Source organism: Mytilus trossulus, chromosome 9 (assembly GCF_036588685.1).
Source record: "Mytilus trossulus isolate FHL-02 chromosome 9, PNRI_Mtr1.1.1.hap1, whole genome shotgun sequence".
Taxonomy (NCBI): domain Eukaryota; kingdom Metazoa; phylum Mollusca; class Bivalvia; order Mytilida; family Mytilidae; genus Mytilus; species Mytilus trossulus.
Window position 1 is genome coordinate 1,564,123 of NC_086381.1, and position 576,716 is coordinate 2,140,838.

Here is a 576,716-nt window from a genome sequence, read left to right on the forward strand (position 1 = left end):
ACACAAACATTTGACCAACACCCTATTGCAATGCACAGCGCGTTATATTGCAACGCCGCCTCCCTGGTGCTAGAGTCGGCCACCAGAGTTGACAGGGTCACAAAGAAAAAGGAATTTAAAGAATATATAATGTGTAAGGTTCGACGTCCACTACTTACCGTCGGACCAAAACACGCTACAGAATGGGAAAACGTATACTTGTATTTATATATAATTCTCAGTTATGAAATAAAATATCTGAATAATATTAAGTTTCATATTTTATTAATATCAAAAATAATCCACGCCGGAGAGAATGGGTCTCGCAGGATCCGTCACTGGTCTGGTCAAGTTCTCGGTTAAGGTTGGTTTTACAAAGATACACACAACTAGTACATGAATATACTCCAACAGTCAAGTAACAAGGTTATTACTTATTTTGTATCTTTCTATAATCTCAATTGAAGGTTAAAAACACCCTTCTACATTATAGAACTAAGAAGACAACAACTTAGTATAACACCTGAAATTGCATATTAATCATGCAAAACCGCCAACAGAACTCTAAAGTTGCACCTTCAATAGCACTGTCACCGTCACCGGTAACCGTATTTAGCACCGTCACCGTGATCGGTGACTTTATTTGTCACCGTCACCCGTATTCAACACCGTCACCGGCACCGACAATCTTAAATTAAAGCAAAGGTAACGTTCAATGCTTGTCTGTATTTCTCAGACATATTCCAGCTTTTATCAAATTTATTAAAGTTTGTCACTACCCTTTCTTTGTCAACCCAGCACTCCGTCGTTTTTTGTTATTGTTTTGGTATTTATACTTTCGACTGACCAATGACAGAGCCTGTTACATATTGTTTACCAATCGGCAACCATGGATCATATTAGGGAAACTCCCGTAATGTTGATATTGTTTATAAACATGGATTGATCTTCATCAATAAAGATGGGTTTTGACTTTAAATGTATTAGTAGAGCATTAGAACAGTTTTATTTGAGTTTATAGTATAATAAGGTAACTACCGCGAACATACGGAATCAGTACGTGATCTTAAATTTCTTAACAAACTAAAATAAAATATGTCATATCATGACAACAACAGCCAAAATAACAAATGACAAGTCTTACACTTCTTGCAACATTAGACATCTCACTAACATTTATCGGTTATCCTCAATAATTTCAAGAAACTATACAGACATAGGTTTACTATAAAAAGGGGGAATGTCGGCAAAACAATATATTCGAAGTTTAACATTCCTATTCGCATTATTATATGATTCGTGGCTTAAGAATTTTGTCATGTTCTTTTAACACAGAGTCGGCCACCAGAGTTGACAGGGTCACAAAGAAAAAGGAATTTAAAGAATATATAATGTGTAAGGTTCGACGTCCACTACTAACCGTCGGACCAAAACACGCTACAGAATGGGAAAACGTATACTTGTATTTATATATAATTCTCAGTTATGAAATAAAATATCTGAATAATATTAAGTTTCATATTTTATTAATATCAAAAATAATCCACGCCGGAGAGAATGGGTCTCGCAGGATCCGTCACTGGTCTGGTCAAGTTCTCGGTTAAGGTTGGTCTTACAAAGATACATACAACTAGTACATGAATATACTCCAACAGTCAAGTAACAAGGTTATTACTTATTTTGTATCTTTCTATAATCTCAATTAAAGGATAAAAACACCCTTCTACATTATAGAACTAAGAAGACAACAACTTAGTATAACACCTGAAATTGCATATTAATCATGCAAAACCGCCAACAGAACTCTAAAGTTGCACCTTCAATAGCACTGTCACCGTCACCGGTAACCGTATTTAGCACCGTCACCGTGATCGGTGACTTTATTTGTCACCGTCACCCGTATTCAACACCGTCACCGGCACCGACAATCTTAAATTAAAGCAAAGGTAACGTTCAATGCTTGTCTGTATTTCTCAGACATATTCCAGCTTTTATCAAATTTATTAAAGTTTGTCACTACCCTTTCTTTGTCAACCCAGCACTCCGTCGTTTTTTGTTATTGTTTTGGTATTTATACTTTCGACTGACCAATTACAGAGCCTGTTACATATTGTTTACCAATCGGCAACCATGGATCATATTAGGGAAACTCCCGTAATGTTGATATTGTTTATAAACATGGATTGATCTTCATCAATAAAGATGGGTTTTGACTTTAAATGTATTAGTAGAGCATTAGAACAGTTTTATTTGAGTTTATAGTATAATAAGGTAACTACCGCGAACATACGGAATCAGTACGTGATCTTAAATTTCTTAACAAACTAAAATAAAATATGTCATATCATGACAACAACAGCCAAAATAACAAATGACAAGTCTTACACTTCTTGCAACATTAGACATCTCACTAACATCTATCGGTTATCCTCAATAATTTCAAGAAACTATACAGACATAGGTTTACTATAAAAAGGGGGAATGTCGGCAAAACAATATATTCGAAGTTTAACATTCCTATTCGCATTATTATATGATTCGTGGCTTAAGAATTTTGTCATGTTCTTTTAACACAGAAATTAACAACTGAAGCTGAAAGAGTTGGAATGAAACTTAACCCCCAAAAAATGTAAAACTCTATATTCCAGCAAACAAAGAATAAAGAGTTGATAACGTTATACGATCAGAAAAAATAGAAAATGTAGACAAATTCACATACCTGGGACTATTCATGGACAAAGAGGGAGGAGGCAGTTGTGACATCAAAAACAGAATACACAAAGCAAGAGGGACATTCCATCGCCTAAGAAATATATGGTATGCAAGAGGAATTTGCCGAAAAACGAAAATACACCTATATAAATCATTAGTAAGACCTGTATAATTGTATGGATGCGAAACATGGAAATTAACAAACATTGAAGAAAAGAAACTAAATACTGTAGAACACCAATGCCTAAGAAAGATCCTAAAAATAAGATGGCAAAGTAAAACATCGAACAAAACAGTAAATGAAATAGCTAACACCAGAAACATCAGTTGCGAAATCAGAAGGAGACGGTGGACATGGATAGGACATACATTTAGACGTGAAAGAGACAGACAACAACAGCTATGTAGCTCTACAATGGGCAACTGAAGGGAAAAGAAACTAGAGGAAGGCCAAAAACTACATGGAGAAGAACATCAGAGAACGAAAGGAACCAACAAGGATGGACAAGTTGGAACGTAGCCAGAACAGCGGCAAAAGATAGAAAAGGGTGGAAAACAGCGTGGAGGCCTTATGCGACTTCTGGCGCGGAGAGAATTAATGTTAAGGTACGGTCTTTAAACACTATTGACAAATACTGACATTCGAAATTTGCTAAACTTTCCACTTACGCACATAGGTATTCCAACCAAACATCGTTATAACCTTCCTACATTACAATAGTCAATTGAGGTCTGAATTTCTGATTAAAGTTACGTATATTAAATGCTATATTAAACTAACCTGCATATAAAAAAAAATCATTATATTTCGTCACTTAGTATCTTTCGTCACTTACTTTTGGGTTGAATAACCGAAATGTTCTGCATTTTCAAACGAATAAAAGGCTGTTCTATCATAAAAGATATCTTTTTAAAGTTGTTAGTATATCTTGAAATGATTTATATTTCTATATATACAAATTTATTTCAAAGAAATCATCATGACATTGTAAAAACTCAATTATAGGAAATTAGGAAATCCTATTTGATAAAACATTATATTCACCGCGGCAAAAATCACGAGAGGTTAATATAAGATTTAGAACAGCGTCCGTGTACCTAAATATAGAAACGGGGAATTCTTGTTAGCTATTTAAGGGATGTATAAATAAAATGGTTTTTAATTGAACAACCGAATAAATATCAACCAATCAGCGCTCTCGACATAAAATCGTTTCGATCTCACAGACGACAGTTACATGTTTCTGGCAACAAAGTATGACTGGAGCAGCAGAAGTAGCTACTGAAAAACGCTTTTCATCGTTAAATAATGAGGAAATTAAGAAGATTTTGATAGAAAAGGATTCTAAAACCTTAAATATGCCTTAAAAATTAAATCCCAAGCATAAAATAAAAACAGTCTAGGCAAAATACCATCTAACCAAGGGTATATTTCACAATCTAAAAATATTTAAATGACACTGAGAAATAAAGAGTCATATAATAAAGCAATTGTTGACTTTTAATATCAGTTGATACAATGATTTATCAACCCCAGAGATGTGATATTCACCTCGTGGCCGAGGTGAATATCACATCTCTGGGGTTTCTGGGGTTGATAAATCATTGTATCAACCTCATCAAAAGTCAATAATTGTATAATATCAATAAATTCATATTTGTTCATAATTTTATATTAATTTTGTTAAGTTTTGACGGACGTTGTTAAAATACATCATTTAAAAGTGAAATCTACCCCCTTTTTGTAAAGTCGCATACGTGTTTTTGGAAATCTCATTTATTGATGGGATTCCACTTTTTTTTATGAAAAATTGAATAAGGAAGGAAATATATTCAAGTTTTCAATCATTCTACTATGAAAAGGGTATTTAAATTGGAGTTAGATATTCGATTTAGTTTTTCCTTGAAAACGACATGTGACCTTTGATCAAGATTTCTGACAAAATGCTCCGTATTTTCTTTTGACGACCAAAAGAATCTTAAAGTACATATATTTCCGAATCAAATGATATATGATATATCCGTGTCCCATTTTCGACGATTAAAATTTCTTTATTTAGACTTTGGTCACTGGCCTAATATATATCATTACTACAAGATTGTGTTTAAATGTGGAAATTGAGTATATCTAGGACTTAAAGTAACGAAAATATATTTCCTATCTATCTTACCTCCTATACATTTCTAGGAAAATGATTGGTTAAAAGCGTCCGCGTAGAGACCTTGTATATTCAATTTTAATTTAGTAGGGAGGCGGGACTCATTTCAATACACTGTTAGTAGTGGAGTTACAAAATGTAGGACTTTGGCACTCTTAGATTATTTAAATATATTAATTTTTTGTTACATATTGTTCTGTTATTGTTGACATTAGTTTTTGTGCAGACCAATGGAAGTAGGTTCTTAAAATTGAAACCTTGAACCCCTTCCCTCCTTCCCTCTGTATCTTCAACCCTTTTGTAGAGGAACCATACGCTAGTATGTAGAACCTTTGATCTGCAATTTTATGAACACTTTGAAAAATGAGATGATGTGGTATGATTGCATATGAGACAACTCTAAATTCAAATAAAGATACATTTTGTAGGCGGTAAGATAAATTCGTTACATAATGTACTAGTGGCGTAATACAATATATACAGGATAAAAAATCCACATGGGGTGAGAGTTCGCTCACATGACGTTTGTTTCATAGTTAATTGAGTTTTATTTTTGAATGAATTGGAATATATGAACGCTGCAATAGTCGATTGCAGTGGGTTTTCAATTATTTTTGTTGCGTGATCACACAAATACGCAGCTGATGAAGATCTTGAGCTAAACAATATTTTTTTGTGAGCAGGCCCCTTATTATCATAAAAATAAGATACGTGTATTAAAATGCTCCTTGTTAAAATAACCTACTGGTAAACAAACAGTAATGTGGATTTATTCATACATTTGTAGATGGAGGAAGCCAGAGATAAGGACCAAAACTGACATAGTCAATAAAGATTATATTTGAGTAAAAAAATTGACAAATTGTTAACGTCATTGGCAATGCCAAAAACATTATTTAATTGTATACCTTAGTTAAATTTTAGAGACTTTGTGGCAGCAAGACAAAACATATATGGATCTTTTGAGTAATTGGCATTTCATTTCAACGTGAGCGTCATTCTCGCGTTTAAGGGTGTCGTCACTTATTTTCCAATGTAAGCGATTGGTTTAAAAAATGCTTTATTGCACGAATAATTTTGCCAAATAAATTTTTTTAATTGACAATTATCCATCTGTCATTAGAGAAATTTCATTTTAAAAGCAGCTTTTGGAACAAAAATTATTTCTAGTTAAAGTGACATTTTGACGATTACGAAGACACTTGATGAACTTTAATAGTACAGGGCTATAGGCGGTTCCTCTATCTTTTAAATGACGCCTTTGTGGCGTGTACAGTTGAAAAAATCTACAGCAAACATATCGTTTACTCTGAAAAGGGTTCCTCAACTACCATAGCAGCTATCAGTGTTAATGTGTAATCTTCTTTTTCTTCCTTGCTAAGGACTGGATTTTTGAATAGAATGTTCTAAGTCCACTATACGGAGAATGAGACAGCAATTATCATGTTATGGTGACTGTAAAAAAATAAGTCCATTTATTACTGATTAAAGTACACAATTAAACCACAAATATAACCTACGGAATTAGACTATTAACTGGGTTTGTAACAACATGAGCCAAACGAAGGATGCAACATGTTGGGCAGGATCTGCTTACCCTTCCGGAGAATCCCCAGTTTTAGTGGGGTTTGTGTTGCTAAGTCTTTAGTATTCTATGTTGTGTCTTGTGTATTACTATTTGTCCGTTTGTCTTTTTATTTTTTGGCCACGGCGTTTTCAGTTTATTTTTCGATCTATGAGTTTGACTGTCCCTCTGGTATCTTTCGTCCCTCTTTTACAAAGTACTAAACATTTTTGATGAAATAACACGTCTATTTAGCTAGCTTTTTGTCTGTACATCACAAAAGTTCTTTCATAATTTTGACGATATAATACAAAAAATCGGACACCACAATGAAAAAAGGTATTGTTGTATGAGAAATGTACTATAACCGGTCTCAGGTAGTTCAAATCATGCAATACGAGGGCTGCAATGAGTGAAAGGAAAATGGCGAATATATCTAGATACAAAAAGCTATAGAGAAACACTCAAATCCAACGGCCTTTCTATTAGAGGTCAGAACATGACATTCTAAACGAAAAATCCCCGTATCACAATACAATGACAGGGTGTACAAGTACCGAGCCACGTCAAATGGATACTGCCAAAAAAGGCTGAATAGAAAAAGTAACAAATTACAATGAAAAATAAAAGAATACTATAACACGTTATTAACATGCTTACCGACTTTAGAACCTAGAATATATATACTTCGAAACAATCGTGTTTATTTGTGAAGTTTATACGGGATATTTAAATCCTTGGTTAATCAATTTTCGGCTCAGACACTGATGATGGTTTACAGAGTAGGAGCTGCAGCTCTTGAATACCGATTGAGCTGGGGAAAATATATCCCAAATGCCGAGAAACACTGGTGATTTGATTTAAAATATATTACAACCCGAGGGTATCACAAGCCTAGTAGTCTGCACTTTTTGGTGCTGACATGAATTATCATTGATATTGTTATATTTATAAATTAACTGCTTACAAAATTTTGAGAAATACTAAGGCTTTTCTACCTCAGGCATTAATTACCTTAGCTGTATTTGGCAACATTTTTAGGAATTTTGGATCTAAATGCTCTTCAACTTTGTACTTTATTTGGCTTTTTTTTAAACTTTTTTGGATTCTGATGAGTCTTTTGTAGACGAAACGCGCGTCTGGTGTATCTATAAAATTTAGTCCTGGTATCTATGATGAGTTTATTCATAAAGAGAAAACGAACTCAAATAAAATCAATATGGAATAAAAAAAAACGTTATTTAATTTTTTTTCAATAGTTTCAAGATTGAAACACCTATATTCTAAGTATAAGTATTTTATTGAAAAGAAAAGAAAATATAAGATAATAGTACGAGTCCGAATCATTTTTCTGGATCTTTCTTTCATCTTGAGCACGCAAAGCCAAAACTGTAAAAGTTCTTATAAATATAGATATTTTAAAGAAATCTACCAACAACACTTACGAACACCTCTAGCTTATAAGATAAAATATTGTAGAAGTCGATTAACGTTTTTGGAATTAAGCATATATATTTATGCTGAAAAAGAATCATTTATTTTCATTGAATTGGTAAATTGATACCCTATTCAAATAAATTTGTGCGCAGAAAACTTCTAATCATGTTAAAATCTTTAGCACTCAAATGCACTCAATGTCAATGAAGTTTAACAATAATTAAGAAAATAAGACTTCGAAAATACATACTTTGTAATTTTCTTTTATTTCAAAAGGTAATTTTCATACATTATTAAACACTATGCCAAAGTCCAGAACTCTTATACGAATTCCATATATAACAGTCAATAAGAACTATGTAATAACTATATCACGAACAATGATTTTTTATCTTTTCTGTTCTCAAAGATAAAACAATTTTAGTTTTTTAAATAAAGATATTTTGATTATTCTTTTATTAGAATTCAAAAGTAATTATATATCTTAAAAAAATAAGACCTTCGCGTGTTCTCAATATTTAACTAATATATTTTAAAGAATACTCGGTTATTTTGTAACGATTTCTTTAAGAAGAAAAAACGCAAAATAAAGAAATCTTCCACGAATTATCCAAAAGAGATTTTAAAGTGATGCGTACTACTTTTGGGACAAATTGAATCAAAACTTTAGAAAAGTCTATCAGCTCTAACTCAAAATATGGAAAATGTTGTGTTAAGGCAGTTTGACACCTTCCGACATACTAGTTAATTACCTTTCAAACAGAAACAAATTACTACTTTACATTAACGTTTTGCTACAATGCTACACTGTTCATAATGGTGTCATAAAATAACTTCTTTTTTTTTTTTGTGATAAGATGATTCCTCATTTTGTGTTTTACCTATAATGACAATAAGTAATATATGAAATGAATTGAAATAAAAACGATTTCCTTATGTACAATGTTACAACTGCCCTCTTTAAATAGCAAATAATGAGTAGAGCAACAAAAATAAACACTTGAGAAATTAAGTTACGAAGCAAATTCAAATGGATCTCAACCCTATGTTAAAAATTGAATTTGAAAAGATCGAGAAAAAAACGAAAACCTGTACAAAAATCGGGATAGCCTTTGTGTTTTTAATTAGGTACATTTTGGAAAATTGGGACTTGCATAGGACTGTTTCCATGGAGCGCCCATAAATTGATGGCCTAATATAACTCTAGAATCTTATGTAAATGATTTTTCAAATTCCTTTGAACACTATACAGCAAAGATGAACTTTCTTAATTTCAACTTTTAATGCAAATATCTCGATAAATGACTAACATGAAAAATGAATATTTGAATGTTTATTTCTAATAACAAGTGTCACGTACTCGGGATAGTGACTTATGAGTATCGTACCAAAGTTTACCCCTGGATATTGGAAGATGTACCGTTTCTTATATATTGTAATGTGCAGGGTGTTCCCTCCCCCCTGACATTTTTTAATCTTTGAAAATCAACATTTCCATTTATTTTTCATGTTTTGCCAATTTACAAGTTCTTGTTGATAATGTTTGGCTAAGGAAGGCCCTTTGTTGTGTTAAGATATTTAGGGATTTTTCTTGTTGCAAGCCAGGAAATAGTTTCAATGGAAATATTTCATAATTGGTTAACTTGTTCAGAAGTTCAAAGTTAGTCATGTTTGTAGTTTCTTTTCATAAATTTCACAGGGCTTAAAATCGTATAAAAGTAAAAGTTGTACCATTTCCACGTTTAACTGCTGCTTTATTTTTGTAATAATTATCATTACATGTTTAAAATAAGAAGTAAATAGAATTTATTGATTCTCAGCTGATCGAAATCGATCGCCATGTAAACAAAGTCACGTGACCGTCTAGACGTCTAGGAATTCGTCTGCTATGTATTTCTTTGAGATTTTAGTATTTTTGCAAGATCAGTAAACGTGGAAACATGAAATTCAATTAACAATTTCCTATTATAATTATGTACCCAAATGATATGAGTGTGTCGCCCTTGTGTTATTTTTGCACTAAGCCTGTTTACAATGTGATTACGCCATTTTTGTATCAAAGCGCTTTACCCCAAATAGATATAGGAAGATGTGGTGTGAGTGCCAACGAGACAACTCTCCATCCAAATAACAATTTAAAACGTTAATCATTATAGGTTAAAGTTCGGCCTTTAACTCGGAGCCGTGGCTCACACCGAACAACAAGCTATAAAGGGCCCCATAATTACTAGTGTAAAACCATATCCAAACCATGTTTTGCTTGCCCGATTAAAATTTACGTAATGTACGACCTTCAAACCTATAGTCCCGCTTTCCTTAAAGTCATGGCTAATAAAGGGCAACACCCGGGCAAGCGGTTAACTCTTAAGTAACTCCAAATTCATGAAAGTTCAGGCAATTGCCCGGCTCAACTTGTCCCACCATTTTTGTTTTCATTGTTCCGGTTGGCTAATACATGTCACGTGACATATAAATTTATTATATAAGGAGCGCCGCTTTCATAATATGGCGAATAGCTGCCGTGGCGGGTAACTACAAATTCTAAAATTGACAATAGTAATAATTTTCGTAAAGAAATAACAACACAGCAGAGGTAAGAATATTCATTGTAATTTTAATACCATTTTGTACTCAGCACATCAACCCACAGAATTTAAATGGAAAATAAGGATAAAAACCGGCTGTCAGTTCCTACCTTGTCCAGTTACTTCAGTATGTTAATAATGTAATCCTGCAGTTATTCCCCATCACATCGACCTTTTTAACCATAGATAATTAACAAGGGACCCTATATTAGGATTTTACTAGGATAAACTGTTACTTTCGGCCTGACATAATTAGTTACAGGGATGTGCCAACTGGTGGTATTTAAATATTCCAATCCCAATTTGGATGTGCCATCACAATCATAAATATACATTTTTCTTACCCTGATTTATCCATACTTCATCACCAGGCTTAGTCAAGGGTAACTTAGTTATATAAACAATGTTAGAGGAATATATCTTATTCCTGTATTTTGCCATATTATTATATGTATGTGCTTATAAATATTTAGTCCTGTGGATTATGCGTTATTGTTAGTGAAGTCGAAATCTCCAGTAAATGGTAAATCAACTTACAATTTCCAAATGAACAAAGACTGGTTTCCTGACTAGAATTGAATCCTTCTGTTCAGTAATCAGTTTAGTGCGGGTGCACTAAACTTCATAAGAGTAAGATTATACGTTTTGGGCAGTTGTCTTGTGGCTAGGCAGATATTTCTCTGTTACAGGCAGGCACAATTGGTCCATAATGGCTGACCATCCAGACACATTGATATACACGTTTAAATTGGTTAATGCTGCAACCTTTACAGAGACTTTTCCAAATGATATAATTATATTGAAGCCTACCCCAGGTCCCTTACAATATTTATCTTTACCTTCTTAACTTGGCCTCTGTCACCAACTAGCAAGGTGTGGGACGTGTTGTTGTCTTTGCGCAGACCATGTGTGAAGCAACAACCAGTGCGAACCTATCGAAAACGTTGCTGTCTTCTAGCAATGTAATACTATCATGTGCACTGTCTGGCTTGTTCAGCCTGTGCACTATCTGACCTGTTCCGCCTGTGCACGTATTTACCCGTGCACTATTACTGCACAGTCGCCTATCCACCTATTACCCGGTGCGCTCAGATTGTTGTTGACTTTAAAGAATCATATTTAAAACAATTGCACACAATTAAACAAAAACAAAATATAAAAAGTAGCGGGTTATAAAAGATTACCCGGTGCGTATGAACAACTCTAATACTCCTGCAACCTTATTATATATATGGAAGTGTATAACGACCTTGACTGGCTTTTCAGCCCTCGCACGGTCGGCTCGGTGCCCGAAGACGATTGGTGAGCATTTGAATATTTTGTGCCGTGGGTCAGGAACAGGTAGCAAAGGACGCCAAATGGAGGCCGCCATCTTGGTTTTGGTGAGTTGTTTTTTCTTTTGTTGACTATTTTGTTGTTTGGTTACTTCACAACGGCTGCTTTCAGTGCAAGTTTGGACAGCTTGGCAGCCCGCTAACCTCGATGATGGAATACTGGTAGATGATCTCGGACGTAGTATTATAGATGACAGAAAGCGTTACCAGGACCAAAGCCGTTAGGCAGTGAAATGAAGGTCGTATCACCCAACACCTAGGATACAGCCCTCGGACGTTAATCGGAATAACACTCCCCATGATACAATGGTTTTGGAGTGCATGTTAACGCGGATATGCCACTACTACATCTATCTGTACGGCCTGGATTGGTTTCTGTCATCTTAAGTAGTAAGTCGTTGAACATCTAATTGTAAACCCTCATCAAAGATAGCGGGTAAAGGTGAGCTGGCCCAGCACGTCCGTTCAGCTGTAATGACTGAGATGTGACTGATTGATTGATGATGATGTGATGCAACCTTATTCAGACAGTGCATCAGCTTGTATACTAAGATTTTGGACCATACTATTTAATTTGGACGATACTATATGTCGTATTCCTATGAGTGTTTATATATTCCTAAACTCCTATTGCTAAACGTTTGAATGACGGCTCTTATGTTTACAACAACCGATCGGAATATTTCCGGGTTTGCTATTAACTACAACCAGGCCGTTACTGATTCTAAAAATTATAAATGTCCATAGCAATGTAAACAAAACAAAATCGAAAATAGACAACTGTACAATTTTCAAACTTAACGTTCGTATTTACAATGTTTCAACTTGAAAAAAGAAATACGAAGATGAACCCTAGTAAAATTAACCAGGTGAACCATGTTCATCACACAAGTTAATTCTTTAAACTGTAAGCTTGTTATTTAAAAAGATTGTTTGCATTGTTTTACTGATTTCTCGAAGTTTTCATGGACGATCTTCGAGCGCACCATTTGCTTCAAGGACACGAAGTGACTCGAGAGAAAGAATAAGTATATGACTACTGTAAATTGAGAAACGTGATACAACAAACGATACAGATAACAAAAACATTGATCATTGAAAGGTGGGAAACAAAACGTTTTTACATCCAAAATCAAAATAAAGTAAAAATGGCAACTCAAAATGATAAACAAAACTGAACACAACGACAATGACAAAATGGCGTCCTATGTCGAGGTCGTGAGGACTGAGAGACAAAGTAAAAAAGTTGAAGATCCGGTAGAACTATCATCCAATTTTCAAGCACAGAAGCCAGTATTTAAACTAGAAGAAAAGTGGTTTACTGGTTAATCCATAGAGAAGAAATACTGGAACTTTTCCAACACAGAAATGTACTATAACCTGTTTCAGGTAGTTAAAACTCATGCAATATAAGGGCTGCACTGCGTGAAAGGTCTATGGCGAATATATTTAGATAGGGAAAGTGATAGAAAAACACTCTTATCCTAAGGCCATTCTATGAGAGGTCAGAGCATGACAATCTATACAAATCCCCGTATCACAGAATATGAAAAAAAGATAGTATTAGAGTCAGGGTTAAAGATATACCACTATCAGCAGATGATGGGGAAATACTCTATGTGTTTGAAATATACAACATCAGAATACGTTCACACTACAGACAACGCTTAAGGTACAAAGATCTAATTACAAATTGTCAAACAGGAGACCGGATAATCATTTGCGTCCAAGATTTCTGAAAATAGCAAAGTACTCTGCAATTATTATACATTATCGGCAGCCAAGAACAACCAAAAAATAATCTGTAGAAAGTATCTTGAAGAAGGGTACATAGCTAGTGGGTGTGAAAACGACCGGAAATGTAAAGGATGTGATAATTCTGGTCACAAACAAGACGCCGTGTGTACTGAATGTATGTTTACAGAGGATGAACATAGACACTACAGAGAGTTCAGAATCTGAGGAAGAGAAAGAGGACGAAACTTTTAAAACACGAACAGGAGATTTAGAAGGAAGTGAAACTTAAAGTAAATCAACAGAAACCAAACAAAATCTAATCAATGAAGGAAATCAGAAGGCGACACAAATTCTAAGTGACACGGACAACATAAATCCATCTCAGGCAATTCTGGCTTAAAACATCCCAATAGACTGTCAGTAGAAATGAAGAAAAAATGGGAAAAAAAGAAAGCAAAAAAAACAGAATCAAACTCAAAGCAATATGACAGACTATGTACATGTAGTTAAAACATCAAATATTTCGTGCAAAATCAATATGAGTACAACTTGTGACGTCATAATAAAACGCAGAAACGTAAAATTTTCAACACAATGGTTTGTATCCTACCTAGTCAGTGTATTAGCTATAATTTATCATAATATTGGTTGCTAAATCCGAATTTGAAATTTACGCTAAAAAGGGGGCCATTTTTCTTAAAATTTTGTGGAGGGAAAAACATGTTATATTATCTGCAATTTGAAGTTGTACCATACTTTGCTAATTAAATATGCAACTCAACTAGAATCCAAAAGAAAGAAGGCGGAGCTTAGCCATGGAACAATATAATCATTTTCATGTTCTTCCATGGTTGAAGCTCCACCGTTTTTTTGAAAGGTTTCCGCCTCTGAAATGTATATTAAGGAAACCGAAAAACGTAAAAGGTCAAGACATTCATTTGTTTTCATTTTATAACAGAAATCAATAAATCATGTTTACCCCATCTTAAGAAATCTTTTTCAACTATAACGGATTGTTACGAGATCCCTTAATTTTGGAAAAATTACTGAAATGTTTACATTTGGTTAAATTGACCTAGTTTCACATTAAATTTGTTCACATCTATACACCTTGTTTAGCTACCTGTACATAAGTTTTGTTCACACTTGTAAACTACAATGTATATGTCATTTAAATGTTCATTTCGTAGAGCAGAATTCAAATTTTCGAACAACTTTTCTAGCATTTAGAGAACGACCATTTGACTATAAAAAAAGGGGGGTGATTTTACCACTATGTGATTAAAAAAAATTGGGTCATACAGATGATAAGAATGAACAAATATTCTGAATCCAAAGTTTGCCAATACATTATAGTGTCAAATATTGAATTGAGTTGGTACAAATGAAAAAATAAATAAATATAAACTTTCGCGAGAGAAAAAACCCCACCCCCCCTTTTCTGAAGAAAGTCATTTTGGATGATTTGCAGTTTAATTTAAAAAGAGGGACCAAAGAAACCAAAGGGACAGTCAAACTCGTAAATCTAAAACAAACTGACAACGCCATGGCTAAAAATGAAAAAGACAAACAGAAAAACAATAGTACACACAACACAACATCGAAAACTAAAGAATAAACAATACGAACCCCAACAAAAACTAGGGGTGATCTCAGGTGCTCCGGAAGGGTAAGTAGATCCTGCTCCACATGCGGCACCCGTCGTGTTGCTTATGTGATTACAAATCCGGTAAAATGTCTTATTCGGTAGGTCAAATTCATGAAAGTTAGTTTAAAGATGTCTCGATTACGCATTAAAAAACGTATGCTGCATCAGGTTGCTTACGCTTGCGTACATACCAGACGAAGGAATACAATTGCGATGTTAAGGATCACTACATTTCTATCTTTTCTGTTTGTTTCAAATGGTCTTTTTTCTCCAAGGAGTATTTAGAAAAAGGAGATGGTTATGTTTTTTTTTCCTTTTCTTACTATATTTTAACGGATCTGCGTTACTGCATAGCCTCACCCTTTTTCAGTAATGCTTTATGAGTGAATCGTTGTTTGAGTAAAGACCTTTTCAAATGAATTATGTGTTCGGCAATGATGACGGATGAGTCTTGTCTGTTATGATAAGGGGTTAATAAATCTACGTAAAGTGTTTTATAACAAATAAATATATCAAGTTTAGACAAATATTTCTGCAAAGAACTCAATTAATAAGTGTTATAAGTATCAATTTTTATATAAAAAATGCTTCTTTTTTTAATATACATGGGAAAATCAAAGTTCTGAATGGCTAGTTTTGTATACACCTAACCTACACAAGGCCTACATCGACTATCAACTGCATGTAGACAAAACATGATTTACACTTCATGTAAACATTGAGTTTTATCAATGAGAACGTAATTATGTTTAGTTAATGTGTGAGTTACACTAACACAACACCGAGTTTAGGTCAATGTGAACACGGCCTAATACTACAATGTTATACCATTTCCTTTGCAAAAATTCAACTAAATTGCGATTAATAAAAAAAGGGAGGTTAACTTTAGAAAAGGTAATAGATATTGGCTACACAAATTTGTAAAAAAAAAATCTTTTTGCGATCAAATAGGGGGACGTACACTATCTACGCTCTGTGGATCCGCAACTGTTTTAAACGTTTTATCATTAAAATTGTGTTTTTATCAATAATCTAATAATTGAATTAGTGAAATAACGGAAGAAAAGCAGTTGGTTCAAAAATTTTTAATGTATACAATTATTTGAATTTTTCAATTAAATGAACAACCTGTTAAATATTATTACAAGCCCAAACGAAAAAGTATAAACAAGTTTAAATTAAAAACTACGTTCAATCCTATGATTGCGTATGATGTATCATATCTCCCCCCCCCCCCACCCCCCCAGTTTATATGATCCGTTCGTCCTATTTTAAATTCAAAAGTCTATCCTAAATTGAGTTAGAGTATATGGCCTTCCAAATACCGGGTCTTTCCCTAACATCAATGAAGAGACATGTATTGTCGAAATCCGGAACATGTTTGTGGTATAACATGTTTGCCGCAAGTTATTGTTTTCTATTAAGTATTAAATTAATATTAAGATCCATTTTGTTACATCTTCTGATCAATTTATTTGGCAATCGCCAATGGCAGTCAGCTGAGTTTAAGAACATCAGTTGTTCAACATGTTAGTCAAATGCGTTTTGTTCAAATATATTTTTTCACTTTTTGGGTCGTTTGGGAGATGTTGGTTGTGCTGTATTTAGACCATTTTACAACGAAATTTGTTTTACATACACACATATGAAAATTGCGGTTTTATCCAACGCAATCATAGAAGTGAACGTAATTTTCATTTTAGACTTGAATATACATATATAACTCTTTGCATGGGGTATGGTTTTTTTTATCAACAAATCTGGTTATCACATCTTTATAATAACAGTTCACAATGGAAATGTCCTTCTTTTTCAAATGCAACTGCAATTAACAAAATAATAACGTCCTTTTGATATAAAAGCAATTACAATTCAGATTTATCCATTTATTTAAATATCCTTGATTGTCATGGTGTGTAACTGCAATGCATTTATATTAAATAGTCTGTAATTATAAAATAGTCAACTTAGATTCCTCTACATACTTTCTGTGTCAGGTGGAATATAAATAGATTTGTTTTTGTGAAACTATACGCTTACTTTTGCATATATATATAAAAGAGTACATTAAAAAGATTTCATGTTTGCGAATGAAAAGTGTATTTTAAAATGATTGAATTTTACATAGACATTACTTGTACTACTATACTGGGTTTATTTGATATTTTCGAAGACAAATTTAATGAAGGTAGTGGTGAGTCGAGTAATATACCTTCTACAACTGATAATAATAGCGAACACCGTCGAAACGAAACAAAAAAGACAATTCTTGGAGGACGTGTTGTTTTTGGATTTATAATAAGTCTGATGATCTTTATCATCAGTTCTATAATGAATAAGGAAACCATAAGAGATGAAAAGGGGGCTTTAGCGTTTTGTGCTATTATTGCAGTATATACAGTTTTGTTTTATTACGTCATTGTTTATGCTGTGTTGCTCTTCCTACCGGATCAGGTCATTGATTATAAACAACGATATCATACATTGTCGTTTGCATACAGATTCTGTGAAACAATATTCGACATATTAATGCTTTTCTACAGTCTTATTTTATCAAGATTTGAAATGACAACCATAACAATGTTTGTGACAGTTGTTTCTGTGTCCGATTTGATATTAAATATCGGTTTTCTAATATCAAATATATGCCAGATAAACGGAGAAGATCGTGAGCATTTGATCGTCTTTGTAGTAATATGCGTCTTTTGTCCTTTTCTGATACCTGTGATTGTCATTTACAGTTGTATCGCGGCTTTATCAGACAACAAGATACAAGATGCAACTATAAAATCGTAAGTTTCTCCTTAGTCTACCTTACGTATGTTAGCTTTCATTAAAACAAAGCCGGTTATCGAATGAAAGCCTGTGTTAAAATTAATGTTTAACTTGGATGTAACTGGAACTTTTTGTACTGCGTATTTTATGTATGTATATATCAGACATATGTATGCCTGTGTTTCTCATAGTTTGCCTTGAAACTGTCGCCCTAGTTTTGTTGATAGAAATTTTTACTCTATGTGTGTATTCTATAATGGACATGTTACATACATTGTACATGTGTGCGCATATACACGAATTGTGGAAACTTTTGACGTAGAAAACATTCATATATAATAAAATTATGGAATGAGAACCAAGATGATGATTAAATTTTTGCTTTGTAAATTTTTCAGAACAAATAAATCTACTCAAACACGACTAAACAATTCAGATAAGTCAGACTAAGTTGTAATCAACCTAAGATGTGTCTCAATTGTTTTGGTAGCGTCGTCTGTCAATCTAAGCAATGCCGTTTTTATTTAAACCTTAAAACGCTAACGGATTTTTGTCCTTTTTCTCAGATATTTGCTAATACTAGACAGTTTATGCAGAGCACCACTTTGGTGTTATTAATGCTGACAATGTACTATGTCATCTTTCTACATCAAGCAATTATTTTGGTGGCGCATAAATATTGTGTCCACATCATATACTTTCAATACTGGATGCGACCTTTAATTTTAGTCATAGTTTTCACGGGATTATGCTCAATATCAAAATTTGTTACGCAATCATAGAAGTGAACGTAATTTTCATTTTAGACTTGAATATACATATATAACTCTTTGCATGGGGTATGGTTTTTTTTATCAACAAATCTGGTTATCACATCTTTATAATAACAGTTCACAATGGAAATGTCCTTCTTTTTCAAATGCAACTGCAATTAACAAAATAATAACGTCCTTTTGATATAAAAGCAATTACAATTCAGATTTATCCATTTATTTAAATATCCTTGATTGTCATGGTGTGTAACTGCAATGCATTTATATTAAATAGTCTGTAATTATAAAATAGTCAACTTAGATTCCTCTACATACTTTCTGTGTCAGGTGGAATATAAATAGATTTGTTTTTGTGAAACTATACGCTTACTTTTGCATATATATATAAAAGAGTACATTAAAAAGATTTCATGTTTGCGAATGAAAAGTGTATTTTAAAATGATTGAATTTTACATAGACATTACTTGTACTACTATACTGGGTTTATTTGATATTTTCGAAGACAAATTTAATGAAGGTAGTGGTGAGTCGAGTAATATACCTTCTACAACTGATAATAATAGCGAACACCGTCGAAACGAAACAAAAAAGACAATTCTTGGAGGACGTGTTGTTTTTGGATTTATAATAAGTCTGATGATCTTTATCATCAGTTCTATAATGAATAAGGAAACCATAAGAGATGAAAAGGGGGCTTTAGCGTTTTGTGCTATTATTGCAGTATATACAGTTTTGTTTTATTACGTCATTGTTTATGCTGTGTTGCTCTTCCTACCGGATCAGGTCATTGATTATAAACAACGATATCATACATTGTCGTTTGCATACAGATTCTGTGAAACAATATTCGACATATTAATGCTTTTCTACAGTCTTATTTTATCAAGATTTGAAATGACAACCATAACAATGTTTGTGACAGTTGTTTCTGTGTCCGATTTGATATTAAATATCGGTTTTCTAATATCAAATATATGCCAGATAAACGGAGAAGATCGTGAGCATTTGATCGTCTTTGTAGTAATATGCGTCTTTTGTCCTTTTCTGATACCTGTGATTGTCATTTACAGTTGTATCGCGGCTTTATCAGACAACAAGATACAAGATGCAACTATAAAATCGTAAGTTTCTCCTTAGTCTACCTTACGTATGTTAGCTTTCATTAAAACAAAGCCGGTTATCGAATGAAAGCCTGTGTTAAAATTAATGTTTAACTTGGATGTAACTGGAACTTTTTGTACTGCGTATTTTATGTATGTATATATCAGACATATGTATGCCTGTGTTTCTCATAGTTTGCCTTGAAACTGTCGCCCTAGTTTTGTTGATAGAAATTTTTACTCTATGTGTGTATTCTATAATGGACATGTTACATACATTGTACATGTGTGCGCATATACACGAATTGTGGAAACTTTTGACGTAGAAAACATTCATATATAATAAAATTATGGAATGAGAACCAAGATGATGATTAAATTTTTGCTTTGTAAATTTTTCAGAACAAATAAATCTACTCAAACACGACTAAACAATTCAGATAAGTCAGACTAAGTTGTAATCAACCTAAGATGTGTCTCAATTGTTTTGGTAGCGTCGTCTGTCAATCTAAGCAATGCCGTTTTTATTTAAACCTTAAAACGCTAACGGATTTTTGTCCTTTTTCTCAGATATTTGCTAATACTAGACAGTTTATGCAGAGCACCACTTTGGTGTTATTAATGCTGACAATGTACTATGTCATCTTTCTACATCAAGCAATTATTTTGGTGGCGCATAAATATTGTGTCCACATCATATACTTTCAATACTGGATGCGACCTTTAATTTTAGTCATAGTTTTCACGGGATTATGCTCAATATCAAAATTTGTTACTGCAGAGCAAACGTATACTGTTATAGATTGGTTGACATGATATATTAAAATAAAAAAGAATATCATCCTTTTCCAGACCCAGCTTTTCTTTCTGATAACATTTGTCTGCTTCTTTTTGGCTATTCACCCGTTGACTCCTTTAGGTGTAATACCACCTAATCATGGTACGTCACATCCGGGTGTATACGAAAGTAGGTCGAAAAAATATTCGCCTGAATTTAACAGTTGTAGGTAATTAATCCTACATTTTATTGCAGTAAAACATTTCTGTGTCATAAACATATGTCTTGTGTATTTCAAAACACCATATTTTTTATTTGGATTTCTATAGAATATTTGTAAATTTGAGTTTACATGGTGACTTAACCTTGTACACAGATAAAATAAGGGGAGACATGTTATTGGTTAACTTCCAATGATGGTTATTTTCTTATATGCAATGAAATGTCATGCGAATTTTTTTCTATAGTGCTGGACAGGATAAAACTTTACTCATGCCAAGTATTTCTTTATTTGAAACAAAGATAAATTCTGCACATTTGTTTGAAATGTGCAAATTTAACAAAGACTAATAGAAGAAAATAAATGTTGGTATTACACTTAATAGTTGTAGAATAGCCACGTGTATTCTCGTACAATGCTTCAATATATTTACAATTTCTTTAAGAAGCTCCCCTACCGTTACAGACAACTTTGTTCTTTCGGTGTCGGTAAAAAATTGAAGACAACACGTTTACCAATAATTTCTTGCGTTCGAAGCGCTTTTCTGGATTTACTTTCATCAGGAATACTCAAAGCAAAACATTTGAAATCCAAAGAAGTATAAGTACCGAAACCGTTGAAGAGCTACATGTCTAATACACCTAAACTAAATAGCCAAGTAATCTGTCCTTGGGATAGGTTCCTTTCTACTATCAAATAACTCTCTTAACAGTACGATTATAAAGCTGTTTTAGAAGTATTATTGTATCATGTGTATCTACCAATTTATTATTTTTAAGGCATGTGAAAAAGCTTTCCTTATTACAAAATGCAACTGCATGTCCTTCTTATTAAGGAATTCGTTTAACGTGGCGTGGTACTTATACATCCTGTCAATGTGTTTGCATTATCTTTAACTTTTTCTGGTGTGTTTTGTATATGTGACTTTTTGTGTTTTTTTTGTTCTTATTAAAGAGGGACGAAAGATACCAAAGGGACAGTCAAACTCATAAATTTAAAACAAACTGACAACGCCATGGCTTAAAATGAAAAGGACAAACAGAAAAACAAAAGTACACGTGACACAACATAGAAAACTAAAGAATAAACAACACGAACCCCACCAAAAATTAGGGGTGATCTCAGGTGCTCCGGAAGGGTAAGCAGATCCTGCTCCACGTGTAGCAGCCGTCGTGTTGCTTATGTGATTACACATCAGGTAAAAAGTCTAATTCGGTAGGTCACATTCATTAAAGGGAAGGGTTGTGTAGTTACGACGTAAGGAACAGATCCGATATCATTTGTGAAACGGTTATTCCATAACAGTCAACCAACTCGTGATGGCGTCCGTAAAATTTACGAAGGCATCATTTCAACTTCACCTCAACTCTTGGTTTAATAGCTTCCTTGTGAGCAGCAAACCTATAAGGTGACTCTGTATTTTAAAAGATCATGTCAGTATCTTATTGTTCTATAATATGTCATAATGTTATGTTTCTATTATAAATTAGAAAATACGTTGAACCACAAACGTCATTATTATTTTATTGCGTAGTGGAACGAACCATTTGTGGATTCTTATAAATTCTATACAACTTTCGGACTATTTAAAATCTCGGTCTATTTCTGAAATCAATTCTTACATACTTCCGATTTTTTTTAACCCTGTATGACCACATATTGCCCATGTGAAATTTTTTAAAATGTTTGTATAGAAACATTGAACGACACAAATATGTGACGTTTACATTTTCTGACGTCAGACACGCGAAGCAATGAATGTTTTTAATTTGATCGATGCTGTTGTGTTCTGTTAAATTGTTTCTTTAAAATTGTAACACGATGATGACTACTGTACCCATATTTTGACTATTTTATTTATTATGTTTGTTTAGTTCACGCATCATTGTAAATATAACGGAATTTGATGAGACTGCCGTACAAAGTGAGAGGTTTTGCGCTATAAAACCAGGTTAAATCCACCATTTTGTACATTTGAAAATGTCTGTAACAAGTCGGGAATATGACAGTTATTGTCTATTCGTTTTTTATGTATTTTGTCATTTAATTTTGCCATGTGATTAGGAACTTTCCGATTTGATTTTTCTCTGAGTTCAGTATTTTTATGATTTTACTTTTAACTACATAAGGGCCAGGTTACCCGTTTTTCTGTTAAATGAACACCAATTCGGCAACAGCAATCTTATTATAATTATTTCATTTTATTTAGTGTTTTATATTTGAACTCTGTTGAAATGTTTTTCTTGTGCGACTGTTGATTTTTTTAAACGCAATAGGAAGATTCATACTTCTATGATTGGTCATCTTGACTTTACAATGCACGAGTTTGAATTATTCACCACTTACAAAAAAGAAATATTGATTCATTTTAACGAGATCATTCTTTGTTAAATTTATTATTTTGTAATTTTAATATACATTTAATTTTTCGGTCAATTCGATGTACATTTATTTGACAGTTAATGACCCATTAATGCTAATAATCTCCATATCAGCTAAAAATCTCAAGATTGTATTAAAACCATTTAAAAAAAGTGTTAATTCCAATTTCAAAACTCGAAAATGCAATTAAATAAAAAATAATACTGTGGTCCTTATACGCGTATGCTTCTTTACAAAACAAATCGCAGATAAATGCATATCTGTTTGCACCTGTCCAAAGTCAGGAATCTGATGTACAGCAGTTGTCGTTTGTTTATTTAATTTATACGCGTTTTAGAACACACCAAACTTCTCGTCGGTTATCTTTTTGCCATTCAAGATCATTCAAGACCAAGAATCAATCTCAACATTTCTTAATATCACGAATTTCTGTAATTTTATAATGTTGGGTAAAATTACTATTTTGTTATCGGTTTTTGACTGGATATGTTAGTCGATTTCCGTGTATTTGAAGTGTCAGTAGAGTACGATAAATCATATTTAAACGTTTCTATTTCTATCTCTAACTTTAGTGTAGATTTGGATATATAATCGTCCGAAATTAAGATAAAATCGAACTAAAACATATTTTTGTCAAACTCACCCCTTATAAAATAGGAATCGTATCGGAAAATTGAAGAAAATCTTTCGAGTCGTGTCGAATTTTCAGTCCAGTTAAAATAAAGCTTCCTATGCTAAAAAGCAAAAACTATCATTTGATACCGTCGGGTATTTACTACATAGTAACTATGTAGTTCAACACTTGAATGACGATTCAGTTGTCTTGTCGCAGTGGAAAAACGAAAAGTCGAAGTTTACAGAAGTATGAAAGAAAATGAAAACATCCCATGTAAGAGTTGCTTTAAATATTTCACAAGTAAGCACAACTTAAAGTCTTCTGTTTTGTCAGTAGAAAGACTTTGTACTACAATTACCAATTCTACTGAGCCAGTCTCTTCTCATATATCAACTCATTATGATTTGTCTGTTTGTATATTTTGCAACTGTATAAAGCCTACGAGCAAGTTACACAACTTCATAAGGTATCCTCTGAGGAGCAAACTCAAGCTGTATTAAGTGTTGCTACACATATCTCCTACACTTAGCTTATTTACAAAATAACTCAGGAGAATTTTACTAGTAAAACTTGATATCATATAGCATGCATCACTAACTATTTGATTCAAAATTTGAAATCAGAAAGTAGAGAGCTATTTTATTCTGAACATAAAACAGTTTTTCTAACATTTCGACGATTAAGGATGACTTGACTAAAAGCAAGAAAGTATTCTTGTTTTTTTAAAACAACTTTACTTAGGAATTTAGCCAGACTTAATTTCTGCCCGGGCATTGCCGTCGAGAAAACTTCACAACATATCAGATTCAGCAAAAACTAAAAATATATTTTGGTCAATATATAGTTATATGTATACAGCCTCAATAAGACCAAGGTATGTCCAATTTTGTATACAGTAGCTCTATTAAGTTGTCTGATGCCGTAAAGACGGAAAATTTACCGTTTAAAATTACTGTGATATAAAGTCTGTCAATTTTAAAGATCTGAGCAGTGACTGCGAAACTGGTTGAAAATACTTTATGCAGCTGCTAGTATTGTTCACTAAACATTTCACTGGATCAATCAATTGAAATTATACCACCTGCTTTATACACATTTCTGTATTGTCTTTTGGATGATGGCAAATACGCGGCAGTTAATAAAGAGTACGATATACCTATTAAAGAAGGGGTACACTTTTTTTTACACAGTGTATAATAAAAATGGTGTTAATCTTTTAAAATCATAAAAGGTCATACGACGGGGAACATTTTAAATTTGTTATAAAATTGGTTTTTTTTAACTTACAAAATGTCTAGTTCCAAATGAATTTAGGGCACTGGGCATCATGAAAGTAGTTTAGCCATGATGTCAGAATCAATGTAAATAGATTATGAACTATTCTAATTTTACATTAATTCAGACAAGGTATGTAATTATAAATGTGCGAGTGTGTGTATGAAGAGAGACCTCACTACGAAAGGATATCAAACAATCTCCAATGTAACCTTCCTCCAGGTTAAGTCAAGATTTCAAAAGCTTGTTTTTATCTGGTATAACTAGTTCATGCAGTTCTTCGTATTTCATATACTGCTCGTTTTGTTTGAGACGATCTTGTTTAGCTGGTCCGTCCAGACAAGGTACTTTTTCTGTCATTTTGAAAATAACATTTTTCTAAGAACCAACTATTCAATACAATCACGTTTCATTGATTCATATGCGTATTTGTCTGGCGATTCATGTAGTTTTAACATGGATAAGTGTATTTTGTTACAATGCTTGAACATATGTCTGTCTTTCATTTACAAGTTCATCCAACTTTATTTTCAGTTTTTTTCGTTCATTGTCTGAAATACATCCTTGAAATAAATTCCTTTCCGCTATCATATAATTCTCTAAATAATCAGATTTTAGAGCTTGTTGTTGAAAGAGTATTGCATCTATAAGTCTATCAATTAAAGAGTATTGTGAAATCCTTTGTGAAGGATTTGTTTCTATTTCCCAGAAATTTATGTTGTTCATGTTGTAAGACGTAATTGCCAGACACAGCGGTTTTAGAATTGACTTCGATATGAGCTTAAGCTTTGTTTGAGATTCTGAAAAATAATTTACGAGCATAATTTCGGCTTTTATGTAACAGATTCTCCATTCTGTTAGTAAATAGCTACTATGTTTATTTGAAACTGCTACTACATGTCTTTCTAATAAGAACACTTGTTCAATTAGATGATGTTCAGGCCATTCGTGATTTCTCTCCCGTTTTACCAAATTCTCAATCAAACCAGGACAGATGCAAATTTACCCTACAACAAACTCATATTATAAGTATTGTTATCATTTCCATATCGTTCTGCTGGGTCAATTTTACCTTGATCGGTTATCCACCCTCCATTAATATGAACCATAGGATTTGGATAGCCGATACAAAAAGAGTTCATAGCATATCCGTCTTCGAATTTTAGATAATTTTGCAGAAAGTTAGGATTTTTATGTACGAGTTTTATTCTTGTATAACCTGGAGAACAGTTATATGTATCGAGATGAAACACTGTGGGGCTTGAACAGGAAATGCGGGACTCAACACATTTTATTCCACCCACTTCGTAAAGACGGTCTATATCACTTTCAAAATAAAGAGCTGTCCCTTCGGCTTTACCACCAGAAGTTATGACATTAACTGGGAATATTCCATTGTGTATGTCATCCATTTGTTTATTTTTCTCTCTACGGTACTCTATCATTTCTTGACTGTATCCCAGTAGGTCTAAGCTTTTTGAAAAACGTTTGCAAAATTCCATAATGATCAAGCTTTGCAATTATTTTTTTATACTTAAAATACACTTTCTTTATGTTTCGTTATTTTATAACATAACATTAGTGCTTTATACTCCCTCTGTAATACACCATTATTTTGTGAATTTCAGTGAATATTTCAAAAATACATCAGATTTCATTTTTATGGTCACTATAACCGTTTTATGTGCATCATTTACAATCTGAAAAAGAGAGTGTAAAGACAGATATGCCAATAAGACAATAAATATAAACAATTCGTGCATCCGAAGTTTGGAAATATAAGGATGTACCAGACCAATACTAAAATGTCCCACTGGGGATGAAGCGGATAGGCAAGTCAGTAAAATCAGACAAATACACATGCAGACCTATTTGACCAACAAAAAGTTAATTTCATATTTAAGGTCAAATATTGCCTGAGGGAATTGGAGCTTTAGACTCATCAGTGACACTCGAATCCAAAAAAGTTAAAAAATCCAAATAAAGTTTGAAGTTAAGAGCATTGAGGACAAGATAATTCCTTAACGTTTTGCCAAATACAGCGTAGGTAATCAATTCCTAAGGTAGAAAAGCCTATTAAGTATTTCAAAAAATCAAAAGTTTTGTAAACAGTTTATTTATAAATATGACTAATCAATGATAATTTATGAAGTGCTGACTACTTGGCTAATGATACCTCTATACATCCTTGGTTTTATAATTCGTGTTTTCGAACGTTCCTGCCGACGGTGAATTATTTGAAACATAAGGATAATCAACGATTTTGAAAAGGAATGTTTTCTTGCTCCATATGAAAATCGGTAAATTCACAATACTTTTTATTATGAATTTTAGGTTAACGATATTGTCTCTGGGTCTAGTAGATATATTGAAAAAAGTAAAATAACAACCAAAAAACAAGAACTTCGAGGAAAAATCAAAACTGAAACGAATGGATGACAAATGTTATATTCCTCACTCAGTTGCGGCATCTTCTTTATGACAGTCACATCGTGAAATACAACCTATTAACCTCGGTATGTATATTATACCCGGAAAGGACGGATACAAAAGGGAGATGATCAATATAATACAGCTTTTTTAAGTATAATTGATTTTTTGTCAATGGCTTTTTTTTTGTGTGTAAAAGTTTCCGTTTAAATCAAAATACTTTCCTTATAACGTAATTTTGTGTTATGCTTATATTTTTAAGGATTGTATCATGGTTAATAATGATGGTGTACCTTATTACCGCGTCCTCTAATAATAAACATATATAAAAGAAATACAATGTTCCTTGAGGAAATTTGCTTCCTTTGAAGTATTTGCGTTTTTACACAACAGCTTATATAAATCAAAACATAATTTTTACCTAATATCGTTATAGTAGATTTTTTGTATTATGTCACCGTCATTTCAAACTATAATGAGAATTTGAATCATTGGCAATCAGACCATAGAAATGCTTAAAAATTATCAAATGACAGCTTACCAAATCCCATCAACACTACTTGTTGACAAGCTCTCACAAAGAAAAACGCCTTTGTAACTATCAAATGCGAAATAAGGATTGGGTTATGACTGCTAATATGAACCAAAGTTATCCTTACCGCTCAAATAGATTGGATTGTATATGTTCATCTAAAGGTAACCGTTAGCTATTTCCAAAACAGTTTTTTTCTTCCCTTCGTGATTAAATGATAATATCAAATGGAATTAAGCCAAATTCATTAGATGCGTAATCAGAAATGTAAACCGGAATTCGGCCAAAAATACTTAAGGCGTAATATTTTTAAATAGATCACCGAATCGTTCCTGTTTTAATGACTAATATTTGTCTTTTTTAGATTCTTTCGAACTCATTCTCAAGAAATTATTTCTGTTTTTTGCATATACCTCGGTGGCTAAAAAATATGAACGACTTTTGGTAGATAAAAGCAAATACAAAACTTGAGTAAAAATTTACAACATAATTATCAGTCAATAAACCATTAAATAAAGGAAACTGTGTTACCGCTGTTCAAAACTCGTAAATCTATGGACAAAAAACAAAATCGGGGTAACAAACTAAAACTAAGGGAAACGCATTAAATATAAGAGAACAACGACACAACATTAAAATGTAACACACACAGAAATGGACTAAGCATTAGACAATATCCGATGAGAATAACAAAAATAACATCAAAACCAAATACATGAATTTGAAAAGTACCATGATACATCTTATAGTAATCTGAATTCACACTCAAATATAAGAGAAAACAAACGACACAACGGAAACACAACGTTAAAATGTTACACACACAGAAACGAACTATGATATAACAATGGCCATTTTCCTGACTTGGTACAGGACATTTAAAAAAATGGTGGGTTGAACCTGGTTTTGTGGCATCCCAAACCTCGCACTGTAATGGCAATGTTAAATATAACATTAAAATGACAACATAATACTACAGGACTACAATACAAATCAATTTGAGAACGTATTAGACAAAGAAACACATGAATAATAAACACATGGAAAAAAGTATTGATTTTTTAAAACTTGAAAAATCAGCCTCCTTTTTTTTTATGAAATATAATAAAATATGTGTATAATATTATTGAAACATAGTTTATAGTAACATTTGCATTGAAACGAACAAAAAATATTTGAAAAAAAAAGATTTATATAACCACAATTTTGATAACAAAATGAAGTGTTTTTTGTACAAAAAATGCATTTTACAACTTTTACTACATAGTCGAACTTTACAATGTCAGACATTTCAAAATTAATCTTCAGATGACTGTTCACATCATGGTTGATCGTTATACACCAAAGAATTAGAACTTTGTGCCCAGCCTCCTTTCAAACGGATAACCGCATCTTAACGCCTTCTGATTCCTGCCCTAAATCGACTAAAATGTTGCTTAGGTAACAGAAACAATTTCTGATGAAGGGAATTGTTTATTTCATGATGTGTTTGAAATGGGGTGTCCTTTCGCGCACTTTCCGCCCAATAGTGTCTCATATATGCTCAATATGGTTCTGATCTGGGCTACGATCGGGCCAAGGAAGATAAACCGAATTCCGTTTGAACATTGGATCTTCCTCCACGATGCTAATTTCCAACTTTGGCGAGCTCTGCACTACACTAGATATACAGAAAACTGTGTGTCTGTTCGTTAGCAAAGGTCTCCGAAATCGTCTTATCGCACGATGACCAGTAGCGATGAGTTGATTTCAAACAGTTCTTGTTAAAAGGCTCCTGTATGGCCACCACTCTCTTTTTAAGATTGTCTTGTATGCAATGGGTTTCCTTCTGACCAACATTCATTATGCTTGATTTTCTCTAGCAAATGGTATAGGGGGCAGGCCCGTAGCCAGGAATTTCCAAAGGGGGGTTCGTTGGACTCACAAACTCGACTTTAACAGTCACAATTCGCACAGAACATTGACTTTAACAGTGCTTATTTGTTTTCAAAGGGGGGTTCGTCCGAACCCCCCGAACCCCCTCTGGCTACGGGTATGGGGGGTCTTCATTATCTCGGAAGGTCTTTAACAGCGTTTATTGCCTGATTTTATTCTCAAAACGACTTATAGTGGAATGGTGATGACCAACAAAACGTGCAGTTGTTAAAGCGGCATCCCTGCTTCTCTTATGCTGATAATATGCCATCTTGCTGCAGTTAAAAGTTGTCAAGGACCCATTTCAAGGTGTCAATCACATAACTTTAAAAACTGGGTTATTTAAAGTTTTGAAAACAATGAGGATAAAAACATCTGTTTTGCTGTTTACGGGTACAGTAGCTACATGTGCAGATAAAAACTTGTCGAGTCGATATGTATTGATTAAACTCAGGTGATACTTAAACTATGTTTAACAAGCTCTATTTTATCAAATTATATCACAAAAAAATAAAGAGTGTTTTTTTAATTTCAATTTCACTTTGGTGTTGCAATACTTTTTTCCATGTGTATAGATAACAAAAGGCATCAGGTTTAAAATTCAATACTCCAAAATCGCGCCTCGTCCCGTACACAAGACTTACCAGTGACGCCCAGATATAAAATGTGATCAAGGACAATAAACATTGCTAGACAGAAACTTCGTAAAAAAGTTATACAAGTAATGAATTGTCCATGTCTTTCCTTTAGAATTAAGGAGTTGTCCCCACAGAGGAAACCACAAACAACATCGTTTTTGTATTAAAATCGCATTACATAAACTGCTTGATAAATGCATTAGGTATTGACAATTCACTTGGAAACTCAACATATTATACCCTCACGACACTTACCAATGAGGATTTTTTTTTATAAACATAGGTCTATTGAATTTCAACAAAAGATGATAACTGGATATCTTCTATCAATGTATTGGAGCTTACAAACAACGGTATATTCTTGGGTCTTCTAAGTGCACCAAGAAACCTCTTTCTAAATTATCAACATATTTCTTATAAGCAATCAAAGCAAGGCTTCAAAATTATTGTGAAACTGACTATTCTAAAGGTGGCGTGAATCAGATGTGGATACTAAAATATTTCAAGGTCTTTTATATTACATACAATCAAGGACTCTCTTAGATTGCAATAGTATTTAAAGATTTGACTTTCCTACACTTTATACAAGTATTTCCTATTCCAAAATAAAAGACAACATGAAAAAGTTGGTATTGCTTTGTTTCATAAAAAATAATGGCGTTCGTAGAAATAAGTATCTTGTCTTAGGGAAGAGGTCAAATCCTACTTTGTTAAGAATCACTCTGAATCAAACAAAATAATCTCTGAATCTCACATTATCAAGATGATAGATTTCTTGATTGGCAACATATTTATTACGTTTGGAGAAAGTGTTTTTCAACAGACTAACTGCATTCCAATGGGAACCAATTGTGCCCATCTTCTTTCTTTATTATTGTGAGACTGACTTCAAACAGGTACTTCATAGAAAGAGAGATAAGAAGTTAGCAATATCCTTTAACTTTATTGTCTGCTATATAGATGATGTTCTCTCATTTAATAATTCAAATTTTGGTATCTATTCCATCGAACTTATATAACGGATACTTCAGGTACAGTTAAATCTGCTTCATAGCTTGACATTAATCTAAAGGTTGACAATGAGGGTCGGCTGAAAACAAAAATTTACGACAGAAGATATGAATTGTCAATAATACTTTCCTGCGAAATGTGATATCCAAAGATCGGAAATATCATGAGCCTAAATGGGAAATACAACTTAAAAATCCTGATGGATTCGGTTGAGGATTATGCCAGGCAATGGACTAAACACGAGAAGGAAGACGTAGATACTCTTTCCGAATGGATTGAGGTTGCGAAGTCCTTGATTCAAACCAGAATTAAGAAACTGAATGGGTCAATACCCATGCTACATCAAATCTTTACAGACCAAAATGTTGAAAACACTTGCCCTGCCTCCATAACAAATATGTTGTCCTGCAGACAAAGCCCCAAACAAACTCGTGTTCGTGTGTAAATCTCATTACATTAACTGCTTGATAAATGGACTAGGTATTGACAATTCACTTGTTGGAAACTCATCATATAACCTCACAACACTTACCAAAGAGGAAATCCTGGATAATCATAGGTTTCTGTGTTGACATGAGTTATCATTGATATGGTCATAATTGTAAATTAATCAAAGATCCGAACTGCTTCAAATTATACATGTCTCATGGGCGATCAACCATTTTTTTACTTTCTTCTTAATTATGTCTCATGTGCAATCAAACCCTTTCTTTGCCATAGTAGTATGTGTGGAATGTAATGCTTTCTGATTGTTCTGGTAGACTCTCTTGTGTTTTCTTCTTTTTATTTAGTGATTGTCCTGTCATCCCCTAGGTTTTCTTTGTCGTTTTGGTGGCTTTGTGTTGCTGCTGTTAAAATTTTCGTTAGCTATGTTGTCAGTTTTGCATTTGTTTGATAACGCATGAATGACGTCACGAAATGACGTATCATTGATGTGATTAAATTAAGAATCAATTAGGATTGATTCCGGAAAATGGAGTTAAACTTTTATTAAAACAGTTTATCCTTATATGATAAACTTAATTAAATGTTAATAAAAATTTGAACGAAATATTAAGGCGTTCTACCTCAAGAGTAGATTACTTGAGCTGTTTTTGGCAAAACTTTTAGGAATTTTTGGTCATCAATGCTCTTCATCTTCATACTTTATTCATATCCTTAACATTTTTTTATTCGAGCTTCACAGGTGAGTCATATGTAGTAGACGAAACACGCTTCTGGCGTATATATAAAATTTCAATCCTGCTTTCTATTATGCCTTTATTTGACACATAAACTACACTAGTGTCCTAGAAAACAAACGTATATTGACGGGGTCTTCCAAGTGCTCAATGAAACCTCCATCTAAATTATAATCAAATCCGGTCCTCAATGTTTTTGTTAAACTGCCTATTGTGAACGTGGATTAAAAAAATTCCAAAGATCTTTCAGAGTACATACGACCCGACACTCTGGTATAACAACAGTTTCAAAATTTAACATTTAAAATTTCTACAGTTTACACAAGTATTCCACCATTCCAAACTAAAAGAAACATTTTTGAAAGAGTTGATATTAATTTGTTTCATAAAAAAGAAGAATGGCAAACGTAGAAACATGTTTTTGTCTTAGGGAGGGATAAATCCTACTTTGTAAAGAATCACTCTCAGATTCAAACAAAAAACCACTGAAACTGACATTATCAGACACTGCTAAGGTCCCATGTAATTAAGTGGCCGGCCGAATTATATGAGAATTGGAAACTAGCAGAGGTGCAATCAGGAGATTTAGACTTGAAGTCATCATTAATAAATCATTCAAAACGTGTTTGTATTTGAAGATTTTAGTTGAAATTTGTTTGGTATATGTATGAGAAATTGTTGGTATAGACTGATCGTTAAAATAAGGAGGTGTTTTCAACTGAACTAAATTATCGCATCATGTAAATATAACGGAATTTGATGAGACTGTTATTAAAGTGAGAGGGTTAGCGCTATAGACCACCATTTTCTACATTCGAAAATGCCTGTACAAAGTCAGGAATGACAGTTCTTGTCCATTCGTTTTTGATGTGTTTTGTGATTTTGCCATGTGATTATGGACTTTCCCAATTGATTTTCCTCTGAGTTCAATATTTTTGTGATTTTACTTTTTATGATGAAGGATATTGCCAGAGTTGACACTATCAACACATTTGTTGGCAAAATAATGAAAAATCTGTGACTTGCAATATCTAAAATGCTAGCTGTAAGCATGTATTGCTTTGAATAAGCGGTGTAACAGCAGTTTCCAAACGTATATTGAACAGAGAATGATTTTTTGAAAGGGGTAATGAATAAAGTTGCATGCCAATGTAATGAATACTTAGCAGCTAATGTATAAATGGCAGCAAGTCATTAATAGAGACATCATGCACAGTAGGTGATGAATAATGACAATGATGATGACTGCGTCTAGGTCGAGGATTAGAGTTGGAAAATATTCATCAAATTCACTGAGCTACATGAAGGACTAGATAAAACACCTATAAGATAACAAGAGCAACACAAAAGGTGCTACATATAGAGAAATTTCTGCTTACCCCTTTGGAGGAACTGAGATCAACCCTAGTTTTTGGTGGGGTTGGTGTTGCTTATTCTTTAGTTTTCCATATTGTGTCATGTGTACTATTGTTCCTCTTTTTTATTTTTAGCTATGACGTGGTCAGTTTATTTTCTATTTATGAGTTTGACTGACTCTCTGATATCTTTCATCCCTCTTCTATACCATCCTTTTGGTTTCAAATGACAATAAAACTTATACAGTATTTTTATTTCGATTTTAATATTCTGTATAAATGATGATTAAAAAATGCAATATACAGTCAAGATTTCTTATTGATCCATTTTACAATGTAACTAACACAAGTTGTCTCCCTTCTCATGTGATTAATACTCAATCTTCATTTATGTCAATGAGTAGGATAAAAATTTAAGAATTATCTTTATTCATGTCTATAAAGTCTATGAGAATAAGATGGCAACTTGAAAATATCTGTTAATGTTCGATGCAAAGTTTCAAAATCGAGGTTTGCACGACACTGATGGGGATTAATGTAGAGCTCTGAACAAAGATAAAAGGACTAAAACGTATAATCATGTATCTAAAATGTATCATGTAATTAGACTCGGACATTACAAAAGGGAAATGGTATCACCTGCCATGTAGCTTCTCATTTTATCCTTTAAAGATCTGCAGAGTATAGCCACAATCAACTTTGTAATGAAATGGTATGAACAGCACAGGTTTTTTTCTGGAATGTATTAAATTACTAAGAAGTTTAACACCATCTAGGCATCAAATATTTTCTTCGCAGATTCAAAGTTTCTTTTATAAAGGCTATTTTTTTTTAATTATTTTTTATGATAAACTATAATGAATGTTCATATTTTTCTTCGCTGAAAAATATTAACAAAGAAATTTATAAATTTGACAAGAGTTTGCAGGGATGTAGTTTTAATTTTTAAACAGAAGATGGAGCATTGGTGACTCCATAAAATTTATTTCAACTTGTCAATTTGAATCAATGAAACTAGTCATGATCTTATTCTACTAACATTCTTGATAAAATAACAATTAAATTGAAAATGTTCCTTAATAATGATGACATTTTTAATATATATAACACATGATGATTTCTTCAATAACAGAAAAAGTATCCTTTTCCTTCCACTAACTCGTGAGATATGATTAATGGATGGTCCTATAAAACAACATTTACCTTGTCATAAAATACAACAAAATCTCTGATTAAAAACATCTAATCAACATCAAATAAAACATCAAAGGTTTTGTCATTCTTATAACCTCCCCCTTATAATTTGATTGTAAAACTAAAGGTGAAAGGATACATCATTTGTTTAGTCTTTCTGCCTCTATTATGTGCCAAAATTAAATGCACAAAACTTGTTTTGGTGTTTCAATGACCATTCTAAAAAGTTTTTTCATGATTTTTGGGAAATATCTGTTAATCTTAGAGGCATAAAATATTCATAGTACTAAAACCCACCAACATGGTGACAATAATATTCCACTGCAAAATTTAAATGAAATTGATTTAAAAATAATTGTTGGTCTATTTGGATAAATGATGGTTGATAGTTAATAGTTTGTCAATAACTAATAAAGATTTTAAAGATGATTATAAGTCACTTCATCCTATATCCTTTTTTAAATTACATTCAAAATCAAAAGATGATTGTACCTACATGACAAAAATAAAATGGTTAAAATTAAGATTCCACAATTTTTTCCTAGTATCTATTATAACAATTAACAAACATGAACATTTTCTGATGTCACGATTCTACGTCCACAACATTATAAAATTCAGTGTTTAATGTTTCATTGTCAAACAGTTCATGCATCTGCCTCAATTTCACCATTGCCATGGTATGACATACTCCTCGACCTTGACCTAGATTTTCTAACATCTTCAGCTGGTCTGGAGACTGACCTAGACCTTGATCTTGAGCGTGACCTAGATCTGTACTCCTTTTTTGGTGATTCTGTCTTTATCTTTTCTACAGATCTCTTCTCTCTCTCTGAGTCTTTTCTGCTTCTGCTACGCTTGGGTGATTTTGATCTTGAACGGTTTCTCTTTACAGGTGACCTTGACCTAAAATAATAATTAAGACAGAACATGAAACAAAGTTTAAAAGTTCAAGTTAATAATTATACAGTGCAGATAAATTGATGCGTTTTGGGCAAAATATCTATTGAGAAGAATGACAAGTTTTTGCAAAATATTACCCATAATGCCTTAGATTCTGAAAAATTGAAAACATAATTATTATTGACAATAAGCACAAAATGAAAAGAGGAAGACAGCAAGAAAACAGCAACTCCACATTACATCAAACCAAATAATGATGAAGAGAGGTCAATAAAAATCTTCAGTAATGGACAAGTGCTTATGTCAAATTTTAAATCAACCAAACTTCATTAAAGTTGTAAATGTAGGTTAAAATGTTCTACTTTTCAACTGCTCTAATTTTTCAACATGACTCTAATAATAAGCCTGACTGTTTTTAATTGGCAAAATCATCATTTCAAGCACAGAACATTCCAACACTAGTAAGAACACTATCAATTTTAGAATCTTCTTTGGTTAGGGTTCAGGAAAACCTTTTAAAGTAGACCTTATTTATTCTTCACAATCAGATTCAAATAAAATTATGAAATGAAATTACCTACCATAAATACAATATTTTTTTCTAGGCTAAAAAATTAAACGACATGAAAAATTTAACCTTGTTCAGGAAGAACAATAGATCATTTTACTATAACTGTCCAACGTAAATTGAATTCCTAACAATACATTTGTATGTATCATATCCTTCTTAAAAGGAAACTAAAATATCATGAATATAAGGCATGATTGCAATGAAAGTTTAACACAGTATATAAAACAAATCATATTTAACTGTTCCATTATTTCTAAAATTATTGTAATGTTATTAGAGGTACTGGTGTAAATCTTGGAAAAGAGAAGTCAGGTAACGAACAATGTCAGCTCGTCTTTTTGACAACAACACTTACACATCTTACAGCTGATTGTTGCTGAATGTTAAATATCTCATGCATTACAAGTTAACATTAATTCACATGAGTAGTTGTGCACATAATGGTTGTGATTAGTTTGACCATATTCTCTAACACTTAAGAATAAGGATCAGAATTTTTGCTTCATAATATTTAAAAGACTTAGTCACTTTTAATACCTTCCACCACCTTTCAGTATATCATGCTGATTAATCAACTCCTATAATACTTCAGTAATGGTTAGCAATTTTGTCTTATTTATAACTATTAACTTATCATAAATGTTTTACTTGGGACAGGAATGATATTCAACATTTGAACTGTAACAAGAAAGTATTCCTAACAAAATACACAACTGCAGTGTGAATAATATTTGACATTTTTAAGTATCAAAATTCAAACTCTTAATTCTAATGACAAACTCCATAAGAGCTACTTTACAAACTATAAAACTGTGGCAATATTGGTTGATGTGCACTTCTGATTTTTAAGAGTTAGCTCCCTTTAAATTAATGTTGCTGTTCCTCTCAGAAAGCATAATTAATTTTGCTAAACATCTGATTTCTAAACCATTAGAATAAATTGATTATCAAAATTAGTTTGTTATTATTCAAAAATAATTTACAAATATCATAATTCCTTCCTGGACTATCGTTTGTCTAAATTGCAATGTGAGAAAATGAAGGGAGACAACTGTCAAAGACACAGATTTACAAGGGAGTTAACTCTGATTAATGAGAGGAAATTAGAAGGGGATAGTGAAATTGTTAGATCCATTGGCTGCTATTATATACATACCTGGGACTTCTGCTTTTGCGTCTGTTTGAACGTGACCTTGACCTGAACAAACGACAACAGACATTTTTATGATTTCAAAGAGCTTATGAGAAGATGGTGATTAACAATCTTTCCTATCAAATCACAGAAAGTAAATCTGGTTCATTTATACTATACTTGATGATCACAAAATATTCTGGAACAGAATAAATTATATACTGCCTTCCATATTATTTTCTGAAAGCAAATTCCTAGCATGCTTCTTTTTCATTTCTAAACAAGCTTGTCTTCTTATAACATCTCATCTTTGCCCAAATATATCTCCAATGACAAATATATCTCCAATGACAAATATATCTCCAATGACAAATATATCTCCAATGACAAATGCATCTGAATAATTGTTTAATCTCAATATTCCAATAGCATGATATAATACTAATTTACCAACCTGCGATTCTTGGATCTTTTTGGTGACCTAGATTTGGATCTGGATTTAGAGCGTGAGTAACTTCTGCGTTTTCTTGCTGTGAAATTATTATCTCCCCTGTCTCCCCTGTCCCTGAAAATATACAATAAAAACATTCACGAAACTTTACAGATTTAGCAGGCCAATGTATAAAAATGAATTATTATCCTAAAACAGTGAGTGCAGCAAAGGATAACTACTTTTGAATATTTATCTAATTATAAATGAAAATTTTAGAAACTTTCTCAGTAAACCCACAATTGCCACAAACAAATCAAAAAATCTTATTCAGATTATTTGAGGGAGGATGAAAAAGGTTTCAGTCTTAAGTGCTATAAAAATATATACGAAACAATTGTTTACAGATTAAAAAGGATATAAATTAAATGAATTATAGGCCCAGACAAAAGGTAATCTCAAATTTTCAAGAAATCGATAAAAGTATTGTAAAAATCTGTTAAAATATATTTTATTCTGTATGTGGTTAACTTCTTAAAATCCAATACTGGAGCTTAGGGTAATTTAATTCTATCAAACAGCTTTGTTATCATTTAATGTTAACTTAGCATAGGCACCTAATATCATGAATATTAATAGTGAAATAATTTTGAGTTCTCTACTTTTATACTGTTTACTACATTGTACTGTGTAAGAAAAATCCATGTTTATACTTTAAATAATAATGAGGTCTTTCTATACGTTAATGTATTTGCTGCTGTTTAAAGAACCAATTTGAGGAGGAGCATTTTAAATCACTATATAGGTTGGCAGTTGCCAGAAATACAACACATTCTAATGATATATTAAACAAAGTTGAGAACAATTTTCATAATTCAAATGTTCATTGTTTAAATTTTAAAGGATGAAAGGAAAGACATTTTAACAGCCAACAAATATTTTTTTTAATCAGTTTTGACATTTTAACATCCAACAAATGTTTTTTGAATCAGTTTTGACCTTATTTCCTGCACCATGTTTTATACAGTCAAGCTACATGCAAAAGACTGAGAATGGTTTGTTTACATATGAATTCTTTAAAATAAACTGTAAAATCAAGGAGCCTTAAAAAAGACACTTTAAAAATTTTGGGCTATAAGCACTTTTCTGGATTTTTTGGATTTACATTCATCTGTATCTCATCCATTTAAATTAGGGATCTAATTTGCCCAAGCTCTCCTTTCTTGTATCCTTGTAAAAATATTTCCTAACAGTAGTTTAAATTGCCAACTATAACCTTAAGGAATACAGTATAGATTAAATATGCAGTGAATTTAGTGGCAAAATCTTCTTTTAAGTGTAATATTTTACATAGTATAAGACTTGACATTTAATGAACTTGGTTTACTTCCAACTAAGAGGGTTGGTTTATATAAAGTAGTGACACCCATATTATAGAAATTAAAGGTTGATCTTTTCAAAATTTGAATTTTTTATTACCTCTAGAAAAATTACTTTCCTTTAAAAATTCACAACCCATCTTTTCAGTCAATCTTTCAAATATTTTTTAGGAAAAACATTTACATTGTAACTAAGTCAGTGGGAAGACTCTTTAACAGTTTCCTTGTACTTATAACAGGCAGATTGAAGTAAATGGAGAGCTCCTTTGATTTTACATTGTAACTAAGTCAGTGGGAAGGCTCTTTAACAGTTTCCTTGTCCATATAACAGGCAGATTGAAGTAAATGGAGAGCTCCTTTGATTTTACATTGTAACTAAGTCAGTGGGAAGGCTCTTTAACAGTTTCCTTGTACTTATAACAGGCAGATTGAAGTAAATGGAGAGCTCCTTTGATTTTACATTGTAACTAAGTCAGTGGGAAGGCTCTTTAACAGTTTCCTTGTACTTATAACAGGCAGATTGAAGTAAATGGAGAGCTCCTTTGATTTTACATTGTAACTAAGTCAGTGGGAAGGCTCTTTAACAGTTTCCTTGTACTTATAACAGGCAGATTGAAGTAAATGGAGAGCTCCTTTGATTTTACATTAATTAAAGTAAATGGAGAGCTCTTTTGATTTTACATTTTATTTTCAATGATTGATGATTGAAATGAGACAAGAGAAATAATAAAAAGTCAAATGCACCTTTAAGATAACATGTCAATTATCTAATGTGATTGTGTTGTATACAGTCACACTTAATTATATATAATTATAAAACACACAATAATAAAAAAAAAATTATCGATACTCTTAACTTGTAGGTGTATTTCTGATTATTTTGGAAGATATACCAGGAGGATGAAGCTAAATGGTCAAAATGACAACAGAGGTTCACACAGGGACAAATACTTGATATTATCTCTTTTTACTCCAAATTTCATGTTCAAAATTAGCACTTTATAACGTTAAGGATGCATAGATTGCCAATAGAACACAATACATGAAAAGATCTTTTTAATTTTAACATTGTCCCTGTTTGTGAACCTTTAAGTCATACTTGGAAGGAGATTGGATAACAATACTACTCTGAAACTTAAATTGATTTTATAGCATTCTAAAGTGATTTCTGACATTTATAAAATGGAATTAGGTGGAGATGAGTGAGTCACTGTGAAACTTGGCTGCTGATCAATCTCCACTGCTTATGTTTGAACAACCATGATCATCAATGAACACACCATATTCAAAGCTGATCTTTGCCAATATGTACCATGTCCACTGCCAATGCATGACCATTCCATGACCACTCCTGATGAAGGACCATACCATGTTCACTAATGTATGACCATTCCATGACCACTCTCAGTGAAAGACAACACCATGTTTACTGCTGATATTGTGATATATTTCACAGCAACTCACTCAAAATCACCATGTCAAATCTTTTTATTAATTTACTTATTTGTATATTTATTTTAATTTTTATTTTGTTCACACATTTTGTCTCTACTTACCTGTTACCTGCTATAAATAAACACAAACGCAACCAATATGACACAAATCAATGACACATTCTCTCTCATCACATCACTTACAACCATTACAATGGTTATCCCAACCAATCAAAAGGCTCCTTCACACAGAGGAACCAATCATAAACCATGTCATTTCAAATTCAAATTTTGACCAATCATCACCAATACCATTATCACATGACCACTCTTTGATCTGACACATTTTACCAGTACCACATTCCTGACAAAAATATTTAAAAAGTCAGTCAAATTTATTCAAATTGGCTGTTTGCCAATTAATTTTCTTCAAAATAACATTCCATGATTGTTGGTTAGGTTGTGGAGGTAGTTAGTAAGTTCTGCAGGGAACAATTTGATTCAAGTATATAATGTATGATGTCTGGTATATGTAATTTAACACTATACAAATAATTGATCAAATTCAAATTTAAACCATTTTATTAAGAAATGCAGTTTTCTGATTGACACATTTTTTCGAAAAGAAAACCTAAAATGTGTTTGCTGTATAGCTACCTTACTTTAAGATCAAAACAAGATTATTGTATACTTACCTTATTATACATGGAATTAATGGTAGTAAACAGCAAACGACTTTTAATTAAATTTTAAGTGTGGCCTTGAAAAAATGATGGCAATCGACCTTTAGTTTGAATTTATTGTACTTTGAAAACTTGGATATCGTAAAAAAAAAATTAACTAATATCAAGTATCTGATACACAAACTTCATACAAACCTTCTAAAAGACACAGTAAATGTAAAACCATTACGCTATATTAAAATCTATAATACACAAATCATCTTTTTGATAGATAGGTATAAAATAAACAGTAGCATACCCGTAGCCAGGGGGGGTTCGGACGATTAACTATTAAGCACTGTTAAAGTCGATGTTCTGTTCGAATTGTGACTGTTAAAGTCGAGTCTGTGAGTCAAACGAACCCCCCTTTGGAAATTCCTGGCTACGGGCCTGAGTGGTATATATTAATAAAGCAGCATCTCTTAGAGAAAAGTTCAACATATGACCCAGAAATGAACTTGACTTTTACATTATTTGACTGTTTTTAAACCAAAAGATTAATGTTAGGTCAAACAAACCAAAAATACGGTAAATTCACTATAGCCCATAATGTCATTAAATTTCCTTCCCACAAAAATTGATGAAAAGAACATCTTTAAATGAATATTGTGCTTTTATAGATTTTTTTTGTTTTTATAACCAAATTTAGTTTTCTGTAAGGATAAATTTTGTATACAAAGCAGAATCTAGCAGCTATCTGTTACCCATGCAAAAAAATAAAATGTCAGTGGTAGAAATATCAGAGTTTTAGTTTTTATTCATTTGCTACATAAAAACCAGAGGTCCTTTCATTCATCTTTTAAAGTAACATGCATGATTTACTCTTTAAATCAAAGATAATAATTTGGTAGTACAAATGTAAAGTATAATGTAGAATTTTAAAACCATGCAGTATAAAAGTTCATTATCATGTATGTAAAGTATATTGAAAACAAGCTTTCTTAAAAAAAATGCCAGCAGCTTGTTTCTACAAGGTTTTTATGCAAATTATACATTTTACAAGTTTAAAGATATGTATTATATTTTGAATACTATAAATTCAGAAATTATTGCGTGTATTTATTATTGGGATTTTGTCATTTTAGACTAAAATGTGTTTCTTAATTTTGCGATATTGAGAAAAATCATATAAAATATTTCAAAGTGCAAGTTAATATTATTCCAATTATAACCTTCATGACCTTGCCTCATTTTTCACAATGAAAACATAGCTTTATTACAATAGGTATGGATTGGTGTTTCAAAATATAAGTGGATTAGTTAATCAAAACAGTATTGTTAAATGTTGGATAAAATCTGTTTATTATTTGTCATTGTACTACTGGGAATTCATGCTCATGAGCAAAAAGTTTGAAATGTACAAATATCTTAGAACTGACTTAATGTAACTAAAAGGGAAAAGCCATAGTTGTGCAAGGTGTACTTGGTTGTAAACATAATGAAATCAGGTCAAAGAATTATCAAAATATATTTAAGCTCTGACAGTCAACAAGAAGAGGTATTGGTTCCTTGGTATTATTTATTTTATTAAAGTAGAAAGTATTATACTTGATGTGTGCAAACTTACTCCTTAAATGAAACCAAACAAGAATGTGAAGAAATAAAGGTGTGGACAGTTTATAACCTATGAACTGGAAGGAAAGCTGTTATGTGTGGGCTATAAGTTTAATAGTAAGGATGCTATACGTATCCCAATGAAATGAGAAAAATTTGCTACTAAAATGTTGGACAGCAATTTCAATCAGATTATTGATATAGATGCTTGGAAGGATATGTCCTATAATGCATCAACTCTAAAGCAAGTCTCATTGAATATATTGGCTTGTGATACATGTACAATGTAGGTTATAAAATGTCTGTAGTGATACATGTACAATGTAGGTTATTAAATGTCTTTAAATAAAATATGACTTTTTCATTAACTGTGTCCAATCTACTAGGAGAAAATTGCTATTAAAGCTGCAGTAATGAATCATGTTTTAATGCAGTGCTAAGATAATAAAGGGGGGATTACTACAGCACTTTTGGTAATCAAAGGATTTTTTTTTCAAGAATTATTCTACAGAACAATTTGTGAATCTAGCTACCTACATAGAAAACATAAAAAATGACCTGGTTGGTTTATATAATTAGATAAAGAAAACAACATAAACACTAAAGGGAAAGTTGGTGAAGTTCAAGAAGGAACTAAAAGGCAGTATGTGACTTAAAAAAGACTTATCTAATTATTATTATTTGAGTATTATCTTCAAAAGTATGAGACAAAATAGTTAAAAGTGGCTTCAATCAATATTTTATCTTTGGCTTAATCTGCAGATTGTGAAGATTGCAAAATTTCTCATGTATTCATAATAGCAAATGTTTAGTATTTTGTTGTTCAGTTTGATTCAATAAACAGAGCTTAAATTGTTGTATTTTGTATGTAAATAATATATAATAATCATGTTAAAGTTATAATTCATTCTTCAAATAGAGGCATCAAGGAAAATAGGACGACATTTGGATTAAGGAGAAAAGTACACTAACTAACTCCTGAAACTGAAATATGTAGAGTGACTAGTTTCTACGATTAAAATCTGAAATAAAACAAATTTCCTTACCACTGCTGACTGGACCAATTCTTAAAACTTTTTACTTCTAAACTTATTTAGTATCAATAAATATAATATATATAATTCCCATGACAAGGTCATATTGACCTTCTATGAAGGTGATCTATGTGTACACACCTGCTCCTATTCCTGCGTCTTTGTCTCCAGATTTCTACACAGTCTCGTGAGAAGTGTCCCTTCTCCCCACAGGTATAACAGCGTAGGTTTGGATCAAACCCTCGTCTCCTCCTTCCCCTGGTCCTGGGGCGGGCAAACGATACACGAATTCTTCCTCCGCTCAAAACTCTGTAATTGATCAAAAATAAGACTTATATTAAACACTAATATTCATTTGTGCATAGATGTAAAATGTAATAAAACATGTTTTATATAACACATGGACTTACAAATAACAAACACATTCATTCAGTGTTCGTACTTTAGATCATAACTTGTTGACATATATAGCTATAGAGGAGTTTTTGTTTTTGTTATAATTTTTCAAATAGTTGTATAATTATTTGAAAGTATATGTACATGTAGTGTGTGGACACTTGTCTTATATCAAAGACTTGAGTTGATTTTATACATGTATGGCTTTTTATTGTTAATGTGGTTAGTTTGTTGTCTTACATATACACATATTCTCTGAATCTTGTTTTTAACCTTTTTGGTTGACTTAATAAAATGTTTACTTTGACATGTTGTATATATATCAGTCTATGCAACATTGATGAATTTCGGAAAATCAAAACTTCACTTTCTCATGTCAGTTCTCTAAAACTAAGAAAAAAGAAATGCACACAAATTTGTGGTTTTAAAATAAATACATTTTAATGTTGAACCCATTAGTTTGCAACTACAAAAAGTAACTATCAATGAAATATGTCTAAATAAATAACTATCCTTTACTTACACCATTACTGACCAGTTTCTACCAATGGATGATAACAGATGTTACATTGGTATATTGAACAGGTTTACTTTAAAGTTTTTTCTTATTTGTACCTATTATTGATTTCTTATAATTTACATTGAAATCTTGAACTTAATCTAAATATAATAATAAACTGTAACAGTCTGCTTTGTCATTTTTGTAGTACTGTACAATGTATTGGTGCTGCTCATTAATTTCTTACTAGGGGATGATTGTACAGTAAAGCATGTGATAATCTCTGATTCTCACCTGTTAACCTTTCATTTATACCATGAACAGCTTTCTCTCACATTATTTTCCTGTAAAACTTTCTGTATTCATATTATTTGATTACCTCCCCTTATTACCTTTAATTTATGTTCTCACTTAACCATTACCGCTTTATCAATATTCCCTTTATATGATATTACCTCCCCTTCTTGGCTTTCATCCACATCCCTAACAGCTTTCTGGGTATCCCCTTTAAATGTGATTATCTCCCCTTTTTATCTCCCATCCATGTCCTAAATATCTGTCTCTATTCAATCTTCATGTGATTTCCTTGCCTTCTTACCTACCATCCATGTTCTTGAAGGCTATCTATGTTATGTATTCCTTTTATATGTGATTACCTCCCCTTCTTACAGTCAGGGGTACTACTTGTACAAGTGTATTTTATTTACTTAAAGAAGTGAAAAAAAATATACACATATAAGTAAATAAATAATGTTTGAATAATCTCCCCTTAATTTTCTGAAAATTTACTTGTATAAGTAAATTTTTCTTACAATCCAACAAAAATCCTCAAGTTTTGAGATGTAAAAACATGCCTTTAAAAAAATTTCCCAGGTTTGCTCAAATTTTTTCATTAAAGTTCAATGTTTCATTTCATTAATTCATCAAAGAAACTGATTGAGCAAAGATCTTGTATATTTGCGCAAGGCCTTCAAAAATTGCTCCTTTGGGGCTTGTAAATGAGCAGTGTTAAAAAGATAACAAACAACTGGGACTTTCATTGTCCATGAAATTACACTTAAATGATTAGTAAAGACATCTGTAAAGGGTACACAATTTAAAATTCTATTAGAGCAAAGAAATCTTAAGAATTCAAGAAAAGAAGAAAGGATGATTTTTTTACTTATACAAGTAAGAAAATTTTGAATGCCTAAGGGACATAACTAAGCCATTATTTTTTTACCTATGGCAGATTTTACAATAAGAAGGAATTGTTGTTTTTTTGTATCCATCAAAAAAGCAATTGCTGAAACTGTGAAACAGACTGTGTAATGGAGTAATGCATTATGTTATTGAATAAAATGTGTCTTTCTGAGTAAATAAAAATAAAAATTACTCTGTGTTTGTGTTTTTTGTTAGAATTAGAGGGTTTTTAATTTCAAAATATTGGACATGGAATAGACATCATGACCTACTTTACTGACATCCAGCTTATTTGGAGTGGAATTTTGAAGTATTATTTATAAGTGGAGCCTAATAACATGGACTTATATTTTAATAAAAAGTCTTCTTTTGTGTTTCAATCATAACTTTAAGGCAGATTTTTATTGGTAAAGGCTAAAAAAGGTAATTAAATAATATTGTTGCTAACGTCACGTCTTTTCCGTCCATTGTGGTATGTCACGATCGCAATTTTCTTGTTGGTTCTCAGACAGCCCATTGAAGTTATTTTTATCCCTGGTTTTATAAATAATTGAAAATAGCAATCATATTAAATTTGGATGACGTAAGGGGGTCAAAGGACTTGAGGAATCAATATCATTGGCTGTTTTATTTTTTGCGAACGTTACTGCTCGAGGTTTCCGTCCAAATCAGTGTCACGTGAGCAACATATATTTAGATCTGTAACTCTCCTGTATAGGAGTTACGATATCGCCCTTTGCAGAAATAGATTCAGAGTCAGTTCCTTCACATGATGGGGAAGCAAAGAAGGTAAGTTGTATGTAATATCGTTACAAGAGGACCTTAAATATATTCCGTCCATCAAAAAGACGTTCGCAACAAAACGTAATGTCATGATAGTAGATGTTGCTAATGTTACTATTAGGAATTGGTTTCTTGTGGATTCATTTGATATAAAGTACACCTGCAAATGACATTCTGTATATTTAGAAATTCTAAACCAGACTGTACAATTTTATTACTCCAGGCATATATTAAACATCACTGTGTGCATACATTTTAACTTTTAAAGATGTTGTTGCTCATGTGACATGTCCCAATGTCGCTAACGTTCCTATTTTATGTCTCCGTCACGTTAGCAACATGAAAGTAGGAGACAGAACACAATACTGTAAAATCTGCCATATACAAGTAAATAAAATTCACTTGTATAAGTATCCTACAAATTTACTTATATGTGTATATTTTTTTTTACTTCTTCAAGTAAATAAAATACACTTGTACAAGTAGTACCCCTGACTGTCTTATCTCCTATCCATTTCCTGAACAACTCTCAGCTGTATGCCCTTTATAATATGTAATTATACCCCCTTCTTATCTCCTATTCATTTCCTGAACAACTCTCAGCTGTTTGCCCTTTAGAATATGTGATTATCTCCCCATCTTACCTCCCATACATGTCCTGAACAACTCTCAGCTGTATGCCCTTTAAACATGTAATATGTTATTATCTCCCCTTCTTGCCTACTATTTATTTCCTTAACAACTCTCAGCTGTTTGCCCTTTATTATATGTAATGTTCTCCACTTCTCCCCTTCCATCCATTTCCTGAACAACTCTCAGCTGAATGCCATTTATACTATGTGATTATCTCCCCTTCTTACCTCCCATCCATGTCCTGAACTGCTCTTTCTGCATCTTCCCTGTACTTGTAAACAATAAAAGCAAAACAAGGTGGATTTCTGGCGACCCAAACTTCAAGTATAGGTCCAAATTTTTCAAATGCTCTGTCTAACTCTGATTTGGATGGATCCATTCCTAGATCAGCCACATGTATTCTGTATCCCTCCTCCGGGGAGTAACTTCTGCTGTGACTTCTACTACGGCTCTGTTGTCTCCCCCTGTTCCGTCCCCTGCTGAAACTTCTGCTCCTACTTCTTGATCTGGATCGTGGCATTTTTGCAACTTCTTTTTTTGGACTCTTCTCTGCTTCTTTAGTCCTCTTTTTATCTTTACTTTCTCTACGTGTTTTATCCTTAGTTGAAGATCTGCAATGCAAAATATTTATATAAATACCAATTCATATGTAGTTGCTAAAAAAAGTCATTTTAAAAGTATTGATAAATCTAAACAGAACAAAATTTGATAAGAGCAGTCATCTCAGTACTTAAATCTGTGAATAACGAGATAATTTCAAAGCTATAAAGTTCCCTTTTATAAGCAGCAATGTACCAACCTCACACATATATGGAGTATATATTTCTGAACTCGTACGGTATCAAGAACTTGCAGCTGCAACTCAGGGTCTGACTTTGAAAAATTGTCATTGGAGCAAAATATTAACAAGCCAAATTTTCATCAAATTATGTTTCATCCTTGTAAGAACCAAAACCTAATAAGTAAATATGCAGTGTCTACTTCACAAATAATACAAGGTAGCCTATGATTTACAAAATTGGAAATCCACTGTTCTCCAGACATATTAAACACAGAACACATATGAACAAGCAAACTGCACTTTTTGTTATGTAAATTTTACAAAACAGAGTATACCTTTCAAGAGTAGTTTCAAGGGGAGGTAAGCAATATTCTATTTTATTTTTGTGGTCCAATTTTTCTTTCATATAAAATTGGAAAAATATATGCAACTTCATTGACATTTCATGATCAATAGTCAATATTTATAAAATTTCATTTGTCCAATAAATTGCATTCATGTTTAAAAACCGTTTCTTTATACATTTTGTACAAGTTTGGCAAGACCTAGTATAATATGATACCATATGGCAAAATAGCTATATCCGAAAATAACAATTTCAAAAATTTGTTTACCATGTAAAAGGGAAGAACTTATATTTATATAATATCCCCTTTTCCCCCCTTTCATAAAATAATAATACTAAAATGAAATTATAATAAAGACTACGATTACCTGGAAGACATGTTTGGAATTACTTCCTTGAACTGTAGAAGTTGTCTTTATAAAATTTAAATTCCTTTGTGTATTGTATATATACTGACAAACACATTAATCACCCAGAAGAACAAGTTACCTGACGTTCAATCATTGTAACATGTCCGTACTAACATGGTGAAAACTATCATGCATGATGCTAACTTGTAAGCTTTCAATGCAACAAAATGTTAAAAGTATTTTGATTCAGTTTTTATTCAAATTTTACATGTCATAAAAGTACAAGGTAAATAAAGTAAAAGTTGCCCTCGACTTAAATTTTGATAAAGTTTTAGCTTTTTAAAAAGCTGACAATAACTAATTTGACTTTCATGTTCTTAGGGTTATAAGAGCGCAATTATTTGTTTACATTTTACCAGTAAGTTTAAGATGGTATTCAGAATAGAATCCTATACAGCTTCTGATTGGTTGATACAGGATTGGAATTACATTTAATCGAAAGCTTATCCAATTAGGATTAAAAATTGCTGAAAATCATATCCACATCTTACACAGTATAGAAAATATCTTCAATTTCTGCACGTCTGAGCCATTAAAAATATGCATTTTTCATTAAGCGAAAAAAGTAGACGGTCTTTTTCAAATGCATTTTAAGTCAAGTTGAGCCGCATGTCAGATCACCCTACATGTACATTTTTGGGGGATTGTAATGCAACCTCTTGTAACCTATAAGTACATTCTATTAAACATTATTTTTTTTATAATCAAGTTATAAACTAGATACAGACAATGCCCCCTCTGCTCTGTCACATGCATGAATACATTGTACATTGTAGTTACACATGCTTGAGATTTGACAAACAGTGAAGCTGAAGTATAACTTGAAATTGTTGTGTTGCCTGCAAGACACAACTAATGCCCTCACTTGACCATGTTGACCATAAGAAATTATAAATTAAACACAATGACTTGGTATGACCATCTATCTTTTATTTTTATTCTGTATGTCTCATTTGCAGGACTGCAAAAAGGTTTCAACTTTCCAGTTTAAGAAGTCACCAAGTTTAACCTCCCCTATACAAATTAATCTCATTTTCATCTCTATATTTCAATCTGTCTTATCGCAGCAACTTGAATGAAAATGCCTTCTAAACCATTGTAAACTGAGTCATACGCACTAACTTGCAAATGAATCCTACATGTAAGTGCAAAATCTTAAATTAAGTATTAATGCTGTCTAGTATCTATTGACACAATTATTACTTCAGATACACACTTGGACTTAAAACCTTAATGAGGTTACTCAAGGAAGTGCTTTGTTTGAGTTTATACAATATTATTGTACATATAAATGTCTTTTCACTATTTTCTTACTCAATGTGCCATATCATGATCAGTGCTTCTGCAGAACTAGTCCTGGTCACATAAGCTTAATCCTACCGTCCTAAAAATTATCCTCCAACCATATCATTTTCTCTTATTGGTGCAAGTTAATACACAATGTATATATCATCAGGGCTATCTCATATGATTGATGACATAATCAATAACATGTCCGCTACAACTTGAACAAATTGGGAATTTTCAGTATTCATTTGGGAAAAAAATAGGGTTTTTCTAATTTGGACTGGGGCCTATTAAAATAAAGACAGGAAAATCACTGTTCCCAATTGTGAACATTCTGTTTCTTGGTCTTGGTACTGGTAGCAACATTCAAGCATCACCTGTATACAGAGTATATGGCTCCCAATTGATACAATATTCCCATGCTTGTATTTCCTGGTTCCCAATTGATACAATATTCCCATACTTGTATTTCCTATCATTATTTCCTTGATAGAGGGTTGCTGCTCACAAGGAAACTCAGGGGTTTATCTGGGTATTTTGGGAAAAAGCATACATGTGATTCTTCCGACTCCCGCTTTTAAGACCCTCTTCCTTCCCTCCCGTTAAAATTTGAAATCTTCCGCTTTTTGAAAATGTCAACCTCGAAAAATTTTCAGTAGAAATTTTTGTTTACAAAATTGATACTGACTAAGAAAAAGTCCGAGAAACTCGAAGTTGATATCGGAAAAGTCAGAGAAAAACGCAAGTTTCCTTTAACTGTTTTGATGTCAAAAGGTAAATAGCCTCGAGTTATCTATGAAGGTGTTAAGGATTAGACTGTATATACAGCAATAAAAGAGTATTGCAATTACCTGGTGATCAACTAGCAAGCTTAAGACACATGCCTGGATGATTAAAAGTGAATTACTGACAATGGATTAATTAAAGTTGTATAAACAACGACTTTTTTGTGATGCTGTTAAAAACATTGAACAGTTACATGTATATTACTTAACCTCAAGACAATGTCTTAATGATCTCAAATATGATATGTATGCCTACTACACCTGTTGCAAAGCTGACTGTGGTGACTCTAATGACTTTACCAAACATATGGAGACAGCAAACCCACCAGAAAGCTCACAACTCTATCAATTCAACACAACTGTGCAGTTAGTGGTACCAAATTTGACAATGAAGCTAAAGCAGAGATACTTTTTACCAACTATATATGATGGCTGATCACTTTATCTTGAACTTTATTTATAATAAATAAATATTTAAAAAACCCTTATCTTCTATTTCTATCAAGTAAAAATGGCTATGTAGTTATAGAATCATTAACTAAAAAGGAAAATATGCAGTTTAAACACCAAAAAACCATTGCGTACGTCGATAAAAATGTTGATAAAAAATCTCCAGTTATGAGGCACAAACTCCAGCTGAAAATTTCCAAATCTCCAGTTGTGACTTGACAACTCTGTCACATGTCTGAAAAAGGACCCTGGCCAGTTTTGGGAATTTTTTAACGAGGTTTTCAATGAAATTGGGAAAAACAACCAATATACCAGATGTTAGTTTTAGTGTGTTTAGTTCATAAGATTATTTTTTTGTTGGTGAAAATAAAGGACTACACCTTCTTTTTTTTTCTTTTTTTTTTTAAATATAACAACATTGCATTAAAGTTTATTTGAGTATCAAAATAATGAGTTCTTACTTCTTAAAGGATTGTTACATTTTTTTTATTTTGACATGGAAATTTGTACTAAAATATTTTGAGTTCTGTATAAAATATATCCTGTTTCTATTTTCTTTTTTTATATATCTTTTAGTTTTATATTTTAGTGTTGCTATGATAGCTGTCACATGTTTGGTTCTTTTCATTTTTTATTTACTGTATTTGATTGACAAACCCGGAATTATATACTTGTCCGTTTCCGGATTTGACCTGGTTTTAGTATATTCCCACACTTCCTGTGTATGGCAGCCATTGTTTGTCAATGTTGTTTTCATTCAATATGTTTCAACTTGGATTTACACATTACTTGTTGGCGATTTTTGACAGAAAGCTAGCGGTTGAATAAAATAAACATCTCTGTCATGATTAATAAAGATGAAAATGAATTTTGTGATCATTTGGGAATTTTGCTCCCAAAATTGGGAAAAATGTAGGGTTTTTGCCGTTGGGAATGGGTCCGAAAACCGGACCCTGTGGAATGCTAGAAAAATCCATGAAACTATAAAAACCAAGAGTTCCAAATGGTAAAGTTGAAATCATCCCTCAGGGCTTTCCAAAGTAGCCATGGTGATGAATGGTTTTACACTAGTAATTTTGGGGCCCTTCATAGCTTGTTGTTCGGTGTGAGCCAAGGCTCCGTGTTGAAGGCCGTACTTTTACCTATAATGGTTTAATTTTTAAATTGTTATTTGGATGGAGAGTTGTCTCATTGGCACTCACACCACATCTTCCTATATCTATGTACAGTGGCTTCAAGTGCCGGCTATTTTGCTGACAAACATATAAATTTAAAAAGAACAAGAATGTGTCCAAAGTACACAGATGCCCCACTCGAACTATCCCTTACCATGTTCCATGGACTGTGAAATTGGGTAATAATCTAATTTGGCATTAAAATTAGAAAGATTATACTATAGGGAACATATGTACTAAGTTTCAAGTTGATTGGACTTAAAAGTTCATCAAAAACTACCTTGACCAAAAACTTTAACCTGAAACTCCCACTTTCATTTTCTATGTTCAGTAGACCGTGAAATAGGGGGTCAAAAGTCTAATTTGGCTATAAAATTAGAAGGATCATATCATAAGCAACTAGATATCATTGAGATGGGAGCCATCTCTGTGGGCCCCCGCTGTCAATAAAGTGTGGTAAATAAGTTGTATGGATAATCTGATATGAAGCATTATTTGAAGTTATTACATAGTCTCATGTGCGATTTTATTCTAAGATTTTAAGTTAAAACTGATAAATATTCTCAACTTACTTTCATAGTATAATAGTGATATGACTGCATGATGTGAACTCATTGTTGACTACGCTAAGGTGACTTCTGGATATATGGATTGATGTTTGAACAATATGTTTAAAGGTGCTGCCCAATTGATATTTGTCACATATTTTTAGAATTATGCCTTCAATATATTAACACCCACCAAGTATAAAGTATGAAATAATAACGGTTCTCGAGAGGTAGAGCGGACACAATTTGTTAAGAACAACGAATGGATGGACAGACCGACGGACTGACCTTTGACCTAGGATGCATACATTATGACACATTCTCTGGTGTTGGTTAATATATATGTTAAGTTGAAAATGTTTGTCAGGTATAAAGTATGAAATAATAACAGCTGTCCTCTCAAAATATAGTGTGGATCAAATTTGTTAGCGATGGACAGACCAACAGACCGACAGACCTTTGACCTATGAAGTGGTACATACATCATGACACACCCTCTGGTGTTGGTTAAAATGGATGTCAAGTATAATATTTGAAATCATAAAGGTTCTCAAGATATAGAGCAGACACAATCTTCACAACAGAACACAGGGTTGTCAACTGAAACCAAAGTTTTTTTGACGTTGACCTTTGACCTAGGAAGTTATACATACATCACGACACGCCCTCTGGTGGTGGTTAAAATAGATGACAAGTATAAACTTAGAAATCATAACGGTTATCTAGATATGGAGCGGACACGATCTTCATCACAGGACACGGGGTTGTCAACTGAAACCAAAGTTTTTGACCTTGACCTTTGACCTAGGAAGTTCTACATACATCATGACACACCCTTGGGTGTTGGTTAATAATCATGTTAAGTATTAAGTATAAAATCATAACGGTTATCTAGATATGGAGCGGACACGATCTTCATCACAGGACACGGGGTTGTCAACTGAAACCAAAGTTTTTGACCTTGACCTTTGACCTAGGAAGTTGTACATACATCATGACACACCCTCTGGTGTTGGTTAAAATGGATGTCAAGTATAAACTTTGAAATCATAACGGTTCTCAAGATATGGAGCGGACAAGAAAGTGTTACGGACGGACGGACAGACGGACGGACAGACGGACGGACAGACGGACGGACAGACGGACAGACGGACAGACGGACGGACGGACGGACAGACTGATCACTATAGGGCGACCCGCCTTAGTCGGCGGGGCCCTAATAAGTATACTAAGTTTCAAGTTGATTGGACTTCAGCTTCATCAAAAACTACCTTGACCAAAAACTTTAACCTGAACATACGCACAGACGAACGAACGAACAGACGGACAGACGAACGAACGGACGGACAAACGAACAGAGCCACAGACCAGAAAACATAATGCCCCTCTACTATCATAGGTGGGGCATAAAAATGTATCTTTTTCAAATGTTTACAGGCAATCAAGAGACGTGTTGTCGCAAAGTCCTGGTTTTATAAAACAAGGATGAACCAGATGCTCCGCAGGGCGTAGCTTTATACGACCGCAGAGGTTGAACCCTGAACGGTTGGGGCAAGTATGGACACAACATTCAAGCTGGATTTTGCTCTAAATTTGGATTGTGATTAAATAGTTGACACAGCATAGGTTTCTGACACAGAATGAATGTATTCAAATGAACTTAAAATTTTTGTTTTCTCTTAGAGCAATTCACTATGCTGTTGAATATTAATCCTCTCAAAAAAATGTTTGAAGAAATTTTCTTTTTATTTATGAAATTTCAAATGAGAAAAATTGAACCCAATTTTTTAATCACATCCCCCTTTCCCTTATTCCAAAACTAATTTCAATTAAAATATTCTAATGGAGTTTGCAACAATTTCTACTCATTTAAATACATCATAAAATATTAAGATGTAAAAAAACTGCTTGTTATCACCGAATGGTAAAGATTATTTAAATTTATCAGTTGGTAGTAAAAAGTGAATATACATTGTATATTGTATATAACAAAGATTTAAGTTGATTCTGGACAAAGAAAGATAACTCCAATTAAAAAAAATTCTTGCAGATATTTCTTGCTTACTATACTGGACAAAGAAAGATAACTCTTAATTAAAACAAAATTTGCTATTTCACAATATTGTGAAATTAGATATTTCTTGCCATTGCACAATACTGTGCAATTGAAAAGACTTGCTATTGCACAATACTTAATATAATAATTTTAGATCCTGATTTGGACCAACTTGAAAACTTGGCCCATAATCAAAAATCTAAGTACATGTTTAGATTCAGCATATCAAAGAGGCCCAAGAATTTAATTTTTGTTAAAATCAAACTTAGTTTAATTTTGGACCCTTTGCACTTTAATTTAGACCAATTTTAAAACTGGACCAAAAATTAAGAATCAACATACACAGTTAGATTTGGCATATCAAAGAACCCCAGTTATTCAATTTTTGATGAAATCAAACAATGTTTAATTTTGGACCTCGATTTGGGCCAACTTGAAAACTGGGCCAATAAAATCAAAAATCTAAGTACATTTTTAGATTCAGCATATCAAAGAACCCCAAGGTTTCAATTTTTGTTAAAATCAAACTAAGTTTAATTTTGGACCCTTTGGACCTTAATGTAGACCAATTTGAAAACGGGACCAAAAATTAAGAATCTACATACACAGTTAGATTTGGCATATTAAAGAACCCCAATTATTCAATTTTGATGAAATCAAACAAAGTTTAATTTTGGACCCTTTGGGCCCCTTTTTCCTTAACTTTTGGGACCAAAACTCCCAAAATCAATACCAATCTTCCTTTTATAGTCATAAACCTTGTGTTTGAATTTCATAGATTTCTATTTACTTATACTAACGCTATGGTGCGAAAACCAAGAAAAATGCTTATTTGGGTCCCTTTTTGGCCCCTAATTCCTAAACTGTTGGGACCGAAACTCCCAAAATCAATACCAACCTTCCTTTTGTGGTCATAAACATTGTGTTTAAATTTCATTGATTTCTATTTACTTTAACTAAAGTTATTGTGCGAAAACCAAGAATAATGCTTTTTTGGGCCCTTTTTTGGCCCCTAATTCCTAAACTGTTGAAACCAAAACTCCCAAAATCAATCCTAACCTTTCTTTTGTGGTCATAAACCTTGTGTGAAAATTTCATAGATTTCTATTAACTTAAACTAAAGTTATAGTGCGAAAACCAAGAAAATGCTTATTTGGGCCCTTTTTGGCCCCTAATTCCTAAAATGTTGGGACCAAAACTCCCAAAATCAATACCAGCCTTCCTTTTATGGTCATAAACCTTGTTTTAAAATTTCATAGATTTCTATTCACTTTTACTAAAGTTAGAGTGCGAAAACTAAAAGTATTCGGACGACGACGACGACGACGACGACGACGCCAACGTGATAGCAATATACGACGAAAATTTTTTCAAAATTTGCGGTCGTCGTATAAAAATCAGTGTTTACCGTGGGCTACATGTAAATATATATAGTTCACGTGAATTCAGGTCACTGATTGGTTGTCTATTTTAAATCTGGATAAAAAAGACGTTGTGATGGTCATTAACTCTTCGGTTTTGGCTTTTAAGAAAGTGACGACAATCAGATAAGATGACAATTATAAGTTACGGAATAATATCAGTCAAAAAAAAAAGAAAGTGTAGTATATCATGTAGTTTATAATCTGGAAAACATAACCTATTGAAGTTCATTTTCAAAGCCCACATGCATATGGTGTTCAGATAATTCCAGAGAATCAAGGTAGACCAAATATTTTGACGTCACAGAAGGCTATTTTAAATTTTTGCTTCGACACTTCCTGTCGATGTATTAAGGCTTGAAAGAAAAAATATATTAGCCTTAATGCCCTTTCAAGACGTCATTATCAATACACCTATACCCTATTTGTCCGCCATTACTGGAAATCACACAGGTTCACGTAAAATTTGGACGTCATAAAACAAATTCTGACGCCACAATGGAAAAGTGATTGTTGTTTGCGTCAAAAATTCAAGCAGCCAGGTCAGCAGGGATTAGCGAACGAGGTGTATTGGAAGAGTCCCTCTGGTATCTTTTGACCCTCTTTTCACATGTTTAATTTGACAGTCTATCAAGGGGTTAACTTTTAACCAAAAATAATAAAACACAATAACAAAATGGAGATGCATCATAATACACACGTAAAAAACATGGTTTATTATGTTGATCATCAGCCTTGCATAATTTGAGGATTGAGCCTTTGGGAATAAAATATTCATACTTGCCACTAGTCCAAATAATTATGACGTCGATGTAAGGCGTCAAAGAAAAAAAATATAATAGCCTTTCAAGACGTCATAATTATTTGGATTAACTTGCCACAAACCCAAACAACCACTGTATGATCTCAGAATATGATAATACTGGACTCATAATGAACAGCATAAGGCCATGCATATAAAAACTTACTGGTGGTTCTATCTTCTTGGGTGCAAATCAGTCGATAGCGATTAATTTTTAATTTTTAAAATGTCCAATGCTTTCGCCACACGCACTTTTCCTTATCTTTGACACGCTTGAATTATACGATAATAGTCCTATCTCTATAAACGTTTTAACGATGATATTATCTTCAAAATAAGTTGTTGTATAAAATTTACAAATTTTTAATCTAGAATCAATGAAATAAATAGATTTTAAGAAAAAAAATACTTTGTATGAAATAAAATGTTTTTTGTATGTTTTAACTGAAATAAAATGTTGCATTATGGGATAGTGTTGCACCGCCAGACGCCATTTTGGTACAAGATTTGACCAGTGTTCGTCGTGTGTGAACTAATACCACATTGAAGTGTCCATAAAATAGCTGTAATGTTTTTGTAATTTGAAAAATTCATTTCAAAGCAATTGACTGTATACTTTTACACTGTTACTTGTCTGAAAATCTCGTAATAACAAAGCTATACATTTTCTATCAAAAGTAAAAAATATATCTTTCGAGACGCTACGGCCGTAATATGAGGCAGGTGAAAGGGGACGATGTCTATTTTTTTGTAATTCAAAAAGATTTTTACTTCAAATTCTGTTCAAAAAGAAAGTAAAATACCGTTACTGATTTCTGATCCCGTTCCTGTTTTTAGCAAATTTATAGTATTTCTGTATTCTGCAAATTTATGCTATTTTATTTTGTTCTGGGACCCCTTCCTCCGTAGTCCAAATAATTATGACGCCTTGGACGGCTATTTTATAAATAAAAAAATTTGGACGCCCTCCTGCTTGAATGAGGGAACTTAAAAAAATCCAAATATATAAAAATACCCTCAGAAGACGGCATGATTATCTGGACTACTTCCTACGATCATGACGATGTCATAACACTGAGCCATTTTTTATGTCAGGACTTTTATAGCAAATTTTGGGGGGAACTTGGTGACCTAATTTTGACAAAATTTACATTGCCGGCTAGAAATTCTTATGCAGTTACAAAGCCCTACCTTTTTTGTGCTTATTTGTGCAAAATATTTCCAGAAATATCCAAATGAAACAATGAAATAAGATACAATTCCATTTGAGGTGGAGGAATATTGATTTTGCTATCAACATTATGTCACATCCAAAGAGTATAGAATATTTAACTCGGTATATTTTGACAGACTTGAATTTCAGGATAATGAATATTGAAAGTTCCAGAAATTCAGGTCCATTAAATTTTACAGAATTTTATATTCACCAGAAGTGATGTTTCTTGTGAGTTAAATTTTATTTTAGAGATATTGGAGTTTTTCACATGTCACGCCATATCTCGAAAACAATTTAAGATTATTGCTTTAACCTACACACTTATTAGTTGTATTAATCTTTTTAATTTAGTTAGTTTTGATGCATAATTTATTATTTTGATTAATCTATTTACAGATGTCAAGATATTCCAGTCGTGACTCAGATCGTGATAGGGGAAGAGGAGGAGGAGGAAGCGGTGGGGATCCTGACACAAAGTTATATGTTGGTGACCTTGCCAGAGACGCACATGAAAGAGACTTGGAAAGAGCCTTCAGTTATTATGGACGGCTACGTAATGTTTGGGTTGCAAGAAATCCAGCCGGATTTGCCTTTGTTGAGTTTGAAGATCCAAGGGATGCTGATGACGCTGTCAGGGCGTTAGATGGAACGTAAGCGTACAGACATTTATGTTTATACCATTAGAGATGATCAGAGTTGAGCATCTTGCTACAAAACTCATACTGTTTTACCTTAGGGAGAAAATACAAGATACAATTATTCAGACACAACTAGACAAATAGAAACACAAACCTCATGTATGCTGTTTTGCCTTAGGACGAAAAAACAAGATTTTATTATTTTGTTATAGAACTGTTGCAGATTAATGTTCATGCTGGCATATAGACTTCATAATAATCAGGAATCACAAGACCTGGTATTATCTTAAATGTTTAATATAATTATAGATAAAATAAGATATGAGTTGCATATTTCTTCAATCAAATAGCAACTTATTATATATAATTAACAAAAAAAACAGATGTCTGCATACATTGTACATTGTATGTCTTGAATTGTTTTCCAATTTCTTAACTTAGAATACCAAATTACAGCATGATTTATTCTGAATCTGCATGCAACAGTTTTAACAAACATTAAGCTTTTTTTTAAGTTTATGTCTTTTTTAATCAGAAGTTTGTTTAAGAAGGGAAAGTATTCATTGTCAAACTTTATATAGATTGTATGTCTTTTTCAGAAATCTATGTGGATCTAGAATCCGTGTTGAACATTCCACCGGCAAGGTTCGACCTAAACCCTGGTTGAGGGGTGGCGGGGGAGGTGGACGTGGAGGAAGAGATGATCGAGGTGGTGGGGGGAGAGACGACCGTGGTGGTGGAGGAAGAGGAGGAGGAGAAAGAAGTGGAGGTGGTGGTGGTGGCAGAGGAGGAGATGGTGGGGCGGGGGGACGTAAACCCTTTGACCCAGCAGACAGATGTTACGAGTGTGGAGATAAAGGCCATTACGCCTACGACTGTTCACGCTACAGAGGAAAAGATAGAGCTAGAAAGAGCAGTAGTTATTCAAAAAGATCAAGGTATGTATCAAACCAAACCTTATAAATTAAATTTCAGAAGTTTCTGTAAATCTTTTTTGTCTGCTGTGACATTTTGAATCAGTATTGTTCAATGATACATTGTGGATGTAGTCCAAGAGTTCAAAGTAAATATTCTCCAATTTCGATACAAAATGCGGTAACCTTTCTGAACACCTGATATTCTCAATCCTGTAAAATGAGGTGACTTAAAAGTTTGCACATTTGGTCATAGTTTTAAAAAAAGAATAGTTAAATAGAAATATATATTTATAAATACAAATGACTTTTGTCATGTTCATAAAAATAATGTATAAATCAAAAGAAGTATGTAAGTCAGAATGCTGATCCTGGTAACTTTGTTATGCTCTAAATATCAGTCAACATTGTTTCATTTTAGCTTTACATGGAATTGATTCAAACATTTTTTAATTTTCTTTGTAAAGGGAAAGATATGAAGTAAACATAATTTACACACACACTCACACTAAATTACCAATAAACTTTAGCTAATGCCAGTGGAATGCCCCTTTTTCAAGCTTACAGTTTTCTTATTTCAGTTTGTAAGCAATTTTTTTTAACAAATACAACAAAAAAAAACGTTACTCTTTAGTAATAGACTTCATTATAAACAAGATATTTTAAATTGATTATTTTTATACTGCTATTCAATTTCAGGTTTTTGTCAAATGATTTTGAATAAGAATCATGTTTGTTTGATAAATGAAAAAAAAAAAAAGAAACATCTTTATTATGTCTTCAAAAGTTAACTTAAAACCTTTTAGAAATCACTTTTTAAAAATGATGTTTGTATACATAACTTTATTCCAAGTTTTTTTTGTTTAAAAAGAGTTTAACTTTTCTATTATTATTGCATGCATGCTGGCTATGGTGTGTGCTTGTCTTCTCTGTCGACATGATAAAATAATAGTTTTTCCTATCCATGCATTGCAGAACACCGTCATTTGATAGCAGTGATCCTCCTCATCAAAAGTTAGATCACATGATAAGGCAACATGCTTAGTGTTCACTCGACACACCTTTAAATCAATCTACCGAGAGAGAGATCGTCATTCTTCAGATCTCGTCACTCCTACTGGAGAATCAGTCAGCCTATGAGAATCTGCTTCAGCCCTCATGTACATACTGGGACTGTCAGAACGACTATCGAACCCTCTTCGGCAATTCTCTTCTCAACACACTGAGAATGTCATCCCAGCAGATCCTCGCCCTATGAGAATGATTTCTTCACAACCCAAACACATTGAGAATGATTTCTACTCATCTTTTCTTCTTCAACAGATTTTTAACAGCACTACATATTTTTGATATCATCTTAACAATTGCATATGACAGCTGTGTGCGTAAGTGGGGAATTTCTGAATATGAAAGAGTGCAGATTTAAAACTTGAAATTTGCTGGATTTTAAAAGTTTAATCATATATATTAAGTATACAATGTATCTTCTATAAATTCAGGGTTTTTGAAAGGTGAAATTAAAAAAGAGCACTCTTTTGGAGGGTGTGGATAACCAGGGACCATCTCAAGATGTAATTTTTTTCCCATTTACACCATTTTTGGAACAGATGGCACAACATACACATATAATTAATAATTTTCCATAAAATTAAATACAACAAATAGAATTAGTCTATGAATCAAGAGTAAATTCAAAAGTTTAAAATTGTATCTTGAGATGGTGCTTTAACTTGCTGATGGACAGAAATTTTATCAAAATTCAAAATGCCATGCCTGCACTTGTGGTTTTGTTATTTTACAGGGAAAAAAAGGATGTTTTTTAAGATGATAATTTCATTGAAAATCTAAAAATTAAAAGGCAATTTATATGAACTAAGCCACAAACAAATGTAAACATGGTAGTTGAAGGTAAACATTAACAGAAAATTATATTATTTCTAACCTAAGTGAAAACAGTACACAGGTGGTATTCCTTTGTGATGGGTACTAATTTGGCTTACTGATCATTTGTTTGAATGTCTCTTTCATAGGTCAAGGTCATACTCAAGATCCAGATCCAGGAGTAATAGCAGGGGCAAGGCAAGATCTTACTCAAGGTCTCGTAGCAGGTATACATCTTAACCAGTTTGGTATAGATATAAATAACTTCAATATCAATATTGATTTAGATATGAAAAATTATATACTTTAATGACTAATAACTCCAAGAGGACTTGGAAAGTACCTAATTGATGTTATATTTAAAGTTAATGAGGGGCGTTAAGGGGGGTATCTGCACAGAAGAACGAGAAATTTAATTTCCATTTCACGATAAATGAACAATAAATATTTCTTGCACGTTGATCCTTTTACCAATTTCACGAAACAAGGTGAATGACAAACTGTTTTCAGTGGTTGCACATGAATTAAAAAAGACAAAACATGTTTGCTCGAAAATAACCCTTTACCACCCTCTTTGGTGTTAAATCGTCACACTGGTTTGGAGCAGTATTATCCTTTTCTGACTGAAAACATGGACTATATTTGGTCTGCTGCTTGACATGTTGCAATGTGTAAGCACTTGTTGTATTTACCAGTATGACAATAAGGAGTTATGGTATGCTCTGGTATGATTGCCAATGGCACAACTATCAACAGAAGCTCAAATAAAGTGGATATTAGCAACTATAGGCAACTGTAAGGCATTCAACAATGAGAAAAACCCATACCTTATTGTAGGCTATAAGAGGCCTTAACATGAAAAATAAAGAATTATTGGGGAAACTTGTAAAAAAAATAAATTATAACAACAATGTAGCTGTTGACGATGTATTTTAATTTTAGTGATATATATGTCATTAGTTCATATTTTATGTGTGAAAGCTTCGTTTTCATATTTTACACTTTATCATGACAATGTAACCATTCTTCATTGTTTGCCACTTGTTGGTTGAAAGATTTTGATTTGATCTGTTTCCTTTTACTTACAGGTCACCAGTTGCCAGATCTAAGACTAGAAGTCCAAGTCCATGAACAGATCAAAGAAAAGACTAGATGAAATCATTTATTACTATATTGTTTTACTCATTGCTTAAAATCTAAAATCCATCGTTACACAAGTGCTATTTCACAAACCTTGTGTGTTGTATGTATATATATATTGTTCTTTTTCATGACATTGGATTTTATTTAGTGGAAAATTTTCCCTAAATGCGAACAAAGTTTTAACATCTTAGAATTATCTTACATCTCTTAATCATTCATTCATAAACATTAGGGAGTTTGAAAAACATGACGTCATCCATTTGTTTAAAACATTTAATTTTTACACATCATCGAATGAGTCGTGTTTAATTATCCATGTCATTGACTTTAATTAATAGTAGTGAAAATAAGGGGATAACAATATTGTATTTTATTTTTTCGACCGCATCAATTGGTGATTTAATGGGCACATCTTAAGTTTACTGGTGGCATGTTTACGTAGCCAGTAAACAAGTATTTGTGACCATCAATTCACTAATTGATGCTTTAGGGGCTTAAAATACTAAACTAAACAAAACTAATATTTGTCCAAATAATATAGAACTGTTCATGGTCTGTGTATAAAAGGCAGCATTTTATTAACAATTCATTGTATTTTGTTCGTAGGTGTTTAAAAGATTTCTTGTATAATGTTGGAAGTTAAGATCCTACAAATGGAAAATTAAGGAACCTTAATTACATGCGTAATAGGACAAGTAAATTGTACACTTAATCCACCATAATGGTAGTAAGCCATTGGGCTAGACAAGTCATGTCGCAACATAAAGCATGAATCTCTATATAAAAGGTCAAATCTTTGTAACATACCAACACATACAAATACATTCAACTAATGTCAGGATTTAGTGGAAGACATCAAGATGTCTGGATTTATAGTTCTGGATGAATTTACATCTTAAAAATATGGTGTGTTGGAAATGGCTTTATTTTATCACAATATAAATAACGAACAATGATTTTACTTGCACCATGGTTTTATGTTTATTGTAGGCATTTGTATTGAATGCGTTCCAATTGTGTAAATAAAAATAAAAAAACTATAATAGTTGTGAATTTATGTAGCTTATAAAAGTTATTCCCTTTCTACCTTGGGCATAGATTACCTTAGCTGTATTTGACAAAACTTTTAGGAATTTTGGTCCTCAATGCTCTTCAACTTCGTACTTTATTTGGCCTTTTCAACTTTTTTGGATTCAAGCGTCACTGATTAGTCTTTTGTAGACGAAATGCACATCTGGCAATTGTACAAAATTTAGTCATGGTATCTATGATGAGTTTATTAATCATCTTATTATGTGCATCACTGTCTTGTCTTCTATCTTCCATCAGTTGTTAACTATTTCAAAGATCTCTTTAGAAGCAACTATCACAGTTTTGTATGTCTTGGGAACAGGTTGTAAATGATTTTGGTCTATCAGCACCATGGCTATATATAGATCATATGGTAAAAAGTGTAATCCTAAAAAATACTGATCTCAGAGGAAAATGGAAAGTCCCTATGGTAAAAAATGGCAAAATCAGATAACAAAACACATGAATTGACAACAACTGTCATATTCCTGATGGATACAAATTATTAAAAACTTGATCTGAACAGATTATCCACAAGAAAATATTTATGATGGCATGATCTATTTATCCTACATTTATATCAAATTTATCAGTAACTTCTTGAATGAGTTAAAGGCCTTGATTGAAGTAAATCCATAAAAAGTTCTGAACTTGAAGGAAAATTCAAAATGGAAAGTCCATAACCAAGAGCTGAAAACACATCAAACAAACAGTAAATAATAAGTAATATTCCTGACTTTGTACAGGCAAAAATCATGTCAAAAATGGTGGATTAAACCTGGTTTTATAGCTAGCTTAACCTCTCACTTGTATGATAGTTGCATCAATTTGGCACGATGTGTGCACAAAATGAACAGACATAGTGGATAAATATGTCAAAAAAAGGGATGTTGCAGTTGTGTTATTCCTAAGAAGATCAAAACCCATCTAGGTAGCCAATGTTGTTAAAACAAAAAAAAGCCTTGATGTCATCCTGTTGAACGAAACTGAAAAGTACAAAAATTAACAATTTGATTAAAATCTTTAAATTTGACTTCAGTTGTGTTTGAGGGTCGTATTGTGGTGTAAAAATGACCTTAACAGTCTAGAGGTTAAAAATCTTGGGAAGAAATGTTTGCAGACTCTGAATGCTGTAATCGATGCTCATCTATTAAACTTTGCATTTAAATTTGAAGGCAGATGTCATAGGAGTTGGTACATTTTCTCGTGGGTTTGAACACAACCACAGAGGAAATATATATACACATAAAGTCATACCTAACATTTAAGATAAAGGTTGCCAGCCGAAAATGACTTTTTCAAATTCAAATATTTTATTGGACAAAGAACATATGATGTAATGCGTATTCCAAGATACATACACATTAAACATGACAATTTATGCAAATACAACATAAAGAAAACATTTCAAGTACTAATTATATATATAATATCACAGTATTACACAGTATTATACTTATGGTAGACTAACTGACATTATATTTTTATTACGAAGTTCAAAAGCTTAACTTAAATAATTACATATTTGTCTGGTGTCAACCAGATTTACTGGGTTAAGTAAATAAATCGTTGATTTAATATCATCATCATTATTAAGATTTTTGAAAATAACAAACTTCTATCGAAGGTCTTTAAATAGAGGACAATATAAAAGAAAATGAACATCTTCCACTTTATCTTGACAAAGTTTGCAGTAATTAAACACTCTATACACAGTATATTGGACTGAAGTGTCTTGCTGGGGAAACATTGTCAAGTAAGGTCTGCCTAAATGTCCGTTTTTACGGATTTATAACAAAAGGGTGACCTAGTTACCAATCTAATTACAAACCGATCTCTCGTCGCTCCCGTTTCTGAAATGTCGCGTGGGAGCATATAGTTGAAACTCCCCTTTACTCTGGGTTGGACCCCCTTTTAGAAATGGCTGGATCCGCCCCTGTTGTGTTCCTGTACCACGTCCTATGCATACATTTATGACACTAGTTTATACCTATACAGTTATGAAGTGGCCATCAAGGATGCCCACCCCACCCGATTTTGGCTACTTCTCACGTTTTTCATGTTTTGAACTCTCAAAAACAGCTCTCAAAGAGCCATATTTTCATGAACAGACATCTGAGGAGAGTTTATGGACCATGAACTTCTTGGTTGAAGTCCCTGCTATCAAGACAGTTCAAAAAAGATATGGAGATTCATACGGGCCGTCAAAGAATGGTTGTCGCCATCGCGCCTACAGGCGGAATTGGGGGTTAAAGGTCGGGTTAAAGTTCTACATGAAGTGATAAATGTGTCCAAGAGACAACAACCCGAACAAAGAGCAGAAAATATCCGAAGACCAAAAACGGGTCTCTTCTTTTTGGACGTTCTTGAAAATTTTAGTCTGGTTCTATAGCAGGAATCGGCTCCGCAAACACATTGTACAGAAATACTACATTGAGCGTCTAGTTTGTTGAACTTGTAGTTCCAGTGTAATGAGCATAAATTATTAGAGACGCAAGCAATTTTAGATTTGTAGTCTACCGTTTGTCTTGTATTCTTTGAAGCTTGTCTTAATGTTTGTAGATTTGTAGTCTACCGTTTGTCTTGTATTCTTTAAAGCTTGTCTTAATGTTTGTAGATTTGTAGTCTACCGTTTGTCTTGTATTCTTTAAAGCTTGTCTTAATGTTTGTAGATTTGTAGTGGTCCCATACTATTGCTCCATTGTTGACATGACAAGCAAGTTCTTGCATACTTGTGGGCAATAAAACGACGATGCGAGTGGATTTAACTCGACCAATACCTTGACTTCACACGAGGGTGAACGTTTGGTAATCAAATCCTTCTCACCAAGCCTTGTATTGAGTTTGCCTCTTTCACTACGTTGGAATTATGGGTAGTCGATCCATTTTTGGTCCTATGAAATTCGTAGGCCCAAATATGGGTTATCTTGGACTTGTTTTAATGAGTCTGTTAAAACTAGAATTTTTCGTTCTTGTAATTTTATGCTAAGAACAGAGCATTACTATGTGTTTAATCCCATTTCCTAGTTATTTGTCAGTACTTATAGGTTCTTCAGTTTAAAGATCTTGCATGGGTGATGTAATGGTCTATATGTGTCGTTATGGATTTTTAGACTTTGCAGTCATTGAAAATAGTCGTACTGAAGATCTGACTGTGTGGGAAGTCAAATATATGACAACTAAGAGTACTGGTATGTATACGACCACCAAAAAAAATGTGATCGTATAATGGTATGATGTTGTCGTCGTCCGAAGACACATTTGGTTTCCGGATAATAACTTTAGTTAAAGGAATTGATCTCTATGAATTTTGTTTGAGAAGGTTCAATATAACATAAGGAATGTTGGGAATGATTTGGGGATGATGGTCCCAACCGTTTAGGAAAAAGGGGTCCAAATCAAGCATTTTCTTGTTTCTGAATAATAATTTGTATATTAGTATTTCATTTGCTTTGAAATTGCACACTTTACTTCCACAAAAGGAAGGGTGCAATCTATTTTGGGGGTTATGGTGCCAACAATTTAGAAATTGGGGTCCACAAACAGGCACTTTTGTAGTTTCCGGATAATAACTTATGTTAAAGTGTATAGATCCCTCTGACATTATACCACAAGGTTTCATATCACAAAGGGAAAGCCGGGTTGAGTTTGGCGGTAATTGCCCCAGACATGCAAGAATAAGAGACAAAAAAAGGCCAAAAACAATAATTTTCCTAGTTTCCAGACAATAACTTGTGGGTAAGTGTATGGATATCTCTGAAATTGTGTAAAGGAAAGGCTGTAATTCAGTGGTTGTCGTTTGTTTATGTGTTACATATTTGTTTTTCGTTCATTTTTTTAAATATAAATAAGGCCGTTAGTTTTCTCGTTTGAAATAGTTTTACGTTGTCATATCGGGGCCTTTTATAGCTGACTATACGGTATGGACTTTGCTCATTGTTGAAGGCCGTACGGTGACCTAAAGTTGTTTATATTTGTGTCACTATTGTGAACAGTTGTCTCATTGGCAATCATACCACATTTTCTTTTTTTTTTTATATCATTTCAAAAATTTGATCACAATCTAAATTCAGAGAGTATCAAGCTTGAAAATTGTGTCCAACCTTGCCCCAACTGTTCAGGGTTCATCCTCTGCTGTCGTATTAGGCTGCACTCAGCGAAGCATTTAATAAGAACTTGTATATCAACCATATTGAATATTCATCTTAAGGTACTGGAGCTTTGCAGGAAGGGGTCACATAAATATTTCCCTGGTATCGTCACGGAAGCCGGATTGGTTCATTCCAAATACTAGTGGATAATTAAAAAACAACTGACATCACCCTTCCCTTTTCTTGTATCGATTCTGATTCTTTGGTAATTTTGGATCATTTTCACTTGCTTTAAAAGTATTTTTTTATATTTTCTTATTTTTACTTTTTTTTTATTAGCGTCTATATATACCAGACGCTTTGGACTTATGTGTTTGTATATGCCTAAAACTCAGGGGCGGATCCAGCCATTTTAAAGGGGGGTTCCAACTATATGTCCCCATTCAAATGCATTGAGCGGCCAAAAAAAAGGGGGTTCAACCCCCGGAACCTAACCCCCCCTCCTGGATCCGCCAATGAAACTCATATATGTTTGGATTTAAACACGATTATTCAATGCATTCATTGTAAAAACTCAGAATCACGCGATCGAAACGTTTATTGGAATATTTGCTGAGTCTGCATATAAAATTGCTTAACTTTTCTATTTTTAATCAGCATTCATCCTATATATTTCCCTCTTTCTCTATCATCTATAGGTACCAAAACTTGAGGGAAACAAAATAGTGCATTTTTTTCTGCATTTTTTCCTGAACTCAGTTTTTTCTGTTTGATTATAGGTTTATGCTGAATTGAAACATATATATAGACTTTAAAAAAAATCTGGCATCTTTTGGGGATATCAATCCAGGAAAGTGGAAGGATATCATGTTTACTGGAAGTGGTGCGGCCTAGTAAAAATAGCAAACAGAAAGTAGAAAAAAAATGTTTTGACTTCAGGATTGCGTAACTTTTTATTCTTCGTGGCAACACCCTCTTTTTTTTCGATTAAATCACAATTTCACATTAGTACATACATGATATGAACATGAATTTTTTTTTCTATGTAGCATTTTTTATTTTTTTATTTTCAAAGATCAGCTGTTTAGCATGTAAGCCTATGGAGCAGTCAATTACAAGACTGCAACCTATAATAATCTCGATCAAACCCGACTAAGTTGAATCTTATACATAATTGGTCTAATTGGACGTTTATTAATTTAACATGTAAAGAGACAATTATAATGACAACTATGACCAATGTCAGAATGCACATTACTTGTCAAACACACATAATTTGACACCATGTAAAATTCGTATCAATTATCAGGTTTTAATCGAGGTTAACAGCGAAAACATATCGAGTATTCTCGTGTAAGGACATTTTTTTATTGAGGCCCGGAATGGTGGTATATATCGTAGGCTTTTTTCTGAGTGATCAATCTAAAAATAATATCAAATTTGTTAATCCTTAATATGAATGCAGTTATGAAAATATATTCTTGATGTCAGTTGGTAGAAATTTTAAGCAGCAGTGTGTTAATTTTTTGTGTATTTCGTGAGTTTGTTTGGTTAACTGGGTATTGTCGGTAAATAAAAGTACCCGGCCACGTCCACTTTTTTTTGTCAATCTGATGAGTTACAAACCTTTTCAACTGATTTTTATAGTTCGTTCTTATGTTGTACTGTTATACCATTGTCCGAGGTAAGGGTAGGGTTGGGATCCCGCTAAAATGTTTAACCCCACCACATTATTTATGTATGTGCCTGTCCCTAGTCAGGAGCCTGTAATTTAGTTGTTGTCGTTTGTTTATGTGGTACATAAAATTGAGAATGGAAATGGGGAATAAGTCAAAGCGACAACAACCCGACCATAGAAAAAACAACAGCATATTTGTTTTTTGTTCATTTTTTTATTTAAATAAGGCCGTTAGTTTTCTCGTTTGAATTGTTTTACATTGTCTTATCTGGGCCTTTTATAGCTGACTATGCGGTATGGGCTTTGCTCATTGTTGAAGTCCGTACGGTGATCTATAGTTGTTAATGTCTGTGTCATTTTAGTCTCTTGTGGAAAGTTGTCTCATTGGCAATCATGCCACATCTTCTTTTTATATTTGTCCTTATCCATTATTTATGTCTTGAAAAAATGATGATACCAGAATCATGTGATATTGAACAAAAACACTGCTGCTAAAGAGCATTTCTACATTTTTTTTCATATTTCTTGGTCCTCGGCCGAAAATTCGACTTTGATTCAAATATATCGTAAAAATGATAATCACCTCAAATCTCAATACTCGGTTTACACTCGTATTGATTTTTTTATGCTATCAAAACTACAAATAGTAATTTTTCTACCAAAAAATATGAACCTTATACATAGAGTATTTGTTTTGTGCATGTATCCCATTTGGACCCCCAAAAGCTGATATTAAACACCAGGTATTAATTGATTGACCATTTTGGTGACAAGAAGAAATGGACAACTCTTGTTTGTATATTCATTAAACAAACCATAAACACTAATTATAGGGTTAATGCACATTTTTTCTCTCTGAAATAACATGCAAAAAACTTGCTGATAATTTTCTCACGAACACACCGGATCTAAGCATGGAATGGTATAGGTGCCTTGTTTTAATTTATTCGATACTGTTTTCAATATTTTCAATTTCAAATAGTGCTCCTGGAAGATTGACAAGAAGTTTAAGTAAGTATGGCATTCAAGATTATAACCATAATGAACTGAAATGTCTGCGTAATTGAAATGTTCTAAATTTTGATTTTGGAAATCGATTAACATTCTAAGGGGTCTTCTAAGTGATAATTATTTAGATATTTATATTTTCATTGTTGGAATCAAGGATTTGTTGGAATGATTTTTTTTTTTTAAATCGCTGAGACTATAGGATGTCAGATATGCCGTCTTTATCTTTTCTAGGGTCAGCATCTCTTGCTATGCATAAATCACACAAAAAAAAGGTTGATTATCTATCATATTTTTACTAAATTTATTTATTTTTCGTTATATCTATTTACTTATATATTTTTAATTTCCCTTTTTTTTTTTATTTATTATTACCAAACTTTAAGTGAAGACGGTGGATTTCCCCCTAGGTTTAAAGAAAGATTCAACAATGAAGACACATCTTTTGAAAAACGGAGAAAATTTGAAACTTAGTCTAATTCAATTTTAAAGCTAGCAATGATAACACGTAACCCTGATATTATGAAGAAGATTTTAAAAATCCAGACTACAAAAAATGTTTTTTATTATGAATTTGTTTCCCAGTATGTTATTCTTTTCATTGTTTAAAATCGTGAATAGATATTAATTTGTGAAATTCATGCACCATTTTAAAAAATCAACTGTAATTCATTGTTTTATAACACGTAAAAAAAGAACATAGAAAAGGAAATTCGTTTTATTTAAAAACACAGATATTACAACTAAAACGTGAGCATTTTTTTTTATTTCGGCAAATTGTACAATTTTTTAAACATACATGGCTGGTTAATTATTAAGTCAATGATCTAGTTACCACGTATTATTTTTAAAAACCTTTTCTTAAAGTGTCCATAGACACAAAGATTTGGCTTTAAAGTTTGGCTGTATACCTGTAGAAAACTTTACGGTGATGTTGTTTACCGAGCCCGGAAATTAAGATACGATCCGGGTAAACTTATTAATTCTTTCATTAAACTTATTCCATGAGATTTAAATCAACAATGCTAATCAAATCTTTGAATAGTGTTTTATTGGTATAAATATTGATTTTGTTATCATGAAATTAAAACCATACTGATTTTTTTTGTTATACACATATGCACTTTACCGATTCTTCAATCTGTCGATACCTATATTTTGGCACTGTGCATGAAAGATATATTTACTCTGACTGTCAATGACGTCTTTACACTAAATCCATTGGATGCCAAATGCGTATTATATATATATGGAAGTGTGTATCGACCTTGACTGGCTTTTCAGCCCTCGCACGGTCGGTAAATGCGTATTGATTAATATTGTAGTTTTATATACATGATTAGTTGTGATTGGTTTTAACTATAGCTGTCAGTAACTGCGAGTACTCTCTGTACTTTGTGTCTTTGTTGTGAAGGGTGAACAAATAACCTGCAATGCTCAGTCTGTTTTTGTTTGTTTGTTAGTATTAAAAAAGAAGATGTGGTATGATTTCCAATGAGACAACTATCCACAAAAGACAAAAATTACACAGACATTAACAACTATAGGTCACCGTACAGCCTTCAACAATTAGCAAAGCTCATACCGCATAGTCAGCTATAAAAGGCCCCAATAAGACAATTTTGTTCTGCTTTACTAACGAGATAAACTCTTTCCAACTGCAGGAATGTAATAGTTTGTTCTTATGTTGTGCTGTAACACCCGGCCTGTTCCATGTTATAGGGGAGAGCACTCACAAACATCTGTACACTAAATGTTGATGTGTGTGTCACAATTCAGGATCCTGCAGTTCAGTACTGTTAGTTTGTTCAAAACTGTCATATCTTTTTTTCGAAAATGGTAGAAGGTGATAGGGAGTCCGGGGGTTGGAACCCTCCTTTTTTGGACGATCCATGCATTTGAATGGGTACATGTAGTTAAAATGTCCCCTTTGTCCTGGGTTAGGAACCCCCTTTTTAAAATGGCTGGATCCGCCCCTGCATAGTATGAATATGTTCCTATTAATCAGACCATTGTTATGACCTATAGTTGTTAATGTTTGTGTCATTTTGGTCTTTTGTGGATAGTTGTCTCATTGGAAATCATACCAAATCTTTTTTTTTATATTGGGTGGACATGTTTACTTAAAAGTAATGAAAGTTATAACGAAGGACTACGCCATCATACTTATGCTGTCGGATGTAAGATATCATGCTCACTACTTCACAATCATACTTATGCTGTCGGATGTAAGATATCATGCTCACTACTTCACAATCATACTTATGCTGTCGGATGTAAGATATCATGCTCACTACTTCACAATCATACTTATGCTGTCGGATGTAAGATATCATACGTATGCTGTCGGATGTAAGATATCATACTTATGCTGTCGGATGTAAGATATCATACGTATGCTGTCGGATGTAAGATATCATACGTATGCTGTCGGATGTAAGATATCATACGTATGCTGTCGGATGTAAGATATCATACTTGTGCTGTCGGATGTAAGATATCACGCTCCCTACTTCACAAACATGATATAACGAAGGACTACGCCATCATACTTATGCTGTCGGATGTAAGATATCATGCTCCCTACTTCACAAACATGATATAACGAAGGACTACGCCATCATACTTATGCTGTCGGATGTAAGATATCATGCTCCCTACTTCACAAACATGATATAACGAAGGACTACGCTATCATACTTATGCTGTCGGATGTAAGATATCATGCTCCCTACTTCACAAACATGATATAACGAAGGACTACGCCATCATCCGTATACTGTCAGATGTAAGATATCATGCTCCCTACTTCACAAACATGATACCTGTTGACATAACAATTTAAGTAACTTCTGAAACAGAACGAACAAGGCGTTAAATTGATAAATATTCATACCAATATCTCAAGTATCAACACGGTCTTGAGAAAACAACAGTTTTTCATTGTATCGTTTCTTGTTAGTTTTTTTTGCTGAACATATTTTTCGTGTCAAAATGACATGTCCTTCCTGGACAACTATTTGTGCTGTAAAAAATGTTAATACAATGATTTTTTTTTGTATTATCACTGCCAAAAGGTATTCTTAGTATGCAAGAAGTTTAAGCCTGATAAAAATACATATTCAAAATCTCATTCCTTAGTATCTATTTATACATGAAAGAACATTCAAAGCATTCCATACGATGTGGGATGGTTGATGTCTCTTTATTGTTAAACTCTTAGATTTTTCGGGTGTGTATGGATTCTCCAATTCTTTTTCTGACTTTTATTTTGTAAATTGTCGGTTAGTACACGACATTTAAAATAAATCTGATATATAATCAACCGAGGTCATTATATCGGCCCGACTATACAGCACGAGAGCCAATAATACAACCGACATTTCTTAAGCTTTTTATAAATAAAATTCACCTTTATTCAGTACAATTGAAAGATTGATTCCTTTAATATGACTGCTATGCTCAGTTACAAATATAAGACATCAACTAGTATTTAGAAAACTTGTCATTACCAATTAAGGTCCATTACTTTCCATGTACAACATGCCATGTCATATCATTAAGGGGAGCGATACCTACAATCTATTCAAAGTGATAAATTAAAAATGTATGTCAAATAGATCACATCCAGGACAATATCATAAATTGTTCTATGTTGCCAACTGGTTTCTGTTTGTTATTTTTATCAATGGGTTGCTCAGTGTTCATGACCTAAATACATAATCGTCACTTTTAGTTCACTATTGGAAATAATTTATTCTTATTTAATTTAATAGAATTATGTTTAGTCATTACATTCATTATTTACATCGCCCTGAACCTGCACAACATATTTTCCACTGGATGTAAAGCAACCAACAATCAATTAAATATACACATATGAAAAATGAAAAATCGCATTCGATGTTGTATGATAATTGACTTCCTTAAACAAATAGTGGTTTCTTTCATTGAAATTATCTCCTTTCCACAATTGTGTTTTCTTTCCCCATGAAAATTATTACCTTGGCATACACGTGTCTTTCTATCTTACCATTCGTACATAATTGATGATCGTCATTTTTTTTATTGCAGAATGCCGTTCACTTTTGGACCTGATCGTCGTGGTTGATGGTTCGGATAGTATCACAGCTAAAGATTTTATTATTCTGAAAAAGTCATTAGCGGATTATCAAGAAGCATTACATTTAGCAGATGATCAAGCCAAGTTTGGTCTGGTATTGTACAGTAGTGGTGTATCTGCAACCATTTCATTATCATCTAATAAAGAGCAGTTGAGAAAGGACATCCTTGCTTTACGCCATCCTAGAGATGGAACCAGAACCGATTTGGGTAATTTAGCTTTTTAAATCTGTTTGAAAAATTAAGGTTATATTGTCTTTTTTGTGCTATAAACTTTTGTCAATCGTATAAAACAAATTGTCTCTCATCTCGTGAACAAAGAAATAAATAGTAAAATGCAAAACATATAATAGATATAGGAACATGTGGGATGAGTGCCAATGCTGAGACAACTCTCCATCCAAGTAACAATTTATAAAAGTAAACCAATATATGTCAAGGTACGGCCTTCAACACGGAGCCTTAGCTCACACCGAATAGCAAGCTATTAAAGGGCCCCAAAAATTACTTGTGTACAACCATTCATTAGAAAAACCAACGGTTTAATCTATATATATATATATATAAAAACACACTTTTATCTTATCATAATAACCGTGTGGGAAAATCACTATCTCCAGTTTGTCAACAACATTACAACAAGTTGAAACATAAATTTCCTAAATTGTTTGTATTGCATCTCTTAAATCTTTTTAAACAGGGATACAAGCTATGAGAGAGATGTTTCAGAGTCAAGGCCGTCAAGATGTTCCTAAGGTGGGAATTGTTATCACGGATGGCATATCGAAAGACCCAGAGAAAACTGCACAACAAGCTATAATTACAAAGACTTCCGGTGTGACAATATTTGCTGTAGGAGTATCGCAATTAATTGATAAAATCGAATTAATCTCAATAGCATCTGGTGCCGACAAGGTTTTATCTATAAGTACTTTTGATCAGTTAAAATCTGTTGTTTCAACACTTGTTAAAGAAGTATGTCCTACAACAACCACATCAACTACAACTACAACAACAACCACAACAACAACGACGACGACAACCCCACCACCGCCGACTACAACAACATCTACCACAACCTCAACGACTACTCCAACGACAACTACCACCATGATGACAACAACAGCAGACTGGGGTAAGTTTGACCAATCAGAAGCTTTATATAAAAATAAGAAGATGACTCGGAGTATGAGTGCCAATACAGAAAGTTATAAAGGGCCTAAAAAATTACTAGTGTAAAACCATTCAAACGGGAATTTAAACTGTTTAAAATCTTTGAATTGTTCGAAACCTCAGTAAAAGATTATCTTAGCTGTATTTTGCAAAAACTTTCGATACTTTTGTAATTATTAAGGAAAATTAAAAACAGGTAGTACCTTATCAAATGGCAAAATCAAAAGCTCAAACTGATGAGTATTTTGTAAACAAAACGCGCGTCAGGCGTGCCAAATTTTAATCCTGATGAGTTTATTGTATTTACCACCTTTGTTTTTAATAAGCTCTTTAGCTGAACAGAGAAATCGCTGATTATAATGATAATTGTAGTTGCTTACAACTTCGTCCATTGCTCACTGATGAATAGTTGATAGAAAATCATACCACATTTTCCTAGTTTTCTACTCATGATATATTTGTATTACAGACCCATGTGACGGATGTAAAATGAGGAACGGAGCAGGATTTAACGGCCATCCGTCTGACTGTGGGAAGTTTGTCCAGTGTTATTTTGGAAATGCCGGAATTAAAGCAGCTGTCATCCAGGAATGCCCATGGGGAAATTTCTGGAGTCAGGAATCATTAACTTGTCAACCGGCTGGTATGGTCAATTGTCCGAACGGTAGGCACCAGCTTTTAATGAAATTGTTGTACCGCATTATACGCATGCGCTTTCTGAGCACAAAAAGGATACATCCATCATTTAATGTTAAATTTTATTCAAGAAATCCATATAGACATGATATGAATGACTCGGATTCTGATGACGACGGATCTGATGATTAATATTTCAGATTAGTGAACGAGAAAAAAACACTGGTTATTAGAGGGCATATATAGTAAAGTGTGAACTTCATTCTACAAATGACAATCCGTGTGTTTCTATTTTGTTATATTTGTTTTGTGGTATTATGTTATTTGGGGTTTAGCGTATATTGATTTAAATATGCATTTTTTTATTACGTTTTTCTTTTATTTTAATCACTTTTTGGATGCTTATCTCTGGTACATTTGTTTTTCTTTTTTTTTCTCGTTTTGTTTTCTTCTTCAATTTGTTTTTTTTGTAATTATTTTGATTGATGTATATTCGATTGTTCTTGGTTTTTTTTATTATTTCAAATAATATCTACCTCAGTTATTTTAGAGTTTCACACTGATGTAAACCATATTATGTGTATAACAGTTAGAATTTGAAATGTTCAATCAGTTTTCTCTTTACAATTATGAAATTGAAACATTTTTGTACAATATTGACTTTACTTCAATAAAATATAATACAGTTGACGCATTTCTTCTTTTGGATCGGAGATATCAATTAGCAAGAATTAAAAAGACGGAATTTGGCACAATTTCCAATGTACGTCTAAATTGAACATTTCAAATACACTTTAGTGTTGATTCAATATTCCATATAATGCGCATGAAATGCTTTCGACGGCCATTAGGTAAAAGTTCACTTCAAATGTCTTTTGTAACAAAAACGAAATACATTTCAAAGTAAACTTTGCCGACTCAACATGAAATATCGAATCAGAACACCCATTTTTAAGAATAAAATAAAATTTATGAATTCTAATAGTATAAGTCAAAATTATTTCTTGAACGTATCTTGGTAAAGGAAAACTGTCTTTTTAATTCTTGCAGACAGATGTCTCATCGATCAAACTCTCTACACATACGAGGCAAGTTCTGGTAACTGTCGCTCCTTTTGGGCATGCGAAGGGAACCAGTCATACCCTATGTGCTGTCCTGTAAATTATAGATACAAAAAGGGCATTGGGTGCGTTCCAGATGAAAGTTGCAAGGAACCTTGTCCACCTAGGCAGGCCTCTTTCTTGGCCTCCGATAAAGTCGTAAAAGAACGTATTCCAGATGCTGACACTATCAATAATAAGCTTGAGAAGATGCCAGTGGTTAAAGCTGTGAAAAATCGTAAGTCAGACAGACATCCTAATATATCATATTAAAGTAGGAGAAAAAAATAAGATATACAGAATTTTTAAGTTTAAAGATTTGTCACGTCGGGAAAGACTATAACAATATTGTAATTGATTTCATCGTCAACTTTGCAATTTTTCATTTACTCTGTAGAATAAATGGTATTTTTTATATTGATATATATATATACATATATCAAATTGAAACATATTCATAAAAAATGTCATTTCTTTCTGCTTTAGTTTGCGACAAAAAACCTGTAAAGGATGACCCAGATTTCTTCGAACAATATGTAGAATTTAATGGCTGGGTGAAGATGCCGTGCGCACCTGGTACTCATTTCAATGCCGAAGATTGTCACTGTACTGTAATGGCGGTCTTTAATACGACTACAGGTAATGGTAATGTTGATTACTGTGTGAATCTTTATACATATATATCATTGCCAAATCATAGAAGTATACCATTACTTTCATGGCTTAATTAATTTGAAAAATATTTACAAATAGATAACAACCAGGAAAGACCAAAATGTTGAGCTTCAAAACTCTTTCGAACATGAGGAGATACAGACAATTCCCTAATATCTGGGCTGAAACCAGATAAATGCGGCGATTTACGTTTCAACAAATCCGGAAAAAAAGTTTACGTTTCCGCAAATAAATATCTTACTTTTCCGGAAAAAATAAATAATTGATTTTCCGCAAATAATTGAGGAATACCTGTTGATAGAAAGCAAAGTCATAATAAAAAATAAATATTAAGTAAGTCAAAGGTTATCATAATTAACATGCAAGTAAAATTCATCATTTAAATCTATGAAAACGTATGTTCAAAAGTCAGCACTTATCAGAAATATCTTGATATGAGTTCATAAGTCAGTTCTGGCAGAATATTTGTAGCCAACATGCCGTACAAAGTCCACAGTAGTACATTCACCGTTTACAAGTTTTGTATTTTGTTCAAGAAGTAAGTCCATCTTCTCCTTTTCACATTTCCAAACGGGTGCTTATAAAGTAACAGTTATCTTCTTATGGAATATGTTGTTTGCAGTTTCAATAACACATCGATAAAAACAAAAACGTTATGATGGCTAGCGTAAAACTGCTCGTTCAAGTAGGCATGAAAAGACTCGGCAGTATGCATTACACATTCAAAGTAATTATGCACTACCTCGGGCTGGAGAGTTATTCTTCGGGTAGTACATAGACATACCAAGTTGGTGAAACATGAAAGTATAACGATACCCGAATCAAAATCATTGACTGATTAAAAGTGAAAATAAGTTTGTTAGTGTTTAAATCTATTTGTCTTAATGTCTCGTGAATTTCTAATCTACATTTAGGTAATTTTGGAAACTGCTTTCGCCTGTCTCTGTATAAGGACATAGCAACATTTTTCAAGTCAATATATATGCACATATTTATAATTTACAAGGTAAATTTCCGGAAAAGTAATAAATACAAATTGCGGAAACGTATACTTTTAATTTGCGGAAACGTAGCATTGGGACTTTGAAAAATTAGCGGAAATGCAATACGCCCGATAAATGAACCACCTAAAACTCTAGATTGACTCTTTTATTGTAGGTATAGTTTCCGAACAACAAGTGACACTTTGTCTACACCAAACAATGAGTACTAGTATTAATATGAATCCATGATTAGGAAATATATTAAAGCATTTGTTTAATTAATAAGAACACAGCTTGTTATACCTTGTGTACGTCTGAAGTGTTTTTCTTAACTTACCACCAACAGGAACGTTCAAACCTTTAGATTAGGAAACCACGAGATTTAAGTACGTAGACATGTTAGGAGTTAACAAAAAGGGGCCTCAATAGAATAGCCAAATCCATTTAAGGTGGTATGGTAGTCTAACATAAAAATGATATAATTCGTTCATATTTTGCCAAAACTAAGAGAAGATAGCTTTAAAAGAACGCTTTATGAAAAACAAAAGAAAAGATAGGGCCACCGCACGTATTTTCCAGCTGAATTTTAAAATAGGAAAATTCCATGTAGATTCCTTCAGAAAATGCACTGTTCAGATTTACCTCCCCTGAAAAGGCCAATTTAAAAACATGAAGAGTCAAACAAAAATAATCTATACCTGTAATAGTAGCAATATTAATAAGTTATATTCTTATAAATTTGTTCTTTTAGATAAAAATTCACAATAGTTATTCGCATTCCTTCATAAAGTTTTGCTAACTTGATCTGGACCTGAGATTCTCTGGTTTTTTTTACAATCCAAGATGGCGAAAGACACCCATACCACCTTAAAGTAAAGGCGTTGGCAATTGGCACCTTACGTTCTTCAAATTTCTTAATAAAAAAAAATGATGTGTTAACCAAGTCAGCGTACAGAAGCACTGACTACTGAGATGATAATATCCCGTGGACAGAATACTTTGTGGGCCAGCTGAAGCACGTCTCTGGGTGTGGGCTCTCCCCGATGTGTTGAAGATCCATTGGTGGACTTCGGCTGTTTTCTGCTCTTTGGTCGGATTGTCGTCCCCTCTAAGTCTTTGACACATTCCCCATTTCCGTTCTCAATTTTATTTTAATATTTGTATTTTTTTTTAGGAGGATGTAAGTCTAAAGTAAGATTAGATTTCGGAAAATCATTTGAAGAGGCAAGAAATCCTATTTATGTTGTGAACCAGAATGTCAATGTCTCGAATGGTATTGCTAAGTTTGATGGTAAAAGCTTACTCCGTGTACCACAGCTATCCAATGTTGATCTTGGTGGAACTGTTGTTCTACGTCTGCGCATTAAAGACACTCGCAGGAAGAAGCTAGACAAAAGATCAACCCGCCCACAAGCTATTGTTAGTAATGGCGATTGTGGAAACAATGCTTCTCTGTTAGTGGCAAAAGAAGAAGACGCCATTATATTTGGTGCCCAGGCAGATGGGGGACATTTTACTAGTTTTGAAATTCCTACACCAGTAAGTTCTAAATTTAGTCCTGGTCTCTATGAGTTTATTTCTATCAGTTTAATGGACAACAGAAAAAAAAAAAAAAAAAAAAACAATGAAGAAGTCAGAACTATTTCAAAATAATAATTATTCTTAATCGAAATTCAACTCGAAAAGTAACGCAAGCTCTAACTCCGATCATGACTCTTTCTAATAATTCGAACTTTAACAACGTTAGCTCAAAATTTGTCTTTAATGGCTAGTTGGTCTATATCAATATACATGTAACAACCGGGAATCTATGAGATAATTATCTAATTTAAAATTCCGTATTAGAATCTCCTTTTTACTCGCAATTCCGTGAGGGATCCGAAGTAAAGTTTTAGCAGTTTCTGTTTGTGCTTACTAACGTTATACATTGTAAAACATTATAGTTTCTATTTCTCTATACTGTTACGTATTTGTACAAATTTCTGTTTCTCTCTTTTACTAGGGTGACGACTGGAAGGACATTGTTTATAAATACTCTGATGGAAAATTAGAAGGAGAAGTAAATAACGTCAAATATTCAAAGTTCCTTGACGGTTCAGGTAAAGTAGTCCGGTGTATAATGTATTGTCCGAAAGGAAATGTGTTTAATGTTTTGTCCGAATGGTAATGTGTTTAAAGTATTGTCCGATAGGTAATGTTTTAAATGTATTGTCCGTTATAAAACTGTGTTTAATGTATTGTCCGAAAGGAAATGTGCAAGGTTTTGTCCGATAGGTAATGTGTTTAATGTATTGTCCGAAAGTTGTCACAGATATTCAATAATTCAACAAATTGGTTTTAAGGTTAAGAGATTAGTTAAACTTCGCCATTAGCGGCATTTGTGTTAAAGAATATGTGTTGAAGATACATTACAAGAAATAAATAGAACTCATTCCTTTTTCGTAAAGTAACAATTGGACCACATTGTCAATACAATCATTTCCCTACAGGTCCAATAGAAAGACGAGCGTGCGCACTGCAGATTGGTCACGGACAAGAAATGGATGACTTTGAAGGCGAAATGGATGACGTACGTTCTCTAATAATTTCGTTGTTTTCTTTAAAGTAGAGACTTTGCAACTGTAATTAATAGATACATGTGTACAGATTAATAAGCGAGTCAGACATCTAAAGGGAAATTAATTACGAAAGATAGTCCTGGTACAGTTCACAAAATATACCATCAACTAAGCAATGACCGAACATCAGATTGTAATCAGTATTATATTTCATTGACGAGCGAGCAAAATTACCATAAACAACCATCCCAAAGACAGCCACTTGAATATGTACTTGACTTAAAATTGAGGATGGAAACGGTGAATGTGTCAAAGAGACAACAGCCCAAAGATCAACAAACAGCCCAAGTTCACCCATGGGTTTTTAACACAGCGAGTAAATCCAGCAAGCTTCAGCTGTACCCTGAACACTGACAATGAGTAATAGTTTAGACAGAAAATGAACGTTAAACTTATATTCATATGATTTGTATAGTACAACTAATCTTTTGTTATACCCATACCAATATAAACTACATAATTTTGATTTGAAGAACAATAGATAACTGAAAATAAAAGAACACAGAAACCGCTGGCTACGAAAGGTAAAACATTTCGTGCTTTCGGCACGTAAACACAAAATACCAAACGACTTCTTAAAGACACTCGAGATATTCCTTGCAATCGATCATAAAATCAAACCACATGAATAAAAGCTGGCCTGAAAATGCTACAGCGGCAATATCGGTATTATCGAATTAAGAGTATACAATATTCAAATGCCACAGCAAACTAACCTCAAAAATTAACATTAAGACTTCTAGAGGTCAACATGGCCTTCATCAAGAGCATGTGTTTATACCAACAAAAAAAATCAAATATGCAATATTTAAGGACTGCCATAATAACTGAACTCTTCAAATAACAAAATCTTAAACAACAGCATAAGCACCAATCTTTTCGATTAATTAAGTACATCTTTTTGTGTGTTATTGTTTTTTTTGTAGATTGAGATGTTTACGTGTATGCCTGATGACGAACGTTGACGGTAGATGGCGCTGTTTTGACGAAATCCATGCTATATGTTCTGTGCTCTTTATTTTAAAACTCTTCCTGTCTTTCTTGTCTTTTTAATGCGCCTTGATATCTGTTGCATAAGTTTATAAGTAGTTGTAAAAGACTTTGTAAATACATGTGATACCAATGGGCAAGAGTCTATCTGCGTCTAACTTGATATACAGTTCGATGTCAGCCGATTGAGTAAAAACTGAAATCACATTTATATATGAAATTATTAATACATCTTTATTTTATCTACACCTTTTTTATCATTTAGTAATCGAATCATCTGATCGTTTAAACTCAATATATGTTCTGGTAATGTCGAGATATTATGACAGCTAAGTTACATTCACAGAATACATACTTTTTGTAATTTTTTTTGTTCTACGTTATTTAATAAGCCTCCAACCTGTATGACAAGAAAAAATATATATGGAGTATATAATTACCGAATTGTACATCTGCCTTTGAATTTTAGAACAAAAAGATTTAATTAAATTTACAGTCGATTGCATTGAATGTGTAGGGAAAGGTAGAATCCGTGGTTAGCTTGCTCGATAGCTGAACCATGAAATTGTTATAAGGTAAAGGTAAACCACCATGAAAGAGTAGACTTGTACAATATATCTCAGTAAGACTAGACTACTTCGAAAGGAGGGTAGTAAACCTTACCTAATAATGAATGCACGATTCAGCTAACAAGCAATGCAAGCTAACCAAGGATTCTACCTTTCCCTACACACTCAATGCAATCAGCTGTAATTCTGTTCACATTTCGAGGAAAACATCATCTTCATTATATCCTGATGTTGAACAGATGGTTAGTCTATTTTCTGTACAGGAGTAGTTACTGTTAACGAGTTTAATGGGTTTTTTAGAACAAAAGATAAATGCTTTGTAAAAAACTTTTATACAGATCTATATTTCACAAAACAAATGTTACTTAAAAATTGTCAATATACCTCTTTTTCAATGGAAAAATGACCGAAATTTTGCTTTAAAGAATGTAAATTGGAGTTTTGCATTTACGACGATCTGCATTCCATTTGCGCCGATTTTTTTTCCTGATCGTACCCGTAAGTTCCTAAGCCTCAGTCTTTCGGTCAACTATCACATGTTTATGTTCTTTCTGTGTTTGACAATAGGTTCCCCATTAGAATCCGTTGTGACTCTGGCTATTCACGATTTAAAGGTACATTGGTAAGATACATTATTTTTCAGGACACTGACCTTTCGATATGTATTGCCGTCGATAATTAAAGAATTGACCCCTCTGGTCGTTTAAGTGAACTATATGTCCATCGTGTAACAACAAAGTTCCAGAACAATATGAATAAAAATAAACTTAAAATGGTTAACTTTTATAAATAGTTATTTGGATAGAGAATTGTCTCATTAGCACTCATACCACATCTTCCTATATCTATTAAACATAAGTGAAAACGTTTATAACCAGATTTACCAATATACCTTCAATGTAAAGTACAAATTAAAGTATTAAAAAAAATTACCTGTAAATCCAATTAGGAGAAATTATAAAATCGGCGCAAATGAAAGAATGCAATTTTTCAAAAATCGGCGCAAATGTCATACGCACAATATACCGTAATATTGACATTTTGTGAACGAAGAAAATAAGGCGTTTTTCCCCCCTATTTTAATCTTGAAGAAATTAAGTTCTTGAGGTATGGGCATTGCTCATTATTGAAGACCGTGTGGTGACTATAGTTGTTAATTTGTTTGTCATTTTTGTCTCTTGTGGAGATTTGTCTCATTGGAAATCATACCACATCTTCTTGTTTATAGACTTACGTTTCAGGAAATCGTTACAATGATAAAAAGCTAAAGCATATCTTACATAGACTTTCCAGAGCAGATGGATTTATCTATGGTAGTCATACACTCATTTATTTACTTTACTCTATGTAGTCGACATCTCAAATTAAATAAACACAAAATAATTCAGTATATTTAATTCTACAAGTTCACTATTGAATTATCCGATATATTTATGGTTTTCTTTGTGATTTTGTACAAAATGATATTGAATCTACATCCATACCTCTACACTTCAATAAATTACAAACGTCTGCTGGACGGATTCACATTTTTTTTTCTCAATTAGACAACAACATTTAATTGAGTGCACCTCATTCATGTTATTTAGAAACAAAAAAGAAGAAAAACATGGTTTCCGTGGTGGTTTCCTTAAAATTAGTTCGTAAAGAGTGTAGTACACTTAATAAAAATCTATAATAGTTTGTGACACTAAATTAAGTTATGTTACGAATAGCTGGAGCATCGTGTGACCCTGGGCTTACTTTGTTTCTAAAGTTTACTTTTTTGTTGTTAACATATGTTCTCTTTCTTGATTTTGTATGACACAATGTTCAACTTCTAATGATTACAATCGATCTTTTCGTGCGATATCTTAAAAAATTCAAACTATGGCTAAATCCATTTAGTGCAGTTACTGTGTGACACTTTTGCACTAAAAGTCGCAAGATATCATTTCTTTTTTCTGTACAACTTCGCCGTTTGGAGCACTTTGTCCAGGTCGTATCAATGCCGCCCAGACGACACCAGATGCGGCTTGGTCAGCTGTCTGTAAGGCTGTATCCTGGCATACCCCACCCCGAAACTCCACACTGCCATCGGTATCAGTCCATCCCGGACAACAAGCATTGATAAGTATATTCTTTCTTGGATCGCCTTTTAAATCACGCGATAAAATTTTAGTCATTGCAACTATTAAGGTTTTTGTCATTTGCTTAGGGGATTCTGGCCACCCACCATTTGCATGCGTTCCTGTCTTTGAAGCTTTTATATAAAAGTCCATCACTAGCCACAAATCTGACAGCGACATTGTTGAAACGTCCAATTTATTCTGCGCATGTTCACCTAGTGCACTTTTCTTTCCGATGTAACTGTTCGTAAGATTAACAATTCTGCCATGCGGCCTTATCAAGGGAAGAAATATTTTACACATGTTTAAAGTTCCCATGAAATCAACTTCGTAGCAAAGTTGTGCCTGTCTGAAAACTGGGACTTTATCCTTTCCAAAACTGACGCCTGCGTTGTTAATAAGTATGTCTATTCCGCCATATCGTTCGATAATGAACTCTTCAAACATGCGAATACTGTCTGGCTGTGAGACGTCAAGTTCATGGAATATTGGATTAAGACCTTCCTGTTTTAGTCTTTCTACAGCCTTTTTACCATTTTCTGACATTCTGCTTGTTAAATACACATCACCGCTAAATTGTTTACATAGGTGCCGAACGATGGCGAGACCAATACCCCTGTTCGCTCCCGTTACTACTGTAACTTTTCTCATCCTGAAAAATATACATATTCATCAAATAAGATGTGTTAAAGTTAATATCAAGATAGATAAAGAAAATAACTTTGTAACCGCTCGTTGCAAATAGACCATATATGGCCTGACAGTGTATCATTGTATATTGGTAACTTGTTATCCAAAGACTAACCCCTGATAATTTTCATCACGTATTGAGAAGTGGCATGCAGTACTATGTCTTTTTATTTGTAAAGTTCATGAAGATATATATAAATATTTTAATGAACTCTACATTTAAAATTATATATATTTGGATGGGGTGAAGCGGAGAAAGCATTTCGTGCTACTACCTTGTCCGTCTGTTAATTGGTTCCGTTCTCTTTGTTTCTTTTTGTATTACCTTTTAAGTTTGCCTCAACCAAACTGGTCGTATATGTGCTGAAATTAGAATCTTTGTCTGTGACTTATGGAATTGTGTGTCTCCCCCATAAAATTAAAATAAAAAAAAAAAGAAACAAAAGGGACATTTTTTAAGATGATTTAAACAAGCAAAATTCTTTCAAAATCTGTGTTTTTCTGATATCGAACATTCGGACTTCTTAAAGTTTATTTTTTTTCTAAGATGTTTAAACTGTGCTTTTTACTTTTCCGACAGTTTGTATAATAATTTGATATAGCATCTATGTTTTGATTTTTTTTTATTGTAAGATTTTAAAGCGTGTGAAAAAATCCCTAATGAGATTATGTTAATCCGTCAATATTTTTGTCGTAAAGTGACAATCATTCCATTATCCCTTTACATCAGTTCTTGCATGTCCAGAACATGTTTTAGAGAGATGAGACTGCCACTCGTATAAACTATTTGTCATTGCTGTATAATTCTAGTGACATAAATCCGTTTACCAATCTTTATCTATTGTTACTCTTAAAACTTTCTCTCAGTTTTATTGTTAATAATAATCTTAATACACAAAACCGATTGTATGACTCTATAATTTGTTGGCGAAAGCTTAATCATAAGTCGGAACCAGCTTTTCGAACTGACACCAGCCTTTATCTGAACGTGAAAATAAAATTCCATAGTGAAATAGCTCTACCAGTCTGGTTTTATCCGCCTTTGTGTTTGGCATCTATAGGCAGATAACAAATCGTCAGTCACTGCCTGTATTTCGGTATCATTGACAGTTTTCGCAACATATTTCCAATTTTTACAAGTCCATAGCTGATTTACTGATCCAAAATCTAATTTTACGAAAGAGATTCCTTTATTTCTTTTTAAAAAATCCAACTGATACGGAATCAATCGGCAGGGCGTAGGTACCTTATTCGGGGGTCCTGCTAATTCCCTTAAATCTACATCCAGGAAACAGAACAGATTCCAATATAAATGGAGATGAAGCTTGTGACACTTAGTTTGTAATAATTTTATAATAGATATAAGAAAATGTGGTATGAGTGCCAATATCTTCAAATCTGTTTTATGTTATATTAGTTAATTTACCAAACGCTCGAATGTAATGCTTAGATTTCTAAGGCCCCTCATGGGGGGTCCTAGTAATCACATAATCACCATTTTTTTGCCAATATAATCACATAATCATTAAATATTTGCTTATCTTTAGTAATCAAATAATCATAAACTAAAAATACAGTCCTAGGTAATCAAATAATCATGAAATATTTGGCTTAATAATCAAATAATCATTAAAAAAACGGCCAAGTAATCACATAATCAAAAACCCCATGAGGGCCCTCATTTCTTAAAGATGTATTTGCATGCGTGTTCTGGAATTTAATGCTTCTCAGTATGAATTTTTAACTTAGATTTCTGATAATTCGTTCCAAACTGTTTGTTTTCCAGTGGTATATTTTGCATGCTCAAATAAACTTCATAACAACATCGGAGATGTATAAAGAGTGAAATGTGTAGATGCATAAATATACAAAATTACAGTTATTACATATAAAATTCTATAATTCATCAGATCACTCTTCTTAAGAAGATATTTAAATTGAGAAATACCGAGTATAACTATTATCTTGATCCCGGAATTCAATTTGGTGAACTTTTGTGGCATATTTTGCATATAATGAATACAAATCCGACTAAAGTACTTCAAAAATTGCTGATAATAGAGGTCGCGGTGCTCGCATCACATCTATAAAATTGGTAATTTAATTGGATACATTTAATACAATACTAAACCGAGAGCTCTGAATGAGCTAACTGCAACGTATTATTTAGAAAGTTATGGAATATCTTGTCAGTGATCCCATAATTTTTTTTAATTTTATAGTGAAAAACTCTAATGCGGCTACTTATCGAAACTCCCTAGTCTTTACAATTAAATAAAGTTGCCTCTGTATCTGAGCTCTGTATACATACTATAGCCTAAATTAGTAGTGCTACTGCATGTATTCCCCTGTCCTTCACGTCAAAAGATGAAGTTAGGTGCATATACAAACATATTGTAGACTTTATTTACAAACAAAGCCATAACATCCATCTTATATAGCACAAAACTACAACATATACCTTGTATTGTATACAATTTTCCAAGTTAGTTTAAGATGTTGTTTCTTCGTAAATGGATAACAAATTTACTATATAAGAGGATTGTGTTGTGAATCAAAAAATAATGTTATTGTCAATGAATATGTTATTTACATGACTGATTTATTAATAACCTACCTTAATTTTTAAATTGTTATTTGGATGGAGAGTTGTCTCATTGGCACTCACACCACATCTTCCTATATCTACATGCATTAATTGACAATATATATTTATGCTTACCTGTCGTCTGTCTCAGGTGTAACCGGAAGTGATTGTAACGACCGGTAACCAGTCAAACATAACAAATCGATTCAACTCTTATTGATAAAGATCAATACAAGATCTTTTAAAGACGACAAACACCGGGGACAAAATTTGAAAAAAAATCTTTTGAAATTTAAATGGACAATGTAAATAATGACAAAATCAATATGTACGTTATAATTTTCATTTCAAATTCAAATATTTTGATACTTATTTTTTAAAGCGTAAAATGTCTTTTAAAATTTTCTTTACAATGAGTATGATACGTTGATTATGTTTACATCTGACTATAAAAGACAAATTTCATAGTAGACTGAGGGTATTAGCCACTTTCTGGAAAATAGCTTACAACCAGATATGTATTAAAAAAGAGCTGAACAGATACTACATGGACTATTTCAATATAAAAAGACATAATAGTTGAAGTTCAATTCCTTGAAAATCCTGATATAACATTTCTCTTTTCTCATTTTGTATATCAATTATTTCTTTCTTGTTTTAGGTATGTATCCGTCACTAGTATTTTCCAATATTTGCCCCTGGACGTTAAGCAATCTACAATCAATAAAATATTTTCCATAAATTAGAAAAACAAAGTTTGATTTCAGCTTCACTAGCGAAATTGACTCCACATCGTGTTTTTTTGTTGTTGTTGTTTTACGCTGGAAAGGAATTATGGTTTTTGTGCATCTAGCCTTTCTATAACCTTTTCAGAATAGTATTATGTTTGCATCATTTGTAACCGTCAGCTATTAAAGGCCCCGAATTGAAAATGTTAAAACATATCGAAATAGTTAACTAACGCCCTAACCAAGGATTTAAAACCTGCACTAACCAAGGAATTATATATTTTTTTAAATATACAATTCCTTGCCCTAACTTAGAACAAAGTAATTGACGAAAATCAAATATAACATACATGTAATGACAACAACCACTGTATTTAAGCTCCTGACTTACTAGACAGTCACATGTATTATATCATGGCAGGGTTAAGCATGTGTGTGAGCGCTCAACCCTCCTCTTACATGGGACAGGGGTGTAACAGTACAACATATGACCAAACTATAAACATGCTAGTGAGCGGTTTACCTTTACCTAACATGACACAGTGGTGTAAAAGCAAACTGTTAACATATGTAGCAATTGGCTTAACTCAAAAGATCGGTACGAGGCGCCAAAAACCGCTAACACGAAAACAAGAAACAAAGCATCGAAATAGGAGTAAACATAGTTACTGGAAGCTATTTCAAAGCCAATTATAACTTTCATGAACTCCAAGACTCATGTATCTATCAGTACACTGACATCCAACAGATTTAATGTAGAGTAGTCACGAACAGTCCGAGAAACATAAGACCTTGTGCAATGACAAAACACACGTAAACAGTATCGACAGGATGTAAGCTCACGAGTCTACGTAACTTCACAGATCTTCATATATACCACTGGGGCTATTTATATAAAAAAGAAGATGTGGTATGATTGTCAATGAGACAACTACCCACAAAAAGACCAAAATGACCCAAACATTAACAACTATAGGTCACTGTACGGCCTTCAACAATGAGCAAAGCCCATACCGCATAGTCAGCTATAAAAGACTCCGATAAGATAATGTAAAACAATTCAAACGAGAAAACTAACGGCCTTATTTATGTAAAAATTTTTACGAAAAACAAATATGTAACACATAAACAAACGACAACCACTGAATTACAGGCTCCTGACTTGGGACAGGGACAAACATAAATAATGTGGCGGGGTTAAACATGTTAGCGGGATCCCAACCCTCCCCTAACCTGGGATAGTGGTATAACAGTACAACATAAGAACGAACTATAAAAATCAGTTGAAAAAGGTTGAACTCATCAGATAGACAAAAAATACAAGTGGACGTGGCCGGGTACTTATACATCCCGACACAAAAAGACACAATGAACAGATCTGAGAGTACTCGCAGTTATCTGACAGCTAGTTCAAAGCCATTAACAACTAATGAAAAAATCATGCATCTAAGACTAAACAATCAATCCGTACACATCCAACATACAATGGATTTAGTGTAAAGACCTCATAAACAGCCAGGAAAAAAAACATGACCTTGTGCAATGCCAAGTTACAGCAGGTATCGACAGATTGTAGATCCATGAAAATGTATATGTATATAACATACTAGTGATATTTAGTTAGCTTTTAATCTACTGATAACAAAATCAATATTTATACCAATAAAAACAATATTCAGTGATCTTATTACAGTGTTGGATATGTAACCTTTTATAATAAGTTTATTTAAAGGAGCAACAAGTTTACATGGATCATTTCTAAATTTCCGGGCACGGTTAACAACATTTCCGTAAAATTGAGGATGTGCTATCCCGTTTGAAATAAGGTACAACCAAACTTCAAAACCAAATCTTTATATCTATGGAAAAATTTAGTAAAGGTTTTAAGTAATTTATGGTAACGATATCCCTGGTTTAATAATTTACCAGTAATACACAGGTTGCGTTCGTTAAAATCAAAAACGTCACAACAGACACGGGCATAGCGAACAAGTTGTGAAATATAAACACCGTAAGATGGTGCCAAAGGAACATTACCATCTAAAAATGGAAAATTAACAATAGGGAACGAAAAATCACTGGTTTAGTCATATATTTTTTTCAAAATCAATGTAATTACAAAGAAAAAACACTGACTATCTAAATATTCAACTACTGTGTTAAATTGATAACCTTTAAAAAATAAGTTAATTCTTGTAAGGATCAATTAGATTACATGGATCGTGTCTAAATCTGCGGGCTATATAAATAACATCGTCGTACAAATTAGGATGCGCTATCCCGTTTTTGATAAAAGTCATAGGTACATCCAAACTTTTTAAACAAATCTTTGTATCTATGAAAAAATTTGGCAAGTAAGTTGAACTTTATTTTGATTCGGCATATTGACAAACATATTACAACATGAGCTCTATTAAGCTTTTCATCGTAGATTTTATATAATAATCAATTTGTGGTTACGTTGTTTCTGGTTCTTATTCTGATAAACCTCATTTAAACAATTGTATTATATTTATACTTCGATTTAATTCATTTCTATCTCATTTATACAATTGTGTTCTGATCCTTTTAGCGACTCTATAATTCTTAGAAATTTGAGTTCGATCGATATAATCTATTCCTTTAAGGTGATTCCTTTGACTAGTATTTCATTTTCGCCGGCTCGGTTATTGTTCCTTTTATGCCATTGCACCTCGGTTATTGTTCCTTTTTATGTTATTTGTAAAGTGGTTATTGTTCCTGTTATGCCATTGCACCTCGGGTTTTGTTCCTTTTATGTTATTTGTACAGTGGTTATTGTTCCTTTTATGCCATTGCACCTCGGTTATTGTTCCTTTTTAGGTTATCTGTACAGTGGTTATTGTTCCTGTTATGCCATTGCACCTCGGTTTTTGTTCCTTTTATGTTTATGCTATTGCACCTCGGTTATTGTTATTTGAACAGTGGTTATTGTTCATTTTATGTCATTGCACTTCGGTTATTGTTCCTTTTCATGCCATTGCACCTCGGCAATTGTTCCTTTTATGCCATTGTACCTCGGTTATTGTTCCTTTTATGCCATTGTACCTCGGTCATTGTTCCTTTTTGTGTCATTGCACCTTGGTTATTGTTCCATTTATGTCATTGCACCTTGGTTATTGTTCCATTTGTGTCATTGTACCTTGGTTATTGTTCCATTTGTGTCATTTCACCTTGGTTACTGTTCCTTTTATGTCATTGTACCTCTGTTATTGTTCCATTTTATGCCATTTCACCTCGGTAATTGTTCCTTTTATGTCATTAAACTTCGGTTATTGTTCCTTTTTATGTTATTTGTACAGTGGTTATTGGTCCTTTTATATTAGGCCTTTCGTGTCATTTGCACCAGCTTGGCGGTCTTCTGGTCCGTCTACATGATTCGATTCCTTGTATATACACGAAGGTCCTTCCTTGATTATATCGTAGTCTTCTCTTAATCTTTTGTACAGTTATTTCCTGTTCCTTGTATCTGTTTCCTTTCTAACTCTTTTAGACTGATTTCCTGTCTCCAATATCTGGTTCCTTTCTCACTCTTTTGTACAGTCATCTCCTGTGCCTTGTATCTTGTTCCTCTCTTTCAATTTTGTACAGTTATCTTCTGTTTCTTGTACCTGGTTCTTCTCTAACTCTTTTGTACAGTCTCTTATTCCTAGGGTCGGATTAATTCCAATTGAATATGTGCAGTTATTTCCCATTATGTTTGTCCAACTACTTTCTACATCGTACACATGTTTGTTACCTATTATGTCTATTTGGTTCATTTCTATTTCTTCTTCTGTACTATTTGTCGTGTCCTTTATCTTTTTCGATTCTCTCTTGTATGCACAATAGTTACACATTTTTCTGAAGATCAGAATGACCTCATTCCTCATTTTGGAAGACATTAAGAAATAGATGACGAAGTTTGAGATACATCCTACTATTGTTATTAAGTTAATAACCTCCATGGGAAACTTAAAGATGATATATCTGTATTGGTCACTTCCTCGAACCATATCTGTAAAATATACCAGTAACCATGACATCGCATTCTCATACCTACGTATCAACCACAAAGAACTCATTTCATTACCTCTGGTCATCTTGGTGCTAAAATGACCAGTGATATACTCATAACACCACCATAAGTACAAAATTACTTTTGGAACTTCTGTCAGAAGAAATACCACAAGAATCATATTCACCATTATAACTGATCTCCTTTCCTGCCTTCTCTGCTCCGTAATCCGACCCCGGAACTTGTTAGTTAGTAATTTGTATAATATATATACTGTAGACATCAGCATGACAAGACAACAACACGTGACTAAAATGGTCTGAAGCATCAGGTAATATATAGACGAATACTGCAGTACGCCGTCTCCTATTGGATGAAAAGAACATTGGTTGTTTATGCTATTGCCTTGCTGAAACCAAGCGCTGAAATGACGCGGAATACTGATTGAAATGGACAAAAGGAAGAATCCTACACAACAGATGGCGGCCTTCTTGTTTGTCAGTTGATATTTTGTCCAAATTGGGAATAGAATGGCTACGACCTTCTGTATGCCAAGACATGTTGTGATCAAGTATGATACTGTGTGGAATGTAAACGATAATACTGAAAGATGAAAAGCCATCGAACAATACGGGTAAGGTAAATAACACTTGTTATATAAAAATACATCCTTCTTTGTCTCACAAATATATTGTGACTGAAACAATGGTTCAAATCCATAGTGTGACAACGCTGTTAGAAAATCCGCGGCTGCTAAACCTTGCATAAGTATTGTAGCTGGCGAAAGCAAAGTTTTACGACAAAGTATAGCAAATACTATAACGTTCATTATCATTGCTATATAAGAAATAACATAACCAGCTTTGTAAACGTCCAGTAAAAACTTATCTGTGTCCACACTAAAATTGTCATAATAACTCATCATAGTATATCAGGTCACGTGGCTTCAAACCTGATATTATAATAACTTACAGTTTTTTTGCAGATATTACTGCAACCTTTTTTCCCGGTATATGCGAAATAAACTTTTCTGGCAAACATATATCAATAAGATATAGATGTGTTACTCCTTTTTATAATATAGCACAGTTCTATCACCAATAAGATATCAATAAGTTTCCATTATTGTAATCCGGTATATGTTATTTTCAACAAATAAAATCTCAAAAGGTCGTCAGTATTCCGGACTGATATAGTCACCAACTCATACATAATTATGTTAAATATGGTTCTAAACTTTGTGATTAGTAGTAGAACCATAAGGCCACTAAACTTGGCCTGCGTAAATCATTATTGATGTATTAATTACAGAATATAATATGTTATTGTTCCGTCAAGAACCTACAGGGCACATACAACATAGTTGACAATCATAATTTCTAGACTTATCAACAAAAATGCCCCCAACGATAAACTTGTAAATACTAAAAGTCAGCTGCTATTCAATAAATCCAGCCGTCACAAGTTTACAATTGTCCTTTGATTCTTTTTTCATTTTTAACAATTTGGATGATTTTTCTTTTCTTTCGCTGATAAGATTTATATATAAACTGTTCATCCATCGGACTGATCGTTTTGTGAATGAATTAACAACTTTATTTTTTGCATTGAAATTCTGTACATGGAAGTTTGGAACATTACATAAAGTTAAGTCTACGTTTGTTCCGGTTCTGTCTGTGCATTTCTGTCTGAGTTTTTCTTAGAAATACAACTTTGTATATACTAGTATATAAGATTATAGGAGGGCCGGACACAATGTTTATAATACAAAATGTCTGTTTTTGTTATTTTTTTCGTAGGGTCACTGATATGCTTTTACCGACATATCTTTTTTCTGCATACTTTATAATGAATTATAGCAAATTACCGACAAACCAGATGTCGCAAAAGAGCAGAATACACCAAAGGTAAATAGTGAAAGGTCAAATTTAGACACACACACACATATATATATATATATATATATATATATATATCTGAACATTTATTAAAGGTTTAATTTATGCCAATATAATGTGTATGTAAGTGATAGATTACATATGCTTATAGAATGTGAATAAAAAAACCATTTATACTTCGAATAGCTAAAACAAGCGCAAATTCAAGACAAAAATGACTGCTAAGCTGAATACAATCTTGGATTTCAATCATCGTCTGGTCGTTTTAGATAAACTGAACAATACAGAAAAGATTTGGGATATCATCATATTGAATAATTCCATTAACCAAATTAATTTGCCGTTAGTAAAATTTGTACTATTCAGATACGTGTATCGATAATGCGCTAAGTTGTTTACTTCTATTTCATTTGGTTTGTTGTTGATAGTTGTTTTAATGGCAATTTTATTTTTATATAAATCCTTTTTTTATGCGATCAAGATAAATACAACCAACAAAAAACAAAAGAAGCCGTAATACAACTTCTAATAATATATGCAAAAATACTAAAATAAGTTTGAGCATATTGGTAACGGAGAATGAGTCAAAAAGACAACAACCGACCAAAGAGCAAAAAGCAAAAACACAGACCAATATAAAAAAAATAATGTGATATGATTGCCAATGAGACAATCTTCGCCAAAAAAAACCCCATATGACACAGAAATTAACAACTATAGGTCACCGTACGTACTTCAACAATGAGCAAAGCCCATGCCGCATAGTAAACAATAAAAGGCCACCGAATTGTTCAAGTATCGCTTACACTACAAGAATCCGAAAACACCCATAAGCTACCCAGTTTTGGTAATTACCTTCTTCCTCAGCCAATGTTATTCTGTATTTTTTATGTATTGATCTGATCAAACCAGAGAATACAGATGGATCTTACAAGATAGTAAGTAGAACGGAACCGAATTGTAAACATAAATTTAAAAAAATCTATGAACAGAATGTATACAATCGTCGACATAACTTTTAATACAGAGTTTGGTGCAAGTACAGCCTGGTAATTCTTAAACAAAGCAACGATATGTTCGTCTTGTCTTTACCCAGAAAGTTAAACATATATTCATGTACGTTTATAATGGGTATGGTTTTTTAACTGTATTGTAGTAGCATAAGAAAACATTCTTTAGAAGACAAGATTTGCTATTTTTTTTTATTATGGCACTGATAAAAATTCACTATATAATTGTAACTACTCGTACATGTTGTATGGTTAAGCTGCGATATGCGTCTATATAGAAGAAGCTGTGTAAAGTCGGGAAAACGTCACTTACTATAGAGTTCTGTTTTCATTATAGGCTGGTAATGCTAGCACTTTTGAAAAACTAATCTATTAATATGTAACATGTATGTGTGTTGGAACCATATACACACACTTCTCTATCATGTATGTGTGTTGGAACCATATACACACATTATTGTGACTTAAGTGCAGTGTATATAACACAGCATGAACCACACAAGTTGACCAATGTCCGGAGTAAATGTCGGGTTTTCCATCTGTTGATCCCTTCTTCTACCCATTTGTCTCCTGTAAAAAAAAGAAAAAATCATCTTATAAAATTAAAAACAACACTTTAAAAAGTGCAGGCGTCAAAAGAGCTCATCTTGATAAACCCTCATTAGAAAAGCTCAAAGATGCTAGTATTTGAAAGATTATGATTTGGAACCGAAATAATTGAGGACCTAAATATAATAGCTAAATCTACATTAGGTCAACTTTACTGAAGAATTAGAAACCTTAACATGAAACACACGTCGGTTGTCACCAGAAATGTTGCGTTAGGCACAATGGAGCATTATATTTCTAATTTACTGATTATATGTTACTTTATATCTGTAAATTAATCTTGGAATATGAAAAATCTTTATCATTGTACATGTTTATTTATGCACATATCAGTAAAATGAAATTACATTGGACCATCATTGCTCGAGGGTTTTGTTACGGTCTGTATGCTATGTCTGATGTGTGGGTGGATTCATTTTGGTTATTTCACGGATATTCTACATAGTCCTAGTTTATCACTTTTCATTAAATAAATTATTTTGAAATTGTCTCCTTACTGCAAGCACTCTTTAAAGCTTTTCTGCAACAACTGAACACATGTCGACAAAGGATAAAACTCAGGATTTCAAAAATAAAAATTTGTAAAACAAAGTAAGCTATTATACATGAAAATAAAGCTGTATTAGATGTGAATGAACATGTACCCCTAATTTCTTTTTAACTTTTTCCTATTATGATCTATTATATAAAAAAGAAGATGTGGTATGATTGCCAATGAGACAACTATCCACAAAAGACCAAAATGACACATACATTAACAACTATAGGTCACCGTACGGCCTTCAACAATGAGCAAAGCCCATACCGCATATAGTCAGCTATAAAAGGCCCCGATAAGACATTGTAAAACAATTCAAACGAGAAAACTTATGTCTATAGATATAGGAAGATGTGGTGTGAGTGTCAATGAGACAACTCTCCATCCAAATAACAATTTAAAAAAAAGTAAACCATTAAAGGTCAATGTACGGCCTTCATGTCTGTTTGTTTTCCTCACCCATTGTTGTCAATGTGATGGAATTATATGCGACTGTCATACAAGTAAGAGGTTTAACTAGCTACAAAGCAGGTTCAATCCACCATCTTTACATCAGAAAATACCTGTACCAAGTGAGAAATATGACAGTTGTTATACATTTGTTTGATGCTTTTGAGCTTTTGATTTTGCCATTTGATTATGGAGTTTCCATTTAAATGTTCCTCGCAGTTTACACACATTATATTTATTTTACCTTTTTTAGCGACAATTTCATCATTCTTGAGGTCTCTGATCTCTGGTAACATAACAATTGAGGTATATATTCCACCAATGATAAACAAACAAGGTTCTACCAGCCAAAGATTTTTATATGGTGAGGTATCCATAAAGAACAAAGCCACGTTGACTACTGTACCTAATGTCCCGATACCTAGCTGTAAAGATAAATCAATAAAGTAGTAAAAATACTGTGTTCAGTTGTCATAAGATTCCCTCGACATTTAGCAGATAAAGCACCAAAGCAAAGTGTTGGTAAGCACTGAAGGGTAAACATTGCTTCAATTTATAAGTGTGCAGTAATATAGGGTTATTGCATTAATATTGGGGAATATTGTCCCGAGTAGAATTTTGTAGTTGATTGAACAACAATTCAAGACAAAGTAAGATAACTCCAATGTTTAAAGATTACTTTAACAATGACATCATTTTATACTAGAACAGATAATAGATTCATGCACCTTGCAAAAGTTTCTTGAAATGTTCATAGATAGATGTATAGATTGTTATGATCAATGCACTATATTTTATTTATCAAAAAGGTAGTGATAAGCCTTGGAAGATTTAGATATCAAGTCAGTCCGGACTCCCACAAGGTTTTGATTGCATTTCATTCCATCTTCAATCATGATTTTATGAACACTACAACACGTGTGTTTTATAAAAAAAAAATGGCATCCATGTCGGTCGTTTGACGATAACGACAGAAAAAATATAGGATTTAAGTGAGGTTTAAATTGGAATATTGGTTTGATATAAATATAAAATTAACAGACGGACGGACGGACGGCAGACGCTAAGTCATTGCAACATATTTTGATCTGTCAAACTAGATGTAATAAGATGAAGTAAGTCCCAGATGAACAAAAAATCGGATATGTCGTCTTAACCTCGGTGTTTTAACACATTTAAAGGCATCAGATTTCATTGAACGCGACGTTAGTCACCTTTAAGAAAACAAGACTAGCAACGTAAAATTGTGCATGCATTGAAAATTATGTTATAGCTTTGTGCGTTTGATTTCTATAATTTTTTTAGCAATCATTACATATAAGAAAGCTTTATTAACTTTAGAAAATTAAAATTCCTACCACAAAGACAGCAGCATTATCAAAGCTATCACTCCATTGTTTCCTCATAGATTTGATGTCTAAATTCGCCCGGCTCTTGGTTTCTACCACAGATATATACACAGCTGTACCCGCCAGCAGGCCACTCGCGGCCACTGCAATACTTTTCAAACCTTCCTGAAGAGAGGGTAATTCTAACGCCATTTTCTGTTGAAGTTTGTTAAAAGATAACTACTAGACTGTATAAAAACTCAATATGTACTACTTCTATTTTTATAATTAAATGGCCTATATCTTCTCAAGGGCATTTATTAGGATGACACAGATCGATGCAGCAGTGCAATAGGATTGTATTAAATCATCATAACTGATTTATGAATAATGAAATTATATTAGGGTATTTCTGTGGTTCAAAAAATAGAAGTCTGATTACCTAATTCAAATTTATTTTAACACTCCTAGTCTATATATTATGTTGTGTACAAATTGTAATGGTGTAAAAACTGTGCTTATTTTATCTAATTTTGTAAAGAGATTTACAAAATACAGATAACTTGTACAAAAATACTGTACAAATTGTAATTTGTACACCATTACAATTTGTACACAACATATATATATATATATATAGACTAGGAGTGTTAAAATAAATTTGAATTAGGTACATGCATACTAAAACCATTTGTTCTTCTCATATATTTTATATTGGGATAATACAAACCCCTAACGGGATGGTTTGTGCTTGATTTTCATATGATGAAGACATCAAATTTTAAATAATTTTAATAGCATACTATATTGTTGAAGACCCAACAGTTGCCTATCTTTGTTTTCATCCACTCTATTTGAACTTTGGTGGATAGTAGAAGCATTGGTAAACTAAATTTAGTATTCTTTGTCACATAAGAAACGCATCACCCTATTATAGACCCATTTCTAGTTTAACCTTTATATTTAGTTTAAAATTAGAAAACTTCTATATTAATTTATCTAAAAATATGTTATTTGTTCTATATATTGTATTGCATTGTATTGTATAAAATTGTTTGATCGTATTGCTTGACCCTTATGGGTGTAATTTTGCAATAAAGATTATGTATATAATTTATCAAAGAGCTTTTTTTAAGATGTCCATTTCTTATTGAATTGAAGCATTTTGCAGTTAAACATATTTAGCAAAATATCGTTTACAAAATCTTTGACAGACCACCAACACCAAAAATTGTCAATTACCCACACTAAGCGGGCTGCAAAATACTAAAAAAACATTGAACTCATTTGGAGTCTAGACCGTGGTCAAGGCAATGAATCCAAAAAAGGGGATAACTGATTGAAATCTTATTTTTGTAGATCTTGTAATGCTGATCATTTTGAATGTGTCGTATGCAGTTTCAGGCAATCTATCTTATATATTTCAGAATAATAAACAAGACGGTAATTTGGGTTTAAAAAAGGAATAAAGGAGTGACGGCATTTCAACATTTTGAACCCTCTTTGATTTTCTGTACATATTTAGGTTTTCAAGCCATTTGACAAATTCTTGTATTGCACACCCTTATGTTTTATTTCAAGCATGAATATAATACTTCCATGGTTTAAAGTTGGGACCATTTTGGTAGATGGACCATTGAAGAAAAAGAAATATTATCTGTATTGAATCTATGCAACATGAGGATCAACCGTGTAAGATTTGTTTATGTTTAGTACCTTCAAAGGAGTTTAAAGACGAGAGATGACAATAGCTTATTTCCTCAAATTGTATTCTGTTGATTGTTGCATTGAGTGAATTTAACCAAGTAGATTAACATAAACTCCAAAAGGGATCTTTCTCGCTCGAGGCAAATGTTTCACTAAAGATTGGATTAAACGTTGTTGATTTTCTGAAGATATTACCAGGAAATGGGATAATTCCGAAATTTTCACTGTATAAATTTATAAGCAATGATATCTTTCCCTGTGACATAAAATTCATAAGGGATATTGTTCTTTTCAAAATAGAGGCAAAAGATATCAGAGGGACAATCAAAAATCAATAGTCATTAACAAACCGACAGTACCATGACAAATAACGGCAATAAATTGGTGCGCCGATCGCAGCTTGATACGACCCTGAACCTTTAAGGCAAAAATGGGCCTATATTCACGCCTGATACAGGTCTAAATTTGGATTGTAATGAAATATTTGACACAGAGTAACTGTAGTAAAAAAACTTAAAATTGGTTATATGATTTGAATTATACTCTTTTTTGCTTTTGCGCAATACACTATGCTGTTGAAAATCCCCCCCCCCCTTTTCCGCAGAAATGTAAAAAAAAAAATATCACACCTTTTTTTTTTTTGATTTTTGTGCAATACACTATGCTGTTGCATATAGACCCCAACCTGAAAAATTTGTAAACCCCCCTTTTGAAATGAGAAAAAATGCCGGCAAAAAACAAAATCTTTCCCTCAAGATATGGTCATGATCTCAATTCAAATTTCCATTGGAGATGCAACCATAATTACCCATTTAAATACATCATAAAAGTCTAAAAATAGAAAATTGATATTCCTTAATCAGCATAAATTAAATAGTAACTTCTGGTCCGAGTACACAGTTATTTCGTAGTGCATTTCTTTTAGACAATAAATGGAAATAAAATAATCCCTCCTGCGCTTTCTCAATAATATTTTTACAGTGTGTTGTACTACTTTCGGGACAAATTATATCAAAATTATAGAAAACATCACCGGCTCTAACTCAAAATATGGACAATTTTATGTTAAGGGGGTCTTGAAATCTTTTGACAGCTTCCGAAATGCTGATGTTTAACCATTTTCAGCTCTTCTTCTTCAGTTTCAGAAAACCAACAACATACTGATGTTTACTTTCCGGCGCATGCCTGGTAATTTAAAAAAAAAAATATGTATTTATAAATACAGTTAAACGTAGAATGTCAAATTTTTTGTATTCCATATTTTTGTATATTAGTTATATTATTAATTTTTACAATTTATCTTTGTTTTTCGATTTTCGTTTTTATTTAAATTTTTCTAATATTTCATTTTTTTTTTTTAAATTTAAGATAAAAACATGATTGCCTGATTACTTCAGGTGTGGATAGGTATCAAGGAGCACATCGTGAGTGAGTGCACCCTTGAAGGTGTCTGTGGTAGTGTTTTTTTGTTATGACTGAGGATAATTTGCTGTAGCTGTCTTTGTTACATTGGATTTGTCTGTAAGCATCTTTATTGGTGGATCTTGTGATGGACTGACTCTTTTGTAATAAATTTTGCGATGGAATGGCAATATTTTCGTTTGTAATTTTGTGAAACATTATTAGCCTTGTTCTTAGCCGGCGTTCTTGTAATGTTTGCCATTTCATGGCGTCGAGCATTTCAGACACACTGCTGGTATTGTGATGTCTGTTACATGCATACCTTGCCGCTCGTCTCTGTACCTTTTCTAATGATCGTATGTTTTCGCTTGTATAGGGGTCCCATACAGTACAGCAGTATTCTAATTTGGGTATTATGATGGTTTGGTAGGCTCTTTGTGGGTGTTCCATTTTAAATCTGAAGAAATTGTGATACCTAAATATTTAGCATGCTTTACTGATTCTAATATGTGCCCATATATGTTGTAGTAGAAGTGGATGGGAGTTCTCTTTGTTGTTATGTTCATTATGTGCATTTGTCTGGGTGGAAAGACATGAGCCAGTCTTGTTCCAGTTGTATGGCGGCTTCTAGATCTTCTTGAAGCTTGCGGCAGTCGTTTTGGAATTTAATTTGTCTTTAAATTATACTGTCATCTGCGAAGAGTCTAATTTTGCTATGTTTGATGTATTCTGGAAGGTCATTTATGTAAATAAGGAAGAGTGTAGGTCCTAGCACTGTACCCTGTGGCAAACCTGAGGTGACTGGTATTTTTTAAGATGACATGTATTCTAAAAGTACTGTTTGAGTTCTGTTTGAAAGAAATGATTCGACACAGTTTATGATTTGATCTGATATGCCTAAGTATTTCATTTTATATAGTAATCTTTTGTGTGGTACCTTGTCAAAAGCTTTGGCAAAATCCATGATTATGTTATCTGTTTGTATATTTTTGTCATTGTTTTCGAATAATTCATGCATCAGTGAGATAACTTGAGACTCACATGATCGCTTTGCCCTAAATCCATGTTGTAATTCATACACATGGTTTCGAGATGTTGCATCATCCTGCTTGCAAAGATATGTTCAAGTAATTTGCAAGTTTTGCTTGTTAAGGATATAGGCCTATAGTTACGGGGCGCCGAATGGGACTCTTGTGGTTTTGTACTCAAAATTCAATTTTGTACGGACAAAAGTGACTTTTGTTCAACAAAAAAGTGTTCAGTTTAACAAAATTTGTATCATACTACTAATTTAAAATTTTGTCATACAAAATTATCTATCAGCGGACAAAAGTCACTTTTGTCATGACAAAATTCATTTTTGTTACACAGACTTGACTTTTGTTACCTAATTTGAAAATTGGGCGACAAAAGTGAATTTTGTATTCAAATTAGTTTAGTTTGGTTTCTGTGAACTAATTTGCATACAAAATCGACTTTTGTTACACAAAATTGACTTTTGTTACACAAAATTGACTTTTGTTACACAAAATTGACTTTAGTTACACAAAATTGACTTTTGTTACACAAAATTGACTTTTGTTACACAAAATTGACTTTTGTCTCAACAAAATTGACAAAATTGACTTTTGTCTCAACAAAATTGACAAAATTGAATTTTGTCTCAACAAAATAGACAAAATTGAATTTTGTCTCAACAAAATTGATTTTTGTCTCACGAAAGTCAATTTTATCTCATGAAAGTCAATTTGGTCTCATAAAAGTAAATTTTGTCTCATAAAAGTCAATTTTGTTGTTACAAAATTGAATTTTGTCGTCACAAAAATGAATTTTGTCGTCACAAAATTGACTTTTGTCGTCACAAAATTGACTTTTGTCTCAACAAAATTTACAAAATTGACTTTTGTCTCAACAAAATTAACAAAATTGACTTTTGTCTCAACAAAATTGACAAAATTGATTTTTGTCTCAACAAAATTGACAAAATTGACTTTTGTCTCAACAAAATTTACAAAATTGATTTTTGTCTCAACAAAATTAACAAAATTGACTTTTGTCTCAACAAAATTGACAAAATTGATTTTTGTCTCAACAAAATTGACAAAATTGACTTTTGTCTCAACAAAATTAACAAAATTACCTAATTTGAAAATTGGGCGACAAAAGTGAATTTTGTATTCAAATTAGTTTAGTTTGGTTTCTGTGAACTAATTTGCATACAAAATCGACTTTTGTTACACAAAATTGACTTTTGTTACACAAAATTGACTTTTGTTACACAAAATTGACTTTTGTCTCAACAAAATTGACAAAATTGACTTTTGTTCTCAACAAAATTGACAAAATTGAATTTTGTCTCAACAAAATTGACAAAATTGAATTTTGTCTCAACAAAATTGATTTTTGTCTCACGAAAGTCAATTTTATCTCATGAAAGTCAATTTGGTCTCATAAAAGTAAATTTTGTCTCATAAAAGTCAATTTTGTTGTTACAAAATTGAATTTTGTCGTCACAAAAATGAATTTTGTCGTCACAAAATTGACTTTTGTCGTCACAAAATTGACTTTTGTCTCAACAAAATTTACAAAATTGACTTTTGTCTCAACAAAATTAACAAAATTGACTTTTGTCTCAACAAAATTGACAAAATTGATTTTTGTCTCAACAAAATTGACAAAATTGACTTTTGTCTCAACAAAATTTACAAAATTGATTTTTGTCTCAACAAAATTAACAAAATTGACTTTTGTCTCAACAAAATTGACAAAATTGATTTTTGTCTCAACAAAATTGACAAAATTGACTTTTGTCTCAACAAAATTAACAAAATTGACTTTTGTCTCAACAAAATTGACAAAATTGAATTTTGTCTCACAAAAATTGAATTTTGTCTCACAAAAGTTAATTTTGTCTTACAAAATTGAATCTTACCTCACACAATTGACTTTTGTGATTTAATTTCCATATCAGGTAACAAAAGTAAATTTTGTTTATATTTGCATACCTTTTAGACAAAATTGACTTTTGTCATGACAAATATGAATTTGTCTACAAAAATGAATTTTGTCATCACAAAAATGAATTTTGTCTACACAAATGAATTTTGTCATCACAAAATTGAAGTTCTCACAAAACAAGTCTGTAGCACATAGTTTTGTAAGACAAAAATGATTTTGTTATGACAAAATTGAATTTTGTACAAAACCACAAGAGTCCCATTCGGCGCCCCGTAATAGTTGCCTGGGTTGTGTTTATCCCCTTTTTTTGATACAAGTGTGACATTTGCGTGGTTCTAGTCAGATGGTACTTTGCCTGTTTCTAATGATCTGGTGAATATTAATGTGAGGATGTCTGTATATATTTCAATGTTTTGTTTTAGTCATGACTTTGCCTGCGATGGTATCAGGACCAGTGGCTTTATTAGGGTTTATGTTTTTGATAAGTTTATAAACACCATCCCTAGATATTGTTATGATTGTCATTTGGGATGAATACTAGGACCTTTATCTGGAATGTCAGTATTTGCTTCAGATGTAAAAGCAGACTGAAATTGTTTGTTCAGTATGTTCGCTTTCTCAAATGGGTTTGAGTGCAATGTACCTTCCCTTTTTAGAGGAGCTATGGCGGTATTTTCATTTTTCTGGCTTTTAATATGGGAATATAGATTTGTTGGTGTATTTTTAAAGCATGGTTGGTCTGGTTCCTTTATTTCAATATCTTAGTTGGTAGTTTTGATTTATGGCTAATGCTTTTTTTTTTAGGAAAATTCTTATCAATAGACTTTTGGATGTTTCAAAATTTGTCTTGAAAGTATTCCATAGTTCATCGAGACTCATTTTATTTTGATCTTGTTTTAGCTGATTGTATGTTTCAGTGAGGTCTTTTTCTATTTGATCCCAATTTGTCTTTTTGTAGTGTAATATTTTGTGAGCCTGTTGTTTATTTTGAGGCAGTGCTAAATTTATTTCACTGAAAACGATGTCATGGTCGCTCGCTCCAATTGGTGGTAATGTTTCGACTCGAATGATGGATTGGTCATACACAACAGGTCTAGTGGTGTGTCGTTTCTAGTGTTCTTGTTTACTACCTGTGTTAAGTTGTTGTCATTTAATAAGCCAAGGAGCTGTTGGTGTAGTGAACCGTCAGGTTTACAAGGTATGACTGCTGGTGTCTTCCAGTCTATGTGGCCAAGATTGAAATCGCCACTTACCCAAATATTTGGTGTCGTTTTCTTGCATAAGACTCTATTAAGTGAGATACCAAGTTGTTCTAATGATTCTCTTCTATCGGATGGTGGTCGATAGTAGGAACCTAGGTATAGTGATTTGTTTCCTTCATTTGAAATTTTCGCCCATACATTTTCACAATTTGTATCGAGGTCTAGGTCTGTACCTGTATTTGTGATTTGTGTAGATGTAAGCTGGTTTGATACAGTCTATGGCAAGCCGTTTTGCATTTATTCTTACTTCAAGATATTTCATAAACTTTATAAAATATCTTATATAGTTTATAAGATATCTCATATAGTGTATAAGATATCTTATATAGTTTATAAGACATCTCATAAAGTTTATAAGATATCTCATATAATTTATCAGATATCTTATATAATTGTCTTTATAAGATATCTCATTAACTATATAAGATATCTTATAAACTATATGAGATATCTTATAAACTATAATTTCATTTTTATAAGATATCTCATATAGTGTATAAGATATCTTATAAAGTTTATAAGATATCTTATAAAGTATATGAGATATCTTATATAACATTAAAGATATCTAATATAATATATGAGATATCTTATAAAAATGAAATTATATAAGATATCTTATATATTATATATTATATAAGATATCTTATATATTATAGGAGATATCTTGAAATTTGAACAAATAGTTAAACAAGCCGTTTTGCTATTTATTCTTTCTTCAAGATATCTCATAAACTTTATAAGATATCTTATATAGTTTATAAGATATCTTATATAGTTTATAAGATATCTCATATAATTTATCAGATATCTTATATAATTGTCTTTATAAGATATCTTATAAACTATATAAGTTATCTTATAAATTATATAAGATATCTTATATAAAAATTGTTTATAAGATATCTCATATACTTTATAAGATATCTTATACACTTTAGAAGATATCTTATAAAGTATATGAGATATCTTATATAACATTAAAGATATCTTATATAATATATGAGATATCTCATAAAAATTAAATTATAAAAGATATCTTATATATTAAAGGAGATATCTTATATATTATATAAGATATCTTATATATTATATAAGATATCTTATATATTATATAAGATATCTTATATATTATAGGAGATATCTTGAAATTCGAATAAATAGTAAAACGGCTTGCCATAACAGCCAGTAACATTCCCCCATCGCCATCTTTTCAGGTGGACCAAATCACTACTTTACTTTAAAATTCATGAATCAATTTTTTTCAGTGTAATTTTATCCCCCTTCTGGTTATTTGATGCATAAAACAGGAAGAAATTAATTTGGAAGGGGTATAACAAAAATTGGCAAGTAACACTTTCCACACTAGGGACTATACTCGAACCTTCTTAAGTAAATTGACTACTTATCACCTCAAGACAATACATCATTTTTTTTATACAAATTTTAAAGGATATATTTGGATTACCTCCCTTAAACTGCGTTAAAATTGTCTAAATTGTCCATTTGTAAACCAAGAAACCCTTGTTTCTCCCCAATTTCAAAACTGTTTGAGCCATAACCCCCCAAAGCCAATCCTAACCATCCCTTGTATAATTGAGAGAGATCCATACATCTGAACACAAGTTATTGTCTGGAAACTAGAAAAATGTCTTTTTGGCCCCTTACTCCTAAACCATAACCCCTGAAATCAATCCCAACCTTACTTTTGTGGTTATAAACCTTGTGTTTTTCTATTTACTTTTACTTAAGTTATTGTTCGGAAACCAACTGTCTTAGGACGACGTGGACAAAGACGACTACAACCACAAAATTTTGTTGCAGTCATATAAAAAGAAATAACAAGCCAACAATAGTCCACAGAAAACTAAAGAATGGGCAACACAAACCTCACACAAATCTGACATCTACATTTAATCATAGGCTATGTAATGATAAAATATGTAAAGGTATCACTTCAGTGATAAGTTTCCTATGAATGTATTGCTTTGTATAAAATAACAAGGACCATGCTGTCCTGGTTAAATGGCATTGTGTAAAGGTCACTCAGAAAATTTCATATGAACACTTTTGATTTAGACATGAACTAATTAGACTTATTGACAATTTTTGTACATTTACTACATGAGCAACACGAAGGGTGCCACATGTGGAACAAATCTGCTTACCCTTCCATAGCACCTGATATCACCCCAATTTTTGGTGGGGTTTGCGTTGCTCAGTTTTTAGTTTTCTATGTTATGTTTCTATACCGTTGTTTGTCTGTTGGTCTTTTTGGTTTTTAGCCATGGTGTTGTCAGTTTATTTTTTACTTCTGAGTTTGAATGTCCCACTGTTATCTTTCGCTTTTTTTATTATCCCATAATGCTGATTATTTCTAAAAATAATAAAGTTACTTTTGTTTTGTCTACGGTATTACATTCAATGATGTTCTATTTGTTTTAACAAGTAATAAATGTATGTGTAATAGTCATTTTTTTGCCCCTTTATACTAGCTTTCTGTTTGGTGTGAGCCAATGCTCTTTGTTGAAGACAGTACTTTGACCTATAATGGTTTACTTTTATAAATTGTAACTTGGATGGAGAGTTGTCTAATTGTCACTCATACCACATCTTCTTATATCTTTAAGTACAGTGTAAATATAAGACATAGATTGAGATTTCACATGATTTAATAAAACACAAGAGTGTTAACACATCACACTACACATTATAACAATAATACATTAGGCTGCCCTAAAACTCTCATTCATCTAATCCAAGGGAGATAATTCATCTCATCCAAGGGACATAACACATTAGGCTGCCCTAAAACTCTCATTCATCTAATCCAAGGGAGATAATTCATCTTATCCAAGGGACATTACACATTAGGCTGCCCTAAAACTCTCATTCATCTAATCAGGGAGATAATTCATCTAATCCAAGGGACATAATACATTAGGTGCCCTAAACATGCATCTCTCTCTCTCTCTCATCTAATCCAAGGGAAATAATCAATGTTATAAACTTTTACATTAGGCCTCAAATGGACATTATAATGTAAACTACTTTCTTTACCAAATGTAACAAAAGAATTTTCATAATCTAGACATCTTTTCCAGAATAGACAATTTTTGGTGCGGCTAGTTGAGCCTAAAAGGACCCCTCCCCCCCAAAAAAAAAAAAAAATAATTTAGACTTCACAAAAAAGAGGATCTTCTTGGATTATATGAATTTCATGTAAAATATCTTCATTTAAAGAGGATAAACAAAATTTGATTTTTAAAAAGAAATAATAAAAGTTCCACATTTGAGCTACACAAATGTAACATATAATCTATAAATAACCACACTCTCTCACTCAATAAATACATGATTATAATGTGATGGTTCTCTCAGAAATCTTAATTCATTTTGGTAGGTACTTTAGAAATGGTCAATTGTTATTTAGCTTATCAATAAAAAATGTATAAATAATATCTCTACCTTTGATAGAACATATACATGTATATTTAACTTTTATTTACTAAAAACATACTTGTTTATTTAAATACAAAAGCCAAAATAATTTGATATTAGAATTCTTTATCTCTGATGGGGATTGACTATAACATATAAATAGTCAGTCTGCAGTAAGATCTTTAAACTGGAAATATATATAACCGTGATAATGTGCATAATTTAACTATTTTTCTTATTTAAGGGGAGATAACTGATACTTTATTGTTCATTATCTCCCTTTAACAAATATCATAATCTTAATCATATTTTACCATCAATAAGTCAACAAATAATACTACAAGATTAGTTACCACATAAAAACAGCCATTTCACAGAAATAAATATTTTCATTATAATGTTTCTTTGTTATTACCATAAAACATGATGAAAATAGTGAACAATTTCATTGTCAATTATATTACCATGCCAAATTTTTATTGTATTGGACATGTGAAAAGATTGGGTATGTTTTATGATTCATTTCAATCATTGTTTAATAAGTTAATCTTTAACTGTATATTTATTAAATTCAGATTGCATTTCTCTATAAATAAACACTGAAAAAACAAAAATCTACAAACAGATGTTAAAATATTAATATTTACATTGGTCATGCTTAAAAATCTATAAAATTACCACATCGTAAACAATTTACAATATCTTCAACAAATAATTACTACCAAGGAAAAAAAGGATGGTGTGGGGGTTTCTACTACTCAAAAAGGGTTTGTGTTAAAATAATTAGTATCCTAGACACAAGTAATTAAGACAGATTACAAGACCCACTTCATACATCCCGTTAGTGGCAGACAATAAATAAGAATTCCATCATAAAATAAATTAAAAAAATCTTAAAAAATACCCAGAGTAAAAAAGAATGATTTGGTCCTTTAATTTTTGATACTATGGTTACTGAACATGCTGAAAGTGAAAGGTGACTATAATGTATCATGACTACCAAAAATGATTTGTTTTCTGTAAAAAATATATACAAGTAAAAAAAATGAGAGTTGATGCATGACAGTTTCTTATATCCGATGTCTGTATGTGTTTTACAAATTGCACTCAATCCCAGTATATAAATAAGAATATTATTGTTAATTGGTGATAACCTTTTCGACTTTAACTTTCACACCTGTCATGTATCATACTGTCATATAGATATCCTCACATTTATTTTATTACTGAAGAAGCCTTTACAAAGTCCTAACAGCAATTATAAGTCAAACTAATCAAGCTATAACTTTCTACATCACTTCTTTTTTTTTCCAAAGGTTTTGACTTTGACCACTAAGTAATCAAACACTTTTAAGTGCTAAAGAGTAATAACCTTGGCCAAAAGGGTCAAGGTTATGACTTTGACCACTAAGGTCACCAAACACTAAAGTGCTAAACAGTAATAACCTTGTCCTAAAGGGTCAACACAAATTTTACTTTCCACATAGAAATATCTAATAGTCATGACAGTTAACACTTATTTCAAGAGATTAAACTTATAACACTCTATTTAACATATTGAGGGAACCATCAAATAACAAAAATTTACAAATATTCCATTTATCTGAACAACAAAGAAATCTCTATGATTACAATACTTTGTAAACAAAAGTTGTGAAAAAAAAGGATCAAAAAGCTATCAAACTGAATCAATTTATATATAGTTTTATTTAGTCTTAAAATCCAGGCTTGTGGGGTGAAGATTTATTTCAACAGCTATGTTCTACCTATTTATCATGTTTATTGCATCAAAACATACTTTGTACAGGAAAGAGCAATTATTTCAAATGTAATTTGATTTTCAAAGATAACTAATTATTTTTAATATAACAATGAGTATTTTGAGTATTGCATACAAGAAAATCAGGTATACAAATGAAACAGCTTAAGTCCTTATCATGACTAAATCTGACTGGTCTTCATGTAAATTGAAGTTCACTTACTTCCAAAAGAGAAAAAGAGAAAACTGAAGTTTCTGATAAAGAATCAATACTGCCATTTTGTGTAATTTACCTTTGACATTTTTTTTTGTGGTAGTTTGTGACTTTGTCAAATCATGCTTCTCACTGAGTGGGGATTAAAAATAAAAGGTGGACATCAGTTTTTTTCCTAGTTACCCACTCACAAATACAGTTAACCTGATGTTACAAAGTGTTTCTAATAAATACTGATATACTGGCGGGATACCTGACTGACATATCTCTTTATTCAGGTGATGTCTGAATCTGACTAAAATCATTAGGCTGTGGTATAGAAATACTGAACGAAGTGTCTCCCAGCTTGAGACGAAGTTTTTTAGGAAATGAATGATTGTTAGAAAGTGGATAAAACGTGCTGGGAGCAATCGGTGATTTAGATGAATGTGTGGGTGAATGAGCTGAGTTAACTGGTGACCGTGGCGATGTTTTCCCAGAACTTCTCCGCCGTCGTCTGTGACAGTGCTGTTTTAACATGTGATTTTCTAACTGTATTTGAGATTCTAATTCATCTTCTATTCGTTTTGCCGTGGACAGACTCTCTTCCATTGTTTCCAAAATGGGATCTCGTCTCATTTTGATCGTCAACTTTGGAATCTTTTTATCAGGAGATGTTTCTGGAGATGACATGATTGAATAAGATAGTTTCCTTTTCTTTTCTCTATTCTTACTTTTGTTCAATAATCTAAGGCACTGATCAGAATAAGATTTGTCAAACTTTTTATCACTCTGTGGTTGACTCCCTAATTTTCTTGGCGGAGTTACATTTTTTATAATGGACTCAAAACTTTCAAACATATTATCCACTGGCTCCTGGTCAGATGTTTCACCATCTTCATCCTCGTCATCAGTTTTATGATGTATTTCTGATTTTAGTCTGTTTGCTAACGAATCTTCTTGCTGTTCATCTGAAAAACTACACACATCTATAAAGCTTTCTTCTAACGTTGTTAAACCTTCATCATTCTCCGTTTTCACTTCGCGTTTCAACTTCTCTGACAAGTCTTTTGCTGCCTCTGGCTTTTCACATAGTGAACTTTCTGTATCACGTTTCCTGTGAAGTCTAGGGCTCTGACGAACAGGTGCTTTCTTAGAAATATCACTTTGTATGTTTTTGAGTCCTTTGTTCTTATGATTTTGTCCCTGAAGTGATTCTGAATTACTATGACTGAGAGGTGAGTCTATATGACCTTGACCTATGAATGAGTCTGATTGACCTGAACTTTGACCCTGAAGTGAGTCTGTATCACAGTGAAGCTCGAATGTCCCTGATATTGATATGTCTAATTGTTCTGATTGTTGCTTTAATTCTTCGTCCTCCATTTCCGATTTGACATCTTCTTTATTTGTCTCAGTTTTAGATATTAGCTTTGGACTAGTCTTAACCTCTTGCTTTTCTTCACAAGGTTCAGTTTTAGGTATAAGTTCTTCACAAGGTTCAGTTTTAGGTATAAGTTTAGGACTAATTCTACACTGTGGCTTTTCCTCACAAGATTCAGTTTTAGGTACAAGTTTTGGACTAACTTTAATCTGTGACTTTTCTTCACAAGGCTCTGTTTTAGGTATAAGCCTTGGACTATTTCTACACTGTGGCTTATCTTCACAAGGTTCAGTTTTAACACGAGAAACTAGATCTTTATCTATGCTAACTGACCCACGACTTTTGAACCTAGGGCTGCATCTTTGATTGTTAATAAGGGAACGTTTTAGAGCTGTTTCCCTGTCCATTACTGAATTGGTTCTTGAGTCAGTTTTCCTAGATCTAGTCCTACATATAGATGGTGATGAATTCATATTTATATCAACATTTAAACAACTGTCAATATTTGTTTCCTCGTTCTGAGTAAGTGTTTTAGTCTCTTCCTGTTCAACAGTATCCTCACAAATTCTACAGGCCTGCTCTACTATAGAGTCTAACTCCTCATGATCAAACTCAGGGTGATCAAGTTCCTCAAAACAAAAACTCATTCTTTTATTTGGAGATTTAATTTTAGCTGCTACTTTAGGAATCTCCTCTTCACATTGTTGACTTGTATGTTTTGATCCTGACATTCGTCCATTTCTTAGAAAACACCCATTTTTGTCCCTCTGTGGTAACTTTTTGGATTGTGCCATTTTCAAATTAATGTCATTTAAAACCGTCTTTGATGCTTTAATTGGCAATTTCCTAGTTGATGGTACTCTTGGTTCTGGGAGTTTTAATCCCTGAGACAGTAACAGTTCAGCATCATAGCGAGTTATGCCCCTTCTTTTCAGCTCTCCAGCCTTCAATAGTTCAGCATTTTTCTTCAAATTACCATCTCTAATATTCCAGTTTTCTAAAAAAATATATTCTTGTTTATTCATATGTAACAACACCATTCCATGATTTGTATATATTGCAACAACAAATAAATTATTAATCATTGTGACTACCAATCAGATTACAGGGATTCTACCATGTCTACCACTGCAAAGTGTAACACAATATTTCTCTACTCAAAACAGCTAAATTAAAAAATTGAAAACATGTGGCTTACAGATAGAGCGTTTTATCTTTTTTTCAATGTCTAAAACTTGAGAACTGTGAGAAGAGAAATATAATATTGGTTGAATAAGTTTCTCTAGGAAAGACATGTTGACAATATGCAGACAAACTGAATCCTTCTTTTCCAATGATCTTCATAAAGATGTGTTCTATTGAAGATTGTGCATGTGTATCAATGGTAAAATACATGTATGTTATTGTGTTGCATGGTCATTAAAACAATAAGCTTTTGAATTTTACAGTATTTCATCAATTTATGAGAATGATAAAATATTTATGAAAAAGATTTTTTATGATTGTCACATATTTACATAATTGAAATCTTGTTCATCTTCTATTATATGACCTAGCTTTTGCCTTATAAATCTGACCAATCATTTCCAAGAAAACCCCATCTACTGTCAAGATATCGGTCTACTGTTAATCTCCATTAATATAAAATTTGTTACGATTGCCAAACTTTCCACAAGAAACCAAATGATGTCTTACATTGTTTCAGAAAGAGATGATTATGAGTTAGATTTTGTAATATTTAAATGTTGCTCCACATGTTTTGAGAGTAACTGGCTCCAAATACTTGTTTAAATTTTTATCAGAGATTAATGGGCCATGTGGTCTTCATTCACTCAATCTATTATATAAACATTACCATTGCCATACAGAGCAGCTCCTGTCATTTGTGCACTTGGTCTCTCCCGCTCCAGAGGGTCTGATTTCAGTCTGGTAAGTCTGTCGTCTGTGTCCCTCAGTCTATAACCCTTCACATGCTGGGGACTTTTTATTCCATCTTTAGGCTTAAAGGCTCCTTGCTTTCTCCTGTATCATAGATAGTATACAAATAAGTTTGTGCAGTTTAACTATCTTTCTTATATAAGCATTTTAAGTTAGAATTTACAATTTGTATATTAAATCAACAATAAAATAAAAATGTGTCCATAGGGACACAGATGATGCGCCAGCTAGCAGGAAGTTTTAATTTACCTTATACTGCTAGGATTACTTTCACAATGTTTTTATTGTGGAATATTTGGTTTTCAATAATAAGATAATACTTCATTTTTTTGTATACATTGTTATCCAAATGAACTCATGAAATCCAGTTAAATTTTGCTATACTGCCACAATGCAGGAAACTAATATTCCAAGGGAGGTAACACATGTTTATATGAACCATTTCTATTTTACGATATTTAAACATGATTATTTTTTTGGAAATGCAAAAGTAATACTATTTTGTTCTATATAAACCCTGATAGTTTAAGGGGATTGCACACTGGTATTTAACACCACATATAAATATCTTATCACAAGAATGTCATTTTCATTAATTTCAGCTGATATATCCACTAAGATCAGACTTATATTGAAGTTTTCTGCCAAACCATAATTAATAATAACTTTTTAATACATGTTTATAAGAATGATGGTGGGTTCATGAAACAAACCTTTCACAAGTTTCACATTCACAGAAGCAATTGCTTTCTCCAAAGAAACTTTCGCCATAATGACATGTGATTTCTTCCCCTGGCTCGATGTCTCTTAGCACTCTAACACAGGCTGTATCTCTACCAGTAGACACAAACTGTACAGAAAAGTAAATATATATTATATTATATGGTATAATATTTGTGTACAGTGAAATCAATTAAATATATATACAATATAGTAAAATAGTCGCTCATTATGAATCAAGTCGTTAGTTTTCTCGTTTGAATTCTTTTACATTGTCAAATCGGGGCCTTTTATAGCAGAACATGCTGAGTGGGTTCTACTCATTGTTGAAGGCCGTACAGCAACCTATAGTTGTTAATTTCTGTGTCAATTGTTCTCTTGTGGAGGGTTGTCTCATTGGCACCTGTACCACATCTTCTAATTTTTATATTATCGAAACCTTGGTTTAAGGAAGGACAAAAGTTATAGCAGCATCATATTCGTGATTCATATCCTGCTCTTAGAATGTCAATGTGTTTTTGAAATAAAGCATATATATTGTATTATTGTATCAGTATCAGAATTACAAAAGTGGCACTTTGCTGTCCTTGGGTATTTATATCCAAATATTCAGTATGGATTTTGTTCATTGGTGAAGGCTATACAGTGATCTGTTGTTGTTCACATCCAAGTCCTTTGGTCTTTTATGGATAGATAGTTGTCTCATTGGCAAACTTACTTATGCTTATTTTTATATTGACAAAACTAACAGCACCTGACATACATACCCTGCAGTTTGATCGACAATCATGATTGACAAAGCTGGCAGGACCTAACCAGAGCTGGCTACAGTTTTTCCGTGTGGAGTACATTACACTGAAGTCATTGAGTCCTGGTTTCAGTAACTGGTCCTCTTCTTCTGCGTCCAGTTCAGCAATACAGCCAACTAAATACTCTATCTTATCATTCTTTTGCCTGTATTATTGAATAGGTGATTATTACAATGTCAGCGATACAGCCAACTAAATACTCTATCTTATCATTCTTTTGCCTGTATTATACAATTGGTGATTAATACAATGTCAGCGATACAGCCAACTAAATACTCTATCTTATCATTTTTTTGCCTGTATTATAGAATTGGTGATTATTACAATGTCAAACAATGTGAAAAACTGCTTGACTATGTTATCATCAATTATACATGAGTAGATAACTGGCATGTCAGATGCGGAAACTGCTAAGACTGGCTAGATGCGAGACCATATTCAAATATTTCAAAATAAGTTATTTTAGGGTAAAGTTTTAACAGTGACACATAAATTAAGTCTTCTCGTTTAGTATCCACCCTCAATGAGAGCTAACAGTGAAAATCATTCTGCTATTACAACATGAGCGTGCGTGACTCTTGTGAGAAGTCAAGGTCTTTAAACACCCAGGAATACAAGTATGAAAAGAACAAAATTAATTGGGTATTGATTTGTCGATGGTGGTTCTGTTTTTCTCGGCCTGGTTTGGTTCTCTCTTTGCTGTATCATTGTCTGTCCTTTTTTACACAAACATACAATTTTGGATTATCTCCTTTAGATCACCTTTCTTACCAAGATTTTGTGGCACAAATTTTTGCTCCGACTTCATTTTCCATTGAGTAACGATGACATGGCAGAATTTCAAATCCAGAATCTTTGTCAAACATCCTTAAATAGCGGAATAACTGTAAAAAAACAAAAATAACATGGAAATACAACCGACATCAATAAATAGCTTAAATTGCATTGTAGTTTGGAAAATTCAAATAACTACTTTTCAAGGTTTGGTATTTTTGGTATTTTACTTTTTACAATCTATCAATTGCTAAAATAGTTTGAATTAAAAAATATTTGCAAAATTTAAAGTATTTTTTGTTGTTTCCATCAAAGAGGTTACTATTTTCAATTTAATATGCAGTTAGGCCATGGAAAATTAATTGTTGGTTTCCCCTAACATGGGAAAATTTAAAAGACCCAGCAGGCAGGCTTTTTTTTTTTTGTTTTTTTGTAACCATGCATAAATTTATATCTATATTTGTTTCTATAGTGGAACTATTATCTTGCATATTTCCAACACTTTTAGTTGTCTCTGCCAAAAAAAAATCATTTAAAAAAAAAAAAAATACAGTAAAATTTAATGACCCAGCAGTAAAAAAAAATACCAGGTAGGGTAAGGGGAAACCATCAATTATTTTTCCATAGCCTTAATACTACTTCTTACATGATCTTTGACTATAACTTGTTGTGACTTTAGTTTGGTGACAAAGAAGGATTTGACAGGAGCTAAACCAGAGAATTCTCTGTAGGACTTTTCATAATTCTGTTTCTCTACAAATCTTTTCATTATTTCTTTACAAGATTGCTGAAGGTCTGCTTTCAATGGTCTGTGTCTGGAAATTATAACATATATATGTTAAATGTACATGATATATAAGAGAACATTTAATGCAGGTAATCAGCTAAAGACAAACACACATATCTATATGAAACATCTGATGCTTAATTAAGGTTTATTCTTTGATACACAATTTTACCACCAATAAAGATATGTATTTGTTTAGGATTTCATCAACGGCCTATAATTTTCAACCACAACCAAAATCTTTCAAAAATATTAAAAAATATTTTTTCTGTCATATCAGAAAGGGGGTCTCATTAGGGGGGTGGGGGGGGGGGGGGGGGTGGGGGGGGGTGGGGTGGGGGGTGGTCCTGCTTACTGTTTTGTCAGATTCCTGTATCCAGCTTACACTTTGAACGTAAGCAATTCTTTTTAATTTCCCGTGTCCCGCTAGACTTCATTTTCCCTTTTCACAGCACAAAAATTTGACTTTCACGTGTCATGCTTACAAATAATTCAGCAATTCAGTGTCACGCTTAGACTCCAATGAGACCCACAAGTAATTGTAACATATCATGATGTGAATTATTGTAGGTAAAATTCCAGATATATGCTTCTTGATAATTTTACGTCAATCATCCAGATTGCAGAAATTTGCTTTTTAATTTGACTTGGATATATCAAACATTCTAACATGACGTCCTTCAAACGCTTTAAGTACACACCCGTGGTAAAATTTGAATATATTGCATGGGCTGTCCCGATCGTACTCCCACGTCATATGCTTTTTTATGAATGAGTTTGCAAAGTCATAAAACGATGACGTTAGAATATGAGCATTTTACGGGAAAGTACACGCTTGTATTACCGAAAATCATCACAACATGGAAATGTAAACAAACGATGCTAAAATGTGTTATAAGCCATATTTGTTTAAACATTTAAGACATATAAGTAACAATCATTTAAATTAATTCAAAACTATCTATATACGTTATTTAAAACAGTTTAAGCATGTCACTATTTCAGTTTGCTCCGTTCTTTTAAGCCAATTTAATAGTGTGTTTATTTCTGGGAATGGCAAATATTTGCCTCCACCTAGAGCGCTTCGATACAAAAGAATTGCCCTATTTGACCTATTAGAATCGAAATAATTCGCTCACGGTAAAATATTTGTCATAAAGGGCCAACCCGTGGTAAAATCACGATATTCAAGCCCCCATGAATTATTTCTTAAGTAACCTTACCTTGTGTTCATTTTATGTGTGGTTAAGGATAGGTAGGGATCTAGCGTCAAACTTGAAGCCAAGTCGTCATTTTCACAGAGTTCCTTTGAGGTCATCCCTGTGGATGGTGCATACCTCCCTCCTCCTTCCACAACCATGATGCTAAAAATAGATTTTATAAGTCAGGTTAAACACATTCCACAACCATGATGCTAAAAATAGATTTTATAAGTTAGGTTAGACACATTCCACAATCATGATGCTAAAAATAGATTTTATAAGTTAGATTAAACACATTGTCTCGTCAGTCTGTTCCGCATAATAATCCTCAAACAATCTATCAATTTATTGTACATGATAATCCTGATACAAAGCTTGGCATTTGTGTATTAATTCTTAAAAATCTCATTTCTGCCTCTATCTATGCATGAGATTTATTTCTGTCTCGTGGCAAAAAGGTAATTCTCGAATTCTTCTTAAACACATGAATGAAAATCAAGTTTTTTTTTTATATTCTCACATACATTTCAGTTGAATGTAATTGTTTTTGAAAATGACACTTGATAAAGAAGGAAACTGAAAGTTCAAATCACTTCCTGGATTAGTTATTTGAATGTTTCTATATTTATCTTCTGACATCAAAGTTATTTTCAGACATTTATCTAGATCTGCAATATGAAATTATATAGACAATCTTTACTGTACATGCTATATGATGATGAATATTCATATATATTCACTGATATAATAATTACACAGTTAGATGAAATAAATAAAGATGAAAGTCTGATCAAGCTGTAAAAGTTTTGGATAACAGATAAATGAGTAGCAAATTCAAATCCTCTATATTACTAAATGGAAAGAAAAACAGCTGATTCGAAGATTTCTAGCTTAAAACAATTAAATTCATACAACAAAGTCAACATCAAATATTATGCCAAGATCAAATTGAACTTTTTTTTAGGGGTTCGTATGGATAGTAAACCCGACAATTGTAACAAGCCCCTGTGCATGAACCCTCTGTCTCTGATGTTCCATTAACTTAATTATTGAAATTAAGAATTTTTTTGTAGTTGTAGATTGCATTTGATTCTGTGTTCGTCTCATTGGTTTTCATACTACTACGAATGCAATGTGACGTGACAATTTCCATTGAAAAACTATGCATAGACTAGTAAGTATTCATGATGTTTAAAAACTTATGATATGGAAAAAAAAGTAAAATCACAAAAATACTGAACCTTACTTCCTAATCCTATAATATAGTAAGAGTTAACTCCCTTGAACTATAAAATTTTTTGAAAAAGATTAGTAAATATTTGAAATAACTTTTGGAGTGACTGCATATGCAAATGCACAACTTAAAAAAGTGTTCTCGACTGCATGCAATGTTGCATTTTAAATGTTTATATGATAGGAATGGTTTTTGCATTGTCCAAAAACGTTTCCTGGCATCAGGCAAAACAAAGACTATTTTCTCGTGAAATAGCCATTGAATTTCCGTGAGAATACTCAGTGGGAAAGTTTGAGTGCTATATAACTGAAAAATAGTTTCCTTTGCTTATAAATTACATTATTTGTAGCTCTTTACCTGTTTTTAGTTTACAAAAGTAGTCGCTTTAGAAAAATGTACTGTTGTTCGGTCATAATCTTCATTGCGCGTAATATAGTTCTGAAAACAATTCAGAGAAATACATGCCTTATGCGAATTTGGCATGTACTATGACATAAAGTGTCATAAATTTTAGTTATTTATAATATTCACTTAGTTTTTGTCTCTGAGAACAATTTATAATTATTACTCGTAGTAATTTTGGACGGTATAAAAATGCAAATCGGTCCTTACTGACAAGAGGGGATAACTCTAGATTTTCAGATCTACAACATGTCTAATTTGATGATTAGAAAACTGCAGAAAGAAATAGATAAAGAGACATGTCAACCAACAAATCGTTATTTAAAGTATTGTTATTTTCTAGCTTTATCAAAACACAGGTGCTGAAGTATATAAACCAAATGCATGTGCTGATATTCTATCTCAGACATGTCAGATAATAAGCATGGATAGGCTGTGAATAATTTTATGTAGATCTATAAAAAAAAATAGTAATATCCTTGTATTATCTAATTTTATTAATAAGATAAAAATAAAAACCCCATATATAGTTAATAAACTAAAATCCTTATTTATAAAGGCTGCAATTATATTATTTTTGTTGAACCTATTTAAAGAAATAAACACAGCATAAAATAAAAATATAAGAATGTTGTTGAAGCTTTTGATTTAAATTAATTGTTATTTTTACACTATTTTAAAGTTTATTTTACAAATGATATATGACTGATGTGTTAGTTGCCATTATAATGATTTAAAAATTATTGAGGTAACCATACTCTTATTTTCACAGTCTAAACATTCTAAATCATTGAAATCTTAACCATGTTAATAACGTGTGATTATTGATAAAAAAAAACAAACACCAAGTTTACCAGTTCAAGGGCTTGTTGATTCTGTTGCCATATTGATGCCAAATAGTAGAACTTCAACAAACCTATTCAGAGAGGGATGAAAGAGACCAAAGGGACAGTTCAAAATAAACTGACAAAGCCATGGCTAAAAATGATTGATTGTTGGTTGCTTAAAAATGAAAAAGACAAACTGACAGACAATAGTACACATGACACAACATAGAACCCTATAAAGAATAAACAACACGAACCCCACCAAAAACTAGGGGTGATCTCAGATGCTCTTGATTAATCAGATGATGGTGCATGTTCCAATTTGTTTACCTTTTGTATGTTTTTGTTACTCTACATATCCAGTCAAATTGATTTCTCCAAAAGATTTCAATCCTTATCCTGTAGATTTATTTACAACTTTTTTAAACTATAGATCTATAAAATTAGAGCTTGATAAATTATATGGACGCCTGTCTCTTGACTGTTTTTGTATCTATGTTGCTGTCTAACTAGTGACTTATTCATCATGTTCATATATCTGGACACTACCGATATAATTACTTTTTTAATTATTTCTTGCAGGTACAAAGTAGCAGAGAGTCAAGGTAAGATCAAATAGAGGATAGATCTAAAAAGAGTAAATGTCAACTGAAGATCTTGTAGGCTGTATGATTAGGCGATAACTGTATTGTATTGTAAGCTCAAACAGCATCAATTTTTGATTTGATGGTCGCAAATACCAGTAACGCAAATTAAGTTTACTGGCATTTGCGACCATCAAAGCAACAATTGATGCTGTTTGACCTTAAATTACAATACTCTTTATCTTCATTCTAATGAAACTCATAGAAAACAAATATAAACATACATTTAAAATCTGTCATGAATATGTCATCTGCACCTGTGTGTACGTTTTCATAGTATCAATGAATTGTGAATTGATGCTATGAAAATTAGTAAACCTATCAAAATGAATTTTACAAAAGATGCTGCATTAGAATGACAAATGTATCTGCTATATTTATTGGTACTAATGGTCAACTCTTAAAAGGGTTAAACAACTCAACCATGTTCTAGGTTAAATTTTTGAACATTTTAGTCATAAAAAAATGGCAACAAAAAACCTTAAAAAACATTTATGTGTTGACCTTTGAATCTAATTCACCCTTTTTCATCTGGGAAAATCTTAAATATGTATTTCATTTAATCTTCTCAAAGAACACATAGAACACATAGAAAAACAGGAAAGTAAAGAAAGTGTTAAAATTAGTTAGAAGTTTTATAAGATTGAGTCAAAGTATTCAAATGCTGTTGATTCATTATTATTCATTGTGGGGCTTAGGTGGCCTACTGGTATAAGTAGTAAATTTACAGTATCACTAGCCCGTCAACACTAAGGTTGAGAGTTCAAATCCTGTACTTGGCATTTGTTCTTGACTGCAAAAAATGGTAAATTGTCTATAATTGATAGTTTGATGCTATCTAAAGGGGGGATAGAACCTTTATCCGGACTCCGGGATCGGGTGTTTTTAAGCTCAGGCATTCCGGATTGACCCTTTTAGGATCTTGGAATTCTTTTTTACAAATTTTGAGACATTGGGATTTCATGTTTTTAAGCCCAGGATTTCAGGATCAGCACCCCTCATATCCCCCCACTATCTGGGCACTCTGGATTCTTCCACCAAAAGTTAAAAAAATCTTTTTTTATGATTAATCATATTTAGAGTTGAAATATTTTTTGAATGTTTTTGAAAACTACCTACCAAATGGTTTATTTTTTTTTTAGATCTGAAAGTTCAGGACCCAATGACAGCATGTCAGTATTGTGGAAGTGATTATACCCCAACACAGAGAAGAGTTAGAATCAAGTCAAAGGTCAAGCTAAACAAGAAACTTGTAGTTTTGTTAAAAAAGTATGATAAAGATCCAAACAGCCTTGGGAAGTTCCAGTCCAATGTAGTTCAGACATATTTAAACAGTTGTAATACACTGGTAAGTAAAAAAGGTCATAATCGACTTTATCCATACTGTGGTACAAATTGTCAACTCATAAAAGAAGCACATATTATTACAAGCAGTCCTACAAAGTATGAAATATTTTGGATAAACAATCTTAGAGAAGAAGTCATTATGCAACATATAGAAAATAAGAAAACTCACAAAAAAAAATTGCTGCAAAGTTAGCTGGACCCCTTCCAGCTAACTTTGCAGCAATTTTTTTTTGTGAGTTTTCTTATAACATGTAAATGTGAAATAAAGTATCTGTGAATATAAGTTGTCATGTATATAATGTCATGTGTGAATATAATGTTATTTGTGTATATAATGTCATGTGTGTATGTGTACTGTACTCTATTTGATTACAGGTTGTCATGTGTAATGTGTGTACAAAGAAAACCAAGTTTCCATGTTTAAAGAGAGCAGATTTGATACAACAAAAAGTTAAAGAACAACAAAGTTAGTATAAAATTACTAAAGGGGGAAAAATATGTTGATTCATTATTATTCATGGATTTTACTTCTCGTGGATTTCGTGGTAATTTTGTGAACCATGAATTCCAATGTTCAACAAATATAAAAAATTCTATAGTAGTTTATGTAGACATTGACAAAACCATGAAATCAAATATCCTCGAAAATGCAAGTTTTCCTCAATTTACAAAAATTGGTACCAACCAAAATAAATTAATCCACAGCAGATATTTTGTATATATATTTTAAACTATAGGGGAATATCAATAGTCTTTAGATACATTTGATGCATCATTAAACATTAAAATATGAAGTATTGCTGTAGGAAAATACCACATTTAATAACCGATAACACAAATCACAGTTGAAACTATGTGGGAAATATAAACAGAAAATATTTGGCAATGACTGAAATATCAACTTAGCCTCATCCTAGACGTTCTATAAATCTGTAGATCTCCTAGATATTGGTTATCTGGAAAATTAAAGTAGTATATGTACTGGTGTGAGGCTATAAAATCCAGATTGATGACTAAATTTATACAGTTACTGTGGATTCATTAATATTTGTTGGATACTAATATCCGTGGATTTTGTGGATACAGGTAAACCATGAAATATAATGTTCAACAAACAACAAATTTTCTATAGACTAGAATGAAGACCTCGGCAAAACCACAAAATAAAAAATCCACAAACATACAAGTTTTCCTTTATCCACAAAAATTGGTACCCATGAAAATAAATGAATCCACAGTATTCTGATTAACAAGTTGCAATTTTTGTATGATTGCAAAAATAAAATTGTGGTCGTATATCATGTATATTGATATGACGTTGGCGTTGTTCGAAGACATATTGTTTTTTCGCACTTTAACTTCAGTTTAAGTAAATAGAAATTTATGAAATTTAAACACAAGGTTTATGACCACAAAAGGAAGGTTGGGATAGATTTTGGGAATTTTGGTCCTGACAGTCTATTTGGAATTAGGGGCCAAAAAGGGTCCCAAATAAGCATTTTTCTTGGTTTTCGCACCATAACTTTTGTACAAGTAAATAGAAATCTATCAAATTTATACATAAGGTTTATGACCATAGAAGGAAAGTTGGGATTGATTTTGGGAGTTTTGGCCCCAACAGTTTAGGAATTAGGGGCCCAAAGGGTCCATAATTAAACTTATTTGATTTCATCAAAAATTGAATAATTGGGGTTCTTTGATATGCCGAATCTAACTGTGTATGTAGATTCTTAATTTTTTGGTCCCATTTTCAAATTAGTCTACATTAAGGTCCAAAGGGTCCAAAATTAATTTAAAGTTTGATTTTAACAAAATTGAATTCTTGGGGTTCTTTGATATGCTGAATCTAAACATTTACCTAGATTTTTGATTATGAGCCCAGTTTTAAGTTGTTCCAAATAGGGGTCCAAAATTAAAATTTGTTTGATTTCAACAAAAATTGAGTATATGGGGTTCTTTGATATATGCTGAATCTAACAATGTATTTAGATTCTTGATATTTAGGCCAGGTTAGGAAATTGGTCCACATTGAGTTCTAAAGGGTCCAAAATTGAACTTTATTTTATTACATCAAAATTTGAATTCTTGGGGTTCTTTGATATGCTGAATCTAACCATATAATTAGTTTTTAGATATTGGACCATAATACATTTAGGTAAATGTCTAATTTAAAAATTTTAAGTTTTTAAGTTTAAGTTCTTTGACCACATTCATTCTGTGTCAGAAACCTATTTTGTGTCAATTATTTAATCACAATCCAAATTCAGAGCTTTATTAAGCTTGAATGTTATGTCCATACTTGCCCCAACTGTTCAGGGTTCCAACTCTGTGGTCATATAAAGCTGTCTTGTGGAGCATCTGGTTGTAGTTAAAAAAAATGTGAAATTACCATATGTTGTCTGCAGTTATCTTTTATATATTTGGAAATGAATTTTTAGTTTTTAAAGTCATGGTTATATACAGCAGGGAGATAAAAAATTATATCTGTGTTATAAAAAATCATTACAAATACATTGAAATCTTTCGACAGGTTTACAAAATCAGGATATTGTTGAACCAGAGAAGAAGTCAAAAAAGAAGAAAAAGAAGAAGAGGAAAGAAAGAGAGGAAGCACTTAACCAGAAACAACCACCTCTGCATTCTGACTCTATTATTGATATAGAAAGGTATTTTATGAATAAAATTTGTAAATTTCTTAAACTATACTGGATTTCTACCAAACTTGGACAGAAGCTTGTTTATGATCATAAGATAGTATCCAGAAGTAAATTTTATAAAAATGAAATTCTATTTTTTCTGTTTTTTACTTAAGAATGGACTTAGTTTTTCTGTGGGGAAACATTACATTTACTCTGTGGTTAAAGTTTTTAAAATTTGAATATCTTTCTTAAACTATACTGGATATCTACCAAACTTGAAAAGAAGCTTGTTTATGATCATAAGATAGTATCTAGAAGTAAAGTTTGCAAAAATAAAATTCCATTTTTTTCTGTTTTTTACTTATAAATGGACTTAGTTTTTCTACGGGGAAACATTACATTCACTCTGTGGTTAAAGTTTTTAAAATTTTAATAACTTTCTTTAACTATTCTGTGTTTGTACCAAACTTGGACAGAAGCTTGTTTATGATCGTAAGATAGTATCCAGAAGTAAATTTTGTCAAAAATAATTATCCATTTTTTCCGTATTATACTTTTAAATGGACTTAGGGTTTTTGCTTGGAAACATCACATTCACTCTGTGGTTAATTTTTTTTTTAACTTTAATAACTTTCTTATACTATTTTAAATTTGTACCAAACTTGGACAGAAGCTTGTATATGATCAAAAGCTAGTATCTAGAAAGGAAATTTTGTCAATATTTGGTACCTGTGTATCTGTATTTTACTTATAAATGGACTTAGTTTTTCTTCCAGTTAATTTTACATACAGTCTGCAGTTAAAGTTTTTCAACCATTTATTCGATTCATAAACTATCCTGAAATTTTCACCAAACTTGGACAGAAGCTTCTTACAATCAAAAGATAGTATCAAGAGGAATATTTTTATTGATTGTTTTTCCTCATTTTTGTTGAGCCTGGGAGTTACAGCAAAAGTAGGCGAGACACTGGGTTCCGCGGAACCCTTACAAATTTTTATATTAATTAATGGAGTAACAAACAGTACATTGGAGAATATGCAATAAATCTACAATGGCATTGTTAAAGAAAACAAAAAAACAAACTTGTACAATTAAAACAATAAGTGAAAAATATGTTTTATTATGACAAAAATGTTCATGAAGAATTCTTTTTTGTAGAAATTGTGGAATGCACATTAAATAAATATTTTGTGCTTTACTCATATGATGATTATTTTATTTAGACAGGAAATAGAAATAACATCTGCACAACCAGGAACCAGTTCTAAAACACATACAAAGAATATTTTAGACACTGCTACCAATCAGAGAACATTGACCAGGTTACCAGATTCTCCTAAATTACCCACTGTGACACCTAGTAGACAATCTCTAACAAAGACACCAGATATACTGGGTAATAAAAGAACTAGTAATGTGCTTCATACTACAAAAAGTGCAAAGAAGAGGAAAGCTAAAAATATAAATCAACAACTTGGTCAAATTTTAGCAAATGAAAAATCTGAGACAAAATCTGGAAACCTAATGGATTTTTTATCTAGCTTATAATAAATGCAATCAGTTTCTCTTAATTTAGTTTCCTTGAGTGATTATTTTGAGTGCAGTCAATATAAGATAAGAAAATGTTATGAATGCCAATGAGGCAACTCTACACCAGACACTAAATGACAGGGAAATTAACACTCACAGGTCACAGTACAGCTTTCAACGATGAGCAAAGCCCATACTGCATAGTCAGCTATAAAAGGCCCCAAAATGACTCATGTGAAACAATTCACACGAACAAAGAAACCTGCTTTCAAGATAATTTATTTGCAAACTAAACCTCAATTAAAGGTCACCTCTCTTATTGGTCAAGGGTGACCTGTATTACAAATTATATACCTCAGTCACATCCATTCAGATGTGTGAATACCACAGTCACATCCATTCAGTTGTGTGAATACCACAGTCACATCCATTCAGTTGTGTGAATACCACAGTCACATCCATTCAGCTGTGTGAATACCACAGTCACTTCCATTCAGTTGAGTGAATATCACAGTCACATCCATTCAGTTGTGTGAATATCCCAGTCACATTCATTCAGTTGTGTGAGTACCACAGTCACATCCATTCAGTTGTGTGAATACCACAGTCACATTAATTCAGTTGTATAAATATCACAGTCACATTAATTCAGTTGTATAAATATCACAGTCACATTCATTCAGTTGTGTGAATACCACAGTCACATCCATTCAGTTGTGTAAATACCACAGTCACATCCATTCAGTTGTGTTAATACCACAGTCACGTCCATTCAGCTGTGTGAATACCACAGTCTCATCCATTCAGTTGTGTGAATACCACAGTCACATCCATTCAGCTGTGTGAATACCACAGTCACATCCATTCAGTTGTGTGAATACCACAGTCACATCCATTCAGCTGTATAAATATCACAGTCACATCCATTCAGCTGTGTGAATACCACAGTCACATCCATTCAGCTGTATAAATATCACAGTCACATCCATTCAGTTGTGTGAATTCCACAGTCACATCCATTCAGCTGTATAAATATCACAGTCACATCCATTCAGTTGTGTGAATACCACAGTCACATCCATTCAGTTGTGTGAATACCACAGCCACATCCATTCAGCTGTATAAATATCACAGTCACATCCATTCAGTTGTGTGAAAACCACAGTCACATCCATTCAGTTGTGTGAATATCACAGTCACATTCATTCAGTTGTGTGAGTACCACAGTCACATCCATTAAGCTGTATGAATACCACAGTCACATCCATTCAGTTGTGTTTATACTACAGTCATGTCCATTCAGTTGTGTTAATACCACAGTCACATCCATTCAGTTGTGTTAATACCAGTCATATCCATTAAGCTGTATGAATACCACAGTCACATCCATTCAGTTGTGTGAATACCACAGTCACTTCCATTCAGTTGTGTTAATACCACAGTCACATTCATTCAGTTGTGTGAATCCCACAGTCACATCAACTCAGTTGTGTTAATACCACAGTCACATCCATTCAGTTGTGTGAATACTACAGTCACATCCATTCAGCTGTGTGAATACCACAGTCACATCCATTCAGTTGTGTTAATACCACAGTCACATCCACTCAGTTGTGTGAATACTACAGTCACATCCATTCAGCTGTATAAATATCACAGTCACATCCATTCAGTTGTGTTAATACAACAGTCACATCCATTCAGCTGTGTGAATACTACAGTCACATCCATTCAGCTGTGTGAATACCACAGTCACATCCATTCAGTTGTGTTAATACCACAGTCACATCCACTCAGTTGTGTGAATACTACAGTCACATCCATTCAGTTGTGTGAATACCACAGTCACATCCATTCAGTTGTGTTAATACAACAGTCACATCCATTCAGTTGTGTAAATCCCACAGTCACTTCCATTCAGTTGTGTTAATACCACAGTCACATTCATTCAGTTGTGTGAATCCCACAGTCACATCCACTCAGTTGTGTTAATACCACAGTCACATCCATTCAGCTGTGTAAATACCACAGTCACATTAATTCAGTTGTATAAATACCACAGTCACACCCATTCAGCTATGTTAATACCACAGTCACATCCATTAAGCTGTATGAATACCACAGTCACATCCATTCAGCTATGTTAATACCACAGTCACATCCATTCAGTTGTGTAAATCCCACAGTCACATCCATTCAGTTGTGTTAATACAACAGTCACATCCATTCAGTTGTGTAAATCCCACAGTCACATCCACTCAGTTGTGTGAATACCACAGTCACATCCATTCAGTTGTGTAAATACCACAGTCACATCCACTCAGTTGTGTTAATACCACAGTCACATCCTTTCTGTTGTGTAAATACCACAGTCACATCCATTCAGCTGTGTGAGTACCACAGTCACATCCATTAAGCTGTATGAATACCACAGTCACATCCATTCAGGTGTGTGAATACCACAGTCACATCCATTCAGTTGTGTGAATACCACAGTCATATCCATTCAGTTGTGTGAGTACCACAGTCACAACCATTAAGCTGTGTGAGTACCACAGTCACATCCATTCAGTTTTGTGAATTCCACAGTCACATCCATTCAGTTGTGTAAATACCACAGTCACATCCATTCAGTTGCGTTAATACCACAGTCACATCCTTTCTGTTGTGTAAATATCACAGTCACATCCATTCAGGTGTGTGAATACCACAGTCACATCCTTTCTGTTGTGTAAATACCACAGTCATCCTTTCTGTTGTGTAAATACCACAGTCACATCCATTCAGCTGTGTGAATACCACAGTCACATCCATTCAGCTGTGTGAATACCACAGTCACATCCATTCAGCTGTGTAAATACCACAGTCACATTAATTCAGTTGTATAAATACCACAGTCACACCCATTCAGCTATGTTAATACCACAGTCACATCCATTAAGCTGTATGAATACCACAGTCACATCCATTCAGATATGTTAATACCACAGTCACATCCATTCAGTTGTGTAAATCCCACAGTCACATCCATTCAGTTGTGTTAATACAACAGTCACATCCATTCAGTTGTGTAAATCCCACAGTCACATCCACTCAGTTGTGTGAATACCACAGTCACATCCATTCAGTTGTGTAAATACCACAGTCACATCCACTCAGTTGTGTTAATACCACAGTCACATCCTTTCTGTTGTGTAAATACCACAGTCACATCCATTCAGCTGTGTGAGTACCACAGTCACATCCATTAAGCTGTATGAATACCACAGTCACATCCATTAAGCTGTATGAATACCACAGTCACATCCATTCAGTTGTGTGAATACCACAGTCATATCCATTCAGTTGTGTGAGTACCACAGTCACAACCATTAAGCTGTGTGAGTACCACAGTCACATCCATTCAGTTTTGTGAATTCCACAGTCACATCCATTCAGTTGTGTAAATACCACAGTCACATCCATTCAGTTGCGTTAATACCACAGTCACATCCTTTCTGTTGTGTAAATACCACAGTCACATCCATTCAGGTGTGTGAATACCACAGTCACATCCTTTCTGTTGTGTAAATACCACAGTCATCCTTTCTGTTGTGTAAATACCACAGTCACATCCATTCAGCTGTGTGAATACCACAGTCACATCCATTCAGCTGTGTGAATACCACAGTCACATCCACTCAGTTGTGTGAATACCACAGTCACATCCATTCAGTTGTGTGAATACCACAGTCACTTCCATTCAGTTGTGTAAATCCCACAGTCACATCCATTCAGTTGTGTGAATACCACAGTCACATCCACTCAGTTGTGTAAATCCCACAGTCACATCCACTCAGTTGTGTTAATACCACAGTCACATCCATTCAGTTGTGTGAATACCACAGTCACATCCATTCAGTTGTGTGAATACCACAGTCACATCCATTAAGCTGTATGAATACCACAGTCACATCCACTCAGTTGTGTAAATCCCACAGACACATCCATTCAGTTGTGTTAATACAACAGTCACATCCATTCAGTTGTATGAATACCACAGTCACATCCATTCAGGTGTGTGAATACCACAGTCACATCCATTCAGTTGTGTGAATACCACAGTCACATCCATTCAGTTGTGTGAATACCACAGTCACATCCATTCAGTTGTATAAATACCACAGTCACACCCATTCAGCTATGTTAATACCACAGTCACATCCATTCAGCTGTGTTAATACCACAGTCACATCCATTCAGCTGTGTAAATACCACAGTCACATTAATTCAGTTGTATAAATACCACAGTCACACCCATTCAGCTATGTTAATACCACAGTCACATCCATTAAGCTGTATGAATACCACAGTCACATCCACTCAGTTGTGTAAATCCCACAGTCACATCCACTCAGTTGTGTTAATACCACATTCACATCCATTCAGCTGTGTAAATACCACAGTCACATTAATTCAGTTGTATAAATACCACAGTCACACCCATTCAGCTATGTTAATACCACAGTCACATCCATTAAGCTGTATGAATACCACAGTCACATCCATTCAGCTGTATAAATCCCACAGTCACATCCATTCAGTTGTGTGAATACCACAGTCACATCCATTCAGTTGTGTAAATACTACAGTCACATCCATTCAGTTGTGTTAATACCACAGTCACATCCATTCAGTTGTGTAAATACCACAGTCACATCCATTCAGTTGTGTAAATACCACAGTCACATCCATTCAGTTGTGTTAATACCACAGTCACATCCATTCAGTTGTGTAAATACCACAGTCACATCCATTCAGTTGTGTAAATACCACAGTCACATCCATTCAGTTGTATAAATACCACAGTCACATCCATTCAGTTGTGTGAAAACCACAGTCACATCCATTCAGTTGTGTGAATACCACAGTCACATCCACTCAGTTGTGTGAATACCACAGTCACATCCATTCAGTTGTGTGAATACCACAGTCACATCCATTCAGTTGTGTGAATACCACAGTCACATCCATTCAGTTGTGTGAATACCACAGTCACATCCATTCAGTTGTGTGAATACCAAAGTCACACCCATTCAGCTGTATAATTACCACAGTCATATCCATTCAGCTGTATAAATACCACAGTCACATCCATTCAGCTGTATAAATACCACAGTCACATCCATTCAGTTGTGTAAATACTACAGTCACATCCATTCAGCTGTATAAATATCACAGTTACATCCATTCAGTTGTGTGAATACCACAGTCACTTCCATTCAGTTGTGTGAATACCACAGTCACTTCCATTCAGTTGTGTGAATACCACAGTCACATCCATTCAGTTGTGTGAATACCACAGTCACATCCATTCAGTTGTGTGAATACCACAGTCACATCCACTCAGTTGTGTGAATACTACAGTCACATCCATTCAGCTGTGTGAATACCACAGTCACATCCATTCAGTTGTGTAAATACCACAGTCACATCCATTCAGCTGTATAAATATCACAGTTACATCCATTCAGTTGTGTGAATACCACAGTCACTTCCATTCAGTTGTGTGAATACCACAGTCACTTCCATTCAGTTGTGTGAATACCACAGTCACATCCATTCAGTTGTGTGAATACCACAGTCACATCCATTCAGTTGTGTGAATACCACAGTCACATCCATTCAGCTGTGTGAATACCACAGTCACATCCACTCAGCTGTACAAATATCACAGTCACATCCACTCAGCTGTATAAATATCACAGTCACGTCCATTCAGTTGTGTGAATACCACAGTCACATCCATTCAGCTGTGTGAATACCACAGTCACGTCCACTCAGCTGTATAAATATCACAGTCACATCCATTCAGTTGTGTGAATACCACAGTCACATCCATTCAGTTGTGTAAATACCACAGTCACATCCATTCAGCTGTATACATATCACAGTCACATCCTCTCAACTGTATAAATATCACAGTCACGTCCATTCAGTTGTGTGAATACCACAGTCACATCCACTCAGCTGTATAAATATCACAGTCACATCCACTCAGCTGTATAAATATCACAGTCACGTCCATTCAGTTGTGTGAATACCACAGTCACATCCATTCAGCTGTGTGAATACCACAGTCACGTCCACTCAGCTGTATAAATATCACAGTCACATCCATTCAGTTGTGTGAATACCACAGTCACATCCATTCAGTTGTGTGAATACCACAGTCACGTCCACTCAGCTGTATACATATCACAGTCACGTCCATTCAGTTGTGTGAATACCACAGTCATATCCATTCAGCTGTATAAATACCACAGTCACATCCATTCAGCTGTATAAATACCACAGTCACATCCATTCAGCTGTATAAATACCACAGTCACATCCATTCAGCTGTGTGAATACCAAAGTCACATCAATTCAGCTGTGTGAATACCAGAGTCACGTCCATTTAGCTGTGTGAATACCACAGTCACATCCATTCAGTTGTGTGAATACCACAGTCACATCCATTCAGTTGTGTTAATACCACAGTCACATCCATTCAGTTGTGTGAATACCACAGTCACATCCATTCAGCTGTATAAATACCACAGTCACATCCATTCAGTTGTGTGAATACCACAGTCACATCCATTCAGTTGTGTGAATACCACAGTCACATCCATTCAGTTGTGTGAATACCAAAGTCACACCCATTCAGCTGTATAATTACCACAGTCATATCCATTCAGCTGTATAAATACCACAGGCACATCCATTCAGCTGTATAAATACCACAGTGACATCCATACAGCTGTGTGAATACCAAAGTCACATCCATTCAGCTGTGTGAATACCACAGTCACATCAATTCAGCCGTGTGAATATCACAGTCACATCCATTCAGTTGTGTGAATACCACAGTCACATCCATTCAGCTGTGTGAATACCAGAGTCACATCCATTTAGCTGTGTGAATACCACATTCACACCCATTCAGTTGTGTAAATACCACAGTCACATCCATTCAGTTGTGTTAATACCACAGTCACATCCATTCAGTTGTGTAAATACCACAGTCACATCCATTCAGTTGTGTAAATACCACAGTCACATCCATTCAGCTGTATAAATACCACAGTCACATCCATTCAGTTGTGTGAAAACCACAGTCACATCCATTCAGTTGTGTGAATACCACAGTCACATTCATTCAGTTGTGTGATTACCACAGTCACATCCATTCAGTTGTGTGAATACCACAGTCACATCCATTCAGTTGTGTGAATACCACAGTCACATCCATTCAGTTGTGTGAATACCACAGTCACACCCACTCAGTTGTGTGAATACCACAGTCACATCCATTTAGTTGTGTGAATACCACAGTCACATCCACTCAGTTGTGTGAATACTATAGTCACATCCATTCAGCTGTGTGAATACCACAGTCACATCCACTCAGTTGTGTAAATACCACAGTCATCCATTCAGCTGTATAAATATCACAGTTACATCCATTCAGTTGTGTGAATACCACAGTCACATCCATTCAGTTGTGTGAATACCACAGTCACATCCATTCAGCTGTGTGAATACCACAGTCACATCCATTCAGTTGTGTGAATACCACAGTCACATCCATTCAGCTGTGTGAATACCACAGTCACGTCCACTCAGCTGTATAAATACCACAGTCACATCCACTCAGCTGTATAAATATCACAGTCACGTCCATTCAGTTGTGTGAATACCACAGTCACATCCATTCAGCTGTGTGAATACCACAGTCACGTCCACTCAGCTGTATAAATATTACAGTCACATCCACTCAGCTGTATAAATATCAGTCACGTCCATTCAGTTGTGTGAATACCACAGTCATATCCATTCAGCTGTATAAATACCAAAGTCACATCCATTCAGCTGTATAAATACCACAGTCACATCCATTCAGTTGTGTGAATATCACAGTCACGTCCATTCAGCTATGTGAATACCACAGTCACATCCATTCAGTTGTATGAATACCACAGTCACATCCATTCAGCTGTATACATATCACAGTCACATCCTCTCAACTGTATAAATATCACAGTCACGTCCATTCAGTTGTGTGAATACCACAGTCACATCCACTCAGCTGTATAAATATCACAGTCACATCCACTCAGCTGTATAAATATCACAGTCACGTCCATTCAGTTGTGTGAATACCACAGTCACATCCATTCAGCTGTGTGAATACCACAGTCACGTCCACTCAGCTGTATAAATATCACAGTCACATCCATTCAGTTGTGTGAATACCACAGTCACATCCATTCAGTTGTGTGAATACCACAGTCACGTCCACTCAGCTGTATACATATCACAGTCACGTCCATTCAGTTGTGTGAATACCACAGTCATATCCATTCAGCTGTATAAATACCACAGTCACATCCATTCAGCTGTATAAATACCACAGTCACATCCATTCAGCTGTATAAATACCACAGTCACATCCATTCAGCTGTGTGAATACCAAAGTCACATCAATTCAGCTGTGTGAATACCAGAGTCACGTCCATTTAGCTGTGTGAATACCACAGTCACATCCATTCAGTTGTGTGAATACCACAGTCACATCCATTCAGTTGTGTTAATACCACAGTCACATCCATTCAGTTGTGTGAATACCACAGTCACATCCATTCAGCTGTATAAATACCACAGTCACATCCATTCAGTTGTGTGAATACCACAGTCACATCCATTCAGTTGTGTGAATACCACAGTCACATCCATTCAGTTGTGTGAATACCAAAGTCACACCCATTCAGCTGTATAATTACCACAGTCATATCCATTCAGCTGTATAAATACCACAGGCACATCCATTCAGCTGTATAAATACCACAGTGACATCCATACAGCTGTGTGAATACCAAAGTCACATCCATTCAGCTGTGTGAATACCACAGTCACATCAATTCAGCCGTGTGAATATCACAGTCACATCCATTCAGTTGTGTGAATACCACAGTCACATCCATTCAGCTGTGTGAATACCAGAGTCACATCCATTTAGCTGTGTGAATACCACATTCACACCCATTCAGTTGTGTAAATACCACAGTCACATCCATTCAGTTGTGTTAATACCACAGTCACATCCATTCAGTTGTGTAAATACCACAGTCACATCCATTCAGTTGTGTAAATACCACAGTCACATCCATTCAGCTGTATAAATACCACAGTCACATCCATTCAGTTGTGTGAAAACCACAGTCACATCCATTCAGTTGTGTGAATACCACAGTCACATTCATTCAGTTGTGTGATTACCACAGTCACATCCATTCAGTTGTGTGAATACCACAGTCACATCCATTCAGTTGTGTGAATACCACAGTCACATCCATTCAGTTGTGTGAATACCACAGTCACACCCACTCAGTTGTGTGAATACCACAGTCACATCCATTTAGTTGTGTGAATACCACAGTCACATCCACTCAGTTGTGTGAATACTATAGTCACATCCATTCAGCTGTGTGAATACCACAGTCACATCCACTCAGTTGTGTAAATACCACAGTCATCCATTCAGCTGTATAAATATCACAGTTACATCCATTCAGTTGTGTGAATACCACAGTCACATCCATTCAGTTGTGTGAATACCACAGTCACATCCATTCAGCTGTGTGAATACCACAGTCACATCCATTCAGTTGTGTGAATACCACAGTCACATCCATTCAGCTGTGTGAATACCACAGTCACGTCCACTCAGCTGTATAAATACCACAGTCACATCCACTCAGCTGTATAAATATCACAGTCACGTCCATTCAGTTGTGTGAATACCACAGTCACATCCATTCAGCTGTGTGAATACCACAGTCACGTCCACTCAGCTGTATAAATATTACAGTCACATCCACTCAGCTGTATAAATATCAGTCACGTCCATTCAGTTGTGTGAATACCACAGTCATATCCATTCAGCTGTATAAATACCAAAGTCACATCCATTCAGCTGTATAAATACCACAGTCACATCCATTCAGTTGTGTGAATACCACAGTCACATCCATTCAGTTGTGTGAATACCACAGTCACATCCATTCAGTTGTGTGAATACCACAGTCACACCCACTCAGTTGTGTGAATACCACAGTCACATCCATTTAGTTGTGTGAATACCACAGTCACATCCACTCAGTTGTGTGAATACTATAGTCACATCCATTCAGCTGTGTGAATACCACAGTCACATCCACTCAGTTGTGTAAATACCACAGTCATCCATTCAGCTGTATAAATATCACAGTTACATCCATTCAGTTGTGTGAATACCACAGTCACATCCATTCAGTTGTGTGAATACCACAGTCACATCCATTCAGCTGTGTGAATACCACAGTCACATCCATTCAGTTGTGTGAATACCACAGTCACATCCATTCAGCTGTGTGAATACCACAGTCACGTCCACTCAGCTGTATAAATACCACAGTCACATCCACTCAGCTGTATAAATATCACAGTCACGTCCATTCAGTTGTGTGAATACCACAGTCACATCCATTCAGCTGTGTGAATACCACAGTCACGTCCACTCAGCTGTATAAATATTACAGTCACATCCACTCAGCTGTATAAATATCAGTCACGTCCATTCAGTTGTGTGAATACCACAGTCATATCCATTCAGCTGTATAAATACCAAAGTCACATCCATTCAGCTGTATAAATACCACAGTCACATCCATTCAGTTGTGTGAATATCACAGTCACGTCCATTCAGCTATGTGAATACCACAGTCACATCCATTCAGTTGTATGAATACCACAGTCACATCCATTCAGCTGTGTGAATACCATAGTCACATCCATTCAGCTGTGTGAATACCACAGTCGCATCCATTCAGTTGTGTGAATATCACAGTCACATCCACTCAGCTGTATAAATATCACAGTCACATCCACTCAGCTGTATAAATATCACAGTCATATACAATCAGTTTTGTGAATATCACAGTCACATCCATTCAGTTGCATGAAAATAGTTTAAAATGTACATGTCAGTCCGGCATGTTTTGTTTGATACTGACCTCGTGTTTGTGGTTCATTGCTCAATGTTGATTTTTTCTTTCTTATACTATTACCAATAGGTCAACAATGTTTGGTGTATTATATGATTGCATATGTCTGTCTAGCAATTATCATCTGACCTTGACCTCATTCTCGTGGTTCATTTGTCAATCTCAAGTTTTCCTGTGTTTTTTTCAGAGACATATACACATCATATGTCTCTGAAATTATAAGTATATGCAAAAGTCAACTATATTCAAAGCATGTAATGATTATTAGTAGTACATGTCTGTCTGGCAGATTTCTTCTTGTTAAGTTTTCCTGGTTAGTGGTTAATAGATATATAAAGATGTGGTATGGGTGCCAATGCGACAACTCTCTAAGTTTATTTCTTAGATGTGCAGTACTTACTGGTCAACTATAGAGCATATTTGATGTATGTTATGATGGTAAGGTGTACATGTATTTCACAGTGGTTTTATCTGAACTTGACCTCATTTTAGTAATGTGATGGTTGAAGTAAAGCTTTATGTTTAGGTTTACTATCAACATATAATAGCAATGGTTAGCAAAGAAGGTGAGACATTTCAGTGAATGCACTCAGTTAAAAGAAAATGGAATTTCATTTTATCTTTTTAAACTTTAACTCAGAGTGACTATTGATATTTTTTCTTTTAGACTTTTGCTAAAACATGATGTTCCCAGGTTGAAACACCCTTTCTATAAAAGTTGATTTCATTTTGTTAAAATGATTTTGAGTGATCTTATTGTTTTGGTTTCAAAATGGAAACCCCAAAAAATTACAAATACAATGTATGATGGAAATTAAATCAATCATTTATTTTTGAACCATTTGATCATGTACGGTCTTGGATATAACACTGTTTTTCAGATTGTTTTCCCTCATTTAATATTCAAGTCTAGAATTAAAATTTTGACATATTAAAGGCACAAATGGTAAAATAATAATTAAAGATTTCTATTTATAATTCAATTTGAGCTATTTCCAAAAAAATATGAAGTTTAATGTGAATTTCAACAGTAGAGAAATAAGTGATTTTGTAAGTCAAAGCATAAATATATATAAAATAACAACAATATCATTTCACATAATGCAGAGACATATAATCTAATTTTTATTGTACCCATTTCACTCCTTTTAAAATATTTATCAATAAAAATATGTCTGGTCACTTTTTAATTGATGAAAGTATTATTCTGACACAAATCAACAGTCATTATGATATTTATTCAATGTCACTTTGCAAGTTTTACTAATCTCATCAGAACTACTCAGCCGTTAATTATATCATGAATGAGCTGTCATAATTATTCCCCACGAGGAGCCTTTTTAGTTAGATTTTACAAATAGTATTCATTCGCACTACAAAATATAGTCCAGTGCAGTCCTTTTTTCAAATCGGATTTTGTTTATCGTTAAGATAACAACAAAAGTAAATGTATGCTTTGATTTTGAATATTTGTAAACATTAGGTAACATTGTCATTGTTTTCACTCGGTAATTGATGCACAAGCACCTGCTCTTTCGATGATTAATTTTCCATATTTGGGACATTGTGGCTAGGGTTTCCATGGATTAACCAATCAGAGTGTAGCGATTTAAAATTTTCTCATAAAGAACAACCAATCAAAGCTGAGTAATTTGAATCTATTACTGTTCTTTGTCCAGTGGGTTGAACGTGGATCCGACATTTTTTTCACCTGTGTCTATTACTTCCTGGATTTTTGCATGTTTTTCGGAAATACTGGAATACACAACTAAAGACTAAAAGTGACAGTTATCAAGTCAGGTAATACTTACATATAATTTCATAATTTTTGCGTTATTGTATTGGATGAAATGTTAATTTGGAGCTCAGCCAATAATTTTACTACATGACCTAAATATTTACAACCACAAAAAAAATGTCTACCGCTCATTCCATTCAAATTTTGCATGAAAGTGGTTATATTTTGTATCCCAAACAACAAAGTAAAATGATTTTAACATTGTCAATGTAATGTTACACATAATACACAATGTGTAAATAGTAATTCTTTCACTGTCATTGTCAGAAAATACAAATTACAATGATGCATGTGTATTTGTTGAAAACAGAAAGATAAAAATAGTGCCAATATTCTAATTATATTCAGATTATTTATGGAATATGCAATCCAAATATTCTCAATCTGTAAAAATGAAAAAGTGTTGGAATTTTAAATAAGGGTTATGTATTGCCTAATGTTGAAAATAAAATTGTTTTCTGTTTTCAGTCTTTTTGTTTGTCCATAGGCATGCACAATTGTTAAATTGTGTATTATCCATGGGATTTTTATTTTCCACTATTAGCAAAGTTGATAAAGGCAACTTCTACAGGTACTTTGCAATTTTCTTCTAAGTGATAGGACACTGACAATAAATTTGGATATTTACATGGTTTTTACCAAAAAATAGTGATAATGTTGAAAGTGAACAAATTATCTTTATTTCATTATTATATTCTATTTAATGTCTTGTCTTTGTAGAAATTCTGTTGAAAATACATTAGCCAGAATGATGGCGAGTATGCCCTACCCTAATGTGAATGACATGGATTTTCTGGATTCAGTTTCTCTTGACAATGATCTGCAGAAGGAGATGGAAAAAATTCTCCAGGGATCAGACAAATTTACTTTCGACAACTATCTTTCATCTGGTACTGCAACTGAAAGCAGCAATCATGGTTTTAATTTTGACACTAGTGCTACAATAGATGAATGGATACAAAACTTTCAGTGTGAAGATGTCACAAAATTCAATCAAAATTTATTGGACAACTCATTTGAAATAGAAAACAATAATCCAAATTTGTTAGTTAATCCACAGAATGTGCTACAACAGACATTTGTTCGACCTTTCAGAAGGGTCGCTCAACCAGAAGCTGTAACAGTTAAAGTGGAGGCAACAGAGGACGATGTTGTCGTGCACCAAGTGCCAAACGCTCATTTTCAACATCCGTCAACTCAATCAGACAATGTACGAAGTTTTGTAAAGATTCAACCTGCAGGATCACAACGTAATTTTACACTATCACATTCAAATGTAAATATAAACAATAACACGATTACACATGTACAGAATTTCAAACAGCAAGAAGGTTCGCCATCTCAAAGATCTCCCGTCCTTGTCAAGCATTTACATAATGGAATTAGTACTACACAACCAAATAATTTCTCATATTCATCGTCCAGCGGTCAAAATATTCCAAATGTGCCAAATTCTAGTGACATTGTTGACAAAGTCTTCCCCAAACCTGTTTATTCCTATAGCTGTCTAATCTCTATGGCGCTGAAGAACAGTAAGAATGGAAGTTTACCTGTCAGTGAAATCTACAACTTTATGATGTAAGTATTTTCTTTTAGGGTATTTTGGTAAAGTAATTACCATTTTACAATCTTGGATATTATTTTTTGCGGAAACATGTACATAATTTTGTAACACATCATATCCAAAAATGGACATCAACATTCATTAATGTTGTTTTAGGAGTACCTTTGAAAAAAATTTCCATGGTCTGCAGATTATCTTAAAATATTGGACAGCATAACAGAAAATATGAAATTTACCCTAAGAAAATAGTTGTTTAAACTATTACCTTTTGAAATATTAGAGTATTAGACAGGATGCTAATGAAATTTGGTACAAATGTAGGTGAACTTTTGTGGGGTTTTCCCAGTTTTAAATCATAAATGCTCACAAACCCTGGAATGTACATTGTACCTTTATACCTGAGACCATAAATGTAATTAAAGTGGAATACACAATAATCATAAATTATTAATAAACCTCTTGATTAAAAATTCAGATAAAATCATTATTTTGATGATGGAGCGTAATTTACTTCTAAACTGTCTTAACGTTCAGTAGTAACCTGTTATAATTGTGTACAGTTTATAATTTATTTATTTAACAATTCTGTAATTCAACAAGATTTGAATTTTATATAAGGGATGCATGACCATGAATTAATTTTCAGTTTGTACTTTAGGGGTTAATGCATGTAAGCATGTGAATGAATTTTCCACATGAGTAATTCAGTGGAATGTCATTATATACATGTAATAAACTCTGTTGCTGTCAAAGTGTGACAGGTTGCTAACAATTTAATAAGATTATCTCTGTAATCTAATTAATACATGACAGTTTTATAATACATTGTTTATTGGATTGTCGTGGTCTGTTGGTCAATGTATTATAATCCCTTAATTTAATTGATTAAATTCAATCAAAATAAATAGGAACTGAAAAAAAGTATTTGAAATGTCAATTACTTCATTTCTTACATGCACTACAATTTTCATGTAGAAAACAATGCAAGAAAAAGAATTTGTGCGTACGGTACTCATAAAAAATAGATAAGACCATTTTTGGTATAAAAAAATTCTTAAGTAAAGTGTATGGTCATGTACATGTTGAATTGGTTGTAATACTCATAAACATAGGTTATGACGTTCAAATATACATCAATGCAATTTTTTCTTTACTACTCTGCATTGATTCTTGATTTCTTTGTGGGCTTATGGTCGATCCAGGTTTTAAAGAAACATTTGTGTTTATAATTGCTATAGAAAAGGCAGTCCCTTTTTTATGCCACATATTTTTTTCAGTTTACAAATCTAGCTCTTCTTCATTTATGGAAAATGGTATATGACAATTATAAATATAAATCTCCACATTAATTTCTATACTTGGTTCATTATTCTTAACATGCTTTAACCACCTGCCTATTTGAATGGCCTTGTATTTGTTTTTGTATAAAAGCCTGATAATTAATATGATTTATTATTATTTTTTCAGAACCCATTTCCCGTACTTTAAGACAGCCCCTGATGGTTGGAAGGTAAGTCTATTCACAAGTCAATTAACATGTAGAACAGGTGTAATAAACATTTGAATTGATTGGTCAATCATTGTCACATGGTTAGCTTTTAAACTACAGGTGCAAATTTCAAATATCACAATGTCATTTTATCATTCATTGTATTGTGTAAAATTACTCATTGGAACACTAGTATAGTAAAAAGTATAAGCTTACTACACAAAGGATTTGATAAATAAAGTTTATTTATAGATTCAGTCAGATTATTTATATATACTAATGGGGTACCTTGAGGGGGGATCCCAGGGTCAGTAATAAGCTTAACTTTACATTGTGGGAAATTATTATCATGATTATTCTCAAGTGAAGATTATAACAAATCCAATATTAAGCTTTATCTTTTATTGTCATGTAAACATATTTAGTTTGTGACTTCAGAAAACAAACGAAACATTATATATCATATGATAGCAAAATGTAAACTTCTGTCTTTGTTTCTATATTAAGGTCAAGGAACAGTAAATGGTCTATGTCGCAGATTTTGCTAAAAATTTGCATACAACCTTGGCTCGTTGAACTTCAACTGAAAATCGAAAAAATAATACATTTATCTCTTTTATTATCTGAAAAATTGCAGATTGATTTCCTTAAATATGGGTGAATATTTGTATAGAAAGCACATAAAATCGTTGAAAAACATTCTAAAATTTGTCTTACAATTGCCAAATCTCTAATTCTACTCCATAGATTTTTCTTAAAAAACTATATATTGTTGACACATAAATTTCTGTTTTAATGATATAAGATAACCATAGGGTCACCGACTTCGTTTTTTGTCTAATAATCAATTTTTTACCTTGTTGGTAGTAAAAAACGTCAAAATCAACGTTTACCGGCCTGCAACGCGATAAAGTTATGATTATTTCGATGTTTTGTTGGATTTTTTCACAAAGAACGCAACTTTGAATGATGTATACCGTAAAAACGAAGTCGGTGACCCCATCTTTATTTTGCATCATTATAACGGAAATTTATGTATCAACAACATATAGTTATTTAAGAAAAATCTATGGAGTAGAATTAGAGATTTGGCTATTTTAAGAGAAATTTTAGAAGGGTTTACGCCGATTTTATATGCTTTCTATACAAATGTTCACCCATTTTGTAAGAATTCAATCAGTAATATTTCAAATGATAATTGAGATAAATGCAATATTTTTTCGATTTTCAGTTGAAGTTCGTCGAGCCAGAGTTGTATGCCAAATTTTACTGAAATCTGTGACATAGCCCATTTACTGTAACTTAACCTAAAAAGAGCCATTATAGTTAAAATTTGTTTCATATTTTTTTTATAAGTTAAATCTTGTAAAATGCAATTTTACATAATAGTAACAGAGTATAGAGAAATCAAACAAACCTGGGACTATTTTAAATTTATTCGATTGAGTTTTAATTTTTGTAGAAAATATGAAACAAGAATAGATAACTTATTATAACTATTTCACATATGTTGTGCTTAATTAAAAAGATGGTAAGAGCTTATAATTTATTTTGTTTCAGAATTCTGTACGCCACAATTTGTCCCTTAATAAGTGCTTTGCTAAAGTTGATACCCCCAAGTTAAATGGGAATGCCAAGAAAGGATGTTTGTGGGCCCTCAATCCAGAGAAGATTGAAAAGATGGAAGATGAAATCGCCAAACATAGAAAGAAAGATTTGGAAGCCATTAAACTATGCATGTCAATGCCTGGTATGTATTATACACATAATTTTCTTGCTGAATTGAAGACCCACTGGTCTTATCCTTAATTTACAGTTTGGCTGCAAAACAAAATTTGGTATAGAATATGTTTTTTTATAAATATATATTTAATGTTTAAAACATGATATTATATCCTGTGAATTTAATATTAATTGTTCTTATAAAGTATTATGTAGACAAGAGTGTTAGATATTTTACACTTCAAACAGTTTTAAGATAGACATCAAAGAGAACGTATTGATCTGATTAAATGATTAGATAGGCCTAAAGGGATGTAACTCTTGCTGGACAAAGACCACACATTCTCCATGGTATGTTATAATTAATGAGGGTTTAATTGATAGGTAAATATGTCCTTTGATGTACATGTAGACATGATAATTAGATTATGATAACATGAAAATACTGTTATGATTTAATTGATAATTTTAATTTTGTATCAGATTATTTTGATCTAGATTTTATTTAAATATTTGATATTATATAGATTTAAAACCTGTAAAAATAAGAATTAACTACAAAAAGTTAAAATTATTGTTTTTTCTATAAGAATATATAATATTATAGAGTATACTGATGCAACCAGATTTTAAATAATTTTCCCGAATACTAAAGTCTTTTAAATATAGCAAAATATACAAATAGAAACCAGTAAAATGATTTAAAAAGAAAATCTCAATTTTGTTGGATTAATAAATTCCCCACTGGTAGCCCCATTTAATCAGGACAGGTATAACAATGGTAGTACAACTGACAGATGGAGTTTGACACTTTTAAGATAAAGATAATACAAAAGTTTTCATTGGACAAAGCCTTTGTTTACATTATTTCACAGGTTTTCAAAGGACAAGTGTCAGTCATGAATGTAAATATTTATATTTATTCTTCTTTTCTGTAAAGATTGTATCAACAGAATTGAAGGAGATAAAAGTTTTTAGTTCCTTACAATTTTATCATATCTGACAGTAACAAAGAAAAATAGATCTTATCCTTTACATCCCACTTTCATTTTCATGTATAAAATATAATTTTTATTTATTTCAAGCAATTCAGATATACATGTATTATGATATTTTCTTTTCAATTCTCAATTTTATATGATTTCTAAAAGTAAATTGTATGGCTAAGAATATGTTTTGTTTTGCCCAGATTCAATAGTTTATTAAAGTCTAACCAAGAAAATGTTGAGAAATTGTGTATCATCTACATGAAAGATTATAAGACTTTGTTTAACTTCTGCTTGGTTAAATGAAAAATTACCATTCATAATTTATTTCTCTTCTTGGAGTAGATGATAGAATATATTATAAGAGGTTGGGCTTTATACAAGTAAGATAAAAGTCTTTTTATTTTGTAGAAAAATTAGAATTAATAGAAGCCGGTAAAGCTGGTCCTGTTGGTGGAGATCCACCCAGTCCACGATGTTCCACGCCTCACTCGCCAAAGGAAACAGCTGAATACCTGATAAATGACCTACCCACAATAGACAACAGTATGCAAATGGACCATTCTCTTACAGATATAAGTCTACAGGTAAGGCCACAAGATATTCATAGACATACTTATATAATAAGGAGATATGGTATAATTGCCAATGAGACAACTATCCACCCCAATTCAAATAAAGTGAAGGTTAGCAATTATAGGCAATAATGCAACCTTCAACAATTAGAAAAATCCCTACTGTATGGTTGACAATAAAAGTCCAAAACATAAGAATATTTAATTGAGAAAACCATCTTTAGCATTGCATGCATTGGTTTGCTTGAAAATAGTTTGTGGATCAACAGATGTAAAACTTTCATGGAAATTCTGACCAGATCAAGTTGCTAAGTACGTCGTCTTCAATGTGCTCTTGAGTGCTGGATTTCACATGTCCTAGGTCCTATCACAGCATAGTGAGGTTAACATTGGCATTTGTTACCTCTGTACTTAGCTAACAACACTTGGGAAAGAGCAAGAAATGTGTCAATATTATTAGAAGATGACATTCTTGTTAGATAGCATCAAACAAATTTAGACCATTATAAGTTTGTTATCCAAGTCATGCAAGTGATTTATAAGTTTTAAGATTTATTTTTGCATCTATATATAGACATATAGCAAAAACACCCAAAAAACATGATTAAGTACATAATGACAGTGGTTATGTGATAGGAAATGGCAACTAATTGTAAAAACCAAACCCTTTGATATTTGAAGATAAGATGAGGTTATTATCCTCTTTCTTAAGCGTTGTACATGTATATGATGATAATATTTTTTATTTCAGAATGGACTTTGGGACGACTCAGGGGAAATCAATGTTGTAGATTTACCAATGACCACACCAACACTTTCTAATGGTCATGTGACTTTGTCAGCGTCCACCGCTACAATTCCTGTAAAGATATCATTAGGTAAGAATTGGGAATGAATTAAATTGGCTACATTTAAATTCCAAGGATTTGTTAGGCCACACTTAAAAATATTTTGGTTTGCCCAAACCCTACCCAAAGGTTGATACAGTGGGTAGGTCATGTAGGTAGGTAGGCATTTTCTTTTTTTTTTTTTCAAAAAAAGAAATTGAAGTATCAGATGTTTATAAGTCTTCATGCCTATTTGATTAAAAAAAACCTTCTTCAAATCAGCACAATAAAAGAATTTGAGTAGGCAGTTTTTTTTTTGGGGTAGGTAGCATTTAGGCAAACAAACCTATTATTTATTATGGACTTATATTTTGAAGTTGGCAGATGAATGAGTTAAGTCATGTTGTATTCTATTGATATAGATTGTAAATGGTTTTGAACGATATATTTAAGTGTTATTAAAAATAATATCCATGTAGATTTCATACAAGTGTAAGGGGAGTACTTGGTCACTTTTGCCATTCTAGAGTTATGCCCCTTGACAAATAGAAAATTGCTGAATTTTTCGTTTCTGTTTAAATGCAAAGACACTTAAACATAATGACTTATATTACCACAAAGGTGAAGTTTAAATTTTGATGGCGTCACTTTTCCCATTTTGAGTTGTGTCCCTTTATAACCTTGTACATTAGCAGGAGCTTCATCTGTGTCCCATGAACACATTTCCAATTTATTTAGATAATAGTTGCCAATGTTCTTTCATTATTCAATATATTTTACACACCAGGCCTATATTCTTAAGTTAATAATATGCTGTGTTTTCACTTGTATATTACTTCAGCCTCTTGTTAAAATCATAATTTGTTCTTTTTTTTAGCCAATGGAGCTGTATATCAGGGAAACTTCGCCTGTACAGCGTCACCAATGACGTCAGGGAATTCATCACAAATACCGTCCTATGTGTTATCGGCACAAATCTAGTCACCATAAAGTGTTCATACAACCATTCCATGTTAAACCAAGGGAGCAGTCATTGTATACAACGAACTTATTGTTGATTTTAAATTGTTATTTTATAGATGACTGTAACTCAAAGGTTAAAGTTGAACTTTTTCTTTGAGATGTTATTAATTGTTGTTAAGACAATTTGAATGCTAAAGTCTGTAAAATATTTATGTAGTGAATAAATCTGTTCTTTATGGTTTGCTTAACTTTCAGTTAAGATAAAGATTAGCATATATTTATAGCAGCTTATTTTAATTTATTTTCTGTGGTTTCTTAATTACTAAAAAAATCTTTATCACCAATAAGGTCAGGGCAAACTTGCAGATTTTATTAGAATAAAGAGTGTTGTACTAGTTTCTGATTTTTGTAAAATTAAGAAATTCAAATTAATGCTAACCAGGTAATTTAAGAATACTATTTAATGTTCCTAAATGTTTAGTTAGAAATCAAATTGATTCAAGATGCCAAGTGTCATTTTTCACAAGCATAAAAACAGAATGATATTTATTCACAATCTGTTACGGTAATTAAAGAGAGATTTGCCATTTAACTATCATTTCATCATAAACTTAGCACTAAGTATCCATTAAGGATGTATTATTCTTGATCTCAATATGACCTTCTAGTGAAGTTTAGGCTGTGTATATATTGCTTAAAGAAGTAGACATATTTAGAACTAACTTAGGCTTGCTTTATCTCTATATATTTCTCTGCAGAATCTATCAATGTGCTGATAGGTGTAGATTTAAACTTTTATGATTATTAAAAACAAAAATGGGAAAAATCTTTGTTCATAAATAAAATTTTGAACTATAAAACTTTTGCCATTTTAAACCACTTGCTGTTTATATTGCTACATGTATAGGTAAAAGCTCATTTAGCTTCCACAGTTATCTCCCTTGAGTGAATGTTGTATATTTTTTATATTTTTTATATTTATTGAATTTGTCAGAATAGCTCTTACCAGGCAGCTTACAGTGTTATTACTAGATATATATGGCCAGCGTTCACCTCTGTTGGGTTCAACTCTGTAAATGGGGCTTATTTGGGGTTCTGGGTTCAACACTGTAAATGGGGCTTATTTGGGGTTATGGCTTCACCCCTGTAAATGGGGCTTATTTGGGGTTCATTGCCATAACCTGTGTTATAAATAGATGTAGAATAGATATGAGGATATATCTGTTTGGGGGAAACCAGTGCCCATGTAAAATATGCTTTCCTTACATCCAAGAATATGCTTTTTATGTATTAAATTATAGTCTACTTTTTATCACAGATTCCTTTTTTCCATTACCCATTTTTCTAGAACTTCAACTTCTTGTAATTTGTTTATTTTAAAGAAGTGACACGTTCAACCAGAGAATCTGCTCTGAGTTGATATTCCCTTGATATAATATTTTTGATTTCTTCAATAAATTCATAAAAATAATGAAGCATTTTCACCTACTGTTTAGATGACAATACCAAGGGGAATTTTGGAAGTGCCTTAACCTAATTTGTTTGGCCATTTATATGTAACTTATGGAGTAATTTTGTATTAGGGGAACCCATAAAATGCATTTATCACTGAACCATACGACCATACAATTTATAACAATGGATCTCATTTTAGTATACACAATATTTATAGGGCAAATTATCTATAAAGTGTTAATGTTGTTAATGATGTATATATTTAGTTGATTTTCAGTGTAAATGTTTGTAAAATTATCTTTTTTACATCTCTAAGTCAGGTGACATCGTGTTCAGTACCGGGAGTGTTCAGTCAAACTTTTGTATACATGTATATATACTTTGATAGACTTTCGTATACATATAAATCTTTTTGTAATTAGAAGATTTTAGATTTGTTTTATGTGATTTATATAATTGAACATGCAGGGATTCATGTTGTCGAGATACTAGTTTTAAACTTAGCCGTACAAAGATTTCTGGTAAAACAATTCATTCATAATTAACATTGTCATGATTGTGAAATGTAGGGTATTAAATATTTTTAGTCATCGAAATACTGCAGGATTGAGAGAGAAATTCATTATTAAACTATTAAAAAAGGTTAATCAAATTTGTTTTGGGTTTTAATTGAATTTGAACACTTTTTTGGCGAAATTCATATTATGACTAGGTTCAAAAAGTTGTTTTCAAAAGAATAAAAATAACGTGTTGCCCTTGAAACTTTTTGTTGGAAAATCTGCATAGAGAAATTTTCTGAATTAATATTTTAAACAAATGCAGTGCCAGAAAAATTTGAATAAATGTTTAAATTCCAGGGAGGGGGGGACATAACTCTAAAAACTTATAAAATTATCATTTAGGAATAGAATCATAAACATGTATGTATGTTGAGCAGAAATTTTAAACTATTTTTTATATCATTAGTTTAGATAATTGTTGGAAATAATGGTGCAACATTGTAATAATTGATTGCAATTGTTTAAAGTGAATTCTGGGAATTCATTACATTTATAATTACAATTATATTAATATTAGTATTGACCTTTATGGAGCTCAACATTTAAAAAAAAACTAGCTATAGTATGTAAAGGGTGTAGAACGGTTGAATCTATTTTCTTTACATCTGTTTACCTGTTTTACTGGAAACATCAATGGGTTATCTCCCGTCAATATAAATATTTTGCTTAGTATTTTGCATATTGGCCTTTTTAAGTATCAATTACTATTACTGTTGTAAAAACTGTTATTATTGAGCAAAAGTTGTAAATAACATGGAAAAAACGTGATAAGATAGCTTATCCTGATGTAGATGTTTCAATTAAAAACAAAATAATAGATGACTTTATGTTAACGTTTTTTTCACTATATTTCTGTCAATTTTGCAAGCTTGATGTGGACGGGAAATAAAAAGACTTAAACACGTGCCGTGTGATCTATTTTTAGATATTTGTTGTATGATGTGTATAATTGGTACTGAATTATTGTTTTTTAAGATGTATAACTGGTACAGAATTTATAGTGTTTTTAATTTTGTAAATATTTACGATGAACAAAAACAACAAATAGTGCTTGTTCTTATATATATATATACATCATGTCCAAACATATCTGTTGAAGTTCCTAATTTTGACAGAACTGCATCCAAACTGGTATAGAATAAAAATCAAAACATTTAACCGACCTGTTGAAATTTAAAATTTCATCAGCTTTCATTTGGTTTACAGTTTCTAAAACTGAATTACATGATAAAGAATTTTCTAAAAGTAAGACATATTTAATATTTTTGCATACACTGTATATAATTGTTTGTAAAGTAATAACAAACTTTCAGTGCAATATGTTGTTTAGACTATTCAAAGTAATGTTTGGAGATGGGTTTTTTCACAATGCAGCTGATTATTTGCCATTGAATTTATGTGTTCAGTATAAATGAATTTTATGACTTTTTACTGAAGATTGTTAGAATATGTGTGTGAACTTATTAAATAATGTTTGGACTACATGAATGTTTTGTTGTTATTAGACCATGGTATAAAGAATGATTATAGATTGGTCTGGTAGAGTTCAAAGTGGGTCTAATTGGGGTCTTAAGCGTGACGCGGGATTGCCAATTTTTTGTAAGCGTGACACAGGAAAGTTATATTATTGTGGCGTTGAAAACGGGAATTAAGGTCTAGCGGGACATGGGAAATTACAAAAATATGAGAATTGCCTAGGTACATAGTTTAAGCGGGATCAGGGATCAGAACCCCCCATGAGACCCCCTTCAAACATTCAAACAGCTGTGCATTACTTCCGGTCCTGTAAAAGGATATGGTGGAATTCTATCAAACTTTTTTTGAGAAGCATGCTAATTAACAAGTTGATATAAAAACCAATCTAAAAAAAGATGTTGTGTGCTTGACAATGAAACAACTCTCTACAAGAAACTGAAACCATGCAGAAATATGTGAGACTGTTATGAAAGTGAGAGGGTTAGCGCTATAGAACCAGGTTTAATCCACCATTTTCTACATTTGAAAATGCCTGTACCAAGTCAGAAATATGACAGTTCTTGTCCATCCGTTTTGTTATTTGATTTTGCCATGTGATTATGGATTTTCTGAATTGATTTTCCTCCAAGTTCAGTATTTTTGTGATTTAACTTTATGCAACCTTCAACAAAGAACAAAGCCCATACTACAGTCAGCAAGTTTTGGTTATGGGAAGCCTCTAAAATAAACTCTTGTATAACTTATCAGGTGAATACTGTAAATTCAGAAATTATTGTGTGCATTTATTTTTGTGACTTGACATTTTAGACTTAAATGCGATTTTAATTTTTACAATTTTGGGAAAAATCCTGTTAAATTCATATAAAATATTTCAAAATGTGAGTTTAAATTATTGCATTTACAACTCAGTCGCAATTTTTCGCAATAATAAAAACCTCGCATTAATTTCTGAATTTACAGTTTATAAAGATTACCACACATACTGTTCCTAAAGGGAGACTAGTCATAGAAGTTGGTTCACTTATCCTTGTCTCACACATACTATTCCTAAAGGGAGACTAGTCATAGAAGTTGGTTCACGTATCCTTGTCTCACACATACTATTCCTAAAGGGAGACTAGTGATAGAAGTTGGTTCACTTATCCTTGTCTCACACATACTATTCCTAAAGGGAGACTAGTGATAGAAGTTGGTTCACTTATCCTTGTCTCACACATACTATTCCTAAAGGGAGACTAGTGATAGAAGTTGGTTCACGTATCCTTGTCTCACACATACTATTCCTAAAGGGAGACTAGTGATAGAAGTTGGTTCACTTATCCTTGTCTCGCACATACTATTCCTAAAGGGAGACTAGTCATAGAAGTTGGTTCACGTATCCTTGTCTCACACATACTATTCCTAAAGGGAGACTAGTCATAGAAGTTGGTTCACTTATCCTTGTCTCACACATACTATTCCTAAAGGGAGACTAGTCATAGAAGTTGGTTCACTTATCCTTGTCTCACACATACTATTCCTAAAGGGAGACTAGTCATAGAAGTTGGTTCACTTATCCTTGTCTCACACATACTATTCCTAAAGGGAGACTAGTCATAGAAGTTGGTTCACTTATCCTTGTCTCACACATACTATTCCTAAAGGGAGACTAGTCATAGAAGTTGGTTCACTTATCCTTGTCTCACACATACTATTCCTAAAGGGAGACTAGTCATAGAAGTTGGTTCACTTATCCTTGTCTCAAGGGTTTTCATGCTATTAAGAAATCATATTGTCGTCACAATTTCCATTGAGAAAGCATGCATAGTATGAAGTCATGACACACAAAAACAAATAATCATGTTATGTGAATTTAATCTTTTCATGATGGTTAATTGTTGAGCCTGCAACTTTTGTCGCAGAAAGCTCTACATAGGGATAGTGATCAGGCTGCAGCGGAAACTGTGGCGGCAGTGGCTTAAGCTTACTTCTTAAGTTTTTTATTTTAGAAGGTGGAAGACCTGGATGCTTTATACTTTGTATATGGATGCCTCATGTAATGAAGTTTACATCAGTCACAGTGTCCCCATTTTCCTGGTTCAGTGACTACTTGAAAAAAAGTTAAGATTTTTTGGTATGTTAAATAATCAGTAATAGGATAACTATATATGGTATGTGCATACCTTGCAAGGTCCTCATGCCCCTCACACATTTTTCACTCTGCCTCAACTTCATTTGATGGATCAGTGAACAAGCTTAAATTTTGGTGGTCAAGTGAAGTCCATATCTCAGATACTATAAGCAATAGGTCTAGTTTGGGTGTAAGGACTGTAAGGTGTACATGTCCAACAGGCATGTGTTGTCTGACCTTGACCACATTTTCATGGTTCAGTGGTTATAGTTAAGTTTTTGTGTTTTGGTCTGTTTTTCTAATACTGTATGCATTAGGTCAACTATATTTAGTGTATGAAATGATTGTAAGGTGTACATGTCTAGCTGGCAGGTGTCATCTGATCTTGACCTCATTTTCATGGTTCAGTGGTCAAAGTTAAGTTTCAGAGTTTTGGTCTTTTGTTCTAAAACTATAGGCAATAGGTAAATTATATTTGTTGTATGGAAATATTTCATGATCTCTATGTCAGTTGCGTAGGTTTTAATTGACCTTGACCTCATATTCAGGGTTAATTGCTCAGTGTTAAGTTTTTGTGTGTTTGGTCTGTTTTTCTTAAACTGTAAGCAAGAGGTCAACTGTATTTGTTGTATGGAAGAGTTGTTAGCTGAACATGCTTGCCTGGCATGGTTCATCTGAACTTAACCTTAGTTTCATGGTTCATTTGTCAATGTTTAGTTTTTTTATTAATGCTAAGTTTATGTGACAGTCGTAATAAAGATTTATATTCAGGACTATCAACATATCAATAATTAGTAAAGAAGGCATGACATTTAAACATGTGCACTCTTGTTTGTAAAGGTTAAGTTCTCATTGATATGTTTGTTTTCTCTTATACTGTAAGCTATAGGTCAACTATATTTGGTGTATGGAATGATAGTTACTGCTAGGTGTATATGTCTTGTCTGGTAGGGTCATCTGACCTAGAACTTATTTTCAAGGTTCATTAGTCCATGTTAAGTTTTTTGTTGCTATGTAACATAATGTTTGTATTCTCATATACTGTTAGCCATAGGTCAATAATATTTGTTGAATGGAATGATTGCAGGGTGTACATGCTTTCTGGCAGATTTAATCTGATTTCTTCCTCCCTATCTTGGTTCCTTGGCAAAGTTTAATTTTGGTTATAAGTTCTGTTTATCTGATACCATAATCAATAGTTTACCTTTATTGGTGTATGATATGATTGCAAGTAGAACATGTCTGTCGGGCAGGGGTTATCTGACCTTGAACTCATTTAAATAAATCATAAAATTCTAGTAAAAACTTTTTTTACACTTTCAACATAAATTCATCCATGACAAGAATAGCAGGCAAGACCTTTAAGCCTGTGTACTCTAGTTCTTACTGTCAGTCTGTCCCCTCACTCCCATATAATTATAATTATCTATCTTTGTCATTTGAACTCTGGTGACTAATTGTCTCATTGGCAAACATAGTTTGAATTGTTTTACATCGTCATTTCAGGTCCTTTTATAGCTTATTATGTGGTATGGGCTTTGTTCATTGTTGAAGTTTGTACAGTGACCTATAGTTGATAATTTCTGTTTCATTTTGGTATCTTGTGGAGAGTAGTCTCATTGACAATCACACCACATCTTCTTTTTAATAACTACATCTCTGTTATATATACATGTATATGGAAAACACCAACAGATAAAGATGTTAATTCCATGTTTATTATTGGCACGTTAGGGTTAACAAACAAATTTAAAAAAGTTGTCAGGGGCAACGATAACAACAATTACAATGTAAAAACATGCGAGAAAATAATCAAGTTTTATCACATTGGCTGATAACAATATTTTGATAAATAATAGTCTCTCTAAGACTCAGACACAGATGTCCTCTTAAAAAATATAAATCAAAATGTGAAATAACATCCCCCCCCCCCCCCATCCAACAAAAAAACCCCAAATATAATCATAAGTTGATATAGAACAACTCCCAGAATATGTTGAGATATACCCCCCAAATTTTTTGTTGATTAGGATAACTGCTTTAATACAAACATGTATAGGTATGCAAAGTACCTTTAATCAACAAAAATGTAAACATATTTACTCAAATTCTTTATAAAAGCCAAATTTATACTTCTAATCAATGTCTAACAGATGAAATAAAACACATTGTTGGGATGTGTTAGGAATTCCAATAGTTTAAACTTCATCCATTTAAAGGGGAATAACTCAAAATTATTAACTATAAAAAAGAAGATGTGGTATGATTGCCAATGAGACAACTATCCACAAAACTGCATATTTTGATTTTTAACACTAAATTACGAAAACAGTTGCAATTAGTACTCTACAAATGTCTCCAAAGTAAACATATATTTTCTAAAGACAACTTGATGGTTTTTGTCAACAATTTTCAAGTAAATTGAAGTTACTTCCCTTTGCCTTAATTTGTATGCTTAAAAAAAAAAGCTTTTGAATAATACTATTCTGTCCTGGACAAAAAATATGTTTAAACTAATGGTACTTTTGCATGAGAAATCATTTTGCATGTAGGATTAATCACAAATTAACATAAGTGCTAGATTGTTATCCAAAAACAGTGGATAACTCTTCAATACAACCATAACATTTTATAAAAGCTCAATTAGGGTATTGTGAAAAAAACATTTGATCATACTTTCATGTAAAATACATTTGTGCAAACAATTGTATACAATAATGATTATGAATAAAATGTGAAACATGGATACGTGTCCATAGGACAACATGACCGACTCACACTCTCATTTCCATCTTTAGTGAACTGCAAAATCTGGGTTAACCCCTTATTTGGCATATATTAATTAAGAACACATTATAATTAACATGTGAAACAAGTGTCAAATTGAGGTGACTGCACCTTCATGGTTAATCTCCTTATCAACATATATGAACCCTTTTTAAGAATGAAATAACATTGTAATAAAACATGAAAGACAATTGTATATTTACAGATCAACTTTTGTATCTTTCTATCAGAGATTTATGTTTCCGCATTTCAGCGCAACGTTTTCTGCATTTTTATAGAACTATTTTACGCATTGTTTTAACGTTGATTTTTTTAAAGGTTATTGGCGTTTCTGCATTCTAATCTTTAATGGATGACTCTATCATTTACCAGGTAACCCTATTGCCCCCTGTTCACGAACGGGGAGGTGGAAGGAGGACTTTGAGCACTGTGAACTTTCGAAGAAAACTGATATGTAAATGAAAATACTGACCAAAACCAAATAAGGACATGAAATTGAGTGTCCAAAAAATAAATCAAATTTATGCAAATGAATATAAAGATATAACCAAATATGGATTTCAACACATATGGGGCGATTTTCCACATGGTGACTTTATAAAGGTACTCACAATGTTATAATCAAAATACAAAATAGATTCAAAGAGAGATAACTCCATTAAATTAATCAGCAAAAAGACCACCTAGAAAACATTTCAACCTAAATTGCCTCAATTAACTCCATCAAATATTTTAAAAAAGATATTAAAAAATCTACTTGACATCCATATTCTATTTATGAAAATAATCTGCAAGATTTAATGCTGATGTTTTCATGTTTCCAAATATTAAAAGATGACCACATATTGTTGTTGACAATGAAATGAGCTTTCAGAAAAATAAAAAAAAAGTGTAACAAATTGAGTGAGGTAGAATAATATATGACAATGCTATATAGGTATATAGTACAAGAGTAGAAATACTCTGCTGTCAAAATATTGTTGTAAAAATCAAATTTATAAGATTAAATGTGCTAAATAGGTACTAAAAATGATTTGAAAGAGTATATACATATGAAGCTTCCAGTGAAAATATTGATTCATTTTTTAAAAGCAGTGATTCAAAGAGAACAGGGAACGGTAACTATGGGAACATAAGTTATGTCAGTGTTATGTGTTATGTCAGAGAAAATAAACCAGCTTCAGCAGGACAAATAATTGTGGGTTAATTTGATTTTTAATTCTAATATATTTGATTCTATTAATTTCTAATTTCTAAGATTTGTAAAATGTAATAATACTGCAGATAGATTACAGACGTAAGCGTTCTCCAACCTTTTCATGTTTTTTTCTTACTCAAATTTGAGAAAAGGCCAGGACAATTTCCCTCCCTAATATCAGCATTTCTTGGTTTCTTGGTCTCCCCTTGTAAAAATCAACACAGCCAAATAACAGAAAACAGCCCAAGGTCACCAACAGGTCTTCGACACAGCCAGAAAATCTTGCACGTAAAGGGTTGCTTCAGCACTTTATAAGTATGGTGACATATGTGTTTTTACATATATATCAAAGCATAGCTTTTCGTTACAGACCTATAAACATTAGTTCTAGCATGTCTTCACAAGAAATATAACATCAATACTGAATGACCAATGACCATACTGGTGTGAGTATATGATAAAGGAACACATATATTGCGGTGGTTGTATATTAAGTGTTTAAATGCTGGGGTCAAACTTCGTTGAGATATTTGAGTGGACACATCGCTTGTTTTTTATTTGCAGCTTTGACAAATATCATGCCATGGTCTTCTTCACCAATCTGTAATACAATCTGAAAAAAAAAATCAATATAGATATATAAACTAATAAACACAAATGTATTTTTCATCTTCAAAATTTGATATATATCATATACATTTTTAATTGAAAATTTAAAACCAAATACATCTAAAAATGTATTTCAACAGAGATTGCTTTCAAGAAAAAACCCAGGATAAAACAGAAAAGTTAAATGGTCTCCTGTTAGAAGATCTGGGACACCTTAATTGTGACAATCACCAAATGAGACTTATCTCAAGATTTGTTCTTGTCTGCCATATGTGGAACAGGATCGGCTTACCCTTTGGAATCTAGATTTCACATCTTGCTTTTGGTGGAGTTTGTGCTGCACAATCTTTAAATTTCTAAGTATGTGTTCATATGTGGTACATTTTAGTTTTTTCCCATGGCATAGTCAGTATTATCAAATGAAATTTTAGTATATGCTGCCTTTTTTTTTAAATGATCAGCCTTAAAGTATGTGAGGACGTTTTTCTTCTACGTCATTTTGTCTCTGGTGAAGAGTTGGCTTATTAGTAATCATACCACCTCTTCTTCATTTTATATAAGACATTATGTTGCAATATTGCAATCGTTATTATGATAAACGGTTTTGTCATATTTCAGCAAAACATCCCCAAAAATGATATATTTACAGATTATTGTTGGGCCTCTCCATGAGATAGTTTTCTCGCTTGAGCCATACAGGCTCAAAAGTGAGAGAAAAGCTAGCAAGTTAGGGGAGGGATGGGATCCCCCTAACATTTTTTACCCAGCCACATTATTTATGTATGTGCCTGTCCCAAGTCAGGAGCCTGTAATTCAGTGGCTGTGGTTTGTTTGTGTTACATATTTGTTTTGTTATATTTTTTTATACCGTTAGTTTTCTCGTTTGAATTGTTTTACATTGTCTTATTGGGGCCCTTTATAGCTGACTGTGTGGTATGGGCTTTGCTCATTGTTAAAGGCGGTACGGTGACCTATAGTTGTTAATGTCTGTGTCATTTTAGTCTCATTTGTGGACAGTTGTCTCATTGGCAATCATACCACATCTTCTTTTTTATAAGTTGAGATGATTCATGATAATCTGTTTACAGCTATTTTACCTATGACAACGTTGTTAATTTCATTGACAACAACACTTGTGCCCTTAGTTTCTAGCAATAATTTTCATATCAGTGACTTGGTTGTTCTTAGAAAGGAAATTATCAGTCATTAAGATCAAAGGTAAATTTTGTAAAGTAGCGATATTTCTCATCTCCTCAAAACATAGTACATATATATACCTGATCTTTGTGAAGTTTCATGTCAACATCTCCATCAGTTAGATGCATAGGATGGTTTACTTGGTACACCTTTTGATTTTTCTGTATTGTGATCACATACTTTGCTGGGAAATAACCAGACCGACCATTACATTTACCCTGGAAATAAATTACAATAGGTAAATACACAAGCATATGATCAATGAGACAGCTACCTTATAACACAGACACACAAAAAAAAAGACATCATAAAATCAACATGCAGTCTTCAAAATATACGAATGATGACAATGATTGATCGCTGCTACATGTCCAGTAGCAAATTAAAAGCAAGTTTTGGAACTAGAATTTTTAATGTTAAATTTAAACTAACGCTGCTTTGTACAAGGCGGACACACTGTACTACCAGAGGAAGACTTGTCACCCTACCCAAACATTATATTCTGACTATGAGCAGACTAGTTTTTGCTCTTACTCCTTAATGTCACGTGCTTAGCAAACAAAGTTAAAAGTCTTGGATCGACCTAGTCAGGGTTTGAACAAAAGAGTCATAGCAATTTTGAAAACAAGAGGCATTCTTTTGTTTGATTTTTGTCAAATGTTTTTTTTTCTCCTTTCAAAGTCTATGTTTGTGAAATGTGTACATCCTACATAAAGGAAATATGATTTTTCTTGTTTAAAAGTACTAGTCATTGAGATTCTAAAGATTTCAAAAATGTTTGAAACCAAATATGCAAAGTGATCTCAATCACAACTGTTATAAAGTTTGTGTACACTAAGTGTAAGGAAAAAGGTTCAGAAAAACTAAATTTATGAATTGTTTCTTTTTATTCAGAACTTTTGAATTGTCTGCCACTAAGGAGGACCAGGATTTTCCCCCTAAAAGAACCATGAGTTACTCCCCTGACTTATAACTTACCTTCCACCAATCAGGATCTGAACTGTCAGTTACTCGTACTTTTGATCCAGCCCTTTGAAAAAATAACAAAGAAATTATATTTTTATAATAGTTAAAAATCATCTAGTTTTGGTCATGTATTTTGAAAGAATTATCCAAAGTTAGAAAGACTTTGTACCATACAAGCTTCTATAACAATAGTAGTCAAAGTGTTAAATAGTCCATCCCCTCTATGGACCCCAGGAGCTTCTATTGCTGTAGAAGTCCCAGTGTTAAATAGTCCATCCTTTCTTTGGAGCCCAAGAGCTTCTATTACAATGGTATTCTTAGTGTTAAATATGCCCCTCTTTGGACCCCACAAGCTAATATTACAATAAATAAAATACAATAGTTTTTCTCCATTAACATGCATGTCTTAAAACACTCCCAACCTAGACATAGCACATACGACCTTGGATTTTATTACAGATATGCTGTACAAAACTGGCTTTTCAAAAGATTTAAATGGGATTTAAACAAGATAGTGAGAAAATTGTTCTCAAGTAAACAATTTTTGAAATTTAAACAAATTTAATTTTATTGCTGGTAGTTGAACTGTGACAAGAGGTCACAAATTTATTTTAATTTTTCAATAAATTCTAAATAAACATCTCTATACGGATTTGTCGGTTTTTCTTCAATTTACTGTTTTTGATTTCCTCTTTTTATGTATTTTGGTTATTTGTGACTTGTGGGTTCTCCCATTGACATTAATTCACTACATTATATAGGAACATGTGGTGTGAGTGCCAATGAGACAACTCTCCATCCAAATAACAATTTAAAAAAAGTAAACCATTATAGGTCAATGTACATATCCTTTTATTCATATGAATGACAAAGTGCTAATAAGCAGTCACAAAAGCAAGACTAAAATACTAATATCTTGTCTTATCTTATAAATACTATCTTTTATAATGGAATTTAAGTTAATAGACTTAAATTCAGTTATCGCCAGGGCCACTCACGGATTGTGTTTCATGTTTTAGATTTACCCAACATGGAGTGACGTTATATTCTGTGACGTCATATAGTCCTTTTTAGAATTTCATCGCAGCAAGCAAGCTGTTTAAATTTCGTAAGCAGTAAACTTCAAAACCCGCCCTCCCACTCCTTTTTATTGAACAAGATACTGCTTTTTTGTATTTATTTTTCAGGTTTGCGTCAGTGATAGTGGTGATACAGATTTGACTGTTGATGTTAACTCGTTTGCTGTTGAGAAAAGTGACTTTTATATGAACTTTGAGCATTTTAAATATATTCCCGTAAATGGCAGAATTCGCTGCATAGAATCTTATTGTTAACTATGAAATTTTAGGTTTTTGGATAATACAGACTACACTTGTGTATCCCACGGTGTTTTCTGAATATAAAGCACCAGTGTTTCCCACGGTGCATCTTTACATTTTCACATATATATCTATCTTCACATATATCTATCTATCTACCTGGTTGCCATATTATCTTCAGGTAACGGACCAAAGATCTAACTACATATACATGGTGTATGGTCTATCTATCTATCTATATATATTATATATTATATAAATCTATCATATTATAAATAAAAGCTGTGGCCAGATATAGCCAAACCATATATGTATTTTGTTTTAATGGCACCATCTGAGATAATACACACCTGAGATCCATGTCGTCTTTCTCTTTCCCTTTAAAATGATATAACACAACGTATAAATTGTCTTTGTCTTTATCTTGTTTGTTTTTTCTATTTGGTTTCTGGAATAAAAAAAACCCAGTTAACATTTAAAAAAATTAAAATACAGAGCTTAGTTAAATAAAAGCATTAAACAGACCCAATGGTTATCGTGAATCAAATATATTTACCGTAAGTTAAAATACGTAAGGTGACTGACCAAGATAAATTTGAGTAAATGTATTGTAAATTCTAGTGTTGTCAACGGTTAACCGGTTAATCGGTTGAACGACAGAATACCGAATACCAAAAACGCTAACCGGTTAACCAGACTTTTTTCAATTCCGATAGATTTGAAAAAAATTTGTGTTTAAAATCAAATCATTAAATAGTTATGTTTTATTTAAAAATTGTTGTCATGGCAATTAGTTTGACAGATCAATTGTCCAGTATATTGATTGCCATTGTTAATCTTAAAAAAACATAAAATTAATTAGAGTTCAGGGCAGGATCTGTAAGAAACAAAATAAGTAAACATGTTTTTTTAACAGTAACTTAAAATCAGTAATGAGATTTAGTTTTACTAATTACTTCATTCTTTTGTGTTCGATCTAATATTGTGTCAACCTACATTTAAAAGTGGAACCTACGTAGTGCAAGGGTTAGTCTTACTTTAATTCAAAAATTGTGAAATGCAAACCAATGTGAATGTACTCAATGTAGACGTGAAAGTATGAGTAACATGCTTAAAGAAAAAACACAGTGAAGAAACAGGTCGTACAGCATGTACAATGACCTATAGTTGTTAATTTCTGTGTCATTTTGGTCTCTTGTGAAGAATTGTCTCATTGGCAATCATACCACATCTTTTTTTTTTTATAATTAATCATTTCAAATTGAAACACACCCCATTATTTTCGGAGACAACAAGAGAAAAGGAAAGAATAATAGGTTACAGACATATGGTATATTCAATTCTACGAGACTAAGATTTTTGTTAATGTTTTAATCTGAAGTTGGTACAAACGCTATAGCTGATACGGTGTATTTGATTATTAAAAGTCAAACTTCGCCAGGAATCCTCACAGACAAGCCTTATAATGCTAAAGGAAAAACTTCAATTCTAAAAGCGTATTTATTACTTGGATGAAAGGTTGTCAAATTGTCACTCATACCACATCTTATATCTATGTGTAGGGTTCTATTGGTAAGGCTTTCAAACACCAACTTAAATTACCGGTTAACCGGTTAATCGGTTGAACGATAATCCAAGTAACCGGTTAGGCAAAAGTGTACGATTTGACAACACTAGTAAATACAAAGAGACACAAATCTTCCAAGTATTTGAGAAACAATCTGATTTTGAGTGTTTATGTCATCTAGGATTGACGTTACATCATTTATTTCCAAACAAAAAATTACCCAAAATTTAAATTCTGAAACTTATCAGAGATTGTTTATGTGAATTGGACATATCTACACTTACCGGAGATTCTTTAGGTGACGGAGACATGCCCCCACTCTCGATGTCTAGCGAACTGGCTTTGGCTGATGAAGCAAATTTTTTACGTAGATTTGTTGCAGAAAGAGCATATTTATCATCAGGACTCCTAGAACCTGTTCAATAAGATGTTTGTTAGTAAAGCTTGTTATATCATGCTTAAGTATACTCATGTTAAAGATGCATTTATCAATATAAGTAAATAATTAAACTCATCATAGATACCAGGATTAAAATTTTAAAAGCTAGTTTGTTAGGCTATACTTATAATAATCAGACAAACAACTGATTTATTAATGTTAGTAAATGCAATTTAAAAAAAAATCATTGCAGGAACAAACGAAAGCTTAGAAAATATGAAAAATATTCTGACCTGTTTCTAAATTCCAAAGGGAAAAGTTTAAAATAAAATAAAGAAAAATAAAAAGATTTTTTTTATATAATCATATCAGTGCAATTTCAATAGGACACAGATGTCCTCTCATGTTAATATATATTTCCCTTTTTTCTTATTTTCTTGTGTATTGTCTATTGCAATTTTGTGATATAAAAAATCTATGAACTGACTATGCCTATAATGGGTCCTCTATTGAAAATAAAATTTATCTTATCTTATCTTATTTTATAGCAAATTTAAAATTTATTTCTTTACTAAGGGCCATAACTTTAGAATAATTAAAGTGACAACACCTTAATTCAAGCTGGATCTGCGTTTAATGCTGATGAACATATTGTTTATGTTTCATACCTTCTGGTTGAGGCAAACGCTAAAGTTAAAGAAGGGATACTACACATTAGGACATAAGCACAGATAGACAAGGTGGCATAAAACATTAGCACCAATTAAGATGAAGGAAATTATAATTTCATGCAAACATATGTTTAATAAAGTGGATAATTTTAAATGTTCACCTCGTAAACATGTGTTAGTGAAGGAACTACTTTTCTTCTTTGTGGTTTCATCTATGGCAAGTAGATGTTTAGAAGGTTCAGGGGCATCTAATGAAAAACTTTTCATGCGAGCATTCAGTTTTTTTCTCCTCGTCTTCGGACTTTGGCTAACTGTAATTAGAAAAATAACAAATTTGCAAAATAAGCAGTTTAATATATACTGGTAACAGTCTGCTGATTCAAAATATTGGTGCTTTTTGATTGTTTTAATATCTATATTGTATAATATCTTTGTCTAACAATAAATAACATTCAAAGCATTAGACACATTTACGATGGAGGTTATCTTGAAAGTTGCTTATCCTCCATTCTTTTGCCTATATCACCCTTCTCATTGGCTCTGTAATTCTTATATTACACTTGGAGATGTGAGCAGACAATGTCTAAGGGGAAGTTGTCATAGACACCACAATGTTTGCGGAGTCAATATCAATGGGTAGAAAAAACAGATTATCAAGAATGACTTAAAATGCTATTTATAGGATAGCGACCGCCATAGACAGAAAAACCTTGTCTTATCCACTAAACAAGCCCCTGTGGTAGAACCACTTATGATAATGTTTTACCATTGCATTCTATTTTAGCCAAGTTGTTTGTTGGTGGCAATAATAACCACTTAATATTAGAATTGACACACTGAGGATCATTCAAGTCAAGTACGTTAGAATATATATGGTCCTGTTAACTATGATGACTGACACCAAGTGATGATATTATAGCCGAAAACAGTTTTCCAGACTGATTTTGCACTAAACAAAGTATTTGTAGTGGACACTACAGGTAATACAGGTATATTTCTATCTCATCTGCGAGATTGATGGATGATTTTGAATAACCCTTCATATTATTTTAATTCCTACAGTTACTGTATTATGACAGCCTCTTTTGTCTAATGGTTTAGGTAAATAGAGGATCAAGGGCACAATTGGTGCCCATATGCATACCTACAATCTATCGATTAAACTTGACTGTTGAAACAAAGAATGTAAGGCAAAATTTACTCATCAATTATCTAGCATATTAATCTTTTTGTGTTGCAGAAAAAAGGCTTTAAATGACTTTAGAGTACAGCAAATATATTTGCAATCAGATTTATTTTACATTGTCCTGTGAACATTTATCTGAATAGATACTGTTTAAACTAACTTTTAGGTCAGATTAATTTTGTGAAAAGTGATGAGATTGACCTCAAGATATTGAGCTATAGATTTCCTTTATTGTGGGATTGCTGTCACACTAACCTTAATTGTAGGATTGCTGTCACACTAACCTTAATTGTAGGATTGCTGTCACACTAACCTTAATTGTAGGATTGCTGTCACACTAACCTTTATTGTAGGATTGCTGTCACACTAACCTTTATTGTAGGATTGCTGTCACACTAACCTTTATTGTAGGATTGCTGTCACACTAACCTTTATTGTAAGATTGCTGTCACACTAACCTTTATTGTAGGATTGCTGTCACACTAACCTTTATTGTAGGATTGCTGTCACACAAACCTTAATTGTTTAGCATCTTATTCGTCTTTTGTTCCATTACTATAGAGTCTGGAATTTCATTCCAGTTTCAAGTATGAGTTCTGACTTGAGTTTTATTTAATTCAACTGAACCAAAATGATTGAATTTGAATAACTAATCCAAATGACACCTGCCACTTGTCAAGTATTCCTGCAGAAAACATAATTTGTCATCTTTGCAAGAATAATGTTGGGGATGAGTTTCACTTTCTATTCATAAGTAACAATTGAACAATAAGTTCATTCTCACATATTGCAGAAGTCAAGAGATCCAAACTTAACTTAACTAAAGGGCATCTTATCAGTTTGTCATGAACAGCTATAAAGAGATATAGCTATTTCTTCAAAAAAGAATCAGCAAATCATTGTTGTATCAGTTATTTGAGTGTTCTTCTACCAAAGCATTCTTCTGTTTTCTTTTGTTATCTGTTTGGTTGTTTTGGGGTTATATTTTTGTGTTGATATATATATATATATATATATAAACATATAAAAATAAGAAGATTTAATATAATTGCCAATGAGACAATTCTTTTAAATAGACCAAATATAGTTTGTTTCTATTTTTGTTTAACCTTTTGTTAGAGGGTTAAATGTGTTTTGTCTTAAGTACATACAGGTAAACTCCTTCACATATTATCAGCTGAAGGATACTAAACTCGTTCAAGGGAGACAATAAAATATGGTAAAATATGCTTTTATTGTTTAAAGAAAATATAACAAAAATAAAAAAAAAATGGGTAAAATAAGACTTTCTCCTTCTTATACATTATAACTTTCAATACATACCTAAATACACAAATTTTTAATTTCAAAATGTTATCAATTTGTCAAACATCAATTTAAAAAAGGGCAAGGGAGGTAAATACAATACAAGTATGCCTCCATTAAACAGTCTTTGGCATAGAAGGCAAAACTGCTTCTTCCCCAAAAAATACATAAAGAAAAAAGTGTCAATTTATTTTGTTTTAAAATTTCATTTGATCTTTCTTGATCACAAATTTGAAATTCAAGGTATTGAGGTTAAACTGAAAATTGAAAAAAAATAATTTATTTTTATTTATTCATAAATATAATAACACAAAAATTCTATGCGTCTTTGTTTTTAAATGAACATAAAAATTCAGTCAAAAACAATCTTAACTATCTCTTAAATTTATATAATTATCAGTATCTATCTTTAGTTATTCCCCTTTTGGATGTCAGTTATTTTTAATTAGTCAAAATAATATTTATTTTTATAAATCTGGCATCAAAATATTTCTTCAAGAAAACAAAATAGCAGAAAAAAAAACCAAAAAATTAAACAAAAAATAACAAGGGCAATAATACTATACAACTTTAAAATGATTTTTCAAAAAACATCTGATAGAAGAATAAAGGGAAATAAACCTCCTATCAGACTTTACATGTGGTTTCTCAACCATGTAAGTTACAGTCTAAAAATATCTGTTTTAATATAAAATTGTTAGTTTTCCTTATCAAAAATAGGATTGGATTTTTTTTTTTATGTCAACAGCAGTCGTGTGGCAAATATTAAGTAATATGAATTTAAACACAAAATATACTATTCATATAAAAATAAGTAAATGTGGTATGATTGCCAATGAGACAACTCATGATCCACCAGACTTAAAATGATGAAGATATATTTTGTTCAGGTATAGTTCAAACTGAAGATATAGTAATACCAGAAAAAAACAGAAAAATAGGGTCAAACTGACCGTCTAGAATGGAATATGTTTTCTGGCTTGAGGTTGGACATTGGTATCTAATGTATTTTAATACTGTACAAATACAACATTTATACAAAAATAAATTATAAAATCATTGGTGCTCTGTGCAAACTAACATTACATAAAGGTAAAACCAAGAAAAATAATAAAACTGTTACAACATCAGAAATCATAGGCAAAATTTGTGGATTTTAGGTTTACACAAGTCTTTAATTGAATTTCCATTATATTCTTTTTTAACAATTACTACAAACAGCTGAAAAATGTCATAGCCAGGAAGAGTGAGCAGTAATTAATAAAATTGCCAGTACAATGCATAATTACAAATTTGAACATAAAAGTCCATTTCCATTGAATATGCAGAGACATGAGTTTTCATTGTATGATTTTGCTATAAGATCGCAAGTGATCTTCACCAAATCAACAAATGCCCAGATTGACATACAGCTGTAATGGGATCCAGAAATTTTCATAAGTGGGGACCCACTGACTGCCTAAGAGGGGGTCCGCCAAAGTCACACTTCAGTGATTCCCTATATAAGCAACCCAATTTTTCCCCAAAAAGCCCCCCCCCCCCCCCCCATAAGAAAAAATCTGCCTCTGATAAATTATCATTATCAAAATAGTCAATACCATATTAAGGGCCTACAAATAGTGCACCAGATTCAGGATACAATAAATAAATGTAGAGTTGTTCAAAGCTCTGCCAAACAAGGTTAAACACAAAGTTTCATCTGAAAGGTAAAAACAATTTTAACAAAAAAATAAAAAAGGCCCATGAGAATATTAGGTCTTTTCTTACTCTTTGCAACTATCATACCAGCAGAAAAAGGGAGATAAACCAATTAAAGGGGAGGTAATACTTAAGGGTTACACATAAAACAAGATATTATTTCAGAACTTTATTTTAGAAAGTAACGTCTTTTGTTTTTTAATTGATATCAAATGCCTGGTTTTTTTTGCAGTTACAGAACTTTCATTAAATCTTACAACAGATTATATAACTCTTAATGAAATAATACCTTGTTAAATATCATAAATTAAAATTAAAAAAAATGGGAATTTTCAGCTATATTTAAATATTTCAAATATAATAAGACTTGAGTGACATGAATAACAAACGAACTGATTAGAAAGACAAATGTATAACCATGGTAACACAATGTAAAATATGGAATCTCATTTAACAACAATGATACAAACATGAGGACTGGTTCAGATTTATATAAAACTCTGCTTTACACCAAATATTTTTTAAACTTAAAAATAACAGTAGCCTAACATATGTTTTATAGAAATTATAGGTCCGTTTCTAAGCATAAAAATTCTGAATTTTCCGTAAAAGAATTGGTGTATAATTTTTTCATGTTATGCTCTTTGCTCATTTTACCAGGGATAGGCATAATATTTGTCAACATTTACATCTCTCTGCATCTGGTGTAAAGATATCGACAAATACAATACTGTAACCCATGTTAAAATGAGCATCAAGCATGGCATAATGAGTATTTAATATAAAATCTGAACCATATACAACATGAAATAAATATGATATTGCTAGCTGGTTTGTGATTTAAAATATATTTACATCTAAATAAATAATAAAATTAAGTACATCAATGAACAAAAAATGTACAACAAATATCACAAGTCTAATTAGAGTTGCCTCCCCTACACACTTCTCTACAAACATGATAAATGTTTGAATGTGTCGAGTCCAAATCATTGTGAAGTTTCTATATATAGGGAATTATCTCTCCATCTTAAAGCCATAAATAATTAATAGCAACCACACCAACTTTCCACATCATAGAAGAATATTACTAAACGATGCCGTTATGGATCGTATTTTTTTTGGCCTAGTCATTTTGTAGTTCTTCTTAAAGTCTGATCCAAGAGACTGATCAACAAAGTCTGTTTAGAAGAAAAAAATAAAGATTTAAAAAAGAATATAATTTTTATCAATGGCATGCATGAATTATAGGCTACTGCTTCTTCAAACCCATAATTGTTTGCCTTTTAAATTGTGTAAAAATTAAAAATGCATTTAAAAATACCCATGAAAAAAAATAGAATGAAACTAAAATCTAGATTTGACTGTTTGATGTTATTACACTTTGTAGTCAATAACGGTTTGTTTATGTGTATGTGGCCGTTTGTTTATGTGTATGTGGCCGTTTGTTTATGTGTATGTGGCTGTTTGTTTATGTGTATGTGGCCGTTTGTTTATGTGTATGTGGCCGTTTGTTTATGTGTATGTGGCCGTTTGTTTATGTGTATGTGGCCGTTTGTTTATGTGTATGTGGCCGTTTGTTTATGTGTATGTGGCCGTTTGTTTATGTGTATGTGGCCGTTTGTTTTCATGTTTGAATTGTTTTACATTGTCTTAACGGGGCCTTTTATAGCTGACTATGCAGTATAGGCTTTGCTCATTGTTAAAGGCCGTACGGTGACCTATAGTTGTTAATATTTGTGTCATTTTGGTCTCTTATGGACAGTTGTCTCATTGGCAATCATACCACATCTTCTTTTTTATATGTGAGATTCCTCTGTAGAATTGTTTATGTAAAATATTGTCTACACACACTGTATGTATTGTTAAAGACCATAATATGTTGAGGTCTAAATGTGTTTTTGTGTGTCATTACGTAACTGCTAGCCTTCATTCACTGTATTGAACATTTCCGTTACGTCCTAAGTTTCTATTCAATATGAGAGCTTAAACCTTGTATAATTAATCAAATATAATCAATAATTAAATCAAACAAAGACGCCAAAGATGTACTATTTCTAAAAGGTGATACATGTGTCCTAATAGTACCATGCAACTATGTTTTAAAATAACAGTTACTTTAATATAGTAATTTAAGTATTTGTCATGCAACAATTTATGTTAGACAACTCCACCAATTAATTCATGTACTATCTAGACATTGCATGTGTTTGTGTGTACGTGTTGTGAATTATATATATCTGATGTTCAGTGGTTGTCGTTTGTTTGTGTGGTTCATAAGTGTTTCTTGTTTCTTGTTTTTTTTTATTAGATTGTTGGTTATCCCATTTGAATGGTTTTACACTAGTAATTTTTGGGGGCCTTTATAGCTAGCTGTAAGGTGTGTGCCAAGGCTACGTGTTGAAAGCCGTACCTTGACCTATAATGGTTTACTTTTAAAAATTTGACTTGGATTGAGAGTTGTCTCAATGGCACTCATACCACATTTGCTTATATCTATGTAGTATCAAAACTATCATATGAGTTCCAAACAGTAAAGTTAAAGCAAAAATCACAAACACTATTCAGAGGTGACAATTCAAAGATACAATTCAGAAACACAATTCAGAGGTTATATTCAAGGGGAGGCAACTCATGCATGCAAATATTAGTGTTGTCAGTCATATTAGTGGTAGAACACAAACTAATTCTTTATTACTCTTACATATTAATTGACATATTAGAACTGTATATTTAGCCTTTTGACTATTTGATTCTTATCCAGCTAAATATTCCATTGATTTTGTTATAAACCAGCCAAATGTCATATTGCTGGCTTTAAGATGGACCTATAAAAATTCTAAATGAAATATCTAATTTACTTGTTTACAAGATGTAAACATATGTTTGTCTATGAAGCAGATACTTCAATGATTTTAAAAGCGAATGTTTGGTATTTTATAGATTTTTAAAAAGCATACTATAAAAAAAAGAGTAAATATGGTCTAATGTCAGTGACAGTTTAAGGTCTTAAAAATAACACAATATTTCAAAAGGATCTGTAGGGGCTGTTAAGCTGTTGACCAAATATTAAGTATTTCTTTTCTGTAGTGCTTAAGAAAAGTGTGATGGAAATACATGTTACAAAAACTGACAGGTCAATGGATGGACTGAGTAGGGTATAATATTGTCTAGCTGAGTAAGCTTAATGCCTTCATATTCCACCCCTATAACATCCTCTTTGAACTGCTCTTCTTAATTCGTTCATTATAATACGTTCTTCAACTGTGAAATATTTGCCACTGGTTGGTATGCAAACATTTGTAAAATTTAATCTTTATCATGGCTTAATTTATAAAAGAGAACAAGAGTTTTGAAAACTTCAAAAACTGTTAATATCATTATATTTAATTTACTAGGAATTAGGTCTAGGAAGTTTAGCAAACTGTGGAAGAATTTGAGAACTAGATGTCAATTTAATATTCAATGTATTCTGGTTTTGTGAGAGTTATTTCCCTTTCTAACCTTTCTATTTCTTATAATTTTTAAATTGTTAAATTATAAAAAAGTGTTTTTTTCTTAATGAAATGTTGAGGTTTAAATCCAATTCATATGAAGTTTGACATGAAATATACAAATTCTTCCTTCCCAAAAAAGACACTTTCAAAGGGAGATAACTTTGAAATAAATTTGGAATATTGAGGTTCTAGCTGTTAAAATGGTGTACCTATGTTAAGGAATTCCATGCTGATAAGTAAAATGATCATACCCTTGTTGTGTTATTTTCCTTTCAACACAAGAAAACAGCACAGTGATATATACATATATATATAGTTTAATTAACAGCTTTAGAGTTATTTCTAATTAATAAAGCTTGAAATGTTTATATTGTCAATTTCATTTTTAAGTGGTTAATGCATCTTGTCACACTCTCAAATGATTCAACTTAAGTGTAATATTGTCAACAATTATATTCTTCATAAAGTAAAAACATGACTGCCTTACATGCACTATACCATTGGGAAGCAATCATTGTTGTAATGCTTAGATTACAATTTGTTCACGCTATGCTTAGATTGCGAAATTTTTGAATTTCTTAGCTGTTGAAAACGATTAAATCTTGCAAAAACTGCCATTAGCAAGATTTATAACACATTCTATTGAAATACATAAACGGTAAAGGTTATAACAGAACAATTTTAAAAGCCTTTGTAAAAGTCACGTTTTGGTGCCTAAGATGATATTCAATAGGAAGTAAATCTGCTCTTTACTAAATATTGAAGTTTTAATATTAAAATATTCATTCATTCATATAAGCTGTGCAGGATCATGTGTGGATCAAGTTTTCTTACTGGAAAAGAACTTTCTCAGATAATTTTGAGAATCCAGCATGAATTTTATAACTAAATTTATAAGGTAAAAAACTTAAAAGGTAATTTATCTATGATCTTCAAGCAGTATAACCTGATTTTAAGAATTCAGCAAGGATGTATATTGAAGATCAAATTTAAATGTCCATAACAACATGTATTGCACAAACCATAAGTGTGACAAGCAGAGTGCTATTGCCTAATACAATGCGCATATGCATATTTCTGCGTGAAAAGCAAGTATACATCATTATTACACTGTAGTATAGGTGCATAGCTAAAACAGTACATACTAAGGGGAACTAACCCCTATACTCTACCTAATGATGAAAGAATTGAGATTTTTGACATACTAAAGGGAGGTAACCCCTATAATTCTTACCTGATGACGATGAAAGACTTGAGGCTTTTGATGTGCTTAGGTGAGCTAACCCCAGTGGCGGATTCAGGGGGAGGGTTCCGGGGGTTTAAACCCCCTTTTTTTGGGGCACCATGGGGGATAACCAGAGTTGGGGTAATTGTAATTGTAATCGTTAATCAGCTGTAATTGATTACAATTTTTCAAGTAATCATTGTAATCATTAATCAGCCAAAAATCTGATTACATGTAATTTAATTTAATCAATTACTTTTCAAAATACCCTGTTATCCTGATTACTTTATGATTACATTCTGATTACAATGAAAAAAATCTTAAACTGTGTTTATGGTGAATAAAGAAAACTTTGTGTGATTCAAAATATTCAATTTATATTGAATATGTTAAGATAGTTTGGTTTACTTTTTTTTTTATAAAGCATGACAATTGGTTTGTATACTTCAGTAAAAAATAAACTGTTACAGTATTGAAAAGTCATCAATAGCCTAAGAAGAGACATATAATACAATTTCTGGCCTTAGTAAAAGATATTGTACATATATTCACAATTTAAAGATATATACATATATATATTTGATAATAACTTTTATATATATGTAATACTTTTCTTTAACCCTTAATTATAATCATTTGTTAATGTTGTGATTTTTGTCAACTTTGAATTGACAGGTATATAGGTAACCAATTAAGGTTTGTTTTTATTGCAATTAACAACTAAATATAGCTGTAGGACAATATATATGGTAAAAGATAAATCACACATGTGATCATAACTCTAATTAGCAAAAAAATAATTAAAAGTTGGACAAATATCTTGTTTAAAATAAGCAAATTTTTGTATGTATTTGGACTGGAAATGTAAAATGCAATGATTGTTAGCACTTGTATTTTGTTTAAGATTTGATTAAACTGGTAACTTTATTTCATCCATATTTTAACTCCCATAAACTGCACCTTGAAACAATTATAAATTAAAGTTTAGAATAGGTCAGAAGACAAACAGCAAACGCTTTTTATAAAGCTATATTCAATTGAAGTCAAAATAATTCAGAGCTTGATGATGATAAAGTGCAATGGGTCATAACAAGTGACACAATGTTCATGTTCGTGAACTTTTGAGGTTTATTAAACAGGTGAAGTCTGAAGTTATCATTTTATAATATAGCAAATATAATACTTTCTAAAAAATGCTATTGTTATATATTAAACGTTTATTCATTCACATCATGTAAAATGTTTTTTTTTTATTCATTGTAATCAGATGTAATCATGATTACTTTGCCAATGTAATCATTAATTTAATCAGATTCTTTCAGAAATGATGTAATCATTAATTTAATTTAATCGTACAAATAACAAAGTAATTGTAATTTAATCAATTACATTGAAAGTAATCGGACCCATCTCTGGGGATAACCCCTATAAAACTCACCTTATGGTGAAAGACCTGAAGGTTTTGATATAATCAGGGGAGCTAACCTATGATATAACACAAGGGCAGGTAACCCCTATGACTCTTACCTGATGATGAAAGACTTGATGTTTTGATGTACTAAGGGGAGGTAAATCCCATGACTCTTACCTGATGAAGAAGGACTTGAGGTTTTTGATGTAATAAGGGGAGCTAACCGTCAATATAACACAGATAATGCTCACCAAGAGGAGCTAACACCTATGACACTTACCTGAGGATTAAATACTTGAGGTTTTTGACGTACTAAGGGGAACTAACCCCAATAATGCTTACCTGATGATGAAGGACTTGAGGTTTTTGATGTACTAGAACTACTATCTGGATGGTGACCCCCACAGTGAGCATGTACTGTGCATGGTATCCGTGAATTTTTCGGTAGGTCGGCTGCACATTTCAGTAAACTGTAGACAGGATCTATTTCTCTAGCTAAAATACAAAAATACTTTTGTTATATTTATCTTTTTAATACTGGTTGAAGATATCATAATACAGTGGGTACAGTACTGGCTGGTCATTGTTGTGTATGATACGATTTTGACACGCCTACATATCTTATGTATATTTATGACTTGATAGATAAGAACAGCATGTGTAGAAACAAAACTGTTAGTTTGATATCTGTAGCATTACATTACATATCTATTTGATATAATAGAAAATTTAAACAGAATGTAATAATTGATTATAACAAAGATAAGTGAGTAGTACACTGATCTTTCATGGTGGAGGACTCATATAAAATTATAAGGAGATGAATTATCAATGTCTAAACCTGAGACACCAATTAAATACAAAAAGACATAAAATGACATGTTTCAGTTTTTGAGGATTATGAACATCACACCTACAACAATAACAGAACAAAATTAAGACTGAAAAATTTCACTGTCTAAACAAGCTAACTGAAGATTAAGATTTCTCACTTCAACAACTTTTGCAGTTAACCTGCATTAACCAAATGGCTCCTTCATGTATATGACTTTTTTGCTGATAAAAGTCAAAACATATTTTATCTATAGCTTATCCATCTATCTATGGTTCTGAAAATGAGAGGGAGTATCTCAACTGATGAAAACCCTCTTCATTCCAGTGGATTGAGACGGAAAATAATTAAAAAAGAGAGAATACAAGCAAAATACAAGTAAATAGCAATAACAATGTCTATTGGTTTTATATAGTTAGTAAATTACAGACAGCAATCTTATTGTTTTTCAGAAGACCTGTAGGTTTTTACAATGTATTAGAGATATCCCTTGAGAATTGATGACCTTATATTTGAAATCTTTTGTTATATAAACTAAATATCTCAGACCGAATATCAAACAAGTTAAAATAGATTTTTTCAGAAGACCTCTAGACTTTTGCTATTTATTGGAGATATCCCAGGAGAATTGTTGAAATCTTTTGCTATATAAACAAAAATCTCAAAACATATATTTATAAAAGGGGTTAAAATAGAATTTTTCAGTAGACCTGTCAACTTTTACAATGTATTAGAGATATCCCATATGAATTGTTGACCTTATATTTGAAATCTTTCGTTATGTGAACTTAATATCTCAGAACAGATATTGAAAGGAGTTAAAATGGAATTTTCTAGTAGACCTGTAGACTTTTACAATGTATTAGAGATCTCCCATGATAATTGTTGACCTTATATTTGAAGTCTTTCCTTATATAAATCATACCTCAGAACAGATATTCAAAGGAGTTCAAATGGAATTTTTCAGAAGACCTGTAGACTTTTATAATTTATTAAGGATATTCCCCATGAGAATTGTTGATCTTTAATTCTTGAAATGTTTTGTTATATAAACTAAAAACCTCCTAAGAGATATTAAAAGAAGTTAAAATGGGATTTAAGCACATAATGTACTCATTAAAACCATAGTACATCAAATATAAATATATATATATATATATATATATAAGAAATAAGGTCACCTTGTGGCTAAAATCCACTATGGAGATTTTGAAATGTCGGCAAGTATGAGTTTGTTATTGAATTTAGTACAAGTAGCTGTAAACTCCATAAATATTTAGATTACTAACTAGGATTCAACTTCTCCAAAACAAACATTGAACTTGTGTAAAGGGCGGAAAAATCACCAGAAACTGGTAGTAATGAGGGAAAAAAACATGAAATCTGCCGATTCTAGCAACGTAATTTCAGTTCGTTTCTCTGGTTTTCAAATCATTTCTAAACTTAGTAGTGTTAATAACAAGCAACAACCACCTTCTGAAACTAATGACAAACTAAGTAGCATTACTTCTGCTCTTTGTAATCAGGGTCATACAAATGTTTTAAGCTATGATCTTATCCAATATTATTATATGCAGATCAAAGACTTTGCATGGGTGTAGAAACAAACGAACTGTACAAATGCTTTTTCATTATCGGAATTAAATATCTATAATTACGAGACTAAATGTAGCAGTTGTTAATGATATTCAGAGACAATGATTAATTAAGAAATAACTATGAAAGTCAGGGAGGTCTAACATCAACATTTACAACATTATTGAATGCACATTTTTAACCATGTAACATATCTTGCATAAGTGTTTCAAGTCTTTAAAAGTGTTTTGATTTATAACTCAGTCATAGAGTTCAGTAGTTTATTACATAATTAACATAGGTATCTGACAAACAGTGTCATTTCAGGTGTATGTTAATTAAAATCACATAATAAAACCAGGACACACACTTAACAGCATACTGTGGATTCATTTATTTTTTGCTCAGATTTTTTGTTGAAAGCAATTTTGTCAGATTGTGAAAATAAAGATTTTCTGTGATTATTTGTTTTTATGGTTTTAAAAAACCTGCATGCAAGATAATTTAAATTTGAACTTCTTGGAACATTTAAGTTGGTGACTTACCTATACCCATGAAATCAATATAGATTGGTAACTATTTGTTTTTATGGTTTTAAAAAACCTGCATGCAAGATAATTTAAATTTGAACTTCTTGGAACATTTAAGTTGGTGACTTACCTATACACATGAAATCAATATAGATTGGTAACTAACCAATAGTTATGAATTCACTGGTCTACTTTTTGAGCCACAACTTAGCAAGCAAGCTAATATTTTTGAACCAGAGTTCATCCAGAAGGTCCTAAACTTTGTTTTCTTAGACTGGTAATACACAGGCCCATAGCCAGGAATTTCCAAAGGGGGGTTCGTTTGACTCACAAACTCGACTTTAACAGTCACAATTCGAAAACAGAACATCGACTTTAACAGTGCTTATTTGTTTTCAAGGGGGGTTCGTCCGAACCCCCCGAACCCCCCTGGCTAGGGGTATGATACAGCACCAAATTCAATGCCAAACAAAACTGACATTATGATCATTGGAAACACATATTCCAAAGACAAAGTTTTGTTTTAGAATTTAATAATTAAAAACAAATTTACAACTTCAAGATGAAACTTAACTTCTACATTGTTAATAACAAAGAATACCTAATTTAATGACAAACAATACTTTTTACATAGTTTATAACTAGTGACACCTACTACTTTTAGGGCATACCAAACATTTTGTATTGTTATAATAGACAATTCTTGGACAACCAAATGTTTGACAATATTTATAATTTAAGGAAAAACTAAACCTTTTACATTGTTTATAACTAGTAACACCTAATTTCAGGACAAACCTAATGTTTTACATTGTTTATAGCTATTAAAACCTATTTGAAGGACAAACTAAATGTTTTACAACAACTGATTTGTTTTATAGTTTGAGATATATATCTTGAAATGTCAATACCTGGTAAAACATTGGAGTACCTATAAACAATAACCTTGCTGCTATAATTACCCAATTACAATGTGATCTGTTACAGATATCAGCCATAATGTCAAGTTCTTTTATAATCAGCTGATTCCTGTTTCAGCAATATATTTTCCAAACATAAGTGCCCAATTGTAAATTTCAGATTGATTATCAATAAATTCAAACCTGATGCTTGCTTACTTAATGTCCAGTTGTTAACACTTCATATAAAAAAGAAGATGTGGTATGATTGCCAATGAGACAACTCTCCACAAGAGACGGAATGACACAGACATTAACAACTATAGGTCACTCTATGGCCTTCGACAATGAGCAAAGCCCATACACGATCAGGACAACAAATAAATAACAAATGCAATATATGGGACCTTTATTTGGGGTGGGGTGGGGGTGGTGTGTTCCTCAGGGGTAATAGGCAAGCAATTTGGTGTTCATGTTGCTTGATCTTTAGTTTTTAATGTTGAGTTCCATGTCCTTCTATTTTATTTTGCAATGGTGTCGTTGTCAGTTAAATTTGGACTTTTGAGATTTTAAATGTCCCTTTGATACCTTTTGCCTCTTTTCTACAGTATTTCATTGCAGTGTTTATTTTCTTACTAAAGCAATGTCACATACTGTGGATTCATTTATTTTCATGGGTATAAGTTTTCGTGGATTAAGGAAAACTTGCATGTCCATGGATATTTAATTTTGTGGTTTTGCCAAGCTCTATGTACAATCCCTCAGAAAAAAGGCATTCATTGAACATTTAATTTTGTGGTCCACCTGTACACAAGATATCCAGGAAAATTGGTATCCAACGAATAATAATGAATCCACAGTATTTTGAGTAATCTGTAGATTCAGCAGTACTTATTACTTTAAATGCTACAGACACATCATACAAATTATAAAAAGTCGATTATTAGATGTAGATCATCTTTTTCTCATTTAGCCTTTGAGTTATTCTTTGTGTAGTATGATTTAATATCAATAACATATGTGGTATGATATATGGAAGATATTCAATAACTAATACAAAAGAATACTTAATTAAAACCATAAATTTAGTAGGCAAAAGTACATCAAGATTACTATATTATAGTTAAAACATTTTGATGCTTGAAATTGCATTGATTTTTCTATCTTTGTTGGTCTTAGTTATGTATGTGCCTGTCCCAAGTCAGGAACCTGTAATTCAGTGGTTGTTGTTTGTTTATGTGTTACATATTTGTTTTTCCTTCATTTTTTTACATAAATAAGGCTAGTTTTCTCGTTTGAATTGTTTTACATTGTCTTATCGGGGCCTTTTATAGCTGACTATTTGGTATGGGCTTTGCTCATTGTTGAAGGCCGTACGGTGACCTATAGTTGTTTTAAATGTTTGTGTCATTTTGGTCTTTTGTGGATAGTTGTCTCATTGGAAATCATACCACATCTTCTTTTTCATATAGTCTGAATTCTTAATAACTAAATAGAACCATTTACTCTCTATTTAAAAGTTCTTTGTTGGCTAATCAGGGCTGCATATTAAAAATATTTTGCAAAAAAATCTAGAATAGTTCTTATTACACAATATTGCCATTACAATGTATTCTCCTTCACTTATCACACTTTATCCTTAAATAAGGTCTAGTTGCCTTAGTAACCCCATCTGAATTATTACCTGGTATAAACAATGGTATCATAGTGCAGATTATCAAAGTTGAACCCAACATCTTGTGGCTAAGTTCCTGAGGGCCTTAGATATAACCAATGGGGATAACATCCTTAGGTATACCAAAGTTACTTTTTTTAAGATATGACTCATGAGGCTAACTTTCATAAGTTTTAGATTTATGAGTTTGACTGTATCTTTGGTATCTTTCGTCCCTCTTTCATAAAATTACCCAATTGGGCTTACATCTTTAGGTATTTTTTATACCCTTAAAATAAAACCATTGGTGATTACATCCTTAGATCTACCCAGTTGAACTATTATCATTAGATATACTCAATCGAGCTTTAACATTAGCTTTAATCAATTGGACCTACATCATTAGTTACACCCTGTGAATGGGACTAACATCATTGAGATCTACCCAATTGGGCTAATGTCATTATAGATCTCAATCGGGGTAAGTACTTCATCAAAGGTTTAGCTGATACGTTTCTTTGTGTACTGACAATTATCATTATAAAGTTTCATAAAAGTCATCAACCTTTAACTGCTGTGAAAAATTAAGTAACCTTTTAACCCTGATGGATCTTTCCAATCGGCCATAAAGCAATTTGATGTAGCTTTTTTTCACTTAAGCCTTTTCTTATCAATTTTATGTGAAAGTTTCAATTAAATGAGATCTTATCATATACTGATTGATTTCAATAAAAATAATTAGGCACCTGTATATTTTAAGATATCAAGCCAATTTCTATTAATTTTTTGGGAAATTTATCTGTAGATAAACATTTTGAACTTTAATACCCATTGACCTTGTCCTTGACCTTTTTCAGGTGATAAGTAAATAATTGGTTACCTTTGATTGACAGGTAAGGATGAAATTTACACCAGAACATTGATCCCTGATTGAAGATGAAGTTTTCTTAAATGATGTCTGAAGTGTCAGCTTTATAAAGTTCACAAGGACAAACAATGTTAAGAATGCAGGAATTGTTCAGAATTCAGTTGGAAGAGTTATGGTATTTATAGATTCTCAAATGTTTTCCAAGAATGCAGGAATTGTCCAGATTTCAGCTGGAAGAGTATTAGTTTCTCAAATGCTTTCCAAGTAGTCTGTCCAACTGGCACTCAAATTCACTTTAATCACTTTGAAGTAATTTTGGAAATGATATTTATATAAATAAAAAAATGTGGTATAAGTGCCAATGAGACAACTATCCATCTAAGTCACAATGTATAGAAAGTTAACAATTTATGAGATTGGAAATAATACAAATAGAAACTAGAATGTATCCTTAGTACATGAATGACCCACTTGCACTTTCATGTTTTTTCCTGTGAACCATGCAATTTGGGTCAAAACTATAATGTAAGCAAGTAAAAAGATCATATCATAATGATAATTTATACTAAGTTTCAATTTGATTTGACTTCAACTTCATTAAATCTACCTTGACCAAAAAATGTTTTATATTCAACAATAGTATTGCACACCCTGTTAACAATTACTCCACTGACACAGCTATCTCAGCTATGGATCAAAAACTCTAACCTGAAGCAGGACAGACTGGTGAACATGTTTGGACAAACAAGCTGATGAACAAACTCACAAAATATCAAGCTCTAAAATTCCAAGTACAGAAAAGTTGAAAATTAATTTCACAGAGACTATCTTAAGGCCTGCATACAATGCCAAATTTGTTCAAAACTGAAACATGTGGGAGATTGGTAAAAATCTTAAAAATCAAATTGGTTTGAAATGAAAGCAATCATTTATAAAAACTTAATGTATTTTTGACATAAATAACATTTCTTGTTGATATTACCATCTGGAATTATAAAGGCACAACCCATAAGAGACAACTTTCCCACTCGTTCTGATCCTCAAATCTGTCAAAACTAATCAACACTGTGTCAATGAGTGAGAACAAATCAGACAAAAAAAGAAAGATGTCGGCAAAATATCAAAATCTCTCTCTTCTATATCAATTTGTTTGATAATATGCATAAAAGTTTTGAACATATTTAAGAAATCATTGGAACAATATCAAATTAATATATCGTAACGCCTACATGCAGACTTCACAAAACATGGAACAACTTAACAACCACCTAACTACTTATATCTCAGTAAAAAGCATTCTGACTTCTATAAAGTAACCATGTGATGTTTAATTTTTGGCTGTCAGTGAAACTGTTATTAGTAATGATAATTCATTAAGTATTGACGTCATACAAACAAATACAAAGCTGTAATGTGAAAGATTGTAATGCAATCATAGGCTGTGTTTTTTGGCTTGATGCAAAGGTGTCAATCTTTTATCAACAACAAGAGACGGTGCATCTTTGAAGAAAGGCAATTCTACCTGAACATGGCTTACAATTTCTGTCTTTATCTTTAAAGTTCATTAATTGTACATGCAAACATCTAATGTTTTCATTATTTTACTGGCATTTTCAATGATGAAAGAAATAATAAGAAAAAAATTTAAAGTCCTCAATAAACACAAGAACACAAGCACTAAAGATTTATTTGTCTATTAGAACACCAGAACTGATGATTTCCTAATTTATTGTTTTAACAAGATGGGAAAGTACAATGATGGCAATATTAACATGACAGGTGCCACATGTGGAGCAGGATCTGTTTATCCTTCTCGAGCACATGAGATCCCCCTTGTTTTTTTTAGAGGTTCCTGTTGCTCAGTCTGTAGATTTCTATGTTGTGTCTTGTGTACTATTATTTGTTTGTTTGTCTTTTCCATTTTTAGCCATGGCGTTGTCAGTTTATTTTAGATTTATGTGTTTGAGTGTTCCTCTGGTATCTTTCACCCCTCTTTTATATAACCAAGTCAATCTTTTGGTCCACTCAATTAAGAGATGACTGGCTAAAGACTTTGTTAACATTTATATGGCTGATATTGACCAAGAAACTCTCAGAAGAAAGCAATATTTTAGATGATAAAACATACATAATTTTGTTCATACATTTTTTTAAGAATCTGTAGAAATTTTGCAGAGGACTTTATTTACATTTCTTTTAGAGCAATCAAAACCTTGTTAATAATTTCACATTTTATTATGTAAGGGACTTTTATAGCTGAACATGCAGTAAAAGTTTTTTTCTCATTGTTAAAGGATGCACTGGGACCAATAATTGCTTTTATATCCCCCTCATTTGAACTCTGATGGATAGTTGTCTTATTGACAATCATACCACGTCTCCTTCTTTTAACATCTATTGACATTTTGTACTCCTGTGTAATTTGTATACATCATTCCAAAGCCTCTCTCTTCTACCACTATTATTCTCTAGTATAGACACACTTAGGCAATTGTATAATGTGGGTTAATCAATGTTTTGTAAAACATTCGTTACATGTTGAAACACTTCAATTAATTACCGTTGTCAGTATGGGTGTTTTAAGATATAGATCAAGGCTGTATAACTGTCTCAATACCACTAACCCCATTTCTTAACAAACAACAAACAATCCATTAGAATATAATACTGTTCTACTTCAGTAAAAGATATGATTGGAAAATTAAAATTCTTGTAGTATTGAGAAAAAGAAACCATCATAATATATCATCTTATTTTTGCTAGTGATCTAGTTTACATAGTGAATTAGTTTGCTCTGAAAATGAGCTTTTATCATTTGTAAAACTGGTCTTATTGTTGGTTTGGTTTTGAAAACAACTCAAAAGCAGCCTGAACTTGATCTGTGTAGTCTCTTAAGCCAATGTTATTTCTATTAGAGATCAAATACATACTTATCACTCGGAAAAAGTACATGTACCAAGTATCAAATACCATAATGACATTCCCTTTAAGACTGTGTCCCCTTTTCAAAATAAAACTGTTTTTTTCTATAATGGCCAAAGGAGAAAATTAAGGGTCAAATAAAATTGGTTGTTAAAAAAGGAGTCATAGTGTTAACACATATTTTTTCCACTTATTCTGTTAGGAATATTTACCCTTATAATTATTCCAAATGGAAAATAATATTCTGGAATATTTTTTCCATTTGGAACTTACAATATGAAAGATTACTTCTATTCCCTGACAATGATATATATAATTTGTTTGACTTTTATATAATCCCAGATTAAATTATGAAGAGGGTTTATTAATTTGATAATCATCTGGTCCTGGAAAATAATGTAGAGAGTTATTAGGCAACATGCAACAATAGGTACAATTGTCTATCTATTTTATAAATACTTCCCCAAGCAACTCTGTGTGATTAATTAAAATGATTCTTTTTTTTTAGACCAAAGCCTCCTTTTTTGAGCCAAATCATCTTAAAAACACTAAGAGTTGATCCGGTTATCTAAAGCCTTATTGAACTAAACAAACTACAACGTCTCTCAATTATACAAATTAACCCTTGACATAACATATGATTAAAATAAATTGATTTGTACTCAGATAATAATAAAAGTCAATAATCTAAATTTTGATGAATTTTCATTTCTGAGTTCTCAGGCTTCCAGTAAGTCTGTAAATATAGTCAAAATGACTGCTTACACAAGGCTAAAAAATACTGATTCATGATATAACAACTATCAAAACGATGATGAAACAATATTAACAAGTTATAATGGTGATCTACACTGATAGGCCATGACAAATTAATTCTCTTATCAGATAAAACAGATAACTGTAATCTTAAACTTATTATTTTGGAATCAAATTATGTCAATTTATTACAACTTAGTTTTTCTGATATAATTTTTAATCTAAACATACCAGGGAAGATTCTAAGTATCTAAGAGTATGAGATGATAAAACACAGGCATCTAATTCTATTACTGGGGTTAAAAATTGAGGTATTTATATATTTTTAACTGTTTAATACTAAGTGCTTAAAATAATGACTTGGGCACTTGAATATTATAAATGACAATGGAAATGTGGAATGTGTCAAAGAGAAAGCAATCTGACCAAGAGCAAGAAAAAACATTGGACGGCCACCAAAGGGATCATCTACACAGAGATGTATATATATGTAATAGTTTTCAAGATAATTGTCAAAATCTTGAAAATAGATTTAAAAAAAAATAAATCATCATTTAAGGGCAATAACTCCCACAAGAGCCATCTGATACTTTTGGTGGATATAGGACAAAGATAAAACTTACATTTTGGTCTTTTCAGATTTTCTCTGTCTTTAAGTTTTTTTTTTAGATATTTATAGATTATCGTGGATCATCTCAACGAGATTGATTTTTCTCGCTTGAGCTGGTACAGCGAAAGTGAGAAAAGCAAGCGAGTTGAGATGACCAATGATAATCTATTTATCGCTATTTTACCTATGACGACGTTGTCAATTTCATCATGTTCATGTCAATTTCGTTAGCAACGCCACGTGGCCTCCTTAGTTTCTAGTGATAATTATTCCATCTCAAGCGAGTAGCATGATATGAAAATTATCACAAAAAAAGATCAAACGAAAAATGCACAAAATAGCGATAAAAGACAATAATTGCATTTTAACCTTAAGTTCTATTTAAGCAATGGTGGCCATGTTGGTTGATAAGAAGCTGAAAACACAGTCTTCATACAAAATAACCTAATAATCAGTTAGTCAAAGTTTGGTTCAAATTAGTCCTGTGATTTAGTAGAGAAGAATTTTGTAAAACATGAAGGGAACAGGACAAAGACAACAGAAAACATGGATGACAACGCATAGGCATCTGACCACTAACCTGTCTGAGGATGTGTCTTATTACCCATGTGTCCACTAAACTATTTCATGTTGTAAGATGTGTCTAAATACCAATGTTCAAAACAAACCTCACAAGATACCTTTAAAAATACCATATACAGTGCATAATCATACAAAGATCAGGTGACCTATGAACTTCATAAAATGACCTTTGACTTACGTCCTTGTTCTTCTTCTTCCTCTTCTTCTTTTGATCCTTGCTTTTTCTTTAAACTTGCTTTCTTGCTCTACAAAAAGAAGAACAAGCTAATACAAATTCAATTTTTATACATATATACAAAATAATTGTTTTTGATTTGTTCAACAGCATGAAAAATACAGATTTCTGATAAAATAAGAACAACAACATAATAGAGGCTGTATTTTAACAATCCCTCCTGATTTTTTTTCCTGATTAAAATACTATACCTCCTGATATCTACAGAACTCTGTAGGTAATAGCATCTCTCGTGAAGAGGAATTTTTCATTATTTGTGCGGATTTGGTAAATCTTCCAAACATAGAATCCATGTTGAAAGAAAATGTTGAATTGGAAGCAGAAATCTTGGAATAATGAGGGCTTGTTAATCTTAATCAACAGTTTTTATGAAAGAAATCTTAAACAATGCCATATATTAGTTCTATATATCATTTTATTGCACACATGTTTCCTTATGGGAATTTCACAGAAAGATAGCAAACATTTTGTAGTCATTTATAAGTCCTTTGAGTAAAGCTTTTTCACATGGTGCACAATGGCTTTAATGAACAGTATTGAAACAACAGAATGAACAAATATAATCTAATAGCACCAAGAAATCACAAAATTCTAATTCTTTTCTTTAAAAAAAATGTCCACTTATTTCTGTCATTTTTATATTTTAGTGATAAAGTTTGTTACGAAAAAGGATTAAATCAAATTGTACAACAGAGAAATTGTCAATGCTTAATCTATTGTTAAAGAATTTGTTAAATTAAGTCTTCAGAGAAAATAAGGGAAATTGACAATTCATAACGTTTTGAGAATTAAAGAAAATTGTATTTTGAAGGATATTTTTAATTTCCCTAAAGTTTGGTTGAAATTGGTTTCACTGTGATTTAATATAAAGGGCTGTTCTTTAGATTTATTTTACGCAGCATGTATGGACTGTTTTATTGTTGTGTGCTTTATAAATGTCCAATGGCAAATGTTCAGGGGTTGAAGTCATAAAACTTTGCTCAGTGCTATAAAAATCATGCTCGAAACATAAAATCCAGCATTTTGATTGGTTGATTTTCCAGTACGAGTACAAAAAACTGACTTGAAAGTTTTATGAGCGCAAGGCCTGGACAACTTGTTCATCTCTGGATATAGTTATGGGATTATACATAATACTGTACATCATTTCTTTTTTTGTGTTCTATCAATGTAAAATCATTCACTCACTAATTTTGAATCTGATGGGGAACTCTTTAAACTTTTGAATGCTTTTTTCCACATTCCCTTGATTGAGGCAGATGAATATTGCTTATCTTGGTCCGTATTTTCCACTGTGCCATTCTGTTTTGGTGTTAACAATTCAATCTGAAAAATAAAAGTGTGGATACAGTCAAATAATGTGTCATTCTGATTTTAAGTAAAGAAATTATTTTGTTAAACCACACAGAGATAAGGAAGTTCTGATCTTCTGTTTTGGAAATAATAATTTACGTTACGTAACAAGATCGTGAGACAAAAAAATATAGTTTTTCTTTAGGAGTAAAAATTTGGACACCATGCATGTCCTGCTTACATTATCACATTGATGTGACCTCAACCTCTGAAAGATGTAACCATAAACCAAAACTTTTAATCTTATATCTGACGGATGAACACACTGACGTAATGAAGGGATGGCAGATGAACAGACCAGAAAACATAAAGCCCCCCATTATTATTCCATAACATTTGAAAATTTGACAGTAATTTACACATGGCAATTCAAAAAAGAGTTAAGTATTAGTTAAGTAAAGGAATTAGCCAGATATCTTATTCATTACAATATGGAATCATAGAAAACATAAAGCCCCCCATTATTATCCGATAACATTTGAAAATTTGACAGTAATTTACACATGGCAATTCAAAAAAGAGTTAAGTATTAGATAAGTAACAGAATTAGCCAGATATCTTATTCATTACAATATGGAAGCATAGATGAGAAAAAAAGACAGTTTTCAATGGTTTAAAGGGGGATATAATTCATTTATTTTCAGACTGTCGATGAAGCTTGTTATTCAATAGAGGATATAGATCATGAAAATGAAATTGCAAATTCCTGTCTAATGAAAACAGTTATTTCTTAAAACCTGAAAGATTTAAAAGGTTGACTTCCTTGTGCTACTAGCTGTTATTTCAAATACTTGTGTTTAAACATGAGAGAACACAGCAGACTCTTATAAAAGAATGCTTAACATCATAAGTCAAGTATAACAAATAGAGGTATAAAACAATATTGTTTTTAGTAATTAAAAATCCTTTAATGTTTACCCGTTGAAAGAAATACCAAAATATCTTAATCTTAAGTTAATGAAAGAAGGAAGTTTATTACACTGTTATATGAAAACATAAAGTACACGATGTTTCTATTTATATTTTCTGATGATAAAGTGCACATACCACCAGAGGCACAAGTGTCAAGTCGCGAAATAAACATGGACGTAAATACTCCAAAATAATTAGTTACATTTGTTTAATATCAAAATAAACAATAAAGAAATCTACATCAGCTTCATAACTTATTATAAGGATTATGACAAGAATCATTCACAATTATTTTGTATGACTTATTCTTTACGTAAGACACCCACGTAACAGCCATCAGATGACAAGGTGCTGGCCTTTTTTTGCAATCGTTACCTGCAATCCTTACCCAAAAATAAATGTGTGTACTACAATGCTTTCTGATATACTGAGGTGAAATATTATAATTTCTTATCTTGCCTTTGGTGGCAATGTTACTGTCTACGCTATGACAGAGGTATTTGCACCTGAAAAGTCTGACGGGATATTGTAAGCTGTCACGATGCCATAACTTTGTAGCAGAAAGTCACATGATAAGTACACATGTGATAAGATGAAAGTCAGGTATATATAGTGAATCTGTAAAAGTCAGATATATTTAGAGGATCATCATCATTTGTTTGCGGTTACTTCTGTTTTAGCTAAAAATAAGTAGTCAATGTATGTTATATTTTTGTCCTTGGAAAAAATGAAAGTGTAGATACGAATAATTGTCTTCAGCTCTGATGATGATGCTTAAAGACTACAAATTTTCTTCTCAATTATATTAGTGCATTATAGTAGTTATTTAGTGTTTTGTTGGGGAGATTTTGTTTTGAAAGGTGACAACCTCATCCATTAGATATCTGCACTTGGTCATTCCGTCCTTCCGTCATTTTGGTCATTTTGGTCGGTCAGTTTTGTCGATCAGATTAGTTGGTCAGTTTTGTCCGTCTGTCTGTCTGTCATTAAATTGATATCTTTTTTCAGGTTACAGAAGTTGCTTTTTAATTGGTATTAGTCCTGTGTTTGTATGTAAAATAAAAAATAACAAAAAAAAAAGGTCTCCAAGGTATATAAAAGTTAAAAAAATTGACAAAATCAAACCCAGGACTAAAAATCAACCAACAGAACAAAAATTACTCCATTGTATGATTGGTCATTCCTTTATCATTTCACTAATACTTAAAGCTTGTTTCCAAAAAGTTGCATTAAGCAAGGAAAAAGCAGACATTTGAATACCTTAGGGATATTTCTTGCACGTAGGTTTAATACATTTTTATCGGCAGGTTCTAACTTGTTTATAATTTATAAATGCTTATACTTAATCTTAACAACCAGAAGTGCATATCTTCATCAATCCATTATAAATTTAGCACCATGTCTGTCGATACAATCATTTTTCGATTTCTCCAGAAAAAACGGTAGACCTATTGTTATACTGACGTAAGTTCAAAACAAACTTCGCTATAATTTATCTTGCTTTGTCAATCACTTGTCAGAACGATTCAGTTCCTAGATGTCTATACGGATAAAATTATTATATAATATAAAGGTAATTCAGTCATATAAAGGTTATCCAGTCACTTACTGCAGATTTCTACTTTGTAAAAGAGTACTTAAAATTAACCTTTTGAACAATATTGAATTATTTAGTCATAGTATATATATGTTATGGGAGAAGGTGATGTATGAGAGAGTCAATTGTAGCATTTTAGAATGAAAATGTGGAGATATTATGATATGAAATTACTTATTTTTGCAGTACTTTATTTCAGGTTTATATAAGAATAAGAAGATGTGGTATCATTGCCAAATCAACTTTCAACAAGGGCCCAAAAGACAAAAAAATTAACAAGAAGTGGTATAATTTCCAATGAGACAACATTATTCACTCGAGTCCAAATAACGTGGATGTACACAACTATAGGTCATTGGAACAGTCACTAAAAGATCTTGGCAGAAATAGCACTTTTGAATTATATGAATAAGACTAATAACAGCCACCTAATGACTTTATATTATGTTATTTGATTCAGTAATTAACGTTTGTGAATGGGTGGTTAATTGTGAATTAGAAGCCATCAGTTTGTTTTGGGTTATAAACAATAATTCCAGTATAATGTTGCCAATTGTTTTGATTCTGTTAGATCTACTGCCATTATCTAAAGCTAAACATCATAAAACAATGAACTTTATTACATAAATATTATACAATCTGCAATTCTACTTATTTCATACAGGTTGCTGTTAGATGTGAACCAATGCTCTGTGTTGAAGGCTGTACTTTGACCTTTAATGGTTTGTTTTTAACAAATTGTGACTTGAATGTAGAGATGTCTCATTGGCACTCATACCACATCTTCTTATCTACGTACAAGATTGATTGACTTAGCTTAACCCCACAGACACCTACCTTTAAAGAAAGGGACTCTGTTCTTTATCATTAGGACACATCCTTTCAAAGAACATGGTAAATATAGCATAATCATATAATGTAAGAACCGGAATTTAACAGAAGTGATAATTTGTCTATTACAAGGTAACCATATGATAATATATCATATACCGTAGTTAATATACCTAAATAGATATGATAAAAATCTTCTTTTATACATAGCCATGTACTGCAATGTGTCAACCCTCTTTAAATAAAGAATTCATTAGCATTCATTATTATTTTTTTTAAATTGTACTTAGAAATTTGATTGAACGGAAGAACTCCCATCTCTTAGTGAAAAACACCATTGACAGAATACTTTAACAAATACTAAGTTTTGTATTTCGAAAAAAAATGTTTACAATCTTTATTTAACCGTACATTTATTTGAAGAAAAATTGTACAAGTCTGCATATAAATCTATAGAAGTTATGCACTTGCTTTAACATTTATTTGTGGTTCACCTAAATACCCACGAACATTATGTATACAATCCACGTGTCAGATATACCCTTGAAAGTACTTATATTCTGTTGTAGACATTGGGTTATATAATTTCTGAGGCCAGATTGTGTAAGTCAGTTTAAAGCAGTTATTCTGGCTCAGTTATTCTGGTTTTACTGTTGTTTTATTTGTCTCCACTGAATCACATTTCCAGCTATTCACCTATGTATCATAAACATAAACATGTTTGTATGAGAAAATTTTTAAATAATAAATGTCAAAATGTTAAATTAGAGTGGGCAAAAGTACCCAATCACGCAAGGCCATTGTCACTGCCTACATGGAGAGAAGACATCAAATATTTACTGGTTTTTACTGATTAAGAAACTTGATGAACTTTTAATATGAGCTTAATAGCAGACTTGGTCCTGTATTTTTATGAATCAGTTTATGGCCATATTCAGTAAAGATCTGTCTAAATTCCACCTGATAGATAAATTTAGCACTTAAAGTAACCTTGATAATGTTATATGTTAAAATTGAGACTGGAAATGGGGAATGTGTCAAAGAGACAATCACCCATACCAAAAAAACAGCAAAAAAATCCTGCACCCCTCAGAGGGCTTCAAATGGCCCCTAAACAAAAATGTGAACTAGTTCAGTGATACATGTTTAAACAATCAAGAATTTCTTTATCTGCTGATATTGTCCCCAGGGACCTTTTTTTATATAAATTTAATCAGAACAGTAATAAATATAGATATAGATGTTTTTGATATTGATATTCCTTTGGTCTCATCATATGGTGTTTAAATATTTTTTTTTATTAAAATCTTTCTTTGATTAAAAGATTTGGTGTGGAATTTTATGGGACATCTTCATTTTAACAGTGATGTTGAATACAGAGCCAGTAAATTTAGATAAGATCCAAATTTAAATGTTCACCTAATGACACATTTTCTATAAGGTTATGATGCAGTCTCTGCAAAACCACTAAATTAACCATCTTACATTGCAATTTTCTAGGCATGGAGTTTGGATACTGCTTGAAAGAGGTTTACTTTCTTTCCAAAAAATGAATTTATAGTTGTTTACAATTCTACAATTCCGTCTTTGACTATTATATTTAAGATTTAGTGAGAGAAAATCTAATCTATCATCAACAGTGACCCATGAGTATAAATTTGTCATTCCATACCTTTTTATACTTATTCTATTCTAAATATACCAGACAAAAAATATTTGAGCATCTTATGACACTTAACCCCTACTAATTATGTACCGAGCATAGTTTATGACACAACTCATACCAAGTACCAATATTACAACACAAAGGACATAATATATAATTACTACAAAAAAACCTATGTGTATAATTACAATTCACATCTGACTAACGATAAAATATATGTAGAAACATCATCATTATGGCATAACGACTTTCTTTCGTAATAGCTTTCTGCTAAATGTTTTGTCTAACAAGTTTATATATTTGTTCATTACCAAATGATCGTACTCTACGTCAGACTATAAACAGGGCATGACATGATGATGTTATTTACAGATGTAGACCAACCGCTTCTTAATCAACTTGTCAATCTTCATTTTAAAGGTTTTACCGCACAAGATTGAATGGACTAAATCTTTACAGTAGCAGTGTCCTTCATCTGGATCTAATTGTGCTTGTACAACTAGGGCCACTCTCAAACATTGAAGAATAGAATCCATAACAAATTCTAGCTTTAAATGATTATGTTTTAGTGATAATTAATTCTTACTGCTTAAATTTTCACTTTATCTAAGTACTTTGGATGTTGTACAAAATTTAAAACAAAACTGGTAAAAAATTAAAGGGCAATAACTCTTAAAAAAGTTACAAAAAAGAGTTTGGTTGACAGACAATTTGGGCCAGACAGACTTATAATGAATTGTTGTTTTTCTGATCATTATTTCTATTTAGTTTTCAAAATAACAGACAGCAATGCAAACCATTGGTAAAAATAGTCATTTAAGGGCAATAACTCCTATAGGAGTAAGTCTTAATTGTAGACCTGTTTATGACTGGATTGTTTTTGCTTCCATATAAATTTCTTTTAAGTTTGTAAAATAGTAGGTAATAACACCAGAAATTGATAACAAGAGGAGTGCTTTAGCTGAAATGTCGTCTGCTTTACTTATCATGATAGATCTATGGTCATTAAAGGGCAATAACTCTATAAAAAAAAAAAGAAGAACATTCATCTGATTGACTAGTAGATCTTGTCATGTTGATCATTTTTGCAAGATTTTCTCTTTCTGTAACAGTTTCCAAGAATATAGACAAAAAGATAAAATATCATTTAAGAGCAATAACTCCTTTAAAAAGTCGTCTGAAAATTTTAATGAGATGAACAGGCAGTTAAGGTTTCATCATTCTGAACATTTCTGACCATATAAGATTTTCTCTCTATCTATCATTTGGGTCATGCAGGTGAGCTAAAATGCAACCCCCCCCCCCCCCCCCCCCCCCCCAAAAAAAAATCCAACAGCTGAAATAGAACAGCTAAAACCTTTTTCGGTAAACTTTGCCTAAGTATGCTGCAACCTTATAGTCTAGTACAATTACATAATGTTGTAAACTGCAATGTATTTACTTTACCTGCTAATTATAACATCACACATACCCCATGTCATCACTCATAATGACATCAAAAACATTCAAATGACATTCATAGCAATAGTAAGCCATCAATGTTAGACTAGAAAATACAGAGCAAGAAACAAATAGGTCAAACACACTTTGACATTCATAATGTGTTATAAACATACTTTACATAGTATTATAGTTTACACTTCTAGACAACAGTACAAAGATCAATTTAAGATGAAAGTAACCTCTTCATGTTTATACTATTGTCCTATCTCTGTCAGTAGATCTACACATTGCAGTGCACTTTTAGACAAATAATTGTAGGTTAAGATTCTCATAAATTCAGCCAAAACCTTATTATACTTAATTGATAGAGCATAAGTGAGGTAGATACTTACCTAAATCTAAACCCTTAGAGTAGGAATCTGCCTAAACTATGCCCTCTGGGGGAGGCAAAGACCTGTGTCTAACTAAAGCCTTACTGAGGCAGATACTACCACAATATAAACCCTCTGTAGACTAGGAACCTGTCTAAACTATGCCCTCTGAGAGAGGCAAAGACCTGTGCCTAACTAAGGCCTTACTTAGAGTCAACTTTGTTATGATATTTAAATCCTCAATGGGGTAAAGACCTGCTTAACTAAATTCTTACTATACCTTCAACCCAACTAAGATTAACCCAGTCTCACATACAAGTATAATAAACCTATTTAAAGTTAACCCTTAGAGATCAGACATTTTCCTAAACCAGCTTCTGTCAAAACTTCATTAAGGATGTACACCTCTGAGGAGCCAAAAATTTCTAGAATTAAACTTTTTTTCTTAACCTGATTTTTAGGTTTATAAGACTGTAACAAAACAATTGGTGAAGAAAAAATCATATGGTGGTGTGCTTCTTTTTTTGCTACGGCCCTTTGAAAATGCCCAATTTTGATGATTTTCCCACTTTTCATCGATTTTAACCTATTTTTGGGCTATTATCGTGAAAAAAATCACAGTTCCACAATTAAACTTTTTTTCATACTTTCCATAAAGATGAAGTGGACCAATCTGAATAAATTTAACTTACAAAAACAATAGGTAGGTGTTAATATAAGAAAGTTTTATCATATTTTGATGCTTTTTTGTGTAAAATTTACCATACTGCCAATTTTGTATTTTTATGATTTTTCTCATTTTAAAGAACAAAATGCATATTAATTCAACTTTTTTGTTATAAATGATTGAAAAAATACATATCTTAGAAATTTGAAAAGACCAAAATGAGATGGGATGTATATTAATCTTGTAAACTCGTTTTTTGTATCCCTCACCCATTTTCTCAAAATTTTGACTAAAAATACTGACTTGAATGGTCGTAAAATTTGAAAACTGTATTATTCAAAAACCGTTCATGGTAAATACACAATTTTTTCACAGAGTTATGTTTGATTATAATATTTTTAAAATTCATTGATATTTTCCACTTCTATGATATGTTTTGGAAATAATTTAAGAACGAGATTTCAACGAGACTGAACGAGACTGAAAAGTCAGAAGAATACATCCTTAAATAGAGGGAACCTTAATATTGATGACACTGAAGATGTGCTGACTCGGCAGATTATTTCTTGCTTTCTAGACCTAAACGTTACAGAATCTTTGATTAAAGGAGAGGCTGAGTGTTTGATAACTGTGAAGAAATTTAGGAAAGTTTTGGGTCAAAAGGTGTGAGAACAAGAAATGGTCTGAGTATGCTGGAAACCTAAATGTTGATGACGAGGAGGTCGGTATCTATGATCGCTAGGCAGAATATGTCTTGCTTTGGAGACATACATGTTGCAGACTCTTTTATTACAAAGAGTGGCTATAAATGTTAGAAATCTTGGAAACGTTTTGGGTCAATCGGTGTGAGAAAAAGGAATGGCTTAAGTATGCTGAAAACCTAAATGTTGATGATGTGAAGGATGGTATCTATGATCGCTCGGCAGAATATGTCTTGCTTTGGAGACCGTAATGTTGCAGAGTGGTCAATTAACGGAGAGGCTAAGTGTTAGAAATCTAGGGAAGGTTTTGGGGACATAGGTGTGAGAAAAAATAATGGCTCATTTATGGTAACACTTTTAAGTAAAATACACGGATTGACAATTACAAAGTGTTAGAAAAATATTCAGATCAGCAGTTTGTATCATGTGATTAACAACTATAAATATTGTGTGCGTAGTTTTCAAATATCAGAGTCGAATTAAATACCACAAGATTAAAAAAAGTGATAAAGTTTCAAATTAAAATAAGAAACATTGGCATAATTTACTATTTCATATTGAACATTGTGATTTATAAAATTGCATGTGAATAAGAATTAAATCATATTATCAAACAGACATATACAGAATGGTAACACGTCATGATATGATCAAATGTGACAAATAATTCACTTACTCTACAAAACTCATTAAAAGTAACAAATGGTATTCTAATCTGTATCCAGCCTCCCGATAATTAACTTTTTAACGCATAGACCTTGACTGAATTATAACATTATTTTTCATTAATCCAAGTCAGGGGCAGATGTAGAATTTCAAGTTAGGGAGGAGAGTGGGGAAATTGTTTGGAGGTAAAATTAATGAAATATTCTATATTAAGCTGATTATAACCCATCCTTAGCAAATTTAAAGGAGGTACGCACTCCCTGCATGCCCACGTCTAAATCTGCCCCTGGAATTAAATTGAATATTTGAAAATATAACGTCCCATAGTTATTTATTGTTGTCTCTAATCCTATAACAAATCTATACTTTTTGGTCATGTTAATACATAACAAAATCTTGCCAAAGTAATTAATTATTTAATCAATTAGTGATAGAGATGCTGGCCAACACTTACTAATTCTAGGATACTCATACAATATGTACACCATCTAAATGATATATTATCATAAATTTTAAACAAATTTCATGTGCAGGATTTTTACTGCATTATTATAAATTCTAAAACTGCTGCAAAACTAATAGAATAACTTTCAACTGTATTTTATTTACAAGCAAATATATGAAGGAACAGGATTTCTATCAAAAAATCTCTGCATTGTCAATTTCTAAATTGAAATACTCTCAAAACACAATATTACACAATTATTGATATTAAAATGGTGGGTTACTGACAGACATACGTTTCCCCAGAAATGTATTGTTTTAGTATCATAGTTATAACAGGATTATATAGACACTAGATCAGATTTGACATCAATCATTTGTTAGCAGGTGCTTGATATCTGATTTTTAAGGTCAACTCTGGTTAAAGCTAAATGTTAAGATTGATGCTGTAAAGTGGACATCACTAATTTCTGTCAAACACCCTCAATTCTATCTCTCTACAATGTGGATTGATGCTGTAAAGTGGACATCACTAATTTCTGTCAAACACCCTCAATTCTATCTCTCTACAATGTGGATTGATGCTGTAAAGTGGACATCACTAATTTCTGTCAAACACCCTCAATTCTATCTCTCTACAATGTGGATTGATGCTGTAAAGTGGACATCACTAATTTCTGTCAAACACCCTCAATTCTATCTCTCTACAATGTGGATTGATGCTGTAAAGTGGACATCACTAATTTCTGTCAAACACCCTCAATTCTATCTCTCTACAATGTGGATTGATGCTGTAAAGTGGACATCACTAATGTCTGTCAAACACCCTCAATTCTATCTCTCTACAATGTGGATTGATGCTGTAAAGTGGACATCACTAATTTCTGTCAAACACCCTCAATTCTATCTCTCTACAATGTGGATTGATGCTGTAAAGTGGACATCACTAATTTCTGTCAAACACCCTCAATTCTATCTCTCTACAATGTGGATTGATGCTGTAAAGTGGACATCACTAATTTCTGTCAAACACCCTCAATTCTATCTCTCTACAATGTGGATTGATGCTGTAAAGTGGACATCACTAATGTCTGTCAAACACCCTCAATTCTATCTCTCTACAATGTGGATTGATGCTGTAAAGTGGACATCACTAATTTCTGTCAAACACCCTCAATTCTATCTCTCTACAATGTGGATTGATGCTGTAAAGTGGACATCACTAATTTCTGTCAAACACCCTTAATTCTATCTCTCTACAATGTGGATTGATAATTTGTTTTGACTGATGAAGTTGACTAGAAAGGAAAGGTTTTTTTATTTATCTCAATCTAACCCCTAACCCTAACCCAAAGCAAAATGTACCTATACATACTTGACAAAGTCCATATCTTAGAAAAATATGAGAAGTACATGTATAAAGGTTGTGTCAAGTATTCATCAGCATTTAGAACATTGATTTTGCTGCCTAATATTTTCAATATTATGGACAGGATTTGATACTCAAAGATATTAGGCAGTGATGTCATGAATCAGTGTAGTCCAGTCAAACTAAGTTTTAACATTAAACTTATTGCAACAGAAAATGTTTTAGTTCCTATCTATAGCCCTAAATATCCAGAAATATGCACAGAAAAAGTCCCATAAAATCTAACATGAGGAAATCTCAAAATCAGCATTTTTAATTTCCTATGGAAATTGACATTGGAAGGGGAGATGACTCCGCAAAAAATGATCAGTCTTTTGAGGTTACAGTCCCATTCAAATATGGACAATTAACTGGAGATTGACTTTTATGGACAACTACAGCCACTAAAAAGTATTAACAACTAGAGGTCAAAGTACTCAACAAATAGAGACAACTAAAGGTCACAGTATTCAACAAATATAAACTTAAGTTCAATAAATAAATTAATAACAAACCGCTTAGATATTTCAACAGGGTAAATTGTGTGAGGTCAGAGGATTACAAGACCTCCCACTATATAATACCATGGGATTCTCAAACATTCGATTTGCTTGAACAATGTACAGTTACCTTAATGGATAAAACAAATGTCTATTGTTTATTATGATTTAAACCTTTCTGCCTCTTTTTATCCATGTCTGAGTAATCTAGATCATAATAATATAAAGTTAATCAGTTCTATTTTTTTTATTGATATATAATTTGTTTGTTGTTTTGCTCTTGTGAAAGCCTTGGTTTTCTTTCTTATTAACTGAATCTTAAAATTTGACCTCCCTTCCTCCCAACACCAAGGCTGGAGCCCAATTTTTGATGACATAGGGAATAGCTGAATCATGATTAGAAAAAGCCCCTCTTGTACAGTCAGTGCCCCCTCCCCCACATGAAAATTTCTGGATCCCCAATTGAATTCTTATATAATATCTGGGACATCCACTTCTTGAAATGCTTCAATGGAGAGTAGTCTCATTGGCACTCACACCACATCTTCCTATATCTATTCATCTACAACAGAGGTACCACATGTTATGGTAAAAACAAGCTCTGGGACATCTCCTCTGTGAACTGTTTGAGTAACCACATGTTATGGTACAAACAAACTCTGGGACATCCCCTCCATGAACTGTTTGAGTAACCACATGTTATGGTACAAACAAACTCTGGGACATCCCCTCCATGAACTGTTTGAGTAACCACATGTTATGGTACAAACAAACTCTGGGAATTCCCCTCCATGAACTGTTTGAGTAACCACATGTTGTGGTACAAACAAACTCTGGGACATCCCCTCCATGAACTGTTTGAGTAACCACATGTTATGGTACAAACAAACTCTGGGACATCCCCTCCATGAACTGTTTGAGTAACCACATGTTATGGTACAAACAAACTCTGGGACATCCCCTCCATGAACTGTTTGAGTAACCACATGTTATGGTACAAACAAATTCTGGGACATCCCCTCCATGAACTGTTTGAGTAACCACATGTTATGGTACAAACAAGCTCTGGGACATCCCCTCCATGAATTGTTTGAGTAACCACATGTTATGGTACAAACAACCTCTGGGACATCCCCTCTTTGAACTGTTTGAGTAACCACATGTTATGGTACAAACAACCTCTGGGACATCCCCTCTTTGAACTGTTTGAGTAACCACATGTTATTGTACAAACAACCTCTGGGACATACCCTCCATGAACTGTTTGAGTAACCACACGTTATGAGTAACCACATGTTGTGGTACAAACAATAACCTGCACATCTGTATTGATAGCAGACATTAGCAACTCCCCGTAATTACCAATAATGGGTCATTATGGTATTATAATTAGATTTACAGGAAAACAATAATGTACGGACACCTAAACAGAGTAGTGTTTGTTTGTTCAGTATTAACCTGATGTTTTCATAGATATTCTGAAGGCTGATGATAATTAACTTCAAACCTTAGGTGCATTTAATTCACACGGTTCATTGGAAGATGATTGAAGACAAGTTCTTATAGAATAAAAGCCCCCTTTTTTGCAAATTGATAAATATGAAAGTATGATGGGAAAGATATGATATTTGTCTTCTATGTCCCTCTTTTTGAAAATCCATCCACTGCAAGCTGAGATTGGTTAGAGTTACCTTCAGATAACTATAAAAACACTACTGAGTTCTGTGGATTAATTTATGGTGTAATTTGTATGAACTTTCAGATTGTAGAAAAACTGTTTTGTTTTAAAGTATACTGGATTTCTTGGATTTTGTGGCTTTAACAAACACTGCATAAAAGCCTTAAGTAAATGAATTTTGTAAAACGCTTAAATTTGTTCTTTCCAAATACCAATTGATTTGTTTACAAGGTTGTTTTTTTACACTGTACTGTAGGTTTTTCAAGTCATATAATATTGTAGAAGTTTATCTTCATATATGCAAATTATGACAATCTTAACATATGAAAACATGATATTGCTCTTATATGGTAAAGTGTTATGACTCAATTTTCTAGCACTTGTTGTACCCTAATCCTTATCATCCATGAGATTAATTAAACAATTAAAAACTACTTTTTCATGATTGAGCACAGAACATACATTTTCCTTGAACTTAGGTGGCTAATCTAATCGTTACCACTAAAAACATTATACAACACTTAAAATAATCAGCACTAATTGCAGCCAAAACTTTGATTATTTACAATTGATGTTGTTTGTCAGCAATTTAGTTTCCTAAAAACAAAAAAAACTTAACTTAACCAACAGCTTGATTTTAACAAAAGATATGATTTCCAAGCAGTCTGCATCAGTCTGCATCAGTCTGCATCAGCTAACTTTATTGATATGAGTAAAGGGAAAATGTCATTTAAAAATTAAAAAGTTTAAGTATTGATAAAAAATCCCCTAAATGTAAGTTCTACAAATCTCGAATATGTTATGCTATACAATAGCAAAAATCATGGCTGAGAAAAAGGTTTGGGTTTGAAACAGCGATTTGACTGAGAATGTTAAAACCTCCTGTGCTAGGGATTTATAAGCCTATGATATCTGCCAGCAAGAAAGACAACTCTTAAAACCAAACTAATCATTTGGCCCTCATATCAGATTATACCATAAAACACTTTCTAACAAGCTTGAATTATCCTGCACTTTTGTGACTATGCCAATATTCTACATCAGAAGACAGAGTGAAGTGGGTAACATTAATATTGCACTAGTTTTTTTGTCGTGACTATATGACATGTCATAAAAGTATATAATATTCTCGGTCTAGTATATATAACAGTGATGGATGCTTTAGTACAACAGGCACATAGCCAGAAACATCTTAAAGGGGTTACTTTAACAATGGATATAGGGCTCAGACATGATCAGGTTATTTTACTGTTTTAAACCAAGTTCAACAAAAAGTGCATCACTAAAAGTGCATGATTAAGGTTATACAGTGACCTATAGTTGTTATTTTCTGTGTTTTGTGGTCTCTTGTGGAGAGTTGTCTCATTGGCAATAATATCCATTTTCTTATTTTTATATCTATTTTCAAAGAAAAGGACATAAAAACCCTCAAACATCATCATTTATAAGAAACAAGCTAAGGGAACTAAATCTTTTCAAGATTATCTTGAACCAACTTTTTTTTTAGATAAATGCTAGAAGGGCCTGAACCAAGATAAATCAATAACAAAATAATTGTGGTGAATGCATCAGAAAAAACAAATACTTGACCACTTGCTAGAAATCTTGTTACCACACGAATGGTCAATGAACTTCTTTGTCTAATGAACAATATGCACTGGTAGATCAGATAAGATAACATCTGACTACATTCTTCCCCAAAACAGACAATGACCAATCCCCAATGTCAATGTTCTTATTTATATAACCTCTGCACCAGTCATGTTATTATACTACTACAGATCGTGTGCAGTAAACATTTACACATTGTTGTGAGTAACGTTTCATACAATTAGCAATATACATGTGCACAGATAATTATCAAGAAAAAAACAAAACCATTGGTTGAAAACAAATAGAAAAGCCGCAACCTAAAGTTGGCAAAACAAAGTAAATTAATAACTTCTTCCTGAAAAAGAAAAGAAACTGCAATATTGATTACTCAGCATATTTTTCCCCGCAAAAATAAACAATCACATTGCCTTGGAAAAAACAGAAGCAACTATAGTTGTTTATTTATTCCCAAGCTTGACCCTTTTTTCAGGTTTAATCTACCCACAAAAATCATACGCCAGAAATCTATGTGGTATTCAACAAATAGTGACTGTTTAAGATATGGGTAATTTCACCTTGTCACTGGTCTTCACTTGGGTGGGCAGGGTCAAATAATTTAAGCGGAAATGTTTAAAAATCGTTTCAATATTAAGTTGAAAAGACCAGTTAGATGCAAAGAAATATGTCACATGATGTCATTTTCTAAGTCACATGATATCATTTGTCAACCAATTGCAATAGAAACTATTTCAGAAATCATCTATTATTACATGGATTTGTACTTGAATATTATAAATCAAACTTTATCTTGGGGAACACATATTTACCTAGGTTTTCAAAGATACAACAAAACACCATAAACTGTATCTTACCAAAACTGACAGCTATCATCTCTTAAATTCCAATAAAAATCTCCAGGTCTATGTATAAAGAAAACATTTAGAATATTGGCATTTATGTTCTATCTTCCTTCATATTGACTGATACAATTAAATGTGCTAAATGGAAAATGATGTGTGATATATATGATGGTCTACTTTAAAACATCACAAATTCCAGGTGCAACATTTAATAATGCTTTTATATAACGATTTTATAAGAGAAAAGAAAGTCATTCCCCTGTAAAATGTTTTAGGCAGAGATTTCAAATGTGAATTTTATTTTATATTTTGGCTGTTTAAACAAATAAATCCTCCATCATTCATGATACACAAAGAGGGACCAGGTGATGGTTGACTCTGGACTATAATTGTCTAACAATCTAGCAAAAAATAGACCACTGTCCTAGGTAAATGGTAGGACTGAGTGCTTATGAACTTTATTCGTTTTACTACGCCACAATTTCTGTCCAATCGCTGAGGAAGCTTGGCAGTTTTTTTTTTCATTTGAATTGTTTCACATTTTGTTATGTCTAGGCCTTTTATAACTCACAATACAATCTGAGTTTTGATCATTGTTGAAGGCTTCAACCAACAGTTACTTACATTCACCAACTTTGGACTTCTTCTGTGAAGGTTGGACCAATTAGCTTATTATAACTTCTTCAAATCAGAATGTACTACACTAGTGTATGTATATAAACTTTGTTGTGCTGAGGCATTAGGGTGCACCATCTTGCTAATGTATCAGAAAGTAGGTTATAGTCTATCAATTTTAATGTCTTTTAAAACTAGGAAAATCAAAATCCTAACAATATGTAGGATATCCTAGTGCATATATGAAAAAGAAGATGTGGTATGATTGCCAATAAGACAACTGTCCACAAGAGATCAAAATGACACAGACATTAACAACTATAGGTCACCGTACGGCCTTCAACAATGAGCAAAGCCCATACCGCATAGTCAGCTATAAAAGGCCCAGATAAGACAATGTAAAACAATTCAGATGAGAAAACTAACGGCCTTATTTATATGAAAAAAATGAATGAAAAACAAATATGTAACACATAAACAAACAACAACCACTGAATTACTTGCTCCTGACTTGGGACAGACACATACATAAATGCGGGGTTAAACATAGGTTAAACATGTTAGCGGGATCCTGACTTGTTTAATTTGTCCATTAAAAATACATCTATGTGTAAAACATTAAAATGTGAAAATTAAAAACTTACTTTAATTCAACATAACCATTATTTTGTTTATTATTCATTAAAATTAAAATCCTAATCAACTTCAATGTTCAAATTATGAACGTAACTTTTGTAAACAGCAAAATCTTTATAAAAAGAAAGAAGAATTATTAAAATCATTAAAAAAAATAGGTTATACTATGTGATCTTATAAAAAAAGAAAAGAAAAAAGAAAATTAAATTAAAAAAAGAAAGATTTGTGACCATATATATATACGATATGATTTAATGCTCTGACCTATAAAGCTTAAGATTATATCAACACAGATCCTATAACATGATAGATGTGTCTAGTGAATGCATGTCCTGACAAAGGAACACATACATCTTATCCAATATATCAGTAATCTTATTGTGAATGCATGTTTACAAAGGGACACAATACATCTTATCCAATATATCAGTAATCTTATTGTGAATGCATGTCCTGACAAAGGGACACATACATCTTATCCAATATATCAGTAATCTTATTGTGAATGCATGTCCTGACAAAGGGACACATACATCTTATCCAATATATCAGTAATCTTATTGTGAATGCATGTTCTGACAAAGGGACACATATATCTTATCCAATATATTGGTAATCTTATTGTGAATGCATGTCCTGACAAAGGGACACATACATCTTATCCAATATATCGGTAATCTTATTGTGAATGCATGTCCTGACAAAGGGACACATATATCTTATCCAATATATTGGTAATCTTATTGTGAATGCATGTCCTGACAAAGGGACACATACATCTTATCCAATATATCGGTAATCTTATTGTGAATGCATGTCCTGACAAAGGGACACATACATCTTATCCAATATATCAGTAATCTTATTGTGAATGCATGTCCTGACAAAGGGACACATACATCTTATCCAATATATCAGTAATCTTATTGTGAATGCATGTCCTGACAAAGGGACACATACATCTTATCCAATATATTGGTAATCTTATTGTGAATGCATGTTCTGACAAAGGGACACATACATCTTATCCAATATATCGGTAATCTTATTGTGAATGCATGTCCTGACAAAGGGACACATACATCTTATCCAGTATATTGGTAATCTTATTGTGAATGCATGTCCTGACAAAGGGACACATACATCTTATCCAATATATCGGTAATCTTATTGTGAATGCATGTCCTGACAAAGGGACACATACATCTTATCCAATATATCAGTAATCTTATTGTGAATGCATGTCCTGACAAAGGGACACATACATCTTATCCAATATATTGGTAATCTTATTGTGAATGCATGTTCTGACAAAGGGACACATACATCTTATCCAATATATTGGTAATCTTATTGTGAATGCATGTCCTGACAAAGGGACACATATATCTTATCCAATATATTGGTAATCTTATTGTGAATGCATGTCCTGACAAAGGGACACATACATCTTATCAAATATATTGGTAATCTTATTGTGAATGCATGTCCTGACAAAGGGACACATACATCTTATCCAATATATCAGTAATCTTATTGTGAATGCATGTCCTGACAAAGGGACACATATATCTTATCCAATATATCAGTAATCTTATTGTGAATGCATGTCCTGACAAAGGGACACATACATCTTATCCAATATATCAGTAATCTTATTGTGAATGCATGTCCTGACAAAGGGACACATACATCTTATCCAATATATCAGTAATCTTATTGTGAATGCATGTCCTGACAAAGGGACACATACATCTTATCCAATATATCAGTAATCTTATTGTGAATGCATGTCCTGACAAAGGGACACATATATCTTATCCAATATATCAGTAATCTTATTGTGAATGCATGTCCTGACAAAGGGACACATATATCTTATCCAATATATCAGTAATCTTATTGTGAATGCATGTCCTGACAAAGGGACACATATATCTTATCCAATATATTGGTAATCTTATTGTGAATGCATGTCCTGACAAAGGGACACATATATCTTATCCAATATATCAGTAATCTTATTGTGAATGCATGTCCTGACAAAGGGACACATACATCTTATCCAATATATCAGTAATCTTATTGTGAATGCATGTCCTGACAAAGGGACACATACATCTTATCCAGTATATTGGTAATCTTATTGTGAATGCATGTCCTGACAAAGGGACACATACATCTTATCCAATATATCCACAATAGTATCGTTTCTACATATTGATTTAGACAGTCCACACATGCATTGACCTAATACAAACTTTTTGAGCTGTGATTAATATAAAGAATAAAATTGAGAATGGAAATGGGGAATGTGTCAAAGAGACAACAACCCGGTCAAATAAAAAAAACCAACAGCATCTAATACTACATATAAACATATGTCATAAACATATTGGTCCAATGGAGATACTGTCAAAACTATATCTTTTTGATTTGTAGATATAAAGACATTGACAACCATAGAATCTTATTATTTCCAGTGGAAATCTCACTATAAAAGTTGGAGGATTAATACTACAGGTCAAGGTTAGAAAAAAAACAGACAATTAAGCCATCACTTTTTGCTCCTGATTTTTTTTTCAGGGAGCATAAAAAGGGGGATTGTATAAAGTAGATTAGGTAACCAAAAACCAAGGACAGAAAAACAAAAGGACCAATGCATTACAGTTCACTCTAGAAATTTTTCAGAAAGCACAAAAAAAAAGGGAGAATGTAAAGTAGGTACTCAAAGACCATAAATCAAAAGGGAAAAAAATGAAAAAGACTTAACAAGAGTCCACAAATAAATCAGATTGAGCAATGACATCGGGGTAATCAACGATGATCTGACGGGTAAGCAGTTCCTATTCCTAGAATAGCACCCATCATGAAGACATTTCAAATAAAAATTCCAAATAAAATGTCCTTAGTGATGTAATAAGTAAGGACAATAATACAGTACAACTGAACTAATTGATTGATTATTGGTGTTTAGACCACTTGACCACCAAGTCCTCAACAAAAAAAACTGGACCCTATCCATGATTTTCTTTATCATTTAATAACAATAAAAAAAAACACACCCAGGGATCTATATAACATTATATTTCCACTTTACCATTAAAAGCCTCAGGTCAATAGATTCATTGTAAGTAGCAACTATTTGTCAAGGGTCACATTGTAGGATCCCTATTGTCAGTTGTACACTTCCATCCATAAATCACCAAGTACAATTGATTTCACAGAAAATTAATGCACTTTCACAAAACAATCAATGCATACCAACTTGGCATGTATACAAATTGTAGTGTTAGATTCTTAGACAATAAAGAAAATGTATTTTACTATTTCCCCTAAATACATATTTGATTTGAACCCTTCTGACCTCATCAAGACACAATATGATTTATTTGTCATTTTTTCTCCAATACAATCGCTACCTTATCAGCATACAAATAGAGTCATATACTATAATGTATATATCCTGAAGGGAAAGTATAATGGGGAAAATGTAATCATTTTATGGAAATTAACTTGCCATCATTTTTCTCTAATAATTCAATTTGTTGAATATAAAGAGACTGGATATACTATCCTGTATCTGCACAAACAGTAACTGTAACTGGTTTTCGGTTGATGTGTCAATACAGGATCCAGTCTAAGGACTTTAAATGCATACATAAAATTGAGAATGGATTTAATAATTGGGAATGTGTCAAAGAGACAACAACCTCAACCAAAGAGCAGACAACAGCTGAAGGCCACCAATTGTTTACTAAAATTAGCATATATCAATGTCAAATCACAGGGGGGGGGGGGGGGGGGGGGGGGGGGGTAACTTCCATATATTTTTGGTAGAGGTGTGTCATTTTTGCCTCAAAAAACATACCCATTTTGATATAACATTCACTGAAATTTAGTACCTATAGTTATATAAATATTTAGAAAGAATGACCTATACTTATATACAATATTTAAAATATGACGTTAAAACGTTATTGAAGATCAAATCAGGAGACAAATTTCCGAGGTTCGTTTGGGAACTTATTTGAAAGGTGAAATTAATAATTGACCATTAATTATGTAAAATTCTCAATACCATATTTATATGATATGTAGATTATACCCCAAATCAATATACAGTTTTCAAACGTAAATGCATTTTAATATAGGATGTCATTTAAAAGGAGGGTCATTCTTATATAAAATCTTGCAAAATTATGACCCATATTTTTGGCACATCCCAGTATATCCAAAAATTGGAAGTTCCCCCCCTTGTGTCAAATGCAGTTTAAAAAATATTTTTTTCCAAGCTTTTTTTGTTCAGATTTCAACAAATATATTGAGACTGCTGGATTTAAAATGGGTTAAGCAGTAAATGTTTAGGATTCGTTTACCCTTCTTTTATAAATTGTCCCTTATTAACTATGTAAGTTGCCTATTTGTCAGTTGTCTATAATCCTTTCCTGTATAAGTTGCCTAAACATTATTTCCCTTTCCTTTAATAACTATATAGAAAGTAACCCTCTCCTATGTTAGTTGCCTGTACTATTCCCTATATAAAAATCCTATTAATCATTATTACTGCTTGTATTATCCTTCATTTTGTAAGTTGCCTTCCCTGTCCTATAGAAAGTTGCCTAAACTTTCTATTTCCTTATTACAAAGTGAATTATAAGTAGCCTATTATTTTCTATTTTCATAATTAAAAACTTAACCATAAATTTTCTGCACTTTTCAAATTCCATAACTGAGCGTATATACTGCAAATCTGATCAACTTCAAGACATCATAATCCAGACTTCGCCAACATGTTAATATAAAGGTAGCAAACACTTCACTTAAATCACAAGAAATGAACCTAATTTTATTCAGGAAGATGTTTCTCACTACTAACACCCCTTAAAAGTGTTAAGTAATTAAGGATAACGGCCTTTTTTTAAACTATTAAATTATGTGTTAATTATTGACGTTATAAACATGTAAGTTTTTGACTGCCAAATTATTCTACTGACATGGTACCCTTTATAAGGAAAATGTACATAGAAGTGTTTGACATTTTAATAGTAATAATTACTTGATTTTCATAAAACAGATAGTTGAATGTCATAGGAATTGATAACATTTAGTTACATGATACTATATAACCAAATAAAGCTTGGTGCTATACAACAACAAGCTTTATACGCTAGGACAAGAAGTTGCTGAGAAAACTGTTAATGAAATAGTTTCAGACAGACAGATGTAAACAAGTATACCCCTGTCTTTGGTCTTAGGTCATGTGATGAGACTTACTATAGTAATGGTACAGATTTATCTCCCCTTGTGACAACATTTTATAGAATTAATCGTTTTGAACCTTATTAAACTCAAATGTCTCTCAACGACTATACATTGTATTGAGAAACCATTTTATCATAAATAAGCAGAGAGCCCGCACATAAACATGCTAGTAGCCTATTTTTACAATTTTTTGGGGGGAGTAAATCAGAGCAACATATAGTTTAATTTGCAATAAAGTCTTGCCAGGTGTAATTAGTTTTGGTTTTAAATTGTATAAAAGTTAATATTAAATAATAAAAAAAGGTGACTTATTTATTACAAATGTTTATTACATTGTTTAATATGATTGCTCTATTCTTAGAATGACAACAAAGATTGTATTTGTACATATAAAACTTCAGAATATAATGAATTTAAATCCAAATTGCCTTTTTTTTCATTATGATTTATCAATAAATGTCTGATAGTTTGTCTTTCAATAGATATGAATCACGATCAGAGACATATACAAAGTCGTGTCTCTGGTGAGATCTAACATCAGACAAAACTAGGCAATAAAACATACCCACACAATGCAATTATCATCATGCTTTATCATAAAACAATAGATAATTTCTTATAAGTTAGAAGACCCGTTTAAATTACTGAAAACTTTGAGTTGGAATTGATCATAATATATCTTATACTGTATAGCAGTTTTTTTCACAGGTGTAAAATTTCACAATTTTCATTGACTATAAGGTATACGAAATATTTTGGCGGATTCAAAACTTTTATCAATACCTGTGCACTGTCAAATTGGCGGAATTTATTTTGTCTATTTTCTTGTATCAGCGAAAATTTTAACCCAGCCAATATAACCCACTAAACACTATATTACTGCATTAATTATACTTTATATGTGTGCTCTGAAAAGGTCCCCTTCATAAATTTGATTAAATAAATATTCGTATTCTTTAAGTAACACTACCATGGTGTAAATAAATAAATACCACACCAGACTAACTCCCTACAAGGTATAAAACTACCAGGTACTACATATTACCCTTACATCTATTTATAAAACACATATCTAATGCTATCTAATATATTATTATGTTTTATCCTGTCATTGGTACCACTAATGTCTGTTAGGATACCAGTCAAATAGGAACCAGATGTGGTCTAGGTACAGATAGTTTGAATGTAACCTTGCTATTGGATAATTGGATCAATGATATTGATTGGATATGACAAATCAATGGGAACCAGATGTTCTCAACAGGTATCCAGATCACTATCTGTTTGGTTTGATAAAAGAGTGCAATTCCTAACCTACATAACCACTTTAATTTGGGCAGGGAACCCATACATCTGGGAGGAAACTGATCAGCTTGATTAAAGTTATGATTTATTTTTGTAACCTATGATGAAAAAGATTCTGATTTTAAACATCTTATATTTTACCGACTTCTGCACCACAAGAAAAATATAGCCTAAATAAATATAATTAAAAACATCAAGGTATTTTAATTCTCAATTAGGTAAGATAATCTGAAACCTTTAGTGGCTTGATATTGGATTTCCTAAAAGATTACTATGAGATAGGTATGAATACACTAAGGGGGGGTAATGCCCTGAGGCCAAATAAAATAGTATGTGTGGTTCCAGTTACATCTGAAAATAAATTAGGGTAGGTAAGTAGGGTTTTTAAAAAAAAATATTGTTTAATTTTTACATTGAGTCTTTGGGAGCAAGAGAAAATTGGCAAAAAAACCTTTCGGGTAGGCTTCCTGAAGTTAGTATAAATTTCGGGTGGCCTTTGACTGTTTTCTGCTCTTTGGTTGAGGTTGTTGCCTTCTTGACACATTCTCCATTTACATTTCAATCTTATTCATTTTTTTGTATCAAAAATTATTTGAACTAGATACGCTTTGCAAATTTAATAATACCCCTCCCATAAAAAAAAAAAAAAATAATTAAAACCCATTAAATCACTGATTCAGAATACATATTTTCAAGTGATATCAAAATTTTAAAATCTGCCAAATGGCAATCCATTATTTATGTAAGACTGTTATGATGGTTTGAAGAAGGTGTGAAACTTGAGGAGTTTACTTCATATGAAGTTATATATCAATATCATATACATGCTTGTTGTAAATTATTAATTCTCTTCGTCTATTTGCTATTTATTTAGTGCTTCCCTTTATAGGGTTGCTTCTAGTGGCTTAATTCATTTGCTGTGTCTTCTGTATAATGCTTTTATGCAATATTTACACTTAAAATCTAAAGGAAAAGCAGGATACACATCCTTAAAACAGCAATCCATAAACCTAAAAACATTAAAGCCACCTACCAGTTAACAGAATAAAATTGAGAATGGAAATGGGGAATGTGTCAAAGAGACAACAACCTGACCATAGAACAGACAACAGCAGAAGGTCACTAACAGGTCTTCAATGTAGCGAGAAATTCTAGCTCCCGGTACCATCCTTCAGCTGGCCCATAAACAAATATATACTAGTTCAGTGATAATGAACACCATACTAAACTCCAAAAAGCCTTCAACAATGAATACATGTCTTTATCACATGTCGAGCTCTAAATCTTCTCTTTGTACTGATAAAATCTTAAAATATTTATAAAAGGAACCAGGCTAATAACTTAATAGCCAAAAAATGTTGCGCTGGGAAGTCTACATAAGACTCATCAGTGATGCTCAGATCAGAATATTTATAGAGCCAAACAAGAACAAATTTTAAGAGCATTGAGGGCCCAAATTCCAAAAAGTTGTGCCAAAATACGGCTATGGTAATCTATGCCTGGGATAAGAAAATCCTTAGAATTTCTAAAAATAATCATACTTTTGTAAACAGGAAATTTATAAAAATAACCATATAATGGATATTCATGTCAACACTGAAAACGTCCATCAACCTATTCCACAGAGCCTCCCTCCCCTATACGTTGGTTTTTAAATAGAGGCAAATTAAGTCACTAACTAAAGATTTATATCTATACCTTTGAAACCAAAAGGGAGTTATTCCACTACACTTTCATCATGGAGCAAAAGCTTTGAGATGAGATATAGCCCAGAAACATCCTGAGTTGAAAGACAATTGATAATCTGTAAATTGACCCTATTATCCTAGAAAACAGCTATGAAGTTTAGCGTTAAAAGATGTCAACATGTTTTCATGCTACTCAAGTGAGAATAACCATTGACAATGACCATTCTCAATCTAATAGCTGGAGTGAGTATAACCATTGACAATGACCATTCTCAATCTAATGCTACTCAAGTGAGAATAACCATTGACAATGACCATTCTCAATCTAATAGCTGGAGTGAGAATAACCATTGACAATGACCATTCTCAATCTAATAGCTGGAGTGAGAATAACCATTGACAATGACCATTCTCAATCTAATAGCTGGAGTGAGTATAACCATTGACAATGACCATTCTCAATCTAATGCTACTCAAGTGAGAATAACCATTGACAATGACCATTCTCAATCTAATAGCTGGAGTGAGAATAACCATTGACAATGACCATTCTCAATCTAATAGCTGGAGTGAGAATAACCATTGACAATGACCATTCTCAATCTAATGCTACTCAAGTGAGAATAACCATTGACAATGACCATTCTCAATCTAATAGCTGGAGTGAGAATAACCATTGACAATGACCATTCTCAATCTAATAGCTGGAGTGAGAATAACCATTGACAATGACCATTCTCAATCTAATAGCTGGAGTGAGTATAACCATTGACAATGACCATTCTCAATCTAATGCTACTCAAGTGAGAATAACCATTGACAATGACCATTCTCAATCTAATAGCTGGAGTGAGAATAACCATTGACAATGACCATTCTCAATCTAATAGCTGGAGTGAGAATAACCATTGACAATGACCATTCTCAATCTAATAGCTGGAGATGAAAAATTATCGCTCAAAAGCATCAACACTAAATATAAGAAAATTGTGATAAACAGACTGATTACAAACCAGGGATAAGCCTAAATAGGTTATTGCGACTTAATTTCATCTTAACATCACTTTTCATTAACTTTTTTTACACTGACGACAGATAAGAGGTTTTTGATATAAGTTACTAATTTTCATCTGGATACTAAAGTAAGGTACAAATTATAAGGATAAATCAATATATATAATTCTATGTGGAATACAAAGAGTGCAAAGGTTAAATGCAGATTTACTGCTACTAAAAAAGCTTATATCCCCAAGAGTATATACTATTCTTTGTCATAACTAATATATTATATTCCAGCTCTAACCTAATAATGTTAAAGCACGTTGTGAAATAACCATTTAACTCTCCTTTATGGATTTGTACAATTATGAATGATTACAAAACATAACCTTTATCAGCAATGTACAACCAACTGGTGGTCACTCAGGGTGGTCAGTGCCAAATGGTGTTATTATATCATACAACAGCTGCCAAACTGACCACTCATCAATTAAGGCAATAATTTAATTATATTTTTATATTGTATTAGTTACTGTGAGTTATTGTTTATTACACCAGTTCTCTATGACCATGCAATCATAACCAGACTTTTATAGCATGGCGCTGACTTGGTATATTAAGAAAAACGCTGACTAATTTAACATAGACATGCACTGGGATTGTATTTTTATTTCTTTGTTTACAAAAATATCCTAGTTTCTATTGTTTATTGCAAATTTACACAGAAATAACAGATTTTTCATTGTACTGTTAAATTAGTACTTCCTGTCCGACCAAAATAACAATGATGAGTATAGTATTAGTATATAGCTGACGATAAATCAAAACTGTCAAACTGACAGAGAACATTACAGCCTCACAGTTATATTACTTCTTAATGCAGGTCGAAAATAGAAAGACAGTTCTTAATGCAGGTCTGTATGTTAAAATAGAAAGAAGGATAAATATATATTATCATATATAATTATAGATAGATATAAAAAGAACTAAACTCTCACCCTCTGACTCAACTCTCACAGGGGTAATATATGAGACACAATACTGAAATATTTTTTCATGCAGGTCTGGTCATCAAAATAGAAAGAAGGATAAATATATATTATCATATATAGAACGATATGAAAAGAACTAAACTCTCACCCTCTGACTCAACTCTCACCCTTCTGAATGAACTCTCACAGGAGTAATATATGAGACACAATACAAGTTATTTCCAGAGAACTCATTAGTGATTTATTTAATCCAATATTCAATTTTTATTACCTTATCCATTCTCCCACTTTTTCTACTTGAGGTCTCACATCTCATGCAAATAAGGTATTGGCATTTTGAGTTAATTATTCTAAATTTAACAGTTCATTGAATTCTATAAGAATTTTGTGCATGAGCAATATCATCTATAATTGAATGAAATAAACCCATTGTGTCTAAAATAGAGTTTATATTTTAGTTGCTATTATATTTTTTTGAGAATTCATCCATAATACATCTAATAAATTGAATTACCAAATATTTCAACCAATATATAGATAAAGGGAGATGTGGTGCGAGTGCCTCACTATTCTTTTTAATTCATCTGTTTATACAGTGACACCTGTCTTAAAGATTCAACTAGAGGGAGATCAAAAAAGGGTTCCAATAAGACAGCCTACACACAGGTGGTCTTTTAATAAAGGTTCAAAATACTTGAAATGCACTACCATCTAAAAAAAATGGTCTTATACCTATTGGTGAATATCTGCTGTTGTCTGTTCTATGGTCGGGTTGTAATGTCTCCTTGACACATTCCCCATTTCCGTTCTAAATTCTATCATATTAATCATAGTTTTTTTTATAATACAGGTTGCATGTCTCCTTAAAGTAGGTTAGACTGTATTTGAAATGCTGTATCTTTGTTATCTTTGGAAATATATAAAGACACTCAGTAGCGGATCCAGGGGGAGAGTTCTGGGGGTTGAAACACCCCCTTTTTTTGGACAATCAATGCATTTGAATGGGGACATATAGTTGGAACCCCCCTTTTGAAAATGGCTGGAAATTCCCCTGACACTGATGTGGACTTGTGTGCTCAATCTTTCATTTTTTGCATGGCATTGTCAGTTTTCTGGACGTATGATTTTTGAATGTTCTATAGTAAAAAAATAATCACTTCAAATTATCTTGAATTATACTGTTCAGAGCACCTTATTATATTTTCAACAAAAATACAGATACATTTACAGAGGAAATTTAATTGAAAATCAAAGGCTTTAAACAATATCTTAAAACACATTTACAAAATCTAATGTTAACTACAAGTTTAATACAGTAGAATATTTATTACAGATGTAAACACAGCCCTGATGAGCTTATTATGAGGTATCATTAATGTTATTAACTACATCTGTGTTTTGATGTAACATGCATTACTCCTACTTCTTAATCTTTTTATTCATTGCTTTTATACAATGTTCAAAGGAAAGTCAATTAACACTGCTCCATTTGGTGGGGTCAAAGGTCAAGGATACTTTTAGAAAATAACTACAGAATTCAAATATCATAGTTAAATGTTAGTAACTAAAATCATAAATTCACTCATGGCACATCGCTGAATTTTTTTCGGTGTACTAACATGGATATATACAAGTGGTTACTGTTTAAATGGTGTCAGGGCAGCTTATTGGATTGAATAAAATGGTCTCAGGTCAGGTTATTGGAATAAAATGGTCTCAGGTCAGCTTATTGGATTGAAATGGTCTCAGGTCACCTTATTGGAATAAAATGGTCTCAGATCACCTTATTGGAATAAAATGGTCTCAGGTCAGCTTATTGGAATAAAATGGTCTCAGATCAGCTTATTGGAATAAAATGGTCTCAGATCAGCTTATTGGATTGCAATGGTCTTTGAGGTCAGCTTATTGGAATAAAATGGTCTTAGCAGTCACTGTATGCATGGAATAAAATGGTCTCCGAGGTCAGTATATTCAAATAATGTGATCTCATTTCAGCTTTTTGGAACAACATGGTCTCAGGGGGGCACCTGTCAATTTCTAACCCTGTATGAATAACCTATGTTGTGCGCTACTGGGGGCACATGGTAATTTCTAATCCCTAGTATGACTAATCTTACCTGGGCCCTCACTGCCGCCAACTGAATGTTTGCCATTCTTATTTCATTTCGTTTTCTACACATATCTTCTTGGGTCTCATAAACTTTTGAATAAAGATGATTTGCTAAATTTCTGAAAAATAAAATAATTTAAATGTGTAAACACTCACCTCATTTTCCTCGTTATATTTCATGGGTACCAGATCACTGGTGGTTTTACTTCGTTGTTTATATTTCATACTTCCACTTTTAGATTTAGTACTAGAATTATGAGATCGCCCTCTCATACTGGGAGATTTTTCAACTTTATTCCGTGATTTCATACTCTCCGATCGCGTAAGATCAAGGTCTTTTGGCCTCAGCGCCATTTCTGTCACAATACCACTGTCCTTACTTTCTTGTTTTGAGAACTGGTTGCGTTTATATTCCTGATCGTATTTATTCATAGAAATTTGTCGTTGAAGTTTTGAGCGTGTTTCTTGAGGAGATTTTGGCCTGGTACCTGTTGACATATCACTATTGTTGGTTGGACTTCTCATACCAGTATCGGATACTGGCATTTGTTATTTTGCAAAATTGTCCCGTTTGAAATTGTTTTCATCAATTTTTATTGTGACTAAATTCAATAATCAGCTTCCAGGATAAAACTAATCATCTTTTTCTCATTAATACAATACACATAAGAGTACAACCGTTATGTATAACGTAGGTTGAGAAACGATTTTCTTTTTTTACAATATTAAAAAAAATACAAAATTAAAAGTTTGTATAAATTGTTATTTCCAGGTATGAACAAGTTGCAATTATTATCCACTTTCTACGAAACAATTTAAAAATTAAATACTTTATCAATGTCTTGTAGTACAAACTGTTAACACAATCAAAAGAAATCAGCTGATTAAATCCCTCAAGTCATTAGTCACAAATAATTGGCTTCAAATGATTAAAAAAATCCCACTCTAAATTAACTGAAATTACGAAAACAGAAGCGAAAAAGTAGCAAAATTGTCACAGAGTATTTTTTTTTATCCAATCCAATATCTATCTATCTGTCGTCTGCTGAGCACTCTGTAGATAAGATGTTCCAGGTAGGAGCCTTACAGATGTATAGATATTCTAGTGCCAAAACTGTCATCTGCTAAATATTACCGCTAGAACACAATGTATTGTCTGATTCGTCGTTAACTTTTTCTCTCATTAGCTTCCCCTAAGTCAGTAGGGGATTGCAGACTGTATAGATGTATAGCTTGCTTTGTATGTTTTTATACTCGATTACATTTTTCTGATTTTCTGCCAAAAAATTCTCAATGTTTAAGATTGGTAAATGGTTTCTCTTTCATTTCTGCATATATGTTATCAAACTCTTTGTGCAAACTTTGTTGTTTTAGACATAGTAATAATAACTACTGAGCATAGAAAGGATTATTTAAAATACAATATTTCAACATATCTAAAGATTCTATCAGGTGATTACATAAGTAAAACATAAGTTTATATTTCATTATTTGTAAAATAAATATATATTTGCAATTATCGAGGTAGTAAAAACAAATTCTAGATTTAAAAAAAAAATTCTATCAATGTTCAAAATCATTAAAAATGCATACCCCAATCAGAAAACATCCTTAAACAGGCGGAAAACTGTACAATAATTTAGTTAAATTGATTAGTTTCATAGAAAAATGTTTTGAATAAACAATTGCACAAGCATTAAAACATTCTAGCATGACATGTATTTCCTACAAATATAAAAAATACAATGGACACAATGTCCCATGAAATAAATGAACCGGTGCACTAAGTTCATGTTAATCAATATAATATGTAGGAACAATTGTTATAAAAACTAATTAGTTTGATCATTTATCCAATCAGAGCTAATTAATCAGTAAGGTCAAGGTTAATAAAAACAAGAAATGCACACATTGATTATTGAGATCAAATGTATCCAAAATTGTTATTCAAAGTATGGAGATCAAGATTACAGGTCATTCAAGGTCATATTCCCCCACTGATCAATGGACTAGTATCTGGTCGTTCATGGAATTAAGGATCATAAATGCTAGTAATATGCAGGTTCATTTTAGTCAAATCCCACCTTCCACCTAAGAGTAAGAGGAGGATTATAAGGAAATGCTCCCACCACAGACATCTCATGATTAAGGACATGTCTGATCGTTTTAATTTAAAAACTATTTCATTTGCTTAAAAGTGCAATTTTTGTTGGCTTTGCTCTTTGCAATTTGTAAAGATTAAAAGAATATAAAGGCTGATGACTAAAGAACTACACATACATTTTACTACTGATATTGAGGATATACTCTCTGGTCATAGGTGACTAAAGAACTACACATACATTTTACTATAGCTGATATATACTCTCTGGTCATACCAACATATTACTATTATGGCTCAGAAAACGAGGAAAACATAGATTTTTATGATTATTGATGCTATAAAAGAAAGACATTCAAAATGCAATAATGATAGAGAAATTACTATGTAATGTATTGAAGATCTATTGAAACTACCGATTTATAGAAAACATAAGGTGAAATAAACAAATGCCAACTACTAGCGCCCTCTGTGATAGCGGTATGTTTTTAGTGATCTATAACAGATGAGAGGTGATTTGTAGAGAGAGCTGAGGGATTGATTAACTTTAACTTAATTAGAACTCTGACCATTTGATCAAACATCTGTGTCACATCTGTGTTATTCTTCAATGAATTACAAACTTGTTGACTTTTATCTCCTTAATATTTATATATTACAAACTTGTGGACATTATCTCCTTAATATTTTTATATTAACCAGAACATTAACTCATTCTGATGCTTATTAAGGTCAGACAGAATATTAAATACAAATGATATCAAAGTTCTTATATATTGTGATTGATTGCTTATTGTCCAGTGGAAAATATTTCCTGCATATTTTGCATGAGATATATAGTGATATTTTGAGGATATGATAACTTCCCTAACTAAAAAAATAATATTTTAGGTTATACATTTGGTAGAATTTAAAAGAAAAGTAAAACAAAAAATATTCAACTAAATTTTTTGATTGATGTTGTTCAGTTGCAAATGTTTCCTCACATGTACACAGGCAATTTTTTTCAACGTGATTTTAACACGAGAATCATGTGATATTCACGTTGTCCACACAACGTGAGTAGAACGTGAAACGAGCAGAAACGTAATATTCACGTTGTGAGCACAAACGTGACAAAACGTTGTTCACACGTGATATTCACGTTGTGTATAATGCCACATGATATCAACGTGATAATACAATGTGATATTCACGTTTAATATATACCACGTGATATAAACGTGATAATACAACAGGACATTTATGTGAAGCAGCCATTTGGAAAAAATGAAATATTGTCTTTGTTGTACTTTTTGACATATCATGTTTTTCTTGGTCATCTCTATTTGAAGATAATTCTCTGGTTCTTTATCTTAAAAGTATGTCAACAGTGAGTTAAACATCAATAAATTATCTTGTAGGTTATAACTGATTATCAGCTACCTGATATGCATGTTTAATGTACCTGTTATCATCCTGAATATGTATGTAATATTTGCAGCTGGATGTTAAGCATACATCAAAACTTAACTATCATTACAATATATTTTAATCCAAATCTTATTTTCAATGTTTGAAAGGAAATTGAATTCAAAATTGTACAACAAATTATGCATAACTAAATGTATACCAAACAACATTTCAATACAAACAAACTAGTTTACAATGTCCGTTCTTTAATTTCCTCAATGCTCTTTAACTTTGTACTTGTTTGGCTTTATAAAATATTTTGATATGAGTGTCACTGATGAGTCAAGATTGTGTAGAGGAAACGTGTGTCTGACGTACTAAAATATAATCCTGGTATCTTTGATAACTATTAAGAGTTATGTCCCTTGTATGTTTAACATGATCTAAAAATAATCAGCTTATGACTAAAAAATTGTCCCTATCAAATACATATATTACTAAATGTTAAATAAGAAAAAAACACTTTCCAACTTGAAATTCAATTATATTTATATTTAAGAATATGTTAAACAGTTCACATTCGATAAGTTATAATTACTGAAATAGTAACAAATAATATTTGAATGTTCTATCTTCTAAAGGCTCCACTCTTTGATTTCTTCTTCATCTGAAAGGATAAAAAAAAAATCTATTTATTGTTATAAGTATTATCTTATATTAGCATACATAATGAAAGCTTTACTAGTATTTTAATTCTAATATGAATGTTGCTGTTGCTTAAATGTAAACAACAATGTGAGGGCTGTTCCAAAAATAAAAGTAGATAAGGGGGAGAAAGGCACTTTTTATTTGTTCGTGCATACATTTTAATTTGGGTATTTCATTTAAATGTTCAAGCAGTGTTCTTAAATAACCACCACCCATCAAATTTTAATAAAAGTTCTTGGAAACAGTCCTATTAAAATTCTCAATTGATCCAGCTTTCGGTAAATGGAAGTACTCTCAGATCTTTACTTACTGTCTTTTTGTTGTTGGATGTACAATTACAAATCCATGTCCACTTTGTATTTTTGTTATATTTGTATTTCTATTTGTATCCATCTTATATTCTGTATGTATGTGCCTGTCCCAAGTAAGGAGCCTGTAGTTCAGTGATTGCTGTTTGTTGCTGTGTTACATAATATTTTTTTTTATTGTTTGGTACATAAATAAGGCTGTCAGTTTTCTCAATTGAATTCTTTAAAGTTTGTGATTTATCATGTAGCTGACTGTGGTATGGGCTTTGCTAATTTTTGAAGGCTATACAGTGACCTATAGGTCATATTTTCTGTTTTATTTGGTCTCTTGTGATCAGCTTACGCTCAGGATTACATTTGAATATATCACAACCAAGGCCATGTGTAAATTTCCAACAAGTCTATGGATTCCATGAATTATTTCTTAAATAAAAAAATGTTTAACCACAGGCTGAACTATATATATAGACAACTATACATTATGGATTTTTTTCATTGTTATGGATATACAGTAGCCCATAATTGCTCACATCCACTTTATTTGAACTTTGGTGGATAGTTGTCTCATTGGCATTCATACCTTATCTTCTCATTTTAATCATTTCTATTATAGCCTGTTTTATTCAACTTATCAGAATCTAAATAAGTGCATTTTGTATTCTATTTTCAAAAGTGTACACAAACTAGAGGCTCCAAAGAGCCTGTGTCGCTCACCTTGGACTATGTGAATATTAAACAAAGGACGCATTTGAATTCATGACAAGATTGTGTTTTGGTGATGGTGATGTGTTTGAACATCTTACTTTACTGAACATTCTTGCTGCTAACAATCATTCTATCTATATTGAACTTGGCCTATTAAAGTTTCAGTCAAAAGTTAGTTAAAATATACAAATTATATGAAAATTGTTAAAAATTGACTATAAAGGGCAATAACTCCTTATGGGGTCAATTGACCATTTAGGTCATGTTGACTTATTTTAAGGTCTTACTTTGCTGTACATTGTTGCTCCTTACAGTTTATATCTATCTATAATAATATTCAAGATAATAACAAAAAAAGGCAAAATTTCCTTAAAATGACTAATTCAGGGGCAGCAATCTAACAGCACTTTGTCCGATCCATCTAAAAAATTTCATGGCAGATAGATCTTGACCTGATAAACAATTTTATTCCCTGTTAGATTTGCTCTAAATGAATTGGTTTTTGAGTTATAAGCCAAAAACTGCATTTTACCCCTATGTTCTATTTTTAGCCATGGCGGCCATCTAGGTTGGTTGGCCGGGTCACGCCACACAGTTTTTAAACTAGATACCCCAATGATGATTGAGGCCAAGTTTGTTTAAATTTGGCCTGATAGTTTCAGAGAAGATTTTTGTAAAAGATTACCAAGATTTATGAAATATGGTTAAAAATTGACTATAAAGAGCAATAACTCCTAAAGGGGTCAACTGACCATTTTGGTTATGTTGACTTATTTGTAGATCTTACTTTGCTGAACATTATTGCTGTTTACAGTTTATCCCTATCTATAATAATATTCAAGATAATAACAAAAAACAGCAAAATTTCCCTAAAATTACAAATTCAGGGGCAGCAACCCAACAACGGGTTGTCCGATTCATCTGAAAATTTCAGGGCAGTTAGATATTGACCTGATGAACATTTTTACCCCGTCAGATTTGCTCTAAATGGTTTGGTTTTTGAGTTATAAGCCAAAAACTGCATTTTACCCCTATGTTCTATTTTTAGCCGTGGCGGCCATCTTGGTTGGTTGGCGGGGTCACGCCACACAATTTTTTAACTAGATACCCCAATGATGATTATGGCCAAGTTTGGATTAATTTGGCCCAGCAGTTTCAGAGGAGAAGATTTTTGTAAAAGTTAACGACGCCGGACGACGCCGGACGCCAAGTGATGAGAAAAGCTCACTTGGCCCTTCGGGCCAGGTGAGCTAAAAAGTTGTGGTTGGTTTTAAATATTCTAAAACAATAGAAATTCAAACAATGACATAACATTATTTTAATTTTTGTGTACAAACAATAAGATTATCCATAATCCTTTAGATTCTGAAATGATTTCTTATTTCTTCTTTCCTTTTTTAATATGTACAATAAACACTTCAGATATAATTACTTACAAGTTCACCTATCAGCAAAAAAGCTTCCTTTTATAGTCTGACTTGAATAGTGAGGGTGTTGCCTAGCATCTGTTTTACTATGAAGCTGTAAATAAAAAAAAAATACATCAGATAATGACTGAGATTGTCAATATGTGCTTAAGAACAGGATTGAAACAGAGCAATAAGGAGAAAAAAGGGAAACATTCACCTGGAATTTTTAACTATTTTTTATAAATCTCAATGCTTTGAGCCTTCCATTTAAATCTTTGTCAATGAATGAATAAATGGTTCATAAAATAAAACAAGGTCAAGAAAAGGATTATGTTATACAGTTTTTAAGATCAAAATGAAATTCTAGATATTCCTCAAGGTACTGAGCATCAGTTTCAGATTGCTGTTAACTTTTTATGTCAATTTAGCTTTTAAGCTATTGTTGCTGTCAACATGGTAAAGTCCACAATTACTGGACAGTCATAACTTTAGATTTCAATTTTGAATGAGCTGTCAATAATAAAATTGAAAATGGAAATGGGGAATGTATCAAATAGACAACAACCTGACCATAGAAAAAACAACAGCAGAAGGCTATTTATGAATTACTGAAACTCTCAATATTCAATCATCTTTGAATGCAAGTAAATAAATAACCTGCAGTATGAAGGATATAATCATTATTTGTTTATGGGTCGTAACAACATTATTGAACAATGTAGCCAAAAAAATGTATACACTTGTTTGCTCTCTCCTGGCAGAAAGATAAAGTAGATTATGCTGTATGGGCTTTGCTCATTGTTGAAGGCCGTACAGTCACAGTGACCTATGGGAAAAAGTCAAAGGTGTTAATTTCTGAGTCACTTACTCATTTGGTCTCTTGTGGAGAGTTATCTCAATGGCAATCATACCACATTTGTTTTTTATAGAATATACATAGATAAAATAATTGTATTTTTTTCTTTTTCTTATATCTTATTATTAACAGATTATATACAACATGTTCTAAACTTAAATGATGCTTTATCAAACAAATTTTGACTCTTATCATTACTTTTATACCAAAAAAATGACCCCCCCCCCCCAAAAAAAATAAAATAAATAATAATCTAAGGAAATGGAAAGTAAGACAGAAAATATAACTTTATCCTATTGTGACCTAAACATAAAATTATTTTTTTTAGTATACTTGAATAGGAAATGTTTTCTTGTTTTACTATAAAATTACCTTCAGGTTAACTTGATTACAACCAAAATTCTTCATACTTCTATAGTGTGATTCTGAAGCACCGCTAGAGTATTATGTCTTCTATTCATCTTACATATATATTTGCCTCAAAATCAGATTTCATTTTCTGGAAAAAAATAATTATATTCAAATACTTGTTAATTAACATAAAATTTAATACACATATTACATGTTGCCTCCTTCTACTGACTGAAAAACAAATGTCACATTCTCATCTTTAGTAATGTTGATATTATGAATATTTTATATCATTAAAGATTGGCATCATTGCCCAGGGATTTTATACTGCGAGACTTAAATACTTTTTTGTCTGTATATAAAAAAAATGCTTTTTTTCTTCTCTCTTTATTTTACATTCCTTTGTTATTAATTGATATTAAATTAAGAGACTTAATTGACTAGGATTGTCAGTTCCTTATAAAAGTCTTAGTTTTCTCCACTAATAAAAACAGGATGCTACAAAATAGCACCAATGTGTTTAAAGTGGCACTCAATATCTCAATTACTTTTTAGTATGAGGAAATAAAGACATCAATGAATCAATAAATGTCAAGTGTGTTGAAAATAAAATAAACAGCTGCAATAGGAATGCACGATTGTAAGCCCTCCAATTCATATCAATTATGTTTAAAGTATAGAATGAAATATTGTAGAAGGCAGTACATTTTTTTTTAGAGCATACTATTTTGTTAAATGCATAACATTTAATAGAATGGAATAAGTGCATACATATAGTTGGAACTTTGCTGAATTGTCCTTCTAACATTAACCTGGACTTCTCCCTCTGTCATTTTCTATTCATGTCAGGAATTTACAAACAGATCCTCCATAATCAAGACTTCATTCAAGACCTGCTTAATAACTGTCATATAAAAAAAATTGCATAAATATTCAGCATTTCATTTACAGTTATACACATACAGTTATTGTCATAGTCTGATAAAAATTTAAAGGAAAATTACAGTGACTACCTTAACATGCTTAAGGCATCTGTAGCCATGCATGTTGCAATTTGGGCATAACATAATTTGATTTCAACCAAATTTGTGTGATAAATAATGAGACAGTGAAAGTTAATTGCCTGATAACTCAAGTGTCATTCTGTGAACAATCTTGACATGTATCATCATAATCATGTATATTAAATTGTTTGTATCATCATAATCATGTATATTAAATTGTTTGTATCATCATAATCATGTATATTAAATTGTTAAAGGAAAGGAGTTAAATGTTCAGTATGCGACAAGCATGGCAAGTGAAGTTTATATACCACTCCAGATAGATCCAGATGGATCAGTGTTATTCATGTACATGTATATCATAACCTGCAGAAGGCCTCCTGTATTTGAGTTTTTGCCAGATATTCAGATTCCTCTGGCTTAATTCATGATATTCCAAAATAAAAAAAAATCCTCATAACCTAGCTCTACTTTTCTTTTCATAATCAATGATATGGTGCATGTGCACGTGCATATTACGCCCTATGTGTATCTTCCTCCATGTATTTTCCTTCATGAATCATGTACTTTAATTTTGTTTTTGCTGTTACAATTGAGGTTGGGGATGTTCGGGTAAGTGATATTTCGTGATATATATTGTGATATTTCTTACGGGTGTGGAGAGTAAACCCCACAGGCACATTGACAAAAACAAGTGCCTGCGCCAGCCCGTGGTCATTTTCTTTCAAAAATTGCACAAGCACTTATTCTGTCAACGTTGGGTTTACTATCCACAAATGTACGAATTGATTTTTCGTAAGTGGGTGGATAGTAAACCCCACATTGTCTCATTGACAAAAACAAGTGCCTATGTATTTTTGTGATCATTAATATTGGTCAGTCTTCATGATGCACTCGTAAAAATCATACCCCCCAGACACTTATAAATGTTGTTGTGACAGTAAAATTTAAATAAAAAATGACACACAACTCACATACCAAATATATGATTTAAATTTAAGAAATTCAAAATTTTGGTTTGATGACTGACAGGTTTTTTCAAATTTTCGGCCTGTCAAGTTTTTTATGCAGACTGCCTTTGTTCTGGGATTTGTATATTATAATTTACGACTGTACACATGCCTTTAGAACGTGTTTGTGAAAAATATACCTGATATATATGTCTCCAAAAGCTGTATTACTCTCCGTTTCCAGTATTGTTGTGTCAATATTCATGTTGTCTGGCATAGACGCTCGTTTCCGTGAACCGTACGGGATAATTATCTGAGATACGAAGCACATCAATTCTCATTTAAACTGCATTTATCGATTGCATTTCATATTCAAACCTTCAAAATATTGATTAAATTTAAAATCTTAATCATTTTATGCTACCAGCTTAAAAACAAAACAATGTTAATAAATTGATTCCTCTTCTGGGTTACACACCGATTCCGAAATTTATCAAGGTGCGCGGTATTTCCCGCGGTTATTTTTAGCATCCTTGTCCATGTGGTACCCGTTTCTGTATTTACAACTGACAGTCTGTGTACTAATAACGCAACTTTAGCAGTAAAAAAAACCCACTCTGGTATACTATACTGCGTACACGTGAATTTAATAATTAGCAGTGGCCAGTGCAGGTAAGTTCAATAAAATTACCGTGTTTTTTTTTCTTTCTTTCTGACCCCCCCCCCCTAATTTGCCTTTTATAGTTTAAGGTTCATCATAAGGAATTGAAAAATATGGCCGTGTTTACACATCAAAAATTACTATGAGTACAGACAAACTGGTACATCCAGGAAAGTTTTAAGGCATAGCAGGAACTAGATATATATAAAAGTTATATGAAGTCTACGTTTCAGAAAATTAAAAACTTACCTGGATTTTGATGTCCATTTTTTTCCAGTCTGCAGAAGATAGCAAAATAAACAAACACCCGAGTTTCATTTGATACGGTCCACTCAGTTACACAGTTTAAACCTGTTAAATCACCTATTGTTTACAGGTGTCTATTGTCCATCTATTGTCTATTTAAATCAATACTACTCACAACATTGATTATATGAGGGGAGCTTCTCAATCGTTTTCACGACTTAGTTAATTTTTGCACCTTCTGCAGGAAGAAAAAAAATGGATAGCAAAATCTGGAAAAGTTTATAATTTTCTGAAACATAAAATGCATTTAAAATTTATATATCTAGTTCCTGCCATCCCTTAAAACTGTTGCAGGTGTATAGGTTAGTCTGTACTCAGAGTAAAATTTGGGGTGTAAATATGGCCATTTTAGCCAAAAGGTTATGATGAACCTTAAGAAATAGCACCCTCACTTAACACAAACTCGATGAGACACAAGTCAAGCATATTTACGAACTATTTTCCATACTCAGTGGTGGATCCACAAATTTTGATAAAAAAGCGGGGGAAAAGGGGGTGCATATTGCATGACTATTTGCCTTCTTCTCGAAAGGAGTAGATCAGTTAAAATTTCCAGACAAATCCTAAGACTACTATATTTGATCTGTGTTAATATAATAAAAATGAAGTTAAAGTCTGTTTGATTTATTCATAGATTAGGTCGGACATATACTTATTTAAATTAGTAGATATTTCATATAGGACAGAAACTTTTTTTAAGAGAGAAATATATATGAATCAGAGGCGGATTTAGGGGGGGGCAGGGGGCCCGGGCCCCCCCTTTTTGGGAAAAAAAATTGGTTGCTTATATAGGGAATCACTGAAGCGTGACTGGAGTGGGCCCCCTCTTAGGCCAGTCAGTGGGCCCCCACTTATGAAAATTTCTGGATCCGCCACTGTGAATTGCACCGGACCCAACCCCCCAATAAATATTGACCTGTCCCTAAGGTTAATAAGGCTTTTACCTTTATATTGGGTAGGTATAATTAGTGGTAAACAATTAGTTGTCTTTTCTTCTATATGTATATCCTTCCATGGAACTTCACATTTTATGTACTTTTATTTTCAACTGAAGCATTCGGATTTTAGAGAAATAGAATTCATTTTATGAGCTTTGAACAGCAATCTTTTATTTGATGTTTAGCCTAAACATTTATGACATTACTACAAACTTTTAAGGTACATGTAAAAACTATTTAAAGTTATAATTCTATTGTGTAATAAATATTATTAACCAAACAATATTATCATTATCATGATTATAAAAATGAAAGATATTTTCCATCAATTGAATAATTTGATATATCTTTTAGGGATACAACAAGTCTGCAAGTCACTAGATATAAATGGACAGAGAAAATTATTGAGGAGATCATTGGGGAAAAAACTCAACAAAGGAAATGTACTTTAAGGAGGAGAAGTGAAAGAAGCAGGTATTATATACTTGATTAACTTGGCTGTAACAATCAAACCATTGAGATAAATGTCTATATTTCAATAAATCAGCATGCAAACAAACAACAAAATCAGTAGAGGCATCTGTTAGTTAATACAAAGACATCAATATAAGTGTCAATACAAATGTCAAAACAAATGTCAAAAAAAGAGGAAGTAGTACGATTACCAATGAGACAATTCTACTTAAGAGAACAAAGGATACAGACATTAATAACTATTGATTTGGCCTTCAACAATGAGTAAAACCTGTACTGCATAGTAATCTTTAAGTTTATAAATAAATATATAAAATTTCACAGAATGACAAATGTAAAATAATACGACTGTCTTTGTTCATGAATATTATATGTACATGTATCTTAGATACATGTATCTTAGATACATGTAGCCAAAAATCTCTTTTTAAAAATGACATTCATTGAACCTCCAAAAAATATTTTCTTCATCCTCATTTGTTTTTCATTAGTTCTATTTTCAAATCCCTTAAATAAAGTTTTTATTCTTATATTATTCATGATATATTTATAAAACCTTGCAACCATAATGATATTATGGTATGGCATCGTCGTTCAAAGACTTGTTTCCAGGCAATAACTTTAGTAACTAAATGGATCTTTATAAAATTGTACCACATGGTTCCATACCCCAAAAGGAGGTTGGGTAGGGGTTATGGCTTAAAAGTTTATAAACAAGGGGCCAAAAACAATACATTTGTACTTCTTTTCTTGACCAATACATGTATAACTTTTCTTATGTTTGTAGGGAAAATTGGCGGAGTGTAACATCTATTAGCAATAAAAAGAGGAGATAAAGCAGTAAATCATTATGACTGTGCAAAGAAGATATCTGAATATGAAATGAGTTTATTTCAGTTAAAAAGACTTGTTACAGAATGTTCCTCTTGTAATTTTATTGAAGACCAGACCATTGTCAACTTTAAGTAAAGGAAGATAATAAAATATTGAAGAGGAAAGGAAGGAAAAGACTTAATTATCAAAGAGCATAACAAAGCATAATTCAGAATAACTCTTGTGAAGGAATAATATTGTACAGTAAACAACATACAATAACATATTACAATTTCATTTTTGGGAATTGCTGAATTTTTATGCTGTACTTTCAAAACTTTGGTTGCAGTACAGGAGTCTGTTTTCTTTTAAATATTAATAAAACTTCAGAATTTTAAACTTTTGCTTTAAATCATGCAACACTAGTGATAATAACTGTACATTAGTCATTTAAGTCTTGTTTGACTTGAAAGTAAAGTTACATAGATATAGGAAGATGTGATGTGAGTGCCAATGTATATAATACTACTTTTCTTGTGACAGTAATTTGAAGGTAAAATTTATATGATTTATGATGCACATTCATTACCTTATATCATGTATATATTCATTGATACATGAACATCAAACAAGGTTTTTTCATGGCCAATGAACAAACAACCTGCACTTATATAAGTAATACATGTGATATTGATATAAATTTATATCACAATCATGTGAAAAAATAGACATGTAAATAACACACTTTTTACATGTTAAAATAAGGTTGAAAAATCTACATGTGAAATTAACACAATTTTTACACATTAAAATCACGTTAAAAAATTTACATGTGAAATTAACACAATATTTACACGTTCAAATCACGTTAAAATATTTACATGTGATAATAATGTTATATTTCAACGTGAATATCACGTGATCAGATAAAAACGTGATTTTCACGTGAGAATATCATGTTTATAAAATACACGTGATATAAACGTTTATCCGGTGTGATATACACGTGGGAAAAACGTTATTCTCACGTGATGAGCACAAACGTGAAACACACGTTGGAAAAAATTGCCTGTGTATATTAAGGAGAATCAGGATTAGAAATTAGAGACTTTATTTGAGTCAATTTGAACACAAGATAAATTAGAACACAACTTTATCCATGAAATTAAATTAAAACAAGAATGTGTCCATAGTATACAGATGCCCCATCCACACCAGGCCTGTAGCCAGGAATTTCCAAAGGGGGATAATTTGGACTCATGAACTCGACTTTAACAGTCACAATTTGAACAGAACCTTGACTTTAACAGTGCTTTTTTGGTTTCAAGGGGGGGGGGGGAGAGGTTTGTCCGAACCCCCTGGCTATGTGTATGCACACTATCATTTTCTCTGTTTAGTTACTAAACTTTAGTGGACCCATGAAAATGGGGTAAAAATTCTAATTTGGCATTAACATTAGAAATATCATATCATAGGGAACATGCTTCAAGTTGATTTGACATCAACTTCCTCAAAAAATTACCTTGACCAAAAACTGTAACCTGAAGCTGGACATACGGATGAACAAACAGACTAACAAATGAACAAAAGGACACACAGACCAGAAAACAGAAAAACAGCAAGGACACAGAGAAATACTTTATCTATGTAATTTGTATGCCAAAATGAATTCAATACTGTTAGTAAAATTAGAATCAAACATCTTGAAGTAGAACCAGGAAGTATGAAACAGACATCCCGTATAAAATACCACTTTTATCATAAAGAAACAAAACCAAATCAAACACGCATGGCACAATCACTAAAGATGAAAATAAATTAAAAAAGTAAAATAAAAACCACGTTAGGCATCCCCTGTGATCCATTGTTTATAGATTGGGAGAGAATTATGTTGCTGATTGTGAAGAGACGATTGGTTTTTTCCTCATTTCAAATGTCATGTTTTTGCCTCCGGTTAAACCATCTAAATCATGACTGAAATAAATGTAAAACTTTCGCCTACAAAATTTGTCATATCTTACACAGAGATAATAGATCTAAAGTCAGGAAAAAATTACTTGGCTCCTCTATTTGCTGACAATAATTTAGTTGGAAATCAATTGCATTAATTATTCATAAATAAAAGATGGTAGTTAAATAAAAGACAGCCAGCAAACTAACAATATAATGTATTTCCAAATAATCTGTTACAAAATATTTGAAATTTTACAGATACTGAAAACCTTTTTCTTTCTAATACAATGAATATTTTTCTTAATTGTTTTGTAGTTGGGTTGGTATTTCATTGACCTTTAACCTACATTTGTTTTAAATCATCAAAAGTCAAACAAAATGAAAAAAACACTATTGGTTCAAGTGTGTATCAGCAATTCAGTGTGTGTAAGCTGTTTCACTGTGTTGAAGACCTATTGGTGGCCTTCTACGGTTTTCTCCTCTTTTGGTCAGGTTGTTGTCTCTTTGACACATTCCCCACTTCCATATTTTCAATTTTATTTAGATATCTATCTATTGTAGAAGACTACGTGCTACCATCTAGACGTCATGTGGGTTTGTTGGTGTGTTGCTGTCTAATTCGTGAATATCCAACATCTTCTTTAATAATAATACAAAATTTATTGCTATTATCAACCTCAGTAATTATTATGACCAATGTGCCCTAGGATCCCAAATCTTCTTATACTTTAAACTCAGAAATCATTGCAATGTTTTTATAAATGTGAATAATGTAAATGGGTGATGATAGCAATAATAAGAACTTGCATTTTGATAGTGAATACATAAATCTGTTTATATCAGTTTTTTTCTGCAATTGCAATAATCAATCTTGCATTTTTATCTTATCTCCAAAAATCGCAATAACAAATGCACTATCTAATTTCTGAATTTACAGCATTCATATCCAATTTATTGTTGTTCTCTACTTAAGTAATCGTTATGGCCAATTAACACTCAGACCTCAACTTCAGTAATCGTTATGGCCAATGAACACTCAGACCTCAACTTCAGTATTTGTTGCGGCCAATGAACGCTTAGACCTGATATACACAAGGACATGTATTACAATCTACAGTAGACAACAAATACAGCAGATATTAATGGTATCAGATTATATCTTGGCCAATTCATTTACGATCTACAAACTGACAAATTACTGCAACATGAAATTGACCATAATCTGAGGATTACTAAAACATCATGTTTAGATGAAAAGTACCAAGAAGTAACACCATATTTACATAACTGGTGACAAACATCTATCCTGGGATGATTTTCTCAAGCTCCAAAATAACAGTTATAATTGTTATATGTATAATAACCACAAAATTCATTCACATAATACGTAACAGGAATAAATGGCTAAGTATTTATTTCTCATTAAAATGTTTTTCTGATTTTGTCAGTTCAAATAAATAAAAATAATTACAAAGCCTTCAACAACAGCTTCAATTTGAAATAACTCTAATTTTGTTATTGTCCATTAATTGATCTGTAATTTTCATGTTTGTTTATAAATTTGTTTGTATTTCACAAAATGTTAAACCCATTATTTTGTTTTCTCAAAAGTATTGTATTTTTAGCCTTATTCAGTTTGAATATAGAAAGCAAATATTGGAATTTGGAAAGCCCTTGTGTGGGACATGATAAAGTTTTCCTGTCAAGTGAGTCTTGTCATGAGATAAAAGCTCCAATCATATGTTTTTTTTTATTCAACTTAGCCAATTACTAATAGCCTTTGACATGACAGTTATTCTATTCAAGAAATGCTAGAGTGAGGCAAACCAATGAAATATGTTGATTTTTGGTTTGACCATAATTTATAACTTTCAATTAGGTTTTTATTAGTGTCTAACCTATAAAATTACATAATTTCAAGTTTTTAAAAAATTAATATTGCATTTTTCGTGAAAATATAGACATAAGCTTAATTTGCTTGTCCCTATAAGTACACATTAGTATCTAATTGTGTAATAAACTGGTTGAAAATCCTGATTGAAGATTCTAAGGGCATGCTGAGAAACTATATAGCTATAGATGATTATAAAAATCAAAATCATAAAACTTGAAATTTTAACATGGAAATTGGTTAATCCTTTCAAGTCATTAATTTTTAATTAGCACTCAATGAATATCTTATTTTACTGTTTTTATGCTATTATATAGTGTTTTCCAGTATAATATTGTTATGTATTGACAAAAATAAAATTAAGAATGGAAATGGGGAATGTGTCAAAGAGACAGCAACCCGACCAAAGAAAAAAACAACAGCATGCATGTTTATATAAAGAAGAAGATGTGGTATGAGTGGCAATGAGACAACTCTCCATCCAAGTCACAATGTATAAAAAATCAATAAAAATAGGCCAAAGTACTGCCTTCAACAAGGAAACTTGACTATTACTGAACAGAAAGCTGTAAAGGACCGATAACAATTTAAACAGGAAAACCAATGGTCTAATCTATATAAAAAAAAGAAAATTTTTGTTTTGTAGATTCACCTTTTTGTGTAAAAGAAAAAGGTCTTTTTATCTAAAAGCAAAATCAACTAAGGATATTTGAGTGAATTCCAAAGGAGTAGGGGCTTTAATGGCCTAAAATGGCCCCAGATTTACAAGATAATAAAAATTCTAACAGAGAAGATTTTTCTCCATAAATTATTAGAATACGAGTAAATGATTTAAAAAAAATGTTTTTATTTAACTAAAAAAGGTTCAATGACGTCACAATGGTAGGTGCAAATGACGTCATTATTGGGAAAATAAGCAAAAATAGCGAAAATTTGATGGTTTTTCTAAATTTTGACCACCGCACCATGCTTGCACCAATTAGAAATTTTAACATTTTGACAAGTTCATACATATCAAACTTCGGATAAAAAATCTTTTTGGTGCAAGGTTGGTGCGATAGTTTATTTTATATTTTTCATAACCAAGCGGAGCAATAAAAAGCTGAAATTTGCCTTCCGAATTGGACCTTTTCATCTTACAAAGTTTAGTTTATACATTTTTATGCCTATAGAAACTTTTTTTTTGTTTATGAATGTAAAGTGTGTTCCTAATTATATTTCCGTAAGTTTATCAAGTTAAATTTCTTTAAAAAAATCAGACAGCAATGAACTTCATGTGTAAGGCAGTCAATAACAACTTTGAGGACATTTTGTTTTAATTATGAAATTTCAGATAGACCTTCAATATAACAAAACCTGTACATTTCTGATGTTTTTGCTAATTATCAATTCAAAATTTGTTGTTTGAATGGGGCAATCTTCTCTCTCTGGTATTAGGTCAGATCCATGATTTATGTGACGAAAAAAATGGGAGGGGGGGGGGGGGGGGGGGGGGTATTTTACTTAAATTTCCATAATTGGCGAGAAACACGAGATTTATTTCGAAAATGAAACTACCTATATTCCAATTGGATGTGTCTTTGTGGGTGATGTGCATAGAGAACAAGTTCTATAAAATTTGATGGTAAAAAACGGAAACGGCATAAGGTAGACTATCCATATATCCGTACAAACATGTATATATAATTATATAAGTACGCCTGAGCCTGTGACAACTCTACAGCAGATTTATCCTTTGTATCACCAGCAGTGATCGTGATACATGGCTGTGTACATTGTGTATATACAACTCGTCTAAACATCAACCCAACAATGTAAGATCTGTAAATTTGCAAATGTATATATATATGGATAATTGACTTTTCCATGCATAGAAACAAGAGCCTGAAGTCTGTAAGCATACTACATGTCTGTTACCTTTTTAAAGGTTATGTTTTGAATAGTTTTATAATCATGCGTCAAAATGAAGTGTTAATTTTAAAATGTGACCCGGCTTTGTTGTTAAGCCCCATTTGTGGGCATTATGTTTTCTGGTCTGTGTCTGGTCGTCCATGCGTATGTCAATCTGTTCATCCGGTTGTCCTTGTGTCTCGCTTCAGGTTTACGTGTTTGGTCAAGGTAGTTGAATCTGACATCAGACTCAGACTTTTTTAAAGTAAATTTTACTGTGTGTATTGTGTGTTTGATTTTTTTCTACTTTGCCTAGAAGTAAAGGGAGAGGGGGTTTGAGATCGCAAAAATAACATGTTTAAATCTGCCAATTTTTGGGGCCTGTCATAACATAGGATTTCCTGGCCATTGTTAGTCTTGCGATTTGGGCATCCATGTACTAAAGACATATTCTTGTTTTCAATAAATTTGACGAATATATAATGAATATTGACATGATGATCAAAGACCAAGTCGTACGACACTAAGATTAGTGAAGGCGAAAAGTAAACTAGTCACATTGACAAAAACTACAATAAAACAAATAATATATATATATATATATATATATATAATGAATATAGAAAAATCTAAGAATACAGATTTATTTGATATAGTAGCATGTTTCATTTTGTAATTCTATAGAATGATACGGTTATAAGTCTGGACGACTGAAATAGATAATAAAAATAAGATGAATTTCGAAAAAAACAACCCTAACGATCCCTTTACATAAGTCTAGAGGGGGAGGGGGTGTACTTCAATACTTAATTGATAGGGGTGCCACTGTTTTGTCACCTTACCCAGTTTTACATTTTAAAAATATATACCTTTTCATAAATTGCGTAGGAAAAAAGTTAGACCGTTGGTTTTCCCGTTTGAATGGTTTTACACTAGTAATTTTGGGGCCCTTTATAGCTTGTTGTTCGGTGTGAGCCAAGGCTCTGTGTTGAAGGCCGTACTTTAACCTATAATGGTTTAATTTTTAAATTGTTATTTGGATGGAGAGTTGTCGCATTGGCACTCACACCACATCTTCCTATATCTATATCATATATATCTGATAGTTTTCTTAACTTTGCACTTATCTAAGCTGAAAAAGGTGTAAATAGAAGTGCCCCCCTTCAACCCCAATCCCTTCCGGAAACATAACTACTGTCATGGAAATACATTGACTTTTGAAAACACCCTTTAATGCATGTGTCTGTATCTATTTATTCAAGATAATCAATATTAAAATTTCTTAGAGCTAAATGTGTCTTGTCTTTATATTATTCTTCTTGTCGCTGATAAGTGAGACCCAACCCAGCATCAGATGCACAATCTGTATATATCAGAAATACCCGGTGTTTTGTTTTTTTGGTGTTTCAATATTGCTTTCCCCCTTAATATTTACCTTGGAGTTCGTTTCTTTTTACAATTTACATTTTAAATTGCCTTTCTGTTTCAATATATTTAAAATTAAATCTTGTAAATTGAAAACAAATCGCGGTTGCCATGGGCACAGATATGTTGCTAAGGAGAAGCAACAGTGAATTTGGCAAAAATGTGCAATTAATTGTGTAATTTTTAAATAGTGTACATGTGTAAAGTTCACTACATGCGAAACAGGTTCAATTTCAAATATAAATATATTAAAGCTGTATAATAATCATATTTGATGAGTTTAACTCCGCCATTTTAGTGGTTGCTAGGCAACAGAATAAACGAGCTAGACCCAAAATTCTATTATTTTCAGAAGGTCTATGGTATAGACTTACAACATGACAAATTAAATGAAATTTGGGGGTGGGGCCAAAAATGGCCCTTATAGCCCCTAGTCCTTTATTCGTGTATATATATATATATATATAACCCATGGAACACTTGTGCTATTATAGAGGGGGGATAGGACCTTTAACGGGACTGCAGGATCAGGTGTTTTTAAGCTCAGGATTTCGGGATTGACCCTTTCAGGTTCCAGGTTTCTTTTTTCGAATTTCAGGACCTCGGGATTTCATGTTTTTAAGCCCCAGATTTCGGGATCAGACCCCTCCTACCCCCTCTCATTATAAACTTCCTTATTTCAAAGACAAACTCTTTGACAGATATATTGTTAATTTCTCTATCAAGATGGTTTAATATGTAAAAGTCAACCTTTACATCAGATGTAGAGGTACTTTCGAAGGTTTCCAAGTAATCAAACAGGTTTTTTCTCTCTCCTAAAGTTGAAGTTTTCATTTTTGGCAGCAAAAATAAGCAATCATAACATCAGATTCTTTGGAATTTATTAAATATTACAACATAAAAAATCTTATGCATTATCAAATATCAAAGAACTTACTCTATCTGAAGTCTGACTTATCTAAAATTGTAGAACATATTAGTGCAAGGTGTCATTGACTGTTTGGACATAATCCATGAACACTAGAGGGGGGGGGGGGGGGGGGGGTTGACAAGCTCTAGACATGACCCATGAACACTAGGGGAGGGTGACAAGTTCTAGACATGACCATTATTCCACTCATGCTGTAAAGTGTGGATATAAAAATATATTTATTCCACTCATGCCATAAAGTGTGGATATAAAAGTATAGACAAATCAATTAATAAAAAAGTACGAAGAGCTGTTTGATTGCCAATGAGACAATTCTCAAGCAAAGAACACATGACATTAGGTTAACAAGTGTAGGTTGCGTCCTCTGGATAATTTTATCAGGTGCTCTAATCCTTTATGTTTTGTATATGTAACAACTACTAGGGAGATTATAAAGATACATCATAACTGATGACAAGCTGGAGATAAAATAGACTCACGTCTAACTCATGACAGCTTTTGTCAAAGCCAAGCTAAGAATAGGGTTACGCATAACTTATATATATAATACGGTGTATCCAAATCAAAGCCATTAAATCTTTTGTTTTCTTGATCTCAAGATCACATTATATTTCTTAAAAAAAAAGAATCGAAGTCATCAAAGCACTCGCCCCGTCCCCCAAATCAAATTGCCCCATATTAAGATGTAATCATCACAAAATTAGACAACATTTAAAACATCACACAATTGCCTTTTTATAAAATAAAACAAAGAATATCATAAAGAATTTGAATCATCACTAAAGGGCAATAACTTCAATATATTGACAATTCAGAGTTCCAGTCTTGAAGATAATCTTGATATCTTACCTCCATATTTGGTATTGACAGTTTCTGTTGTTCTGACAACTATACATTTAGTTTCAATCACAAATGGCACAAAAACTCAAATTTGTCTGTCAAAAATCATTATTTAAGGGCAATCACTCTTGTAGGAAGTCAACTTTTCCCATAAGTTATTCTTGACATGAATCAACTAATTATTTCCGACATGTATAACTTTAACCAATAATTACCTTTGACATATATTGACTAAGGAATGGGATATATCCTGGTTCTGTGTGATGTATGACGTTAGCTCCGCAGCCTCTCTCTGTAGTAAAGCTCGTTTTTCTACCAAAGCCATATCTGTTGATTTGTCGATGATTAATTGGTTTTGACATAGGCAAGTACAATCCTGAAAAAAATTATCTAGGTTTTAATTCCATTATCAAACTTAATGAAATAACATTCCTAAACTTACAGCACTTAAAAATTTATAAATTTTTAATTAGTTGTTTGCCAAAAGAAATTGAAGTAATTTTCATGTTTTTGAGCACTAAAGGGCAAAGATTGCTTTCATTTTGCAACATGAAAACAAGTTAAACATAGCAATGGAGTATATTTAGACAATATTTTGAATTTGAGTTATCTTTCTTTTCCCAAATTTATTAGAACTATATACTTTTTATGATGATAGATTCATCCACCATGAGAAACTATCAGGAGCCTGTAATTTAGTGGTTGTCGTTTGTTTATGTGTTACATATTTGTTTTTCTTTCATTTTTTTATATAAATAAGGCCGTTAGTTTTCTAATTTGAATTGCTTTATATTGTCTTATAGGGGCCTTTTATAGCTGACTATGCAGTATGGGATTTGCGCATTGTTGAAGGCCTTAAGGTGTCCTATAGTTGTGTCTGTGTCATTTTTGTCTCTTGTGGACTGTTGTCTCATTGGCAATCATACCACATCTTCTTTTTTATATATTATGTTATTTTCAATATATATAGTTTTCTTGACTGTAGATATACACATAAACTGTTTTGTAACTTGAGTATATCTTACTCATAAACTGCATGACATAGACATGGCTAGGTTTTGAAATTTTTCATCATCCTGCACTATGTTGTTGTGTTCTCAAAAGTAGAGATAAGGCTTGGAAAATATATCTATCAACTATCAAGGCAGTATCATAAAGGTTTTGATTGCATAAAATGTCATCCTTACCCATTTGGCCTTTTGATAATAATTAATACAAAATATGGCCAACAAGAATGTGTCCCCAGTACACTAATGCCCCACTCACACTATCATTTTCTATTTTCAGTGGACCGTGAAATTGGGGTAAATACTCTAATTTGGCATTAAAATTAGAAAGATCATATCATAGGGAACATGTGTACTAAGTTTGAAGTCGATTGGACTTACACTTCATCAAAACTACCTTGACCGAAAACTTTAACCTGAAGCGGGACAGATGGACAAACAAACAAACGGAAACACAGACCAGAAAACATAATGCCCCTCTACTATTGCAGGTTGGGCATAAAAATTATGACTACAGAATATTGTTCTGTCCAATCTTAAAATGGAGCATTGACAAAGAACCAGATTGGCTCAAAAATCAGAGATAGTCCATTACTTGTTTTTTAACCCTTCTGAGCCATAGACCACACAGTCAAATTATCTAAGGTAAATTTTTGTATATCACATCAATTTTAGACTAATAGAAATAATTGAAAGTCAAAATATTATTTGGTGTACCTAATTACAATTTCACCGTTAGGTACAGTAAACTGTGCTATATCAGTCAACAAGACCTACCTATATAAACATTTTAACTTTCTACACCTGGAGAAGAGAATTTTATCTTCACATTAATTAAAGATTCAATTAACCTTAATAAACAGATATGGCTTAGTACCAGAAACATTGTAAATAATCAAAGTGTGCCACCAAGTACACTGTTCTACCAGTAAATATACAGAGAGGCTCCTATCTTCTTTAAACACAAATCTGTCAACATATATCTGTTTGTTATGTTGAAGTTTAATCCATCTATAACCAATTAATATAATTCATTCATATAATATCAAATGGATTTAAAAAGAATTTAAATTTCAACCAAAAAGTGTAAATTTTGAAAAACCTTAACTTGAACCTCTACTTTCATACTGTTAAATTTGAGTAAATATCTGATGTAAAATTGTTTATTTTTGATTATATCAGCTGGAGCCTACTGAAGATTATAGATACAGCCCTCTTTAATGTATTCAAACAGACTTTAATGCTGACTTAGTCAATTGTTTGTTTATCTTACGACGTTTGATTGACATTAATTACCTATCAATTCATTATTTGGAAATAAAAATACAAAACATAAATCATCAAATTATAGAAATTCAAACATTAAGTCTGGCTTTTTCGGATGGAATCAAATTTTTTAACAAACCAATTCTGAATTGGTGTAGTACACGCCTAAATCCTAAATCGTGAAAGTTGGCAGGTATGAATTCAATTTCATTTCATATCATAACTATCTGAAAACAGTTACAGTTTTACAGAATTAGTATCATTTTGATATGGAATTCATTTTTTTTTCTATTTTCAAATTAACTATAGAAGTTGATCATGCACACGTCATTTCTTTAGTTTTAAAAAAATGTTTGAAATTTACAAGAAGTGCAAGCATGCTATGACCAGTACTGAGTTTTCTTCCATCAGTTAGTTAGCAGAGTATCATAAGACGACAATACTTAGTTAAAATGGACATGATAGAGGAGCAAATTAAGGGAGCTCGCTCCTAGGTTTCAAAGTAATTAACTTTTCAAAACACTAGTTTATATTGATAGGGGACTAATAAAGGAATCCAAATAGCCAAAAAAATATAAAGGTCACTGTGCTTGTTTTCGAGATATTAGCCATTGAAATTTTGGCGGGAAAATATTCTCTCTTGACTTTTCATAGCTTTATCTTTAACAAGTTTAAGTTCTCAAAAACTATCAAAAAATAATTAAAATTTTATAAGACTTTTACAATGACTTATCATTATACATGCAAAAGATTTACAAAAAGAAAAAATGGGGGTCACCAGGCAATTTTTTTCAAGGCATTCAAATTGACAAAAAACAGAGGATTCCGAAAATCTGACAAAAAATCCAAAACATGACAAGCCATCTTCCTTAAGGAAAATGTTTTATAAGTCATTTCAAAATTTCATGTCCTGTTAAAGTAAGTTTGATTATTTAACATTTATTTGTGTCCTGGCATTTTCAATATCACAAGGACCATAACTCTTCAACAGTAAAAGTGACAGTAATCAATATTGACCTTGATCTTCATTTTGTTATTAGTAACAAAATATCAAAATTTGACCAGTTTAAAAGAGTAAAAGTGGGAACACAACTGGAAACACATTTTTTTTTAAATCTTTCAAGTTCCATTAAACTCCTGAACGGTAAAAGTGAAAATCAATATAGAACATTACCTCCATTTTGTCATCAGTCACTACATAATAAAATTTGAAAAGCTGAAGTTGAACAGTTCATGAGTAAATGATCAGACATGTTTTGCCCGCCCATACATTTTAAAATCAATTACTGATTTTTCCTTTGGAAATCTTGTTAAAAAATATATTGGAATGACACTTACTTCATTCTCACTGCTATCTACTGGGTGAAACTTGTGATGTTTCAGTTCAAACTTGGCACATTCAGGATTCAGAGCATTTACAAAGTAAGAAATATCCAGCTGAGGGTTCACTTGACGACAGATCTGTAACAGGTCTTCAAATCTTCTATGCTGTTCATTAGCCTGAAGTAAATTAATCAAAAGAAAAGTCTATAAATAACATTTGTGTATTTGAGTTCAGAGTTTACTTGGACCTTAGTTTGACTAAAATTAATTTGGTTTGTTTAATTTCATGAAATTATGACAAAATATTTATTTGGACAAAAATATCAAAATTTCAAAAAACTTGAGCTACAAACTTTATCTGAAAAAAATCATTGGATATATAAAAGTTAAACAAACACTTATTTTTATCATTGAGAAGCTTAATATTTCTATGCTATGTACCCCTAAGATACCCATACTAACTCAAACACTCAGCTTTACCTTTGTCAGAAGTAATAATGCATGGCTTTCTATAGCTACATTGATCGTGTTGCTAGTATCTATGTAGATTTCTTCTAATTCCTGGAAAAAGCAAAACACTGAATCATTAATAATTCTTTAATTATTACAAGTTTTTATGCAAAAATATAATTACTATGGATGCATTATTATACCTTGGATACTCATTTTGGTTGGTTACGTGGAAACAGATGAATCATAAAATTTAGTGTTTAATGAATTTCAAATGTTCTTTAAAGATTTTTGCAGGTTTGATTAAAACCACAAAATTAAATAGCCATAAAAATGCAATTTTTTCTCAATACACAAAATTAAATAAATGTGGTATTTTTTGCAAATAAATTGATCGCAAAACATATTTTTTTAGATATACCAAACTGCTCGCGATTATTATCTAATTTTCCCTGTAAATTTAGTTTTGAAAATGGCTATAACTTCATTTATTGTTCTGAAATATCATTTAGCATACATGGACAATTAATATTAAACAGTGAGGAAGGGGAGGTAATTCTTTTTTATAAATGAACAATGTGAAATTTTTACAAAATTGTTGGATTCATTTATATCTAAATTTAAGTAATCATTGTAACATACTAAATAGTATGATGGATTGGCTTATATTCAAAGAAATTAAGTTAAGAACTGGGCTTTTCCCTAGAAATTTATCAACCAGCTGAAATCACCCTGATTTATTTTATGTAGCTTCAAGTTTTTCTGTTTATCTAATTTTTTGTCTGTAATTCTGTTACTTATAGCTTCTGATAATGTTAAAGAACTTTTAATGAGTAACATGATCTATATGGGCCCTTTAACTACAAATAAAGATATTAAGTTTAATTTGATATAAATACCTCTAAAACCTGTGGAATGGCTATCTGAAATTGGTCTATACTCCTGTTGGAAGCCCGTAGCTGGAAAATGTATTCGTTGTGTGCATTGTACAGCATGGATTTATTTATATGACAATCTTCATATTGATTATAAGCCACTATATAATCTTTCTCTGCCTAAAAAGAATATGTTTGTTAGAAATAAGGATTTGGTTATACATGTATAACAAAATCATAAATTCATTGGTTTTTATATAATCACTAGAAGTAGCATTGAAAATAAATGCATATTTCTCGTCTGTCTGCCAAAATGTAAAATTGTAGTCGCCAAATACCAATGAATGAACTTAAGAATAGATAAGACCAAAAACATTACATTGTAATTCACAAAATATCAGATTGAAAAATATATACAAAGGGAAATAATTCAATCAGATTTCCTGAATCATTATTACAGAGAAAACAGTACTACATTTTTTCAGTTATTTTTTGGAAGAAAAACTATGTCAACATTTGTTTTATATTTCTAGAAATGTTTTGTTAAGCTCACATGTTTTGTTACATTCTTAAATTAACTTTAAACAATAGCATTCACATCAAAAAGCTGTGAAATGGGATATAATGCTTTAATTATTTTGGAATTTCACAATGTCTGACATGTATTCTTTGACTGTCAATGACGTCTTTACACTATTAAATTCATTGGATGTATACTGATTAATATTTTCGTCTAAGATACATGATTTTTTCATCAGATGTCATTGGTTCTAAACTAGCTGTCAGTAACTGCTGGTACTCTCAGATATGTACTATGTGTCTTTTTTGTTGTGAATGATGTATAAATAATACCCTGCCATGTTCCATTGAGGTACTGCAATTTAAACCCTCAGTTCCAATAAAGCACTGTCATAAAGACCCTCAATTAAATCTTACATTATCTATCTGGTTTTCCACTTTCTGTAACATTTCTTCAAACTTGTCTCTGAAGTCGTTGAGTTTATGAGCCTGACTCTGTTTGTGTATGGCCACTTCTTCCAAAGGTTTATACACATTATTTATAAGTAGACTTGCAGCATCCAGGTGTGCCTATAGAAAGAGAGGTTAGAAGTAAGGTTATTCTATAACATTGAGACTAGTTGCACCTAGTTGTGCCCATTTGTAGCAAGAAAATTGCTTGCAGGTTTTATTCACATTGAGGCTTGTAGCATTCAGGTGTGCCTCTAAAAATAGAAATTGACAGTTTGGTTATTCTTCACATTTAGGCTTTTAGTATTTAGGTTTGGCATATTTGTTATGTGCCTGTCCTAAGTCATGAGCCTGTAGTTCAGTGGTTTCCCTCTAGTAAAAAATAGAGGAAGAGTCAGGACTATGATATAAGAATACACTATGGTCCACATCAAATAGGACCCCTCCCATGAGAGACAACTATACAAATATGGATTAGACAGTTGGTTTTTCTAGTTTGAATAGTTTTACACCAATGTTCTGTTCAGTGTGAGCCAAGGCTGTGTGTTGAAGACTGTACTTTAAACTATAATGTTTAATTTTTACACATTGTGACTTTGATGTACAGATGTCTCATGGCACTCAAACCACATCTTCTTACATCTTATTATTATTACGCTGCCTCATTTAATTTCTAAATAAAATTAAATAACTTATACAAATCATAATAGCTCAGAATCAATACAAATATGCTTTATTATTCCTAGACTATTCTTCTCAGTCTGCCATCGCCAAAAAATCAACCCACATTTTAATTCCAATGCGACAAGCCTGTCTGTATGGACAATTGTTTTATAGAAATCAGAATTAAACATTGATAAACATCAATCCATCTGGGACTACATGAGCTGTTACATGTTATACAATTTATATTTTACTAAGATGGAACAGATAACTTTGAAAGTCACGCTCTATTTGATAGCTATCCATGTAGAAAACAAAATTACATCATAGCAAAGATAACATTTTTTCTCCATTGTTTTATATGAATAATACTCTATGGGTTAACTGACATATAGTTATATGTGACGATAAATTGTGAGGAGCATTTTTTCATGATGGTGGTGCATTTTTCCTTCATGATTTTTTTTTTTATATTTTGTTATGGGTGGGGGTTGGGACATTTCTGAAATACTGCTCAAAAGTACACACTAAATACAATTTTCTCTAATCAAATATAGTACAAAAGATCTAAGTCTCATTTCAAAGTGATAATCAAACTTCATGTTTTTGCTTTCTTTATTGTTAAGGGGTCACCCTAATGTGTGGGATTTTCTTGCTTCGATGAAGACCAATTGATGGCCAAGGACTGTTTTTTGCTCGATGGTCAGGTTGTTGTCTCTTTGACCCTTTACTATTCTCTATTCTGCTGGTGAGTTAAGCCCTATTGAACTTATTGCATAGTTTGTTGTTACATTGTGCTGTAACTGTACTAACACCACTGTCCCAGGTTAGGACATATAGAAGGAGGGTATGACATGTTTAACATCAACACATTCTACATACATACCTATCCTAATTCAGGAGCTTAAGGAGCCTGTGATTGAGTTGTTGTCTCTTTTGTTGCTGAGTTACATATTTGTTTTCGTTATTGTATTGCTCAGTTTGTTCAATGTCCAGGTCTTTAGTGTGAGGGTTGAGGGGCTCTATAACATATTTGTTTTCGTTATTGTATTGCTCAGTTTGTTCAATGTCCAGGTCTTTAGTGTGAGGGTTGAGGGGCTCTATAACATGTTTGTTTTTGTTATTGTATTGCTCAGTTTGTTCAATGTCCAGGTCTTTAGTGTGAGGGTTGAGGGGCTCTATAACATATTTGTTTTTGTTATTGTATTGCTCAGTTTGTTCAATGTCCAGGTCTTTAGTGTGAGGGTTGAGGGGCTCTATAACATGTTTGTTTTCGTTATTGTATTGCTCAGTTTGTTCAATGTCCAGGTCTTTAGTGTGAGGGTTAAGGGGCTCTATAACATGTTTGTTTTTGTTATTGTATTGCTCAGTTTGTTCAATGTCCAGGTCTTTAGTGTGAGGGTTGAGGGGCTCTATAACATGTTTGTTTTCGTTATTGTATTGCTCAGTTTGTTCAATGTCCAGGTCTTTAGTGTGAGGGTTAAGGGGCTCTATAACATGTTTGTTTTTGTTATTGTATTGCTCAGTTTGTTCAATGTCCAGGTCTTTAGTGTGAGGGTTGAGGGGCTCTATAACATGTTTGTTTTTGTTATTGTATTGCTCAGTTTGTTCAATGTCCAGGTCTTTAGTGTGAGGGTTGAGGGGCTCTATAACATGTTTGTTTTTGTTATTGTATTGCTCAGTTTGTTCAATGTCCAGGTCTTTAGTGTGAGGGTTGAGGGGCTCTATAACATATTTGTTTTTGTTATTGTATTGCTCAGTTTGTTCAATGTCCAGGTCTTTAGTGTGAGGGTTGAGGGGCTCTATAACATATTTGTTTTTGTTATTGTATTGCTCAGTTTGTTCAATGTCCAGGTCTTTAGTGTGAGGGTTAAGGGGCTCTATAACATATTTGTTTTTGTTATTGTATTGCTCAGTTTGTTCAATGTCCAGGTCTTTAGTGTGAGGGTTGAGGGGCTCTATAACATATTTGTTTTCGTTATTGTATTGCTCAGTTTGTTCAATGTCCAGGTCTTTAGTGTGAGGGTTGAGGGGCTCTATAACATGTTTGTTTTCGTTATTGTATTGCTCAGTTTGTTCAATGTCCAGGTCTTTAGTGTGAGGGTTGAGGGGCTCTATAACATATTTGTTTTTGTTATTGTATTGCTCAGTTTGTTCAATGTCCAGGTCTTTAGTGTGAGGGTTGAGGGGCTCTATAACATATTTGTTTTTGTTATTGTATTGCTCAGTTTGTTCAATGTCCAGGTCTTTAGTGTGAGGGTTGAGGGGCTCTATAACATATTTGTTTTTGTTATTGTATTGCTCAGTTTGTTCAATGTCCAGGTCTTTAGTGTGAGGGTTAAGGGGCTCTATAACATATTTGTTTTTGTTATTGTATTGCTCAGTTTGTTCAATGTCCAGGTCTTTAGTGTGAGGGTTGAGGGGCTCTATAACATATTTGTTTTCGTTATTGTATTGCTCAGTTTGTTCAATGTCCAGGTCTTTAGTGTGAGGGTTGAGGGGCTCTATAACATGTTTGTTTTCGTTATTGTATTGCTCAGTTTGTTCAATGTCCAGGTCTTTAGTGTGAGGGTTGAGGGGCTCTATAACATATTTGTTTTTGTTATTGTATTGCTCAGTTTGTTCAATGTCCAGGTCTTTAGTGTGAGGGTTGAGGGGCTCTTTAACATGTTTGTTTTTGTTATTGTATTGCTCAGTTTGTTCAATGTCCAGGTCTTTAGTGTGAGGGTTGAGGGGCTCTATAACATGTTTGTTTTTGTTATTGTATTGCTCAGTTTGTTCAATGTCCAGGTCTTTAGTGTGAGGGTTGAGGGGCTCTATAACATATTTGTTTTTGTTATTGTATTGCTCAGTTTGTTCAATGTCCAGGTCTTTAGTGTGAGGGTTGAGGGGCTCTATAACATGTTTGTTTTCGTTATTGTATTGCTCAGTTTGTTCAATGTCCAGGTCTTTAGTGTGAGGGTTAAGGGGCTCTATAACATGTTTGTTTTTGTTATTGTATTGCTCAGTTTGTTCAATGTCCAGGTCTTTAGTGTGAGGGTTGAGGGGCTCTATAACATGTTTGTTTTCGTTATTGTATTGCTCAGTTTGTTCAATGTCCAGGTCTTTAGTGTGAGGGTTAAGGGGCTCTATAACATGTTTGTTTTTGTTATTGTATTGCTCAGTTTGTTCAATGTCCAGGTCTTTAGTGTGAGGGTTGAGGGGCTCTATAACATGTTTGTTTTTGTTATTGTATTGCTCAGTTTGTTCAATGTCCAGGTCTTTAGTGTGAGGGTTGAGGGGCTCTATAACATGTTTGTTTTTGTTATTGTATTGCTCAGTTTGTTCAATGTCCAGGTCTTTAGTGTGAGGGTTGAGGGGCTCTATAACATATTTGTTTTTGTTATTGTATTGCTCAGTTTGTTCAATGTCCAGGTCTTTAGTGTGAGGGTTGAGGGGCTCTATAACATATTTGTTTTTGTTATTGTATTGCTCAGTTTGTTCAATGTCCAGGTCTTTAGTGTGAGGGTTGAGGGGCTCTATAACATATTTGTTTTTGTTATTGTATTGCTCAGTTTGTTCAATGTCCAGGTCTTTAGTGTGAGGGTTGAGGGGCTCTATAACATATTTGTTTTCGTTATTGTATTGCTCAGTTTGTTCAATGTCCAGGTCTTTAGTGTGAGGGTTGAGGGGCTCTATAACATGTTTGTTTTTGTTATTGTATTGCTCAGTTTGTTCAATGTCCAGGTCTTTAGTGTGAGGGTTGAGGGGCTCTATAACATATTTGTTTTTGTTATTGTATTGCTCAGTTTGTTCAATGTCCAGGTCTTTAGTGTGAGGGTTGAGGGGCTCTATAACATATTTGTTTTTGTTATTGTATTGCTCAGTTTGTTCAATGTCCAGGTCTTTAGTGTGAGGGTTGAGGGGCTCTATAACATATTTGTTTTTGTTATTGTATTGCTCAGTTTGTTCAATGTCCAGGTCTTTAGTGTGAGGGTTAAGGGGCTCTATAACATATTTGTTTTTGTTATTGTATTGCTCAGTTTGTTCAATGTCCAGGTCTTTAGTGTGAGGGTTGAGGGGCTCTATAACATATTTGTTTTCGTTATTGTATTGCTCAGTTTGTTCAATGTCCAGGTCTTTAGTGTGAGGGTTGAGGGGCTCTATAACATGTTTGTTTTCGTTATTGTATTGCTCAGTTTGTTCAATGTCCAGGTCTTTAGTGTGAGGGTTGAGGGGCTCTATAACATATTTGTTTTTGTTATTGTATTGCTCAGTTTGTTCAATGTCCAGGTCTTTAGTGTGAGGGTTGAGGGGCTCTATAACATATTTGTTTTTGTTATTGTATTGCTCAGTTTGTTCAATGTCCAGGTCTTTAGTGTGAGGGTTGAGGGGCTCTATAACATATTTGTTTTTGTTATTTTATTGCTCAGTTTGTTCAATGTCCAGGTCTTTAGTGTGAGGGTTAAGGGGCTCTATAACATATTTGTTTTTGTTATTGTATTGCTCAGTTTGTTCAATGTCCAGATCTTTAGTGTGAGGGTTGAGGGGCTCTATAACATATTTGTTTTCGTTATTGTATTGCTCAGTTTGTTCAATGTCCAGGTCTTTAGTGTGAGGGTTGAGGGGCTCTATAACATGTTTGTTTTTGTTATTGTATTGCTCAGTTTGTTCAATGTCCAGGTCTTTAGTGTGAGGGTTGAGGGGCTCTATAACATGTTTGTTTTCGTTATTGTATTGCTCAGTTTGTTCAATGTCCAGGTCTTTAGTGTGAGGGTTGAGGGGCTCTATAACATATTTGTTTTTGTTATTGTATTGCTCAGTTTGTTCAATGTCCAGGTCTTTAGTGTGAGGGTTGAGGGGCTCTTTAACATGTTTGTTTTTGTTATTGTATTGCTCAGTTTGTTCAATGTCCAGGTCTTTAGTGTGAGGGTTGAGGGGCTCTATAACATATTTGTTTTTGTTATTGTATTGCTCAGTTTGTTCAATGTCCAGGTCTTTAGTGTGAGGGTTGAGGGGCTCTATAACATATTTGTTTTTGTTATTGTATTGCTCAGTTTGTTCAATGTCCAGGTCTTTAGTGTGAGGGTTGAGGGGCTCTATAACATATTTGTTTTTGTTATTGTATTGCTCAGTTTGTTCAATGTCCAGGTCTTTAGTGTGAGGGTTGAGGGGCTCTATAACATGTTTGTTTTTGTTATTGTATTGCTCAGTTTGTTCAATGTCCAGGTCTTTAGTGTGAGGGTTGAGGGGCTCTATAACATGTTTGTTTTTGTTATTGTATTGCTCAGTTTGTTCAATGTCCAGGTCTTTAGTGTGAGGGTTGAGGGGCTCTATAACATGTTTGTTTTTGTTATTGTATTGCTCAGTTTGTTCAATGTCCAGGTCTTTAGTGTGAGGGTTGAGGGGCTCTATAACATGTTTGTTTTTGTTATTGTATTGCTCAGTTTGTTCAATGTCCAGGTCTTTAGTGTGAGGGTTGAGGGGCTCTATAACATGTTTGTTTTTGTTATTGTATTGCTCAGTTTGTTCAATGTCCAGGTCTTTAGTGTGAGGGTTGAGGGGCTCTATAACATATTTGTTTTCGTTATTGTATTGCTCAGTTTGTTCAATGTCCAGGTCTTTAGTGTGAGGGTTGAGGGGCTCTATAACATGTTTGTTTTTGTTATTGTATTGCTCAGTTTGTTCAATGTCCAGGTCTTTAGTGTGAGGGTTGAGGGGCTCTATAACATGTTTGTTTTTGTTATTGTATTGCTCAGTTTGTTCAATGTCCAGGTCTTTAGTGTGAGGGTTGAGGGGCTCTATAACATGTTTGTTTTTGTTATTGTATTGCTCAGTTTGTTCAATGTCCAGGTCTTTAGTGTGAGGGTTGAGGGGCTCTATAACATGTTTGTTTTTGTTATTGTATTGCTCAGTTTGTTCAATGTCCAGGTCTTTAGTGTGAGGGTTAAGGGGCTCTATAACATATTTGTTTTCGTTATTGTATTGCTCAGTTTGTTCAATGTCCAGGTCTTTAGTGTGAGGGTTGAGGGGCTCTATAACATATTTGTTTTTGTTATTGTATTGCTCAGTTTGTTCAATGTCCAGGTCTTTAGTGTGAGGGTTGAGGGGCTCTATAACATGTTTGTTTTTGTTATTGTATTGCTCAGTTTGTTCAATGTCCAGGTCTTTAGTGTGAGGGTTGAGGGGCTCTATAACATATTTGTTTTTGTTATTGTATTGCTCAGTTTGTTCAATGTCCTGGTCTTTAGTGTGAGGGTTGAGGGGCTCTATAACATGTTTGTTTTTGTTATTGTATTGCTCAGTTTGTTCAATGTCCAGGTCTTTAGTGTGAGGGTTGAGGGGCTCTTTAACATGTTTGTTTTTGTTATTGTATTGCTCAGTTTGTTCAATGTCCAGGTCTTTAGTGTGAGGGTTGAGGGGCTCTTTAACATGTTTGTTTTTGTTATTGTATTGCTCAGTTTGTTCAATGTCCAGGTCTTTAGTGTGAGGGTTGAGGGGCTCTATAACATATTTGTTTTTGTTATTGTATTGCTCAGTTTGTTCAATGTCCAGGTCTTTAGTGTGAGGGTTGAGGGGCTCTATAACATGTTTGTTTTTGTTATTGTATTGCTCAGTTTGTTCAATGTCCAGGTCTTTAGTGTGAGGGTTAAGGGGCTCTATAACATGTTTGTTTTTGTTATTGTATTGCTCAGTTTGTTCAATGTCCAGGTCTTTAGTGTGAGGGTTGAGGGGCTCTATAACATGTTTGTTTTTGTTATTGTATTGCTCAGTTTGTTCAATGTCCAGGTCTTTAGTGTGAGGGTTAAGGGGCTCTATAACATGTTTGTTTTTGTTATTGTATTGCTCAGTTTGTTCAATGTCCAGGTCTTTAGTGTGAGGGTTGAGGGGCTCTATAACATATTTGTTTTTGTTATTGTATTGCTCAGTTTGTTCAATGTCCAGGTCTTTAGTGTGAGGGTTGAGGGGCTCTATAACATGTTTGTTTTTGTTATTGTATTGCTCAGTTTGTTCAATGTCCAGGTCTTTAGTGTGAGGGTTAAGGGGCTCTTTAACATGTTTGTTTTTGTTGTTGTATTGCTCAGTTTGTTCAATGTCCAGGTCTTTAGTGTGAGGGTTGAGGGGCTCTATAACATATTTGTTTTTGTTATTGTATTGCTCAGTTTGTTCAATGTCCAGGTCTTTAGTGTGAGGGTTGAGGGGCTCTATAACATATTTGTTTTTGTTATTGTATTGCTCAGTTTGTTCAATGTCCAGGTCTTTAGTGTGAGGGTTAAGGGGCTCTATAACATATTTGTTTTTGTTATTGTATTGCTCAGTTTGTTCAATGTCCAGGTCTTTAGTGTGAGGGTTGAGGGGCTCTATAACATATTTGTTTTCGTTATTGTATTGCTCAGTTTGTTCAATGTCCAGGTCTTTAGTGTGAGGGTTGAGGGGCTCTATAACATGTTTGTTTTCGTTATTGTATTGCTCAGTTTGTTCAATGTCCAGGTCTTTAGTGTGAGGGTTGAGGGGCTCTATAACATATTTGTTTTTGTTATTGTATTGCTCAGTTTGTTCAATGTCCAGGTCTTTAGTGTGAGGGTTGAGGGGCTCTTTAACATGTTTGTTTTTGTTATTGTATTGCTCAGTTTGTTCAATGTCCAGGTCTTTAGTGTGAGGGTTGAGGGGCTCTATAACATGTTTGTTTTTGTTATTGTATTGCTCAGTTTGTTCAATGTCCAGGTCTTTAGTGTGAGGGTTGAGGGGCTCTATAACATATTTGTTTTTGTTATTGTATTGCTCAGTTTGTTCAATGTCCAGGTCTTTAGTGTGAGGGTTGAGGGGCTCTATAACATGTTTGTTTTCGTTATTGTATTGCTCAGTTTGTTCAATGTCCAGGTCTTTAGTGTGAGGGTTAAGGGGCTCTATAACATGTTTGTTTTTGTTATTGTATTGCTCAGTTTGTTCAATGTCCAGGTCTTTAGTGTGAGGGTTGAGGGGCTCTATAACATGTTTGTTTTCGTTATTGTATTGCTCAGTTTGTTCAATGTCCAGGTCTTTAGTGTGAGGGTTAAGGGGCTCTATAACATGTTTGTTTTTGTTATTGTATTGCTCAGTTTGTTCAATGTCCAGGTCTTTAGTGTGAGGGTTGAGGGGCTCTATAACATGTTTGTTTTTGTTATTGTATTGCTCAGTTTGTTCAATGTCCAGGTCTTTAGTGTGAGGGTTGAGGGGCTCTATAACATGTTTGTTTTTGTTATTGTATTGCTCAGTTTGTTCAATGTCCAGGTCTTTAGTGTGAGGGTTGAGGGGCTCTATAACATATTTGTTTTTGTTATTGTATTGCTCAGTTTGTTCAATGTCCAGGTCTTTAGTGTGAGGGTTGAGGGGCTCTATAACATATTTGTTTTTGTTATTGTATTGCTCAGTTTGTTCAATGTCCAGGTCTTTAGTGTGAGGGTTGAGGGGCTCTATAACATATTTGTTTTTGTTATTGTATTGCTCAGTTTGTTCAATGTCCAGGTCTTTAGTGTGAGGGTTGAGGGGCTCTATAACATATTTGTTTTCGTTATTGTATTGCTCAGTTTGTTCAATGTCCAGGTCTTTAGTGTGAGGGTTGAGGGGCTCTATAACATGTTTGTTTTTGTTATTGTATTGCTCAGTTTGTTCAATGTCCAGGTCTTTAGTGTGAGGGTTGAGGGGCTCTATAACATATTTGTTTTTGTTATTGTATTGCTCAGTTTGTTCAATGTCCAGGTCTTTAGTGTGAGGGTTGAGGGGCTCTATAACATATTTGTTTTTGTTATTGTATTGCTCAGTTTGTTCAATGTCCAGGTCTTTAGTGTGAGGGTTGAGGGGCTCTATAACATATTTGTTTTTGTTATTGTATTGCTCAGTTTGTTCAATGTCCAGGTCTTTAGTGTGAGGGTTAAGGGGCTCTATAACATATTTGTTTTTGTTATTGTATTGCTCAGTTTGTTCAATGTCCAGGTCTTTAGTGTGAGGGTTGAGGGGCTCTATAACATATTTGTTTTCGTTATTGTATTGCTCAGTTTGTTCAATGTCCAGGTCTTTAGTGTGAGGGTTGAGGGGCTCTATAACATGTTTGTTTTCGTTATTGTATTGCTCAGTTTGTTCAATGTCCAGGTCTTTAGTGTGAGGGTTGAGGGGCTCTATAACATATTTGTTTTTGTTATTGTATTGCTCAGTTTGTTCAATGTCCAGGTCTTTAGTGTGAGGGTTGAGGGGCTCTATAACATATTTGTTTTTGTTATTGTATTGCTCAGTTTGTTCAATGTCCAGGTCTTTAGTGTGAGGGTTGAGGGGCTCTATAACATATTTGTTTTTGTTATTTTATTGCTCAGTTTGTTCAATGTCCAGGTCTTTAGTGTGAGGGTTAAGGGGCTCTATAACATATTTGTTTTTGTTATTGTATTGCTCAGTTTGTTCAATGTCCAGATCTTTAGTGTGAGGGTTGAGGGGCTCTATAACATATTTGTTTTCGTTATTGTATTGCTCAGTTTGTTCAATGTCCAGGTCTTTAGTGTGAGGGTTGAGGGGCTCTATAACATGTTTGTTTTTGTTATTGTATTGCTCAGTTTGTTCAATGTCCAGGTCTTTAGTGTGAGGGTTGAGGGGCTCTATAACATGTTTGTTTTCGTTATTGTATTGCTCAGTTTGTTCAATGTCCAGGTCTTTAGTGTGAGGGTTGAGGGGCTCTATAACATATTTGTTTTTGTTATTGTATTGCTCAGTTTGTTCAATGTCCAGGTCTTTAGTGTGAGGGTTGAGGGGCTCTTTAACATGTTTGTTTTTGTTATTGTATTGCTCAGTTTGTTCAATGTCCAGGTCTTTAGTGTGAGGGTTGAGGGGCTCTATAACATATTTGTTTTTGTTATTGTATTGCTCAGTTTGTTCAATGTCCAGGTCTTTAGTGTGAGGGTTGAGGGGCTCTATAACATATTTGTTTTTGTTATTGTATTGCTCAGTTTGTTCAATGTCCAGGTCTTTAGTGTGAGGGTTGAGGGGCTCTATAACATATTTGTTTTTGTTATTGTATTGCTCAGTTTGTTCAATGTCCAGGTCTTTAGTGTGAGGGTTGAGGGGCTCTATAACATGTTTGTTTTTGTTATTGTATTGCTCAGTTTGTTCAATGTCCAGGTCTTTAGTGTGAGGGTTGAGGGGCTCTATAACATGTTTGTTTTTGTTATTGTATTGCTCAGTTTGTTCAATGTCCAGGTCTTTAGTGTGAGGGTTGAGGGGCTCTATAACATGTTTGTTTTTGTTATTGTATTGCTCAGTTTGTTCAATGTCCAGGTCTTTAGTGTGAGGGTTGAGGGGCTCTATAACATGTTTGTTTTTGTTATTGTATTGCTCAGTTTGTTCAATGTCCAGGTCTTTAGTGTGAGGGTTGAGGGGCTCTATAACATGTTTGTTTTTGTTATTGTATTGCTCAGTTTGTTCAATGTCCAGGTCTTTAGTGTGAGGGTTGAGGGGCTCTATAACATATTTGTTTTCGTTATTGTATTGCTCAGTTTGTTCAATGTCCAGGTCTTTAGTGTGAGGGTTGAGGGGCTCTATAACATGTTTGTTTTTGTTATTGTATTGCTCAGTTTGTTCAATGTCCAGGTCTTTAGTGTGAGGGTTGAGGGGCTCTATAACATGTTTGTTTTTGTTATTGTATTGCTCAGTTTGTTCAATGTCCAGGTCTTTAGTGTGAGGGTTGAGGGGCTCTATAACATGTTTGTTTTTGTTATTGTATTGCTCAGTTTGTTCAATGTCCAGGTCTTTAGTGTGAGGGTTGAGGGGCTCTATAACATGTTTGTTTTTGTTATTGTATTGCTCAGTTTGTTCAATGTCCAGGTCTTTAGTGTGAGGGTTAAGGGGCTCTATAACATATTTGTTTTCGTTATTGTATTGCTCAGTTTGTTCAATGTCCAGGTCTTTAGTGTGAGGGTTGAGGGGCTCTATAACATATTTGTTTTTGTTATTGTATTGCTCAGTTTGTTCAATGTCCAGGTCTTTAGTGTGAGGGTTGAGGGGCTCTATAACATGTTTGTTTTTGTTATTGTATTGCTCAGTTTGTTCAATGTCCAGGTCTTTAGTGTGAGGGTTGAGGGGCTCTATAACATATTTGTTTTTGTTATTGTATTGCTCAGTTTGTTCAATGTCCTGGTCTTTAGTGTGAGGGTTGAGGGGCTCTATAACATGTTTGTTTTTGTTATTGTATTGCTCAGTTTGTTCAATGTCCAGGTCTTTAGTGTGAGGGTTGAGGGGCTCTTTAACATGTTTGTTTTTGTTATTGTATTGCTCAGTTTGTTCAATGTCCAGGTCTTTAGTGTGAGGGTTGAGGGGCTCTTTAACATGTTTGTTTTTGTTATTGTATTGCTCAGTTTGTTCAATGTCCAGGTCTTTAGTGTGAGGGTTGAGGGGCTCTATAACATATTTGTTTTTGTTATTGTATTGCTCAGTTTGTTCAATGTCCAGGTCTTTAGTGTGAGGGTTGAGGGGCTCTATAACATGTTTGTTTTTGTTATTGTATTGCTCAGTTTGTTCAATGTCCAGGTCTTTAGTGTGAGGGTTAAGGGGCTCTATAACATGTTTGTTTTTGTTATTGTATTGCTCAGTTTGTTCAATGTCCAGGTCTTTAGTGTGAGGGTTGAGGGGCTCTATAACATGTTTGTTTTTGTTATTGTATTGCTCAGTTTGTTCAATGTCCAGGTCTTTAGTGTGAGGGTTAAGGGGCTCTATAACATGTTTGTTTTTGTTATTGTATTGCTCAGTTTGTTCAATGTCCAGGTCTTTAGTGTGAGGGTTGAGGGGCTCTATAACATATTTGTTTTTGTTATTGTATTGCTCAGTTTGTTCAATGTCCAGGTCTTTAGTGTGAGGGTTGAGGGGCTCTATAACATGTTTGTTTTTGTTATTGTATTGCTCAGTTTGTTCAATGTCCAGGTCTTTAGTGTGAGGGTTAAGGGGCTCTTTAACATGTTTGTTTTTGTTGTTGTATTGCTCAGTTTGTTCAATGTCCAGGTCTTTAGTGTGAGGGTTGAGGGGCTCTATAACATGTTTGTTTTTGTTATTGTATTGCTCAGTTTGTTCAATGTCCAGGTCTTTAGTGTGAGGGTTGAGGGGCTCTATAACATATTTGTTTTTGTTATTGTATTGCTCAGTTTATTCAATGTCCAGGTCTTTAGTGTGAGGGTTGAGGGGCTCTATAACATGTTTGTTTTTGTTATTGTATTGCTCAGTTTGTTCAATGTCCAGGTCTTTAGTGTGAGGGTTGAGGGGCTCTATAACATATTTGTTTTTGTTATTGTATTGCTCAGTTTGTTCAATGTCCAGGTCTTTAGTGTGAGGGTTAAGGGGCTCTATAACATGTTTGTTTTTGTTATTGTATTGCTCAGTTTGTTCAATGTCCAGGTCTTTAGTGTGAGGGTTGAGGGGCTCTATAACATATTTGTTTTCGTTATTGTATTGCTCAGTTTGTTCAATGTCCAGGTCTTTAGTGTGAGGGTTGAGGGGCTCTATAACATGTTTGTTTTTGTTATTGTATTGCTCAGTTTGTTCAATGTCCAGGTCTTTAGTGTGAGGGTTAAGGGGCTCTATAACATGTTTGTTTTTGTTATTGTATTGCTCAGTTTGTTCAATGTCCAGGTCTTTAGTGTGAGGGTTGAGGGGCTCTATAACATATTTGTTTTTGTTATTGTATTGCTCAGTTTGTTCAATGTCCAGGTCTTTAGTGTGAGGGTTGAGGGGCTCTATAACATGTTTGTTTTTGTTATTGTATTGCTCAGTTTGTTCAATGTCCAGGTCTTTAGTGTGAGGGTTAAGGGGCTCTTTAACATGTTTGTTTTTGTTGTTGTATTGCTCAGTTTGTTCAATGTCCAGGTCTTTAGTGTGAGGGTTGAGGGGCTCTATAACATGTTTGTTTTTGTTATTGTATTGCTCAGTTTGTTCAATGTCCAGGTCTTTAGTGTGAGGGTTGAGGGGCTCTATAACATATTTGTTTTTGTTATTGTATTGCTCAGTTTATTCAATGTCCAGGTCTTTAGTGTGAGGGTTGAGGGGCTCTATAACATGTTTGTTTTTGTTATTGTATTGCTCAGTTTGTTCAATGTCCAGGTCTTTAGTGTGAGGGTTGAGGGGCTCTATAACATATTTGTTTTTGTTATTGTATTGCTCAGTTTGTTCAATGTCCAGGTCTTTAGTGTGAGGGTTAAGGGGCTCTATAACATGTTTGTTTTTGTTATTGTATTGCTCAGTTTGTTCAATGTCCAGGTCTTTAGTGTGAGGGTTGAGGGGCTCTATAACATATTTGTTTTCGTTATTGTATTGCTCAGTTTGTTCAATGTCCAGGTCTTTAGTGTGAGGGTTGAGGGGCTCTATAACATGTTTGTTTTTGTTATTGTATTGCTCAGTTTGTTCAATGTCCAGGTCTTTAGTGTGAGGGTTGAGGGGCTCTATAACATGTTTGTTTTTGTTATTGTATTGCTCAGTTTGTTCAATGTCCAGGTCTTTAGTGTGAGGGTTGAGGGGCTCTATAACATGTTTGTTTTCGTTATTGTATTGCTCAGTTTGTTCAATGTCCAGGTCTTTAGTGTGAGGGTTGAGGGGCTCTATAACATATTTGTTTTTGTTATTGTATTGCTCAGTTTGTTCAATGTCCAGGTCTTTAGTGTGAGGGTTGAGGGGCTCTATAACATATTTGTTTTCGTTATTGTATTGCTCAGTTTGTTCAATGTCCAGGTCTTTAGTGTGAGGGTTGAGGGGCTCTATAACATGTTTGTTTTTGTTATTGTATTGCTCAGTTTGTTCAATGTCCAGGTCTTTAGTGTGAGGGTTGAGGGGCTCTATAACATATTTGTTTTTGTTATTGTATTGCTCAGTTTGTTCAATGTCCAGGTCTTTAGTGTGAGGGTTGAGGGGCTCTATAACATGTTTGTTTTTGTTATTGTATTGCTCAGTTTGTTCAATGTCCAGGTCTTTAGTGTGAGGGTTGAGGGGCTCTATAACATATTGGTTTTTGTTATTGTATTGCTCAGTTTGTTCAATGTCCAGGTCTTTAGTGTGAGGGTTGAGGGGCTCTATAACATGTTTGTTTTTGTTATTGTATTGCTCAGTTTGTTCAATGTCCAGGTCTTTAGTGTGAGGGTTGAGGGGCTCTATAACATATTTGTTTTTGTTATTGTATTGCTCAGTTTGTTCAATGTCCAGGTCTTTAGTGTGAGGGTTGAGGGGCTCTATAACATATTTGTTTTTGTTATTGTATTGCTCAGTTTGTTCAATGTCCAGGTCTTTAGTGTGAGGGTTGAGGGGCTCTATAACATATTTGTTTTTGTTATTGTATTGCTCAGTTTGTTCAATGTCCAGGTCTTTAGTGTGAGGGTTGAGGGGCTCTATAACATATTTGTTTTCGTTATTGTATTGCTCAGTTTGTTCAATGTCCAGGTCTTTAGTGTGAGGGTTGAGGGGCTCTATAACATGTTTGTTTTTGTTATTGTATTGCTCAGTTTGTTCAATGTCCAGGTCTTTAGTGTGAGGGTTGAGGGGCTCTATAACATGTTTGTTTTTGTTATTGTATTGCTCAGTTTGTTCAATGTCCAGGTCTTTAGTGTGAGGGTTGAGGGGCTCTATAACATGTTTGTTTTTGTTATTGTATTGCTCAGTTTGTTCAATGTCCAGGTCTTTAGTGTGAGGGTTGAGGGGCTCTATAACATGTTTGTTTTCGTTATTGTATTGCTCAGTTTGTTCAATGTCCAGGTCTTTAGTGTGAGGGTTGAGGGGCTCTATAACATATTTGTTTTCGTTATTGTATTGCTCAGTTTGTTCAATGTCCAGGTCTTTAGTGTGAGGGTTGAGGGGCTCTATAACATGTTTGTTTTTGTTATTGTATTGCTCAGTTTGTTCAATGTCCAGGTCTTTAGTGTGAGGGTTGAGGGGCTCTATAACATGTTTGTTTTTGTTATTGTATTGCTCAGTTTGTTCAATGTCCAGGTCTTTAGTGTGAGGGTTGAGGGGCTCTATAACATATTTGTTTTTGTTATTGTATTGCTCAGTTTGTTCAATGTCCAGGTCTTTAGTGTGAGGGTTGAGGGGCTCTATAACATGTTTGTTTTTGTTATTGTATTGCTCAGTTTGTTCAATGTCCAGGTCTTTAGTGTGAGGGTTAATGGGCTCTTTAACATGTTTGTTTTTGTTATTGTATTGCTCAGTTTATTCAATGTCCAGGTCTTTAGTGTGAGGGTTAAGGGGCTCTTTAACATGTTTGTTTTCGTTATTGTATTGCTCAGTTTATTCAATGTCCAGGTCTTTAGTGTGAGGGTTGAGGGGCTCTATAACATGTTTGTTTTTGTTATTGTATTGCTCAGTTTATTCAATGTCCAGGTCTTTAGTGTGAGGGTTGAGGGGCTCTATAACATGTTTGTTTTCGTTATTGTATTGCTCAGTTTGTTCAATGTCCAGGTCTTTAGTGTGAGGGTTGAGGGGCTCTATAACATGTTTGTTTTTGTTATTGTATTGCTCAGTTTATTCAATGTCCAGGTCTTTAGTGTGAGGGTTGAGGGGCTCTATAACATGTTTGTTTTTGTTATTGTATTGCTCAGTTTGTTCAATGTCCAGGTCTTTAGTGTGAGGGTTAATGGGCTCTTTAACATGTTTGTTTTTGTTATTGTATTGCTCAGTTTATTCAATGTCCAGGTCTTTAGTGTGAGGGTTAAGGGGCTCTTTAACATGTTTGTTTTTGTTATTGTATTGCTCAGTTTATTCAATGTCCAGGTCTTTAGTGTGAGGGTTGAGGGGCTCTATAACATGTTTGTTTTTGTTATTGTATTGCTCAGTTTATTCAATGTCCAGGTCTTTAGTGTGAGGGTTGAGGGGCTCTATAACATGTTTGTTTTTGTTATTGTATTGCTCAGTTTGTTCAATGTCCAGGTCTTTAGTGTGAGGGTTAATGGGCTCTTTAACATGTTTGTTTTTGTTATTGTATTGCTCAGTTTGTTCAATGTCCAAGTCTTTAGTGTGAGGGTTAATGGGCTCTTTAACATGTTTGTTTTCGTTATTGTATTGCTCAGTTTATTCAATGTCCAGGTCTTTAGTGTGAGGGTTAATGGGCTCTTTAACATGTTTGTTTTTGTTATTGTATTGCTCAGTTTGTTCAATGTCCAGGTCTTTAGTGTGAGGGTTAATGGGCTCTTTAACATGTTTGTTTTTGTTATTGTATTGCTCAGTTTATTCAATGTCCAGGTCTTTAGTGTGAGGGTTAAGGGGCTCTTTAACATGTTTGTTTTTGTTATTGTATTGCTCAGTTTATTCAATGTCCAGGTCTTTAGTGTGAGGGTTGAGGGGCTCTATAACATGTTTGTTTTTGTTATTGTATTGCTCAGTTTGTTCAATGTCCAGGTCTTTAGTGTGAGGGTTAATGGGCTCTTTAACATGTTTGTTTTTGTTATTGTATTGCTCAGTTTATTCAATGTCCAGGTCTTTAGTGTGAGGGTTAAGGGGCTCTATAACATGTTTGTTTTTGTTATTGTATTGCTCAGTTTATTCAATGTCCAGGTCTTTAGTGTGAGGGTTAATGGGCTCTTTAACATGTTTGTTTTTGTTATTGTATTGCTCAGTTTATTCAATGTCCAGGTCTTTAGTGTGAGGGTTAAGGGGCTCTTTAACATGTTTGTTTTTGTTATTGTATTGCTCAGTTTATTCAATGTCCAGGTCTTTAGTGTGAGGGTTAAGGGGCTCTTTAACATGTTTGTTTTTGTTATTGTATTGCTCAGTTTATTCAATGTCCAGGTCTTTAGTGTGAGGGTTAAGGGGCTCTATAACATGTTTAACCAGTCATATTATGTATGTGACTGTCACAAGCCAGGAGCTAATGTAATGCAGTGCTTTATTTTGCATGTGTTATTGCCTTCTATAGCTTAATTTTAAGTATTTGTTTTTCTCATTGTTGAAGGCTGTAAAGTGATAGCTATAGTTGCTAACTTCACCATCATTTGGTCTCTGGGTACAGGAGTTTCTCTCTACATTGAAGACCCATTGATGCCTTTTGGCTGTTTTCTGCTCTATGGTCGGGCTGTCTCTTTGAACCATTCCCCATTTCCATTCTCAAATTTAATGCTACCATGACTTAAAAGTGGCAATCACATTAAAAGAAAAAAATCCCCCCAAAATACCTGTGCATCCATTTCAGTCTCATGAAGAAGTGATTCCCAGGCTTTCTGTATGGATGAAGGTGAGTCAACTGGTCTGAAATGTAAAAATTGATACAAATAAAGTGAAAATATATAGAATGCATATCAATCAACAGAACAATGCAGGACCAAGAAAATCAAACAGAAATAAGGCCTTTTATAGCTGACTATGGGGTATTGATTTTGCTCATAATTGAAGGTTGTACAGTGGCCTATAGCTGTTAACTTCTTTGTCATTTGGTCTCTTGTGGAGAGATGTCTCATTGGCAAGCGTACCACATCTTCTTTCTTTAGAAATAAAGCTAAAATATATGAACAGACTTGTGTCTATCTTGGTCTCTCTTCAGCAAGTCATTTTTATAAAGGTAACTGCTTTTACAGAGGGAAAACATGGTCTCTTTTAAATACTGTATTTTTTGGTATAAGTGCAATAGCAAATAATGAAAAATTAGAACTGAACCTATCTAACATTTTACCCATAATTCCTTTTTTTCGTGGGTGTTAATATATTCCTATCAGTACATGTTATGTAATATTTGGTGAGTAAATAACAAATCTAGTTTCTCTGAACCTTGTCATTAACCATGCTATACTCTAACTTATTGTTACTACTGTGTTGACATTTAACTTTCACGTCTAATTCTCCAAGTCTGAATGTCAACTCTCACATCTAATTCTCCCATCCTGAATGTCGAACATGCTTTCCTTATGTCAACATGTCAATAAAATCAAATAAGGATAGAAAACTATTCCCACAGAAGTCAAATTATCACACATTTTAAATAAAAGTTTGTCATCACTTTTCACCAGATCTGACTGCTAAAGTGATGAGTCGTATTGAAATTTAATTATGCAAATGTCAAATAACAGATCATGTATTCATTGAATAGAACTAAAAATCATCAGAAAACAATGGTGTAATTATAATGCTTCAATACAGACTTTCATATCGGCAGGTTTGGTGCTTTGAGTCTGCTTTTAGTACAAGAGAGGCAGAACATACCAAAGGGATATTCACACTAATGTTGCGATGACAAACAGACAAAACGATCATATGCCGTAAATCCAGTGTCTTGTTAGTTGTTTTACATCATATCACTTATGTTTTCTTTTTGTCTTTTCATTATAGAGAGTCTAGTATGAATGATTGATCTTTAAATGATAGTATAATCTGTCTTTATTTATTCACAACTGATAGATTCAAAGATAGTAAGAACATATTGTATATACACAGATACAAGAAGATTTGGTATGAGTGCCAATGAGACAACTATTCGTTTAAGTCACAATTTGTAAAAGTTAACCATTATAGGCCAAAGTACATGCATACTTTGGATTCACTTTTATTTGTTCGATACCAATTTTCGTGGGGTTCATGGATACAGGTGAACCACAAATTAATCTGTTAAAATTTTCTACGGATTTTATAAACAGAGCTTAGAGAAACGAACGAAATCAAATATCCTCCAAAAAGAAAGCTTTCTTCAATCCACGAAAAATTGATACCCACCAAAAATAAAATGAATCTACAGTAGATTACACAATATTGTATGTCTGTTTGTTTTGTTCACCCATTGTTGTCAATTTGGAAGATTCTATACGACTGTCATACAAGTGAGAGGTTTATCTAGCTATAAAACCAGGTGTAAACTACTGTAAATTCAGAAATTAATGTGACAGAGTTGTAAACGCAATAATTTAAACTCGCATTTTGAAATATTTTATATGAGATAAACAGATATTTTCTCAAAATCGTAAAAATTGAAATCGCATTTAAGTCTAAAATGACAAAATCGCAATAATAAATGCACACAATAATTTCTGAATTTACAGTTCTGTTTTCTACATAAGTAATCATGAATATGACAGTTGTTTTCCATTGTTTGATGGGTTTAAGTTTTTGCCTTGGAGTATCTCCTGTTATTTTACTTTTCACATACCGTTCAAATTGGAATTCATTATTTTTACGTCTAAATGTACCAATGACTGCCTGAACTTCCTTGGCAAACTGTTCATGAGCTGCTGCCATCTGCTGAGCGAATTCTGCAACTGAAAATAAAAAAGTTATATTTAGTCAAACTTTTAGTTTAATTTTACTTTTGACATTTCGTTTGCAATCATTGTAATGCTGATTACAACAACTTGCTTATACATTGTAGTTCATACACAATTCTTTCTTGCTGTGGACCAAGACCCAACAATGAAGATATTCTGATAATATCTCTAAAGTGTAAAATGCAGAAAATGTATATAATGTAAAACTACATATTTCAAGTTCATCAAAGGGCAATAACTCCTGTATAGAGTAAAAAAGCTTGTTTCAGTCATAATGTATTTTTATAGATCTTGCAGTTCCAATCATTTTAGCTATGAATAGTATATATTATAGTTTTTGAGTGAACCAAAAAAATTGGATAAAAAAAATAACATTATTTAAGGGCAATTAATCTGAAATAGTTATTTGTTTGTAGAAATAGGGAGTAGATAGAACCTATCAATTTTGATTTTCATATTTTCTCTACAATGTATGAAGATACAAGTTTTTTTTACCTTTTATCCTTATTATTTTTGTTTTACTAAAACTAAGTTACATATTTAAACCTAATAATTTTAATATTTTATAAATAACTACGCATTTTAAAAAATTTACCTAAAACTAGGATATTTTTAATGCGGTAACCCTGCAAATAGGGTGGACTTCCGAAGAAGAAGAAGAAGTATGTAAATATATGCCTGGGTTTGCAAGATATAAGTTAAGTATTTGCTCTTTATCTTTATATTCTATTTTAATCACCGGAGGCAGTCAGGTTTGTAGATCCACCACAGAAATAATTAAAAACAAACTAGAATCTAGACTCCCTTAGGATCCAAGCTTGTCAATTCATATAGGAAACGGCTCTGTATTTTTTAGGATGACCTTTGAAATCAGAGATGGATGAAGGATATATAGATATTAAATTAAAGCCTTTGGCCAGATCAGTTACAATTACATCTTGAAGTCAATATGCTAAACTTAACTATATGTACTACGCTATATATACTAAGCTTTCATTTGCCTGAGTCAAGACATTTTGTGAATAAATCTAATGGGGACCAACGAATATTTGCAATCAATATAATTTATAAAAACAAAAATATGAAATAAACAACAACTAACTCAGAGACTTGCACTTAAATAGTAATCCGTACCACCTTAATTAATACACAAATTTAAGTATAATATTATTCTCAGTGTGGGATCCAGGGGGGGAAGGGGGGTGTTCCGGGGGTTGGAACCCCCCTTTTTTTGGCCGATCAATGCATTTAAATGGAAGCATATAGTTGGCACCCCCCCTTTTACTCTGGGTTGGGAACCCCCCCTTTTTAAAGTGGCTGGATCTGCCACTGAATCTAATCTAATATTTACTGATATTTTACACTGAGGACTTCATCATTTCACAACATTACATTTCATATGTGGTAACAGAATAACAATCTAAAAGATCATTTATCTGACCAGATAAATTGACAAAGTCAAGTAATAGATGGTTATAAAATTAATTATCTCTTGACACATACCTCAAAAATCAATACACATTAAAAACCCTCTGGCAACAAAAGTTAATTAAGTATAACAAGAAAGATTATAATCTGCTTTATTAATCAAGAATATAGCCTGACTTTTACTGTTAGTTTCTTAAGGGTCAAGGTTTAGATTTTAATGTAATTACTGTGTATAGCTGATTGTTCACTTTTCTGGTCAAGGTTTTAATCGTAATTTTCATGATGTTATATTGTCCATGATGAGACGAGACGAGACAACATCATGCTCATCACCACATTTAATTCACAACGGAAGACAGTATATAACAATCTTTTTCTCAGTAGGATCTTATATGATGTATAAATGAATAAAATTTATGGGGTTTACATCAATTGAACAAGTCAGACCAATATGACAGAAAACTTAAAAAGACAAGACCAGCCAAAGGACCATTACACTAAGATGCACTGTCACCATCTCACTTCAGCGTCCCATCCCACCTCTTAGTATATCTATATATATATATGAATAAAATATTATGGTGTTTTAGCATCTTTTTGCAAATAAATTTATATATATTTTATTTCATTTTTTGTATTAGTAATTATAATTTCCAAAAAATCAAGAAATTAATAGTCTTACACTTACTTACTTAAGTTTTGCAAAAAAGGGCCAATCAATTCTTGTTATTCATATAAATAGAACAACTTTGTTGCTAGTGAGTTTGTGAATTTGAGAAAAAAAATTCACTTAATGTTCTATTTGATTCCTAACCAACACTCAGGGGCGAATTTAGGCGGGGGCGTGGCGGGCGTGCGCCCCCCCTAAAATTTGCAAAGCATGGGTTGTCTTCAACTTTTTTTAAGTATCACACGAGACCATTCCATCTTTTTAACATTCAAAGTATATAAAACAGATAGTTTAACAGGATAAGCGTGATTACGAATCAACTTACCTACGATTTATCTAAGTTCTATAAATATTGTATACTCCAATGGAAGGTGTCAAACGCGGAGTTGCGTTTTTAACAAATATAATGTTCGGCTTTATAACTATTTTGATCTGAGCGTCACTGATGAGTCTTATGTAGACACACTGACGATGTGCAAAACAACAGTTATTTTGTGGTGTTCCTGTATTTCTTTATGTTACAACTACCCGCACCTTGTCTTTCAAGGTTTAGTTAAGATATTACCCGATATTGCTATATAGACAATTTTACAACAAGTGCTGGTGTCTTGGTTGTAGATTGGTTTGCATAGGAAAACAGAATCAAAATAAAATGTTCACATAATCTTCAGCTTCTGTTTTTAGGGCTGCAGCTTTATAACTGTAGCTTCATAAACACATATATGCAATATGAATTCCTTAGTGGGTTTTAGGAGATTGTTGTAGATTTTTCCAATTTGTAGGAGACCTTGCCATCACTACTCTGAGGTTCTTCGTGGACTAGGGACATATTGTTTTACCTCTGTCCGTCCATCCGCCAGTCAGTCACTTGATATTTGGTACGGTGAAACCAATAGGACGTATACAAATCTAATAAAATAGTTATTGTTTTCCCCCTGAAGATATTTGATTGATTACTATGAATGCAACACAAGTTTTCCCAGCAACCATTGACATAACATCGCTATATTTTTTATATGGAGTCAGCTTGTGTATTCCAGACTGAGTTCTGTCTCTATCCTTATTGTCTTCAGTTCAGTTTGTTGGGAAATATATGGGGGTAGTCTCAATGAATGGAACCTAAAAGATTTCTTGTTAAATATGGCGACTGTAAGTTGTTCGAATACGTTGTTAGGGGAGGATTTATGCGGTTTCAGCTTGAAACTTTAATTTCTCCCTTGTTTTACCACACAATAATTCGAGATATCTACATTGCACCCTCTTTAAAAAAATATTTCAATAATTTTACCTCCAAAATTTTTCGACTCGCTCCGCTCGGCGAATATAACAAGTTTGCGCCCCCCTAACTTGAAATCCTGGATCCACCCCTGACACTTATTAATGTGGTATAAAATTTGTCACCACCTTCAGTAGGTCTGGCTATAACTTTGTTCACATAGTTATTTATATATGTATACACAATAAAATACATCAAGAAGTGGGGGAATTGCCTCCCCTGACTCACTGCAACAACGTATAATCTATTAACTTATCAGAAAATTATATTCTATCCTGCATGTTATTCAATCCATGTTGTATGGGAAAGGATTTGTATAGGCACTGCCTTTTGTCCAATCCCTTTGTTTAAATGTACATTTGATATTTAAACAATAAAAATATCAGTGTTTACCCCAACTGTACAGCAACCCAACAACAAAAAAGTTTTAAGCAAGATATTAAGGGCAATAATTGTTTTCAACAAGATGTTTCTGAGAAAAGTAGGGCAACAAACTTTTTTGCACAAATGGTTTGTACATATGTGACATATGAACAGACAGGGGTGATTGTCTTTTACAGAGTGGGGGTGTGATAGTTCTGTATTAAATAATGCTCACAGCTAATTTAATACAAATAATTAACCTAGTGATACAGATATCATTCCAGCCTACACACTATAAATATACAAAATCATTAATAAATTGATTAATTTCACTTTTCATAGCAAAAAATCTACACATTGCTGCTAACTACAAATTTGTGAGCAGCCTGAGTGGCTTTTAGATAATTAGACTTGTCACCTTGAGTGTGGGAGGGTGTAGATTTTATCTCCAGCTGAGTCAAATAAAAGACTCCAAATTTGGTATTTGCTGCTTAGAGACTAGAATGTAAAGCATTAATTATTATGGTATTTATAGTAATAAGCACAATGACATTGCTAGAAATGAGAATAATGTGTCTGAGGACTACTTGTTCTGAATATGTTTGAAAGATTATCTTTTGGACACATGAACATTAATACATCCATCCTGATACCAAATTAGAAACCCTGGTCATAAATTAGACAAATGAATCAACCGCTCATTAAAATTTGGTCCTCCATGCAATATTACGACACCACCTCCCCCTCTACCCCATCAAATTAAAGAAGAAGGAAAGTCAATTAATCATATGGTCTATTCTGACAAATAAGGACAAAAGATTGCACATCAACTGTCAGCTAGATCTTCTAATAATTGATAATCTTAATGCAGAATATAAGTAACTCAGAAATAGGACAATTACCCAATATATTGGTCAAGCCATTAAAATAAGTTATTAGTGCCAAACAACATTAATCAACAATCAACCTGTCTGACTCTCTTCCTTGTGTTGTCAATGACGTCTTCCTTCTGTTGTCAGCGTCCATTCAATCACTACAGTTCAACATCAAATTAATTATAACAGTTTTCTCTAATCAATTCACTTTCTATTACTGAACAAATAAACATAATTTCCTGTAATTTTACACTAAGAGCCACTTAAATTGTCTTTTAAACCAACTTAATCATGTATGTAATAAACAAATGTTAAATGTGTCTATCTCATGTACTGACTGTACTTTGCTAAAATGCCATAATATCAACTAGTGCAATGACATTTACAATATATTTTTTTTTAAGGAAGCTTAAATATTTTTTTATTTCAAAATTGAGACAATAATGTTTTGGACTTGGATTACACCAGGATACAATATTCTTATTTCCTGTCTGGTAATAAATAAAATAGGGATGTTTAAGTTCTTTCTGATAGATATTTTGTTTTGGTTCACTTCAGTTAGTATGAAACAGTTTTATGGCTACTTTCAATGAATATAAAATAATGGCAGACAGCAACTAAGGACATATTCAACCAATGAATTAAACTGGCTCCTGTAAAATGACAGGCACAGTATGGCTGGGTTTAAAATATTCAAAGTATCCCCTTACTTTGGACAGTGGGGTAAAAGTACAACAAAAAACTAACTTTAAAGCAGTTGGACACTGTGCTCGACTTATCATAAAAGTACTAAAGCACCAAAAAACTCAAAACACTAAAAATGTATAAGCCTACTAATAAGAGGCTATCCAATTGAGTAAGTATCAGGCAAATCCTATGATATGGGTGGCACAACATAATTTTTTTCCCATTGATTTTTTGGTTCTAATGCAATGTTTATATCATACAAAGGATATGTATGTCAAAGATAATTTTGAATCAACAGTGGATAGCTCAGAAAAAGATTTTAAAGTTCACTAACAATGCAACAAAATTTAGTACAATGAATTTTCAGTGCTTTCTATGTATTTTTTTCTTTATTTGTTACAGCTAATATAAAAACAAAATTTAACTTAGTGAAAGAATGAATTTGTGATATAAAATAGATGAAAAAATTTTGAAAACAAAATATGTCGAGTGCCATCCACTGCCTGATTTTTCCATGGACACCCTCTTAAGCAGTTACAGCCAAGTTTAGATTGCTTAAAGCCCAATTTGAACTAATAAATAAACTACTGGTAAGTTTGTCCAGACTAAAATGATCAATCATTACATCTACATTACAAGTCTGAAATCCAGAGGATAACGTTTCAGCATGGTCGTATATTTTACCAGCTTAGTCTAAAACACTTTTAGTTCAAACTGAAATTAACACAATGTAATAGCTTTAAATCAGTCAGAAATAAGTATCACATGTAACTCCGTCTATAATTATAAGAATCGCAATCGCATGTTAGTTTTAAGTATACAAAAACTTTTGTACAATTATAGACCACAAAACTGCTTTCGTGCATGACAAACTCTTCCATTGTAATAAGATTGTCAGATAATTACGATTTTAATCAACCTAAAAGTAATTCCATCAAGTTATTAAAGGAATTTAACCTTTGTCGAACGATTTTATAACAAAATTCTAATATATTCTGACAAATACAAAGATAGGTTTCATATTGAAAAATAAGTTGTCAATTATTTAGATGTGTAATATATTGATAAATTTTCTTCTTTTTTCTCCATGAGGATTTTAGTCGTAATATGATTTTATTGTGTTTTTCTGTCAAATCAATCACACATCTGTAACATCCTATCACTTGGTTTTACCCAAATTAACGTTCTCAATGAAGGGAGAATAAATTCAATTATTTCTCACATGTGTAGATATTTCCATTCTTGTCCCTATATGGTCATATGTGGATAGTCCCTATATGGTCATATGTGGATAGTTCCTATATGGTCATATGTGGATAGTTCCTATATGTTCATATGTGGATAGTCCCTATATGGTCATATGTGGATAGTTCCTATATGGTCATATGTGGATAGTTCCTATATGGTCATATGTGGATAGTCCCTATATGGTCATATGTGGATAGTTCCTATATGGTCATATGTGGAAAGTTCCTATATGGCCATATGTGGATAGTCCCTATATGGTCATATGTGGATAGTTCCTATATGGTCATATGTGGAAAGTTCCTATATGGTCGTATGTGGATAGTTCCTATATGGTCATATGTGGATAGTTCCTATATGGTCATATGTGGATAGTCCCTATATGGTCATATGTGGATAGTTCCTATATGGTCATATGTGGATAGTTCCTATATGGTCATATGTGGATAGTCCCTATATGGTCATATGTGGATAGTTCCTATATGGTCATATGTGGATAGTTCCTATATGGTCATATGTGGATAGTTCCTATATGGTCATATGTGGATAGTTCCTATATGGTTGTATGTGGATAGTTCCTATATGGTCATATGTGGATAGTCCCTATATGGTCATATGTGGATAGTCCCTATATGGTCATATGTGGATAGTCCCTATATGGTCATATGTGGATAGTTCCTATATGGTCATATGTGGATAGTTCCTATATGGTTATATGTGGATAGTTCCTATATGGTCATATGTGGATAGTTATCCATGACTGTCCCTGATACAATCCTAAAAACATCTCTAATTTGTCACAAAATAAAATCTTATAATTCAAAGATGATTTCCCTGCTGCATCGCATGTATATATATAGGCTGTTGCAAATATTAGATCTAGAAATTAGTGATGTTGATATAGATTTGATATGGTTGTGTTTGAAAGTTTAAATAATTATATCACGAACTGGTTGAATTCAGATTGTAAATCGACAGATCTCAAAATAAGTCTACATATTTATTACGTACTAAATTTCTATTTCTGTAAATTCATAAATTCTATACTGTATAATACATTCAAATCATTTTATGATGGTCAGATTAATACAGCATGTGGATGAAACTGTCTGCTCTGGCTACTGAGCTGCTAAATGTTCCTTTTATATTGATGTGCCCATTAAAATGCAATAAAGTATAAGGACTATACAAATCTATAACCATGATAACAAGGAATTTTCATATCTCTCAGATCATGCAATATTTTAATTACCTTGAATTTCTGCTTTGATGAAATTTTAATTTCCCTTCAATATTTTCAATATAAACATAAAAAGCTTTCAAAATTATGTCACCAGTGTTTGTTCTGAACTTAGTGGGGGACTTTTTAACACATCAGGTAAAACAATACATCAACTGGTATATTACATCAGGAATAATTGTTTAGCCTCAATGAATGTGTAGACTGAAGAAAAAATAAGAATTAAAATATACTTTTTTGTTTGAAAATGGTTTAAATGATTATGTCCCTTGGGTAATAGCTCAAAATGTAAAGATATTATTCATGTGTTCAAAAGGAATTAGTTTAAAAGAGGGACGAAAGATACCAAAGGGACAGTCAAACTCATAAATCCAAAACAAACTGACAACGCCATGGCTAAAAATGAAAAAAGACAAACAGAAAAACAATAGTACACATGACACAACATAGAAAACTAAAGAATAAACAACGAACCCCACCAAAAACTAGGGGTGATCTCAGGAAGGGTAATCAGATCCTGCTCCACATGCGGCACCTGTCGTGTTGCTTATGTGATTACAAATCTGGTAAATAGTCTAATTCGGTAGGTCAAATTCATGAAAGGGAAGGGGATTATAATTACGACGTAAGGAACATATCCGATATTCCATAACGGTCAACCAACTCGTGATGGCGTCCGTAAAATTTATGAAGGGATGATTTCAACTTCACCATTTGGAACTCTTGGTTTAATAGCCTCCTTGTGAGCAGAAACCCTCTATCAAGAAAATCAATATAGGAAATGCAAGTACGGGAATATCATATCAATTGGGAGATATATACCCCGTATGCAGGTGCTGCTGGAATGTTGCTACTTAGAAATGGAAAGTTCACAATTGGAAAGCTGAAATCATCTCTTTTATCGTAAAGTTTTGTCTTCAACTGACCCTCATTGTCAATTTCTAGATGTAAGTCAAGATATGAAGCCGACTTAACTGTATCTGTAATATCCTTTATCTCCAATTCGATGGGATAGATGCGATCCACATAGTCACCAAATTTTGAATTGTTTAGTGAAAGAACGTCATCTATATAGCGGAAAGTAGAGTTAAAGGATATTGCTAACTTCTTATCTTTCTTCCTAAGAAGTTCCTGCATGAAGTCAGCCTCATAATAATAAAGAAACAAGTCAGCAAGTAGAGGGGCACAGTTTGTTCCCATTGGGATGCCGACAGTCTGTTGAAAAAAACGTCCTCCGAACGTAACAAATATTTTGTCAATCAAGAAATCAAGCATCTTGATAATATCGGTTTCAGAGAATTTTTTGTTTGAATCAGAATGGTTCTTTACAAAGTATGATTTATCCCTCCCTAAGACAAGATACTTGTATCTACGTTGGCCATTCTTTTTTATAAAGCAAAGTAATACCAACTCTTTTAATTTGTCTTTTAGTTTGGAATGTGGAATACTTGTGTAAAGAGTAGAAAAGTCAAATGTTTTAATACTGTTACAAGATGAAAGAGAGTTAGATTGTATGTACTCTAAAAGATCTTTGGAATTTTTAAGTATCCTCATCTGATTCACACCACCTCTAGAATAGGCAGTTTCACAATACCTTTGAAGCCCGTCTTTGATTGCTGATAATGATGAAGAATAAGATTACAAATAAGTATGGGACACAGATGTAACCCCAATCTTGTAAATATATAGCACATCTGCAATTTCAAGTTAAAAAGGGACATAACTCAAGAACAGTGAAGCCGTCTAAATTCCAATTTGTGTTTTGTGGTATAAATTAGAATTGTGTATAACTTTCACAATAATTGGTTGTGACATACTAGAGTAAGATTTCGGAAACTGCATATTTGCCAATTATTCCATTTATAAACGGCATAACTCGAGAACAGTAAAACAACGCCACTAACAAGTCCTAACTTGATCTATGTTTAGTGGAAACATGCATTGTGTATAAATTTCATAACATTTGGTTGAGGCAAACTTAAATAAGAAAACAGAAACTTAATTTTTGGATGTATGTAGGGATGGATGGATGGATATACCGACAGACTAGGGTCAACTGGATGCCCCCTTTGCTGCGGCAGAGGTATAATAGTATACACCTGGAACCAATCAAATAACTACATTCAATTTATCACTGTATTCATGATTCTGTCAAAGATTTTTATGACACTATTTTCAGTTATATTGATAGCTTCAGCAATTTCTTTAAATGTCCAATTACAACAACTGCTTAGTTCCTGTGAAATTCCTCACATCTTCTATATCACAAATAGAAAAAAAACCATAACTACTAGTAGCTTGAGTCTACTTAATTGATATAACTTAACTGCATAATTGAAAATGCCTAAGATATTTTTAGTCTCACAAAAAATTGAATTAAATATAAATTTATCGCTAGAGTACTCTAAAATCAATGATGGCATTGACCCACAATAAAACCGAGCAATAAAATACATATAAATCAAACGATTTTATAATTCAAATGTGTCAATCAATGAATTAAATAGATACATGGGTTTTTAAAGAGAGCATATAATTGTCATCCTTTGGGTATGAGTTAAATAGATACGTGGGTTTTTAAGAGGGCATATAATTGTCATCGTTTGTGTATTGTAGGTCGACTATTGACTTCTGACAGTGTTTTGTAAAACCTTTATTTTGATACTTACATACATCAGATCTATAGATTTCTGGTAGATCCTATGAATTTTTTATAGTAAAATAGTTGTTAAACATTATGCCTGTATAATTAGATTTGACCCTTTATATATTTATGCCAAGTCAGATTGTCCTTACTTTAACCTTGTACTTTATCATAGGCAGGATAAAGGAAAGATACTGTCCTTACTTTAACCTTGTACTTTATCATAGGCAGGATAAAGGAAAGATACTGTCCTTACTTTAACCTTGTACTTTATCATAGGCAGGATAAAGGAAAGATTGAAAGATAAAGGAAAGATTGGAAGATGAATATAGGTGATACAACACCTGGACAAATTACAGCAGGGAATGTCATCATTTTATTGCTGTTCTTCATCTCAAATCTTATTAAGTAACATCCATGCACTGTGCCTTAATATTCAGATATTTTGATTTTGATAAAAGGAAATAAACACAGGTCTATGCATGCCTATCTAATAAACTGAAAAATTATTTCTTTTAAAAAATTGAAATTTCATCCAAAATTTGAAGTTTAGTAGTGTCAGATAACACAAGGTAAAGTATACCAAGGTCAAATATCAGGAGGTAAAGTATTCCAAGGTCAGATATCACAAGGTAAAGTATACCAAAGTCAGATATCAGGAGGTAAAGTATACCAAGGTCGTATATCATGAGGTAAAGTATACCAAGGTCAAATATCTGAAGGTAAAGTTTACCATGGTCAATTATCTGAAAGTAAAGTATACCAAGGTCAGATATCAGGAGGTAAAGTATACCAAAGTCAGATATCAGGAGGTAAAGTATACAAATGTCAGATATCAGGAAATCAAGAATACCAAGGTTTGATATCAGGAAGTAAAGAATACAACTGTCAGATATCAGGCAGTAAAGAATACCAAGGTCAGATATCAGGAGGGTCAAATATACCAAGGTCAAATATCAAGAGGGTAAAATATACCAAGGTCAAATATCAGGAGGTAAAGTATACAAAGGTCAGATATCAGGAGGTAAATTATACCAAGGTCAGATATCAACAGATAAAGTATTCTGAGGTCAGATATCAGGAGATCAAGTATACCAAGGTCAGATATCTGGAGGTAAAGTATACCAAGGTTAAATATTTGAAGGTAAAGTATGCCAATGTCAGATATCAGGAGGTAAAGTATACCTAGGTCAGATACCAGAAGATAAAGTATACCAAGGTAAAATATCTGAAAGTAAAGTATACCAAGGTCTGATATCAGGAGGTTAAGAATACCAAGGTCAGATATCAAGAGATAATGTATACAAAGGTAAGATATCAGGAGGTTAAGTATACCAAGGTCAAATATCAGGAGGGTTAAATATACCAAGGTCAGATATCAGGAGATAAAGAAGACCAAGGTCAGATATCAGGAGGTAAAGTATTACAAGGTCAGATATCACAAGGTAAAGTATACCAAGGTCAGATATCACAAGGTAAAGTATACCAAGGTCAGATATCAGGAGGTAAAGTATACCAAGGTCATATATCATGAGGTAAAGTATACCAAGGTCAAATATCTGAAGGTAAAGTTTACCATGGTCAATTATCTGAAAGTAAAGTAAACCAAGGTCAGATATCAGGAGGTAAAGTATACCAAAGTCAGATATCAGGAGGTAAAGTATACCAATGTCAGATATCAGGAAATAAAGAATACCAAGGTTTGATATCAGGAAGTAAAGAATACAACTGTCAGATATCAGGCAGTAAAGAATACCAAGGTCAGATATCAGGAGGGTCAAATATACCAAGGTCAAATATCAAGAGGGTAAAATATACCAAGGTCAAATATCAGGAGGTAAATTATACCAAGGTCAGATATCAACAGATAAAGTATTCTGAGGTCAGATATCAGGAGATCAAGTATACCAAGGTCAGATATCTGGAGGTAAAGTATACCAAGGTTAAATATTTGAAGGTAAAGTATACCAAGGTCAGATATCAGGAGGTAAAGTATACCAAGGTCAGATATCAGGAGGTAAAGTTTACCAAGGTGAGATATCAGAAGATAAAGTATACCAAGGTAAAATATCAGTAAGTAAAGTATACCAAGGTCAGATATCAGGAGGTTAAGAATACCAAGGTCAGATATCAAGTGATAATGTATACAAAGGTAAGATATCAGAAAGTTAAGTATACCAAGGTCAAATATCAAGAGGGTTAAATATACCAAGGTCAGATATCAGGAGGTAAAGTATACCAATGTCAGATATCAGGTGGTAAAATATACCAAGGTAAGATATCAGAAGATAAGTATACCAAGGTCATATATCATGAGGTAAAGTATACCAAGGTCAAATATCTGAAGGTAAAGTTAACCATGGTCAATTATCTGAAAGTAAAGTAAACCAAGGTCAGATATCAGGAGGTAAAGTATACCAAAGTCAGATATCAGAAAGTAAAGTATACCAATGTCAGATATCAGGAAATAAAGAATACCAAGGTTTGATATCAGGAAGTAAAGAATACAACTGTCAGATATCAGGCAGTAAAGAATACCAAGGTCAGATATCAGGAGGGTCAAATATACCAAGGTCAAATATCAAGAGGGTAAAATATACCAAGGTCAAATATCAGGAGGTAAATTATACCAAGGTCAGATATCAACAGATAAAGTATTCTGAGGTCAGATATCAGGAGATCAAGTATACCAAGGTCAGATATCTGGAGGTAAAGTATACCAAGGTTAAATATTTGAAGGTAAAGTATACCAAGGTTAAATATTTGAAGGTAAAGTATACCAAGGTCAGATATCAGGAGGTAAAGTATACCAAGGTTAAATATTTGAAGGTAAAGTATACCAAGGTCAGATATCAGGAGGTAAAGTATACCAAGGTCAGATATCAGGAGGTTAAGAATACCAAGGTCAGATATCAAGTGATAATGTATACAAAGGTAAGATATCAGGAGGTTAAGTATACCAAGGTCAAATATCAAGAGGGTTAAAGATACCAAGGTCAGATTTCAGGAGGTAAAGTATACCAATGTCAGATATCAGGTGGTAAAATATACCGAGGTAAGATATCAGAAGATAAGTATACCAAGGTAAAATATCTGAAGGTAAAGTATACCAAGGTCAGATATCAGGAGGTAAAGAATACCAAGGTCAGTTATCAAGAGGGTAAAATTAGCAAGGTCAGATATCTGGAGGTTAAGTATACCAAGGTCAGATATCAAGAGGTAAAGTATACCAAGGTCAGATATCAGGAGATAAAGTATATCAAGGTCAGATATCAGAAGATAAAGTATATCAAGGTAAAATATCTGAAGGTGAAGTATACCAAGGTCAGATATCAGGAGGTTAAGAATACCAAGGTCAGTTATCAAGAGGTAAGGTTTACAAAGGTAAGATATCAGGAGGTTAAGTATATCAAGGTCAGATATCAGGAGGGTAAAATATACCAAGATCAGATATCAGGAGGTAAAGTATACCAATGTCAGATATCAGGAGGTAAAGTATACCAATGTCAGATATAAGGTGGTAAAATATACCAAGGTAAGATATCAGGAGGTAAAGTATACTGAGTTCAGATATCAGGAGATAAAATAAACCAAGGTAAGATATCAGGAGATAAAGTATACCAATGTCAGATATCAGGAGATAGAGTATACCAAAGTCAGATATCAGGAGGTAAAGTATACCAAGGTCTGATATCAGGAGGTAAAGTATTTCAATGTCAGATATCAGGAGGTAAAGTTTACCAAGGTCATATATCAGGAGGTAAAGCGTACCAAGGTCAGATATCAGGAGATAAAGTAGACCAAGGTCAGATATCTGGAGGTAAAGTATACCAAGGTCAGATATCAGAAGATAGAGTAAACCAAAGTCAGATATCAGGAGATAGAGAAGACCAAGGTTTGATATCAGGAGGTCAAGTATACCAAGGTCAGATATCAGAAGATAGAGTATACCAAGGTCAAATATCGGGAGATAAAGTATACCAAGGTCAGATATCAGGAGGTAAAGTATACCAAGGTCAGATATCAGGAGGTAAATTATACCAAGGTCAGATATCAGGAGGGTAAAATATACCAATGCCAGGTTTCAGGAGGTAAAGTATACCAATGTCAGATAACAGGAGGTAAAGTATACCTAGGTCAGATATCAGAATGTCAAGTCTGGTGTCAGATATCAGGACTTAAAGTCTGTTGATGTGTATATATATGCATATTTCTGAATAAATGTGCTAGAAAGGACATGTTACCTTATTTCACCTAATGAAATATATCCAAAAATTGTTCTTTCTGTTCATATCTAATGAATGACCATCGATACCAATGTAATTTAACAATAAGACTATCATATGCCATAAATACACAAATCTTTAACCTCCCGAGAAATTAACATTGCGTCACAGATCTTTGAAAAAGTAATAATAGAATAGATAATTTGATTACAAGAGGTGTACTATCAGGATCTAAGTGACTGATGTCATAGCAATCATTAACATAAAAAGACAAAGTTATTTTTTGCTCTATCAGTGTAAAAGATAGACCCACTGTGACTATAAATTACAGGTTTATTAAAGTACAGCTAAAAGAGTGGGTGTCCGTCAGTTCTAAATAATGTAAACTGACTTGTGTGGTTTAAAATGCTATTAATTAGAATTAATGCCAATCAAACAGAAAGAACATCTCTCTAACTCTTATATTCTATTTGTTGAAAAAAGCGTCTTAAAATAGTTTTCTGTATTAAAATAAGAAGAGTTATGTAAAACTTTCCAACAGAGAGTGAATAACGTAGAAGAACTAGAAGTCTTTTTGTTTTATATGAAGTGTTACCGCAAATTGAAAGGAAATGAAAACCTAAGAACATTCAGTAGTAACTTTACAAAATTTGGCAAAAAGGTCATAGAATAAAGGAAACTATTACCGTGAAATCTGATGAGTAAAAAAAACACAACAAACAGTGCTATGAACGTTCTCTCTATGTACAAATAAGAAGATGTGGTATGATTGCCAATGAGACAACTCTCCACAAAAGACCAAATAAAGCAGAAGCTAGCACATATACCTAATATCATACAGCCATTAACACTGAGCAAGACCAAGTTAACTTTGATAGTGCCATCAGTTTATATCAGACTTTCCAGTATTGGAAACAGTAAAATCATTAAAATTAAAGACATTTATTAAAGTTTGACTGTGAACTTGTCCCAATTATCTGAAGTGACATGGAAATCTCCTACAATAACCAAGTATACCAATTAAACCTTAAACCTAAGATAGCGTGTTAGAGAAAATCTATTGTAGCTGAAGGAATGGATCAATTAAACTTTCCCATGACATTTCTATAACTTGGAACTGCATTGTAATTGTTATCTAGTGCACATTATAATGGTTCAATCATCTAAACAAGTACCAAGTAGGCTGATTCATAAATATTATCTCTATCTCAGAGCTGTTAAAGACAAGTGGAACATGTTGGGATCTGAACAGAATTTAGCAATTACAATCAGTAACAGTTTCTTCCAATGTTAAAAACAAAAATAATGGTTTTGGAGATCCATAAATTCAAGAGAGAAGACAAAAATTATAGAAACACTTGAGATTTTATCATTTAAGTGAAGAAAACATCTCTATTCTGAATGTTGTAACAATATTCATTGAAAAATTAAAACAGATAAATTACAATTATATTGTTATTTGTTTTCTAGCATTGATCATTAAAATTTCTGCATTTAAATTTGAACGCTGCGAAATAAAAAAAATGCAAACAGAAATAAAACAAGAGGCCCTTAGGAGCCAGTGTCCCTCATCTAGGTCTATGTGCATATTTAACAAAAGACTCAGTCCAAAATTGTAGACAAGAAAAGAATTCATGACAAAAATCTCTGTTATTTTGACCTTATAAAACTAATTGTTTTGTTTATTTGGGTTCTCTCTATCTTCTTTGGTTTTTGTTCAAACACTGTTAAAGAAGGTAAAATAAATCCATATTTAAGGGCAATAACTCCTGTAGGAATGACAGTCTACATAAACTATAAATATAGGTAAAATTTGACACGCTAATGTAGATCATGCCTTGCTGTGATTTTTTGTTCTTCAAAGTTTCTATCTATCTTTTATATATTTTGTACAATAAGGCAAAATAAGGTAAATATCATCATTAAAGGGCAATAACTCTAATATCAGGAGTCATCGTACAATTTCCTTAGTATTTTCTTAATCATAGATCTTTTTTAATGTTGCTGATTTTTTTGCTTATTTGGGCCAGTTGAGCTAAGAAAGGGTAAAAGAAACCATGGGACAATCTAGAACCATAAATTAAAACAAAAATTTAACAAAAATTTAACTAGAAAATGTCCTTATTACACAGATGCCCCACACTATCATTTGCTATGTTCAGTGGACCATGCTATTGGGCATTAAAATTAAAAAGATCATATCATTTGTACAAAGTTTCAAATTGATTGGACTTCAAGTTGTATAAGACAAGGTTATATAAAAAGTTTATAGCAATTACTATGATACTCACTTTATAAGTGTTATAGAAAGTTATCAGAACAGTATTATAGTATTACTACAGAAGTGATGACTTGGTTTCTCTCATCAGAAATGACTATTTTATGTGTCTTATTGTAAAATCTCATGTTGCTGAGGAAGCAATATTTCCTGATAAGAGTAAAGTTTCTAAGCTGACAATTAAATTGAAATGATACCACTGTTGAAACTTTATCTTTGTAATTTAATTTCCAGCTATTTAACAAATTCAATTATTGAGCACAAAATCAAATAGTTTATGTCATTGTACTAAAACTTCAAGGCATTGCAAAATAATTTAATTTTCTGGAGTGAAAGTAACATTATTGTATTCTCTTTCATGTTAAGATATTAGAGTTGTTAAACTTTTAAAATTCTTAGTTTTTTGGGGGGATCAATATGTTTGAATAAAAGGCTATATATTGCTGCTGAACATAAACGACACAGCAAAACCATATCTATATCAATGAAAAATCATGTATAATAATGAAATCTGTAAATAGTGTATTTGAAAAGATGAATATGGGGAAATATTATGAAGCATTAAAAAACAGAAACCCCTTATTGTTAAAAAAATATTTCACTTAAGAATACTACAGAGAACCCAGTAATTTTATGACCTCATCTTTCATAATTATGTACTTTAAATTCTGACTTGTATTAATTTTTGTGGTCATAGTACTCATAGACAAATTTAAAGAATTTAACTTAATTAGCTAATTTCTATAAGCATGATCAACAACCAAAAAATAAAAAAAATAAAAATTGTAGTTATGATCCAAAAAGAGAAATAAATCACATCAAGACTGAAGGAAAATGACACATGGTATATATAAGTAATCTTCAAAATGACCAAAGACAATCTGAAGTCTTAATAAACACCAGTATACAACTAGAAAGCATACAAAGAAAAAAAGAAAAAATAACAGCAGCGTCTACTTTCCATTCTACAAAACTGTTCTCCAAGTTTTCAAATCAATGATCAGACTTAAATCCTAAATCCCCAATAAGACAGCAATGTTAAAATAATTCATTTCTGATTACAGATCCAGCGATGATCCTTAAGTTCCGTAACCCATATCTTCTTTACAATACAATTTACCAACGCTCATTAATTTCAATCAGAATTTTATTGATGTAACTCTCCGAGTGTAAAATAAAAACTTGTTACCATAAAATCGTATGAAATAAAATTCCTTGGGAGAAAACGAATTTGAGTACTGTTTCTGTCCATATTAGATTAACTTTAGTCACGGAAAATTACTATAAGACTATTAACGAACATTCACATAAAAGATATTTTTTTGTTCCGCAGTCTATTCATGACTTGATAGATATATAGTTCTCCGCACGTCTCTAGTGATGCCCTAAGTCATTAAGTCATACTACTCCCGTAAGGCCAATATAAATTGATTGTTCATTCTTTGAATTCCGCTAGCATCTATTTTTGGCACATGAAGATTTAAATAAAAAAATAATATCAATATACCGTGGATAAAGTGACAATGTTTCAGCATATTACCACCCATAAGGGACAGTCTATATAGAAAGTCCCTGCATCCATAAAGTATTAGGCTAAATATTGAGATTTTATAATGTGAAACAGAAAACTTTGTATTTATTTCAAAATGAATTCTGCACAATTTGCATGACATTTTTAAAAGTATTTTCAGATGATCAAAAATAAATTGCTGCGTTAATGTCAATAATAAACCCAAGCACCTTAATATTTTTCTAAAGTGGTATATAACTGAAGCATGTACAGGGAGATAACTCTTAAAATCAGCTGAACTTTTTTTTCAATAAAGAGTGTGGTTTTAAGTTTTTTAAATTAAATTTTTTTTTTATCAAAGGATCAATCAAAGTAAATATTTTGTCATAAATTAATGAAACTAAACGAGCCAAATTATTTTAATCAAGGTGCAATAATTTGGTACCACCTTCATGGGCTACTTAATATTTTAATCAGAAGAAAAAAAAAATAGTTACTAGATGGATTTTTCTTGCCTGAATAAACTGAGGTGACAATCTGCATGTATTTGGAAGTTAACGATTTATTCATATGATTTATCAATTACAACAGTTCAATGTCTTCTTGTACAATATCTTCTCATCTTTAATTATTATTTTATTATTTACCGTTATTGCTAATATGAACCTCATACTGACAATAATTCTCATTACTTTATTGTTCTGAAACAAGGTTTACATGCAATGTGTAAAATTATAGAGGTTAAAAGTTTAACAAATAATTTCTCCGTTAATAGAATAACTCTTTAATAATGTATACCAAAAAAAAAGATGTGGTATGATTTCCAATGAGACATCTCTCCACAATAGACCAAATGACACAGCTATAGGTCACTGTACAGCCTTCAACCATGCGCATTAACAAGCTCATACTGCAAAGTCAGCTATAAAAGGCACAGAAATCAGAAATGTATAATAACAATTCAAATGAGAAAAATAATGGCCTAATTAATGTACAACAAGAATGTGTCCAAAGTACATGGATGCCTCATCCGCACTATCATTTTCTATGTTCAGTGGACTGTGACAAACGAACGAACGGAAGAAACAAACAAACTACCGAACAAACCAACGGACAGACCCACAGACCAGAAAACATAATGCCCATAATGGGGTATAAAAAGGTGGTAATCAATAAATATTTATATGGAATACCACTTATAAATTGATTGAAGTTTTTTTTGGTGTTTAACACCACATTTCAGCATAAATTGGCTAATTAAGTGGCAGCTAGTTTTTATTGATGGACATCAAAGCCACACACAGCCAAGACCTTTGGCTACCGCTTCAAAAGGTCAATACTTGAGGCTGCCTCAGTGTCTGGATCAAGGGGAAAACTTCAGGATAAAGAACATGAATTCATTTGCTACAGAGTGTATATGTGATTATTTCCTTGAATCTGATGTGTGTTGTCTCACATTCAACCATCTCTATAACTCTCTAGATTCCAATCCTGTCCAGTGTAAGAGATGTTCTACCAAAATTTGAATCCCTCAATATTGGGGTTACATATATAGCTTCCTACACATAATAAAAGAAAGGCATTATAGAAACAAATTTAAAATAGCCTTTCAAGACATCATCATTATTTTGACTGACACCTTTACAGTAACCAGGGCTCAGCCCTGGACCTTGTGAGGGCCTTGAGTGGCATCTAGACCCCTTTCCACAATTGTGCCTACAGTTTATTAAATACCTAGCTACCCCCTTAGTATAATCTTAGTGTGACAACTCTTTGACAGTCAAGATTTTGTAATAGCTGAAAATGACTTAAAAAAGTGCAAAGTAATCTAAAATTACATAATGAAGTTGTATTTCCTGTTTACCCCTAACATGTCAAGGTTGAGGTTTATTTTCTATGAACTTATAACATAATGTCAATTCAATATTTCACCAAATTATCCAAGTTTGACATCTTAATATTCTTGTTATATTTTCTACTTTGGGGAATAAAAAGTCGTTGGTTTTTCAGTAATACCATCACAAAGCATCCTTCAGAATTATAATAAGATAACTGCCTAATACTATTACAAAGAAACAATCTGACTATAATACCTGATTTACATCCTTGTTGACAATGATGAAGATTGTTATGATTAAGTTTCAAAGATTTCATCAACAACATGGATCTATAATACCTGATATCACTGAGAACATTGTCTTTGAAGTTCTATACTATAGTGGTGGGATGGGATCATCTTGTGTTTATACAAAAGGTGAAAAACCTAAAGGTGCAAACGAGAAAAAAAACAATTATTGAGCCCTTTTTAACTGGCTGTTCGATGAGCCAAGGATGGATGATGGTCTTATTGGCAATTAATTATGCTACAGTGATAGTTCCAGCAAAAAAAGGGGAGGGGTGGGGGAGTGGGGGGGATACATGGTTTGCCCCCATTTTTTTTTTATGATAAATACATTTTAATCGGGACATATAGTTGGACCCCCCCCCCCCCCCCCTTGGATCAAGGGGAAAACTTCAGATAAAGAACATGAATTCATTTGCTTCCCAGTGTATATGTGATTATTTCCTTGAACCTGATGTGTGTTGCCTCACAGTCAACCCTCTCTATAACTCTCTAGATTCCAAACCTGTCCTTTAAGAGATTTTCTACCAAAATTCTAATCTCTCAATATAGGGGGCGTCACATATATATATATAGCTACTTACACATAATAATTAAAAGGAAGGCGCTACAGAAACAAATTTAAAATAGCCTTTCAAGACATCATAGTTACTTTGACTGACACCCTACCAGGGCTCAGCCCTGGACCTTGTGAGGGTCCCCCCCCCATATTAAAGGTACAGTGACACAGTTGATAAAATGTATACATATATATATATATGATGTTGAGGTAGTTTACCTCAAACTAAAAATTATACTGCATTCAAATAATGACCTTTAAGATATTTCGACTTAAATGATAATATTTTCTTTCTATTTTAAATTAAAACATCCTATTTCAATAAAATCAAATAATATTCCATTCAAATTTAGTAGCGTTTTTCAATGGTCAGTTCAGTGATTTAAATTTGATTGATTCCTGAATTCTAGTTTAACATTATGATGCTTAGAGCAGTAATATCCAATAAAATTTTAACTATCATTCTTAGGTTCTGCTTATATTAGGGATAAGGTCATATCAAACAAGTTTCTATGATTATATAATATGTTAGAGAAATTATTGAATCAATTAACAATGGGTGCATCTATACTTAACTGAAGTCCTTTTTTACAATGTGTCTTACATCTATTAGGAATTAATCATATGTCATTTTAAAAAATAGTTCAAAAAAATATTAAAAAACAGACAAAATAATATTTCATTTTTTTCTTTAAATGACTTCTTTATTGAAACCCAGAAATCCATTCATGTGTATTGTGTATGAATAAATTGCAGTGAAATAGACAAATTAATATTTACATAGGTAAATAAATTAGTTTTGGGAAACATATGGTCTTGCTATCAAAGAGTAAATACAAAAAAGAAATTCTACCGCAGACAAATAACAATCAAATATTTGTAAATATGCTAGTCATAAGCCAATATCTAAGGAGGACAACATTCAGAATATCAAACATTATTTTCTATATCATATCTATAGTATAAAATGATAATCAAAATTTGTTCAGATATATTTTTAATTCGCATACCAGCACTATCATACTAAAATGCTATGAAAAAGACATTAGTTGCATTCAGAATAACTAAATAAGTATAAAAGATTTTTTCTGTAAGTTGAAATTAAGCAATGAAAAAATCATTTAGATTTCTAAAAATAGGCTAATAATATTACAGAAAAACAAATTCCAGACATAACAATTTATATAAGGCAATATCAAGACATCTATATACTAATTAAAGACATCCTACCAGTCAAAAATCAGTAAGAAAAAATCTTCAGGGTGTTGACAGATAAAGGATAGACAGATTCGCAGGCTCAAAAATATATTATGGATAAATTTGAAAATAGAAATGGTAAATGTGTCAATGCTACCAAAGAGCAGAAAACAGATGAAGGCCACCATGCAATAGAACTTAAATGCAGTTAGAAATCCCGCAACCAGAGGCGGACTTCAGCTAGCCCCTCAACAAAAATGTGTACTAGTTCAGTGATAATGGATGTCACACTATACTCCAAAACATATACTAGTAAATTAACTAAAGTTGAAAAACATACAAGGTCATAAAAAGGTCGTACAATCCTGAGACAGGTGCAAAATTACAGCAGGGTTAAACAATTGTTTTGTGAGATTCACCCCCCCCCCTAAAAAAAATCCCCCCATATACCTCTAGCATTTGAACTATTTTAAAGCTTGAGAAGCTCAAGGTATTGCATTTTGTTGTTGAAACATAACATCTGCCTTGAAATATAACCTTGCTTTTTTCAGATACAATCTGCTTAAAACAATGCATGTATGAGAAGAACTATATTGTCACATCACCACTGCCATACCTATAAATCATCACATCTTTATAGCTCCCTGCATGATATTGATGATACTAATGTGTCTAATATCATTATTACCTGTAATTACAGGTAAGTTAATCAATTCTTTTTTATCCTTTTAGTTAATTAAAAATCAATCCTCATCATTGAAGAATGTTCTGTTATGATTTACTGTGGGAAACGTTATGATAATGATATACTCATTTAGACCTTTGATGTTTACTTCAATTTAACTAAACTACATCTCTAAAATTTAAAGAGACTAATAATTAGCAACAACAAAAATCAGAGAGAATTTAACAGAAGAAAATAAAACTGAAGCAACAGTGTTTAAAAATAAAAAGACTGATTAGCAACTGAAAGTATTCCAAGCTAAAATTAAAAATATATTTAGAGTTACCAGCAACAGTGAATAAACTACAAGTTAAATCACTTTGGGCCCTGATGTGAATAACATGAGGTAAAACAATTGTATTTTTACCCTATGATTTGGGGTTGTAAGCTGAAACCATAGTTCTTGACCTTGACCTTTGACCTAGGCAGTTTTATATACATTTAAAGTTTAAACCCTCTGCTGTTGGTCCATGTCAAGTATAAACTTTGAAATCATAACAGTTCTCAAGATATAGAAGGAGACACGATCTTTACCATATGACATAGGGTTGTCAACTGAAACCAAAGTGTTTGATCATGACCTTTGACTTAGTCAGTTTTATATACATTGGAACCCTCTAGTGTTGGTCCATATACATGTCAAGTATAAACTTTGAAATCATAACAGTTCTCAAGACAAAAGGCAGACACGATCTTTACCATAGGACATAGGGTTGTCAACTGAAACCAAAGTTCTTGACCTTGACCTTTGACTTAGACAGTTTTTATATACATTGGAACCCTCTAGTGTTGGTCCATATACATGTCAAGTATAAACTTTGAAATCATAACAGTTCTCAAGTTATAGAGCGGACATGATCTTTACCATAGTCCATGGGGTTGTCAACTGAAACCAAAGTTCTTGACCTTGACCTTTGACCTACACAGTTTTGTATACATTTAAACCCTCTGGTGTTGGTCCATATACATGTCAAGTATAAACTTTGAAATCATAACAGTTCTCAAGTTATAGAGGGGACATGATCTTTACTGTAGGACATGGGATTGTCATCTGAAACCAAAGTTATTGACCTTGACCTTTGACCTAGTATAAAGCGGACACAATCTTTAACATAGGACATGGGGTTGTCAACTGAAACCAAAGTTATTCACCTTGACCTTTGACCTAGTATAAAGCAGACACGATCTTTACCATAGGACATGGGGTTGTCAACTGAAACCAAAGTTCTTGACCTTGACCTTTTTGTTGTTCTGCTAGTTATACAGTATAGTTGGACTACTTATATAACTTATACATAAATAGTCCAACTACTATTTATTACTAGCAAAACACTTAATTAACAAAGGCCCTGCTAAAACTGGAAACAACATACCTAACTTATGCCTTATATATATAGTCAGTCAATACTGATTTAAGATCTACTTTTGTTATTTGTATAAATGCTTGCAGTATTATACTTAAATAAACCTCAAGTCGTCACCACATATCTTATTTTTTTTTTATTTTAGCATCATACACAATTAACTGGATTTGATACAAAGAAATTTATTTGCATCATTTGAAAAAAACATGTAAAATCGATCTACAATAAAATCCTGTATCTATTTTAGACAACTTCTACGAAATTCAAATTAACTTTTTAATTATACACATCAAAAACATTTTTTTTACCTTTTGCACGTATAAATTTTCTGTGACATTTTAAATCTGAGTAAATTATTCTGATGCTATCCTTACATAAGCTGTATCAACTTTGGTATTTATACTTCCTACCATGATTACCATCAGCAGGGAACAACAATTATTTTACTTTTCTTGGTTAGCTCATCAATGGCAATATTCCTTTAAGGATAACTGTTGGTTTTCTTAGTTTCATGGAACATTTTATAGACAGGACAGTAATTAGTTTTTCCGATTTTCTTCCTCAATTAAAACATTGCATGTGAAGTCCTTTGCTCTGTCTACTTTTCTAATTTCCTGAGAAATTGGAACACTTTATTATTGAAGCCATGCATGTTTGCTTTTTTTTTCTTTAAATTCAAAATTATATTGAAAATAACATATAAGCTAGGTCAATGATGGTCTTTTATGTAAACTTCTTAATTTTGAAGACTTGACTTTTAAGGGCATTTGTAATTTTTCTTTAATTGTTTCCTATCTATTCAGTGAATATCACTTATATTTCATAAATTAAAACAAACCGAAACTATTTAGTATACTTATTTAATATTCATTTTCATGGTTTTATTTGAGTCTGAAATAAATGGATCATCTTATATGCACTTATGTTTTTGTTTCAAAACTTATTATATGGATCCTCTGCAAATATACAAACAAAATTATTTCTTAAAATTTCAAGTTTGCAATGATTATTTAAAAGCTAGCACAATAATGTGCTAATTCATTGCTATAACAGATTTTGTTTGAACCTCTAATGGTAAGTATCTGACAGTTTCCAGAAGACATATTATTTATGGATTTCATCATCATCATATATTTATCTTTCAAAAAAAATAAAAATGAAAAATTGAATTTTTTGTAAAACCTACAATGTATTCATTAAAAACATGTCTCCATAAAATCTATAATAAAATATAAATGAATCAATATGATGATAAAATGTTTTTTAAAGAAAAAATAATTGCCGATTCATTTAAGGACAGCCGTTGCAAAATAAGGCATAGCAAGGACTAAGTAAGTCAGAAAGTTGCAAAATAAAACAATTATAATTAAAAAGACTTACCTAAAAGTGATAATTTTAGTGTTGAAATGTTGTTTTGGTTGATAGAATCTTTAAGTGAAGGGTGGGTAAACTCTGCGTAACATCCCTGTCGGTGGAAAGACATCGTAACATCTACTGTCGGTGCATTATTCCGTTACATCTATGTTTAATCAAACTCACACAATGATAACATAGGTTCGATCATCAAATTCTCATTTACAGTTTTCCGTCAAATTACCCATCTAAAATAAAAAAAGAAAGTGTTGCAATATTGATTTGAGGTTGGATGATGATAGGTCTACAAATGAGACGATTTATATACCTCTTTGTCATCAATATATGACAGATAATTCTCAAGGTATATTCTAAGTTGAAAAAAACAGATACAGGTAAATAAAATTGAAACTAAAACATGATTTTTTTTTTACAATAAAATTGATTCTTTACTGCACATATTGCTGTTTATCAATAAAACTTGCATGTGTACAGCATTCCATTAAAATATGATTTTATCCATTATAAAATTACATTTCTCAATTATAAATAATATTTCAACATGCAATATAGTGTTTAAGTGCATACGATATTGAGAGATAAATACACAATTAAAAAATAAAATTTCGAAAAGTTTTAACAATAAACTCATCATAGATCCCGCAGGACTACATTTTTGTATATAGGCCAGACGCGCGTTTCGTCTCCCAAAGACTCATCAGTGACACTCGAATCCAAAAAAGTTTAAAAGGCCAAATAAAGTACGAAGTTGAAGAGCATTGAGGACCAAAGTTCCTAAAAGTTTTGCCAAATCCAGCTAAGGTAATCTATGCCTGAGGTAGATCCTTTCACAAGGTTTTGTTATACTTTTTTCAACCTTAGAATTTTCATTTTACTCTATTCTAAAAAGTAAATAAAAAATGATTGTTTGGTGCCTTTTAAAACTGCAATTGTTGACCAATGAACTAAAACCTGAGCTTTGAATTATTTAAATATTTTACATACAAATGATTCTACTAAAGAAATGCTCAGCTTTTATTTTTTACCAAACATTATAATCTATAAAAAAAAATCTCAAATAATAAAAACATTGCAATTTTCTTTTGAATTTACATATTTCCACATATTTTCTTTAATTGCATTCTTAAAAGAAAAAAGAAGCATGGTGAATGTGCATCAGAAACAATAAAAAAAAATAGTAACCGCTACAGTCAATGCTGAAATAAATATCAACTTTCATTGAACTTTCAAAATTGACGGCAAACTGAAAGAACTTAGATCGTACAGATCATATACCACTATTTGCATGGATGCTGGGTTTTACAAATAGGACAATTTAAACTGCATTGTTCGAAAAACTGTTTTCAGAGAAGATTCTTTTAAAAGATCGATTCCCTACAGACATTAACATTGTTTGTGTTTTTGTATAATGGTTTTTTTCTCACTTTTGTATAATTTTCTCCTTTGTAAATGATAGTATATGATTGTGATGATATAAAACAAGCCAAGGACAGGAGTAAACACTGACTGAATGATCAATCAACAAGTAAACTGGTCCCCAGACATTTCATTCCTTATCATCTTCTCATCATTATGGTAATCAATCTGTCAGGAACCAGGTCAGACTTCCTTCTTATAAACTTAGTGATGCTGTGTAATATATTCTTTGGTTATCTTGACAAATCTTTTAACATTTAATGGTCTTGTTTAAACACAGAAGTAAAAAGTGACTTCTCTACCATTTAAGAAGGGGGGATGGGGGGTAGGAGGGGTCCTCAGATTCCGAAATCCCTGGCTTAAAAACACGAAATCCTGAAATCCAGGGCTTAAAAAATATGAAATCCTGAAGTCCCGAAATTCGAAAAAAAAGAAATCCTGGATCCCGAAAGGGTCAATCCCGAAATCCTGAGCTTAAAAACACTGATCCTGGAGTCCCGATAAAGGTCATATCCCCCCTCATATATGTTATATAATTAGACGGATAATAGAGATACTGTCATGAGGAAGCTAGGCCAGTGGTCCAAATAACTAGAAAATGGTTTAATGACAGCAATAATGTACAATATTTTCTCTATTGGAATTTCTGCAGCAGTAAATACACAAGATTATAAAGCAGATGCCGAAATATGCATTGAACTGCCTTCACACAACTGTGGCCAATCCAGGGGTCTCTCCATCATCTCTACTAAGTGTTCATTAAATGAAATGAAGGCTGCATTCAAAATTACAGTAGCCATTAACCAATATATATATTTAAAAAACAACAACATTATTGTAAATATATAGACATTATAATTGTTTTATAAATAATCAGCAATATCTGGTTTTTATTATGACTTCTAAATCAATCCATACAGTTTCCTGTCTACATATATGTCAATGTTGCTTAGGCTCACAATATTTGCGAATAAAATTACCAGTTAATTTACAAAGAAACTCTCAGATGCGATGTTTATCTATTATAAATGTTTTATGAAAAATTCATGTGAAAAACATCAAATAAATGGAAATCTAATAGTTCTGCATTATACAGAAATGACTGTTTTTTTATTTATTTTGATGATACATTTTAGTAAGCAGATATATGTCTTGGCAATTGACTCTTATTCCATAGTTGGATGACACAATCAAAGTCAAGTAAATATAGTACTGATCACTAATGCTATGGTCCTAATGGCTGTAACTAAATACCAGGGCTTAAGGAAATGCAGAACTTAGTCTAATGTGATTTTAAAGTTTAGAACCCATATTAAGAAAATAGTGCGATGATCTTAATAAATCAGAACCATTTTTAGAAACACAGCACTGGCCTGATGGAATTATATGGTTTAGAGTCAGGTTATTAGGCAAGTAGAGCCTTGATCTGATGGGTCCCCAAAGCTTTGAACCAATTAAGGCCAAGTAAACACAACAATTGTTTGGTGGGAGAACAAGATCTAGGACAAAAGAAAAATAGAGAGCTGACTTCAAGTGGGATTTCAAAGTTAAGAACAAGGTCAAAGGAAACCTAAAGTTCTGACCTCAGTTGGGATTTCAAAGTTAAGATCCATCTAGGTAAAAAGAAAAACAAAAAGCACTGACCTCAGTTGGGATTTCAAAGTTAAGATCAATCTAGGTAAAAAGAAAAACAAAAAGCACTGACCTCAAGTGGGATTTCAAAGTTTAGAAAAAGGTAAAAAAAAATATAATTTAAAGCACCGAACACAGGTTGGATTTCAAGGTTACGACAAGGTCAAAGGATACAAAGAGCACTGACCTCAAGTGGGATATCAAAGTCAAGAGCAAGGTCAAAGGATACAAAGAGCACTGACCTCAAGTGGGATTTCATGGTTAAGAACAAGGTCAAAGGATACAAAGAGCACTGACCTCAAGTGGGATTTCATGGTTAAGAACAAGGTCAAAGGATACAAAGAGCACTGACCTCAAGTGGGATTTCATGGTTAAGAACAAGGTCAAAGGATACAAAGAGCACTGACCTCAAGTGGAATTTCAAGGTTAAGAACCTGGTCAAAGGAAACAAAGAGCACTGACCTCAAGTGGGATTTCAAAATTAAGATCAAACTAGGTAAGAGGAAACATAGAGCACTGACCTTAAGTGGGATTTCATGGTTAAGAACAAAGTCTAAGGAAACAGAGCCCTGATCAGATGGAATTGCATAGTTAAGAACAAGGTCAAAGGAAATATAAAGAACTAATCTGGTGGGATTTCAAAGTTAAGAAAAAGGTCAAATGAAACATAATCTAAAGCACTGAACACAGGTGGGATTTCAAGGTTAAGGACAAGGTCAAAGGAAACAAAGAGCACTGACCTCAAGTGGGATATCAAAGGTTAAGGACAAGGTCAAAGGAAACAAAGAGCACTGACCTCAAGTGGGATATCAAAGTCAAGAGCAAGGTCAAAGGAAACAAAGAGCACTGACCTCAAGTGGGATATCAAGGTTACCAACAAAGTCAAAGGATACAAAGAGAACTGACCTCAAGTGGGATATCAAAGTTAAGAGCAAGGTCAAAGAAAACAAAGAGCACTGAACACAAGTGGGATATCAAAGTTAAGAGCAATGTCAAAGGAAACAAAGAGCACTGACCTAAAGTGGGATATCAAAGTCAAGAGCAAGGTCAAAGGAAACAAAGAGCACTGAACACAAGTGGGATTTCAAAGTTAAGAGCAATGTCAAAGGAAACAAAGAGCACTGACCTAAAGTGGGATATCAAAGTCAAGAGCAAAGTCAAAGGAAACAAAGAGCACTGACCTCAAGTGGGATATCAAGGTTACCAACAAGGTCAAAAGAAACAAAGAGCACTGACCTCAAGTGGGATATCAAAGTAAAGGAAAAGGTCAAAGGAAACAAAGAGCACTGACCTCAAGTGGGATATCAAAGTAAAGGAAAAGGTCAAAGGAAACAAAGAGCACTGACCTCAAGTGGGATTTCAAAGTTAAGAACAAGGTCAAAGGATATATAGAGCTCTGATATGGTGGGATTACAAAATTGAGAACAAGGTCAAAGGAAACAAAGAGCACTGACCTCAAGTTAGATTTCAAAGTTAAGAACAAGGTCAAAGGAAACATAGAGCTCTGATACGGTGGGATTTCAAAGTTGAGAACAAGGTCAAAGGAACATAGAGCTCTGATACGGTGGGATTTCAAAGTTGAGAACAAGGTCAAAGGAACATAGAGCTCTGATACGGTGGGATTTCAAAGTTGAGAACAAGGTCAAAGGAACATAGAGCTCTGATGCGGTGGGATTTCAAAGTTGAGAACAAGGTCAAAGGAACATAGAGCTCTGATACGGTGGGATTTCAAAGGAAATATAAATCACAGATCTGGTGGATTTCTAAAAGTTAAGAAAAAAGTCAAGGTGACACAGAGTACTGATCTAGTGGGATTGCAAAGTTGAAAACCCAAGATTTTGAAAAAGAGCCTTAACAACTTCAGATAATATCCCATGCCCTGAAACATAAAACCGTCCTGTAAGATTGAAAAATTCATTGATGACCCTTGGCCTTTACACTGATCCTGTTGAGATTAATCTTTTAAGCTTCCGTGTGCATATCTAAAATTAGTTATAGGAGTAAATGTCATAATCTTTCATGCTTCTGCTTTGGGACAATTCTGTCAGCCAGCGAAGACCAGCTTTGTTTGTTATCTATTAGATGCAGTCAATATATCTAACACATGGTGTCATAGCTCTAATGTATAACTGATTTACCAAACTATAAATGAATTAGATTTACAGTGAAAATTCCATTAAATTTCTCAAATCTCCCTTAGTTTAATGGAATCTGAGAATTAAGATTGATTTAGTAAGTTTAAATCTAAAAAGTTTGTTTTGTTAATTTTTCCTATCTGATTCGACCAGGAAATTTAATCTCTGGAGAGACATTCTTCATTTTAAATAATGAATTTATTTTGTGTTACTAAGGAAATCCTATTAAGGTGAGATATGGATTTTTATTTTGGTTAATATTCTGTTAAAAATACAAAAGATTTAATATCATTAAATTAATAGCTGATATTTTCTACCAAATTACAATGATGAATTAACTACAGGATAAATTCACAGGAATTCATTATTATATTTAAATAATAAAAATTAATTGTCAACTGGAAAACAAACCACTGTTCCATACAAAATGATATTGTTATGGGTAAAAAAATTAGTCTGTCATGTTTGAAATTCTAACTTTAAAAAGATAAAATATGTCTCAGAAAAGTTAGAATATAATATATCAAAATTGTTGATCTATTATAGTTTTCAAGATAATAGGCAAAAATGAACAAAAATAGTAAAATTTGTCATTTATCATGGGAAATAACTCCTAAAAGAAGTTGTCTGATAATTGGTATAGCTAGCTCATCATTCTGAAATATTTTTGGCCCTGTTGGATTTTCTCTATTTATAATGTTTTTCAAACAAAATTTGTATTTTACCCAATGTTCTATTTTTAGCCATGGCGGACCGGTCATCTTGGTTGGCAGGTAGGGTATTTAAAAAAAAACAAAAAAAATAATAATAATTGTTGGCAAATTTGGTAAAATTTGGGCGAAGTAGTTATAGAAGAGAAGATTTTTGTAAAATGTAATGAGGACTAAGACGGAAAAGGACGACTGAAAAAGCAACAGGAGGTAATGGACGCTAAACAATGAGAAAAGCCTAATATTTCAGTTTTAAATTCACATAATTACCTCCCCTTTACTTTAACTATAACAATTAAAACCCTGTACAGTCAGCTACAAGCTGAATGATAACTAACTAAAACAAGGAAATAAGGAATGAAAGACATAATATGGAAAGCTGAGGGGTCAAAATGTGCTCCCTACTACAGGGAAGACAGAAAAGGTTACTTTACAGCTTTTGGTTAAATACTGGCACTCAAGAATACCAAAAAAAAACAAACAAGAATTCACACAGGTTAATTGAAGTCTAAAATACATTCCAATTGAAATTGTTAGAGTGTTTTTGATAGGCCAATAAACAATTTAAAATAGAATAAAATGAACCATTTAACCAGAAATAGTTTTAATATAACACCTGTAGCCCTAATGCTGTTAATTGAAGGATGTAAGAATTATTGCATGTTTTAATGTATCATTTTTCATCGAATGTTTATAATAATAGCAATAAAATCTATTTTTACATTATGCATACATTGTCTGCCTATAAAACTAAGGCACTGGAGTCTAAACTTGCACATAGTTATTGAGCTGCTTCCTCTAAATTCCTCAAGATAATTTATTTATAATTGTTTGAACATTTGCCAGTTTCCTAACCAACTATTTGATTAATTTAGTAGGAGTTTGAATTAAATTTAAAGCATATGGTTATGCCTTTCCTAATAAAATGCATTACAGAGGTCTGTATATAAATGAAAATGAAAAAGCACATTAAGAAAATACCATGGTATATTTTAAAATAAACATTTTTGCTTTTATCATGTTGTTTGTATTGTTTAGTTGCTGTCTTATTTTATCTAATACCCTTATATTTCTTTTATTCATATATTACAAAAAGAACAAACTATTCTGACCTAGGTAAGGGGAGGGTTAGGCACCCCTAACTTGTTTAACCCCACCAAATTATGTATGTATGTGCTGGTCTCAAGTCAGGAATGTAATTCAGTGTTTGTTATTTGTTGCAGCTATGTAACATCGATCTTTAGTTTTTTGTTCATTATTTTTTACATAAATTACAGTTGGTTGAGCTTTCTTGTTTGAATTGTTTTACATTTGAAATTTCGGGGCCTTTTATATCTGACTATGGAGTATGGGCTTTACATAGCTGACTATGGAGTATGGGCTTTACATAGCTGACTATGGAGTATGGGCTTTACATAGCTGACTATGGAGTATGGGCTTTACATAGCTGACTATGGAGTATGGGCTTTACATAGCTGACTATGGAGTATGGGCTTTACATAGCTGACTATGGAGTATGGGCTTTACATATCTGACTATGGAGTATTGGCTTTACAATTGGTATTTGCTGCTTCTCTGCCAATTAAGCCTACCAGTGAGGTTTAAGTGCTACATAGATATAGGAAGATGTGGTGTGAGTGCCAATGAGACAACTCTCCATCCAAATAACAATTTAAAAAGTAAACCATTGTAGGTTAAAGTACGGCCTTCAACACGGAGCCTTGGCTCACACCGAACAACAAGCTATAAAGGGCCCCAAAATTACTAGTGTAAAACCATTCAAACGGGAAAACAAACGGTCTAATCTATATAAACAAAACGAGAAACGAGAAACACGTATATATTACATAAACAAACAACAACTACTGTACATCAGATTCCTGACTTAGGACAGGTGCAAACATTTGCAGCGGGATTAAATGTTTATTCTTTACAAAGTGAAAATAATCTGTCTGAGAAAGGGTGATATACATATAAACAAAGAAGATGTTATATGCCTGCCAATGATACAACTCTGCACAATAGACCAAATGACACAGAAATTAACAACTATAGGTCACTGTACGGCCTTCAACAATGAGTAAAACCCAGACCACTTAATTAGATATATGTTCTCTATAAGAACTAAATATCAATTAATTAATCTCTTCAAGCAAAGCAAACCTTATTAAAAAACATATATGTTGGTAAGTAAACAAAAAATATCTTCTGGTGGTTTTGGCCAATGCCTTTTATTGATGATCTAAGCTTAATTACTAAGTAAGGTCACAGACCTTTACCTACAGATAAACATCTATAATCTGGCAAATATTATTATTTATATGTCTATATAAAAGGAATAAATGATTGGAGATTTCTGATAAAGGATTTATAACAGTTTCAATTTACTTGTAATCCATCAAAAACTGACAAGTAGATCATTAAAACACAGCTAGTCTTAATGATAGCTGTTCAAAGGGACAAATGGAGACATGTCATACAGTTTTTATCCATTTTAGCAGAAAAATGATTCTATCATATAAATATCAAGTCTTAAGATGTTGTCAATCACCATGTATTAAAAGGTCAAACAATGCAATTTTTCAGCATTAGTCTCTAATTAACTCCTTATAAAGGTTTGTAAAATCAGCCACTACAATAATGTAATAACTCTCTAAATTATAAATTCCTTTGAAAAATCTGTAAAATCAGTGGTCAACCACTACAACCTAACAGATGGTCTTTAAATAACACATAAAGCCTGACTAAAATCATTTTCCTGATGCTCAAACTTCCATTTAAAAAGTATCAGAGATTTCAGCTTTCCTAAACCTTTCAGGAAACAAGTTTGAATTGAGATTTTTTTTACATCTGGAATTTGAAATTTCTGCATTTCTTTAACAGACAAGCTTAGTTTTAGTTTCAATTATTGTTTTTCATTAGGAAATTATTCCTTAATTCCCAAAGACCAAATGCCATAGAACTTGTTAGCAACTTGTAGTTCTTATCATTGTGTATGATGAACCAAACTTTTAAAATAAGTTTGTGGAAACAAACCAATTTGCAATGTTGAAGTTATAAAGGGGCATAACTCTCAAACAGTATGTAACTAGCTGCCCAAAAAGCAAACTCAGTCTGCAAGTTTTCGTTTTGGTTGAAACAAACTCAAGCTACAGTGTTGGAATATAAAAGGGGATGAACTGAAGGATGGATAAAAAGACAGACATTAAAGGACGGACAGAGGGAGAACAGGAGCATAAATATAAATATGAAATAAATGAGCAACAATGAAAAAGAATCACTAAACAACTGGCTCCAGGATTGGGAAAATCACTGTCACATACATAATGTGGCAAGGTTAAACATGTTGATTCTTACATCTTCCAAATTTTTCATAAATAAAATTCAACATACAGAAAAGTTACTTCCATTTTCTTTTCTTTTTGAATGACCATAAAAACATCCATTTAGTATGCCATCAGATCTTTGACCTGTACTGTAACTGTCCTATATAACCTAATTATATAAACAAAGAATAAAGTTTAGAGAAACTGTTGACATTGACTCTGTCATCCAATCGTCAATAGACATTAGCAGGAAGTATTGACAATTTGATGGTAATTTGTGACATTAAGGTCACACAGAATGTGCTATAGTAAAGATCCTAGTAATCACCAGGTCTAGGAATGTTTTATTACCACATTCAACTGTAATTAGATTATTCCATATAAAAGCATGCATGCTATTTAAAATATGGTAATGACAAAAACTTGATTGGATAAATACACAGGGAATCATTTAAAGATATTTCAAGTGGCAAAGCTTAAATGTTAGTCTTGTGAAGATGGTTGAAAGTCCAGTAAATATCTGCAGCTTTATGACTTAAATACAATAAAATCTGTGATGACATGGCTTAAAGTACAATATATATCTGCAGTGGGGTGTTTCAAAGTCTATTAAATATTTGACCACAAGACATTTAGACAGTCATGGACAAATCAATGTGCTACCCTTCACAGGCCACAAAACAAGACAGTGGTGGCATATCAGACAGCTACCCACCACACACTACAAAACATGACAGCGATGGTAAATCAGACAGCTACCTACCACAAATCAAAAGACAAGAAATTGATGGCAAATCAGACAGCTACCCACCACACACTACAAAACAAGACAGTGATGGCATATCAGACAGCTACCCACCACATAATACAAACAAGAGAGAAATGGCAAATCAGACAGCTACCTAACACAGATCAAAAGACAAGACATTGATAACAAATGAGACAGCTACACAATTATAGACAACAGGGCTTGACACTGGTGGTAAATCAATGTGCTACCCACCAAAAACCACAAGACAATTAAGACAGTGAAGGCAAACCAGAAAATATCCAACACAAAGACAAAACTCCAGACATTAAGATTGCAAATATTGAACCAATACTAAGAGGACAAGACAATTAATGACTGAATTTATTACATGCATACTAGTATGTAGATATATGTATGATTGATTGAAGTATGTTTCGATTCAGTGCAAAAATAGGTTATATAATAGCTCATCTTTTCATAATACATTCGAAACTATACATAACTAAGGCTGTTAGTTTTCTCGTTTGAATTGTTTTACATTTTTATTTCGAAGCCTTTTATAGCTGACTATGCGGTATGGGTTTTGCTCATAATGTTGAAGGCCTACGGTGACCTATAGCTGTTAATTTCTGTATCATTTTGGTCTCTTGTGGAGAGTTATCTCATTGGCAATCATACCACATCTTCTTTTTTTTATATCTACTATAGAATAGTGATCTTCCTTTTACTATTCTGTATATATTAACTGTTAGAGCAAATAGATCACCTGCCAAAGTACCTTTAATCAAGAAACACACTCTGACAACTTATTAATTTTATTATATATCAACATATTTTCCTAATTAGTATTACACCAGATCATTTGATGAGAAATCAGCTGATTACATTTACTGTATAAGATAGAGCAAATTATTGATTCTTATTAAAGAGAAGTCGGTTAATGTGTTAAGAAACAGCAACCCAACTGAAATTATTTCATTATTTTTGTTCCATGTGGTTATAAACAGAGGAGAGGTGACTAGGAGTCTAGATGTACATGATTGACCAGTGACAGAGGTGGTCTTCCATAATACTGACCTTGTTGCTCTGTGAGTCTTAAGTTTGAATTTCTACCTAATGTGTCTTGCATATATACAGTTGTCTGTCTTTTGGCTTTATCTTTTTTTTTGCCCAGTCATTGTCAGGTTTATGTTTTGACTGGAGTTTAAATATCCCTTTTGTATATTTGCATCTTTGTTATACATGTAAATCAATAAAGAACTGCTGAACCAACACATCTTATGTTATGTCACCATTTAGTGTGTAACCAGATGGTAAGAAGGGGAGTCGGATAAAAAAAAAGTATTTCTAAGCAAAAGATGCAAAGTCAATATCAAGTATAGTCACTCCGTACTTTAATAGTATCTCCATAATAATCTTTCTTCTGTTGCAAGGGAACAGTTATGTTCAAATTACTGTTACTTATATACGCTTATGTTAAATGTTATACGCTTATGTTAAATGTTATACGCTTATGTTAAATGTTAAATTGCAGAATAAACCTCACTTTTCTCTAAGTTTTATAAGCTCGGAAAAATACATTGTAAATTTTCTACACTCATCTGCATGAATATATATATATATACATTAGGTTGGATACAGTGCAGGTGATTTGGTGTCACAATATCTCAGTAGCACGTGAGGGAAGAACAAAAAATTTGCAAAAATCAAATTAACAGATCTAACATTGTTGGGCCGATTTTTAGACAAGTTGTGATCACCATATAATATTAATCTGCTGACCTTATAAGAAGTCATTCTGTAAAGCTAATTGTGTGTTTTAGATACAAATGTTGGACAAATGAAAATAAGGTGAATGCAATATAGCTCCAACTTCTAGAATAGGTTACAAAATAACAACAAAAAAAACATCTGATGTCATTATACATACAGCATGGTGTCTACACAGTATGTAAAGCTATAAAGATGGAAAAGTTGTGAACTAATTATACAGAAGCCACATCAAAGATCTGTCACACAACTAGCTGAAAACCTTAAGATAAGACAAAACAATACAATTACTGGCAAGGTTTCAGGTTTCAGAATTGGGATAGAAACACTAACATGTGGCACTGTAAAGCAATCTTTTAAGAAATGGTATAAATATTGTTATAAACTTAATAAAATAAAACTGAGAATGGAAATGGGGAATGTGTCAATGAGACAAAAATCTGACCAAGTATGCTTTAAGCAAATTACATTAATCCACATTACCTTTAACAAGAGTGACACGCTGAAAAGTCTCGCCTACTTTACGATAATCATTGATACTATGTTGATGGTCCTAAATATGATTTGCTTTACTACAACTATCTGACACATAAACTAAACATGATCCAAGAAAATGAGGTCAAGGTCATGCTTAAACCAAACTAGAAATACATGTTCACCCTGAAATCATTCATGATACACTAAATATAGTTGACCTATTGCTTATAAATTCTAAGAAACTAACTTAACCAAGAAAACTAAACACTGACCAATGAATAATAAAAATGAGGTCAAGGTCAGATAAACCATGCCAGGCAGACATTTACAGCTTACAATTCTTCCTTACAACAAATGAAAAAATAAAGTTGACCTATTGTTTAGTTAAAAAAAAACAGACCTATACACAAAAACTTAACACTGAGCAATGAACCCAAAAAATGAGGTCAAGGTCATATAAAACTTGTGAGAATGACATTTTCATCATAAAATATGTCCATATGTACACCAAATACAGTTGACAGCATTTTGAATTAGAAAAAAAAACCAAAACTCAAAAACTTAACTCTGACCTGACTGAACCATCAAAATGAGGTCAGGGTCAGATGACACCTGTCAGCTAGACATGTACACCTTACAATCATTCCATACACCAAATATATTAGACCTATTTAATTGCATACAGTATAATTCAAAACAGACCAAAACACAAAACTTAACTTTAACCACTGAAACATGAAAATGAGGTCAAGATCAGAAGACACCTGCCAGTTGGACATGTACACCTTTATACAGTCTTTCCATACACTTAATATACTAGACCTATTACTTATAGTATCTGAGAAATGGACTTGACCACCAAAACTTAACCTTGTTCACTGATCCATGAAATGAGGTTGAGGTCAAATGAAAACTGTCTGAAGGTCATGAAGACATTTCAAGGTACGCACATACCAAATATAGTTATCCTATTACTCATAATAAGAGAGAATTTAACATTGTTTTATTTTCTTCAAAAAGTCAATGAACCAAGAAAATGAGGTCAAGGACAATGGACATGTGATAGACGGAAACTCAGTAATATGAGGCATCTATATATAAAGTTTGAAGCATCCAGGTCTTCCACCTTCTAAAAAAAATATAAAGTTTTTCAAAAATAAGCTAACGCTGCTGCCGTAGTAGCCGCAGCTGTTGCCAGATTTATATCCCTACAACAAGCTTTCTGCAACTGAAGTCACAGGCTCGACAATAACTGTAAATGCTACTGGACACTATATATTTAGGAAAGCAACAATCAATCTCTTATATTTGTAAGAATTATCTATACCTTTTTTGGCATGTAAACTTGTAAACAAAACAAACTTTGACAAAACTTTCCATCACAATTCTCAACTACAGCTTCCTCAAATCAATTTACTTTTTATATATTAAATATAATTTCAATGTTTTAAACTTGAAAATCTAGAATAAAACAAACAAAACTTACCCCGTAATTGATTAAATATTTGTCCTAAAAATGAAATTCCATTAGTAATATTAATTATATTGATCCTCAATAATTAGTTGTATGAAATTGAATAGCTGCATGTTTACCCATCATTATAAGCACTAGAAAACTGTATCAATTTATTCTTCCCAGCTCATACAAATCTCAACTATATATACCTTCTATAGCTCATACAAAACTAAATCTCAACTATACACATGAAGAAATCATTGTGGGTTTTAGTTTCAGAAACATGAAGAATTCAGTGGAGTTTTCACTTATTGTCCAATAAGAAAATCATTAATAGTCCTATGAAATATCAACTTTTACTTACTGAACATTTCAAACACTGAAAAATTAAGGTATGTTTTCAAATATTTTCTGCATACAATAGAGTTTTTTCATCAAATTTGTAAAATTCTTATATAAACATATTGGATCTCTTTTTGTTCTATTTTTGTAAATTTTGGTTCTCTGCAGATCTGTTGACGTAATAAAAAATATTTAAAGCAACATTAGACAGATGTTTCTGGGATGCAGACTCCAATAAGCATCCAGAGCTTCTGTTACAGATCAAAATATCAAAATAAACAACTCTAATAAATATGATAGAGTGAAAAGTGTATTTTCATTCAATAATTACAAATAGCTGTTCTTAATCATTTGTATTTTGTGTAAAACTAAACTATTAACAAAATTATAGCAAATTGTTAACTTAATTTTTTATGCTCTGATTTGAACACCTAAAAGATAAACATACCCAACTCCCTGGTCAATTAATATGTTATGAATTGAGAATGGAAATGGGGAATGTGTCAAAGAGACAACAACTCAACCAAAGAAAAAAAACAACAGCTGAGAAGGTCACCACAGGTCTTCAATGTAGCGAGAAACATATATCATGTATTTATTATCACAGTCTAATGCTAATATGGTCCTACTTAAAAAAAACTGATATAAAATTTGAATGAAAATGATAAAATTTTATTAATACAATCAGGCACTAAATTTAAATTACGATTTCCAAGCAGGGATATTTTTGTAAACCCATACCCCAAAACTCAAGGATCCTCTATTTGGCCCTTAAGGTTAGGTAAGCAACAACAGCTATTCATACCTGATGACCTTTCATACCTTATGACCTTTCTTACCTAGCGACCTTTCTTACCTAGCGACCTTCCATACCTGATGACCTTTCATACCTGATGACCTTTCTTACCTAGCGACCTTTCATACTTGACGACCTTCCATACCTGATGACCTTCCATACCTAATGACCTTCCATACCAGATGACCTTTAATATCAGATGACCTTTCTTAACTGACGACATTCCATACCTGATGACCTTTAAAGATGGATCAATCTGTCAGGTTTAGTTTTGATTTCCCTGCCAGTTTTTACTGATATTAAATCAATGTATTTAAATAGTCCTCCCCCTCAATCAATAATGTCAATATTACAGAGACCATTTTAAATCCATGAAAATAAAACTAACAAAAGGAATTGAAATTTTCTCAATCAACCATTGTTGTTTAATTGTTTCATCAAATCACACTCTGTAAATCATTCCCAGAATAACTGATAAAAACAGAATACATTCTACCATGAAAATGTTGTACAATAACAAATTATTGTAATACATATAGCTAGATTCCTTTGATCGTCACAGAATGTTACTTATTTGTAGAACATATTTTTTTTCTTCATTTTTCAAACACAAATAAGGCCGTTAGTTTTATTGTTCAAATTGTTTTACATTGTCATTTCTATGCCTTTTATAGCTGACTATGTGGTATGGGCTTTTGTCATTGTTGAAGGCTGTATGTTGACCTATAGTTGTTAATGTCTGTGTCATGTTGGTCTTTGTGGAGAGTTGTCTCATTGGCATACAACTCTCCATCAAAGTTTAAAAATGATGTAAAGCAACTGTAAGGCCTTTAACAATGAGAAAAACCCATATCATAAAAGGTCCTGACAGGGAAAAATATGAAACAATTCATTTGAGTTTAAATGACCTCATTTGTAACAAAACACTTCATAAAAAGTAAAGATGACCAACATGAACATTGAACAACAAAAACTGACTTATAATCTCCATGAGATGTGCTAATACTGATACAACTGCATAATAAACAAGAATGTGTCCCAAGTACACAGATGCCCCATCAGCATTAAGTTTCAAGTTGATTAGACTTCAACTTCATTGAAAACTCAATGACCAACAACTTTTAACCTGAAGTGGGGCAGACGAACGGAAGCACAGACCAGAATACATAATGCCCATAAATTGGGCAGAAAAGCATTCCCAAAATCAATGAACCATGATCGAGGAAGCTGGTCATGTACAATATATATTATCTTTATGGATATGATAAAAAAAATACTACAAAAAATGCATATTCCAAATACATGAAATATCATGGACTAATAATCATTCACTCTAAAACTGACAGAATCACAAACTTTAACATTTTTGTTTATGCAGCAGACCCAGTAATGCATGAGTTAACATGTGGAGATGTTGAAGAGACAGCAACCAAACAACACAATAATAACAAAAGTACTAATAGTTTACATGCCCTACCTGGGACAGACTGTTTATCATCTGAAGCCTAATCAATTTGTGATCATTAAACAGAAGATTATTAATTTTATGTTTCTAATTAGAGTGTCTATTGATTTTACAAACTCCGACAGGCATTTACCTGTCATCCCTAATTACTATTTTTTCAATATGACAGGTGAAACATGAAAATATGATATATGTACTTTAAACAAAATTATTTTTAATTAATTGATTATTTTTTTCTAAGTGGGTGATAATGACCTTATGAAACTAACCATTTAGTGTGGGATTTTAATTAAAGGTGCACTTGGAAATATGTTAGAAAGCTACATTATAAAATAAGGAGATGTGGTATGATTGCCAATGAGAATTAAAGCTCTCCGCCCAAGTTCAAACGAAGAAGACGTGAGACTTAAAACATCAATATTATTATCTCCCTTTCACTAAATATTCCAAGAAAGTATATCTTATTTTTATATGTAATCTGGTGTGTTTTATTCTTTTTCACGATATAAAAATTCTTATTCCTGATAGAAACAAAAAATTCTGAAGTCCATTTTGAACCAGGAACTATCAATCTCACATTCCTCATAATCACAACATAGCCACATAGCCAGTACAGTACACCATGAAATAGCATCCAACCATACTCAATGTGGCATTAAACTACAAACAATCAACAAATCTGACATTTTGCATCAACACAATATCTTTAAAACACATTAGTAGGAATTCATCCAAAATCAATCAAAATCTTACACTTACTCAACATTAATGTAGACAAAATTAGCTTAGTACACCTTGAATGGCTTAAAACCATGATCAATTAAACACTCAGGTTTACTCTGTTGACACATATACCAGGCCTTGGGGTCTAGAAAATTGTGAGTAAGATCATTATACTGAGTGACATACTCATGTAGACCAGGAGTTGAAGTCATAAAACATTACTCAGTACTCCGAGTACAAAAGTCATACTCGAAAATGAAATCCAACATTTTGATTGGTTGATTTTTTTTAGTACAAGAACAAAAAACTGACTCGAAAGTTTTATGACTTTGGGGCCAGGGCTCTCAGTCATAAAACTATACTCAGTGCTTTCAAGTTAAACACCAAATTCGTCTAGTATTTTGATGGTTGATTTCTGAGACCTTGATTTTTATCTTCTCATTAGATTTATGAGATTAATACATCATTAAAGTATTATTATACATCTACTATAAACATGATCTAATTAGTATCATCATCACAACTAATATCCTAAGACAACATAACACATTCTGTAATAGATTACCATGTTCTTTTACTGATCTCTCTGATAAAACATCACTTCATACAAGAAAATGTGTTATCCAAATACTTTATACAATTTATATTTGTTACAATATTTTTTTAAAGATTTCAACTCGTAAAATGTAGGCAAATAAAAATGGTTATAATTACAGTTAAATGGGTGTTTTTTTCTATTTTTTTTAAAAGGGTGCATGCTGGGGTAGGGTTTGATATTCTCTATAAATTGTACAAAAGAGGAGTTAATAACTCCACTAATATTGTCTATTCCACATGATTTATGCTCTATAATGAATTCTAATATATCTGCATCTTCTTTTTAATTTAACAAAAATCTATAAATATTTTATAGATAAGAGACCTCTTTAAATTAAATTGCAAAGAAGGTATAACTTACCTTTAAAAAATAAACACCTGTAAATGTCTCCAATGTAAGATCATGTAAGCTAGAATCTGACAAAGATTTATCTGTAAAACACTAATTGTAGTCCTGGCCAAGTACTGTCACAGAGGGGATCTTCAGCTGCAAGTATAGTTGATAAAACTATTGGAGAAATAAAGAAGTTGTATCAATATTGTAATTGTTCTATATATCAATACATCCCTGAACACAATAGTTGTGTCTTTTGTTTTCTATCTACCTTTCTACGTTGTTCTATTGTCATACCTGGGAAATGGATTAAGCCACACAAAATGAATTTGCAAAACTTTTACAGTAATATATATAATACTAGGATGGAAAGAGGTTTCAATATTTTTAAATTGCAATATTATATGTTCAATTTTAAAAATTACTGATAAATTGTTCCAATAGGATGTTAAATAAATTACAAAGTCCATAGAACATTTAAGGAACAAGAATCTAAAAATAATGTTATTTGGCCTTAAACCTGACTTACTATTACAATGTAATTATGTAGCAAGTAATTAACACAATTACCAGGAGTTACAGTGTTGACAACTCAGTCACTGGATGATAGCTCAGTAATTCTATAATATCACTAACAGTCAGTGGACATTGTTACTGTTAAAGAATTACAAGAGTGCACACACTGAGTCTCTCATCTTAATATCAAAGTACATTATAAACAAAAACCTACAAAGACAGTACATGTGTCCTTTGACCCTAAATTGGTCACTTGCATAATTATGGTAATTTGTTCACAACTCATTATATTTCTAATAACAAAGTACTTTTCTGTCAAATGTACTTGTAGCTTTATACACATATGCCCTTACATTGTACTAAAATCTGTCTATACCTTTATTTTCGGCATTTCACAAGACAATGTTTTTCTATCAAAGATGTTTTTATACTAAATCCATTGGATGTTGGAAGGGGACAGATTGATATTTTAGTCTTTGATACATGATTAGTTTTTGTTAGTTGTCAACTTGGCTTTGAGCATGCTGTCAGTAACGGCAAGTACCTTCAGATCAGTTTAGTCCTTTTCAACTGACTTTTATAGTTTTAATATAATTATGTTGTAGCACTACTGGTCCAGGTCAGGGAGACAGTTGATCACTCATAATAAAGTTTAACTCCACTATATTATTCATGTACCAGGTCATAAGCCTGTTATTCAGTGGTTTAAATGTCGTTGGTTCATGTCTGTCCTATTGTCGTTTCATATAAATTGTTTTGAATTAAATAGGCCATAAGTTTTCTCAATTCAATTATTTCATATTTTTCATGTCAAGGCCTTTTACAGCCAACTATACCATATTGTTTTTCTCATTCTTGAAGGCTCAGGTACATCAGCTTCATTAGATTGTTGGTGGATAGTTGGCAATCATACCTCACCTTTATATTTTTCTATTGGTAACAAGTAAAACTAGATATGGACAATGTCCCCTATTCTGCTCTGCCACATGCATAAGTATAGTTCCACATATTTTAGATTTGACAAACACTGATTTTGGCATACAACTTGAAATTGTTACGCTATCTGTAAGACACAACTGATGCTCCATCTACCATAGGAAATTATAAATTTTACATTGCCTATGTTGATATGTACAATGTACCTGTAGAAGGGCAAACCATGATCTCCTTATGCAGCTTAGTACCAAACTAGCGGCTTTAAAGAGCCTGTGTTGCTCACTTTGGTATATATATGTGCATATCAAACAAAAGACACTCATTAAAGACAAGCATAGAATTCATGACAAAATTGTGTTTTGGTGATGGTGATGTGTTTTGAAATATTACTTTACTGAACATTCTTGCTGTTTACAATTATCTCTGTCTTTAATGAACCTTGATCCATCAGTTTCAGATTAAAACATTTTACAAAAAATTACGAAAAAAATGTGAAAAAATTAAATTTACTTTAAGGATGTACACACAGGAGCCAAAAATTTCTAGAATGAAACTTTTTTTCTTAACCTGATTTTTTGGGTTTATAAGACTGTAACAAAATAATTGGTGAAGAAAAAAAATCATATGTTGGTGCACTTCTTTTTTATTTGCTACGGCCCTTTGAAAATGCCAAATTTTGATGGTTTTTCCATTTTTCATTGATTTTTACCTATTTTAGAGCTATTATTGTGAAAAAAAATCACAGTTCCACAATTAAACTATTTTTATACCTTCTATAAAGATGTGGTGGACTAATCTGAATAAATTTTACTTAACAAAAAAACTATAGGTAGGTGTTAATATAAGAAAGTTTTATCATATTTTGACACTTTTTTGTGTAAAATTTACCATGCTGTCAATTTTGTATTTTTGTGAGTTTTCTCAGTCAGTTTTAAGAACAAAATGCATATTATTTCAACTTTTTTGTTATTAAAGATTGTAAAAATACATATCTTAGAAATTTTAAAAGACAAAAATGTACTCCAAATACAGCATTTTATCCCCATGGCCCTGTTCAATTTTCAGCCTTGGCGGCCATCTTGGTTGATGACTCAGACTGGGGTCATCAGATACATTTTTTAAACAAGACACCCTAAGGATGATTTAGGCCAAAGTTTGGTTTAATTTGGCTCGTTAATTTTTTGGAAGAAGATTTTTGTAAAATCTGACATTAAAGGGCAATAACTCTTTATGGGGTCAATTAACAATTTTCATCATGTGTGACTTAACTATAGATCTTAATTTGCTGAAATTTTTTTCGGTTTACAGTTCATCTGCCATATATCTATTATAATATTCAAGATCATAAACAAAAATAGCAAAATTTCCTTAAAATTACTTATTACAAGGATATAGCAATGCAACAACAGGTTGACTGATGTGTCTGAAAAATAAAGGGGAGATAAATCTAGACCTGTTAGTCTGTTACATTTTTACCCCACTGTCAGATTTGCTCTAAATGCTAAAAGTTTCAGATAAAGAAGCCAAAAACTGTATTTTACCCCCATGTTTTATTTTTAGTCATGGTGAACATCTTTGTTGATGACCGGGGTCACAGGATGCCTTTTTGAAACTAGATATCCTTAAGATGATTCAGGTCAAGTTTGGTTTATATTGGATCAGTCATTTTGGAGGAATCGATTTTTGTAAAAGTTTAACAGATCACAACAGACAACAGTTGCCAAGTGATGAGAAAAGCTCACTTGGCCCTTTTAGGTCAGTGAGCTATAAATTACTAAGTCTAAGTGACCTGCCATTTTTATCAATTCATGTAAATAATTCACCAAAGTTTCAGGAGAATTGGTCAAGTTTAAAAATGTGACCTATAGGCCCATATCTGGGAAGACAAACAGTGGTACATAAAATGTTTACCATAATAAGTCCCCTTAAAGAGTGTAGATATAAAAAAAAGATTTCTTCATGATCATGTTCAAAATATAAGCCTTCATTGACTTGAATGGTTTATTATATATATCAGTATTTAACTTTTAAATCCACATTAGCCCACAGCTCAAATTTTATGAAAATTTTAGTTGGATTCTGATTGGCTTGTAGAGAAGAATTTAACCAGCTTGAAAGCAATTCTACAAGCCATGGCTGTAGGACCTGTGGTTAAGCATGAAGACATTGTGATTGCACATTATAGTTAAAAGATAGATAACTCTACTGATTTATCAATGAACAAAACAGAGTCTCCAAACAGAAAATATTTGTACAAGACTTAGGCCGTGTTCACACCAAAAGCCATGTACAGTAAACATGTTTACATTTAGTTTACCGTAATGCACACTGGTTTCACATTACATTTGTTCACATCTATACACCTTGTTTAGCTACCTGTACATAAGATTTGTTCACACTTGTAAACTATGTGTCATTTAAATGTTCATTACGTAGAACCAAATGCAAATTTTTTTTACTAGTTTACTGTTTCAAGCCAATTCCTGATAAAAAAAAAAGTGAACTAATCTAAATTGTTGATTAATTACAGATGATTATTGGAAATTTATCAAGTAAATTATAGGCTATACTTGAATACCTTTTATATATTCATATTTCATTTTTTTAAGATCATGTTAATCCATTAATCATTTATCTTTCAGATATAATTTACAGAATTACTTTATGTAATGTAGATCAAAAGTAACTGGCAATTAATAAATCTATCATCCTTATAAATATCAAACAAATAATACACACATTTGTGTAATCAATTATGAGGTCAAATACTTGTGTATTAAGAATTTGATGCATATTGGAATGATCTGTATGATTATGTAAGACTGAGGTTGATAGGTAATGTGGTCAATTTGATTGGCATCTTAGGAGGTGGGGCATTGTAACAAAAGGTCCACCTTGTCTCTGATTGTTTAGTGAAAATGACAGTTGTCAATCATACTAGTTGAATCAATACCCACTTACCTAATCAAAATGTTTTTAAAAAAGCTTGCACATCAACACACCTTAATGACATACATTCTTGAAAGAACTGCTCCAATAATATACCCAGTGTTTTCAGTTTATTTGTGTATTATGTGCACATACATGAGAACTATATGGAACTATATTTTAGTGTGAATACATTTAGTAACAGTAGCTAACCTGTCCTGTTGTTAGGGAGGGTGGTGCCTAAGTAAAGATTTAGAACAAGTTCTAATCTTTCCAAAAACCGGAATAAATACGTATGCGCGAAAAAAATCTTTCTCTGATAAAAAAAAAAAAAACCACCTCCCCCTTTTTTTGAGTTAAGTGGTTGTTACTTTATGAAAGCCATTTTTATAATTTGCAGTAGTTTTAATATACAGCAGAAAAAAGGATTGAGATATTAGGGATCGTTACATTTTTATCTTTTCTGTTTGTTTCAAATGGTATTTCTTCTTCAAGGAGTATTTGGTAAAGGAAATTGGTAAGGTTTTTTTTTTTTTATTTTAAGTGCTATTTAACGGATCTGAGATACTAGACAAACATACCATTTACCTCACACTTTTTTAGTCATGCATTTATGCATGAATCGTTGTTTGAGTAAAGACCAGTGGCAAATATTTCTGTGAACGTCAAGTCGATTCGGAAAGACCTTTTCAAATGAATTAGGCAGCAACTATTCATTTAATTTTTTTGGGAGGGGGGAGGGGGTGCGTGGACTATAGATTTTTCAGGACAAATTTTGGTGACAAGTCGAAATCAATTTTAGCATTATATATATAGTGGCAGCTGAGGGTGAAACATACAAATTTTTTTCAGGGCCAAAAACTGGAAACATTTTTTTTTTCCAAAACAAAATCCATAGCCCCACCCCTCGTGCCTTTATGTTTTATACTCAACTATAATAGGCTCCACCGAAAATCAATTGATTGCTGCCTTATGGGTTCGGCAATGATGCTGCTTCGAGTCTTGATCAGGGGTTAATAAATCAGGTTATTTTTTTTTAACAAAAAAAAAAACTGTAAAATTTAAACAACAATTTCTGTAAAGAACTATACTAATAATTATCAAAAATATCAACTTTACTCAAAAAAAGTTTCCTCCTTAAAAATATACACGGTAAAACGAATGTCCTAAATGCCTAGTTTTGTGTACACTTAACCTACACAAGGCCTACATTGACTATCGACTGTGTGTAGACAAAACATGATTTAAACTACATGTAAACATTCAGTTTTATCAATGGGAACGCAACTGTGTTTAGTTTACGTGTGAGTTACACTAACACAACACCGAATTTAGGTCAATGTGAACACGGCCTTAGTAAAAGTTAGAATGTAGATCTTTCACTGTGCAAATAACACATTTTTAGTATAAAATTATGATTGATGTGTTAAATTGTTTTTAGAATATTTAGTTAAAAATTATTGTTAATTTTCAGTGAAAAGTATCAATCCATCATGTAAAGCCTCATTTTAGGGCTTTATAACATTTTTTCAACAAATGAAATATAGAACTTACAGCTAAATGATTGTACTCGAATGGCATAAACCATGCATGCTAAAGAAAAGGGTTGTTTTTTGGGGTATAATGCTTCAAAGTTTGGTAAAACTACAAAAAAACAATTTGTAACAAAATTACAAATTTTCTACTTATTTCAGTAATTCCCCTGACATGCCTGACTGATATCATATATATGTTCTGAGTTTCATGTACGTTTAACTTTTAAAGTATGCAATTAACTATGTATACAAATTGGTAGGGGGAACCAAAAACAAATGTGAAACCAGTGTGTATGTTGTAGGGTTGTCACTGACTCAGACATACTTATGAATATAATTATTTTCTGTGACTGTATCTTACATTAATTTGTAGGATCCTTTACTATAGATAATTTAGCTGATCTGTAACAATAACATCTTCATGCCTAATATCATGTACTGTAGTACGCCGTTAGATTAAAACTGACGTGGAAAGGTAACACATGCCCACCGAAAGCTCTTTTTTGAGTGCCCAGGTGGTCGTGTGGTCTAGCGGGACGGCTGCAGTGCAGGCGATTTGGTGTCACGATATCGCAGTAGCATGGGTTTCGAATCCCGGCGAGGGAAGAACCAAAAATTTGCGAAAGCAAATTTACAGATCTAACATTGTTTGGATTGATGTTTAGACGAGTTGTATAAATATATATATATTTAAGAAAGAGAGGAATTTTACAGTGACTTGACTTTTAATCATTGTATGAAAAGCACAGAAACATCGAAATTATAAAACAAAGGAATTTTAATATAAGTGTGTGTTGGTAGGATTTCACTGAGTAAATAAAGTACTGCAACATATTGGGTTGTACATAAAAATTGCAGATCACAAGTTCTACATACTAGCTAGTGGTTGCTCTGTTACTGATAGAATCCTTGCCTAGGTAAATTTTAATCTGGAAGAATTTTTGGAATTTCAGACAGACTGACAGACGGAGGGAGCATAATTTATAAGTTGTACATGGAAGATGGTTTTTATAGTCCTAAAAAACCTTTAAAGGGGCCTGCAAATACATTTGTAATGTTGTCGTTTTGGCTTCTTCATACTTTAACAACCCTGTAGTGGTTAAATTAATTATTTTGTTTAAAATTGTGGACAAAATTGCTCTTTCAAAATGTCCTTTTAAAAGCCTCCACGGGGGAAATGCCCTGCAAATAGTGACAGTTGGGAGGTATGATATTAACACTATGTGTATAGAAGTCTCAGGTATTGTAAAAACAACTCTCTTTTACATATCCCCAGATTTATACCTCTACACTGAGACTACTATAACAAGAGACATTACTGATAGCTATAGTTATAATCACGGTGACAGGTCCATTCTGAGACAAGTGCCTTTGGACAGGTCCGATGAAATTTGAGATACATCCATGGGCATTAAGGCAGAAGGGGAGAGAAACCAACATTTCATTTCCAAAAATACATGAGCTAAAACATTTTAATTTCAATCTATCAATTCAAACTGTAATATTAATCAGACTGAGAGACATATCGTATTTATGTCTGTATAAATAAGCTTTACTGATTTGAGACTAACATAAACAAAGCATATCTTTTAGATATAATCCATATCATGGACATGTTATTACGGGAAACCTGGCAGCCGGTCGTGCACCCATAAAATTTACAAAATATACATTTCTATAAGTATACTTAAATAAACAGCTGCGCCATGAGCGCATATCATAGCCCGCCGTCTTGTGTGTGAATATTATGCAATAATCATAAATAGTTTCTGACATACTGTTCGACATGTGACCCCCCCCCCCCCCCCCGGGCCTCTTTTTTTTTTTATTTTACCAAAAACTCAATATCTCTAAAATAAATTTTGAATCAAAACCAAATAGTATACGGATCTTAAGATTAATATGACTAAGAAATGTATAAAGTTTTAAGCAATTACCATAAACTGTTTTTGAGATACGGAGCGACATGTGACCCCTCCTTTTACTAATAAAAGAACAAAAAAACTCAATATCTTTAAAAGAACTTTTTTAATCAAAACCAAAAAGTATACTGATCTTAAGATTAATATTACTAAGAAGTGTGTAAAGTTTTAAGCAATAATCTTTAATCCTTTCTAAGATACGGCGCGACATGTGAAAACCACCTCCACCTTTTTTACAAAATACTCAATAACTCACAATAAAATTTTGAAACATCACCTAAAAGTATACAGATGTTTAGATTAATATAACTAAGAAATGTGTAAAGTTTTAAGCAATAATCATAAATCGTTTTTGAGAAAAAGTAAAATCACAAAAATACTGAACTTAGAGGAAAATCATTTCGGAAAGTGCATAATCACATGGCAAAATCAAATAACAAAACGCAATAAAAACGAATGGACAAGAACTGTCATATTCCTGACTTGGTACAGGCATTTTCAAATGTAGAAAATGGTGGATTAAACCTGGTTCTATAGCGCTGACCCGTTCACTTTAATGACAGGCTCATCAAATTCCGTTATATTTACATTGATGCATTAAATAAAAAGACACAATAAATAAAATAGTCAAAATATGGATACACCAGTCATCATCGTATAACAATTTCAAAAGGAACAATTAAACAGAACACAAAAGCATCTACTATCTACGAACACATTCATTGGCGCTACAGGTGAAAACAAACACCCCTGTTTTAGTTACAAAGTCCTATAACTGAAAAAGTTTTAATCTTACGGACGGACGGACGCCGGACATTTGTATACCATAAAATTTTGACGGGCGTATACAAATAGGTATGCGCCCTAAGACCAAAGACCTTTTTGAACTTTCGAAAAGGACCAGCATGTTGTCCGCCATCTAAAATAGATTGGAAACATCATTAATTGTCAGGTCACAAATCGGTTTGTATCGGCCGATAAAGCAGCCAACAATGTGGTGGTGTATGCCGCAAATACTACACGGACGTTCTTAAGAATGAAATTTTAGATTCATCAACATTTAAGTCCGTGCCCTCCACAGAAAACAAACAAATCATCATAAACATGTTTGACCCCGACGCATTTTTGCGTCTGTCCCAAGTCAGGGGCCTCTGGCAGTCTTGTATTATTTTTTAATTTTAGTTTCTTGTGTACAATTTGAAGTTTAGTATGGCGTTTATTATCACTGAACTAGTATGTATACTGTGAAAGTACTTTTAATCGTGGGTATCAATTTTCGTGGTTTTAGCAATATTTACATGTTCGTGGGTTTTTAAATTCGTGGATTTTCTGAGAAAAAAATTAATTGAAAACTTATAGAAACGAAAGTTAAAAATAGTCTGTATTGAAGGAAAATTGCAAAGTAAACATTGACCGTGTAAATCGTTGTGATAACACTAATTAACCCATGAAAAATTGATCAACAGAAAAAAGACCATCAAAGGTGTTAATAAGGCCATAAAAATGTCACCTTAAGAAAACAGTTACTTTGTTTAGGGACCAACTGAAGTAGGCCTCCGGGTGCGGGAATTTCTCGCTGCATCGAAGAACTGTTGTGACCTTCTGCTGTTGTCTGTTCTATGGTCAGGTTGTTGTCTTTTTGACACATTCCCCAATTCCATTTTCAATTTTAAATCATAAGTTAACCACATCACAGCTGAAGGCTTCATCTGAGCATTTGCAGGTCTCTACTATGTATTGGATACCTAAACTACTCAACAAAAACAGTAAAATATCTTTTCATCTCGGCCTCTAATAATGATTTACAACTAATCTTTTAGAATTTGGCACAACTTTTTGAAATTTTGAATCCTCAATGCTCTTCAACTTTGTACTTGTTTGGCTTCACAATGTTTTGATACGAGCGTCACTGATGAGTCTTATGTAGACGAAACGCGCGTCTGGCGTACTAAATTATAATCCTGGTACCTTTGGTAACTATTACACCACTGGGTCGATGCCACTGCTGGTGGACGTTTCGTCCCCAAGGGTATCACCAGCCCAGTATTCAACACTTCGATGTTGATATGAATTTCAATAATGTGGTCATGTTTATAAATTCCTGTTTACAAAACTTTGAATTTTTCGAAAAACTAAGGATTTTCTTATCCCAGGCATAGATAACCTTTGCCGTATTTGGCACAACATTTTGGAATTTTGAATCCTCAATGCTCTTCAACTTTGTACTTGTTTGGCTTTATAATGTTTTGATATGTGCGTCACTGATGAGTCTTATGTAGACGAAACGCGCGTCTGGCGTACAAAATTATAATCCTGGTACCTTTGATAACTATTAGTGCTTTTAACAAGTTCCTGAACTACTATATCAAAGAGACGATCATCAACTGTTGTAATAAGATATAGGAAAATAGTGTCATTAACTTTATTTGGAGTGTAAAAAATCAAATGTTTGATATACTTACTGGACTGGAGTTACCCAAAAGAACTTACTCTCTATAAATCAAATATAAACGATGATAACTGACTTTTTGTATATATTTAGATATTTTAGTTTTACATGGGAAACTCTACATTATAAATTTACTGGGACGTTTTTTTGTTCCCTATTGTAAATTTTCCTTTTTTGGATGGTGATGTTCTTTTGGCACCATCTTATGGTGTTTATTTATGATAACTCGCGATCGTTTGCTATGCCCGTGTCTGTTGTGTGACGTTTTGGATATTATTGAGTCATTGATTTCGTTTTCCAAGCACGGAAATTTAGAATTTTGAAACGATTCGACACAATTTGTCTATCTTATAAACTTATTCGAATAGGTAACTAGTTCAACACTGATGTCAAGTTGGTTTTATATTCAACATTCAATATGAATTTATTTTTCGGAGGTATCATTCATTTTCATCATTTTCATCATATAACATTCAAACAATTTTGAAAGTTGAAAATCGAACGTTGGAAACGTATGTTGAATGTTGAAAATCGAATGTTGAAAACGAATGTTGAAAACGAATGTTAAAAAATTTATAAAAAAATAAAAAAAAAGAATTTGAATTTTGAATGTTGAAAACCAATGTTGAATGCTGAAAACGAATGTTGAATGTTGTAAACGAATGTTGAAAGTTGAAAATCAAATGTCGAAAACGAATGCAGGGGCGGATCCAGCAATTTCAAAAAGGAGGGGGTCCAACTGTAGGCTCCCATTTAGATGCATTGATCGTCCAAATAAGAGAGGGGTCCAACCCCCGGACCCCTTCCCCCAATTGGATCCGCCAATGGAATGTTGATTGTTGGGTGTTGAAATGAATGTTGAAATTTGAAAATCGAACGTTGGAAACGTATGTTGAATGTTGAAAACGAATGCTAAATGTTGAAAACGAATATTGAAAACGAGTGTTGAATGCGAATGCATAATGTTGAAAACGAATGTTAAATGCTGAAAACAAATGCTGAAAGTTTAAAACCAATGTTGAAAGTTGAAAATATAATGTTAAATGTTGAAAATTGAATGTTGAAAACGAATGTTGAAAGTTGAAAACGAATGTTGCATGTTGAAAATGAGGCATAAGATCCTGTTTTATATATTAAGTAACTATAGAACACACCTCCGACATCACGGGTTCGTGACTGAATTGAAATACCTAAGCCTTATTTAATAGTAATAAAGTTGATAAATTAATGCACTCGTCAAGACAGAAAATATAAATACAAACGATCATGGACCAATTTGACCATTTGTAAACTTTTGAACATTTGAACTTTTGCATATTTGAATATTTGAACACCAAATAATTTATATTTTCGTAATTAATTATTTTTGTTTCTTCTTTTTAGCCGCTGAAAAGGTTTTATCATCATTATCACTGAACTAGAATATATTATTTTAGACGCCAGCTGAAGGACGCCTCCGGGTGCGGGAATTTCTCGATTCATTGAAGACCTGTTGGTGACCTTCTGCTGTTGTTTTTTTCTGTGATCGGGTTGTTGTCTCTTTGACACATTCCCAATGTCCATTCTCAATTTTGTTAACACGACGGGTGCCACATGTGGAGCAGGATCTGATTAACCTTCCGGAGCAACTGAAATCACCCCCAGTTCTTGGTGGGGTTCGTGTTGCTTAGTCTTTTTTTTACATGTTGTGTCGTGTGTACTATGATTTGTCTGTTTTGTCTTTTTATTTTTAGCTGTAGCTTTGTCAGTGCATTTTCGAATTGTTCCTCTGGTATCTTTCGCCCATCTTTTACGTAGTATGAAAGTGTGGATTTATTTTAAATGCACTAGCTATATACATAGTTATCAAAGGTACCAGGATTATAACTTAGTACGCCAAATATCGTATCAACTGGCAGATTTATCCTCCGTATGCAGGAGCTTTTGTAATTATGCTACATAGAAATGAACAAGACATAATTGGGAAGCTGGAATCATGTCCTAAATCCTAGTGAACTTGGGATTAAGGATGCTACTGAAACTAGAAGGACTATTTTATAAATTGATATGTTCCTCAATACGGACACATATGGAGGATTTCAACTTCCCAATTATCAAAATCCTAGTTCTCAGCGTAAAATACCCTCTGATTAGTTCTATGGTGTTTAAATGTCTCAATTGATACGTTTGATCTTACATGTTCACATGCACTTTACGGATTTCATATACATGATTGTACTCCTTATGTAGAAACTGCATCATCAGAATATGAAGATTAAAAATGACACTACTTAAGTTTTGTGGACACCATCACGATTTGGTTGATCTTATCGAATGGTCTGTGTCTATGTCCAAACTAACTAATGACATTGTTAGCTTGTCTTAGATATGACATAAGTTCATTTGATTTTTTTGTTATGTCTTATGTTCGCAGTTGTTTTATTTTGTTTTCTATTTGTATGTACAATTTAAGATATTAATCAGCTGAATCCTATTATACGATTATAAGTTTTATAATTCTTAACCGTATTTGTCACAACTTTTTGGAATTTTGGATCCTCAATTCTTTTCAAATTTTTACTTGTTTGGCTCTCTAACTATTTTGATTTGAGCGTTACTGATATTACTGAGTCTTATGTAGACCAAACACGCGTCTGGTGTACTAAATTATAATTCTCGTACCTTTGATAACTAATTATACCACTGGGTGGATGCCGCTGCTGGTGGACGTTTGTCCCCGAGGGTATCACCAGCCCATAATTCAACACTTCTGTGTTGACATGAATATAAAAAATGTGGTCATTTACATAAATTTTCTGTTTACAAAACTTTGAATTTCTGGAAAAACTAAGGATTTTCTTATCCCAGGCATAGATTACTAATAAAATTGAGAATGGAAATGGGGAATGTGTCAAAGAGACAACAACCCGACCAAATAAAAAAACCAACAGCAGAAGGTCACCAACAGGTCTTCAATGTAGCGAGAAATTCCCGCAGCTGGAGGCGTCTTTCGGCTGGCCCCATAACAAATATATACTAGTTCAGTGATAATGAACGCCATACTAATTTCCAAATTGTACACAAGAAACTAAAATTAAAATAATACAAGACTAACAAAGGCCAGAGGCTCCTGACTTGGCTTTTCTACCTCAGACATAGATTACCTTAGCTGTTTTTGGCAAAACTTTTAGGAATTTTGGTCCTCAATGCTCTTCAACTTCGTACTTTATTTGGACTTTTAACCTTTTTGGTCTCGAGCGTCACTGTCTTTTGTAGACGAAACGCGCGTCAGCTGGCGTATATACCAAATTTAGTCTGTCTATGATGAGTTTATTTACCTTAGCCGTATCTGGCACAACTTTTTGGAATGTTGGAACCTCAATGCTCTATAAATTTGTACTTATTTGATTTCATATTTTTTTTATTTGAGCGTCACCGATGAGTCTTATGTAGACGAAACGCACGTTTGGCGTACTAACTTATAATCCTGACACCTTTGATAATTATCAATCCCAATATACTTTTATTACGAGTCTATTTTATAGAAATCTAGCGGTGATGATATAAACGTCATTTATTTTGTGGGGTCTTAAGTTGATTGGATCTTTCTGTTGTCTCTGGTTTATATCTTGTAATGAACTGAAATATCATTCTCTATTCTGAGTATACATCATTGGTTTTCAGCATGGCTTTAGGAATATGACAGTTGTCATCCATTTGCTTAATGTGTTTGGACTTTTGATTTTGTTATTTACTTAGGGACGGAGAGTTTAAAATTTCCTCGGAGCTTGGTCCTTGTTATTTTACATTTTTTTCAAATATTTGGATTTGAGCGTTCCTGTCGAAGTTAGATGAAGAAAAGAGCGTAGTACGCATGCTCAAGTTTTGTCTTCATCTTTTACAGCACTGGGACGATACCACTAGTACTGCTAGAGTGGACTTCCTTTTATAAATTTAGAAACTATACAATAATTTATGGAAAGTTAACCGTAGAGGGATAAGGCAAAGGTTCTTTTTGGTTATATAATCTCCGGAATGCCATGCAATAACGTTACGGAAAGGCATGTGATAGCAATCGAAGTATGTGATAAACTTTTCATATCAGCCCGCTAAGCACCAATTCGAAACAATATGAAATTTGCGTTAATTAAATGCTTTTATCATACAGTAAAAATCATATGTTATTTAGTCTAAGTATATGATAAACCAGCATATGAACAACAATTCATGACAAATCATAGTGATATTGACAAAACGAGAGGTAAACTGTACATCAATGAGATACCAATGATAATTTACAAACTTTCATCGAGTGAAATCAAATTTACAAAAGTAACCAAAAAGTAACCTAAAAGTAACCTTTTTTTTAAGAGACCCAATATAATATTGCAATTGATTATAACTTTTCTGTTAGATGTCGGGTTGATAATTTGTCATATATGACAGTCGTGAATCTATTCTCACAGTTCATAAATTTAATTTCATATTCATAATGCCAGCTTTGGTGTCAGGAACATGTAACATAGCATAGCAACATCTATTGAGAATAAAATCTACTATAATCATAAAGTAGCGGTTAAAAACAATGTCGTGGAGTATGTGTAAAATAATAGGCAAATTCCACAAAATCGGGGCGGAGTCAAGCTTTTCTAAAATTCTAATATTTAAAAATAACATGGGATCCAGGTTCCGTATTAAATGTAAACATCATATATCTTAGGGAAAAGATTTAGAAACTGTTAATTTTCGTAAGAACAAAAAGAAGATAGAGCTCAACCTAGGAATGAACTGTCTTGAGAGGATTTCACTCTTAAGTAAATTAGTTTGAGAATTGATAACATATACAACTTTGTTTCTGTTCTGTCAGGGATTAGAAATTAATTGACAACGGGACGGTACGTATCTGTTGACCACACTACTAATATATTATAGTTTAACTCGTTAAAGGATTAATTTTATCTATACTTATCTTTCAAATAACCATTCGTTTAATCCTAATGACTGACAAAATTGTGAAGTCATCTTGGTCCCTAGCTTTGAGAGGGACAAAATTTATATTTCTTACATACATAAATTCACTATACAATTTTAAAATCACACATTAATTATCATCTTGTCAAAATCATAAATAAAAATGAATAGTAAAAAGAGACGGGCTAACAATTGAATGAAAAAGAATAAGAATATTTATTGAATCCAATTAAAGTGCCCGTTTCGGAGCATATACATATATATATATATAATACAGTAATTTAAAAAATATATTACATATGATATAAATTATTAAATAAATATACTCCATACTAACTGGTGTTTGAAAATAAATAAAATGGAATATTTTGTCTCTCTAATATATGAAAATTAAAAATTAAAATCAACTACACCATTCAGTTTTTGGAATGCAATTTTCTCTTATTTCAAAACAAGTACTTTAAATCTTGGCACTACCATATTATCATTTTTAGACTCACATGACATCCACCAAATAAATTGTTCATATTTTGAAATATAAAGGAAGTTTTTACATTGAATGTGTGCTTCATCAAGAATAAAATCTCGTGTTTTTTTTTCATTTGCAGTGCATTCTATTAAAAAAATATAACTCGTCTTTAACCCGTGCATTTATACACTGACCACAAAATCTTTTATCTTTATTGACCTTTTTATATCTACCTTTCGCAATAACCAACTGATGAGCACTGTTTCGAAATTGAGTTAAGCTTTTTCGATACTGAAATTTATTAACTGGAAATAAATATGCTTTCCTTTTGAAGATGTTTTTAAATTTGAAATAAGTACGGAATTTTCCTTTTTTTTACATTTGAATTATCCTCTATAGAAATTTTCCAGTAAATCTTTTATCTACTAATAAAAATATACTTAACGTTTCAACGTCAAAACTCTCTACATCAACATGAATACATTTTAAAATATATACAATATAAAAATATCAAGATGACTTCTTACATTTTAAGTGTGTAAAACTTGTGACTAGGGCTTGTTTTGACAAATGGTCCTTTACAAAACCATTAATTCTTTTCAATAACGTAAGAATAGAACAATTAATGACAATATGCAATGGAGTACGACCTTATTCTTCCAGAACATCTTAATTACATGATTTTTACTTACCCCGAGAATATATTTGTCGAACTTAAAATTAGGTTATCGTGAAATGTCAATTCACCGATTTCTACATAAGAAAAGGCCTGTACCAATAAACTCATTATAGATACCAGGATTAAATTTACTATACACGCCAGACGCGCGTTTCGTCTAGTAAAGACTCATCAGTGACGCTCGAATCCAAAAAAGTTTAAAATGCCAAATAAAGTACGTCAGGAATATGACAGTTGTTGTCTATTCATTTGATGTGCTTGTGCTTTTGATTTTGCCACTAACAAAGGACTCTCCGTTTTGAAGTTCAGTTTTTTTTTAAATTATTTAACCTTTTACATGTATTTACAAGTTTGTATTAATTTACAAAATATATATTAAATAATTCAAAAATGATTATAAATCAACAAGAGAAACAAAACCTTAAAAGAGTATATAAGTAATTCAAAATCCTTTTTAGGTATGCTGTAGACCAAAAAACAACGATATAGCAATTTTGCGTACAAACGAAAAATAGACATGTTTTCAATAAATAAATATTGGTAGGTAGGTATCTGTTAGTCTAGGACACATCTTTACTATAGCTATTTTGTATTTTACTTAAATAATGTTTTCAATTTCCTATATTGAATAACCTTTTTTTCAAATATTAGAAAATTACAAATGAATATTTTTTTACAGCGGTATACTACTGTTGCCTTTATTAAGATAAAATTCATTAACCGTTCTTGTATGATGGAAAGATGGAGTTTCAAATGATAGTGTATTTTATTTGAATGTATAACTTTATATTTTCCGAAAAAGTGTGTGAAGAACGCATTTTTTAACAAAGAAGAATGTACTTACTTATTTTATGAGAATGGGATCTCATTTATCGTTGCAAAAAATATTAGCTTCCTGTATTCAATTTACAAATAATTTATTTTGTTGAAAGCAATATAACGGGGAATGAAACCATTTTTTTTTTTGTCTTTTTTCTCAGGTGTTTTGATTGTTACTTATTGTGCTAAGTCTGAGTATTGTAGTGGGTAGCGTAACAATAAAGTGTCTGCTTAATTATCATTATTATGAAAGGTAACTTGACTAAAACTAAAAATGGAGGAGAAGAATGTGTTAAAGAGACAACAATCCAACCACAGGACAGACATTGGTCGTGTCTTCTGCACAGCGAAAATATCCCGGACCAATGGCAGGCTTCAGCTGTACTATTGTACTTGTTCGGTGAAAATGGACGTCAGACTAATCTCAAAACATATGTAAATGAATTAAAATTGAAAAACATACCAGATGAACAAAGGTCAGAAGCTACTGACTTGGGACAGGCGCAAAATGCCTATAACATGTTTTGTAAGATCTTAATCCTACTAATCCCTACTAATCTAGCCAATATAGAATAAATAAACACACACCAATACGCACAGAAAAACTCAGTTAAAATGAATTACGAGTCCAATGCCAAAATAGTAAACGAACAAAAAACTTAGTCAAATGACATTGATACATACATTAACAAAGGACTACTAGCAGTTACTGACATGCCAGCTCTAGACCTCAATCAAGCTGATTGAAAGGTTATGTCTTTATCATATGACAATCAAGCACAATCGCTTCCGCGGCGGGTTTGGTAGCATACCATCGTTATATATAAGAATATGAAGAGAACATAAATAAAGGTAACAGTAGTATACCGCTGTTCGAAAGTCATAAATTGATTCACAGAAAATAAATACGGATTACAAACTAAAACTGAGGGAAACACATCAAATATAAGAGGAAATCAACAAAACAACAGAAACACTTTAGTGCAACATAAACGAAAGGACAATGCAACACACTCAGAAACGAACTATAAGATAACAATTGCCATTTTCATGACTTGGTACAGGACATTACCCGTATCATGCCAACAACTGGTTTTAAAATGAATGTGTTTATTTCCGTTGCAAAGACCTTATAAATGAATCAGTATTATTACCAAAATATGATATTTTAATAAACTAAGAACAGTATCGTAACAATATCCCTTATGAACAAGTCTTGTCAAAGGTTTGGTTTGCCTTTGAGGTGAATGCAGACATTTTTGTTTGGCACTTTGAAAAGATTATTGCCATTTGATGGACATAATTAATGTAAAATACATGAACGTATAAGAAGTCTGCAAGTTTATTTTTATTTATGACTGATACCGATAATCTTTAGATAAATGACATTTTATAAGAACTCAAACGTTTTAAAACTTACCAATCTAGCCAGCAGATTGATAAAACAAAATTTGTGCACTCTTCATTAGTAAATATTTACACAGACTTGAACAAATGGAAATTATACAAAATGGTGAACTAGATTATAAATGCCTGACCTGGCTACATCATGTTTTTCTTATTTCTTGTTAAAATTCATCGGAAGATAACAAGACCTTGTTGATTAATATTCCGCATCAACTATACAAAATAATACACAATGGGTTTAAACTATAGATTCTAGCTACTGACGTTGGTTATGTCATCTTAGTTGCGTTTTACTTTTTTTGTGTATTTGTTGTAGTAAATTGTTACAATTATTTTAAGAAAATGACTGTACTAAGTAAGGAATATGGGAGTTGTTATCTATTCTGATAACCATGTACTGCTGGTGTTTGAACTTTTGGTTTTGTCATTTGATAAGGGGTTAACCGTTTTGAATTCCCCTTAAGGTTCTATCTTACTATTGTTTTGGTCGAGTTATATTATTCATTCCCTTTATTAAAGTTTTTGGTCAACGACAATTAAAGGGGATTATCATTTAATATTTTCTCAGTTAGAATTTCCTGAAACCTTACCAAAATGAAGATTTTATCATGTTGTTTTTTTAAATGTAAAGAAAAGTATGGGTCACCGTGCTTTGTGTCAAGCTATGAAATAAACATTTTTTATTGTGAAAAGAATGAGATCAATCATATAGAATTTAAAAAAAAAAGATATGAGATAATATGTTTTATAATACGATTTTTGTAATGATAATAGGGATGAAAAATGTGTCTGTTAAACTTCCATTTTTTGTTTCACCAGCCCAGTAGTCAGTAATTCTGTGCTGACATGAATTATCATTGATATGGTCATATTTATAAATTAATTAATTTTGAATATTTAAAATACTAAAGCTTTTCTACCTCGGGAATAAATAACCTTAGTTGTATTTGGCGAAACTTTTAGGAATTTAGGTCCTCAATGATCTTCAACATCGTACTTAATTTGGCCTTTTAAACCTTTTTTGATTCGAGCGTCATTGAGGAGTCTTTAGGCCTACTTCGATTAGTCCAACTCGGGTTAACTCTAGTTGAATGGTCAGTGCTAATGCGCATGTGCGCAACCGTTCGGAATCGAAGTCAAAACTCTTCCATCGAATTGACTTTTATAATGGAGGTGAAAAAAAAATGTTTTTTGTTGAGCATTAAAAAAAAACAAAAAAAAACTACATAGTGTTTCACAAAGAAAAATCCTGATCCTGTTTGCTTTTGAAAAATAGTTTGTTAGTGAGTTAAAAAAAAATTGAAAAAAAATCGTTCAAAGAAAAACAATTAATTTCTATTGTATTTCCAAACACCACCGACAGCTGATAATAAACTCATTATAGATACCAGGAATAAAATCTAACATTTACATCAGACGCGCGTATCGTCTACAAATAACTCATCAGTGACGCTCGAATTAAAAATGTTATAAAAGGTCAAATAAAGTACGAAGTTGAAGAGATTTGAGGACCAAATATACACATGAACAATATTGGCTGTTTCCGTAACACAGGCAATAATAAATTCCCCTTGTCAGCTTTATTCTTCGGCTGTATTTTGTCAAATTCCAGTTTATTTGTATCACTTTTATTTGTTGCAACTACTTGACGCCATCTTGAAACTCGACTAAACCTGCCCCGACCCAGGGTTGATGTCGAGTTAACTAGGATAGGTTCAACAGGTCAAACCCGGGGGGTTCGGTTGTCAGTCGAGTAAACTCTATAGACTCTACTTACCCGAAATGCACGTCTGGCGTTAATACAAAATTTAATCCTGGTATCTATGATGAGTTTATTTACAACCACTGGGTCGATGCCACTGCTGGTGGAGTTTTAATTCCCCGAGAGTATCACCAACCCAGTAGTCATCACGACATGAATTATCATGGATATGGTCATATTTATAAATTAACCGTTTACAAAACATTTGAATTTTTTAAATACTAAGGCTTTTCTACCTCAGGAATAGATTAACTTAGCTGTATTTGGCAAAATTATTAGGAATTTTGGTCTTCAATGCTCTTCAACTTCGTATTTTATTTGTTTTTTTTCTACTTTTTTTTAATTCAAGCGTCACTGATCAGTCTTTAGTAGACGAAAAGCGTGTCTGGCATAGGCCTAAATACAAAATATAATCCTGGTATCTATGATGAGGTTTTTTAAATCAACATTCTTCTCTTACGGTGGTACCTAACACTACAGGGAGATAACTCTGTAAAATCAGCTAAACGTTTAAATAACGTTGTGCTGTAAAAGGAATATTAAGCTTCTCTATGATCAAAATTGGTGTTTGTCAAACTACTATATAACCTGTGTATTTTTTTCTGACAAAACGGTTTGTTCAAAATTTTTGAAATTTTTATATTTAATGTTAAAGGGTAAAAGTAAATACTTTGACAAATTTTTATGAAAATTAAAACGAGCCAAATTAATTTTAGTGAAAGTGTTGGGTACCACCTTAAATGGCCGAGTTGAAAAATTGAATCGAATAATACAAATATTTGGTATTTATAAAATCAGTCTGAAAAAAAATTACATATGAGGAAAACAGTCTAATCCCGCTGCAAATGTTTGCACCTGTCTTAAGTAAGGAATCTGATGTACAGAAATTGCCGTTTATTTATGTAAATCATACGTGCTTCTCGTTTCTCTTTTTTATATACCGTTGGTTTTCCCGTTTGAATGGTTTAACATTACTAAATTTTGGGGCCCTTTATAGCTTGTTGTTCGATGTGAGTCAAGGCTCCGGGTTGAAGGCCGTATCTTGACCTACAATGGTTTACTTTTATAAATTGTTATTTGGATGGAGAGTTGTCTCATTGGCAATCATACCACATCTTCCTATATCTTTATAGTCTCATGTGTAAACCAAAAGAATTGCAAACAGACAAAACCACCGTCCAAAAACAAATACTCAGAAATTCAAGAAAAATAAATACAAACTTCTTAAACACCGGGGGTCAACTAATGTTTATAGGGACAGTAAGCAGTGCTTGTACCATAAGTGACGCCCGTAGTGTTTCTCGTGGTGTTAATATAACCATGACTCTTAAAATGTCTCCGGAAGGTCTGTTTGAATTCACCAACATTTGTTTTTATAAACAAAGATACCACAGATGATTTATTAATGAAAATCGTTGTCTCTTCCACATGAATGCAGACCTTAAACAGTTACTGTCGATGTGAATATTCATGGACATCCGCCAACCGGATCAGCTATACCAGAATTTCAAATCTCATACAGGTGTCATTTCTTCTTGAAGTAATTTGATTTTTTTTGAATAGATTACAACAATATCTAGTAGTTTGGTGTGAATCTTCTAAAGGCACACCTTGTTAGGAGAATGCCAATCATAATAATAATATTTCATATACATATTTAAAAAACAGGAATAATATTATTTATCACACTAAGTATTATTAATATGACGTATTAATCAAGCTAAGACTTTTTCAAGAAACACCCAAATTTTAAATAGTCATCGTATTATTTTGACATATATATATATATATTTTTTTATGTGCGCATTGACCGATTGAACAACTAACGATAAGGAAAAAGGAAAATATCACAATGAAAATAAAATCACAAATTTCTGTTTGTTAAATAAAAAGGACATTGCTATTCTTAACGAATTTCTGTCATCTAATGTTCAACAATTTTTTGTTTTTGTTTTGTTTAATTAAAAAAAATATATGCAACGCATTAAATTTAAATATATACAAAATAAAAAAGATAAATAAAAATTTGTTCTCAAAGTCTAAGAAGTTATAGATTTACATAAACAAGCAATGTTTTTTGTTTTCTCTCAATCGATTTATGACTTTTGAACAGGGGTATGCTACTGTTGCCTTTATTTTGCTATTTTTACGTATAAGATCTGCAGGTTATGCACCAATGAGGTCAAACAGTAGATGAACATCATTTAGAGAGCAACGAAATAAATAAATGAATGAATATTTCCTAACAAACAAACACACGAAGCAAAACCATCAAAAAAATGATTTAAAAAACAAATAGTTAATACAAAGTAAAACAAATTGAATTCTCAATTCTTAATTTTGAGATTATCATTAAAAAAGAGTGACAGTCAAACGCATTACACATATGTCAATATGTGACTGATGATTCATCGCCTTGTGGTAAACTCGAGTGCAGGAGGTAGGGATTGCAATGGGATTGCAATGCCAAGCTGGACCAACGAGTTGGAAAACGTATTTGTGGGTTCTCTGAAAAGTGCGCGGCACCAAACAGTAGAAAAAAAATAATGATGATATGTCCGGTAGTTATTATACTTTCCAGGAGACTGTTAAGTTGTGAACAAGCATGTTAATAACTGTTCCTTATTGTCGCTTTGATACATAACCGGGTTCATATCACATAAATAAGGTCTTGTAATACTTGGCACTAGACGTTAAAAACTTATCAATGATCCTTGTCATCGTCCAGATGATTTCAGTGCTAAATAAAAACAAAATCTATTGATATATTATAATTTGTAGCACGAATTCCTTTTAAACTGGTATCAAGAAGAATTCTAAATACTCAATTTGTCTTTATGTTTTTTTCTAAAATGATGTCTTTTTAGTGCATTTCAACAATCCGCCCGTATAGGACAATGGAACAAATATTCTGAGGTTATTTTGCTGCTTTGTCGATGTCAACCCCACAATATATCATATACTATATTATTCATACATGACAAGAGAAAAGTTTACACTAAACAAATGAAAATAATAACTTATCGATATGTTCATAATTATAAATTAACTGTTATAAAAACTTTGAATTTGGGAAAAAAACTAAGGCTTTTCTACCTCAGAAGCTGTATTTGGCAAAACTTTTAGGAATTTTTGACTCAAGTGTCACTGATGAGTCTTTTTTTTAAACAAAACGCGCGTCTGGCCTAATGTAAAATTTTGATCCTGGTATCTATGATGAGTTTATTATCAAAGAGATATAATAGTCTAGAGATTATTATAAAAAAGTTTTTTTAAACAATTATTAAAGATTGTACGAAAGAAAACATCAAACATCAATTTATAATAGTGGAATTCAACACCGTCTTATGGAGGTTCAAAATGTCCGATTTCCATATGTCTAGAACTGTATGTATTTCCTGTCTATTGCTATATGCTATAATTGAAGATATTTTAACATTATAATATCTACTGTAACATATATATGTACAATATAAAAAATATCCATGATTCAGTTAAAATATATCACATTACAAAAAAATTATAGTATATCACTTGATATATGCGAGAATACGATGGCCGAAGTAAGCCGACAAAAATAAAATTTAAACTTTGTATAGTACTGTACAGAAAGTTTGTACATAGTACTTTCTTGTCGTTTTACTTCCTGGTTAAAAGATAGTACTCTGTACAGAAAGTTTGTACATAGTACTTTCTTGTCGTTTTACTTCCTGGTTAAAAGATAGTACTCTGTACAGAAAGTTGGTACATAGTACTTTCTTGTCGTTTTACTTCCTGGTTAAAAGATAGTACTCTGTACAGAAAGTTTGTACATAGTACTATCTTGTTATTTTACTTCCTTATTGAACGATAGTACTCTGTACAGAAAGTTGGTACAGTGTACTATCTTTTTATGGGATCAGAAAGTTCAAGAGCAGAGTTTGTGGAGACTAGCTATTTGATTTATCGACGTATTTTTATCTGATTCTTTCATCATGTTCATTGACTTTCATGATAAATTGAAAGGGAATGCTAGATATAAATTATAATTAAATGCGGTTCCTACAACCAACATACGTAATAAATCTCAAGTCTTTACATCGGTTTTTTTAAATTTCATTTAATGAAAGTTTGTTGCCTATAATTTTAAATTATAACTAACAGTGTTTCGGGATTTTTTGCTTATACTATTAAAGCATGGGTCCCTTTTCAAAACTCTCCCAACTATATCCTTGATTTAGCAAGGTATTCTTTGATATTTTTGTTACGTGTATACGCTATGATATGCATCTGGGTTAAGATTTCACTACATTATTTGTCTTTTTGCAGATTGCATTATATTGGATTATATTTAGTAATGAGAGTGAGTGGGACATTCTTTGTCCTATCGGCCTTCAATAAGGTTATTTTTTTCTGCTTGTGGTATTTTTAACGTTTCTTTTAACATTCTCTGTTTTATTTTTACAGTATCCTCTTTCAAGTAACTTATCTTGTTAGTTAGTTAAATGTCTATCTAACTCATGACCCCAACTCATTGATGTCACTATTATTTCTAATATGACGTATAGATTCACACACTGTAATACTTGTGAATGTGTGTTTCGGATGTGCACTAGTGATTGGTAAATATTGATACGTTTCAGTTTTTAACTGGATTTTCGGGACAAAAATGTCGGTTATTGATTTGGGGATGTGCGGCGGGCGGTCGGGCGGGCGGCAATCAAATGTTGTCCGTGCATTTACTCATGAACCGTTCAACCAAAGCTTTTAAAATTTTAATATATTGTTACTGACAACTAAATGAAGGTCAAGTTTAATAATGGCGATTTTGACTTTTACCGTTCAGGAGTTTTGGTTCTTGAAAGATCGTAAAATGACGTTTCCATTCAAGTTGTTGCATTTACTCATGACACATTCAATCTAAGCTTTTCAAATTTTAATATGTTGATACTCACTGATGACAAAATGGAGGTCAAATTTGATATTGACGATTTTCACTTTCACCATTCATCAGTATAAATGGTTCTTGTGATATTGCCAGGAGACAAATAAATAATAATAAATCCGGTTTGCTGTCGTTGTGACAGCCTCTTGTTTTAATATGTGATTTAACATCAAGGATGTTATTATCATGGAATCTTTCACCTTTCTACACTTCGGTATCTAAATAGGTCATACTAGAACTAAACACCTCAAATGTGAATTAAAGAAGAGTGTCAATTTTGTTCGCTATGTTAAAGAAATCTTTAACCTGTTTTAATGTGCCTGTGAAGACCATAAAACCGCCATCTTTGTATTGACAGTGTAATTTGATGTTTTCTCTCCATTGGAACTTATCTAAAATATTTATTATTAGCACAGACAGATGTAAATCTGTGCATGTCGGAGAAAACATACCACCCATAGGCGCTCCTATAATTTGTTTGTATAATTGTCCATTGAATTCAAATTCATTGTTTCTTAGTATTAATTTAACAAATGCAGTTAAATCTTTTTTGTTGGGAACTTTTAAATTATATTCTTGTGTGTCAATTGATTCTAATGCATGGATAACCGTTTCTTCTATTAAGTTATCAATGTTCATATGTGTGTACATGGACGTTACATCATAGGCAATAAGAATGCAATCTTTCTTGACCTCATGTGTCTCTATTCTATCTTGAATGTAAAAGTTATGCCTCTTCAATAATGGTTTTAAAATTAGATCCAGTAATCTTTCAATGCCTCTCGTGGGAGAGTTACACTTTAATATTGATGATTGGTCGGTAAGGAATGTTTATGTTTCCAACTATTTGACCATCTCGAAATGCCTCATTAATTATTCTAGATTGATTTTATGTATTTTTGGTGTTAACAAAATGTATAATACTTTTTATCAGAGGTTTTCTATTTTATGCAGCTTATCCAGAAACAAATAGCATATGTATAAATGTTATTTGTCACTTTTCGGAGAAAAAACATTGACTTTTTTCAATTTATACATATTTTGTCCAATTACACATATCATTTCTTTTTTTTTTTAATGATAAATCAAATGATTTGTGTTTCATTCATAAAAAAACCCAATGATAACTAGGAACACAAACTTTCTGTACAGTTCAAGACATTTTTAAAAGGAAGTTCAACTAATGTAAAATGGTGGTTATGTACTTCTTGATTCCATAAAAAGATAGTACACTGTACAAACCTGTCTGTACAGAGTACTATCTTTTTACCCGGAAGTAAAACAACAAGATAGTACGATGTACCAACTTTATGTACAGCGTACTATCTTTTAATAAGGAAGTAAAACAACAAGATAGTACTATGTACCAACTTTCTGTACAGAGTACTATCTTTTAACCAGGAAGTAAAACAACAAGAAAGTACTATGTACAAACTTTCCGTACATTACTATATAAAGTTGGAATAGTATTTTTGTCGGCTTACTTCGGCCATCGTACGAGAACGACTTGAATCATCATGTGTACAAAGAAACAAGGATCTTAACAAATCCTTGAAAAAACTAAATGTCCAAATTGTTCCTGAAAATATACAAAATAATCATAAGACGTAATTCAATTAATGATCTCAAATGATGTAATGCACAAAACGTAGGAAGTAAAATAGCAAGTCCTTTCAATTTGTTACATATTTAGAAAAAAATCAGAAATTATAATATTTATGTTTGTTCATATTTAAAGCTAAATTAAAATTAAAAAAAGGAAAAGAGAAACATACAAGTAAAGAAAAATATTATTGAACCAATAGCAATAGACAAAAAGAAATATAATAATTGTAATAATAAGGTGCCTTCAGAATATGTATGTATGATATTTCCAATACAAACATATCTCAACTGGCAAACGAATAAATATATATATTTTTTTCATGGCATGAAATAAAATATTATCGTTTGAAAATAAACAAATACTGAGAATAGGGGCAGAATCAATTTGCGCCAATTGCGGTTTTGAAAAGGTATTAATTGCGCCACTCTCTTTTATTTTGATGGTATTAATTGCGCCAATAAATGAAATGAAATTGCGCCACATTTACCTGTTAATTTTTTTTACCTATATCATACCTGTACATGTTTTACCTATATCAATACAAGACAAGACAAGACACATACTTTATGAAAGTCTCACCACTTGATAAATATAAAATATACAGCTTTTTAAAACACAAGATAACAACAAGAGCCACTCTATAAAGAGTTTTAAGAGACTATAAAATATTTTTTCTTAAAATTATAATACAAATACAAGTCAACTATCACGAGTATAAAATATGTTTTCGTTTTTTTCACTGCAGATTTTGGCAGTATGCAATACCCCATTTTCATTTGTAATAAGAAATATATATATATAATTATTTCATTATCAGTCTCCAGAAATTAGAACGTCAAGTTTTGAGATCTGCGAGCATAAACAAAGCAACCAATATGTTTTCAGAGCGACCTTCAAAAATAATAAATTCAGAGATCTTCAAAATTGAAGAAGAAAATTTATACAAAAAAGATTTAAAATGCGTGCCTCAGTCTATGTATAGAGAGAGAGAAGAAAACTGCGTCTGGCTTAACCTAGGAATCAAGCAGAATTTCAGAATATTGGAAGATATTGGTGTTGTTACAAACAAAGATGATGTCTTTGTATTGTGTAACGATCCACAAAGCGGGATAATTTCATCAGGATGCGAGACTATTTTCTGTCTACAATGTTAGAGGAATTTTTTGCTGATGTTACCTAGTCAATCATTTAGTTGTTATATAAAAATAAATAAAATTGGCGCAATAAGGGGAGTATTTCATTGGCGCAAATGATACCTATAGTTTTGAAAATTAGGTGGCGCAAAAGAAGTATTGGCGCAATTAAGTTGTGGCGCAAATGAGTTACTTTTTGGCGCAAAAAGATATAGCCCGAGAATAGATTATTTCACTTTTAAAGACAAGTTCATAAACAATTTATATTTTTTCTTTATTTAAATTTTTTGTTTTGTTTAAAGTATGAAGAAGATGTTTTTTGTTTGTTTGTTGGAATTTAAGATTTTTAAAATTATATCTGAATCGAATGCAACAGAGACAACTAAACAAAATTTCATAAAGTTACGAAACTGTGACGATAATACAAACATAATTGTTTACAACATTAGCCATGAATATAAATAAATCTGTATTTTTGTGCTTTCGTATTACAAAAACTTTCTCTTTTTTTGGTAAAATTGAGCCTCTTTCAGATTTCTATTTCTATTTCATATTTCCAAAAAGCGGACTTCAATTTTTTTCCCTCAAATATACAAGCTGTGAATATGAATTATTTATTATGTAGATATGATTTATAAACTGCATAAAAAAGAATATGCTGGATTTGATAATGGACTTGAAATACTTCAGTAGAAATACAAACAAGTATGATACATGTATTTATATAAAAAACAAAAAACATTAAATTTCACTACTCAATCTAAATGTTCACAAACTATCTAAATATGGCATTAACTATTATAAATTAATTTTATTATTAATTTAAAATATAACGTTTGAAAATGCATTATAAAATTTTGATTATAACAGTGATTGTTAAAAATGTTACCAATCCTATATTTAAATCATATAAATTATGCAGCAAAAACAATAATTCTAAAATAGAATAAAATAAGATATTATATGTCAAAAATACTTAAAATGTTTCATCAAATCGCTAACAATGCAAAAATGACCATCGAAATAAAAATATAATCGAGGCAGCAACAAGTTATCCATTACCATATAATACTAGCGTTTAAAAAAAAGAACCCGATGGTCCACAAAAAAACTGCACAGGAAAGATTTAGCGACAAGAATACAACTAATGCTTGGTAATCAATGGGTGCTCTGGGAGGGTACATTTATTTGCAATTGCGCCAAAATTAATACTGCTTTTGCGATATTTACACGTTCGTTTACTATCATTCTGTTTTTATCATGACAATATTAATAATGATGCTGTATCATGAAAACGAGGCAAATAAAATGTAAACTCCTATATATCTATTATGACCAAAATGGCACGGAAACCACGGTTTAAAACAGAATCTAAGCATTGAAAAAATTAATCAGTGTATAATGCTTTCATGGTGGATGTGATAAAAAAATATATTCTAATGTATTCAAATCAGTTGATATTTGGTTGTTTTTTTATCATTTGTATTTGACTCAGAATTGCTTCTATTTAGACTATACTACAAAATTAATATTATGGTATTAAAACTATCTTGTCACACTCTTATAAAAAGTACTTTTCTTTACATTTAATCTGCATAATAAATATCTAATTTTGGCGCAGATGTAATATCATGGCTGGTTGACCAAATGAAATGTCAAAATGAAGCAAATGAAATTACAATTGGCGCAAAAGCACTCCTCTAGAGGGGTCAACAATTTTGTTCTACTTGTAATGTCCGTTATGCGACATCTTATGTTTGGATATAATACTATGAAGAAGACTATAAAGTATCCTCTGCAATAATTTTAAAGTAAAATTCCTGAAACTAGATTAGTAAAAATATATTTTATAAAAGGAAAGCGTACAACAATAAACAGGTTAAAACACAACTTAATTTGCATCTTTAAACTATTTCTCGACTTAATCCTATATCTCAGAAATTCAATTAAAAGATGAAATTACTTTTTTTTTTTAAAATAAAAAATCATACAAGACAAGCACCAACCTACACGATTTATCCACCATGACAATTTAAAAATGTTATCTCCATTATTTTTCATCCGCTTATTGTATGTTCCATTTATCACATGTTATGATTACAAAATCTTGTCGATGTTTGCATGATAAATAAACAGTTTAACCCATTAAAGCTTATGACAGTCTATGATTCAATGAAAATCTAAACCTCAGATTGAACTCCGGTCATGGAAACGTTTCGCAATTGGATAATAATGAGAAAAGGGCGGACTTAATCTTATCTGTGTTTGTCTTTTGTGTTTATTTTGAATTTACGTTGATATCTCGGGTATCCACATATATTGTATATCATTAAAACAGAAAACAAGGGTATTTTATAGTTTGTTTGTATTTCACTTCACGCGCCTAATCATAGAAACTATTCCACGTGAAGTAGATACAGACGCAGTGTGATGACGTAGAGATAGGTGCAAAAATAATAAAACAACGTATACCGCTATAGTTATATTGTTTATAGTGATGTTTTAATAAATTCTGAGGAAACTATGGATCCAGTTGGTGTTCAGTTTGCACCCATTATGTCAGAAAACCATTATGATTTACATGGACCGTTATCCAGTGGATACCCATTTGTTCAACCTAATTTGTGGACTAATAGAGAGGACCGAAGTTACGTGCCGCCGCATCAAAATAATGAGCATTTGTTACGCTCTGGAAATAATGTAGACAACAATGAAAATATTCAAAATAAAATGGACACTCGAGAAAAAGGTAATGGGTTTGAAATTTTTTACAGTGAAAGAAATATCAATTTATTTGGCCTACATATTAAGGTCTTTTTCAGTCGTATAGCTCGTCAACTGATTTTGGTTCTACTCTTTTCGTTCAAATTTTCGGCTTTCTGATGATGGTAAATCTAGAAACGCGCTTTGGATGCATTGTATATATAAAGGGGTGTCTATATTATCTAAAACACAAACCAATGTTATTTGTAATAATATTATTGAAATAAATGTAATAAATTTTGTAATAACGTTATCATCGTTATTATCAGACATGGATATTTATTACATATTAATATTATCATTCAAAACAAAGATTTGAATAATATATATATATTTCAGCTAAAAAATCTAGCATAAGAAAAAGTGCTTAAATATTATAAAATAGTATGAAAATAAATTAAGTAACTATTACTCAATAATGATTTTGAGAGACGGAGTTTAGTGTTTTTTGCGCAGTTATGAGTAGATAAAATTATATTAAAAGGAACTTAGATATCATGATATTGAGATGTCTTTTTTTTTTTTATTATTTCTCACACCTGAATCCTGAATAGCACGAGATTTTCTCGTGCAAACCCTGACTGTAAATACAAAAATAAGGAAATGTGGTATGAATGCCAATGAGACAATTATGCACCAGAGTTCAAATTATGTGGGTGTAAGCAATTAAAAAGCCTTGGCAGAAAAAACATATGAAACAAGCCGAAAAAACAAGCCGCTTAAATAAATCTATTATAACTATAACAAATAAGGCATAGTATGACAGGCATGAACCATCGACAAACATTAGCTGCAAATGGCTGCTGAAAAACTACAGTTTCTTAATAAGGCCCTATATAAAACCATTAACGATCAAAATGAGATATGTTTTGTCTACAAACCGTTAGTTTTTCGGTAGCCCGTAATATATATATATATTTAAAGGAGTCTAAATTCAAAGCTTTGATTGCGTTGGATAAAAATCGCAATTTTTATACGTGTGCATGTAAAACAAATTTCGTTGTAGAAGGGTCTAATATATATATATATAAATGATTTTGAAATGCTAAATTGGGGTTGGATATAACCTACCATTAACGCGGAAATACTTTATTTAATTGTTAGAAATAATTTATATAAAAATGTAGAAGATACCAGGTTAATTGAAGTTTGGTTCTTTTAAGTGTAGAAGACCGAAAATATCTCTATAAAAAAAAAATCTTGTTTTAAAACTTAACCATCCCCACAGGAAAATTGAAAAATATTTGACACCGCATATTATTAAAATATTTCATACGTGTTATCTGAAATGTTGAAATTAACAGATTTTCTGACCACTAAATATTTATTTAAGAATTACATTTGCCCTGTTATCTATTTTAAGGACCGTCTTAGTCATAGAGTAAACCCTGTGTCTGAAAGTTGAAATAGTTTATAAATACTGAATATTTTGTTTCAACTAGAAATATGAACTGTAGGGAAAAAATATCTTTAAATGCTTTGACAACTTTGCATTAATCTCTTGAATGTTTGATTATTATGCTTATTTTCAAAATTTGCATTGTAATGTCAATTTGAAAATGCGCAGATAGTTATTTTGTAGACAAGACATTTTATTTAATTATCACCTCTTACAATGTTTTTAAATAATATTACTACGTATGTTGTTAACATTATAAGTTTCAAATTGTTTTCATCTAATAATTACAGTTGTATTTTGTTTAAAATTTTGTGATTCTTATACCAATAATATTTTTCTTTAAGAACGTTGTGGTGTGTTGTGGTTTTGAAGTATTATTTTTAAATTTGTCTTATCTTGTTTCATTATTTTCTGCTTTGTACATTGCTACATGGTGAATACGTTTTTACATGGGAAACTAAAGTATTAACATTCACTCCTTTTCTTTTCATCACTATTAAATATGCAACAACAAAAAATAGAAAAGAAGGAAAGTAAAATTACCCGTTAATGCTAGTGTCAGGGCGTATCTAGTGATACTGGTTAAACTAATCTAATGGTTGAGTCGATGTTCTAAAAAAGACACATGAAAAATATTTTAATTGTGTATGTTTGAGGTTAATAAGGTGGTGTAAGTAGGTAACTAAGGGAAGAACAAATTTAAAAAAAGAACTTGTTTGAATTGTTTTACATTTTTGAGTTACAAATGCATGTGCTTTTTATAGCTGACTATGAAGTATTGACTTTGCTCATTGTCGATGGCCGTACGGTGTATCTGTTTATTTTTGCGTCATTTGGTCTCTTGTAGAGAGTTGTTTAATTGGCAATCGTACCACATCTTCGTGTTTATATTTATACGATATTTTGTTGCGGTGTCTGAATAACTTTAAATACAACGTAAGTCACAATTAATTTTGTTAAGGAATTTTCAAAACTTATTTATTGCCATAATGTCAAAGTTAGGACTCAAACCTTGATCAGTTATTGTGCAGTAGGTGACATTGTATACTTACTCTTCATCATGAAGTGGCGGATCCAGGGGTGGGGGTGACCGCCACTATATCTGAATGGGGACATCGAAACCATTCCTTATCCTGGGTTTGGACCTCCTTTTATAAATTGCTGCTACCGCCCTGGACTTGTATGACTCAACTGTTATAAATGAAATATATTAAGAAACATTTGGATTGTTAACTGAGATTATATTGTGGTTTGATCATCATCTGTATGAAGTTTAGTTATCAATTGCTCATAACACTAAAGGACAAAAATCTGGAGTAAAAGGTGTACTAGAAATAAATCAGCCAACGATCTTATTAGTCTAAACTGACCAAAAATGTGTGATAACTTGAGCAAACGCTTTAAATAGAAAAGCGACAAAAAGAGGAGAAAGAAACGAGAAAAGTTATTACTAAATACATTAAAATACGATTCAGGGTAGGCAATACATTTCCTGCAATATTTGTATAATTCCGGACGACTGGACGACTGAATGTTGACAAAAACTTCAACAGCACTTTACTTGTAAGATAATAATTTTGTAAGGTGATAGTATGAACAATCAGTTTATTTTTCAAATTATAAAGGATTAGCAAATATACTTAAAAGTAACGGTTAAATATTTTTAGTTTAACTAAATTTAGTTAAAATTACACTTTCATCCTTAAAGTTTATCATTTTTAACTTTAATTCAAATTTGAGACATTTTTTTTAAAGAGACGGGCAAATGTTCAATATTTGCTTTAAAATATTCGAAAAGATTGGTAAACATGTCAAAGTAAATTTCAATATAAATCATCATTCAAGATTGAAGGTAAATTTGAGCGGTTTGTCTGATTTTTCTGCTGACTGTCGACAATTTTTGCTACCAATAAGAACATATCCGGGCCCGTACACGTGGATAAGTCCGAAGACATGCTGTCATTTAGGCAGAAATCTAACTGTATTTCTAATAATGTTTCCGTAAATATTTTTAACGAATTGATACGTGTTTCATTAACTGTAATTATATTCATTAATTTACCCAAAAACTATTTGGAATAAATTTCAAACTATATTTTAAAATCAATATTAAATGTTTATAATTGTATTTTTGGGGGATTAATATATGGACTTGACTTGCTGTGAGTCATGATTTCTGTCTACATGTATGTTAACACTCGCTACAGTGGCGTACCAGTTTATGAGGTACCAGTTTGTGAGTTAACACGTAGTACGGTATCGTACTAGTTGTGAGTTGTTACAAAGTGTGTGTGTGTTTTTTTTTTTTTTTATTATTGTCAAATTTTACCCTCAGACCGTTAAAAAAACGTGCAATAAAACCCCCGTTAAAAAAGTATACAGATCTCCTAAAAAAATAGAACTAAAACAAGCAGAAATAATAATAAAAAAAAATCAATGAAAGTTTTTGTTTTAGAGGTGGTATTTCATAACTTGTAATTAAATTCTCCCCTTTGGTATAGGGAAGGAAAGAAGACGCAAGATTTTATATATCTTAAAATTAATATTTTGACAATTTGACCCAGGAAACCGGAGATCAATACTTATCTGTATGATGTATCAGGGTAGATTTAATATAATACTTATGATCTCATATAAACTGTTACGGTTAATCAAATACACATCATAAACTGCACGTTCCCTTATCACCATGGTGTTGCTATGATATCAGCAGACGACAATACAATATTGATTTCCGGTGGATTTGTAACCATAACAACCAAATCTATCAATAACAAAAAGATGAACCAGCGAAGATTTTTTATATATTGAAAATAATATAATTTTAAGCTTTTTATATATTATAAATATATTATATTAAAAGACCAAGCTAATTTCATAAAGATTGTTGACACAAGCGAAAGTTATCTAAAGGGGTTTCAAAATGGTAATAGTTCAACACCAAACTGTGTATAGTCGAGTCGGGATCTCGTCCTTACCATTTATCATTCTATTTTGAATTGAATATTGTACCATAAATGTAAATACAGTGGTACTAACATTGTTTTTCTTTTTGAAACATTAAAACATAACTTAATATATATTTAAATTTTTCATATATCTTATTTGTATATAGTTATTTTAACTGACCAACCTACATACTGCCGATACTATTTACTTATATTTTGGCATTGTGAAAGATTTCCTCTCACTAAATCCTTTGGATGTGTTCTAATTGATACGTTAGTCAGAGAGAATGGTACGTTTATAAGTTGCTTTTGGCTTTGAACTAGATGTTAGTAACTGCAAGTTCTCTAATTTTGGTTCTTTGTACCAATTGTTTTATGCACACGTTTTTTTTTTGTTTCGTACCGACCGATTGAATTAAGCCAAATGCAACTTAATTTTACAGTTTGATCTTAAGATGTACTCAAACACCAATATCCCAGGTTAGGGGACAGTTGCTCGTTCACATATAATTATGCTTAGTCCTTTCACATTTCGTTTGTGTCTGTCCTTAGTCAGGAGACTTCATCAAGTTTCAGTCATGCCGGGGTCTTTTATAGCCGACTATACAAGCGCGGTATCAGTTACTCTTACGACTGTCCATATTTAATCAAAATCCTCTTCATTTGGTCTCTGGTGGATAGTTGTTGGTTGTATTGGAAACCATACCACATCTTCTTATTCTTTATAGTATGCAAAACTAATTCGTCAACTTCCGTACAATATTTTACAATATATGGAAATAAACAATTTTTTAAAATATATTGTTTAGTAATTTCTGGTTGAATTAAAATCAACTTGGTACAACCAGAAGAAGGTTTGTCAAAGGTTTATCTGTTTATATGGTTATTTGTTATGTTATGAATGGCGGTCTCGTCTCTGATGAAATATAATCTAAAAACATGGTTACTATTTTTTCCCCGTTAAAATAGCGATTTCAACCAAACCGGATTGTAAAAAAAACACGTCATAGAAAAAAGAAAGAAAAAACAACCGAAGACAGAATTGTAACTAAATAAAAATATATACTTAATATGCGTCTTTAAAAAACATCAGACATTATCAAATATTAAACAAAACAGATTTTCGCATTGTGTTTTTTTCTTCTAAAACCCAGCCAGAACATTTTTTTGCAAAACGAAATCTCATATACAATGGGTGTAGATACTGGCAAAGGTTGATGCAGTATTTTGCTTTGTATCTATAAATATTGAGATATGAAACACTTACTATAAAAAGACAACTATCCATAAAGACACAAGGACGAGAGTGAACATAATTAAAGGGCATTGTATTTTTTGTTGAAACTCAATGTTGAATATTATAAGTTATTTTCTCCTCTAATTTTTGACAATGAAAACAAACTATTTTTTTTCACTTTCTTCCTGCAACATTTTTTCTTAAGTGACTTAGAATCGAACAATATATTTAAAACCCACATGCTCCCTTAACAAGACGAATGGTCGGTACCCAAATAAAACGATACATAGGTTATCACACTTTTTTCTCTCAATTATTTCTATATACCAAAAGAAATGTTGGAAGACATTATTCGGGGTATTCTCATTTCACCATTATCGGTAATTGTATTTCTATTTTTCCTTATCTGAATTCAGGTTTGCATTTTGGTATAATATCTCCATTTTCCGTGAGATTTTTTTTTAAATTTATGAGCATTATCATTTGACAGTTTTTAATTATAATATTGTGATACGTAACGAAATAGCAATCTTGTAATCAATTCAGAATGCATATCATACTAAAACTTCTTTAATAATTAGACAAAACTGGTCTCGTCTATTTCTGTCGGATAATAACCTCCTTCAACAAACTGAAGATTCTGTAGAAGACTAGTCTGTATCGCTCGAATCAAAACAGATGTAAAGCCAAATCAAATGCAAAGTCAAATCAAATGCAAAACTGGAGAACATAATAACAGAACCACAAACCCGTTTCAAATACGGCTAATGATTTATACCTACGGGTAGAAAAAAGTAGGGGTATGAATATTTGATAAATAGCAAATTACCATAAATGAGTAGAAATGAGATGTGAATGTTTACTCCGTGTTGAAGGCATACAAAATGTTTGGGTTTTGCGCCATCATGGTGAAAATGAATCCATGAAGGTGAATCGGACGCACGAACATAAGACAGTCTTATCTTTGTGTATAACTATAATAATACAAATAATAATAACGGAAAAAATATATATGCATGGGTAATATTAACAAATTGAATGATAGATATTTTTTTTTTTTTTTTTTTATAGAATACCAAATGTGACGTTTAAAATGTATTAATAACAGTAATATTTATATATGATTTATTTTTTTTAAAAAGAAAAAAAAAATAATTCCCAAGAGTTTTGCATACCCCCCCCCCCCCCTAAATTGAAGATAGTTGACGAGAGCCGAAGGTAGGATAAGTGCCAGTTCTGGCATCTCAAAATATATTAAAAAATAGTTTGATTTTACAAATATTTATCAAGACGATATGCACATGTAGATATTATGTATGTGGTGATCTCCAGTTTGAAGGAATATTCATTGAATTTTGAATACAAACCAACATGATTCGATAGAACTAAATCTACTTGATGATCTACAAATTTTATTTAAGCTTAGTATAATAAGATTTTCTTGTATGTTACTATCTTTAGAAACAAGTTACAAATATTCTTTTTTCGATGGACATGACTATTATAGAATAATGAATTTCTGCAATGATTTTTTTTTCTCTCTATCTCTAAAAATGATTCCTAAATCCCCTCTTTTTTTCACACTTTAATTACTGAAAACTAATTTTGCCCCTTTCCCCTCTAAAAAACGAATTTAATCAGTAAGAAAATAAAACTAAATATCAGTTGACAATTACAATGTGGACATGCCTAATACATATGATAACACCCCCCCCCCCCCCCCCACACACACACACCGTCTGGAATCTCTTATTTTCGATTGTTTTTTAACACCTCGAACAAAACCCGGCATTTATTCAGTATTAAGCGTGATATGATTCACTGTAAAAATAAATAAAAAAAAAAAATTAGAAACATTTTTTTGGGACAATATTGGACTTCCTCTTATTTACATTTTAAGATAATTTTGGAGGGCAAGTTTCGCTATTTATTCTTCTTCAATTCGTTGGACAAAATATAATTTTTATTGAATAGAATATCATTCATATTTCTAATATACAATCAGTATTGGAAACGTCTTTTATACTAATGATTTTATTTTTATATCAGTTCTAATAAAGATACAAACTAATTGACATGGCCGATTTCCTATCGAAATTGGTATCAAGATGAAAATGATTTGTTTCTGGTATAAGCTTGTAACAAATGTTGATAAACTGTCTGGAAAACTCTACAAGCTTATGTTTAATTTATGTGAAAATGGAAATAATTCTTTTAAGTGGATTAATTATGTAAAATCTGTATTTGATGAAACTGGTAACAGTGAAATATGGCAGGTACAAGGAAACGTTAATTTGAATTTTTTTAAATTTAACGTTAAACAAACACTCCATGACCAGTTCATACAAAAATGGTTTTCGGATATCGATAACTCATCAAGGGGGAAGTTTTATTCAAAATTTAATACTGACTTTTGTATGGAACCGTATCTAATTAGACTCAGAAAAGTTCCTAGACTTTATATTTGCAAACTTCGTACTTGCAATATCAAATTTCCGATCGAAACAGGGAGATGGAATAGAATTCCAGAAATTGAAAGGAAATGTAAGCTTTGTAAAACTGGTCTTGGAGATGAGTCTCATTACATATCATTTTGTAACAATGCTGATGTTATTAAAATAAGAAATGCATATATTCCTAAATACTACAGAATCAACCCAAATATCAATAAACTTTATGGAATGCTGAAATATTGCAATGTACATGTATTAACTAACCTTTCTATTTTCATACAAAAGGTTGAAAAACTACTGCTCTCTCTGTAAATCAGCACATATGAATATATTTATATATGTTACACTTTCTGTTACTATCCATTATTATTTGATTGTGTTCATGTGATCACGTGGTTATTTAAGCTTACATATTGCACGGACTTTTTGTGATGTGGTCAATAGATTTAGTATACATTTAGCTTTGTAAAAATGTTTCATTGTATGTAATCTACTCATTTCACTTCTATGTTATTTGTAAATGTATGTGTATTTGTCGCTCTTGTTACGCAGGAAATCTGCGTCTGAGTGTATTTTGAATAAACAGTTAAACATAAAGGAAAGGCCATGATAGTAAGGAAATAAAAGTTAAAACATACAACAAAAAATTTAGTAACAAGAAAAACATGATTCAGGAAAACTGGAATTAGCTATTTGTGGCTTTTAATATTTTATGATTCAAACAGGAAATTGATAAAAACGGCTTTCATAATTTTCCCTGCTAAGTACTATATTTAATAAAAATGTTATTCTTTCTTTATATGTCACAAGTGTATTCTTGGGTAAAATGTTAAAATTATAATAATAATGTCCTGTTATATTTCTCAGTGTATTTTACCACCAAACTATCATCCTAGTATGGTTTTTATAATTATTAAATTTTGATCATTGTTGAAGGCCATAAGTTGTTCTGTGGTTACTGACTTCTACTTCCTTTTGTCTTTTGCTGCATTCTTGTCTCGTTTACCAAAGAAATAACATATTTTTATTTTCATATTTTGTATAAGAAAGTAAGTAAGTAAATAAGTAAGTAAGTAAAGTATTTACTATATGTGTAAATATGTACAGATTATAAACATATATTATGATATATGATAAATATATATATGTAAAACCGACCCAATGGACCTATAAGTGATCTCAAATGAAACTAAATAATTGCAAAACAATAACATCACGTTAATTCTTGGAAATAACAAATTATTCATGAAATTGTCTTTTTGATGAAGAAAGTAAATTCTAAAAATATATGATTAACATTTAACTGCATGTTAGTAAACAGAATTGCGTCTTTTGGAATACGCCTTTATGATATATTTGGCTAGTTTTCGAGTATGACTAATAATTAAAAAAAATTAAGCTTTTCCTTATTGTCCATAGACGTAAAGGAAGTATTTAATAAAAGTCCACTAAACACATGAAATCGTATACCAGAAAAGAAGTTACAATCTAGTAAAAAAGGAGTTTCTGTTTCGGTCACGTCTTCAGCGCAAAATCTGCAGAGTCTTTATGGTCGTTTACCAATATATAGTCCGGTTTCTATCCTCAGAGTTAATATTCCCCATCTGAAATGCTAAATGTGAGCGTTCGACTTTGGTTAAATTGATTTTACAGAGTTTTTATTATCAAATAAAAAATTTGTTTTTCATATATTTATCTGATATACAACCGATATGTAGAGCGAATTATTTCAATTAACGAAGTTTTAACCTCAATTTTAGAACTATAGTAAACCAGAACTTTGCATGCATGCCTCATGATGATCTGGTGTTGTTGTCATTTATATTGTACTTACGATTTGGTAGTGTCCCGATTCATGGATATCTTCTTTCTAAATTTAGTTATTTGTTCATTATTAAATTACATTATTTTTTTCAGAATGGGAAAATTGTTCTAAAGAAGATATAAAGGAATGTGATAACACTACCTCTGAACAGACCACACAAAAACAGTCCCAGGTGGCATCAACTCTCAAATGGTACGTCCTTTTCTTAATTATAAATTGGGTGCTTATTTAATATGCCTCTCCCTTATGTGAAATCGCACTGGAATTTCAATCTAGGACTTCTTTGATATAACACGGTGTAAATATTCACTTTTCATGATCACACCAGCGAATTATGTGAACTAAAGATTTAATAACAATTGCAGGACTACGTAGAAATAAATAGGTAGGAACTATTCTCTGTGATGTATATTAATATAGGTCGATGCCACTGCTGGTGGACGTTTCGTGACCGAGGGTATCACCAGCCCAGAAGTCAGCACTTTGGTGTTGACATGATTATCAATTATGTGGTCATTTTACAAAACTTAAATTTTCCAAAAAACTAAGGATTTTCTTATCCCAGGAATAGATTACCTTAGCCGTATTTGGCGCAATTTTTTTTTGAAATTTTGGATCATCAATGCTCTTCAACTTTGTTTTTATTTGGCTTTATCATGTTTATAACTATTATGATCTGAGTGTCACAAATGAGTCTTATGTAGACGAAACGCGCGTCTGGCGTACTAAATTATAACCCTGGTACCTTTGATAACTATTCACGTACAGTTTTTCAATCGTTACCAATAATTTACAGTACTAGCGCTTTGTGGCACCGTTAAAGTCCACAATTCCTCTAAAGTCCACAACACCGCTAAAGTCCAAAACAATTTTCCGCTAAAATCCACAAAATGACCTCCGCTAAAGTCCACAAGAAAACGCCGTTAAAGTTCACAATAACAAGTTCCGCTAAAGTCCACAAAAAAGCACCGTTAAAGTCCAAACATTTTTTTTATTATCGAAAGATCAATTCACTGTTTTTTTTACTCCCAATAGAATATATATCTAATAAAAATCATGAATCCTTCTTCTTTCAAAGTATTACTTACGAAAGCGTATTAGGGACATAGTAAACATAAAATTTGTATTGAAATATTTTTCAAAGTCGAAATTTTGACATTCCAAATCTTAGAATTTCGACTTGATCTCGAAATGTTGACCTTCTCACATTTTTGAAATACGACTAAGTAAAAATTCAAAATTTTTTAAACTCGAAATTTCGACTTTTCTCACACGCAAAATTTCGACTTTTCTCAAAAACTCAAAAATTTCGACTTTACTTCAAACTCAAAAAATGACTTTCTTAAACTCAAAATTCGAATAACTTGTTAACGCATCATAAGAAAAGTCGAAAGTTTAAATTTAAGAAAAATCATTTTTTGAGTTTGAAGTAAAGTCGAAATTTTGAGGAGAAAAGTCGAAATTTTGCGTTTGAGAAAAGTCGAAATTTCGAGTTTTATACAAATATATCATGCATACAAACGGTATTTGCCAAAAATATCGGTTGAGAGGTACACATTTCCAGAGCCGTTAGGCGAGGGAAATTTGATAACCTCGGAACCGGTATTTTTGGCAAATACCCCTTGTAAGAATGATAAAATTGTTTAATTCCACCAAATGTTCCACCTCAGGAGGTTTATTATAATCAGGTATCATATGAAATTTCGGCTTGAATGTATAATTTTTGTATACACTGCAGCTGTGCTATTTGCACAGTCAAATTGCATTGACCGTATTATCATTTCTTATCATTTTTTTTATGTACGGTCACTGACTGTATATATATCTCCCTTTATATGATAATAAGCTGATTCTCGGCTGACTGCTACACTTTGTTCATCAGTTTCAGTGAAGCGTAATACAAGTGGATTCCAGTTTTATGTAACCGGTTGACAATTCTTTTCCATTGAGTTTGAATTATGACGTCATTCCCGGAATTTTTACGTCATTCGCTCCAATTCAATAATGATGCTTTTTTAGGTGGTATGGGAGTCTAAAATAAAAATGATAGAATTTCTTCATACTTTGCCAAAATGTAGTATCTTTTGATATATGTTTAAAAACATAATAACAATGATAGTTCACCGCGCATTTTCTCAAGCTACAGAACGTGACAAAATGACACATTTTCTATGGATTATACAGGAAAAAACACCATTTTGTGATGTGAAACAAAACAAAATGATAGAATTGTTAAATACTTAAGGAAAAGATGGCTTTCAGACAATGTTTTGAGAATATCAAAAGAAAAGATATGGTCAACGTACGTTTTTTCCGGCTAAAATACAAAATAGGAAAATTTCATGTAGAATCCTTCAGAAAATGCAATGTTTTAGAGTTACCTCCCCTTAAAATGCCAATTTAATTTTTTTTTGAAAAACAACCCCAAAAAAATCAACATTTGCAAAAATAATAATATTCATAAGTTATAATCTTACAATTTGGTTCTTTTAAATGAAAATTCACATTAAATATCTGCATTGCTGCATCAAATTTTGCTAGCTTGATAGAAAACATAGACCTTTGATTCTCTGTTTTTTACAATCCAAGATGGAGGAAGACACCCTAAATATGTCATCTGGAACCATGTATTTAGAATGACCACGAATTTGTTATATTAGAATAAAAATAATTCATGGAGTTATTTTTAGACATTGTATTCCCCATCTGCCATGGTATTTACCCCGACACATGGAATTCTTTGATGGCAAATACCCCGGCAGAGAAAAGAAACTCTCAATATATAGAAATTGGTGAAAAATACCATGTTTCTCATCCAATCAAAATACAGCATTATTACATAAGGTGGAATTATAAAAAAAATCAAATTTTGAATTTTTACTTAGCCGGAATTCAAAAATTTGAGAAGGTCAACCTTTCGAGATAAAGTCGAAATTCTAAGATTTGGAATGTCAAAATTTCTACTTTGAAAAATATTTCACTACAAATTTTATGTTAACTTTGTACCTAATACGCTTTCGTAAGAAATACTTTGAAAGAAGAAGGGTTCATGCTTTTTATTAGATATATATTCTAATGGGAGTAAATAACCAGCGAATTGATCTTTTGATAATAAAAAAAAAATGTTTGGACTTTAACGGTGCTTTTTTGCGGACTTTAGCGGAACTTGTGATTGTGGATTTTAACGGCGTTTTCTTGTGGACTTTAGCGGAGGTCATTTTGTGGACTTTAGCGGAAAATTTGTGGACTTTAGCGGCGTTGTGGACTTTAGCGGAAAATTGTTGTGGACTTTAGCGGTGTTGTGGACTTTAGAGGAATTGTGGACTTTAACCCCTTCCTGTTCCCATCGGTACTCTGGTACCGATGGGCTATAAATTTGGGTAACTAACTTGCGCAAAGTATTGAATCTTTGACATTTGTTGACGTACAGAAGTGGTTGATGGCTCAAATCAATCCCCTATATCACAGCTGTGTGATTAGTGGTGCCTTAAACTTCTTCCGAGTACGGTTTGGTATCAAATCGCCCCTAACGGACAACGTTTTCTCCTGTAAAAACCGTGGTTTTTTTTTTAATTTGAACTTAATATTTCCGTCGAGTATTGGAAAATAAACTGTTGATTTTAGGGGCAATATGACTTTTTTTTATCAACTTCGCCGTGTATTTTTGAGGGAAACTATTCAAAGTATGATTAAAACTTGTACTTAAGTGAAAAAAGTGATTGAAAGTGTACCAACGCAATCATTTACTTGAAATGCACTCTCAATTTGTGGTCATTTCTTTCCAAATTAATTGAAAAAAAGACAAAAAAGACAAAAAGTCATGAATTTTTTTTTTCGAAGTTGAAATAGATGTAACAGAACATTGTTTCTGAAGTGCCTGGTTATGGGAATGTCGAAAACACTTTTGTTCAAATAAAGAAACCGGTAAACGTCTAGAAAAAAAATGGCAGACTAAAGTATGATATCATCCTATATTTGCTCAAAATAATGGGTTTTACAACAATTCTATGGCATATCGAGACTTAATTTCAAAACGAAAACAGTAAACAGGCTGATTATTTGATTACTTTCACTTCGTTGCTTTATGAAAGAGTTAAGTATAAAAATTTCAATAATTTCAACTGGAACTCCCGTGGTTCAGTGGGAAGCTGCACTAGCCCACAGCAGGAAGATTGCATGTTCGAAACCTCAAAGCCGGAGGTGAAAAAATAATTTCCTATATTAAATGAAACTTAACTTAACTTAACTTTCAATTTCAAAAAGAGGGTCATGAATACATACAAAAGTCAACTTAAAAACAATGTTTGTATGTTTTTAAAGAATGTGTGTCCTAATTGAACCCCCCCCTTAAACTAAAACATCATAGGCCCAAAACACCAAAGTAATTATTGGTCATTCATTGAATCTTTACTTTCAATGTCAAAATTCTATGTGCTGCTTGGAAAAACATAATTTAAGCTAAAACTTGTGTCAAGTATAAGATTTTTGACGAAAAAACGGCTGAAAACCGTTATCTTGCATGTTGCGGGCATCAACGTTTGGGGGGCATATGTATAGCACGTATTTCCTCCAACTATACCATAATGGTAACTTTCCTGTGTCTATCAGACTTAGGACATTGCTTTGACACTAAAACTTTATCCTATTAGCCCTTATAAAAGTCTCAACACGACCTTTTTCGGAAGACTTTTGTATTTTTTTACTTTTTTTTCGCAAGTCACGTGACTTTTGGACAGATAACACGTGACTTCAAAAGACAAAATTTCTGATATATTATATTTTTTGAAATATTTTATCAATTATCTCTCAAATGGACCTAAAACGACCTTTATGTAAGCCTCAGTGCGAATGCTATATGCGATTGAACTTTGATAGTGTCTTTCCATAAGTTTACGTCCAATTTGGCGGAACGTGAAAGGGTTAACGGTGCCACAGCGCTTCATATTCTTATACAAAATAAAAATTCCTGTCACATTTAGCCGAAATGGTTTTCAATAAAAACGTTAAGCAATGAAAATTTACGAATGTTTTGAATTTTTTTTTAATGTTTTATATTATGCAGACAGAGTTTTTGTAAATATTTTTGAGGTTTCATAATTTGATCTTTTGCTTGAAACACTTTAAGCTATATATGAAATTGACCATACGCATTTACTTTTTAAACTGTTTTCAGGTTAACAGATAATTATGAACGAGCCGAGGGAGTATGTTTACCTCGGTGTGTTCTATACACACATTATCTAGACTTCTGTAAGAAAGTCAAATTTACTCCCGCCGGAGCAGCCACATTTGGAAAGGTATGTATGTACAGTTCAAAAGGAGATATATCAAATTTTGGAACTTTTAATTTGTATAGGTTGTCCTTATTCTGTTCTATATACCATATGTCTCTTATTCTATAAAATATATATAATTAAATATAAATCAAAAAGCAGCCCCCCCAATTATCGGACACATTTTTCTTACTCTTAACAGACCAGTCTTAATCCCGGAGCTGTTATATAAAAATGATAAAATCAAATATTGATAATTTAACAAAAACTGAACGCATCAGATGATATATGCATATAACCAAGTAAAAGGAACGTTTTCCCCAATACATGGCAAACATTTAAAAAATTAACTTACATGTTTGACAGTAAGACAATTTAATAAAAGAGGGACGAAAGATACCAGAAGGAGAGTCAAACTCATAGATTGAAAATAAACTGACAACGCCATGGCTTAAAATAAAAAGACAAACAGACAAATAAAAGAATAGAAGACACAACATAGAAAAAAGCAACACGAACCCCACCAAACACTGGGGGTGATCTTAGGTGCTGTGGCAGAGTAGGCAGATCTTTCTGTGGAGCAGGATCTGCTATACATGTTATGTCTTTAGAAGATTGAAATCATAAGTTAATGGGTCATGCAAAACCTATCGTGCCGAGTTGGTTCTAACAGAATATATCTAAAAGCATTATATTAAAACGATTTGAACTCTATTATAACATTTAACGTTTCGTGAATGCACAGTTTCTCATTTCCATTTGTTATTATATCTATATAACGTTACTGTATATTTTTATTCTTTTTATGTTCGTGTCTTTCAATTTTTGCTGAAATGCTTTATCTATATGGTTTTTGGTTTTCTTTGTTACATGTGACGTGGTTCTGTACTTATACATCCCGTAATTGTGTTAGTGTGCCATGGTAAATTTGTATTCTTGTCTTCAATGGTTTCTCATGTGCTTTGTCTATATGCCTTTTTGTGCTTCTTCCTTACATCTTTGTTTGTTTTCATAATGATTCAGATTATAACATAGTGATGACTGCTGTATACTTATTTTGACATTTTTACCAATTATATAAAAAGAAGATGTGGTATGATTGCCAATGAGACAACTATCCACAAAAGACAAAAATGGTTTTGTCACCGTACGTCTATTTGTTTTGTTCCCACATCTTGGGCCATATAAAAGAATTTTATGCACTGCCATACAAGTGTGATGTTAAGGTAGCCATAAAACCTATTTTCTGCATAAAAATATGCATGTAACAAGTCAGAAATGTGACAGTTGTTGTCCATTCGTTTGCTCAAGTTCGTTTGATGTGTGTGAGCTTTTAATTTTGCCGTTTGATTATTTTAAATTTTCCTTGGGGTTCAGTTTGTTTGTGATTTTACTTTTTACAAGATTTTTGGAAAATGTAGGACAAATGACTACATATTTATTTTGTTTTAATGAAGAATTTTTACCTGCTTTAATTAAATTGTGATTTGATTTTCATAATTTTAATACGACTGTAATACACATATTTATTGGAAATACGAAATGCATAAATCACTATTTCATTTGTTAATGATGTTCGATGTTGAATGTTAAAATCAAATTTTCATGAATTATTTTTTTAAATAAGCAGTGTGTAAAAAAGAGCCAAAAAATCCGCATATTAATTGTTTGCCCATGAATAAATGTTTTAAATTCCCACGAATATGGCCCAGTTAGATTTCAAAACAATATAAATTATTTTTATTATTATTGTTATTGTTACTCAGTACTAGTATGTGTATTTTGTTAACGGAAATTAATAGTATATATGCCGATGGATATCCCTCAACATATTACTTTTATATCGTAACGTTGTTTTGAAAATAGGACAATGTCCTTAACTGTAGTTATCTTAAAGAGGCGAGTTTTCTATGAACTGTCTAAAATTATTCAAATGTAAATCAAATAATAGTGTGAATTTAAATTCAGACAAAAAAATCCAACACTAATAAAAAGAAAAAAACACAGCAAAAGATTGTTTTGATGTTTTCTTTATTTTATATAAGTTAAAAAAAAAATCAATTTAAAAATAAGATATCAGTTAAATATTTAGTATTTGGATACAAAATATCAGATAATAGTTATTATGGTTTTAACCATTTTTACACAGTTTTAGGTTTTTGCATTTTCAAGTCATACTACGTTTTAGAGCAAAAATTGAAATATATAGATGTGTATAAGTTGTGTATAAAGGAATTAAGAAGGGTTGTGAATGAAAGCAAAATAATTTCTCAAAGTGTATTTTTCATAAATTTGAAGAAATTGATTTAATAGAATAATTTGTATATATTGTTATGGTTTATGTAATACTGTTTATTATATTCTGAGTATGTTGCTGGCAACTCACTGGCGCTTGAACAGTAAAGTATAATTGTAACAAGCTATCTTTAGAATAAAGAACATATTTATTGTCAAAAAAAAAGGTTCTCAATATTTTGTTTACAGCTTATCCGGCAGAAGTTTCCGAAGCTGACAACAAGGCGTCTAGGTACTCGTGGACAATCTAAGTGAGTATTACAAATTTGAAAAAACAATTTAATTTCAAAATTTTAATTTATATATCTTATCATGTAAAAGTTAAATTGTTTTTATTCAAGGAAGCTCAGTCTTTTTTTTTGTTTTAATGTTTTTGTATCTTTCTCCTCTCTTCTACATAATGATTGACATTATATACTGTCCATACATGATTCAAGGTATCGTTACTATGGTATTGGTATTATAGTTCACTCCATAGATTATTTAAAGTATCAATGCTATTTTGTTAACACACTTGACTATCCATATATAATGCCAGGTATCAGTGCTATGGCATTGGTATCAGTGTTAACACCATAGATTATTCCATGTTTCATTACTGTATTACATTGGTGAGACACTTTACTGTCCATATATAATTCTAGGTATCACTACTACGGCATTGGTATTAAGGAGACCTCAATATATTACCATTCTGTTTATGCAGGCAAAGGTTTGACAAGGTAGGTTATAGGAATTAATTGTTATATAAGTAAAATAAGTTATTATCCCAACCAAAAATCACTTGAATAAAACGATTTTAGTTTATAGTAATATAATATTAACACATACATATAACTTTGTTTTCTGTTCTTTTTTTAATAAAAGTGATTATTGCAGGTGAATTAACAACACATTTTAATCTCACAAAACTATGTTAGAGTTTTTCTATAAGGCGAGAAAAATGTAAAATGAACACACCAAAACACATAGTAGATAATAAACTCAATACCACGCATTTTATTGTAACTTAAATGTTCCCTACAAATTCACACCTGGCTGTGTTTGAAGAACACTCTAAAACTTCTTATTATGGACATTATTTCTCCTATCTGGACACACAAGAGTCTAGGTTAAAAGCTTTCAACACAAGTCAATAATAACCGAGTGCTTGTATGCTTACTATGGTCGGTTATCGCCTGTCTTTAGTTGACAGATTGCACTAAACACACCATAAACAAGAAAAATAAATTTACTAATTAGTCAGAAATCAATAAGGAGTCGTGTCCCCTTATCGACAGTTCTGACAACTTGTCCGTTTAATCTGAATTCGAATAAGTAGAAATTGGTTTAAATTGCTTTTAAGTGGGTTTATCTTCGTCAACATATTATGCAGGTGGTACAGTCTATATACAGTTAAATGTTAACTATATTATTAAAGTCAACAAAATGGGGTTGAATACTTTCTAGTTGTGGGAAAATTCCAACTGATCTTGTTTTGTTGAATTCAATCATAACATTATATTCAAAAGTAGTTAAATATCCTTTGTTAATCTCTATAGGTGATTCTTTTTGTATTTGTTTTGTTAGAACATTTAGTTTAAGGAAAGTGCATTCAAATGTTAGATATTTATAAAAATCCTTTTTCTTTCGCAGATTTTCTGGTGTGAAGATCAAAACAGAGGTAAAAGTCTTTTTTTTTGTGGAATTTGTTTTATATATGTGAAATCATGTACAAAAGATAGCATCTGCTTCTTCCAAACAATTAAGGAACTTCTCACTCAAAGTAACCTCTTAACTTCAATTATAAGAATACCAGAGTTAAATTTTGTTAAATTTATGAAATTATTTTTTTTATATTTCAATGCACAAAATACACAATGTTTAAGTGGGAAATATGAAGTTTTCATAAATCTGATTGAGTGATTGCTAAATTGTTGTTGTAATCGAAAAGCAACCAAAATCTATGGAAAAGATACAAACGAGTAAATGGCACGACATGTTAAACCAGATAATTCTATCAAAATTCATAGAAATAATTGTGTGGCATTAGAAATAAGGACGAAAGTGTGTGTAGTAATTTTAGCTTTTATCGATGATTGAAATGTCGAGTACTTGCAATAAGACCACATAACTACACAGCAAGCATCAGAATTTGGAATGTAATATATAAATATACTCGTCTTTATATCAAACCTAAAACATCTTGTGGAATTTCAAGTCCTTCTAATTATCTCGTGAAGTAAGTGTTCTCAACTTGACAACAAAGACAGTATTCAAAGATATGAAGCATCCCTGAGTGAGGGAGTTATCTCCATGTTTGAACAATTCTATAACGTGTCCGTTTGTGATGATAAATTATAAGATTAAATGACCAAACAAATCACACGTGAGATACGACACCTTTCTTTAAATAACTCTGCTACTCTATAGAATATTGCCCATAATTACAAAGATGCTGATAAATAGTCACATTAAGATGTGAAAGGTGTACTTGGATAACGAAGAAAATGATTTGTGTATAGGAGACTGAAGAATGTTATCATTTTCTGTTCGATATCGCTAGATTGATAACATTTTTAATCCTGATGTCAACAATTAAAGCAAATATAGTTACAATATATCACAACACATTTATAAGAAGTTTACTTTATACTGACACATTAGACCGCCACATTACCTTTATATCTGAATCACACGAATAAAGTATATATTTTATCTTGGATGTACGCATTAAGTATATACGTAATTGATTACAATGTTTATTAAACATGCAATGACATTTGATACATGTACTTATATTTGAAATATAATTGATACTAACGATTTATTATTATTTTCTTTTAATTCGGTAACAGGGATCAAACAGAAAGTACTCTTTAAGTTCAAAAACTGGGACGTTACTACCAGAGTTTCCTGATGCTAGCAATCTTATCTTAGAAGAAGGTGTCGATCGGGACAAGGTAGCTAAATATCACAAGAAAGCAACCTACAAAAAAAATAAAGTGAAAAACGATAACATAACAGACAAAAACAATAATTGAATGATAAAAAAAAAAATCACATAAGAGCCCGACATTTTGAAAATTGAATATTAAAATAGTCAAATATTAATAATAAATAAGAATATGATTTGTATTTCAGCATTTCCCTGAAAATTGAAACATCAATTTCTAAACTTTATTTGCCAAATATGACTGAATTTTAAAATGACCGCCTTGTAACAAACACATTTTGTAACTTAACAAAACAAGATGTTATTATACGCATACCTCGAAGAAAACATATCGTAGCAAACTGGAGCAATATTTTGATCAGCCACCAACGGAAAATACTTACACCAGAAGACATATTTGATTTATACTATTTAGACAATGAAAGAAACAACGTTCACTTAAGTCCCATTTGATATAACGTTTTGCGAAAAAAAATGTTTTGAACGCGTGTTAAAACAGAAAAAAACCCTAACTTAAAAAAGCACAAAATCAAAATCAATTGAAAATATGATTAAGAATTAAATATTATTTTTTAATTTATGAAAACATATGAAAAACATTTCATCATCAAATACTATTAAATAGTGTTTTTATGTTAATATATTTGTTAAAATTGAACGACAAAAACATTCTGAAAAAGAAAAAGAAAATGAACATATTTATAGACAATACTAGATATGTTCACAAACAGTTTCAGTTTACGTTGAAATGTGAAACTGTTTGTAAGTTTATCACACAGTATTTTGTATTGCATTTCCGTAGCATAAGCCATAACATGACACACACACAAGTTCCTATGCATGTATCAATACAACGACTAAAAATAACACTCTGTTCATTCCATCCGTGTGAAGTACTTTCCTGGATTTACTTTTACTGGTAAAACTGAAACCAAAACAATATAGTATTTAGTATAGATAAAGATATGTAAAAGCACAATTTAAACGTTAATGGTTTTATAAAATGTTGTCCAACCTTTTTTTGAAGCTGTACACTTTTATCCTGATGTATAGAACGCATTGTCAAAGAATTCTGGACACAGTGATCAGTGCTAACTTTGACGAGGTTCGTATAATTTGTCAGTTGACATTCGCTGAAATCAAAATTTGATTCGTTTATTACTTTAAATCACCTTGCTGATAGTTTCAAAAGTTTTACTTATTTGAAAAAAATGAAATATCTACAGAAATATATATAAAAAAAAAATAGTGTTTCGTGATCATCGTTTCACGTATTCATAACCAGAACATAATTTTGGTAGACATATCGGGGAGGAACCTGCAATGTATGCATAAGAAACTATATCAAATACATGTGTTGATACAAAATCAAAAAAGGAATAAGAAAGATATACAAATAAACTCATCAAAAATAATAAGTTAACAATTTGGTACGTCAGTACAGTGTTTTCGTCGTCATGAAACTCTTCGACGGCGTTGCAAAATCATATTTACTCAGCATTACGTAACGTCTTCTGTAGAATTTTTTTATTTTTACTTGACTAATTATAATTTTTCTACAAATGAAAAATGGAGGGAAGACTGCTTGATTTAGTTTTCTTCGAAATGATTACAAAGGCGGATATTTTGACGATTCTGTGCACGTAGCATAACAAATCTTGTTTAAATATATAATTATCGTTAATCTTGAGCATTTCCAAATTTCAGATACTTCTTAATCATTAAACTGTTTTGGACAAAAACGTGATATATTATGCCTTACTCTTTTTAATTTACTTTTTAATTTTCAGGTACAAAACTTCTTATTACATTTTTGGCAAGGAATGCCAGAGCATCTATTAGATATTTTAAAAGCTAGCATGATTGCTGATATCATTGGGTTATGCGATTCAATATTGTACAAGGTAAGATTTGACAAAGGCAACCACACTTGAAACCTTAAATATTAGTTTTTGTACTTATTAGTCAAATTTCTCCAGTTATTTCATTGTTTAGACCATAAATGTCACAACGATACACATAATACTTGTGAAGCGAATTAAGTATACTTAAGGGAATGCAAGTTGTCTTTCGTCTTACAGAAAATCGGTTATACAGTTTTGAATCAGACTTCTTAAATACATAGTATATATATATATTACCATTGCATTCAAAGACAAAGTGTTATTATATGTCTTCGGAATAAACAAGTCAAGACGGAGTGAATTTAAGTTACTTTAACTGTGAAGCACGAACTTATATCTATTCTCAGGAAAAATTTAGATAAATTCGATCTTTCATTTACGTGATTTGTTTCGGTACGTCCTTGGTATGGTCACCTTTTCATAGCAAAATCAAAAGAAAATTGGGAAATTTAAATAGGAAGCCAACTTTGTGTTGATTGTAAAATAAACTTTATCAACTGTTCGAGGAAAGTAACAAGATTGACCTCTTGAATAACTAGTTCAAGACATTTGGTGACAGAAATCATATTTTGAAATTAATAACCTAGTTAAGATTATTGGTATCATACTAGTGTCTCTTGATTCAAGTGGACAAACTGTATGTCATATTATATCGTTATGTTTTGAACATATTGTTAATAATATTTTCCATTTGATACTCATTCAAAGAATCTTATTGTTTGGAATGCAACTGTAAACTATCTTTTATAATTTGAACAGGTTATGATAGACGTTCTTATTCCTACCACCATCCAAGATTTACCTGAAAGGTAGGGTTAAAGTAGTGATGGTATAATTGTTGGCATTCCTACCTATTATATCTATTTGTTTTGCTTACAACTTTCTGTCAATATATTTGAATTGTCATACAAGTTAGAGGTTTAGCTAGCTATACCACCAAGTTAAATCAACCACATTCTACATAAGAAAATGCATGTACCAAGTCACTCGTTTCAGGTTATATATGAGTTTGCCATTTGAAAAGTGACTTTTGGTAAACTTTTTTTGATAATGTTTTTTTTTATACAGTTCTACTAAAGTTTGCCTATCCCTTTGTTTGCTGATAAATATTTTGATCAATTATTTAAACATATGGTAAGTGCCTTATCGGAAGTAAAGACAAGGATAGCACGCACAGGAAATAATTTGGTTTAAATTCTACAAATTTTGCTTTTCAAACTTTTATTGATTTACCATATTTTAGTTTAGCTGCAGAATTGAAAATGTTTGTGAAGAAGTTACCATACTGGATAGAGAATGCTTTAGAGGACTCACCAGAACATTTACTCAATAAAAAGATAGAAGGTAGAATTATAGATTATTGAATAAAAAATGCAGTGAATATATATAAGATTAGTAAAAAAATCATTTGTAGTTAGATATCGAATTGAACAGTACTATTAAATGATCAGATAAATATTTAACTGAAATATGAGGCATATAGTTGAAAGATATAGATAACCTGTTCCAGAGGAAAACAGGTAAAATTAAAGAAAGATTAGAACACGTGAAAGTTTAAATTGAGAGGCAAAAGATACCAGAGAGACATTCAAACCCAAAGTAGTAAACAATCTCCCAACGCTATGACTTAGAGACAAACAACAGTACACAAAACACATCATAGAAAACTAAAGACCGATCAATTATTTGGAATACATGCAAGTACATAGAATTGGTTGGATAACTATGTAAGTCAAATAAAAAAACAAATAATCCGTTATATTTGCTTTCATAATACACAAAACGGATAACACGAATAATAAAATCAGTCAGTAAAACAACATTGAAAGAAAGAAAAAACCCAACGTCAACATATAGACAACCATTCAACAATCAATGGTCCAGACAGATAAACTTAATACAAGGACATCTGGTTTGGATCAGTCAGCTTTACAAACTTTTAACTGTATATTTTAAGAATCAGTTAATTTACTTCGATGAAGATTATAATTATTTGCATTGGTATTTTTTTTCAGTTACAAAAGGATTCATTCAAAGCATAAAAAGACAAATATCTTTTATACAGTTAGCTCAAGTATGTACTTTATGACAAATTAATTAACTTTTACTGCCAACATGGTTTTAAATTTCAATCAACGCGAAGGAGATTGAATAAAGCGGCATACTTCTTCTTCTTGAGACACTCTCTTCCTTATTTGGATGTTGATAAATAATTGAAAACATTTGTAAAGTAGTATTTGAAAATGATGATACATAAAAGCCCACAAAAGACTCAAAGATGTTAATTTGCTATAAGTCTAAATCAGTCCATGTTTAATAATTGATCAAATATACATTGTTTTGACTTTGATAGATATATTGATGATTATTATGAATAAACTAGAATAACAAAACTACAAAACGCCATGGAAAATGCAAAACGAAAACTCTCTAATCTTATGATAAATAGAAAACTCAAAAGCTCAAAGACATCAAACGGCGGGAAACATATTCCTGTTTGGTAAGGGCATTTTCTTATTTAGAAAATAGTGGCATAAACTTACTCTTAGATGAAGCTACATCTCTCACTTGTATTACAGTCTCGTAAAATTCCATTATACTGGCATCAATGTGTTAGCAAAACAAACAGAAATAACTTTTTCTTCATAGACAACAAGGGGCGTTTTGATGAATCACGATTTAGCCAACCAGATGATAGAAGATATAGCGGAAATAAACTTCTTGGAGATATGTTGTCAAGCTGGATTTATAGAACCACATACTACAGAAACATTTAGGGAATCAATACAAGACTGTAAGTCATACACAGAATTAATGAATTTCATAGAAATTCGTCATAAATACCAAGCCTATAATTTAGCGTTTTTTGTCTTTAGACTTATAAAATGATTTCGAATCATACAGGTGGAAGGCTAGATCAACTATGAAATAAAAATCAAATATATAGAATAAATTTTGTACTTGAATCTAACATACTATATGTGATAAGATTTTATCAAACGTAATATTTCGTAATGTTTCTCACTTTACAAGTCTTTTTCTTCAAATTTGACAACTATTAAACACAAAAGAACCTTATGTTGCCCAGTCTTCATGTGTCTGTGACTAAAAGAGATCACTTGTGTGACAATGCAAATTCATTATTCGAAGATAAAACTGATAAGTCTACGACAACAAACGTAAAACGAACAATAAACAAACAACAAAAAATACACAATAGATAGAAAAATAGAGACTGAGCAATGCTAACCTCACCAAAAACCGGGGTTTATATCAAAAGGTACGTGTCGAAATCGGGGGTTATCTCAAAAGGCACGTGTCACCTGATGTATTATGCGTGCTGTGCTTTTTATAATGTTACCCGTCTTCTTGTTGCTTGTCTTTTTATTGGTGAAATGGTTCTTTCTTGCTTCATTCCATGATTGCCTCTTGGTTATTTCTTTACTTCAAACCAAATAATTTAAGATACGTTATATTTACTTGTAGTTTTTGATGAGTTCCAGAATCTTCTTACAAAACAAGCCCCTATAGAAGGTTACACAGAATGGCTGGATACAATTATTGATACATGTGTTTTACAGGTAAGAATTGGTTTATGTGATTATCAAGAAATGTATGTTACATAGACGAATTGTATAATACAGGCATCCCTTCATGGATCTCTACAACTATCATTTATGGGTACAGCCATTAATACACGTGTATAATACAGGCATCCCTTCATGGATCTCTACAACTATCATTTTTGGGTACAGCCATTAATACACGTAAGTCACAGATAAAAATTGAGGCATTCAAATATTCATACACGTCATGTGTATTTCAATTAGAATCGCTTATTAAATAATTCTTTTTCATATTTGCATTACCATTGAGACTCTAGTTGCACCGAAAGAGTAGGCAGTTTCTGCTGCATTACTAATACCCGTCATGATCATAATGACAAATAAAATTCATCGTATTTTGAGATACCACACACGAGGAAAGGAAGGCGATATAGGAATTTGGAACTTTGTCGTTTAACAGTGTTATTATTTATTATCTACATCCACTGAAACAATTAAATAATAATGAAATGGATTTGTTTTTTGTAAATTTAACTAGTCTGATTTTCGCACTACGTTGACACAAGCAAAGTTTAAAATCAAAACCATAATGCTTTACCATTTTCAGGCAGGTAAATCGAGTAAACTAACTTTCCGTGACAAAGCAGCGAGGTTTCTATTACAGTGGACAGTGTTCAGTTCTTTATTTATGAGAGATATGACATTACATAGTGCTACAAGTTTTGGTAAGTGTATTGTAAACATTTAAAATAAGTTATGAGTTTACGTCATGGGGACAGTTTATTCATAAATAATAAATCTACTCTAAGGGATGAGTTTTTTTTTTTTTTTTATTCAAACAGAGTTGCGAATAAAACTCTGCTAAATAAGATAGTTTTGAAATCTCAAAGCAGTGTAATACAAGAACCTTTTGGCGATTAATATGCCAAACATTTATAATTGTTCGTACCTATATGCAGGTGATTGTTATGTTCCCCTTATGTATACACGAACATAATATTATTTGATTTTTTAAAGTATCATTACTAACACTAATTTGTTTACAGGATCTTTCCATTTAATTCGTTTGATGTTTGACGAGTATGTCTTCCTGGTCATGGAAACTCAACAACAACAATCAAAAGATCAAGTTCTCCAGAAAAATTTGAAACGAATCATGAAGAATGCAGGTATGTTTAATATAGTGGCATGTATATGCATGGTTCCTGGGTACATTTAAAAGCATAATAAAGGCATCAAAGATGAACTGGCGTTTTTTCTATACATTTGTGTTTTTTCTACACCAACATTCAATTATCTTTGTACTGATACATTGCCAAATATTTATGGTATGGGGTAACCATCTCCTGAAATGTACAACATTGTCATACAATTATTCTTATAGTCAACACAATAACAAACCAATGTCTAAGCAAAGAGAACGAATTAATTATAAAATAGATAATATTGATCTTTATGACCTCCTGAAAATATACTTACACGAAACTTATATTTTTCATTGTTTACTTGTATGAATTGTATCTTGGATGGAGAGTTGTCTAATTGGCACTTATACCACATCTTCCTATATCTATATATTATGTATCATATATATATACAGAAAAGTCCAATAATATCCTTCATGTAGGTTTATCGGTCAGGGATAGTCCAATAATATCCTTCATGTAGGTTTATCGGTCAGGGATAGTCCAATAATATCCTTCATGTAGGTTTATCGGTCAGGGATAGTCCAATAATATCCTTCATGTAGGTTTATCGGTCGGGGATAGTCCAATAATATCCTTCATGTAGGTTTATCGGTCGGGGATAGTCCAATAATATCCTTCATGTAGGTTTATCGGTCGGGGATAGTCCAATAATATCCTTCATGTAGGTTTATCGGTCGGGGATAGTCCAATAATATCCTTCATGTAGGTTTATCGGTCGGGGATAGTCCAATAATATCCTTCATGTAGGTTTATCGGTCAGGGATAGTTCAATAATATCCTTCATGTAGGTTTATCGGTCGGGGATAGTCCAATAATATCCTTCATGTAGGTTTATCGGTCAGGGATAGTCCAATAATATCCTTCATGTAGGTTTATCGGTCAGGGATAGTCCAATAATATCCTTCATGTAGGTTTATCGGTCAGGGATAGTCCAATAATATCCTTCATGTAGGTTTATCGGTCAGGGATAGTCCAATAATATCCTTCATGTAGGTTTATCGGTCGGGGATAGTCCAATAATATCCTTCATGTAGGTTTATCGGTCAGGGATAGTCCAATAATATCCTTCATGTAGGTTTATCGGTCAGGGATAGTCCAATAATATCCTTCATGTAGGTTTATCGGTCAGGGATAGTCCAATAATATCCTTCATGTAGGTTTATCGGTCAGGGATAGTCCAATAATATCCTTCATGTAGGTTTATCGGTCAGGGATAGTCCAATAATATCCTTCATGTAGGTTTATCGGTCAGGGATAGTTGCAAACCAGTTATAAATAATTATAAATATTTCAAGATATTTAATTTTTGCAACAAATTTCATATCTTGTTACTGAGGAAAACAGATTTAGTTTTATTTTCAAATAATTAACGAAAGAAGCTAGCTCCACGACATGTATTTAGAAATGCAGATACTTTTAGTGCTTTGAATAAAGTTTTGTAAATTATGATGGAAATCTTCATATATTTGAATAAGGTATTATTTCCAAAATGTTTTATTTTCCTGTATTTGCATATTTTTTTCTGTATTCTTTCAAATACATGTATCCACTACCGTTTCAATATTTTTATTCGTGTGTGAATCAATTGATCTATTATTATCGTATTATCTTCATCCGAACGCTTTACACAGAGCTCAACATTAATAGTATACACGCCAACCTGATTATTTTGAACATACTTAACAGCAATTTTTATGAAATTTCAGAGGAAATAAAGACACAAGCCAAACATAGAACACCTTCATCTAAGCTGCAACATTCACCAAAGAATAGAAAGCGTAAACATAGCGACGAACAATACGAAAGCACAGGTAATTTTATGTTAGAAATATTACACTTTTCCACATTCAATAGTTAGTTAGTTTGTTTTACCCAATTCCCTATAAGTTCGAACAAGTCATGACAGACCTTTTTTTGACTAGAGACCTCCATGGCAATAATCGATCGGTTTTTGAAATAAAAATGAAAATACTACCTTTTAAATTGGGTATGTGTGAAGTGCTTTTCTGGATTGAAATTCATCAGGAACCCTCATACCAAAACATGTTATAACCAAGAATGTACACGAGGAGCCTTATGACCAAAAGTGACATTGAAAAGCATACGTTTGAGCATTATTTATAGGTTAAAGAAATCATCTTCCTTTTGATATTTACATACAATTTTTATTTTTCACACTTTAGATGAAGCAGACATTAGAGGCCAGGATGAACACAGACACATCTTGCCAAATAATAACAATTATATGCCAATGGCTGGAACAGCGTTTTCTAGACCTGTTCCGTCAAGTATTCGTGATCCGTGTTCTTTATCATTTGCCGAGGAGTCATGCCGAGGAAATGTTACGAATCCGTCCCTGTCGTTGTCGCCACTTAAACATTATACACCCTTTAATAGTGCTTCATTTGACAGACCTACTTATTTATCTCAATACGGACTGAACTCTTATAATGACATAATAGGCACCGGAAGTAGTCTAACAGCGACCAGAATGCAACCGTATACGGACTCTCATTCTCAATCATTTAGTCATATTCCATTTAGTGCCAGCATGCCTCAGCCTCCAAGTGCGTACTGGACATCAGACAGTCGACCACACACTTATCATGACCATTATACACCGTATAGTTATAATAAACTTTCAACTCCATATGAGACTCTGAACAAAGGATCGTTTCTGAGGGGTGCCGCTTACCAGGACGTTCTGAACAGAGCCACATTAGAATCACACCGACCATACTATAGAAGTCATCATGATTATAATCAAGGTACAGTCATGTCAATAATACTATTAATCAATGAGATTCATCTGATCATGCCATTGTTATCCGGGTACTTCAATCTGTGAAAATATATTAAGAACAGTCGGGGCATGTTCAGCATTTATGTTATTCCTATACATTATTATGGCTGTTATAAGAAAGAGGATATGCTAAGTTTTACATGATATACGCCGATACATTTACCGAAAAAAACCTCAGTTTTACCACAGACATACAGTTATTATAATGATTAGAAAATATTAAATTCGCAGTTAAATACAAGTAAAAAGCTCACTCTTAAACTAACGTTCGATATGTAGAAAAAATACAGTAAATACACAAATAAAAAAATCATAAAATCGATACTCCAATACCACTTCAAACAGACAAGGCATAGAAATGTGTTCATACAATGTGTATTAACGCATCTATCAAAAGAGATCCACTTAATAATATATTTAAACTGTATGATTATTAAAAGGAAACTATACGGCAATCTTAAAAAAACCATTCCGCATACAAACAGATTGATACGTTTGATCTAAAACAAATAACAATTTGCATCTAATCCAGAGGTGCTGATTAATATCTTTCTAAAACACATATTAACCTAAAGATTTCTAGGTTGTCCCCAACAAATATAATGATAATTAAATACAGTGGCACTTCAGTTGTTTGGGTTATTTTGTCGCTTTTGAAATTTGAGATTTTCAGAAGTTAACATAGTTGGTATTATTTATATTAATAAAGGCAACATTAGTATACCGTTGTTCGAAACTCATTAATCGATTGAGAAAAAAATTAAAACTGATGGAAACACATCAACTATAAGAGGAAAACAACGACACAACAGAAACACAACACTAAAATGCAACACACACAGAAACGAACTATTATAAAACAATGGCCACTTTCCTGGTTTAGGACATTTAAAAACAAATGATGGGTTGAACCTGTTTTGTTGGCTAGCCAAACCTCCCGCTTTTAACAAATTCCTATATTTCAGTAAATGGTCATTTATCTGTGAACGGTTACAACAGTACGTTTATGGATATAGCTCAACCATCTCCACAATACGGCCGCCAGGAGTCGCTGTTTTACCAAGATGATCTGTATTCAGGGACTATAGGCACACCATTCTCTACAATGACAAAGCCATATTTAACAGCGACTTTTCGATGATACAAATGTTTTCTGAAATTTATTTGCTCAAATTATAAATAAAATTATTTATTGCTTATAAATATGATATTTATTTCATTTGCTTATATTTATATTATTTCAAACAAAGCAGGAATACTTTAAAATGTATCAGATGAATTAAGGTGTTGGAAGTAGTGTGATAATGTAAAAGTGTTTAAGTGTCTCAGTACTACTCTTACATTTTTGATGGGTATACCTATAAATACTTAATAGACAAAATAAAAAATGGTACGAGTGCCCATAAGACAACTCTCCATTTAAGTTCCAATCTGTACAAGTAAATCATTTTACTGCCTGTACCAAGTCAGGAATATGACAGTTCTGGTCCTTTCGTTTTTGATGTGTTTTGTCTTTTGCCTTTGCCATGGGATTAGGGACTTTCCGATTACATTTTCCTCTGAGTTCAGTATTTTTGTGATTTTACTTTTCATTATAGGTCAAAGTAAGGTCTTCAACACGGAGCCTTAAGTCTGTAATAATAACAAATGTGTAATTACGGGTTCTCTAATTTATGCCATAAATAGCATAAAGTGTCTGACAAAACGTTCACTAATGATGTCTGCTTTGATTTTAAAAAATCGCACGGCTGACTGAAACATTGTATCATCGGTTGAGGTCAGTATCATAATATATTTCATTCCCAGTAAGATGATTTTTATAACGTTTACAATATGTGATGAAAATACAAATGCTACAGCTCTCCAACGACAAAACCATCTTAAAGACATCTATATGTCGGCGTACAGTCAGGGTAATTATGTTAATTGTTCATATGTCTTTCCTTACTGGTATTTTTTTCTGTGTGCTAACTGTCTTAATGATGAGAATATTTGATGTATGTGTTCCATCTTGAATGTTGCCTTTTTGTTTTGTGGTTTGTTTCTGAGTATTTTATTGTTTTTGAGTGTTTGCTTTTAAAAAAATATAAATCGTACCAATCTTGTGTATTTATCTGTCCTGAATATTCTTCCATTCATTTGTATTGAAGTCCTGTCATGTCATGTTTGTCATTTTAGTGTTATATTTAACATTGCCATAAAAGTAGGAGGTTTGGTTAGCTACAAAACCAGACTCAACCCACCATTTTTCTTTAAATGTACCAAGTAAGGAAAATAGCAATTGTTATCTTATAGTTCGTTTCTGTGTGTTGCATTGTATTTGTTTTTTTTTGTTGCCCTTTATTGTTTCTTTTGTTTCGTTCTTTTCCTCTTCTATTTGATGCGTTTCCCTCAGTTTTAGTTTGTAACCCGGATTTGTTTTCTCTAAACCGATTGATGTCTTTCGAACAGCGGTATACTACTGTTACTTTTATTTACAAAACTTGCCCCGATAAATCACATTAACTACCATTAGAAACGATCCCATCGAATTAATAGTTTATATTTTGTCCCACTTCTTGAATAAACGATATAATATAACGTTTGTATATAGGACACCCGAAGTACAAAACAAATAGAAAGTGATTCCATTTAACAATTCATACAATAGTCATGGCGTTAATCATACATACAACTTCTAATATATATTGCATTAACCTTGTGTATCTATAAGCTCAAATTTTTCCGTGTGCTTGCTTTCAGTAATCTCGTTGATCGTTTTTTCTCCTGATTTATTCAGTACTTATCTGTTGAGGAAGCCTTTAGATTTACCTGATTTGTACAGTTTGTTCCAATATTGTGCTGTTAAAAGATCTTTTCAGTGTAAGACCACAGAGATTTGATCGCCCATTAACATATATATGAGTGGCCGTTCATATGAGTGGCCGTTCATGTCATTTGCGCGATTATATACGCGTATATAATTTTCAACGCGTATATATACGCGTATATTGTGGTTTTCAACGCGTATATTGTGGTTTTCAACGCGTATATTGTGGTTTTCAACGCGTATATTATCGTTTTGTACGCGTATATTGTTAAAATAAACACGTTTATACTTTATTCCAATTTATTTATCATATACGCGTTAATAAACACGACATCATATTTTATAAGCCTGAATGAAAAAAGGTTTACGTCTAGTGGTTGTCTTTACACTAGTACCGACTGGTTAAATTCCTGGTCTTCAGTATTTGGTTCTTTTTTGGATATTTAGTTCTAACGTTTTCAACGTTTTCATTCTCCTTTCTGACCATTTTAATTTTTCGACACGTATTATAAAATATGTCCGCTGCATAATATCTCTAACTATTATTTAATCTTTAAAATGGTTATAAAAAACACCCTAGACCTGTCTTTAATATCAATAATGTAATGCAACGTAAAATACACCAAAAGTATACTCACACCACTTCTTCCTATATCAAGATATTGTACATGCGACTGCAACATATACTCTCTACAAATTTACAGAAAAATTACCTAATCCAGGTAAAAAGTAAAAAGTAAAATCACAAACATACTTAACTCTGGGGGAAATTCAAAACGGAAAGTCCCTTATCATATGGCAAAATCAAAAGCTGAAACACATCAAACGAATGGATAACAACTATCATATACCATGTATACCTGGCATTTGTAAATGCATTTTCTTATGTAGAACATGATGGATTAAACTTGGATTAAACCTGGGTTTATAGCTAGCCAAACCTGTCACTTGTTCGACAGTCCCATTATATAGACAACGATGTGTGAACAAAACAAACAAACACACTAAGTAAAACTGTAAAAATATAAAAATAAGGGTACAGCAGTCATTATAATGTTATGATCTTAATCCCCATCAAAACAAGCAAATAACAAAAGTTAAAGACAAGAATACAAAAATGTGCAATTATAGCACAATAACTGGATGTATATGAATAGCTCCACATCATATGTATCAAAGAAATTCAAAATTACATATATATTTAGCAAAAATGAAAGACAAGAATACAAAAATAATCATAGAACAATAACACAATGACGGGTTGCATAAGTATAGTGCCGCGTATGTATCAAAGAAACACAAAACGGCATATAGTTAAATCACATAAGCAATAATGAAAGACAAGAATACATACACTATCATAGAACATTCATGGAATGTATGAATATATAGTCACGTCAAATAAATATCACCAAAAAAAGACTAAACAGTAAAAGTAATATTCATAAAGACAAATTAAATAATAATAGAGTACGAGAAAGTGATGCAATAGTTGTATTGTAATATCTGCTAGTGTTGTTACATTCACCATTCTAAGAAACGAGGGCAGAAATGAAACTTACCGGATCTGACTTGTAGTTTTCGTATAATGTGAGGGCAAATTGTGGTGCTTCTCCTATATAAAACACGAACTGACCATTTGAAACACCTAAGTTATCGCCTGGTGTGTTTTGTTAAATGATCAGCTCTGTGTGTATGAATGATATGCTGAGCAATGCATCTTATTATTTTACAAAGTTTTGTTTAGTAACGGTACAGTGTGTACTTGAATAATTGTGATTTTTGATGTCATTGCTTTCAGTTTTTTTGGCTTTAATTTGTATTTTTACCATGTTCCTTTCCCTTTAATTATGGCTTGATACATTGCAATTTTCAAACTTGCATACAGGAAGGATTGTAATTGTTTTTAAATACAAAAACAAAACTGCATAATTTCAATCGGATTGAGATAATCGTAAGAAAAGAATTTATAATCAATACACTAATTCTTTTAGATTTTGTTGATATAAACATTACCATACATTGCAAACATAAAACCTACGCATCTGCCAAAGGGGAATGTAAAAGACTCTACACAGATATTAAATCTCTTTGAAAGCTAAATAACTTGTAGAGATATTCACCTTTTGTGTTTTAATTTTGTCAGTCTATCAAAACAGGTAAATATACTTATAAAAGATGAAAGTTTGTCGTCCGTGACAACCAAGTCATGTATCCGTACTTAGATTAACACTTCTAAGCGGGAGATCTGGACAACCACCACTTATTTAAACAACACAGTATTTGTGCAACGGTTCATATTGATTTTCAAATGCGGTTCACACGCGGGATAAGAAATTAATCTTATTTTGTATTAGGTTATCCTTTGGTGGAGGACATTTTTTAAATGTTAAAATTGACGGGAATTTGGTTAAAGGATATATCATTTTATAGTTTTCCGTTTCATCTGGAAACATTTGGTATGTGACAAGTTTGTTTGGACAATCTCTTATTGTTCCACCGTGAGAAAACCTTCCTTTAATAACTAAACGACATTTTAAATGACAAATCATTCTTTTGTTCTAGAAATTAATGAACCTTTTGACAGTGACAAATCGAGTGCAGATTCCTCAGTTGCTATTAATAAACTAATCTTCAAACGAAATCATATTAAATGTGTTTTGAAACTTTTAAGAGATGGCCGATCCTAAACCGGTCATTTGAAGCGAAAATTGGTAAAACAAGACATAACCTATAATGATTTACGTTTATAAATTGTGACTTGGATGGAGAGTTGTCTCATTGGCACTCGTACCACACCTTCCTTTATTTAAAAACATTTATAGAAAATTAAAAACTGAAAAATGGTATAATACAAATGAACAAAAACACATATTTTTAAAAAAAGTCTTGAACAACAGACGGGTGTTTGTATATGTTATGTTATACTCTCCATTGCTCCAACAGCCTTGGTGATGTGGTGTTAGCGTGCATGCCCGGTCGCGGAAGGTCTTCAGTTTGATCACCCGCAAGGTCAAACCAAAGACTTGGAAATTAGGATACGTCAGTTAGGAGTAAGTGCTAGTCGGTTCGAAGTTAGAGTAATTCGTATCCGGGTAGGGCGACATGTTTTCCTTCAGAAGCTGATTTTTTAAACTAGCATTTAAAAATCCTTCTCAGCGTCTCGATCTTGTACAAATCAAGGTTAATATTTATATAACCATAATCCTGTTAAAGTCATGAGTATGACGTTAACTTGAAACTAGACGTTCTAGAACCATCTATTGATTTAACCATCTCTATTACTCAAATACATGATGTGAATCTGTTTAATACGTTTTGTGTGGTCGTATCGGAAGGTTATCAGTTTCTTAATTAATCTATTATATTCTTATGTTTTTGTGTACTATTATATGTCTGTTTGTCGTTTTTCTTTATTAGCCATGGCGTTGTCAGTTTATTTTCGATCTGTGAGTTTGACTGTCCCTCTGGTATCTTTCGCCCCTCTGTTTTTTCTAATTGCCAATGAAACAACTCTCTACAAGAGACAAACTGACACAGAATTAAATAACTATAGATCACCGTACAGCCTTCAACAATGAGCCAAGCCCATATCGCATAGTCAGCTATAAAAGGCCCCGAAATGACAAATGTAAATCACTTCAATCGAGAAAACTAACGGCCTAATTTATGTTAAAAAAATGAACAAAATCAAATATGTAATGCATCAACCAACAACAACCACTGAATTGCAGACTTTTGACTTGGGACAGGCACATACATACAGAAAATGGTGAGTTAAATGTGTTAGCGGGATCCCAATGTACCCCTAACCCTGGGACAGTAGTTTAATAGTACACCATAAGAACTAACTATAGGCTTAACTCATCAAACTGATACAAATAGAAATACATCTAATAAAAACACAGCGTGGACGTGGCCGGGTACTTGTATATCCAAACAATAGAAAGACACTAAGTACAGACCTGAGAGACCTCACAGTTACTGACAGCTAGTTCAGAGTCACAAATAACTAATACAAAATCAAACATCCAAGTCTTAATTATCAATAAGTACACATTCAACATTCAATGGATTTAGTGTAAATACGACATAAACAGCCAGAGAGAAAAAAAACCAGCACCTTGTGCAATGTCAAGATACGGGTATCGACAGATTGTTGATCCATGAATGTGTATAACAATAATATTTAGTTTCCTTTTAATTTACTGATAACAAAATCAATATTAAAAAAAATACCAATAAAAACAATATGTTTTCTTGATGATTTCTTTTTATTATGAATTTCTTTTATTTGCACATGAACATAAATGTACTATACATGTTATGCATATTAGTAAGCAAACGATATTCAAAGGATATACATACACTAATTCATTCAAAGCATAATAATGAACACAACATAATTAATCAAGAAAGCAAAATATTGTGCTAGACACAGGCTGCTTCATTGAAAACTAATACATATATATACATCCCAAATTGCCAAAATGTAGTGGTATGTAAGAAATTTAATGTGTGTAAAATAAAAGAAGTCCTCGATAAATTGTATTTTGAGAATTTGGGATGGATTATTTTTAAGCGTTTCACGTGAAAGTCGAATAATCAGGCGTGAAACGGGAAACTTAAGTCCGTCAGAACACGGGTTTACATGCGCTGATACGGCAAAGTGAAGAGGGATACGGGAATTCTCATTAAAAAAAAAAGCGCGAACTGAGATCGACCTCGTATTGGGACCCCCTTATATACGAAGAAACATCTATAGAGTACAGACTTTTTTTAATTTGATGAAGTTCAACATTTGCGATCAAATCAAAACTTACATGTATTATTGAGTTTTTTTTAACAAACAATTAGTTTTGTAAGAATAATAAATTATATAACGACACTACATTATCGTGTGTTATTAAACTTTATTAAGCTGAAAATCTTGTATTAAAAAAAGACAACATCTTTGTCACAAAGAAATACAAAGAAAAGTCAATCAACATTTAACACAAAAAACAATTAAGAAAACTAATTGAAATGATCCATGTCATACTAGTAGTTACTCAATTCAGTTGTTACAATTTAGTTATAATCCATTATTAAAGCTACTTAAGTTTTATCAAATAAAGTGACTATGGACTTTTACTTACAATAAAACATTTCTATACGAAAATAAAAATAAAAAGAACAGTTATTGCCCTTTGAACGTTGACTTATCATAACCACGATTAAGTTTTGTTTTATCTTAAAAATAAAACTGCACCGACATATAAGTATAAACGTTTATTACCTTCATTTTTGATCGAGCTATCACATGATGACATGTTTTGTATATTTCTACTACATTTTTATCTTTAGAAGCAGCTAAAAAAAAAAAGAAGTAAGAAAAGAACTCAACTTACATGTATCAAGTAAAGATTAAATAAGTCAGTTTTAAATTGCATGAGATAATAAACCAAACTTCTGTGAAGTTAAAAAAAAAAAAAATAGGCGATAACCAAACTAATAAACATTAACTTAAAATACAGTAAATTCTTCATCAAAGTTGACAAAAGCTTAATTTTGCTCTTCTTTTGTAAATGTAGCTCTACACGTTTGAACATATTTGAACATAAAAAAAAATAATAACTAATTATTCATAGAATATTGTCTGGTTTTTGTTAAGGAAATACTAAAGAAATTTATCCAAACATATTATCCTGGTGTCTATGACGAGTTTATTTATATTGACCACTGCACCCATTTTTTGTGTTTTTTCCCCTATAATGTCTGTTTGTTTTGTTCACGCATTGTTGTCAATATAATGTAATTTGATGCGACTGTCATATAAACGAGAGGTTAAGCTAGCAAATGTTTAATAACATAAGAAAATGGCTGTATTGAGTCAGGAATATGATAGCTGTTATTTAGTTGTTATTTAATTCATGTATTTAGTTTTAATGTTAAATTTGTTATTCTCATTGGATTTTGTCTAATCCATAGTTCGTTTCTTTGTGGTACATTTAAATGTTGTGTTTCTGTTGTGTCGTTGTCATCCTCTTATATATAATGCGGTTCCCTCAGTTTGGGTTCGTAACACGGAGTTTTTTTTCTATCGATTTATGTGTTTCGAACAGCGGTATCCTACTGTTGCATTTATTAATCCATTGATGTGTTTGGGGGTTTGGTTTTGCCATTTCATTAGGGACCGTTCTGTTTACAATTTTCTCGCAGTTCAGTATTTTTGTGATTTGATTTTTTGAACACCACGCAAAGCGAGACGGTAAATTTTGACTAGATAAGCATCTCCTTCTTCAGCACTGAACGAAAAACTATTACGCATTGCACGGTATATAAAACGCCATACCAAAATGTCTGTATCTGCCGCCTTCTTATTGATAATATACTATATATAGTTAATGTTTGGGTAAATGACTTCATATGTATATACCAATCTCTGAATATGAAACTGAAAAATAGAAATAAGCCAGGAAAACAATTTCTACACACCAGGAAAAGGGACATACAAACTTCTGGAAACATAACTAGCAAAAACGTTCAATATTTACATCCTGCTCATTTGTAAATATCAAATGTCATATTTAGATGAAACATTATAGGTACTATAAGTATTTCATATTTTCAGTTAACTCCTATATGAAGTTTCGTGATTGTTATTATTTGTTAATAGAAGAAATATTGCAGGTAAGAATTTTACATTTTCAGTTAATTCTCTTGTGAAATTTTGTATTTGTTATAATTTTAAAATTTTCAATGTTGATTACGGAAATACATTTGCCAAACAATATCATAATTTAAGATATTTATTATGATTTTAGTGATGGCCGGTCTGTCCAGACAGATTTATCAGTACATGTGTGATGAAATTGTCGGATCAGAGAAAGTTGTAAAATACAGAAGACTTTTCTTTAAGGTTTACGAGCATGTTCAAAACAATTTCTGTTCACCCTCAAAATACATTATACCAAGCGGAAGTAAAGCTGAAGGACTAAATCTCCCTGGTAGTGACATTGATATAATGCTGATTTCAAAAAAGTACATTGTATATGAATCTAATGTAGAAACAGATAATAAAAGAAACACAAACAATACCTACATTTTGGTTATTGATAATGCGCAGCCGGGATTTGTTCTCCTGCGGGTACAGAATGAACTTTTTTGCGAGCGAAATTTTGTTGAAAGAAATGAAGATGGTATATTTCTCTCCAGTAAACTGTTTCTATTAAACTTTGCGACGAAGTATACAAACCACAAAATAAATGGACCATGTATATCGAATAGAGATGGCAAATTAGATGCGGCTCATTCGCTTAAATGTCCACAATGGCCCTCAATAGCAAAGAACTGGGCAACTAGAAAGCGGTCATCAGGATGGCCTTCATCCTTCCTTCTGTCTGATATAGTACAATCAGGGGTGCATTTTGTTCCTATAGGAAGTAAATCTCGGTCTGACTGCATTCATCCACTGGAATGGAGAATATCTTTCTCTGTTCCGGAAAAAATACTCATTTATTCATGGAATCATACTCAGCTGTTATGTTATAAGGAAATCTAAAGGTATTGATAGTTTAATGTGTTCATATTTTCTTAAAACTGTATTATTGTGGTTGTTAGAAGAGGTCGATACTAGAAAGTGGGCACCAGAGGGCCTATTGGACTGCGTTGTTATGTGTCTTGGTCGTTTGACTTATTTGATCACACATAAATATATCCCAAATTATTTTATACCTGAACACAATATGATTGATAGACAATTCAAACAAGAATCATGGGATGAGTTGCTGGCATTGGTCAGTTATCTACACGACGTCGGATGGCAGAGTATATTTCTGTGCGATTCCTTTCAGTACAGTTCAGCTGTTTTCAGATGGAAGGATAACCGAATTAGAGCTGCAAATGGGGATTCCGATTTCATTAAAGCGATAATTCCATTGATGAATATTCTTTTCAAAAATTATCGTTTTCTGGATGTTACCTATTGCACGAAAACTAAAGCTTTCACCAAATATTTTAAGAACATTATGACTAAAAGATTACCATATAAATATAAAGTTTTACAATCAATCATGTTATCTAGTCTTTCATATAATATGACAGAAAGCTTGCTCTGTAAGCAACAATGTAATAAACAATCTTACGTAGAACACAAACAATTGATATCATGCAATCTAATTTGTGCACAGACTTGTGTTGTTAGTGGATGGACTTTACAAGCTCTAAATTTCTATTTGTGTGGCCAGTATCATATTGCGTTGAGAATTCTGGAATTCGCGATTTCGCTATCATCTAATGAACAGTTAATCATTTCGCCATTTTATGATATACATATGAATGATTTAGAGGAAAGACACTTTATATCAAGTAACTATATTTCGTGTTTGCGAAAATTTAAATATTATACAAGATTGGACATATTTGTCAATGATATTTACACTTTCGATTATTTGCTACAAATGAATCCTTATCAAAACAGTATATTTCTTAATACAGATTTTTTCCTGCACTACCTTCGATTTGCCTGCTGTCATCGTTTACGAGATATTGATGCTATCCAACAAAGTCTTCTGGATCTAGAAATATTTAGAGATGACGAAGTAGCGGAAACGTATATAGAGAATGCATATGACATCACATTCAACAGATATCATGAACACAATCTGTGTTGGAGGTATAACGAGGAAAAGAGAAAACTGTTTACAAATGTAAACCATTTGTAAGAGGATGAAGTAATATGCATTTGCATTCGTGTTCTGATCAAAGGCTAAGCTTTATTCCAATTAACGAAACTTTTCTGTATCTAAAATTATGGTACTAACATTCAAAGACATATTTCTGTTTGATTAACAGACATGAGAACAAATCTTTATCTCCATAAATATTTAAAATAATTGTATCACTTCTTTGGTTGAATGTTTATACTGAACGTGTTTTTGCTTTTGTGTACCATTGACAAGCTTATGTTCATTACTTTCTATCTTTTAAGCTACGGTACGTGTACAACGTATTTATGTCTATAGCACACTACTTTCTTGTTTGTTTCATTATGTGGCAAAAGTCTGATAATTTGAGGATAACAAAGATAGAAAGATATCTCAGTTATCTCGGTTGAAAACAAAACTTTACGACAAAAGAGATTATTTCAGCTTCCCACTTGTGAACTTTCATTTCTATAGCAACATTCCAGCAGCGCTTGCATAGGGAGTAAATATATCCCAATTGATACGATATTCCCAGGCTTGTATTTCCTATCATGATTTCCTTGATAGAGGGTTGCTGCTCACAAGGAAACTTTAAAACCAAGAGTTCCTAATGGTGAAGATTAAATCATCCCTTCGTAAATTTTACGGACGCCATCACGAGTTTGTTGACTGTTATGGAATAACCGCTTCACAGATGTTATAACCTGGTTGAGTGTGTTATTTTCAATATTATTAATTTAAGAATTTTATATCAAAAATTATTAAGGTAGATCATAGCTATATAGGTAAATGTTTCCCCGAGATAGAAATTTCTTATACTTTGCTAAACTAACGATTTCACTATTCTCTTTTCAAAAATATAATAAAAAGGATGGATCACCAAGCAATATTTCAAGATATAAATTGTTGAAAATTTGCCTAGAATGATCATGAAAAAAACCCACAGTTTTGTTCATTAAAAGAAATCTACGAGATTCAATTTTGAAATAAATTGTGAGAAGATAGATTTTAAAAAAATGTTTAAAGAAATAAGAATAAAAAATGATGTCACCGAACATGTTTTATTGCCACAAATAAAAATCCTTATCAGTCCAGTATAATTTTTTACTAAAAGTGTTATCTCCCCTAAATGGCTTAGCTGGAAAATATTATTCTTAAACACAAATGTTTAATGTCTGATTAATTGCTGTAATGTTATGCAATAGTTCCATCTAAACATTTTCATTCTATTATCTTTTAAAAAATGGAATGTAAAGAAAAGATTCTTCTTTACACAATAAGTAACGTTTTCAAGAGTGAAATGCTGTTTTACATACAAAGAATCATTTTGGAAGCTTTAATAGATCTGATAATAATATTATCTATTTATTTGAATGAAATTTGATCGCGAGATCGTAATACTATCAATCCTTGGCAGTTCATTTTTAAATCTTGATGAATTTAAATTTTAGTTTTATTTAAATGTTTTTCTCTTTATTTTTTCTTTTCAAGATTTGGCAATAGCTTTTCGTAAAGTACATGTCTCTACTATTCAATTTGGTTTCTTCATTAGTTTAGCTAAAATTTCTTTTAGGAATTTTGCCATTATGGTCGATTATGTCATTAATCAAGTGCATTTGTACCTAATGCCTAAAATACAAATTTTTGCCTCGATTCTTAATATATTGATTTCCCCATGTAACTTGTTTCCTTATATAGTATTGTGTTAAGGTTTTGTTTTTATTTCCCGACTCCATTTTTAAGTAAAAAAAGGTGAATTCATTCTTTGTTTTATAATGATTTATGAGTACCCATATTCATTTTAAATAACATGTTTTTACCCAAACTCGCTTAAATAGTAGATTGGAAAAAATTTCCAGTTTGCCCAAGCTTTATCTGGAAGTCTTTTAACCCAATTTCTTTTCATCGGTTCAATGTAAGAAGATTTCTTACCTGAGTACTTACAGCTATATTAATAATATCTTAAAACCAACATTATATGTTGAACTGTATTATATGGTTAGAAAATTTCCTCATTACTTAATTTATAAATTTCCCCTTTCTGTTTCATTGTAAATCCATATTTTAATTTTAAAAGTTTTGAAGTGCCATCCAAATATTTTAAATGTATTCACATTCCCAAAGAATTTGCAAAAAGCTTTCTTTGGTTGCAGTTCAAAAACAAGGGCCTGATTTATGTAAAAAATAATGGACGAAAACAAATATTTAATACAGCAGCAAACAACAACAAATGAAGTCATACCTCAATAACAGAAAACAGCAGGTTAACATTTGTAATGTTTATTCTGAACAACAACATGTAAGATTTGGTGTCCCCCAAGGTCCATACATGGTCCCCTATGGTTTTTACTATTTATAAACGACCTTGCCTTATGTCATGAAAATTGTGAAACAGGCCTATATGCTGATGACACCACTCTTCATAAATCTGGGAAGAACATAGAAAACATACATGATGATGTTCAAGAAGATTTATACAGGGTTGAAGAGTGGTGTAAAATGAACAACATGTTCATTAATGCAAATAAAACAAAATGTTTGGTTACTGGAACAAAACAGAAACTATCAATTCAGACTTATCAACCAATCTTGATAATGAATTCAAAAGTTTTGCAAAATTCTTCATGTGAAAAATTATTAGGTGTTAAAATTGACAACACACTTAACTGGAAAAATCAAATTGACCAAGATTGTGCTAATATATCATCCAGAATATACCCTCTTTCTAAAATAAAGAAATTTTTAGATATAAATGCAAGGAAAACATTTACAATTTACAATGGGTATATTCTTCCCTTAATTGACTACTGCTGTATTATTTGGGGTGAATGTAAACATGAAGGGAAAACAAGAATTTTAAAACTCCAAAAAGAGCAGCAAGATTAATTATAGATGCCTATTCTTTACCCCCTCAGCCCCCTTATTTAAAAAAAAACTTGGGTGGATGACAGTTGACAATAGAATAAAATACCACAAATAGTTACTTCTATATAAATGTATGCTAATGGATGCACCAATGTACCTAGTTCAAAAGTTTAAACTGAAATCAGATAATAATCCTTACTCCTTAAGAGGTGTCACTCAAGGTAATCTGAAAGTTCCTAAGCCAAAAGCGGAACTTTTCAAGAAATCCTTTGCCTATTCTGGATCGGTATTATGGATGGACTACCACACAAAATGCGTAAAGCTCAAAACACTTTTACTTTTTTAAACAAAGTATCAAGAAGTACCTAACACAATCCTGATAAGAAATGTTTGCTACAATGAATTTGTATATTTTTTATTTTCATTTCATTTTTTGACTACATGTATACTTCTTAAACAGCATTATATCTTATGTTAATAACAATACACTGAACTACATGACTGTAAATTAACTCTGTGTGAATATCTGTTTTGATTGTATTGTAATGTATATGTGAAGGCCTCAGGGAAGATTAGTTTATTGTAACTAACTGAGTTCACCCTCTTTAAATAAAGAATTTATAATCACTTGCTCCTGATTTTGGACAGGCACATTTAGATTGAGGCAGGATTTGTTTAATAGTTTCCCCATTTTTATTTACAATCAAAGGGGTGCCATCTGTATAATGACTTCGTAAAAATGCGGGTGAGTCGTTTACTGTGAAACCAGATACATTTAACATACAAGGAAAAAGAGATAAAAGAAAAGGGATCATGAAAAGGCAGTGTCGATTTTGTAAATAAATTATAGGACTTGTATTGTTAAATATATCATTTGTATCCCTTTCATCTCCTGAAACAAACATTAATAAATACGTTCGACAAAATTAAACAAATTACAAAACATATAAACAAACAAATTTATACAATCAACATTATATATAATAAAAACATAAAAACAAACTTAGTAAAGAGAGTGTAGATGGCTGGAAAATTGTTCTGCCAAAAATGTGTTAAAAAAATTATGACAGCCTAAATCAAAAATCACTTTTATGGTAATAAAAACATTTTTGGCAGTACTAATTTTTAGCTATATAGGCTACTATTTCAACTTGTATATTTTTTATTTATCAATGTTGTAATAAGAAATCGAAAATATCAATGGTCTTTGTCTATGATTTACGTTTTTGATCACAGGCAGTCAAGGTCAGCATGGTCATGGCCATTATCATTGAATTATCATTGGCCACAAATATTTTTTTAATTGACCAATGAAGATAAAGTGCACTCGTCTAGTTGCGCCCGCATTATCGTAATTTCAATGAATGCTGCTAGACTCTATTTTTCTTTTGCCAGAAAAGTTAAGATTTTCAATTTTCCAGCCATCTACACTCTCATTATTAAGTTTGTTTTCATGTTTTTATTATATCAGTAGAATTTATTATAGCCATATTATGTTATCATGTAAAAAAGAAGAAAAAACTATAACAAAATTCAGTATATGGTTGATATAAGAAGATACTTTATACACGTACTCTTTAGAGGTAGAAAGAAACAAACATAAGCTTTTCAATGATACAGCAGAGTAGAAAAATGGCTAGTATTATAGTCGAATCAAAGAAGTGATTCATTACTTTCAAGTATAAAGACATAAAGACATAAAGATTTGTATCTCACGTTTGTAAATCGAACAGAAATGTATCTTTCAATGTCAGTCTATAAATTTAGAGATGGAAAAATTTTGTAAATTGGAATACATATAATCGTTGGATCATAATACATATTACAGAACTTAGTACTTCATACACTTACGAATGGTTTACATTTGCAGACAGTTTCCTTTTAGCTCAACTTGACCAAAGAGCCAAGTGAGCTTTTCTCATAACTTGGAGTACGTCGTCCGTCGACGTCCGTCATACTTTAACTTTTTCAAAAATCTCCTCCTCCTGAACTACTTAGAAAAATTTAACCAAACTAAAATGCAATCATAATTAGGGTATCTCGTATAAAAAATGTGTCCGACGACCTTGCCCGCCATTCAAGATGGCTGACATGGCTAAAAGTACAGAGTAAATTGCAGTTTTTGTCTTATATCTCCGAAACAAGAGCATTTAGAACAAATCTGATATGGGGTTAAAATGTTAACCAGGTTGATATCTATCTGCCCCATTTTTCGATGAATCAGACAATCCGTTTTTGGGTTGCTGCCCCTAAAATTGTAATTTTAAGGAAATTTTATCAGTTAGGTCTTTATTTTGAATATTATTATAGTTAGAGATAAAGTGTAAACAGGAATAATGTTCAACAAAGTAAGATTAACAGTTACGTCAATATGACCAAATTGTCAATAAATCCCGTTAGGAGTTCTTGTCCTTTGAAGTCAATGTTTAACCCTTTTCAAAAATTGTATAAATTATGGTAAAGATTTTCAAAATATTTTTCACTAAAACTACTAATACTACCAAGTTCATAGATAGAGACCATTATAAGCAGCATGAATGTTCAGTAAAGTAAGATCAACAAACACATCACTTTAACTTAAACACAATTTTGTCATGGATCTGTGTGTGTACTTTGTTTAATATATATACATAGACCAAGGTGAGCGACACATGCTTTTTATAGCCTCTAGTTTCATTATCATACCCCGAACAGGGAATGTATTCGCGATATCTGTCAAATGTAATGTCATATGCGGTTTATTTATAAATTTCCAAAAGCTCGTCGTCTCTACATTGTTTTAGATCCAGAGGAATGTATTGCATAGCATTAATATCGCTTAAACGATGACAACATGCGGATCGAGTATAGGAAAGTTCTGCATCAAGGAATGTACTGTTTGATAAGGATTCATTTGTAGCAAATAATTGACAGTGTAAATATCATTAACACACAAAATTGCATGAAATCAATTGTTTGTGTTCCACGTAAGAAAGATTTTAATGGCACTGTTGCTTACAGAGCAAGCTTTCTGTAATTTTATATGAAAGGCTAGATAACATGATTGGTTGTTATCTGTAGGTATAAGCCTGTCCCAAGTCAGGAGCATGTAATTCGGTAGTTGTCATTTGTTGCTGTGTGACATATTTGTTTTTCGTTATTTGTTTTGTACATTAGTTAGGTCGTAAGTTTTCTCGTTTAAATTATTTTACATTTTTAATTTTGGGACCTATTATAGAAGAGGGACCAAAGATACCAAAGGGACAGTCAAACTCGTAAATCTAAAACAAACTGACAACGCCATGGCTAAAAATGAAAAATACAAACAGAAAAACAATAGTACACATGACACAACACGAACCCCATCAAAAACTACGGGTGATTTCAGGTGCTCCGGAAGGGTAAGCAGATCCTGCTCCACATGCGGCACCCGTCGTGTTGCTTATGTGATTACAAATCCGGTAAAAAGTCTAATTCGGTAGGTCACATTCATGAAAGGGAAGGGGATTGTAGTTACGACGTAAGGAACATATCTGATATCATTTGTGAAACGGTTATTCCATAACGGTCAACCAACTCGTGATGGGGTCCGTAAAATTTACGAAGGGATGATTTCAACTTCACCATTTGGAACTCTTGGTTTAATAGCTTCCTTGTGAGCAGTAACCCTCTATCAAGAAATTCATGATAGGAAATGCAAGCACGGGAATATCGTATCAATTGGGAGATATATACCCCGTATGCAGGTGCTGCTGGAATGTTGCTACTTAGAAATGGAAAGTTCACAATTGGAAAGCTGAAATCATCTCTTTTGTCGTAAAGTTTTGTCTTCAACCGACCCTCATTGTCAATTTCTAGATGTAAGTCAAGATATGAAGCCGACTTAACTGTATCTGTAGTATCCTTTTTCTCCAAATCGATGGGATAGATACGATCAACATAGTCACCAAATTTTGAATTGTTTAGTGAAAGAACGTCATCTATATAGCGGAAAGTAGAGTTTAAGGATATTGCTAACTTCTTATCTTTCTTCCTAAGAAGTTCCAGCTGATTATAAAAAGTAAAATGTATTTGAAGTGTTTCATAGATCAAGTGTATTCGTTCATTGTGTGTTCATTTGTGTTATTACGTCTTTTGATTGAGTTAAGCCATTGCAATTGATATTTTACAGTGTGTCTATCTATGATGTGATGTTACACTATTGTTTCAATTAAGAGAAACTCGTCTTCCAGTTTGAATGGTTTTACATTAGTAATTTGTTTGGAGATTTACAGCTTGCTGTTCAGTGTGAGCCAAGGCTCTGGATTGAAGACCGTACCTTGGTCATTAGTGGTGTACTTTTATATAATGGTTTACTTTTAAATTTTAAATTGTTATTTGGATAGAGAGTTGTCTCATTGGCACTCACACCACATCTTCCTATATCTTTTGACTTGAATGGAGAGTTGTTTCATTGGCACTTATTAAAAGACGTGTCACGGTATTTTTCTATGCCAAATTTATATATTTAGTTTTGATGTTATATTTGTTATTCTCATCGGATTTTGTCAAATGCTTAGTTCGTTTCTCTGTGTGTTACATTTTAATTTTGTGTCGTTGTTCTCTTCTTAAATTTAATGCGTTTTCTTATCCTTTAGTTTGTAACCCGGACTTGTTTTTTTTCTATCGATTAACAGCGGTATACTACTGTTGCCATTTACATACCACATCTTCCTATATCTATGTATGTCCAAGAAAGTGTATTTTCATAACAAATACATGTATAACAGTTGCAACTCCTGAGAACGAGTTGTATACACTAAGAAACCACTAAAGGTTCTCCCTTTAGCGTTGTTAAAATATTTTATTAATAAAGGTGGAAAATATGATACAAATCATTTGACTCTTTATTAAATAAAAGTATACATTCGAAAATAATTTAGAAATGAATAAATCAGCACACACTACTCCTTTTTGCAGAAAAAAAAGCAAGACGTCAAGCGAAGTGGTTTTCGTTTGTACTGTCAAACAAAGAAGACAACAATGTGGTAGTGTCAAGTCGTAAATAATTTTAAAAGTTCTTTAGAATTAAGTTTGAAAGTCTTTTGTGTTCTTGCGCTTTACGTAGGGTCATATAGTAAACAATCGTATAATTGCGTAAACACAAATGGAAGTCTCTTCTCAACATTTGAAGATACCTACAATGTAGTATTTATCTTAACTACAAACAGATTTGTAAAACATCTTCTTATATTCATCTTTAGTGAGTATCCTCTTCCGTAGGGTATTCAAACGGAAAGTGGTAAAATTGAAGGCTCAAAAACATCAAAAGATTGAAAAAAAGCTGTAGAATTTTTTACTTGGTACAGGCATTTTTATATAGAAAAGGGTCATTCAAACCTGAGTGTATAGCTAGATAAACCTCTTACTTGTATGAAAGTCTCTTTATATATGTTTCTGATTCAAAATGTAAAAAATATTACAAATAAATCTTAATACTTTAGATAACTAACTCAAAATTATCATATACAGTTTGTATGGTAATTTAATAGCACAACTTGATATAATTCCTCACAGTAGAAACAATAAATTGCTTGATTGATTATTGGTTGCTTAACATCCAGTGACAAATATTTTACGTATGTGAAGGAGGAAAACAAGTTAACAATACATAAAATAGGTAGATCTTGTAAAAAATGGAGGCCATCCGAGATGATGGCCGTGAAACAATAAATAAGCAAGTAATTATTAAAACATGTTAAATCTTCTGTTATCGCATATTTTTTTTTATATTATACTTCTTTCGACTAGTATAAATGAGAACGTCTGTGTGCACTGTGCAAAAATTTTATACAATGTTCCATATTTTTGTCAAATGTAATCTTGTATGCAATGCTTAACATCGAGTCATGTATTCCATTTAATGTTATCCCTATGATATCTGTAGCCTCACTTTCAGGGAACATTTTTAGATCATTAAGACATCGTTGTATTCCATCGACGTTTTTTAAACGGTGATAACATGCAAAACGGAGGTAATAAAGGAAAAACGATGTTTCGAAAGCGAAGCCGTCTGATTGAGGATCTGGTTGCAGTAGATAATCAATACTTTCTACATTTTGTATATTAATGTACCTAAATCTTGTTTGGTACTTTATTCTTTTCAGATGAGAGAATGTAGATGTAGACATGTATCGGAATCGATCTTGAAAATCGGGTATATGAATATATTCCGGTGAGATAATAAACTGATCCGTAGAACATACAGACATAGCAAATTTGAGAATTTTCAATACTCTGTGGTATTGTCCACATGAATATAAATTAAGAGCTAGGAAGGCCCATCCAGTTACCGCACAAGATTGTGCAGAAATGAGACGAAATGACATTAATTGTATGTGCTTTGAATAATAACGTTTATTGCATTGCTGCTGACAAACCATGTTTGTAGGCCCTATATTGTGCAACTCAATAGATAGCAAAATCAAAATCATAATTCTGTATTTCTTCGAAAATGATTGTTTTACTATGAAATGGACACATTTTTTAAAAGCTTCTTTCTTTGACCCGTATGTCACATCTACTAAATTGTAATTAAACTTCAAAACGTATAATAGAGGAAAAATTGCTTTTTCAAAATCACAAAAACCATTAAAAAATCGGTTTTCTGAATGCCTGTACAGTTTAAAAAGTTGAAATGAATCGCAAAGAAGTATGCTCTGCCATCCAATTCCATGCAGAAAATTGATTAAGGCCAGTAACTGATCCCAGGATTGTTGATCGTATAGTCTATCAATCATATTGTGTTCAGGGATAAAATAATTTGGGATATATTTATGTGTTATCCAATAAGTCAAACGGCCAAGACACATAACAAAACAGTCCAAAAGGCACTCTGGTGTCCACTTTGTCATATCAACCTCGTCTGATAGCCAAAACATTGTCGTTTTTAGAAAGTATGAACAGAGAAAACTATCGTTACCATTAGTTGTCTTAACAACTTCTGTCAGTAATAGTTTTAAAAGTGCATAACATAATAGTTGGGTATGAGTCCAAGTATGAATGAGTAGTTTTTCAGAAACAGAGAACGATATTCTCCATTCTAAAGGATGAACGTATTCAGAACGGGATTTACTACCTATCGGAACTAATAACACACCATAGTGTACTATATCAGACACAAGACATACCGAAGGCCATCCTGACGACCGCTTTCTAGTTGTCCAGTCCTTTGCTATCGAAGGCCATTCTGAACATTTTAGCGAATGAGCTACATCTAATTTCTGATCTAAATTTGATAAACATGGTCCATTTATTTTGATTTTTGAGTACTTTGAACCTAGGGTTGATAAATATCGTTTACTTGAGAGATATAAACCATCTTCATTTCTTTCAAAAAATGGTTGATCGCAAATGGGACCGTACTGTACACGAAGAAGAACAAATCCCGGTTGTGCATTATCGCTTTCGATTTTCAGAATGTGTCTATTGTATTCATTACTGGATAATTCTATTTCCATTTTTGAGTTTGATTCGTACACACTATATTTGTTTGAAATCAGCATTAGATCAAGGTCACTCTCAGAAAGGTTCAAACCTTCAGCTTTACTTCCGCTAACAACTAAATATTTGGATGGCGATAAGCAACTATTATGTACAAATTCTAATACCTTGAGAAAGCGTCTCCTATATTTAACAACATTTTTGGATCCAACAATTTCATCACACATGTACTGGTAAATATATCTAGATATGCCTGCCATCACTTAATATAATAAACTATTAATGGATTTATTTTGTTGATATAATGAGGGACAGTGCCAATTAGTTTTTCGTCTGTATAATAATCACTTTGATCCTCACATCATGTGGAGGGTAACATCGAATACGAAGTTGACGAGCAATAAAAGCTGAAAATATCGAAATAACGCATTCAAATTAAACAATTCAAAAGACTAATACACAATGAGTCTTGGAGAAAAATATCTATTTTTTCGATTTTTTTAACGTTTTATTTACAGTAAATTTCTAGAAGATGTTAATATCAATGATATTCCTTGTCAATACAAAAGTTGCCGACCATCATACCAGTTATCTAACGGTTTTAAAATTAATTTGAAACCTACAGAAGTAATAAACGTATTGACTTTTTAATACCACCAAATTTGTTCTGCTTACATTATTATTACACACAAATCAAAATAATTGGGAACGTGCAGAGTAATACTAATATATAACTACGTTTGACAGTAATTGATGAAAATGTGTTCGTGTTAAGAAATAGCACTTTATGAATGAAAATGCAAATGCTGTTTAGTTTTTTTTTATTTATCTTTTATTACAGTAAAACATTGTGTTAAATCAGGCTTTTAAATGTCTGAAGTAGACCATTAATTAGTATATAGGAAAATTAGTCAAATTGCAAAATGTATCAACACTGTTTAATCTTTTCTTCAATTCTTAGATAATTAACTTGTTATAATAAAACTCACATCTTAGAATGGTCTGACACGATTTTCAATCTGTATTCAACGGTTGTATCTACACAATTGAGCAGGATGAACATATCACTAAATTTTAAATAGCAAACATCCTAATTAAAATAGATACTATGATCCTTTTATTGTAATCAGGGTAAAATTTATATATGTTTAGAGGAAATTGATTTGAAAATTATGGAAACAATACAGTGCAAACTTAGTTTTGAGTTAAAACTGGAAAATATATATAAACCAATATGGGGAAATACAATGTTTTGCAATACATCTGATTAGTTTCTAAATATTATAAGACTTGTATTGTTCGTTGGTGAAAGTTTTTTGTAGCATTGTAATGAAACAATATAAACATACATGTATGTATACGTATCTGCATTATGATAACGATAATCATCATTAATGGTTGATATAAAACATGGACCTATTTTTCTAAACTATTGCGACAATTGTCTATATCACTAATTTCAATTTTCTATATCACCTAGATAAATGAATATATACAGATATAACATAGAGCTACATTGGTATACTATTTTGTCATTTGATTTTCCCATGAAGACATTCTTTTATACTATTAAGACATGTTGATATAAAATATAGCTACCTTTTTAGTACCTTAATATTCGTGAAAAACACATGTATAAAGTCAGTTTCATCTGCATCAAGGAACAAGAAGGCACGAACAGGAACAAAACACGTCATCTCAACGTTACACACATGTTGTCAATCAAGATATCAATCATCTTGATAATGTCCATTAAGAGGATGTTATGTTTGAATCAGAGTGAGTAGTTTTACAAAACACGATTATATCTTCCCTTACACGTCGGGTGATAGAAACTGATCTCTGACCAATAGTTGGAAAATAATTTAGTATCATTCAATGTCTTAGTAATAACATTTATATTTGCACGATTAAATTGTAATTATTAGATGAAATACGTACAATGTACATTGAACTATTATTTAGAGTCAGTAATTGTATTTAGTAGAATTTATAATTGTTAGATTATGCTGTCTTATATATTTTCAAAAGAGGAAATTTTCATTATTAAGAAAGATTGAAAAAATAAAACAAATACAACACTTTATATATGTCATTACGATGCGCTTTTCTGGATGCAACTCAAATAGAAACGCTCAAAGCTGGTTGTATAAAAGACATGTATATAAAATAACTGAAACAGTTGATGAGCTGTTTTACCAAAAATGACATAAAAATAGACAACCCCATCTTAGATCAACTTTGCCTGATTGAATTAAACAGTAGCTTATGATAATTTCAAAATTGCAGTTTATATTTCAAAGGATCAAACAAATGCGTCTTTATAATCACAAACTTGGTCGTAAAGTTTTAAAGATATCTATAACAATAGCTTCTGATGTCAAGCTCAGTTTCAAACCAAAAAAAAGTTTTCTTTTATGACAAAAAATTTATGTAATTAAATCTTTTGTCAGGTGAAAGCACCTGTTTTTGCAAATCAATGTGAATTTTTTTTTAATTCTAAGCTTGTTTTAAAGTTCGAACGGAGATGGGGAAAGTGTCAAAGAGACAACAACCCGCCAATTGGTCTTCAACACAGCGAGAAAATCCGACATCCAGAGGCGGGCTTAAACTGTCAATTATGCAAAAATGTGTACAAGTTCAGTGAAAATAGACGCCATACCAAACGCCAAGACATATAAATAAATTTAAACAAAACCGTACAAGACTAACAAAGATCAGAAGCGCATTATATGGAACAGGCGCAAAAATGCGACATGAATTACATGTTAAGTGAGATCTCAACCCCCCTCCTATACTATTACATCTCACCAAGGTGAAAAAATCAAAAACACAGCAAAATGCCCAGTAAAACTCAGTTTAAAAAAGTCTAAGTTCGATGTCAGACTGTGCATTTTATGTCTAGAGCTGGTATGTTAGTTACTGCTAGAAGTCATTTTTTATTTTATGTATCATTGTCATTTTGCTTTGTTTCTTTTGTTACCAGCTCTAGACCTCAATTAGACTGATTGAAATATTTTATCTTTATCATTTGAAAATAAAGCACAAATCCCTGCTGTTAGAGGTTTAGTATCAAACCATCATAAAACATATCAGAAGAAACAAACTGGTTTTAGAATAAATGTGTTTATTTCATGTACATCAATCCGATGAGTGAATTCAAATCAAAACTAATATACTAGTATACCATCTTTAATGGCAATACAACAGTATCGAAACCATATACCTTCTGATAAGTCTGTTTAAAGGTTAAGTTAGTTTTTGATGTAAATGCAGACATTTTTGTGCAATGAAACATGATAACCATCAAAGATTGGATGTAAAATACATTAACATATAAGATGACTGCAAAATGATTTATATTTACGAATGATGAACTTGTACCGATGCAAAACTATATATAGAGTGATTCGAACATGTAAAGATATACAAACAACATAAGATGTTGTGACAACTAAATAAAGGCAGTAGTATACCGCTGTTCAAAACTCATAAATCCATGGACAAAAAACAAAATCGGGGTAACAAACCAAAACCGAGCGAAACGCATTAAATATAAGAGAACAACGACACAACACCGAAACGCAACACACACAGAAACAGACCAATCATCAGACAAAACACCACGAGAATAACAAATGTAACATGAAAACCAAATACATGAATTTGGGATAGACAAGTACCGTGCCACGTCTTATCTCAATATCTCAAAAATAAGAGAAAACACAAACGACTCAACGTTAAAATGCAACACAAAGAGAGACGAACAATATTATAACAATGACCATCTTCCTGACTTGGTACAGGACACTTTTAAAGGGGAATAAAAGTGGTGGGTTGAACCTGGTTTTAAGGCATGCCAAACCTCGCACTTTAATGGCAAAGTTAAATATAACATTGAAATGACAACATAATATTACAGGACTACAATACAAATAAATAGGAGAACATATTAGACACAGAAAAACATGATTAATAGATAACAAAAAGCATCAGGTTTAAAATTCAATACGCCAAAAACGCGCCTTGTCCACACAAGACTCACCAGTGACGCCCAGATATAAAAGATCGAAAGTGAAAAAAGTACAAAGTTGTACAGCACTGAAGATCAAAAGTTGAAAAGGTTTCGCAAAGTACGTTACCATCTCCAAAAGGATAATTGACAATAGAAAATGAAAATCAACTATTTTATCATAAATTTTAGTATGAGGCTACCTGTTAAATATAAGAAGATCCAGGATACCAGTGTTAATTGTTTGTATTAGCTCAATTTAAAAACATTTCAGCCAATATATCATCTAAATATCTGCATCAAATGTTGTTTCGATTGGTCTTTGGTAATTTTAGTCATAAATTTTAATTAATAACAATAAAGAAACAGGTCCGGAATAAGAGATGCATAGTTAATCCCCATATAAATTCCGATAACCTGACGATATACGGCGTCTCCATATCGAAAAAAAAATGTTATCTAATAAATATTCAAAGGGCAGTATGTATTTTTTTTTAATGTAATCTCTGTTCTTTGTATTCGCTGATCTATTGTCAACAAATTTTTATGCTAAGTATCTTTTCGTTAGTTCATAATCTATTGAGTTTGGATATTATGTTTGCCTATAAGTGATATATCTTTTTTCTTTCTTTTGTTCAAACCACCTTTATTTTGCCACCTGATGTACCAAACAACAAAAAATATACAATAATCTGTATAATAATTGATATTAATAGAAGTGGTAAATGTACCATAAGGAGGTAGAAAGAACTACAAATGTAAATATTATCTTATCAATGATACACAAACGTACAAACAACAATAGTATGATAGTACAACCAAAAAAGTGATGCATTTTTTTTAATATAGAGTTTTGTTCTCGTTTTCGTAAACCGAACAGAAATGTAAAAAAGAACATTTATTTTAAATACAGAGATTATTTGTAAATTGGAAACCCCTATTTGTTTGATCATAACATGGAAAACAAATGTATATTACAGAACTTGGTACTTCATTCTCTTACAAATGGTTTACTTTTGTAGACAGTTTCTTATTTTCATTATCATACCTCTAACAAAGAATTTGTTCACGATATCTTTCAAATGTAATATCCTATAAAATTGAGAATGGAAATGGAGAATATATCATAGATACAACACTCCGACAATAGAGCAGGCAACAGCCAAAGGCAATCAATTGGTTTTCAATGCAGCAAGAAACTCCCGCACCCGGAGGCGTCCTTCAGCTTGCCAATAAAGAAATATGTATACTAGTTTAGTGAAAATGGACGTCGTACTAAACTCTGAATAATACACAAGAAACTAAAAATTAAAATTAAAAAATGCAAGACTAACAAAGGTCAGAGGCTCCTCACTTGGGAAGGCGAAAAACATGCGGCGTTGATAAACATGTAGTTTTTGTTATATCTCAATCCTCTACCTATCCCTCTAGCAAATGTCAAAAAAAAGGGCGCACAACTATACGCACAGTTAAACTTAATTTTAGAGAAGTCCGAGTCCGATGTCAGCATAGGAAACAAAAGAAAATCAACAAAATGACAATAATACATAAACAAAAAACAGCTTTCTATCAGTACTAGTAACTGACATGCCAGCTCCAGACCTCAATTTTACTGATTGAAAGATTATTTATTCATCAAATGAATATTAGGCACAATCTCTCTTGGTAGAGGTTTAGTATTAAACCATTAAAAAATATTTGGAAGGAACATAATTAAATTGAGAAAGGAAATGGTGAATATGTCAAAGCGACAACCACCCGACCATAGAGCAGACAACAGCCGAAGGCAACCAATGGGTCTTCAATGTAGCGAGAATTCCCGCACCCGTAGGTGTCCTTCAGCTGGCCCCTAAAAATATGCATAATAGTACAGTGATAATGGACGTCATACTAAACTCCGAATTATACACAAGAAACTAAAATATAAAATCATACAAGACTAACAAAGGCCAGAGGCTCCTGACTTGGAACAGGCTCAAAATTGCGGCGGGGTTAACATGTTTATGAGATCTCAACCCTCCCCTATACCTTTAGCCAATGTAGAAAAGTAAAAGAATAACAATACGCATATTTAAATTCAGTTCAAGAGAAGTCCGAGTCCGATGTCAAAAGATGTAACAAAAGAAAATAAATAAAATGACAATAATACATAAATAACAACAGACTACTAGAAGTTAACTGACATGCCAGCTCCAGACCTCGATTAAACTGATAATGCATTCTTTATATACATTTCCGCAAGTTTGTTGTTTGTATATGGTTTTAGATCCAGAATACTTTGTTTTGTATATCATCAATACTGCACTAAAGATGATAGCATGCTAAACGAAAATAGTACAGGAAACATTATGTATCAAGAAATATATAGAGATCCATTTGTAGCAAATAATCGAAAGTGTAAATGTTATTGTCAAATATGACCAATCTTGTATAATATTTTAATTTTCGCAGACACGAAACATAGCTACTTGAAATAAAGTTTTCTACATCTTCTTACCTTACAACAAAATGTCGCTCTCAAAATTATTCATTCTGTACACAAAGAAGAGCAAACCCAGGCTGAACGTGATCAATATCAATAACTAAAATGAGAGTATTAATAAAAAAAAATTGTCTATTTCTGATTTTTATGCATACACTATGTATTTATTTTCGAAATTAACATTATACTAATGTCACTACAAGGGAATTTCGTTTTGCTTACTTCCGCTTGTTATAACATATTTTGAGGGTGAACAGAAATTATTTTGAACATACTCGTATACTAGTACCTTGTCTGATCCGATAATTTCATCGCACATGTACTGGTGGATATGTCTGGAAATATCTGCCATCATTTAAATTATAATAAATACCTTAAATTAGGGATAATGTTTGGCAATTGTATTTCAACATTGCCAAATAACAAATAACAACAAATACAAAAGTTCAGATATACATGATATAGGTATAAACTGAAAATGTGAAACACTTAGTACATATATTTTTTTATCTAAATATGACAGTTGTATATTAACAAATGAGCAGGATGTAAATATTGAACATGTTTGCTATTTATGTTTCCAGAACTTTGTATGTCCCTTTTCCTGGTGTAAAAAAATTGTTTTCCTGGATTATTTCTATTTACGTAGCTTTATTTCCATTCCTCAGTTTCATATTCAGAGATAGATATATAAATATGAAGTCATTTACACAAACCATTGCTATATATAGTATATTTGAAATTATCAGTCATGAGATGCATGCATTTATTAAGTCGGGACTGTGTTTACCGTGCACTGCGGTACACTTTTTTGTTCAGCAATGAAGGAGAAGACTCGCATCCGATTTATGTTTTCCATTGTGTTCAACCGATTTCCTCAGCAATTATTTGTTTAAAATTTTATCTTTATGTCGATGCCCAACTGGATTTATGTGATATACAAAACTATTGCTTATAATGAATATATCTATATCTTAAACAAGGACTTTTAACTCCCAAGCTTAAAAATCAACAAACCAAAATGAACTGTTCAAAGGATGATTTGTCCGGATATATTCCATTACAATTTCCTAAATACAAAACAAGTCTATAATCTATGAATTATCAGCAAATAATGTTATTACCAAAATTAAGATGATTTTAACTATTTTAAAATGAGCAACACTGTGAGTGCCACATGTATAACATAATCTGCTTACCCTTCCAGGGCACCTGAGATCACCTCTTTTTTTTGTGGGGATCACGTGGCTAAGTCTTCAGTTTTCTATGTTGTGTTTTGTGTACTATTGTTCGTCTGTTTGGCTTGTATCTTTCGTCTTTCTTTTAAAAGAGGAACGAAAGATACCAAAGGGACAGTCAAACTCATAAATCTAAAATAAACTGACAACGCCATGGATAAAAATGAAAAAAGACAAACAGACAAACAATAGTACACATGACACAACATAGAAAACTAAGGAATAACTTAGACTACATAAGTTTTCTGATGTTTAAATCTCGTAAATCCATAAAGAAGAGACAAGTAAAGGTAACAATTAGAAAGTAAAGAAAGAAATTGAATCCGAAATTTTGGAAATTACATTGCACTTTTTTTTATTCAAACTATATGAATCAAAGAGATTACAACGTATAAATAGCGCAACGTTTTGTCCAGTTTAAGCATAACACAAAATGTACTTGGTAATCGGTTGTATAAGAGACTAGATGAAGGGGCAATAGCTACGAGATATATAAAAAATCTAAGCTAGATATATATGGATAATGCATGCATGAATCGTGCGTGCTGATTTATTTGAAGGAAAAGAATATTAACATTGAAAGTGAAACAAAGTTTAATAAATCATTTGATTGACTGGGTCGATCAATAAAACATCATTCTTAAAAACGATGATTAATACATATTTCTAATCTATTATATGAAATCAAACAGACATACAGAAATTCAAATTCACTATTTACCTATCTTTGTATATTTATATTAATGCCAGTGTATATCGATTATATGACCAGCGGATGTCTGCGGAGGTCAATTTAATAGTTAATTTGTTGGCGTCTAGACTTAAATACACACAATCGAACCTACATAGTCTCGAGCGCATACCATGTAAATTATTTATTTTAGAATTTTATAATCTAGATAAATGTTTTACATTGTTATATATCATGTATCAGAATTTAAGTCAAATTGGTGAACATGAGCTTGCCTGCTGGTGCCCCTTTCAACCTAATGGAAATGAATTAAAGATTATGTACATTAAAGTAAGCGTATGCAAGTATCAAAATTATGTTAAACATATGCATGTCCGTTCTTTTAACAGTATTTATCAAGTAAAGAGTAGCTTAAGAGAGAAGTTGGGGTATAGATATTATCTGTAATGATTTTGATATTTTTTTGTCATGTAAAACTATTCAATAGAGGTTAGAAATGAAGAACAGTAGTTGTCTTGATTTAATGACCATGATTGATTTGATTAAGAATGCTTCAATACAAACTGCTAACTATTACTGGACATATTTCACAATGTTTAAATACTAACCGGGGGTATAAAAGTATAAAAACACTATTGAGTGATTGTTTTATTATAATGATTCTAAAAGCAATACAGGTCACTACGTAGAAGACACTGCAATATAGAACATGATTCTAGCTAGCCCAACCTCTCACTTGTATGAATAAATTCCATTATACTTAAACGATGCCTGAACAAAACAGTAGAAATTATAGGTAAACATGTCAAAATAGGGGTACAGCAGTCAACATGGTGTTATAATATTATTCAGAATAAAATCAAATATGCATGTGAATATTTAACAAAATACATTTTCTAAATCACTAAAATAAGATGTGTTGCTGTAAGTTTCGTCCGTTATAAGTTACGGCTAAAATGTAAATAAGTAAATTATTTTATTAATAGATTTTTATTTAGTACAGTTGTTTTTAGTAAACGTGACCCCATTTAACCATGGGTTCACAATGTATAGTTCAATAACAATAATATGCTTAAAACAAAGGTAACATTCCTCCACTTTTCACAATTCGTAGCAATTAGAGCGAGATTTGAGCCTTTCAATTTTAAAGTACGTGTGATTGAATGATGACAATATGTGTCAAAGTTTAATACTTTTAGATCTTTAAAACTAGTATACATGTACTGTCTTAATTGCTTTTGCTATTTAACTTCATTACGAATTCATTGTGACAACATAAGAGAAACCTAAATAGGTTATATAGATATTAGAAGATTTGGTATGAGCACCAATGAGACAACTCTACGTCCAAGTGAAAATTTGTAAAAGTAAACCATTAAAGGTCAAAGTACGTCTTTCCTGAATGATAATCCTGGTACCTTTGATACTTCAACACAGAATATCGGCTCATACTGAACAGCAAGCTATGAAAGGTCCCCTAAAATGACAGATGTCAACCAAAGGAAAGCGAACCGTCTAATCTGTATGTATTGTATGTTATAAAATAAAAGGTTATAACGAATAACGAACGTAGAAACAAGCGCGTCTATGCAATTCCGTATATATAATATCTATTTAAGGATTATTTCATGAAAGTATAAACTGTTGACTCAACTTTATGCGCACATTTGTAAAGTTAACATTTTTACGGTTATACATTAACATGTAAACAGTAACGTGTAAACATTAACATGTAAATATTACATTGTTTATGTAATATATACGTGTTTCTCGTTTCTCGTTTTGTTTATATAGATTAGACCGTTGGTTTTCCCGTTTGAATGGTTTTGCACTAGTAATTTTGGGGCCCTTTATAGCTTGTTGTTCGGTGTGAGCCAAGGCTCCGTGTTGAAGGCCGTACTTAAACCTATAATGGTTTAATTTTTAAATTGTTATTTGGATGGAGAGTTGTCTCATTGGCACTCACACCACATCTTCCTATATCTATTAACATGTAAACGTTAACATGTAAAAACTAACATGTTAACATTGACATGAAATTATTGATTAAGCTTTAAAGTTAATTTACCATGCGTTGCAGGACACAATATATTATCCATAGAACTATATATGACAATGCAAATATAGTTTGTATCAAAAATAATTGAAATACCATTTATTTTCCCTCTTAAAAACTGACATAAAACAAATTCAAACATGTAAATTATGGACAATGGAGAAGATTTTATACCATTAAAATGTTCAATCCCGCTGCAAACGATTGAACCTGTCCTAAGTCGCGAATGTGATATACAGTAGTTGTTGACTGTTTATGTAGTTCATACGTGTTTATCTTTACTAATTTTTATAAAGATTAGACCGTTTGTTTTCTTTATTGAATGATTTTATATTACTAATTTTGGGACCTTTTTTTTTTTTTTTTTATCTCACTGTTCATAGTGAGCCAAGGCTCCGTGTTGAAGACAGCACTTTGACATAAAATAGTTTACTTTTATAAATTGTTATGTTGATGGAGAGTTGTCTCATTGGTATTTATTCCCCATCTTACTATATCAAAACTTTCAAATGAATGTTGAACAAAATTAAATCAATTGATATAAGAATTGCCAATACCAATTCAACTACCTTCTTTAACAACCATCGACATACCTATTTGTATTACTGTTTGTTTTCTAAGCGATTAAGATTAGAACACAACGTGACCGCTGTATCCCTATCTATGACATTTTTACCTATTATGTCTGTTTGTTTTGTTCACACCCTGTTGTCAATAAAATGGACTTTAATGCGACTGCCATACAAGTGAGAGTTTAAGGTAGCTTTAAAATCAGGTTTAATCCACCATTTCCTACAGAAGACGCCTGAATCAAGTAAGCAGGAATATTACATATGTGATCCATTTGTGTGATGTGTTTTGCGCTTTTTACATTTGAGTAACAACTTTTCGTTTTGCATTTTCATTAAGGTAGCACTCCACAGTTAGGTGTGTAGTTTCGCATTTTGGCCCCTGTGGATTTTTCAAATATGAGAGCTAGTGTGCAATAAAATTCATTTTTGGATAGCTGAGTATTAAAATAGCCTTTGTATTGGGTTTATATGAACATCAAGGTTATGTAATGTATGTAATACAGGCTGTTTTCTGTATGATAGTCCGTATTTGCATGTCCATACCATACATTGGTCCGGCAATTATTGCAATGTTTTTTTCCAACTTTTTATCGCACGAACTTTGTGATTGAATTTTACGAAAAAATGAGGCGAAAGACACCCACTTTTTATTTGATCATTAAGAAGATTTAAGAAAACAGTTTCTAAAAAGGTATCACTCATAGGCATTGAAATTCTAGTTTGATCCAAATTTTGGGGGGATATATGACATGTTCACCCCCCTTTTTACAATATTTTATGGTAAATAAATGCAGAATGTTGCCATGGATACACATAAAAGGAATTAATTTTCATCCTTTTAACTTTTGCAAATTGAATCTATGGAAGATACTGATTACATACATATGCACATGTACAACACAAACAATTAGATTAATGTATTAGAAATCCAGGAATAGGAGATGATAAAACATTTTGGGGCTCATTTTTAATTTAATTTTCGAACTGTGGAGTGCTACCTTATGGCACATCAGAAAGCACAAACATGCACTTTTTAAGATAAAATTGACCACAAATCTTTAGTCTTTTATGTTCTTGTTTTAGTTCTGAAGGTAAAAAAACTGCTAGGAATGCAATTTATGTTAATTTTATTGTTAACTGTCCTTAGCAACCAAATATACACATTTTGACACTTAGACATGATGCGGTCTCAAATTTGTACTCCGTAAGCTTTGCCCTTTTAACCAAAGATTGCGCTTTATATGATAATCTCAGAATGTATTGCTTTATATTTTTGAATGCGAATAAGTCAAATAAACATTTTTAGCAGGATTCTATATCATAATTTGGCATTAATTTAATTTAATGATGCCAGTACTGTTAGAAATTTATACCCTGCAAAAATTACCTATAAGTGCTTTCAAACACCTAAAACTTGTACAATTTGTCCTCTTATAAGGTAATAATATAATTTCAAATAAAAAAAGGGGAAAGTTTTAGAAATTTACCCCAAAAATGAGACAGACTTGAAGTTTTTCACTATGATCCAGCATTTATTTTTAATTCACTTTTTGTCGCGTTTCAACATCAACTGCTAACCTTCATAAAATCTTTATTACTAAACCAATTTTAAAAACTGAGGTACCATTTTCATCGTAACAGCTAGTAGAACACAGAAAATATAAAAAATGTTGAGGCAGAAGGGGAAAAATTTCACCTTAAGGTAGCACTCCACAGTTAGGTGTGTAGTTTCGCATTTTGGCCCCTGTGGATTTTTCAAATATGAGAGCTAGTGTGCAATAAAATTCATTTTTGGATAGCTGAGTATTAAAATAGCCTTTGTATTGGGTTTATATGAACATCAAGGTTATGTAATGTATGTAATACAGGCTGTTTTCTGTATGATAGTCCGTATTTGCATGTCCATACCATACATTGGTCCGGCAATTATTGCAATGTTTTTTTCCAACTTTTTATCGCACGAACTTTGTGATTGAATTTTACGAAAAAATGAGGCGAAAGACACCCACTTTTTATTTGATCATTAAGAAGATTTAAGAAAACAGTTTCTAAAAAGGTATCACTCATAGGCATTGAAATTCTAGTTTGATCCAAATTTTGGGGGGATATATGACATGTTCACCCCCCTTTTTACAATATTTTATGGTAAATAAATGCAGAATGTTGCCATGGATACACATAAAAGGAATTAATTTTCATCCTTTTAACTTTTGAAAATTGAATCTATGGAAGATACTGATTACATACATATGCACATGTACAACACAAACAATTAGATTAATGTATTAGAAATCCAGGAATAGGAGATGATAAAACATTTTGGGGCTCATTTTTAATTTAATTTTCGAACTGTGGAGTGCTACCTTATGGCACATCAGAAAGCACAAACATGCACTTTTTAAGATAAAATTGACCACAAATCTTTAGTCTTTTATGTTCTTGTTTTAGTTCTGAAGGTAAAAAAACTGCTAGGAATGCAATTTATGTTAATTTTATTGTTAACTGTCCTTAGCAACCAAATATACACATTTTGACACTTAGACATGATGCGGTCTCAAATTTGTACTCCGTAAGCTTTGCCCTTTTAACCAAAGATTGCGCTTTATATGATAATCTCAGAATGTATTGCTTTATATTTTTGAATGCGAATAAGTCAAATAAACATTTTTAGCAGGATTCTATATCATAATTTGGCATTAATTTAATTTAATGATGCCAGTACTGTTAGAAATTTATACCCTGCAAAAATTACCTATAAGTGCTTTCAAACACCTAAAACTTGTACAATTTGTCCTCTTATAAGGTAATAATATAATTTCAAATAAAAAAAGGGGAAAGTTTTAGAAATTTACCCCAAAAATGAGACAGACTTGAAGTTTTTCACTATGATCCAGCATTTATTTTTAATTCACTTTTTGTCGCGTTTCAACATCAACTGCTAACCTTCATAAAATCTTTATTACTAAACCAATTTTAAAAACTGAGGTACCATTTTCATCGTAACAGCTAGTAGAACACAGAAAATATAAAAAATGTTGAGGCAGAAGGGGAAAAATTTCACCTTAAGGTAGCACTCCACAGTTAGGTGTGTAGTTTCGCATTTTGGCCCCTGTGGATTTTTCAAATATGAGAGCTAGTGTGCAATAAAATTCATTTTTGGATAGCTGAGTATTAAAATAGCCTTTGTATTGGGTTTATATGAACATCAAGGTTATGTAATGTATGTAATACAGGCTGTTTTCTGTATGATAGTCCGTATTTGCATGTCCATACCATACATTGGTCCGGCAATTATTGCAATGTTTTTTTCCAACTTTTTATCGCACGAACTTTGTGATTGAATTTTACGAAAAAATGAGGCGAAAGACACCCACTTTTTATTTGATCATTAAGAAGATTTAAGAAAACAGTTTCTAAAAAGGTATCACTCATAGGCATTGAAATTCTAGTTTGATCCAAATTTTGGGGGGATATATGACATGTTCACCCCCCTTTTTACAATATTTTATGGTAAATAAATGCAGAATGTTGCCATGGATACACATAAAAGGAATTAATTTTCATCCTTTTAACTTTTGAAAATTGAATCTATGGAAGATACTGATTACATACATATGCACATGTACAACACAAACAATTAGATTAATGTATTAGAAATCCAGGAATAGGAGATGATAAAACATTTTGGGGCTCATTTTTAATTTAATTTTCGAACTGTGGAGTGCTACCTTATGGCACATCAGAAAGCACAAACATGCACTTTTTAAGATAAAATTGACCACAAATCTTTAGTCTTTTATGTTCTTGTTTTAGTTCTGAAGGTAAAAAAACTGCTAGGAATGCAATTTATGTTAATTTTATTGTTAACTGTCCTTAGCAACCAAATATACACATTTTGACACTTAGACATGATGCGGTCTCAAATTTGTACTCCGTAAGCTTTGCCCTTTTAACCAAAGATTGCGCTTTATATGATAATCTCAGAATGTATTGCTTTATATTTTTGAATGCGAATAAGTCAAATAAACATTTTTAGCAGGATTCTATATCATAATTTGGCATTAATTTAATTTAATGATGCCAGTACTGTTAGAAATTTATACCCTGCTTGAGAGCTTCTAAACCAAGGTTAGGTATGCTATTTACAGCAAAAATTACCTATAAGTGCTTTCAAACACCTAAAACTTGTACAATTTGTCCTCTTATAAGGTAATAATATAATTTCAAATAAAAAAAGGGGAAAGTTTTAGAAATTTACCCCAAAAATGAGACAGACTTGAAGTTTTTCACTATGATCCAGCATTTATTTTTAATTCACTTTTTGTCGCGTTTCAACATCAACTGCTAACCTTCATAAAATCTTTATTACTAAACCAATTTTAAAAACTGAGGTACCATTTTCATCGTAACAGCTAGTAGAACACAGAAAATATAAAAAAATGTTGAGGCAGAAGGGGAAAAATTTCACCTTAAGGTAGCACTCCACAGTTAGGTGTGTAGTTTCGCATTTTGGCCCCTGTGGATTTTTCAAATATGAGAGCTAGTGTGCAATAAAATTCATTTTTGGATAGCTGAGTATTAAAATAGCCTTTGTATTGGGTTTATATGAACATCAAGGTTATGTAATGTATGTAATACAGGCTGTTTTCTGTATGATAGTCCGTATTTGCATGTCCATACCATACATTGGTCCGGCAATTATTGCAATGTTTTTTTCCAACTTTTTATCGCACGAACTTTGTGATTGAATTTTACGAAAAAATGAGGCGAAAGACACCCACTTTTTATTTGATCATTAAGAAGATTTAAGAAAACAGTTTCTAAAAAGGTATCACTCATAGGCATTGAAATTCTAGTTTGATCCAAATTTTGGGGGGATATATGACATGTTCACCCCCCTTTTTACAATATTTTATGGTAAATAAATGCAGAATGTTGCCATGGATACACATAAAAGGAATTAATTTTCATCCTTTTAACTTTTGAAAATTGAATCTATGGAAGATACTGATTACATACATATGCACATGTACAACACAAACAATTAGATTAATGTATTAGAAATCCAGGAATAGGAGATGATAAAACATTTTGGGGCTCATTTTTAATTTAATTTTCGAACTGTGGAGTGCTACCTTATGGCACATCAGAAAGCACAAACATGCACTTTTTAAGATAAAATTGACCACAAATCTTTAGTCTTTTATGTTCTTGTTTTAGTTCTGAAGGTAAAAAAACTGCTAGGAATGCAATTTATGTTAATTTTATTGTTAACTGTCCTTAGCAACCAAATATACACATTTTGACACTTAGACATGATGCGGTCTCAAATTTGTACTCCGTAAGCTTTGCCCTTTTAACCAAAGATTGCGCTTTATATGATAATCTCAGAATGTATTGCTTTATATTTTTGAATGCGAATAAGTCAAATAAACATTTTTAGCAGGATTCTATATCATAATTTGGCATTAATTTAATTTAATGATGCCAGTACTGTTAGAAATTTATACCCTGCTTGAGAGCTTCTAAACCAAGGTTAGGTATGCTATTTACAGCAAAAATTACCTATAAGTGCTTTCAAACACCTAAAACTTGTACAATTTGTCCTCTTATAAGGTAATAATATAATTTCAAATAAAAAAAGGGGAAAGTTTTAGAAATTTACCCCAAAAATGAGACAGACTTGAAGTTTTTCACTATGATCCAGCATTTATTTTTAATTCACTTTTTGTCGCGTTTCAACATCAACTGCTAACCTTCATAAAATCTTTATTACTAAACCAATTTTAAAAACTGAGGTACCATTTTCATCGTAACAGCTAGTAGAACACAGAAAATATAAAAAATGTTGAGGCAGAAGGGGAAAAATTTCACCTTAAGGTAGCACTCCACAGTTAGGTGTGTAGTTTCGCATTTTGGCCCCTGTGGATTTTTCAAATATGAGAGCTAGTGTGCAATAAAATTCATTTTTGGATAGCTGAGTATTAAAATAGCCTTTGTATTGGGTTTATATGAACATCAAGGTTATGTAATGTATGTAATACAGGCTGTTTTCTGTATGATAGTCCGTATTTGCATGTCCATACCATACATTGGTCCGGCAATTATTGCAATGTTTTTTTCCAACTTTTTATCGCACGAACTTTGTGATTGAATTTTACGAAAAAATGAGGCGAAAGACACCCACTTTTTATTTGATCATTAAGAAGATTTAAGAAAACAGTTTCTAAAAAGGTATCACTCATAGGCATTGAAATTCTAGTTTGATCCAAATTTTGGGGGGATATATGACATGTTCACCCCCCTTTTTACAATATTTTATGGTAAATAAATGCAGAATGTTGCCATGGATACACATAAAAGGAATTAATTTTCATCCTTTTAACTTTTGAAAATTGAATCTAGGGAAGATACTGATTACATACATATGCACATGTACAACACAAACAATTAGATTAATGTATTAGAAATCCAGGAATAGGAGATGATAAAACATTTTGGGGCTCATTTTTAATTTAATTTTCGAACTGTGGAGTGCTACCTTATGGCACATCAGAAAGCACAAACATGCACTTTTTAAGATAAAATTGACCACAAATCTTTAGTCTTTTATGTTCTTGTTTTAGTTCTGAAGGTAAAAAAACTGCTAGGAATGCAATTTATGTTAATTTTATTGTTAACTGTCCTTAGCAACCAAATATACACATTTTGACACTTAGACATGATGCGGTCTCAAATTTGTACTCCGTAAGCTTTGCCCTTTTAACCAAAGATTGCGCTTTATATGATAATCTCAGAATGTATTGCTTTATATTTTTGAATGCGAATAAGTCAAATAAACATTTTTAGCAGGATTCTATATCATAATTTGGCATTAATTTAATTTAATGATGCCAGTACTGTTAGAAATTTATACCCTGCTTGAGAGCTTCTAAACCAAGGTTAGGTATGCTATTTACAGCAAAAATTACCTATAAGTGCTTTCAAACACCTAAAACTTGTACAATTTGTCCTCTTATAAGGTAATAATATAATTTCAAATAAAAAAAGGGGAAAGTTTTAGAAATTTACCCCAAAAATGAGACAGACTTGAAGTTTTTCACTATGATCCAGCATTTATTTTTAATTCACTTTTTGTCGCGTTTCAACATCAACTGCTAACCTTCATAAAATCTTTATTACTAAACCAATTTTAAAAACTGAGGTACCATTTTCATCGTAACAGCTAGTAGAACACAGAAAATATAAAAAATGTTGAGGCAGAAGGGGAAAAATTTCACCTTAAGGTAGCACTCCACAGTTAGGTGTGTAGTTTCGCATTTTGGCCCCTGTGGATTTTTCAAATATGAGAGCTAGTGTGCAATAAAATTCATTTTTGGATAGCTGAGTATTAAAATAGCCTTTGTATTGGGTTTATATGAACATCAAGGTTATGTAATGTATGTAATACAGGCTGTTTTCTGTATGATAGTCCGTATTTGCATGTCCATACCATACATTGGTCCGGCAATTATTGCAATGTTTTTTTCCAACTTTTTATCGCACGAACTTTGTGATTGAATTTTACGAAAAAATGAGGCGAAAGACACCCACTTTTTATTTGATCATTAAGAAGATTTAAGAAAACAGTTTCTAAAAAGGTATCACTCATAGGCATTGAAATTCTAGTTTGATCCAAATTTTGGGGGGATATATGACATGTTCACCCCCCTTTTTACAATATTTTATGGTAAATAAATGCAGAATGTTGCCATGGATACACATAAAAGGAATTAATTTTCATCCTTTTAACTTTTGAAAATTGAATCTATGGAAGATACTGATTACATACATATGCACATGTACAACACAAACAATTAGATTAATGTATTAGAAATCCAGGAATAGGAGATGATAAAACATTTTGGGCTCATTTTTAATTTTATTTTCTAACTGTGGAGTGCTACCTAGAGTTTGGTAATTTTGTTATTTTCCTTTTTATCTTTAAGTGGTGCCCTTTCAAAGTGAACTTTATAATTTAGACGTAGCCGCTGTCAATACCATCAACAACAACACGTCTACATTTCGTGTTCATGACAGCATTAGAGGCAAGTATAAAATATTAAAACCGAATAATTTAAATATTTGGTCAGGTTATTTATATCGATCTTATCTGTACTGTTTATAATTCTATACAGCAATTTTTTATAAGTTCTAAATGTAATAATTTTAGCCACTCAAACGGTCACTAGTCACTCAAAGGGTCACTATACAGGTATTATAAGTTCAAAGATATTGGAACATAAACATTATGATAAGATCTTTAAAATCTTGTAAGGAATTAAGCAATCCTATATTTTAGCTTACAGAAATTAATCCTTTGACACATAACTCTAGGGACCATATTTTTTTTTCTTTCTAAAAAACAAAAATTGATTTTGCACCGAACACTGTTTAAAAAAAATTAGTGAGAATGCCTAAATAATATAAACAACATTAATATAACGACACTTAAACATATAAAAGACACGTGATGAGAAATATCTACAGCTATAATGATGACGCTGTCCGTTTATCTATTTTAAGATTAGTTCACCAGAAATCGTTTTGATCTCCTCTTGATATAGTTATAGGCTGTGCCTGTTGCTCAATCCTTTTTATATCATAATGAATAAAATATGTTTAAAATCAAATACAGTTATCATTCTGGTTTACCAACAGTTCCGATACAGTGTCCTCTTCTCCACCCTTGCCAGATTAAACCATAACTAGTGATTATAATGCTGCACCATCTACCGGTAGATAAAAGTCACACCCATTCCGAATTCATTACGCTTGACCATTGACAACACTTGAACTCTCTTTATTGTGGAGGTGTAAAGTGGTAGTGCCTTATATTCACAATTTTGTGAAGCAGGAATACATTGACCTTTTAACATTTGCTCGGGAAACTCATGCCAAGTTTCATAAGGAGGGATATTTAAGGCACTATGCTTTTTTCCGCTTGATAGTCGATTTTTGATAGCAAATAAACTCATCATAGATACAAGAAAAAAGTTTATATTTGCGGCAGACGTTCGTTTAATCTACAAAAGACTCATCTGTGACGTTCGAATATTTTTTTTTTAAAAAGGCCAAATAAATTACGAAGAGAGAAGGGAGGAGAAGAAAAAATTATTAAAGTTTTGACAAATAGAGTTAAAATAATCCATACCTGAGGTTAGGAAGCCATATAGTATTTCAAACATTCAAAAAGTTAACTTAAAGTCATGACCACATCATTGATAAGTGCTGACTATTGTGCTGTTGATACCCTCAAGGAAATAAATTTTGTATTTGCGTCAGACGCGTGTTTTTGAGTCACTAATGACTCATTAGTGACGCTTGAATAAAAAAATGTTTAAAAGCCAAAAACAGTAGAGCATGAGGAGGTTCAAAAATTCCAAAAAGTTTTGCCAACTACAGTTGATGTAATCTTTTACTGCTGTAGAAAATACTTAAGTCTTTCAACAATTCAAAGTTCGCAAACAGTAAATTTATAGTTATGGTCATTTCAATGATAATTCATTTCAACCCTTCTGCTGAAGTGTTGACAACTGGACTAGTAATACTATCGGGGAATAAAAACTAAACTAACAGTGGCATCGACCCAGTGGTTGTAAATGAACTCATCATACATGTAATTACCAGGATTGAAATTTTGTATTTGCACCAGACGCTCGTTCATCTACAACTGACTCATCAGTGACGCTCGAAAAAAATTAAAAAGGCCAAATAAAGTACGAAGTTGATGAGCATTGGGAAGAACAAAAATTCCTAAGTTACGTTTTTAAAAGTCCTCTGTGCATATTGAAAATGATTTAGATCAGAAATATCATTTTGATAGTAAAAACAGTTTCACAGGCGCCAAACTTACTCTAATCTCAAACAGAACTGCAACAATACAGAAACATAGAAAGATACATAATATTATATCAATTGAAATGGCTTAACTCAATCACAAACATTAACAAATACAAGTAAACATACACTAACCCCCCAAAAAGACTTATTTGACACAACATAAATTCATTATTGATAAAGTTTTTTAGTTATTTATAGAATACGTTCTTAAAGGAGTACGAAAGATACCAGAGAAACAGTCAAACTCACAGATTGAAAATAAACTGAAAACGCCATGGCTAAAAATTAAAACAAAAAATCAGACAAATAATAGTTCAGAAGACACAACATCGAAAACCAAAGACTCAGCAACACGAACTTCACCAAAAACTGGGGGTGATATCAGATGCTCTGGAAGGGTAGGCAGATCCTGCTTCACATGTGGAGCCCGTCGTGTTGCTTATGTTATTATAAATCCGATAAAAAGTCTAATTCTAAGCGATCAATTGAATTTTTGCTGATCCTTTGCCTGTTAGATATACAATGTATTTTCAATGTAGAACTCGTTGGTTCATAACTAATTATCAGTTTATGGTTATATATAGTAACGTAGTGTCGAGTCTGTCGATGCTAAGGGGAATACCCGAATATAGTTTCAATGGACTATAAAATAATTAATCTATATATATATTTGTATGAATAATGAAAGGTAACAGATTATTGTGAAATAAGTAAACAGTTTAATTTGTTTGACGCACAGTTATATTTAAAAACTATTATCAGCTGATAAAAGACATGATTTGAATTCTTGATAGTGTGCAGGTGATCATACTTTTGTTACCTGTAGTACACGTTTTTCTCATGTATTTCAAAATAAATCGTAGAGTAAACCGTCCTAATTTCTGACGTTTAATGTTATGAGCTGATATATTATATTTTAATTTGTCTTTTAACAGAAATATTATCGGGGTCAATTTGTATTTCGAATATAACTATTGGGTCACTTAGTTTACCGACAATATATAAATATTATTTTAAAGAAAAGCCTTTGACGTGGAATGATGTCAGACGAAACTTAAATATGGTTCAACATTAACAGATTAGGTGTTTTCAGATGAGACGAATACTTGTAATTCAATATAATGTATAAAACAAGATGTGGTATGATTGCCAATGAGACAACTATCCACAAAAGACCAAAATGACACAGACATAAACAACTATAGGTCACCGTACGGCCTTCAACAATGAGCAAAGCCCATACCGCATAGTCAGCTATAAAAGGCCCCGATAAGACAATGTAAAACAATTCAAACGAGAAAACTAACGGCCTTATTTATGTAAAAAAAATTAACGAAAAACAAATATGTAACACATAAACAAACGACAACCACTGCATTTACAGGCTCCTGACTTGGGACAGGCACATACATAAATAATGTGGCGGGGTTAAACATGTTAGCGGGATCCCAGCCCTCCCCTAACCTGGGACAGTGGTATAACAGTACAACATAAGAACGAACTATAAAATCAATGTAGTCTTGTATGGCGAGGAAAATAAGTTTTGGAAAGTTTTGTATAATCCTTAATGATGTATAATATATATCATAAAAACATTAAGCATGGTTGAAATTTTGTCATATATATAAAAAAAAAAAAAAAGATATTACGCCATGGTGTACAAATTAAGTCATTTGAATTGGGTAGTAAATTCTATTTTTTTCGAATGACACATGGGTTAAATAAGCTACGCATTTCATTCCATATCAAGAGTGTTATTTAAAAAATACCAGCTACATATATTTCTAGTGTTGTTATACTGAGAAACTTTGTCATATTACATTTACAATTTTCCCTTTTGTCAGTTTTAAAATGCCTCAAATGGTAAACAGTAAAATAACTCAAACTTAAAATCTAACAGCTTCAAAGAGGAACGAAAGATACCAGAGGGACAGTCAAACTCATAGATTGAAAATAAACTGACAACGCCATGGATAAAAAATTAAGACAAACATACAAATAGTAGTACAGAAGACATAACATAGAAAACTAAAGACTCAGCAACACGCAACCCACCAAAAACTGTTTGATTAAACAATATACTAAAAACATTAGAAGAAAACAATCACAGGGAAACATAGCAATTTATGACATCCGAAGTAAAACGGGTAAAAACATCAACCTTGAACTACCTGCGATCATTATAATGTCACATGGTTGATCGTTACGGATATCCGCTTCATTTAGACGGCTGATATGTCCCGATTGTCTTAACCATAATTCTGTTCTTTTTTCCTCGAATGTGACCTAACGAATCACTGAGTAAAAACGTTCATGCGCAACATAATTAATGCCACACAAGGAACATGAACTGCCTACACGTTCGTATGGAAAGCCAACGGGGTCAAAATTCTTACTTCGTATCTTGTCAATGTGTAACTTGTAACTGTGTGATTTGTCAATTTGTATATTGATGGTTTGTAACTTGTCGATTCGTAAATTGTCAATTTGTATATTGATGTTTTGTAACTTGTCGATTCGTAAATTGTTTGTATATTGATGTTTTGTAACTTGTCGATTCGTAAATTGTCTATTTGTATATTGATGTTTTGTTACTTGTCGATTCGTGAAATGTCGATTTGCAAATTGTCAATTTGCATTTTGATGTTTGTCGATTTGTAAATTGCATATTGATGTTTTGTAACTTGTCGATTCGTAAATTGTCAATTTGTATATTGGTGTTTTTTAACTTGCCGATTTGTAAATTGTCAATGTGTATATTGATGATTTGTAAATTGTCGATTCGTGAAATGTCAATGTGTGAAATGTCATCTTTGTATTATGCTAACGATCATTATGACGACAGATGGCGCTCGGTCAAGTTATTCCTCGGTGTATAAGCCTCCTGTAAGTAGGAGCACCTCCATATGAAATATAAACCTAAATAATTTTAATTTATTAATTACAGCAAATGCCTTTAAAAGAAAACAATACAAAAATTGCATGTTTACAGGATCCCAGTTTTATTTTGTTAACGGAGTCAGACGTGGATTTTCGTTCGAGAACGGATTAAACTTTATAAAAATGCATCCGGACTAGTTTAGTCCCTCGACGTTATCGATCTATCCAAATTGCGAGTTTAATGAAATAGGCGTTGGTCAGTGGAATACAACGACTGGATTTTTCATGTAAATACAATAAGAAGATGTGGTAATAAACCGTATGATTGCCAATGAGACAACTATTCACCAATGCGAAGTTCAAATAAAGATGATTTAAGCAAATAGAGGCCTTCAACAATGAGAATACCATATAGTCGGCTAAAAAAGGCTATATCATTACTGGAAAAGCAGGTACTAGTAATAAACGATTTCTATTAATCATAAAATGCTATTATCGGACCATTTTATTCTGACAGGAGGGGAAAGGGCTGACATATATATATATATATTAATAAACATGCCTACTGAATAGTTCTGGTCAAAAAGCTTAAAAATTGCCGCTATATTTCCTTTCTATAAAAATTTACAACCAAAAAGACCAAAATATTCACTAGTCCCTCGATCTCAACAGCTGCTTAACGCCCAGTCCTCCCGATATGAACCACACCCGGTGCCACACCTCCATATAGCCCGGCAACCTTACCAAATCCTGGGCCAGTAAAATTTCTGTGTTGGACATGCGATAAGGGAGTCAGAAAGAACCAACGGGCAATCCAGTGCGATGATTGTAACGTGTGGTTCCACCTAAAATGTATAGACCTACCCCTAAACGAATATGAACTACTTGGAAGTACAACTGACAGCTGGTTCTGTAAAATATGTTATCTACCAGATTTTAGCGATTCTTATTTTATTGATTTTAACGAGGAATCAAACGCACCAAATGACAGTCTATCGTCTAACTCTACTTCCGGTGTAAACAATCTTTTATTTCAAGACTTGAGAGAGACCAGACGTCTGCATACAAAGAACTTTATTGCGGCATATATTAATATTAACAGTCTCAGATACAAATTTGATGAGGTAAAAGAACTACTCACAGATAATATAGTTGACTTACTAATGATTGCCGAATCAAAATTGGACAATACCTTTCAAGACAACCTATTTCAAGTTGAAGGTTATAAATTACAAAGGCGTGACAGAAATCAGTACGGCGGTGGCTTGCTTACCCTGATTAAATCAGACTTTCCATCAAGTAGAAAACAATGTTTCGAATCTGATATACTTGAAAATATTTGCTATGAAATTTATATAAATGATGCCAAATGGCTTATTATGGGAGCATACAAGCCTCCATCCATGAAAAATGATGACTTTATTGAAAATTTTACAAAATCACTAGATAAATGTTTTGTGTCATAGGACAATATTATTATTTTTGGTGACCTAAATTTTGACATGTTGTCTGCTGAAAAATCTCAAACTCTACATGATAAATGTGATATTTTTAACTTGTCCCAACTGGTTAAAGGCCCAACATGTTTTAAAAAGGGATGTAATCCATCCCTTGTAGATGTTATTATTACAAATAAAAAGAATTTGTGTTTTAAAACAATAAATAGTCCAAATGGTGTTAGTGACTGTCATAATATTATTTCAACAGTTGTGAAAGAAAATTTACCTGCACAAAAACGCAGGGATGTAACATATAGAAGTTACAAAACTTTTGATATTGATGAATTTACAAATGATTTACAGAAAATAAAGATTTCAGAAAATTGTAATGAAAAAGATTTAAATAGAATATATGATGATTATGAGGAAGATTTTAAAAACATATTAAATAAACATGCACCTGTAAAATCTAGGGGTCAAAGAAAAAAACCACTTCCATGTATGAATAAAGAACTGAGAGGGGACATATATAGAAAACAAATGCTTTATTCACAATATACTAAAAACCGGAGTGACAAAAATTGGGAGAAATTTAGAAAACAAAGAAATTTGGTAACAAAGATAAAGAGAAAATCAATAAAAGTATACTTTTTAGAACGTTGCTCCGGTGGGTCAAAATCTTGCGATTTTTGGAAAACAGTCAAACCATTTTTCTGAAAAAAGGGGAACTGTGGAGAGCAAAAAAATTTATTATGTGAAAATGACAAAATTGTAAATTGTTCAAATGAAGTTTCAAATATTTTTAATAATTTTTTCTCCACAGTAGCAGACAAAATTGGAGCAGATGTTGTATATGACCCCTCAAATCACCCTAGTATAAAAGAAATTTTGGATAACAGAAAGCATAATTCTGATTTTGAATTTAAAAAAGTATCAAATGAAAATGTTGAAAAAATTTTGAATAAAATAAACATAAAGAAGGCTACAGGAGCTGATGGTATTACAGCAAAAATAGTGAAAAATTGTAAATCTTATATTGCACCACAGCTGACAACTCTTGTAAATTTGTCAATTGATAATAATTGTTTCCCTGATAAACTTAAAGAAGCCCAAGTGACCCCCCTTCAAAAAAAAAGTGACCCATTATTAAAAACAAATTATAGACCAGTTAGTGTCTTACCCATATTTTCTAAAATCTTTGAAAAAATATATATGAAATTCAATTAACTGATTATTTTGATAAAATATTTAATCCATTTTTGTGTGCATTTAGACGTGGACATGGATGTCAGACCACACTTCTCAGAGTGTTAGAAGACTGGCGAGAAGCTCTTGATAAAAACCAGTACATTGCAGCAGTATTAATGGATCTTTCTAAGGCTTTTGACTGCCTGCCTCACAATATTATGCTAGATAAATTATCAGCATACGGTTTAACCCCCAATGCAGTTGCTCTTTTAAAGTCCTATTTATCTAATCGAAAACAGCAAATTAAAGTCAACAATGTTCTGAGTGGTTGGGCTGACATCCATAAAGGCGTACCACAGGGTTCGATACTAGGGCCATTGTTGTTTAATATATTTATAAATGATATTTTTCTTTTTATTAAAAATGGTAGTTTATATAACTATGCAGATGACAATACTTTATCTTTTTGTACTCCAGATTTCGATTTATTAATTTCAACTTTGGAATCTGATTCAAAAACACTTATTGAGTGGTTCAGGGTAAATAAAATGCAAGGAAATCCTGACAAATTTCAAGTTTTGGCTGTTGGCAAAAAGACCTTTCAAAAGAACCCATCTATACATATTCAAAATTCGCACCTCACATGTGAAAAAACAGTAAAATTATTAGGCATTGAAATAGACTACCAGCTAAATTTTGATGTTCATATCAGCTCAATCTGTAGGAAGGCATCACAGCAATTAAATGTTTTAAAACGTTTAGGCTCATTTTTGGATAGACTTAGTAAACTTACTATATTTCATACTTTTATTCTTAGTAATTTTAATTTTTGCCCGTTGGCATGGCATTTTTGCACTGAAAAAAATTCCAAAAAACTAGAAAAGGTGCAGGAAAGAGCACTCCGTTTTGTTTATGAGGATTTTACCAGCTCCTACGAGGACCTTTTACTGAAAGCTAAGGTGCCTTCCTTGCAGATCAGACGGATAAGAACAATGGCTCTAGAAACTTTTAAAATTATAAACAACATCGCTCCTGTGTGCTTACAAAATTTGGTGAAAGTCAAAAAATCTAAATATTCTTTCAGGTATGTAAATATTCTTGAAATTCCACAGGTAAAGTCAACCCGTTACGGTAAAAAATCGTTCAAATTTGCTGATGCTACTTTATGGAACAGTCTTCCAAACCATTTCAGGACTGAAAACAGTTTTTCACATTTTAAAAGTCTTGTTCAGTCCTGGAACGGTTTGGAATGTCACTGTTCTGCTTGCAGATAATTATTAAACTGTTTTATTATTTATGCTGCTTATTGGTTGCTCTGGTCAAGCATGTTTTTACTTCATTTTAAAAATTTGTTGATTATTTTTATTGCATGCTATGTATGTGAGATTTCAACTTTGTATTACAGGTTGTTTTATATGTCAAAATGCACTGTTTTTATGTTATTTATATGTTTTTATATTCGGTCAAAAGCTCCTTAGAGCTTGTGTTGCTTATTTGTACTCATGCCGAATCAAAATACAGTTTTCTTATCTTATTATCTTATCTAATATTTTGTCGATCGGATGGTTAACTAACCGAAATGATTCACGATGTTAATCAATAAAGCTATTTGTTTTGAAATTTGCATATCATATTAAATAAATAATAAATCATTTGCAATGAATTTGTAACAATATAATCATAATATCTAATTCACAAACCATGTTGTATTCCACCTGCCTCTTCTGTCGAGCAGTCATTCAGGATACCTGGCTACCATTTTACTCTGAAATTACTCAATATATACCCAAGGGCCAAACCCCAAATCATGTGCAAATATTTTCATGGAGAAATAAAATTAGTGTAAGCATATTTGAGATAATTGCCTCTGTCATGCAAATGGCGAGATGGCGAGATCTTTTCTCTGACAAGTCAAAAGGATAGGTCGTCACTTTGGTTAACAGTGGGTGTATAAAAAGGGGGGCGGTTGAGATCTAACAAAAAATGTTTAACCCCTCAGCTGTATTTTAGCCTCTGTCCCAAGTCAGGAGCAACTGGCCTTTGTAAGTCTTGTATGATTTTGATTTGTAGTTTCTTGTGTATAATTCGGAGTTTAGTATGACGTCCGTTATCACTGAACTACTAGTATTCAAATTTGTTTAGGGGCCAGTTGAAGGACTCCTCCGGGTGCGGGAGTTTCTCGCTGCATTGAAGACCCATATTGGTGGCCTTCGGTTGTTGTCTGCTCTATGGTCGGGTTGTTGTCTCTTTGACACATTCTCAATTTTATGATAATTGTTAAATCGGGCCCATGCCAGCAATAAGTGTTCTTTTTGAACGAGCTTTTTTTTTAATTGTCTGGTTCTATAACACTGAGAAACCAGCCCCTGGACCACCTCGTATAGAAATATTAGTTTCTGGCTTGAGCGTCTTGTCTGTTTGTCTTGTAGTTTCAGTTTGGTGAGCGTGTTTGAGATGCAACCAACTTCTCTGAATTTGTCTCCTGTTATAAATCTCGCAGATTGTCGCTGTATTCTTTCAAGCTTATTGATGTTTGTGGTCCCATACTATTGACCGTATGATATCCCATTATTGACCTAACCATTGAAATATATGCGGTTTTCTTGCATTCCGATAAACAATATCTCAAATTTCTTATCAGGAATCCTAGTGTTAATTTGCCTTCTTGGCTACGTTGGAAATATTGGTAGTCCATTTAAGGTCCTCGTTTAGTTTTCTGGTGCCTTCAGATTTTATTTCAAAATAGTGCATATTCAATACAGTTTTGATATATAGTATACATTAACTAAGTGATTCATTTAAAATAATTGTTCACTTCAGTTTGTTTTGTAAAGTACAAATATGATATGCGGATAAAACATTTTTTATCTTCATTACTCATGGAGGAACCAAATATATAAAGATTGTTCTTCCATTTACTTCTTGTATTAAAATATCATTAGATAATTACATTCTTTTCTGAAATTTTCATATTGAGATTATAATATTAAGGAATAATGGGTATCAAACCATTTCTCCCACTATACATTTAGTCCAAAATTTGCGGCCCAGGATATATATTAGTACAAATTTTCAAGCCCCGTCTTATTTAGTCTTGACCCTGTTAAATATTAAGTAGAAATTTCCTGCCAAGTGACAGTGATATATTTGCGAAGCTGATAAGGAAGCCCGTTCCAGCGACACATCTATGTTTACCTTAATACAGGAAGTGACAAACCCCATCCCAGGTTTGGTGACCAGTACATTAGTAAACAAACATGCTTATTTGAGGTCACCTCTATATAAAACCGAGTCCCTGGTATACATGCCATATAAATCAAACAAATGCATTTATCTGATTGTTTCCTTTATATGTATGTGGTGGTGCACAGAACTGATTTTAATTACTTTGGTATATATATATTCCATATGGCGATGCACATACTTACCGGAGGCTTATACACATAAGAAGAGACCTAGCGCATCTGGTCCGAGAACACAATTAATTCGTAGTGCATTTCTTTTAGAACATAAATGAAAATAAAAAAAATCCCACCTGCGCTTTCTCAAAGAAACTTTTACAGTGTGTTTTACTACTTTTGGGACAAATTATATCAAAATTATAGAAAACTTCATCGGCTCTAACTCAAAATATGGACAATTTTAGGTTAAGGGCGTCTTGAAATCTTTGACAGCTTCCGAAGTGCTCATTTTCAACCTTTTTCAGCTGGACCAAATCACTACTTTCCTTTAAAATTCTGGACCCAATTTTTTTTACAGTGTAATTTCATCCCCCTACTTGCAATTTGAGGCATTAAACATGGAGAAATAAATTTGGAAGGGGTATAAAAATTAATGGCAAGTAACCCACTGTCAACACTAGGGACTATATTTGTAATCAAGTGACGACAATGGTGGTCTCGGACCATCTGTCGTCATAATGATCGTTAGCATAATACAACGATGACATTTCACACATTGACATTTAACGAATCGACAAGTTACAAATCATCAATATACAAATTAACAATTTACGAATCGACAAGTACAAAACATCAATATACAAATTGACAATTTAAGAATCGACATGTTACAAAACATCAATATACAAATAGACAATTTACAAATCGACATTTAACGAATCACAAGTAACAAAACATCAATATACAAATTGACAAATCACACAGTTACAAGTTACAAATTGACAAGTCACGAATTAAGAATTTTGACCCCGTTGGCTTTCCATACGTTCGAAGCAATTGATTTTATCTCCGGTTTTTGGTGGGGAACGTGTTATCGTGTCTATGTCGTGTTTGTTTACTGTTATTTGTCTTAATACAATTTTACGTTTTTTTTTGTTATGGCGTTGTCAAATATTTTTGACTTCTGGGTTTGAATGCTCGTTTGGTATCGTTTGCCTCTCTTGTGTGCTGAGCTCAATCAAAAAACTTGTTCTAAACACAATAACATTTTTTTCAAATAGAGTAAAACTAACCTCATATTGTTATGCCTACCTTACCGGAATCCATGAAATCATATGCATGATACGTTGTTTGTACATGTAGGTATCATCTTTCTCAATCTTTTATTTCGATGTAGTGGTTTGTCACTTGTTCTTGGTCTTTTCTTCTAGTAACAACCCCAAGGATTACTCAGATATAGCAATAAGGTTATCACTTTGTCTTCTATCGACCATCGGTACGACCCTTACCAAAGTGGTTTATATCTAGGTCATAGTCAAGTCAAATCAAAATGGCGAAGTTTAATCAAATGCCTTTTTTCAAGAAAGGATGCTTTTCATCATTTCTTACAGGTGACCTGTTGCAAATCTAAATTCCTGTCTTTATCTGACCTTTTGCAAATCTAAAGTTCTATCCGTAGGAAATATTTCTTTTTTCTCATTGTCATCTCGAATTGCACACCTATTATTACGGTTTATCCTGTATTTTAGAACATTTTTATTGCATTAATTGTGAATTTACTTCTCATGACATGGATGTTCATCTCCTGGTTAGAATGAACCAAGGGTTCAAAATTATTTATTATTATTTTCTTTTTTACGGAATAAAAGTACAATTCCCTGTGCATTACAATAATGAAAACGTGGTTAATATTTTGAAAAAAAAAAATATTATTCGTTTTCTATGAACACGAGTATCAATCTAATGAACCCTGTTACATTCATTTTTAGCTCACCTTACCTGAAAGGTCAAGTGAGCTTTTCTCATCAATTGGCGTCCGTCGTCCGTCTTCCTGCGTCCGTCGTCAGTAAACTTTTACAAAAATCTTCTCCTCTGAAACTACTGGGCCAAATTTAACCAAACTAGGTCACAATCACCCTTGGGGTATCTAGTTTAAAAAATGTGTCCGGTGACCTGGTCATCCAACAAAGATAGCCACCATGGCTAAAAATAGAACAAAGGGGTAAAAAACAGTTTTTGGCTTAGAACTCAAAAACCAAAGCATTAAGAGCAAATCTGACATGAGGTTGAATTGTTTATCAGGTCAAGATCTATTTGCCCTGAAATTTTCAGATGAATCTGACAACTCGTTGTGGGGTTGCTGCCCCTGAATTGGTTATTTTATGGAAATTTTGCAGTTTTTGGTTATTATCTTGAATACTAGTATAGATAGAGATAAATTGTAAACAGCAATAATGTTCAGCAAAGAAAGACCTACAAATAAGTCAACATGATCAAAATTGTCAGTCAATCCCTTAAGGAGTTATTGCCCTTTATAGTCAATTTTTAACCACTTTTCGTCATTTTTTGTAACTTGTACAAAAATCTTCTCCTCTGAAACTACTGGGCCAAATTTAACCAAACTTGGTCACAATCGTCTTTGGGGTATCTAGTTTAAAAAATGTGTCCGCCTACCATACAAAATGGCCGACATGGCTAAAAATGTGCCCGCCTACCATACAAAATGGCCGACATGGCTAAAATTAAAACATAGTGGTAAAATGCAGTTTTTGATTTATATCTTTGAAACTAAGACATTTAGGGTAAATCTTTCAAGATGTAAATGTCCATCAGAATAAGACCAATACCTCACAAATTTTCAGATGAATCTGACAACTCGTTGTTGGGTTGCTGCCGTTTTTTTGCAGTTTTTGGTTATTATCTTGAATACTATTATAGATAGAGATAAACTGTAAACAGCAATAATGTTCAGCAAAATAAGATCTATAAATAAGTCAGCATGATCAAAATTGTTAGAGGACCCCTTAAGGAGTTATTGCCCTTTATAGTCAATATTGAACAACTTTTCGACATTTTTGTAACTTGTACAAAAATTTCTTTTCTAAAACTATGGGCCATTTTTAACCAAACTTGACCACAATCATAACTAGGGTATCTATAAAAAAAAAGTGTCTAATGACCCATCCTACCAACCAAGATGACCGACATCAGTAAATACAGTAACAGGTGAGCGACACAGGCTCTTGAGAGCCTCTAGTTTATGTAAAAGACAAATTTTTTGCAGCAAAATTTTAAATTTTAAATAATTAAGTTATTATATAATCAAGGAGCGTCAATTCGACAAAAAAACATGTCTTATGCGCTCTTTATCACGTTCGTGATGTTTTTGTACTATACTATGAACTAAGACAACGAAAAGCGTATTGTTTAAACAAGTAATCATATTTGTTGACCTAACAGTTTTAATGACATTAGCAAGATGCTAATAATTCTTTATTTTGATAATTAAAATTTAACCATAAGTTACGTCTAACCAAGGGTTAAAAAATTGAAATGTTAATCCTTAGATACTTAACCCTTTGTTAAAAGATTTGACAAATAGTTATAATATTCTATATTTAACCAAGAGAAGAGCAACTGGGTCCTGAACATGCATGAAATATTTGCCACTGGTGGTTTGGAGGTTTAAACAAAACCCCATTCAATCAGTCTTCAAGTCACTGTGGTTGTCCTTTTTTTGTTTGAACGAAATACCAAATCTTTTAGGAATATATATATGACCATGGTCGATATTTGATTTAACCCAATTCTTCAAGAATATATAGAATGACCGGTATGTTTGACCAGTATTTGATTTAACCCAATTCTTCAAGAATATATAGAATGACCCGTATGTTTGACCAGTATTTGATATAACCCAATTCTGTCAGGGAGAACACAGTTAGGTTTACACAAGTCATATGAAGTTCATGCTCCCCATGACCTGATTAGTTATAACAGTTTATCATTTATAGGGGGCGTTATCAGGTGCTAGGTTATCAATATTTACGTGACAGAATATGTCGGTCTATATGAATAAATAGGTGACGTGCGGTAATTTTGTCTTCAGTTCATTTATTTGGTCATGATGTTCATGGAACTTCAGAAATAACCATGTCCATTTTTTTCAATAAGATATATTAAAATGCCTTCAAATACTTATTTTATTTAATAATTTCTGTTCAAGCTATATTAAACTTGCAGTTAGGTGGGAGTAATTTTGCTTAGTATGAAAGGCTTCATCAAGATCTCCAGTGAAACGTTCCCTCCATCCATATGATATGTTACTCTCTTAATTTAAGAGTCATGTGGACTTTCTTCAGTATTTACTTGATTTGTCCCGCTCCGCTAAAGAGTATGATGAAGAATAGTGATTAAAGTCTAGTGGCAAATTAAAATTTAACATATTCCTCATCATGTACATTTAGAATGCATATGTATGAAGAAAAAAAATGTTAATGTGATATGAATATAAATATCCTGCTATGTTATACATAGCACCTAGTCAGACTACTCTGACACGATATTCTGACTCCGAACTGACAGTTTTATATCCTATTTAATGCCGCGTACTTAGCGGAGAAGCAGGAAATACCAATTTGCATGCGCTGTGTTTGAACCGGAGCGAACCCACATCCTTTCGCACTCGAGGTGAGCACCCAAGACTACCAAGATGGTGATCAAAAAGAATAAAAAACAAAACCACAATATGTCGATCGATTGTTCAAGAGTTTTGAAATTTCAGTCAAACTCTTTACTTATCTTAACAGGTTTACATGATAATGATCATACGTACACATGTACCAAATTTTAAGTTCACAGTAAACTACCTAAAACTAAATCATTAATCTAATAATATGGAAAGACCGAACAGCCGAAATTAGCGGAAAGACGGACTAGCGGACAGACGGATGCACAGACGGGACAACAGTATGTTTCATATTACATTGTATACGTATTTCTTTAATGGACTGGTTGTGTACAAGCGTGTAGAGTTATTATATTTATTTACATTTTTCGATGGCGACATGAATAACAAATTACACGAAATAATTAGGTTTTAGGAATGGGACATGTCATATAAACAAGCAATGCCTTAGGAAACAGCAATATTTTAGAAGCAGTCATGCGTTGGGGCGACTTCAGAAATTTAGACACATTTTTCACGGGGGTATGTGTTCGAATAGGTTAACCTATTCATTATACATCTATAATATTATGTATATAGCACTGTGACCATTAATGATAAATGCACGATATGATTTTGGCTCATTGTTAAAGGCACTAACTGCGAAAACTTATAGTTACTTATACATGAATATTCACGTCATTTGGTGTTTTATTGAGAGTTGTGTCATTTGCAATCACATTGCATTATTATATGACTTACAGTTGCCATTGTGTAATTTTGCTGCCATGAAATTATCTTTGACATGTGTATAAAATCGTTTCAAGGTTTTCATTATTCAATTAATCTCAGTTTTTATTGATTTATATGTGATTTTAACAATAATATAATATCTAATGACCACTCTTTGTTTCACTCCTGTTGTGAAGACATTACTGTATGGTACGAGATCTAACTTAATACCAACAAAAATATTATTGTTAAAGACCAGTACAATGAGTGCTACAGTATATTTATATATATAGCCATATCTCCATTAAAAACAAAATGTTTAAAAAAGGGTGAAAAGAAAAACAAAAGAATAGAAAGACATAATCCCCTTATCTGCAAAGTATTTCTAACTTGCTTAAAATAACTGCGCCAGTTCTTTGTAATAGTATTAGTTATAAGTAGTACCTGAGTACGTGTGTTTTGTGTAGTATACACTACCAGATTAGTACCTTAGTACACGTGTTTGGGTTGTTTTCAATACCAGATATATTTTATAGACTGAGGTAAGTACTTCTGAACTCATGATTTGTTCGTTCTGAAATGGACTGGATATTATTTCACTGACGAAGAAATGAAAAAAATGGACGGAGCCCTGACAATTATTTTATCTTAACTATTTGTTTTTTACATATTTTTTTCTATTATGCGAAAATAATTTCTTGTTTATTACTTTTTATTTTGGCGAAGCAATGAAAATTAAAAAAAAAAGCATCAAGCGGATGATCTTAGGTTCTCCGAAAGGGTAACACGATCGTACTCCATTAGTGACACTTTCTTGTTATATTTTCTTTATTTAAAGTTGTCTTATAACGTGTAAAATGTGGTGCCAAAAACTCGTATTCCATTGTGTGTTGAGTTCAATTACTCTATAAGGAAAAACAGTCTTTGAACATATGATATATTAATTAATTGAAATTGAGCAATGAACTAGGATTTCCCATTTCCATTCTCAGTTTTAGATACCAGGACTAAATTAAGTAAACGCCAGACGCGCGTTTCGTCTACAAAAGACCCATCAGTGACGCTCGAATCCAAAAAAGTCAAAAAGGCCAAACAAAGTACGAAGTCGACGAGCACCGAGGACCAAAATTCCTAAAAGTTTTGCCAAATACAGCTAAGGTAATCTATGCCTTAGGTAGAAAAGCCTTAGTATTTCAAAAAATTCAAAAATTTGTAAACAGTAAAATTATAAATATAACCATACCAATGACAATGCATGTCAGCACAAAAAGTGCTGACTACTGGGCTTGTGATACCCCCGGGAAAATAAAAGTCCACCAGCAGTGGCATCGACCCAGTTGTTGTAAATAAACTTATCATAAATACCAGGACTAAATTTAGTATACGCCAGACGCGCGTTTTGTCTAAAATGACCCATCAGTGACGCTCGAATCAAAGTAAAAAAAAGCCCAAACAAAGTACGAAGTCGACGAGCACCGAGGACCAAAATTCCTAAAAATACTGAACTCCGAGGAAAATTCAAAACGGAAAGTCCCTAATCAAATGGCAAAATCAAATTATAAAACACATCAAACGAATGGACAACAACTGTCATATTCCTGACTTGGTACAGGCATTTTCAAATGTAGAAAATGGTGGAATGAACCTGATTTTAAAGCTAGCTAAACCTCTTACTTGTACGATAGTCGCTTCAAATTCCATTACATTAACAACGATATACGGTACTATTTTTAATCATGGTTGTAGGCAGTACCTTGTTTATACCCTTGTACTTCTGTATTTTGTTTAGATAGTTGAAGTTATGTACAATGCATGGTATATATAAGTCACCCGCACTGGATTAATTTTAAGTTTTCTTTAAAAACGTCGTCATGCCACTTTTACAATAAAAATATTTAAAAAAAAAAAAAAAATATTTTCCATCTCACTCAATGATCCCTAAGGTGGTATGGGAGTCTAAAATAAAAATGATAGAATTTGTTCATACTTTGCCAAAATATAGTATCTATTGATATATGTTGAAAAATATAATAAAAATGGTAGGTCACCGCGCATTTTTTCGAGCTAGAGAACGTGACAAAATGACAGGGAAGGTAATGACGTTGCTAACGTAATTTGTTATTTTCGCGACGTAAAACTGTGACACATCTGGAAAAGATGCATTTTTCGACTGATTTTTATCATTCAAACTGATTAAATTTGAAAACGAGTTCATGGACCCCTATTTTTCAAAACGGCATTTTGTTTCATTTTGCAGGGAGATTATGATACCCAAATTTTACAAAACTGTAAATAGAGTTTTTTTTTTTTAATTTTGATAAACATGCAGTAAAAAATGACGTTTTTTCCTCAATTCATGAACATTTGATAAATATGGGTTATTTCTGAATAAGAAATGCACATTTTTTAGGATATTTATAAAAAACAGAAATAACCGATTATTTAACAAAAAACAATTTGTGTTTGTCTTTTATAACAAAAAAGTTATGTCTCCATTTCGAAAAAGAAATTACAGCCACAAATCTGAATTTTGAGCAAATAATCAAAATTTCGACCTCATTTTACTCAAAAAGTAGCTCATGAAGGTATATTTTTTATTACATATCTGATTTAATCAGGTAAAAAATAGCCTGTATGCAAATTTTCATGAATTTGTAAATACAGGATCAAAACTGTATCGTATGCCCTTAAAAGAACGAATTATTGAACCTGCACTGCGTCAGAGGACTACTTTTATCAGATACAGGATTTCCGTATGACGCTTATTCTACCTGGAGACATTTAACTGTTCTTGATATAAGCCAGGTCCCAATTGAGGACTTGTATCGTAGGTAAGATCCTATAGGTCAATAACTAGTACACGCTGTAATCTAAACTCTTCATCGTTTAACAAAGGTTTTAAATAGTCTCGCGTGTTTGTCCCACATACCGTATAACAGTTTAAACCCATTTTAAAGAATATTTATTTTATTTCTAGTACAGGAAGGTACTGGTATATAGATATAGTAAGTAAAATCTTTCTTTTGTAAATATAATGTTAGATAATATAGTTTTTAGTTGATGACATTTTATTGATGCAGATAAATGCAAGTATTTTTATTTAACATCTTTATTTTGTTAGATATATTTTTGATTCACAGACAGCTTAAAAGCAGGTTTACAACAGGTTTTTCCCATTTTTAATAACCGATACGGTTGCTTATATTATCTTGAAACAACCTAATTGAACTTTGTTGGATACATGTAGTTTGGAATCATACCTCATCTCTTTTTTTAAATATATTTATATTAAAGAGTATATTATTACAAAAGTTGAGGGTGCTTCTAAACGGATGTTCAAATTCAGGAGTCGAAGATGTTTCTTCTTTAAAATTGGTTTATAATGATATAATTCAATTTTGGATGCAAAGCGTCTCCTGATTGGCTGACGTTATTTTGTTATGAGCCCATAGACATAATTCAGTCATGTGACCGTGACGTCATCAACGTTTTTTTCGTGGTTTTCTACGGTCATCATTTTTAAATTTTTACAAATATCCTTTGTAGTGTGTTGTCGTTCGTTTATATCTGTCATATTTCTGTTGGATAAATTGTTTGTTTTAATTTAGGCCGTTTTCCCGTTTGCAGATTCACACTTCTCATGCGGGGGGCCATTTACAGCCGACTATACGACATGGGCTTTTCTCATTGTTGAAGGCTGAACGGTGACCTATTACTGAGGGTTTGGATGGGGTTAAATGATTAAAGAATAATGCCCTCAACAATGAAGATTAGAGAATAACGGGCAAAAAAAATAAAGATTAGAGAAAAAAGAGGTTATTTGTTGAAGAATAGAGGACAAAAGGGGTTATTTTTTTTTAAGATTGGAGAAAAAGGGGTGAAAATTAAATGTTTACATAATAACAGACCTCCATCCAGACCCTCATTACTGATAACATCCATATATTTAAAATCTGGTGGATTGGCTATCAAACCGCATTTTCATATTATTGTATTAAAAAACGTGCACACCAAAGAAGATCCTCAACATAACAAATATTTATTTGTAGAGAAAAGCTGAAACACTGCAGAACACTTTATCGACATTTTTCTTTTGGTTTGTTATGTCCCTACTCTGCATTTTCATGACGCCGTATGGTGACCTATAGTTGTTAATCTGTGTCATTTTGGTCCCTTGTGGACAGTTCGGCACGGGACGTTTGCCCGGTCTAGTCTCTATAACTTTAAAATCCATGATCAAGACTGTGTAAATGTGAACGCACTAACGACAAATATAAGTTAAATTTATTTACGTAATGATAAACTCTCATTAAGATTACAGGTAGTCGACTATAGGTAAAAAGCGCAAATGTCCGATCAATTTAATACAGGTGAATCAAAATTAAAAGTGCAAATGTCCATAGTATTTGAAGCGCAAATGTCCTATCGTTTTATAGGTAAAAAAGCGCAAACGTCCTGTGCCCGGACAGTTGTCTCATTGGCAATCATACCACATCTTCTTTTTTTATATTAACTGATGTGTCAAATAATTATGTAGTTGATGACAGAAGGTAAAGGCGGGAAATGTAGAATGAAAATGAAAAATCAACTTGTTTAAATTAATTTGTGTCTAAAGCGGCTACTTTTGACTGATTAGGGGATTTGTGAGGGCTTTACGCCGCATCAGGACAAACACGCTATATCACCAATGTTGATCTTAACATCCCGGCTGTTATCTGCTTTTTGGTCGAATGGTTGTCTTTTTTCATATATTCGCCATTTCCGTTCTCAATTTTCGATCATTTTCTGAAATGTGATCAAATTAATTATTAAATCATATTTTTTTTTGTCAATGAAAAGGGGAAGGATACCAAAGGAACATTCAACCTCAAAGTCGCAACAAACTAAAAATGTCACGACAAAAACAAACTAAAAATGTCACGACAAAAACGAAAGGCGTCCAAGACCTCATGATAAGTTATGGAAATTTGTCGTTTTGCAAATAAATCCCTTATGATTTTAACTGTTTGATGTTCACACAGTATCATATCCCTTTTTTGCTCACTTTTGTGGTTACTGGTTTGTAGGCATTTCATATCTCTTTTTGATTTGGATTTAGGTTTATAGTCATAGAAACAACATGTCTCTTCGGGCGTAATTGTTTAGAGGCTTAAAACAAGCCATATGTGAACACCTCAAGATTGCTTTGCACTTCCCAGCTTGACTAGGTAAAATCAGGTGACCGTATTTCTATTTACCATACCCTAATTTGGCCCTAAACATCTCATTTTTGTGTTGATTGAATACATCGTCACGAGGTAATGGTCAGATAATGTCAAATCCAAATTTTGGACAATCATTATTATTTATCTTGTAGGAATATTTGGACTATTTTATGTTTACATACACTAATTTTAGTCATAATTTTTAGCCTTTGTCACAGTTTTTGGTTGACTTCAGTCATTTGATTATTTTTCTTTAAATCATACTAAATGAAATGGATATGTATTTAAAGGTTGTTAAAATTGACCTATCTTCTGGACAGCTTATACCCGGTTATTCCCTGTTCAGAAAAGATTATATTTAACAACTGTAAAAGCTCAAGTACATATGAACCATGTAGTTTTAAAACATTTACTTTATTCGATTAATCTTAGTAAATTCGGACTATCAGCTACTTATCTGTTTTGTTTAAGATCTATATGTTTATTACAGAAGGAAGTTTTAATACTTGTCCATCGTTAATAAATAGAATTATTCTAGAATTTTCGAACCACTGTCTTCCTCAATATTTTTTTTTCTCAAAACGGTCAACACTAATTTATTCGTACAAAAGGCCACTATAATGACTATGTGCGCCTAGATTCCTGTTACAAAAATTTAGTTTTAAGTACGTGGTCCAAATATCGAAGCATCAACTTTTGAAGAAAATGCAAGAAGAAACCAGAATTTCAACAACACATATAAATAGAAGATGTGGTATGATTGACAATGAAGCAACTCCTCACAAGAGACCAAAATGACACAAAAATTAACAACTATAGGTAGAAGTACGGCCTAAAACAATGAGTAAAGCCAATATTGCATGGTCAGTTATAAAAGGACCCGAAATTAAAAATGTATAACAATTCAAACGAGGTACAAAAATGAATGCAAAACAAATATGTAACATATAAACAAACGACACCCAGTGAATTACAGGCTCCTGAATTGGGACAGGCACAAACATACAGAATGTTGCGGGTTAATCATGTTAGGGGTATCCCAAACCTTACCTAACCTGGGACAGTGGTATAACAGTACAACATAAGAATGAACTGTAAAAATCAGATGAATACAAATAGAATTACTACACACAGTGGACGTGATCGCATACTTCTATATCCAATGCAAAAACCCACTAATTACAGATCTGAAAGTACTTGCATTTACTGACTACTAATTCAAAGCCACTAACAATTTATAAAACAAATCATGCATTTTAGACTTAACTATCAGTCAGTACACATCCAACATCCAATGGATCTGATTTAGTGTAAAGACGTCAAAACAGTTAGAGAAAAGCATGACATTGTGCAATTCCAAGGTACATGTTTCGAATAAATACATTGCACACATTAAAATTGAGTGCAATTTATCTTACACAACGTAGGACGAACGCTTTTTCAAAAAGCTTAAGCAAAACATTTTTTTCTCTCAATATGGCACTGAATTACACGCAAAAATGTCTTTAATACCCCATTTCGTTGTGCACTTAGTATTGTGTCACTTACGTGTAATACGTAGCTATCCGTTAATATCCGGCAATACTGAAGATTCCATTCTTCATTTTTTAAAATGTACATATTTTTAATACGTTTTTATGTTCCATTAATGGGCATTATGTTTTCTGGTCTGTGCGTCCGTAGGTCAGTCCGTTCGTCCGATTGTTCGTTCGTTCGTTCGATCGTTCGTTCGTCAATCTGTCCCGTTTCAGGTTAAAGTTTTTTGTCGTGGTAGTTTTTTATGAAGTCCAACCAACTTGAAACTTAGTAAACATGTTTCTTTTGTTTGCCTTTGTTAGTCTTGTATTATTTTAATTTTAGTTTCTTGTGTACAATTTGGAAATTAGTATGGCGTTCATTATCACTGAACTAGTATATATTTGTTTAGGGGCCAGCTGAAGGACGCCTCCGGGTGCGGAAATTTCTCGCTACATTGAAGACCTGTTGGTGACCTTCTGCTGTTTTTATTTTATTTGGTCGGGTTGTTGTCTCTTTGACACATTCCCCATTTCCATTCTCAATTTTATTCCTATGATATGATCTTTCTAATCTTAATACCAAATTATAGTTTTTACCCCATTTTTACGGTCCACTGAACATAGAAAATGATAGTGCGGATCCGTGTACTAGGGACACATTCTTGTTTAATTTGAATTACTTTCTTTTAATAGCAAAATAACGTTGTATGTTAATCTTTTAGTTTGTTTTTTTACATCTATTATGGTTTTTATTGTTCGGTCAATAACAGATTAAATTGTTCTTCCTTGACGACTTGAAGATAATCATCAAAACAATTTAAATATAGACTGAAAAAAACGGTCACCGATATCCAATAAAGGCTTCTTAAGGCCAAGTTTTTTTTTTATCCCAAAACAACAAACAGGTTGAACTATTTAAACTTAAAAAGTACTACTATTTTTGTTCATATTCAGTTCTTAGAAACGGGAAATGTAAGTACTTTTGAATTCTATCCCAACACAAATTGCAATTAAAATTCACTGACTGATTATAAATGCGGTTAAGTTCATTTGAAGAGAAATTAAAAATTATCCCCTGAAAATGTTTTACACTACATAGATAACGTTTTCTAATTTTTACAATCCTAAACCCTGCCCCTCGACAGATTTATAATTGTTTTTTGAAGGTTAAGACAAGTTTTGGCGTATTTCTGAACAGTTTCATTATGTTGATGTTGGGTAAGGATATCACCCAAGATTATACAAAAACTAAAACAAATTTCGATACATCAAAACAATGAACAGCATTGAATCATTTTAAACATATTTAGAAAATCATGTAAAATTTGTTGTCAAATCTTTTATGCCAATTTTATCAATTAATTCAATATTCAAAATCAAGCAATTTTTTGTAGTTTTAAACAATTTCGGATGTTAAAAATATATCAAAATGAAAATGATTCAAATACAAATACCCTTAGCCCTGTTAGAGCTGGTGTACACGAGTATACACATTTGATAGATCAGTGAAAAAGAGAAATTTTGTGATTTCAACATGAAGAAAAATGCAATGAACAAAACATAAATCATGGGCACCTTAAACAAATAATGAATATATTGTATAAATGGCTCTATGTACGTTTTATCTGTCCATTTACAAATAATTATGTTATTGACAATCAATATTTATTTTAGTGTATTGATTGTATAAACTAATTATTTATCGAGTCCACGTACACTTTCTTTATAGCCATTCAAGTATAGAAAACATAATTCAAGGTTAACTTTTATTTTAAATTTTAAGGATCATATGACTTGACAGAAATAAAAATAAATTATTTGAACTTGTAAGGAACAAAGCCGCTTATATTGGCAAAGTACAAACTCGTATTTAAAAACAAACCAAAAACAAAGAAGGTATGAACCAAAATTAAACTCGAAGTGTCAAATATAGAAACGGATCATCGACTTCCGTATTATAATTAATTTATATATATACATTGTATAAGCATATCGTATGTCATGCATACACTTGTCATTTTATATTTATATTATAGAATTAAAGAAATCAAAGAGAAAAATATTGTTTGCTATTATCTATATATATTCTAATTTTTTCATTTGCGAAGTAAATTTTAAAAGTTAAATTCGATTGTCAGTTGTATTGGGTAAATACGACATGGGGCGAAAGCAATTTTACATTGACAATATTTTGTTGCCTTTAAAGATCGGTCCTTTTGAGTTCAATGGTTATTTTTGTCGTCGTTTGTGATGTACAATCCTTGATTTTTTTTCTAAAATGTACACTTTTGTGGTTTCTCTCGATTAATGCACATCACTATATATCACAATTAAAAACCAATTGTTCAGGGATAAAAAGCGCATAAACTGCATGATACTTTATAAGAAATATCTAAGCGACATATTGCAAAACAAAAATTTACGCGAAAACAAAATTTGGCGGAAGAAAAAAAACTAATAATCAGAACACCATCTTATCTCGATCTTGTTATTTCTTTTCTAATTATACAGAAAACCACCTTTATATCTTTTTATTTTAATAAACATAACAGTAATATATATCTTCAATCTATAAATTGTTATCATTATAAAATAGATATTTAGAATTATGATCTTTTCACACTACATTCTAGATATTTGCCTGATACGTATGCCATGCTCTGTTCATTGTTTTCAAATAAAAGGTGCACGATTTATCCACGTGAAATAGTAGAATTTATTCTGAGATCATACGAATCCCACTTATTTCACAACAACCTAACCTGTGACTTCTGAAGTATAATGAGATATACACGAGAGGTATTTGATCATGGTAAGAAGCGATAGACAAACAACATAATTGTCCTTGTTCCGCCTAAAGCATTTGATGCTTTCGATTTTAAATCATAAAAGCATGCTTTTTTTACGTACTTCATGACAAATTCTTTATATTGTAGAAACACATCACAATGAATTACCTCCCCCTAGGACAAGAGCTGTCACATCATCCAATTTTACCACAGAATCAGACGATGGAAACAGATTTCTCACTAGACTTGACCTATCAACCAATCAAAACAGAGACTACAAGTTTTGATGTAAATTCTAGAAAAAACAATGTAAATACAAGAGGTCAGATGACTTCCTTTCTCCCACCATGCAGAATATGCGGTGACAAAGCATCAGGATTTCATTATGGCGCCAATACTTGTGAAGCTTGTAAGGTACGATTGTGATTATATATCGTTTACGTTAATGGCTGTATAATCATACGATGGGACAACAGATATATTAATACCTAACCATTAAATGTAAAGTGCATTGTTCATTTTGAGTAGAATAGTTTTATTATATAAAAACAAAATGATTGAGAAATTAAGCAAAAATCATACCGTATAGTACGCCATAAAGAGCCGGAAATGTCAAACGTATAAACAGAAAAAAGCTAACGGCCTTAATTATATATAAAGTCATGAACGGAGAACAAATATTTTACACAGCAATAAACGACGACCACTTAATTACAGAATTTTGACTTGTGCCCCTTTAACAGCAGACTTGTTTTTGTACTGTTACGAATCACAGTTTATGACTAAACTCAGTAAAGACCCGTCGAAATTGCATTTAATTGATAAATTCAACATCATTTACCGTTATCTTGATGATATTTTTTCGTTAAATAATAAAGAATTTTCTCAATATACTGCTGAAATTTACCCAAAGGAACTAACTTTAAATAAATCAAATATATTCGGTAATAACGGCCCTTTCCTGGATTTAGATATTTATATATTTCGGTTGTAAACGGGAAACTCCGCTCTACAATTTACGACAAAAGAGACAATTTGTCGTTCCTATTGGTAATTTGCCATTTTTAGATGGTGATGTTCCTTTGGCACCATCTTACGGTGTTTATATTACACAACTTGTTCGCTATGCCCGTGTCTGTTGTAAGTTGACCTATTTATCGAACGCAACCTATGTATTTCTGGTAAATTATTAAACCAGGGATATCGTTACCATAAATTACTGAAAACCTGTACTAATTTTTTCAATAGATATAAAGATTTGGTTTTGAAGTTTGGTTGTACCCGTAGAAAACTTATATCAAACGGGATAGCACATCCTCATTTTTACGGAATGATTATTAACCGTGCCCGGAAATTTAGAAATGATCCATGCATGTAAACTTGTCGCTCCTTTAAATACACTTATTCTAAATGGTTACTTTGTTCAACACTATAATAAGATCATTGAATGTTGTTTTTATTGGTATAAATATTGAATTTGTTATCAGTAGATTGAAAGCTAACTAAATATTACTAGTATGGTATATACATATACATATTCATGAATCTACAATCTGTCGATACCTGTAACTTGGCATTGCACAAGGTCATGTTTTTCTCTGGCTGTTTTTGACGTCTTTACACTTAATTCATTGGATGTTAAATGTGTAAGGATTGATTGTTTAGTCTTAGATGCATGATTTTTTATTAGTTGTTAGTGGCTTTGAACTAACTGTCAGATAACTGTGAGTACTCTCAGATCTGTTCATTGTGTTTTGTTTGTGTGTGTCAGGATGTATAAGTACCCGGCCACGTCCACTTGTATTTTTGTCGATCTGATGAGTTGAGCCTTTTTCAACTGATTTTTATAGTTCTTTCTTATGTTGTACTGTTATACCACTGTCACAGGTTAGGGGAAAGGTTGGGATCCCGCTAACATGTTTAACCCCGCCACATTATTTATGTATGTGCATGACCCAAGTCAGGAGCCTGTAATTCAGTAGTTGTCGTTTGTTTATGTGTTACATAATTGTTTTTCTTTCATTATTTTACATAAATAAGGCCGTTAGTTTTCTCGTTTGAATTGTTTCACATTGTCTTATCGGGGCATTTATGGCTGACTATGCGGTATGGGCTTTGCTTATTGTTGAAGGCCGTACGTTGACCTATAGTTGTAAATGTTTGTGTCATTTTGGTCTTTTGTGGATAGTTGTCTGATTGGCAATCATACCACATCATCTTTTATATATATTGAGATGTTTTTGTTCATTTTGTTCATTTGTGTTGATTAATTTGCTTTGCAGTCTTAATTATGACACCAATAAATTTACAATTCCAGGGATTTTTTCGTCGTAGTATTGTACGAGAACAGAAAGACGAAGACTTTGAATATCGATGTGTCAATGATAAAAAGTGTATTCTAACTGCTGGGAAGCTAAGACTGTGTGCATGTTGTCGGTATCAAAAATGTTTGGCGATTGGTATGTCCAAGCGTGGTAAGTCTTTGTATAACAATTTTACCGTTGATAATATTAGAAGTACGGGCAATCAAGTAAAAAAACAAGCATAATACGAAACAGAAGAAATATCAGCATGCAACCCTTCCCTTTAATAAACAAAGTAGAGGGAAAGTTACTGGAAAGGCATACATAAAATAAGAATATCTATGAGAAAATAGGAACAGGGAAAATAAAAAACGGATACAGAGAAAGCATTAAAAAAGATCAGATCATACCGGAAACAACGAAGTATGAATGAATATCAGACAGAGGATCAACACACAGAAAATATTGAAATAACATTACAATTTGTCTAAATGAATAATGATGAAATAGAGAATGGATATAGGGAATGTGTCAAAGAGGCTACAACCCGACCAAGGAGTAAACCAACAAACGAAGGCCACCAATGGTTCTTCAACGAGAAAACCTGCAACTAGAGGCCTTTTTAAACAAAAATATGTACTAGTTCAGTGAAAATGGACGTCATACTAAACTCCTAAACATATAAATGAACTAAAATTTAAAATCATGCAAGACTTACAAAGGCCAAAGGCTCCTTACTTAGGACAGGCGCAGAAATTATGCAGGGTTTAAAATGTTTAGTGAAATATCAACCTTCTTCAAATACCTCTTGCAAATGTAGATAAAATAAAGACACAGCAATAAACATATGTATAAGAATTATGTCGATTGACATTTGAAAACATTATAAACATTTTAGTATCAAACAAATGAGCAGGACGAGGGTATTTATCTATTTTGGTTATTGAAACAGTCTATAAACAGTAGAATATTCTTACCCAAAACAATACAGAAATCATATTAGAAAGAAGTAAAATCACAAAAATACTGAACTCAGAGGAAAATCAATTTGGAAAGTCCATAATCACATGGCAAAATCAAAAAACAAAACGCACCAAAAACGAATGGACAAGAACTGTCATATTCCTGACTTGGTACAGGCATTTTCAAATGTAGAAAATGGTGGATTAAACCTGGTTCTATAGCGCTAACCCTCTCACTTTAATAACAGTCTCATCAACGCGTGTGAAAATGTAAAGTATTATTACAAGATAGTTGTAAACATTATACAATAACAATGTTCGCAAGATTCGTATTTAAGTTTGATTCTATTTATAGCTATAAAACAAGGGAGATATACTCATGCCAGACGCACTCAGTATATCAATGAAGTAAAACATCATGATATTAAAACTGAACCAGATCTGAGGGAAACAATTCCTATTGACAATAATGAAGCACTGAACTTTATCAACAGTCTCATAGCTGTGCAGGAAAAGCATTCACTCACATGTGTAATTATATACTACCTATATCTTAGACATGCTTATATACGTTGTAGCATTATAGTACGACTTCATGTCCGTTTGTTTGTATAAAGAGAAAAAAAACCTTTCAATTTTTAAAAAACTAAACATTTTTTAATTTACAGGTAGGGTCCACGAGATATTTAACTGATATAAAAAAGGCACATGCTCATCTTTTTAAATATGAAATATGTTAAACATTATGTGATGTTTAATTAGTTATCAAAAGTACCAGGATTATAATTTTATACGCCAGACGCGCGTTTCGTCTACATAAGACTCATCAGTGACGCTCATATCAAAATAGTTAAAAAGCCAAACAAATACAAAGTTGAAGAGCATTGAGGACCCAAAATTCCAAAAAGTTGTGCCAAATACGGCTAAGGTAATCTACTCCTGGGGTAAGAAAATCCTTAAGCAACTTTATTTCTGTTTAGATTTATTTGTTTAAATATGAACTAATTCTTAGATGGCTTAATTGAGAAAAAATGGCTTCCCTTCTTATCAAAGGTTGCATTAGAAGTTCTAACATATTTAACCTTTCCATATTAGGAAATCATTTTAGCCCGTGTTTATCAGCTTAATACTAGTACCTTGTTTGTGAGGTAGTTGCCAGCCCAGGTAGATGTTAGGGTAGATCAGTAGCAACAGTATTTTACTGATGCTCATAATAGGAAATGTGGAATGTGTCAAAGAGACAACAATCCAACCATAAAACAACAACAGAAGGTCACCAACAGGTCTTTAATGAAGCAAGAAATTCCCGCACCCGAAGGCGATCTCAGCTGGTCCCTAAACAAATATATACTAGTTCCGTGATAATGAACGCCATACTAATTTCCAAATTGTACACAAGAAACTTAAATTAAAATAATACAAGACTAACAAAGGCCAGATGCTCCTGACTTGGGACAAGCGCTAAACTACGGCGGGGTTAAACATGTTTATGATATCTCAACCCCCTCTATACCTCTAGCCAATGTAGAAGAGTAAACGCATAACTATACGCACATTTAAAATTCAGTTTAAGAGAAGTCCGAGTCTGATGTCAGAAGATGTAACCAAAGAAAATAAACAAAATGACAATAATACATAAATAACAACAGACTATAAGCGGTTAACTGACATGCCAGCTCCAGACCTCAATTAAACTGATTGAAAGATTATGATTACATCAAATAAATCTATTTGCAAGAAACAAAAACCGAGGGAACTTACAAGGAGACCAGTGAATCGACAAGGTACGTGCATGCTGATATGTTTAATTTTTTTTAAATAGAACCCAGCTACTCATATAGAGGACATACACATCAGAGCACATTTTACACAACCTTATATCGATGCAATGATAATACACATGTAAACACGTGTGTTGAATTATTGTGCTATTGCGGATTAACGTTAAACATTTCTTTCAGAATGTGAGATTAGATGTGAATCATAACAACGAAGTTTCAAGTCCTGCTTTATACAAAGACAGGGTTGGTTACAGTATTGTTGATACGTTTGAATCGTCCGTTACTTTGATGGTAGAGTTCATGAGGTGTATTGCAGGATTTACTCAGCTTCACAAACATGACCAATCAGAGCTCTTGAAAGGTATGTCATATCCTTTAATAACCAATCAGAACTCTTTAAAAGTTCAATCATGTAACATTCGTCTATTAACTTTTTCACAAAATAATTTCAAACGTAAATAAACCCAACAATATTTTGAAGATAACTGCATAATAATTCATTTAGCTGCATCCCATATTTTGAAGATAACTGCATAATAATTCATTTAGCTGCATCCCAAAATTTGAAATCTGTTTGCATATCTTGAATATGTTTAATAACGTTGACTTGTGGCATCATACCTGTTAATGTTTTAGGAAATGTACTTACCGGCTATGTTGTTATACGTCAGTATGTTTGATATAATATGGAGTTCCCTTATTTTCATTTCTACAGGTAGCCATTCAGACTTTTTCCTTTTAGGAGAAATAGACAATCCAATGTTTAATCAACAGCACAACGGAATACATAACATCTCTAAATGGCCTGTTCAACATTTATATTCAAAGTCAAAACTTCAAGATGTTTATAAGTTTATTTCAAAATCTCAAGAACTTTCAATTTCAAAAGAAGAATCAACGATACTACGTGCCATAGCAGTATTATCAACAGGTACTGTGATGATTAAATTGCTAATTAAACAAAATTAACGAAATCCCCGAATACGTAACTGTGTATCACACTATAAAAGAAGGAATAAAGATTCCAGATGAACATTGGAAATCATAAGTCGGAAAAACACTGACAGCGACTTGGCAAAAACGAGTTCAACTAAATATTATCATTAAGCAAGAAAAAAAACCCAAACAAAATGGGGTTGATCCCAGAAATTCCGGAATAGTGAACAAACCAGTTATGTTGAATGTTAATCCGAATGTAGTCCAGTCTAAACAAATGATGAAACACCTGACTTATTCATACTAAAGTTGAGAAAATTGTTCAAATTATCACAACAATCAACATGTCCAATACAATTATATCTTCTTAATTTTAAAAGTATTATTGTCTTGCATTTAAATCAAACCAATCAAGTTAGCTACAGATTTCGTAATGATAAAAAATTAAAAATATGTATTCTTATAAATATTGTCAATTAAAAAACAATAAGTGGTCATTTTTAAACAACATTACAGAATTGAATCTGAATACTGTAAATAAAGGCAACAGTAGTATACCGCTGTTCAAAACTCATAAATCCATGGACAAAAAACAAAATCGGGGAAACAAACCAAAACCGAGCGAAACGCATTAAATATAAGAGGAGAACAACGACACAACACCGAAACGCAACACACACAGAAACAGACCAATCATCAGACAAAACACCACGAGAATAACAAATGTAACATGAAAACCAAATACATGAATTTGGGATAGACAAGTACCGTGCCACGTCTTATCTCAATATCTCAAAAATAAGAGAAAACACAAACGACTCAACGTTAAAATGCAACACAAAGAGTAACGAACAATATTATAACAATGACCATCTTCCTGACTTGGTACAGAACACTTTTAAAGGGGAATAAAAGTGGTGGGTTGAACCTGGTTTTAAGGCATGTCAAACCTCGCACTTTAATGGCAAAGTTAATATAACATTGAAATGACAACATAATATTACAGGACTACAATACAAATAAATAGGAGAACATATTAGACACAGAAAAACATGATTAATAGATAACAAAAAGCATCAGGTTTAAAATTCAATACGCCAAAAACGCGCCTTGTCCACACAAGACTCACCAGTGACGCCCAGATATAAAAGATCGAAAGTGAAAAAAGTACAAAATTGTACAGCACTGAAGATCAAAAGTTGAAAAGGTTTCGCAAAATACGGCATTGTTTTTATGCCCGGGATGTAAGTGATGAATACTTTGATTATTGCTGTTATCTACACGTTTTCTTGCGTATGTTGTTTTATTGGCTTTCTTTTTCCAATAGACAGAGTAGATTTGTGTGATCCAGAAGAAGTAGAAAAAATGCAGTGGTTTTGTGTGAACTGTCTTAGGATGTTGACCACAAGATATTATAACAATCCCAACCAAAGACTGTGGCAACTATTGGACCGTATCACTACACTACGCACACTATCACCGGATTACTGACATTGGTACCTAGATGCATAGACATTTTATTGCTGATTAATATATTTTAGTCTAATGTCTCCATACTGATCCTTGTTGTATTTATATTTATTCATGTATATATTTTTTACGTTAACCTAAAAATATTAGATATGCAATAGTATGTAAACCAACAAAACAATAAAAAACATTGCGAATTCCGAAGCGTGTTTGTACTTTATGTATGAGTTGTTTCCTATTCTCATTAGATGGACAGGTTTTGATATAATTTATTACACCTGTATTTTAATTTCCCGTTTACAATCAAAGGAATCAGGAATCATGGAAAAATCATGTTCCACCGCCTAAATGCAAAGTTGACACAAAGCAAAATTTAGCTTCTCTGATACGGTCACTTTTCGTTATTTAGCTCATAACGGTTATTAGTTTTTATACATCCCTAGCTTTAAATACAATTGAGAATGAAAAGAGGGAATGTGTCAAAGAGACAACAACCCGACCATAGAAAAAACAACAGCAGAAGGTCACCAACAGGTCTTCAATGTAGCGAGATATTCCCGCACCCGGGGGCGTCTTTCAGCTTTAATGATTGATTTTATTCAGGGTACTGATGAACGTAAATGAAGAAAAAAAAATTCGAAAGTACCTGATAAATTTCATGCACATATTGGTGATTTTGAATCAGTTTCAATTATTGATTTTTAACCATCTATATACCATATTTCCTCATGATCTCACTAAGAAAATATTCAAACACCTAACACAACTTTTGAGTTCGTTGCCTTAGGCCATTACTCGTACAACATAAATATAAATCAACGGGTAGATATCTTATAATTTCAGTTTTTCACATCCAGTCATTAGGAAATGCCTGAACCAAGACAGGAATAAGACAGTTGTTGTCCATTTTTTTTAAATTTTGTGATTTTACTTTTTAGGGCAATATTCTACTTGTATACAAAGGACACAGATGTCATTCGACCCAAAAACTATATAAATTTTTGAACAGACGTATTCAAAAGGGATATACTATTATTTACGATACTGTTATCAGCTAATTAAAGATGTTATTGCTTTTAATTAGTTTTAATACATTCTTATGGGCTCTACGTTTGAAATCAACAAATGTATTCTAAATCTAGTTGTTGGCATGATACGGATTACGTTCTTCTCCTATATGTCATGATGGTATGATACTAAACGCTCAATTTGTATATGACGAACACATACATATTCAATCAGTTTCCTTGAGGTCTGTAGCTAGCATGTCAGTTACTGCTAGTAGTTCTTTGTTAACTATTTATCATAGTCATATTCCTTAGTTTCGTCTGTTATCTAATCTGACATCGGATATTGTACTTTGGAAAGTGGAGTTTTACTGTGCATATTGCTGTGTGTTTGTTTGTTCTACAATTTGAACTCTTTTTGATTCCAGCGTCATTGAATTTTTTTTTAGAAGAAACGCACGTCTTGCGAAAATAAAAATGTTCCCTCCTGATATCTATGATTAGTGTATTGGTCAGGAACCTGTAGCCTTTATTAGTCTGGTATGTTTTTTTTTTTAATATATTTTGGTTAGTATTCCAACGTTTATTTTCGCTGAACTAGTAAACATTTTAAAGGGCTATCTGACGCACGCTTCCGGATGCAGTTTTTTTCTGACTGTGTTTGGTGGCATTGGGCTGTTTACCTCTCTTTGGATGGGCAATTGTCTTTTTAAGAAGAGAATAGACTATACCATGATTAATCGTTTATCTTCCTTTTTTTTTTTTTTTTTTTTTTTTTTTTTTTTTTTTTTTTTTTTTAAAGTAAAATATCTTTTATTATATATCTGCTGCTTTAACAATTTACTCGGATTACAGCGTTAGCCCGAGTATCCCTGTAATTAGTTACTGAATTTCCAGGGAAAAGTTCAGTAAAGTATACTAAAGTATTAAAGTGTTAATTATATATATCACATACACATTATTTTAAATACAGTGTATACATATTAACAATAAAATTTCATAGTATAAATCACGTGTTTACGGAACATCATTTTGCCTTCCGAATTTGTGTTCATCGTCCCGTGTTTACATCTTTGACCCAGTTAATTGTACTTGACCTTTTGAGCTGGATTATTTACAAATCATTGTCCGAAAGCTAGTGCAAAAGGAAGCACATGTTTGTTGTGAAAATAAATTTTTGGATTAGAAAAAACTTGTTTGGTAAGTGTTATTTACTATTCGTTTAACTTAACAATTTTGTCATAGAAACAAAATAAATGTATCTAAAGTGAAAAAGATTAGATGTTTCTGGAAATATAATAGAAAGAATAAGGATTTTAACATGTGATTTGATACCAACAAAGTGAACATACACACAATTTATTACTTGATGATATTCGGTGTAAATTTAACAAATCAGTGTTGAATTATAATCATTTTAATTTTATATATTACATTAAAAAAAAAAAAGTGTCTTGTTTGGTTTGTTTTTACAAAAAAAAAAATGAAAAACCAACAACTACAACTACAACATACATGTACAATATAAAATCTAGCATAGCTATTGATTATCACACCACACAATTGTATACATTTCAATTACATATAATTTTGAATATTTTTAAGCATCTTACTTATTGTTTTATTTCTATACTCCATCAGATGATATCTGTATTTACATTCTTGTTTAAATATTTCATAAACATCAACTTGATTTATTTTATTATTTGAAATACAATTGCATTTGTGTAGAGTGAATAGGATGACTGTCAAGAGATAATTAATATCATTTAATGAGTCCTCTTCTATTTTATATCCTACTACTAAGTGTTTTAAAGTAACTATATGCTCACCAATATGAAGCTTATTTAATAAAATACAAATTTTATTCCAAAAAACTTTAAAATAAGTACATTCCATGAAATTGTGTTGATAAGTATCTGGTATCCCACACACTGAACACAGATTGGTGTTTTTAATTTTCCATGTGAAAAGATGTGTACCTACAGGTAGTATATAATGTAATAATTTCCATCGAACCATTTTTAATTTATTGTCTTCTAAATAATTAAAAATAAAATTTAATGTGTATTTAATTTTTGGTTGAATTTTATCTATATTTAGTTCTTTCCGCCATTTTGTAAACCCTATAGGAATATCTTTATTTACATTAGATAAGATGACATAAATATCTTTATTATTAATTTTTTGTAAATCAGATATAATTGCGCCTTGTTTTAAACATAGTTGTTTTTTACAATTAACAATAGTTTTTAATGAGTTTTGTTTTTGTAATATATCTTTCCAATGATTTGGTATGCTCTTTCTTATTTGTATTATTTCTGCAATCCAATTTCTTTTACATTTTAACTTATTGAGTATTTTTTCTTTTGATATTCTTCCTCTGTCATCAATTATGTCATTTACATAGATTATGTTGTCTTTTATCCAATGATTAAAAACTAAACTGTGCCCATTTAACTTTATGTATTTGTTACCCCATATAATTTGTTGTCTAATGGTTCTAAAGTTTTCTGGTTTATTAGTTTGACCACCTCTATATTTTACCCAGGTTTTAAGTATTTCAAAGTAAAATTTAGGGATTTTGTTGTTTTTGATATTTATTGATTTTAAATTATCCAGATTCATGTGAAATATTAAAAAATTTGATCCATATTGATTAAAGTATAATGTGGGAATAATTTTCCAATTTGACTGTTCACCTTCTATTAATCTTTTTACCCATTTAATTTTTATTGCATCAATAAACTTGTCAATATCTATCATTCCAAGTCCTCCCTCAGTTTTTTTCATGTTAATTGTTTTTCTTTTAATTTTTTCTTTTTTATGGTCCCAAATGAATTCATAAATCATTTTTTTAAACTTAAATAGTGAATCTTTGTCGATATCAGTAACAGAAGCTAGATATGTTATATTTGGTATAACTAGAGATTTCACGACAGTTACTTTTCCGATCATTGTTAGCTTTCTTTTTTTCCATGAGTTAAGAATTTTTTCAGATTTTTGAAGTTGTTTTACTATGTTTAAATTCATACATTGAGATTTATTATATCCAAAGTGAATGCCAAGGCTTTTAACAGTCTCTTTGCTCCAGTTAATATTCTCAAAATTGTCTTGAATATGTTTTAATTTTCCGAAACCTAATCCTTCTGTTTTACTTCGATTTAAAATAAGTCCTGATAGAGAACCAAATACTTCAATTATATTAAATGACTGAGAGATTTCATCTTTAGAGCAGAGAAACAATGTAGTATCATCAGCTAACTGGCTTATTATAAGGCTGTGCGTTTTTCCATCTAACTTTATATTTATTCCCTTAAGATTATTGTCGTTTCTTATTCTACAGGCTAATATTTCGACTGCAAAGACGAATAAAATGGCGCTTAAAGGACATCCTTGTCGAATTCCTCTAAAAATATTCAGTGGGCTTGAAATCCATCCATTATTAGAAATACATGCCTTGATATCTGCATACAAGGTTTTGACCCATCTTAACATAGAATTTTCTATACCAAATTTTGTTAGTGATTGATACATGAATTCCCACTCTAGGGAATCAAAGGCTTTGGAAAAATCTAGAAAAAGTATAGCTCCATCTATTTTTAACTTTTCTGCATGATCTATAATGTCTTGTATCTGACGTATATTAAAACCTATATAACGGTTTTTAATGTATCCATTTTGGTCACTGTGGATAATTTTTGACATCACAGGTTTTAATCTTTGGGCTAATGTATATGCAATAATTTTAACATCAACATTTAATAGTGTAATTGGTCTGTAATTACCTAATTCAGTGGGGTCTCCTTTTTTAAATATTAGAGAAATTAGGCCTATTTTTTGTGATTCAGATAACATTCCTTTTTTATAGCAATAATTAAAGCTTTGAATTGCATAATTCTTTAATTTGTCCCAAAATTCTCTATAAAACTCTACTGAGAGTCCATCTAGGCCTGGGGATTTATTTAATTTCATTTGAAAAATTGATTTTGTACATTCTTCTGTTGATAGAAGTCCATTTAGAGAATTGCTTTCTTCTTTACTTAATGATTGTTTAATATTTGTATCCTTAATATATGTGTTTATAAAATTTTTATCTGGTTTAGTGCTTGTGTAAAGCTTTTCATAATATTTCTTTTCTAAATTTAGTATTTCTGATTGTTTTGTAATTATCTCCCCTTTATCGTTTTTTAAATTTATTATATTTTTTCTTGTTTGTCTACTTTTCTCTAATCCTAGAAAAAATTTAGAATTCTTTTCCCCTTCTTCTATCCATTTCATTCTTGAACGTATTTGTGCACCTTTTGCTTTATAACTATAAAGAGATTCTATCTCACTTTCTAATAAATTGATTTCGTTCTTTTCTACTTCACTTGGTTTATTATTATCCTTTCTTTTCTGTAATGTTTGAAGTTTTTTTTCCAAATTTTGAATTTCATTTTTCCTTTGCCTAGATTTATTTTTGCAAAACTGTATCGTTGATTCTTTTTACTTCAATTTTAAACAGGTCCCATAGTTGTGATAAATTTTCAGTGTAATTGCTTTTAAGTATAAAATAGTCTATAACTTTTTCTATTTTATCTTTAAAAGATTTGTCAGTTAGTATGCTGTTGTTTATTTTAAAGAACCCTTTACCCTTATTATCATTGGACATGTTAATTTTCAATGAAATTGCCTGATGGTCTGTACTAGAAATTAGGGCTGGTCTTATATCTGTAGACTTTATCATAGTTCTCAATTCCTTACCCGTTAGAAAATAATCTATTCTACTTGCCTCATCGTCTTTATTTTTACGTTTCCATGTATATTGATATAGTTTCGGATGTAATTGTCTCCAAATATCTTCTAGTTTGTTTGTTTTTATTAAAGTTTTCAAACTATTTGTAATTTTTTGTTCTCTTTTTTTATTATTATTCTTTCTATCTGTACTACTCAATGTTTCATTCATATCTCCCCCTACTACTAAAATTCCGAGACTATGTTCTTCAATTATTTTATTTACATTTTTAAAGAAGATGTTTCGCTTTTTTTTCTCATTAGGTGCATATAAATTTATTAAAGAAAATATGTTGTTGTTTATTTCAACATTTACAAGAATTATGCGACCTTCTTGATCAGTAAAAGTATCAATTATCTTTGGGTTTATTGTTTTTTTAATAAATATAGCTACTCCTTTTGATTGTGTTGTGCCAAAACTGTGAAAAATATCTGCGTCATATTCATTACTTACTTGATTTTCTATTTCTTTAACAAAATGAGTTTCTTGGATAAAAAGTATATCTGTTTTTTGATATTTTAACCAAGTATAAAGCCTATTTCTTTTTTTCTTTTTGGCCTAGTCCTTGACAATTTAAGGAACAGATATGTAAAGTTTTATCCATTATTCTTATATTTTTTGTAGCTTAGAGCGAGTATTTTAAAACTGAATACATTTGACAAACATACATGTATACAACAACAGTAACATGCATAGTATAAAAATATATATATATACATTAAGAACAACAGTATATTTAACATGATTATAATAACTATACATATAATAAATACATTATCTTTTATATATATTTTATCTATCCTAAAAATTGGACACCAGTTCAGGAAAGGTGTACATGTTTTAAATAATTTGTGTAGGGATTTTCCCACATCTATAAATAGCCATAGTTTGCTCATGTAATTTCTATTAATTGTTTTTGTTCTGTTGAATTCTATTGGTTCTAATAATGCACTTATATTGCTATGTTTTGTTTTAGTTGAAGTTGATTGTATCAATTTTGTTTTTATTTTTGTAGGTACTTCGGATATATTCGACACCATTTGGTAATAGGATAAATTTTCTTGTTTCACAAGAAGACTAAAACTCTTGGATTTAGTGATGCTGAAGACTTTTACAAGAAAACATACGTGTGTGAGCAATACTATTGCTGGATTTTGACTAGGAATTCCTTCCCAGTATCTATATCTGTGTGTGTATTTGTATAGTGATGCAATATATTGAAGCCAAAAGTTAATACGAACGAATTTACATGTACAGTGTGTTTTTTTCCAGATGTAATTATGATCTGCAGTTAAATGTTGCTGGATTACTGGTTGATTTATGGATTTATTTTCCCAGCTGCATAAGATTGGAATTTTGAGATTCTTACTCCAGTAAAACTGTTGGAAGTTATATTTTGTTTGAAAACTGTTCTTTCTAGTATGATAATACATACATAAAGGAATCGATATTGCAAATTTATGGAATATTATTAGATATTTATTGTGTATAGGTCTGTTTATTAAAGAACATTCTTTAATTATGTTTGTATTCTTTGCATGATCCAGTTGATAACACAAACCAATACATTTTTTATTTCTATGACTCTTTGACATTATGTTATAACATACAACATTACATTTTTTTTCTATTTTACTCTTCTTTCTATTACTTCTTGAAAGTATGAAATCTAATATTCCATCACTATCATCGCTACATATTTTGGTATTCTACTGTTTTTTTTTTAAAATTTACATAAAAAGCATTGTCTTCAAGGTGGTTGTTTACCTTTAGGAATATGCTTGTCATACATATATGTATGAATAATAATAAAAATATATACAAACAAATCATTGTAAGCAAAAAAGTATATAGAGATGATAAACCAACAGAAAAAAAAGGAGTTAGCTACATAATTGTTTATACATGTTTATTTCTCCTTTTTAACTTTGTGTTTTTGGTTTGGTTGTTTGATTCTCTCTATCGAAAAGGTCCGTTGTAGGAGTTGTTGCAGACCTTTTTGAGACTTTATTTCCAGGAGTGGTTGCACTGGTTTGTTTCTCAACTAGAAATTGTTGCATTGAACTTTGTTTTTCGTCTTTCGAATCATTTTGACAAGTTGATTTCTTTTTACCAGATTTTTTTTAGCTTTTTTAGAACTTGGTGTTGCTGCATCTCCTGTACATTCGTCATTCTCTTCATTGGTGATTGATTGAAATGAAGGTTGAGATTGATGAGTAGGTACCTTTTGTTATCTTCCTAATGTCAAATATTCCTACCAAGGTTAACAAAACTTTTGTTCAATCGATTCAAGAAGATTTACTTTCACGAGGTGTCGCTGTGCTACAGAAAATTACTGCATGAATTGTCAAATGACATTGATCTACCTTTATCCGATACATAACACCAGAAACTGATACAGTAAATTAAAAATAGCTCTTTTTTGACAAAAAGTCAGGATGCAAACACTGCTAAATCTAAACATTGTTTTGTTAAAAAAAATCAAGTAATGTTTAATTATATTCAATGTTACCAGCTGTTCAATTGAACGTCTTGATTTGTCAATAAAACTGACCGCTTACTGCATATTGAACCCTTTTGTTTACGTGACATAAAATTTGCAACATACCATTGAGATTCATCAAAGTTAATTATATTTTACCCAAATATAGGAGGTTAGGTAGAATTGTGTAACTTTGCACAACAACATTAACTTCAAATTGTTGTCTAACATCCTCAGAAGTAGATCTTGATTTGATGCAGAATTTTTAGATAAAGGGGCGTTGATAAAAAAAAATACTGACAAAATTGATTTTACGAAACTTAACATTATTTTAGTTTAAACAATATTTATTCAAAAAGTGCATGACATATAAATATACAATGTAAATACAGGGATTCGGAAACAAGAAAAACTTATATAAATCCGTCCCCCTTTAAAAAAATGACAAAATTAGGAACATAGTATATAAGAAACTAAGAAATGTATAATCTAATTGTCAATTCACATTTAACATGTTTATTCTGTAGTTTGCCCGTTACTCAGAAGTCAGTTTGATCCAAAAATGTGATCATCTCTTTTTATTATAATTATGGTTCATGTATCTGAGAAATATGTAAATATTCCGAAAAAAATGTAACAATAAATCAAAATTTCAACATCTAAATCGACATCGACATAAAGATATTTGTTATGGACCAAATTTCCTTTTTTCTAAAACAAATCTTTGTACAACTTTAAAAATATTTTTGTTTTCCTCATCACTGATGAGTTCACTACCTGATACTAATGTTTGTACATTATATAGTGGTAGTGTAGAAATGGTTTGTGCCCTGATGAGTCTATAATTATGACATTCTAGCAAATAATGTTTGCTGCTCTCAACTTGCCAACAAATACAGAGGCTGGAAAAAAAAATATTTTTCTGGAAAAGGTGTGAATTTAAGCCACTGCAGTTCAACCGGAGTCTTGCTAAAAGTATTTGGCCTTTTCTACAACCAGTTTTATGATATGTAGGGACTTTCTTAGTTTCTTGATTTATGTAATTTTTAAGTGTAAATGTTGATGGACTACTCCTAACGTCTTGTGGAAGCCTGTTCCATCCACGAATAACAGATGGTGGGAAAAGGTTTAGATAAAAGGTATATCTACAGTTCATATTTTGGACATTAAATGCACTTCTAGTATTAAACTTGATATAGTTGTTGAGGTACAAGACTACAAAGATAATTAGGAGCTTGATCATGAAACATTTCGTTAAATTTAATAATTTTATGTCTGGATCTTCTTTCACTCAGAGATACCCTTCGCTCTAATTTTTACAGAATATACCTTTCTATACAATAACCGAGACTAGTTTATGGTTAAATGGTTTTGTCTTGCATATTTTATTTAGTTTCATTTACTTTGTTAATCACGGTGGGTTTGGTTGTCCTGTGAGAGAACGTACTGTGCTGGTGATTTGGTCCTGACGGGTGCTGGTGGGTCCTGATTCTGTGCTGGTAGGTTTATTGACATTGTATCAGAACGGCAATAAAACGACTGTTTTGTTGCTTAATTTTTCTCTAGTGTGTCCTAAGTACCATGCAAAGTATATTACAACAGTATTATATTGCAAAAGTCGTGCAAGTTCGTTAAACGGAATTGTCCTGACGCTGTGCTGGTGATAAGAAAAACGGTCCTGGTTCTGTGCTCCTATGTCCTGGTTCTGTGCTTTTATATTTTAGTTAAAAGTGGCATATATTCAAGATCATTGATACTGTACTGTTATTGACTTATTAGCTTGTTGTGAATCTGTTTACTGTTATTATGAGAGAAAAAATACACCTATTTTTAAATATTTTTTTAAAACTAACTGTAATCTTATTTATTGGCCTGTTAATGAAACCCTTCTTGTCCCCTTTTAAGATAAGAAAATATGTTTACGATTTTCGGGATTACGATCATTTTGCAAGATCACCAAAATACGTTGTAATTTATACAATACTTATATAAAGTAGATGATGTGGTATGTTTGTTGTCAATGGACAAATTTCCATAAGAAACCAAAGGAAGTATGTGTTAACAACCATACGCCATCGTACGACCTTCAACAATAACCCATAAAATAAAAATGTAAAAGGTTTTGCATAAAAATGGAGAGCAAAAATATAGAACAAAGGACTTTATGAGCGTTTGAATCATATTTGTAGCAGCTTAAAACACATTTGTTTGTGAACAATTGAGTGCTGACTATAAGAATGACAATAGTATTGCAATTTTGTTTGTTTGGTGTTTTTTTTGGGGGGGGAGGGGAGGGATGGAGATAAGTTAGAGCGAGGTTACAGTGAAAGCTTGGAATAGTTTCTCGTAAGATTTAAAACTTGTATTGTAAAAGATAAAAATGTATCTTGTAGCTATTAAGAATCATTTGCTGTAAGATGTGTCCAACAATTTATTTTTGTCTAAACGGTTATGAGGTATATTTTTTTTTAATTTTTTTTGAAAGTTCGATAGAACACTAAAAAAAATCACTATTTTATGAAAGGGCAGGCTAGAATATGTCAGAGAATGAAGACGAGATAACCTAGAGAACATGTTTATCTATTAATATATGTATACGGATAAAGTTATGAAAGGCAGCAGGGTCATCAGGGTGAGGAGTCCATGTCATCTGAAATAAATGCTAAGTATAGATCTAGAAAGCGACATATAATCATGTCATTAAAAAAAGTCTCTTCTTTTCGACTTTTTACGAACAAATCGACACATAAAATGAATTATATAGTATTGTGGAATTTTAACTTATTTTAGATACTATATATTGTTATCTGATATTGGGCGAAATATGTTGCCCTTTTATGTTATTATGTAATACAAGTTCAGATCATTTAAAAACACATATTAAACAGCCAAATGGATGCACAAGAGCTAAAATAGGAGTCATAGATCCTGTTGGCAACAATTATCTGGCTAATTTTATTGATTTTGTAACATTTGTTTCAAAAATGACCAACTTCTTATCCAAAATCACCAGCACCGTATCAGGACCCACCAGCACAATGACAGGACCCACCAGCACAGTATCAGGACATGAATAAATTGAGAAAATGGTAAATTTTAATAAATTGCAATGTTTTTTCACCAAATTGTTTTGTCGTGTGGATTGCGGTATAGAAAGCTATGAGCATTTTTGTTTCATTTTTTCAGTTCGAGATTTTCTGAAAATAACCATTTTTGTGTTACGCTTACTGAAACAGTTTAGAGGGTCAATTTTTTAATGGTTTATATATGAACCCATAAGAAACGAAATTGAAAAATCTCAACGGTTTTCTTCCATTTTTTATGAGTGAAAAGGTTAAAAAACATCATTTTCGTCTTTGTTTACATTTTGTCATTGATCACCAGCACCCGTCAGGACCGAATCACCAGCACAGTACGTTCTCTCGCAGGACAACCATACCCATCGTGGTTAATTGCATTTCAAACTTTATAATTTCTTATTTACCTGTAACTAACTTTCAATGTTATATAGTATTTTATATAGTAGTATGGTCAACTTACTTCAGTGAACAGTTTTCATTTGCATTGATTAACAAATTGTTTACATTCAGAGTGGTCATTTAACTGTAGTTTGCATTATAATTTTTATTTCAATTGTGTTATTAAACATAATATACATTATTTGCTACAAAATTATATATTTATATGCATTTATATGTGAAGTTTTATTTATTTGTCATTATCTGTATATTTTAGATCTGTCGTTGCCTTCTATTCTATGTTATATTTATTAAAATATATAAACGTTCTGCATTCAATTTATCTGAGCCTTATTCCACCTAGTCACAAATGGCGTCGTCGACAAACCAGAAGGCAATGACTGCTGGCATTCCATCTGACGGCTGAGAGGGGTATCCACGGAGATGACCGAACTATGACGGAGTTTCTACCAGACCGGTAAAGGATAACATTACTAAACTACAGAAGATTTTTTTGGATCGTGTGCAAAAGCCAAATGAATAACTCAGGGAATATACGTATGTGTTAATGGATTTATTGAGTAAAATTACCAATAAAGATTCTACTTGGATGCCTAATAAAGAGAAAACATTGTGCGACTTATTTTCACAAAATGCACAGGATAGTTTCTTAAGAAAACATCTGAAACAATTAGTTCGTGCACAATCTCATATACCATTTTTGGATTTACGTGAAGAGGCTATTATGTGGTCTAAGGAGGAAGAATATAAAGATAAAAGATACAACACAAAGATGAAAAGTGAAACAACCGATACTGTACCGGAAGAACCTACAACTGATGTTTGCGCTAGTAAGGATAAAACTGACAGTAGTAGTGAACAATTCAATAAATTCAACCAATTACTGGATATTTTACAGAAACAAAGTGAACAGATTGAAACATTAACAACTATCGTTAATACAAAGCAACAGTTGACTAATTATAACAGTAGATACAATAGGTTTTAGCCACAACGACGTACTTTGTTATGCTTTGGATGTAATAAGCCAGGTCACAAGATTGCAGATTGTCTAGTTGTGAATTGCAAGAAGTCGGGAAACGGGTAGAGTCTACTGTGAAGAGTCCCATTGTAGATGATAACCATATGGACTCAATTCAAGCTGATCGTTTAGTGGGTAAATGTCCAATCGTTAGTGCTTACGTTGCGGAATTTAAAGTTAACTGTCTAGTAGATACTGGGTCTACTGTTACAACAGTTACAGAGTCATTTTATAACCGTTTTCTGAGGAGATGTACTGATCTTCAAACTGATATTACGTTTAAACTGAAAGGTGCAAATTGAATTGGAATACCGTATATAGGATATGTTGAAGTAGATTATGGGCCAACGTTTGCCAAACAGAGGTGTTTTGATTGTGAAGGATCCTATTGACAGTTATACCCGTATGAGAAAAGAAAATGTCCCTGGACTTTTGGGAATGACCGAACGTTATAAGCTTATGTAAAAAAAACTGTTGGAAGAAGATTATGGGAACCAGTATTCAGAACAAGTTACCGAAATAGCCAAAAATTTTAAACTTAGAGAACTTTTTAAAGCTTGTGACAAAAACGAACATTGTAATACTATTGGATTTATTCAACTTTGTTCTAATTCACTAGTTCGTATTCCTGCAAATTCTGTGATTATTTTAAATGGAACTGGGCCGAATTTACCAAGATTGTATGATGCTGTGGTTGAACCTTTACACATCAGTGGACACTTGCCTGCTACTTTTATTGTTGTACATACGTTTTTACTGTTTGTGATGGACGATTAACCTTTAGAGTTGCTAATATTGCAGATGATGATATATGGCTTGCTCCAAGAACTAGAGTTGGTATTTTATTGAAAGGTGATGTAGAAAACCATGATAAAGGACATGTTGAATTTATACGAACAGGTCATACAGAGGAAATATATATTCATAGTATTGCTTATTGTGCAGAAACTGATATGAATTTGTCAAAGATAGAAGATTTTGAAATACCTGTAGAAATTAGCCATTTTTCAACAACAAGCAAGCAGAGAGATCAAATAAAATCATTATTTTATAACTATAGTGACATTTTTTTCAAAAAAGTGATACTGATGTTAGATATACAAAGACAGTAAAACATAAAATTCGCACAGTAGATTACGTACCAATAGTTCAACCGTATAGAAGAATTCCGCCCAACCAGTATGAAGAAGTCAAGCAACATATACAGAAGTTAGTTAAAAACAAGATTATTCATGAAAGCACAAGTCCTTACGCTTCACTTATCGTACTAGTGAGAAAGAAAGACAATTCTCTGCGCATGTGCGTGGACTTTAGAAAAAATGAACCAGAAGTCTTACAAAGATGCTTATCCGTTACCTCGTGTTAAGGAATCCTTTGATGCTTTGAATGGAGCTAAATTGTTTTCAACAATGGATTTAACTAGTTGTAACAATGTCGTGGCGATGCATGAAAATGTTATAGAAAAAACTGCTTTTACAACACCGTTTGGACTTTACGAATATCTACGAATATCCGTTCGAATTATGCAACGCACCTGCAACATTTCAGCATGTGATGCAACATTTCTTTCAAGATGAGATTTTTAACATTTTGTAAGCATTTTAGATGACATTATTGTGAATTCTGCAAATATTGAAGAACATTTGAAGCGTTTAAAAGTTGTTTTCAAGATTACGAGAACATGGTTTAAAATTGAAGCCTTCCAAATGTCATTTTTTAAACGAGAAGTTGTTCGCTGTTTGGGCCACATTGTTTCAGATGAAGGAATTCATACCGATCCAGATAAAATCAGTGCAGTTCAAGTCTTTCTTGGGTTTAGCAGGATATTACCGTCGATTAACACAGGGATTTAGTAAAATTGACTCAAAAATTTACACCTCATCCACGAAAATTATTTTGGTAAGGAATGGACTACTGAGTGTCAGACTGCTTTTGATACTCAAAACAACAAACAGGTTGAACTATTTTAACTTTAAAAGTACTACTATTTTTGTTCATATTAAGTTCTTAGAAACGTGAAATGTAAGTACTTTTGAATTCTACCCTAACACGAATTGTCAATTAACATTCACTGACTGATTACAACTGCGGTCAAGCTCATTTGAAGTGAAAATGTTTTACACTAGAAAACGTTTTCTAACAATCCTAAACCCTGCCCCTTGACAGATTTATAATTGTTTTTTGAAGGTGAAGACAAGTTTTGGCGTATATTTCTGAACAGTTTCATCATGGATGATTTGGAGTTTTTTTTAACAGTATCATTATGTTGATGTTGGGTAAGGATGCCGCCCAAGGTTATACAAAAACTAGAACAAATTTCGATACATCAAAACGATGTACAGCACTGAATAATTTAAAATATATTTAGAAAATCATGTAAGTGTTTGTTGTAAAATCTTTTATTTCAATTTTATCAGTTAATCCAATATTTAAAATCAAGCAATTTTTGTAGTTTTAAAGAATTTCGGATGTTAAAAATATATGAAAATGAAAATATGTAGATACAAATACCCTTAGCCCTGTTAGAGCTAGTGTACACAAGTATACATATTTGATAGATCAGTGAAAAAGAGAAATTTTGTAATTTCAACATGACGAAAAATGCAATGAACAAAACATAAATCTTAGGTACCTTAACAAAAATAATGAATGAATTCGTAACTAAGACCTTAAATGGCTCTATGTACGTTTTTTTTCTGTCCATTGAATATATAATTATGTTATTGACAGTTAATATTTATTTTAGTGTATTGATTGTAAAAACTAATTTTCATCGAGTCCACGTACACTTTCTTTATAGCCATTCAAGTATAGAAACATGAAACATGAAACATGAAAACTTTGTTGCCTTTTAAGACCGGTCCTTTAATTTTGATTTCAATGGTTTTGCTTTTGTCGTCGTTAATTGAAATGTGAGTGTACATTATTGCTGGTCAATCAAATTTCGGTCATTCAATCCTTTTGTGATGTACAATCCTTGTAAAATGTTTTCTTCTAAAATGTACACTTTTGTAGTTTCTCTATATATCACAATTAAAAAACAATTGTTCAGGGATAAAATGTATAAAGCGCATAAACTGCATGATACTTTATAAGAAATATCTAAGCGACATATTGCAAAACAAAAATTTTACGCGATAACAAAATTTGGCGGAAGAAAAAAGATAATAATCAGAACAAATACAAAAAAAAAAAACAAATATAAAAAAAATATTGTCTTGTCTACAATAGGTCTTTTCGCAGAAAAGTGGAAAGACAAATTGATGTTTGTATGCATATTTTCACCATCTTATCTCGACCTGGTTGTTTCTTTTCTAATTATACAGAAAACCACCTTTATATCTTTCTATTTTAATAAAATTACAGTAATATATATCTTCTTTCTATAATTTGTTATCATTATATAAAAGATATTTAGAATTATGATCTTCGATCTTTTCACATTACATTCTAGATATTTGCTTAATACGTATGTCATGCTTTGTTCATTGTTAATAAATAAAAGGTGCACGATTTATCCACGTGAAAAAGTAGAATTTATTCTGAGATCACGCGAATCCCACTTATTTCACTACAACCTAACCTGTGACTTCTGAAGTAAAATAGATATACAAGAGTGTTATTTGAACACTGTAAGAAGCGATAGACTTACAATATAATTGTCTTTGTTCCGCCTAAGGCATTTGATGTTTTCGATTTTAAATCATAAAAGCATGCTTTCTTTTTCGTACTTCATGACAAATTCTTTATATTGTAGAAACACATCACAATGAATTACCTCCCCCTAGGACAAGAGCTGTCACATCATCCAATTTTAACACAGACTCAGACGATGGAGACAGATTTCTCTCTAGATTTGACCTATCATCCAATCAAAACAGAGACTACAAGATTTGATGTTAATTCTAAGAAAAACAATGTAAATTCAAGAGGTCAAATGACTTCCTTTCTCCCACCATGCAGAATATGTGGTGACAAAGCATCAGGATTTCATTATGGCGCCAATACTTGTTAAGCTTGTAAGGTATGATTGTGTTTATATGTTATGTATATCATGGCTGTTTATCCGCGCAATGTGGAGACAACATTTTATTTATACCTATCCATTTGATGTGAAGATCATTTTCAGTAGAATAGTTTTGTTATATTAAAACCAAATGATTGAGAAATGAAACAGAACTCATATCGCAAAGTACACCATGAAGGGCCAGAAATGACAAATGTATAAACAGTTAAAAAAAACCAACAGCCTAATTTATATACCAAAAAATTTACGAAAAACAAATATTTTACACAGCAATAAACGACAACCTCTAAATGACAGGCTTCTGATTTTTGTTTTGGTTCATTCCTTTTGATTAATTCCCTTTCCAAAATTTGAATGATGACACCAATTATTCTTCTTACAATTCCAGGGATTTTTTCGTCGTAGTATTGTTCGAGAACAAAAAGACGAAGATTTTGAATATCGATGTGTCAATGATAAAAAGTGTATTCTAACTGCTGGGAAGCTTAGACTTTGTGCATACTGTCGGTATCAAAAATGTTTGGCGATTGGCATGTCTATACGTGGTACGTCTTTGTATAACAATTTTACTGTTAATAATATTAGAAGTACGAGCAATCAAATAAAAAAACAAGTAGAATACAAAACAGAAGAAAAAATATCAGCATGCTCATAGAACATTTCTCCGTAATACAAAAAGTATGGAAAAAAACAAAAGCAAGGACATATATTAAGGAACTCCCTCAGAAAGTACTCAACAAAAATAAAAGTATGAACACAGATCTTATATAGCAAAACCACAACGTACGAGCAAAGACCATGTTTTACCAGAAACGATGTAGGATGAATAAATATCAGAGGCATAAAAAATATAAAAGATTGAATTACCACCACAATTTGTTTAAATGAATTATAAACATATGTCCAAGGATTATGTGTAATTGAAATTAGATACTTCAATACCAAATTAAATTAACAAGGAGAGCGAGTGCTCTATGGTTGACAAGTTTGTTAGTTGTTGTCATTCATTACATGAACACAATTTTTCAAAGATACATTTTGAAGTTTAATTCTTTTATAGCAATAAAACAAGGCAGATATACTCATGCCAGACGAACTCAGTATATCAATGAAGTAAAACATCATGATATTAAAACTGAACCAGATCTTAGAGAATCCATTCCTATTGACAATAATGAAGCACTGAACTTTATCAATAGTCTGATAGCTGTACAAGACAAGCATTCATACACATGTGTAAGTACATAATACCTATATCATAGATGTACTTATATACGTTGTAGCAATATAGTACGACTTCATGTCCTTTTGTTTGTATAAAGAAAAACAAACCTTTCAATTTATGAAAAAATTAAACATTTTTAATTTACAGGTAGGCTATGTATCTTCACGGGATATTTGACTCAAATTAAAAAAAAAAGGCACATGCTCATCTTTTAAAATAGCAAATATGTTTGACGTTATGTGATGTTTAAGGAACTTTATTTCTGTTTTAGATTTGTTTAAATATACACTTACTCTTAGATGGATTAATTGAAAATGGCTTACCTCCTTATCAAAGGTTGCATTATAAGTTCCAACACATTTTACCTTTCCATATTTGGAGATATTTTAAGCCGACGTTTTATCAAGTTAAGACCTTGTATGTGAGATAGTTGCCAGCTAATGTATATGTCAGAGTAGGTCAGTAGCAACAGTAGTTTACTGTCTAGTTTACGCGCGTCTGGCGTATAAAATTATAATCCTGGTACTTTTGATAACTATTTACGGATGTTCATAAATCTATTTGCAAGAAATAAATCTATGTAGCAAACAAAAACCGAGGGAACATACAAGGAGACCAGTGCATCCTGTTATGTATACACTTAAAAAAAAATAGAACCCAGCCGTTGGTATGTGTATTCCTGTTGCTAATCATAAAGATAACATAGACATCAAAGCACATACAAGTATTCGAAAACCTTATTTCGATACAATGATGAAAACAAATAAAAACATGTGTTGGAACTATTGTGATGTCTTATTCCCCCAATAACAAATTGTTTATCTTTTTAGTATGAGAGATTAGATGTAAATCATAACAACAAAGTGTCTAGTCCTGCTTTGTACAAAGATAGGGTTGGTTACAGTATTGTGGATACGTTTGAATCTTCTGTAACGTTAATGGTAGATTTCATGAGGTGTATTCCAGGATTTTCTCAGCTTCACAAACATGACCAATCAGTGCTTTTGAAGGGTACGTCCATCTTGTTACAACCAATCAAAAACTCTTTAAACGCTCTTTCTGTAATATGTATTGCTCTGTCACAGAACAATTTTGAAAGTTAAAAAGGTTTCGAAGGAATAAAATTGAGAAAGGAAATGGGGAATGTGTCAAAGAGACAACAACCCGACCAAATAAAAAACAACAGCAGAAGGTCACCAACAGGTCTTCAATGTAGCGGGAAATTCCTGCATCCGGAGGCGTCCTTCAGCTGGCTCCTAAACAAATATATACTAGTCCAGTGATAATAAACGCCATACTAATTACCAAATTGTACACAAGAAACTTAAATTAAAATAATACAAGACTAACAAAGGCCAGAGGCTCCTCACTTGGGACAGGCACAACAATGCGGCGGAGTTAAACATGTTTGTGAGATCTCAACCCTCCTCCTATACCTCTAACTATTGTAGAAAAGTAAACGCATAAAAATACGCACATTAAAATTCAGTTCAAAGAAGTCCGAGTCTGATATCAGAAGATGTAACCAAAGAAAATAAACAAAATGACAATAATACATAAATAACAACATACTACTATCAGTTAACTGACATGCCAGCTCCAGACTTCAATTAAACTGACTGAAAGATTATGATTTCATCATATGAACATCCGGCACAATCCTTCCCGTTAGGGGTTTAGTTTCATACCATCATATCATATATGAGAAGAACATAGCCCGTGTCATGCCAACAACTGTTTTTAGAATAAATGTGTTTAGTTCCGATGCAAAGACCTTATCAATGACTCAATATTAACGCCAAATGACCTTTAATGACTTGACAACAGTATCGTAATTATATCCCTTCTTAATAAGTCTATTCAAAGGTTTTGTAAGTTTCTGAGGTGAATACTGACACCTTTGTGCTTTATAAAGAATATTTCCATAAAAGATTGGATGTGAAATACCTGAACGTATTAGAAGTTTGCATGTTGAGCTATATTTACGAGTGATGTCTTTATACTGATGATAAAATTTAGGAAATGTTTTGACAAGTTTGTGATATTTAAAACCCTGGTGTAATAATTTTTCAGTAATACATAAATTTCTCTCGTTAAAATCTTAAACATTGTTACATACACGAGCGAACCGTACAAGTTGAGATATATAAACACCGTAAGATGGTGACAAGGGAACGTCACCATCTAAAAACGAATAATTAACGATAAGAAATGAAAAATAATCCGTTATATCATAAATTTTAGTATTCAGCTTTCCGTTAGTGATATAGATATCAAGATCGAGAAAAGGGCAGTGGTCATTGTTAGTGTTAGCTTTATTTAAAGTAAGTTCAACAGGATAAATTTCATTAATATACATACTGAAGTCGTCATTATTGAGAGCCAAAATATCATCCAAATATCTAAAAGTATTATTAAATTTGTTTATCAGATGTTGTTCGATGGGTCTTTGCTTATTTTTGTCATAAATTGTAACTCATAACAATACAAAAACAGGTCCGTAGTAAGTGGTGCACAGTTAGTTCCCATTGGAATTCCGATAATCTGAATCACCAAAGCGAACAAAAATGTTATCTAATAAAAATTCAAGGGCATATATAGTATCAAAGCATGTCCAATTAACATAGTTTTTGTTTGTTTATTGCTACTAAAAAATGACCTAAAAGAGTTTGAACATATATTCACATTCTGATTTTTTGAATGCCTATTTAATTAGGTGTGTGAATTTTTTCTTAATGAGAATGTGAGGCAATGTGGTATACAGGGTAGAAAAATCAAAACTTTGAACAGATTCATAATCACCAATATAAGCATGCAATTTATCAAGTACTTCCAACGAGTTCTTGACACTCCAAAAGTAATTTATTTTTCCCCTATTTTCGAAGGCCTTATTTGAACAATTTATTATCAGGTTTTTAATTGTACCAAGTGTGCTGGTAAGAAGAATAGACAATTTAGTAGTTGAACAATGGCTTGAAGACTAAATAAATCTATATTTGTAAGGGGTTTTGTGTAGCTTCGGAAGCCAATACATAGTTGGGACTTTCATTGTATTTGGCTCTGCTTGTAAAGCGGTGGCTAAAAGTTTATGTTTGTTACAGATTTCGTTTTCTGAAAATGGAGTCAGTTGGAATGTTGGTGAATTAGTGATTTCCTTTTTCAGAACCTCAATGTAAAATTTACGTCAAACAATACTAATGTTATTAGCAGCTTTATCGGCCGGGACAAAAACAAATTCCTTGGCTAGTTCTTTTAGCTTATGTTTGATACGAGAAAAAGGTTTATTGTGGTTATTGTTAATAGTAAAATGTTCTTTAAAATGTTGAATACGAATATCAACTATCTTCATTACTGAATTAATAAAAGAGTCCTAAGATTTTTTGTCAGCTTTTTCCCGTTTCATCCATTTCATACAGTAAGTATTGAGTGAGTCGTGGATGATATTACGACACTCATTCCAATTAATAATTGACGGGGGACGATATTTAGGTCCTTTACTGAGGAATGATTTTAACTCTCGGTCTTGAACGATGTTAAGATCTCCTGTTATAACATGGGAGATGGGTCCATAAATATATTCGAAATTACTGCAATTACATAAAGTAGGTGTATTTTCACTGATATTAACATCTTTACACAATTGACTATTATTAAACACAAATTTCCGGTTAGATTTCTTGTAAATATATCAAATAAGAGGTAGCTCAGTATTTTCAAAATATCCAGAAATTTGTCCTTTAACAGAATGGTCGTTAAATATACCGACAATATTTACAAAATCAAAGCCTTTATTGATATACTTAATTTTAATAAAATGTTTTTTATGATTTTCAGGGCGATCAATTTTGGGAAATAATTTAGAATAACAATATGCCATAATAATTTGAACAATTTCATACTTAGGACTGCTATATGAAATTGTGTTGCAATCCTCCAAAATTTTATTTAACTTATTAACCGGTAACGAACAGAGTTTTGTTAACAGATAATGTCTACCGTTGTTTTTTGAAATAGAAATTAGGTGCAAAATATTGGTATGATTGGCCCGAAATTTTCTTTGATTACGATTTGTTCTACGACCGTGAGAACGTATTTTACGAACAGTTTTAGAAACTATATCCAAAATGTTAACATAATTGGTTCTAGATATATTACCAATTCCCATGATATTATCATTTAGACCGACATGACCGAGAGGGTAAACTGTCTGTAATTTTTTAATCCAATTTAATTCAATTATTTTCCGTGATCGTACAAACTTTGAATGCGATTCACCAGGCTGCTTATTTACTACTTATTTAAAACTGCCTAATCGATTATTTAGCTGCATCTTATAGTTTGACATCTGTTTGCATAACACATATCTTGAATATATTTGTAAAGTCAACACTGTGCGGGACAAATTTGCCATTCCGGTATCGGCAAATCTGACTTTGTCGGTTTACAAGATATCAAAAAAAAAATTTGCCCAGTGATAGATTATTGAAAAATATAAAAAATGCCATATGTCCCAACTTGTCACTGTTGTCACTCTTGTCACTGCAGCTGATTAAAAGTACATTTCCCATGGGAAATTTGATAATTCCCATGGGAATATTAGAATTTCCCATGGGAACATTGAAAGTTCCCATGGGAAAAATTACTTTTCCCATGGGAAGTTTAGAGTTCCCATAGGAACTTTAAAGTTCCCATGGGAACATAAGTAAATTGTTTGTTCCCATGGGAAGTTCTAAATTTCCCATGGGAAACTTTAAATTTCCCAAGGGAATTTTTCTTCCCATGGGAACTCCTTTTCTTCCCATGGGAAAACACTTTTCCCATGGGAACAATATTTTTTCCCATGGGAACAATATTTTTTCCCATGGGAACAATATGTTTTTCCATGGGAACAATAATTGTTTACATGGGAAGTGATATAACTAAAAAGAAAACAAAAAAATCCTCTCATTGCATGAGTGAAGCAATTTCACAAAACGGACTAAGTTATATAATTATGGGTACAAATATTTCTTTGTATCTTAATTGTAGAAATGTATAATTGTGTGTTCTACGATTTTTGTCTTAGCATGCTTAATTGAAAGTAAATCGCTATGTGTCATAGTGCAAATCGAGTTTCAAAAATTTAACTACTATAAATTCAGAAATTATTGCTGTTTTTATTATTGTGAAAAAAATGACAGGGTTATGATCACAATAATATATACTTGCATATTTAAATTTTTTATGAACTAAACAGGATTATTCTAAATTTTGCACACAAAAAAATGATGAAATTGAGAAAAATCGCACTTACAATTGCTAGCAATAATTTCTGAATTTGCAGTATATAGTTTTGCATATTTAGCTTTCACACAGTGTCTTATGTTTATCCATTTGAATGTTTTTGTGTTTTTTTCATGCAGTCATTTAAATGTTGATAGGTCTTGCTCATTGTTGACGGCTGTTCAGTCACTGGCTGAAAATACCTTTATCTCTGGTTTTTAGTTGTCTCATTGGCAATCACATACCATATCCTTACTTAATTTCAACACTTCTTAATTTAAGTTATGTACATTTGAGAATATCATTTTCAAAAAGAAAAAACATTACAATTGGTATAACAAATAAGGCACTTGTTTTTTAATATTTCATCTTTCACTGAGATAACACCATCAAGTAAAAATGTATGAAACAAAAACAGAAAATTAAACTAACAGCAATAAAATAACTTAAGCAAGTGTCAATAAACCTGCACAAATAACATGAATAGTATATCTAAGGTCATAAGCAAGTGACAATAAACATGCAGCAATAGTATATCTAAGGTCATAAGCATAAAAATGCAGCAATATTATACATTGTATATCTAAGGTCATAAGCAAAAGACAATCAACAGACAGCAATAGTATATCTAAGGTCATAAGCATAAACATGCAGCAATATTATACATTGTATATCTAAGGTCATAAGCAAAAGACAATCAACAGACAGCAATAGTATATCTAAGGTCATAAGCATAAACATGCAGCAATAATATATCTAAGGTCATAAGCAAGTGGCAATCAACATACAACAATAATGTATCTAAGGTCATACGCATTAACATACAGCAATAATATATCTAAGGTCATACGCATTAACATACAGCAATAATGTATCTAAGGTCATACGCATTAACATACAGCAATAATATATCTAAGGTCATAAGCAAGTGACAATCAACATACAGCAACTATATATCTAAGGTCATAAGCATTAACATGCAGCAATAATATATCTAATTTCATAAGCATGTTCATACAGCAATAATATATCTAAGGTCATAAGCATAAACATACAGCATTAATAATATATATCTAAGGTCATAATTAAGCAAGAGACAATAAACAGGTCTTGTATAAGAATATTAACAGTATCCGGGACAAGTTTGCAATTCCGCTGAGTGCAAAAGTTGTCACCTTAATTTTTGGAGTTAAGTCAAAATAAAGTTGATAACTTGATTGGTATTGGTTCTCTGATATTTGTCCTAAAAATGTTCGGCTCTAGCACCACTGTTGAAAAGGTGATGCCCCTTTTTTCAACAATTTCCTTAGAGGAATAAGAGTTTTCCTCAAGGGAAAAAGATTTCCCTTAGGGAATTTGCTGCATAATTATTTCCTTTGAGGAAATTCTTTTTCTTTTGAGGAAATTTGCCGCTTCAAATTTTCCTTTGAGGAAATTTCCTCTAAGGAAATCATTGTAATCTCACAAACATGTTTAACCCCGCCGCATTTTTGCGCCTGTCCCAAGTCAGGAGCCTCTGGCCTTTGTTAGTCTTGTATTATTTAAATTTTAGTTTCTTGTGTACAATTTGGAAATTAGTATGGCGTTCATTATCACTGAACTAGTATATATTTGTTTAGGGGCCAGCTGAAGGACGCCTCCGGGTGCGGGAATTTCTCGCTACATTGAAGACCTGTTGGTGACCTTCTGCTGTTGTGTTTTTTTATTTTGGTCGGGTTGTTGTCTCTTTGACACATTCCCCATTTCCATTCTCAATTTTATTCTTCAAATTTCCTTTAAGGAAAATTCTGAACATCAAGTTTCCCTTTAGGAAATGTTTTTCCTCTATGGAAATTTCATAACAGTACAAACAGTATAAATATATTTTCTCTTAGACTGAATTATTGATACAAAAGATAATATAAACTTTAATACAATTTTTCATGGTGAGTATTAAACATACAAAAACAAAAGGCTGACTGTTTAACATGTTTAAGACAATACAATAATAAGCAAAACACTGAATATCATATTATTTGGGATGTTATTAATATTGTGCTTATATTTGCATATAAAATAAAATAAACACTTGTCATGTCAAATTAACTTGTCTTCTATTTCAGCTGCTGTGTATAATTATTCCAACCCCTACATAACAGTTCAGTGCATAAATAATTCCATCCACAAGACATCTTCCTTCAATTGGTTGAAAAAAATTTGGCAACTTGTTCTTCAAACATCTTCTCTGTATATTTGATATGATGGAGAGCCATGACAGTACATAATATTATGTACATGAATGGATAACGCATGTGTTTATTTCAACAACAAACATGACAAAGATACTATTTTTTTCTTAATTTCTCCATAATCCATCAGTGAATATGTAGGTTATTACATTTTACACCATTGTGTTCTTGTGCATCTTTGATAGTACTCCATTTTGTTTATAGCAATTTTGTAGAATTTTTCTATTTCTTTTTCCAGAAAAACACACAATTGAGTTCATTTCACATTAATTTATCCAATTAGCACATTATGTAGAAAAGTATTAACAAATAAGTTTCCTCTTCAGTATAGACTTGCACGACCTGACGATGATCATAAAAACCAAGATATTTAACCTATAAATACACAAAATAAAAAAAATAGAGTTATAAACATGATAAATGCATAAAAAAATAGAAATATGAATAAGCTTATTTTATCATGTTTTAATTAAAGTCATAAGAAACCTCAAATTAAAAAAATATATGCATGTTTTTTATAACTAAATGGATAGTTTTCATTATACAACTTAAGTACATATACTTTTTTCTGAGGAAAATTCTTTAATTTGTCCACATTTAGAAGAAGTTTACTTATTTTTAATTGCTTGCTTTCAGGAAGCAATTCGCCGATATAAATTTTCGATATGCATAGTGACCCGAGCGTAACCCTCCTTGTAAAAATCTGGTGACCACAAAATATGCAAGGATCAGTCATTGAAATAAACAAATAGCTGATTATACATGTTAAACATGTGCTCAATACCCATGCTTTTTGGGATTTGTTTACTATAAGGTGACAATTGGTAAAACTCAGCTTCAAAACACGGCATTTAATGAGCAGCATTATTTGTTAAATCATAACAAATAGAGAGAATAAAAAATTGACAATTTATATACTTGTGAATGAAATTTATGATGTATACATGCATTGGTTCAAAAACTTTATTTTTCTTCACTCACTCGTTTCATATGACTTTAACATTTGAGAAACTTTCATTTGATATTCTTACTTGTCATGCTTTATATGAGTTCTCTTATTTGAGTGCTTTGTGTCCAAGATTTAATATTCGTTGTTTAGTGCCTTGCAGTGATATTTAAAGTTTAGCCACTTGCAAAAGTTGTTATAGAATGTTCATATGTTGTGTTATTTGAACCAGTCCTATATTATGGTCAGGTAAGAGGTTGAGTGCTCACAGACATGATTTTTTTTGTATTAATTGTTATTGTTTTTGAACATGTTGAACTAAATTGGATTGTTTAAATCTTTTAATGTTGGGATCTTTATTGGCTGACCTATAAAGGAAGTGTTGTCTCATTATTGAAGGCCAGTCCATCATTGGCCTTTAATTTCTTGCATCCACTTTTTTCAACTCTAGTGGATAAGTCACTCATTTACCATACCACATCTTCTTATTTTTATAAGAGTCATCATTCAAAGGCAATTACTTTTATCATGTTTATTACTGTAATTCAGAAATCATCCAGAGGTTTTTAGTAATGCGAGTAATGTAAAAAATCATATTTTGATAACAGAAACATATATATATATATATCATGTATATATAATTGATGCAGATTTTTTTTTGTAATCACAATGAGTTGTCATTTCCCTAAAAAATCCCAATAATAGATGCTAGCAATAATTTCTGAATTTACAGTATATAGAAGTGGTCTTACCATTTAGGCCTTGTTGTATTCTGTTTATCTTGTTTTGTCACTCATTTCTATTGAAACTGTTTATATTTTTCATTATATTTCTATATTTCTTGTCCTATAAAACATGAAAAGGGTAAAAACTATTATTAAACATCAGTATTTTCTTTATATACAATAATATTTAATTTGAATGGAATATTTGTGCTATTTCATTTCACAAACTTTTTGTCAGTCATGACTTTCAAAGACTTTCACCCTGGTCAATAGTTTAAAAAAACAAACATTCCCATACTTTTTCTTCTTGTTCGTACTAATTTTTCATTGGACAACAAAAACATGATTCAACTATTCTTCTATGATTTGTTTTGCTTGACTACGTTAAACTCTGAAATATTGTTTACAGTATAATCTGTATGTCACTGAGTCTCACTTGTCAAAATTTCAAATTAATATATAAATAACCAATAAGAATGCTATGCATGTCTCAGCTTGATACAAACGTACACTTTAAACCCTGAACAGTTGGGACAAGTATGGACACAACATTCAAGCTGGATACAACTCTGAATTTTAAATTTGGATTGTGATTCAATAGTTGATGCAGCATAGGTTTCTTACATTGAATGAATGTGGATCAAGTACTTAAAATTTTTAAATTGACAATTAACCTCTAAAATGTTCCAATATTCAAAATCTTAAAATAATACATGGTTAGATGCAGCATATCAACATGATCAAAGAACCCAAATAATTCATTTTTTGATGAAATCAAATAAAGTTCAATTTTGGACCCTTTAGATCTCAATGTGGACCAATTTGATAACGGGCCAAAATATCAAAAATCTAAATGAATGGATAGATTCGGCATATCATGGAAGTATTATATTGACAGGAACTACAACGACTTATTAGCACTTATTTATAACCCGGGGAGCTCTGTAGAAAAGATATGGAAACTGACTAATTAGTATGTTATCGTTAATAGCCCTTTGTGACCATGTGCGATGCCGCCGTCATAAATTGACCAGAGATACTTCTTATCAATCACGTGGTTTTAATCGAGACAGCTTAACAATAGTACCTGTCGGAAAACACCTTTACTTATTTCAATCGCGTCGGTTAGACCTTTATTCGTGAACAACTTATTTAAACAATTCGACTGATGTATAAAAAATGAAAATCGGCCCAGAATTAATTATTCTACAACGTTTTGAAATAGTGAGTGACATTATTTTATTAGTTTATGGGTGAAGTTTAAATCGCGATTAAGGTGTGTTCCGGTTACCGCCGGTAAACAATAAATATATTTGATAAATGTTAAAACTGTGAAGTTAAGAGTTATATATATGGTTAAGTTACTGGATTATCCTGGAAAGTAGAAATTTCCAGTTTACAATACGAAAATTAATCGAGCAAGTACCAATCAACAAAATACAGCAGAAGAAAACAGAGATCTAACTACGTTACATAGATATTTAGATAATACATTTCTGTCCTCTAAAATATGTTATGACTATCCGACCAAATAATACTGGTAAATATTATTGAACAGTCGCACAAGAATTTGTATAATGTCACTATAAAAATCCCTGAGTCGCAGTACTAAAAAAATATTTCAACACATCGGGGTTCAGCTGAACATTCGTATATACCAACCAATGATCTTACCCTGGATTTAGAGCGAAGCTTAATAATTCCTACATTTATTTGAAATTTCTTTGATCTTTTGATTTTATCAGAACGATCATTTACAATCGTCATTTACAATCGTCTTAAATATACAGGAAATGAGTGCCACTCAATGGAGTAAACAGTAGTTATTATATAATAACAACTTGCAATGTATATATTTACATTTAGTGCAATGTCTACCGAAAATAAATCAATAAACATGGGACATTTATTCAATAAATTTGATACAAGTTCCATCGTCAATGTGTTTTTCTATAGAATTAATGATGACTCGCATTAATTCATCAATCGGCACAGTTAAGTAACGGAATCTGCCGAGGTTTGCCGATTGCTGTTTCCAAAGAATTTATCACAACTTTCGATTTCTTCGTTTATTTCCGTAATCCCGAAAGCAAACGAGACTGACAATATTGTAGGGCATCACACGCTGGTATGTAAATAACGTGCCATGTTTCAAGCTAATTAACATGTCATTAAATTGGACGCGGCATCACAGATGAAACGTTTGAAGTCGGGTCGTAGTAGTTCCTGTCAATATAATACTTCCATGGGCATATCAAAGAACCCCATATATTCATTTTCTTTGGAAATCAAACAAAGTAAAATATTGGACCCCAATTTGGACCAACTTTAAATTTGAGCCCATACTAAAAATCTAAGTAAATATTCAGATTCAGCATATATAAGAACACCAAGAATTTAAATATTATTAAAATCAAAATAAGTTTAATTTTGGACCCTTTGAACCTTAAGATAGACCAATTTAAACAGGACCAAAAAACTAGGAATCTAAATACACAGTTAGATTTGGAATATATATATATATCAAAGTACCCCAATAATTCAATTTTCTATAAAATCAAACAAAGTTTAATATTGGCCCCTTTTCGCCCCTAATTCATGTAATTCCTAAACTCTGGACAAAAGCTCTGGTCACAAACCCTGTGTTTGAGTTTCATAGATTTCTGTTAACTTATACTTAAAGTAATTATGCGAAAACCAAGTATCTTTGGACTACGACGACTACATGATAAAATTGAGAATGGAAATGGGGAATGTCTCAAAGACCCCCCTTTTTTGGACTATCAATGCATTTGAATGGGGACATGTTATTAACCCCCCCCCCCCCCCCCTTTTTTTGTCCTGGGTTAGGAACTCCTTTTTTAGAATGGCTGGATCCGCCCCTGAAGGGTATATAATTAAGTTTGACAACTTCTGACATACTAGGCAATATAGGAAAGGTGTACTGACATAAGTAGTCTCTAAACACATTAGCTCCATGGAGTTTTCGTTAGTAGAAGCCATATTAACTATGTGTATCAGTGAGAAAAATATAAAAGCATAAAAATATAGTATATACCAATACACATAATTAACAGCACCTGGTGATGTTTGATAGCCTTCTGACATACTACTTTACCAAAAACATTGACACATTTCATCCAATTTAATTTCATCCTTTACTTGCTATTTCATCCACAATATTTTCAAGAGCTTATTTTCAGTGGACAACAACAAATGGAAGTTTTTAACGACCTTGACTGGCTATAATATATATATATATATATCACTTGCACGGTCGTTCCAGTGGACATATTTCATACCAGATAACTTATTCTTTTCATATATATGACAATTGTTGTTCAATCTGATACACGTACCTATAATGCACAGTATTTTGAACAGCTTCAAATATATGTGGTCTGTAGTAATACCGCAAAGTACCTCCTTAGTGCACTAAGAACAAAAATGTGCACTAAGGACCTGATGGAATGATACAACTGTTACAAAGGACATGGCATATAAAAATAGACTTTGTAAAAATTCATAATTTAATATGGTATGATTGCCTTTTACAGCTGACTATGCGATATGGGCTTTACCTCGGGCTTTGCTCATAGTTGAAGGCTGTATGGTGACCTAGTATGGTTGTTAATGTCTGTGTCATTTTGGTTTCATGTGGACAGTTGTCTCATTGGCAATCATACCACATCTTTTTTATATTGGCTCATTGTTGAAGGCCGTAAAGACTAAAGTTGTTAATGTCTGTGTAATTGTGGTCTCTTGTGGACAGTTGTCTCATTGGCAATCATACCACATCTTCTTTTATATATTATTATGAACAATTTCTTTAAATTAACAATGGATATATGTAATAAAAAGAAGATATTTCAAGACCTTTTTTTCATTTATATTCAAACAATTGTCAACAAATTGTTTGTAACTTTTTGTCCTATCAACTTTATTACTTTATGTCTGAGTCAGACATGTGTGTCTGACTTTTTGTCCTGTGACTTTTTGCGCTTTTTGTCGGAATGTCCTGTGAATTTCTGTTCGTTTACCTTCCATCTTAATCAGTGAACTGCATAACTGGTTATTTCAGAAGTCCAGGGAGTGTTAAAAAATCGGATGTGCAAATTGAGAGTCAACACTTACACAGGGACTACACAATTATACTTTTTCAGAATGTCAGCAAAAAAGAATCACTGGTGACAGGGGAGTGTAACCGATGAATCAGATAAGATTTTCCCGGTACGTCTAAACACCGCTCAGGAGGACCTCCTGAGTGCACACACGCAGGTCATATAAAGTGCACTCATGGCAGACCCTATATTATAGTCGTCGTATCTACACACATGATGGATGTATATATTCGTTATAGATCGTTATACACTTCTCATTTTAGAGTTAAATTTGCAAGTAACTGCTGGGGAACCTCTTAAGATTTTAAAATAATAATGCTAAAAAGCACCCTTGCCTTGCATACTGAGATGGCAAACTGGTGTGTGTTAGTATTTTGATATAAAACTGCGTAGGTTCATATCGTTTGATTCAACGTATGGTTGGTTATTTTTTAAGGATCGTTGTAAAATTATATCTAAATATTTGTTAAAATACGATTTTAAATTGTTCAATTCTATTTCATAATTTTGTCAAAGTCTTCTTTTTAAAGTTTTAAATTTTAAAGAAAAAAAGAATATTCCATTTTGATTTGGAGAAAATCTTTTTGAACTGTTATGACATGGTGTTGCAAAGCTGATTACAGGTAACTATAACATACAGTAATTTTCCATTACGACAGTGCGTGTATATTCTCGGGTGTGTATATATAACGTATAGTTTTCTAGAGAACATCCTGTCTACGTGTAATACAGATTGATGACATTATACAACATTTCTTTTGTTAAATGTGATAAGGTATCTGTGTCCATTCCCTATTTCAACACCACTAATTTTCGAAGAAAAAAAATCCAAAAATAATTTATATGAAATTAAGAAGAAAAGAAGCAATTATAAACTTCAGTAATTACGCATTGAGTAAACAAAATTTCAATATTGCATGAACAAATCCGTGAGAAAACGTATACATGTATGAATTAATATGTGTTTAAAAAGACCCATTGGCTTTAGTTCACACTAGGACCTAAGATAACTAGAACTAAGCAATGGTTGATCCAGAAATGTTTATAAGTGGGGACTCATTGACTGCCTTAGAGGGGTCACGTCCAGTCATGCTTCCGTGATTCCCTATATAATCTACCATTTGTTTCCCAAGATTAAGGGGGGTACTGGAAAAAAAAACACGAAATCCGCCTCTGCTAATTGGGAAGTCATTTGGTCTGATAAACACATATATATAAATATACCTCTGTGGCGGATCGAGCAATTTGAAAAGGGGGGCCAACCCAGGACAAAAGGGGGAGGGGTGGTTCCAACCATATGTCCCCATTCAAATGCATTGATCGTTCAAAAAAGGGGTGGTTCCACCCCCCCGAAACCCTCCCCCTGGATCCGCCACTGATACCTTGTATGCATATAATTAAGAACAGCTTTAAATATATGCGTATAAAATAATGGTACGTCTAAAAACCGTCCAGGATCTACTGGTTGCACACAGGACATTAAGTAACTGAGGACATGTATATATAATAGTGAGAGTTCAGGGTTAACATTCGATTGATAACTTATTTTATAATTTTTGTTTTGATAAAATCAGAGACATATAATACATGTATTGAGACATATATAATACATGGACATATTGAAAACAATGAAACTGACTCTTCACTTTTGAGAGACTCAATTGTTAAACCTGTTTATGTCAATCACCCTAAGAAAAACGTTGAAAAAGGCTTCTTACATAAAAAGTCATTTGCATCGGTCATTGCGTCTTCAAACATTACACCAGACTCTGTTGAAAATGTACTCAATAAGGATCAACCACTTGAAAACACTAATAATAGTCAACATAAAATTCCGGTTCACTTTCCGAGTTCAGTATGCTCAACATTCAAAGGAGTTGTCCATAAGAAAAAAGTCAGTCGGTTTTATGTCGGTGGTATCGATAAGCGTAACGGATCTGAGAAACTTATGCGGAAGTATTTAGAAGATCGAAACGTAAAAGTAACTTTCATTCGCTATTTTGACAGACCTAATAAAAGGACAGCCTCCGCACAGCTAAACGTCATATATATCAGATGACGAGCCGTATATTTGTGATCCATATTTCTGGCCAAGTGGAATTTTTACTAAACCATGGCTTTCCTGGCAACAATTTGTGAGTGAGCATTCGATATCATCTTACAGACGCAATGGCATGTAACAATCTAAATTTGATGTGCTGGAACTGTAGGGGACTTTTTTCTAGTATATCATGTCTCTCCGATTTATTAGCTGAATACAAAGTTAACATTTGTGCTATTTCCGAGCATTGGTTACGTACATACCAGCTTCATGTACTTAACACTATAGATAATAAATTTGTCTCCATAGCAAAAGGTGTGGACATGCATAATCCTGAATCAATGTCATGCAACAGTCGGTGTGGGGTAGCCTTCTTAGTGTCAAAAGACATTGTTTCATTTGTTACTGAAATAGACATTGATAGTGACAGAATCATAGGCATCCAAGTTAACTTACCTAACGTACAAACTTTCATTATTCTATCAATTTATTTACCAGCTACAACTCAACCTCATCAACTGTACCAGTATAATGTTGAACTTTTGCATGAAATTTGTTCTGTATATAAAGATATGGGATCTATCATACTAATGGGCGACTTCAATACAAAGATTCAAGGCCCGCGTTATAAATTTAACCCCGACGAAAGAAGTAGGCTTATGTATTCCTTAATACAAGAGTACGAATTGTTTTCAGTAAATACGCAAATGTTTTGCCATGGACCAGTAACAACGTTTCAATCATACGATAATGGTCCGTCTACTTGTATCGATCATATTCTTATGCCACTATCAGAAATTGGAAAAGTGTCAAATGCAAAAGTTATAGACAGTCAACCTTTTTCAGTATCTGACCATCGACCAATATTATGTTCAATAACAATAGAAAACTCAGTTCTCACTCATACTGAAGGTGAACAATCAACTCGTTCCGTTTCTTGGGATCGTGCACGCAAGTTTGGTTACATAAATGACTATTCGTTCGCATTATCACAACACTTGTGGACGTCCGAATTTCCAAGACACGAAATTAATAAACTGATTATTGAGGATTACTACGATAAGATAGTGTCAGCAATTAAGCAAGCCGAACAAGAGACATTGCCGTACTCTATATTCAAACCTTATCAAAAGCCATATTGGAATAAAAGTCTTACTCATTTGCGCGACATGATGCGTTTGAAAAGAATCGAATGGTTAAACAACTGTAACTGCCATGATTTAAAATGCGATGCGTTCAATCATTACAAGCAGGCCAAAAAGGCTTTTCGTGATGCTCAAAGATCCGCAATTGACGAATATGAAAGTGCTATTGCTCAGAAAATTGAAAATGACATTGACGTTGACCAAAAGTCAGTATGGATCATTCTTAATAAGCGGAAACAAAAGCCACACACCTGTACAGCTCTAAAGAAAGATGGCACTTTATTTACGGATAGTAACGATCTAATGAATATATGGTATGACCATTTTCAAAACGTTTTTTCGCAATCTGTGTACAGTGAACCAGACCGTGAAACCTACATATCAGACCGCGTATCAACCATTCGTGAAACAAATAGAACTCTCAACGAGAAGGATGATTTACAATTTAGTTACTCTGATGTCATTAACATTTGTTCGCATTTGAAAAACAACAAGGCGTGTGGCCATGATCGTATCGCATATGAACACATCAAATACGGAGGAAAATTACTCTTGAAACATCTACATCATTTGTTCAACATGATAATACAATGCGGATATATACCTGGTGAGTGGCGAAAAAGCATTATTTTCCTCCTTTTTAAGGGTGGAAAAAAACCTCGCACTGATACAAACTCATATCGTGGGATATCTCTAGTGCCAAGTATCGCTAAAATATTTGAAAAACTGCTTGAGAACGAACTTACAAAATTGAGACCCGATTTTCCGAATCACCAGCAAGTTGCTTATCAAAAACAACTGAGTAGCATGAATGCATCATACAATTTACAAGAAGTTAAATTTCATCACATTGAAAAAGGCGGACCCGTCAAAATCGTTCTATTAGACAGTACTAAGGCGTTTGACACTGTCCCACACGACGGCTTGCGCATCAAATTGTACGAATATGGCATTCCCGCAAAATTATGGTGTCTTCTTGATAATATGTATTCTGATCTCACGAGTGCGATATTCTCTGGTGGAAAGTTGTCAAATTGGTTCAAGTTGCATCGTGGTGTTAGGCAAGGAAGTGTACTTTCAGCAAAACTGTACTTAATTTTTATCAACGACCTCATTGACAAATTAGAGTCCAGCCAACAAGGTGCTTTTATACATGACCTCAACGCCAGCACGCCTGTTCAAGCTGACGATATTTCAATAATCGCAACTGATCGCCAATCTTCACAAGTTATGGTAAAAATTTGCGAAGAGTACAGCATCCGTTGGAGCTTTTCGTTCTCAGCAGGAAAAAGTCAGCTCTTACATTTTGGTAAACCTACAACTGGAACCGATGTGCTTCTATATAATGAACCAATATCGACAGTTAAGATGGCGAAACATTGTGGAATTAATCTGTATACGTGCCTTAAGACGATGGATCGTACAATAGACGTTTGCAGAACACTGCGTGCAACCGTCATATCTTTAATCCGTCTAGGTGTTCATCCAGCTATTTTAAACCCTATTGTTTGTTCAAAATTCGTAAAACAAGTGTGTTATCCGAAGGCGTTGTACGGATGTGAACTATGGGGCAAACTTACTTCTACTGAATGGTTAATGTTGGAAAGAACTCAGCACTACATTTGCAAAAACATTCAAGGTTTACCACGGCGCACACGAAGTGATATGTGCCTTCCGATGATCGGTTGGTTTAGCATTGAAAGTTATGTGGACGAAAAGAAACTTTATTTCCTAGGACGGATATGTAATCTTCCGTGCGAAAGTATATCTTTCCGTATATTAATTCGTAGAGTTAACGACTTTAAATACAACGACGGAAGCTATTCAAATTTGGGATTTACTGTTGATATAATAAACATCTTGAGGAAGTATGAGTTATCATCATATTTTAACGATTTCTGTGAAACCGGACTTTTTCCAACACCTCTAATATGGAAGCGCATTGTCAAAACTGCAGTGGCCGCTTTCGAAATTGTTAATTGGACAAGACGTATTAACATTGATGATGATTTTGTCGCTTTTAAAATGATCAAAAAAGATTATACACCTCACCCTGCATGGACTATAGCATTGAAGCGTCCTAACCTAAGAAAACAAGCACACTTCTTGATTTCTGTCTGCTGTATAGTAAAAGACAATTACAATAGGCAATACATTCTATGTGACAGATGTGGTAAAATGTTTTTAGATCCAATAGTTCACACTATTTCTTCGTGTGACTATCTTGACGAAACACGTGAGAACTTTTGGTGTGAAATTATAAACATCGATCCAATTACTTTTAGTATCTTCCTATCAAACATGTCGGATGAAGAACTATTTTATTATTTACTTTCTTGTAATTCGGACAATTTTCTACTAGAAACCGACCAACTAGAGACATTCCAAGCTATATGCGTTCGATATATCCATAAATTTGGGACTTTACTACAATATTAATATAACTGTAATATCCGCTACTGACAATTTACTCACTTCAACTGATCATGACATTTTCTGATTTAATTTAATTGTTTATTTTGTTCAATTGTTTAATTATTGTTTTTATCATGTTCATTATTTTCACTCTCCTCCTGGAGGCAATAAAGAATATATATATATATATCGTTTTTTCAAGATTTGTATAGTAACTGGTTTAATCAAGTCGCCTTGATGAAATTTGAATTGCGAAACGCTAATTAATAAACTATCTATCTATCGGTATGCGCCGTTATTTGGGATACGTCACGGATGACCGATGGTCATATTTAATACGATATACCAATCATCATTTGAATTTGTCAATTGGTCTTTAATTAATAATTAGGACTAATTGGTGATGGCAGAGAATATATCGCTGGTGATGGTTTAAAACAGAAAGAAGTAAACTTTGCAAAAAAAAAGGTTTCCTTGGAAAAAATTATGAAATTATATGAATATGCTAAATATTTTTGTTCTTTCCGAAATAATAATTAAAGACGTTTAGAAATAACAAATTTTCACAGTTGGGAGATTTTCAATTCAAGTTATTTCATTTTGAAAACGTTGAAAAATATAGATCTTATTCGATGTACAATGTCATCAGCTTGGAGATCAACTTGTGAAACCCTGCTTAATGAAGGTTTGTCTACTTTCGTCTTTTTATATTGCCAAACATTCTATAATCAAGGATTTGTACAAGGCCTTGTTATAAAATAATGAATCGTATCGCCAATATCACCAAAATTACACAAAGAACAGATACAATATTCTCCTAAAAAGTTTGGCATCTAACAATTCAAAAAGAAATGTTGAGTCGAAACTGAGGTACCAAATCTATAAAAAGAATCACTACTTTGGTCGAAATTAAACTGTATCTATATTCTTTTTTCAAAACTCCTTCAACATTATCTATAGAGAGCTTACATATGCAAATCTTTTTTAGAAGTATGTGAGCGTAAATAAAATTTGTTTATTACCCCCGCCCCCTATTTTTCCTTCTATAAAATTTAATTGTAAACGATTTTCTTTCTTAATTTGTGCTGAGACTAGTCACTACTATAACACATGTGTTATAGTAGTCTCAGATTTGTGTTTGCTCATTAACTGGGGTTCAGCATGCTGTAAAAAAAAATGTCTCCTTGTGTATAAGTTATTGATAAAAAAAAATTTGAATCCTCCAGAAGAATAACGGTACGTCTAAACACCGCTTGAAGGGCCTCCTGATTGCACTCATGACATACGAAGTGCACTCAGGTCCTTTATAGTCATCGCATGTACAGGATGGATGCATGTATTCGTTATACGCTTCTTATTTTAGAGTTAAATTTGGTAGAATTTGAACTTAGATAGATATGTTAATTCTTATAAAAATAATGAGGGCACGTGTCACTGATTACACAACTACTGAGCCATGAATTATCCAATCAACAAAATTGATTGGATTATCTTTATTGTTGTTTATAGATTGTGTTGTTAGTACAGTGTGACCATGCGGGAAGTAATATTGTGACGTTTAAAATGAATATCACGAGGTTTTAAGATTTTCGTATTTGATTAAAATTTCGTTCCATAAATTTTTAAGTTTTATTCTTAATTTTGTTATCCTGTCCTGGACTCGCAGTAATTAATTCTTTGCACGAGTTTGAAAAGGGAAATAAATGTTCATACTTTTAAAGAATTTATATTAATTAAAGACTTGTATATGGAATCCGTTCTTAACTGTAAAAGCCGTACTTTTCAAACAATCAAACTCATATACATGTAGTTAGATGTTATTTCTCATTTTTATGGAACTTGTCCAGGAATCTAATTTTTGAGTTATACGAATGTTTTAAGAAATCCGCATTTATTAAGGTTTTTTTCTCTAATTAAAGTCGTGTTGTCCAGTTTCAGTAGCCTGAAACGAATTTCAATGTGAAAATAAAGTTTGAAAATGAACTTTTCACCGTTTTCGTCTCCGTTATTTTGAAAATTATGATATTTTGGGTATAATTATTTCTAAACAATATGTAAGTTAGATTGTAGTAAGATTCTAAATTTAATTTGAAAAAATGATTTTTGTTACAGCGAGAAAGACTATCGCGAGGACAGTTTATTGACACGAAATCCGTTCAAGCCACGACTAAGTTTTCGTATAATGGTTTGTTGAGAATAAAGATATACAAATTCAATAAAATTTGATATTCATTCAACATTGTGTTTGTTGAAAAACTTGATTTAGAGAGAGAGAAAAGAATCACACTGAAAAACAAAAATCGAACTTGTTACAGAAAAAACGCAACTATATATAAAATAATTATCTTTATTCGTGAACTACAAAACACAACAAATATATTTACCCGTCATCATGAAAAAGTACATCGAATGTGACATTTTATTTTTTCTATATGCAAATTCATGTTAAAGGTAAAACTGAACTAATAATACAATTCCTAAAAAAACAATAAATATAATCCAATTAATTTTGTTGATTGGATAGTTCATGGCTCAGTAGTTGTGTAATAAGTGACACGTGCCCTCATTATTTTATAAGAATTAGCATATCTATCTAAGTTCGATTCAGGCGCGGATCCAGAGGGGGGTTCTGGGGGTTGGACCCCCCTTTTTTGGCCGATCAATGCATTAGAATGGGGACATGTAGTTGAACCTCCCCTTTTGTCCTGGGTTAGGACCCCCCTTTTTAAAATGGCTAGATCCGCCCCTGCGATTTCAAATTCTTCCAAAATTTAATTCTAAAATAAGAAGCGTATAACGAATATAAACATACATCATGTGTGCAGATACGATGACGGTAATGGGTCCTGAGTGCACTCAGGAGGTCCTGAGCTGTTGTTTAGACGTACCCGAAGAATAAATCATTTCCTGAACCGAAAATACATTTATCTGTAATTAATAATTCATCTGGGGTCCGATAAAACGTATTCTCGATGTTGAGGTATTGACGATATACAATCACATTTATCAATATACAGCAAGTAAGTAATTTGGTGTTGAATGCCAGTAGATCAGAATTTGTTAATTGAACTTTACCTGTTTAAGGGGCACTAGCTGCCAAATTCATGTTCTTCATCGATTTTAATAAAATTCACATAACGTGTATATAGTGTTGAATTGTTAATTAAAATGTTACGCACAATCTTGGCTGATATGCATAAAACCATTATATTTCATGACACTGCATGAAAAGGAAATTGACTTATCGTATAATACCAGAACCAGAGACATATATATATTGTATCTAATATCTCTGCCAGAACTGAAAAATAAACTACATAGTCCACATAAGAGGGTATGGATGTGAATTAACAGAATAGAGAACAAAGGACAAAGAAAAAAAAAAGGATAAAGAATAGTGAAAGAAAGAGAATAATGGAAAAAAAGTGTAAGTTATTAAAAATATAACTAAAAAAAAGAAGACAGAAAAAAGACACCCCTTCCGAGACGAGCCTTACATGCACTGTTATTTGACGCTGCCGAGTTATTTTGAAATTAAGACATGTATTAGTAGTCAGCCCGTAAAGCCTCTTTCACCAATTTGAGGATTACCAAAGGTTAATTTTACGGCGGCTCATTTATTTTGCCTTAGAAATAAACATAATTGACAAGTTTCTTTCCCCTGCATTCTCGATCCCACATGTAAATAGCACGGTGATTTCAAATAAGACATTGATACATTACAACACTTGCCGTCAGTATTTGAATATATTGATTAAGAAGGTATAGAAGATTAATGCACGCACAATATTATCCACCACTGGCCTAAATAGTTAGTCCGCAAACAACGAGCTCATAAAAACCTAGCACTTTGTCTTTGAACACAGCCACTATCCATTTCTACCCATAGAAAACTTTTGCTATTCATTTATCAAAAATGAAATATGTTGATATTAATGGTATATAAGAATTATTGGGGAATTCAAACCATTCCTTTTATAAGTGATAAAACTAAATTTATATCAGGGTGATTGAAATGAGGGAAAAAAAGGGGGGACCAGGAGTTCAGGGCCCCCTGTTTGGGAAAAAAAAATTGGTTGATTATACATGGAATCACTGATGCATGTCAGGAGCAGGCCCCTCTTAGGCAGTCGGTGGGCCCCCACTTATGAAAAATTCTGGATCCCACCACTGTGGTCTTCAGTTGTATTATCTTTTAAAAAAAATTACACCTGTATAGTGAGGGGTGATAGGACCTTCATCGGGACTCCGGGATTGGGTGTTTTTAAGGTCGGGATTTTGGGATCCGGGAATTCTTTATTCGAATTTTGGGACTTTGGAATTATGTTGTTTTTAAGCTGGGATTTCGGGATTAGGAGCCCCCCTACCCTCCCTCTTTAGTGTATATTCTAAAGTGTAAATCAAGGGAAAATAATGTTAACTATCTGTGCATTGGGAACTATTAAAAGGTATTTTGGGGGGAAGAAAGAAGGGAGGGTGAGTCCATGGCAGGTAATCCCCACCCGGGTGACCCCCTTCAATTTGAGAGTATGCTATTATCTTGTCAACGGTCCAGATCCCCACCCCTAAACCATATATATTCTTGAATGGGACGATAAAACAAATCAAATGAAATTAAAAGGAAGTGTTTGGGGTTACCCCACCCTGTTCAATTTGATAATGTGCTATTATCTTGTGAACGATCCAGTTCCCCACCCCTAAACCATATATATTCTTGTGGGGGGCAATAAAATTAATAAAATAAAATAAAAGGGAAGTCCGTCCCCCTCTAGTAAGTAGTTTGAAAACTTGTAAACGGTCAAGATCCCCACCCCTAAACCATATATATATATTCTTGTATAGAACAATAAAACAAATAAAATGAAATATAGGGAGAGTCCATGGGGGTCATCCCCACCCCCACATGTTTGAGAAACTTTTAAATAGTTGAGATCCCCAGTGGGTAGGTTAAAAAATTCGGGATTCCTGTTTCCCACCCTAAAACCATATATATATTCTTGTATGAGACAATAAAATAAACCAAATGAATATAGGACCATCCCCTTTGTCTTGGGTTGGGAATCCCCCTTTTTAAAATGGCTGGATCCGCCCTGGCATACCATCTAGCTAGCTATAAAGGCTTTAATAATAAGAAATCAAACAAGGAAATTAACAGTGTAGGCAACTGTTTTGAATTAAAAAAAAAAACCTTTTACATATATATATACGATAACAATGTTAGATTTTTTGTGCATTTATTTTTGCTTACCGTTTTTTCAATAATGGACAAAATTGCATGATTGAATATTGTAATTTAAGAAAAATCAGCATACATGTTATAAAATGGGAAGTGGAAACTGGGAATTTGACAAAGAGACAACAACCCAATCAAAGAGCAGACAACGGCCGAAGGTCACCTATAGGTCTTCAATGCAGTGAGAAATTTTCGGCACTGGTCTTCAGCTCATAAATATGTATCAGAAATGAAAATGAGATACAGCTTTCAGTTGTATTAATAAAAACCTCACAATAAGTTCTGAATATCAGAATATACAGTATTGCAAGATTCTCTCAAAATGTACACATAGAGCTGAAAAACTGTAAAATTAATCATGCTTATTTAACATTAAAGTCCATGGAGTACATCTAAATACCGGTATGCATACTCTCGAAGAAAGGAATATAAGTATGCAATAGACATCAAGTTTTCAAAAATAAGAGTATCTATGCCATTAATTTACGACAAGATCTTCAATCAAGTAATAATTTCGGTTTGTTGTTTAAATATTTCGGAGGTTAGTATGACCTCTTTTTTGGTGATGATGTTTTCGTTTTAAAGTTGGGAACATTGTTTGTACCAACAAAAATAAAAACACAAAGTCAATCTAGAATTATGTTTTATCATTTTTTTATGTTTAGGTTGTCAGCAAGATGAAAAGGACAAGTATGCAGTTCAAAATTCAAAATGTGGATAAGCTGAGGTTCAAGGTCTTACCTTTGCAGATTTTCATATTTTGCATGAATGAATTCAAAGGTTATATGATGGACGGCAGAGAAAGAAAAAAACAACTTTTCAATTATCCTGCTCCTGGATAAATGTAAAACATCTTGTTTTTTGGTAAGTTTTATGCTCTGTTTTGATAGTGTAAGTGCATTCATCTGTCCAGTCTTTCCTCTAAATTGTAAGTATTTGGTGAGTGTTCGCCATGAATTTCAGTAAGTAACTTGTGGATTTACATGTATATATACTCAAAATTTAGTACAAATATTAATGGGATTTTAGCATGACATCCTGCTAAATACTTGTTAATCATGTTTATGTTCCAGAACATACAAGTATTTGGACTGTACACATACAGTCTGCCCAATTTTAAGAAATTGGTCAAGTTTATTAGAAACGAATGTACAGTACAGATCAACATAACTGAAATCTTTAATAGATTAATACAAAAAGTTTAATTGCAGTTTAAAAAATAAAAACACAGGTTTGGTCGAGCTGGTACCAGACAGTACAAGTATACTTAAATGGTCTGACTGTACACATATGGTGGGACTGTAAGTTCTGGACCGTAAACGTAAGATCCAAATACTGATATGGTCTGGAACATTTATACATGTCTTAAAATTAATATCAAGCACATTGGTGTTTTTGAACTTGGTATGATCTATATGTCAGTGGTGCAGGTTTTATTTGACCTTGATCTCATTTTCATGGTTTATTGATCAGTGTTTTTGTGATTTGGACTATTTTTCTTAAACTATAAGTAATAGGTCAACTATAAGTGTTGTATTGAAGCCTTGTTGGCTGTATATGTCTGCCTGGCATGGTTCATCTGACATTGACCTCATTCTCATGGTTCATTAGTCTTTATTCATTTATCTTGGTTAATGTTAAGTTTATGTGACAGTTGTGATAAAGCTTTATACTTAGGACTATCAACATATTATCAATGATTAGTAAAAGAAGGCGAGACATTTCAGCGTGTGCACTCTTCTTATTAAACACACATTAATATACATCATGTACATTAAACAGCAAAAAAAATATTGATGCAAGATGCCGTTCAATAATAACTTTTACTTTTTCATGTATAGGACAAGAACTATAGAAGATACAGAGAAATTATAAACAGCAATTTAAAATTTGCAGAAGCAAACTAAACCTAAATGGTAAGACCACTTTTATTTTTTTTTTTAAAGTTGTTGAACTTGAAGAATGATAATCATGATTACTATAAAAATTAAAAAGATGTGGTGTATTAAATATGAAAACTATCATTGCTTTAAGAAAGCAATTGTAGGCCTGTGACGACCTTCAATAATGAGAAAATCCATACCCTATAGTCAAAGTATGCAGCTATAAAAGACCCAAAGATGAAAAATTGAAACAATCCAAACTGTATAACTAATTGTTTAGTTTATTACAAAATAAATAACAAAAAATAAATATGACCGATATGAAACAACAACAACAACAACCACTAAATTTTAGTGTCAGACTAAACTTACAAAAACTACAGGCTCTGAACTTTGGACAGGCACAATAGGAATATGGCAACCAATGATGTTAATTTCCTTCAAACACAGACTGGACAAATGTAAATCAACTTTTTTTTTTGCGAATACTTTATTTTGCATTTAATACTTTCTAGTTAATACATCACAGCTAATCATTTTTCGCGAGGTTCAAGTTTACTTAATGTATTTTAATAAAGAAAGATACATATGAAAAACATTTATTGCTGTTTTCTCTCTCCATTTATAACATTTTATTTGTTTATTTTGTGTATTTATAGGTGATCAGACATCTTGGTTTTCATGATCAATAGGTCATTACTGAAGAGGAAACTTAAAGTTTAAATTTATTTACAAAGTGCATAATTGGATTAATTTGAACTGGAATGTGTGCTTTCCTGCAAAAAAGAAACAGGAAATTTCATCATTATCACATGATAATGCCCATAAACAAAATGGAGTTCTATCATAGATACACAAAAACACTATTGCATAAAAGCAACAACATATTATATATATATTAATCGAAAGAAAGGAGAATGCAGAACAAATACTATTTTGTTGTTGAAAAAGGAACACCAGTTTTATCCACTCATTTACATCGCTCCCTCATATCGAATATACGGAAGAAGATCTTGAAGAACAATTTGCAAAAATGTTTTCTCTTAGAATTGAAGGAAAATGTTAAGTGAATGGAATAATGTATTCACTGAATTCTTACGTAGTGGATTGAATAACTGTACACAAGTTGAAACAGAAGAAAATTTTAATTTAAAATAACACGAAAAGTGTTTATTGTATTATTTAATCTGCAAACATATTAACAAATTCTTTAGAACACCACAAATGGTATGACATTCAAATTGGTTGCTTATTAATGTATTGCATTGAAACAATTACAAAGAAAACAGAATCATTTGCTACAAAACAAAATTATAAATCAAAGTTAAATTTTATAAAAAGTATAAACAATACCTAGATCTAAACAGTCAGACTTTATCAATTTTCAATGTCATTAAAAAATGTTGAGTCAAACATTTATGAAAGTTTTGAATATCATTTGCATCAACTATACAGTCTTGTAATAATTATATATATTCATACTGTTTATATGTATATATGGTATAGTGAAGAAATGTTTAACAAGTAAAAATAAGGGAAAACATTTCCTTAAGGGTTAAAATTTCCTTAAGGGAAATTTGTTGTCTTGAAGGAAATCTTTTTCCCTTGAAAAAACAATTTCCCTTGAGGAAAAAAACAATTTCCCTTTGAGGAAAAATCTTTTTCCTTTATGGAAATTTGATTTCCCTTGAGGAAAACTACTTTTCCTTTAAGGAAATTGTTGAAAAAAGGGGCATAACTTTTTCAACAGTGGTGCTAGAGCCAAAAATTTTTAGGACAAATATCAGGGAACCAATACAACCAACTTCATTTTGACTTAACTTCAAAAATTAAGGTGAACAACTTTTGCTCTCAGCGGAATTGCAAACTTGTCCCCAAGACAAATCTGCTTTTCTGAGATGTTTTATAAGGTTCCAAAAATGTGTTATGCCCTACAGCTTTCCATCCAGCTAAGGCAGAAGTGTATTCTCTTTTATTCTCATATATCCAGTATTTGCAACAAATTGTAATTTTTATGAAGAAAAAAATTTAAATGGAAAATAATGTTCGTATTGTTCCCACATGTTCCCATGGGAAGAAAAATTGTTCCTATGTGAAAAAAAATTGTTCCCATGGAAAAACATATTGTTCCCATGGGAAGAAGATTTGTTCCCATGGGAAGAAGATTTGTTCCCATGGGAAGAAGATTTGTTCCCATGGGAAGAAGATTTGTTCCCATGGGAAGAAGATTTGTTCCCATGGGAAGAAAAATTGTTCCCATGGGAAGAATATTTGTTCCCATGGGAAGAATATTTGTTCCCATGGGAAGAATTAATTCCCATGGGAACTTTTTGTATTCATCTTTTCCCATGGGAACTTTAAAGTTCCTATGGGAACTCTAAACTTCCCATGGGAAAAGTAATTTTTCCCATGGGAACTTTCAATGTTCCCATGGGAAATTCTAATATTCCCATGGGAATTATCAAATTTCCCATGGGAAATGTACTTTTAATCAGCTGCAGTGACAAGAGTGACAACAGTGACAAGTTGGGACATATGGCATTTTTTTAATTTTTCAATAATCTATCACTGTGCAAATTTATTTTTTGATATCTTGTAAACCGACAAAGTCAGATTTGCCGATACCGGAATGGCAAATTTGTCCCGCACAGTGTTAAACGTTGACCTGATGGCATCTTGCCTGTTTTCAAATGTTTTAGGAAAGGAACTTTACCCGCTTTATATTTATACTTCAATACATCGGATAGAAAACGACCTTATGCAAATAAATATCAATACATATATCTGCTAACTTATTTTGGGTTGATTATTGACAATGCAAAGTCTCTAATATTTGACAATTTAGTTGTTATCAAACCCTACAAAATAGGTCCAAATTCATCTTTTATTTAATGTTTGAATGTTGCTAAATTCACCCAAGTCTAAACATGTTTATGAATACTAGAAATTATATTAGGTCGATTTCTATCCGACACCGCTCATATGTTCAATACATAGATGACATTCTTTTCTTTTTTATACAGGCAGTCATTCGGACTTTTTTCTTTTAGGAGAAATAGATAATCCAATGTTTAATCAAGACCACAACGGAATACATAGCCTCTCCAAATGGCCTGTTCAACATTTATATTCAAAGTCGAAACTTCAAGATGTTTATAAATTTATCTCAAAATCCCAAGAACTTTCAATTTCTAAAGAAGAATCAACGTTGCTGCGTGCTATAGCGGTGTTATCAACAGGTAAAGAAATTATTATATTGCTAATTAAAAGAAATAAGCGAACATACCAGATAGATAACGATGTGATCAGCGGTTATAATGTATCACACTATAAAAGCGAGGCAAAAAAAACCAAAAGTAAACATATTCAGTCGGAAACTGACTGGTTTACCAAATAAAATCAGACTAAAGACTGACCAACACGAACGCCTCAAAACTGGGAGTGATATCAGTTGTTTCGGAAGGGTTAACAGACCTGTTACGTTGAAAATTAATTCAGACTAAAACATAATATGAGACCCCTGACTTATTCATGTTTTTCATGTTATTTCAGATTGAAAAAGTAGAGTACATTGATCAATATATCACAACATCATTGCAGAATCTAATCCGAGTACTGTAAAAGAGGGACGACAGATACCAAAGACACAGTCACACTCATAAATCGAAAATAAACTGTCAACGCCATGGCTAAAAATGAAAAAGACAAACAAACAAACAATAGTACACATGACACAACATAGAAAACTAAAGAATAAACAACACGAACCCCACCAAAAACTAGGGATGATCTCAGGTGCTCCAGAAAGGTAAGCAGATCCTGCTCCATATGTGGCACCCGTCTTGTTGCTTATGATATAACAAATCCGGTAAATAGTCTAATTCGGTAGGTCACATTCATGCAAGGGAAGGGGATTGTAGTTACGACGTAAAGAACATATCCGATAACTTTTGTGAAACAGTAATTCCATAACGGTCAACCAACTCGTGATGGCGTCCGTAAAATTTACGAAGGGATGATTTCAACTTCACCATAAGAACTTTTGATTTAATAGTTTCCTTGTGAGCAGCAACCCTCTATCAAGAAAATCGTGATAGGAAATGCAAGCACGGGAATATCGTATCAATTAGGAGATATATACCCTGTATGCAGGTGCTGCTGGAAGTGATTTATTTGTTTTTTATTTTTATTATTGTGTATCACCTTTTCGTCAAATCAAGCTTTTTTTTTGTAATAGATCTTTATACGTTTTCATTATTTATTTTCCTTTGTTGAATAGACAGAGTTCATTTGTGTGATCCAGAAGAGGTAGAAAAAATGCAGTGGTTTTGTGTGAACTGTCTGAGGATGTTGACAACAAGATATTACATCAATCCCAATCAAAGACTGTGGCAGCTGTTGGATCGTATTACCTCTCTACGTACACTGTCACTTGACTTCTGACATTGTTACCTTGATGTAAAGACATTTTTCTGCTGATCCATATATTTTAAATGTCTCCATATCAATCAATCAATTAAATTCTATTTATATACATAAACGTTTTACAATAAAATATTTTTAACATTAGCATTACAATTATCCAATGCAATAGTATATATACCAACAATGTTTTCAAATATGAATCCTGAAGCGTCTAAGTAAATAATTATGAGGAGTTTTCCTTTCTCAGTAGATGCAATAATTTGTAATATATTTTGTTCAAACTTTCCCGTTCATAATCTAAAACATAAATGAGAAACTAAAATTCAGAGTCCCTCAGGTAATGTTGATTCTGGCTATCATTGATTCTTTTTATGTTTCTTTTCATCATATAGCTGATGTCGCTTCCTCATATTTATACATGATACCTAGTTTATAAATGGCTATATGGGTTTGAGCGTTTGGACGAACGCCATTTATAAAGTGTTATGTTCATTCCCTACAATATAAAATAGGCATTTGTTTCCTTAGTTTTCCTTATCATTTACCAAAATATTTTCGGTATATATTTATTTTCACTTCAAACAATTTCAAATCGAAAAAAAGATTTAGATACAAGAAGTAACTAATGACAGCAATAAATTACATGTTCCAAATCCAAAGCTAGCTAAGAGCCTTTACGATGAAGAAAGATGCAGTCAAATTCTTTGTGTTAAAAGAAAATTAACAAAAATACCGAGCTCTAAGGGAAATTCAAAACGGAAAGTCATTTATAAAATGGCAAAATCAAAAGCTCAAACTGTTCAAACTAATGGAAACAACTGTCATACTCCTGGTACAGGCATTTCCTTATGTAAAAATGGTGATCAAACCTGGTTTTATAGCTAACTAAACCCCACACTTGCCTAACAGTCGGATCAATTCCTTTAAATTGACGACAATATGTGAGCTAAACAAACAAGCATGTCTATTTTAACGAAATCTCAGACTAGTCAAAACAAAGAAATCGAATGTATTGCCAGTCCATTTTTAACGTTACAACATAGGCAATTTTTTCAAATAGAACCTCAATAAAATGTACACAATTCTATGGCTCATTTTCTTGAACATGCAAAATATATGCAATTTATATACAATATAACAATGAACAAGGCCTAGTGCACTTAATATTACCTATAAACAACGAGGGAACGTCACTTGTTTCTTATATTGTAAGGTAAAGACATTCTATAGATCAATTATATACACATATTATAACATGCACAATACAGTACTAGTTTCAGAGGAGATGACGTTGCTAACGTAAAATGCTATATTCGTGACGTCAAACTGTGACACATCGGGGAAATTGATGCATATTTATCATTGATTTAACTTGAAAATTAGTTAATGGACTCTTCGTTTTTAAAATGTCATTTGGTTTAAAAATGTATGAAGATCATTTGTATCAATTTTCATAGAAAAGGTCACTCATGGATGTTTTGTATTGGTATGAACAAATAGTACAAATTATAAGGATGACCAATAGGAGATAAAGGAATAAATATTATTTCGCGCCGTATTTTCAACATTCTGGGGGCCGCAAAAAGAGAAATAAATCTACTTACAATGAGTCAATATTTTTGTTCCGTTGTCTTGATTTCCCTCTTTATCTTTCAACATGTTTCATTTACCAATGATCTCAAATCAAAAGACCCTAGGGTTTTAACACTTTATGGTTTACCAATTACAATTACATTTACTTATTTTAAATACGTAAGGGGAAATAACTCTCAAATGCAATTTCAAGTTCGGTAAAAAATATTCAACCAAACTTCAAAACCAAATCTAAAAATATATATTGAAGTAATTTCTAAAGGTTTTAAGTTATAATGCAAGCCATGACATAATAATTCACCAGCAATATAAAGATTACGTTCATTAACCCTTTCGTATTTTTACATTTTGCAACACTTGAATATGTACAATCTTGTCTTTGAAAAAAACAAACTTTACTACAGATACATGCACATGTATTGATTTATTCTTGACAAACAATAAAAGTCAGTTGATATATTGTCACCTTTTTGTAGTACTCATGCGCCTGTGTGTGCCGAGGTTCATTTTGCAGCGAATAAAGAATAGAAACGTACAATTAAAAAATATGAAAATACTAATTATAAAGAATTTGTGAGTGACTTAAACAATATTGATTGGAATGAACGTTTTCATTCATGTGATAATATAAATGACATGTATTCATAATTTTTGAATATTTATTCAACTAATGTTACTAAATATATACCAACTAAAGTTGTTACTTTACTTCCAGCTGACAAACCGTTCATGAACTCTATTATCGGTAAGAAAATGAGACAAAGAAATATAATTCTTTACAAAGCTAAAAATACTAATAATTGTATTCATTTGCAAAAATTTAGAGAATTACGTAATGAGGTGCACGTGATTGATTTGGTTAAACAATCAAAAGAGAAATAAAAACAAAAAAATACAAATGAAATAACGTACAAAAATATACCCCAGGAAAGTGGTGGTTGATTGTAAAATCTATTTCTATATTATCAAAGTCTCGTCAACCTACACCTTTTCTGAAATTTGAAGGTCAAATATTTTCACATACAGTAAATACAATAACTTTGGAATGAATTATATACTAGGGCAAAAACTGCTTTGTTGATAAACCAGTTCAAATCTGTACTTTATAAAATATATAAACCAGAGATTCCTCCTAAATATTTTTGGTCAGGTATAAGATAATTTATTAAACAATGCAAGTAATTTAAATTCTCACTTGTTTTATGATCATTTTTATAGAAGAACCTTCATGTCCTAAATGTTTATATAAATTTGAAGACAATCATCATTATGTTTTTGAATGTCCATCATACACTTTTAATATGATTACGCTCTTTGATAAATTGTCGGCTTATGGAGTTGATATTGGGTTAAAGTTGATACTATTTGGTGATCAATCTATGAGTATTGGAGACAATGTGTAGATAGTTACCCTTCTGGAGCACCTGAGATCACCCCTAGTTTTTGGTGGGGTTCGTGTTGTTTATTCTTTAGTTTTCTATGTTGTGTCATGTGTACTATTGTTTGTCTGTTTGTCTTTTTCATTTTTAGCCATGGCGTTGTCAGTGTGTTTTAGACTTATGAGTTTGACTGTCCCATTAATATCTTTCGTCCCTGTTTTAAGGCTGTTCATAAATATATAAAAAAATCAGAAAGATTTGTTTACTGAAATGAAATTTATAGCCTAAAACCAAATTAACGTTTATTTTGTATGTCTGTATTTTAATTTATATTTAAGCTCCTAGACCCGAACCGGCTAAAATATAACTAAAATTAAAACAAAAGCTTAAAATCAAACTAATAAATGCACCTATGTCGTGTAATTGCAGTAATTCAGAATACATCTATGGCCCAATTTCCCATGTTATACCAGGAGACCTTAACATCGTTCGCGACCGAGAGTTAAAATCATTCCTCAGTAAAGGACCTAAATATCGTCCCCCGTCAACTATAAACTGGAATGAGTATCGTAATATCATCAACAACTCACTCCGTGCCTACTGTTTGAAATGGGTAAAACGGGAAAAAGCTAACAAAAAATCTTTGGACTCTTTTTTTAATTCAGTAATGAAGATAGTTGATATTCGAATGCAACATTTTAAAGAACATTTTACTCTTAACAAAAACTATAAAAACCCTATTTCGCGTATCAAAAACAAACTAACAGAACTAGCCAAGGAATTTGTGTTTGTCCCGGCTGATAAAGCTGCTAATAATATCATTATTGTTTGACGTAAATTTTATATAGAGGTTCTGCAAAAGGAAGTCACGAATTCACCAACATTCCAACTGACTTCATTTTCAGAAAACGGCATCTGTAACAAATATAAACTTTTAGCTACTTCTTTACAAGCAGAACCAAACACAATGAAAGTCCAAACTATGTACTGGCTTCCGAAGCTGCACAAAAAACCTTACACATATAGATTTATTTCATCTTCTAGCCATTGTTCAACTACTAAATTGTCTGTTTTACTTGCTAGTACACTTGGTACAATAAAAAACCTGATAATAAATTGTTCAAATAAGGCCTTTGAAAATAGTGGAATTAATTACTTTTGGAGTGTCAAAAACTCGTTGGAAGTACTTGATAAATTGCATGCATATATTGGTGTTTTTGAATCTGTTCAAAGTTTTGATTTTTCTACCCTATATACCACTTTGCCTCATATTCTTATTAAGAACAAATTCACATCCCTAATTAGCTGGGCATTTAAAAAGTCGGAATGCGAGTACATATGTTCAAACTCTTTTAGATCATTTTTTAGTAGCAATAAACAAAAGAACTGTGTCAATTGGACATGCTGTGATACTATTTATGCGCTTGAATTTTTACTTGATAACATTTTTGTTCGCTTTGGAGATTCCGTATATCGTCAAGTTATTGGAATTCCAATGGGGACTAACTGTGCACCACTTATTGCGGACCTGTTTTTGTATTGTTATGAGTTACAATTTATGACTAAAATTAGCAAAGACCCATCAAAACAACATTTGATACAAAAATTTAACAATACTTTTAGATATTTGGATGATATACTGGCTCTCAATAATGACGACTTCAGTATGTATACTAAAGAAATTTATCCTGTAGAACTTACTTTAAATAAAGCTAATGATAACAATGACCACTGCCCTTTCCTCGATCTTGATATCTATATCATAAACGGGAAGCTTAATACAAAAATTTATGATAAAAGAGATGATTTTTCATTTCCTATTGTTAATAATCCATTTTTAGATGGTGACGTTCCCTTGTCACCTTCTTATGGTGTTTATATATCTCAACTTAAACGATTCGCTCGTGTATGTAACAACGTATTAGATTTTAGTGAGAGAAATTTATGTATAACTGAAAAATTATTACACCAGGGTTTTCGATATCACAAACTGGTCAAAACATTTACTAAATTTTATCACCGGTATAAGGAAGTAATTCGTAAATATAACTCAACATGCAGACATCTTATACGTTCAGGTATTTCACATCCAAAATTTTATGGAAATATTCTTTATAAAGCACAAAAATGTCAGTATTCTCCTCCAGAGTTGGGGTAATTGTAATTGTAATCGTTAATCAGCTGTAATTGATTACAATTCTTCAAGTAATCATTGTAATCATTAATCAGCCAAAAATCTGATTACATGTAATTTAATTTAATCAATTACTTTTCAAAATAGCCTGTAATCCTGATTACTTTATGATTACATTCTGATTACAATGAAAAAAAAAACAAACTGTGTTTATGGTCAATAAAGGAAACTTTTTGTTATTCTTATTCAATTTATGTTGAACATGTTAAGATAGTTTGGTTTACTTTATTTTTTATAAAACATGACAATTGGTTTGTAGACTTTAGTAAAAAATAAACTGTTACAGTATTGAAAAGTCATCAATAGCCTAAGAAGAGACATTTAATACAATTATATGTTTCTGGCCTTAGTAAAAGATATTGTACATATATTCACAATTCAAAGATGTACATATATATATTTGATAATGACTGTTATATTCAAGTAATACTTTTCTTTAACCCTTAATTATAATCTTTTGTTAATGTTGTGATTTTTGTCATCTTTGAATTGACAGGTAGGAAACCAATTAAGGGTTGTTTTTATTGCAATTACCAACTGAGTATAGCTGTAGGACAATATATATGGTAAAGGATAAATCAGACAAGTGATAATTTATCTAATCAGCACCAAATTGATTAAAAGTTGGACAAATATCTTGTTTAAAATAAGCAAATTTTTGTATGTATTTGGACTGGACATGTAAAATGCAATGATTTTTAGCACTTGTATGTTGTTTACAATTTGATTAAACTGGTACAATTTCATCCATATTCTAACTCCCATAAACTGTACCTTGAAACAACTATAAATTAAAGTCTATAATATGTCAGAAGACAAACAGCAAATGCTTTTTATAAAGCTATATTAAATTGAAGTCAAAATAATTCAGAGATTAATGATGATAAAGTGCAATGGGTCGTAACCAGTGTCAATGACACAATGTTCATGTATGTATGAAGTGAACTTTTGAGGTTTATTAAAAAGATGAAGTTTGAAGTTATCATTTTATAAGGTAGCAAACACAATACTGTCATAAAAATGCTATAGTTATATATTAAACGTTTATTCATTCACATCATGCAAAATGTTTTTTTTTAATTCATTGTAATCAGATGTAATCATGATTACTTTGCCAATGTAATCATTAATTTAATCAGACACTTTCAGAAATGATGTAATCATTAATTTAATTTAATCGTACAAATGACAAAGTAATTGTAATTTAATCAATTACATTGAAAGTAATCGGACCCATCTCTGTTCTCCTCAGAAACTTTGGCTTTAACATTGATTCTCTGTTAGGGTCTTTGCATCGGAACTAAACACATTTATTTCTAAAAAAAAACAGTTGTTGGCATGACACGGGTTATGTTCTTCTCATATAGTTTATGATAGTATGATACTGAACCCCTATCGGGAGGGATTGTACCTGATATTCATATGATGAAGACATGATCTAACAATCAGTTTAATAGAGGTCTGGAGCTGGCATGTCAGTTGACTGCTAGTAGTCTGTTGTTATTTATGTATTATTGTCATTTTATTTATTTTCTTTTGTTACATCTTTTGACATCGGACTCGGACTTCTCTTGGACTGATTTTAATGTGCGTATTGTTATTCTTTTACTTTTCTACATTGGCTAGAGGTATAGGGGGAGGGTTGAGATCTCATAAACATGTTTAACCCCGCCGCAATTTTGCGCCTGTCCCAAATCAGGAGCCTCTGGCCTTTGTTAGTCTTGTATGATTTAAAATTTTAGTTTCTTGTGTATAATTCGGAGTTTAGTATGACGTCCATTATCACTGTACTATTATGCATATTTTAGGGGCCAGCTGAAGGACACCTACGGGTGCTGAAATTCTCGCTTCATTGAAGACCCATTGGTTGCCTTCAGCTGTTGTTTGCTCTATGGTTGGGTGGTTGTCGCTTTGACATATTCACCATTTCCTTTCTCAATTTTACCTTTATTTCTATATCATTTATATATTCAATTTGTATAGCTTTAGTTTCTTAAATCTATTTTTGTTTCTTATTATTGTTTTTCTTCTTATTAACATTATAAATTCTTTTTATATTATTATGATTCGTTAATGTATCAATATGGTAATTACTCACTGTCGTTACTCTTCAGGTACAATCATTTAGTAAAAATAAGTACATGCTATCAAACATGTTCCTTAAACATGCGTTATTAAATTTATTAATTCAAATAGCTGACTGGAGACCATTTAATTTAATGTGAGACCTCTAAATCAATGTCGGAGTTTATTAACTAGAATATTAAAAGTTCTCCATATTGAATTTTTATTATTTTATTTTCCTGAGAAAAATTTCAGACACTAAATTTTCGGCTCTCCCTTGACACCATTTGCGAGTATGGTCTTAAGGAAACGTTGATATTCCTTTGAAAGGGGACGAAAAACGACTGACCCGTGTTAAGATAGATCCATATCTCTTGCACGTTAAAGACAATCATGTAGATTTCGAAGAAGAGCAGGCTTATACTGCTACAAGGCAGCACTAACATCCGCAAAGTGGAAAGGGATTAATATAAGTTGCAAAACCTGCTTCCCAATCCACCATAAATAAATATGTTTGAACAAGCTTAGAGTTTTTTTTTTGAAAAAATAATTCTGTGTTGTCATTATGTTCGTGTATGTGTTGGCTGTGGATGTTTTGTGGAGAGGGCTGATGTAGGCCTGTTGTCTAACGCAATTCAATTTATTTGAATAAAATAGTGTGTAACCGAAAAACTAAACTAACCCCTTCGGCGCCAAACCGTCAAAAATATTGTTTACCACTAGCACGCCGAAACGACATTTTTGTCGTTTTTGTTTATCCTAATTAACAAACAAACAAAAAATGCATAGCAGCAGTTTAATGCTCTAAACCTATATAGTTTTAAATAAAAATAACGGAACAAGTTTCAAATAAAAAAAATATATCATCCAGGGATGAGGTCATGGTCAGACAGCAGATCGAAACAAAGCAATACTCAGACAAACAGACATATCCAAAGTTCAATGACACATACAAATGGTCATACTTCCCAAGAACAATTATACAATGGAACATCCTACCACAAACTATTATTGAAACAACTTCTGTTGACAGCTTTAGAGATCGGCTAACATCAGCTGTTCTCTCTAGCTTCAAATAAACAAATCCAAACCAATACATGGACTTAAAACGCATATTTTTAATCACAATATGTATATATAAAAACTAAAGTTGTTAATAATTTTTTTATGAACTTTCAATGTATATATTTGTTTATGTCAATCACGCATGCGCAACAACATGCATTCTTCAGTATTGAAGCTTTGTTGACACAAAAGAAGAAGAGGAGATAAAAACAGACACGGGCATAGCGAACGAGTTGTGCTATATAAACACTGTGAGATGGTGCCAAAATGGCATCACCATTAACAAAATGTAACAAACAATAACAAGGGGTATTACTGTGACAATAAATAAAGTCAACAGTAGTATACCGCTGTTCAAAACTCATAAATCCATGGACAAAAAACAAAAAACAAAGCAACAATAAGTCTTCAATGGATTTGTGTTGAAAATTTTCTAGTATTTTTAGATGAGAAAAAAATCATTATATTTACTTTAGTTGTTACTGGGAGTTCGATTTATAGTCTTGAAGTTTCTACAGAATTTTCCTAATGAGATTGAGCACATAGAAAAAGTTGTAAACACTATCTTAATATATGAAGTACATTGTATACATAAGGACGGTACTATTGTAAAATATATCCATAATGGTTTAGTTATGCAATAACACATTATTTAATTATAATTTGTTATGATAATGATCTTGATTTTGTCAATAAATGAATACAGGAGTGAGCTGCAAATGTATACACAATCAAAATGAAATGTTTATGTTGAGTAAATGTCACCCACAGCTTTATTGTTTCAAAAACCATACATTAAACTTAAAACTATCGTTAATAATAACGGCAATGTCTACTGAATATTTGAAAAAAACCACTATCAAATAAAAAATATCAAAGCATACGTTTAAAAAACAATTATATCCAAATGAAACTCATATATGATTTTTTTCTATTACATGTGAAAATCTTACAGAAGAAATACATCTGTTCTTTAAAAATACAAAAAAGATTTGCTAATTGATATGAATATAATTTATATGTCAAACAAACTACATATATGCAAAAACTATAATATAATCATTAAACCGCTATTTAAGGGATATAAGTCGAAAACAGTCACTTCTGTAAAATATTGGACCTATTCAATACTTTAAAGAATCGACTGTTAGAGAGCTCGAGATATCTTACTTAAAACATGGTTTAACACGTCAAAAAGGTAAAACAAAAGAAAAAGCAAGCAAAGAATTATTTTCATTAAGTATGAAAATTGTTTAGTGAATAAACTTCATTACATTAGAATATGTTCTACATGTTGGCCCCTTTAAACAGTAGTTCAACTTAAAAAAAATAGACAGAAAGAAAGTTCGGCTGAAGGTAAACAATTTGTATTTCTACATAAATTAAGACAGAGGGTATGCGTATCATGATTTTTGCGTGCGCTAGGACAACTCAGTTTCCGCTCATAGTTTCCGTGAATACCTTTACGTGCGTTTTGGGTTTCAAAATGGATAGGGTGATTTAACTATATTCTTTATGCAAAAACGAAGAAAGAGATGTCGTTATTAGTTATTGTGTTGTTTCAAACCTTGGATTAAAATCAAATGTGTTATCAGAATCTAGCAGAAACTGCGGTGTTGTGGTTAGTGCATCGGACTACTAACAAAAAGGTTCCTGGTTCGATTCCCGTTTGCGATGAAAATTTCAGGAACTCAATTTTCGGCTCTCCCTTGACACCATTTGCGAGTATGGTCTTGAGGAAACGACGATAGTCCGTCGGAAAGGGACGATAAATTGCTGATCCGTGTTAAGAGAGAGCCACATCTCTTGTACGTTAAAGACACCTTTGTAGATTTCGAAAAAAGTAGGCTCATGCCGCTACATGGCAGCACTCGCACCCGCAAAGTGGAAAGGGATTAATATTAGTTGCAAAAACGTGTTTCCCAATTCACTATAAATAAATATGATTAAACTAAAACTAGCAGGAACTATTCAGATACATTATTTCAGCGTGTATTACAAAGAGGATATAGTCAATGCAGCTAATAATGACAAGTTTTATATATATTATATTTCGAAATGTAGTCCTCTCCTATCAGTTTCTTGTTTCTTCTCGGGTTTATGATAAAAAAAGATTAGTTGTTTTACATAAATAAGGCCGTTAGTTTTCTCGTTTGAATTGTTTTACATTGTCTTACCGGGGACTTTTATAGCTGACTATATGCGGTATGGACTTTGCTCATTGTTGAAGGCCGTACGGTACCCTATATTTGTTAGTGTTTGTGTCATTTTGGTCTTTTGTGGATAGTTGTCTCATTGCCAATCATTCCACATCTTCTTTTTTATAGTGTATGCATACAGGTTCTTGTAAATCCATATCGAGTGCACCGCAGTCGATTTTATTCCAACTATATACTTAATATGAACAAACGAAGAGCTAACAACATGCAATCAGTTATATTCTTTTGTTGGAATTTTCAAAAGACTGCTATTGTTTACCCAAACGGTACCACACGACCCCACACCCTCCCCCGTCCCACTTTTACATTTTTTTTGCAAGGTCGTATCGATTTTTTCTCTCGTTTTATTGAGTCCCTTGTGTTTTTTAAAATGTAACCGAAACGTAATTTTGTCTCGATTTTCTTTCGAAAAAAAAATAAGTTAATAAAACGATCACTGCGAACAGAGTGCGAACAGAGTGCGAATCGGACACACGATTGGTTTGTTTGACAGACAAACTGCGGTAATGTCTTCCTTTATTCTGCTTCCCATATTCATCGTCGTTTACAACTTAAAAAAACCACTTGTAAATCAACGCTGAAAACTGAAAATTCTAAAAAGTATTATAGTTTCCTAGACTTGTTCATGAAAGAAGTTCACGATTCGCATTTAGTACACACTCAGGATAAGGTTTAGGTTGTTCGTGGCCCTAGTAGTGCGGCATGATCTATCAAACTTAAGAAACATTACTTTATTGCTTTTTGCATTTCAATTGTAGTTGAAATGATGTTAGGAAGAATAAGATCAACACAAGAGGTCAATTTTGAACGTAACGACGGACGAGGATAAATCTTTTGAAAAAAGAAACTAAAAAAGGCAAAAAAAACAAGACTGGCAACAAAATCAAGACTCATAACGAGCATAGTCAACTACTTGAATTAGTGTAAAAAGAGACAATCCAAAAACATGAGAAAAATGGCTGTGATATAAGTATTGGTAGTGTTAAAAATCAATCTGAAAGTGATTGTTTTCTTCAAGAAACTGTATTGATGAGTGACAAAATTATTGTATTGGAAGTTGACTTTAATAAAATGTTTTTTTTCTAATTGACATTTGTTCTTTGGTTGTATTTTTGTTAACACAAAGAAAACAATTAGGGTAATTAAAAGTTTACCTATTTCAGTGATTGCACTAGCATTCACCTGTAAGAATCAGTTATGCTACCTTTTGATATCCGATATTTTTGAGAAAGAAGAGGTCTATTCTTAAATATATTGGACAGCTAAAGTTAACACAATGGTTTCTAACAGGTAAATGAAAGTCCCATCACTGAAATAAAGAACAGGATAAACAATAGAATGACGTCACAACAATGTGTAAATGGTATATACTTTGAAGTTCTCTACTTTAAGTATAAAATTAATCCATACTGCTTCTTCTTCTTCTTCTTTTTCTTCCTTCCAATTAGGAACACCAAGTAAAAACGGAGTTATTTTCACTTTCATTATTTAGGTTTTTACAGCGAAAGAGCGGAATGAAGTCGTTTTGAAAAACAAAACTTGCTAAAAATAAACACTTTGAAACTTTATAAAACAACCGTTAAGCATTATCATGATTATTAAACTAAATGAATAGTAGAACAGCAAGAATAGAGAAACAAAAACAGGTTTTATGTATAATTAATTCTGAAACAGTAACTTGTTCTGAAATAATAAAATTGCATATAATTTTAAAATTAAGACATTTTAGAGTTATAATGTAATCATGGTAATTAATTTTCAGTGTAAAAATTATCATCTCATTTGAAATACCATGCTTTATCAAAATTTCAGTTTTTCTCATGTCAATTCTTTAATTGGTAGGGGCGTTTGACATTTGCGGCGATTTTTAAAATTTCCATTCTTTTATTTGCGCCAATTTCATTTTTTCATTTGCGGCGATTTTAAATTTGCTTCAATTGGATTTCCAGTTAAGTTAAATTAATAAATACTTTAACATGTACTACACTTTGAAGGTTTATTGGTAAAACCCGGTTATAAAGTTAATGTTGTACACTTAGGTTTTAATTAATTTGTATTCATAATGTTCATATTGTACGATAAACTCATTAGTAGAGCAATTGGCAAAATAATTTTTATCATTCACTCATTTAAGAAGTTTGGAATAAAGCCATTTGAAAACTCTTTTATCCGTGTGTTGCGCCTTTACTAGACTATGCATCCTGAGTTTGGTGACCGAAAGTTTCAAGACATAGAGAACGTTCAGAGTCGATCAATTCGTTACTTTTTAGGTGTTCATCGTTTTGCCCAACTTTTTGGTGGAGATATCGGATGGATTCCATGCCACTACAGACATTGGACTAATATAGTGCGCTTCTGAAATAGACTTGTTTAATTTGATGACAATCGTATTATAAAACAAGCTTTCAATCATGACTATGAAAGATCTAGGAATAATTGGTGTTCTAATTTCAAAGACAGACCCACAAAAGCTGTTTTAGTGGAATATTTTGGGCGCAAGGACGTTATAAGTATAACTTTAAGTTCGAATAATCTTAGGGGCTTACGATACAGTTTTGATCCCGTATTTACAAGTTGGTGAAAATTTGCACATAAGCTATTTTTACCTGATTAAATCAAATATGTAATAAAAAATATACCTTCATTTGCCACTTTTTGAATGAAATGAGGTCGAAATTTTGTATATTTGCCCAAAATTTGGATTTGTGGCCGTATTATCCCTTTTGAAAGAAAGACCAAACGTTTTTGTTTTAAAAGATAAACACACATTGTTTTTTGTTAAATAACTTATAATTTAAGTATTCTAAACAATTATGCATTTTTTTTGTTCAGAAATAACTCATATTTATCAAATGGTCGTGAATTGAGAAAATACGACATTTTTGCTGTATATTAATCAAAATAAAAAAAATTGCACTATTTACAGTTTTATAAAATTTAGTCCATATAATCTGCCTACAAAATTTCGTTTTAAAAAATGGAGTCCATGCACTCGTTTTCAAATCAAATCAGTTTGAATGATAAAAATTTGTCAAAAAATGCATCTTTTTTTTTCGATATTTCACAGTTTGACGTCGCGAAAATAACATTTCACGTTAGCAACGTCATAACCTCCCCTGTGTAACTGTATCGTATGCCCTTACATGATTACTATAGCTGTTTGTGGAAAAAACGACAGATTCTGATGGTTTGACTATTTTCAAAACACAGAACGAGCATAACCATGTGGCAGATCACTGTAATTTATCTGTAAAAAAAATCGGCGCAAATGAAAATTAAAATCGGCGCAAATGAAATGCAGATCGGCGCAAATGCAAAACGCAGTTTGCGTTTCGTCTACCTCAGGCACATCATTCGAATTTAAACATGAAGTATGAAGATAAATAATTATTATAGTTTAAAATTATTCTGCATATTATATTTGACGTCAATTTACAAATATGTTTGTATAACCAACAAGTAATGCGTACTTTAAACAGTACGTTGCTCTTTTTCTGTGTATTTGAAATATTAAATGGTGCTATTTCTATTATGAAGCCTTATAAGAAAACAGGTATAATGCATGCGTTTACATTGGATATATATATATATATATATGAATAAAAGGGTTTATTGAATGTTGTGAATTAGACTTGGTCAAAATTCAGTTACCTCATGATTATCTGTACTGCATTTCAAACGAAGAACACCTGTGTCGATTACCTAAACGAAATATATAAAGCGATGATTAGCAGTATAAAAAAATAGCCTTTTATGAGCTAGTGTATGCATAATTCCGAAAATGTTGTATTATTGCCAGATATCACATGACACAGAAATTAACAACTACTGTATATCAGTTGACAATTAGTATACCCAATACCACATACTAAGCTATAGAAGGCCCCGAAATGACAAATGTAAAATATTTTGAACGAAAAAACTTCCAGCCTTGTTTTATGTACTAAATAATAAACGAAAACAATTATGATACAAAGAAACAAACGACAACCACTGAATATCGGGCCAGATTTAGATTGCTTTCCGACATGTTACTGAATCGCTGTTTTGAATCTGTATTTAATTTAACCACATCTAAAAGATATTCAAAAACCATTTTATTTAAGGAACAGAACAATACCACAATACTCACATGTTGCTTATTTGGTTTTAAATATTTTTTTATACTGATATGCAAATTGTATCATAGATCAACTTTATTTGTTCAGTGTATGTATGTTTTTTAACGTTTTTGAAAAAAAAAACATGAATGTCCTATACAACAAAATGTGCAAAGTCAGAAAAATGGTCATTATTCTATTATAGTTTGTGTCTGTGTGTGTTACATTTTAGTGTTGTGTTTCTGTTGTGTCGTAGTTCTCCTCTTATATTTGGTGTGTTTCCTAGTTTTAGTTTGTAACCCGGATTTGTTTTTTTTCTCAATCGATTTTTGAATTTCGAACAGCGGTATATAATTCATAAAATTCCGTACAAACAACGGTATATTGCTGGCTCATCTTCATGTTCCACTTAAGAAATGTCCATTAGATTGATTAAAATTCTGTCCGCAATGAAAGAGGGTCTTCAGAAATACTGTTTACTCGTGAAGTGGTATTTACCATATGTGGATTCTTAAAAATTCTAGAGAACTGCTAGACAATTGTAAATTCCGGTCTTTTTCTGAAATTAGTTCTATCAAAACTTTTAATTTTTCAACCCTGTATATACCACCATTCCCTATGTGAAATAAAAAAATCGCCTAAAAGAAATAATCTAGAATTCCTTTCAACATAAAAATGGTAGCGTACGCTGTGAATTTATTTCTTTGGGATTTCATAAGGCATATTTCGTTAATAGTGACAAACAAAAAGGTAAAACATGCTACACAGTAGAACAAGTGGTCAGTATGCTGAAGTTTCTTATCGACAACATATTTGTTGAATTTGGGAGTAGACTTTTCCAACAAATTGTCGGAATTCCTATGGGAAAAAATACTGTGCGCCTCTTCCTGCCGACCTCTTCTAATTTTCATATGAATCGGAGTTCTCTAAACACTTATTAAAATCAAGAGAATCAAAGAAGCCAGATTATTTAATTTCACTTTCAGATATATTGATGATGTTCTTTCCATAAACAATCCGAACCTTTCTGATTGGTTTCCATAAATATATCCCCCCCAAGAACTAGAAAATAAAGAAACAACCGACACGGCTTCCTCTACCTCATTTTTAGACTTACATCTCGAATTTGACTTACACAGTCATCACAGTACCAGAATCTATGACAAAATAGACGATTTTAATTTTGAAATTATATATTCCCCCACCTTAGTAGCAATATACCAACTTCACCTGCATATGGGATATATATTTCCCAACTTATTCGATATTCAATAGCTTGCAGCTCGTGCTCAGACTTTGTAAAACGTCATCAGTGTCGGAGTAGAGAGTTGGTGAACTAGAGGTAGGTCAAAGAACGTCTCGTTCTTTATCTAAAAAAGTTCATCGGAGGTACCAAGACCTTGTTGATAAATATTCAGTGTCAACTTCACAAATAATACATGATCGTCTTTGTGTATAGAATCTGCGTACTGATGCTGTTTATCATCTTAACAACGTGTTTTATTGTTCTTTTTTTTGTCTTTGTTCTTTTATTAATATAACTTTTACTGTTGGATTGTTTTATGTGATATCAATTTAACGTGACTCAGTACTTATACATCCCGTCAATGTGTTTGTATTGTCTTTCATTTTTTGCTGGTGTGTTTTATATATGCGACTTTTTGTATTTCTTCCGTTCTTATAACATGACTCTTCACTTAGAAATATCCCGTCACAATGATATTGTTCTATTTTATGTCATTATGATATATTTCTATTATGCATTACAAAATACGTTGAACCACAAACGTCAAAATCATCCAATCGCGTAGTGGAATTTTCTAATTGTCGATTCTTATAAATTCTATATAACATTTGGACTATTTTAAATCTCGGTTTATTTCTAAAAGTTTTTCTTACATACTTTTGATTTTTTACCCTGTATGCTAACATTGCCTATGTGAAATTTAATATATTAATATTATATCAGACACGCAAATCAATGAATGTGTTTGTGTTCTATTAAATTGTTTCTTTTAAAATTACACGATGATGACTGCTGTACCCCTATTTTGACTATTTTATTTATTGTGTCTGTTTAGTTCAAGCATCATTGTAAATATAATGGAATTTGATGAGACTGTCATCAAAGTGAGAGGGTTAGCGCTATAAAACCAGGTTTAATCCATCATTTTCTACATTTGAAATACCTGTACCAAGTCAGGAATATGACAGTTCTTGTCCATTCGTTTTTGATGTGTTTTGTTATTTGATTTTGCAATGACTTTTCTCTAAGTTCAGTTTTTTTGTGATTTAACTTTTTACTGTTGCCCTTTTTTGGTACCATTTAAAGTGAAACATTGTTTCAATTTACCGCTGAACAAAATTAGATCAATGCAATATGAATGCCTTTATATTACGTATATATAAATTAGTTTTACTTTTGCTTGAAATATGGAAGATAATTTGCTTCTTCTGTTTTACAAATGTTCCTTCCAGTTCATACGAAAGATTTATTTACACTGATTATAACGGTAAATGGTTACTAGATAGTTTTAGATACCATTTTTTTGCTCTTATTATTAGGACTTACTTTATAATATTGGTATCTGTGTTAGATTACATGTTGTAATCTTTTGACAAAGAGAGGATGAATATACCGAAGGAACATTCAAAAAATAAACCGACAACGCTATAGCAAAACAGAAAAGTAAAAGACCAAAGACAAACAAACATAGAAACTAAAAACTTGGCAACACGGACCACACTTAGGAACACGTTATATAAGGAAGTTTACTTTTTTTGTAATTAAAAAATAAAATCAAATATTTGCATATCTAATAGTCTTGCTTCATGCAGTTAAACATTATTTATTGTAATTTTCAGTAAATAATTGGTCATGTTTTATGAATACTTAAAGCATAATGCAAAGCCGAGGCCTAGTGTTTTAATTGTTCATAAAAGATAACCAAGTCTTATCTGACCTATTTGGAACATATTCATACCTTCGTGTGACGTTACAAAATAATCTTTTTTATTGCTATTTTCAAAAAAAGGAAAATAAAAAAAATACTGAACTGAAATAGTATCCCCATAAGAGAAATCAAATTGGAACTATATTACATATTACAAAAGAGGAAACATATAGGCTAGGGATATCTGATGAGGATGAGCCGAGGTCTATATGACCATAACCGAAACACCTTTTTAAGTACACACACAATAAAAATACTACAAACATGCAATTGTGGATTTCTAGAAAAATTTGGAAATAAATGCAGACGAATGTGTTCCATAACCAGAAATACTTATCATACTCTGAGTTTACCAGCTCTTAATTACTCTACATGTACGCACATAGAAATTTGAATTAAAAACGATGATTATGATAAGATATACTGGATTGGTACTGGACCCGATTGATTTTAACGAAAATCCAATCGGAAATTTCATAATCACATGGACATTAAAATCAAACATTAATAAGAATTCACTTTTTATAATTAAGTGTTTACTTGGTTCTTAAACGAAATTTGAAGGCAATTTCAATGGTAGCTAGGAATGAAGAACAATGAGATAGATGTGTGATGATTTAAAAGGAAAAACTGTACAAATATTGAGTTTTTTTTCAGTTTCAAGGAAAATTTGATATTTAAATATCTTAATTCTTTATAATAAAAAGCACACAATTTTATATAAATCAGCTATTTGAAATTTGTATATTTTCTAATTCTCAATTTATATAGAAATTAAGAACCAACTGTCCAGAGAACAATTGAAGGTCTTGCCACATCAAAGACATTTTGAAAAGAAGCTGTATGCTTTAAATAAATGGTTTTGATATGCTTTAAAGTGAACTAAAGGAGATAACGTGCCACTTCCGGTTAATAAAATGTTTATTCTGCTCCCATATGAAAACTTATTTCACTCTGATACCAAAAATATAAAGTTTCTATATACTTTTATGTGTACAACGGGAGGTAATTGGCCACTTCCGGTTTACCGAAAGATATTTCTAGTCTTGAGTGATAAGTTTATTTATCTAGTTTACAAAAGATTATTATTATTATCATATTGATGTTTTGGGAGGCGATTATCCTGATTAAAAGATATAGATTACAAGTATTCCAAAAATATCTATTAATATAAAAGTATATAGAACTAGTTTTATATTAATAAAGTACAAAAAATAGCTAATTCCGGTTTACACAAGGTCAATTCCGGTTGTGTTTTTAAGATTAAATTGTTTGGTACCTTTTGTTAAAAGTCTCATGGCTTTATCATGTATACATATGAGGTAAAAGCAAAGGTCAAAATCTAGAACGTCAAATTAAGCTATGACCTTGAGATCATTTTATACGGTATTTGGGAATTATTTGGGTACGCAGGGTAAATTTCAAAGGCTCAACGGAGATTAAATGCTACTTCCGTTGAAATGAATGTGACTTTCGGTTTCATATGATAGCTTCTCTCTGTTTCCAAAAATATATGGTTTCTATATACTTTTGTATGTAGAACGGGAGATAAATCCGGTTTGACGGAGGTAATTTCTAGTCTTGTGTGGTAAGTTTATGTATCTATATGACAAAATATATTGATTCTGAGTACTTTTACATAAAAATATTGCAAAAAGGTTACTTCCACTTTTCTTAATAGATATAGGAAGATGTGGTGTGAGTTCCAATGAGACAACTCTCCATCCAAATAACAATTTAAAAAGTAAACCATAATAGGTTAAAGTACGGCCTTCAACACGGAGCCTTGGCTCACACCGAACAACAAGCTATAAAGGGCCCCAAAATTACTAGTGTAAAACCATTCAAACGGGAAAAGGTCACTTCCGGTTGTAATTTATCAAGGTCATATATCACCTTACCTTCTGTTCAAGGTCAAATGGCTTTTTATGAACTTAGTTGAAGTTAATCAAATAACCTTATATTCAGACATTTTAGGGGCACAAACTCCTATAAGATGCCAATACATTGTATCAGACCAGATGTAGCATATCTTCATTACAATTAAGCAGACATTTTGCACTTGTTCTTTTTTATGTATCTGACAAAGTGTCGGAAAAAATACAATAGTCACAATTGAGAACATGACCTTGACTTGACCTTTAACCTTGACCTCATTTTCTAAGTTAGGACCTAGGGGCCGCAAATAAAAAGATTCCAGGGTTATACGGTTAACAGTTTATGAGTTTAAAAAGCATACCGACAAATTTATTTTGTAAAGGTAGATAAATCCTATAAAGATCATCCAATCAGTTCGATCAAAATTAGTCAAACATTCTTGAGGATGTAACAAACAATTTGTCAAAAGAATTTTGTCGATATCTTGTTTTGTTACGAAGGAGATGCACATATTTGATAAACAGTGAATAAGGAGATACCTCTTACAAAGAAAATTGTTCGTCTTAGCAGGGTGAATTTAAAAAGGTTATTCAATTCGTGATTATCCCTAGGTCCTAACTTAGAAAATGAGGTCAAGGTCAAAGGTCAAGGTCAAGTTCTAAATTTTGACTTTTCCATGTTTTATCATTTTCTCCAACACTTTAAAATATATGTATAAAAGAACAAGTGCAAAATGATTGCTTTATGGTAATTAAGTTATAATACATTAGGTCTTCACCATTTGGAACTCTTGGTTTAAAAGCTTCCTTGTGAGCAGCATCCCTTTATTAAGAAAATGATGATAGGGAAATCAAGCACGGGAATATCGTATCAACTGGGAGATATATACCCCGTATGAAGGTGTTGCTGGAATGTTGCTACTTAGAAATGGAAAGTTCACAATTGGAAAACTGAAATCATCTATTTTGTCGTAAAGTTTTGTTTTCAACCGACCCTCATTGTCAATTTCTACATTTAAGTCAAGATATGAGGCCGACTTAACTGTATCTGGTGTATCCTTTATCTCTAGCTCGACGAGATAGATAAATAGATATAAGAAGATGTGGTGTGAGTGCCAATGAGACAACTCTCCATCATTTGTTCATTTGCTTGATATATCAATAGTCATCTTTTTTTTTAGTAAAACAACATTGACTCAAAAGTCTGTTATAAAAAGTAAAATACAGAAATACCGCACTCCAGCGAAAATTCTAAACGGAAAATTCCTAAGTAAAGGGAAAAATCAAACTATCAAACACATCATACGTATCGATAACAACTGTTATATTCCGGACTTGGTATAGGCATTATCCTATGCAGAAAATGATAGATTAAACCTGGTTTTATAGCTAGCTGAACGTCTCATTCGTATGACAGTTTCATATAATTACATTATATTGACAACGATGTATGAACATAACAAACAGACTTTATAGGTAAACATGTTAAAATTACTCTGTAGGGTACCACAGTCAACACTGTGTTATAACCTTGAAAATTCAAATTAGATTAAGAATTATTTACCTACATCTTTACTCCATTTCAGTTTATTTTGTTTCGTTCCTTATATGCACTATTAACATGTACTATGAAATTATGAGGGAAAACATGATCTTACATTGGACGAGTAGGGCTGAGTATATTCTGCTTTGGTATGGATTTTCTTAAGATTATATCTAGATTAATAAGTGAGTGTAATGCCAAACTACATATGAGCAGTAGGGCGTATTCAAACCTGAATGCATCAGAAAATATATCCCATTCTAATTTGATCGGTAAAATATGATACAAATCTCTGCAGCAAATAAATAATATTCAATGAAGATATATTGTGATGTTTGTCATACTATATGACAAATTGTGGGGTGTCAAGTTTGCCAATTCAAAAAACTGTTAACCATTTTAACTGTCAGTCTGCCATTTGATCAATCCTGACACGTACCCCTATGTGTTTTAACGACAAGAAGAAACTTTTAATATGTTTGATCTAAAACATATAGTAGTTTGACAGACTTTGTGAAAGATTAAGACAGAAATGATATTCAGTAAATGTACAAACCTCTTCTATTTCTGTTATCTGATAAAAGATTTGACGATCGATCTGCTAAAATAAATTGCATTGATCAAAGAAAACAGTAGATATCCGTATATTAAATTTGAATAATAGTACCATTTTTTATGACAGACTGGTAGCGTCGACAGTCGAAGTTTATCATGCTGGGCTTGTATCGACGGTTGTGTAAGTTTGAAATTCATCTGTGACCAATAATTCGTTTATTGTTTACAATAATTCATATTCATTTGTTAAAATTTACTGTTTGCAATAGCATTAAGTGTTCTATATAATAAGAATGTTCTTATCCCGTGCATAAATAAAGGCAACAGTAGTATACCGCTGTTCAAAACTCATAAATCCATGGACAAAAAACAAAATCGGGGCAACAAACCAAAACCGAGGGAAACGCATTAAATAATAAGAGGAGAACAACGACACAACACCGAAACGCAACAGCACACAGAAACGGACCAAGCAACAGACAATACACCACGAGAATAACAAATATAACATCAAAACCAAATACATAAATATGGGATAGACAAGTACCGTGCCACGTCTTATCTCAAAAATAAGAGAAAACAGAAACGACTCAACGTTAAAATGCAACACACACACAGAAACGAACAATATTATAACAATGACCATCTTCCTGACTTGGTACAGGACACTTTTAAAGGGGAATAAAAGTGGTGGGTTGAACCTGGTTTTAAGGCATGCCAAACCTCGCACTTTAATGGCACAGTTAAATATAACATTGAAATGAAAACAAAATATTACAGGACTACAATACAAATAAAAAGCAGAACATATTAGACAAAGAAAAGCATGATTAATAGATAACAAAAAGCATCAGGTTTAAAATTCAATACGCCAAAAACGCGTCTAGTCCACACGAGACTCACCAGTGACGAAAAAAATTACAAAATTGTACAGCACTGAAGATCAAAAGTTGAAAAGGTTTTGCCAAATACGGCATTGTTTGTATGCCCAGGATAAAAACATTCATATTATATAAAACAATTCACACTATTGCAAACAGTAAATTTTAACAAATGAATATGAAAGAGATATACATAATGAAACTGAAGTATAAAAACAATGCCGTATTTGTCAAAACCTTTTCAACTTTTGATCTTCAGTGCTGTACAACTTTGTACCTTTTTCACGTTCGATCTTTTATATCTAGGCGTTATGTATTCAGGTTTAGTTTTATGTAATTAGTTAATACTTAAGTCTCTTTGTGTATATCTCTTTCATATTCATTTGATAAAATTTACTGTTTGCAATAGCATGAATTGTTCTATATAATAAGAATGTTCTTATCCCGGGCATAAAAACAATGCCGTATTTGGCGAAACCTTTTCAACTTTTGATCTTCAGTGCTGTACAACTTTGTATATTTTTCACTTTCGATCTTTTATATCTGGGCGTCACTGGTGAGTCTTGTGTGGACAAGGCGCGTTTTTGGCGTATTGAATTTTAAACCTGATGCTTTTTGTTAATCTATTAATCATGTTTTTCTTTGTCTAATATGTTCTCCTATTTTTTTGTATTGTAGTCCTGTAATATTTTGTTGTCATTTCAATGTTATATTTAACTTTGCCATTAAAGTGCGAGGTTTGGCATGCCATAAAACCAGGTTCAACCAACCACTTTTATTCCCCTTTAAAAGTGTCCTGTACCAAGTCAGGAAGATGGTCATTGTTATATTTTTGTTCGTTTCTCTGTGTGTTGCATTTTAACGTTATGTCGTTTGTGTTTCCTCTTATTTTTGAGATATTGAGATAAGACGAGGCACGGTACTTGTCTATCCCAAATTCATGTATTTGGTTTTCATGTTATATTTGTTATTCTCGTGGTGTTTTGTCTGATGCTTGGTCCGTTTCTGTGTGTGTTGCGTTTCGGTGTTGTGTCGTTGTTCTCCTCTTATATTTAATGCGTTTCGCTCGGTTTTGGTTTGTAACCCCGATTTAGTTTTTTGTCCATGGATTTATGAGTTTTGAACAGCGGTATACTACTGTTGCCTTTATTTACAAAACAATTATACCTTAGATACTAATACTACTGATTATCAATTCTAGTTTCTATAAATGAATCAAAAAAACAAATATGGGTTCCCTACAGTAAAACTTCTATAGAGTTAACTACCTTACAAAAATAATGGATGAAAAAACATGAGCCTGACCAATGCAGCAGTTCGTAATTTTTCGTTTTGAAATATTTTTTTTTTTATATGTATACATACCAGCTAGACCATCGTTTTCAGCAGCGGTTGATGCTGGTTCCAAGTTTCTTCTATTTCTTTCTCTTCGTCTTCTGTATACTACATAGTTTGTCAGATAAGTGGATAACAAAGTGAAAGAGTGTGCAATTATTCTAAAAGAGGGACGAAAGATACCAGAGGGAAAGTCAAAATAGAGGAATTTGTAGGGTCAACACACTTCATAAATAAAGCCGTTAGTTTTTTCGTTTGAATTGTTTTACATTTTCATTTCTGGACCTATATAGCTGACAAGGCGGTATGGGTTTTTCATTGTTGGAGGTCGTACGGTGACCTAGAGTTGTTAATTTCTTAGTCATTTTGGTCTCTTGTAGAGAGTTGTCTCATTGGCAATCGTGAGGCGGAATTATTATTAGGAGAACTGGACACTGTAACGATTTTTTTCTGATTTCGTCATCACACCACTTATTTATTATTGTTTTTCAAAAATAAACTCCGTTTAAGGACAATTGCGTTTTCAATTATTGAATTGTGTATGCAACAGTATTATGAATTTCGTCAGAAAGAAAATATATTCTCATGGTCATAGAAAAAATCGCAATCAAAGAAAATTTTGGACCAATCATACAAATATTTCGGATCTAATTTCTATTTAAAAAAACAACGGCAGACATTATCTGGCAACAAAGCTCTGTTCATTACCGGTTAATAAATTAAATAAAATTTTAGAGGATTGCAACACAATTTCATTTAGCAGTTCTAAGTATGAAATCGATCAAATTATAATGGCATAGTATTATTCTAAACTGTTTCCCAAAATTGATCGCCCTGAAAATCATAAAAAAACATTTTATTAAAAATAAAGTATGTCAATAAAGGTTTTGATTTTGTAAATATTGCCGATATTTTTAACGATCATTCTGTTAAAGAACAAATTCCTGGATATTCCGATTCTGATACTGCGCTCCCTCTTATTTGTTATATTTACAAGAAATCTACCCGGAAATTTGTGTTTAGTTATAGCCAATTGTGTAAAGATGTTAATATCAGAGAAAAAAACACCTTCTTCATGTTATTGCAGTAATTCCAAATACATATTTATGGACCCATATCCCATGTTATAACAGGAGATTCTTACATCGTTCAAGACAGAGAGTTAAAATGAAACCTCAGTAAAGGACCTTCATATCGTCCCCGTCAATTATTAATTATTGGAATGAGTGTCGTAATATCATCCACGACTCACTACATACTTATTGTTTGAAATGGATAAAACGGGAAAAAGCTGACAAAAAATCTTTGGACTAGTTTATTTAATTCAGTAATGAACATAGTTGATATACGTATTCAACATTTTAAAGAACATTTTACCTTAAACAATAACCACAGTAAACCTAAATATCGTATCAAACATTAACTAAAAGAACTAGCCAAGGAATTTGTTTTTGTCGATAAAGCTGCTAATAATATCATTATTGTTTGACGTAAATTTTACATTGAGGTTCTGAAAAAAAGAAATTACCAATTCACCTACATTCCAACTGACTCTATTTCAGAAAACGACATCTCTAACAAACATACACTTTAGCTACCGCTTTACAAGCATAACCAAATACAATGAAAGTCTCAACTATGTATTGACTTCCGAAGCTACACAACACACCTTACAAATATAGATTAATTTCGTCTTCGAGCCATTGTTCCACAACTAAATTGTCTATTCTTCTAACCAGTACAAAATGTACTATCTATCAAAAAACGCTTTGAATATTCAATAATGCGCGTAGTAAGTGACAGTCTATCTTTCCCTCTCAGCTCTCAGCTATTTGTTATAATTTATTATACATGTACTGAATGACCTATCATTATTGTCTTTTACAGATTAGTTTTATTTTAAAAGTATTTTCTATGACTGAACGTATATAACAACGTTTCAGGTATTAGAAAAGACAACCAGAGTTAAGCAAGATGTTTTATTTTTGTTTATTTTGACAGTCAAATTATTAAACTTAAGCTTTATATCTAATTACTTGATGTAAATTCAAATCAAAGTCCTCTAAATAATTTATTTTTGATTGGTCTGGACGAGAGGGTAACATTCAAACAAATGTCACCCGCTCAGCCATGTGATAGAGTAAATTAACACCCTCATATTAGCCAATCAAAATATGCCATTTTAATGTGAAGTATAATAAACAAAATTCGTTCCCATAAATCAAGATGATGATATGAATTATAATACTGCACGTTTAAATGCAATATTTTTATTGGCTAACGCGAGGGTGTTAATTTACTCTATCATATTAACTTGATTGGCTTTACAACTATTTTGATTTGAGCGTCACCGATGAGTCTTGTGTAGACGAAACGCGCGTCTGGCGTGTTAAATTATAATACTGGTACCTTTGATAACTATTTACACCACTTGGTCGATGCCACTGCTGTTGGTGGACGTTTCGTTCCCGATGGTATTACCAGCCCAGTAGTCAGCACTTCGGTGTTGACATGAATATTAGTTATATAGTTATTTTTATATCTTTCCTGTTACAAAACTTTGAATGTTTTGTATTTGGCACAACGTTTATGAATTTTGGGTCCTCAATGCTCTTCGTCTTTTCATAAGATTGGATTTACAACTATTTTGATCTGAGCGTCATTTGTGAGTTTTATGCAGACGAAACGCGCGTCCGGCATATTAAATTATATTCCTGGTACCTTTGATAACTATTAACTAATAACAAGACCAATCAAAAATCTATAATTTAAAGGACAATTAATTGAATTTACATCCAGTTATTAAAGACAAGATCTACGTTTTGTTTCATAAACTTTTATTTGACTGTAAAAAACTAAAACATCTTGCTACACTACTGTTCATTTTTCTAATACCTGTAACGGTGTTATGTACGTGAAGCCATAGAAAATACTTTTTGATGAAATTCATCCGTAAAAAGCAATAATGATAGGACAGTCAGTACAATAAATTAAATAACATATACCTAAGAGGGTGATAGAGTAGACAATTACAATTAAAGCCAAGGAGTAAACAAAGACTCACAAAACCAAAGGACATTTACATCAACAGTTATAAATAATAATTAAGAAACTCCACTAAATCCGGGAGTGAAATCAGGTTCTCCGGAAGGTAATTATAAGCATTTCCTGCACCGTATACGACATCCGTCGTGTTATTTCTTTGTTCAATTCGTTAATGATGGAAGGTTATCATGACTGAGGAAGAATATCAGATATCAGCTCATGATGGCGACCGTAAACTTTCTTGAGTGATGCGTGTATCTCGGAATAACATATGCCCTATCACCCTCTAAGCTATGTGTTATTTCTATAATGTTTGATTTGGAGCATATCTATCAAAAATATTTTGATAAGATTTTAAAAATATCGTATGATGATCATGAAGTTGTGATTGGTCAATTCTACCGATCGATTCTATATGACACTGTCTAATTGTTCTTTACATTGATTATTTCATTTTATTGGCAACTATAGAAAGGGAAATGGAAACATATTTCGCAAATCTTGTGAAAATAATTAAATTCATTACGCTACTTCAAGTTTTTACAGCACCTTGTTCTACGGAAAAGAACTTGGGGGTCACATATCTTCACAGCTATCAGAATCATAACATGGAACAGTCCTAAGTGAACGGGTCTAATGTATTACCGCCTAAAGCGTTTATACGATCGACGAAGGAGCTAGTGACAGTGACCAATATTTTCCTTATGGTACATTTAAAGAAACACTGATAACATTATACATTTGTATGCTTTCTTACTTTTACTGTTAGCCTTTTTTTTGTGGTATCCACTTGACGTTACTCTTTACTTATGTATCTCATCATACATTGAACGGCAATTTTTTTTCATATCTTCCTGTGTGACGTGAAACGCGCGATTCTACGTCTTTGTTAATTATAATGAAACTATGTGTCTGTCAGAGAAAGGATTCGGACCCAGTACTTGAGCAATATCAAAATGAGGTTGTTAATAGTTATCTAAGGTACCAGGATTATAACCTAGTACGCCAGACGCGCGTTTCGTCTTCACAAGACTCATCAGTGACGCTCATGTCAAAATGTTTATAAAGCCAAACAAGTACAAAGTTGAAGAGCATTGAGGATCCAAAATTTCAAAAAGTAGTGTCACATACTGCTAAGTCTGGGATAAGAAAATCCTAAGGTTTTCGAAAAATTCAAAGTTTTGTAATTAGGAAATTTATAAAATGAACAAATGATTGATATTCATGTCAATACCGAAGTGATGACTACTGGGCTGGTGATACCCTCGGGTAAATTGGATGTATACTTTTATGTGCTGTGTTACATTTGTTTGTTAACATAGTGTCAGTTAAAAGCTCATTAGAGCTTATGTTTGTCTATGTTTTATATACCATGCCGACTCTTAAGAAAGCGTATTTAGCATTTAGTATTTAATAGTGATTAAGCTGGTAACACAATGTTGACTGCTATATCCCTATTTTTGACATTTTTACCTGTTGTGTCTGTTTGTTTTGTTCACGCATCGTTGACAATATAATGTGTTTTTATATTCTGTCAAACAAGTGAGAGGTTTAGCTAACTATATAACCAGGTTTAATCCCTCCTTTTCTACATAAAAAAAATGTCTGTGACGCAACGTCAGATATTGCTATCATTTAGTGTAACTGAAAAATGACGTTTAATTGGAAAGGCGCACTATCTAATTAGGTCTTTCCACTTTTCTGTGGAAAGACCTATTGTTTTTCTTCTGATTATTTTTTTTTTCTTCCGCCTAATTTTATTCTTGCGATAATCATTTGTTTCGCAATATGTCCCTTAGATATTTTGTATATGATATCGAACAGTTTATGCGCTTTTGAAATTTACCCTGCGTAAACGAATACTTTTCTTTGTAGGAGTTATCTCCCCAAACACTGTTTTCCTTGTTAGCGCATCTCCTTCGCAACCGTTAAAGATTATGACAAATTTATTTTACAAAATTGCTCGTTATATCCTTCGCATGATTTGTCCTATTTTGACCGAAGCGATATGACCACTCCATATGAGAGTTATTTTCCCTTATGCATCTGATATAAGTGATATGAATTTCTATCTTATAAACCATAAGTGATAGAGACCTAGGATCTTTTGATTTGAGGTCCTTGGTCCCAAAAAATGAAAATTAGGTCAAGGTCAAAGGTCAAGGTCATATTCTAATATTTGAATTTGGCTTATTTTCACTTATATCCAAAGACTGTATAAGATATCAACAAATTATTTTTACTAAATTGTTAGTTGCGACATGTCGTAAGACGTAAATTTTGATTGCAAGCATACGTTGAATGTAAAAGGGAGTTTTTTCCCCTCTTGTATTTAAAAATACGCGTTTGGTGATATAACTCATTAACTAAATATAATTAAGACCTATGGTCTTTTGATTTGAGGTCCTTGGTTTATGACCTTGAAATTGATCTCAAGGTCATAGCTTAATTTGACGTTCTAGATTTTGACCTTTGCTTTTATTCTATATGTATACATGATAAAGATATACAACTTTTAGAAAAAGGTATCAAACCATTTAACCTTGAAAAAAACAACCGGAAGTGACTTTTTGTAAACCGGAAGTAGCTATTTTTTGTACTTTATTAATATAAAAGTATATAGAACCAGATATTTTTGGAATCAGTGTCAAGTAAATATTCAAATATAATCGGAAGTAACATTTTTCAAACCGGAAGTAACAAATTATCTCCCTTATTTAAAAAAAATGTATGAAAACAATATATTTTTGGAATCAGCTTACTAGAAGCTATCATTTGACGATTGAAATGACATTTTAAACTTAGTTTCACAACTTTTCATATCAAAATACATTGTTTTGATGGAAAGACCTTCAATTGTTCTCTGAACAATTGGTTTTTAATTTTTAATTTTTTTTTTCTTCCGCCTAATTTTTTTCTTGTGATAAACATTTATTTCGCAATATGTCGCTTAGATATTTGGTATATGATATCGAACAGTTTATGCGCTTTTGAAATTTACCCTGCGTAAACGAATACTTTTCTTTGTAGGAGTTATCTCCCCAAACACTGTTTTCCTTGTGAGCGCAACTCCTTCGCAACCGTAAAATACTTAATTTTACAACTTTCATATTAAAATACATTGTTTTCAGTGGAAAGACCTTCAATTGTTCTCTGAACAATTGGTTTTCATTTATTTTTTATTTTCCTTCCGCCTAATTTTGTTCTTGCGATAAACATTTGTTTCGCAATATGTCGCTTAGATATTTTGTATATGATATCGAACAGTTTATGCGCTTTCGAAATTTACCCTGCATAAACGAATACTTTTCTTTGTAGGAGTTATCCCTAAACACTGTTTTCCTTGTGAGCGCAACTCCTTCGCAACCGTAAAAGATTATGACAAATTTATTTTACAAAATTGCTCGTTATATCCTTTGCATTATTTATCCTATTTTGACCGAAGCGATATGACCGCTCCATATGAGAGTTATTTTCCCTTATGCATCTGATATAAGTGATATGAATTTCTATCTTATAAACCATAAGTGATAGAGGCCTAGGATCTTTTGATTTGAGGTCCTTTGTCCCAAAAAATGAAAATTAGGTCAAGGTCAAAGGTCAAGGTCATATTCTAATATTTGAATTTGGCTTATTTTCACTTATATCCAAAGACTGTATAAGATATCAACAAATTATTTTTAATAAATTGTTAGTTGCGACATGTCGTAAGATGTAAATATTGATTGCAAGCGTATGTTGAATGTAAAAGGGAGTTTTCTCCCCTCTTGTATTTAAAAATACGCGTTTGGTGATATAACTCATTAAGTATATATAATTAAGACATATGGTCTTTTGATTTGAGGTCCTTGGTTTATGACCTTGAAATTGATCTCAAGGTCATAGCTAAATTTGACGTTCTAGATTTTGACCTTTGCTTTTATTCTATATGTATACATGATAAAGCTATGAAACTTTTAGAAAAAGGTATCAAACCATTTATCCTTGAAAAAACAACCGGAAGTGACCTTTTGTAAAACGGAAGTAGCTATTTTTTGTACTTTATTTATATAAAAGTATATAGAACCAGATATTTCTGGAATCAGTGTCAAGTAAATATTCAAATATAATAATCGTAAGTAACATTTTTCAAACCGGAAGTAACAAATTATCTCCCTTATTTTAAAAAAAATGTATGGAAACAATATATTTTTGGAATCAGCTTAACCTTACTAGGAGCTATCATTTGACGATTGAAATGACATTTTAAACTTAGTTTCACAACTTTCATATCAAAATACATTGTTTTGATGGAAAGACCTTCAATTGTTCTCTGAACAATTGGTTTTTAATTCGTCCTGGTTTTCTTTTTGGGTAAATGTAAATTATAACACACAAGTATAAATGCAGTGAGAATCCAAGCCAATATTAATTTTATAATTAAAATAGGATATTCAATTGAACTGCTAGTAATTATGTGTTTTTGGAGGAATATTGCTGCATTATATATTCAACCCGAGTATGATTTTATTCAGGTAGTGACATACAATAGCTTCTAGTTATGATACTGAACTTTTCTTACTTCTGATCGTCTTAAAGATGTGTATTTTTGTAATGTGTGCATCATTTCGTTTTGTTGAAAGCAGGACATTTATATTTGATGGAGGAAGGAACACGCGAATGCAGTTCATGCCGTCCCTAGCATATTACGCTTGTGGCGACGTCAAATTATGATAACGGACAAACTTGCAAGACATTTTCATTAATCCGTCTTTTTTATGGATAAACCTGTTATCTCAATGCTACTTGGTGTACTAACTTCAACTTTAAAAGTACCTTTTATTGGTATAGTTACCAAAGCCGAAAAATAATCTTCACGAAAAATCTCTGTTTTTTTGGCCGTAAAATTTTTGTGAAAGCATGAAAGTTTAACTTGGACATTTCCGCAAGACATTGCAAATTTATTGTTTTGTATTGAATATGCAGCTCAATTAATTTTTCAGTTCGAATTTTGGGAGCTTACACTAAGTACAAAACGATCGTGCTTTCAGTTTAATAAATTATCTGTCAAAATTTTATTTTTGAACTGAAATGTTTCAAGTTTCCAAATCAAATTTCCGATGGGACATTTCCGTACATCATATTTTTTGGAAACTACATGTATGTATGCAAATTTTAAATGGAGACAGCCATGTTAACCAATACGGAAAAATATCTCGTCAAAGAATGTTCATTCAAAATTTCTAAGAGTTGCGTGAACATTTCGCGAATTGTTCGAGTTTTATGTTTCGAGTTTGTTACATGGGACAACGCTAAGTAAACGTTTTTTCGGATAATCTGTGTCTTCCAAAGGCTATGAATATTATATTTTTATTTTGTCTCTATCATAATATGAAAATTTAATAATTAATCTTTATTTTCATGTATAATTTGAAATATTTATTTCAGCATTTCTAAAAAAAAAATCCCGTCAATTATTTACTTAACGCTATTTTTCGTGGTAGAAGCAATATCTAACGTTGCGTCTGTACCAAATTAGGAATATGACAGTTTTCATCCATTCGTTTGATGTGTTTGCACTTTTGATATTGCCATTTGAATAGGGACTATAAATAAGAAGATGTGATATGATTGCCAATGAGACAACTATCCACAAAAGACCAAAATGACACAAACATTAACAATTATAGGTCACCGTATGGCCTTCAACAATGAGCAAAGCCCATACCGCATATAGTCAGCTATATAAGGCCCCGATAAGACAATGTAAAACAATTCAAGCGAGAAAACTAACGGCCTTATTTATGTACACAAAATGAACGAAAAACAAATATGTAACACATAAACAAACGACAACCACTGAATTACAGGCTCCTGACTTGGGACCGGCACATACATAAATACTGTGACGGGATTAAACATGTTAGCGGGATTCCAACCCTCCACTAACCTGGGACAGTGGTATAACAGTACAGTACTGTTCTTTTTTTTATTTTCCTCGGAGTTTTTATTTTTCATTAAGCCTACTGCAACCGATCAAGACTTGTGGTGGCGGCAAACTAAAAAGGTAACCCCGGTTAAACCGATATTATGTTATTCTTGAATATTGGAATTCCTAAAATGAGTTTGGGAGATCCCTTTGGTATCTTTCGCCTCTACTTTAAGTTTCATTAACAAAATATTCTATTTACATATTACCACAACAACTTTGAATTACTCTTAGTAATGAGACAAATGGATCATTCATATAGATAACTTTGTACTTATTGCATCGTTGTAACATGCATACCTTCTCCGTCAGTATAAATACATTTAGTTAATTGATATATATTCTTAGCAGGTCACACTTTATACAATGTATATAAATGACCACTGTTTTAATATACCGGTAAAGTTGTGTTTTACTGTGCCTTTGGTCCTAACAACTTTAATATAAGTCTTAATTTAGTTGTAACGGTAATCATTTTACTCCGTTGATTTGATAACTTTAAAATAACTTTTGATTCGGATCTATCTTGTCTCTATTGATTTCACCATGAAGACCATAGTCGTGTCTTTTTCACGTCCAATAGCCTAATAGCATGAATTGATTTATGAGTATTAAAAACTCGGTTAACTCGTATTGCGTTTATCTATTGTGAACATCATTTTCTTAGGGAAATGTCCTAACTGGTTACCATATTCCTTTATATTTGACCGAGAGAGTACAATAACTGATCTAACAATCTAACATGAGCAAAATGAAGATCAGTTGTTTGAAATGTGTTATTTTGTCGTCCAAAAATTGATAAATTTAGACATTTGTGGTCTATTTTTTTCTTGATAAAAAACTATGGGATAACTTAAAATATGAATAACACGTAAACTTACAGAAGGCCATACAAATCGTGATTATAATACATAAAAATATGCTGACTCCTCCAACGGCAAAATATACAGTCGTTGAATTATCAATGTTATTTGATGCAACTGAAATGAAAAGAAACATACAGGTCCACTTGGCCACGTTAAAACTGTCACTTTGCCATGCTCAATGCAGTGCGAAATAAATAGAATTATACATCAATTGTTTATCACAAGATGTTGATATCAATTAAAACTATAAATGGGGAATGTGTTCAGGAGACAACAACCCGTAGAGCAGATAACGGCACAAGGATTGCAGGTGCATCGTTCAGCTCTCTCCTAAACACAAATTTATACTAGTTCAGTGATAATGGATATCATACTAAACTTCGTAATAAACAAAAGAAACTAAAAAAAAAATCACACAAGACTAACAAAGGCCAGAGTCTCCTAACTTGGGACAGGCGCAAAAATTCGACGGGGTTGAACATGTTTTATGAGATCGCAACCGTCACAATTTTAACTCTAGCCAATGTAGAAAAAACAAACTCACAGCAATACGCACAGTAAAACGCATTTTAAAAAAGTCCGAATCCGATGTCAGAATGGGTAACAACAAAAACTAAACAAAATGACAATGATACATAAAACAACAAAAGACTACTAGCAATTACTGACATTCCAGCTCAAGTCTTCAATTAAACTGATCAGATGAATATCAAGCACAATCATAAAATATTTGAGAAGACCATTTCCCGTATATTGCCGACAACTGCTTTCAGAATAAATGTGTTTATTTCCGAAGCAAGGACCCTATACGTGATCAATATTAAAGTCAAGATATGCAATCTTTAATGAGCTGGCAACAATATCGTAACTTTATTTCTTCTTAATCAGTCTGTTTAAAGGTTGTGTTTTGTAGGTGAATGCCGATATTTTTGTGCTTTGTAAAAAATACTAATATACAAAAAATGGACGTGAAATACCTTAACGTATAAGATGTCTGCGTGTTGAATTATGTTTACGAATGATGTCCTTAAACAGATGATAACACTAAGTAAATGTTTTGCATAGTTTGTGATATCGAAATCATTGGTGAACATGTGTAATAATCTTTCAGTAATACATACATTTCTCTCGCTAAAATCTAATAAGTTGTTATATGTTTCTTACTGTTCGAAATGGATAAAACCGGGAAAAGGCTGACAAAAAAATCTGTTACTCTTTTTTCAATACAGTAATGAATATAATTGATATACGTATTCAACATTTTAAAGAACATTGTATTATTAACAATAACCACAATAAACCTATTTCTCGTCTCAAACATAAACTAAAAGAACTTGCCAAGGAATTTTTTTTTCGTCCCGGCCGATAAAGCTGCTAATAATATTATTATTGTTTGACGTAAATTTTATATTGAGGTTCTGAAAAAAGAAATTACCAATTCACCAACATTTCAACTAACTCCATTTTCAGAAAACGACATCTGTAACAAACATAAACTTTTAGCAACCGCTTTACAAGCAGAACCAAATAGAATGAATTTCCCAACTATGTATTGGCTTCCGAAGCTACACAAAACACCTTACAAATATAGATTTATTTCGTATTCAAGCCATTGTTCCACAACTAAATTGTCTATTCTTCTTACCAGTACACTTGGTATAATAAAAACCCTGATAATAAATTGTTCAAATAAGGCCTTGGAAAATAGTGGAATTAATTACTTTTGGAGTTTCAAGAACTCGTTGGAAGTACTTGATAAATTGCATGCTTATATTGATGATTTTGAATCTGTTCAAAGTTTTGATTTTTCTACCCTGTATACCACATTGCCTCACATTCTCATGAGAAAAAATTCACCCACCTAATTAAATGGGCATTTAAAAAGTCAGAATGTGAATATATATATGTTCAAACTCTATTAGGTCATTTTTTAGTAGCAATAAACAAACAAAACTATGTCAATTTGACATGCTTTGATACTATATATGCCCTTGGATATTTACTAGATCACATTTTTGTTCGCTTTGGATATTCCGTATATCGTCAGGTTATTGGAATTCCAATGGGGACTAACTGTGCAACAATTATTGCGGACCTGTTTTTGTATTGCTATGAGTTAAAATTTGTGACAAAAATCAGCAAAGACCCATCGAAACAACATCTGATAAACAAATTTAATAATACTTTTAGATATTTAAATGATATTTTGGCTCGTAATAATGACGACTTCAGTATGTATACTTAACCCTTTAACGTTCCTACCGGTCAATCTGACCGTTAAGCTAAATTTGTGGCGGAGTAGTTTGCATTTGGTATCGTTGACAATTTTTGACGTACATATGTGGTTGTGGGCTCAAATTAAAGATCAGTATACCAACAACTTGATTTTTTGTGTCTGAAACCAACAAAATGCAATGCATTATGTCAATTCGCCCTATATTGACAAGATTTTTTTAGGGGGAAAACTGTTTTATTTTTATTTTTAAATAGAATATTTTCACAAAATGTCACAAGACAAATTGTTGCTGTTTTTTGTTTGAAAATGACAATTTTGATAATTGTGCCGTGATCATTTACAAGAATACTATCAAAACTGTAAGTAAAACCCATACACATACAAAAAAACTGATTCAACGAGTATCAACACTGAAACAAACTCAAATTACAAGGAATTTTCATGTTTTGTTTTGTCAATTTTTATAGCAAAAGAGATGAGAACATCTAAAATGTGTTAAAAATTGTTAGCCAAGTCGGAATAGCAATAACAAATCTTTGTTTCTTTAGTGTCTGGTTATGAGGATGTTGAATATCGTATCGCTATGGTATAGAAATAGTGACATATGGACGAAAAAACGAACATTTCTGAATAACTTACTTACAAATTTGCTTGAAAAAATAATAATTTTCAAAAACTAGCTTCTTTAGAAAAAGAAGTTGGATTATATTCTCCCAAAATTAATTTCTAGTCTTACAGAGAAGGTGACTTATATGCTTAAATTTCATAAGATTTGTCAATGGTATCTGTGGCTCAGTGGAAAGATGCACAGTCTTACACCCGGATGATTGCGTGTTCAAACCTCACTGCCGGAGGATGAAAAACTAAATTCTTATATTAAATGTAACTTAACTTAACTTTACTTTCAATTTCAATAAAGACAACTGAAATCCATGATTACATCAAAAACAAAAAAAATACCCCCCCTTTTTCTCCCCTCTCTCTGTTTTTGTTACATTCTTAGCCTGGGCACTCAATAATACCAGATTTTTATTCAATATTTACTCAAAATTCTTTCCTAAAGGCTCATTCTGTAAGCAGTTATGAATAGTATATCTTTAACATAAACTTGGGCCATTTATTTGACTATGACAAAAATTCTCCAAAAATCCACTATTTTTCGGAGTTTCGAGTCTTGATAATTCTACCAATCAGAGAGGTTTTGCATCTTTCTGTATAAAGTTTTCACCGATAACGTTTCCGAAAGTCTTCATGCATTAATTTAACACTAAAACTATGTTATATTTTTGTCACTAAACGTCTGTAAAACCGCTTTTCCACTTGAATTGTACATTTTTGTCACTTTAATTCAGCATGTCACGTGACTTTTGAGAGATATCACGTGACCAAAGTAAGAATTATTTTCCTTAAATCAAGTTTTCCTGAAACCTTGGTCAATTATCTATCAGATGAGTCTAACTTGTCCTTTGAGTGAGCTTTTTATCGAAATGTGCAATTGATTGAAAACAGATACCCTTTATTCGGGAAGAAAAGGTAAAAATCCTTGAATGTTAAAGGGTTAAGAAATTTATCCAGTTGAACTTACTTTAAATAAAGCTAATACTAACAATGACCACTGTCCTTTCCTCGATCTTGCTATTTGTATCACTAACGGAAAGCTTAATACTAAAAATTATGATAAAAGAGATAATTTTTCATTTCCTATCATTAATTATCCATTTTTAAATGGTGAAGTTCCCTTGTCACCACCTTACGGTGTTTATATATCTCAACTTGTACGATTCGCTCGTGTATGTAATAATGTTTTAGATTTTAACGAGAGAAATTGATGTATTACTGAAAAATTATTACACCAAGGTTTTCGATATCACAAACTATAGTGTGTGATAACATTGTGTGAGGGAATTCGAAGTTTGCTGTACCACTGTTCACTCTAGTGCAATTTATGACAATACCACTACATAAATCAGAATTATTATTTTTGCAGTGTTTTAAGAAATGATTTTGCTTTGTTGTCTTTGTTGTCGCGTATTATTTGTGAAACATTCAATGTTTTAAAAAGGCGAGTTTTCTGTATAAAGTCATTGATTATGTTGACTTTTGAAGGCCAAACTTTCTACAGCCCTAAATACGCTAATGAAAGATCCGAAAACTATACCAATACATAACGACATGTTTATGAAATTATAACAAATCTATTGGTAAACAAATTTTTATTCGTTATTGCAAAATTATCAACTTAAAATATCTGACACTTTCTCCCTACCCAGTTTACCCCTATACATTTTTATGATGTGGGCTGGTCATTGTTATTGAATCGTAAGGAATTTGATTGGATTAAGTTATTATTAGTTTACCTTCAAACTTGTTTATGCTCTTCATACATGACTATTTGTTAAGTAGAACGTGCATTAATGTGTACGGAAACTAAAACGACCTTCAGACTGGACACTGGACGAGTAAATTTTATGTTTTATCAATGAAAGTTAAGTTATGAAAGGTATAAATTGCCACTTATTCTATTTTTCCAAATTTTCGGAATATACAGTTGAAAGATTATTTTTAAAAGCCTTTTGTGAAGATAAAAGAGAAAGTTTACAAATAAAACGTTTTGATCCATTAAACAAGTCATTTTCGTAAGAGAAATGCCGAAATATATTTTACGCACGACTACGGCAGGTAAAATTATTATTAATTATAATAAAAAATAAACATTTTTCAGTCTCAGATTACAATTGATCCCAAACTTAAGAAGTAAGTAAATAAAGTCAAAATATGTCCGATCTGCCTATTTCTGCACATCAAAAGTCAATACGATCGTTTTAAAGTCAATTTTGTTTACCTCACAAAATATTGTTAGGCACTATAGTCACAACATTTACTAAATGTTATCATCGGTATAAGGACACCATTCGTAAATATAGCTCTACATGCAGACGTCTTATACGTTCAGGTATTTCACATCCAATTTTTTTATGGAAATATCCTTTTCAAAGCACAAAAATGTCAGTATTCACCGCAGAAACTAACAAAACCTTCAACTAGACTTATTAAGAAGGGATATAGTCACAATACTGTTGTCAGGTCATTAAAGATTGCATATTTTGGCGTTAATATTGATTTACTTATAGGGTCTTTGCATCGAAACTTTGTATTTATTTAAAACCAGTTGTTGGCATGACACGGGTTATGTTCTTCTCATATATGTTATGCTAGTATGATACTAAACCCCTAACGGGAAGGATTGTGTCTGATATTCATATAACGAAATCATAATCTTTCAATCAGTTTAATTGAAGTCTGGAGCTGGCATGTCAGTTAACTGCTACTAGTCTGTTGTTATTTATGTATAATTGTCATTTTGTTTATTTTCTTTGGTTACATCGTCTGACATCAGACTTCTCTTGAATTAAATTTTAAATGTTCGTATTTTTATGCGTTTACTTTTCTACATTGGCTAGAGGTATAAGGGGAGGGATGAGATCTCATAACCATGTTTAACCCCGCCGCATTTTTGCGCCTGTCCCAAGTCAGGAGTCTCTGGCCGTTGTTAGTCTTGTATTATTTTAATTTTAGTTTCTTATGTACAACTTCGAAATTAGTATGGCGTTCATTCTTACTGAACTAGTATATATTTGTTCAGGGGCCAGCTGAAGGACGCATCCGGGTTAGGGAATTTCTTGTTACATTGAAGACCTGTTGGTGACCTTCTGTTGTTGTTTTTGCTATGTTCGGGTTGTTGTCTCTTTGACACATTCCCCATTTCCATTCTCAATTTTATTAATAAAAAATGTTCGCCTATGACGTCCTCAAATTCAGGACATCATGAAGAACATCTTTTGGGCATATAACCTAAACAGTACTTGGATTCTTGATAATGAACAATGACACGTTCTAAATTGATTTGTAAAAAAACCACAAAAAAATAACCAAACATTTAACATGACACGAAATGACCGGACTCAAACATCGGAGAACATAATTCCCATGTAGTATCGTAGCCGGATCATAAATCATTCACCAAATCACAATGGACATTTGTGGAAACAGTCATACACCTTAGATTAGGTTTACAAATACACTTACAGGGAAAACGGTAGTATTTAATTTTCCCAGCATTAGGTTGTCCTTTTGTGTACCCAAGACAGGTGAAGGAAGTCAAATTAGAAGCGCTGTGATTGGATCTAAGGGTACAATATTTTTTTTATTTATCTATGAATAACTGCAGTGTGTTAATTTATAATATAAATTTTAAAACCTACTGAAATATTTTCTAGAGAATTATTCGAAAAGGCTTCCAAAATTTCATAAATTTGGTGCAAAATGACGGTGGGCATGGATAACATAAACCAGCTCCGTTGGAAATTGGTCATGGTACTATTTGGCTTCAATTTTTAGAATACAGTAATAAAGTTCTAACACCACACATAACTGTTTTATCCAGGTTTTTATTATAAAAACTGGTAAATTTAGAAAATGTTAGCATTGTCGCCTATGGCAGAATAAATAGTACCGTTTTCCCTATACTCAAGATACAAAGGGAAATCAAAATCAATCAGACTTCAGTCATATTATACTATTTTGAAGCGTTTGATAAGAGCATTTGATTTTTATCACAAAGAATAGAAATGTTTATCTGAGAACAGTACTGTGTTGAGAATAGTGCTGAGTCATCATAATAATTCAAATTGATGGGTACTGATATAAAACTTTATTCTAGGGTGCCAATATTAACTATATTGTATAAACTGCACCAAACTATTGTTCTTTTGTATTTGTTTTCACCTTTCGCATAGACTAATTCAATTCCAAAACCCAGAATTCAAGTCGCGACAAATATTTTTAACTGAAATATTTGCCTTTTTTGCTGTGTAATTCCCTAAATGTTTCAATTTGGGTATTTCCCTTGACACAATCTATTACAATTGGATATTGTCTGGTTAAGTTTGTACTGTTTATATAGTAAGGCAGTATTTGGTCATACTAGAAGCATTTTCACTGTTAGAAATGCTCATCTAAGAAAAAAAGAGGCCCACTTGAGGCTAAATTTAGATAGAATTTATACTCTCGTGTGTAAAGAATTGCTCACATTGTTGGCAATTCATGCAACAAATACTCCAATAGTGCTTAATTTTGTAGTTTCTATCTTTTATTATATCAGGCACATATAATTTGTCATTTTGTACTGTTTGAAAGGACTTTTGTTGGAATTAAATACTCCCAAGGGACATAATTCAGCTTTTTCATAGATTAATACAGGCAACAAAGGCAATTTTACAGCTGAGTATTTGGCAGATATAATGTTTTAAGTGTCTGATATCCTTGTTTTTATCATCTCAAGACAGAATAATGGATTTTATAACCAGCTCTGAAATTTTGAACCACAATATGGCATATACTAAAGCATGGACTGGAGATTAGTATGACAAATCTTGAATGTGTGCTTATGTTGTAAATTTTGGATAAAATGTATATAAATTGAATGGAACTGTCATTTTTATCTGTTTAAATGGAAGTGTTGATTATTCTTTTTAGATAAGATAAGATATAGATGGATACAGGTTGTTTGTTAAGCCTTATCTGAAAGAAGCAGAGAAAGAGGTAAATCAGCATTTAGGGGTGGGGCCATACAATTATCCATGTTTCCTTAAGCAATGGGGACATACAAGTATTAGTTATAGTCAAGGTTTCCACAATAACCTAGTATTGCATTGATGGTGTCATAAGAATTCCTTACAACTTTGTGTCACAGTATAGGGAAAACGGTAGTATTTAATTTTCCCAGCATTAGGTTGGCCTTTTGTGTACCCAAGACAGGTGAAGGAAGTCAAATTAGAAGCGCTGTGATTGGATGTAAGGGTACAATATTTTTTTTATTTATCTATGAATAACTGCAGTGTGTTAATTTATAATATAAAATTTAAAACCTATTGAAATATTTTCTAGAGAATTATTCGAAAAGGCTTCCAAAATTTCATAAATTTGGTGCAAAATGACGGTGGGCATGGATAACATAAACCAGCTCCGTTGGAAATTGGTCATGGTACTATTTGGCTTCAATTTTTAGAATACAGTAATAAAGTTCTAACACCACACATAACTGTTTTATCCAGGTTTTTATTATATAAACTGGTAAATTTAGAAAATGTTAGCATTGTCGCCTATGGCAGAATAAATAGTACCGTTTTCCCTACAGATAGCATTTAAATCTAGGGTTATCTCATGTTGTTATCACGTTTGCCATTGGAAATATGCAAATTCACGGTTTATAGTAACATATCATTTGATAAATTTTATGTGAGACGTTAGACAATTATTTCATGAAGACATTGTATAGCGATCAACTCAGAAGCACGTTGACACATTCAAATCTGTTATATAGGCCATTTTCCTTTATGTTATTTTAAAGAATAAGATGATGAGCGTGTAGGTGTTTAAGAGATATTTGTTTTTCATAGCATTGTACATGCCGTTTGGTATATATTTGTTATCTTTTTTTCCAAATGAGGCAAAAAATAAAAAATATACAAGAAAAATATAATAACTTTGTCGATAAATAACTTTGAGTCGAATATGTTGAATTTTTTCGTCAGAAGATGTAAAATATATGTACTCAATAAATTGAAATTGTGATTTTCAAATCAAGCAAGGGTAATACCGGGTCAGCACCTGTGTCGCGGTATGGGCTTAGCTTATTGTTGAAGGCAATACAGTGACCTATTGTTGTTAATTTCTGTGTTTGTTGGTCCCTTGCGGAGGATTTTCACATTGGCAATCATACCACATTGTTTTTATATATTATAACACACTATAGAATATAGATTTAACTCGCCAATCAGTGAATACAAAAATAAATACAAAGTTATTGGGATTTTTGGTGACATCTCATACAACGATTCGAATCTGATGTGACCATAGGCGTCTTATCGGTATGTTGTCGTAAAGACCTTTTTTTACAAAACACGAAAAAAAATCATTTGGTTCACTATTTACCTCTTTTATCTTTTTTTGTTTTTGTTTGTCATCGTAATCGTGAGTCTAGAGTGTAATTCTAGGTATAGACCTAGTTTCCGTAAATGTCTATTACTCAAATATATTTATAAACTTCAAGGTGACAGAGTTTATGCAGAAATCTTTTTCTATTCCCTTAAGGTAGATCACAAGTATATATTTTTTGAGACAGATTTTTTTTATAATTTGCCAAAATGAAGATTTTACTATGCTCTTTTCAAAAATTGAATAAAAAGTATGGGTCACCGTGCTATTTTTCAAGCTATGAGTCGTTGAAAATTGCAAAAATTTGGTTAGTTTGTTCATGAAAATACACATTAGTGTGCATAAAAAAAATTCTATGAGATAGAATTCTGAAATAGATTGTGAGAAGAAAGGTTTCATAATATGTTTTAAGAAAATAAAAAGAAAACATGGTGTCACCGAACCTGTTTTCTTGCTACAAGTAAAAATAAAAAAAATCCCTATTAGACCAGTATAAATTTTGTACTTAAAGAGTTATCTCCCCTGAAATGGCTCATTAGAAAAAAAATTGATTTAAAACCAAACAAATTGATATTTGTTATTTTTTTTTGTATTATTCAATTAATTAACAAGTTTTCTTTAAATAGAAAAACATTTTAACCATTGAATTGCATATCTGTCTCCAAATTTGCAGATTTAGGCATTTAACTAGACCGATTTTGTACTGTGATTGTACAATCCAAGATGGCGGTATACCATCAATCTACCTTAATTGGCAACCTCAGGCTGTAAACTTTAGTACTTAAATAGAGTCCAATATAATTAAAACAATTTAACACAAATGGGATATACTTTCTAACGGATATTAACAAAAAATTACAGCAATAATTTTTCACAGAATTTTGGATATTTGATAGATAATTCAAGAAGTACTCAATATTTTTGATTTTCACATTAAAATGCATCACTAAGATTTTTGTTTTTGTTTTGAAATGAATAACTTGATGACTGCTGTCTCCAAAAAAATATAATCAAACTAACCTTTCGTTGTGCTTGCAAAAGTAATATCAATCGTCGAGACTGTTTGTTTGTCTGAATAATCCCAAAAATCTACAATAAATGGATACACTTACTTTAATATTATTTGAACATTGGTATAAAGTAAAATCACAAATATTCTGAACTCACAAACTTTTATGAAGAAAATGATTTTGCCGTTTTAATGTATTTTTAATTTTTTTTCTGGAGGAATGGTGGTATCCAGTTTTGAAAAATCAAAAGTTTTGATATAACTTATTTCAGAAAAAGACTGAGATTAAAAATTGTCAAGAAGTTCTATAGAATGTTTAAGAATACACATATGGTTAACACCACAACGCGAGTAAACAGTTTCACAGGTCTATTACTGTTGCCTTTATTAATCGATAATGTTGTATTGCAGCCAAACACAAATGGATCTTAAATGTTGGGCAAAGGTATCTCTCTGTTTCATGTAGTAAGCATACTCCATATTGCTCTGGAGAGAGAATTGAATGCACAATGAAAAAAAAACAATTATTAATGCGGAATACATTTTAACAATACAAATCTTAAGAGAGCAAATAATCGCCAAATGTCACCAATGTCTTTTAGAATTTTGATTGAGTGTAAGTCCTTAAACGATTTATATATACTATTCGTATGAAAGATCAACAACTCTATGTTTTATTTATAATATGGAACCCCTTTTGTCCGATTTATGAGAGGTAATGACAATGAAAATGAACCAAATTAAGTAATGGTGATGTCTTAGCACACAATATATTGATATAGTTGATATAAATATTGAATTATTACTTTTTGGAAACAGATTATTTTCATATGATATGAATATTGCTATTTTTAAATCTGTTCATAGATATATCAGTGACACTCATCGTTTTGTTTAAAACTTACCTATTTTTTGTTTCATTTTGTTTCATTTTTTATTTTTCTTCTTCTCCACTTAAACATTAATTCATTTTATCCACTAAGCAAGCTTAGTGTCTCTTTCATTTCAAGCCATATATATATATATATATATATTTCTTATGACTTATAAAGGATATTTGCATGTTTCAAGGTTCTTGAATACATGATGAGTAATTGCCTATATATACTTAACTATACTTTGCATTTAGTAAGTAACACTGTAAACATTTATTTTCTCGTGTTTGCTCATAAGTAGCATGCATTTTCCACTATATTGCATTATTTTAAATACAGATGTTATAATTGAGTTATACCTTGAACATGTAATATGGAGAGAGCTTTTATAGGCTGTGCCTGTTGCTCAATCCTTTTCATATCTTAATGAATAAAATATGTTTAAAATCAAATCAAATCAAATCTTAGCACACAAAATATGCATTAAGTATCATCCATCTTGTCTCGCTGTTGTATATAAAGCCTCGGTTACACTTTACCGGATAAGACGAACGGACGCCAAACGGATGAAAATAAAAGTTGTCCGTTGACAAAATTTGTATCCGTTGGGAGTCCGTTGATGTACTGACCAAATAAAACGAATGCATAACGGACATGCAACGTACGAGAAACGGAAACGTACCGGACAGAACGAATGTCGAACGTACATCCAACGGACGAGTACCGCATAAAACGGTCACCCAACGGAAGCATACCGGATAAAACAGGTGAACAGGACATACGGAAAAGTGAAAGGCGACAATAATTGTACATGTAAATCGCATAAATATTCAAAATGTTTCTGTGTAACTGGTTTTGGTTTGTTCTTCACAATGCCACCAAAGGGCAGTGTCTGGTCTGAATAGGAGCTGATTGATTGTGAAGACGTGCCCTCACTCTAAGATCGATTATGAATAATATATATGAATTCATGAACGTTACGAAATCTAAGAGCATTTCTGACGCGAAATTTTCAATTGGCATTTATCCGTTTCAGATCCGTTCATCATCCGTTATACGTCCGGTAGAAGTCCGTTTCACATTCGTTAAACATCAGTTTTATCCGTTAGACGTCCGTACGAAGTTCTTTGGTGAATTTATCTATCAGACCTCCAACGGATGTATAATGGAAACGTAACGGATACAAAACGAAAACGAAACTGATGAGTACCGTACAAAACGGACGCCTACCGGACGTTCAAGGGGCATTTCATCCGTTGGACGTCAGTTAAAAATTTTGAACAAACAATGTTTTGGACAAAAGGCAAGAAGTTTATGACAAATTGTTATGATGACCCTGATAATCTTAGTCCATGTTATTCCAAGGAAGCATTCACAATTATGTTTTTCATACAAAAGGGCAGCTATATAGAGATGTTTGACAGCCCAAAATCTTTTTGGGTTGCATTTGGATAAAGGGTAGCAATATTTAATAGCTTCTGAAATTGATCATGATTCTGGACCTAACACAGTGACTTTGCCTTTTTTCATGCGTTCATCGGATGTGACACTGCCTTTACTTGGTCACGACGAAGGGAAAGCAGTCAGAATGGCTGACGTGAAAAATTATTGATGACGTAACCAAGGGGTATGGACGATTCAAAAAAGAAACTTTTATTTGTTCAATAAAGCTTATATCGGGTTTCTGGTAGCATTTTGTACGATATTTTAACATTATTTTAAATCAATGAATCCAAGCTTGAACCGCTTGAACGCAAAACAACCGGTATAACACTATTCCAACTAAAAGAGCTTCACTGCTTGAACACTTTAAACGAGCTGCATGTCAAGTTGGTCATGTATGTGAACATGTATTCACGAATAAACAACAACTTCTTAGTCCAGTCGATTGAGGATTTGTTAAGGAGACAGCAGATGGCTTGTGGATACCCAATTGACAACAATTAGCAGATATTGCTGCAAACAGAGGTATACAAATTGTGTTGTAAAAAAACCTTATTCTTTAAGATGCAAATGTTATAGAGCTGATCTGAACTGTACAACATTGTGTTGTAAGAACGAAATAAATTGAAAGATGTGGTAGACAAATTCATAATACGACCTCTCTGTTTATATTTAAAAATAATCTATCTATCAAAAGGACATTTTTATCACAAATCTTTACCCCCATTATATAACTCGATTGCATGAATTTTAACCACCCTAACCGGAATTGGTCATTTAGGTTTACAATTTAGTCTGTTTGACCTATTTGCAGCTATTTTTTAGTTGTATTTTAAAAGTTTTCATCACCCATATCACGCTAAATTAAATTCAAGATGGCCGCGGTGAAAAAAAAATGTTGGCTATCACTCTGATATACTTAAGGATATAAAAAAGAAGATGTGGTATGATTGCCAATGAGACAACAATCCACAAAAGACCAAAATCACACAAACATTAACAATTATAGGTCACCGTACGGCCTTCAACAATGAGCAAAGCCCATACCGCATATAGTCAGCTATAAAAGGCCCCGATAAGACAACGTAAAACAATTCAAACGAGAAAACTAACGGCCTTTATTTTATTTATGTAAAAAAATGAACGAAAAACAAATAAGTAACACATAAACAAACGACAACCACTGAATTACAGGCTCCTGACTTGGGACAGGCACATACATAAATAATGTGGCGGGGTTAAACATGTTAGCGGGATCCCAACCCTCCCCTAACCTGGGACAGTGGTATAACAGTACAATATAAGAACGAACTATACAAATCAGTTGAAAAGGGCTTAACTCATCAGATAGACAAAAAATACAAGTGGACAACCATTAACAACGTTTGTGCCAAATCTTATGCTTGAATCATCATTTGCATGATTATTTCAAATTTCCAAACTAAGCCTCCCCATTATTGCAATGGTTGTGGAAACAAACGATGTTTGAATGCACGCAAATACTGAATACTAAGACTTTTAACAGACACTCTACTGGTACGGAAAATACAATATTTTGCAGTGTTAATCGACTGACTATAACGATCGTAGACCTCAACGCTGCTTGGTCTATGGAAGAAAGAATAAAATGGAAAAGGTTTTTGATAATCAAACTAAAAACGTTGGCACCAAATAAGATAACTCAAAAGTTGTAATTGCTCAGTTCTCTTTAGCTTGGTTGTAGAACTAAGCAGTCTCTGTTGTTATTCCTGTTGTAATTCTTTGACCTTCGTTATTTCTGAAATTCTAAATTTATACCAATTCAAATCGCACAGCCACGTTATATTTACTCCAAAACCTGGGTCAATTTTGAATGTTAACTAGTATTCTACAATTTCAAATTGGCCAGTGCTATACATTGAGAAACTATTTCTACACAGTCTATGTTGTAATAACTTAACTTTCGTCACCTGTAAATTGTAGAATTGTACTACTCTTTAAAGTTGAATATCTATATACAGTCATTGTTTCAAAAACTTAAACTAAGTCATTTCAAAATTTTAGAATTGTTCAAGCGTTGTTAGGTTTTTAATTAGAATATACCGATAAAAATTGTTTTCTTTAAAACAGAATAGATTCGCAGTAATATGAAGGCACTCAACCAAGAAAATTGCAAAATAATGTATGTTATATGGAAGTGCATATTATAAAAAGGACAAAAAAAAACCACCAGGAATACAGAGGATGTAGAATGGTACAGACGCGTATAAGCAACACACTTCTTTTTTTAATATTTCGTAATAACGTACACCTTTGCGAACAAACCTTTTTCACATTTTGATGAAACAAATCTCAGAATATGATTAAGACTTTGGACTGTGCAAAAGTGTAGCATGATTGGATATATCCAACCTTACACAATGTTCAAACAAGAGCTTACTTTTGAAGTATACTTATATACGACAATATGTATTAGCAGGGATGAATTTTCATTTTCTTCTGTAAAAACTTCAATGTACTCAATTGTCTTTGTAATAGATATATATGCATGTATTATCATGTATTACATTTTGTGGCTGTTTATAGCTTGATGTTCGGTTTGAGCCAAGGCTCAGTGTTGAAGACCAAAATTTGACCTATACTGGTTTACTTTTCAAAGGGTGACTTGGATGGAGAGTTAACTCATTGGCACTCATACCACATCTTGTTTTATCTATTATTCTGCTCATTAGTAGTCAATCACCTGTTCTAAATATTCAAGAATTATACTTTGCAATGAGTACAGAGGGGATACATTTTAATATATACAGGCTCCTGCATTAATAACAGCTGCTTCCTTTAAATTTTATATTAGAAATAAAATAAAACAAAGGTTTGCGTCATAATGCAAACATAGGAAGAAATATCCCAAAAGGTTGTGTGGCGCTAATACGCTTCCCTTAAATAAAAAATAATGACCTATTTTCAATCTTGCATGTGTTTGTCATATCGAAAGTGAAATGAGTCACGTGATCCGAGTCGCAACTGAAGGTCGTACAAAGTCAAGCGTGTTAAATGCATGTTTAAATGTGAAACAAAGTATCAATACATTCGTCTGAATGTATTTTTTTTCTACAAAATGCTATTCACTGATTAAACTATTTTGTCTCATAGTAAACAATTATGCCGATCCGATGAAAAAGGTGATTTTGTTATTACGAAATCTCACTTGATACCATGATATTTCATTGACATGAATGCATACCAGTGTTTGGATAGCAGGTTTTTTTTTTATAAAAGAGATATTAGTCGTTTTAAATAAAGTTCAATCAAGTTATTCAATCTTCAGTAACAGACTGGACTTTCTAATTTTGTTAATCGTGTACCGTTTAATATTGTTTTACATTCAGTATTAACCAACGCTCTGGTGAAGTGATCGGATCAATAGCGGCCATCAGTTTAAAAATGTAATGTTGACTGTTAGAATTATAGTCCATCCGAGATTGCATCTAATGACTATCATCAAAAATTCATAATTTAAATATCGAAATGCTCTCTACAAATGCTTTTTCTTGTACTTGAAAAATATATCAATGTCCATTTTTCACAACAGTTCATGCTGCACATCTTTCAATTCAAATATTTAAAAGAAAACTGGAAAAATAAAGTCCATTCAACAGTTATATTCGGTTTTAAAATATAAATTTTTATTATGCTAGATATTATCTCATATATATAAATAATAAAACTGATCTGAAATAAAAAGAAGAATCTTTTATGTGGGAGACTGTCTTTATTTTAGCTGTAAACACAAAATTCTTCATTCGTAAATTATAAAAAGATGTAAAAACTTGGCTATCGAACTGTCCCCAGTTTTATAAAAACAATCTTTGTTTTAATTGTTCAACACCTACCTGAATCCAATCATAATTCTTATTTGTCTGGTTAACAATTGACCCGTGTTTATATAGTCTGCTGTTTGTAGACAATAAATATCCAGCAGATACGAAATTCAAAGTCAGTGTGAAAAATTATGTACTTTGGTAAATGTTTGAAAAGGCAAACAATTAGAATAGAAAAAGAGAATGTAGTATAGGGAGGAATCCCGCAACGTCTCTCAGAATATACAAATTGTTTGCTATACTATAAAACAGCATCACAACTGGTTCAGTTGTTTTTTTACTTCTATTTCTACTCTACTGATCCAACTTAAATACACTGCTGATGAATGCCAAGAACACACTGAAATCAAATGATCAATATTCAAGTGAAATTTGTTCTAATTAAGCTGCGTTCCACTACTCTTCGAGGTTAGAGTTTGAGCACTAAAACATGTTTAACTCCACCATAGTATGTATGTGCCAAGTCAAAAGCCAAGTGCAGTGGTTGTCGTTGGATAATGTCCGTGTTATGGTATAATATCACATTTCCTAGACAGGGGTCTTTTATAGCCGATACTACTGTATGGGTTTTCTCATATTTGAGGGCTTTTAGGAAGCTAAGTATATTTGCTTGAATGTACTTCATTTAAACTTTAGGGAGTACACAGGCAAAATTTGCTTACGTGAATTTCACATGAATCTCACATGAAATTCACGTGAAAAATTTCATGTGAGATTCACCTCAAACGAGCTTATACATGAAACTCACGTGAAACTTTTCATGTGAATTTCACGTGAATTGAGATTCACATGATTCTCACGTGAAAAATTTCACATGAATTTCACGTGAACTTTTCAAAAAAAAAATGTGTATTTTTCATAATTTTACTTGAATTTAAAAATTTAGATGTTGTTTGAAATACTTTATTTTAAAAATTCATGTGAATTTCACGTGAACAAATTTCATGTAATTTTCATATGAAGTTCAGGTGAATTTTACATGAGATTTTAAATTCTCGTGAAATTGATGTGAATGAAAATTGCCTGTGTAGTCGTGTCAATGGAATAAAATATATCATTCTTTGCAGTGTGTGGAGGATAAAACAAAAGTTTAAATTGAAAACAACATTCAAACCTATGATTGCGTTGGATAAAATCCGAAATTTTTATACGAGTGTATGTAACAAATTTCGTTGTAGAAGGGTTTAAAAACAGCACAAAAACATTTTCAATTTTTAATTTAAACTTATGTTTCTTTGTCAGCTGTAAACACAAAATTCTTCATTCGTAAAATATAAAAAGATGTCAGAATTCGGCCATAGCACTGTCCCTAGTTTTATAAAAAAAACTTTGTTTAAATTGTTCAACACCTACCTATATATTTCGTTTGGGCTTGTATTATATTTTCCATCCGGTTTATACAATTTTTCCATCCAAGTATTTTGACTCTTCAAAATTCAAGAGTCTATCCTTAATTGAGGTAAATTAAATGGCCTTCCAAACATTTTTCGATCATTGACGAGACATTAATTGTTGAAATCCGGATATGATGTAAACAAAATTTTGTACCTCATGTTGTGATTTACCATCTATGCCGCAAGTTTATTGTTTTCTTCTTGGTGTTGAATTTATATTGAGATCCATTTTGTTACACATTGTGATCAATTTATTTGGCAATCGTCAATGGAAGTCAGCAGGGTTTAAGAACATAAGTTGCTCGACCTGTTAGCAGGTTAGTCAAAATGCGTTTTGTTAAAAAACATTTTTTCACTCTTTTGTTTTTTTTGAAAATGTTGTGTGTGCTGTATTAATATCCCTCTACAACGAAATTGTCACATCCACACGTATACAAATTGCGGTGTTTATCGAAGGGAGAGAGCGAAAGAGGGCAATGAAGAACTGAGATCAAACAAACCGCATTATGATTAAATACAAATAAGAATAACAGAAATTCATATATATATATATATATATATATACAAAAAAAAAAGAGTCTTTTCAAGCGGTGTACAGAATTATATATTAAAAATTAAATACACAAAAAGAGTATAAAAGCAGCATTGTCTAGCGCTTTCATCCATCTTGGGACTTTTCAAGACATATATATATATATACTTACAGCTGCCATTAAATGCAATGGTGGCATTAACGATTTCTCTTTTATTTTCTGGATATCGCATCAAGCATTGCACTTTTAAAATGATTGTTGGATTGTGAATTGCCATTTTCCATTTAAACCAATAAGAAGTACATGAACACACGTTTGGTTTGCATATGACATGTTTCTGAATACAAGTAGTGTTGAAATGTGCTAGAGTGAATAGACTTTCTTCATTTGCGACTATTTCCACAGTTTGGCCAAAGGGTTTTTGACTAGTTGAACAATTAAACTCTAAAATTTGACCAACTAACTCTCCTTCTATACGTGGCGAATATAACCCTAAAACAAATATTGTCATAAAACCATATATGAAATAACTATTAAATAGTATTGATACATATTTCCAAATAATTTAATTTATGATTTGTATGTTCATTTCAATAATATGATACCCTATATCATTTTTACCTTAAATCCAGTTGACATAATTGTGCAAATGTTTGTCTGATTAAGTTATAGATACATGTCATTTGGGGTGTGTTATGAAAGAGGTGTTACGCGCGTCTGGCGTATAAAATTATAATCCTGGTACTTTTGATAACTATTTACACCACTGGGTCGATGCCACTGCTGGTGGACGTTTCGTCCCCGAGGGTATCACCAGCCCAGTAGTCAGCACTTCGGTGTTGACATGAATATCAATTATATGGTCCTTTTTATAAATTTTCTGTTTACAAAACTTTGAATTTTTCGAAAAACTAAGGTTTTTCTTACCCCAGAAGTAGATGACCTTAGCCGTATTTGACACAACTTTTTGGAATTTTGGATCCTGAATGCTCTTCAACTTTGTATTTATTTGGCTTTTTAACTATTTTGATCTGAGCGTCACTGATGAGTCTTATGTAGACGAAACGCGCGTCTGGCGTATAAAATTATAATCCTGGTACTTTTGATAACTATTTACACCACTGGGTCGATGCCACTGCTGGTGGACGTTTCGTTCCCGAGGGTATCACCAGCCCAGTAGTCAGCACTTCGGTGTTGACATGAATATCAATTATATGGTCCTTTTTATAAATTTTCTGTTTACAAAACTTTGAATTTTTCGAAAAACTAAGGTTTTTCTTACCCCAGGAGTAGATAACCTTAGCCGTATTTGACACAACTTTTTGGAATTTTGGATCCTGAATGCTCTTCAACTCTGTATTTATTTGGCTTTTTAACTATTTTGATCTGAGCGTCACTGATGAGTCTTATGTAGACGAAACGCGCGTCTGGCGTATAAAATTATAATCCTGGTACTTTTGATAACTATTTACACCACTGGGTCGATGCCACTGCTGGTGGACGTTTCGTTCCCGAGGGTATCACCAGCCCAGTAGTCAGCACTTCGGTGTTGACATGAATATCAATTATATGGTCCTTTTTATAAATTTTCTGTTTACAAAACTTTGAATTTTTCGAAAAACTAAGGTTTTTCTTACCCCAGGAGTAGATAACCTTAGCCGTATTTGACACAACTTTTTGGAATTTTGGATCCTGAATGCTCTTCAACTTTGTATTTATTTGGCTTTTTAACTATTTTGATCTGAGCGTCACTGATGAGTCTTATGTAGACGAAACGCGCGTCTGGCGTATAAAATTATAATCCTGGTACTTTTGATAACTATTTACACCACTGGGTCGATGCCACTGCTGGTGGACGTTTCGTCCCCGAGGGTATCACCAGCCCAGTAGTCAGCACTTCGGTGTTGACATGAATATCAATTATATGGTCCTTTTTATAAATTTTCTGTTTACAAAACTTTGAATTTTTCGAAAAACTAAGGTTTTTCTTACCCCAGGAGTAGATAACCTTAGCCGTATTTGACACAACTTTTTGGAATTTTGGATCCTGAATGCTCTTCAATAGATATAGGAAGATGTGGTGTGAGTGCCAATGAGACAACTCTCCATCCAAATAACAATTTAAAAATTAAACCATTATAGGTTAAAGTACGGCCTTCAACACGGAGCCTTGGCTCACACCGAACAACAAGCTATAAAGGGCCCCAAAATTACTAGTGTAAAACCATTCAAACGGGAAAACCAACGGTCTAATCTATATAAACAAAACGAGAAACGAGAAACACGTATATATTACATAAACAAACGACAACTACTGTACATCAGATTCCTGACTTAGGACAGGTGCAAACATTTGCAGCGGGATTAAACGTTTTAATGGGCCCAAACCTTCTCCCTTTTTCTGAAACAATAGCATAACATCACAACATATAAAAGCATACGATAAAATATCAATTAGCAGACTTAACTCAATCAAAAAACGTATGATTACACAAAGAACGAATAAATTTGATCTGCGATATCTGAATACAAATACACAGTTAATTAAATATTAGAGACAAACAGTCATGACCAAAAGGCTATCAAACAAATTCAAACACACTGAGAAATATTTAACCAATCAATGTTCACTTTAGAAAAAAAACCGGTTTTTTATAATCTTGAAGTTTATACAAATGTTGTAAGAATAAGTGAAAAATTAAAGATATTACAAATAATCAAAGCTGGTATACAGCCAAGATCCATATAAATAAAAAATGACAAAAAAGCATTATAAACAGTATCAACAGGTCGAATTAACAAGAAAATACGATTTGAGAGTACTCGCAGTTACTGACAGCTAGTTAAAAGCCAAAACCAATTAATAGTAAAAAATCATGCATCAGAGACTAAAATCGACTAAAACACATCACAGGGATTTAGTATTTTAACGTCATTAATAGTCAAAGAAGACATGACTTGTGCAATGCCAAAAATAAATGTATCGACAGGTAGTAGTATAGTGAAGAGCGACTTCTATAGAAATAAAAGTTAACGTGGCTGTGTCCCCTATACATCTCGCCTCAAAAGATAATGAAATTTAGTTATGTTTTAATTTGCTAATGACAAAATCAATATTAGTGCCAATGTGAACTATATTCAGAGATCTAATTACAATATTGGTACGATAACCCTTACTTATAAGTTTGTTTAAAGGTTCGACGAGTTTACAAGGATCACATAGTGATTTCCTCGCTTTAAGTACAATATTACCATAAAATTTAGGATGAGAAATACCATTTTTAATAAGCTTTCTACAGGTATAGCCAAATTTACTAATCAAATCTTTGTATCTATGAAAGAATTTAGTAAAAGTTTTAAGTAATTTATGGTATCGAAATCCCTGACACAACAATTTACCAGTGATGCATTGATTACGTTCGTTAAAATCTATGACATCAGAACACACACGGGCAAACCGAACGAGTTGCGATATATAAACACCATATGATGGAGCCAAAGGCACATCGCCGTCTAAAAAAGGAAAATTAACAATAGGAAATGAAAAATCGTCTCTTTTGTCGTAAATTTTAGTGTGAAGTTTCCCGTTTGAAATTGAAATGTCTAAATCTAGAAAAGGACAACTGCTGCTGTTTATGTTAGATTTAGTTAAAGTAAGTTCGTTTGGGTAAATTTCTGAAGTATATTTAGAGAACTCTGGATTATTCAACGAAAAAATATCATCCAGATAACGGTAGGTATTTTTGAATGTATCAACCAAATGTAACAATGATGGGTCTTTACTGAGTTTGGTCATAAACTGAGATTCAAAGCAATATAGAAATAAATCTGCTATTAAAGGGGCACAGTTGGTGCCCATAGGAATACCTACTACCTGACGATACACTTTATCGCCGAAACGTACATAAATGTTATCAAGCAGAAAGTTTAAAGCTTCAATCATATCCTCACATTTCCAGTAAGTGTATCTAGCATACTTTCCTTTTTCGTTACAGAAAAAGGCCTTAAACGAGTTACAGCAAATAAAATTACAATGAGATTTTTCGAAAGACCATTTTATCAAATACAAAAACTTTTTCTTTATAAGATTGTGTGGAAGTGTAGTGTACAGAGTAGAAAAATCATAACTGTCAACAGAATTGTAAGGACCATTGAAAGCATGTATTTTATCTAAAACCTCTAAAGAATTTTTAACACTCCAAAAATAATTACTTTGTATTTATTTGGCTTTTTAACTATTTTGATCTGAGCGTCACTGATGAGTCTTATGTAGACGAAACGCGCGTCTGGCGTATAAAATTATAATCCTGGTACTTTTGATAACTATTTACACCACTGGGTCGATGCCACTGCTGGTGGACGTTTCGTCCCCGAGGGTATCACCAGCCCAGTAGTCAGCACTTCGGTGTTGACATGAATATCAATTATATGGTCCTTTTTATAAATTTTCTGTTTACAAAACTTTGAATTTTTCGAAAAAATAAGGTTTTTCTTACCCCAGGAGTAGATAACCTTAGCCGTAACTTTTTGGAATTTTGGATCCTGAATGCTCTTCAACTTTGTATTTATTTGGTTTTTTAACTATTTTGATCTCAGCGTCACTGATGAGTCTTATGTAGACGAAACGCGCGTCTGGCGTATAAAATTATAATCCTGGTACTTTTGATAACTATTATGATATAGATGAGGAATATGTTATGTTAACAAAAAACTTTAAACATGCACCAACAATAACATATACCGTATAATATTATTATTTTGCTCAAAGATTTACGGGGATTGCTTCCCATTTTACCGATCACCATGAAGTAGTAATTTTTTCACATGCGTTAAGGTATGGCAATGATCCACGGCTCAATTATACGGAAGCCTTTTAGGTCCATGCTAATGTACTTTTTACAATGTGATATAACAAGTTATTATTTTGATATAACAAATTATTAATTTGATATAACAGATTATCAATTTGATTTTACAGATTATGATTATTTCATATTATCAGATTATAACATGGCATTTTTCATATTGCTTGTATAATCAGCCCTAGGTTTAATATCATCCTATATATAGCTAAGAGCCGCACTGCTCGATGGTTGATAATACATGCGATATGAAAAATGACATGTCATGATCTTTTCATCAAATGCTTCAACAATGGAGTAACTTGAAAGACTAAAATAATGGTCCTTTTGCGTGGTTCAAAAATAGATGTTCAAAAAGATCACGTACGTCGGATCCCAAATATAGTACATTCGATATTGAAATATTACTATCATTTGCTTCAAGAAAACAGCAGTTATGCCATATTTTAATATGGATGATAAAAAATAATTTAACAATATATACATTATGAACACTGTTAGGAAAAATCAACATTTTTAAATAACTTTCTAGATTATGTTTGAAACTTTAAAAAATGCATTTATTTTATCATCTGTTTGTTGTTTCTTTTTTCATTCAATTTACACAAATAGTTGTTTTGTATTTTACTCCGTTATGTTGTTCAATTAAAACGTGCTATTGAGGTGTATTTTATCGGAATTTGCCGAGTATCGCCGAAATGCCATGTGATAACGTTACGGAAAGGTATGTGATAATAATTGAAGCATGTGATATTTTTTTGCATATCAGCCCGCTTAAATAAAGGCAACAGTAGTATACCGCTGTTCAAAACTCATAAATCCATGGACAAAAAACAAAATCGGGGTAACAAACTAAAACCGAGGGAAACGCGTTAAATATAAGAGGAGAACAGCGACACAACACCGAAACGGACCAAGCATCAGACAAAACACCACGAAATGACAAATATAACATGACACCATTTCAGAAAAATATGGAATTTACGTGAATTTAATGCTTTTATCATACAATAAAAGTCATATGTTATTTAGTCTAAGTATATGATAAAACAATTTATCTTTTTGAAATAACAAAAAAGGAAATTGGATTTGTCAAATTACTTATGCATGGATTGAGGGTTTGTTTTTCTCTATTGGACAAACAGAATACATAAGTGAAATGCTAAAGCTGTTTAGAGAAACAAATCTAAATGTTTTTTGCATAGGTCAAGATCTGAAATCATTAACTTATATTATTTAACATTATTAACCTGCTCAGTTTATACACGTGTGATGTGTTAAACAGAAATTAAAAGTCCACAATCATTCAAAATCTCGCATGTTTATTAATTTGTCCGAGATTATAGCCCCTAGTGTTGACAGTGGTGGGTTACTTGCCATTTTTATAACCAATGAAGTTTTTTTTTTATAATTTTGATATAATTTGTCCCAAAAGTAGTAATTCATTGAGAAAGCGCAGGTGTTTTTCTTTTAAATTTTCATTTATGTTCTAAAGTAAATGCACTTCGAAATAATTGTGGTCTTGGACCAATTGTGAATAAAAAAATTCCAAATCAAAACATTTCATTGCAACAAATGTATTTTATCCTTGTTTTAAAAATTCCAATAGGGAACATACTTTATATATTTGTTTAAATAAACCAATTTTTCAAGACGTTTCGGCCATTGGCCTTCTTCAGTTCTTTATTTTTCCTCTCAACTACATGGCTGACATTATATTTGTATTTCCTTTTCAATCATTGATAAGATGTTATAGCTAAATGTCCTTGGAAACGTCATGACGTATAATACTTTAACGTCACAATAATATGACGTCACAATATTTTTGCATAAATAAAAGTAAAATTTTATAAGTTTTGATCAATTAAAGTCCTTCTTATTTAACGTTAACTCCAAATGGTCTAATTGTATAAAGTTTTTGCATCCATTGTGCCTCAATATATCTCCTGTAATTTGCGGATTTATCATAGATCTGTTGCAGAACCTGAACTGTGATGTCCTCTTTGCAATGATCCTTTTGGTTAAAATGTTCTGCCACATCTGTATCTCTATCATGTCTGATATCTGCAAGATGCTCTTTTATTCTTTCGTTGAGTGATCTTTCTGTTTCTACAACATAGACATAGTGGTTACATTTTTCACAGTGAAGTCCATAACTAAGATTTACTAGTTGACATCCATGGATGTTCTTTTTGAGGTTGAATGCTTTTTCTCCGAGTATAATTTTTTCTTCATTTCTTTCAATATCGCAAACTTCACATTCTTCTTTACATGTTTTGTTGTTGCTGTACTTTTTTTGGTGATCTTATCTAGTTTTCCATTTACAATTATGTCTGCTAAGTTTCTATCTCTTCGATAAGCTATATTAATTCTTTTTTTCACAATGTCATGCATATCAGGTAGTAAATGTATCTGATGTTTTTTTAATTTTATTTTTCTCTGTAATAGCTCTTTTCTATTTAAGTTGTCTGCTCTTTTTAGTTGGTTTTCAATAAATTTTCCATTGTAGCCTCTTTTTTGCAGTTGTAATTTCAGTTCTTGTCTATGTTTTTGATAGTCATCTTCATTTTCACAAATTCTTCTTAATCGTAATGTTAAACCATACGGAATTGCCCTTTATACATTTTTTGGATGGCATGATTTGCTGTGAACATATATATGTTTATCAGTTGGCTTTGTATAAAGGTCTGTCGTTAATTTACCATTTTTTATTTTCACAAGTGTATCTAAGAATTCAATTTGATTGCTGTAGTACCTAAGTTCCACCTTTATTTTGTCATTTATTGAGTTTGCAAAGTCCATAAATTCTTTGAGTTTTTGTTCGCCATGAGTCCAAATTCCAAAACCATCATCAATGAAGCGTTTATAAAACAATGGTTTCTCTTTGAATTTTTCCAGTGCTTTATCCCATTGGCGCATATAAGTACATGCAAAATGTTTTCCTAGTTTTGGCCCTATAGCCACACCTTCATTTTTGCAATTAATCTGAAGTTATTCCCCTCTTAAACTAATTTGATCTTTTGTAGGATATCATTGGTTGGTATTTCTTTATTTTTTCTGGTGTCAAGAGCTTTTTTACATGCTTTTATTCCTTCTTCTCTAGGAATAAATGGGTATAATTTTACTACATCAAAACAAAACAATATGCTGTTTTTTGGTATTGGCTGTTTTACTTTTGAAAGTTTATCTAAAGAATTGGTAGTATCTCTAATATAACTTGGTGAGTTGATAACATAGTTGTCTAGTTCCTTTTCTGCTATTTCTGCAATTTTTTCAGTGGCAGTACCTATCCCGTTAACTATTGTCCTGTATGGTTTGCTTTGTTTGTGGATTTTTGGGTTGTCTTTTAATTTTCCTGGATGTGAATGTTTTGGTATTAAATAAGTTTTTCATTTCCCCAGAAATCGATCCCTCTTTTTTCATTCTATTTACTAACGATTTTACCTTTTTTGTAATTTGATGTGTCGTGTTTTGCTCTGTCTCAGAATAAGTATCATTGTTTGTTATTTCCTCTTCTAGTTTCTTAAAATATTCTTCTTTGTTGATAACTACTATTCCTGATCCTTTATCTGCCGGCCGTATAACTATATCCTCATCTTGTAAAATATCCTAAAGAGCGTTTTCTCCTTTCGTTGTAAGATTTATTGACTTGCGCTGTTTCAGACCATTCCTAAAATTTATTTTAGGCAAATGCATTGATGAATGAGGATTTTTTATAAATCCTTTCATGTTCCTATTAGAATTGATAAAGCAACATGTCAGGCTTTTTTTAAATATGTGAGGCATTTTTTTGTATCCTTTTTTTTGTATTTTTTTTTTTTATCTTAAATCTGATTTATTGCACTATTGCTGTTATAATTAATACCATGTCTACAGCATTTGACAGGGCATCCCTGAAGCGTTAGTTTTACTGAACAAACAGGGAGATTGTTCAGTAAATTAATAATAATAATAATTGGTTAGATTTACATGTTACAATATTGTGTATACAGATTATACAGATTACTACAGAAATTATTTTCCGGAAAAAAATACACTCGTGAACCGCTTTGACTCTGTATATATGCTAGTTGACCTGGTCATGACCTATTGATCAAGGATTACACGATGGAGGGAAATTAACAGTCGAAGCAGTTTGTTATATATTAATTATGTAGGTGAACATACTTGGTTGCGAATTGAAGTACATTATATAAGTATATTTATTTATGAGTATGTGATATATTAAACGAAGGATGCGTCAAGGATAGTATGGGTTTAATCTTTATCACTGATCATGATCATGACGAAGTCCACAACACGTGGTTTTAAGATTAAATAATATAGAGACACATGTATTGCTGAATAAATATAGCATATAGCATATATGCGAGAATAATAATTATATGTACAAGCTTATTTCTTTCAAAATTTTACCATATTTACCACCTGAAAGTGTCGAAATATCTAAGTAGTTCAAAAAATCTTTTTTGAACAGGGCATCACATCAAAATTTGTAGTTTTACAATTTGAACTGTGAGTGCTCTTGTGGATAGAAAATGTAATGAGTGTCACCAACAGATTTAAATCATAATAATTGATATCACAGATTTTAAATCCTATAATGAGATTTCTGTAGTTTAGGATATGATGACCTATTTTAACTTTATTTAATAGTATTTTGATCTTTTCCCAAAAAAGTTTTAAAGTAACGACATTCTAGGAATTTTTTTTATAATCTTCTGTTACATTACTAAAGTCGCATTTACTGTTTTCTTTTATCTTCCATTGAAAAAGCAGTTGTTTGCAAGGAAGGATATGATGCAACAATTTCCATAAATATTTTTATCTGTTATCTTTTTTATATCATTGCATATTCTCATGTTCCTAGAAACACCAAAATCTAAATAGAACTTTTCTTTTCGTTTTGACTTGAAAATTTCCAACATAAATTGGTCAAATAGGCCCCCTTTCCTCTTTTATATTTGTTCGTTCTAATAAGGTTCCATATACGATGAAATAGAGAAAATTGTCCCCAAAACTGTCTCACACAAAGGACAAAGGGGAGAAGGGTGGAACACAAACATTAAGAAAATTGAGAATGGAAATGGGGAATGTGTCAAAGAGACAACAACCCGACCATAGAACAAATAACAGCAGAAGGTCACCAACAGGTCTTCAATGCAGCGAGAAATTCCCCCACCCGAAGTCGTCCTTCAGCTGACACTAAACACATATATATATATATACTAGTTGAGTGATAATGAACTCCATACTAAACTCAAAATTGTACACTAGAAACAAGACTAACAAAGACTAGAGGCTCGTGACTTGGGACAGCCGCAAAAAATGCGATTTGGTTAAATATGTATAAGAGATCTCAACCCTCAACCCTATACCTCTAGATGTAGAAAAGTAAACGCATAACTATACGCACATTAAAATTCAATTCAAGAGAAGTCAGAGTTTGATGACAGAAGATGTAACCAAAGAAATTAAACACAATGACAATAATACATACATAACAACAAACTACGAGCAGTTAACTGACATGCAAGCTACAGACTTAAACTAAACTGATTGAAAGATAATGTCTTCATCATATGAATGTCAGGCAAAATCCCCCCCGTTATAGGTTTAGTAACATACCATCATAACATATATGAGAGGAACATAACCCGTGTCATGCCAACAACTGGTTTTTAAATTAATGTGTTTAGTTCCGATGAAAAGACCTTATAAGTGAATCAATATTAACGCCAAAATATGCCATATCCAACTAAGTTAGACATCACGTGACTTTTGTGACGTATAATAGCCGCCATTTTGTATTATATTTCCCCATATGAAATGCATATATGCCTCAATAAAGTTTAATTTTCTCATAAACCTGATCCGTTTTCTAACTTTTGCAAATCAATCCCTGATATTCAAACATATTTCTATCAAACAATATTGGTCCTAACAGTTTAATTTTTGATTAAATTCGGTCAAATATGAATCGTAAAACATGCACTTTTTCTCGTCATTTCTCCGTTGACTCAATGCTAAATTACCGATACCCATGTCTACGTTTACAACAAATAAAGAAATTCTGTAAATAAAACACAAACTTTGCAAATCGATTAATTATATTCAAACATATAGCTGGCGAAAAATAGTACTTAAAACAGTTTAATTTCAAGGCAAATTCGGTCAAACATCGATTTAAAAAATGAAATTTTACTAAGTTTTTCAAAATGGCGGCTGGTGTATCATATAAAAATGTTGCATCAAATCAATGATTTCTATAGTAAGACTTTCCTAGATTATATTTAATTTTTAATAAAGAATCTCTGATGATTCTGTTATTTTCCTAAAGTGATATTTCGATATCATTGATTTCAAAATTTCTTAATAAAAAAAAATAAAGTGTGACACGGGAACATTTATTTTGACAGATATTCATACAGGAGATACTGTTACCAGTAAATAGTTTACAATATATATCTATAATAAATAAATTTCTCTTCGTTTTTTAAGGGTGTTTTCAAGTTTTCTGTATATTTTATATTTCTTTACAAATATATTTATATATTCCTTTTAAAACAAAAAAAATGTTTTCATCCTAAGAGAAAAAAACCAATGTCCAATTATAATAGATAAATATTCTATACCTTCAAAATTTCATTCCTTGACCGAACAGGTGAATTCTCACTTGGGTTATAATGTTACATCATAATATATTGTCAGGTAGTCGTGCAAACCAAAAGCAGCCAGGTGACATTCAACATCCTGTCAGTGTGTATACATGTATTACCAGAGTTTAAATTTTGTGATATACAAAAGTTGCATAAATGTACAAAAAAATATCTTCTCCTTCCCGTGGCAATTCAGAAGAAGTATGTTTCATAATTTTCTTTAGGAAAATATGAATATTATGAAAATTTCTTTAAAAAAATATTTTTTGCATAAAAGGCATTCAAATATATATATGTTTCTTTAATTATTTCAAAGAAAAATTCTGATTCAAATTTTGATTTAAATGAATTTCGATCATTGAATATGATTTTATTGTTATCTATTTTTTAATTCAATATTTAAAGCTTAAAATCCAGGCAATGCATCGATATAAAGTTTAAATTGTGTAAAAAAAATAATGGTTATTGTATACATTCCAACAGAGACGTATAATACGATTGGTCTAGTTTTAACAATATTGTATACCCGATAATATCTATCGACAGAGTTATCGGTCCTGAGTAGGACTGATATAGTTGGGTATGAATTTTTAATGACTTGACAACAGTATCTTAACTTTGTTAGCTTCTGATGTGATACTGACATCTTTGTGCTTTATAAAGAATATTCCCATAACAAATCGGATGTGAAATACATGCGATATAAGAAGTCTGCATGTTGAGCTATATTTACGACTGATGCCCTTATACCGATGATAGAATTGAGTAAATTTTTTCACTAGTTTGTGATTTCGAAAACCCTGGTGTAATATTTTTTCAGTAATACATAAATGTATCCCTTTAAAATCTGAAACTTTGTTACATACACGAGCGAATCGTTCAAGTTGAAATATATAAACACCGTACGATGGTGACAAGGGAACGTCACCATCTAAAAATGGATAATTAACGATAGGAAATGAAAAATCTTCTCTTTTATCATAAATTTAGTATTAAGCTTCCCGTCAATGAAATAGATATCAAGATCGAGGAAAGGGCAGTGGTGATTGTTAGTATTAATTTTATTTAAATTAAATTCAACAGGATTAATTTCCTAAGTATACTTAATGAAGTCGTCATTATTGAGAGCCAAATATCATCCTAATATCTAAAAGTATTATTAAATTTGTTTATCAGATGTTGTTTCGATGGGTCTTTGCTGATTTTTGTCATAAATTGTAACATGTAGCAATTCAAAAACAGGTCCGCAATAATTGGTGCACAGTTAGTCCCCATTCGAATTCCGATAACCTGAAGATATACGGAATCTCCAAAGCGAACAAAAATGTTATCTTGTAAAAATTCAAGGGCATATATAGTATCAAAACATGTCCAATTGACATAGTTTTTTTTTGCTGCTAAAAAATGACATAAAAGAGTTTAAACACATATATTCACATTCTGACATTTGTAAATGCTTATTTAATAAGGTGTGGTAATGTTTTCTTAATGAGATGCGAGGCAAAGTGGTGTATTGGGTAGAAAAATCTAAACTTTGAACAGATTCAAAATCAACAATATAAGCATGCAATTTAATTTACTTTTAACGCGTTCTTGACACTCAATTTATATTAATATTATTTTACAGTATGTATATCAGCGCATTATATAATATATAAATTACCCTAAGCGTTTTAAAATATATATCCATTCACATATATAAGTATTAACAATAAAATATGAAAGCCCATGTTTACAACTTCTTAAACAAAAAGAATTGAAAAATATAGTATTGAAAAAACAATAAAATTTATATAAAACGAGCATGATAAAATTAAAGAGATAATGAATCCGTACCAATAAAAGTAAGTTAAAACTTCAAAAATATTTGCTAAAACAAATCTAAAATAACCAATATAAGTAAGTTAAAAATTCAAAAAAAGTAATTGCTTAAAAATTCAAAAATTACAATGAGATAGAAATAGTTTAAGAAATATGAAAAGCATGTCTAAACAAATGAGTCGTTAGGTTTTCTTAAAAACGTTCACACAAAGGATGTTTCGTATATCACTTGGTAAATCATTCCACAGAACGGCTGCTGCTTTGTCGAATCTTCGATCCCCATATGTTTTAGTTCTTACACGTGGCGTTATTAAAATCTTGGAATTTTCAGATCTATGTGCTTGCATTGGTTTGTATATTTGAACGAGTTCTTGTATGTAGACCGGTGCCTCCTTGTGCAAAGCCTCTAACACATACACAAGCAGTTTATACTGGCATTGGTATGTTACAGGTAGCCAATGGAAAGACTTGAGGATTGGTGTTATGTTGTCGTTCTTCCTCTTCCTTGTAATAACCCTGACTGCTGTGTTTTGGACTCGTTGTAGTCTTTGCATAGATGTTGCTGGGAGTCCATACAGTAATGCGGTCCCATAATCTAAACGCGAGGTAACAAGACAGCATACTTAGGTTTTGCATGCTTCTTCTGTAATAAATGGTCGAATTCGTCCAATGTTTCTGATCTGATTGAAACCTGATTTTGGAATAGCACTAATTAATTCCACTATTGTCGAAGGCCGTTTTCGTAATTTCTGCTTCTTGCTATGTTTTAATATAGTTATATAAAGTCAGCAAATACGAATAATCTCACAAAACTAGTAAATACACGGGGAAAAAATAAATATGGCTGTCAATTCTGTGTTCTGTTCTCTTGGTAGTGTCAATAAATATTCAATAGTAAAAATGATACGTTTATAAAAGATCTAGAACTGTCGATATGTTTCAAAACATGTACAATATTCGAGCAATAATATATAATTATCATACGGGGAGAAACTACTAAAATAATATTCTTTCTTTGATCTTTTCGATTTCGTACGGGCCGAATGGGATTATCTTCAATTCTTCAATGACAATGTAAATAAATGCAAGACATACAGCTATCTGCGCTGCTTCTTACCTCTCAACTACGACCCTTACTTGTAATATAAACTGCAAGACATACAGCTATCTGCGCTGCTTCTTACCTCTCAACTACGACCCTTACTTGTAATATAAACTGCGAGGCATACAGCTAAATGCGCTGCTTCTTACCTCTCAACTACGACCCTTACTTGTAATATAAACTGTGAGGCATACAGCTAAATGCGCTGCTTCTTACCTCTAGGAACTCACGGGCTGGGTCTTGCTGCATGCCAAATGTAAACACAACAAAGACTGACGAACGTGACGTTGCACTGGTATTTATTTGAAATTACCGGAAGTGAATATTCTGAGCAGGAGGAAAAACATAACGTCAAACGCTGACTTAAAATATAAAAGTCCTTGACTCAAATTGCTTATAATCATACACTCTGATGTAAAAATAAATCTAGACATATTAATTCTTCAAGCTAAGAACTCATAAGTGTTCACTTTTGGGGTCACGAATAGAATTTTGAGCTAACGGTAACGTTCTGAACAATACCTGACAAACTTGTGCCATATATGACGTTATCGATATAGCTTATAACATAAAGTAAAACGTATGTTAATTACACATTCATTATACTAAATACTAGAAATAATATAAATAACATCTTACAGCTTATATATAAACTCTGATAATACAAACATTGCAATATTTCTTTACTTGGAAATAACGAATACCCGAATTAACAACAACCTTATTTAAACAATTTTTTATCAGTTTTTTATTGTACCAAGTGTACTGGTAAGAAGAATAGACAATTTAGAAGTGGAACAATGGCTTGAAGACGAAATAAATCTATATTTGTAAGGTGTTATGTGAAGCTCCGGAAGCAAATACATAGTTGAAACTTTCATTGTATTTGGTTCTGCTTGTAAAGCGATAGCTAAAAATTTATATTTGTTACAGATGTCGTTTTCTGAAAATGGAGTCAGTTTGAATGTTGGTGAATTAGTGATTTATTTTTTCAGAACCTCAATGTAAAAGATTTTTTTGTCAGCCTTTTCCCGTTTTATCCATTCAAACAGTAATTACGGAGTGAGTAGTGGATGATATTACGACACTCAATCCAATTTATAATTGACGATTTTTAGGTCCTTAACTGAGGAATGATTTTAACTCTCGGTCTTAAACGATGTTCTGATCTCCTGTTATAACATGTAAAATAGGTCAATAAATGTATTCGGAATTACTGCAATTACATGAAGTAGGTGTATTTTCACTGATATTAACATCTTTATACAGTTGGCAATAATTAAACACAAATTTCCGGGTAGATTTCTTGTAAATATAACAAATAAGAGGGAGCATCAAAATATACAGGAATTTGTTCTTTCACAGAATGGTCATTAAAAATATCGGTAATATTTACAAAATCGAAAACCTTAATCAGATATGTTCCTTACGTCGTTACTACAATCCCCTTTCCTTTCATAAATGTGACCTACCGAATTAGACAATTTATCAGATTTGTTATCTCATAATCTACACGTCGGGTGTCATATGTGGAGCAGGATCTGCTTACACTTCCGGAGCACCTGAGACCACCCCTAGTTTTTTGGTGGGGTTTGCGTTGTTTATTCTTTAGTTTTCTATATTGTGTCATGTGTACTATTGTGTTGCAATCGTCTAAAATTGTATTTAACTTATTAACCGGTAATGAACAGAGCTTAGTTTACACATAATGTCTGCCGTTGTATTTGAAATAGAAATTAGGTCCAAAATATTGGTACAGAATGATTGGTCCGAAACTTTCTTTGATTGCGATTTTTTTACGACCACGAGACACGGTTTTCACGAACAGTTTTAGAAACTATATCAAAAATGTTAACAGAATCGGTTCTTGATATATTATCAATTCCCATAATGTATTATTATTAAGACTGAGAGGGTAGACTGTCTGTAATTTTTTAATCCAATTTCATTCAATTATTTTCCGTGATCGTACAAACTTTGAAAGAGATTCACCAGGCTGCTTATTTACTACTTCTAAAGTTTGAACTGCATTCTTAATGTGTAATAGGATGATTGTGCTTCTTAAGGTGTTGATAAATGACACTTTAGTTTGCGTTGCATAATCTATCATGGTTACATCCCATGCACTATTTGAAATTATATCATACGTTTCAGATAGTATTATGCAGTGAAATGACACTATAGACCAATTACTATTCATGCGTAAGGAATTATACCCCGTTATCGTTGATGAGATAATAGTAACATTAATAGTCACCAGAGATCAATTCACGTAGAACAATGGGTGCACAAATAAAATTCACGGGTATCATTCGGTTTAACGAGAAAAATGATCGTGAAAGAATATCTAACGGTGGTGAAGTATTGCGAGACGATCGTGAAAGTTCTAGAACCGGATCGTGTAAGGTATTTAATCGAGAAGACATATGAAAGGTCATTAAATAATCTAATTTAATTATTACACAGACAAATTTACAACAAAATAATACTGTCTGTCGAAAGGGTTCTACATTATGATCAGTGTGTTGGAAAATCCAGTTTTTAAAAGTATATAGTTTTTACAAAACAACAAAAAGCAGGTTGCTTCTCGACATTTCAATGACATAAAATATGTAAACAAACATGATTGTTTCACGAATTCGATTAAAATAAACTATTTTTAACCGGATAAAAGCATTCTATTTGAATGAATCAAATGATTCTCATAGTTATTTTGTATAAACATAATCTGAAACTTGTTAAAAAAAAAATATTTACACCAAATTGATTTTTGTGATAGTGAAAGATTACGTACCGCTTTTTTGAAAGATCGTGAAATGGATCGTCAAAGATCTGATGCTACGAAGACGTTCAAATTAATCTTCAATGATATGATAATTAATATTTGTTATAGGAATTGAGAAAAACTAGATAGGCCAAGATCCTTAATAAATAAAACGAAATTGAGAATGGAAATGGGGAATGTGTCAAAGAGACATCAAACCGACCAATGATCAGACAACAGCAGTAGATCACCAACAGGTCTTCACTGCAGCGAGAAATTCCCGCACCCGGAGGCGACCTTTAGCTGGCCCCTTAACAAATGTATATACTAGTTCAGTGATAATTAACGTCATACTAAACTCTAAATTGTACACAAGAAACTAATATTTAAATAATACTAGACTAACAAAGGCCAGAGGCTTCCGACTTGGGACAGGCGCAAAAAATTCGGCAGGATTAAACATGTGTATGAGATCTCAACTCTCCCCTTGTACAGCTAGCCAATGTAGAAGAGAAAAGGCATACCAATACGCACATTAAATTTCAGTCCAAGAGAAGATGTAACCAAACAAAATAAACAAAATGACAATAATACATAAATAACAACAGACTACTAGCCGTTATCTGACATGCCAGCTCCAGACTTCAATTAAACTGATTGAAAATCATGTCTTCATTATAAGAATATCAGTCACAATCCTTCCCGTTAGGAGTTTAGTATCATACCATCATAACTTATATGAGAAGAACATAACCCGTGTCATGCCAACAACTGGTTTTAAATAAATACAAAGTTTCGATGCAAGGACCCTATAAGTGAATCAATATTAACGCCAAAATATGCAATTTGTAATGACCTGACAACAGTATCACAACTATATCCCTTCTTAATAACTCTATTTAAAAGTTTTGTTAGCTTCTGAGGTGTAAACTGACGTTTTTTTGCTTTATAAAGAATATTTCCATAAAAAATAGGATGTGAAATACCTGAACGTTATAAGACGTCTGCATGTTGAGCTATATTTACGAATGATGTCCTTATACCGATGATCAATTTTGGTAAATGTTTTGATTAGTGTGTCATATCGAAAACCCTGGTGTAATAATTTTTCAGTAATACAATACATTTAAATCTGAAACACTTTATACATACACGAGCGAATCGTTCAAGTTGAGATATATAAACACCGTTAGATGGTAAATGTTTTGATTATTGTGTCATATCGAAAACCCTGGTGTAATAACTTTTCAGTAATACAATACATTTAAATCTGAAACACTTTATACATACACGAGAGAATCGTTCAAGTTGAGATATATAAACACCGTAAGATGGTGACGAGGGAACGTCACCATCTAACAATTGATAATTAACAATAGGAAATAAAAAATCATCTCTTTTATCATAAATTTTAGTATTAAGCTTTCCTTTAATGATATGGATATCAAGATCGAGGAAAGGGCAGTGGTCATCGTAAGTATAAGCTTTATTTAAAGTAAGTTCAGCAGGATAAATTTCATTCATATACATACTGAAGTCGTCATTATTGAGAGCCAAAATATCATCCAAATATCTAAAAGTATTATTTAATTTGTTTATCAGATGTTGTTTCGATGGGTCTTTGCTGATTTTTGTCATAAATTGTTACTCATAGCAATAAAAAAACAGGTCCGCAATAAGTGGTGCACAATGAGTCCCCATTGGAATTCCGATAACCTGACGATATACGGAATCTCCAAAGCGAACACAAATGTTATCTAGTAAAAATGCAAGGGCAGATATGGAATCAAAGTATGTCCAATTGACATAGTTACAGCATTTTATGTTTATTGCTATTATCCTATAAATCCGTCAAACAGGATTCACCTGACCTCGACTTTGCCTCATTTCATTTATCAAGATTTAGTTTTTTGGTCAAGTCCGTATCGTAGATTCGTTAAGCTTTGGAATAACTCTGTTGTTATGATTTTAAAGTGTTCATTTTTGACCTCTGCAAGGTTCCAAATAACATTGACCTCATTGTCAGGCATCATTTGGCAATGTTCGTTTGATGTTGTTTGGCCTTTTATACCTGTATGCTATAGCGCCACGATATGTGGTGTATTGTGTACATGTCTGTCGGCATGTTTCATATATGACGTCAATTGCATTGGATATATTGAATGATAGTTATCTGTCCATGTCCGGCTGTCAGTCAGGGTTCTTATACTTTCGACCTTATGTTCCAAATTAATTGACCAAACCTAACTTTTACATTTATCGGTTTCTAAGGAACTGTGAGGATCGGAACACCTATGTTTGGTGTACGGGATGTTTTTAGAGATCTGTATGGCATGGTTCATCTGACCTTGACCTCTTCAAATGAACCATTGACAATCTTAAGCGTATTTGACACTTCTAGTAAAACCCTTAATATTACAAAAGTTGAACAAATATGCTATCATAACTTAAGCAGACGAGACATTTCAGCATTTGCGCTCTGGTGGTCTTTCGTCTGTAGTATATAGTTATCTAATTGTAAATTAATTCACATCTGCAAAGTTGTATATAATTAAAAGACAAATAGAACTTTGTTTTTGTTAGCTTCTGAGGTGTTAATTGACGTTTTTGTGCTTTATAAAGAATATTTCCATAAAAAATAGGATGTGAAATACCTGAACGTTATAAGACGTCTGCATGTTGAGCTATATTTACGAATGATGTCCTTATACCGATGATCAATTTTGGTAAATGTTTTGATTATTTTGTCATATCGAAAACCCTGGTGTAATAACTTTTCAGTAATACAATACATTTAAATCTGAAACACTTTATACATACACGAGAGAATCGTTCAAGTTGAGATATATAAACACCGTAAGATGGTGACGAGGGAACGTCACCATCTAACAATTGATAATTAACGATAGGAAATAAAAAATCATCTCTTTTATCATAAATTTTAGTATTAAGCTTTCCTTTAATGATATGGATATCAAGATCGAGGAAAGGGCAGTGGTCATCGTAAGTATAAGCTTTATTTAAAGTAAGTTCAGCAGGATAAATTTCATTAATATACATACTGAAGTCGTCATTATTGAGAGCCAAAATATCATCCAAATATCTAAAAGTATTATTTAATTTGTTTATCAGATGTTGTTTCGATGGGTCTTTGCTGATTTTTGTCATAAATTGTTACTCATAGCAATAAAAAAACAGGTCCGCAATAAGTGGTGCACAATGAGTCCCCATTGGAATTCCGATAACCTGACGATATACGGAATCTCCAAAGCGAACACAAATGTTATCTAGTAAAAATGCAAGGGCAGATATGGAATCAAAGTATGTCCAATTGACATAGTTACAGCATTTTATGTATATTGCTATTATCCTATAAATCCGTCAAACAGGATTCACCTGACCTCGACTTTGCCTCATTTCATTTATCAAGATTTAGTTTTTTGGTCAAGTCCGTATCGTAGATTCGTTAAGCTTTGGAATAACTCTGTTGTTATGATTTTAAAGTGTTCATTTTTGACCTCTGCAAGGTTCCAAATAACATTGACCTCATTGTCAGGCATCATTTGGCAATGTTCGTTTGATGTTGTTTGGCCTTTTATACCTGTATGCTATAGCGCCACGATATGTGGTGTATTGTGTACATGTCTGTCGGCATGTTTCATATATGACGTCAATTGCATTGGATATATTGAATGATAGTTACCTGTCCATGTCCGGCTGTCAGTCAGGGTTCTTATACTTTCGACCTTATGTTCCAAATTAATTGACCAAACCTAACTTTTACATTTATCGGTTTCTAAGGAACTGTGAGGATCGGAACACCTATGTTTGGTGTACGGGATGTTTTTAGAGATCTGTATGGCATGGTTCATCTGACCTTGACCTCTTCAAATGTACCATTGACAATCTTAAGCGTATTTGACACTTCTAGTAAAACCCTTAATATTACAAAAGTTGAACAAATATAATATCATAACTTAAGCAGACGAGACATTTCAGCATTTGCGCTCTGGTGGTCTTTCGTCTGTAGTATATAGTTATCTAATTGTAAATTAATTCACATCTGCAAAGTTGTATATAATTAAAAGACAAATAGAACTTTGTTTTTGTTAGCTTCTGAGGTGTTAACTGACGTTTTTGTGCTTTATAAAGAATATTTCCATAAAAAATAGGATGTGAAATACCTGAACGTTATAAGACGTCTGCATGTTGAGCTATATTTACGAATGATGTCCTTATACCGATGATCAATTTTGGTAAATGTTTTGATTATTGTGTCATATCGAAAACCCTGGTGTAATAACTTTTCAGTAATACAATACATTTAAATCTGAAACACTTTATACATACACGAGAGAATCGTTCAAGTTGAGATATATAAACACCGTAAGATGGTGACGAGGGAACGTCACCATCTAACAATTGATAATTAACGATAGGAAATAAAAAATCATCTCTTTTATCATAAATTTTAGTATTAAGCTTTCCTTTAATGATATGGATATCAAGATCGAGGAAAGGGCAGTGGTCATCGTAAGTATAAGCTTTATTTAAAGTAAGTTCAGCAGGATAAATTTCATTAATATACATACTGAAGTCGTCATTATTGAGAGCCAAATTATCATCCAAATATCTAAAAGTATTATTTAATTTGTTTATCAGATGTTGTTTCGATGGGTCTTTGCTGATTTTTGTCATAAATTGTTACTCATAGCAATAAAAAAACAGGTCCGCAATAAGTGGTGCACAATGAGTCCCCATTGGAATTCCGATAACCTGACGATATACGGAATCTCCAAAGCGAACACAAATGTTATCTAGTAAAAATGCAAGGGCAGATATGGAATCAAAGTATGTCCAATTGACATAGTTACAGCATTTTATGTATATTGCTATTATCCTATAAGTCCGTCAAACAGGATTCACCTGACCTCGACTTTGCCTCATTTCATTTATCAAGATTTAGTTTTTTGGTCAAGTCCGTATCGTAGATTCGTTAAGCTTTGGAATAACTCTGTTGTTATGATTTTAAAGTGTACATTTTTTACTTCTGCAAGGTTCCAAATAACATTGACCTCATTGTCAGGCATCATTTGGCAATGTTCGTTTGATGTTGTTTGGCCTTTTATACCTGTATGCTATAGCGCCACGATATGTGGTGTATGGTGTACATGTCTGTCGGCATGTTTCATATATGACGTCAATTGCATTGGATATATTGAATGATAGTAACCTGTCCATGTCCGGCTGTCAGTCAGGGTTCTTATACTTTCGACCTTATGTTCCAAATTAATTGACCAAACCTAACTTTTACATTTATCGGTTTCTAAGGAACTGTGAGGATCGGAACACCTATGTTTGGTGTACGGGATGTTTTTAGAGATCTGTATGGCATGGTTCATCTGACCTTGACCTCTTCATATGAACCATTGACAATCTTAAGCGTATTTGACACTTCTAGTAAAACCCTTAATATTACAAAAGTTGAACAAATATGCTATCATAACTTAAGCAGACGAGACATTTCAGCATTTGCGCTCTGGTGGTCTTTCGTCTGTAGTATATAGATATCTAATTGTAAATTAATTCACATCTGCAAAGTTGTATATAATTAGACAAATAGAAGTTAAGAAAGTACTGTTGCACAAAATGATGGTTATCGTTCAATCTCAAATTGTTCATGAAAGATGCTGTTGTTTGCTATAAGTTTTAGGTTGATGGTCAATATTTAGGTTAAAACGGTGAATATCTTTATTATTGGCAAGAAGTTGTGGTCTGCCTGAATTGTACTAGACCGATTCTCCGATTTGAATTTGTCATACTAATTTAGACACATTTTTAGTTGTTGTTCTTTTTAACTTTCGATGTAAAGCGTTGAATTTAATAAAAAAATAATAGTTTTAATGTTTTAGTTTCAGGTTTCAACCAGTTGCAGGTATATAAAATGATAAAAGTAATATTGATTTCCGATTACTAGTATTAAGTCTGGTCACGCATTATTTTACACGACCCAAATAATGCACGATCAAGTTTGATGAAAATTCAACAAAATTCAAACTTTTAGTAAACAAATTAACGCTTTTAAGGGAAGAACATACTTTAACTTTACTGTACTGTCAGATACACCAAAGATTAGATTTCATATATCATGATATATTGAAATATAACCATTATAGGTACAAATAGCGTGGTTTTTCTTATTATTTCCATAGACATGCATTGCGCCTTTTGTGTTTTTTTCGTAAAGTACTGCATATTTTCTTTATCTAATTGCACAGTAATGTTGAGGACATATTTGTTGTTCGGATTTGTTCCGCGTTTGGAAAATTAAATATTTTTTTCACAGATTGTAATCTATAATATTAATTAAAATTATTTCACGATCCGGTACTAGAGCTTTCACGATCGTCTCGAAAAACTTGATCACCATAAAATATTCTTTCACGATCATTTCTCTCGTTAAACCGAATGACACCCGTGACAATATCATTTTACCAGTTGAATTACTTAAAACGGGATTTAACGTGTAGGTGAAATGTAAGAAGTATGTACTTTCATTTATTAACGAGTTTCTATGTCGTTGCATAAAAAAAGGAAACTGCAAACGTCACAATTTCTACAAAAATACTTAATAGAACAGCTCATATTTCATAAAAGTAGTTATCTATTCTTGCCAATAAATTAAAAGTCCGAGTTAAAGATCCTTTAAGGTAACATATAAGTACAATTTTTTATCATGTAGAAAACCATGATTTCGGATGACACCCACATGTCACAGCAAGTGAATTGTTTAAATCATAGTGACTTATTCCTCGACGCTAATTTTAATTACTGAAATATAAGATGTAATTACTTTATGTCATAAAAACAAATTTCAGCAACCTTGTTTGGAGTCGGAGAGCAATATTCTGAGATCAGATCTGTTATTCAGATATTTCAATCATAAAAATCAATAAAGGTGTGATACCACCATTGATTTTCCCCTATTAGTCTTTGTTAAATTTGCACTTTTCAAAACAATGTGCAAAATGTTCTTTGTTTCAAATAAAGAAATACTTGGCATGAGTAAAGTTTTATCCTGTCCAGTACAATAAAAGAAATTTCACATAACATTTCATTGCATATAACAAAATAAACATCATTGGAAGTTAACCAATCAAATGTCTCCCCTTATTTTTTCTGGGTACAAGGTTTAGTCACATGTAACCTCAAGATTACAAAATATTCTATTGAAATCCCCCCAAAAAATAATGGTGTTTGAGATACCCAAGACATATGTTTATGACTAAGAAATGTTTTACTGCAATAACATTTAGGATTAATTACCGTCAACTGTCAAATTCAAGGGTATATTTGTTTCGACCTACTTTCGTATACAACCGGATGTGACGAACCATGATTTGGTGGTATTACATCTAAAGAAGACATTATTATTCAATTAACTGAGTGTGACTGTTTGCCTTTATAATACTGGCTATTTCAAGCATTTCCGTCAAGTTTTTGTCATGATAAGTTCAATAGTTTGAGAAAAATCTAGTATAATGATAGACGACATCTATACGTACAGCGATTCGAGCAAAATTTCGTCGACTCATCCAAACTAAGCTGCATCAAGATAGAATAGAGTGTGGACCAATACATGATCAAATATCTATCTTATCTGACTACAATCAGTTGCGATGATACACAAGTTGGTTTTAGGAAGATACATACCTCTAATGGACATGTTTTTCTACTTAATAAGGTCTCTTTTGGTCAATTGATACCTCGTATTTCCTCAAAATTTCAACTTTGGTGGCCAATAAATAAAAATAATGGGGAAACTTTCACTCATTTATTGTGGAAATGTTATAAGAAATGAGTGATTGAAGCATTTTAGCAGACTGAACAATCCATATAAAAGTTTACTGTCTCAAAGGAGGTTTCAATACGTCCTTACGTAAAAAATAATTTTACGCCGCGTTGTAGAGTGGGACATAATAGGCTTCTCTTTAAGTGAATAAAATGTCGTTACAGCATTAAAAAAAAATCATCTGCTCATAACTATATATTTATTTCAGTATTTCCTAGGTTAATGTTCTATTATAGCAGAATATAAGAAATAAGGAGAAATAGCCCCCCCCCCAAAAAAAAAACCACAACAAAAAACAAACAACAAAACACTTGAACTGGCTTGTTCTGTCAACTGAATATTCATGTTAGAGTCATATTTCATGAACATCTTCTCATAAAATTTGTTTTGGAGACTCAATCCCTTCAGACTATTGTATTTTTGTAATATTTCACTTAAATAGCAAAAAAAATTAACACATCAGATTACTCAGAAAGTCAAAGGTGCATGTACAGCTTCAAATATTAGGTGTAATACCACCATTGATTTCTCCATATAAGTCTTTGTTAAATTTGCATTTTCCAAAAAAAATGTGCAGAATTTATCTTTGTTTCAAATAAAGAAATTATACTCGGAATGAGTAAAGTTTTATTATGTCCAGTACTATAGAGAAAATTTCACATAACATTTCATTGCATATAGAAAATAACTACCATTGAAAGTTAATCAATCAAATGTTTCCCCTTATTTTATCTGTGTACAAGGTTTAGTCACCATGTAACCTCTAGATTACAAAATATTCTATAGAAATCCCCCCCCCCAAAAAAAAAAATAAAATGGTCTTGTGAAATACACAAGACATATGTTTATGACAAAGAAATGTTTTACTGTAATAACAAACTGGACTGCTGTTTTACCATCATTTCTTTCGTAATTCTTTTTGGACTAAAATCGAACGTATTTACGGCATGCTCTCATACAATGATACAATTATAACAATTTCACAATAAACGAAAAGCTTAAAGTTCGTGAATATTTACCTTTTACCAAAACAAATTACGAAATATTCTCATTTTTACCATATCGGAACAGCGACGGACTAAATTTAGATGGGGGATTATAATAGTATATCCTGATTATCAATAATTGAATAAAAAGTTGTACTGTCAAACAAAGAAAATAGTAAAAACATAAATCTTAATAGTTCGGTAAAATGTTTTGAAGCAAGAATTTGTTCTTAGGACACGGATGCCCCACTCACACTACCATTTTCTAAATTCAGTGGACCGTGAAATTCTGGTAAACACTTTTAATTTGACTTTAAAATTAATATTATTTCATAGAGACATGTGTACTAAGTTTCAAGTTGATTGGACTTCATCTTCATCAACAACTACCTTGACCAAAAACTTTAACATGAAGCGGAACAGATGCACAGATCAGAAAACATATTGCCCCTCTACTATCATAGGTGGGGACTTAAAGTTGGATTTAGCAATAGAAAATATAATAAATAACTTACAAAGTGAATTGTATTTTTCATACACCATAACATTTCATGTTTGCTTTTCTTCATTGAATAGCAGTAATAATTGTATGGTTACTGGACAGTTCTATAGTTATATCTAGATTTATTAGAGAGTTTTAGTACGCATATGGCATATTTGAACCTAAATGAATAAGAAAAGAATATCCCACTTTGATGTGATCAGTAAAATAGGAAACAATCCTGTAAATCATTGGAAAAAATATTTATTTTAAGGTATATTAGTCAGATAATTCATATTTTAAGGTTTTTCTTATCTTCTCGTATAACAGATTTGGAGTCATGATATCATGAAGACACCGTCAGCCTTTCGTTTAATCAGTCCTGACGTCCCTCGCTGCTGTGTAATACGACAAGGTAAACATTAAAATATGAATTGTATATAACATTTATTTGATTCTAGGATTTCAAATGTTTCAGTTGCTAGGTTTTGAATTAAGCATATTTGTGTATTTATTTAACACTGGGCAAATAAGTTAATAAAAGGGTTACAATGTACAATTAACTGTTTCTAATAGAAAGTATATACAAGTTTAGTTTCAAGACCAAGAATGCAAACGTTCTTACAATATTTAAGTCTTAAAATGATTTTTTAAGGACTTTCTTACCATAACATGGCTTCAAAATGCCGAAAAAACATAGGCACGCAGGTAGAATTAACTGTTCCATCTAGGTGTATAGAAGACGTTACCAAGCTGTCAATTAAAAAGATTCAATGAAAACAAAAAAGATATAAGTGTAAAAATTAATCATCATCTTAATCATCATCATCATCATCGTCATCGTCGTCGTCGTCGTCGTCGTCGTCATCGTCATCGTCATCATCATCATCGTCATCGTCATGGTCATCGTCATCGTCATCGTTCATCATCATCATCATCATCATCATCATCATCATCATCATCATCATCATCATCCTCCTCCTCCTCCTCCTCCTCCTCCTCCTTCTCCTCCTCCTCCTCCTCCTCCTCATCATCATCATCATCATCATCATCATCATCATCATCATCATCATCATCATCATCACATACTTAATAACTTAAAACTATTCTGAAAAAGTATCCAGTTACACTTCGTCTCGTTTAGTCGATGCTTTGCAGTAGTCTTTAATGTAATACATTGTTGTTTGAAGTTATGATTCTAATTGATGGCTTGGTGTTCTCTATATGATGGCCAGAGGGGATGTAGATATAAGGCGAGTTGGAACAATCACAAGTCAAACATGTTTTTTTCTTTCTTAATCAAGATCCTGCAAAAATTGCTTGTAGTTAAAGACCTCAGGTGCAAAGATTTTGGTGTAACAGTCTGATACAACAGAAACAGATTGATTTTGAAACAAATGGAGAATTTTAGAGGTTTCCTCCTTGTGATGAAGAACGTTGATTATGTTGATAGCATATTATACTGATCAGTCTATGTATATTGGAGAAACGCATTTATGAAAATAATAGAACGTATAAAGGCAATGAAGCTAGAGTATTTACGTTTTCGTGTACGTTACAATGCGTTGCTTATGAGCGTACGTGAACTAGATGCTTACTTTGAAGCCTAATTCAAACATAGAAAGCACATTTCAACAATATAAAAACTGACAAACAACACTATAAAGCTTATACTTTAAATACAGACTTACACACAAATCTAAATGTTTACCTATTTGGGTATCGATTTTACACCGATTTTTTTTCTATAAGTAAACCCTTTTAACTGATTTTTATAGTTCGTTCTTATTTTGTACTGTTTTACCACTCCAGATAAGAGGGAGGGTTGGGATCCCGCTAACATGTTTAACCTCGTCTCATTATTTATGAATGTGCCTGTCCCAAGTCAGGAGCCTGTAAATCAAAAATACGTTTGAGATCAATACCAGGGGCATTTAAACGAAGTTATGTATTTAATAATAACACACGCTTGTAAGTGTATTTGAATCGTCTTTTATGTTTGTGTTTATAGGGAAAATAAGTTTGATATATGTTTGTACTGTATCGTCACGCATTGGTGGAGTGTCTATGTATAATTAATCAAAGGTACATTAATAATGTTTTTATCATTATTTTATTTTTTTAAATATTGTGTTTTAGAAAATTATGATTAAACTAGATTCAAGTAATTAATTCTGAGTTCAAGATTTACATACCTGGTAGACATGAAGATTTAACAGGTATTTCAATCGATATCTGTATAATCATTGTTGCTAAGATACACACACACAATAGGTAAAGGTAAGTTTTTTTTAGAAAACTGATTTGAAAAATCGAATTTTCCATTCTTTAATGGAGACGCCGTTTATGTTTTCTTTCAAATTTGCTGTAATATAGTTTACACACTACAAGTATGTAAACGATGAACTCTGAACATTATTTCGGGTTCTAGTCGAAATGTGACGTTCATTTTACAACACTAAATAACAACAATACATTCAGTTTGGTATGTTTATTTTGTATTTCTATATTAATTCTTTACTTTTGAAATACATGATAAACTACAAAATAATTGTTGCTACATGAGAAAATGCCTTTGCCAAGTCAGGAATATGACAGTTGTTATCCATTTGATAATTTTGATGTTTTGATTTTTCCATTTGATTAGGAACTTTCCGTATATAATTTTCCCCGGACTTTTGTTAGCATACATTAATTGTATATTTACACAAAAATAAGAATACACATAACAAAATATTTGGGTGAAGTGACTTAACGTCCGATAGTGTTTCAAGATGTTGTACAATTGAGTTAGAAAACATGGTTACAACTGCTATTAATTGAATCCCTTTTCAAACCCGATAAAATTTGATATCAAACAAGCAAGGTCTCTTAGGACGTGTTCACATTGATTTAAACTCAGTGTTGTGTTAGTGTACCTCACACGTAAACTAAACACAATTACGTTTCCATTGTTTACATGTAGTTTAAATCATGCTTTGTCTACAAGCAGTCGATTGTCAATGTAGGCCTTGTGTATTTTAAGTGTACACACAACTAGACATCAAGAACATCAATTTAATCATGTACATTAAAGGGTGAAACGATTTGTGGAATAAAATTGATATTTATGACAATTACAAATAAAGTCCTTTACAGAAATATTTATCTAAACTTCATATATTTATTTGTTATAAAAAAAACCTTCACGTAGCTTTATTGACCCCTTATCAAAACTCAAATCATAATCATTGCCGAACACATTATTCATTAGAAAAGTAATTCCCGAATCGACTAGACGTACACAGAAATGTTCGCCACTGGTCTTTACTCAAACAACAATCCACTCATAAATGCATTACAAAAAAATGGGTGGGGTATAAGTTGTATTGTTTGTCTAGTATCTCAGATCCGTTAAAATACACTTATAAATAAAAAAAAAAACATTACCCCCTCCTTTGCCAAATGTTCCTTGGAGAAGAAATGTCATTTGAAACAAACTGAAAAGATAAAAATGTATCCTTGTTCTTCGCCTGTAGTAATGCTGAGCACTTCAGCCTACGTTTTGCTATATTAATGCGTATTCGAGACATCTTTGGTATCTTCAAAATTGAGAATGGAAATGGAGAATGTGTCAAAGAGACAACAACCCGACCAACTAAAAAAAAAAAACAGCAGAAGGTCACCAACAGGTCTTCAGTGACGAGAAATTCCCGCACCCGGAGGCGTCCTTCAGCTGGCCCCTAAACAAATATACATACTAGTTCATTGATAATGAACGCCATACTAATTTCCAAAATGTACACAAGAAACTAAAATTAAAATAATACAAGACTAACAAAGGCCAGAGGCTCCTGACTTGGGACAGGCGCAAAAATGCGGCGGGGTTAAACATGTTTGTGAGATCTCCCCCTCCCCCTATACCTCTAACCAATGTAGAAAGGTAAATGCATAACAATACGCACATTAAAATTCAGTTCAAGAGAAGCCCGAGTCTGATGTCAGAAGATGTAACCAAATAAAATAAACACAATGACAATAATACATAAATAACAACAGACTACTAGACTGACATGCCAGCTCCAGACTTCAATTAAACTGACTGAAAGATTATGATTTCATCATATGAACATCAGGCACAATCCTTCCCGTTAGGGATTTAGTATCGTACCATCATAACATATATGAGAAGAACATAACCCGTGTCATGCCAACAACTGTTTTAAGAATAAATGTGTTTAGTTCCGACGCAAAGACCTTATCAGTGACTCAACATTAACGCCAAAATATGCAATCTTTAATGACTTGACAACAGTATCGTAATTATATCCCTTCTTAATAAGTCTATTCAAAGGTTTTGTAAGTTCCTGAGGTGAATATTGTCACCTTTGTGCTTTATAAAGAATATTTCCATAAACAATTTGATGTGAAATACCTGAACGTATAAGACGTCTGCATGTTGAGCTATATTTTCGAATGATGTCTTTATACCGATGATAAAATTTAGTAAATGTTTTGACTAGTTTGTGATATCGAAAACCTTGGTGTTATAATTTTTCAGTAATACATAAATTTCTCTCGTTAAAATCTAAAACATTGTTACATACACGAACGAATCGTACAAGTTGAGATATATAAACGCCGTAATAGGGAACGTCACCATCTAAAAGCGGATAATTAACGATAGGAAATGAAAAATCGTCCCTTTTATCATAAATTTTAGTAATCAGCTTTCCGTTAGTGATATAGATATCAAGATCGAGGAAAGAGCAGTGGTCATTGTTAGTATTAGCTTTATTTAAAGTAAGTTCAGCAGGATAAATTTCATTAATATACATACTGAAGTCGTCATTTTTGAGAGCCAAAATATCATCCAAATATCTAAAAGTATTATTCAATTTGTTTATCAGATGTTGTTTTGATGGGTCTTTGCTTATTTTTGTCATAAATTGTAACTCATAACAATACAAAAAGTGGTCCACAAAAAGTGGTGCACAGTTAGTCCCCATTGGAATTCCGATAATCTGACGATATACGGAGTCCCCAAAGCGAACAAAAATGCTATCTAGTAAAAATTCAAGGGCATATATAGTATCAAAGCATGTCCAATTAACATA

The 576,716-nt window shown here is 32.2% G+C and overlaps 12 protein-coding genes and 4 long non-coding RNA genes across 27 annotated transcripts; 9 read left to right on the top strand and 7 right to left on the bottom strand.

Moving 5' to 3' along the window:
* Positions 1 to 34,382: 34,382 nt before the first annotated feature.
* Positions 34,383 to 58,426, bottom strand: LOC134684271 (serine/arginine-rich splicing factor 7-like). 5 transcript variants are annotated; one of them, XM_063543553.1, is made up of 6 exons: positions 58,209 to 58,426; positions 48,209 to 48,592; positions 44,630 to 44,797; positions 38,391 to 38,501; positions 37,961 to 38,002; positions 34,383 to 36,236 (listed from the first exon to the last, which is right to left on the bottom strand). In XM_063543553.1, exons 2-6 carry the CDS (start codon positions 48,499 to 48,501, stop codon positions 35,978 to 35,980), a joined length of 873 nt encoding a protein of 290 aa, XP_063399623.1. In that variant the 5' UTR covers positions 48,502 to 48,592; positions 58,209 to 58,426; the 3' UTR covers positions 34,383 to 35,977. The 5 variants fall into 5 exon arrangements, with proteins under 5 accessions (XP_063399623.1, XP_063399620.1, XP_063399619.1 ...); XM_063543550.1 differs by lacking the exon at positions 58,209 to 58,426 and adding an exon at positions 49,477 to 49,565 and having other exon boundaries at positions 38,391 to 38,490; positions 44,628 to 44,797; XM_063543549.1 differs by lacking the exon at positions 58,209 to 58,426 and adding an exon at positions 49,477 to 49,559.
* Positions 58,427 to 58,492: 66 nt separating this feature from the next.
* Positions 58,493 to 64,877, top strand: LOC134684272 (serine/arginine-rich splicing factor 7-like). 2 transcript variants are annotated; one of them, XR_010101229.1, is made up of 6 exons: positions 58,493 to 58,607; positions 59,655 to 59,908; positions 60,496 to 60,834; positions 61,786 to 62,195; positions 62,841 to 62,918; positions 63,780 to 64,877. XR_010101229.1 is itself a non-coding variant. In XM_063543554.1 (5 exons), exons 2-5 carry the CDS (start codon positions 59,655 to 59,657, stop codon positions 63,820 to 63,822), a joined length of 714 nt encoding a protein of 237 aa, XP_063399624.1. In that variant the 5' UTR covers positions 58,493 to 58,607; the 3' UTR covers positions 63,823 to 64,877. The 2 variants fall into 2 exon arrangements, 1 of the variants encoding a protein (XP_063399624.1); XM_063543554.1 differs by lacking the exon at positions 61,786 to 62,195.
* A 6,643-nt stretch (positions 64,878 to 71,520) lies between these two features.
* Positions 71,521 to 84,026, top strand: LOC134684273 (protein PIF-like). The gene is made up of 10 exons (XM_063543555.1): positions 71,521 to 71,685; positions 75,757 to 76,014; positions 76,505 to 76,939; positions 77,447 to 77,641; positions 78,664 to 78,951; positions 79,200 to 79,352; positions 81,546 to 81,910; positions 82,374 to 82,470; positions 82,861 to 82,940; positions 83,916 to 84,026. The coding sequence occupies exons 1-10, from the start codon at positions 71,589 to 71,591 to the stop codon at positions 83,952 to 83,954; spliced, it is 2,007 nt and encodes a 668-aa protein (XP_063399625.1). The 5' UTR covers positions 71,521 to 71,588; the 3' UTR covers positions 83,955 to 84,026.
* A 1,902-nt stretch (positions 84,027 to 85,928) lies between these two features.
* On the bottom strand, positions 85,929 to 90,174 carry LOC134684275 (carbonyl reductase [NADPH] 1-like). 2 transcript variants are annotated; one of them, XM_063543557.1, is made up of 2 exons: positions 90,069 to 90,174; positions 85,929 to 87,308 (listed from the first exon to the last, which is right to left on the bottom strand). In XM_063543557.1, the coding sequence occupies exon 2, from the start codon at positions 87,305 to 87,307 to the stop codon at positions 86,462 to 86,464; it is 846 nt and encodes a 281-aa protein (XP_063399627.1). In that variant the 5' UTR covers position 87,308; positions 90,069 to 90,174; the 3' UTR covers positions 85,929 to 86,461. The 2 variants fall into 2 exon arrangements, with proteins under 2 accessions (XP_063399627.1, XP_063399628.1); XM_063543558.1 differs by lacking the exon at positions 90,069 to 90,174 and adding an exon at positions 89,964 to 90,050.
* Positions 90,175 to 92,433: 2,259 nt separating this feature from the next.
* Positions 92,434 to 96,003, bottom strand: LOC134684274 (uncharacterized). Its single transcript, XM_063543556.1, has 2 exons — positions 93,354 to 96,003; positions 92,434 to 93,322 (listed from the first exon to the last, which is right to left on the bottom strand). The coding sequence occupies exon 1, from the start codon at positions 95,599 to 95,601 to the stop codon at positions 94,207 to 94,209; it is 1,395 nt and encodes a 464-aa protein (XP_063399626.1). The 5' UTR covers positions 95,602 to 96,003; the 3' UTR covers positions 92,434 to 93,322; positions 93,354 to 94,206.
* Positions 96,004 to 97,844: 1,841 nt separating this feature from the next.
* On the bottom strand, positions 97,845 to 100,800 carry LOC134683477 (uncharacterized). Its single transcript, XM_063542791.1, has 3 exons — positions 100,540 to 100,800; positions 99,426 to 99,606; positions 97,845 to 98,154 (listed from the first exon to the last, which is right to left on the bottom strand). Exons 1-3 carry the CDS (start codon positions 100,720 to 100,722, stop codon positions 98,039 to 98,041), a joined length of 480 nt encoding a protein of 159 aa, XP_063398861.1. The 5' UTR covers positions 100,723 to 100,800; the 3' UTR covers positions 97,845 to 98,038.
* Positions 100,801 to 110,491: 9,691 nt separating this feature from the next.
* Positions 110,492 to 122,639, bottom strand: LOC134684276 (uncharacterized). The gene is made up of 9 exons (XM_063543559.1): positions 122,436 to 122,639; positions 120,866 to 121,006; positions 119,502 to 119,670; positions 118,853 to 118,965; positions 118,040 to 118,226; positions 117,266 to 117,402; positions 116,470 to 116,636; positions 114,730 to 115,611; positions 110,492 to 114,699 (listed from the first exon to the last, which is right to left on the bottom strand). Exons 2-9 carry the CDS (start codon positions 121,000 to 121,002, stop codon positions 113,522 to 113,524), a joined length of 2,970 nt encoding a protein of 989 aa, XP_063399629.1. The 5' UTR covers positions 121,003 to 121,006; positions 122,436 to 122,639; the 3' UTR covers positions 110,492 to 113,521.
* Positions 122,640 to 122,661: 22 nt separating this feature from the next.
* LOC134684277 (uncharacterized) lies at positions 122,662 to 129,509 on the top strand. 3 transcript variants are annotated; one of them, XM_063543562.1, is made up of 6 exons: positions 122,662 to 122,806; positions 123,890 to 123,912; positions 125,094 to 125,299; positions 125,674 to 125,764; positions 127,829 to 127,964; positions 129,162 to 129,509. In XM_063543562.1, the coding sequence occupies exons 1-6, from the start codon at positions 122,730 to 122,732 to the stop codon at positions 129,484 to 129,486; spliced, it is 858 nt and encodes a 285-aa protein (XP_063399632.1). In that variant the 5' UTR covers positions 122,662 to 122,729; the 3' UTR covers positions 129,487 to 129,509. The 3 variants fall into 3 exon arrangements, with proteins under 3 accessions (XP_063399632.1, XP_063399630.1, XP_063399631.1); XM_063543560.1 differs by having other exon boundaries at positions 122,682 to 122,839; XM_063543561.1 differs by having other exon boundaries at positions 122,684 to 122,862.
* A 12,410-nt stretch (positions 129,510 to 141,919) lies between these two features.
* Positions 141,920 to 153,960, top strand: LOC134684278 (forkhead box protein I1c-like). Its single transcript, XM_063543563.1, has 7 exons — positions 141,920 to 142,337; positions 143,056 to 143,913; positions 145,367 to 145,409; positions 146,949 to 147,138; positions 148,508 to 148,683; positions 149,423 to 149,549; positions 150,376 to 153,960. Exons 2-7 carry the CDS (start codon positions 143,084 to 143,086, stop codon positions 150,477 to 150,479), a joined length of 1,470 nt encoding a protein of 489 aa, XP_063399633.1. The 5' UTR covers positions 141,920 to 142,337; positions 143,056 to 143,083; the 3' UTR covers positions 150,480 to 153,960.
* Positions 153,961 to 158,011: 4,051 nt separating this feature from the next.
* Positions 158,012 to 317,552, bottom strand: LOC134684281 (nostrin-like). Of its 4 annotated transcripts, none has more exons than XM_063543564.1 (20): positions 317,454 to 317,552; positions 310,247 to 310,372; positions 292,296 to 292,516; positions 266,393 to 266,501; positions 264,435 to 264,507; positions 246,604 to 246,756; positions 245,692 to 245,847; positions 244,823 to 244,903; positions 244,358 to 244,519; positions 240,962 to 241,122; positions 218,848 to 218,959; positions 189,729 to 189,866; positions 188,484 to 188,550; positions 177,420 to 177,572; positions 166,917 to 167,066; positions 165,990 to 166,120; positions 164,489 to 164,586; positions 162,832 to 162,883; positions 161,934 to 162,071; positions 158,012 to 160,660 (listed from the first exon to the last, which is right to left on the bottom strand). In XM_063543564.1, exons 3-20 carry the CDS (start codon positions 292,396 to 292,398, stop codon positions 160,559 to 160,561), a joined length of 2,139 nt encoding a protein of 712 aa, XP_063399634.1. In that variant the 5' UTR covers positions 292,399 to 292,516; positions 310,247 to 310,372; positions 317,454 to 317,552; the 3' UTR covers positions 158,012 to 160,558. The 4 variants fall into 4 exon arrangements, with proteins under 4 accessions (XP_063399634.1, XP_063399635.1, XP_063399636.1 ...); XM_063543565.1 differs by having other exon boundaries at positions 317,419 to 317,552; XM_063543566.1 differs by having other exon boundaries at positions 317,476 to 317,532.
* On the bottom strand, positions 222,865 to 229,060 carry LOC134684279 (uncharacterized). Its single transcript, XR_010101230.1, has 5 exons — positions 228,825 to 229,060; positions 227,442 to 227,574; positions 226,692 to 226,818; positions 225,491 to 225,575; positions 222,865 to 223,000 (listed from the first exon to the last, which is right to left on the bottom strand). It is a non-coding gene; the product is annotated as an uncharacterized LOC134684279 (long non-coding RNA).
* On the top strand, positions 229,100 to 232,215 carry LOC134684280 (uncharacterized). Its single transcript, XR_010101231.1, has 3 exons — positions 229,100 to 229,296; positions 230,884 to 231,003; positions 231,791 to 232,215. It is a non-coding gene; the product is annotated as an uncharacterized LOC134684280 (long non-coding RNA).
* A 23,018-nt stretch (positions 317,553 to 340,570) lies between the features above and the next one.
* On the top strand, positions 340,571 to 372,004 carry LOC134684282 (DNA-binding protein RFX6-like). The gene is made up of 19 exons (XM_063543568.1): positions 340,571 to 341,003; positions 350,972 to 351,071; positions 356,053 to 356,176; positions 358,637 to 358,698; positions 359,092 to 359,169; positions 360,083 to 360,110; positions 361,285 to 361,389; positions 362,410 to 362,487; positions 363,173 to 363,286; positions 364,046 to 364,095; positions 364,530 to 364,630; positions 365,302 to 365,360; positions 365,936 to 366,080; positions 366,773 to 366,867; positions 367,460 to 367,577; positions 367,899 to 368,021; positions 369,767 to 369,871; positions 370,244 to 370,828; positions 371,829 to 372,004. The coding sequence occupies exons 1-19, from the start codon at positions 340,778 to 340,780 to the stop codon at positions 372,002 to 372,004; spliced, it is 2,472 nt and encodes an 823-aa protein (XP_063399638.1). The 5' UTR covers positions 340,571 to 340,777.
* Positions 372,005 to 435,346: 63,342 nt separating this feature from the next.
* LOC134684283 (retinoic acid receptor gamma-like) lies at positions 435,347 to 444,854 on the top strand. Its single transcript, XM_063543569.1, has 7 exons — positions 435,347 to 435,398; positions 437,363 to 437,629; positions 439,533 to 439,689; positions 440,836 to 441,011; positions 442,442 to 442,622; positions 442,977 to 443,192; positions 444,525 to 444,854. Exons 2-7 carry the CDS (start codon positions 437,375 to 437,377, stop codon positions 444,686 to 444,688), a joined length of 1,149 nt encoding a protein of 382 aa, XP_063399639.1. The 5' UTR covers positions 435,347 to 435,398; positions 437,363 to 437,374; the 3' UTR covers positions 444,689 to 444,854.
* A 1,929-nt stretch (positions 444,855 to 446,783) lies between these two features.
* On the top strand, positions 446,784 to 451,970 carry LOC134683478 (uncharacterized). The gene is made up of 2 exons (XR_010101033.1): positions 446,784 to 446,874; positions 451,467 to 451,970. It is a non-coding gene; the product is annotated as an uncharacterized LOC134683478 (long non-coding RNA).
* A 33,194-nt stretch (positions 451,971 to 485,164) lies between these two features.
* On the top strand, positions 485,165 to 489,983 carry LOC134683479 (uncharacterized). Its single transcript, XR_010101034.1, has 4 exons — positions 485,165 to 485,330; positions 487,467 to 487,665; positions 488,643 to 488,717; positions 489,344 to 489,983. It is a non-coding gene; the product is annotated as an uncharacterized LOC134683479 (long non-coding RNA).
* Positions 489,984 to 576,716: the final 86,733 nt, after the last annotated feature.

Excerpts from the sequence above, each read along its gene's own strand:
- LOC134684271 (XM_063543549.1), bottom strand. Across the intron at positions 38,502-44,629 it reads AGACGCAGGAATAGGAGCAG|GGACAGGGGAGACAGGGGAG; the intron begins GTGTGTACACAT and ends GTATATTTTCAG. Across the intron at positions 36,237-37,960 it reads CGCAAAAGCAGAAGTCCCAG|GTCAAGGTCACCTGTAAAGA; the intron begins GTATGTATATAA and ends TTATTATTTTAG.
- LOC134684272 (XM_063543554.1), top strand. The coding sequence starts at position 59,655 with ATGTCAAGATATTCCAGTCGTGACTCAGATCGTGATAGGGGAAGAGGA. Across the intron at positions 59,909-60,495 it reads GTCAGGGCGTTAGATGGAAC|AAATCTATGTGGATCTAGAA; the intron begins GTAAGCGTACAG and ends TGTCTTTTTCAG. Across the intron at positions 62,919-63,779 it reads TACTCAAGGTCTCGTAGCAG|GTCACCAGTTGCCAGATCTA; the intron begins GTATACATCTTA and ends TTTTACTTACAG.
- LOC134684273 (XM_063543555.1), top strand. The coding sequence starts at position 71,589 with ATGGAATGGTATAGGTGCCTTGTTTTAATTTATTCGATACTGTTTTCA. Across the intron at positions 76,940-77,446 it reads GACAACAACAGCAGACTGGG|ACCCATGTGACGGATGTAAA; the intron begins GTAAGTTTGACC and ends TTTGTATTACAG. Across the intron at positions 82,471-82,860 it reads AAAGTTCCTTGACGGTTCAG|GTCCAATAGAAAGACGAGCG; the intron begins GTAAAGTAGTCC and ends ATTTCCCTACAG.
- LOC134684275 (XM_063543557.1), bottom strand. The coding sequence starts at position 87,307 with ATGAGAAAAGTTACAGTAGTAACGGGAGCGAACAGGGGTATTGGTCTC.
- LOC134684274 (XM_063543556.1), bottom strand. The coding sequence starts at position 95,601 with ATGATGAGTTATTATGACAATTTTAGTGTGGACACAGATAAGTTTTTA.
- LOC134683477 (XM_063542791.1), bottom strand. The coding sequence starts at position 100,722 with ATGGCGTTAGAATTACCCTCTCTTCAGGAAGGTTTGAAAAGTATTGCA. Across the intron at positions 99,607-100,539 it reads ATAATGCTGCTGTCTTTGTG|CTAGGTATCGGGACATTAGG; the intron begins GTAGGAATTTTA and ends TTATCTTTACAG. Across the intron at positions 98,155-99,425 it reads TGAAATTGTCGCTAAAAAAG|GAGACAAATGGGTAGAAGAA; the intron begins GTAAAATAAATA and ends TTTTTTTTACAG.
- LOC134684276 (XM_063543559.1), bottom strand. The coding sequence starts at position 121,002 with ATGGTTGTGGAAGGAGGAGGGAGGTATGCACCATCCACAGGGATGACC. Across the intron at positions 118,227-118,852 it reads ATTTGTGCCACAAAATCTTG|GCAAAAGAATGATAAGATAG; the intron begins GTAAGAAAGGTG and ends TCAATAATACAG. Across the intron at positions 114,700-114,729 it reads ACTTATACCTAAAACTGAAC|CTTGTGAAGAAAAGCAAGAG; the intron begins CTTGTGAAGAAC and ends CTAAAACTGAAC.
- LOC134684277 (XM_063543560.1), top strand. The coding sequence starts at position 122,730 with ATGTCTAATTTGATGATTAGAAAACTGCAGAAAGAAATAGATAAAGAG. Across the intron at positions 123,913-125,093 it reads CAAAGTAGCAGAGAGTCAAG|ATCTGAAAGTTCAGGACCCA; the intron begins GTAAGATCAAAT and ends TTTTTTTTTTAG. Across the intron at positions 125,765-127,828 it reads AAAAGTTAAAGAACAACAAA|GTTTACAAAATCAGGATATT; the intron begins GTTAGTATAAAA and ends ATCTTTCGACAG.
- LOC134684278 (XM_063543563.1), top strand. The coding sequence starts at position 143,084 with ATGATGGCGAGTATGCCCTACCCTAATGTGAATGACATGGATTTTCTG. Across the intron at positions 147,139-148,507 it reads ACTATGCATGTCAATGCCTG|AAAAATTAGAATTAATAGAA; the intron begins GTATGTATTATA and ends TTTATTTTGTAG. Across the intron at positions 148,684-149,422 it reads TTACAGATATAAGTCTACAG|AATGGACTTTGGGACGACTC; the intron begins GTAAGGCCACAA and ends TTTTTATTTCAG.
- LOC134684281 (XM_063543564.1), bottom strand. The coding sequence starts at position 292,398 with ATGTCTTTCCACCGACAGGGATGTTACGCAGAGTTTACCCACCCTTCA. Across the intron at positions 245,848-246,603 it reads TGGAAAACCAGATAGATAAT|GCAGAGAAAGATTATATAGT; the intron begins GTAAGATTTAAT and ends TATTCTTTTTAG. Across the intron at positions 189,867-218,847 it reads TGGCGGCAGTGAGGGCCCAG|ATTGAATTGTTAACACCAAA; the intron begins GTAAGATTAGTC and ends TTTATTTTTCAG.
- LOC134684282 (XM_063543568.1), top strand. The coding sequence starts at position 340,778 with ATGGATCCAGTTGGTGTTCAGTTTGCACCCATTATGTCAGAAAACCAT. Across the intron at positions 364,096-364,529 it reads ATCCAAGATTTACCTGAAAG|TTTAGCTGCAGAATTGAAAA; the intron begins GTAGGGTTAAAG and ends ACCATATTTTAG. Across the intron at positions 365,361-365,935 it reads CTTTTATACAGTTAGCTCAA|ACAACAAGGGGCGTTTTGAT; the intron begins GTATGTACTTTA and ends TTTTCTTCATAG.
- LOC134684283 (XM_063543569.1), top strand. The coding sequence starts at position 437,375 with ATGAATTACCTCCCCCTAGGACAAGAGCTGTCACATCATCCAATTTTA. Across the intron at positions 437,630-439,532 it reads ATACTTGTGAAGCTTGTAAG|GGATTTTTTCGTCGTAGTAT; the intron begins GTACGATTGTGA and ends TTACAATTCCAG. Across the intron at positions 439,690-440,835 it reads GATTGGTATGTCCAAGCGTG|CTATAAAACAAGGGAGATAT; the intron begins GTAAGTCTTTGT and ends TTCTATTTATAG.